This window comes from Pristis pectinata, chromosome 10 (assembly GCF_009764475.1).
Source record: "Pristis pectinata isolate sPriPec2 chromosome 10, sPriPec2.1.pri, whole genome shotgun sequence".
Taxonomy (NCBI): domain Eukaryota; kingdom Metazoa; phylum Chordata; class Chondrichthyes; order Rhinopristiformes; family Pristidae; genus Pristis; species Pristis pectinata.
Window position 1 is genome coordinate 29,576,431 of NC_067414.1, and position 576,716 is coordinate 30,153,146.

Genomic DNA, 576,716 nt, shown 5'->3' on the forward strand with positions numbered 1-576,716 from the left:
CATGTTGCTAATAGCTCTGAAGATTAGCTCCACTGCCGTGTTAAGTTTGTTGGCAGTGAGATACAAAATGGCAGTGAGCAAAATTCTTCACTAAGAATAGTTCTGTTGTAGACTCAATGGCCAGTATCATGGTTTGCATACTGTCGTGAAACAATCATTTCTGTGGACAGACGAATTTAAGGAAGGTGTTCCATGGTTCCTCCCAATTGATGGAGTCAAAACTTTAGTAAAATCGAAGGAGGCCAGGTATAGTGTACGGTGCTGTTCTCAGCATTTTTCTTGGAACTGTCAAGCAGTGAAGATCTTGTCAACTGCACGTCTAGATGGAAGCCACACTGTGATACCAGGGTTGGGACATACACACTGATGAGTTTAGCATGTTGATTCCCATTAGAGTGAGGTAAAGGGTCATAAAGTGATTGCTAGTTCCACTGAGATGCTAGACAAGTTCTTGATGACAAAACTCACTCCATGAAGACAACATTCCTCCTCCAGTTTGCCCCACAAGAAGAAGGAATATCTACTACCAGTCCTTCCCAGGTTACCACAGGGTTCCATTCCCGTGAACTGTTCATAACCCAGTTCACAAGTTGGAAATGTGGCTGTGAACTGAGTTCCCAAATGGCAGAAAATGCCTACAGCCCCACAGTTGCCAGCAAATCCATCCCACCAATCTCCCAACTGTTCAGTCATACGTACATAAGTCAGGCATTTGTAAGCTGGGGAGGACCTGGACCTTGTTCTTTAAACTGGCCATCTCCTGTCTTATTCAGTGCAGAGACGTTGACGTCAAAGTGTCGGTATCCATGTGCTATTATATCAGTGTGCCATTCAGGTTTGTGCCATTGGCATTGTCCATGAGGCTCCTGACATTTCTGGTCCTGAACTTCACATGGTGGGGTAGAATTTGCGTGGGAGTGGTTTATTTTAATATAGCCATTGCATACAAGCTACTACCTGGGCTTCAGAGACCAATGTCTTGATCCTGTGGCAAGAGGGGACTAAGACAACTGGAAGACAGCCTCTGTTACATGGGTATTCATACCCTCACCTGAAGATACCATCTGGCACATGCACACTCACTCACTCACAGACAGCATGCGTATATACACACTTAGTCATGGGCACAGCCACAGAAGCCCTTGTCCAGTACTTCCCTCTTCACTTCTCACCTAGTCACCAGCTCCCAAGTTCAGGGGTATAACTGAGCTTACTACCAGGTGAATGTTGGCTGCTGCATGCTTCCAGAATTTTATTTTTATTATGGATTTTTCAATTTATTCTGATAATGTTCAATATTTTCCAGTTATATCTTGGGTAAAAAGATTAGAACTAATCAAATCTGGTTGTTACTTGAGATTCTCAAAACTATTCCAGCAGAGTGCAATGATTAATTTATTTTAGGAACACCATAATAAACTTTAATTTACAAGCTTTTTGTCAGTGCCTCGGTTGTTTTCCCAGTATTCTGGGAAAGGGGATCCAGGAAAAAAAATCCTACTTTCGTCATTTTCAGAAAACACACTGCTGCGTTTAAAGTTTATGAGAAAGGATTGCACACATTCAAAGTTAGGAAGTGAATGAACAGAATGGAGTTCCAAGTGCTGGCTTTATCTGTGACAGGTTGATTGTAGTGAAGGACTTCAAATTACATCGGGAGAATGCAATTTTCACATTTCTACATTAGAAATCTGCATTCCATATTGTACTTTGTAGCAGCAATATAAAGTATTTAAATTCAATTATCATCAAATAGAAGAATAATTAGTAATATAAAATGTCCAAACACTTGTTAAGTTGCTCATTAAAGGGGTTTATGGACATCCTAATAATTAAAAATTGATCTCCAGGTAAACCATAGTCCATGTAAATCTTGTAAGCTTCCACATTCAATTTGATATTAGTCGCTTTCTTTCTTCTTCTATGTTGCTTCCAGAATGCGACCTTCATAAAACAAAAATCTAAATCAAATTTCCTTCAAAAGCATTTCATTAAGATATGTCTCATGTAAAACAGTATCACAATGGACTAATTAAACCAAACATTTTATTGTTAAAACATGATTATAGGCATATTATTTCTCTGATCCAAATATTGATTATTCCACCCTATCACTGCAATTTTTGGATTGTCAAGGATAGGCTCTGGCCATTTATCTGTTTCCACTTACTGTATGATTGCCTTTGTTACATTAATGGCCAAACGATCCATTTTGCTTAAATGGAAGGATCCAATACCCCCTAATACTTTTCAATGGTTCTCTCAAACTACATCATGTTTAAACTTGGACAAAATTAGGAGTGGTACTGTTGATCCTTCGCTTAAATTTGAAGATATTTGGAGTCCATTTATTCAATATTTTCACATGATATAGATCCCCTTTCAATAATTCTCCAATTTAGAGGAACGGAGTTGACAACATAATATTTGCTCTGTTTCTACTGAGAAATTTCGGTCCAGTCTTTTTTTCTTCTTTTTTTTTGTTCTTTTTGAAATTTTTCTGTTTAGTTTGGTTTGATATATTGTTTATAATTTTTCTTATTGATTTGGGGATTTTTTTTCCTCTCTCTTTTCTTTTACATAAGAAATCTTTTTCTTTCCTTTCTTTCATATTATATTCATTTACTAAAAGATGTACAATGAAGTACAAAAGTACCAACTTAAAGAACATAGAAAGCTGTGTGGTATGCATTTAATCAAGGTACTTGTAAAATAGTAGGGAGTTACAGAAAATGGACCCAGAAATGAAGAAATAGAGATGATATATTTCCAGGAAGGTGTCTGATTTGAAGGTGGAGCTGTTCCCAATTATCTGTCACCTTGTCTGCCTAGATGGTCTTAGTCATTAGTTTGACAACTGATGTTGAAGAAACAGCTGGAGTGCATTTTTTAAACTGCAGCTATATTGCAGTCAATGGGAAATGTGAGAAACTAACAACTGACTGGAGTCACGAAGGAAAATTGTTGTGGTTGATGAAAGCCAATTAACTGAGCTCCAGGCCATTAATGCAGGAATTCCTGCAAGAGATACAAATATTTAAAGCAGACACTTGCCAACAGCAACACCTTAACAGTGTGAAAATAAATCCAAGCATCTGTGGGGGACAATATTACACCTACATTTGTAGTAGTCTCGTCTTGTAAGAGGAAATTCATATCCTGAGACGTTTACCATCTGTAGGTGGAACACCCAGACTTACTGGCAAGAAATTTGCTGGATTCTCACAGAAAACCTGTTATGCATCTGAACAGGGTTCCTGCCACTCTTCCACTGAAGTTATAGCAGCCAATTGAGGAATTTCCTGGCAAAACATTTGTTCAATGGGATCTAGTACACAGTCAACAAGCCAACAACTGTCAGCCTCAATTTCAACAAACAGCTATTTTCAAATAATTTCTACCATGCACATGGAAATAAATATGAAAAATTTACATCTACTACTGAGAAAAATTTTACACTGGCCACTATTCCCTCTTCTGATTACTTCCCAAAAACTATCTGTTACAAAGTACATATTCTCTTCTAAAATTTCAATCACACCTTCAGCCAACTTTCACTTGTGTATAAATGGCTGACAATCATTTAAACATCAAGCAGAGACAAGTGAGACAATTGTCAATGGGCATACCCTGCTTCCATTATCAAAGCTGTTAGTGCCCAGCCAGTAACATGGAAAGGCTCACATTATTAATGTCTATTGTTAAAACTTCACAATTCTAAACTGCATCCTTGTGCCAGTATTCTTTTATATGTGTGAATATTAAAATATAATACAAACCTTCTGTGCAGCATTTCCACTATAAAGTACACACCCAATAGTGTACCCTAAAAAAGAGAAAAGACCATTATACTGACAGTAATACTTAGAAGGATCTTTGTTCTCCAATTTTAATTTTTTAAAAAAAAATGGTAGCTTATAATAGTCACCACTCTAATTTTTCTCTATGTAATCTATAACATGTTTACTTACAAATACAAATGGAAAACCTCCTTGTATAGCTGCAGCCCACTCAAAATTCAATTTGTCATATAAGTATCCACCCAATGTTGGACCTACAAATGATCTAGTTTAAAAGATAAAAAAAATGTTAGTTACCATCTAATGTACTAAAATATACCAAGGTAAATCTTATAACTTTTCACTCTCATAACTGGTCCTGGTTCACTCCTTCAACTGAATTGTTGTCAAAAGATATTCCTTCTGGTAGCAGGACAGTGTGTCAGATCCAAGTGCTATCACTGCCTTACCAATCAATGTTCATTATGAAGGTTACCTCCAGCATTATTCAAACCTACAAAGTGATAGGAGCGACGTTTCAGCCAGTGGACGATGCATCACTGAAGTCGCTTTATTAAAGTCAATACTGACCCTTAGAATTCTTGCTTCTTCGTACTTGGATCCAAGGTTGCAAAAGTAGCAGAAAGCTGGATATTAATATTAGTAATCCATGACTTGAAGAAACCCAAGGCATCAAATTATACACAACCAGCACGTTGTGAATCCATGCTATTTAATGCACTTATAGCTGACTCATACTTACCGTCACAACTCAGTTAAGGGTGAACAATAAATGCTGGCCTTGCCAGCTATGAGAACATCCCATGAATTAATAAATAAAGATGGGCACAAAAATAAAATCTGCAGCAAGTACATGTGTCACCGTACGTAATTCTATTTTTCAGCAGATGGAAATGGCACCATTATTCTATTTTATAACAAAGTACTCTTCAGAAGTAAACTACAAGATCTTCCTTAACTCTTTCTTACTGCACCTAGCAGACACAGGTAAAGATATACTTAAGGATAATCTCACAGTCCTGTCACATTCAAGGCACCATTCTTCACATCCTTAGATTCAATGAATTGTAGCAACCCGTTGGACTCTTGCTGAATTACTAAACATCGACTCATCAATTTTCAAATGCCTAGACGTGAATCTAGTACTTTCCTACTCATGATGTTGTATTTTTCCCCATGACCAGACTGGCTATGCAAGGAGGCTATGACTACTGACCACTTGAGTATTATCGCAGTGGGGACAAATGCGGACCAACCTCCGTGTTGTGTGTTTGCAAACACTGTCCAACGATGCAATGAAACCAGCGAAATTGAAGCGCCATTTAACAACAGTGCATCCAGATATTGCCAGTAAGCCGAAGGAATATTTTGAGCAGCAAAAGGAGCTGTACCTCAAGCAGAAAGGCAAAATGACAGCCTGCGCCACTGTAAATGAGATGGCTCTTCGCACATCATATTTGGTAGCATTACGAATAGCATGTTCCAGAAAGCCTCACACAATTGGAGAAGAGCTCATACTGCCTGCAGCAGTAGATATGTGCGAAGTTGTACTGAGGAAAGAATCCAGTCAAAAACTGAAAGCCATTCCACTGTCTGATAACACAGTAAGCAGAAGAATTGGCGATATGGCGGAAGATATACAGAGCCAGCTGATAGCACGTCTTCAGCAAGTCAGATTTGCGATTCAGCTCAATGAAAGTACTGATGTTGCCAGTGCTGCACAGTTGTTGGTTTATGTTCGACATTGCTGGGAAGGAGAGGCTTTGGAAGACTTTTTGTTTTGCAAGGCACTCCCAGGGCGTACAACTGGCGAAGAACTTTTCCGTGTGCTTTACATTTTTTTTGTACAGTCGGCATTGGCGTGGACACAGTGTATTGGAGTATGCACGGATGGTGCTGCCGCAATGACGGGACGGAAGTCGGGTCTAGTCGCACGAGTGAAAGAAGTAGCTCCACATGTAGCAGCAACCCACTGCATGATTCACCGTGAGGCTTTGGCTGCAAAGGATATGGATGAAAATCTTGTGGATGTGTTTTCCACGTGCATTAAAATCGTTAACTTTATCAAAGCCAGGCCGCTCAGTCATTGTTTGTTTGAAAACATATGCCGTGAAATGGAAGCCGAGCATAAGCATTTGTTGCTACATACAGAAGTCAGATGGCTGTCACGAGGCCGCATTGCGCAGTGTGTATATGAATTACGAGACGAACTGCTCATTTTTCTAAATGAGCATAACGGATCATTGGCACAGTTCTTGACAGATGAGACGTGGGTTGCCAGATTAGCTTATCTTGCAGATATCTTCAACATTTTGAACAGCTTAAATCTATCATTGCAAGGACCTGGCTCAAATGTTTTGAAAATGCATGACAAAATCAATGCCTTCCCGAAAAAACTCCGTATCTGGAAGGGAAGATGGGAGCAAGGATTCTATGGTATGTTTCCGTTGCTGGCTGACTTTCTGACAGTGAACGAGACTAAGACAGAGGCCATTGCGAGCACTGTTTTGAACCATATTCAACAGCTGTCACATTATTTCCATGAGTATCTCGGCGACAATGACACGAGCATGTTTGATTGAATTCGAAATCCGTTTGAATGCATGCTTACTGATTTAACTGGACGTGAACAAGAAGAATTGGCTGAACTGTCATCTGACAGGACTTTGCGCTTGCAGTTCAACCGAATGTCACTGTTGTCGTTCTGGATAGCATGTTCCAAGGAGTATCCACTGCTGTCCAGCAAAGCCGTCAATGTTCTGTTACCATTTGCAACCACTTACTTGTGCAAAATAGCATTTTCTGCAGTCACTGCCATGAAAACCAAAGACAGATCAAGACTGAATATTGAGGATGACATACGCGTATGTTTGTCGCACATACCACCACGTTTGGACAAACTCTGCAGTGCAAAACAGGCAAAACCTTCACATTGAACTGAACACTGAAAGACACCGCTGGTAATTATCGGTGATTGAAATAGTCACTATTTCAATAGGGCCTATGTGCAGTAATTTAAGTGTTGTATGCATGAATTATCGATTGTTTGATTTTGTGGGCTTTGGGGGTCCGCCATCTAACAAGGACATGTTCTGGGGGGCTGCAGCATGAAAAAGGTTGAAAACCACTGATTTATATGATCTGCAGACATCTGCACAAAGTGCACTCATTTTGAGCTGAATGTTTAGAACAGAAACTATTTAGAGAGAAAAACATCAGGAAGCTTCACAATAGACTTGGGTAACTACTGAATTACTCATACAAGGATTTTGAAGTAGATAGGTACATACCCAAGACACCAAAATGCTCCAAATATTCCAGACACTATACCTAAAGTGCCAAGACCTTCTTCAAATCCATTTTCACTGAAAAAAGAATAAAATCAATTATTACATTGAAATCTCTTTCTAATGCTTTAGATTAGTTTCCTAAATATGTCCTATACATTGTAAGAACCCCAAAATGATCAGACATCATAGTCCTCTAACTTATTCGGTTAACATTTCTTCATGTAATTCAATTATCACACGTCCAAACAAACCCATCATTTCTTCAAATGAAAAAAAATGTCCAACCTCCACTTTAAAAACAATCGGAAGATCAAAAATTTAGATTAAAAAACTGCTCTACAATCAGGTCCATCAGTCCAGCTTTATAACTTTAGTATCACATGGGCTTAGAAAAAGCCTGGGATTTATAATCATAACATTGAACATCCTAACAACATTTTATTTATTCATAATGTTACGGGCTCAGTGAAAGTCCCTTTAAGATAGAGAGTGTGTGTGTATGTGTGTGTGGGGCGTGCTTACGTCAATAGAAGATAAAGGACGTAATGACGTTGTTGAAGAAGTCAGAAGAAGAAGGAGAGAGAGAGAGAAGGGAGAGAGACACCAGCCTGCTAGTGTTCTCTATCGATGGATGAGAAACAATAACTGTGTCTGCCACTGAAATCCATGTATGGAAGTTGGAAGTAATCCGGTGGAGTTCACTTTGTTGCTGACCTGTAGAAGGAAACAGGTATTTGTGTGTGGACGACCACGATTCGGATGCTTTTCGGGGTGAGTAAGTCACTACCGAGTAAACACTGAAGTGTCGTTTGGGTTCCATCGTGGAACATTTGGATTTCATATGTACTCTCTCTATGTTTCTCTACGTCTATGTCTTATCTTCAGACAACGGTGGTTGTTGAAGAAGCCCTTGCTCATGTTTCACCCTATGGCTTGCGGAACTGAACTTTAAGAACCATTTCGGAACTGGGAGTTTTGGACTTTGCCACACACACACACACAAAGAGTTTAGTTTTGGGGTTAACGTTCGAGGTTTAACATTTTTGAATTCTAACATACTAACATTTTTACTTTTATTTTACGTATTATCAGAAGTAGTAATTAATAAAATAGTTTTTAACACTGAATCATGCTCAGTGTGTTTCTTTTGTTGCTGGTTCGTGACAATAAATAAAACTGATATTGAAATTAATTCATATATATAGGTACATCTATTAGCCAATTCACAAATGCAAAGAACCCCAGTGGAGCAATTTATCCATTTGATATCGCATTTGTATGGAAACGATGTCAACCAGAACTTTGGGGAAATTGGTTTTGGAGTCAGTTGAGTTCTTGACAGTCAAATAACAGCTTGCATCAGTGCAAAGCTGAAATCATTGAATGCAGACATTAAACTTCAGGAGTTACTGCAGCATGGCTATCGGTGTGGAGGTCTGCAATAGATAATTTTATGAAATAAACTAACACCCACAACTTTAAAAGACAAGGTAATTTTCTTTATAGAAAATTACACACTGAATTCTGGATGTGGCAAAGTCCCATCAATCAAATAGGCAGACCATTTGGTCAAACAAGACATGCAATTTTAGAGCCATAACTGGAACAATTAGCAAAATCTAAATCTTAACATCTGGTGATTTCTAACTTCCTATAAAGTCTCGTGAGAACTTGAAAGAATGCTTGCATAGAATGATTATATTTCACTGCCAATGCTTTCAGTACAACGATATTAAACAATTATGAAACTGGTATAAAAAATTTGGTTAAAAGCACATAGGCCTTCTTTGTGTTCATGCCTTCACAAGCAAAGAAAAATATACACAACCCTCCTCAGCAGACAAAGATTAAAAATTATGTAAGTACTTACTAAGCACAGGTAAGGACTTCTGGAAAAAGGGGAATGCCACACAAACTAAGTGAAAACCCGGTTACCACTAGCATTGAAATAAACAACCACAGCTGGCTGCAAATAAAAGAAATAAGAGAAATCATCAGAAAGATTTTTATTTAACCATGTTGTTGTCACATTCCATACCCAAAATAATGTGAACATACTGTAAAATACCAAGTTCCTTCCTTCTGCTCAGCCCACAGAATGTAAGAAACATGAGTAGAACAACAGAAATCAGCCCCTACAACCTCCTCTGCCACTCAATTAGATCATGGCTGACCCAATCTTGTCCTCGCTCTCCTTTTTCATTCTCTCCCCATTCCACTTGACTCCTTTGTAGTTCAAATTTCTCTTAATCTCTGCCCTGAATATATTGATATTCAGTTTTATCCAATTTTCTACGGTTGAGAATTCCAAAGACTAACGAACACAAAACTGATACCCCTCCACTCTTCCCCCTAGATCTAGATAACCCCACTGGAGAAACATTCTCTGAGCACATGTCCTATCAATCTCCCTCAGCATCTTATACCTTTCAATAAAATCACCTCACATTCCTCTATATTCCAGACAGTAAAGGTCCGACCTGCTCAACCTCTGTTTATACATCAACCACTTCATCCAAGGAATCAACTTAGTGAAATTTCACTGCACCATTTCCAATGCAAGTATATCCTTCCTTAAGTATGGAGTTCACAACCTTATACAGTACTCCAGGTATGGTTTTATCAGCACTCTGTAAAGTTGCATCAAAGCCTCCCTACTTTTATACTCCACATCCCTCCCATCAATGGCAATATTCCATTAGCCTTCCTAATTACTTGCTGTACCTGCATCCCAAACCTTTGTGTTTCATGCACCAAGGCCTTCAGATCTCTTTATTTGTTTAGTCTCTCTTCCTTTTTAATAATATCCTTTTCATTCATCATTTTAGTTATACTCTGCCAATTTCTCTCCCTCTCAGTTAACCTACCTATATTCCTTTGCAGGCTCTTTGTATCCTCCACACATCCAGTGCATCCATTACCTCCGCAGCCACTTCATTTAACAGCTTTTTCTCCAGTGATAGAGATTGTTCATAGTTCCTCCCTCCCTTGATTACCTACTTTTGTTAGGATGTTTTTAGTGTCTGCTACCAGGAAGACCGATCCCAAATAATCATTTGGAATCTCTGCCATTTCTCTATTCCCCATTATTAATTTCCCAGTCTCATCCCCTAAGGGACTCACAGCTGCTATAGCTTTGCTCTTCCTTTTTAAATACTGATAGAAGTTTTTACTGTCTAATATTATTTATTAGTTTACTTTCATATTTTGTCTTTAACCCTTTTATAATTTTTTGTCATCCTTTGCTGGTTTCTTAAACTTTCCCAATCCTCTGGCCTATCACTAATCTTTACAATATTGTGTCTTTTCCTTCAATTTGATACCATCCTTAACTTCCTTAACATGATATTTGAATGCCAGGGCAAATATTGCTGTTAGTACTAAATAAATAGAGACTATAAAACTGTTGAAATTATTTTGCGGAATCTATACTATAACTTTATGTCTCCCTGACTGGGTTTAAAGCCTTAAGTTGCACAAGATATGCAGTTAATGTCACAACTGTTTGGCAAGTATTTATTTGACTACCTTGAATACAAACTGAACACCGCCTGACATATACAGGTTAGGAGTTCCCCAATTAGTCCACTCCCCTACTCTTTCCCCACTCTTCCTCAATTTCCTCCCCCTTCAAGTTTTTCTCCAATTTCATTTTGAACGTTACTATTGACCCAACTTCCAGCATCTTTTCAGGTATTATATTCCAGATCATTGTATAACAATCCAGATTTTGCTGTACCAATAATGGCATGCTGTTGGCACTCACATCTATTATAAGGTAAATCTGACAGTACTTTATTGACTCCACGTTCAAAGTTATGTAGAGAAATCCTGACTTTGCCAATAAAAATAATCTGCCTCTGCAAAGGTTGCATTGTTGCAGTCCTTGCAATCAATGTTGTGGCATAATCCTGGGCTAATTCTCACTCTAAGGACTGGGGGAAAATTAAAATTTTGTAAACTTACTATATTTTTTTAAATGGTGTAGTAAATAAATACATTTGCTGAACAAGTTCCCTGGTCCTGAAAATTTCATGTGGTGCCACCTGTCCTTACAAAATTAATATTTCTCTCATGATGCCATGTGTACTCCCCTTAAATGCTGACATCAAACACATGGCAGATGACTGGAAGTCTCTGTTGACAAACCTGAAGTTCCATGGGCAATTTTATGGATGGTGAAGACTAGAAAGCCACTGCTTCACCACTCACAGCAAATTCCCAATAGCGCAATAAATAAAACAAACCTATGAAGACAGTAAGAGTAAATACCTACCTCTTAATATGGAAAATGGGTGCTGGCCCCAATAACAGAAAGCTCAATGCAATCAGCCAACTTCCAATCAACACCAGCCATTTTCTAATTCTCTGGAATTGGGGAAAATAAGAAAATTTGTAAGATATCTTTATTAGTCACATGTACATCGAAACACACAGTGAAATGCATCTTTTTGAGTAGAGTGTTCTGGGGGGCAGCCCGCAAGTGTCGCCATGCACCCTGCCACACTACCATGCCTGCCCTCTACACTACCATGCCTGCTAAAAAACAAGAATCACAAAATGAGAACCTTCAATTCCTTTTATGAATTCTAGATTACATCATTAGAATTTCAAGAAACCAGCATCTACATGTTCAGTTTTCTATACCAACATGCTACACATGTATGCTTGGTGACAGGATTGAATGCTACAGTTTCAAAGTACATCAGTAGAAGTAGGATTCAATCATTGCATTTCAATTTAATTTGTATTGTCAAATCAATACAAGCTGTTTGAATGAACTATGCAATAAAAGATGTAACTTCCTACACTACTAGAGGTCGATGGGTTAAAGGCACCAAAAGAGATCATCCAGGTCAACTAGAACGGAAAAGCCATTAGGAAACAATTCTAAAGCCTACACTAGTAATAGTCACAGCTGGGCAAGTCAAAGAGAAATTGTTTATGGTTATTTTCTCTTTATGGTTAGAGTTTAAGACCAACCTAATATGTCAATTATTAAATATCACAAATAGATTGAAGATATTTCATTAAACATTTCTTGTAAATTTTCACACAGTATGGAGGTGCTAACTGATACTTAGACTTAAGCCTTTATTTTCTTTTGGAAAAACACATACCATATCAATCCTTTATAATTGCACAATATTGAGAATGACATTTAACAGAAAATAATTCATAAAACATTAACATATTTCTTTTCAAATACTGATTCATTGGTGTATATTTCTAGTTATTTGTGTTTTAATTTCATTGTTCCAGAAATTCCAGGAGGTTTGACATTTTACGGTAATTATTAATTGCTTCACAGCGTTTCCGCAGCCTTCTTCATTTCCTCCCACTCATTAGCACAGTCACTACCCCAGCTAATATACTTTACTTTCAGGCTCAACAAAGGCCTTGCATTGAGCATAAAATAATTTCCATAATCCATCTGTCATGGATGATACAGTAGTGACTACATTTATAAAGTACTTTGTTAGCTGTACAACATTTCAGCACATTCCGAGTCATGAAAGGTACCAGCTTTCCATTTTAAAAGACTAACCCCAAGGTTATTAGTTGCACTGAGACTACAAAACTGCACATCTTCCTATTGACACTGGCAAGCTTAGAGTTGCAAAGTTTATAGCTGAAGACAAGTGAGAGAGAACTTTTCACTAATTTACGCTATGTTGATTGTGAGCAAATTTGCCTGTAGCAGGGCCCAAACAAGTAGGCCATTTCTAGATGCGCAACCTGAACACTAGGGAGTACAAAAACAAATCTTGCAAATATTCAAATTAGCCATCTTATTTAAACTGTAGAAACAGGTATTAGTCAATTACTGCAGCTTTTTTGAACAACATCCAATATGATAGGGGGGGATGTGAAAGAGGTGGGGGAATTTAGGGTTAGGGTGGCAGGTGCCAGGAACACACTGACAGGGGAGGAGATGGAAGAAAATACAGTTACATCTAAGAGGCATTTAGACAGGCATCTGAATAGGTAGGGGATGAAGGGATACAGACAATGTGCAGGCAGATGGGATTTAAACTGGTGTCATAGTTGGCAAAGACATTGTGGGCCAAAGGGCCCATTCCAGTGCTGTACTTTCCAATATTCTATCTGCATTCACAAACTGAAGTTATGACTTTAAATCTTTTTTATTTCTAAAACAAGGGTGTTAGACTTTCTTGAACGCTATCAAAAATCAATTGAATAAAAGGTTTATTGCTATAGATAAAGAGTCTATATAAAATTCTTACCATGAAAAAGACATCAGAGCCAGTGTGCATACTTACTGGTATTTTATCAGACAGACATCCGAGAAATGGAGAGGATATTGCGTATGACAGAGCATGCCCTAGGAATACCAGTCCCACAGATCCAGTATTTAATTTGAACTGAAGAATGAAAAACAAATTTTACAGTCAGAGCTGCATAAATCAGATGCTGTGACATACACATTTTAAAAATGTAATTAGTTAAATAGGCCACATTGGAACAACATAAAAACTGTGCCACCCTTATGTAATTAAAAAGAAGCTATTTATCCAAGATATCTATTCTACTTGATTTCATAAGGTTTTTCAAAAAAGTAAAAGACAGTTGTCCTCTACTTGAGGAGAGAATACTTTGGAAAATGATTAATTTCGATTGATTCAACAGATAAAACAATTACACTTTGTGTGCAATTTACATAAGTTTACGCACAGGTGCACTGCAATAGAAAATGTTAGATGCTGCTCGTACTCAGACCTACAGAAAGTAAAGCCTTGAGAGTTCTAGCAAAACACAGAGTCTGAGAGTTGCACAGCACAGAAACGGGCCCTTTGGCTCTCCACGTTGATATCAACCTTTTTACCCATCTACACTAATCTCATATGCTCGCATTGAGTCCATATTCTTCTATGTATCACCTCCTCTGGCAGTGAGTTCCAGACATCAACCACTTTGTGTAAAAACAAACTTTTCCCTCAGGTCCCCCTTAAAACTCGTTCCTCTCGCCTTAAACCTATGCCCTCTTGTTTTTGATACCCCTATCCTGGGAAGAAGATTCTGACTGTCTGTGCCTCTTATAATGTTATATACCTCTATCAGGCCATACGTCCGCATTCTTCACTCCAGGAAAAATAAACTCAGCCTATCCAATCTCTCCCACAGTTAAAGCTTTCCAATCCAGGCAACATTGTGTTGAATCCTCTGCACTCTCTCCAGCGCAATGCAAGACCTTTGGAGACTTCATTGAAAGGGACAAAAATGACTGCTCAATGCTGCTTTGTGTAATGATCTCCATTTTCCAAATTTTTTTTGATAATTTTTGAAGCACAAGGCAGGTCGAGAATGGGCTATCATCACATAGAATTAATAGCACAGAAGCAGGCCACACAACTCAGGGGCAGCACTGGCTCAGCTGGTGGAAATCCTGCCTCACACCTCCAGTGGCTGGGTTCCAGCTTGACCTCCAGTTTGACGTGTGTGGAATTTGTACATTCTCCCTGTGACTGCTTGGGTTTCCTCCAGGTACCCTGGTTTCCTTCCACATCCCAAATCGTGCAGGTTGGTAGGTTAATTAACCACTGTAAATGACCCATAATGTGTTGGTTAATAGTAAAATCTGCGGGGAGTTGATGGGAGTGTGGGGAGAATAATATGGGATTTGTACATGATTAATGTAAATGAGTGGTTGGTGGGCTGAAGGACCTGTTTCTATGTTCTTGGACTCAAAATAATAAATAATCCACACAATCACAAGTTGATAAGAAACTGAAGCAACAACAGGTTGCTTGGTCCCTTGTGCACACTCTACCATTCAAAAGATCACAGCTAATATTTTACCCCAGTGTCACTTTCCTGTACTAACCCCATATTCCTGATTTCCTTAACATCTAAAGATATATTGATTTTACTTCATCTAACTGCAGGATTCACATTACTCAGTTCCTTTCTTTCTCTGCTATTCTTTGCAGTGAGTTCCTCATTCCTACCAAATAAAGAACTTTTCCCAAGGATTAATTGCTGGATTTATTGATGACCATCTAATTATTTATGAACTTTAATTTTAGATTCATCACAAACAGAAACACTTCCTTCATGATTATTTTGTCACACCATTTAAAGTTCTCTAATACGGTCATTATTAGTCTCCTCATTTCTCCCCACCCTATTTAGTTGTACCCTCTCACTTACGGTATCGCCCTTGTGAATCCTTCAAAATTTCAGTATTTCCTCTTTATCCTATCTACAATGTGGAAACCATGAAATGTACAGTTTATAAAAATCAATATTATGCTTCTTTTTGCTTGCGATGCAAAAGCCTTGATACTATCTAAAAATCTATGAAAAAGCTCTCTCTCAAGTTTGAGTATTTTGATTGACTGAACAGCACCGTCTTTTGGAGAGGGGTAGATTTCCACTACCCTTTGTGAGAAAAACTGCTTCTTGTTCCACTTCTCAGTGGCCTTGCTCTAACTTTAAAGGGTTGCTCCCTTGTTTTGGAGAAGCAATCCTGAGGGAATGGTTTGTTTCTAACCTGGAAAATCATTTTTGCTTTTTTAAAAAAACTGAATTAGTTCATTTCTCAACTCTTGGAACTTAAAAGGAAATAGAAGGAACACAAGACACATGAATTAAAAAAAAATACCTTATCAATAACAAACAGTGATATGGTGGGATCCAGGAATCCAATACATGAACTTATGGAAAATATAATCAGGGACATTAGAGTTACTTTAGGGAGTAAAATTAGCTTCCAAAAACTGGCATTACTGATAACTCCATCTGAAAATCAAGAACATTGTTTAAAATATTTGATATGTCCTTTCTTGCAAGTAGCATAGACACAGTTACATTCATATATTCCAGTGATAGTGATTACAGCATTTGTACTTTTTGATCAAAAATGTCAGCTTAGACGTAGTATGACATTTGTCTTTCAAACTTCTGCCCAAGTTTAACATGGTAATCATTAATTATCCATTAACTTCTCCTATGTCTTTCAATGGGAATCATAAAACAAATACACTTTCCCTTCACTTACCAAGCTTTGAATTATCATGGTCTTACTTCTGACACAGCTTGCTCAACACTTGCAAGGTTATGCCATGCAGTGTTAATAACTCCACCAGTTGAACACGTAATCAGTAGATCTCTCAGAACAACCACCTAATATTTGTTTACTTTTTTTATTGCAACCATCCCTACTTTAACCCGTTTCCTTGTGCCTATCAAATGCTTATGATAGTTTGAAGTTACACCCATTATCTGCTGACCATCCAAAACAGATAATACAGGGGCTCCCTGGGTTACATATGACCTGACTTATGAAAATCCAACTTTATGCAAATTCTCCCAAACGTTTTTAAAGCAATTTTCAAGATAGTAATAATAATAAAATGTCTTGTGGTGTTCATTAATGATTGGATACAGTATATATTCTGTCAGTTTAATTATGGATAGTGTTAGGATGATTATTCAATGAAATGAAGGAATTATAGCATGCGTATGTACAGCAGTGATATGGGTAACTAGAAAATGGATGTTTCTGAAATCGGCTTATGGATGGTTCTTAGGAATGGAACCCTTACATAACCCAGGGACTGCCTGTAGTTCGCTCACTACAATTCCAATATGCTACTTCTATTTTCCTCTATTTGGTTTAGTGATACTGCTTGCAACTCTTCTCCCCTTCAACGTTTCTGCAAATAGGTATCCTTTACTCTCTTGAAAGAGTTGTATACCGGCTGGGTAAAGTTACAAAGGAATTGGCTACCCACTCTTCTGTTAAGTGTAATTCAATGTATAGGCATCCAGATATTCAACCAGCTGTGTAACAGTGGAGGCAAATCTTCCATCTCCCTTGTTGGAAGTGATAGGGTCATCACTTCCAACAAGGATCACCAGACAACAATCAACGCAGAAACTCAGTTTAGTATAATGGCTCCAGTTTACTTTAAGTAGCTCAGGATAGATGTGAATTGAATCCATTCAGCTGCTGATTGTCTTAACCAGTAAACCCTTCTATTAACTGGATTAATGCATTTTCTGGTTTAAAAATGGTTACAAAAATTGCCTTCTAATTCTCAAGTAATTTCCAAATGACGCAATCAATTAAAGTAAGCTAGGAGGAAAGTTGAAGTGCAGAACCTTACCACATCTTGGTAAAATGCACATGTTCAAAGGTACCATGAACAGAACAACACATCCCAGCAAAACAAAAGGAATTTGATACCCAAATGATTCATACAAATAGCCTCCAATTGGTGGACCCAATGTTAGGCCAAGTCCGGTGAATATTTCCAGAGATCCCTAAGAAAAAAAGACAGTATGGAGTTTGTTTTACTGTCGCTTCCATTTCTGGAAATATAGAAATCATGAAAAACAACAAGCATCACAACTGAACAGGTAAATATCTCATTTGAACAGGCATGATTCATTCACTGAGAACTGAGGACCTGGTTGGTTGTATAATTATTGCAATGAGGTCTTATCCTGTCCTGCCCTGACATCCATTTCTAGGAAAGGTGAGGTGAAAAAATACTGAGTCACATCGTCATTGATATATAGCATGGAAACAGACCCTTCAGCCCACCGAGTCCATGCTGACCATCAACCACCCATTTAGACTAATCCGACGTTAATACCTTTTTTAATTCTACCCACATTCTTGTCAACTCCCCACAGATTCTATCTACACTCTACTAGCAATTTACAGTTGCCAATTAACCTACGAACCTGAACGTCTTTGGAATATGGGAGGAAACCCACGCAGTCAATGGGAGAACGTGTTGTTACGGACTCATTGAAAGTCCCTTTAAGAGAGAGAGTGTGTGTGTATGTGTGTGTGGGGCGTGCTTACGTCAATAGAAGATAAAGGACGTAATGACGTTGTTGAAGAAGTTAGAAGAAGAAGGAGAGAGAGAGAGAAGGGAGAGAGACACCAGCCTGCTTGTTTTCTCTATCGATGGATGAGAAACAATAACTGTGTTTGCTACTGGAATCCATGTATGGAAGTTGGAAGTAATCCGGTGGAGTTCACTTTGTTGCTGACCTGTAGAAGGAAACAGGTATTTGTGTGTGGACAACCACAATTCGGATGCTTTTCGGGGTGAGGAAGTCATTACCGAGTAAACACTGAAGTGTCGTTTGGGGTTCCATCGTGGAACATTTGGATTTCGTATGTACTCTCTCTATGTTCTCTACATCTACGTCTTATCTTCTGACAACGGTGGTTGTTGAAGAAGCCCTTGCTCATGTTTCACCCTATGGCTTGCGGAACTGAACTTTAAGAACCATTCCGGAACTTGGAGTTTGGGACTTTGTCACACACACACACGAAGAGTTTAGTTTTGGGGTTAACGTTCGAGGTTTAACATTTTTGAATTCTAACATACTAACATTTTTACTTTTATTTTACGTATTATCATAAGTAGTGATTAATAAAATAGTTGTTAACACTGAATCATGCTCAGTGTGTTTCTTTTGTTGCTGGTTCGTGACAAAATTGGGGGTTCGTCCGGGATAGCTCCCAAGGTTAACGAGATTCGTCCGGGATCCAATCCAAAGATTAACGAGTGTCGTCTGGGATCGTTTCCCAGATTGACGAGATTCGTTCGGGATTCAATCCAAAGATTGTTGAGGGAGGTCTGATAAATTCTTTTTAATTGGCTTGTGTGTGTGGAAACCAGCAGCAATGGATATTAAGGCATTTTTGGAGTCACCAACCCAAAAGGGATTGGAGGTGGCGAAAAAGGATGATCTGATAAAGATTGCTACAAGGCTAAACCTTACAGAAGTAAAGCAGTCTATGAGAAAGGCAGATATTCAGAGACTGATAGCTGGCCATTATGTGGAAAAGAAGGTGTTTGAGAAGGAAGTGTTAAAACAGATTCCTGGCAGTGAAATAGCAATTTCTGAGGCACAGGTGCAGCTGGCAAAGATAGAGGCTGAACGAGAGCAAACCCAGTTAAAGATAGAGGCTGAACGAGAGCAAAATAAATTAGAAGCTGAACGAGAGCAAAAGAAATTAGAGGCCGAACAAATGATAACTCAGATGAAGTTAGAGGCTGAACGGGAACGGGAACTAATTCGGTTAAAGTTTGAGGCAGAGGAGAAGGAAAAACAGAGGCAGCATGAGTTACAAATGAAGCGAAAGAGTTCGGAATCTGATTCTGATGATGGTTTTTCAGCCAGCAGGGAGGTTCGATTAGTCCATCTGTTTGAGGAAGATCAGGTTGATCAGTATTTCCAACATTTTGAAAAGGTTGCTGTGAGTTCAAACTGGCCAAGGAAAGGATGGGCTCTTATGGTACAGAGTGTGATTAAAGGTAAAGCTCAAAAAGCTTATTCTGCTTTGTCTGCTGAGGATGCAGCTGATTATACCAAGGTAAAACAAGCTATATTGAAGGCCTATGAATTGGTACCTGAAGCTTACAGACAAAAATTCAGAGACTTGAGGAAATCTGCAGATCAGACTTATATGGAATTTGCCAATGGGAAGAGAATATGTTTTGAACGATGGTACATTGCTAAAAATGTAGATGGGGATTTTGATAAATTGAAAGAGTTGATACTAGTAGAGGACTTTAAAAGATGTGTTCCAGCTGAATTAACAACATATTTAAATGAAAAGGCAGTGGAAACTTTACAAGAAACTGCTAGGTTGGCAGATGATTATGCTTTAACCCATAAATCCAAATGGGGACAACCTAAAACCTTTCAAAAGAGTTACAAAGACAATCCAGGTAAACCAGAGATTAAATTGGGAGGTAATCAAAAAGGAAAGGATGAAAAGAAGCCAGGGCTAGAGAAACCTGTTGAGCGTACTTGTTATTACTGTAAGAAACCTGGCCATGTGATATCTAATTGTGCCCTTTTGAAGAAAAGGAAGGAAGCTGTGCCCAATGCTTGCTTTCAGGCAGTTAAAAATCAAAAAGGTTTAGGAGATGCTGTTAAAGATCAGTCCTTGCAAGAGGTAAAAGCGGAAAAGTTGGAGGAGGTGAGAAAGGAATTCCGTTCTTATGTATCAGAGGGTTTTGTTTCACTGAATGATGAGTCACCCCAGGTGCCAGTGAAAATTCTTAGAGATACTGGGGCTTGTCAATCTCTCTTGCTGGACAGTGTTTTAAATTTTGGTGAAGAAAGTGACACTGGTGAGGTAAATCTAGTGCGAGGCGTTACAGATGACACCATGTCTGTCCCTTTACACAGGGTGATTTTAAAGTCAAAGTTCGTAGAAGGACCAGTCGAGATAGGGATAAGACCTAGGTTGCCAGTGGAAGAAATTTCTTTGTTATTGGGAAATGACCTTGCAGATGGTGAAATTGTTCCTGTGGTACGGTTAACGACCAAACCAAGGATTGATGAGTCTGAGAATGCTCAAGATGTTTACCCATCATGTGCGGTGACTCGAGCTAGAGCTAGAGAATTAGCCAAGACAGACAGTCCGGTGCAGTCTGATGTGGTTCCTTGTGACAGTCCTAAACAGGAAGAAAATTATGATGCCTTATCTGAGACTTTTCTGTCTTCACTGGAGGACCAACATCCTTATAGTGAGCCTGAATTTAAAGATTTATCTTTGTCGAGGAAGGATTTTATGGTGGAACAGACAAAGGACCCTGAGTTGACAGAATTGAAAGAAAAAGCACCTTCATGTGAGGAGATTGAAAAAGTGCCAATTGGATATTATGTCAAAAATGAAGTGTTAATGAGGAAATGGAGACCTCCTCATGTTCCTGTTACTGAGGAATGGGAAGTTATTCATCAGGTTGTTGTTCCAAAAGTTTATAGGGATGAGATTTTAAACCTGGCCCATAGTATGCCTTTGGGTGGTCATTTTGGTGTGAATAAAACTGTAGGGAAGATCTTGAAACAATTCTATTGGCCTGGTTTGAGAAAAGATGTGGTGATGTTTTGTCGAACCTGTCACACATGTCAGATGGTAGGTAAACCAAATCAAAAACCCCCTGTGGCTCCTTTGAAACCAATTCCTGCTTTTGGTGAACCCTTTTCGAAGGTGATTGTGGACTGTGTTGGTCCATTACCAAAGTCTAAGACTGGAAATCAGTATTTGTTAACCATTATGTGTGCCACTTCTAGATTTCCAGAGGCAATACCCCTTAGAAATATTAAGGCGAAGACAGTGTCAAAGGCTCTTTTAAAATTTTTTACCTTGTTTGGTTTGCCAAAAGAAATCCAATCTGATCAAGGTAGTAATTTTATGTCAAATTTTTTTCAACAAATAGTCTATGAGCTGGGAGCAAAGCAGATTGTATCATCTGCATATCACCCAGAATCTCAAGGAGCTCTGGAGAGATTTCATTCTACTCTCAAAAATATGCTGAAGATGTATTGCTTTGAAAACACAAAGGATTGGGACGAAGGTATTCATTTACTTTTGTTTGCCGTTAGAGAATCAATCCAGGAGCCAATAGGATTTAGTCCGTTTGAGCTTGTATTTGGACATAGGGTGAGAGGACCTTTGGAGTTGTTAAGAGAACAATGGGTTAATGAAGAAGTGCACTTGAGTCTGTTGGACTATGTCCAAAAATTTAAAACTCGTTTGGAGAGAGTCTGCCAGCTAGCGAGAGAGAATTTGAAAACTAGCCAGATAAGAATGAAGACATATTTTGATAGATGTGCTCGGCCTAGGACATTCGCAGTGGGGCAAAAGGTGTTGGTATTTTTCCCTAGCCAAAATAATCCCTTGCAATCTCGTTTTTCTGGACCCTATATTATTGAATCTCGAGTGACTGATTTAATATATATAATCAAAACACCAGATAGATGCAAGAAAACGCAACTCTGTCATGTAAATATGCTAAAGCCTTATTATGAGGGGTTCAGTGGTGGCCTTGGTGGATGATGTAAAGGTTGTTCCTAGAAAGCCTGATGTTGATGTTGAGGAAGGCCAATTTAGACCAAATATTGTTCCATCGAAACTAAAAAACCAAAATATCCTGGAGAACCTTGAAACGAAGTTGGACCATTTACAAGTTTCACAAAAACAACAGATGAGAAAATTAATTTTAAAATTTAAAAATCTGTTCCTAGATGTTCCAAACAGAACATCGATAATTACCCATGATGTTGATGTTGGGGATGCAAAACCAATCAAACAACACCCATATCGAATAAATGTGGAAAAAAGTAAACTTGTTGATCAGGAGATAAAATACATGTTGGAAAATGATATTATTAGACATTCTACTTCAAATTGGAGTTCGCCCTGTGTTATTGTACCTAAACCTGATGGAACTGTTAGATTTTGCACAGATTACAGGAAAGTGAATGCTGTAACAAAGTCAGATGCTTACCCTATTCCTAGGGTGGATGATTGCATAGACAGAGTGGGAAAGGCAAAATTTCTTACAAAGATTGACCTATTAAAAGGGTACTGGTGTGTTCCATTAACAGATAGAGGAAGGGAGATTTCAGCCTTTGTAACCCCTTCTGGATTGTATGAATACAATGTTTTGCCATTTGGAATGAAAAATGCTCCGGCAACATTTCAAAGAATGATTAATTCAGTGATTCATGGGTTAAAACATACAGATGCCTACATTGACGACTTAGTGACTGGGAATGATACTTGGGAAGATCACATCTCTGCATTAGAAAGGTTGTTTGAAAGACTTTCCAAGGCTAACCTTACAGTTAACTTGGCTAAAAGTGAATTTGGCCATGCCACTGTGACGTATCTTGGTTATGTTGTAGGTCAAGGCAAGCAAGCTCCTGTTCAGGCAAAAGTTCAAGCAATATCTGAGTTCCCTATTCCCACAGGTACGAGGACTGTTAGAAGATTTTTGGGAATGGTTGGATATTATCGAAAATTTTGTAAAAATTTTGCTGATATTGCTCTTCCCCTAACTAATCTTCTGAAGAAGGGAGTAAAGTTTGTTTGGACAGATTCTTGTCAAGAAGCATTTGAGAAGCTGAAAGCCATTTTATGCTACCATCCTGTGCTCAAAACACCCGACTTTGAAAAGCCATTTTCATTAGCAGTAGATGCCAGTGATGAAGCTGCAGGAGCTGTGTTGTTGCAGAAGGGTGACCTTGATGATATTGACCATTCTGTAGCTTACTTTTCAAAGAAATTTAATGAGCACCAAAAGAATTATTCCACCATAGAGAAAGAATTATTGTCGCTTGTTTTAGCCTTGCAACATTTCAGTGTATATGTTTGCACCGCTCAGAAACCATTGACTGTAGATACAGATCATAACCCATTGGTGTTTCTGAGCCGAGTCAAAAACAAGAACAGAAGGCTGTTAAACTGGAGTTTAATTTTGCAAGAGTTTGATCTCATGATAACTCACATTAAAGGCAAAGATAATGTGATTGCTGATTGTCTTTCCCGATGTTAAATGGGAAACATGTATCTGTACTAATCTGATAGTCTGTAGTTGTGTAGAATGATTATTATTAACATTACTAACTGTAAGTGCGGGTAAATTTTTCTTGGGAAAAATTTTTTTTTAGGTGGGAGGTGTTACGGACTCAGTGAAAGTCCCTTTAAGAGAGAGAGTGTGTGTGTATGTGTGTGTGGGGCGTGTTTACGTCAATAGAAGATAAGGACGTAATGACGTTGTTGAAAAAGTAAAAAGAAGAAGGAAAGAGAGAGAGAAGGGAGAGAGACACCAGCCTGCTTGTTTCACTACCGAGTAAACACTGAAGTGTCGTTTGGGGTTCCATCGTGGAATATTTGGATTTCGTATTTACTCTCCCTATGTTCTCTACATCTACGTCTTATCTTCTGACAACGGTGGTTGTTGAAGAAGCCCTTGTTCATGTTTCACCCTATGGCTTGCGGAACTGAACTTTAAGAACCATTCCGGAACTTGGGACTTTGTCACACACACACACAAAGAGTTTAGTTTTGGGGTTAACATTCGAGGTTTAACATTTTTGAATTCTAACATACTAACATTTTTACTTTTATTTTACGTATTATCATAAGTAGTGATTAATAAAATAGTTTTTAACACTGAATCATGCTCAGTGTGTTTCTTTTGTTGCTGGTTCGTGACAGTGTAAACTCCACAAAGACAGCACCAGATGTTAGGATTGAGCTGTGAGGCAGTGGCTCCACTAACTGTGCCACTGTATCATGCAAAATTGCTGGATAAAAGATAAGGAATAAGAAGCATATAATTCTCACATTCTTAACTCAAGCTTGCCTAGGCATGTGGAGGAGCTCCTACCGATAGCCGAGAACAGCTACAGACCTTGAACTGAACTCCACAGTTCACTAAAGTGCACTTCCCTTCAGCATGTGCTGAGGAGATACAGCACTGGAAAGGGAAACAAGACAAAAATTAAAGAACAAACTGAAATCTGGGAAGCATTTTCATAAAATGTATGACTCGATAATAGAAATAATATGTGCACAATGTAATAATACTTTTCATGACCAAATGTTACTCTCTTTAGCAATGCATAATTATCATATTAGGATTAGCCTTAAATCTGTTATTACCAGTACTGTAGCAACATTGTTTGGAAAAGTTGCAGCAAGTATAGAGAACGAGGCAGTGGTGCTTGCGGCAAACCCAATTGCGTCTACTGATCTTACGATGAAACACAAAGAGATAAATATGGGTCCATCTGGAGCTAAATTCAATAAGCTGAAAAAGGAAATAACAACTCACATCAACTTCAACTCACATCAACTACTACATATTTTTCATATTATTTGACAAGTAAGCTTTATAAAAATTCACAGTAAATTCACTTCAGCTTTTTATATACATTCATGAAGGTTTACTTCAAACAATATCAACCCATTTCTTTTATTATAGGTGTCAGCTGTAGGGATTTTCAGCAAGTTTCAAGCTGCCATTTAAAAAACTTAGAAGAGCCAGCTTCAGGTAGTTTTACTTGTAAAACACTACAGTTCAGATAATGAAGCAAGTAGCCAAAATGCATGATCCCTTTATTAAGAAAGCTTGAAGTTGTATAGGTGAAATGACGAAATCTCTGTGTAATGTTGTATGGTTTTGTATGACCTTGGAGTTCAATATAGGATGCTGTTGAAGGGAGATGAAACAGTAGTGGTGATCCTGGGGCAGGGAGTGGAGTGGGGTGAGGGCTGGTGGTGGGGTGTATTAGTAATCAAGGCCTCAGGGGGTCAGTGATCATGGGACGTGAAGAGGTGATAACTGAGCAAGCTTAGGAGGGAAATTGGTGACTCAAGGGGAGAGGGCATGGGTCAGATCCTGGGAGATGAGGCTTTGTGATCAGGGATCATGGAGAGGCCATGATTCGGAGGTCGAGATGTTACCAGGACTCGGAAAGTTGATCAAGAGTCATGGGGTGACTGGAATTCAGGGGTGAGAGGTGCTGATCGGAAGTCAGGGGGTTGATTGAGAGCCAGGCAGGTGATGGAGACTTGGTACAATGATTGAGAGTTGGGTGAGGATGATTGGGACTTGTGGAATGTGGCTGATTCCATTCTGAGTCATACAGCAAGGAAACAGGCCCCTCAACCAAGTCTGCATCAACCACACCACTAATCCTACCTTCTTCCCATTTTTTATTTTCCCCACATTCTCATCAACTCCCTCCAGGTCCTGCCACTGATGCACATACCAAGGACAACTTACAATGGCCAATGAACCCACCAACCTGCCCACCTTTGGGATGTGAGAGAAAATCAGAGCACATAGATGCAAACCACACAGGCACAGGAAAAACATGCAAAGTTCACACAGACAGCACCCAAGGTCAGGATTGAACTTGGGTCACTGGTGTTGCAAGATATGCTAGATATAATGTGGCAGAATGCAGGTACAGTGAGTAACAAATAAAACCACATTAAAATTCACTGTAATAGGATGTTTTAGAACCAACATTTACACCTGGGAATTAAAACCTTATTTATTTAGGATTTTGTTTCTAAGTGCAGCATTATTAAGAACACCAATCTGGTCAAATGCAATTATTTGCATTTAAAGAGAAACATATAATCCTGTTAATTAATGTTTATAATTTCATTGCAACTCCCTCTCACTTGGTCATTTATTGAAATATACAAATGCTTATTAAATTGTTTTACACAGCTGAAAATACATCACAGTCTGAATTCCCAATATGTAACTTCAACAACATGAGACAGCGAAGAAAAAATAGTTTAAAAAAATGTGATTAGTAACTTACCCAAAAAGAATAGTGCAGCAACCGGAAATAAGCATACCAGATACAAACATAAATTTTGCACCAATTTGCACAATCTGGGGGGAAAAAAAGCAAGTTACCAGGTCATTCAAATGGTCAACTGAACAAAGGCTTACCACCTTACCTTTAAATAAACAGGTACAACCACATCATGAACAGCTTTAAATCAATTGTTTAGGGCTCAGGTTTTGTAAAATGCAAGTCCCCATCGCTTAGATGCCCAAATTATAGTATCCTCCATTTCAACAAAAAGAATTCCCCATTAGTACATTCCTCAGCAACACACAAAATGCTGGAGAGACCCAGAAAGTCAGGCAGCATCTCTGGAGGGAAATGGACAGTCGACATTTCATCTAGAGTACATTCCTCAGGCTGGATAAACAAAAGCCAAGTGCCTGCTTTAAAATGTCATTGAAATAAGTTTTATAACCTCTGCACTATCAACTGCATCTTAACAGACAGCATTAAGCTACATTTTTACTGCTCCAACAGGACTCAGTGGTCCTGGCTTGATTGTCAATTGAAAGATATATGGGTATTGGTTGCCTAAGTTACTGATTAAAGAACCTTGGGCTCCATTTCTTTTTGACAGAAAATCTAATTAGTCACTAGTATGCGTTCTACAGTACACATTAACTTGTGAAACCAACACCCATACAACTTGGGAAAAGTACTATCTGGGGCGTGGAGTTCCATGGGAGGACAAGAAAGGGCTGTACAGAGTAATGCAATGAGACAACAATGTTTATAGGTAGCACTGACTTTGGCATGACCCAAATGGTGTTGTATGACCTTGGAGTTGAGCATATGCCTGGTGCTACAACTGTCAGGCACTACAGGTGCTCCTAGGTCCAGTATGTACAGTACTGTAGCCAACATACTGTTTTGAGTCAATGGCCACAATGTAACTGAGAGAAATGGCTTATAGACGTTCAGAGTTGCAAGAAGAAATTTAAAATACCCATTGAAGATATTCCATAAAGACAGATACATTTGTCAGGTGTGTTCAAGAGGTTTGCTTTCTTCCATGTTATCTCTGAAGACATTTTTAAATTTGATTTAATTTATTAAAGTTCCTCATTGAACCACCACGATGTATCGAGGACGAATCATCCTTGTGCAAACCTAAAAATGGTAACTTCACTTCTATCAGTAAAGTGATGCAGAGTAGTATCAATGGCACCATCAAGCAATACCCACTCATCAATAATCGTAGTTTGGGTTCTCTGAGAATCACTTAGCCCCAGCATGAGACAATCTGTGGGAGCAATTCAGCGAGTCAAGCAACATCTGAGGGGGGAAAGGAATTGTCAACATTTCAGGTCAAAACCCTGCAATCAGGACTGAGTGGAGAGGAAAGATAGCCAAGTATAAATAGGAGAGGGGGAAGTGGTGAGACAGGGAGCGTGGTGATTGGTGGATGAAGGAGGGGTAAGGATAACGGGCAGATAGAGGAGGTTGGGTGATAGGTAGGGGCAGACAAATAAGAGCCAGATGGAGCTGGGGTGTGAGGGAGGAGAAAAGGGTGAAGGTGGTCAAGGATGATAAGCAGGAACACAAAGGCTACCGGTGCTGGAATCTGATAAGTAAGTAATAATGGGAACCAGCAGGGGAGAGATGAAGGGCGGATGGGACCAGATGGTAGAGGGAGGATATCTGGTGGGTAAAATGTGTGGGTAGTAGGTGGATGTAGCAGAGGGGAGCAAACTGGGTGCTGGAGGAACTAAAATGGGAGGGCCGAAGGTGGATTGGAAGGATTGGTGGGGGAGGGGGTGGTGGAAAGAGGAGGAGATAACATGAGATAAGGATTACCTGAAATTGGAAAATTCTATGTTCATACCATTGGATTGTAGACTACCCAGGCAGAATATGAGGTGTTGTTCCTCTAGTTTGCATTGGGCTTCATCCTGGCAGTGGAGACCGGTAGACCAGTGAGGACAGAGAGGTCAGTGTGGGAATGGGAAAGAGAGTTGAAATGGCATACAACTGGGAGCTCGGGATGGCCATTGCGGACCGAGCACAGGTGCTCTGCAAATCCATCGCCCAGTCTGCGCTCAGTCTCGCTGACGTGGGGGGGGAGGCCACATTGGGAGCACTGAATGCAGTAGGCGAGGTTGGAGGAGGTTCACATGAATCTTTGCCTTACCTGGAAGGGCTGTTTAGGTCCCTGGATGTTGGTGAGGAAGGAGGAATTGACTTTCCACCAGCTGCAAAGAGATCCTACCACTAGTGTCACGAACCAGCAACAAAAGAAACACACTGAGCATGATTTAGTGTTAAAACTATTTATTAATCACTACTTTTGATAATACGTAAAATAAAAGTAAAAATGTTAGTACGTTAGAATTCAAAAATGTTAAACCTCGAACGTTAACCCAAAACTAAACTCTTCGTGTGTGTGTGTGACAAAGTCCCAAAACTCCAAGTTCCGGAATGGTTCTTAAAGTTCAGTTCCGCAAGCCATAAGGTGAAACATGAGCAAGGGCTTCTTCAACAACCACTGTTGTCAGAAGATAAGACATAGATGTAGAGAACATAGGGAGAGTAATACGAAATCCAAATGTTCCACGATGGAACCCCAACGACACTTCAGTGTTTACTCGGTAGTGACTTCCTCACCCCGAAAAGCATCCGAATTGTGGTCGTCCACACACAAATACCTGTTTCCTTCTACAGGTCAGCAACAAAGTGAACTCCACCGGATTACTTCCAACTTCCATACATGGATTTCAGTAGCAAACACAGTTATTGTTTCTCATCCATCGATAGAGAAAACAAGCAGGCTGGTGTCTCTCTCCCTTCTCTCTCTCTCTCCTTCTTCTTCTAACTTCTTCAACAACGTCATTACGTCCTTTATCTTCTATTGACGTAAGCACGCCCCACACACACATACACACACACTCTCTATCTTAAAGGGACTTTCACTGAGTCCGTAACACTAGCCACATCTTCTCCTCCCACCCCTTTCTGCCTTCCGCAAGGACCACCTCCTCTGTGGTCCACTCATCCGTCTCCACCCACCCCTCCCTGACCCCTATCACTTTTCCCTGTAACTACAGGAGGTGCAACATTTACTCTTCCACCTCCTCCCTCACCACCACCCAAGGATCTAAATAGGCCTAAATACTTGATTCTTAATAGTGTTTTGTTTTCCTGATTATTTTGCACTGTTTCTTCACTGGATTTTACCAGCTATTTCTTTTCTGACCAACCAATATAGCTATGGTTTCTGAATATGCATTTTCAGTTTTAATTTTTCCTCTGAATCAGGAATGACATGCTTCTGAAGATATTCATTTTCATCCTTCATGCTGTTGGATTCGACTGTTTTATGTAGTTTTTTAAAACTTGTATGGTGCTTAATACACCTCAAATGGCTGTACAAGGTATAACGGCTTCTTAGCTTATAGGTTCGTCCATCAGGTGAATACATGTTTTCTCACTGGTTGGTTTTGCCACAGGTTTCTGATAGGCTTTCTGATTGGACTATTGTTATCTAAGGAGTACCTCTTATCTCAGGTATAAAAGGTTTCATTTTTGTTAATCACTCTCTTGCTTATCTCTCTCTCTCACTTCTCTCTCTCTCTCTCTTGCCCTCTTCCCCCTCCCACTAGCTTATTTTTAGTTCCTTTTGTCTCAGCTCATCTCCTAGTAGTAAAGCTAATGCTACATACTCCGTGACTGTTTCTTTGTTTTAAACTTTTCCAATAAAACTTTGTGAAGCACCAAGTCGTTTTCAACTCATTCTCAGACTCCTGAAAGAACCTGTGGATTCGAAAATAACTGGATCCGACAATAGGCTTATCAAATTTCTCCCTAATTTTAAGATCAGTGGCTAGTAAAGCTCTAGTTCAATTCTGATCTTTGATACTGCCTGTTTGGAATTTCCATATGTCCTTTTTTATTGTCAGCAATTGTACCATGGGTTCTCCTCAATTCTAGACCTGAGTATTATTATCACACATCCAATAATTTAGACATAGTAAACACTTTATATGTAGCAGCTGGTCTTCAACTGAACTACAAGCATGGTACAAAGGATATCACAAGAGATAACCATATAATATGGTCTCTTAACATCATAGCAAACCACCAAAATTTTCTTTAGCAGGTAAGAGTCAGACACCAAATATAATGCTGTATTTTCCAGTGGCTGGATCCACATCTTGCATTTCCCTAATTTCTGTGTGCACAACTTTTATTAAAATGACATTCCAAGAAAACTATTGTAATTATCTGTAGGAGACTGCATAGTATTTAATTGTGTGATGATTTCATTATTTTTACTGTACTTATTCCATATCAATCACTTCAGTAATAATGCAGAGCACTAGGCAGCCCTGATCCTCTGGATGGAGTTGTAACCCTTGTGTTCTTTTGATAATCTTCTGTCAGTTCACTACAATCAGACTATTCTTTAATGCTGTGTCTCCTGTGTCCCCACCAACTGGTCCAGGTGTGCACTTCTCCATCAGATGCTTCTTTGATTGTTATTTTACACAATCATATGCCAATCCACCTCATTAATATACAAACTCATCTAAAGATTCTGTGAAAATCTTCATCTCACCATTTTCCTCTAATTCCTAGATCAATAACCCTCATGAGATTAGACAGATTTTTAGTTAATTGTTGCATTGTCCAAAATTTACTCAGCTTGCTTCCTTATGGAGAGAGGATGAAATAAAGCAAAATTGCAGGGAAATAAGGCAGGTTATGTCTTGTTTTCTACACCAATCTTTAGAGTGCAATTATTCTACTGGACAGATTTTGTAGGACAACGAATAATACCTGATGTTCCCTAAATGGGAAAACATTATAAAGGAGTATCATTGTTCTAACATTCAAACAAGAATATTATAAAGAGAACACAAGAAAAGTTAGCTGAAAACCATACAATCACAGTGCACATCAATTTAACAGAACAATAATATTATACTTACATATTTTCCCATTATCAGTGAGAATGTTAAATTGAATAAAGAAAAACAACCAAAAATCATTCCAACAATACTGGCATTGACTCCTTTCTTTTCTGCCTGCAAAGAGAGTAAAGAGTAAATCCATTACACATGATTATTAATAAACTACTGGTTGTTGAGTGGTTTTGCAATTTAACTGTGAATCTTCCCCACCCATCTACTATGATACTCATTGCCAATATGGTCCACCCGATATTTGATGGGGTGGGAATGTTGGTGAGATACATGCTGACCATAAACGAAGCTCTCTGCATCACCTCTCAATCAGGTTCGTGCCAGATTTCCATTCTCACACGTTCGTCCGGGTAGATATTGGAAAACTGATATTTAACTATAACCTTACCAATGACTCCCCAATCTACATAGCCTGAGCCAAATGATTCATAATCTGTACATTTGTTTCATTCCCAAGAAGAAATCTAAATCCCATATTTCACCTACAAAAAAATTCCTACTTATAACATTGCCTATCTCAATCCAGCTTTACCCCACCCACCACTCCAAACCTCAGTCTTGCTCATCACCTCTAAGTTCCGATACTATACTGATCACTCTTCAATACTCAAGCGGTCTAAAATTTTTGCCTGTGTGTGACTTGCCTACACCCCTGGCCTTGCTAAAATTCTTTTGCCTGTGTATTGAGACTTGACTACACAGCATCCCTGGCCTTGCTGACTTATCGTTCTTACATACATGCCATAGATTACCCCACTTTCATGACCATTCCTAACATCCGCCTCTGACTAAACTTTTATTCATTTGTCCTAATACCACCACCATTTGCTTTGCTTTCTTTTTCATTTTGTTTTAGTGAATTGCTTGGGTGATTCTTCTACATTAAGTGGGTGTTGAAAGATTAGAAACCCTATTGGATTACTGATGCACACAAATTAACCAGATAAGAAGAGTCTCCTAGAAGTGGTTGAAGGACCAGAATAGTGAGAGCAGGGAATTTGGACAACCAGTAAAGAGACATGGAAACTAGTTGGTTAGGTGATGATAGAGATTGGGAGGTATAGGAAGGGGTGCCAAAAGATCAGAGGATCTCCTTGTTGGGAGTGTGGGGGTAGGGGTGTTTAGAAGGAATAAAAAAGAGAAAAATAATGGCAAGGTCTAGCGATGGGAGTGTGAATTATGAAGCCTCCTAGAGATCCGGCAGTGGGGTTCTTGGCAAGGAAATTGGGGTTCAAGTGCAAAGTTCCCCGAAAGTGACAACACAGGTTGATAAGGTGGTGAAAGAAGGGATATGGCATGCTTGCCTTCATATTTTAGAGCATTGAATATAAGAGTTGAGATATTATGTTATAACTTTACAAAGCACTGGTTAGGCCACACTGTATTGTGTGCAGTTCTAGTCACCACACCATAAGGATGTGATTGTGCTGGAGAGAGTGCAGAGAAGATTCACCAGGATGCTGCCTGGATTGGAGGACTTTAGTTATGAGGAGAGATTGTATAGGCTGGGCTTGTTTCCCCTGAAGTGAAGTACATAACATTACGTGAGGCATAGATAGGATAGATAGTCAAAATCTTTTTCCCTGGTAAGGGCATAGGTTTAAAGGTAAGAGGGAGGAGTTTTAAAGGGGATCTGAGGGGTAAGTTTTTTTATTCAGAGAGTGATTGCTATCTGGAATGTACTGGCAGAGGAGGTGATGGAATCAGATAAATTTATTATGTTTAAGAGCTACTTAGATAGACACATAAACAAACAGTGCAGAGAAAGATATGCTCCTACAGCAGGGAAATGGGATTAGTGTAGATGGCCAAAAAGGTTGATGTGGACTTGATGAGCCAAAGGGCCCATTTCTGGGCTGTTTGACTCTAGGACTCTATATACGTGAGAAAGGCGGTGCAACAAAGATTCACCAGAATAATTCCTGAAATGGGGCAGGTTTGTCTTTGGAGGAGAGATTAAGCAGTCTGGGCCTGTGCTCTCCAGAGTTTAGAAGAATGAGAGGTAATCTCATTGAAACATGAAATTCTTAAGGTGCTTGACAGGTTAGATGTGTAGTTGATGTTACCAGTGCAGGGCTGTCTAGAACCAAAATTAACAAAACAAAAGGTCAGTCATTCAGGACAAAGGGTAGTGAACCTTTGGAATTCTCTACCCAAGGAGACTCAATTGTTGAGTACTTTCAAGACAAAGATTGACAGACTTATAGATATTAATGGAAACAAGGGATACGGAGTTAGTATAGAAAAGTGCTGCTGAGGTAAAGGATCAGTCATGATCTTTTTGAACAGTGGAGCAGGCACAAGGGAATGAGTGGCCTACTTTTTCTTATGACACAAAATGATGCAGAAATGGTTGTTATTATATTTCGCTACAGTCTATTGCATTACATGGAAAAAAGATGAGCATTGTGCAAATGAATTTCCAGGTAACATTATTCACATCAAATATTCAACAATAGTTTAATTATTAACATATTCCATAGAACATAGAACAATTACAGCACAATTCAGGCCCTTTGGCCCACAAAGCTGTGCTGAACATGTCCCTACCCTAGAAATTACTAGGCTTACCCATAGCCCTCTATTTTACTCAGCTCCATATACCTATTTAACAGTCTCTTGAAAGACCCTATCATATCAGCCTCCACCACAGTTTCCGGCAGCCCATCCACACACTCACCGCTCTCTGAGTAAAAAACTTACCCCTGACATCTCCTCTATATCTACTCCCTAACACCTTAAACCTATGTCCTCTTGTGGCCACCAATTCAGCCCTGGGGAAAAGCCTCTGACTATCTACCCTATCAATACCCCTCATCATCTTATACACCTCAATCAGGTCCCCCCTCATCCTCCGTCTCTCCAAGGAGGAAAGGCCAAGTTCCCTCAACCTGCTTTCATAAGGCATGCTCCGCATTCCAGGCAGCATCCTTGTAAATTTCCTCTGCACCCTCTCTATGGCTTCCACGTCTTTCCTGTAGTGAGGCGACCAGAACTGAGCACAGTACTCCAAGTGGGGTCTGACCAGGGATCTATATAGCTGCAACGATACCTCCCAGCTCCTGAATTCAATTCCCCGATTGATGAAGGACAATACACCATATGTCTTCTTAACCACAGAGTCAACCTGCGCCGCCACTTCGAGCGTCCTATGGACTCAGACCCCAAGATCCCTCTGATCCTCCACACTACCAAGAGTCCTACCATTAAGACTATATTCCGCCAACATAGTTGACCTACCAAAATGAACCACTTCACACTCCATGAGTGCAATATCCTTTAATTGTAAAGCCTATTGAGTCCTATTGACTCAACAGCATTTGCCAAACCAACTCTAAGATCAGGACTCACTAAATATCCATGAATAGGGTTTTCAAAAAATGTTTTAAAAATTACCACCTAAATGCTTATTACCTCTTTTGGAAAGAAAGGTCCTAGAATTGAATAACAAACCATGGAGCTAAAGTTCATTGATGCTGCAGATATCAGTGTGAAAATCTGAGATTTTGTCCATTTATCCGATTCTTCTCTTGAATTCTCATTTTGATCACCTGAAACTGTCACAGATTTAAAATAAGAGGTTAGTGTTAATTTCCACAAGCTGCACTACATTAATGGGGGTGTTGGTTTCATTTACTGAAGGCAATGGTGACAAAGAATCCAGTAAACAGCAAGGATTGACCAGAGAGACAAGAGACTGCAGATACTAGGATCTCTAACAAAAGACAAACTGCTGGAGGGACTCAGTGGATCAAGCCACAACTATGAAGGCAAAGGGATGGTCAACATTTCGGGTCGGGTCCCGACATCAGGACTGATTAGTATTATAGCTAAGTAGGGATCAAGAATGTATTTAACTCACAGTAAGCTAACATTGACTAAAATTTCTGTGGTACCTGCCTACAGAATTTTCAAATCAACATACATATTCACTAGAATAAAGTGGTACTGAAACTCCAAGTTCTTCCCCTTCAAAACAATCTTACTGTGAAAATTGATGACAAGGATGAATCAAATTGAGCAAAATTTGAAATAGAATGGACACAAATGTTACAATAAAAGGAGAGGGGTCTGCATCTATCGTCAGGGAAGTGATATTTGTATTATGAAAAGAGGTGCCTAGGGGCTGCATGCAAAACCAGCATTAAAGAGAATCGAATTTACAATTTGAATTAAAAGATTAAACTGTGTAATGTTATTAAAGTACGGAGGCTACATTTTGTGGTAGATTTTGTGGTATTTTATATCACATAATTCAGAATCATGTAACTTTTTGTAGTTTCTTATTCCTGGTGTCACGAACCAGCAACAAAAGAAACACACTGAGCGTGTTTCAGTGTTAAAAACTATTTTATTAATCACTACTTATGATAATACGTAAAATAGAAGTAAAAATGTTAGTATGTTAGAATTCAAAAATGTTAAACCTTGAACGTTAACCCCAAAACTAAACTCTTCGTGTGTGTGTGTGACAAAGTCCAAAACTCCCAGTTCCGGAATGGTTCTTAAAGTTCAGTTCCACAAGCCATAAGGTGAAACATGAGCAAGGGCTTCTTCAACAACCACCGTTGTCTGAAGATAAGATGTAGATGTAGAAAAACATAGAGAGAGTACATACGAAATCCAAATGTTCCACGATGGAACCCAAACGACACTCCAGTGTTTACTCGGTAGTGACTTCCTCACCCCGAAAAGCATCCGAACCGTGGTCGTCCACACTCAAATACCTGTTTCCTTCTACAGGTCAGCAACAAAGTGAACTCCACCGGATTACTTCCAACTTCCATACATGGATTTCAGTGGCAGACACAGTTATCGTTTCTCATCCATCGATAGAGAAAACTAGCAGGCTGGTGTCTCTCTCCCTTCTCTCTCTCTCTCCTTCTTCTTCTGACTTCTTCAACAACGTCATTACGTCCTTTATCTTCTATTGACGTAAGCACGCCCCACACACACATACACACACACTCTCTATCTTAAAGGGACTTTCACTGAGTCCGTAACACCTCCCACCTAAAAAAAAATTTTTCCCCAGAAAAATTTAACCGCGCATACAGTTAGTAATGTTAATAATTATCAAGCTACACAACTACAGAATATCAGATTAGTACAGATACATGTTTCCCATTTAACATCGGGAAAGACAATCAGCAATCACATTATCTTTGCCTTTAATGTGAGTTATCATGAGATCAAACTCTTGCAAAATTAAACTCCAGTTTAACAGCCTTCTGTTCTTGTTTTTGACTCGGCTCAGAAACACCAATGGGTTATGATCTGTATATACAGTCAATGGTTTCTGAGCGGTGCAAACATATACACTGAAATGTTGCAAGGCTAAAACAAGCGACAGTAATTCTTTCTCTATGGTGGAATAATTCTTTTGATGCTCATTAAATTTCTTTGAAAAGTAAGCTACAGGATGGTCAATATCATCAAGGTCACCCTTCTGCAACAACACAGCTCCTGCAGCTTCATCACTGGCATCTACTGCTAATGAAAATGGCTTTTCAAAGTCAGGTGTTTTGAGCACAGGATGGTAGCATAAAATGGCTTTCAGCTTCTCAAATGCTTCTTGACAAGAATCTGTCCAAACAAACTTTACTCCCTTCTTCAGAAGATTAGTTAGGGGAAGAGCAATATCAGCAAAATTTTTACAAAATTTTCGATAATATCCAACCATTCCCAAAAATCTTCTAACAGTCCTCGTACCTGTGGGAATAGGGAACTCAGATATTGCTTGAACTTTTGCCTGAACAGGAGCTTGCTTGCCTTGACCTACAACATAACCAAGATACGTCACAGTGGCATGGCCAAATTCACTTTTAGCCAAGTTAACTGTAAGGTTAGCCTTGGAAAGTCTTTCAAACAACCTTTCTAACGCAGAGATGTGATCTTCCCAAGTATCATTCCCAGTCACTAAGTCGTCAATGTAGGCATCTGTATGTTTTAACCCATGAATCACTGAATTAATCATTCTTTGAAATGTTGCCGGAGCATTTTTCATTCCAAATGGCAAAACATTGTATTCATACAATCCAGAAGGGGTTACAAAGGCTGAAATCTCCCTTCCTCTATCTGTTAATGGAACACACCAGTACCCTTTTAATAGGTCAATCTTTGTAAGAAATTTTGCCTTTCCCACTCTATCTATGCAGTCATCCACCCTAGGAATAGGGTAAGCATCTGACTTTGTTACAGCATTCACTTTCCTGTAATCTGTGCAAAATCTAACAGTTCCATCAGGTTTACGTACAATAACACAGGGCGAACTCCAATTTGAAGTAGAATGTCTAATAATATCATTTTCCAACATGTATTTTATTTCCTGATCAACAAGTTTACTTTTTTCCACATTCATTCGATATGGGTGTTGTTTGATTGGTTTTGCATCCCCAACATCAACATCATGGGTAATTATCGATGTTCTGTTTGGAACATCTGGGAACAAATTTTTAAATTTTAAAATTAATTCTCTCATCTGTTGTTTTTGTGAAACTTGTAAATGGTCCAACTTCGTTTCAAGGTTCTCCAGGATATTTTGGTTTTTTAGTTTTGATGGAACAATATTTGGTCTAAATTGGCCTTCCTCAACATCAACATCAGGCATTCTAGAAACAACCTTTACATCATCCACCAAGGCCACAACTGAATCCCTCTCATAATAAGGTTTTAGCATGTTTACATGACAGAGTTGTGTTTTCTTGCGTCTATCTGGTGTTTTGATTATATATATTAAATCAGTCACTCGAGATTCAATAGCATAGGGTCCAGAAAAACGAGATTGCAATGGATTATTTTGGCTAGGGAAAAATACCAACACCTTTTGCCCCACTGCAAATGTCCTAGGCCGAGCACATCTATCAAAATATGTCTTCATTCTTATCTGGCTGGTTTTCAAATTCTCTCTTGCTAGCTGGCAGACTCTTTCCAACCGAGTTTTAAATTTTTTGGACATGGGGAGGTCTCCATTTCCTCATTAACACTCCATTTTTGACATAATATCCAATTGGCACTTTCTCAATCTCCTCACATGAGAGTACTTTTTCTTTCAATTCTGTCAACTCAGGGTCCTTTGTCTGTTCCACCATAAAATCCTTCCTCGACAAAGACAAATCTTTAAATTCAGGCTCACTATAAGGATGTTGATCCTCCAGTGAAGACAGAAAAGTCTCAGATAAGGCATCATAATTTTCTTCCTGTTTAGGACTGTCACAAGGAACGACATCAGACTGCACCGGACTGTCTGTCTTGGCTAATTCTTTAGCTCTAGCTCGAGTCACCGCACATGATGGGTAAACATCTGGATCATTCTCAGACTCATCAATCCTTGGTTTGGTTGTTAACCGTACCACAGGAACAATTTCTCCATCTGCAAGGTCATTTCCCAATAACAAAGAAACTCCTTCCACTGGCAACCTAGGTCTTATCCCTATCTCGACTGGTCCTTCTACGAACTTTGACTTTAAAATCACCCTGTGTAAAGGGACAGACATGGTGTCATCTGTAACACCTCGCACTAGATTTACCTCACCAGTGTCACTTTCTTCACCAAAATTTAAAACACTGTCCAGCAAGAGAGATTGACTAGCCCCAGTAACTCTAAGAATTTTCACTGGCACCTGGGGTGACCCATCATTCAGTGAAACAAAACCCTCTGATACTTAAGAACGGAATTCCTTCCTCACCTCCACCAACTTTTCAGCCTTTACCTCTTGCAAGGACTGATCTTTAACAGCATCTCCTAAACCTTTTTGATTTTTAATTGCCTGAAAGCAAGCATTGGGCACAGCTTCCTTCCTTTTCTTCAAAAGGGCACAATTAGATATCACATGGCCAGGTTTCTTACAGTAATAACAAGTACGCTCAATAGGTTTCTCCAGCACTGGCTTCTTTTCATCCTTTCCTTTTTGATTACCTCCCAATTTAATCTCCAGTTTACCTGGATTGTCCTTATAACTCGTTTGAAAGGTTTTAGGTTGCCCCCATTTGGATTTATGGGTTAAAGCATAAATGTCTGCCAACCTAGCAGTTTCTTGTAAAATTTCCACTCCCTTTTCATTTAAATATGTTGTTAATTCAGCTGGAACACATCTTTTAAAGGCTTCCACTAATATCAATTCTTTCAATTTATCAAAATCCCCATCTACATTTTTAGCCAGGCACCATCGTTCAAAACATTTTCTCTTTCCATTGGCAAATTCCATATAAGTCTGATCTGCAGATTTCCTCAAGTCTCTGAATTTTTGTCTGTAAGCTTCAGGTACCAATTCATAGGCCTTCAATATAGCTTGTTTTACCTTGGTATAATCAGCTGCATCCTCAGCAGACAAAGCAGAATAAGCTTTTTGAGCTTTACCTTTAATCACACTCTGTACCATAAGAGCCCATCCTTTCTTTGGCCAGTTTGAACTCACAGCAACCTTTTCAAAATGTTGGAAATACTGATCAACCTGATCTTCCTCAAAAGGAGGGACTAATCGAACCTCCCTGCTGGCTGAAAAACCATCATCAGAATCAGATTCCACACTCTTTTGCATCATTTGTAAATCATGCTGCCTCTGTTTTTCCTTCTCCTCACTATCCAGCTCCATCCTCTTCAATTCCATCTGCTTCATTGCTAGGTCAGCCTCTATCTTCATCCGAGTTAGCTCTCGTTCAGCTTCTATCTTTAACTGGGTTTGCTCTCGTTCAGCCTCTAATTTCTTTTGTCCCAACTCGAACTTCAGTCGTGTTTGTTCTAACTCCATCTTTGCTATCTGCACCTGTGCCTCAGAAATTGCTATTTCACTGCCAGGAAACTGTTTTAACACTTCCTCCTCAAACACCTTCTTTTCCACATAATGGCCAGCTATCAGTCTCTGAATATCTGCCTTCCTCATAAATCGCGTCACTGCCTCAAGATGTAACTCTGCAGCAATTTTCACCAAATCAGGCTTCCTCATCCCCTGCAATCCTCCAGGAGAGGGTTTTTTCAAAAATGTATCCATTGTTGCTGGTTTCCACACACACAAGCCAATTAAAAAGAATTTATCAGACCTCCCTCAAAAATCTTTGGATTGAATCCCAAACGAATCTCGTCAATCTGGGGAACGATCCCAGATGACACTCGTTAATCTTTGGATTGGATCCCGGACGAATCTCGTTAACCTTGGGAACTATCCCGGACGAATCCCCCAATTTTGTCACGAACCAGCAACAAAAGAAACACACTGAGCGTGTTTCAGTGTTAAAAACTATTTTATTAATCACTACTTATGATAATACGTAAAATAGAAGTAAAAATGTTAGTATGTTAGAATTCAAAAATGTTAAACCTTGAACGTTAACCCCAAAACTAAACTCTTCGTGTGTGTGTGTGACAAAGTCCAAAACTCCCAGTTCCGGAATGGTTCTTAAAGTTCAGTTCCACAAGCCATAAGGTGAAACATGAGCAAGGGCTTCTTCAACAACCACCGTTGTCTGAAGATAAGATGTAGATGTAGAAAAACATAGAGAGAGTACATACGAAATCCAAATGTTCCACGATGGAACCCAAACGACACTCCAGTGTTTACTCGGTAGTGACTTCCTCACCCTGAAAAGCATCCGAACCGTGGTCGTCCACACTCAAATACCTGTTTCCTTCTACAGGTCAGCAACAAAGTGAACTCCACCGGATTACTTCCAACTTCCATACATGGATTTCAGTGGCAGACACAGTTATCGTTTCTCATCCATCGATAGAGAAAACTAGCAGGCTGGTGTCTCTCTCCCTTCTCTCTCTCTCTCCTTCTTCTTCTGACTTCTTCAACAACGTCATTACGTCCTTTATCTTCTATTGACGTAAGCACGCCCCACACACACATACACACACACTCTCTATCTTAAAGGGACTTTCACTGAGTCCGTAACACTGGCCAGTTCTTATATTATTTGTAGTATATTGGGTGCAGCGTTCACTTAGTTTTCATAAATTTATAAGAAGTCTTCTGAGTTATGCTATTTTGTGAACCTTAACTAGTTTCGGCCCATACTGATGGGTTCAGGCTAAACTCAGAATAGTTACATCAGAAAACTACGGACAGCATTTCTAAAATCACTTTCAAAGTGTTAGCTGCCTTCCTTCATTATCAGCTTCGGAGCTTTTGTTTGTATTAACACAAAACCTTGGAAGTCTCTTTCAGGTCTTGGTGTACATAAAGTAATGCAATATATGAGAAATAATATCACGCAAACACTGCTCAGTTCGCAAGTTTATATTTATCCTCAAGTATGATTTATCCTCAGATGATTTGATAATACACATCCCCTGCTGCTCAGTAGATTTTGTTTCCCCTCCTATCGTATGCCCCATTAATTTAAATAATTCCTGAAAATGAATTAAGCTATAAAATAAAAAGAAAGTTTAGAAATCAACTTTTAACTTCAAGAGATGAATGGCAGCATTGGATATAGAGGGCCCTGCTAACATCCCAGCCGTAGTAGGACTTCTGCTCGGGACTTGTTGCAGATCTAGCCAAGCCATTACAGTACTACTACAATATTAGCAACTTTCTGATAAAGTGTAAAATTGTCCAGATGTGTCCTATCTGAAAAGTGCAGGACAAATGCAAATTTGTTAATTTAGCACTGTATCAGACTGCATCTCAATCTTCAGCAGAGTGAAAGAGGGCATTGCTGACAAGTGGTTCACCTCTGCCTTGGTGATGGGTAATCTTGGGAGCGATGCCCAGAATCTGTCAATGAATATATAACACCCTCTTTATTCTAAACAATAACCTGTTGTTTGGACTACTCAATTTAGTAAAATCCCACAATCAAGGATATGTAGCAATGGCCTGATGTCACAACATTCTCACTGCTAGAAGCTTCACAAAGACATTATGTACAGAACCTTGTACCTTGTACATCAACGATTTGGATGATGGAATAAATGGTTTCGTGGCTAAGTTTGCTGATGACACCAAGATAGGTGGAGGAGTAGGGAGTATTGAGGAGATAGGAAGGTTGCAGAGGGACCTAGACAGTTTAGGAGAATGGGCAAGGAAATGGCAGATGAAATTCAATGTTGAGAAATGTGCAGTTGTACACTTTGGAAGCAGAAATAAGCGGGCAGTTTATTATCTAGAAGGAGAGAAAATTCAAAGTACGGAAGTACAAAGGGACTTGGGGGTACTCGTGCGGGATACCTTAAAGGTTAACCACCAGGTCGGATCGGTGGTAAAGAAAGTGAATGCTATGTTGGCATTCATTTCGAGAGGTATAGTGTATAAAAGTAAGGAAGTGTTGATGAGGCTCTACGGGGCACTAGTGAGGCCTCATTTGGAATATTGTACGCAGTTTTGGGCCCCACATCTTAGGAAGGATGTGCTGACATTGGAGAGGGTTCAGAGGAGATTTAAGAGGATGATTCCAGGAATGAAAGGGCTTACGTATGATGAGCGTTTGTCGGCTCTTGGACTGTACTCACTGGAGTACAGAAGAATGAGAGGGGACCTCATAGCAACATTTAAAATGTTGATAGGAAAGGACAGAGTAGATGTGGCTAGGCTGTTTCCCTTGGTGGGTGAGTCCAGGACCAGAGGGCACAATCTTAGAATTAGAGGGTACAGTTTCAAAACAGAGATGAGGAGAAATTTCTTTAGCCAGAGGGTGGTGAATTTGTGGAACTCCTTGCCACGTACAGCAGTGGAAGCCAGATCAGTGGGGGTGTTCAAGGAAGAGATAGATAGATATCTAAATAGTCAGGGTATCAAGGGATATGGGGATAAGGCCGGAAATTGGGATTAGAATAGGTTTTTTTTCTCCCCATTCCCCATTTCTTTTTCCCTTTTCCTTGGAGCAGACTGGATGGGCCGAATGGCCTGCTTCTGCTCCCTTGTCTTGTGATCTTGTGAGAACATTATGTAGCGGTTAGCGCAACGCTATTACAGCACCAGCGATCGGGGTTCGATTCCCGTTGCTGTCTGTAAGGAGTTTGTACGTTCTCCCGTGTCTGCGTGGGTTTCCTCCGGGTGCTCCGGTTTCCTCCCACATTTCAAAGACGTACGGGTAGGTTAATATGGGGGTTTAAAATGGGCGGCGCGGACTCATTGGGCCGGAAGGGCCTGTTACCACACTGTAAATAAAATTTAGAAAAAAATTAAAAACCAGACAGCAGAACAAGTCAGAACCCATCAGGAGTTCAGTTCCATGGGTGAGAAAGGCAATACCACAACTGGTAAACACCTGTGGAATGCAGAAGCACAACCAGCAAACAAGTCTCTTTGCTGCCGCACAGTTCTAGGGTTCAATCCTGACCTCCACTGCTGTCTGTGTGGAGTTTGCACGTTCTCCCTGAGACTGTGTGGGTTTCCCGGGCTGCTCCTGTTCCCTACCACATCCCAAAAACATGTTGATAGCCTAAATGGCACAGGTGGGAGGTAGAACAGGGGGAGGGGCGGGCTGATGAGCATGTGAAAGAGAATAGGTTGCATGGAGATAAATTAGGGATTATGGGACCAGTGAAGGTGCTCTGAGAGCTGGCATGGACTCGATGGACCGAACAGCCCTCCTCCTGAAGCAACAAATAATCTGCTGGAGGATTTGGGAGGGAAGGAATTGTCGACTTTTCGGGTCGAAACCTTGCGTTTAGGCTACCAACATGTCTTTGGGATGTGGTAGGAAACGGGATCAGCCCGGGAAACCCACACAGTCTCGGGGAGAAGGGCACACAGACAGCAGCGGCGGGCAGGATTGAACCCAGATCCCCAGAACTCCTTCTGCGTGGTGAGCTACTATCAGACGTCGCCGGGTAAAAGGAAGAGAGAGGGAGAGAACAAGGCATGTGGACAAGTCACCGCCGGGAAAAGCCGAAGCTGGAGTTACCGGAGTCTGCTGGAGTTGCCATGGTGGTGGTGGTGGTGGTGGTGGTGGAAGAGGCGGCCAGCGGGGACTTCACACACACACACACACACTCCGTGCGAGGGTCGCCGCCGCAGACGGTGCAGCCCCACGTCAGCCGCTGCCTCTCCCCGCGCCGCCCGCCTCTACCCTCCCTCCAGGAGCAGCTCGCCTGCCACGGATCTACGATCCCGACCTTCCGCCCTTCCAACTGCGCCACCCCAAGTCCAACCTGTCGCAGACAACAGAAGGGAGGAAGAGACCGGAAGCACGCTGACACAATTGCCCAAATTTGAGCCGAGAGCCCAGTGGCTGATTCTCAAAGCACAGTTCTGCTTGCAACATCTTGCCTTTGGCACTGAATGTAATTTAAAAGTTCCCAGTACTTCAAAACCACACAGGCCAGCCTGTGGCAGACAAGGCATTGAGTATTTTACTGTTCTGGACGATGTTTCACCAGAGTGACGTTGAGCAGTGATCGGTTTAGAAGCCTACTCCTGCTGGCTATCTCAGTGAAAATCCTTAGCTTTCATCACCACTTACTAAAGAAGGACTTCTGCACAGTCATTGACAATCCCTGTCATCGAGCACAAAATATGTTGGGTATTGGAAATGCAGGAGCCCAGGCAGGATCTGTGGAGAGTGCCCCACTTCACAGTTCAGTCCATACCCAGTGACTGTGGTGTTCACTACTTCACTGGAGATTTCCCAGTCAAGGGCAACTGCAGTGTCCAGAGTGCTTGGTCTGTCCTGAAATCCATCATGCTTGGCACAGGCAGAAAGACTACTTGTTTCTCCACCAGGAAATGACAAAAATGGTTTGATACAAATGATCATGAGATCTAGGAGCCTTTATAATTAAAAGCTGTTCTTGGACTGGAAACACCATTATAGTTCAATAATTTTAAAAAAGAGGATCTCCTGTATCTGAAGGCTGAGGTCCAGCAAAAACTCATGAAGCAATGAAAGTGTGTGGGAGATCCAGCAGCCATCAACAGAATCAGAATCAGTTTTAGTATTACTGACATGTGTTGTGAAATTTGTTGTTTTGCATAAAAATTACTATAAGTTACCAAGAAATAAGAGAGGGCAAAAGAGGAATAACAAGGTAGAGTTCATGTGTTCATGAACTATTCAAAAATCTGATGGTGGAGGGGAAGAAGCTGTTCCTGAAATGTTGAGTATGGGTCTTCATGCTCCTGTACCTCCTCCCTGATGGTAGTAATGTGAAAAGGGCATGTCCCAGATGGTGAGGGTCCTTAATGATGGATGCTGCCTTCTTAAGGCACCACCCCTTGAAGATGTCCTCAATGGTGGGGAGGGTTGTGCCTGTGATGGAGCTGGCTGAATCTACAACCTTCTGCAGCCTCTTTCAATCCTGCACATTGGAGCCTCCATACCTGTACGCCTCCTCATCGCCATCTGGTTGTGATGTTGTGATTACAGTTCTGATGTGTGGATTTTTCAGCAGTTGTGTCCATGTATGTCCAAATGCCAAAGAACTATTGCATGTGGTGTTCAATGTGCACTTTAGTATGGATGTGCATCCTTTAATAGTATTATGTCCTTAATGCATCTTGATCATGGAATTGGGATTATTCTGTTGACTTTATAACAAAAATAAAGCAAATCAAGTCAAAGAGGGACGTATTCACAACCAGTTGGTGTGCTCCAGAAATAGAACAGCTTTACTAGGGAAAATTTAAAGGAAGTGTGAATTTTTTTTTAATGAGAGAATCAAGAATTTGGAAAGATTGCAATTTGATTTGGGTTGAAATTCAAAGGATTAAAAAGGGATTATATGTAGAAACTGGTTCAAGGAGCAAAAGAGGCAAAAGAATAATTTTTGATGGACCTTGGAGGAGATATTCCTAGGATATGTTGCTACCTTTTGATAGGTAGAATTGGAACCATTTGAGGAAGCTCCTAAAGTTGAAACAGATGGAGCACGATTCCTCCCACCTGCTGCCAGCCTGGCTGTGTTTACTTATCCTTTCACTGATTCCATCTCCAGCCTCCTCTTGCCTAACCTAGCTTGATCCCCATAAACCCATTATCTCTGTTGATTTCCCAAAAACTGTCAGTTGAGTATTCAGTACTGTTTGCATTGGATCAGTGGTGCACAACTCTTGTGTGGACAGCCAAATGTACAATTCAAATCACTGCTAAAGAACATTGTCAAGTAACACATACACAACTGGATACTGATTTTTTTTTTGTTGTGTTTAAAGGCATAAATGCTCCCTTATTGTCTCATCAATGCAATTTGCCACTGCCTTTGCTTTGGTCACTATCCATTCATTGCTTCAATCACTATCCCCTGGGTTGTTCCATCACCGCATTTACATTGTTCCTTTCCACCTTGCCAAATTGATGCCCACCCAGGATGTGTCTGGAGCTGGATATGGACTTAGATTTGGACTTGGGCCCTGAGGATCAGACTGGGCAAATCCCTGAGTCTCTGGTCATTGGCTATATTATGCCAATTTTTTTGGATACCTGTGAGATCCAGAAGTAGGGGATGTATCAGGCAATCTGATCAATCAGTTTGAAGAATTCTAGCTGTAAACAGTGCAATAATGAAAAGCTTAGATATGTTTCACATTTCAATCATTGCACAGAAAGCAAAATAGCAATTATTTAGGGGTGTACCAATATAATTAAGGGAGAAGCTGAAATATTGCAAAACAAGCCTAAACTGGAAAAGAAATATTATTTGCAATATCACGTAACTTTTTAAAAAGAAAATCAGATGCAATTCTTGTACATTTTCCAGCACATGAGAGGTTGTTTGGTAGTAATTATCTCTTAATACTCTGTTGAAAAACTTAGTTACACCTGACTGAACTAGGTTTAACATTTTCATCAGGTTTTAAAGCAAAGATAGCTTTTAAAAAAAGCTGACGTTCATGATGTTACTAATTTTATAATGTGACCATCAGCAATCCAGAAAGGTGCATTCTGTGGGAGAAACAGTGTATGTATCAGTGACAGGAGCTTCTGGAGTTCCTGTGTTTGGTTGAGCATGTGTTGATCAATGATTAGATATTTATTAGTCACATGTACATCAAAACACAGTGAAATGCGGTTAGGGTTAGGGAATCTGCTGGTGGCAGTCCGCAAGTGTCGTCATTCTCCTGATGCCAACGTAGCATGTCCACAGCTCCTAACCCCTGTCTGCGTGGGTTTCCTCCGGGTGCTCTGGTTTCCTCCCACATTCCAGACACGGGGAGAACGTGCACACTCCTTACAGACAGCAGGCGGAATTGAACCCGGGTCACTAGCGCTGTAATAGCGTTACGCTAACTGCTACCTTCATTAGAACCACAAACTCTGGAGCATTAAAATGAGGTCCAATGATTGAAATATTCTCTATTTTGCAAGCCTCAAAAATGCAGTACAAATTCCTGTTGACAAACTCTGATGCGAAAAATCTCACTGTTTCCCTCCTGATGCGAAAAATCTCACTGTTTCCCTCCACATCTCTTCTGTGTCCCTCTTTCTCTTTCAACATTGGTGCTGCCCGACCTAATGAACATTTGCAACATTTTCTGACTTTATTTCAGATCCCCAACCCACCCCCCCCCCCTCTCTCTCTCGCTCTCTCGCTCTCTCGCTCTCTCGCTCCCCCCCCCCGAGTTTCCAACCTGTCGGGCAAGTTGTTTGGCCGACTCTATACGTCACGCTGTCGGAGCGAGGGCCCCTGCGCGGCGCCTATATAAAGGATGACGTCAGCGGGGGCGGCCTCTCTGCCGCCATTGCGCTGCGGGCTCCCGGTGAGTGAGGCCGAGAAGCGAAGCGCCATCGCGGCCATCCCGCGCCCCGCAGCCGCGCCCAGCCCGCCGCCCGCCCGGCCGCCCCCAGCGCCCTCAGCCTCTGCGTGTATTTCGGCCTCCGACCGCAGTTTTCTGGGAAAATACGCCGCAGGATGGCCGAGGAATGGTGGGTGCCCGAGTCGGAGGCGGGAGTGCTGGGGCGGGCGGTGAGCCAGACTCGCGGGGGTGGGTCGGGGGGGGGGGTAGGAAGAGGGCGAGGGCCGGGCGGAGGGGGAGGGCTGGGGGATAGGGAGAGGGCCGGGCGGAGGGGGAGGGCTGGGGGATAGGGAGAGGGCCGGGGAGCCCGGCAGGTAGGGGGAGAGCTGGGAAGTGGGAGAGGGCCGGGGTCGTGACGAGGGATGGCAAGGGGATAAATGTAGTCAGGTTGTTGATGGTGGTAGTGGAAGGGAAGTATTGCTTGGTAGTGTTGGGTGGGGGCTGAGAGAGGTAATTGGTTTATTATGTACTGCATCCCATCCAGACAGACCATTCCAAGCATTGAGGTTGTACAAAAGGGAAAACAATGTAGAATATATTGTTATAGTTACAGAGAAAGTGCCGTGCAGGTAGACAAAGTGCAAAGGCCATGCCGAGGTAGATTGAGAGATCAAGAGTTCATCTTTTAGTGTATGAGAGGTCCATTCAAGAGTCTTAAAACAGCAGGATAGAAGCTGTCCTTGTGGTACATGTTCTCAAGCTTCTGTAGCTTCTGCCTGACAGGAGAAGAGAGAATGACCAAGAGTCAGGATTCTTGTGGGTAGGAGAGGAATGTTAAAGTTTGTGCTAAAAAAGGTAGGTTTATTTAGTTCTGGTTGAGCTGTGTAATTAGAAAGGGGTAATGGTGGACCATCTGTTGGGATGTGTTATCAGAATAATTCTTACAGTTTTAGATTTTCTTTCTTAACTATTTAGGAAATGTCCGCAAGCACCTGTGGTGAGCTATGTTGGTAGATGTATTCCCTGCTGAACGTGGAAATGGGTCCTGGTGGGGATGGGGAGGTGGCAAGGGGGGGCCATGGAGGTGATAGAAAGAGGTGGAGTGGAGAGTGCTGGCATGACAGGTGGTTGAGGCCAGACTGGGAAATGTGTGGTTGGGGTGGTGATAGTTTGAGCAGGGAGGGGGCAGCCAGGTAATGGTCTCTCAGTAGACTAATAGCAGAAATACTGTAGGTCAGGCAGTGACTTTGGAAAGACAAACAAAGTTAACGTTTCAGGTTCAAGACCCTTTGTTGTTGACCTTAAATGTTAACTCTTCCACTTTCCAAAGATACTGCCTAATGTACTCTCTCTCAATATTTTCTGTTATTTCAACTTTCCAGTGTGTTTTTTAAATTTTCTCTCTCTAGATGTCTTGAGAAGAATTGAGGGTCAATTCTTGAGTTTTGTGGATAATGCTTGGGATCTCAATTACCGGGTCTGGTTATTTTGTCTCTTGTTTGTATTTGGAATGTGGTTGGCATACAAGAAATTTATTTGGTAATTTATAAAAGGTGTATAGTATGCATTGTTGAAAGTGCTAGTCTTGTTTGAATAAATTGAGATTATGGCCATTTTACCAAAATATCTAAGCTGCATTGTTGAAATGATGAATTTTTATGTCGGATACCCCTTCACTCGTAAGAATGAGTGAAAGAAATTTGCTGACAACTTTGTGGCTCAGCAGTGGCTTTCTTGAATGATACACTGTTACTACTGATAAAGTTAGTCACCAGCATTTCATATCATTTCCACCACCTTTGTAGCATAGCCGCAGGAGGTGTCATGGATGTCAACACTGCACTTCAGGAGGTGCTGAAAACTGCATACATCCACGATGGCTTGTGTTGCGGTCTCCGGGAAGCCGCCAAAGTGCTGGATAAGTGAGTATTGCTGTCAATTTCAAGAATTACCTTAATTGGTGAAATGCAATAAATATGGTGTGTAATTAGATGCAAGCTGAGGAAAACAATCCAGTGTAAATTGTAAAAAAAAAATGTCTGGGGCTTGCTAAAATCTATTATAAAGGGAAATGATGGGTTTTGTTCCTAGATAATTCACATCTGGTGTAATTGTCAAATTGCCTGATTTTTAAATTGGCTATGAACAATGCACAGGCTTGCAGATACACCTAACAAAGATAACTTGGAATATCAAATCTGTGGAAAGACTTAAGCAGGTTTTTTTTTGCCAGCTGGGGAGGTACTTGATAGGATCCTTCAATTGATCCACGTAACTAGAAAGGGTAGTGTTGGGGCCTGTGCCAGATTATTTCAGTGTAACACTTTTTTGATTTTTTTTTCTTTTTAACTACTCAGACGGCAAGCCCATTTGTGTGTCCTGGCAAGCAACTGTGATGAGGCACAATATGTTAAGTTGGTAGAGGCACTCTGTGCTGAACATCAGATCAACCTGATTAAGGTGAGCAAAAAAAAATTGATTGAATAAAGATCTAGAGCAATGTGTAATTATAGGCCACTTTTCCAAGTTTCAACCCACTTGCCATTGTTATCTTTTTGTAATTTAAAGAATGAGGCATTGTGAAGGATTATAAACCAGAATACTGATAAACTAATAACTAGCTGAAATGAGTATGTGGGTTTGTATTTCATTTTTTCCATAACTGCTTTGTAAAGAGATCAGTCTGGCACTACAAAGGCTGAATTTATTAATCTTTCCTCATTATTCAGGTCCAACACAAACTAGTGAGTGTACTTATTTTCTTCTCCCTGATATGCTTATTACAGGCATTCCCCATGTTACGGTAATTTGGGAATACACAAACCACGACCAACAAATTAGAATCAGATGTGTTATCACTGACTTGCATGTTGTGAAATTTGATGTTTTGCTGCAGCAGTACCGTGCAAAGATATAAAATTATAAAATAAATAGTGCAAAGAAAGGGAATAACCAGGTAGTGTTCATGGGTTTCATGGGCTGTTAAGAAATCTGATGGAGGGGAAGAAGCTGTTCCTGAATTGTTGCGTGTGGGTCATCAGGCTGCTGTACCACCTCAATGGTAGTAACGAGAAAGAGGGCATGTCTTGGATGGTGAGGGTCCTTAGAGATGGATGCCGTCTCTTGAAGATGTCCTGTAACAAATTTGGGATACGGAATAAAAATGTACTCTTGTGTGGAAAAAATAAAGACAAAATTTAATTTTTTTCAACTCATTTCTTGGCACATGCGCAGATGGATGGAGCTGTGCATTATGGAAAATCACTGTTTTTAAGGAACACAGGCCCCTCCCTGCATAACACAGGTCACCTGTATTACTGTCTCTGCACAGAATGCAGAGCCAAGCCATCAGCTTTTAAATATATAAATTTAGCTACCTCCTTTATGCACTGGTTAAAGTTCATACCTGCACGTTAAGCTTCTGCCCCAGGTCCTCTTGCATAGTTGCAGTTCAGCATTCTGAGAATATGAATAACAATAGAAGACTTGAATGGTTAAAGGTTCTTGTGATTTCCTATGATTTAGCAAGTTATATCAGGCAGTCGCTAATCTCGTCGCTGAAATATCTGGTGTTTGATTTCAGCCTTTTTAAATTAACAAAGGTGGTGCCAGAGACATTGTTATTAGTGTCCCTGGATTGTGAAAAACTGGGTATATGTGGAACCCATGTGTAGCTGTTGGATTGTATTCCACTATATCCCTTTCTATAGAAGAATAACTGGGATACTTAGAGATATTTGATTCCTGATTTCAGAATAAACTATTTTGTATGATGTAGAACAGAAGGGCACTGCTGTATCTGTGATGACCATTGGGCTCCCTCAACTGAATCAAATGAAGAAAATTGCCTGAATTGTTACCCAAAATGTCTGAGATACAGTATTAGTTTTGGTATATTTTGGTGAACCTTACTGACTTTTATAAGGTTCAGACTATGTAACTGTCTTTTTCTGAACAGGTTGATGACAACAAGAAACTCGGTGAATGGGTAGGCCTATGTAAAATAGACCGAGAAGGGAAACCTCGCAAAGTTGTGGGTTGCAGCTGTGTTGTTGTCAAGGTGAGTTAATATCAGTTGATGACAATCAGCTTATAAAACTGTTGTTGCTCCAGTTATTTGGCACAAATATTACAGGCTGATCTGAAGAGCGACATCATTTGGCCAAATGAACTGTGTAGGGAAATGCAGGTCCCTATTTCTAGAAATTAGTGGAACACTTGGGTCATTAAGCGACCCTCTGTGATTAAATAGCCAGTGACCATATTTGGGTGTAGGGATCTTATGGTGCCAATGAATTTAGCCATTAGCTAGGTTAAATCAGGTATTGGATGCATCAAGAAATTACAAATCTTTCAATTCCATTGTCTCATTGAATTCTTGGCCAAATTAACAAGACTTCAGTGACAGTGGAATTTAAAGTAATTTAATTGTAATCACATTTGTTGCATTTAGGTTAATTAGTTTTTGTTTTATCCACAAAACCTTAAATGCTAGAATAAAATCATGATTGTATTAGCACAAAATCAAGCATTTCAGCCTGCCATGCCTTTACAAGTCCCACTTATCTGCATTTGGTTTGTAGACTTATATGCTTTGGCAATTCAAATGCTTTTTTAGATGCTCAAATGTGATAGTACCTGCCTGCACCAGCACCTCAACCATTGCTTTCCAGATTCAACCCCTCTATGTGGGGTGAAAAAATGACCCCTCAGATCCCATCTAAATACTGATGTCTCATATTAAATCCATGCTCTTGTTTTAAATTGGTTTATTATTGCCACATACTGAGGATACAGATCCTTTCACATCAGTACATCGAGGTAGTACAAGGGAAAAGCAATTAACAGAATATAGTGTTATTGTTCCAGAGAAAGTGCAGTGCAGGTAGATATAAGGTGCAAGGGCCATGATAAGGTAGATTGAGGTCAAGAGTTCATCTTTCTCATACAAGAGGTCCATTCAGTAGCCTTATAACAGCAGGATAGAAGCTGTCCTTGAGCCTGGTGGTATGATTTACACCCCCACCATGGGAAAATGATTCTTACTATCTACACAATGCCACTCATACCTCAACCAGGTCACCTCTCGTTCTCTGCTCCAGTAAAAACTAACCAGGCCAGTCCAGTCTCATAACTGGAGTGCACCAATCCAGGCAACAAACATCTTGGTGAATCTCCTCTACACTGTCTCCAGCCCAATCACATCCTTCCTAGTGTTTGACCAGAATTGCACACAATAGTCGAGGTGTGGCCTAACCAATGTTTTATAAAATTGCAATATAATGTCCCTGCTCTTGTATTCTATGCTGTGGTTGATGAAGGCAAGTGTCTGTCTGCTGCCTTCACCACCTATCTTCCTATGCTGTCACTTTCAGGGATCCATGGACTTGTAACCCAAGGTGTCTGTTCAGCAACATGCCTTACCATTTACTGTGTCCTACCAAAAAGCATCACTACATACATGTCAGAAATATTGCTCTGCCAAATGTTCCCACTGATCAATATTATGCTGTAGCCTGATACAATCCTCCTTGCTATCTAGAACACAAATTAATGTCATCTGCAAGCTGAATGTATTTTAGCATACAAACTGGCTTATCAGCTTGATGATTCGGGAGAATTGTTGGCCATTGCTTTAGTACGTCAAACTTGAACTTACAATATCAAATGCCTTCATTGCTCCACTTTGGAGATCACAGAAAATTCCAATACACATATTAACAAATGTTTTTTTTTATTTTCAGGATTATGGCAAGGACTCACAAGCCAAGGATGTTGTTGACAACTATTTCAGGGCAAAGTAATGCATTTTATTAATAAATAAAAACGCTTTAATATTATGACTCCTATTTTGACTAAATGCATGAAGGCTTATGCTGTCTCCATCCTAGCAGCATGAGCATTAAATTTCACTGGTTTCATTAGAAATTTATTCCCTGTTTGATGTAATTTTTTTTGTTGACAGACACTGACCTCAGTCATAGACTTCAATCATAATCAAAAATATAAAAAACATGACTCAGGTTAATCTGCAATACTGAAAGTGGTGTGTAACTTGTGACTGACTGAACTGAGCCACCCAGAAGTTGTAGCTGGGAGATATAGAAGGTCTTTATTCAACACAACAGATCTGAGAGAATCTATTTCTCCTCTTCTCACGATGTTTTATACTATTAAACAGAAAGACAATAAAACCAATTAACTATTTTGAGTGTAGGCAGGTAACTATGCAGAATTACATATTTACAATGGTAGCACATTCTAACTAGCAGAACTCTTTGAATATTCAAAGATTGGTGACTGATCTGAGAGCTTCTGAGCACAAACTGTAAACACCCAAAATACACCTCTTTTGTTACATTGTTGAGGAATGGTTCCCTGAATATACAGCATTGTCAGGAAGACTGGGACCAAGGTTGTCCGCTCCTGAGTATTTACGTTCTGCATAATCCATGGTGGGCTCATCAGCTTTCTGAACCACTGATGTCATTCTGCAGTTACTCTTGCCTTCCCCCAGTTGCTGTATCACTTCTCCCTTAAAATAGCAATATCTCTCCTTGTTACTGGCACTCCAGATAGTCATCCAGATACCATCCTGCACTCCCAGGCCATACTGTCCCACGTATTCCTTAGGCATTTAGCTCCAACCAAAATGTGTATGTCTTTGGGGTGCATCAGATTAAATTGAATCATTTTTTTGAGCTTGCACCAGAATTCTGCATTCCCACAATAAACTTTGAGGCAAAATGCTTTGCTTCTCCCCAGGGTTGAAGGGTTTATGGATTGTAGTAATCAGTATCAGGGGCTGACTAGGATTGTCAGGATTCTGGGCCTGCCATTGTCTGACCTCAATAGGTGCCACCCCAACAGGCATTTCTGGGTATAACCTCTCCTCAAATACTTAAACATTAATTCTCATTAAACAAAACACAAGGGAAGGATAAAAATAAGAGAGCATGTACTTAAAACTAGAGAATGTATACTCTCTGATTGCCCCCTGTGCCACTGAGCTCATGATGCCTGCTGTATTCCCTTTCATATAAAACTCTGTTACCCCAAAGTTATTCTTAACATAAACACAAACAAATGCATTGCTATAATCTCCCAAATGAGTATACATGCACCCCTCTGGCATTCCAAATGGTCAGTAACCACCTTTTGCAACTGTTGGCTCTGTCTCACCAGACTACCCAGTGCTGTCTGATAGCTGGTCATTTACACACACACACTTTTATAACTACCAGTTCAGCTCAGCTGTGTTCTTTGATACTTTGTGATCCCGTGGTCGTTGGCCTGAACAGATCTAAGGTTGGGCACTACACTTAAACCCCCCTCCCTCCCCCCTTAGACTGCTGAGGTTGCTGGCCGTGTGATGGGTCATGAATGTATTCTGGATGAGACCCCAAATGTGATTGAACTGAACCATAGAAAAGCTGTATTTGGGAGATATAAAAGGTCTTTATTCAACACAACAGATGTGGACAGAATCTATTTCTCTTCTCACACCATGTTTTATACTTTTTAAACACAAAGACAATAAATAACTGCAATTTCAATAGCTATAATTACCTACTTTAACAGTTTGAATGTAGACAGGTAACTATGCAGAATTACATGTTTACAGTGGTAGCACAACCTAACTAGCAAAACCTCTGAATATTCAATACTAGTGGCTGATCTGAGCTTCTGAGCACAAACTTCATTCACCCAAAATAAACTTGAGAAACAAAGGACTGCAGATGCTGGAATATAGATGAAAGCACAAACGGGAGGAACAGCACCTCATTTAATGTCACCTCCCCACCCCTTTCTGCCTTTTGCAGGGACCACTCTGCGACTCCCTAGTTCACTCCTCTCCCACCCCCACCCTGGGAACTTCCCACTGCCCCTGCCATAGGTAGAAGACCTGCCCCTACACCACCTCCATCCAGCGACCCAAATTGTCTTTTCAGGTGAGACAGAGATTCACCTGCACCTCCCTTAATATCATCTACTGCATTCGGTGCTTCAAGCGTGGCCTCCTCTACATTGGTGAGACCAAACGCAGACTAGGTGACTATTTTGCAGAACACCTGCGCTCGGTCCGTAACCACGATCTGCATTTTCTCGTTACCAGTCACTTCAACTCTCCTTCCCACATTATCACTGATTATGTCAGTCCTCGGCCTCTTCCACTGCCAGGAGAATTCCAAGCATAAACTGGAGGAACAGCACCTCATTTTCTGTCTGACATGAACATTGAATTCTTCCACTTTAAGTAGTCCCTACCCCCGTAACCAACCCCCCCCACAACTAACACCACTATGCTTCTTCTCTTCTTCCCTTTCCTAGCCTCTTTTTTTCCTTTCTCTCCTTACCTTTGACCCATCCCCCAGTGGATCTGCTCTCCCCTCCTCCCCCGCACCTGCCTTTCACTATCTCTTACCTGCATCTACCTATCACCACCTTGTCCCACTCCGCCTCCCCTCTTTTGTCCACCTATCACTGCTCTGCTTTTCCCTCCTATATATTGGGCTTCCCCTTTTTCTATCTTCAGTCCTGAAGAAGGGTCCTGACCTGAAACGTTGACCACCTGCTTTACTCCACAGATGCTGCCTGGCCTGCTGAGTTCCTCCTGCATCATTGTGTTTTTCACCCAAAATAAACTTCTTTGTTACAGCGTTGAGGGGTGGTTCCCTGAATATACAACTAGCCAGAATATTAAATGATCAAACAGACATGTGCTGAACTGTGCATTAAGTGGCAGGATATGTCTTTAACAATGTGTTAATACAGGAGATGGCCACTTAATGCCTTCCCTGATCTCATCCTGAGATTTTCATTGATCACTAATTAACGTGAACATTCATCTATTGTCTTCCCCTGCGTAGCTTTAATGGTGCAGAATCTGAATGTCCCACACCCAGTGGATTGGTTTTGATGGTTTTAAAGTTGAAGTTAAGTTGTGAATAGGTTTTATTTCCCAAAAACTGGTTCTCATTTTAATTAATATCTGCCATCCATAATTTCATAACCCCAGAATAATCCCTAACATAACTGTTAGTGTATTTCTGATTACTTAGCCTTGTAGAATACTTGACTCTATAATTTGAGAGAATGTGCTGGCTAATATTTGTTATTCATTAAAGTTACAATGATATATTCTACTTGATATATAGTAAGCCAGCAAGTAATTCAGGTGTTTTCACCATAGTTTTCTTTAACACTGTCTGGATTAATTTTTCTAATACATATTAATATAATATTTGGTTAGACATTCAGCTAAAGGCCCTTTTCACTTGGGCTAGTATTCAAGCACCTATTTAATTTTGGGGTTTTACAAACTGCTCACTGTGATGATGCCCCCTCTAAACTGCAGCGTTAGTAAGTCAGCAAGTAAATGCCTTGGGGAATTCGCCATTAACTAATGTGTAAAGACTTAATCATGCGTGCTGTTTTCTGCCTGATGGACTAGCTTCCAGGGCTATTGAAATATATAGCACAGGGGGACTGTATTGAATTGTATCTTGCTCATTAATTTGGGTAGAATGTATGAAATGTATGAATGTATCGGTAGAAACTACCAATCCAATTCTAGACACTTAGTCTATGTTCTCACAGTACATTCATCGGCAAACAAGTCACTTCTTGAAGATGCAATTTTGACCTAAAATTTTAACTGAGAAGTGATTCTTTTTAAAACATCCAAGTTACTCATTAGCAAATTCAATGGCAGAAAAATTTAAACTGCTCATAACTGTTCATGTTTTTTTCTCTCTGGTTGCTATCTACACTAGTTTAAAAATGTCAAAAAGGAAACCTTCATTATTGCAGGGTCACTAGTACTGGTGAGCAATGCTTCTTTCAGGTTAGCATTGCCACCATCTGGTGATTTATGGGACTGTCCTAAATTTATTTTGGCTTAAGTATAGAAAGTGAAGGTGCTACCATCCTTCAGCTGAATTTTCAAAGTTGAGTGTTGTGTACCTTTTTTTCCATATGCTCTGAAAATCATTCAATGTATTTTGCTCTAAGCAATCTACATTATCTAGAAAATGTTTCAAACAAAATACATGGTAGATACTTTGGGGGGTGCGGGGTGTGTGTGTGTGGTGTGTTGGGTGGTGGTGTTTGGGAAGGGAGATATATCAATTGTTGTATTTCCAAGCTGTATTGAAAAGTAGGTTGTCCACTTTCATCCTGCTTGTGCATATATTTGTCCCTTTCAAAACTTATCAAAACCCCTCTTGCAGAATACCAGTCTTAAAAACTGGAAAATGCTGGGAAGGTTCAGCAATTCATACAGCATTTACAGAGAATGAAATAGTTGCACAACTCTGACTGATCAATTTGTTTTTTTTTCTTGATGTTCTTTCCAACATAGAAATCATCCACATTCTCTAATATTTCTGTTCATGTAATTAGAGCTGCTCTGTAGCAATTTGAGGGGTATAGATAGGGTGAACGCACATTGTTTTTTTTCAGGGAAGGGGAACTAAAATCAAGAGGGTATAGGTTTAAGGTGAGAGGTGAAAATGTTAAAAGAGACTTGAGGGTCAACCTCCTCACGCAGAGGGTGGTGAATATATGGAATGAGCTGCCAGAGAAAGTGGTTGAGGCAGGTACAATAACAACATTTAAACATTTAAAAGCATGCAAAACTGCATGGATAGGAGGGGTTTAGAGGGAACTGGGTCAAGTGCGGACAAACTGGACTAGCTTGGGACTAGCATCATAGTTGGCATGGATGAGTTGGGTCGAAGGGCCTGTTTCCGTGCTGTATTACTCTATGACTCTAATTTGCATTATGAAGTTGTGTATGGAACCTCCCTACATCTCCCCCACCTCCCCCCCCCCCCATTTAGATTCTGCTCCTTGTTGTAGAAATGGCTTCTGTACAGGTGCTAACAATAACACTAGTGAAGTGCTGCATCATTACAGGTGCAATCTTTTGGATGAGAAACTAAACTGTGGTTGAGGTCTTGCAAGTGAACGTTAAAGACCTGTGGTATTATTTCATAGAAAGCAGAAGAGTTACCTAATAAAATGGCAAATAAAAGATTCCATACCACTCAGAAAGAAGAGAGATCCCTCTGGTCCTGGCGAATGTTATTCCCAAAAACAGAATTTCTTTAAAAAAAATCTGGTTGCTATTACAGTGCTGTTTGTGGGAGCAAACCGGCTGCTGAATGTACTCTGTTATAGTACTGTTCTGACCTCAAATATACTTTATTGACCGTAAGCTGGCTTATGAAGTCTTCATGTTGGGAAAGGTGTTGTTTACCTGCAAATTTTATTTCTTAAACTCTGCTCATTTTCTTGACTGGGAAATGAGATTGCTTGGGCTCCGGCTGAGATTTTTAAATTATCATTGGACACAAGTGAGGTACCAGATTACTGCAGGACAGCAAGTGTCCCCCTTTACAAGAAAGGCAGCAGGGAAAAGCCTGGTAGCAATAGACCTGTGAACCCAACATCAGTGGTAGGAAAAATACTGGAAAAAATTCTGAGGGAGAAGACTCGTGATCACTTGGAAAGGCAGGGACGAATCAGAGATGGCCAACATAGATTTGTCAAGGGGAGATCCTGTCTGACCAGTTTGATTAAATTCTTTGAAGAGGTAATAAAATATATTGATGAGGTCAGGGCAATAGATGTGATTTACAAGGACTTTCATAAAACTTTTGGTGAAGTCCTACATGGGAGACTGGTTCAAAACATTAGGCCCATGGGATGTAGGGCAAGTTGGCAAACTGGATTCAAAACTGGCTTGGCAAGAGGAAACAGAGGGTTAGGGTAGAGGGCTGTTTTTATGATTGTGTCCCACAAGGATCAGTGCTGGGAACCTTGTTGTTCTTAATATATGGGAATGACTTGAATGTGGATGTGGGAGGCAAGATCAGTAAGTGCGTGGAAGACACAAAGATGGGCGGAATTGTTGATAGTGTGGAAGGTAGTTTTAGGCTGCGGAGAGATATTGGTGTTTTGGTGAAGTAAGCTGAAAAATGGCAGATGGAATTTTATCTAGACAAATTTGAGGTGATCCATTTTGGGAGCACTAATGAGGCTCGGACATACACCATGAAAGGTAAGCTGTTATTGAGGAATGGGGGATTTCAGAGTGTGTCCATAGATCCTTGAAGTTGGCAACACAGGTAGACAATGTGGTTAGGAAGGCATTGGGATATTGGCCTTCATTAGTCAGGACACTGAATACAGAAGTAGGAAGGTTATACTCCAACCTTATAAATCCTTGGTCAGACCTCAGCTGGAGTATTGCGTGCAGTTCTGGTCACCAAGGAATAGGAAGGAATATGAGGAAACACTGGAGAAACTGGGGCTGTTCTCCCTGGAGTGGAGAAAGTTGCAAGGGGATGTGATTGAGGTATTGGTATTGGTTTATTATTGTCACTTGTACCGAGGTACAGTGAAAAACTTGTCTTGCACACTGATTGTACAGGTCAATTCATTACACAGTGCAGTTACATTGAGTTAGTACAGAGTGCATTGATGAGAACGATTATAGCAAGGGTAATGAGTAGATCTGTGGAGAGCAGCTTGCAACGAGTCGCTACGCTCCGGCGCCAGAGTATGAGGGGTATAGATAGGGTAGACTGCAGGAAACTTTTCCCCGTATCAGAGGTAGATAAAATTAGAGGAAGCAGATTTAAAGTAAGGAGGAAGAAATTTAAAGGAGATATGAGGGAGATCTTCACCCAGAGAGTGACAAGTACCTGGGATTCACTGCATGAGCGAGTGGCTGAAGCTGGGTCGTGGACAGCATTTAAGAAGCGTCTAGTTGAACACTTAAATTGCTTAAGCATAAGGGACTATGGACTAAGTTTTGGGCGGTAGGGTTAATATAGACAGGTGCCCACTGGTTGGCATGAATGAGTTGGGCTGAATGGCCTGTTTCCTTGCTGTATGATTCTATGATTACAGGCTATTTACAAATTAAACCATGCCAAATACAATACAAAGATGCAATAATCACCCCAGCTGTGCATGTCATCCATTCTGTAAACCTTCATCTGTCCATGTGGAACCCCTGTGACTGCAGCACGGGTGTTAGAACATTGCCAACTTTCAGTGGAGGAAGTTGCATTTGGGAATAACCTTTAACAACTGTGAGCCGATAGGGCCTGACTTCTTGACATGAGTGACAGTAGTCTGGGCTGGCAGGCTGACAGGAAACAACGTAGGAACTAGTGGAGGGGCAGGGTGACAATCAGGATTATTTTGATCCTGAGAGAAGACAGCAATTGTGTCCCCTGGACTGGCATGTCAGCAATCTGATTGTTTTGATGGAAAGTAGATTTTTGGCCTCTTGTGAGCCCCAACAAGTCCCTTTAATGGTATCCTGAGGATTGATAACAATAGTCTGAGCTTGCAAGGTTGCTAGCCGAGCATGGATAACCAAGGTACAAGCTTCCATTGCAGCACCCAGATCGTGGGTGTCTTCTGCTTGTGCTGCAATCAAAGGTGAGAAATCAGCTTCAGCGATTGCATGATGGCTGGGCCTACAAGCCTGATAACTAAATTACTGCCAATTCCATTCTGAAGTTGAGGGCTCCAAGCCTTGTGCAAAGAAGTGTGTAAAATTGGTACCGGTCTCCTCCATGGACCTTGACATCACATCTTGGTTTTCTGGCAATTAACTCGGCCTATCCATCGATCTTCTCCTTAAGGTTACCCCATCATACTTTTCATGTGTGTCACCAAGTCACAGAGTCATAGCACAGAAACAGACCCTTCAGCCCACCATGACCATGCTGACCATCAAGTACGTATCTATACTAATCCCATTTACCTTCACTTGGTCCATAGGTATCTATGCCTTGTCGATTCAAGTGCTCCTTTGTTATATATAACACTTGTTATATATGAAATATAGTTTCCTCCTATGTACCCCATTTTTGTCACTCATAATGTTATATATTTCTACCACGTCCTCCCTCAGCTTAACTTCCTCCACTCCAAGGAAAGCAAACCAAACCTCTCCAGTCTCTTTTCAGAACTGAAACACTCCATTCCAGGCAACATCCTGGTCAATCATCTCTACACCCTCTCCAGAGCAATCATGTCCTTCCTATAGTGTGGCAATTAGAACTGCACACAGTACACCAGATATGGCTTGATAAAGTTATGCCATAACATTCATGCTTTTTTATTCTATGCCTGGCTAATAACATTTAGCATCCCATGTGCCTTCTTCACATTATCTACCAGTGCTACCACCTTCAGGGGTCCTCTGTTCCTCAGTACTCTCTAGGACCCTACCATTCATGTGTATGTCCTACTCTTATTAATCCTTGCAAAGTTTATCACCTCACACTTATGAGAATTAAGTTCCATCTGCCATCGCTCTGTCCATCTTGCCAGCTGATCAATCTCATCTTGTGGCCAAAGACTATCTTCCTCACTATCAGCAACACCATCAATTTTAATGTTATCCGCAAACTTATTAATCATACCTCCTATAGTCCTCTACAGCAGAGCTAGTGAATGACCTTGCTCTGGGGGATTGATATTTGCACTATCTCCCTACTCTGGCTGTAGCCTAATATGCCAGGTGATTCACCACATGCAGATGCTGTCTCTAAGCTAACCTCTACAGCACGCAAGATGTCAGACCCGGTTGGTGCAAGTGTCAATTTAAGTAACTTTCTGCTTTCCTTCTCTTCTTGCTCTTCTATCGCTGCTGGTTAGGATACATTTCTCCTCCAACTGAAAGGAGGTGAGGGGAGTTGAGGGGTGGTGGAAGGAATGCTGTACGCTTACACCAAGTTCATATATCAGAAGAAGAGGAGAATGGATGTGGGGAAAGGAGGATTATGTAGATATCATCGCCCTCTGTGATCTCAGATCCTGCCACAGGCTATGCACTCTAGGGATGGCAGGCACGCTTTCCTTCATGGGGATAAGGTGATGCTCATGTACCTGACCCTTCCTATTTCCTGCTGCTGCTGTTTGAGCATCATCTCATCCGACAAGAGAAGTGAAAGTTAGTATAAGTTAGTATTGTGTTTGGGTGACATGCTTGTTGTTGGATAACTGGCAGAGTCTGCTAGTTGTGAAATATGAATAATGAAACTTGAAGAAGGGTTAAGTGTCTAAGGGTGTGATGTAGTACAGGTTAGATTTCAGTACTGAGAGAGATTGTTGGTAGTGGTATTTTGATAAGTGTCTGAAGTTACTGATAAAGTCAATGGGATTACAGTGCTATCTGATGTGTTTAATGACTGTGAACAAGTAGGTGAGATTGTTGAACTTCTTGTGGAACTGTATTGGTCCTTGGGCTCAGTTCTTGGTATTCTTCTCCACAGCTGTTTCTACCCACTGCCTTTTGAGCAGATCAAGAGGGCATCCTGACCCCCTGTGAACACAGGACATCTTGCTATCCCACTACCTCCTCCAACAAGGCTGAAGTGTAGTTGCAAAATGTACAGCACACCTTGTGTGCTGTGCCACTTATCTTCCGGCACGTCATTATCACCAACAGCTGCTGTCACAATGGATGGTCCCGTTTGGTGGTGCAGACAAACTTTATGCAGTGCAGGTTAGCTTGCAGTGGTGCTAATCTCTCTTGATACTGGCTCCCTGCTGATGTAATATGGCAAATAGGGGAATTTCATGCACTGCCTGCAGCTTATTGAACTGGCATGGATGAATAATCATGATCCTCTTGTCCTTTTTTCAAGCATTATCCAATTTAACTCCTCAGTTGCAATCTGGCACCAATACCATATATGTTTACCTTCATTTTATTGTTCATTTCTGTTTCTAACTCATCCTAACTCTCATTTATGATTTGTCACTCTATATTCCTCTAGATTCCTCAAATCAAGTCAGCCTAAACAAACTTTAACTCATCCAAAAGGCCGAAAACTGCTTCCTATCTGCACCTCTAATCACAATGTCCCTTTAGCATGGAATTCTCCTTACTCTTAAAATCCACCCCCAAATCTACCTCCATTTACCTCCCCCAATTCACCTTAGCCAAGCATCTATCCTTTCTGAGAAGCAGCTTTAGCATTTCCCTGTGTTAAGGCTGACAAATAAACTGCTGTTATATATGTAAACATTTTACCATTGAAATAGTTACTTAATGTGTCCCAAAAACTGAGATTGTCTTAATCATTGAAATTAGTTTGCTTTATTCATTTTGAAACACAGAAGTATCAAGACTGTTTCTGTACATGTAAATTTAAGATAATTCACACTAAATATATTACAAAAAAACCCAGGACCATTTAAATTTCCACAAGAGTTGATTTTAATGTTCAGAAAGCACAATCAAAATAAATAAAAAAAACATAAACAGTATAGTGTTACCACTAAAACGATGCTGTGTGGCCAATACATATTATTCTATAGCCCCATAGCCGGTATCTGTAGGAACAAAGACAATCAGAGTGGTGTATCAATGTAGTGTGCATCCTCTGAATATCCCCTATTCTAAATCACACACAGAGCTGAGGAGAAATTGGAGTTACAGCATATTGGCAGAATACCCAGTCTACATTATGTACAATTTGCTCTTTATTTAGTTACGAAGGAGATGCTTGTGTGATATAAAGGTCAGAATGCTGGTACTTTTAAACTGTGCAGAAGTTCCATATAAATAGACACAAAATGTCAGAAGCCTAAATATTACAGGACTGTCTCATTGCTACACAGTAAAGTCAGATTGTATGCAGAAATTGATAAGGTAATACTTGGGAGGTTCAACAAAGGTGCAACTGAGCTATAATAGAAGCAATTTTATACATTTAGAAAAACTTTATTGCTATGTTTTAGTACTTTTTAATGCAATCCTACTATTACCCTTTCTTAACATGCTTTATCCCATCTGCCAAAATGCCGTAAAAATACATAATGCACAACTACATTTATTTCATATAAGAGAAATTTAGTTTAAAGGCTTTTAATATTGGCTTTATTTATAGGTATGTTTTATGAACCAAGTCATTAAAATACACTAGTAATTGCAATACTGGTTTAGAAAGAAAATCTTGACATGGGATGTTGGATAACTTACCAGTTGTAGAGTGAATCTGTTGGTGAAAATGCAATAAGCCTTTAAACTTGATCAAAACCCTTATCTATGCATTCATTCCTTTTTGTTCAGAAACATCAAATGGAGGGAGGAAGGAGGCAGGGAGCGGAGAATTAGGATGAAGTTTATATGTATTCAATGAGGATGGGGGAGTATATTTTTCAGATTTAAAGAAAATATAGACTTGCATGAAATCAAATAAGTGCCCAAACCAAAATTCTTTTAAGAAATTTCCCAGAAATGATAAAACTAGCATAATGTCAAAAAGTGTCAAGCTGTTTCTTAATGACTAAAATAGATTACCTCACAGTTTAAATTAAAAAGTTTCTCCTGGATATTATTAAGGATTGTAATTTACAATTAAACACTAAAATCCAAGTAAAACACAAAAACTCTCCAATTTTTAATTTCCTGTTTAGACCAACAGCCTGGAACATTGCTTCTCTGCTTATACAACGCAGAAATCTTTTACTTCTGATTCTTTTAATAATTTGGTCATTTCAAAAAAATAATCATCACAAAGAATTTATCTACACATTTGTGGAACAAAAGTTACATTGTAACACACCAACACTGTCTTCTTTTAAGGCACAACACATCGTTTATGTATATTCTTCTTGTCAAGCTTTACAAAAAGTGACTATCCTCATAAAAGCAATATGTTTTTGAATCCAGCTGCTAACTTAGTATAAGCTCTCACAGTAACTAAGTTACACAAACTGCAGGTCTAGATGTGATTGTCAATGTAGCCCAGTGCACTTCTAATGCAGGTTCAGCCTGGATAAGCAGACTAAAGTTTGCTTGAAACACTGCATTATTGAGACAATCCAATGGCAAGGAATGCCGTTGAATAACTTCATGCCGGATGCATTGGAAGCAGCTTCATGTTTCGTAAAGAACTAGTTCATTGTATGAGCTGTTCAAGCATCCTGGGCATTGTATAATCACTTGAAGAGTTGTAAAATACACACAACTTGCACTTTATCTATAATGAACAATATTTTCCTAAGACCAACATAGTTCCTTATGCAGAGGTTCAATGTACCAGTCACTGTTCAGCAGTTTGAATTCTCAATAGCCTCACATGACAAATCAATTCTCTTCATTTCTTAAGACAAATGTGGAAGCCAGAGGTGCTGTAGATCACAGAGGGAAACTTCACATATTCCTAAAGGTTGCTAATAGTTGTTGACTTTGTATCTCTGGCTGTGCTGCACAAGGCAGCTACAAGTATTCAAGTTCCAGTGCTTGGTTCAAAGCCAACAGATCAGAGTGGCTTGATATCCTCCAGAATGGCATATTGTGCTGCAGGAAGAAGAAAATGAAACAAACTGTTCAGCATTAATAATCAGTGAACCTGCATTAACAACATGTTGATAGATTTAAATTCTGCACTCTTAAAAGTGTCTCAGTAAATATAAATAAATTGAGAGTAGATGCTAACTACAATGGTTTTATACTGCAACTAATTGTGTTAAAGCAATTGGGCATCAAATGTCAGAATCTACATCACATTTTTCTGGTTATAATACAGATAATATTATAATATTGTTGTCAAACACCCTTGCTACATTTTTGTAGATGGGATTTGGCACTGCATAAGACCATAGAGTGACTTTTTGTAATATCACACTCTGGCCTTACTTTGGAAACATAAGCCCCAAAATATCTATAGGCATTTGACCTTCGTGCAAATGCCAAGAACCTTGTGGTAGGAGAGAAGTTCATTCAATTAAATAAAACTTTTGGATGGCTGTACTCTCATAGTGTATCTGATATTAACTACTGAGGGAGGGAACATGCGAGTGGTAGAGTCATAGAATCACAGAATTGTACAGCACAGAAATGGGCCCTTTGGCCCACCATGTCCATGCTGACTTTTTTGCCCATATACTCTAGTCCCATTTACCTGCACTAGGTCTCTTTGCTTTTTTGCCTTGCCATGTGAGCTGTCTAAATGCCTATTAAACATAATAATTGTATCTGATTCCACAGCCTCCTCTGGCAGTACCTTCCAGGTATTGACCATTCTGTAAAAAACTTTCTCCTTAGATCCCCTTTACAACTCCTTCCTCTCCCCTTAAACCTATGCCCTCTTGTTTTTGATACTGCAACCAGGGAAAAAGATTTTGACTATAAGTCCTATCTATGCCTCTTGTAACCATATATATTTCTCTCTTGTCACCACTTAGCCTCCTTCACTCCAGGGAAAACAAACCCAGCCAAGCCAATATCTCACCATAATTAAAGTCCTCCAATCCAGGCAACATCCAGTGAATCTCTTCTGCACTTTCTCCAGTGCATTCACATCCTTCCTGTAGTGTGGGGACTGCCAATTTTCGTGTCATCTACAAACTTACTAATCATACCTCCTAGATCTAAGTTGTTAATATACTATCACAAACAACAAGGGTACCAGCACCAATCTCTGTGGTACACCACTGGTCACAAACTTTCAATCAGAGAAGCATCCTTCCAGCAGTTCCCTCTGCCTCCTATAACCAAGCCAACTTTGGATCCAATTAGCAGGTTTGCCTTGGATCCCAGGAGACTTAACCTTCTTGAACAGCCTACCATGCGGGACTTGTCAAATGCCATACTAAAATCCACATAGACAACTTCCACTGCTCTGCCTTCATCAATCTTCTTAGTTATCTCCTCAAAAAACTCAAATTAGTGAGACAGATCCCCAGCAGAATGCCATGCTGACCATTCCTGATCAGCCCCTGCCTTTCCAAACGTACATAAATCCTGTCCTTAGAATTTTCTCCAATAATTTCCCTATGACTGATGTAAGGTTCACTGGCTTATAATTACCTGGCTTATCCCTACTGCCCTTCTTAAGTAAAGAAATATTGACTATTCTTCAGTCTTCTAGTATCTGGCCTGTGGCTAACAAAGATACAAAAATCTCTGTTGAGATGCCAACAATCTCCACTCTTGTTTTCCATAACATTCTGTGATAGAATTCATCTGGCTCTGGGGATTTATCAGTCCTTATGTGTTTCAAGACGTCTATTATCTCCACCTTCTTAATACTGACATGTTCCATACTATCAACATACTCCTCCCTGAACTGACTATCTTCCACATCCTTATCCTTGGTGAATACAGATGAGAAATATTCATTTAGGACCTTTGCCCACATCCTCTGGCATCACACATAGATTACTCTTTTGGTTCCTAAGGGGACCCACACTTTCCCCAGCTACCCTCCAAAGATATTTCATGGCTCTTTTTTGCACTCCTAATCCCTTTCTTAAGTTTGGTCTACTCTCCCTATATTTCTGAAGAACCTCACTTGATTCTGTTTACCTACACCCATCACATGCTTCCTTTTATTTCCTGATCAAACCTTCAATATCCTTTGTCATCCAAGATTCCCCGATCTTGCCACCTTGGTAATGATTAGTCACTTGTGACTCTCACAATGACTGCAATTAACTCTTTTTTTGGAGCCTATAAACTCCTCCGTAAAATGGCTGATCAAACAAGAAAGGAAATAAAATTCCATGTAGACTAGTCTGCATGGACCTTCTTCATCTCACATCTTTATTTTATATCTTCTGGTTATGAATGATGATGGACAGTAAATTTATTCAGGGCAACACAGCTAGTGGAGCTGCTGTCTCACAGCTCCAGTGACCTGAGTTCAACCCCGACCTGAGTTCAACCCCAGTGCTGACTGTGTGGGGTTTGTATGTTCTCCCTGTGATTGTGTGGATTTCCTTTGGGTGCGACAGTTTCCTCCCGCATCCCAAAAAAGTGTGGGCTGATGGGTTAATTGGCCATTGTAAATTGCCCCTGCTGATGAATGGTTGATGACTGTGGGGGGGGGGGGGGGGCGCAAGTGGGATTTGATGGGAATGTGGGGAGAATAAATGGGTTAGGGTAGGATTAGTATAAAAATGGATGGTTAATGATTGGTGCTGACTTGGTGGGCTGAAGGGCCTGTTTCTGTGTCCTATCTCTATGACCCTATCCCTTTAACATGGTGTGCTATGTGATCTAATTTCTCAGCAACTGTCTTCAGGATGAGATGAGATGTTAAGTCAAGACTCTGCCCATGAATTTGGTGAAATTAGAGATCCCATGGCACTTATTGAAGAGCAGTGGAGTCATCCTGGGGGAATAAATAAGGAGAAATTATTATCAGTGATAGGAAAATTTAAAGTGATAGACAAAAGAAACTAGGGGTGTGATGAGGAATTTTTTTTAAGGTGTCAAGTTGTTGTTATAGGTTTGAAAGTATGATGCAAGTAGAATGGTAACTTTCAAAATGAAAGTTCAAAAGGTGGAAAATCCCAGAGATATTGTGAAGGAGTAGTGGTGCAGGGCTAATTGGATGGCTCTTTCAGAGGCTTGGCACAGGAACGATGGCCCGAATGCCCTCCTCCCATGTTGATTCTATTATGCGGGCTCATGTTTTTCTCTCAACCAACATCACCAGATTTTTTAATTGGTGTGTAAGTGTTTTGGTATGTTCTGAGGATGCGAAAGGAACTACAGAAATAAAGATTTTATGCTTAATGCAAATTTCCTATTGCGTTTCAAATGAATAGTCCAGGGCCAAAAGCAAAGGTAATCACACGTGCTCAGATTCTGAATGGACACTGGTGCAATTGGATGATTTCAGGCTTCAACAACTGGTTGGGAGCCTGACACTCACAATCTACTTTTGTACTTCTTATTCAGTGTGTTACCACAGATCCCACAACAGAAACAGTTATGGTTGTTCTCTCCAATACACACTGAAAGTTAGGCAAACATCAGGGCTGTGTAGCAGGAAGAAATATTGCAAGTCCACTGGGGGATGCCCAAACTTTGGCCTTCAGCCTTGTACATCCAATTACCGAATGCATACATACTCTACATGGTAGCTAATTTATATCAGTTGAGAGAGAAAGGGATCATACTAACTCTAATTATTCACCAATAATGCAAAGGATCAACAGCCAAAGCAAACAATATTTTGCGTTGTTTAAATAGAGCATCATTATCTTGCCCTTGCTCAAGAATCTGGTTAGACTGCATTAGGAATCCTCTGACCAGTTTTGGGTTCTTCACACAGCGAGCTTTGGAATCCTTAACTGTGGTTATTTCCTTCAGAAATAATACACTTGATGATCTTTTCATGCAAGGATACAAAATTGCTTCATAATTTTCCTCTTGAGAGGATATTTTATCTAGATTGCTTGGGGAAGACCAGAGGATATTTGTATAAGCTGCAAAAGCATAGTGTGTTAAATTTTAAATATTTCTATTTTTCCAAGAAGAATGCAGATATACTGTATGGGATAATCAACCCTTTTCACAACGTGAATGTGGAATTTCTCTATGCCTTCAGGATAATACTGGTTGTGAAGAAGTTCACTTCTTAGAAATGGCACAATGGGCGTTGTCTGCATAACCTGATGGTCTTTTCAAACTAATGGCGAGCCACGTTCTTGAACCTCTTGTAGTCCTCATGGTGAATGTACTCCGACTTGCTGTACGGAGAGCTCCAGTATTTTTACCCGGTGAAGATGAAGGATGGGAGATGTACTTTCAAATCAGGATTTGTGTGAATTGAAGGAGATCCTGCAGTGGGTGGTGTTCCCATATGCCTGATGCCATTGTCTTTCTAAACGGTGAGGATTTAGATTTGGGATGTGCCATTGAAGAAACTTGGTGAGATGCTATGGTGCATTCTGTAGCTCGTGCAGACTGCAGCCAGAGTGCAGTGGTAGAGGGACTGAACATTTAGGGTCATGAATGGGTGCCAATTAAGTGGGCTGTCTGTATTAGATGGTGTTGTGCATGAGTGTTATTGGAGAAGGAATCACTCAGAGAAGCGAAGAGTAAACCATTTGCTTTCTGACGTGTGCCTTATAGATGATAGAAAGGCTCAGGGGATCAAAGAAGCGAATTCAGTAGTGCCCTTCCAAAAAATAATGTAATTGGCCAAAAAGAGGTTTGAACAGTTGCTGGGACAGTGTACATCCAGAAGCATGCACCAAAACAGGACCTGCATGGTTCCCAATTGGATCATGCTAAATTCAGTACAGTTGCTGTTGACACTTGGCTGTGGAGTCATCAGAGAAGGACATCAGCCCTTAAAGGCACCCTCCTCATTGCAGAAAGTGGCACAATATTACACAATGGCTATCACGGAGGACAGAGTGGCTTTAGGAGAAGGCTAAGAGCTCCACATTTCACACAACAGCACACCAAAGTCCTGGTGCATGAGATGGACACCAGGAGAGAAGTGTCTTGCACCCTGAGAGTCGGGCAGATGTGTGGGATGTCTGGAGGTCACCTATACAGCAGGTCACATATATAGCAGGACCCCAAGAAATTTCATTACCAGACCAGAAATATCAAGGTGAGCTCTAAACTGACATAATACTGCTCTTGCAACCTGACACTTGCTCAGGCACAAAAATAAAAAGGCTGTTACCCTTCACATCTCCCACCATTACACTACTCTCTCCTCACCACAGGTCTCCTACCCCTTCCACTACCTGCACTGAGGCCAAACCACAAAAAGAATGAGAATGAAAGTCTTTCATCACATCATTTGGGCAAAGACGATGGGGCTGGATGAATGAAAAGGAGGGCAGCTGCACAGATGGAGGGTCCTTGCAAGTGCAGCGTTCTTCACCAATAGAGAAGACCATCTGCACCACGTGGGCAGTGGAGACACGGAGCCCCAAACCACCTCAAGTGCGAGTGCAATTAGCAACCTCCCAGAAATGTTTGCTGTCAGTATTTGGTTGTGACTACCATATCCCCTTTTGTTTGATTAACAGATAACATCATTACCTGCATGAGCAAATGGTTCTTCCTATCCTAGCTTACCCGAGGAAGAGGACATGGAACAAGGGAAGCAGAAGGAACAAGAGGGGACACTGGAGGGAGAGGAAGAGGAAGATGATGATAATGACCTTAGTGTGTTGTTGTGCCTAACACCCCACATCACCTTCGCAACAACAGATTGGTGTAAAGGAACATGAGTTGCAGGGAGATGCACTGGGCACTAGTGGTCTGCAGTTCGGCACTGGTGAGGAATCTGGTGCAGTGGCTCATTGGACTAGGGACAGAGGGTGTCTGTGCATCTGTGTTCCCCAGGGTATGCAGATGATGGGGATCTGTCATAGCAAGGCTGGCATTGGTGCAGAGTGATACGGTGCTGTCAGGCCTGCCTCAGTGGATGCAAGGACATGGAGGAATATAAACAGCACAGCAATATATCTCCATGCTCTCACAATAGGTAGTACGGGGCTAGGAGACAATGACCTACATTCTGGAGGACTTGCATCCCCTTTAAACTTTCCCTCCTCACCTTAAAGCTATGTCCTCTAGTATTCGACATTTCTACCCTGGGAAAAAGATTCTGGCCATTTACCCTATCTTTGCCTCTCATCATTTTATAAGGTCCTATCAGGTCTCCCTTCAGCCTGATGCTCCAGAGAAAACAATCCAAGTTTGTCCAACCTCTTCTCAAAGCTAATATCCTCTAATTGAGGCAGCATCCTGGTAAACCTCTTCTACATCCTCTCCAAAGTCTTCCTGTAATGGGGTGACCAAAGCTGCATGCAATACTCCAAGTGCGGCCTAAACAAAGTTTTATACAATTACATCATGACGTCCTGACACTTATACTCTATGCGCCCAGTGATGAGCACTTGTGTTGCCACTTTCAGGGAGGTATGTGACGACATAATATTGCTCTGTTTCTACTGAGAAATTTTAGCCCAGTTTTTTTTCTTTTTTTTGTTGTTTTTTTAAAAATCTTTTTTTGTTTAGTTTCGTTTATATTGTTTACAATTTTTCTTATTGATTTGGGTTTTTTTAAATTTATATAATAAATCTTTTTCTTTCCTTTCTTTTATATTATCTTCATTTACTAAGAGATCGTTGGATCTACAGTTTTTTTTATATTTTATTGTTCTTTATGATTATCTATGCTATGATTGTTATCCTGATCTCTTTGTATTACATGTATAAATATTGATGTTATATATTAATCTGTATTAATTTGAAAGAGTGATGCCAAATGTGGGCAGATTGTTCTCCTGCAGGAGCAGGGAGATGGCATGTGGGAACCGATCCCTCCTCTGCAGCAGAAGCGGTATGCCCTTCCCCCACTCTCACACCTCTTCATTAAGAGAACAATCCTGCACAGACTGCAATTGTTGTGCCGTTGTTACCTTAGTCCCTAAGGGGTCTTCTGGCGTATGGGCTCAGGACATTGCTGCCCCCTCATGAGGGCCCGATTCACCTCCCACAACTGCCTTTGAAGCAGCACGCTCACCAACATTTTGCCAAGAATTGGACACTGTCCTTCAGTTGAATGGGGCCAAAAGTCTGAAGCTGGCTTGTCTAAAGTAATAGTTTCCTGTTTGTTAAGGACATCTGTACAGACTGGAGGAGAAAGGGGCCAACCTTCCAGCAGCTAGACTGCAGCCTCAGAGAGGACAGGGAGGAGATTTAGACTCCCAAATAAATGGGAAAGGCACCAATGTGTTAAATTTCAGACACAGGTGGAATGATTTTTGATTTCTGTGTTATCTGATTTTTACTGTTGATGTAAACAAAACATATTCAACACATTAGCATATTTCAATAATTTCTTCATTTGGGGCAAACAACATCCTTTGTTGTACTGAGGGATCCGTGATTCAATATGCCATTGTGACCCTGCTTTGCCTCATATAGATGTTCTGGTAAATGGGAATGCTGTTGGTAGTGTCACTACCGAAACACACACTGGACGAGCATCTCAGCAGATAAATGCTGGAGGAAACATATCCTGTAAATCTCAGTGTGGTCTGTTTGCTCAATGAAGCTATAAAGGAAAATTTCATGTTATGATAATGTAAATATAATGACTGGCTTGAATTAAAATCAATGACATGAATGTTCTGCATTATATACATATACATTTTTTAAGAATAAAGTATATTTTTGGAAAAAAAATCTTAGGTTTAGCATGCCCTGTGGACATTGGAAGGTGCCTGAGCAGTCTGCAATGAGTTAACTGCCCAGTCAGACTGCCCCAGGGTCAACAAAGTATATCTTCAAATAAAGGTAAAACTAACAAAATAGCAGGGTGTTGTTCTGAGACATGAAGGTTGTAGATTGCACCTTTGAGCTCTAATGGCAGAAATGAACATTGCATGAATAGTGATTTCATTAGACACTGCAAATGCAATGCTGGAATAAAGGCACATGGAAGTGCTTAGACACTTTTGCCATGAACACAACTTTATCAAAAAATGATCATTAAAGAGTTTGCAAAGGGTTATTAAATATGCTATTTGAACAGGCAAATATTTGACGGAAGGAGAATATTGCAGGGAAATTTGAGGTTCGTAGAATCATAGAGAGATACAGCACAGAAACAGGCCCTTCGGCCCACTGAGTCCATGCCTAATATCAACTACCCATTTTCACTAATCCTACATTAATCCTATTTTTTTAATTCTCCCCATCCTTTCATTAACACCATCCAGATTCTACCGCTCACCCTAGGAGCCAATGGAAGCGTCCAATTAATGTAACAACCCGCATATCTTTGGGATTTGGGAGGAAACTGGGGCACCTGTTGGAAACCCACATGGTAGCAGGGGAAATGGGCAAAGTCCACGTCGACAGCTCCTGAAGTCAGGATTGAACCCAAGTCTCTGGCATGCTAGGCAGTGAATTTACCAGCTGTGCCACTGTACTGCTCTGAGTAAATTTAATGTTTACCATTCTTCTTCACCAGAGAACAGATGTTTAATAAGGCACATACTAATTCACCTTTGTGGTTGAATCTAGAACCAGGGTCATAGTTTCATTAAAAAAAAGGTTGCCCATTAAACTGGATATGAGAAGCAATTTCTGTCAGAAGTCTGTAAATCATTGGAATGTTCTATGCCAGAGAACTGCAGAGGCAGATTCATTGACTATATTCAAGGCTTAGATACTCAGATTGCTCCACTACAGGGGATTCCTGGGATATGAGAAAAAGGCAGGAAAGTGGAGTTGAGGCCAAAATCATATCAGCCATGATCTGATTCAATGGCAGAGCAGATTTGAGGGGCTAAATAGTCCACTCCTGCTCCTATTTCATTTGTCTTAGTTCAAGTTAAAAATACCCACGTTCAAAATACCTAGCTGTCATGATGTGATATGAAGTTGTCTTTGAATAACCAATACAATATTCAACTCCTGACCCCCCCAAAGTCTTTCCCCATCAACAAGAAGCAGAACTGTGATGGGACACTTTTCACTTGCCTGGACAAGTGCAGATCCAATGACTGTCAAAATGTTGAATACAATCCAGGACAAAGCAGCCCGCTTCATTTGTACCCATCCATCACCCAAAAAGTTCATTTTCTCCACTACCCAACACACAGTGGCTGCAGTATGTACCATCTACAAATGCAGTGCATTTACTCATATAAGCTACTCTGACAGTACCTCCTAACTCAGTGTCTTCTGCTATCAAGATGGACAAGGAGTTCAGGTGCATGGGAGTACCACCATCACCACCCTTTGCCATACACTATCCTAACTTGGACATATATTCTCATTCCTTCGTCATCACTGGGTTCAAATCTTAGAACTGTGGGAGTACTTTCGCCAGAAGGAATGCAGTGGTTCCAGAAGGTGGCTCACCATCTTCTCAAGGGCATTTAAGGATAGACAAAACATGCTGGATTTGCCAATGATGCCCAGATCCCGAAAATAAGTAAATATAAACTCTAGATTATTGGCTTGGCAACAACACCATATCTCTATATATTGTATTCTGTGGAAACTTCTATTCCCATTGACCACATCCCCAGTTTTGGCAGAACAGTAAAACTTGAAAGGTTGCTATCAAAAGGTAAGGAGAACATAGTCCTGGTGAGAGGTTATCCACATGAAACATTAACTTTGTTTATTTCTCCACAGAAGCTGCAAATATTTTCTGTTTTTATTTCCAGAATCATCAGTTTTATGTTTTCCAAAGCACAAAACAGTCCTGTTCCTACCTTCACTCTAACATTGCAGATCAATGCTTGAGGATGGAACTGCTGCCCTCAACCAGATTCCCGGTGGGATGGCTTCACTTTCCCCATGCCTGTCTTTTGCTTAACAGGGCAATCTTGCTTCCCCCAGCAACTGTCCTCAGTGAACATGACTGGCACCTGCAGCTTGCTGGCAGTGAACCAATGAGGATGACACATGTACTCCCGCTGCCGTCCATACATAAGTCACATTTTGGCTACAATCCAATGTCTAGACCACTGTAGCAATTTTTTTTTTGTAAAACAAGCATTTACTCATTTTCTATTAAGAGTTTTATCTCCTTATAAAATTAATACCTACATGCCACAAATATATGATACTCTAAATTCATAATAGAAATGCTCTTCATTGTAAATGATTTAAAAATATTTAGATGAGCTTATTGTAAAGTCAGCTGTATATTTATATCTCTTATTTAAATTTGCAGCTTATGTTTCTGAATCCTGACTGATTTTATGGGGGAGGGTCATTGCAAATGGTGGGGAAGATGCAAAAGCTTATTAATTCCCTCTTGGCTTAATGGAAAGGAAAAACATTTTAAAAACTTTGCAGAATTTTCAGCACTCCAGCTGTGGTGGCTTAATCTTGTCAATCAGAGTCTGGGGTGATGCGGACTCAGGGGTGGAAATGAAAACCAAATGGAGCTGAGTTCAGCTGAGAGAATGTGGGCAGCAACATGGTCCCTGCAGTGCAACTCCTTGCTGTACACGGAAACCTTAAACCAGAATACTCCAGACTGCAGTGAGCTTGGAGTCTGATTGGGACACTGTGTCAAAAGATTTACCCCCAAAGTTTAATAATTAAAATATAACTTTGTTTTACAATTTATTAAAAAAAATGCATCTTATCTCCTTGCACCTGATGCTGCTCCTCCCAAAGTTATACATTAAGACAATAGAACAAATGATTCCTTGCTCTTAAGAATTTGTCTGTTTAGCTCTATAACCGGTTGCTAGGGACATAGACACTAATGGTTTGGTATGACTCATTGCCTGATTTTCCTTCATTCTGTAATGAAGTGCCTAAAATGCTGCTTACAATAGTCACAAAAGTTCTTGTCTTAGTGTGGGCTGTTGTGGACACAAAGTTATAGGAAGGCATAGTTATTTATTCAATGTCTGATCATTTCTCCTCTCCCTTTGGCCTCCTCCAAGGATACACATCTTTGATCACAAGCTTGATCAGATCCTCAAAATTCCCTTAGTGATCCCATTTTAAGAAGATTTTACTGCTTAATTCACTTCCAACAGAAGATTTTCTCCCCCAGCAATTATTCAACAGTAATCATTTGGAAAGGTACTGAAAAAGGGAACACATGGCTTTTTTTTGCAGATCAGCAAAGTTTTGATCCTAGAGGGTGTTGCATTTCAACATTAATGTTATAGGAGTGCTACAGATCCCTCAGCATTGTACTCCCAGTTGGCTGATTCATAATCTTGTGTCTGTCAGAGCTCAGACAGCTCAATGAAAGGGGACTTCAGGCTATTAATGGGTTTAATGCAGGGAACAATTAGCTAGTCTCTTTTGGATCATTAATTTTATTTCATCTTCCGCAGGAAACCACAATTCCAAATATTGTAATTCCTGATTTCATTCCTACAGATGTTAGTTGGAATTTTTTAACATGGAAACAATGTAAATCAACATGAAAAAATAATGCAAACTGGAGAAAGTGCTTTAAAACAATGGTTATAAAATATACTTTGCTCCTATTTCAGAAAGCAGACATAAGCCGCCAGCTATGTGATGTCAGGAACTTCTGCATATAAGGTCCCCTAAGGAGCAATGATGATGACTAACGAGTTTAGTGAGTGGAAAAACAGTAAAGTGGAAAAATACCATATAATTCAAATTTTTAGCTTTGAGATTAAATAATGCCATTTACTTTCTCTATACTGTTGTTGATTTCAGTCTTTAAAAATATTACGCAACACACTTACATCATTTGCTGTATTCTGAACCGTAAGCTGGCATTGATAAACTGCATAATACATTAGTTTGAATTCCTTCTGTGAGGCTTTCATTTGAACACATTAATTACACCAATGATAGGGCTTATTTCAAATCCAAATGTGAATTAAATTCAGCAAATCCAGTAATCAGTGAGTTGGCATCAGAAAAAATGGCCACAAAAGGTGCTATGTTGATGTGAGAACACAACAGATTCACTAATAGAGTTTAGGGAAGGCATGCTGGTGAATCTACAGTACATGTTCTGACTACATGTAATTACAATGTAGTTGACTTTTAATGTTCGCCATATTAACTTAGAAAGATTCCTACTTGTAAAGTAATTACTGCAGCATGGGCAATAATCGTAGTTTTGCATAGTGCTTGCTCAAATTCCAAGAACAAAGGAAACTTAAAAGAAGATCTCAAAGTATGTAAGTTTCTATTTTTGTATTATTTTTGATGGATCAGCCAATCTGACTGAGAATGGATTTATTCTTTGTAAAATAACAATTAGTTTTACCTGTAGAATTTGAACTTCTGCAATTACTTACACTTTTGAACCACTGAAAAATAAACCCCGACATCATTATTACTGGGTTTGGTTCCTTTATCCCAGATTTTCAGCAGCAAAAGTAGAATAAAACAGTTACCAGCTGCATTTGCAATACTTACCTATTAAAGCATTTTTGTTCTTGTTGATATATTTCCATCAACAAGCAGATGATTATTTAGCAGTGAAATAATGAATTATTATGGCCCAAAATGAAACTATGTTTCATTTCCTGATGATGCCTAGCATATCCAACACAAAATCTGGACTTGTGCACGTGTCATGATTTTGGAATTCTTTGGCATTAACTTCAAGAATTGTATAATCTGATCATACTACAGTTCTGTTTTTCCCCTTAGATTTTCCATTTCTCTTCACCCGCACTGTTCAAAAGATTGGCAGCAGGAGTGCAATTTATAAATCAAAATTCCATTCTATTTTTAATTCCGCATTTCATTCCAAAGGTCCAGGGAATAATCGGTCAACTGCTGGGACTAGTACAATTTTTTTGATTTGTCTGTAAGCTCCAGAAACCACAGCTCATCTGCAATACTTCCCTTAAATGAAACAAAGGAATACAACTTCTGCCAGGGTCCCATCATCTAATACATGCTTTTTTACAAATTAAGAGCACAAAATAAAATTTTAGGCATCTTAAAAAGACGGAGGGTATAAAATTTCACTTGGGTTTGCCTTCAGGCTTAAATACAAATCTGCATCTATGCTGCAACTTTGAGGTCAAATGCTGAGTCCATACTTGGCCCCAAACCTCATCCACAACATAAAATAGATGGTATATTGGACAGTGAGCAGGATTATAAAAAATTATAAAGGGATCTTGATCATCTGAGTAAGTGGGCCAAGTTGTGGCAAACAGAGTTTAATTCAGATAAGTGTGGGGCGTTGCATTTTGGAAAATCAAATCAGGGTAGGACTTTCACAGTGAACGGTAGGGCCCTGGGGAGTGTTGCAGAACAGAGGTACCTTGGAGTTCAAGTACGTATTTCCCTAAAAGTGGAGTCACAAGTAGACAGGATGGTGAAGAAGGCTTTTGGCACACTGGCCTTCATCAGTCAAGGCATTGAGTTTTAAAGCTAGGAGTTCATGTTGCAGTTGTACAGGGTGCTGGTGAGGCTGCACTTGAGAGTATTGCGTTCGGTTTTAGTTGCCCTTCTATCGGAAAGATGCTATTAAACTGGAAAGAGTGCAGAACAGATTTTCAAGGATGTTGCCAGGACTTGAGGGAGTGCATTATAGGGAGAAGTTGGATAAGCTAGCATTTTATTCCTTGGAGTGTAGGAGACTGAGAGGTGATCTTATAGAGGTGCATAAAATCATGAGGGGCATAGGTAGGGTGAATGCAGTCAGTCTTTTTCACAGGGTTGGGGAATCAAGAACTAGAGGGCATGGGTTTAAGGTGAGAGGAGAAATATTTAATAGGAACTTGAGAGGCAGCTTTTTTTTTAAACACAAAGGGTGGTATGTATGTGGAATGAGCTGCCAGAGGAAGTGGCTGAGGCAGATACAATAAAAAATTTTAAAAGACAGTTGGACAGGTACATGGATTGGAAAGGCTTAGAAGGTTATGGGCCAAATGCTAGCAAATGGGACTAGCTTGGATGGGACATCTTGGTCGGCATGGACCAGTTGGACCGAGGGGCCTATTTCCATGTTGTATAACTCTATGACTCTATAGGTGACCTCCACAATTAGCCCACTCCATTGGAAGATGAACAATTATGGACCACGTGTCTTACTGTCATCTTAGGTTTTGCGGCTGGAATGGAGAAGAGTACAGTGGGAATGGGGAAAGTGGATTGAAATATTAAGGATTTGGAGGAGCACTTTAAAAAAAATCAAAGCATGCCTTGTGCTGATGGCTTTTGAAGAATCTTGAATGGAACAACTCCTGACTTCTGCTTTACCTATTCCCAAACAACTTATGCCAGTGGGTATTAAGCAGGAATTGGATTGCTTCTATACAACCTGATTTCTGATTTAGGTCTCCTGAAGGACACCTGAAAAATAGTACAACCCAGTTTTGGGAAGGACATTTTTCAAGTCTCTATTGGGCAAGTCTCTATTGCTGATTTTGGGGCTCCTGTGTTAATTCACCAGCTGTAAAGTAAGTGCAACATGAATCGAATCCTCCACTGTGATTTCATTGTCAGGAACTGAAAATCAACAAATAAGTAAATGGACATAGTTTGATACTCTTCTTGTTGCTTGAAAATTATATTTCTCTTCATTGTAATACCTGCTAATTTAAAAGAAATGAGCAAAATCTCATGGTTCACCAAGCTATTCATATTTTTCACCTACAGGTTTCTTGTTACTCATTTGATTATATCTGTAACACATATGCAATTGAAACTGTGTAAGTTCCCATCTATTAATCTTCAAACTACATCAACTTCAAATTGTATGCAAAATAGATTTTCCATTCTTGCTCCATAGAAAGATCTCTTCTGCTATTGGTTCTGTGGTTTGTTCAATACAGGGTACAACTAATGTTGCCTTTTAATGTATTAAGATATTCCACTAACATTATTTTTTTCAATGGAAAAGTTACTTGTGCTATGTTTAATATCAGTTTCTTACCATTTCATTGGAAATTTTAATGATGTAATTTTTGAAGAAAGGCACATCACAATCAGTGATTAAAGCATGCAGAAATCTGTTTTGATTCATTTAAGTCCTTACAGACAGACATACCATTTCTTAAAAAAATCATGCAAGAAAGAAAAGAATTAACCACCACCTTAAAAAGGAAACCAAATCCATTATTTAATAAGGTTAATACCATTAATTCTAGTTCACAAAGCAACTTGTTCAAAGCACTATCTTCATCATGCTCTACAAGCTAATACATTACGGCACACTTGGAAAAATCTTTTTCCAACATCACATGAACTCAAACAAAGCAAAGCCCAGAGTAATAAATCTAAACGGTGCACCAACAATATTTAGCAGACTTGTTACCTTTTTTGCTGCCTGTTCTTCTTCTACACCATCCCCAATAACAACATATACTACTTTTCTGCCAAACCTTTGCATAATTCGTTCAAAGCAACTTTCTTTGCCTGGAAAAAAATGAGGAAGAGTTCAGGGTGAATTTACCTGAGTAGCGGCATGCTCTTCATCTCGGGCATCTCCAATGACAACATAAGTAACTTTAGTGCCAAATTTGGACACTATACGCTGAAAACAGCTTTCTTTGCCTGAAAAACAATGGATGGCTCAGCCTTTCAACAATAAACCATTTTATTATAGTGTATTCAGTTTCTCTTAAATCACCTTTGAGAACATGCTCAAATATTTTTGGTGACAAAAATAAGAATGATATTTGCTGCAAAATCCTTTGAATTCAGATGAGAGCCTTTATGTTTCTTCTCCTTCAATCCAATTGTAATGATTCAAAACCAGTATGACACCTGTGCCTATTTGTCACTCGCCAGTGGGATCAACAGACTTGATCCTGTCATTATATTCACCCATAATGAATTTTGCACCTGGAAGTTAATCACAATTTGAAACACAAGTGTTCCTGGTATCCAAATAGTAGTTATCCTTTCTTTTTTTTCCCTTCTTATGTGAAGGCATTAACTCATGCTGGACCAGATGGGCACTGCCATATTTAAGGACAACCAGCATACAAATGCCCCAAAATTCTTCTATACAGCAAGATGGCGAAACTTGATGTTACTTTCACCTAAAACTAACACACAGCAGGTGAAATTGGCATTTGGTAGTTATTGTAAATGGGCAATAGTGAATCAGTGTCTGATGTGTTCCAAAGATACTGCTGTGTTCCAAAACCATCAATGGAAGTGTGATGGTGGCTTCAGGATGTGGTGGTGAACATCCTGTCCTGAGTTTTACCATTAAAAGGAGAAGGTCTTCAGCATTTATTACTAACTTTTGGAATATTAATTATATTGTTTCTGCTGTCAAGAATTTCTTAATATTGTACTTCCAAAGCTATTCTTCAGTTCCCTCTTTATCCACTGACCGCTTTTTGGGAAGGGTGTTTTGTACATTTTCAGTGATTCCCTAATCTTTTTGTTGGATTGGGTTGTTTTCTGGGATGATGGTACCCAAAACAGGATCGCATTGCACCTGTTTTATACTCTCCTATGCCTCTAAAATGGGCACCATAGGCTAAAGTTGCTAGTCCAAGTTGTTACTTCTTTCTGTGTGGTTTGTGAAGTTTCATTTCTCTTAACAGAGTCTTATCATCCCCTGTATTCTACTTAACTTTCACATGTAATTAACTGGCATGCTTGATGATATAAAGGTAACAACTTACCAATATTACATCAGTTCTTCATATAGTAATTTCTAATTATAGTTTCTTTATACAGTGACTACATAAATTAATGCTAACTCCTATGCAGTATCTATCCTATTAGCAAACAATCTCTTGTAGAGTCAGGGTTTATACTAATATTAAACAGCCTCTCAAGCAGATGGCATTTGTAGTAACGTTAAACAGCTCCTCAAACAGTCCGCATGTATAGTAATATTAAAGCAGTCCCCAAATCTGTGGTAATGTTAAACATCCCCTCAAACAGTGATATGCACTCACAGATCACTGTTAACTCTTTTTCAGACTGTAGTTTCTTCAAGGCACTTTGATAATTTTAAGCAAGTGTCCAAAAATTAACAGCAAATGATACAACAAAACAAAATAAGAGGCTTATCATAACCCTTTATACAAATCATATTATAAAATAAGCCCTCTTCGAAAACATTTTAAATAAGCATTTGGTGCCTTGTTCAAAGCAAATCGTATTGGAAAAATAATGTTCATGTCTTACACAGTTGGAGTCTTCTGGTTTGATGGTTAGATCATTTTTCAAAAGGTGAATTAAAAATAAGGTTAAACCCCAAACTGATTTAGAACCATTAATATTTAGCCATTTACTAGGTGTAACCCCAGCTTTCCTAGCTTGGTACACAGGTGACTTTGTCTTCTCTAAGTTTCAATAGTAGCAGGTACCTTCAATTTCCTACATCATGTACAGACAGAAGTTCCATAGTAGGGGTTCTGCAGGCAACTGATGATGCAAGTCAATTGTTTTGAGACTTAAACTTTTGAAAGACAGGTTCAAATGCTGTTTATTTATTGAAATATCCTGTTCAAAGTTAGTTGTTTATTGAACTTACAGCATTTGATTTCGTGACTGATCTGGAAGGTCAGAATAATTGTAGACACAAGAGATTGCAAATGTTGGAATCTGGAGCAACAATTTGCTAGAGGAACTCAGTGGGTCGAGCAGCATCAGTCCCAATGCAGTGTTTTGACCTAAAACATTGACAATTCCTTCCCTCCCACAGATGCTGCTCGACCCTCTGAATTCCTCCAGCAGATTGTTTGCTGCTCCAGGAAAATTGTGGGCCTAGTTACACCCTGCCCATGGGCTTGGTAAGAAGTGGGAAGGAGTGAAATCATTTAGGACCTGGGTAGGGAATGGCTATTTCTTGTGTTCTTATCAATTATTGCATCTGGCCCAAAAGTAGCCCGTGGCATTGGAGGGGATAGGGCTTGTGTGGTGGGACAGAAAGAATGAGAAGGAAGATGTTCTCTCACTGGGACTTTATTTAGCATCAGTATCACTGAACAATCAGGATTCTTTAATGAATCTGGGGGTCTTGACCTGCATGTTTCACAGATCATAGCAGGAGACCAGTAAAGGTGATGGCAGGAGTAATTTCCTTAGGCATCTGATAAAGGGTGCCGACTGAGGGACCCAGGACATGGTTGACTGGAGACATTTTTCTCATCCATCACCTACTTGTCAGTGCCCAAGTTAGTCTACGGTGGGCCTGGGCAGTGCCCATTGGTACTTTAGTGAACTGCAAAACCTTTTACTCCAGAAGTATTGCAAAGGTCACTTGCATCTACACTTTTGCTGGATGATTCTGCTAATCCTTTTGATTCAACCTTAAATAAAACTAAACATAAATGGGAGATGGCCTTTATAAACTTATTGAACTGCACTACTGATAGCATATAATTACCTAGATGTTAGTAAGTAAATGTTGGTTGTGATAACTAAAAGGTGTGCCCTTGTGCCCTGTGATCTAGTACAATCACAAATGAAGTTCCAGTGATTATCATTCTGAAAATATTCTCCGATGAATCCTTACCTATTTTTGTTGCACTGTAAATATTTTCAATGGGGAAAACACCACCTAAGCTGTACAATAGGACTTTGGCAAGTGCTGGTACAAGTTGCGTTGTAGTTACCAAGACATTAATACAGTTACTTCTGCAACAAACAGAGACAAACAAAATCAGCAATACTCCTTGTTACTTCAGTACTGAAAAGTTATTCGTTATCAAAAAAAGTGAGATTCAGGTTGATAAGCTGCTAACTGCTCAAGTCCCAGTTCAGCACATAATCTAAAAGCACACAGTTCACAGGAAATGCTGCATCTATGAATGGTGCCATAAACTGAGATCCAGCCTCTAAGAACGTAGGAACTTTTAGTACCACAAGCCTGTTCTGACATTTGAGTGAAATCATAGCTATTTTGTGCTCTTTCTCTCCACATCTGCCTGTGTCCCAAATCTATTGACAAGTTGATTAAGAGCTGACCCTCACAATTTTTTATTGATGAACCACAGAAAGCATCCTATCTGGATGCATCATGGGTTGGTATGGCAACTGCTCTGCCTGAGACCATGAGAAACTGCAGACAGTTGTGGACAGAGCCCAGTGTATCACTGAAAGCACCCTTCCCTCCATGGACTCTGTCTTCACTTCTCACTGCTTCGGCAAAGCAGTCAAAAATAATCAAAGACCCCCCCCTCCCATCCCACCCCGGACATTGTCTCTTCTCCCCCCTCCCATTGGGCAGAAGATACAAAAGCCTGAAAGCATTTACCACCAAGCTTAAGGGCAGCTTCTCTCCTGCTGTTATAAGACTATTAAACGGACCTCTTGTATGATAGGGTGGACTCCTGACCTCATAATCCACCTCATCATGGCCTTGCACTTTATTGTCTGCCTGCACTGCACCTTCTCTGTAACTGTACACTATATGCTGCATTCTGTTACTGCTTTTCCCTTATATTACCTTGATACACTGATGTGATGAAATGATCTGCACGGATGGCATGTAAAGCAAAGTATTTCACTGTACCTCAGTACATGTGACAATAATAAACCAATTTACCAGTTTACTAATTTAGCAATCTCAGATTTAAAATTAACCACAGATCCACCATCATCATCTAGTTCTAGTCACAGAACAACGATGTAGCTGTGTCCCAGAAGCTTCAGCAGCAAGCAACAATTATTCTTATACAGGAATTTCCATTATTTCTAATGAGAGTTACTTTAAGGTAAATCCTACCTTGAACTGATGATTGAGAGTGATTTAAGTGCATTTGACAGCCAGGAATCTGTCAGAGCCTCAACCTCAGCCCTTAACTGAAGCCAGGCATCTCTTTTTGCTGGACCAAGTAATCCTAAAATAAAACAGAAGGAAACATAACTAAGAAATGTGCAGTGAGAATATGTTTGCTAAATCTGTGCCCCAGTGTCAGAAGTTTCCAGTCATGCACCAGATATATGTGGAAAATCATGGATATAATACCCCATATTTTGTTTATATATTGTTGAGTACCTGGAAATTTTTGGTGCAATAACTCATGGTGGTGTTTGATGCAATTGCCTAATCAATTTCTCTGCAACTGATAGTAAAGTTGGATATTTGAAACATGTAGGGTGGTTTACATGCACCAAATGTAAACATGACCCATGGTTTCCAGTGGAAATCAGAAATAGGCCGTCCAACACTGTGGTGTGCAGCAATCACATAAACGTGTTAGCATTTAAAGGCACACTCCCTATGGCAGCCAAACAATGGTAACAGTTGTCATGGCTGCCATGGAGGGGAGAGGCTGAAGGGGACAAGGAGAATTTAGAGAAAGGGACACAGAAATCCTCTTGAGGGCTACATGCTTGGAGGGAGCTCTTGTGCATCAGGAGGTGGCAGGGAAGAGCCACCAACTCAACAGTTAGAAGAGCCTGCCAGAAGCAGGCTGGAGTGATCTCCTCCAGGAATGTAATTCCCACAGCATGGAGCAATGCTGAAGGAAGTTTAATGATCTAACAAAATATGTTGAGGTGAGCTGCAGATCACTACAACTACCAATCCCTCTCTCTCTCTCTCTCTCTCTCTGTCACACACACACACACACACACACACACACACACACACACACACACACACACACACTCTCCCTCTCTCACACACACGCACACACACACACTCTCCCTCTCTCACACACATGCACACACACACAGACATTTCCTACATACCAGCCCTCACCCCACCATGACACTATATGCCCTAACCCACCCCTCACCCTTCCCCATACAGAGGTCGAACCTCCAAAAGTAGATAATGAAGAGGTGTCTGTGTCTAACATCTCCTCCTTTCAGGCTAATATCATGAGGAATAGGAGGGAGGGGGAATCACCTGCACAGGAAATGTCCCACACAAGTTCACTGGGTTGGAGACCACCTTCTTCCTTACAGACAAAATAGCCACTATTCTTTCATTTAAAAAAATACTTTTAAAGTACAGTTTAAAATTATATTTTCCACATTCTCTTTTAGATTCTATCTACAAATTATTGATGTTGCTTTGAGTAGTCAGTAAAGAATCAGATCAAAATGAGACAATATAAGAACATTAGAAATACAAGACTTTTAGAAATAGGAGCAGGGGAAGACCATCCTGCCCCAAGTGCCTCCCCATCATTCAATAAGATCACGGCTGGTCTTCTGCCTCAACACCACCTTCCTGCCTTATACTATATTCTTTGACTCTTCCAATATCCAGAAATCTGTTTTGAATGCAATTAATGACAAAGCTTTCACATGTCATTGGGGTAGACAACTGCACAGAGTCATCCCCCTTTTAAGTGAAGAAATTTCTCTTCATTTCAGTCCTAAATGACTGAACCCTTATTTTGAAGCTGTGGCCCCCCCCAGTTCTAGACTTCTCAGATACGGGAACCATCTACCCCACATCTAACATGTTGAGCTCTCTACGTATTTTGTATGTCTAAATGAGGTCACCTCTCATTCTTCCAAATTCTAGAGAGTAGACGCCTGGCTTACTGAATCTCTCCTCATATGAGAGACCTGCTGAGATGACCTCTTTGATGCTGTGGTGAGGTCCGATGGCTGGTATCTTAGACCCGCAAAATCTCAGCTGGCCCTGTAAGTTGGTTCATGAATAAAGCACCTCTGTTAATAGTTCAGTTTATCAGCTATTTCCAGTAAGTTAGAGGGTGAATAACAGAGATGTTGAGACATGTTGTTAGAAGTGCAGGTTGATCAAACTATGAAATTTAGACACAGGATCCCTTCCAACTGAGAAGACAATGTGATGTGTAAATCAATTGAGACCATGCACAATGGAACAAATAAAACTGGCTAAACAGCTAGATTTCCAGGTAATGACCTGTCTAAAGAATGGAAATAATAGAGGGAAGAGTTCACTCTGTAAATTGAGTTGGTTCTGGCAGATAAACCAGAACACATGATAGTAAAAATATTATTGTATCTCATTGGTCACATGGGGACAGAATTGTACCAAACTATAAAGCCTTCAAATGAGACCCTGGAAAATGCATTAGATGCACTACAAGCACATTGAGATCCACCAAGAAATGAACACAGTTAACCTTTGATGGTTGTACACAACTGGGAGCAGGGAAAATCCTTTGATACTCTCTTAAGAGAACTAAAATTGCTGGCACATAATTGCAATTTCACAGATTTGAAGAATTCACTTGTCAAGGATTGTATTATTTGTGGAATTCAGGAAAACAGCCTGAAGGAACGGCAACCACACAAACAGTTAACTTTAGAAAAGTGCATGCAGTCATGCAAAGGAAGATGGTAAATATCGGATGGCCAACAGAAGGAAGTAAATGTGATGATGGGTGAGAAGAAAGGTAGAGAGGGGGAAGTACAGCTAAGGTGGTTTAAATGTTGCAAGTATTGTAGGTGCCAACATGAATAGCTGAGAAAAAAATGCCCTTTTATGGGAACATGTATACATGATCTGGATAGGTAAATCACTTGTGCAAACAGTGCACGATGAAAAATAAATCTTTAGTCCAGGGAGTGACTGAGATGAACTGAATAGTGATAGAGAAAGGGTCAAATTCAGACTAACAGTTGAAAACCATTTCCCAGTGCCAAGCAAGGTCATTTATCCGAGTCCTGGGAAAAAGCCATTAGACACACCTACATCAAGATGTTGATTCAATGGCAACCAGTGACATTTCAACTTGATTTAGGAGCATAGTGCAATGTCTTCCTGAAGCAAGCCATCAATCTCCAGGTGATGCAGTTGAAACCAACATGTTGGCATACAACATGACCAGACTGAAACCTGCTGGAAGGTTCTCTCTTAAGGTGGTCAATTCAAAGAATCAAGAGAGATCATAAAATAGAAACGTACTGCACAGAACTGAAATTTGCTTCCCTGAACTTCAGTTGCTCCACTCACAGAAAACAAATACCTCCTTGTTCCAGATGAGCAGAAACAGGGATAAACTTAAAGACTAATTGCAGAGACTAACTAAGACAGAGGTACAAACCCCAGTGGATGGGTCTGGCCCTGGCGTTAGTACCCAGCTTGGTTTATGTTGACAAATCAACTGGAAAACTGGAAATTTGCGAGACCCAGAAGACAATGGAGCTCTGAAGAGGAGTCAATTCCATGATGATAGAAGATGTTTTGACATATCTGAATAGAACAAACATTTCTTGTGTGCTGGGTAGAAAGAATAGGTTCTGGCATGTAGAGGTTAATGATGATGGTTCATATTTTCCCTCTTTTAATACACCATTCAGGGGATAGGAGAAAAGGATGTCATTTGAAATCATCACAGCACCAGAGGAAATCCAATGAAGACATTGATATTGCACCTGAATATCTCAGTGGTGTAAAGACCAAAGCAGACGACATCTTGGTCTTCAGAGATGGGATAATTATGGATGTTAGGAAGTGACTGGAAGCTGAGTGCCCTGGTGAGCAGGAGCAGGGAGAAGCAGCAGAAGTTGAATGAACAGAAGTTTAAGTTCAAAATGAACTCTCCTTCCCAGGTCACATGAAATATTCTGAACTCAGATCCAGGAAAAATCAAGGTAGCAGAGAAGGTGCTGAGCCCAGCAGATACAGCAGAAGTACAACAATTTCAAGGGCTCTTCATCTATCTGAACAAGTTCCTGCCCCAAGGGTGAGTGCGATGTGTGAGTTACTCAGACAGATGCCCAGAGAAGGATGTAGAATGATGCTGGTTGGGTGCCCACAGGCAAACAGTGAAACAAATGAAGGGCATGGTTACAGCAGAGCCTGTGTGGTGATACATTGATGATGAGAAGGAGCCAAGACTACAGGCAGATACCCCAGAAAAGGGTCATGGAGTATTGATCTTGCAGGAGGACAGCCAGGATAAGATAAGATAAGATCTTTATTAGTCATATGTACATCGAAACACACAGTGAAATACATCTTTTGCATGGTGTTCTGGGAGCAGCCCGCAAGTGTCGCCACGCTTCTGGTGCCAACGTAGCATGCCCACAACTTCCTAACCTGTACGTCTTTGGAATGTGGGAGGAAACCGGAGCACCTGGAGGAAACCCATGCATATACAGACAAAGTCTGATAGATGTGGAGATGCTTTACACACAAATTGAGCAGGATTTACTTGTTGTGATCTATGGTTTGGAGACATTTCATCAAATCACATACAGGAGATGTGCAAAGTGAACATAAGTCACTCACCATCATTACTGTTAAGGCCGTCAACTGAAGTTGGTGAGAACGCTTGTGAGGATCTAGGCTTTCAATGTACACTCAATAAGATTCAGTACTGTCTAGGCATAGACATGCATGCAGCTGACCCACTTAGCTAAGCCTATCTCCAGGACATAAGACATGCTGAGGATCCTGTGCCAGAGTCAACTAACATGGTGAGGTATATTCCAATCTCTATTATTGAAGCAGGAGATTGAAGAGGCCTCTAGGCAAGATGATATGATGCAGCCCCTGATTCAGAGAGGGTAGAAAGAGACTCAGTGTTTTCAGACCATACTTACATGTGAGAGATAAGGTGGGTATTCAAGTGATAGGATCTTTAGAGGTAATAGGGTAATTGTTCCCAAGATATGAAGCATCAGCATGTTAAAATATGTTCAGTCTTTACTTCTGGAGTGTGCAGTTGGCTTTGCAAAGTGAGAGGAAGTGTCGACTAGCCAAGAATGAATGGAGAGATCTGGGACTGTATGCAGAAATGTGAGATGTGCAGATCCCTAGTAAACAGCTAACCAAAGGAAACACTCCACCCTCACTATGTCCCAGTCAGACCCTGGGCAAATATTGGGTCAGATCGGTTTCACCTAGATGGGAAGTTATATCAGGTGACAGCTGATTACTTATCAAATTTCTCGGAGACAGACTTAGAAAACTCCCACTTCATCGACAATCATTCACAAGGCCATTGTACAGTTGCCACAAACAGCACCCCTGAGGTACTGATAGCAGATAATGGGCTACAGTTCAGAGCAGACAACATTGTGAGGTTGTTAAAGGACTGGAGTCTGATATCCAGACAGCATCACCTCACTTTCCACAGAATAACAGAAAGGGGGAGAATGCTGTGAAGGTAGCCCAGGAACTGCTGAACCCAAACAAATGGATGACAAGCAGTTCTGTGCAGATCCAGATGAACAAAAACTCTCCTCCCAGACTGCTAGGCCCAGGAAATGTATGAAGGCAATAAAAGATGGCCAAAAGAAGACAGACACACTACTCCAACAGAGGTGCAAAGACTTGGCACTGATAAGAAGTGGTCACATTGTTGGGATGAAGCCCACATCAGACTAACACTAGACGTGGCAGAAGTCAGTACTGACTTGACACACACCATTCCCCCACTATGTGAGGCCATAGCAGAGGTTGTGGGTATGTCCCATATTGAAGCAATAGGCACTCTCTTAGAAAGACCACTGAGAAGGTTTGTCTGACTGAAGCAGATGTGAAGATACCAGAGAATGCATCCCTAACCCTGCAGAATGAGAACAGCATAGCCCAACAGCATGCCCTTGGGAAACTGCAAATGCTTAGGACCAGATCAAGTTGGCCAATCTGTCACCCAAGTATCATGAGGACTTTCTGCCAAAGTAAACCACATAGGGAGTGGACATGTGGATTTTTTTCATTTGTCTTTCATTATTAAAGAAGGGATCTAACATATGTATCATATATTTCATACTGTTGAGAATAATTGTTTCTTTAATGCAGCAATCCCTTTAAGAATTGTTTCATGTGACTACTTACTGCTACTGCTACAGTGTTTGTTGAAGGAACTTCCAGATAGAGGCTGTTTGAAAGAAAGTAACAGTGAGGGTGCTGGCTGGCTATGTAAGCTGCTTCATACCTTTGTTGATAGTGACTATTTCCAGTAGCTTAAAGAGTGGATAAGGGAGATAATGAGATATAGTGCTTGTGATAATTTTGCACGTGGTGTGGTAAATATGGTGGAATTTCAACTGCAAAGTGTTTTGAATGACAAAGATTTAAGACAAGTGATGGAAGTGATGACAAGAACATTTTTTTCAATGGCACTGCTGAATTGGATAATTGTGGACAATAATAAGGAAAACAACATCTTTAAATTTCTGTTGTTTGAAGAAGTATCAAGTCTCAGCAGACAAAATCAGACTCACCTCCTACATTGTTTTTGTAAGTGTTATATAGTTCTTTTACACGCCTGTAACGGAAGGCTAGTTTTCTCATCCAATCGACACCTCCTCTCACACCAGTTGCTAAGCAGAGGTTTGCACTGGTGGCGGCTGCATGGAAACCATCAGTTGCAAAACTGTAGGTACTGCAAATAGAGCAAAATAACATACATCCATCATTCAAATCCTTGATTGGTAATATTAAACTTGTGACAGGATAAAATCCTACCTTAAATCTTGTCCATTGTCATCAGAGGACACATCATCTATATGAACTTGATCACATTCCTGTTAAAAAATAATCAAATCAATAAAACAGAAAAACCCTCCCTCTGCTGAACTAATTTTAAATGTGGTTACTGTTTTAAGTCAAGTTGAATTCAACTACATTTGATAAGAGATATCTTTATTAGTCACACGTACATCAAAATACACAGCGAAATACATCTTTTGCGTAGAGTGTTCTGGGGGCAGCCCGCAAGTGTCACCACGCTTCTGGCGCCAACATAGCATGCCCATAACTTCCTAACCCATACATCTTTGGAATGTGGGAGAAAACCGGAGCATCCAGAGGAAACCCACGCAGACATGGGGAGAATGTACAAACTCCTTACAGACAGTGGCCGGAATTGAAACTGGGTCGCTGGCGCTGTAATAGCATTACGCTAACCGCTACACTACCATAATGCAATTTCAGTCATATTTTGCACTATAAAATACAAGATGCTTGGTTCAAGATCATAATTATGCAACTCTGCAGTAATTTTAAATGTGGTTACTGTTTTAAATCAAGTTGAATTCAACTACATTTGATAACGCTATTTCAATCATATTTCTCAATACAAAATACAAGGTGTTTGGTTTGATCATAATTATGCAACAATATATTAATAGATCTTGTTCAAGTTTCCTACCTTCAATATTTTATCATTTTTATCATAAAAGTTCTTCTAATGATGTCTGTTGTTGATTTATATTGCATTGATTGTAGACAGAAGCAAAACTACATACTTTGGTTAATTAAATTTATGTATTTATCTATTAATATTTATCGATTTAAAACTACATAGGTCAAAGAAAGCTAAGAAGTACAAGATTCCGCTGGAGAAGGAACCATCATCATGGCAGTTTGGTCCAGACATTCAATTGTTATGTGATTGAAAGTGCTCCTTGAAAGTGACCCTAATATACATTCCACAACCATCACACTGGGCCCTACATTCCTGGACATGATCCTCCGCAGGTCATCCAGAACCATTAGTCCCCCAGCCTCAAATCCTGATCTGGCCTCTAAACACCAGCCCTGTTTGCATCCTGACCTCCTGGAGCAGGCCTCCATCCCTCAACAGTGCATTTTCCTTCATATCTTCTGTATCAGTAAAGGAAAAAGTGTAATCCTGGTTCAGTAGTACCCGAGGTTTTGGAGTAAACCTATAACGGGTGCACCAAAATCTGCAGGAGATTCTAAATATAAGGAGAATAGGATCCTCAAATCACTGAAATTACAGCACTGAATTTACAGCTCATCATGTCTGTTCTGGCCACAAATGGATTTTCATTTACTTCCTTAACCCAATTCTTTGTCTTTCGCCCTGCAAGATATGCCTTTTTGAGCTCATCAGAAAAAGACAGTATTCAACCAGGAGATGGCGGAATTGTTACACCTTTCACAACAATTGGCTAATGTACATTTCAAACATTTGGCAAAAATGATAGCTATTGTTTAATTCATAACTTTATTGTGGCAAATAAAACATAATTTATAATTGTTTAATATGTATCATATTGTTTATTATAGCATTTTTAATAAAAAAGGCAGTCAATAATGTAGTTAATTGTACCAACATGCAGCCAGCAGAAATATGATTACATTGTGCTAAATTGTATAATCTATTGCTGAATGGCAGGGGACCCCATTTTGTTGATTGAAACTGATTAAAACATAAAGATATCCTGTGATCAGCCTGTACTCCCACAACATTGCATTGCGCACTGAAGTATTTATTTTGGTGAACACTATGGTGGACATATGCAATCAGCATTGTTCATTTAAAACACCAAAAGAAAATTAAACTTCCTGTCTGATCATGCCATATATTTTTTGTTCATTGATTTATTGTGTGGGATGGTTATATGCTTGTGAAAGTTATCTTGGAAGAGCCAAGATGCATTTTCATTGTCCTTGTACATTACTATTGTCTGTTAATGGAACCCGATGCATTGGAACATCATGAACATTTCTGTTAGAGACTGAACAGAGAACCTGAAATTTAGAACATTATGTTAATGATGGTTAGTTATCAGAATCCTGTAATAAATGAGTGTCAGGGACTAACGTTCACTACCATGACTAATAAAGTATCAGCAGTGTGGAACAGTGTACTGCTGTTTGCAAAATAAAAAGAGACCATCCACAAATCATTTTAATTTCTCAATCAAACTAAATGCCTGGTACTGCCTGACCTCAAACCTTAAGAGCTATATATCGTTCATACGGACCCAATAATTTACTGCATATGAAACTGACCTCAGCACAGCTGAATCAATGAATGTTCTCCACAAATAAGTGAGTAGAGATTAGAGTAACATTCCCGTACCAATAGCCAAATATGATGAGGTTAAGCAAATATGGTCCCAAGTGTCAAGTAACTTAATGTTTAATATACAAGACTAATGTCTTACTTAATGTTTTTTGTTGAAAATTATATATTAAAAAACATAGAGGAAAAATGAATAAACTGTTCCAACTGCTGTACCCCAGAAGTAGAGTTATTGTGAACCTTGTGATCAAATATCATTTAAGTGACACAACAAATATTAGCTCTTCACTGTAACACTCACCACTATTGCTTATTTTTAACTCCCTCATTAATATAGAAACCATATAAAACACTATTATATGCATTTTGTATCCTTCTCAATTGACAGCCTTATGGAGCAGGGATCTGCTGCAGTGAGTTGAAACACCATGTAGCACATGTGTAAGAGTTGACAGAGGTGCAGGAAGAGATTGATGGAGAGAGTTGGATTTCAGGTCATGGTGGGTACATGGAGACCCTGCTAATCCTGAGCACAGGGGAGCTCTGTAAGTGTGCCCTGGTTATTCTTAGTAGCAACTTATAAGTCATGTTGTTTTTGCATGAGGCCATTTTAATAAAGTTTTCTGTACTATAGTTCAGTTTGGCAGTTTGTAATGACAGTGAATGCCTGGCAATATCAAAATCTGCTTCACTGTCTGGATTATGCGAGTGTGCACTGTTGTACTGCTGGAGATTTCTTCATAACAGGCTGTGAGAAAGCCAGAGCTTGTGCCTAAAGCAGGCTCGGCAGTATTTTATTTAGATACTGACACAGTAGGTCAATGCAGAAGATTAGTAGTACAGAAAGCTAAAGTGAATACAGGCAACCCCCGCATTAGGGCCGTTTGGGTTACGGACAGTCGTGTCACAAAATTCACAATCAATGCCCAAAATAATTGAGATACGGAATAAAATTCACTCTCATAGAATTTATGTAAGCAAAAAGTAAATAAATAAACACATAATTTATTCTTATCAATTCACATTTCTTGACATATGTGCAAATGATGTGGCTTCATGTTATGGAAAATCATGATACAGGCTGTTTTCTCGGAACACAATGCCCCGTAGTGCGGGGGTCGCCTGTAAAGTTAGTAAATGTCTCAGAACACTGAAAGACAACTGGTTACAATAATTAAATAAATAACTGAAACACAAATAAATGCTTCATTATTGTGAATTACACCAACCATATGCAATCACTGACCGACAGAGACTCTTGTTCTGTAATGCCACAATTCTAACCTACTCATCCTTGTTTTCAAATCCTTCTAGGGCCTCCCTCTGTTCCTTCTACCAACCTCTTCCAGTCCCGTAACGGTCCTACAGAGCTGTGTTCCTTTCAACTTTGGCTTTCTGAACACCTCAGTTTTAACCACTTGATCACTGTTATCCATGCATCCAGCTGTCAAAGACCCTCTCCAAATATTGCTCTTTCTCTACCTTTCTACTCTTAAAACCACTCTCTTTCATCAAGCTTTTGGTTGGTTTCCCTAATATTTATTTATGACTGTCCAAGTTTAGTTCAATAATGATCCTGCAAAGTGCTTGGGATGTCTTATTATACTAAAGGTGTTTCATTGCTGTAGGTTGCTGTAATTTGACGTTGGTCTAACAAAGACCTGGCAGGTGCCTGAATGATAGCGTTCTGAGCTCTGACTCTGTGACTCCCTTTGAATGGATCTCTCAGCAGGAAGTAGGGGATAATATTTTTACTGTTAGTCCTACAGCAATTTTCCTCATTTTTACTGATTTTCTGGTCAGCTGCAAAGGTGCACACTCACCACTGACCCATTGGAGAGAAACAATCTCAAAGACTCAGTGGGATCTGCGCTGTGCACTTCCCCGGTTCCACTGGGAGTTACTTGCTGTCCTGGAACAGCAATGCCCAACAGCAACAATGCCCTCAACCAGATTGAGAATTTTGGCAAATAGCAGAATTGGAAATACTAGGCTCTATTTTAAAAATATTTTTAATACATTTTACAGAAAATGAAATAAATATTGGGTCACACACTTAGAACCATAGAACCATAGAACCATACAGCACAAAACAGGCCCTTTGGCCCACCATGTTGTGCCGTCCATCAAACCACCCTCACACTGTCTAAACCTTTCCTCCTGTATATCCCTCTATCTCACATTCCTCCATGTGCCTATCCAACAAACTCTTGAACCTGTCCAATGTATCTGCCTCCACCACCACCCCAGGTAGTGCATTCCATGCACCAACCACTCTCTGGGTGAAAAACCTCCCCCTGACATCTCCCCTGAACCTCCCACCCATAACCTTAAAGCCATGCCCTCTTGTCTTGAGCATTGGTGCGCTGGGAAGGAGGCGCTGGCTGTCTACTCTATCTATTCCTCTCAATATTTTATATACCTCTATCATGTCTGCCCTCATCCTCCTTTCCAGTGAATAAAGCCCTAGCACCTTGAGCCTCTCCTCATATTCCATACGCTCTAATCCAGGCAGCATCCTGGCAAATCTCCTCTGCACCCTCTCCAATGCCTCCACATCCTTCCTATAATGCGGCGACCAAAACTGAACACAGTACTCTAGGTGTGGTCTAATTAGAGTTTTGTAAAGCTGCATCATCACTTCGCGGTTCTTAAACTCAATCCCACGATTTATGAAAGCTAACATCCCATAGGCCTTCTTAACTGCTCTATCCACCTGTGAGGCAACTTTTAGGTGAACTGTGAATATGAACCCCCAGATCCCTCTGCTCCTCTACACTGCCAAGTACCTTGCCGTTTACCCTGTACTCTGCCCTGGAGTTTGTCCTTCCAAAGTGTACCACCTCACACTTCTCCGGATTGAACTCCATCTGCCACTTGTCAGCCCAGCTCTGCATCCTATCAATATCCCTCTGTAAGTTCTGACAGCCCTCCACACTATCCACAACACCGCCGATCTTAGTGTCACTTGAAAGAGCTTGTAAACAAATGCCACTTATTTTATTATTTTAGAGACTATGGATTTGCTATATCAAAGTCAGCGCAATGAGGGGTTATAAGTTTCTCTGAATGTTTCACACATCTTAAATGCTTAGTAGTCTCAGCCTCTGGATTCCATGCAGAGTCCTGCGTCAGAGCAAACTGCCAGCAAGTTCAGGGTTTCCATGCTTGACAGCAAATGCACGGATGTCCAGAATTTATTTCTATTTAATGGGTCAATGGCAGTAGTTCTACTCTGTTCTTGAATGTGATTTCTGGGCCTCAAGAACACTACAACAAAAAATATTGACTGCATTGACTTACCTGGAACTGAACTAATACGAATGGGAATTTCACAGTCTGTTTACATAAAGTGAAGTTTTAATAGTATCACTGACATTTTAAGAAGGAGGGAGCTTAAGAATCTTATAAAGCTGATGATTAAAATGTTAATGAAGTAAAGTTTACACAAGGAAATGAGAAATAAGGGAAGGGAATCTAAAGCCCAATTTCTGCTGAAACAGATTAGCTTTGGTTCTCCATGCCTTTGAGACCTTTGTAGGGCTGGAATGGAAGGCATGTGTGATCTTGGCGGCACGGAAAGGACTAGCCCTAAATAGGGTGAATTGTACAGATTTCCCAGGGGTAGCCAGGGAAGGTGTTGCACAAGGCAAGCTTCTGTGGCCAGTAGACAGATTTAAGAAGCATCTGTCCACTCTGTTGCTTGGTGTGCATTTTCTAACATGAGATGATTGTGGTGGACTGCTGCTGGGTGCAATTTCCAAATCTGTTTGCACACAACTCCCTCCCCAACACAACCTGTCCACCCCCAATCCTGTAGCCAGAGTTGTTCCACCTTTCCTGAATTCCAAGCCCATCCCTGTGGACATAAACTCATTATTGGGAACAGCATGTAAAACCTCGATCCATTTGTAATTTTTAGTTGTATTTCTCAATTTTCATACACATTATCCTAGTGTTACTACATATGACAAAGAATGTAGAAAAAGCTATATTGAAATTCATCCTGACAGCAATTGATTACGAGCAACTGCACTTCCAATATAGATTTAAAGACTGCTTTCAAAGGTCGTGGTCACTGTTCCAAGTGAAGAGGAAGAGAGGCAATGTGTTGAGGAGCAAACTCCTTGCAGCCTTCCAGGATTTGAGAAATTAATGCTTTCCTTTCTAGAGCTGAAAAAGGTAAGGTTTGACCTAATATACCTCTTTAATGAAAGATCAAATGGTATATAAACAGGTTGGTAAAATGATTGAAGGTAATCAAAAAATAATCAAAAGGAACTTTAAAATATCTTTAAACAGAACATGGTTAAGATCATATTATTCTTTGTCATAATTACTGAAAAAACTTCATAAATGGGAGTTGGATAAATATTTGAATAGAGAAAATTTAAGGTGCATTGTAAGTAAAATATGATTAGTTTAGGCAACACATGATACAACCTTGTAGGTTTCAATGATATGCTTCTTTGATGTACATCACTGTATACAATGTAGCTTCTAAAGCTTAATTTATTGGTCTGGGATAAAATGTGAAAATACTCAAATTATTTTGTTTTGTACTAAATGGGTAATTTTTAAAAATAACATAAACAGCACAAAGATTCCAATAACTGAAAGAAGCAATAAATGGTTCACACTATTAATTGATTATACTCAGAAATATTTCCACATTGTCAGTACAATTGACATTTGCATAACATTATATTTTAACAAAATACATTGTTAATTTTATTGGTGTTTAAGATTATTCAATTCATAAGGTCCACTAAATAAGACATGTACTAAAGGTTCTCAGAAAGATGGTAATCAAACTCACACTTCTCTAATGTTTATACTTCAGTAGGTTTTGGGATTAACATCATTGCAGCAACACTAATGTAACAAAATATTAAAATAGGCATCTTACAATTATAAAAGGAACACATTTTCAAAACCTGCCTCATTAAGAGTCTGATCTGTCCAGCTGCAGTACTTCTGCTGCTCAATCTGAAGGATGAGGGTTTAATGAACACAAAATCTATCAGATATTCTGGTTGAGCACTGAAAGTGTTATGCATTGTCAGAAGTCCTACCATTTGGATAGCAAACCACAGCCTGTTTGGCTAGATATATCAATGTGGAAGATCTCTTGGGAATGTTGGAAAAGAGCATCTTTCCACTGCATTGTGGCCAACATTTATCCCTCAACCATAAATTTCACTTGTTCTAGACAATCTGGATGCTGCATTCCCCATTTAAGCAACAGTGACTACACTTTAAAAGCATCTTGTTGTCTGTGAGCATTTTGGGATGTAAAAGGAAATGAACAAGTGCTATATAAATGCAGGTACTCTTTTTACCTAGGTGCCTAAAAGCCTACATGGGAAGCCAACCATGGGCCCTCCTGGCAATGTTACTTTAAGGTTGGTACTTTACTCACCTACATCAATTTTTGTACCTAACTTCATAAGCTCCACTGCACCCTCAAACACTTAGCACTGCTCCAAGTCTACACAAAGCTCACAGCTTGCATACGCCATCAGCTATTCAATCATGACAGAAAAATTATCCCAACACATGCATGGGATTCAATGAAACATTTCTCTCTCTTTTGGAGGACAAGGTAGTGCACAACCAGAGGTAACACTGGCAGCAAACTGCTCAGGGACATGTGTGACTGCATCACCTTACTCCCATGGAGGAGGGAGTGTTCACCATCATTGAAATAGCCAAAATCCATAGTTAGTTTTAGAGTGATGATCATGGATGAGAACAGTATCTTCAAATCTAATCCTCTTCTCACATCCGTCCTCACCCTCATGCCATAATCTCTTCAGATTTACAAGCTATAAATAGTGTAAGCATCACCACTTACTTTCTTTCCTCTGTCCCTACCCAACTCCTCCTTCAAACATCTCCCTCCCTACACACTTCCTCCTCCAAACACTTTGGTACAACCCTATGCCTCTGTCTTTCTACTTTCACATGGCCAAGTAGTTCTACCTGGCCAGGTGGTGGTGGGGGTGGTGGAGGGGTGAGGTGGGGTGGGGAAGCAAGCAAACAGTGGAAATGAAGGCACAGCATCCTTCCATTTAACACTCACAACTGAAATACTGACACTGTCTGTCATTTAGAATTTAGATTACAGTTACAAGATGAGAAATGAGACATGAATGGTTTGTAGCCAGTAAACTGCTAAAGGAGAATGCAAATACCGGTGTGCTGGAGAGTGGGTTTTCACTGCAAAGGACTCCAATGAAGACTATAGTAGTATAGTTAACACAAAGCTGATGGCTATGCACAATGAAATGCTTGGTGCATTGGCTGGACTGCTGGAAAACCTGTCCACAACTTCAAGAGTCACAAAGGATCCAGCATTTGGAAGCATCCAACAATTATAAGCATCAAGCATTTCAAGGTCAGAACAGTGAATTTGTTGCCAAGATGGAGGATGACCACATTGCAGGCTTGTGAATAGCACAAAGATGTTGCATAACATGACTCACAGAGAGTGACAAGGAGTACTTATGAGATCCTAAAGCAATGCTGCTCTGTCAAATATTGCAGGGTTCTTCCAGGGTAGTCCAGGCCACAGATTCATTGCTTGAGTATGGCAATGATCTCTTCTATCACATTTTATTTGGCAGTATGGCATTTGTTGACTATCTATGTCTGCATGTATGGGTTACACCACAGTGTCAAGAGTGACATTGTTAGCACGTAATCCTTTTCATACATAACACTCTGTAGTCAGTAGCGTTTGTTCAAATGGAGATGACACAGCAGCTGCTACAATATGAAGGTATCACGATTGTAGCAAGGATACTGAGCACTGAACTGCACAATGTGCTGTGCATTGTCACACACCAGGTAGACAATGAGAGGGAATGGAATTCCTTCTACTTGTGGCCCATCTCCAAGTAGATATCTGATGCCCACAAAGCTGAGTGCATGCAGTTATTGAGCACATGAAAGACTACAATTCTTTTGAAGCCACAGCCTCATTCCATCTGCTGCTCTCTGTAAGTAGTTGACAATTGTTTTACATCGCTATTGGAGAAGAGATGGGGAGAAAGTGTTCTTCCTGCTACTGAATGTGCTTTCAGTTGTGTGAGGTTAATGCACTAACTGGAGAGTAGAGGTACAATCTGGCAGTGCTGGCATCAGATCAACACTGTCTCATGTCATGATCTGCATATCTGCATTATTGTATTGACAGCCTTACTGATATTGTGGTGGTAGTGTTCACTACTTATTTAGCTGAGTAAGTCATCACATTGGAACAATTTGGGATCCATGGTCCCTACACAGTAGGGACTACAGAGCCAGTGGACAATAGGAATGAGAAAAAGGCAGATGTTATTCCAAAACGCCTTTAGAAACAAAGGCTTATTTTAATTCACAGTACAATTATCTAACATGACATTCCTGTGTACGACAAGGGCTTAATTTTTACTGGTCTCAGAACTAGCCCTTCCTATGTTTATTGAGTGACAATGGCAGAAATATGTGGCATCGCATAATACTTAGGCATGTGCATTCATCTCTGGCATCTAATTTAACCTACTACAGCTGATGCCTAAATTTTCCATTCAATATCACTCAATTCAATTAGCATCTGCGTGGTAGGATTACATTTAATCTGCTGAAAGGATTTCAGTACCATGGCTTGTCATTTGCTCTGTTTCCCTGCTCTCTTCCTTTGTAACAATTGCTTTGACTAATTCCTAAAACTCTGTTAAAACCCTTGATTGTTTACTCTCTGTGGTGCTGCTGAGTAATATAGGTGATTTATTTTACTGTTGTTCTATTCACTTCATTACAATCACCAATTCTTTTACAGTCGTTCATTTCCATTGTTGCATAATATATGTGGAATGCATTATTTACTTGTGTACAGGGGAATACTCTGCCGAGTTAAGTGAAGCTACTGACTAACATGAATACTTAATAGCTATGTTCCCCCTCTGAGCCTCACTCAAACAGGATTGATGTGTAACTGATACCGGATTTCTCAAGTACAAAACATTCAGTGCAGACCATACTGCCATTTTTAACCTAAAAATTATTATTCATTTTCTCCTCAGATTAAAACATTTCTCTCAAGTGTACTCCTTACAGTTTGTTCTGCACCCTGACCGCTGATAGTATTCTTTACTCAATCTCTGAGTTGTTATAGTATAAGAACAAGGCATAGGAAGAGCTCCTGATGTTTCTTTACTGAGTTTCTGCTCTTTTTCTATGAAGCATTAGTGAATGTCCTGGCTGAGAAGTGGCACAACGAATCCAACAAGCAGGCAAACTTGAGTGTCAGGCAAAGCTGGAACTTGAACTAATGGCCTCCTGGCTGCAAGTCAAAGGCTTAACTAACTTAGCTTTTGGGCAAAGGCTTTGCAATCCACTTAATCTTTTTTTTAAATCACACATTCACTAACAATTTAACCTAAATCTGATATCTTAGTTATCTGGTCAGTACAGATTCATTGTTTTTCCCAATGAAGTTAAAACTGTGCTCTGAATTATTTCAGTTATTTACCATCTGCAAATCAATATCAATTTTAATAATGTTTGTATCAATCAGATACAACATCTTTTAAGATAATGAGCAGGAAATGTATGGTAGAAACACGTGATTCATATTTGTCCTTCAATCATTAAAACACCTTTAATTAATTTTGTGAAATATGAAGTTTGGCACATTTGCTATAAAACTGAACACATATTTTAGAAATTTCTGGACACTAAAACGAATTCTGTAGTTGATAAAATGTTTGTACCTCTAGATCATTGAAAAATAAATGTGTGTCAGCCAGGTTGAAAATCATTTCTTCCATCCGAAGTCCAAGTGTAACAGCCATTGGTGGATCCTGAAAAATAAACGCTGCCATCAGAAACTATGTTGCTTTGCAATTTCGAGGGTTCATTAACATTGTATCTGTAGTTCATATCATTAACGGGCATGAGGCAATGACCTGAAACAGCACTTCAGAGTTTAACATGTAAATTTACTGTTACTGCTTTTTAAAATACCATATACAACTTCTTGATTAAAGCAAAATGTAATAATTAAAGGAACGAAATTCCTTTTATCCAATGGTAAATTTATGTTAAAGATGTGTTACATTAACCTGATTCAATGATGAATTCACAGGAACTGTGAACTGTGCAACTCTGGTAACATCAGACTCATTAGAAATACACATGGCCGATTACCTAATGAGAATGTATTTACAACAATACTACAAAGTTACCTGTGAACCTTCCAATGAAATACTTAATGAACTGTGAAGATCTAGTGTGATATGTACATGCTTCAACGCATTTCACACTGTGGAGGTCAAACTGAGATATGTGGGAAACCAACAAGCCTGAATTTATTTTCTCTATCTACCAATCCCTGCACTTACAACACAGAACATAGCACAGTACAGGCCCTTCGGCCCACGATGTTGTGCCGACATTTTATCCTGCTCTAATATCTATCTAACCCTTCCCTCGCACATTGCCCTCCATTTCTCTATCATTCATGTGGCTATCTAAGAGTCTCTTGAATGTCCCTAACGTATCTGTCCCCACAACCACTGCTGGCAGTGTGTCCCATGCACCCACCACTCTCTGTGTAAAAAACTTACCTCTGACATACCCCTTATATCTTCCTCCAATCACCTTAAAATTATGCCCCCTCCTTGTTAGCCATTTTCGCCCTGGGAAAAAGTCTCTGACTGTCCACTTGTTCTATGTCTCTTATCATCTTGTACACCTCTATCAAGTCACCTCTCATCCTCCTTCTCTCCAAAGAGAAAAGCCCTTGCTCACTCAACCTATCCTCATAAGACATGCTCTCCAATCCAGGCAGCATCCTGGTAAATCTCCTCAGCACTCTCTCTAAAGCTTCCACATCCTTCCTATAATGAGGCGACCAGAACTGAACACAATATTCTAAGTGTGGTCTAACCAGAGTTGTAAAGAGCTGCAACATTACCTCGTGACTCTTGAACTCAATCTCCTGACTAAAGAAGGCCAACACACCATACACCTTCTTAACAACCCTATTGACCCGTGCGGCAACCTTGAGGGATCTATGGATGTGGACCCCAAGATCTCTCTGTTTCTCCACACTGCTAAGAGTCCTGCCATTAACCTTGTATTCTGCCTTCAAATTCGATCTTCCAAAGTGTATAATTTCATGCTACTTGAATGCTATCAGTTCATTGTAATTTCTCCGTGATTTCAATCTTACACTGATTCAAAATGGATGTGAAATTACATACAGACTTTAGACACGACAGGAAACACAATACATTTTCTGCAGCATTTTTATAACATATGCAACAAATGTTAAATTTATTCTCAGTAGGCTTTGCCTTATATTTTCTGTTTTGTGTTTTTTATGGCATTGATAGTCATTGCTTTAAAGGTTAAATGGTTTCCACAAGTGGATATTGTTGAACAGACCATTGCCTAATATTGGTAATCAGATGACTTGAGAGGATGATAGAGATCATGTTCCCACCACCATCACTTTGCTGTTGCCCTGCCCATCATCCAGCCAGAGTCTCCTAAGAATGTGATTTCCAGGGCTGCTGAAAGACTTACCGTGAAGCCACCTACAGTCAGCAGGCTGCAGCTTTTCAATGTCAACACAGTGCTTGGACTTTTCAGGAACTCTTGGGCCAGCAAAAACACATGGCATATCATCACCAGGGTGACTGGCTGATGTTTCTAGGAAATATGGCATACTTTGATGTGTAAATTTGGTTTGGAATGCTTATTTTTATTACTTGTGTTGTGGCCAAGTGGACAATATGATGTTCAGCATCTGAGGGAAAGTAAAGGGTAGGCAGTTGGTAAATGAGAAAATGGGGTTGCTTTGCATGTGTTGCATTTGGATGAGTCTTTCCCCGGACAATATGGGGAGAAAGCCCCTGTCTAGGTGCTTTACTCATCCTTCCTCTCCTGCCCAACAGTTGTTCACCGTACAGGCTGAACCTTCATGAAGACAAAGTTGTGTAGTTTACAGCAGGTTACCACAGATCTTGACACCTACTCAGCAGGTTACCACTACCACAGGTCTTGACATCTACTCTGCTGAAATACTGCAGGGCTCCTCCAGTGAGTCAAGACAGTGAAATTGTCATAATTTGTAAATGGTTCATCACATTTTGTTCGTCAGCATGGTGTTTGTTGTATGTATGTTGTCCACTTCTGCATAGGTTGTGCACTGGAGTGATCAACCATTTCATGAGTGGACAGCTCTTGTTAGCCATATCCCTGCCTCTGGTTTCTACTGCGGGCTGAAATATATGAGCACAGCAGGCTGCTACATAATTGGCTAGTACGGTGCTCTATTGTTAGCAAACTGCCAGCTAGGCTTGGAGGAAGTGCAATCCCCTTGATTGTTCAGAATTAATAAGCAGTGCTCACAAAGCAACATGTGTGCAGTCAATGGGGAAAATGCACCATGAGGAAGATTGTGATCCTTGCAAGTTTGGTCTGCTTTCTGTACCCAGCAAGAGAAAAAGAAATGCAAGAACCTTTCCTTGGGCAGAGAGTGTCACTGACTTGCAACAGTGAACAGATAACTGCAGAACTTTGAAAGTACCTCCATTTCCAGTCTGAAAGTACCCTGGTGCATGAGAGCACAAAGCCATAGTCACATTAACAGCTACTGGCAAGGCAGCCCTCACCTTATTCTAATATTGCTGCTGTGGATGGAGTAATTTGCAGATTTCATAGAGGGTGTTCTTAACTGAAGTTCCCTTTGAGGTCTAGGTGAACACCCTAAAGTGTACAGGCCTCCTCTGATAGCCCTTCTACCCTATCCACTCAGTCATGTGTACTTCAGAGGATGGCTTAGGTTTTAGATTCGTGAGATAATGGTTAGGATATTGGTTTGTTTTAGAAAACTGCATCATGTAACATCACATTTTGTTGTGCTAATTTCTATGAAAAATAACTAGGGACACACCCTGTGGATGATAAAACCCATGACTTTCCTTTTGGATCCTCCAAGTGCCCAGTGTGTTAATGCTGATCTGGATATATGCAGTGGCAACCATTGACGTACAACATATAACTGGACACTGCATATTATTTTTCTGTTGTGGCCAATGCTATCCACAGGGTGACTGGTGAAGAGGTAGCCCCTCACATCTACTGTGTGAGGATTAAGAACTCTACCTGAAGAGGTCTTAATCCTCACACCATACCCCTAAGCTCATGACACTTGTACGACTGTCCCTAACTACCAAATAAACCCACTGATTTCCCCAACTGATGTCTTCACCCTCTGAATATTCAGTGTATCACCTCCCCCCACCCCCCCAAATACTGATAGACATCTGGCTGCTGATCACAATCCCTCTCAACAATCCCAGGTAGCTGACCCTCTCCCCATATACCCCTTTCAACCCTAGGCTCGACGGTTCGTGCCGACTCTGTGCCTGTCAATCTCTGACCCTACCCCTGATCCCTGTGCCTCTCTTAGCCTCGGTCTTCCTGCCACAGCCCTGGACCTGGCACAGCACATGAAGCTATTTTAGTCACTTTACGGCAGTCTGCAAACAGAATGGTGGTTGGCCACCTGCACACTGCTGGCGAACTTGCCTATACAGGTACTGCCTGATTTTCAGGCTTAGAACTTTAATCAGCAGAAGCGTTAGTTCATAACTAAGTTTCAAAGCAGAATTTTCAGTCTCATGTCCCAGGGCAGTGGATAAAGCATGGATTTTAAAGGCATGATTATCTCTCCAACTCTAAAATGTCAATGCAAATATTTTTGACCAAGACTTATCTGTTTCGATCATTCTGCATGCCTTCTTTGTTCAGATATGAGTATCAATGCAAACTTCTGACATAGATGAACATTATATAAATTGAAAAATGAATTGGGCAAGTTAGAGTTTCTACATGCAGCAAAAAAGTTAATCAAGCAACTGTAGTCTTATTTGACACCTGTCTTGTTCTGTCAAGAACTATTATTTAAGGGTTCAGCATTTTTAAAAATTCTGCAGACCAACTGGCATCAGCTGCAGAAACCATCATCAACTGCAGGTCATAATGGGTCAAATACCAGTCCTCCTTATTTGTTGTTATGGTAACTAAACTAAAACAAAAATAGATTTACTACCATGAGATATTTTGTAACTTTACAATGAACATGATAATTTGACATTCTTGTTTACAAATATAGTGAAGTATTTATTTTAGTCATTCCATTTTACCTGAGCAAAAAAATTGTTGGAAAAACTGTTTTGCTGTAAATTGTGCAAATATCATGAAAAATGCCACGAGGACATATCTATTGTTTATGCCGTATTTACCTCGTGTAAAATTTAGAACTTTTTACAAAAATTTATTTTTATAAATTTGAACTGAAATGATGAGTTCTTTGGTTTTTAACAATATTTAAAAAATTCTATTGCTGTGATTACAACAATGTTTCCTACTAAAGTAAGACTATACATTCCACATGATTGTAAAAAGAAATACATATGTTAATTATAGTTCTTCTTCACCCTTCTACCAGCAATTACACTCACTGTGCCTCAGTTCTATTTACATTTTGGCAAGTTGGCCATTATTTTGACATTGTTTTTCACAGACTATCTCATTCTCATTTAATGGCTCAGTAATTCTTCCTGTGTACATCTAGTAAAGTATTCCAAAGTACTCTTGAAACTGTCACTTCACTGATAAAATATACCACATACCCTACAGTCAATAGCCTTCATCCTCCCACCTATCCTGTTACGGCTATATTAGCTGCAGTTCTCATTCTAACGTAAATCCTGAGGAGTGAACTGTGGATGGTAATAATTAAAAATTTATTGATGTCTAGACAACTGGAAGATTCATTGATACCTTTCGTTCCATGGCTGAGAAAGCAGAGACCAAATTACTCCTGTTATACATACCTAATACGCTGGTTTCCTTATCACTGTGACTTGACATTTAGATCCTAGCAACATATATTTAAAACAAGCACTTTAAACAGTAATAACTCAACTATATAGACCAACATGACAAAATAATAGCTATATTTGTGACCTTAGGTATTATCTATAATTTCCCTTAACAGTTGTTAGTTTTTGGTGTTCAACTGCAGCAGATGAAAACAGTGTACCCTGATGTGTGCAAAACAAACCTCCCAACCTGGCTCCAATGAGGTGTCCTAACATGAAATTCTAAACAGTTGGATTCATTAGTGCATTTTCTAGATTGTTAATTAGTAAACTTATTCTTGTTTTTATGAAGCAGCTTCTTTTTCATAATTGACAAAAAATAGATTTTCCTTAAAATGTGGCAGCAAAATGAATAATTTTTCAAAGTATCCTAATTATATTTGTATTGTAGAATCAATTTCAGTGAACCAGTGATAACAAGGATAGTTCTGCAAATATGCAATTTTTGAAAAGTTATTGTGAAATTTTCCTGACACTAGAATGCCCAGAGTAAGAAATGGAAGCACCAAAGTTCCACAGAGAACATTTCAATATAAAATTTCAAAACTGAGATTTGTGGATTCACATTATGCAAGGTTTGCAGAATCAGGACAGTTTTACAGCTGATTGGAGAGAGCCAACCTTGTAAAGGCGTACATCGTGCCTGACATACCTGATTTAAAAATTTTGAAGAGATTATTAAAACAGTTAACAGGGATGTCTGTGTATGACATTTATGTGCATTTCCATAGGCAATTGATATAGCTCCTCATAAGAGCCCATTAGCTAAATCACGGAATTGAATGCAAACTATTGTAGATGGCTGAGCAGTAGCAGACTAGCAGTAGAAGTAGTACACAGGGACTTAAGTGGGCAGGAAGCGATTACCAGTGCCTCACATAATAAGATTTATGATTGGAACTGTTAACAATATTTATTAATGGTTTAGATGAAGGGATTAAAAAACCTTTATGTTTGTCATTGGAATAAAGATTGTAAGCAGTACATATGGAAGCATTAAATTACTCATTATGCTCAATTGTTTATTGCTTAACAGATATTAATCAATTAAGCAAACAGGAAAGATCATGGTAAATTGATTTCAATATAGGCAACTGTGAGGTCATCCAATTTGGATTTTAAAAAAGTAGAACAGAATATTTACTAAATGGTGAAATCTTAGATTTTAAGTGGTGGAGAGTTAGAGGTCATTGAAATTTCATGAATGGTGTAAAAACTAAGCAAAAGATCTAATTGTCTCTGGGATGTGATATAGATGCTGCTATTGCCCTTCTCTAATTGACCTTAAGAAGGTGACGGTGAGCTGCCTTCTTAAACTGTTCCTCCTTCTATTGTAGGTACTCCCACATTGTCTTTGGGTTGGCAGTTCCACGGTTTAGACCCAGTGATAATGAAGGAATGACAATATATTTCAGTCATGAAGGTGTGCAGTTTGGAAGAGAACCTGCAGGTGGTGGTGTTCCCATTAGCCTGCTGCCCTTGTCCTTCTTGGCTGTAGCTTTGGCAGGTGCTGACAGAATAACCTAGGCAAATAGATGCTGTGCATTTTGTTGATGATACACACTGCAGCCACTGAGCTTCTGTAGCAAAAAGAATGAATGTTTAGGTTAGTGAATAGGGAGCCATTCAAATAGAGTTAGAGAGATGTAGAGTTGGAACACTACGTTCACAAGAACCAGTGGGAACCAAACCATATTAATCTCATCTTCCAGCACTTGGACATTTTGCAATTATCAGCAAATATCCCTCTGCCATTTGGGCTATTTCTGATTTTATTACCATTGCCTGGGGTGATAAATAAGGTGCATGCTGGATTCTGGTGGTGACCTCAGAAACAAATGCTAATCAACACTCTATGATGTCAGTGGTATTTTACATGTGACCTGTGAATGGTGAAGCCACTGCAACTTCCTATCCTGCCTGGCAACTTAGTTTGCAGAATCCAGATTATCAGGTCACCTCATACACAGACATACTGCCTGCTGCAAGGACACCTACAGCTCTTGTGGACTGCACAGTCAGTGAATCTAGTACCAGGAAGGGTCAGTGTGACACCTGGCATCACATCATTACAGGTATGCTGTAATTCAGACCTACCGCAAAAGCCAATGCTCATGAAGTACCACCTCTACATTTGCAGACATCAAGTGGGGGCTGGACCACCTGTTTTATGTGGCTTAAGCCCATGGGAGCAAGTGGATAAATGAAAATTAGCAAGAACCTGGAGGTGTTCTAACCCAGTATATTCAGCACATTCATTAGATACTGTATCACCTATATATAATGTACCCCAGTAATTCAGAATAATCCTAAATACATTTGCTGAACCTGTCCATGAACATCACATGCTTCTTGAACTTCTTCCAAAAAAACACTAAGGCCTGGTTTATATCAAAGCTCTGTCAAACAATTGGAAGAGGAACTGGAATCAATACGTTCATACTGACTGGAGCTTTGAAGGACAATGGCTTCCTGTAATTTTCCGCAACAGAATTGTGACTCAGCACAAGTCAACACTTAGCCATTCTATGCTCTGTCATTTGTTGACATTTCTGAAGGTTGGCTTATCCTTCATTAGAAAGGAATTGATTTCTATTTAGCTTTTTTTACATACATTTCCTATGCATTGACAAAGGAACAACAACAACCTGCATTTCCACAGAACCTTCAATTTAGCAATATATCTTAAATACTTCACGGGAGCACTGTCAAACAATATTTGAGACAGATTCCTGAGGGCAAATATCTATGTAGGGAGAGAGAGGTTAGGAGACAGAGGCATTCCAGAGTTGTGGGCCCAGATGATCCTTAGTGGAGAGACCAAATTCAGTGATGATCAAAGAGTCAGAAATGAAGAATTGTAGGACCAGAAGAAATAACTGGAATGATTTTGAAATGAAGGCTTTGGTTAACTGAGAGCCAGATGTGGAATTGATGGGTGAATTGAATGGTACAAGTTAGGACGTGGACGGATGAACTTACGTCTACATTAAAGGGGATTAGCCAGCCATGAGTTGATGGAAATAGTTAAGTCTAGAGGTGGCAAAGGCATTGATGAGGGTTTTGGAAACCCATGAGCTGAGGCAGGCCTGAAGTTGGACAATGTCTTGCACATCTTTTGGAAGTGGAAATTTTTAGCTTTAGTAATGGTATAAATGTGTTCATTGCTCCTTTTGGGTTAAATATACAATCAAAAGTGCAAAAATTCTGTTGTGGTTTTAGATGGTTGCCGGAAGAGAGAGAGACAGAGTCAATGGCTTGGACCAGGGATCATAGGAGACACAAGAGACTGCAGATGCTGGAATCTGGAGCAGAAAATAAGCTGCTTGTCTGCTGTGCTCTTCCAGCAGGTTATTTTTTGCTTCAGGGATCATAGTAGGGATAAAAGGCAGTGGCTTTGGTCTTCCTGCTGTTTAGTTGGGGGAAGTTTTTGCTCATCCATATAGAAAACAGTTTGATAATTCAGAGACAATGGAGAGTTGAAGGGAAATGGTGATAATATGCTGGTGAAGTCAGCTTTCATGTGGAAATTGATGCTATCTTTTCAGATGATATTGCTGAAGGACAGCACGTGGACAAGAAATAAGAATTAATTTTTTTAAATTTAGAAATTGACCCACTATAATTATAGAGTCATACAACATGGAAACAGGCCCAACTCATCCATGTTGACTGTGTTGCCCAGCGAGCTAGTATCATCTGCCTGCAATTGGCTATAGCCCTCTAAACCTCTCCTTTCCATGTACTTATCTTGATAGCTTTTAAACATTGATAATGTGCCCGCCACAACCACTACTTCTGGCAGCTCATTCCAAATGTGCATCACCCTTTGTACGAAGAAGCTGCCCTTATGTCCCTTTTAAATCTCTCACCTCTGATCTTAAACCTATGCCCTCTTGTTTTTAGCACCACCTCCCTGGGAAAAAGACGATGCGCTTTGACCCTGTCTATACCCCTCATGATCTTGTATATCTCTATCAGGTCACCCCTCAATCTTCTACGTTCCAGGGAATAAAGTCCTAGTCTAAGCAACTGCTTCTTGTAACTCAGGCCCCCAAGTCCGGGCAACATCCTGGTGAATTGTTTCTGCACTCTTTCTAGTTTAACAACATCTTTCCTATAACAGGGTGACCAAAACTGTACACAATACTCCAAGTGTGGCCTCATCTTGTATAATTGCAACATAACTTCCCAACTCCTACACTCAGCACCCTGAGTGATGAAGGCCAGCATGTCAAATGCCTTCTTCACCACCCTATCTACCTGTGATGCTGCTTGTACTCCTAGGTCCCTCTGTTCTATGCACTTGTACTCCTAGGTCCCTCTGTTCCATAACACTCCTCAGGGCCCATCATTCACTGTTTAATCTCCCAAAATGCAATACTTCACATTTATCTGGATTGAAAGCCATGTGCTAATCCTCAACCCACATACCTAACTGATCAAGATCCCCCTGCAATTTTTCATAACGTTCTACACTATCTATAACACCACCTATTTTGGTATCATCCACAAACTTACCAACCATGCCTTGTACATTCACATTCAAATCATTTATATAAATTACAAACAACAAAGGTCCCAGCATCGACCCCTATGGCACACCACTAGACACAAGCCTCCAGTGTGAGAAACAACCCTCGACCATCACCCTCTGCTTCCTAGCACTGAGCCAATTATGAATCCAATCAGCTATCTCCCCCTGGATCCCACGCGATCTAACCTTCCAGATTAGCTTGCCATGAGGGACTTTGTCAAAGGCCTTGCTAAAGTCCATATAGACAACATCCACTTCCCTACCGTCATCTACTCTCTTAGTTACCTCCTTGAAGAACTCCAAGAGATTTGTCAGACATGACTTCTCATTCACAAAGCCCTCTGACTGTCCCAAATCAAACCTTGTCTCTCCAAATGTTGGCAGATCCTGTCCCTCAGAATCCCCTCCAGCAATATACCCATCACCAATGTCAGACTCAGCAGCCTGTAGTTTCTTGGCTTGTTTTTGCTACCCTTTTTAAACAATGGTTCCACAATGGCTACTCTCCAGTCCTCTGGAACCTCAACTGTGAAGCAAAAATCTCTGCAAGGGCCTCTGCGATTTCTGCAAGGGCCTCTGTATTTTAGAGACTATGACGCATAATTAGAAACTATGTTTTTAAAAATGTTTACATACATTATTTTTTAGAAATGAAAATAGTCAAAGAGGACAATCTGAGCCACGAGCAGAGCCAGCATGTGTTAAGATATGAAAAGTGTGCTGGTTTTCAATGGTCTTTGTGAGGACAATGGAGCCTACATGATCAGTTTACTACATGGTAAGAAAACATTTTGCTGGAAAGTATTGTTGTTTTTAATTGTAAGACATCCTTTGAAGTTTGAATGTGATGCAACCAATGTAACACTTTTTAAAAACGTCTATAGATCTCCAACTTTGAGAATGTGCTTTGTATTGAACTAATGTGAGATTTCAGAAAGCTTCAATAAAAATAAAATGGAAAAATATAGCTCCTGTACACAGAACAGGAAAGGTGTGGATTCAGACAAAGCTATTTTAATTCTTCTGGAACAAGAAGTCTGACTAGTGCACTCTAGTTAACATTTAATTTTGTAATATCTCCATTCATTATACACAATCTCAATTGCATTATATAATACTCCATTTTCATATCTATCACAGATACATACATACGATCAAAGTCACCAATATTTGATGTGGCTGTGCCTTGGCATGCTATGGCTGAATTGATCTCTTTTGCTCTTAACAGCTTTTGATACAGTTCAACATTACGTCCACCTCGACTGCCTCTCCTCCGTCATTCACACCCACGTACCAACCAGTCATTTTTCATCTGTTACTTGTCTCAGCAGAAGTAAAAATGAAGTTCTATAATGCTTTTCTTTCTACCCTAGCACAGTTGCCTCTGATATATTGCATGGCAAAATTTATGTCCCCTCCCATTCTGTGCTGCTGATTGTGTTTGGGTTAACTTGTGTAATGGACATTGACAACACCCAATGCCAACTTCCCAGTGTAATCACGAGCTCTTCATAGGTTATTAAGCCCTATTAATGCTTGACTGAGATTAAATTAGGGAGTAGAAATAACTTTCTCTGTGTAAGGGGAAATTGAAAGCCATCCTATTTGAGTCCTCCCAGTGTCCAATTCTATTCTCCTGGGTAAACAGTAGAATGCAATAATAAACTGCAGTTCTACACACTGACTGCATTATATTCACAGGTACTTTCTCATACAGATTACAGCACTTCAGACAGCGCAGTATTCCCTCAGTATTGGAAGGAAGCATTAATGTAGATTTTATGTACAAGTCTCTGTTTAAGACTTGAACTCACAACGATCAGAAGCAAATTTGCTGCCAAATGAGCAGCAGCTAACACACGTCTTTTAGGCTTGTGTTTTACGAACCATATGGTCATAGTATTTTCATAATTGTTCATTACACATAGTGTGTATATTCCATGGCCAAGTGTCAATCAATAGGAACATAGGAATGGGAATTAGAGCAGTCAGTATCCTCAGTTCCAACATTTGTTTAGAGCTTAACACTCCTTATATAGTCTGGTTCTGTCATCCCCAATATCTTTACCAAACAAGAATCCATCTTTTAAAATTTTCAACTGACCACGCCTCAAAACCTTTTTAGTGGAGGGCTTTCCAGATTTTCAGTTTTGTTTGTGGAAGAGGTGGTCCTTGTTCAGGTGTGAGTAGGGTGGTGCGTGTTAGATTGGAGGCAAGCATGGGCACAGCAACCTGCCCAAGCCCCATATCCTGGTGAGGTGATTTACATGATAACATTAAGGATGTGCACATGCCTCTCCAAAGCCAGCAAATTTAAAATCCTGTGCATGCCCCTGAGTTCCTGACATCATCTCTAAATAACTTCACTCTAAATTTAATGCTATACCTTCTTCCTTTGCATTCACTGACCATAGGAATGAGCTTCTCACAACTTACTCTATCAAATCCACTAATCATTTTAGCGTTGATGAAAACATCAAAAAATATCGTAATAGTTAAGAATTATATGCAGTAGTTATGATTGGAGTTTGATGGATTTTCTGTCTACCAGGCCTTAAGGTTGGCTGGAAATTAAGTAAGAAGCAGTTGTGATGTCTACTGCTAATGCTATTGATATTGCTCTCATGTCAGAATTGTACTGGTTAAAATTAATATTCCAGACTTGTTCTCCCTGTGACAGTGTGCCTTTCCCCTGTGTGCTCTGGATTCCTCTCACATCCAAAGATGTGCAGATCAGTAGGTTAACTGGCCACTGCAATTTGCCCCTAGTAAATGGTAGAATCCAGGGGGAGTTGATAGAATGTAGGGAGAATGGGATTAATGTAGGATTACTGTAATTGGGTGGTTAATGGTAGGCACAGACTTGATGGGCCAAAAGGGTCTACTTCTGTGCTATGAGTCTATAAGTCTAATGTAAATTTAGGGGCCAATCATACTAAATTTGGCATGGTGGTTGATTGGATGAAAGAGTGTTTGAAGCTGCAGGAAGACATCAATGACTGGTTAATGGGGCACAAATTGGCAAATGGAATTCTATCTAGAGAAGAAAGAAATAGTGCACTGAGGGAGGGCAAAGAAAGTCAATGAGAAAAGGGAGCATTAATAAGTATAGGCAGCCAGTATCTTTTTCCCAGGATTGAAATGTCTAGTATTAGAGGGCATGTATTTAATATGAGAGGGGGGAAAGTACAAAGGAGATGTGCAAGGCAAGTTTTTTTACGCAGAGAGTGGTGGGAGCCTGGAATGCACTGCCAGGGGTGGTGGTGGAGGTAGATAGCATAGGAGCGATTAAGAAACTCTTAGATAGGCACATGAGTATGCAGAGAAGGGAGGGATATGGTCAATGTGTGGGGAAGAGGGATTAGATTAATTAGGAGTAATTGGTTTAATTAGCTTGGCACAACATCGTGGGCCAAAGGGCATGTCCCGTGCTGCACTGTTCCATGTTCCATGTTCAATGACCAGGGCGATCTTGGAATACAAGTGTACAGATACTTGAAGGCAGAGGGATAGCAGATATGATGGTTATGAAGACAAAATTAATATCTGTATTTATCAGCCAATGCATTGAGTGTAAGAGCAGGGAAATTATGCTAGAATTGCATGAAACACCAGCTATTTCACAGCTGGATTACTGTGTTTAGTTTGGTCACTAAATAATGAAAGATGCGATACCACTGAAAAGGGTATAGCAATCACCTACAAGGAGGCTGCTTAGGGTGAACAGGAAGAGCATTTCCTTTGGCAGAGAGGCCAATACGCAGGGGATATAGATTTCAGTTAGTTGGTGGAAGGTTTAAAACATTAAAACATAACAAATAGGAGCCGGGGTGAGCCATTTGTCTCTTTGAGTTTGCTTCACTATTCATCAGTCATGTCTGATCTTCCACCTCAATGCCATTTTCCTGCAGTATCTCCACTTCCCTTAATTCCTTTAAATCCAGAAATCTATGTACCTTTATTGAATGAACTCAGTGACTGAGCCTTCACAACTCCCCAGGGTAGAGAATTTTTAAAGATTCCACCATCCTCTGCTTGAAGAAATTTCTCCTCATCTCTGTCCTAAGTAGCCTATCCCTTATTCTGAGACTGCAACACCTGATTCTAGATTCCTCAGCAAGGGGAAGAATTTGCCCTGTATCTCTGTAAATTTCAATCAGATTTCAGCTCATTATTCTAAACTATGGAGAATACAGGCCTAGCCTACTCAATTCCCCTTCATACAGCAAACTGGCCATCCCTGGAATCAGTCATGTACTTACTCTATAGCAAGTAGATAAGAACACCAAAACTGTACACAATACTCCTGATGCAGTCTCACCAAGGCCCAATATAATTGCAGGCAGAGAGTGGATGAGGAAAAATGTTTTCACCCAATGAGATGAAGTTCTGGAAATCATTGCTTGAAATGGAGGCAGAAGCACTCATCATATTGAAAAGGTATCAGGATGAGCACTTGAAGAGCTGTAACCTAAAAGGCCATGGAGTGAGAGGGGGAAAGTGGAGTATTTTAAATACCTTCAATGTTGGTAAGCATGGACATAATGGGCCAGGAAGTGGTATTATGATGAATATTAACATCTCAGACATAGTGTGCTGGGTCATTTCTAAATATGTAGATGATACGTGGACTAACAGAGGACCAAGGCAGACTGGTAGATTAGGAACACAGTGGCAGATGGAGCGTAATACAGAAAATGAGAAGTGATACATTTTAGCAGAAAGAATAATTGACAACATAGATTAAATGCCATAGTTCTAAAATATGTGCTAGAACACCTGACCTGGGTGTGTATGTGCCTAAATCTTGTAGACGGGAAAGCCCAATGGGATTGTGGTAAGTGAAGTTAATGGGATTCTGGCATTCTTTCTTAGATGGATAGATTACAAAACAGAGGTTACCTTCAATCTTTATAAAACACTGATTAGGGTCATAATGGATGCTTGCACCTAGTACTGTTACTATACTTAAGGGCGGCACAGCAATACAACTAGTAGAACTGCTGCCTCACAGCACCAGAGATCTAGACTTGGTCCTCACCTTGGATGCTGTCTGCTCTCCCTGTGACCATATGTGTTTCAGAGTTCTCTCTGTGGCCACATGAGTTTTGTCCAAGTGCTCTGCTTTGTTTACCTCCTTCCCAAAGACATGCAGGTAGGTAGGTTAATTGGCTAACGTAAATTGCCCTTAGTGTGTAGGTGAGTGATAGATTCTGTGAGAGGGTGGTGGGGGGGGGGGGGAGTTGATGGGAATATGAGGAGAATGAAAATTGAGATTCACATAGGATTAGTGTTATTGGTTGGAGTGGCACAAACTCACTGAGCCGAGTGGCTTGTTCCTGTGCTGTATGTCTCTACAGCTTTAAGGATGTGAGTATCCTAGGGAGGGTACAGAGAGATTTACTGTAATGGTTCCCTGCATGAGGGATTTCAGCCACAAGGTTAGACTGCAGAAGCTAGATCTGCTCTCCTTTAAACAAGAAAGTTGAGAGGAAATTTCGATAGAGGTGTACAAGATCATAACATGCAGTACAGAGATGGGAGGTGTTCCCATCAGAGGGCAGTTCAAGTAGGGTAAAACTCTGGATAAAAAAATCCAAGATGGATACAAGGGAGACAAGAGCAATATTTTCTGCAGAGATTACCTATGATTGGGGCACAGTCTGTGGTGGACACAGTCAATCAGAGATTTCAAAAGGGATTTATATGGGTAACATCGGGAATGGGTGGGGAATGGGAATCAAGGTTGCTCTATTAGGAGTTACCATAGACTCGATGGGCTGAATAGATTCCTTCTGTGCCACAACAACCGTACAATTTTATAAGATTCTGCTCTTTAGGATGGATGATTAAAAGTGTGAACAAGGAGGTAGGTTTCAAAATTTATATGCCTTGAGATTAGACTGTTTTGTGCCATAAGACTGCAGATGTATTAAGCCATGGAATGAAATGCAGTAACAACCATTTCTGGCTCATTTGTCACCACTCCAAAAAGCTAACTGGGCATTTCCTGATGTGAGTTGTGCTTATGTGTCAGACACAATATCCATGTCAAACATGCACCAAACAAAGTCATTATATGGAGCTTTAATACAGCACTTTTGGAAAAGCTCTAAATAAAATCCTTGCCAATTAAGTTGCAAGCGATATAAACCAAAGACTTCTTCCTTAAGTACACACATATTGCAATTTGAATATGAAGCTTCAAATACAGTGCATCAATTCTCGAACAGATGTATTGTGAATCTGGGGAGTAGCACATCTCAGGATTCAGAAGACATAACTCTTGCATCAAACTTGAAGAAAGTCAACTGAACATTCGCTTCACAGACTGCAACGCTGTACCAATAACACTCAGTCTGTGCCTTACTGTTGTTATTAAAAGCACGTAAAACCCTGCCTGTTCTTCTAAAACTAGTAGGATTTTCACACTGCACTCAACCAAAATATGTTCTGAAACTTTGTTTTTCCTGCTGCGGGATTCATTTTTATACTTTGCTCATTAGACATCTGCAGACAAATCAAAATGATACAGATGACTTGAAATATTGCCAAATACATAATTTACACAGTGCAGAAAGTTAGGATCAACAATATGCCACTTCAATAAATAAGAGCATTAAATTTATGTTTTCATCCAAAAATTGTTAAACTGCAGTTTACACAATTTTCAACAAAAACTAAAAATGAAAAATTTGAGTTTTTGGGGAATATTTCTCTTGTGGACAATTTTATTTAGAAACCAGTGTGAGTCGGTTTCCCGTGGAGTGTTACTTTTTGAGTCAATACATAAAATTAATGGTTTTTCATTAGTTTCTGCTTCTCAGAAAGGTTTAGTGCAATACTACTGATCGCTGGGAAGATTTTTTAAATATACTTAATTGTCACATTATCATCAATTTTGGAGATGTATTTTCTATTACACATAACACAGAACAATAAAGCACAGGAACAGGCCCTTCGGCCCATGATGTCTATACTGATCCTGATGCCAATTTAAACTAATCTCATTTACTTATGCGTGGCCTATATCACTCCATCCCTTGCCTGTTCATATGTCTGTCTAAATATCTTTTAAATGTTTCTATCATAGATGCTTCTACCACCTCCTCTGGCAACACGTTTCAAGCACCTACCACTCTCTGTGTAAAAATCTGCCTCGCACATCTCCCTTAAAATTTTCCCCTCTAACCTTAAAGCTATGCCCTCTAGTTTTTGACATTTCCACCCTGGGAAAAAGACTCTCACTATCTACCCTGACTATGCCTCTCAAAATTTTATATATTGCTATCAGGTCACCTCTCAGCCTCTGATGCTCCAGAGAAAACATTCCAGGTTTGTCCAATCTTGCCTTATAGCGAGTACTCTCTAATCAAGGCAACAACCTAGTAAACCTCTTTTGCAGCCTCTCCAAAGCCTCCCATTTTTCCAGAACTGTACACAAACGTGGTCTAACCAAAGTTTTATACAGCTGCAGTATGACTTCCCAAGTTTTATATTCAATGGCCTGACCAATAATGGTAAGTATGCTATATTCCTTCTTTACCATCCTATCTACTTGTGTTGCCATTTTCATGGAGCTATGGACTTATACCCCAAAATCCCTCTGTACATCAGCACTCCTAAGGGTCCTGCCATTTACTATATACTTTTCTCGTACATTTGACCTCCCAAAGTGTAACACCTCACACTTGTCTGAACTAAAATCCATCTGACATTTTTCTACCCATATTTCTAGCTGATCTATACCCAGCTGTATCACATGGCAACCTTCCTAACTATCTACAAGTCCACCAATTGTTGTGTCTTCTGCAAACTTACTAATCAGCCCACGTACATTTTAATTCAAATAATTTATATATATATATATCACAAATAACAGAGCTCCCACAACTGATCCCTGTGAACCCCACTGGTCACAGACTTCCAGTCAGAATAACACCCCTCCACCATTACACTCTGTCTTCTGTGGCTAAGCCAATTTTGAATCCAATCTTCCGTGGATCCCATGTGCATTAATCTTCTGGATCAGTCTGCCATGCGGGACCTTGTCCAATGCTTTACTTAAGTCCATATAGACAACAACCACTTCCCTACTCTCGTCAATCTTCGTTACCTCCTCAAAGAATTCAATCATTTGTAAGACATGATAACCCCCACACAAAGCAATGCTGACTGTCCCTACTAAGTCCATGCTTTTCCAGACGTGAGTAAATTCTATCCCTAAGTATCTTCTCCAATAATTTCCCTATCACTGATGTAAGGCTCACCAGCCTATAATTTTATTGTTTGTCCCTACTGCCCTTCTTATGATTTACATATTTTAGGTATTAGTCTTTTTCAGTTTCTTTCTTATCTTATTTGATAATTTTGTACTGGTGGTTATTAGGTGACATGCCATTGTTGCTGAAGAAAGATTCTTGTACTCTTAGCAGTGTCTCTCATAGTTGTGACCCTGCCTCACAACAGCAGATTAAAATCACCTGGAGAAGTCAGTTTTGCATTTTGTGAGACTCCACTGCAGGCATAAAGACTTATACACAGACATAAGGGTCAGAGCTTGAGAGCAATTGGGGCAAGTATTAATTTATTTAAGTTTTGAGGAGATTTGGTATGTCACCAAAGACTCTTGCAAATTTCTACAGATCACAAGATCACAAGATAAGGGAGCAGAAGCAGGCCATTCGGCCCATCGAGTCTGCTCCAAGGAAAAGGGAAAAAGAAATGGGGTGGGAAAAAAGAGAGAGAGAAAAAAAAAACTATTCTAATCCCATTTGCCAGCCTTATCCCCATATCCCTTGATACCCTGACTATTTAGATATCTGTCTATCTCCTCCTTGAATACCCCCACTGATCTGGCCTCCACTGCTGTGCGTGGCAAGGAGTTCCACAATTTCACCACCCTCTGGGTAAAGAAACTTCTCCTCATCTCTGTCTTGAAACTGTACCCTCTAATTCTAAGATTGTGCCCTCTGGTCCTGGACACGCCCACCAAGGGAAACAGCCTAGCCACATCTACTCTATCCTTACCTGTCAACATTTTAAATGTCGCTACGAGGTCCCCTCTCATCCTTCTGTACTCCAGCGAGTACAGTCCAAGAGCCGACAAACGCTCATCATACTTAAGCCCTTTCATTCCTGGAATCATTCTCGTAAATCTCCTCTGAACCCTCTCCAACGTCAGCAATGTACAGTGGAGAGCATTCTGACTGGTTGCCTGGTATGGAGGCTCCAATGTGCAGGATCTAAAGAGGCTGCAGAGGGCTGTAGACTCAGGGCATATCACGGGCACAACCCTCCCCACCATCGAAGAAATCTTCAAGAGACAGTGCCTAAAGAAGGTGGCATCCATCACTAAGAATCCTCACCATCCAGGACATGCTCTCTTCACGTTACTAACATGGGGGAAGGAGGTACAGGAGCCTGAAGACCCACACTCAACATTTCAGGAACAGCTTCTTCCCCTTCACTATCAGATTTCTGAACTGTCTATGAACCCATGACTATTTATTTATTTTTGTAACTTACAGTAATTTTTATGTCTTTATGTCTTGCACTGTACTGCTGCCGCAAAACAACAAATTTCACGACATTTGTCAATGATAATAAACCTGATTCTGATTGTTATGAGTGGGAAACTTACAGGAACTGATGGAATGGTGTTCCAACCCAATATTACTTTTCCCTGACCTCCATTGCTAATCACATCGGTTTTCTAGCATTCAGTCTAAGTTAAAAAAATCACCAAATTGTTGTGGCTCCTACTAAATTGCAAATTCATGGATGTTGTTTCTACTCTGTGGAGCTTCTCCTGATAACCTGCACCGGTAACATGGCCAAAGATCTTAGGATTTTACTTTATAACCAGCAGTTCGACAGCTTCAAATGAAATAAGCAATCTTGCAATATGTGAGCTTGTAAATCAATAGATGACAGCCTAGAAATTCTAGTTGCCTTAGGAGTGATCAATGATGATCGGTCCTGCGGCAATGGTCCAAGTCCCCCCATAATGTTCTAAAACGAGCACTGCATGGGGAATTGGTTCATTACATGCATCCCAACTCAGAAATCGTGCCAGGCACGCAAAGGTGACTCATGTCTGGAGGAGCCCAGCTGAAGTTCTGAAGTGACACAAAACAAGCCAGAAATAGTTGTCATCATATTTCACTCTGGAAAGGAAACATTGATTTTCAATTGCAGAATGTTGAAAATATATAGCCATTGAATTTCTAGCCAAACTCCTTGGTTAGTGAGACTTTCAGAATCAATCTGATTGATGTACATGCAGCAAAAAAATGATAGAGAAGGATTTTACTCCCTGTGTATTCTATTAGTTCTTTATCTGAGATCAATTTTCACTATTAATCATATGGCCTTCCTTTTAGGCAAAGCCCATACAATTTTATATTCATATTTTTCATTTGCTATCATCTCCATTATTTGATTATTGCCAGATTTTAGTTTTGACATCTCTGTGGCTTCTTATAATAGTGAACCACTAGTTAGTAATTTTAGGATCTTCAAGTTAACTCTTAATAGCTCTGTCAGCCTGAGCTACTTGGAATAAGTTGTTCCCCAGGGACTGTAGGCTACATTTCAGGCAACCATTGTGACAAAATGATCAGGCTTTAGTTTAATTCAAACTCCTAAGAAGCTCTTGAGAAGTACTTGCTACCTCTATGAGGAGAAATCTGGAATCCTATCTGGAATTCCAACCAGGAGACAGAAGAGACTGCACATGCTGCAATCTGAAGCAAAAATCTAACTGCTGGAAGAACTCAGCAGGTAAGGCAGCATCTGTGGAGGCAAAGGGATGCTTGAAATTTCGGTTCAGGACTGAGAGTGTAGAGGGAAAATAGCCAGGATAACGTGAGAAGGATGGGTGAGACAGGGGCTAGTGGGTGATAAATGGAACGAGGTGGGGGATGGAAGGTGGGAGGAGGGGAATGATGGGCAGATGAAGCCAGTTGCAGGAGTGGAGGTGGGAGTGTTGAGTCAAAGGCTGATAGGTGATAGATGGAACCAGATAAGAATGGGATGATGGGCATATGGAACCAGGTGGGGGAGGGTGACAAATCTCAGTAATGAAGGGGTGGGGGGAGAAGATGAAAAAGATAAGATAAGATGAGATGAGGTAAGATTTCTTTATTAGTCACATGTACATCGAAACACACAGTGAAATGCATCTTTTGCGTAGAGTGTTCTGGGGGCAGCCCGCAAGTGTCGCCACGCTTCTGGTGCCAACATAGCATGCCCACAACTTCCAAACCCATATGTCTTTGGAATGTGGGAGGAAACCGGAGAACCCAGGGGAAACCCACACAGTCATGGGGAGAACGTACAAACTCTTTACAGACAGTGGCCGGAATTGAACCTGGGTCGCTGGCGCTGTAATAGCGTCATGCTACCGTTCCTGCTGGTAAGGGAGAGAAAATCTGGGTGGACTGGTCGGAATGGAAAAGGTGTGGGTTACCCGAAAATGGAAATTTGATTTTCATACCATCCAAGTGGAATATGAGGTGTTGTGCTTCTCTGCATTTGGCCTCACTGTGACAGTGGAGAAAACTGGGGACAGACAGGTTGGTGTGGGAGTGGGAAGAGAAGTTGAAATGACATGTAACCAGAAGTTCAAGATGGCCGTTGTAGACATACACGAGTGCTCTGCAAAACAGTCACCCACTTACACTTGGTACCCAATGCAATAATTGAGGTTGGAGGAGGTGCATGTGAATATCTGCCTCAGCAGGAAGGGCTCTTTAGGTCCCTGGTGGTGAGTGAGGAGGTATGGGGACAAGTTTTGCACATCCTAGGATTGCAGGGGAAAGTGCCACGGAATGGGGAGGGTGAGTGGGAAGGGATGGGTGGATCAGGGAGTCATGGAGAGAGTGGCACCCACAGAAAGCAGAAAGGAGAGGAGAGGGAAAGATGTGGCTGGTGGTGAGATCCTGTTGGAGCTGGTGGAAGTGGTATATGTTGGATGTGGAGGCTGGTGAGTTGAAAGGTGAGGAGGATGCAAAATGAATAAATTCCAAATGACATGGCTGTTGATCCAATTTATGCACAAATCATTCTTCTATCAATGATAAAGAACCCAGAAACTCATTTCTGATCTATAGTTTCTTCATGGGCAAAATTTTGTTAATTTGCCTTCAACATGGCTTATGCACTTGCAACTAGGCTCCGTGATTTGCACTAAACCTTTCAAAATTTGGGACGATATTACAAAATACTGTCAATGTTATGTTTTGCATTTGCTGACCTTATGTTTTAATTCACTTAATTATTTCTCACAATGTTACAGGTTAATTGGTTTGATATGTTTTGCATTACTTTTTTTAAATCACATCTGACTGGTGTGATTCACCTTCTGTTGCATATTGCACAGTTTGGGAAAGACAACTGAATCTTCTTCCACCTGTCTTTAATTTTCCAGCTGGGGTCTTTGTTCTTCGCACTCATTACATTAGAAGCCTATTAGCAGCAAGAAAAGACTCACTGATTATGATTGGCAGCTGCTTTTCTGTGCAAAAGTGGTTACTTCTCCAAGCAAAAAAACACTGAGCTGTATTACTTTGTATGAGGTTGTCATATTTCTCAAAATTACAGTTTTTTTCCCCAATTTACTGAGCCTTGGGAACAGTGTGTATTTAGAAATATGTGGAACATTTTGGCAAAGCATTTTACAATAATCTGCAGAATTTCACCTATTTTATTTCATCATCTTCCATTCTCTATAAACTTAAACTCATTCAAAACTCTGTTGCTCATATTCCAGCTCATATCGCCCTGTTCACTCTGACTCTGGTCTTGCTGATTATACTGGCTCCCAATTGAGCAACACCTCTGGTTTATAATCTTATTTTCAAATCCATCTGTTTTTTACTTTGTAATCTCTTCCAGCCTTAGTGCTTCTAATAAAGGTGCACTCCTCCATTTCTGGCCTCTTGATTTTAATTGCTGACTTTAATCACTTATATATTGATAGCTGTGCCCTTTGCTCTTTGCTTTTCTACCTCTCCTTCTTCCCTTAGGATACTCGTTAAGATCTATTTTTTTATCTAAGCTTTTGGTCATTTGGTCTAAATTCTTCTCATATGACTAAGCATCAATTCTCATTGATAATACTCCTGTGAAGTTCCTCAGGAGGTTTTATTATGTTAACGGTGCTGCATAAATGTAAATTGTTCTTTTGCTATAACAATAACTTCCTTGGACTTTGAACTGACAAATAATCTGGATGTTGGGATGAACATGAAGCACAAATCAATCAAGGAGGGAAAGTGGGACCCATTAGGATAGAAATGGAATCCTTTAGTGGTCCATTCTTTTAATGGAGTGTTCATGGAAAGGTCTGCACTGAAGGCCAAGAGGCTACTGGTGGCCACCACCAAGTGATAGAAAGGTGTCACAGTTCCTCCCCAGTGAGAATTGGTGGCCATTCAAACTGAGTCAGCCATCACCAGACACATTCCTGTCAATCGATCCAATGATTCTTTTCACTCATTTTGATAATTGCCACTGGATCCAAATAGCAGGCTAACCTCAGTGAAGAGAACAGTAGTGTTCTCAGTGAAAGTAATCTGATATCTGTCATGCAAAAATTTATTTTTCATTTTTAATCAGTGTAGTTAAATGTCTTAGGTAATCTGGCTGTAGCTTTGTTAAATAAGGATATGGATAGGGTCGATAACTACCTTCATTTCAACAAGAGATCATTTTAACCACGTGACCTGTAATAATACCCAAAATTTAACGCTGAATGCAATATCCATTAACTTGTCTGGTACAGTGAAATAGTGCTATTCCTACTGGGCTAGTAATCCAGAGATCTGAACTAATGATTTGGCAACATGAGTTCAAATCCCCAGTTCAAATCCCCACCATGACAGTTAATTAAACAAATCCCGAATGAAAGACTAGTATCAGTAATGGTAACTATTAAACTGCTGTGTTGTTGTGAAAAACTATCCGATTCATTAACTTCCTTTAGGGATGGAAATCTGATGCATTTTCCCAGTCAGACCTATATGTAACTTCACAGCCATAGGAATGTAGTTGACTTTTAACACACTGTTGGAATACCTTCACCACACGGAATACAGTAGTTCAAAAAGAAGGCCTATTGCCACCTTCTGAAGGACTATTAGGAACAGGCAATAAATAATTGTGTTGCCCCATCCTGTGAATGAATGATATAAAAAAAGTCTTTTGTTCATAAATTTAGAGTGCTATTTTATATCTGTCTCAGTTTATGTACTGAAAAATGCAACAACTGCAAACATATAGAAAATTCCCCATTGTTGCTATGTTCACACAGACGTATAGTTTGGACATAGAATTTTATTTAATTACTGGAATAATTCAATAAGGCCTTTTGGGAAACCTCTAGAAACGTCTGATCCCAGAGGCTGAGCAAACCCAGTGTTGGTTAGTACTTGAAAGGGAGACAGCTCAGGACAGCTCAGTGCACAACATATGGCCATGGACCGTTTCGGACTGATCCATCTGCACTTTCTGCCTCCAAGGCCCCACTGCGTCCATATCTGTCCCGAATGGCCTCCCACCACCCTTGCTGCCTCAACCATAGGACTGACAATAGTCATTTGATACGGAGTGTCAGATTACTTGTAAAAACCAACAGAGAATGAGGGATTGAGGATGAGTCCTACAGAAGTGTCAACACATTAAAAGTAGCAACCATGGTGTCCTCAGGAGATATGTGGGGATATCTCATGCAGTGTAGAGGCTGCAGCTACAGACCAGAGAAAGGACTCAACAACCCCTGTCACTACACCTTCACTGTCCTACCAGTCCCCTGGAGCCTACCTAATACTGGGTCTGGGTCTCTGATCTGAGGCTGGGGCCCAGAGCCTTTTCAATGTCAGCACCAAGCCCTGGAGAAGAAACTGGAAACTGGGCCAGGAAACCAATTAGGTTGAGGACCAAGGACCCAGGAATGAGTTAACTGGAGCTGTGTAGAACAGAGACAGGTCAGTGAGGGGGCAATGAGAGGGACAGGGAGGTGGCAGTGAGTGGGACGGGGACAAGGCAGTGGTGTGGACGGGGAGGGGGACAGTGAGGGGTGGTGAATGGAGCAATGCAGAAACAGTGAATGGAGCAGAGAGGGGGAATAACTGAGCAGCGAAGAGTCATTGAGTAAGCAGTGAGTCAGTGACAGTGAATGGAGCAGGGCTAAAAATACCATTATTTGTTTATGTATGATTATCAATAAAACCCTCTGCTTAAGAATGCCTAGAATTCAAAGTATGTTGGAGCATTTAAAGTGTTCCAGTGATTACTGCAGTATGGAACTGGTCTTTGACTTTAACTTTGATGGCCTAACAAAGTTTGCAGGACGATCTGTTGCATTGCAGAAGTTCCAAAATCAACACTACCTTTAGGACAGATCTTGCAATAATAGCATTTCAAGCCAAAAGAGATTTCTCTCCTTTCAAAGTATTTATGAAATATGTTGAAGTTTTAGTGAATAACATCCACCCCTGTTTATAATTTGGCAATTCTTTGCAGTACTTTGCCAAGCCTTTGACAAAACTTGAAGGGATAAAGCATCAATGTTTAGCAATGTCACGTAAACAGCCCATCTAAGAAATTTATTTTGTCGCTTTCTCTAGGCAGGGAATATATTTTCCCAAACGTGTTTTGCCAAAATGATGCAGGTGAAATAAATCAATGTGGCTTCCAAGATCTTTGTACAGATTTACAGAGAAGTCTCTAAAAGGACAGTTTTAGTTCATGATTTGCAGAGATGTCAAATGGTTTTAGCTACCTATCATCACAAAGTCCTGTGTAATTTGTGCCTGAAGCCTTGGAGAAGAAGTGGATGGATATCGTTTTCAGTTATCACTTCCTGCAGTATGACTTCAGCCATTGACAAAACCTGACTTAAAAAATTCCCTACTGATCCCAGTGTCATAGTTAGTATTTTTTCTGCAGGTTGGTAGATGTTAATGTGATCTTGCCAGACCAAACAAAATTACTTCAAAAGCTCTATTTAAAAATAGGAATTTCACAATGTGCCCTAGACAGAAACATTATTACATTCATTTATCTAATAATTCAAAAAGCAAATGAAAAGAAAATAGTCTTGTCGGCAATAGCTTTAAAGAACAAAGTTCAAGTACTGGGTATGTGCCGTCAGTCTATCAGTAACATTTTTCTATCAGTAGCCTCACTACCTTTCGTCAATAGTCTGGTGATCATCAGGAACCACAATCCCAACTAATTGGTTTTCAACTGTGGAACTGACTGGACTGGAAGAACATTGTTGTTTTTGTGCCCAATCAAATATTCTAAAATGTGTGATTTTGAAAGATGAGGTGCGCTAACTGAAAAGAAAGCACAGAGATTTGGAGAGAGTATTTCAACGCTCCCTGGCAACCAAATAATCCTGCAGTTGATTTCTGCACCCAACCACTTTTAAAATAATGTGCATTGGTTTCCACAGCGATGTCAGCTATATTACAAGCTCTCAGGCCTCCAGGAGTATTTTCCTTGCCTCCCCTGAGAGTGGTTCCCCAATGCAGGTGGAAACAGCTCCAGAAATCTGTCCAGTATATTTACATAGGGAAACAGCCAGGATGACAATACAGGCTGGGGCAAGCTTAAAGATCCATCAGCTTAGGGCACAGAAGGGAAACTGAAACAGAAGAATTAGTAAGGACAATAGTGATCTTGTTCATTTTATCTCACTGAAAGGACAGCTTTCTAAGCTCTTTAGAGAATCACAGACATAGATAACCCCCACACTGACTGCTTCAATTGATATATGATGCTGTGAGTCTACTTTGGTGTTTGTCATAAGATAAACATGACAAAATTTAAATATTTAGATAAGATTAAAATACGTGTCTACCACAATGACAAGCAAATGCTGGATATTAGAAATAAAATGGAGAATACAGGAAATATTCCAAAAAATAGAGACAGGTTAACTTTATGTGTGGAATTTATGTCAAGAGTAGCAACATTTCCAAACTTTACCTACTTTTTTGGATGCTGATGAATCTACTCCGCTTTTTGAAAATTTTCAGCAATTACTTATAATAATGAGTGTGAAATCAATGCCGTTTGAAATGGTCGGCAGTCAGCTGGACAACTTGCACATTACTGCTGATCAATAGCCCGTTGCTGTTGGCTTGAAGGGTAAGGCTATTGCTGGTAATAGCTGGTATATTTTTAGTTTTATTAAATAAATTGGAGAGACGGAGCTAAAAGGTTACATGGCAGGCTAAATGTACAGGAGGTGCTTGTGTGTTAAGAGAACTTTATGCTTTGATGCATCATTAATTCTCCATTTAAAAATCTATTCTTCAGCACTCTAGGTGGGTTGAATGTGAATTTTGCATTGTTGCTCATTGGGACAAAGCAATGCTTGCCTGTGATAGTGAGTGTTATTTTAGATCAGCCAGGCAGATATTGTTTAAACATAATAAGAAAACAAAAGGACTTGTACTGAGTGTAAAATCTATGTTTAAATGTAGCAGCAAATTGCATTCTGCACCAAACAACAGTACTTCTTTCTGCGTTAATTGACTGAATTAGACTAAAGCACTAGACAATAGGCTTCATTTTATTATTATAAAAAATGTGGGTCCTGGCAAAATCTTCAACACATTGACCCCAATTGACTACTGTGCAGTTTTACAAGTGATCCAATATAAATCTTATTATTCTGTCTGCTGCAACAAACTACTGACTGAAAAATTCAAAAGTAGGCCTCAGTTAGTCTCTTACAAATAGTGGATGTTATTGGTTTTCTGCTTTCAGTCAATGAGGATACTACAGAAGTAGAGCGCATGTTGAGTGATGGCTGAATCCTCCATTTCCCACTTGCCTAATTTAATCCTTTGAAAGTCAGAAACAGTTTGCTCGAGCATGTCTGGTCAACAAGCAAAAACCCTTTCTCTCCATCTAACTGCAGTTGTAACTGCATGTTTTATCTAACAAATGATTTTGAAGGTTTAAATATTCATACCTTTCTAGTAATCTTTTCAGTAGTACCCAACCTATTTTGTGCTTTTTAATATTCAGGATTGGAATTTTTGCATTCTGTAGGACTTCACATGAGATTGGTGATTCAAACATTAAAAAATGTGCAGAAGCTACTATTTTAGAAAGCATAAACACAATAAAATGAAAAGGTAAAATATCATAAAAGCAATATTTTCAGCAATACAGAATGCTTCCTGTACCCAGTATGATTCCTTTTGTACATATTTGTAAAATTAGGCCTGCTTTACTGATCCCTGAAATTGTGCAATTTTACAGTGCTGTTGGCTGTTTTCCTCAAACATCAGGAATTCTTTTTATAAGAAGTATCTTCAATAACAAATTTCATTAATAGTTACATTTCTAGACACTTCAAGAGCAGAAAACATTCTGGCCATGCTTCACATTGAGTCAAGGAGTTGTTCAAAAGCAATTTTTTTTTTACTTTACAAAAAGCCTACAATAACATCTAACAATCCTCTGAGAAAACTAGCCTCTATCTACTGGAGGAAGCAACAAGGTCCCACAACTTGACTGCAAACAAGTCTCCACTGCCAAATGAACAGTGTTACATGATAAATATACAGCATCACTTGGAGAGTACCTGGTACAAAGTCAACTAACTGGGAAACCTGACGTTTTTATTAATACTAAAGCCTTTATCATAAGTAAAAGAAATGAAAGCAAATTGCATGGTTGGCTTAATTTCTTACCTTACCATACTTTTGTGCATACGATCCTGTGAGCAAAGAATGAAAGATGATGATAGTCTCATCTAGATCCCAGACAAATACTCGCTGTAAATACAGAGATAATCAGTGAAATAATACTTACTTTACATCAGTGTCGCAAAATATTACTTTGATTCAATAATTTTTAAATATACAAATGAATGAACTTGATACTATTTATGATACTAATTTTAAGCTCACGATATATTTCTCACATCAAAACATTATTACCAAAATGACACAACCAACACTAAATAGACTTATATATATTTAAAGATTTTAAAGGTTGGTTTCGCATAAATGATATTGAAATCTTTAGAGTACATTTTACTTTTAGTTGGCAAGAAGTGGGCAAGACACAATATCTTCACCAAAAATAATTTTAGTAATTATCTTACTTCGATCTAACAGTGAGATTGGAACTGAACATAGAAACAGAAATAGACTCTTCAGCCTTCTGAATCTTTTCCACAATTCAATTAGTTTAATCTTCCAATCTCAATGGAGTATTATCTAAATTTATGTGATCTGCAATTGTAATTTAACCCTTTCTAGTATAATCCTCTAAATCTTTGCTGTACCTCCTCTGGATCCAACATATCTTTCCCAAGCTTCAGTGCCCAAAACTAAACACAGAACTCCACAAAGGGTCTGATAGCTGAAGAATAATTTCGTCTCTTATGAATTTAAAGCCAATTGAAATAAAGGCCCACATCCAATCATTCTTCCTGATAACATTTTGTTTCTGAGGATTGATTCTTGAGGAGGAACACCCAAGTCCATAACCTTCTCCATAACTCCTGGTTTCTGATCACTAAGAAATTAAGGACAAAAGCAGTCAGCATATGATGTTTATGCAAGGTTACTCTCTATCCAGTACAGTGACCAGAAACTGGTCTTTATGGTTAATGGCATAAATCCATGAATTAGGTGTAGGAGCAGATCACTTAGTCCCTTGAGCCTGCTCTGCCATTTAATAGAATCTTGGCTGACTGATTATAACCTCAGCTTTGCGTTGTCATCTATCTGGGCTGACCTTTCGCCTGATTGCTTTTCACAGGCCTATCTACCTCTGCCTTAAAAATATTCAAAGACTCTTCTTCCACTGCCCTCTGAGGAAGAGACTGCCAAAGATTCACATTTTTCTGAGGGAAAAAAAATTGTCTCTTCTCTGCCTTAAATGGGAAACTTCTTATTTTTAAACAGCGGCCTCCAGTTCTAGATTCACCCACAATCTGCCCTGTCAAAACCCCTCAGGATCTTTTATGTTTTGATCAGGTCCTCTCTCACTCTTCTAAACTCCAGTGGATATAAACCTAGCCTGACCAACCTTTCCTCATGAGACAACCTGTCCACTCCAGGCATTAGTCTAGTAAAATTTCTCTGAACCACTTCCAAAGCATTAACAATCTACCATAAATAAGAGACCAATACTGTATATAGTACTCCAGATGTGGTCTCACCAAATCCTATGTAAGTAAATTGTTAGCTCCCTACTTTCATATTCATTTCCCATAGCAATAAACAATAACATTCTGTTAGCTTTCCTAATTACTTGCACTACCTGAATACTTGCATTTTGCACATAATATTCCAGGACACCCAGAACCCTCCACATCTCAGAACTCTGCAATCTCTCACCATTTACATAAGATACTTCTTTCTAATATGCTATTGAAAAAAATGCACATTTTTACATTTCCCAAATTACTTTGTTCTCTACTTGCCAGATCTTTACCCATTCACTTAAGTCATCTTTTCACTTTGTAGTCTGTTTATGCCCTTTTCACAATTTCCTTTCCTAACTTTGTTTCATCTCTTGTGTTATTTTTTCTTTTCCTTTTATTTATGAATTATATACTGACTTCTCTTCAAATGTTTTGAGTGTTTTTGAAAGACATCTTCCCAGGCTGCTTGTTTAGATTATTCTTGTGTCTTTTTTTGATTGCCCTGTTGAGTCCTTCCCTTTCTTCAGTTGACTGTAAAATGGAGCTTCAGGTAACCAATCATTAGTCACACTGATTAGATCTCCTGATCTTCATTGTTGATTATCCTGCCAGACCAATGGAGATCTCACAGACGGAGTCTGTTCAGAGCTTTGAAAAGATAATTGATTCTGAGGCAGGAGTTCAAATCCCACCACAGCAATTGGGGAATTTTATTTCAAGTAATTAAATAAATCTGGAATAAAAAGTCAGTTTCAATAATAGTGATCATGAAACTAATGGGTTGTCATATAAACTCATCTGGTTTATTAATATTCTTTAGGAAAGAAAATCTGGTCTCTTCGTTAGTCAGGCCCACACATGACTTCAGGATTACTAAAAGGTTGATTCTTAATTGCCCTCTGAGATGATCTGGCAAGCAAGTAAGTACAGGGAGCTTTAAAATAAAGATGAATGGTCATCAACCTGCAACACTAGCACTTTCTCCCTCTCCAAACTGCTGCTTCACCTGCTGATTATTCCTAACATTCTTTGCACTTATCTCAGATTTCCAACATCTGCAGATTTTTGCTTTTCAATTGAAATTCAGCAAGGAACCAAGGATGTACAATGAATGCCAGCCTCGCTAATGATATCCCAATCCTCCAAAATTAATAAACAATAAAAAATGGCTGCAATAAAACATTGATTTTTCACAGTTGCACTGTGACCCAAATGAATGGTAAATCTGAGTCCTAAAGCTGAATTGTCTCCAATAAATTGGAGACTTTGCCATGTGGAATCAGAAAGGTCGGAGAAAATGAGTTCACTGTGAATTTGCTTTCTGATTCTGGTTTAACTGCATTTTCCCTAGATTGCTGTCTGCTCTAACCTCAATGTAAAATCCACTGTCAAGGCTGATGTTATTGTATTGAGAATGGTTCCAAAGGATAATTCATATAGATGGGCTGCAGGCTGCTAAAGTAAAGCCCTTCTTGATGACTACTTTTGGGACTTCCGTACAACTAGAAAAAGAGATTCTTCCTTCTGTGCCATCTCTGCCTTAAACTCCCATTACCACTCCAATCTGGATATAACAGTTGAATGCTTCTACCAGAAATCAGGTGAGCACTCCTGGGAAACAAATCACCAAGCAGAACATATAAACCAGCAACTACAACCTAGTTGTCTCATGCCTCTGCTGGTTTTATAAGTGACAGTGAGAAAGTTTGTGAGGGAGCCTGTGTTTATTTCCATGAAACAGAAAGACAGTTGCCTGTGTTACTGAGATATGGAATGATGTCTGGATCTGTGGCTTAACCAGAACAGAGTTCTATCTGTGGGTTGAAATGTAAATTTAATTGTAAGTGCAAATCATATACTTAAATGCCCCAGAGGTACTATTGTGAATGGTAGCAACTCAAGTAAATGCCTGCTGTGTTGTGTAAAGACCACTCGGCAGATATTGAGGCAACTAATATTTTTCAAGTCAATGGTGACGGAGAAACAAAAAGCTTGGAGAAGGAGCAGATTTACTGCTCGCCCCACCAGCTATAAATTTACTGTTATTGCCACAGGGGAAATCATGCATTCTAAGGTGATCGGGTTTCGGGAGGGAGGGGGAAGGGGATCAACTCTGAATAACACGCAGGACTCTTTATTTGAAAATGATTGTACTTGCTTAGGAGACATGATGCAAAATCTCCAACGTTTGTGGATGAGACTGAATGGACAAATTTAAATAAAAAGGAAACTAGGCTGCTTAAAAATATTTGGACCAAGGGCAAAGTAAATCAGTCCAATTCCAATTAAATTACACCATCTGGTTGTCTTAATAACGTGTTAAGTATAAAAAAATCAACCCTAATACTTAACTTCTTTCTATGCCGAGAAACAATTTGAAATTATGTGCACAATTTCAGTGCGGGCATATGTTTAACTGAAACTCACTTTCTTAGCATTGAAATGAAATAGCAACATTTAGAACTCACTTTCTTAGCATTGAAATGAAGTAGCAACATTTGGAGGAATGCAATGCATAGATATAAGTAATGTGCAAAATGCAGAGCTCCATAACAATAATACACTGAGAATTAGTGAAAAGCTATTTCATTATAACAGAAAGTAATTCTTTTTGTCATATTTCCTAAACATGATTTCTCTTGAATAGAAGGCCATTATGTTGCAAAATTACCATTGTGATATATATTTTGTTGCTTTGCTCACTTTACTTCCTTAAATTGACAACAGCTCCTCTGAAAGTATGTGACAATCCAAGCTTGCAGTGGTAATGAGCTCAGTATAAACAGGCCTTAAACCTGAGAGGCTCTTGGTCTTTTAGGATAATGATGATTGTAATGATGATGATAAGTGTATTTATATAGCACTTTAACATGTCCAAACACCTCAGTGTCTCACATCATTTATTTCTGAGATGCATCATTTAAGGTTCTGCTCGTTGACCCAGCAGGGAGAAGTATCAGTAGAAACAAACCAAAAAGAACATTTTTAACTTGGTATGTAGAATTTAAACTCTCCACAGAGAAAGATTTTTGGAAGTTTCTCTGTAGCATTATGTACAATGATTTGAAATTTGTAATCGGGTCACTCCATTCCATATCACAATGCATTGAAAATTCCTATAGGAAGTCTATCAAGGTTGTTGGTGATAGTGTTGATATTTTGAAAGAGTCATTGCACCTGTAGATGGTGCTACAACAGAGGATTGCAGTGTAATGAAGTGTTCTTTCAAACTCCCATTAAGTGACGGCCTACCCTTTTTTTACATACGCTTCATGTAGTGAGCACATTGTGTCCATAAGACATAGGAGCAGAATTAGGCCATATGGCCCATCGAGTCTGCTGCATCATTTGATTATTTTTCCCCTTCAACCCCATTCTCCTGCCTTCTCCCCGTAACCTTTGAGGCCCTTACTAATCAAGAACCTATCAACTTCCACTTTAAATATACCCAATGACTTGGCCTCCACAGCCGTCCGTGGCAATGAATTCTATAGATTCACTACCCTCTGGCTAAAGAAGTTCCTTCTCATCTCTGTTCTAAAGGGATGTCCTTCTATTCTGAGGCTGTGCCCTCTGGTCCTAGATTCTTCCACCAACGGAAACATCCTCTCCACCTCCACTCTATCCAGGCCTTTCGATATTTGGTAGGTTTCAATGAGATCCCCCCTCATCCTTCTAAACTCCAGCGAGTACAGGCCCAGAGCCATCAAACACTCCTCATACGTTAACCCTTTCATTCCCGGGATCATTCTTTTAAACCTCCTCTGCACCCTCTCCAATGCTAGCACATTCTTCCTTAGATATGGGGCCCAAAACTGCTCACAATACTCCAAATGTGGTCTGACCAACACCTTATAAAGCCTCAGCTTTACATCCTTGCTTTTATATTCTAGTCATCTCAAGATGAATGCTAACATTGTATTTGCCTTCCTTACTACTGACACGACCTGCAAGTTAACCTTAAGGGAATCCTGCACTAGGACTCCCAAGTCCCTTTGCACCTCCAATTTCTGAATTTGCTCTCCGTTTAGAAAATAGTCTACACTTTTATTCCTTCTACCAAAGTGCATGACACTTCCCTACACTGTACTCCATCTGCCACTTCTTTGCCCATTCTCCCAACCTGTCCAAGTCCTTCTGCAGACTCCCTGCTTCCTCAACACTATCTGCCCCTCCACCTATCTTTGTATCATCTGAAAACTTGGCCACAAAGCCCTCAATTCCGTCCTCCAGATCATTAACATATAACATGAAAACTAGCGGACCCAACACTGACCCCTGAGGAGCACCACTAGTCACTGGCAGCCAACCAGAAAAGGCCACTCTTTGCCTTCTGCCAATCAGCCGATCTTCTATCCATGCCAGTACCTTTCCTGTAATATCATGGGCTCGTATCTTGTTTAGCATCCTCATGTGCGGCACCTTGTCAAAGGCCTTCTGAAAATCCAAGTAAATAACATCCACCGACTCTCCTTTGTCTTTCCTGCCTGTTACTTCCTCAAATAATTCCAACAGATTTGTCAGGCAAGATCTCCCCTGAAGGAAACCATGCTGACTTCAGCCTATTTTATCATGTGCTTCCAAGTATCCCGAAACCTCACCCTTAATAATGGACTCGAACATCTTACCAACCACTGAAGTCAGGCTAACTGGCCTATAATTTCCTGTCTTTTGCCTCCCTCCCTTCTTAAAAAGTGGAGTGACTTTTGCAATTTTCCACTCCTCTGGAACCTTTCCTAAACCTAGTGATTCTTTCAGCTTCACAAGCACCTTCTCCTTAGTAATAGTGACTACACTCACTTCTGCTCCCTGAGTCTCTAATGACAATGCAGCAGACTCTGACTACTGGGTAACTTATTGAGGTAATTAAAAAGTAACTTATTCTTTACTGTTTATTTTCAAAATATAACCTTAAAACATACATTTTTCTTTCTGGTTCCTACATCTGTTCAAGCTGTAAGACTAAACCTCCATCCCATGCCTGTCCTCCTACCTATGATATTGAGCCCTGTCGAGTCTCTTGCACCCATCATCTAGTTCACTTCTTGATTCATGTACTGGCACAGTTGCAAATTCATCTGCTGCTTTTGCTGCTACCGTCTGTCCTGCTGCTGTGGTCTATTGTCTCTCCATCCTCTTCTTCCCCGACAGCTTTCCTAGTTGTGCATTTCGTTGTTAAGTCATCCCACCATTTTAACAAAGGCAGTCAATCTGCCCAATCAAATCCCAGGACCCACAGCTGATTCATCCTTGTCTACCAATGTCATTAACTCCACTCATAGGCCCAATGCTGTGATCTCCTTCACCCTTCCGTGGTTTCAACTCTAGCCTCCAGGCCATGGCCCATAAACAATGTTTGCTGTCCCACTGTGCACCTGGCTGGCCCTGCACTCTAATTGCAACCCACACCACCCTTTAAACCGCTGCATGTAACAATAATATTAGGCACCCTCCCAACCATGCTGAGCATTAGTATGTACAATGAACATCAATCCTTATCCCTTTCCGGGAAAACCAATTTCTCCTCTTGAATCTAGTCTTGAGGTGAGGGTAGGGTACTACACTGGGTAAGTTATAGAACCAATAAACAATGGGTCTGGTCCACTGGTTATCAGACGTGAGTTCAAATTTAAATTCACGTGACTAGAATAAAAGGCTAGCATAAGGAATGGTAACTCGTAAATGATTGGATTTTTAAAGAAGTTAATCTGGTTCAGTAATATCCTTCAAGGAAGGAAGTTTGTCATCCTTACTGGCCTATGTGACTCCAGATCCAGCCACTTGTTTGGTTAGTTGACTTGTAATTGCTCCCAGAGCAAGATTCTCAGTTCAGAGTGTAATCAAGGAAGGACAATAGATTCACAAGGGATTCTGCAGATGCTGGAATCTGGAGCAACATACACGAAATGCTGGAGGAACTCAGCAGGTCAGGCAGCATTTATGGAGGGAAATAAACAGTCAACGGTTCAGGTTGAGACCTGATTAGCCTGATGAAGGATCTTGACCCGAAACGTCGCCTGTTTATTTCCCTCCATAGATGCTGCCTGACCTGCTGAGTTCCTGCAGCATTTTGAGTGTGTTATAGTAAATGCTGGGTGACTTGTGGGTGATATCCACATCCCATGAGTGAATAAACAAAGCCTCCTTAACTCCAAGGAGCTTTAATATTGAAACCTTCTGACACAGATTCCATTCACACCCCTGATTTCACTCACACCTCATTCCATCAACTTTATGCCCCAAACTTGCACCTGCCCTCCACTCCAGTATTGTGTTAGCCCTGGATGGACTGAGACAGGAGCGGAGCTGTTTTGTGGACTAACACTGTTCACACCCTCCACTGTTGAGATCCGGCTTTGCAGGATGCAAGTTCACCTCATCCCCTCCAACTTGCTGAGAGGAAACACCCTGTTTGCAGGATGAAATGGGTGCTCAGAGCGATTCTTTCCACCATTCACTGAGATTAACCTGTGGGGTCTGATACAGGGAAAATGAGCTCTGTTGCCATTAGCTTAACTCTCTTGGTTTTTCCATTTCGGTCTCTATATCATTCCTCTATTGTCATCTATTTCTCCCTCATAATCACTCCTTATTTGCCAGTTCCTCTTTCTCCCTCTTGTCTATATCCACCTTCCCCATTCTGTTTGCAATTCTCCCCATCTTGTATTCACTTACTCCAGCACCATTTAACCCTGCTTGACACAACACTGCACTTTGTGATGTCTGCCATCACATAATCAAAAATAGCTTTTAGTTTTTGTACTCTTTTATTACAGGAAATTGTGTCCAAATGCATTTAAAGTATCAAGTCACACTATCTGAATATTCTGAACAGTAAATCCATGTAAATCCAGTATTAGTAAGTTCAAGTTATGTTTCTGTAATTTTGCACCTCCCATGTAGGACATCTGTTTCAATATTTCACCTGTGACATCACTTAAGTATTGTTTCTTGTTATCAATAGCTCCTTCACCTGTGTAGTTCACTCATCCTTACATAATGCTAATGTTGTTTGAACTGAGAAAGAAAATTACAATTGAGCTTATATATTGTTTGAAATAACAGATAGCTAGATGATAAATTACTGGCCAAGACAGGTTCTTCCCATCCTTAAATTTCACTTGATCACCAATTTGTCCTAACTTAGTATATCCACTTTGTCACTAGCTCTTTGCTGGTTCAGTCTTGTGTGTGTTGGATTCATACACTAGCCCTGAAATATCAGAGGCTCCATTGACGCTGTTGATTTAGTTCTGGACAGACAATTATTTACATAAAAAATAATTGCTCAGGAGTTGGATTTCACTCATTTTGGTGCAGTAGGCTGGAGAGGCTTAGCACCCATTTGGTTTCTCTGCAAAAAAGATGTGAAATTAGCCAAAAAGATATTTGTACTGTGTTAGAGTACGTTATACCAGAATTGTGTACTGAAAGAGTCCTGCCTCATCTCATTCCTGATAGGATCATACTTAACCAACCTGTCTGATTTCTAAACAACGATATTTTACTTTCCCAATTTAAAATACAATGATTTATAAGACCAAAGTAGAGGATTGATTGGCTTTGTAATTGTTAAAAGTGCTACTTGTTAATTGATTGTTACAACTAATTGAGATTTAAGAAGTTCACTCAGTTTTATCATTAATTGCTTATTCCTTTCCTGACATTATGGGGAGAATTACACTACTCTTGCAACAAATGGTAGAACAGTAGGGTTAAAAGTATATGCAGAAGAAATATTGTAACACTGCCAAATTTACAATGGTGAGTAGAACGTGAAATGTCGGCGTCCCAATCTTGAGACCTTATTATAATATTTGGTCCATTTGGGAGCCTAATATAAATTTAACACCAAGAAACAATTTTAACAGGCTCCTTCTTCCCAATGGCCTGTCCAAATCACCCCACCCTCATTGCCTCTCCCATCTAAGCCATGATCTTTCCTATATCCATTCCCCTGATTATTGGTTTCGCCAACCCCCAACCCCAACAAATCACTCCCCAATCCCTAAGATGTTATTTCAAGCCAAGGTTATAATTTGACTGTTTACCCATAATCTTGCAGAAACAGTTGTCCACAACCCATGAATAAAATACAACACTACATTGAGCATTATTAGGTTGTTTATTCATTGCCTTGTAGTCTAGTCCAATTCTAACATCGTGCCTTGTTCACACACAAATCCCTTCTTTTTGAGTCCTGTAGGAGTAGTTTTCCAACTCATTATTCATTCATGCAGCAGTCAACTGTTTAGTTCTGAACTTTGCCTTAATTGACAGTGACTAATGCAGTTCAATCTGGGAAAAGAACCAAAAATCTCTGATTTTTATGGCTCAGTAACCACAGTAGATAGTTCATTTAATAAGTAATCATCTTTTTGGGAAGGTGTTCAGTGATGGCGGGCAGGCAGGAGCGAGGTGAGGGTAAATTCATTATAAAGGTTTGATGGAAAACATTCAAAACCAGTGCAAAATGATCAATTTTCTGATAGTGCTTTATTTGTTTTTATTGCCCCTTATATTAGCATCCAACTCTTTATGATGGCAATGCACAATTTAAACCAGAATGAAATCTTGACAAATCTTAGTTTGCAATGTCTACTCTAATACTCTTAGATGTGTATTATGTAAAATAAATGTTTGTGTGGTCTACAGATGAGAAATAAAGCAACAAAAGTGTTAGATGTTATAGTCGGCAATTAAACTACTTTCAGCAGCTTTTAATTTTGCAGCTGTTCACTATTAATAATTTTATTCCAATTCCTTCCTCTCCAGAAAGCAAAGGAAGATAATATGCCTTCTGAAAACTATGCTCGCTGAGCCATTCTGCTTAATTTTCGTGCACTATGGAATAAAAATCACTTCACAGCAACTTAACGTTACCTTAGCTGAAAACATTTATTATGAACCAGGTTCTGGGGAAGAATGCTCAGCTTGTAGTTCTGCATTAATATAATGATGTCTTCCATTTAACCTTTATACCAAAATATGTGCAATCTTAAAGTTTTCATCAATTAAAGTCAAGGCATACCTCCAAGTCGTTGTCAGGAGGTGGTGATGGATTATTCTTCCTTCCCCTTCCCCGTGACTTCGACCCTGAACTCCTACACGTTCGCTCATCCAGGTCTTTGATTGGTGTTGATGGTCTCTGCACTGTGTCAAATTCCCCTGTAAAAGCAACCATTCAGATTGCAACCATCACCTTGAGTTTTTCTCCACACGAGGAATGAGTGTCAACCACAAGTTCACACTGCTGCAGGAACAAAGTGATTTCTGATGATTGCACTGCATTCAGTTTGACAGCGGTTCTGCAGCTGAATAATTATGTATAAAGAAAATACACCAGGCACAGAAAAACAAACAGTTAGGCAATTTATTTAACTGTTGTCACAGCCAGACTATTAAATTTTTGTGATGTGTAGCTTTCACTTTTTATTCATTTGCTGTATATATTTGTATGGACTCTCTAAGAATACAGGAGACAACTGGAGTGAATTCACAATCAGCAATATTTCTATTAGCACAAAACTTGTGCCACAGGAGAGCTGAGAGAAATTGTGCCTGAAAATTAGGGACTTCTGGTATGTTGTTGTAAGTCTGACAGAGGTCAGTGCAACTGCAATAACTTTGTGAGCCATAGCTTACTTGGCAGCACTCTCATCTCCAGATACAAAACTGTGGCTTCAGTCCCACACCAGACACTTAAGCACAAAGTCTAGGCTGACCCATGGGTATATTACTCAGGGAACACTATGCTGTTGAAGGTGATGTCCTTGGGATGAGATTTTAAACCAAAGCTCTGCTATGCCCTCACTAATGAACATAAAAGTTCTCCTGCATTATTTTTATGGGAGATTGGATCAGAGATCATATTAGTATTTTGGTCAATATTTGGTGGACTCTGAGGCCAAGACTTCCTATGCTGGCAATGGTCCAGTATAAGCAATGGTGAGAGCATGCAAAAAAGCCTATCAGCTGGAAGAAGTGAGGCCAGGTGGGGCCACTGAGGAAATGCAGTCGTATCTCTGGTGGAGGAGAAGAGTAATAGGTAGGTAACCAGCCCAAGGGTGGGCAGGCACAGGAATACAGAAACACTGCTGGTGAAACAAACATTTGTCTATAATATTAAACTGAGGTGTCCCATCTGTATTTTATGCTGGAATATCACATCTATGGATTTTCAGCTCCACACTTTTAGCGACCTTGCCTGAATCTCCTTCAAAACTCTTCTATCAAATTTCTGCTTAGGTTTTCAATGTGGAAGCTTCATTATGTGTATAAAATGAAAAAAAAAATCCAAGCAGGTATGTATATTACGATTCCACCAGTGAGATGTTTACTTATTGCCTGATAGTTTTGTCCTTCAGCATATGCCTAGACATGAGTGAGTGAGTTGATGAAGAAATAAAATGGTGGAATGACACTCCTCTCCATTGACTCCGTCCACACTTCCCGCTGCTTCGGTAAAGTAGCCAACATAATCAAGGTCTCCTCCCACCCTGATCATTCTCTCTTCTCCCCTCTCCTGTTGGGCAGAAGTTACAGAAACTTGAAAGCACATACCCCAGACTCAAGGACAGCTTCCACCCCGCTGTTATCAGACTCCTGAACGGACCCCTCATACATTCAAGATGAATTCTTGATCTCCAAAACTACCTTGACGTAGCCCTTGCACTTTATTTGTTTACCTGCACTTCACTTTGCCTGTAGCTGCTACACTATATTCTGCATTCTTTTTACCACCTCAATTTACTTATGTTTGAAATGATCTGTCTGGATGGCATGCAAACAAAAGTTTTTCACTGTATCTCGGTAACGTGACAATAATAAACCAACTCTTGCAAATAAATAAACTCTTGCAAAACTAAGGATTACTTTCCACTTTGCCTACTCTCAATCCTTCTATGCTTTCACTCCTAATCAACAAAACTTGCTTTAATTGCAAGGCTTTCTATTCAGGTGGGCCTGCTCCCTCCTGTTGTGAGAAACCCTGTCCTGCCTTTATACAAAAGTAATGTTGAGAGGGGGGATGTTTCGAGAGCACATAGCTGGATTCCCTGCATGCCAGCGTATGAAAGTAAATCAAGCAGCCAAGTTCTGTTAAACTGATTTGATGTGTGAAGCTCTTTAAAGATGTTAGTGTGTCAAGGGTTTTGGTTGGAAGTTGCAGCATGAATGTGTGGCATGCGTGGTAAGCAATGCAAGAACTGCATGGATCAGCAGTAAATGCGTACCAGGCAGCGAACAGCGCTTTGTGGAATGCTGACTTGCAACATATGGTCTGTGGCACTGCTGCACAATCTTCTCTGAGCAAACTTAAGGTAACTCTTCCTCTAGTTACAGACTTTGTTGTGCGAAGATCAACTCCTGCACCAATCAACCACTCACCTAGATACTCCACTTACTACCACCAACAACATGTTTTACCGTATAGATTCTGCCCCATAACAGTTTTACTGCAATTGTGATCTGCAGAATCTTGAGGGAATCTGCTTCACCCTAACCCAATGGCTCTGCCATGCTCAACTATCGGCAGTGCCCAAGACTCAGACCCTAAACTTTTCGTTTGGAGTGACTTTGCCACTTAAAGGAGAATACCTAATCCTTAAGGACCACTCTCACTGCTTGACTTCCACAAGTGAAAAATCCACCCCATCTCTAAAATCAAGTTATAAACCCTGGATAGCTAAGACATTGTGAGGAATGCAGTTTTACCCCAACAGTGCAGCTTATGATACTCTTCCACTCAGTTCACTGTACTACATTCACAAAAAAACCGAAACATGCCGCAGAATCGTAGACAATATAATCATACAGAAGCCATTTGGCCCGTCATGTCTGTGCCAGTTGAACAAAAGCTGTTCAGCTTAATCCTACCTTCCAGCACCAGGTCCATTACCTTGCACTTCATGGTTTTTCACATAGACATCCAAATACTGCTTAAATGTGATGAGAATCTCTGCTTCTATCACCCTTCCAGGGACTGATTTCCAGACCCTCTGTGTGGAAATTTTTTATATCTACCTTCTAATCCTTCTACCAATTATTTTAAATCTATACCTTTGGTTTTTGACCACTCTGCTAAAGTAATTAGGTCCTTCTGTGTTACTCTCTCTAGTCCCTCATAATTTATAGACCTCAATTAAGTCTCCCATCAGCCTCCAAAAAAACCTAGTTTATCCATTTTCCTCATAGCTACAATTTTCAAGTACTGGCAATGTCTTTGTAAATCTCTTCAGCACTCCCTCCAGTGCAATTATACCTTGAATTGCAGTGACCAGAACTGTACTCAGTACTCCATTCCAGCTGCAGCCAACTTCATGTTGTTTACCTTTCCAATAAAGCTACACATATGAATACCGAGCATAGCTGCACTAAAATGGATTACATATGTTCTGTGGATCTTCATGTATCAACATTAATCCAGACTAAATATTAAAATTGTTAATAATGTTAATGAAAAAAATGAACAGATACATTTTAGGAAATCTTGCAAGACTTGCAAGTTACATTATTTTAAAAAAATTAATTGCATTTCTACTATGCATTTCTTTTTAAGTATTGTTGCCCAACAGTGACCATTACTGGATGTGCATCTGAGGTAGAGAGATCAACTAAAGACCACACAGACCAGAGATCCCACATAATTATCCATGTTTAGTGAGTGCAACTGAAGGGTGTTACAGAAAAATGTTAACAGGAAACAGAACAGGTTTTAAAGCACTTATTGTTATGTCTCAATAATGAAAAACAGTCTAACTCTTTGGAATGGAAAAAGAAAATGTCTGTGATTGAAGAAGAATGATAAGCTTCCTTAATCAAAAATCTGTAAGGTTGCCAAAGACAACTGGAAAAAAATAGAGACTTTAGATTCAAGAATGTTCCACTTTCTTGAGAAAACTTTGATATCAGAGTTCAAATACCCTCAATTGAAACAGTCAAACTCTGGAATAATACAGAGTATGTTGTTTTCACACTGACATTAATAGAAAGCACTAGTTTCATTTTAAATTTATTATGGAGACTTCACATGATGAAGTGCAACCAGTACGGTTGAAGATAGCTCTATTTACCATAAAATGAATGTAAAACTGAATTAAAAATTAAAACATCTTCACTGGAAACAGAAATAAACACATCATACTTCTGTTGTCTCTTTCAATCTGTACTGTGCTTCAGATAGTTTACTGTGTCATTGTGTGTTAGTTATTTACTAAATTGGAAACCTGCTTCTGTTTAACTCAGGCTGGCTGTATTCACTTTATGGCTAAACCTCAACATCACACACCATATAATAAAATGCTGAACCATACAAATCTATCAACAACACTGGTTATTGTCTTCTGTGCTTTGCTCTCCACTTGGACCAAAGGCAATTTGCTGTGTTACACCCACACAACCAAATTGCCATCGGTATACGTGCATGTCTTTGTGTCTGTTGCATTTTACTGTACCAACTGGAACTCATTTAACAAAATATCCAAATCTGAGGCACTAGCTTTCCCTCTGTCAGTCTAACTACATAAATACATGTTTCTGCTTTAGAGGATCAAGTGCAGTAGTCAGCAGTAAAGGGTTTGTTTTGACAAGTGTAAACCAAGCTGCTGAATTTTCTGTTTTCCCCCTACCCCCAATCAACACTTTCAAAGCAGTACCTTGAACTTATACAACTGCAAAAGGTCCTGACAACAGCAAAAAAAATCCATAAACTGCAGGAGAATTAAATTTATCTGAGTTCCGTTGCTTGGATGTTACAATGGTGAAATATAGATTAAAGGTTCGTTGCCAGCAGTTTGCAGTATGAAGAATAGTTAAAAGACACCAATAATCAAAAATGCAATCTGTTATTGAGCTAATTTAAAACAGGCACTTTATTCTTTGTCAAAAGCTTGAAGATATTTTATCTTCCAGTGGTCTTGAAAGATTGACTACAGTACAAATAGAAAGGAAATCCTTTACCTCCAGGAAGATCTGTGGCTGGTTGACCAGGGATATTGGGAGGATCTTGTAGCTGGTATGTTGTTGATGTTGAAGAGGTGCCGTCAACAGTATCATTTGAGGTCATATATGTACCATATGTTGCAGATGGATAATACTGTGCATACTGGTTTTGGCCAAATGCAGTGTAGCCAGGATAATCCTAAATAAAAACAATCGGTTGAAGTAATGTCTCTTGTATCTGGCCAATCATATACTGTTTTTACCTGTACTACGTCAATGCACTCTGTACTAACTCAATGTAACTGCACTGTGTAATGAATTGACCTGTACGATCGGTTTGTAAGACAAGCTTTTCACTGTACCTCGGTACAAGTGACAATAATAAACCAATACCAATACTAATACCAATCAAGCCATACAATTATCAACCTGACCATAAATGAAACACAATGAGCAGAATAAAGTCAAACTTGGGCAATCAGTACATATCATTTAAAAGATATATCCTTAATTAACCGAGGTCATATTCTAGGTATGGGTGCACGAATTGACAGTGGAGGCAAAAGAACAACTAATTTCAGTGACCTTCTGCTGGGCAGAAGGCACGAAATTGAATGGGCTTTGCATTCCCAGTTTCTGAGTCTAGGACCCTTCCTGGAAATGCACCTGCAAGTACGTTGTGATTGCTTTAATGGTTAGGCAGACTATATTACCATGAGAAATGGTCACTTGAGCAAAGTAACAAAATAAGAAAATGTTTGTGTCATTTTTTCCTCAGTAAGATCAAAAAGGCAGATCTTTTGAGGACCAGCTGGTCCAAGGTCACCAGCTGCATGCCATAGGTGCACTCTTTTACCACAGTGCCCTTGAGTGCATCATCCAGCCCCCAGTGGATTGATGTCATCCATGCAGCCTCCTGACTGTAAACTACCATCCTGTCTATGTTGGCCTTAAGCCCACAAGTCTCCAGTCCTTTGCATGTCAGATATTAGATAAATTGGCCCCTATGATCAATGCCCCTTGACTGCCCTTCACAAATGAATGCATTTTTACCAGTTGATCTGCTAAGAAGCAACATTTTTAAATGCATTCTAAGAGTCGTCACTGTGTAGAGCACTGTATGGTTGTGTGTAGGCTGCAGTACCTGTGCTGTCATCAGCTCTTTCCTGGTCCAAGGCAGTTATGGACTGACTGTGGCCCCAGGCAAGCTCCTTCCTGAAATCAGGTTAGCCATAGTGTCCCACAGTGCTCCCTCAGTGAGCTATGGGCTCTCCTTCTCATTGATTATGGAAGTGGCCATTTGTCCCCATTAGGGACATTTAAGAGACTCTTAGATAGACATGAATGATAGAAAAATAGGGGGCTATGTGGGAGGGAAGGGTTAGATAGATCTTAGAGCAGGATAAAATGTCGGCACAACATTGTGGGCCGAAGGGCCTGTACTGTGCTGTAGTGTTCTATGTTCTATCTATGCACGTTCAGGCATTCATTAGCTTATCCCCGCCCCCATCCACAATGTGAGGCTCTCGCTTTTTCCTTCCCTTACCCCCACAACCATGTGAGTCTCCCTCTTTCTCTTCCCTTCTTCACTACCCAACCTCCACCCCCTTTCCCCTTATACTGCCACTTACCCCACAATCTCCAACTCACAACACTTGGGACTAAGGGCTGGTATGGGGCTGGGCCAGTCTGGGTCTTATGCCAGAAAGCTCTGATTTGTCTCCTCACATTCACTAGTCCTGGAGGGCTGTGCTTGCTTGCCTATTCTTTGATAAAAAGTCTGTAAGGACCAGCAACCACGGGGGCAACTGGTGGCAGGCCATTGGAGGATATGCTCTTTAGTAAAGGAACGGTGGGGGAATGAATCCCACACCAGTCTGAATAATACCTGGTAAATATCTGAACCATTAGTTATGAGTGCACACTGTACTCATGACCTAGTTTTCATTGTTAGATGTGGCATTCTTAGCTGTAAAATATATTATTGTGCAAGGTGTAGAATATTTAACCAATTATTCCCTAAAAAATGCATGGTTTCCGTAGTCCATGAAACAGGTACTTAAAAAGCTACCGAATATCTACATGCATGAAGTAAAAAATAGTAATCGTCAAGTACACAAGTACAATAAATCTCTCGATTTGCGGGGTTTTTTTTGCCTACTCTAATAAGGAACTGACTGAAAAATTTAATTAATGAACGTTGGGTTTGATGCGGTCATGTAATATTCTGCTCTGAATCCCAGTGTGCATAAAGCACAAGCCCCGAAGGTTACAGTGACAATTTCCATGGTCTTAGTTACATGCAACAACTGCAAAATAAAGCTGGATTTATGCTGCCATTTAGGCATCCTTGACAAGTGACCACAGCTTTGGATGGAGTAAAGGGCCAAATTGACTTCAAGCAGATTTATCCCTGGGATGGGTGGGGGGGGGGGGGGGGTGGTGGTGAAGCATGGTTGTCTTATGAGGAGAGATTAAGCAAACTAGGCCTAAGTTCTCTTGAGCTGAGAAGAATGAGAGGTGATTTCATTGAAAAGTACAACATTCTTAAGGGGCTTGACATGGAATGATGCAGAGATGCTGTTTTCTCCAGATGGAGTGTTTAGAACCATAGGAGAATCACAAAATAAGGTGTAAGCCATTCAGGACTGAGATTTCTTCTTCCAGAGGGTAGTGAATATTTGGGATATTGTATCCAAAAGAGTTGTGGAAGTTCAGTTGCTAAGTATAGTCAAGATAAGAAGTTAATAAATTATTAGATTTTAAGGAATATAGGGTTAGTGCAGGAAAGTGACACAGAACTCAAAGATCAGCCATGATCTTATTAAATGGTCGAAAAGGCTCGAGGGGCTGAATGGTATCCCTTTGCTTCTAATAGTCAAGTTCCATTTTTTCCATATTTTCTTATAACATAGAAGGAGCCTATTTCAGCCTATCGATTCTATACTAGCTGAAACATTCTCCATTAATTGTCCCTATAACCCATTCTGATCAACACCTCTCGGATTTTACCACTCACCTACAGAATTGGACCAAATTTCAGTGGCCAATTAACCTACCCACCAGTATGTCTTTGGGATGTGGGGGGAAACTTGAAGCATCCAGGGGAAATGTATTCATTGGAAGAACATGAAAACCCCTCACAGAGGAGAGAATTGAATTCCAAGCAACACCACTGTGTGTCCAGGTTCTTATGTTCAAAGTAGTTTGGTGCTCTATGCATTCTAAATCCACAGCAAAATCAACCTGGTTTTCAAAGTGTTCAAGGAGCTTGTTGAACCCCCTGACAATATTATAAACCTAATTGACCTTAACATAAATGTTTAGATAATGGAGATTCTGCCTTCCCTTTTTATTAAATATTTTAATGCCTAATGTGTGTGTGTGTGTGTGTGTGTGTGTGTGTGTGTGTGTGTGTGTGTGTGTGGTGTGTGGTGTGAGAGAGAGAGAGAGAGAGAGAGAGAGAGAGAGAGAGAGAGAGAGAGAGAGAGAGAGAGAGAGAGCTCTGACGTGTAACTGGAGCAAAAAACTATAGATATTGGAAGTCCATAAAAAGAGAGAATCCTAGGAGCACTCAGCAGGTCAGGTAGCATCCATGGAAAGAGAAGCAGTTGATATTTCCTGTTGAGCACCCTTCACCATAACTGGAGCAGACAAGCCTGTGAAGTTGCAGAGAGGGTCGGGAGAAATGGTGAGGATAAAGGGAGTGTCTGTGTTATGGTAGAGACAAAAGTTATCAAGGTAACAGATACTTCAAAAAAAAATGGCAGTTGGAAACAAAAAAGAAAAAAATTGAAACAGAAAGGTACAGCCACATACATGGAGAGAGGGAGAAAAACAAAATGGAAAGGTTACTTGAGATTGTTAAATTCAATATTGTCCTGAGTGCATCAATATACCCAGGCACATCTACTCTGTTTCCTGCACTTTTGCTTCACTACCTCTCCTCCTGGTGAGAACAAAAGTAGGGCTTCCTGGTTCTCACTTTCCACCCCACCAACTTCCTCGCTGAATGGATCATTCTCCATTATTTCCACCAACAGACACACCTTCCCCTTCCTTTCAGCTTTCTGAAGGATCATTTCTTCTATGACACCTGGTCCACTCTTTCACCTCCACCAACCACTCCTCTTGCTCCAGTACATTCACATGCAACCATGGGAGATGCAACACCCCACCAGCACCGCACCCCCCTCCGCTCTTTCATCCTTTCCCACACCATCCAGGAACCAAACAGTCTTTTTAGGTGAAGCAGTGATTCAACTTCACTTCTTCCAACTTAATGTATTGTACTTGGAGCTCACAATATGGTATGGTCTCCTCTTCACTGGAGAAACCAAACACTGATTGGGCAATAGCTTTGCAGAGCATCTCTGTTCAGTCCTCAAGGGCAACTCTGAATTCCCAGTAGCTTGTCACTTTAATTCTCTGTCCCACTTCCAACCCAACTACTCTCTCTTTAGCCTCTTACATTTGCACCAATGATGCCACAACATCCAATGAAAACTTGAGGAAAAGCACTTCACCTTCCATCTGGGCACATTGAAGCCCCTGGGATTTAATGTTGAATTTAACAATTTCAGGTAACCTCTGTTTTCTTCCTGTCTCTCCATTTTATTTGTCTCTTTCAATTTGTTTCTGTTTTCTTTTCCATCTACATTTGGTTTTTAAAATAATTGCTACCTTGATAATTTTTGTCTGCATCCTATTACAGACATTCCCTCTGTTACAGCGCCAGCAATCCGGGTTCAATTCTGGCTGTAAGAAGTTTGTACGTTCTCTCTGTGTCTGCGTGGGCTTCCTCCGGGTGCTCTGGTTTCCTCCCACATTCCAAAGACGTACGGGTTAGGAAGCTGTGGGCATGCTATGTTGGCACCGGAAGCATGGCAACACTTGCGGGCTGCCCCCAGAACATTCTATGCAAAAGATGCATTTCACTGTGTGTTTCGATGTACATGTGACTGATAAAGATCTCTCTCTCTCTCTCTCTCTCTCTCTCTCTCTCTTCTCACCACCCTTCTCCTCTTAACATGGTTCTTTTCTCACAATTCCATTTCTGATGAAAGATCCTTGATCCAAAACTTTGATGCTAATTTTCTCCCTATGGATGCTGCCTGACCTGCTTAGTGCTTCAACATTTTCTGTTTTAGCTCCAATGTGTATCCAGATCTGTACGTTGCTATCCCCTAAAGGGAACATTTAAGTAGGAAATCAAGGAAAGTTCGAGAGGAAGTCCTCATTTTAGGTCCCCACCTGGCCAGCACAGCTACTGACACACTTTCCCTGCACTTGCAAGCATCTTCATCATTTGACCCTTGCCCCGCATGATGAATTCAGATGGCATCCAGAGTGGCGGAATCAGGAGACCTCCTTCATTTCTCAGAAAGAAATAGAAAATGCTGGAGACACTCAGCAGGCCAGGCTGCATTTCAGATTTCCAGAATCTTCAGTTTTTTGCTTTTTGCTTTCCATTTTTCTCCTCCTTGCATCAGAGGCCACCAGCTCCAGAAACTGCCAAGGAGATGGTGCTGGCACATGTAGGGCACTGGCATCATTCCAGCTGTAAATCTTAAAGGGGGAAGGACTTTTCCTCTTATAAATCCTCATTACTTGCTCTTGATGGCCTTTACATGCTGGGGGCCTTGTCTAGCAGTAGGAATGAAAAAGTCCTGGGAAATCCTCTATCCCTTTAAATTCCCTTCTCCCATTTCTGGCGTCCATTGTGGTACCAATAACTTTTATTTCCTCGCTCTCTCAGTATTACTTTGTTGCCCCGTGGAAAAGAATTATTGCCACACTAGTATTAGGGCAATGTCAGGAACACAAGGTCAGGCAGAGAAAAAGAAATTAACGGTTCAGGTCAATGACCTTTCATTAGTTATAGTAACTCTGTTCCTCTGTCCACAGATGCTGCTTAACCTGCTGAATATCTCCAGCATTTTCTATTTTTTATTTTGATACGCAGCACTTGTATTCTTTTGCTTTTTGTTTGGAACTGGAGACAAGTTGAAAGAATTATGCTGTTGAAATAAGCTTGAAGTTGATGTTGAAATTTAGTCAATGAAGATTTATTTTAAGTCACAATATCATATTCAGATATTTACTTTTGAAAAACTGAAGTATAATTCTAAAACAGGTCAGGATCACAGCTTGAAAATATCCAGTCTCAGTCACTGGCAGGAATGGGAATGCTACAGTTGTTTTAACATACTCAGTTTGAGGGCACAGAATGGCCGAGGGTCCCACATGATTGTTATCTATGGTCCCCTTCTGAAACTGTGAGGTTGGGTGAGACAGGACCAGGCCGAAAATGATTAGCCTGCCAAAACAAAGGTTAGGCACACGGTGACAGTGACCTGAGGTATGAAAGGCTGATGACATCCGTGGAATATGGCCAGACCGTCTGCCTCTACATTCAGAAAAAGATAGCTAACAAAAGAGAATACCTGATGGGAACTGTTGAAGCTTGTTGAATTGGAAACAGAGTTGCTGCTTGCGTATATACCCGGGGATGGTGCAAAACTAGAACCTGCAACAAAGAACACACATTTAGAAATGTTACATGTCTTAAACTAAGGATCAGAATATTAATGACAGATGCAGATGTTAGAAGTGAAACAAAATGATATTGGATGCATTTCTTGACTGCAGAAGTACTCTCAATATTTCCAGTCACTCCAATACCTGTAACATTTATGCCATTACTTATTTTCATTCATTTTTCAGAACATAGGTGCTGTGACAAGGCCAGCATTTGTTATCCATCCCTATTGGTGGTGAGCCATCTTCTTGAGCTGTCTCTCAGCACTTCCATGGTGCTGTTGGGTTGTGAGTTCCAAGATTTAAACCCAGTGATCATGAAGGACCAGAAAAATATTTCTAGGTAAGGATGACGTGCAACCCACCCACTTGCTGCTCTTGACTGCCTGGATCTCAGCACGGCGCCAGTCCAGGATTTACCTGATACTTTCCTTCATGGAATCTGTAATGACTGAGTGACCTAAGTGTGGAAGACTCCATCTGTACTGCCTGTTACCTTGGGCCTCTGGTGTCACCGAATTTTGCCATGGTAGGCTATTGATCAAAACAGTGATTGGTACACCTGGCAATAACCCTCTAACTCCCTGCCCCAACACCAGTGAATTTCCAAACCAATAGCTTCTTTTTCATTTTAACCTGCACAACAGGTGCAAGCAAAAGGCAACCACATATGAACTCACTGGATTGCAATACAACCATTGTACAACTGAAAATTGTAATAATAGCTTTTTGTGTGAAGGGCATGGCTTTCCATTGACCTTCTACTATGGGGGCTTCTACCTTCTACCCTGCTTTCTGTGAAACAAAGACAGAAAATCCCAGGAAATTCAACACTGAGGAGTGACTGGAAATAGGATCACCAGTACTGTGTTCAAATAAATAAAATGCTATCCATTCTGGCAACTAAAGCTTAAACATTTCTGCAGTTATATGATTTTCAATTCTACTAAAACACAGTGTTGTGAAGATGGAACTGTGAATGAGATCAGTTGAACATCCAACTTCCCTTGAGTCCAATTCACTGGATTTTCTTGTTGCTGCTCCCACTCTGTCACTTTAATTAAATTGCATAAGTGACCTCTAGCAACAAGGGCTGCAGGTGAATGGGAGCACCACCAACTGCAGGTTCCCCTCCAAGTCAGACATTGGTATTGGTATTGGTCTTGGTCTATTATTGTCACTTCTACCGAGGTACAGTGAAAAGCTTGTCTCACAAACCTATCGTACAGGTCAATTTATTACACAGTGTAGTTACATTGAGTTAGTACAGAGTCCATTGATGTAGTACAGGTAAAAAGAATAACAGTACAAAGTAAAGTGTCACAGCTACAGAGAAAGTGCAGTGCAATAAGGTGCAAGGTCACAACAAGGTAGATTGTGAGGTCATAGTCCTTCTCATTGTATAAGGGAACCGTTCAATAGTCTTATCACAGTGGGGTAGAAGCTGTCCTTAAGTCTGGTGGTACGTGTATCTCCTACCCGATGGAAGAGGTATCACCCTAACTTGGAAATATATTATCACTGGACGTAAATCCTGGCACTCCCTACCCAACAGCACAGTAGTAACACCATCACTCAAAGAACTGTATTGGCCCCAGAAGGTTGTTCATCATGGGTCCACATCCTGATAAATGGATACGTGTCTGGAAGAGTGGAGAATGAATAGCTCCAAGGAAACTGCAGGGCAAATTTTTCCTTGCTAAGAGTTTCTTTCAACAGTTCCAATGAAAGGTCTTTGGCCTGAAACGTTGCTACTGTTTCTCTCTCTACAGATGTTGCCTGACTTGCTGGGTATTTTCTGTTTATATATTATACAAGTTTGAAACATCTATAGATTCAAGGATGGTGCTTGAGGCTTGGAAAACTCCAGATATTAAATACTTCTTCAAGAAAGCGTATAGAGATAAACACTACAGAGGTTAAACAGTCTAGTCAGTTTAACCTTCAAGTGGGGTAAGTTCCAGAAAAATAATATTGAGGGACAGAATTAGCAGTCACTTGGACAACTGCAGCTTGATTGGAGAAAGACAGAATGGATTTGTTAAAGGAAAACTGAGTCTAACTAATGTAATAAAACTTTCTGATGAAGTAGGGATGATGATGAGAGAAATGTGTCTGGTGTAATGCTTTTAGACTTCCAAAAGCTGGATTTTAAGGTGCTACATAATAGGCTTGCCATCAAAGTTGAAGGCTACAGAATAATTGTGCCTGTATCAGTATGGATACAAAATTGGCTACGTAATGGAAAAAGATAGTAGCAGTGAAAGAAAAACCAAAAAAAAATGCTGGGAATACTCAGCAGGTCAAGCAGCATCTGTGGAGAGAAAAATGGTCAATGGTTCAGCTCAATGACCTTTCATCACAACTAGAAAAAGTTAGAAATCAAACATGTTTTAAGTTGCAGGGAAGGGAAAGGGGTGGAGAAAACAAAGGGAATATTTGTGGTAGGGTGGAGATCAAATTTGCAAATGACACACAAATTGGAAGCATAGTGGACTGTGAAATGGATAGAGTCAGAGAATAATTCAGCATAGAAACAGGGCCTTTGGCTCAAGTCATCCATGACCACCTAAGCTAGTCCCATTTGTCTACCTTTGGCCTGCATCCCTCTAAACCTTTCCTATACATATACTTATTCAAATGTCTTTTAAATGTCGTTATTGTATCCACCTCTCACCTTAAACCTATGCCCTCAAGTTTTTGGTTCTCCTTCCCTAGGAAAAAGACTGTGTGCATTCACCCTATCTATGCCCCTCATGATTTTATACACCTCTATAAAATCACCTCTCAGTCTCCTACGTTCCAAGGAATAAAGTCCCAGACTGCCCAACTTCTCCCTATAACTTAGGCCCTCAAGTCCTGGCAACATTCTCTTAAATCTTCTTTGCCCTCTTTCCAGCTTAATGATGTCTTTTCTATAACAGGGTGACCAAAACTGCACACAATACTCCAAGTGCAGCCTCACCAATGTGTTGTACAATTGCAACATAATGTCCAAACTCTTATACCCAGTGCCCTGACTGACGAAGGCCAGCATGCCAAATGCCTTCTTCACTGGCCTGTCTACTTGTGAAGCCACTTTCAGTGAACTATGTATCTGTATCCCTAGGTCCCTCTGTTCCACAGCACTCCCCAGGGTGCTACCATTCACTGTATAAGTCCTACTCTAGTTTGACTTCTAGGAGATATAGACAGCTTTGTGAGATGGGTGGATTGGGGGCAGGAACTTTGATTTTGAGAAATGTGAAGTATTACATTTTAGTAGCAAGAATGAGAAGAGGTAATATAAAACAAAGGGTACAATTCTAAAGGAGTACCAGATCAAAGTATCCATATGCATAACTCATTGAAATTGTCAGGTTAAGAAAGTGGTTAACAAAGTATATGGGATTTTTGATCTTATACACAAAGGCACACAGTACAAGAGGAAGTAAGTCATAATGAACATTGCTAAAATATCAGTTCAGCTACAACTGGAGTATCATGTTAGTTCTGGGTGCTGAACTGTAAGTGGGATATAAAGGCTTTGCTGAGGGTGCAGAGAGATTTACTGAAATATTTCCAGAGATGAGGGACTTTAGTTACAGTATATGAATAGACTTGGGTTATTCTCCTTGGAACAGAGAATATTGTGAAATACACTGTCATGGGGAGTGGTGGAAGTAGCTTCACTGGTAGCATTCAAAAGGGAAGTGGAAAAGCACCTGAAAGGAAATAATTTGCAGGGCTATGGGGAGAGGGCAGGGAGGGGAGCATAGAGCCAGTGTGCACTCCCTAGACCAAAAGGCTTCCTTCTGTGCTGTAGTTATTCTGCGATCCTGTGAAATTTTACACGTGCTGGCAAGGGCAGCTTCAAGCTGGTTGATCTGCTGAAATGGAATTTCAGTGACAGAACTTCTGAATGTATTTGGTCCTGAATATTTCTGGAGCTTACTCTATAAACTTAAGCCCCTGATTCTAGCCTAACTCATTTGCCAAGATCTTAGTGGGTTCAAGTTGCTTTCTCCCTCTGCTACATCTGTCCTGACTGTGGTGTCAAATTTTGTTGATGAGCCATCATGTTGCTGATGACAGTGCTAACCTCCTGGGGAATAGCTGCAGGAGGACACTGGCTCCAGAGATCCACCAGGTCACCTGATAAGACATTTGTCACTTATCACAGAGTCATAAAGCACAGAAGCTGGACTTTCTGCCGACCATGTCCAAACTGACAATCAAGTATCCACCTACAGTAGTTCCATTTACCACTACTTGGTCCATAGCCTTCAGTGCCCCGTCGATTCAAATGCTCACCTAAATACTTCTTGTATGTTGTGAGTACATGCCTCGACCACCTTCTCAGTCAGATTCCAAAAAGACATTCCTCAGATCCCCTATAAACCTCTTCACCTCACCCTAAACCAATGCCTCTGGTATTAGAAATTTCTGTTATGGGGAGAAGTTTCTCACTATCTATCCTCTCTATGCTCCTTATAATTTTCATACCTCTATCATGTATGACAATAGCAAGGGCGCCAAGACCGATTCTGGTGGTACATCCAGTTTCTAAACGACCATCACCCTATTACCAAGCTAACTTTGGATCCAATTTGCCAACTTGCCTTGGATTTCATGGACTCTAACCTTTTGGAAAAGCCTTCTTTATGGGACCTTACAAAAGAATTTACTGAAGTCTACTCAGCTCACTGGCACCCCACAAGGGTGCATCCTCAGCCCTCTACTCTACTCCCTATACACTCACGACTGTGTGGCCAGATTCTGCTCTAACTCCATCTACAAGTTTGCAGATGAAACCACCATTGTACGCTGTATCTCAAACAGCGATGAGTCAGAGTACAGGAAGGAGAAAGAGAGCTTAGTGGAATGGTGTCATGACAACAACCTTTCCCTCAATGTCAACAAAACTAAAGAGCTGGTCATTGACTTCAGGAAAGGGGGTGGTGTACATGCACCTGTCTACATCAATGATGCTGAGGTCAAGAGGGTTGAGAGCTTCAAGTTCCTGGGAGTGAACATCACCAACAGCATGTCCTGGTCAAATCACGTAGATGCCAAGGCCAAGAAAGCTCACCAGCACCTCTACTTCCTCAGGAGGCTAAAGAAATTTGGTTTGTCCCCTTTGACTCTCACCAACTTTTACCGATGCACCATAGAAAGTATCCTATCTGGATGTATCACGGCTTGGTACGGCAACTGCTCTGCCCAAGACCTCAAGAAGCTGCAGAGAGTTGTGGACACAGCCCAGCGCATCACGGTCACCAGCCTCCCCTCCTTGGACTCTGTCTTTACTACCTCTTGTTGTCTTGGTGTAGCAGCCAGCATAATCAAAGTCCCCACCCACCCGGGACATTCTCTCTTCTCTCCTCTTCCATCGGGTAGGAGATACAGGAGCCTGAGGGCACGTACCGCCAGACTTAAGGACAGCTTCTACCCCACTGTGATAAGACTATTGAACGGTTCCCTTATACGATGAGATGGACTCTGACCTCACGATCTACCTTGTTGTGACCTTGCACCTTATTGCACTGCACTTTCTCTGTAGCTGTGACACTTTACTCTGTACTGTTATTGTTTTTACCTGTACTACATTAATGCACTCTATACCAACTCAATGTAACTGCACTGTGTAATGAATTGACCTGTACGATCGGTTTGTAAGACAAGCTTTTCACTGTACCTCGGTACAAGTGACAATAATAAACCAATACCAATACCAATACCAATACCAATACTGTAGACTACATCAGCCTCACTTCCCTCTTCAATATATTTTGTTTCTACAAAAAAAATTAATCAAATCAGTCAGAAAGGATCTCCCACTAACAAGCCATGCTAATTATCCTTGGTCAACCCCTGCCTTTCTAAGTGTATCAGCTTTTCCAAGTGTTATCCTTCAGCTTTCTTTGACTTATTGCAAAGTTTCCATTACTGCCAAGCACAAGCCCACTACACCAGTGTGGCTTTCGTGAAGTCTGCGTTCGGAGGTCCAGCTGCCTCATCCCACCACGCCCAACTTCAGTACCTCTCTCTCTCTCATTTACCCTCAAACATACTTAAATACATAAAGGTGTTTACAAAGATACATGCAGCATTTCTCTACTGTGTGCCTACTAATGCACAGGGGGGCATCTTCTTTAGAATGTTGTAGCCTAACATTCTTTCAATCTGTACACAGAGTACAAGTTTTGCAGTGGTACCAAATGACTACTTGAGTCACATACATTAAACAACCTATTGATAAAAATCAGAAATACAGGCACACATAAATGGGACAGAGACCAGGACGTTGGTGCTTTTCTTCACTCCTGCAGCCAGCGATTTCTTGGGGGCCAAAGGTAATTAAATCAGCAACATGGTAATTTGAGGACATAAGCTAAAGTAAGTATTAAAGATATCTAATTGTCATGTTCACTTTCCAAATGCTTTGAAGATATATGATCGGATTTGAAGAATAATTTTAACAGAGTGAGAGCACTTCAAGCTTAAGTGCAAATTGCAAATCAATTTATTATTCAGAATAAGGACTACAAAAGTCAAAAATAAATAAGTTGGTAAAAAGACAAAGAGGGATAAACATAGTAGCACTAACCTTGCATCTGATAGGAATAAGGTGTTTGGCCTGGTTGGGGTGTAGTAAATCCTGGGCTGTAACTAAGGCATCCAGTCTGCAATGCAGATTGTCCTTGCGGTAGTCCCCCTTCTGTCTTGATTCCTGACAACAGCATAGTCAAACTGGTTGAAATAATATGTTTTCTAACATTGTTTCTTGAAATGAAATTTTAACTCCTTGGTTTTGAAGGGGACAACTGATTGAACAAATGACAAAATGGTGTTGAATTAATGAAGTTTAAAGCTTCAGGAGTGCCTTACCATACGTGGGCAATCCATAGTGCTGGCCCGTTTGAGAATATGCTGCATAAACTGCTGGCTGCTGCATTCCTGAATACTGGGTTTGTCCAGCATAAGCCGTCATTGATTGTGCTGTTGGTGTGGAAAGAATGTGTGGGTATGGCCTATGAGTAAGAGACAGAGATGTTAGGTGCTCACATCTATGAGACTGAGACATCTTTACAACTGCAACACAGTGACAAATAGTGACATTAAGATTTTTTTGAGCCTCGGGTAAATTGCTACTACATTATTTAATGATGTCAGTTTGTTGTAAAAATCATCAATTTTGAACTTATCGTTTCTGATGTAAAAGGATCCAATTTTATCTTTTCTGATAATATAATTAGAAACAATACAACGAAATAAATCAAAGAAGAGTTCTGTAATATTAATATTAAAATTTTGTTTCCTTGGAAATATAAATATATGAATATATTTTAGGAAAATGTTCACATTGGCTGGCTAAAACTTTCTTATACTCACTTGGAAGGATAAAGCTGTGGTGAATAATGGTGTATTCCTCTTGGACTATAGCCACTACTTGTTATTACTACAGGAAAAAGAAAAGACAAGTGAAACATTAAGTGACAAGCAGAACAAATGAATTTTGGACTTTGTGGCATAAACTCAAGTTAAGCAGGTGTGAGATGACAGAATAAACTTAAATTGTTATCAGCAGAAATAAATGCATGGTACATGGAAAATAAAATTTAACATGGTTAAAGGAATTGCAACAAATATTGATTATAATTCCTACAAAAATGTTGGTTGGAATATAAAATATTTATGAACAGAAATCGAATTTCACCATTTTTGGTGTGCTAAACCTGCAGCGTGTATAGTGCTCATGACCAATCCAATTCCCTGAAAAAAAAACATTATAAATATGTTTGGGTGGTTTACACTCCGAGGAAAGCTCTAAAACTGGACAGTTTCTATTGGGAGTGTATACGACTGAGTGCAGCTTCTGACTGTTGGCTCTGCACCAGTATGACAAGAGCATGAGCCCTTAAATGCACAGTCCCTTTGGCAGCCAAATATCAGCAACACACACCATGGCCGCCACAGAGGAGAGAAAGGCTGTAGGGGTCAGGGACTGCTCCCAGATTCACTAAAAGGACATGGAAAAAGATCTTGTGCACCAAGGAGACCAAGAGATCAACCGCAACCACCATAGCAAGAGAGTGGTAGGAAGTGGCTGGCTCCAGTTGTCTCCTGCTGATGTGAAAGTCCTTATACAATGCAGCAATACAGAAATAAATTTCTTGTCTTCTCAATGTATGACAGAGTGAGCTGCAGACCATTGAAAACATTGTTGCAAACCATTTCACTAATCAGACTGAGGATTCATTCTTTGATGAGTTATGATTAGTGCAGCTGGTCTTGAGAAGGAAGATATGAGGGATTATTATGCCTCATCTGGTCTCCCTTGCTTAAGGATTATAGCATGGAAAGCGTAATTTTGTTTGCACGGGAACAATGATGGCAGACTTGTTATGCAAATCTCTCCGTGTGGGAGCTGGTAATAGCACATGTAGTCCCTTCTCTACTCTGTAGAGATAAGGCTGTTGGTGTTCTGTAGAACTCCTTGAGAGCTTCTTTGTCCTCATGCTTCTGCTGCTCTTCAACCTGCACCTCATGTCCCTTAGGCTCTGGGTCTCAGAGGGTGGTGGATGTTTTTTACTCAGAGAGTGGTGGATGCCTGGAATACATTGCCTGATAGGGCGGTGGAGGCAAATTCATCGGGGGCTTTTAAGAGGGGCTTGGATGGGCACATGAATGAGAGGAAAATGGAGGGAAATGGGCATTCTGTAGGTAGGAGGGATTAGCTATGTTGGCACAACATTGTGGGCTGAAGGGCCTGTTCTGTGCTGTATTGTTCTATGTTCTATGTCTCTGCTTTCTTCAGCTTGTAGGTTGTGCAGCACATGGCTCACAATGATAAAGTCTCCACGCTCACCGAGCATAGCATTGCAGGACAACCTCAGACTGATGACGTTACCAGTGACTTCAGAAAAGCAAAAGGTGTTTTCCACAACGATTCAGGTAGTTGTAGAATTGATGCGAGGAGCAAGGGAAGTGAACCCCTTGTGCACCAGGATCCATCTCTCTGTGCAGTGTTGGTCATTGGAAACATCTGGTAGTTTTGTCTCCCTGAGGATGAAGCCATGATGCATGCTTCCCAAAAATCGTGGCATTGATCAGCAAGAAGTTCTTCTGATGATTCACAACTGCCTGCACATTGAGAGAGTCTAATTTTTTCCCATTGAGGGAATGTTCTGCATTTTTAATGGGAGCCATTAGGACCCACAAGACCTGTCAATGGCTGCCCACACTTGTGGGCAGATCCCAGTGAGTTGGATGATAGCTGTATGTCACTGAATTAAAAGCAAGTGAAATCATTTCTCTATGAAGACAGGGCGTGGGTGATCTCTCTGATGTAACAGTGAACAGCCGACTGGGAGACATGACAGAGATATGCTCTAGCCGTTCAGAAAGATCCGAAGATGAGGAAGCTGACAATCAGTATGAGCTCCCTCCATGGAGAGAGCAGCCCAGGCACATGAGAACATCAATCATCTCAGTGATGACAGCCTGGAACACAATCTGTGAACACTGGGAACTTTATAATGTGTTTGAGGGCCTGCTGTCAATTCTGAAGTTGCCTAGTCAAGTCTTCTATGTTTAAATAATAATAAGTTCAACAATGTAGTTCAAACTGATCATATAATGACAGTTGTAGGTTGGATCTATAACCTCCAATTAATGGTGATAAAATCAGAAAAAGATATTAGGTGAATAGGTATCATTTGGTATGCTGAATGAATAGTGCATCCAAGTGCCCAGTTCAATTTCACTACTTATGCAGGCAATCTACTCCAGGTTATTTACTACATTAACAATGGGCACTGACCAATCCAATTTCTAGGCTTCAGTTTTATTTCATATCGATTCTTATCCAAAGTTAAGGAGCCTGATTTTAGTGGTGATTATTGGAGGAGGAACGAGCCTGTCCCTGCCCCTAAATCCCCCTCCACTCCAAGTGGCATGAAGACTGGAAGGTCTTCTTGCCAGAATCTCAATCAAATAATTCTTGCAGCCTCATGGCTTAGTATGGCAACTACTCTGCCAAAGACTGCAAGAACTTGCAGACAGTTGTGGACACAGCTCAGTCCATCACGAAAACCAGCCTCCCCTCCATGGACTCTGTCCACACTTCTTGCTGCCTCAGAAAAGCAGCCAAAATAATCAAAGACCCCTCCCACCAAAATCTTGATAACATGCACCACCAGGCTCAAGGACAGCTTTATCCTACTGTTATAAGACTATTGAATGGATCTCATGTGCAATAAAGATGAACCCTTGACCTTATAATCTACCTTGTTACGGCCCTTGCACTTTATTGTCTACCTACACTGTACTTTCTCTGTAACTGTAAAGCTGTATTCTGCATTTTGTTATTGTTTTTCCCTTGTACTAGCTCAAAGTACTTATGTTTTGAAATGATCTGTATGGATGGCATGCAAAACAAAGATTTTCACTGCATCTCAGTACATGTGACAATAATAAATCAATCACCAATTAACCTGAAGGGAGTCAATACTTGGCTAGAGGGCTGGAGTGGGATATGAGGTGATAGGAGGCCACTTCACTGGAAACCCATAGGAACAGTGATGGCGTGGGGTAAGTCCAGATGCAGCTGCAATCTGACAAGTGTTAGAAAGCCCAGGACTTGGAGGCTGATGGCACGCTTGTAGGGCCTGGATGAGTTCTGCTGCTCCCCACTGACCCCAGGAAAGTCTGAAGGAAGTCAGTTGCAGTTGGCATTTACCATCATGTAGAAGTCCAAATGATGTTACCGGGCCCAGATTGTGACATTTGGTTGAGCCCTTTGATGATTTATCACAATTCCATAAATCACCAAATCACATTTTCTATCCACGGGTAATTATGTACTGATATATTCTGATGAATATCGTAAAATCTGATTTGGTTAAGTTTTTAATATAATTACAAACTTGATAATTTAAAATTAACCCAGATCTATTGAAGTTTAGATCTCTGCCTTAAATAATTTGAGGGTTGCATAGCCTTAACAAATGACCCGAAATGTTTAGACTTTACCTCTTCAATTATATGATAGTGGACCAACTCAGTAATGTTCTGTAACTGTGTAGATTGAAGAGCTGTGGTATTTACTGTGCAATATGGTAATAATAAATGACCGCTAAAGTAGATCCATATGAGTCTTGCTGTAAAGTGTTCCCTATTTATTCTTTTTAAAATTTAGATAAGGTAAAAACTCACAGGAATGGAATGAACAAGCCCATTGTGGAAATGTTCCCCTCTCTTTTGTGCATATAGTAGTAAAAGTATTATGATATGTTTGAACCAGTTGTGGGTTTTATTTTCAGCTCAGCATCTGACCGAACAGGAAACACTTGGCATTTCCTAGTTCAAGATTCTTGACAGGAATTGTAAATGTTTCATTCCACACACATGAAATAAGGAAATATAAACTTCAAATGTTTCATTTCCTTTGTAGTAATAAGGAAGTTTGCCTAATCAATCCATAAAATGAAAAGTTAATGACAAATGGAAAGACCACTGTTGGTATTAAAGGACATATTTCTATATCCTCCAATATTTGCAAGAAAAGTATTTCTTCACCAGCCTCTCTTTAAACAAATGCAAGCTGTTGAAGTAGAATTACAAATGGATTGAGCTGATATTTTTAGCAATAATTGGAATGAAATTAACCAAAGTGTGAGATAAAAGATAACGGAATTTCAACATAAATTATGCCCTTTACATAACCAGTTTCCATAATTTTCTCTGCTGATTTTAAAAAGTGTTAAGATGGAGCCTGTCTTTTCCACAAAACTCGCCATGGCTCCAGACTGAATTAATCACACTTCTGTTTTTATGCTAACTGTGTCCATTTACAGGTCTTCAAGGAAGCTCCTAAAATTCAGCAGCATTTTTTATACATGTAAGGGCAATATTGGACAACTTTTAAAATCATTTAAATACTGCTGTTTAAAATACTCAGAAACTGCCCAAGGAATATCAATTTAACTAGGGAATTCTACAGTGCAATTTTTAAAAGGCATTTTCAGTGATTTGAAAATGGGTTGATCACAGTAGATTGCAACTGAAGAAATACTTGTATGAATTAATAAAAGTGCATCAGGTTACCACTCTTTCAATATATCAAGCAGTATCAAATGTTATTGTGCTGGTTTATGGAAGATTTTAGTCCAGCAAAGTGTAAATGAGTTTGAATAGAAATTTGTGCAAAAAAATTCATTTTACACGACAAGCACAATTTTGAAAGAATTTTGAGACCAGATTTATGGTTGCGCCAATGCCAAGCAGAAACTGTATCCCAATATTTATGACTATACCAACACAGGCTATTTACTTGACAATGAATTACACCTATTTATTGTAAATTGATTCCTTAATAGTACTTACATATAAACAGACATATATTCAGCAGCCTTGGAAATTCTCTAAGGGACCACTCATCTTTTCCCAGTGGACTCATCAATATTCACCCTCTAACAATATCTAAAATATGATTATCTGGTCAGTATACATGGCTTTTTGTGGAACCCTGTTCTGGACAAGTTGGCTGCTGTGTTTTCTACAACATAACAATGAATGTGTTTCAAAGAATATGTTAATGACTGTCATGAATCTTAGGAAGTCCTGCAGTCAAGAAAGGCTTTGTATTAATGTAAGTCTTTTTTTCCTTTTTAGAATGGTATAAATGGTATTTATGTAAAAAAAAAATAAAAAGCAGCATATTCTAATAAGAAATCAGACTCATTTGGTTCCTGCCACTTCCTCATTAATTATGGTTGGGTTAGGAAAAACATCTTTAGTCAACAGCTCTGCTTTCGCAACTGTTAAGATAGTTGCTCTCTATTGGCAGAAGATGAGTTTTGAGATGGTGGTGGAGGACGGGGAATAACATTAAAACTCTATTGTAACTTGCTCTATTCTTCTATTACCCTTTAAAATTCTTCCTGAATTTCCAAATCTTTCATTCTTCAATTTTCAAACTATATCCCTAATCTTGATTCCTTGGGCAGCACAAATAATTAGACAATGTGAGTACACAGCTCGCCATTTTACAGGAACAATAACTTCGAAAGTCTTTCAATATTGAAAAGATTTCCATATGAATCAATCCTAGCTTCAATGTGACATTTATCCATAATTTAACAAGAACTACAGGTAAATTTGAAAGACATCCTGGTTGCTAACAACTAGGACAGTATCAAAAAAATAACATGATATTGGAAGAAGCTGAGCAGGGCCATGAAACCAGATGTTAGTAGACACTATTTGAAGAAAGTTCTAAATCACTTTGCTGGACAATGGGATGGAGTTTCTTGTATGACATGTCCTCCATAAGACCAACGTTAACTAGCTGGTCTTTCGTCCCTTTTTTTCTACCCACCCCATTCCCAACAAGTCCCCGCTTATGGAGGATAACACAGAATAGTGCATTAGCAGAGAACAGAATGATTGGCACTGTTTAATTACACGCAGAGAAACATAAACTCATTCAGAAACATTTTGTAATACCAAGAGGTCCAGTTGCTAACACTGCTTTTTATTCGGTCCATGTAATGTGCACATGGAATTTCTGTCAACACCCCTCTGAACTATGCTGAGATGTCATCATTCTAACCTTTTGAAGAGAAGGGAGACCCAATTCCACAGTATCCACAGTGCTAAAATTTGTGACCTGTTAGTGTGGTGTTCAGTGGGAAGGAAGACTCCATGATTACTGTTGTTTCACTGCCAGGACTGGATTCGTCATCAGCTTTCCAGGCAAAAGAGCGAAAGACCTCTAAAGAAATGGCAAAAGAGTGGCAGATTGCTGCCCAAGTGGTACATGGAAAACAAATGTGGGAAAGAAGAACAATAGTGTGGTAAGATTACTGGTTCATCCATCCCACAGGCTTCTCTCATCATGTCATCTTTCTTTATGACATAGAAGGTGGCCATCTCAGCCCACTGAGTCTATGCTAGATCACAATGCAATCCCATTTCCCCACTGATTTTCACTGTAAACTATTCTCCTTACACTCCTAGCAATCCTCCCCACCCCCCCAACCCCCCACAGATTCTACCACTCACCTACACGCTAGGGGCAATTTACGGTGGGAGGAAACCCACAAGGTCACAGGAAGAAATTGCAAATCCCACAGAGACAAAATTGTAGGTCAGGATTGAACATGGATTGCTGGAGATGTGAGGCAGCACTACTAGCTTTGCCACTGTGCTGCCCTATTTTAGCTGGCATGGATTAACAAGAGGGGCAAACCTTAATGCTGTATTTTAATCAGAGTTTTAAGTGAATGATATCAGCCAATGCCATTGGACATAATGGTGCTTCTCAAAATGTAGTGCCAAATAAGCCATCATGCAGAATCTGTGTAAACCTTTATAAGTAAGTATAAAGGATCCATATCCTGCAGCAACAAACACTAAAGTGGGAAAAACAATTTTTCCCCAAGAAACCTATCATGACAATGGCCTCTCATCAAGACCAAGGAATTAATTGTGGACTACAGGAAAGGGAAGTCAGGAGAACACACACCAGTCCTCATTGAGGGGAAAGTAGTGGAAACGGTGAGCAGCTTCAAATTCCTGGGTGTCAACATCTCGGAATATCTATCCTGGGCTCAACACATTGATGCAATCACAAAGAAGGCACACCAGTGGCTCTGCTTTGTTTGGAGTTTGAGGAGATTTGGTATGTCACCAAAGATTCTCACAAATTTTTATAGATGTATAGTGGAGAGCATTCCTACTGGTTGCACCACAGCCTGGTATGGAGCCTTCAATGCACAGTATTGCAAGAGGCTGCAGAGGGTTGTAGACTCAGCCAACTCCATCACGGGCACAACCCTCCCCACCATTGAGGATATCTTCAAAAGGTTGTGCCTCAAGAAGGCGGCATCCATCACTAAGGACCCTCACCATCTGGGACATGCCCTCTTCTCATTACTACCATCAGGGAGCAGGTACAGGAGCCTGAAGGCCCACACTCAATGTTTTAGGAACAGCTTCTGACCCTCCGCCGTCAGATTTCTGAATGGTCCATGAACCCATGAACACTACCTCCTTATTCCTTTTTTTTTGCAGTATTTATTTACTTTTGTAATTTATGTCTTGCACTGTACTGCTGCTGCAAAACAACAAATTTCACATTATCTAAGCCAGTGATAATAAATCTGATTCTGATTTATCCCATTCAGAATGATAGCAGTTTGGAAATTACTAGTACCAGATTTCTCTGGGAAAGTTTGCCCCTTACCCACTCCCAGTAGCATAAGAGGGAATCTATGTACAAAATCCTCTGCCATTTATCTGCACACAATTGACATTGCTGTGCCTTCATTTATTACGATTAGCTGCAGACAAGGAAAAAGACAGAAAAAACACTATTCAGGAGATCAATGGGAGGCAAGTGGTAGTAGTCTATTTTCACCACACTGAATCTATTATTCAAGTTAATTGATCATAATTCTAGCCCATTAACTAACATGTAGAAAATGACAAAATTGTGCCATTTATTTACTTCCACTGTATTCCACATACCTGGTCAAAATATGAAAAGGAATCATTAAAGTTTCAAGTAAAACTTTATGCAAGAAACTCGATGGCCCAAAATCTCTTATATCCCATTTATGACAGGTTTACACTGGAATTAACCTGCAGCTTTACAAATCTGGTACTATATGTCTGATATAAACAGTCCTAAATAACGTTTTGCTAATAGTGAATAAACTGCTGGAGTAGTTTCAGGAAAACTATAAAGCAGAATGGATATTAGCAATGGAAGTAACCCAGCAAGGCAGTGCACTGTAAATGGGACTATTTTGCTCAGGAGAAAAACTTAGGGTTGAGACTGAGCATGGAGGATTGCATTTCAGTACACAAAGAAGGTTCAGACTTTAACCCCCTCTTTGTTGTTAACACCTGCTCCAGACCAGTCAAACAAGTTCTGGGTATCAGACTTTCACATTGGGGTAGATCGCCTCCAAAAAAAAATGGCAGTTGGATCTTAATTGGATCAGTTCCAAAATGTGAATAGGACCATTTTTTCCAACCACCTGACTTGACTAAGATAGATGTAAAATGCATACAAACCGTACATTACTGAACCAATCTCATCAGAGAAAGACCAGACTGGGAAAGGACACAGAGGTTCTTTATTATCCCATCTGCTATTCATTCACCATGCTGAAGATTAAAGTGGCACATTATACAACACAGGAATTACTCTCTCCTAATCCATCATATCTGTACTTCAAAGAACACAATAAAGAAAATGGTATTTTACTTCATTATAGTTTTAAGAATATTTTTATAGTATGTGTTTTTGACAGATAACTGCTGTTGTTAAAAGAAATTCCCTTATACAAAGCATACTGCATGAGGTGCATTCAAACCATCCCACCTTAGAAGCTGGAAATAATAATTTAGAATTTATTCATTGGGAATTAATTGCCAATTTACAGAATTGCTGCATTTGAACAATTATAAACAATCAATTATGTTTGTTACTTTGCAGTTCTCCATCACAACGCCCTACTTCCAAAAAATGTTGTTGGGTAGCCAAGTTATAAGATTTTCATTATTTTCCCTTATTTCACTAATACAATTTAAGATTCAAAATTTGTTAAGCTTTTCATCCTCTGTGCTGTAGTAATATGAAGCCGTTATACACATAAATGATATATTTGATTATTATATAGGTCTCCATTAACAGCTAACTGCACGCTGGTTCCATTTTGTTTACTATGAAAATCATGCTTGATTTTAATTTCCCCTTGTCTCACAGAAAGCTGTCAGCAGTGGTGTAAGGAGTAGAGTGGGGTGGGGATAGTGGGGGATACATCAGCTTCTTTTTGAGCATAATTTTCACAGACTGTAATTTTAAACTGGAGAACATTTTGCTGCAGCTAATGGAATCCTGTTTAAATATGTAGACCTGGGTCATGGAACCTGCACTGTGGATCAGTGAAAGCTTCAACTCCAGGCAAGGTTCGAAGATTAAAAAAAATCTTCGTGGGATGAGAAGCAGGATTGCTCTCCCTGATTCCACAAATGAAACCTTGGCGCCCTCCTGCCTTGGGTTACCACCGCAACTGGAAACCTGTTCCTTACCTTGTGCCAAGGATCGTACCCCTGAAGGTGATACCTTGCTGTCAAGTTTTAATGGGCTGAGCAATTGCTTTCCATTGGCTTCTCAGCTGCTTGGCTGGGAAATCTGAATGCAGTATGTCAATGAGGCTCTGCTGAGCTAACTGATTATTGCAAGACACAGCAACCTCACAATTGTGCAGGCAGCTTGTGGTCAGAAGGCCACAAAAGATTTTACATTTTTCTAGTTTAGGTTAGTTTACCTCATCTGGTTGACATGGGAAACCTGTCCTATGTACTGTGGCCAACTTCAAATAACCCTTAGGGCTGTTAGGGATAGACGATAAGTAATTGCTTTTACATTGTTGCTCGTATCCTAAAAATAATTAAAAGTTTTCAGGATAGAGCTTAGAATGTAGGAATGGTCTAGGGATTGGTTGCACACTTGGTTTTGGATGAAAGACCGATACCTCTGGTGACTAAATTGATATAATGAAGTTCCATTGCAAGCAATTCTGTAGAGGCAAATGGTCCATAATTCAGGATTAATTGACATTATCCTGGCATCCTCGATGAGAGAAGCCACAAGAATGAATGTCATGGGTAATGGAAATTCCATGCTGGTGTAGTAAGAAGTACATTTCTGAGCTCTGGAATAGTGCACTAACTACAATGTATAGGCAATTATAACAAAATAAGCACCTGAAGTTTCTCTGTGAGTCTTCTAGCTGGTACTCTGCATATCCCCCTTTTTTGCCATTTTCTGTGTTTATAAGGGTTCCACCAAATTCTTGGTGACATTGTGGCAGGAGAACAGGAGAACCCTAAGGTAAATTCAGAGCTATTCAATTTATTAATTTTTCTTTTGTAAGAAGTCTAAGAATTTTTTTTAGTGCTAATGTTCTTATGGTATTTTACAGTAACATTTCTGGCTAAGGACATTTGGGGAGAAATTCAACAAGATGCTGTGTGTCAGGCATAAAACTGGTATTAGAACTTGGCTTTTTAGTGATGATCTGATGTGCCTGAACTTGGAGGAAATGCCAAGCTGACTTAGGCACCCTTAAGGGTGCTTGAGGGAAACAAACAGTAGGCATCTAAAATACACAAATTGGTAGAATACCAAATTCACAGTTTAGACACAACAGAGCAAAGATTGTGTTATGCATGCTCTATGTAGTTGCATCAAGCATTCAGCAGCCTATCTGTTGCTTAAGTAAAAAGGCATAAGAAACGATTGTGTTATTTTTCTACATGGTGCCCCTTGGGTCTGCCAAAAACCTGTGTGATGCACTAGGTGCTCAAAGCTGTTAACTTTGACCTGGGCTAGTACTGGAACTGGTGGACCTTCAGCTCACTTTATACATGAGCTGTAGTGGGGTGCCTGCTTGGCACTTACAACCTACTGGCGACATGTCAATTAGGCCCAAAGCTGTACTTGTTTCGGGCTTCAGGCTGATGCGAACAGGAGGTGTCACTCTGCCAAATTTGCGCCTGTTTTGGGTGTGCGTCAAATTTCTTGGCCAGCATATCAGTCCACTCTAAAGCTACTCTGTGCAGGAAGGCAAAAATAGAGAGCTGCTCAGCTGCAGCACATAAATCAGAACACTTGACAGAGGATTGTGTTTATGAGCACATTCTTGACATTTTACTGTTTGACAAACATAGTCATGCTTTTCTTTAATCGAAACAAAAATTCTCACAAAGGCAACATTAAAAGTTATGCTACCAATCTAAAACTCTTCACACATATTGCTTGAAAACGGTTGTTCAATGGGATTACTTTTGAATTTAAGACATTATGAAATGTCTATGAGCACATCTGAGATGAATAAGACGCAGTAACATTATTTCCATCAGCTTAACCCAACTATTGCATATGATGTCTATTAACTTCTGACCTAGTGTACAAGGTCCCCTGACAAAATATCTACAATGTGTTACATTTCCCCACAATTTTCTTCTCTGTTGTCTGTTTTATGTTACTCCCTACTCTCCTGATGCATGCATGTCAACTGCCCTCCATTACATCAGCTAAGTGGTCCTGGTAAACCTAGACACCAAGTTTCTACAAAGCCCAATATGAATGAGCCTGATTTTGTCCAATTATTTACTTCTGGAAGAAGTGGGATCAGCATTGCAAGAGCATAAACCTCCTGATCCCCTTGATTATAAATGGGAATAAGACCAGCTGCAACGTCATTCCATAAGATGGCTAGTCCCAGACATGGGACCCTCTAATGATTGTGGTTTCGTGCAGTGTTTTATACATTGTACCTAATATAGCATCCGCTAAGCTGTGCTAACATATCATTCATGAATAATTCAGATATGGACTTGATCTTAATGACCTTATTTCCAAACAACATTACCTAGGCTGAACAAAACACATTTCTGGTGGAAACCTTCACTGATAAGAATAGATATAGTTAGATATAAGCTTGGAGTAAGTACCATAGGCAGGTGATAGAGAAGGGAAGTGTTCAGACAGGCTTGAGATGTGTCTATTTTAACGCAAGGAGTATTGTGCACAAGGCGGATGAGCTTAGAGCTTGGATCGATACTTGGAGCTATGATGTGGTGGCCATTACGGAGACTTGGATGGCTCCAGGGCTGGAATGGTTGATTCAAGTGCCGGGTTTTAGATGTTTCAGGAAGGACAGGGAGGGAGGCAAAAGAGGTGGGGGAATGGCACTGTTGATCAGAGATAGTGTCATGGCTGCGGAAAAGGTGGACGTTGAGGAGGGATTGTCTACGAAGTCTCTGTGGGTGGAGGTTAGGAACAGGAAGGGGTCGATAACTTTACTGGGTGTTTTTTTACAGGCCACCCAATAGTGACAGGGTTATTGAGGAGCAGATAGGGAAGCAGATCCTCGAAAGGTGTGAAAATAACAGAGTTGTTGTGATGGGGGATTTTAATTTCCCAAACATCGATTGGCATCTCCAGACAGTGAGCGGTTTAGATGGGGTGGAGTTTGTTAGGTGTGTTCAGGAAGGGTTCTTGACACAGTATGTAGATAGACCTACAAGAGGAGAGGCTGTGCTTGACTTGATATTGGGAAATGAACCTGGTCAGGTGTCAGATCTCTCAGTGGGTGAACATTTTGGTGATAGTGATCATAATTCTATCTTCTTTATGTTAGCACTGGAGAGAGATAGGAACAGACAGACTAGAAAGGCGTTTACTTGGAGTAAAGGGAATTATGAGGCTCTCAGGCAGGAAATTGGAAGATTAAATTGGGAACAGATGTTCTCTGGGAAAAGTACCGAAGATATGTGGCAAATATTCAGGGGGTATTTGTGTGGAGTTGTGCATAAACATGTTCCGATCAGACAGGGGAGTCATGAGAGGATACAGGAACCGTGGTGTACGAAGACTATAATAAATCTAGTCAAAAGGAAAAGAAAAGCATACAAAAGGTACAGAGAGCTAGGTAACGTTAGAGATCTGGAAGAGTACAAGGCTAAAAGGAAGGAACTTAAAAAAGAGACTAGGAGAGCCAGAAGGGGACATAAGAAGACCTTGGCGGGCAGGATTAAGGAAAACCCCAAGGTGTTCTACGGGTATGTGAAGAGTAAGAAGATGAGATGTGAAAGGATAGGGCCTATCAAGTGCAGCAGTGGGAAAGTGTGTATGGATCCGGAAGAAATAGCGGAGGTACTTAATGAATACCTTGCGTCAGTACTCACTACGGAAAAGGATCTAAGGGATTGTAGTGGGGACATGCAGTGGCCTGAAAAGCTTGAGCATGTAGATATTAGAAATGAGGTGGTGCTGAAACTTTTGGAAAGCATCAAGTTAGATAAGTCGCCGGGACCAGATGGGATGTACCTCAGGTTGCTGTGGGAGGCGAGGGAGGAGACTGAGGAGCCTCTGATGATGATCTTTGCATCGTCGATGGAGATGGGAGAGGTTCCGGAAGATTGGAGGGTTGCGGATGTTGTTCCCTTATTCAAGAAGGGGAGTAGGGATAGTCCAGGGAATTATAGACCGGTGAGTCTTACCTCAGTGGTTAGTAAGCTGACGGAGAAGGTCCTGAGAGGCAGGATTTATGAACATTTGGAGAGGTAAAATATGATTAGGAATAGTCAGCATGGCTTTGTCAAGGGCAGGTCCTGCCTTACAAGACTGATTGAATTTTTTTGAGGATGTGACTAAACACATCGATGAAGGGAGAGCAGTAGATGTAGTGTATATGGATTTCAGCAAGGCATTTGATAAGGTACCCCATGCAAAGCTTATGGAGAAGGTGAGGAGACATGGGATCCAAGGGGACATTGCAGTGTGGATCCAGAACTGGCTGGCCCACAGAAGGCAAAGTGTGGTTGTTGAAGGGTCGTATTCTGAGAGGAGGTCAGTGACCAGTGGTGTACCTCAGGGGTCTGTACTGGGACCCTTACTCTTTGTGAGTTTTATAAACGACCTGGATGAGGAAGTGGAGGGGTGGGTTAGTAAGTTTGTGGATGACACAAAGGTTGGGGTGTTGTGGATAGTTTGGAGGGCTGTCAGAGGTTACAGGGGGACATAGATAGGATGCAAAGTTGGGCTGAGAAGTGGCAGATGCAGTTCAACCCAGATAAGTGTGAAGTGGTTCATTTTGGTAGGTCAAATATGTTGGTGGAATATAGTATTAATGGTAGGACTCTTGGCAGAGTGGAGGATCAGAGGGATCTTGGGGTCCGAGTCCATAGGATGCTCAAAGCGGCTGCGCAGGTTGACTCTGTGTATTGTCCTTCATCAATCGGGGAATTGAATTTAGGAGTTGAGAGGTATTGTTGCAGCTATATAGGTCCCTGGTCAGACCCCACTTGGAGTATTGTGCTCAGTTCTGGTTGCCTCACTACAGGAAAGATGTGGAAGCCATAGAGAGGGTACAGAGGAGATTTACAAGGATGCTGCCTGGAATGTGGAGCATGCCTTATGAAAGCAGGCTGAGGGAGCTCGGCCTTTTCTCCTTGGAGAGACGGAGGATAAGGGGGGACCTGATAGAGGTGTATAAGATGAAGAGAGGTATTGATCGGGTAGATAGTCAGAGGCTTTTCCCCAGGGCTGAAATGGTGGCCACAAGAGGACATAGGTTTAAGGTGCTGGGAAGCAGATATAGAGGAGACGTCAGGGGCAAGTTTTTTACTCAGAGAGTGGTGAGTGCATGGAATGAGCTGCTGGAAACGGTGGTGGAGACAGATACGATAGGGTCTTTCAAGAGACTGTTAGATAGGTACATGGAGCCGAGAAAAATAGAGGGCTATGGGTAAGCCTAGTAATTTCTTGGGTAGGGACATGTTTGGCACAGCTTTGTGGGCCGAAGGGCCTGAATTGTGCTGTAGTATTTCTATGTTTCTATGTTAACAGTGATGAGCATTCCTCAAATTACTTTTTTTCCCTTTCATTTGTTTATGCAAATCACCCTTCTGAGAATTCGATCTGTATAATTACCTGCAAGAAAATTCTGCATACATAAACGCAGATCCCTCAATTATACAAAACTCTTGATTATCTGGGGGCTATATATTCCTAAAATTTCACTTTTGTCTGCCTTCTTTCACAGGAAACAATCACTTGCCCTGCCTTCAGCGCCAATGATAACAAAAACATGCCATTCATTAGATGAATTTTTCAGTCCACGTCCATCACTAAACTCTGGAGATTCCAGCTAATCTAAACCAACACAGGTACAAAATATGATCATGCAACATTGTGTGCAAAAGAATCTTCTATTCTTTTATGACCTTCATAAACACTAAAATTAATTTGTAATGTCATTTTTCATAAGTTACAAAAGTGTAAGATTTCTTAACAAGTGACTACAAACAATGAAATTATATGCATGCATTTTAAATGTATGCTTCCTCAAATTAAATTTCTTTTTGGAGATTTAATGACTTGTTTATAAGCCATTATTAAACTATGTAATATCATTGTAATATGTTCCTGTGCCTATTGATCTGGCCTGACCACTTAAGTCTTTACTATCAATTTTTGCATTAGCTCTGCTATGCTATTACAAAGGAAATATAAAGCTGCAAAAGGGTAAGAAATTTGTATCTTTGCCTGAACAAATTGCCTATTATGATGCTCTCTGTTTACTAATAAATCTTGCAACTGATTTCCTAATTAAACATGTTAATTATTAATAGAATTTAGATTCCTAAAACCACTGGAAACACAAGACAGATCATTGTTCTGTGTTGTTTCAATATTCTTGTGATTGACATGTTCTGATGTACTTACCTTGAAGCAAAGCATGAACAACAGTGCCATCATTTATGCACTTGCTTCTTTTCAAATGGAAAAAACACACATAACTATTTAACCACAAACATGTTCTTTAGATATTTATACACTAGAGGTTATCTGGCCAGAAAAACTACATTTCACTCTCTATAATCATTAGCACTGGTACAATGGAGCACTAATTGCTAATCTAGCAGTCTGAATTCTGGCTTGTGACTAGCTAACGAGATCCAGACAATTATGCCTGCTCTGTGAGTTGAACTATGTGGCCAGTGCCTTACCTGACCCAGTGTAACTGTCAAGTGATCCATCTCCTGTTGTTGTGGCAGTGTCACTGCTGCTCATTGGTTCTGTTTTGACTGCAAGAAGAGACACTACATAGAAGAATAAGTATAAAAAATGATGTAACCCCCTAGTTTGTCATTCTGATTTATATAAATTAATGTAGGCAGGCAGTCCCAGTTTTGGTTTGTAGTCATATGATTCATGGTTAACGTATACTAATACTGGAACATGGAACCCCCAGGTCAGCAGAACATTAACTAATCTTATGGAGCAGGACTACTTCAAACAGAGGCTGATGACCATTTTTTATTTGGCATTTAAAAAGCGTCCTGATTTTTTGAAATATGTTTTGTACTATGTATTGTATATGGATATGATTAGTATTCTGATCCAAAATGATTCCCAGCAATTTCACAGAGGAAATTAATATCTTCTTGCAAGTGTTGAAAAACACCTAAACTCTCTTGGTGATAAAAAGGAGGTATTGCAATTTTTAAATTAAAAATAAAATGTAAGCAATTTAGGCTATATAAAATAAAAAAAAGTATCAGCAAGCAATCTCAAGACTGTAATCTAATCTTGAATCTTAAATGACATTGATAAACCACTTAAGCTCTGTTCTTGCAATATAGGATATCACATGAACCCTTTGATCAAACTGTAACCTTGTAACTTATGCCCAGGTATCTATTATTGTATATGTATAAATAGAATACAACAGATAGTGATAGTTCCACTAAAAATAAATTACTTGTAACATTGGGCGAGTGAGGTCACTCAGTGGTTTACTTTTCATAAATCGCTGCCCATCATATTTATTCTTCAATGCTTCACTACTTTGAACATTCTATGTGGTTTCTGGATCGTAGCAAACTACCAGCTACTAAATAGTGAAGACAACACTGTTCAGTTCAACAAATTAAATACGTATTGAATTAGAGACAAGTGTGAACTGAACTGAAATTACTTTTTCTCTTCATTCAGCACAGTTAACACACACTGAAATCTTGTGAAATCCAAACACTGCTAACTACTTATGCCAAGAAAACACAGCAAGACAAACATAAGAAGTTAAAAGAAATAAAGAGTGGTGCAACACACGCATGCAATTTGTAAGATTTAGCAAGGAAAAGCGAACAAAACAACTGAATGATGCGCTGCGACATTCCTGGTATTCATTAGGTGTGTGTTTAAAAATATATTCTAACGAGAGTCAAAAGTGAAGTACTGAGAACCTTCTTAAAAATTCAAGGCTATAAGCATTGAGGGGACAGTTTGGTTAATTAATGTGTTGGAGGGCTACAGTTGTGAATCCATGTCCCATCTTTTTGGTTTGCTGCTGCAATATGCTATCTGCCTGCTTTCTGAGAAAAGGCTATACTTAAGTCTCAAATCAACAAGGGTGAACAAGGGATGTTGAAATATTAACCCAAATCATTACAATTAGGATATGTAATTCTATAAACAGTATAAATGAAATATACCATCACACAATGGTAAATCTAGTTTATTATACAAGGGAGGCAGCTCTAATAGCATGAATAATCAAAGAAATAAATACATCATTTTTCTGCTGCCCATCATGTATGCATTGATGCATTATTGCAAGCAGTAAAAAATTTACTTGCTTTATGAAATTGCTACTTAGTTCAAGAGCAGAATACTAGCTTGTTGAATGTTGAATATAATTAAAGCTGTCTGTTGTGAAAACAGTTTAAGCTCAAATAATTTACATGTACATATGTGGTTTTTCACTCAAACATTAACTTTGCAAAATTCCATCTTTATTTCTTCATTCTGAACAGAATTGATATCTGAAAAGTATGGGAAGTCAATTCACATGCACGATGGATAAACTAATTGAGTACCAAATTGTCTGTGTATCTTTGATCTTGTTCACCAAAAGTTTAGGGAAATTAAATGTTCTAAAGCCAACCCTGCATTAAATTCAATTCCCCATGCCTGGTAAAACAATTTTCCACTGGCAATCCATGCGCTAAAGTTCCTGCCACATGTGTTAGGTTAAAATTAAGGTTTTTAATTCTGTACCACTTCATGTGTGATAACATTCAAGTCAAACCCTGAGGGAAAGATTACCATTGTCACCACTTGAGATAATTTGAGGAGAGCCAACCACCTGCCATAGAAACAAGCACAATAACTTTGCTCGTTCTGATTAAAAGTTGATATTAACTGCATGATATTGATGAGAATCTAAGAAACAAACAGATCTTCATAGCTTTGCACAAAACTAGATGGCCTCTTCTAATATGCAGTAGGAACCAGGGACACAGTACTGAATATATATCTGGTCTCCTTTCCTTCAATTCCGAGGTATCACTTATGTGACATAATTCTGACATTATCTGACACTGAAAGGTGAGATGTCACTAGGTAGTGGGGAGTACTTTAAATTCAATGCTAAAGCAAACATTCCCTTTGTAAATTAAACTCTTAATAATGAATAGAATACAATATTACATCACCATTGGTTCATAGTGAGTTTCAGAGTCACAAAATGAACACCAACTGTTGTTGCCGTGAAGTAATATTAAATCAGCCATGTGATAAGTTTCAAAGTTTTTTTTGTCTATGTATCATCTGAGACTGGATCAATATGGTTTCAATATGTGTGGCCATATCAGCAACATGAAATACATTCACAAAACTTTTTAATTAGCTTCTAAAATTAAACAAATATAGACTTTTCAATTTTTTTCACAGTAAGCATTACTTGCAAGTAAGACATCAATTGTATAACGTAAAGAATTAAACATTATTTTGAACTGGCATGGGTTGTCTGTGATACTTAGCTTTAAGGTTAAAAGCATTTCATAAACACTTGAACTGAATGTTTATACTGAATTTTCTGTTCACTATTTACTATACATGTTAACTCATTTAAAATAAATTGATTGATAATTTGTGAGATAGGATTGGGAACACGATTTTAAGGAACTTGATATCAAAGCATTAATAATTTGTATGCTGTTCTTCAATGGTTTAAAGGGGATACAACAATCCCCTTTGTTCTTCACAGTGAAGGTCTACTCGGAACCAATTTCAATGACAGATTTCTGCAACAAGCACTTTTATGTTTGAAACAATATATTTTATCATCAGCAAGACAAAATTATTACTTCTTTCACTGAATTCTAGCTACAATTCGAAGTAGCACAATGACAACATAAGATCTGATCTACAGTTACACTTTCTGGAGAATTTTGACTGTTAAGCTAATTATTGTTATTCATTAAAAATATAGATCATGATACATACACATAAATATTCCAAACTTTAAAATATCTACTGGAACTCTACTTAACTTGGATTTCCCTGAAGAGTTAGGGAAAGATAATGTCTCAAAGTATAGCTGAATTGGCCAGTCCATAATTCTGCAATGTGTTGCATTTGGGTTCTATCCCAACACAAAATGCATGAAGCCCATAGAAACATGTATTCATGTAGTTATGTAAATATTTTGTAAATGTAAATATTTGCATTGGATAAGGTGTAGTTTCAATGTTCAGGATTTAATTGAAAGACTTCAAATGTGACAACATGGTTTTGATACACCCAGAATATTTTCATGACAGTGAATGATTTCTGTCAACAGAAATTTCAACCACCCAATGGTTTGAAATGTACTTTCTGTACAATATGCATTGCACATAATTTTGAAGAAAAATTGTTCAAAAATGTTTATTATGACTTCTCTATACAATAGATAGGACTAAATTTCATTAATATTATGAGTGCATAATTTGCTGAGTCCTTTTATCCCATAACATTTCAATTCATAGATTGCTTTTTTTTTGCAACAGGCAAGAATGCAAAGGGCAATAATTTCACACACTTTTTTTGGATACTTTCTTCTACTTTCCTTGAATTTCTACCTTGTACATTGGTTTTGTTTTTTTACATCTAAACAGCTAATAGCTAGATCTTTAAAGACCATGGTCATGTCATCTGGCTGCAGAAATGTCTTATCGAAGTGGAAGTATGTGACAGCTAGATAAATTGGGTATTAGATCTAATCTGGAATCAATTTATTGGTACATAAATTTCTGCACCAGTTCTAATCCCATGCAGGTTGTGCCTCTGCACAGAAAACCATTGGAATTCTTTAACAGTGCACCATTTCTCTGCACTCTGTGATGTATTTCTCAGGCAACTCCATGACGAAAATGATAGCTAAAACTTCAACTGTGCATTTGGATGTTGGTAGCATGCACTTATATAGACGCATTATCCATGACACAGACATAGAATGGTACAGCTCACGAACAGGCCCTTCGGCCCACCATGTCTGTGCCGAGCATGATGCCAAATTAAATTAATCCCTTCTGCCTGCACATGATCCATATCTCCCCATGCCCTGCATATTCATGTGTCTATCTGAAAGCCTACTGAACACCACTATTGTATCTGCAACTCAAATTGGACCTGAATTTCAAAATAGTTTTTAAAAGCTGTTTAGCCTATTCTTTTTAATCCTCCAACTCTAAAATTGCAACCACAAATATGTTTGCTCACCTTTTCCAAAAATAGCTTATATGTCATGGGATTACTGAGTTAATAGGACTTGAAAAGGTTTCATCTTTGAACTGCATGGAAGGGAAGTGTGCACAATAGTTGATGTGCTTGGGACATGTATCCAATAGGTGCCAGAAATGTGTCAAATTGACCATTCTATCTCAAATTAAGCATCTGCCAGTACTTTTCGAGTTCGTTGCAAGCTCATCCTAGGGAGTCAGGAAATAGAATGTCAGGATCTTCTTGTGTAATTTAATCAGCCTGACCTTTGTAAATGGGTGATGCATTTTAGTTGCCTTCAGATACATTTAGCAAGTAATAAAAATGGCTGTCTGCAAAGGCCTCTTGGTTTAAAGGCAATAGGTTGGAGATATGGATAGAGGAAGTTCAGGGGAGATTGGAGGTTAACATTCCATTGTAGCAATGGAGATATCCATGTAGAACAGGTCAATGCAAGCTCCTTGCAATGCAGAAGAAATTCGAAGACCTTTCATGGCTGCTAAGTTAACAGTCCTAACCCATTTCTCTCTCTAAATAGCCTCAGAACTCACCCCCTTTTATCATCAGACTCTTTTAATCACTGCTATAAACATTACGCCAGCTGATTTTTCTACAATAATATACACTTGATACTACCCTGTTACTTTCCTCAACTTCTCACATACATGCTGTCCTCTCAGTACTCACAATTTTCTATCCTAACATGCATTTGCTTAAAATTTCAAAACACTACAGCACCCTTTCCTTGTACCACAGTTTGGCATTTAACACAAAGGAACAAAACAGCAACATGTATCTATATCTATCCATCTACTTTTGCCCCTGACAGATATCATGGTCTGGAAATGTTATGAAAGACACCTGTTTTTCATGTGCAGAATGGACATTAAGGTCGAGTGGAATATGTGCACACATCTGCCTTATTGGTGAATGCAGAAAAAGTGACACCCAGGGCCCACTCAGCCTGGTACTTGCAAACAGGCTCCTGTTTCTTTGAGACTCATTATGTAAAACTGGGCTAGCTGCATTCAGAAAACATGGTACACATGTGATCTCACAAAAAAGTATGCTTTTAATAAATGTAATTATCAAAGTGAGCAAGTGGGAGATAAAATGTTCTCTCTGGCTTAGTTGTAGTGCCAAAGGCCTATTCAGCTTCCTCTGTCCTGGCTAATTGCTTTTCCATCCTTTTGCAACATTTACAGCTAAATCTCGGTTGACCCCCTCACTTCAGTGAGAAATGGAAACAGAAGTAAACTATTTCCCTAAATCTGCTCTGCCATTCAAAAGATCATAGCTGATCTTAAACCTTACCACCACTTTGCAGTACGTACTCAATCTCACTTCTTTCTCTTACAATCCAAACATCGATCAATCTTCAGTTGTTAAATATTAAAGCCAAAGTAACTGCTCCTATTCTCTGGCAGTCTCATAATACAAAGCTCATTTTGATCTTAGAGATTTGGATGGAGGAGATTCACAGGAGATGAGAAGTCCTCTTTCCAGTTAGTACGATGAAGATATTCAGGCAGAACAGGTCAATGCAGAAGTATTGTACTAAGGATCTGGCTGCATTGCGGGAAGTTCAATGACCTTTCACGGGCTGCTAAATTAAAGCTCCTACCTCATATCTCTCATTACTCTGATTAGCCTTAAAACTCACAAGCTTCTCCTTTTATTGTCAGTCTTGGTTGGCAAGACTGTTTTTTTTATTATATACCGATGCAAAGGATTCAATTTAAATACATTTAAAGACTTGTTTGTGTTTATAATCGGTTTTAGTCTAATATAGATCTATGAACTAGGGCCTATGAAATAATTTACGAATTTAAAAACATCTGCATATTTAAGGATGGCAACCAATTGGTGTCATCTGTCAGAGATGCCATAAAAATGAATGATATGGAAGATTACATTATTCACAAAACACTGAAATAGGAATAAATGACAAAATTTTGACTCTTTGAATTAGCTTTATTTGGTTATTTAAGAGGCTGGAGGCCAGTACATGGAGGGCACAAGTCCATCCAAATATTATGGAATATGGGGTTAGGTGGTCTTCTTTCTGGATGTCTTTGGCTATATTCATAACTTGATTATCCCAATGATTGCTTGTTGGAGAGGGTAGCCTCACTTTGAAATAATATTGTATGACAACCCACAGACTGGGCAAAAAAACATTTTGATGGGTAGACTATTAAAAAGAATGTCTGACAGGAAGCCAGTTGATATTTCAATGATGAACACTTGTTTATTAGCAAAGAATGAAAACATTTCTATTGAATCTTTGGTCTTGAGTTGACTGACAGCTGCTAAATCAGTTACCTTTGGTATGAAATATTTACCATGACTATTCTCAGTGTGTGGCTTATCAGAAATTAGGGGAATCATGTAATTTATGTGCAGTATTGGATCAGGAAAATATATGGAGGTTGGTTTCATGCAAAAATCTGTTATTATTAATGCAAAAAGATCTATTTTAATCTTTCTATGTTTAATACAATAAGTAGTATACTGTTAATTCTTGTTTGTGTCTGACTGATTTTGTGGATGCTGCCCACCGCGCAATTTCAGTGATGTGATCCCCAAGCTACATCTGGTCACCAAGAATTATATTGTCTGCCTTAGAATACCTGCAAATACTATATAAAAAGTAACTGATTCTACTATTTCTTTACTATTAAAGAAATCTGTTGGTTTCAGTTTAAATGCATTAATCTAGGTCTTTGATTGTCCAGAACTCGGTTAAGGAGTCACAGATTTAATATAAATTATTAGAGATTTAGAGTGGAGTAAAAGAGACTTTTAAAAGCAGAAATGGTAAAGATGTTGAATTCCCTACCAGAGTTAGTTATTAAAGAGACAACATCTAAGACTAAAGGTGGCTGAAGGCAAAAAAAAGTTTTAAATGATCTGGGTATAAGGCAAGCACATGGATCAGGACTACTGTTCATGTCAGTGATGCATCCCACAACCTGGTCCTGAGTTGTAAGTTCTAATTGGTTTATTGAGTAGAATTAATTTTTCTGCCCACTTGGTCTGGATTTAATCACGATAAAGCAAATAGTTGGAAAAAGTATACAGAAAATTTACATAACTATGTCATGTAGTCATAAGAACATAAGATACAGGAGCAGAATTAGGCCATTCTGTCCTTTGAGTCTGCTTTGCCATTCGATCATGGCTGATTTATTTTTCCCGCTCAACCCCATTCTCCTGCCTTCTCCCAATAACCTCTGACACCCTTACTAATCAAGAACCCATCAACCTCCGCCTTAAATATACCCAATGACTTGGACTCCACAGCCATCTGTAGCAATGAATTCCACAGATTCACCACCCTCTGGCTAAAGGAATTCCTCCTCATCTGTTCCAAAGGGATGTCCTTCTATTCTGAGGTTGTGCCCTCTGGTCCCAGACTCTCCCACCACTGGAAACATCCTCTCCACGTCCACTCTATCCAGGCTTTTCTAAATTCGGTAGGTTTCAATGAGATCCCCCCTTCATCCTTCTAAACTCCAGTGAGTATAGGTCCAGAGCCAACAAACACTCCTCACATGTTAACCCTTTCGTTCCTGGAATCATTCTCGTAAACCTCCTCAGGATCGTCTCCAATGCCAGCACATCCTTCCTTAGATATGGGGCCCAAGTGTTACACTTGCCCCTACACCTCCTCCTTCGCCACCATTCAGGGCTCTAAACAGTCCTTCCAGGTGAGGCAGTACTTCACATGTGAATCCATCAGTGTCATTTATTGCATCTGGTGCTCCCGGTGCAGCCTCCTCTACATCGGTGAGACCCGACACAGATTGGGGGAAATTGCTTCATTGGGCACCTTTGCTCCATCTGTCATAACAGCCAGGATCTCTCGGTGGCCAGCCAGTTTAATTCCACCTTCCCATTCCCACACTGACATGTCTGTCGTTGGCCTCCTCTACTGCCAAGTTAAGGCTAGACACAGAATAGAGAGACAGCACCTCAAATTCCACCTTGGTAGTCTCCAGCCTGATGGCATAAACTTCTGGTAGCCACTCCCCTCTGTGCCCTCTTTGTTTGCCCTCATCCCACTGCCCCATCACCTCTTCTCTTTCCCCTTCCCTTCCCCGCCCTCTAGATCTGCCCATCACCCACACATTCCCCTGTCTGGTTCCTCCACTCACCTCCCTGCCTTTATTCCATGGTCCACTGTCCTCTCCTATCAGAATCCACCTTCAGCCCTTTGCCACTTCCACCTATCACCTCCCAGCTTCTTACATCATTCCCACTCTCCCCCTCCCCGACCTGCCTATCATTCCCCTCTCACCTGAATTCACCTATCACCTGCCATCTCTTGTTCCACCCTCTCCCCCCATCTTTTTATACTGGCTATGTCCCCACATGATCTGAAACACTGACTGTCCATTTCCCTCCATAGACGCTGCCTGACCCGCTGAGTTCCTCCAGCATTTTGTGTGTTGCTCCAGATTTCCAGCATCTGCAGTCTCTCTTGTGTCTGTCTTTATTGCAATGAAGTTGCAATACAAAGCAAAGAAATCTTGCTTATATTATACAGGATTTTGGTGTACTATGTGCTGTTTTGGCTTCTGTAAGATATACTTGCCTTGAAGTCAGTGTACAGTAGATACACGATTGATTTTTGGGATAAATAGATTTTGCTATGAAAAGAGACTGAATTGAATTGCCCTATCTTCACTGGAGTTTAAAATAATGAGAAGCAATCTCATTGCGACATGCAAGATTGTGTCAAGGTGCAGGCCAAGTGGCTCTCACCCCTGGTTGTACTGTTGAGATCTATCCTATTCTCAGGATAAAGGGTTGCCATTTAGGACTGAAATGAGAAAAAACTCTTTATGGAAATTAATATCAAAGTAGACGAGGTGCAGCATGAGCAATGATTTTTCAAAGTGACAATGAAAATTTTTAGTATTTGTATCTTTTCCTGTCTGTGAAGATGTCAATGGAGTATTGCTCACATGGTTTGTAATATTGGTGTTCTGTCATAATGGCCAATTATAACACATGTAAACCATTGCTCAAATATCATTGGGAAAATTATTGCCTTGTTAACAATCACTGACTTGGACAAGTTGAATTCCCAACCTTTCAAATATCAGATGCTAAGTATTCATATACAAATAATGTGATAAGTGAAATTAAACCTGATGGATGTGGAGTGAGAGTCATTTTAATTAACCAACTGAAAAATACAACGATGCTGGAGGAACTCAGCGGGCCAAGATGTGGTAGACATACCTATCACCACCCTGTTCCCACCCCGCCTCCCCTCTTTTGTCCACCTATCACTGCTCTGCTTTTCCCTCCTATATGTTGGGCTTTCCCTTTTCCTATCTTCAGTCCTGAGGAAGGGTCTTGACCTGAAACATTGACTGCCTGCTTTTCTCCACGGATGCTGTCTGGCCTGCTGAGTTCCTCCAGCATCATCGTGTTTTTCACCTAGATTCCAGCATCTGCAGTCCTTTGTCTCTCTTAACTAACCAACCTCCTGGATATGAACAGCTTTGGAAACTTGCCAATTTGTTTGCAGGACTGGCATCAGCCTGAAATAAGCATTAGGACCCTTGAACATTTTAATTTCCTGCTAGATTTAACAATTGTTCAATAATATGTACTTAAAAGAAACAACTTGAGACTGCCAAACAACAGGTGAGTTTTTGGTTGTAGATTTCTTTTAACTTCCCTTAGTGTGGAGCCATGCAAATTCTTCATGTTTCCTCAGCTTTAAGGTTGACACTGCTTCGTCACCACACCCCTTATAAAACACCTGAGAGAGTCCAAAACAGCCTGACATCTTTCCTCAGCTTCCTGTTCAATGAACAAGTGTTCATCCAGTGAGCTGTCTGCAGATAGTCAATGAGCATCCAAAACTTTCTGATCATAGTTAAATGATATCTTGACATTTTAAGCTTCTCTGTTCCTCTGCCTGCAGCATTACCTGTGCCCAATTCACAGGCTTGCAGGGCCACATTTTAAACAATTGGCTCTGGGTAATATCGGAGCTTAAAACTCAAAATGCAAGCAGATGGAAAATATAAATTCCATAATCAATTATATGACACAAGTGACATACTTAATTTGAAATATTTTAATTGCCAAGAATACATCATGTAGCATAATACTGAAAAAAGTTTTACTTTGGAGAGTATCACAGTTGAAACATGGGATTATTTTCATTTAGGATCTATTCCTAAGTTCTAAAGAACTTGGATGTATGGTTTTATGTGAGCATCTTATGAACATAAGGCAAACAATGTGATAATTATTGATCAAATAAACAGTGTTACCTACTAATTTCTATCAAGTGCACCAATTTCAGTCATTGTTTTGCTTGCCTACTCTTGGAAACACATTAAAGAATGGAATGATGAACCTTGCTTATGTTGCATTGTTAGAAGATAATACTTGAGAAATAGTTGACATGAGCAGACAACTGTCAGCACCATAAAGCCTGAGTGAAGTTGGATACACTTGCGGAGGCAAACGTGACACATGTATCATCTGTTCAGATTTTCACTGATTCACATTTGCTGCTGTTAAACAACATCTTGATTTTAAAATTCTCTTGTCTTGTTTTCCACTGGCTGCAAGTCATTGCCCTTGCCTGTGAGTGTAATCTTGATGCAGCCCTGCAAAGGGTCTGTAGAGGAGAGGAAGTGTAGTGGTCATGAAGCTAGACTAGGAAACCAAAAGTGTGCACCAATAATTGGGAGACGCAAGTTCAAATACAATTGTGGCAGTTGTAGAATTTGAATAATCAGGACTTGGACCTACAAATGGAATTGTGCTGTGTCACATTTTTGTGCACAGTATCTAATTTCAGTTAGAAATAAAACACAATTGAAAATTGAAGCTCCTTGCAAGTTTCATGAATCCCAGTGATGGGTACCTGATTTAGAGACCCTCTAAGTAAGGATTTAACCTACCTTCCTTCAGCAGCCTTCAAAACCTCCTGGAGAGAGCCTTTCTCTCCTGCAATCCTTTGAATTACCAGTTTTACTCAACATCTCTGCAAATGGCAACATGTATAAGGAAAGGACTTTGCTTGTGTAAGGCGTCATTCTGAGTGCACACCCCCTTGGCCTTTGTATGCATTGAATCTTCCGGCAGCAAGTCCTTGAATAAATGTTTGTTGGCCTTCCGTGACGTACCAACATGCCTTCAGAGGCATGGCCCAAACACTGCTGAAAGTTCTTCCTGTGACTATCTGGAAACTATTGTTTAGGTGGGGAGAGGTTGTACCCAGTGACATGGATCAGCCTAACAATTCTCAGACTACTTCATCAAGATCTATGGTTACATCACATCTCTCTTCTCTCCTCTTCCATCAGGTAGAAGATACAGGAGCCTGAGGGCACATACCACCAGACTTAAGGACAGCTTCTACCCCACTGTGATAGGACTACTGAACGGTTCCCTTATAGGATGAGATGGACTCTGACCTCACGATCTACCTTGTTCTGACCTTGCACCTTATTGCACTGCACTTTCTTTGTAGCTGTGACACCTTACTCTGTACTGTTATTGTTTTTACCTGTACTACCTCAATGCACTCTGTACTTAACTCAATGTAACTGCACTGTGTAATGAATTGACCTGTATGATCGGTATGCAAGACAAGTTTTTCTCTGTACCTTGGTACAAGTGACAATAATAAACCAATTCCAATATCAATACCAACAGAAGAGACCTATGCTGGAGATGGCAACACTGTGGTGAACAATTGGAAGGGAGTAGCTCCAGGAGTTTTGAACATTGACTCCAGGCCTGATGAACACCAAGTCATAGATAGACACGAAAACATCCTTTTGATTAGCACCTATTGCTCTCCCACAGCTGATGAATCAGTCTCCTTGCTGAACACTAACTGGAAGAAAGGTTAAACACAGAACATATTCCGGTCGGGGGACTTCAATGTCCATCATCAAAAGTGGCGAGTAGCACTACCATTCACTGAGATTACCAAGTCTCATGGGTGTAGCTGCCACTCTAAGTCTGCAGCTTGTGGTTTGAAAATCAGTGCCAGAACCAACCTTTCCTAATACATCCTAATCAATGTATAGGCCTCAGATGCATCTTTCCATGATAACATTTGTAGAAGTGACAACTGCATACCCTTGTAGAGCCAGAATCCAATCTTCACACTGAGAACACCTTCTGCCATGTTGTGTCACGACCATTGCACTTAATGTGACTGATTCAGACAGATCTAGCTGTTCAAAACTGCGCATTCATGAGGTTCTGTGGCTTATTAACAGCAGAAGATCGACTTCCAGCGCAATCAGTAATTTCAGTGCCTGGGATATTATTTACTCCACCATTATCATCAAAGGAGGGACAATAGGGTGTGTAGATGGGCATGCCAGGAACAGCAGCAAATGTAACAAAAATGGATTGCCAATGTAGCAAAGCTGCAACACAGTATTATATGCTTGGTTAGCAGCGGAAGAAACATCCAATAGATAAATATAAACAATCCCATAACAATAGATCAGATCAAAGCTCTGCAGCCCTGCCATAATCAGTTATGGGTGGTTATTGGCAATAAGAAAATAGGTAATGGGAGAAGTACAATCCAAGCCTCAAGGATGGGATGCACAGCATATGAGTATACATTTGTAGAAATCGTCAGCCAAAAACACTATGTCGTTGAGCCATCTCATTCTTCTCTTGAGGACCTCACCATCACAGATCCCAGTCTCGACTTAACTCACTCCAAGTGACATCAGTAAAGTCTGACAGCACTGGATCTAGAAAAGGCTATAGTGCCTGGCCATATTGTTGTTATAATTTTGAAGATGTCCATTTTCAGAACTGGCCCCACCTCCTGCCAAACCATCCCAGTACAAATACCATCCTGGCATCCACCTAAAAACATGAAAATGGCCCAACTATATCCAGTTCACAAAAAAGACAAATACAAAATAACATTTACCATCCCATCAGTCTAATCTCAATCATTAACCAACTATGGAGTATGCCATCAACAACATGTATTAAGCAGAACATGCTCACTGAGTGTTATCTCATAAAAACTGTGGCTGCAAGACTAAGTCAGTTACTTTGCCTTCTGTAGTGACCGGCATACCTGACTTCCTTACCATCCAGAGAGCACTTTAGGAGTATGAAGAATGAATGTCCTCCAACAATATTTGAAACCACCTAGGACAATATCCCCACATGATTGACACCAAGCTAGATACCTACTGCTTCCCTCACTGGGGAACTGTGTTAGAATGTGAACTACTAACCAAGGTTTTTCTGAATGCACTACCCAAACCCAGAAGGAGCAGCGTAGCAGGTAGATGGAACTGGCAAAACCTGCAAGTTCCCCTGCAAATCACACGCCATCCTGACATGAAAGCACATCGCTGTCCTTCACTGTCACTGGAACTCGCAATACTGAGGAATATTTCCACCACAAGGCCAGCAACTGTTGAGAAGCTGGCTTCTTCCACCTTCACAAGGACAATTAGGGATTGGTATTAAATGACCTTGCATCAAAACCAATATCTTGAGATTTAATAAAATTTGTCCTCATCCAATTTTGGCTGCTTGATCATCCATGAATTTAAGTCACTCCACTACTAATGGTTGAGACTTCAGCTGCCAAGGACCTAACATCAGGTATTTCTTGCCTAAACCGTTCGAGCTTTCTGCTTTGCCTTTCTTCTTTTAAGACCCCCTTTAAGTCTATCTCTTTGACCACGATTTCAGTCGTCAATTCACAGCTCCTTATGTCACCTCAGTGTCAAATTTTGTTCAGTAATGCTCCTAGAAACATCTTCAAAAATAAAATATCTTTATTTCATTAAATGGACTAGATAAATACAAGTCCATTTAATGAAGTTCCTGTAAGTGCACCAAGTTATGTTTTCCCAAATTATTTAATAGGCCCTATGAAAATGTATGACATCATTGTATCATAGATGGATGGAATATGGGACACAGCATACAATGAATATTTAATTAATATACCATAAAAATTTATTAGTGTTTATTGGACAGGGCAACAGGTTCAATTATTTTCAAAAGGCATAATTATTCTGCCAATATCAAGTTATCTGGCAATTGTTTGTTGTTAACTAGGATTTTATAAGATATAAAAGCAGAAAATGAGAAGAAAGAAGCACTGCACTCATTGTTCACACTGACACACACATGCATTGTACCATAATCTGCCATACTTGTCGCAGATGAGGGGGTACTACAACCCAGCAACCAGTCTGCAGTGTTTAAAATAGTCATGGTATCTCCTGAAGAGGAAAAGTCAGAATTGTGTTTAGTTGGAGGTTTTAATAGCATTTTATTATTTGCTAATATGCTAATAAATTTATGCAATCATACACAAAAGATGCTGGAAGGGTTGAATAAATACATTTTCAAGTAATGTGTCTTGGTTAAATGACAGCTGTTTGGTGTAATGAGTTACCTAGAAAAAAACTGCCAGTAAAACAAATCTGAATCTTTTTACTTACCAAGCATTTTTAATGGTGCCAATATAAAAATTGTAAATGACAGATGAATAATTAATGGGATACATTTATAAAGATGGCTGAGTAATTACAGGAAATAAATACAGGTGATATCAAGCACAGCAAACCTATGTCATTGTAAGTTCCCTTTAGTCCGCACATTCATTAGTGCAAAAAAGGTTTACATTAGTTAAATAAATAGCTCTGTGTAGTTCAGCAAAGCCACAGAAATTATTTAAACCACATCTAAGTAAGATATCAAAGAAACAGTATGCTTCCCCTTCGCAAGTCAATCACTACAGAATACTTTCCCTTGGTTTTTCTTGGCCCTGGTGCATCTGAGTGAATCCAACAATTATGCTTGGAAACAACTTTTTTTGCCTTTGGCAATTTGGCAAACAAAATGTCAAACTCTTCACGGAGAATAGGTTGAGCAGCAACTCCAGGGACGATCACTTCATGGTCTTAAGTTAAAAAAAATCATTGAAGCCCTTAGCAAATTCTGATCCTGGCATTTCGGATAATAGATTGATTTCTTATAAAACTAGATAATTTAAAAAAAAACAAAATCAGAATTAAATTGAAAAAGACCGCTGGCCCACAATGCTCAAATACACCCATGCCTGGGGTAATCTTCATTCAGTTCACTTCCAGTATCATTGAGGTAGATCTCAGAAGTGCCTTTTTACAATGTAGTATGAGCAGGCTACACTAGGTTTGCCTGCAATAGTCTCCAGTTGCACTGTGTGTACAATGAAATATCAATATATCTATGGATGCAACCAGTTAACAGTTTTTTCCAGTAACAGCACTGATTGGTGGGATATTTATTGTCCCATTCATTACAATGTAACAGGAAATTAGAAAGACCCCCGAGGATCAAAGATAAACAAATGTTTAAGAAAAAGGAAAATGTAATTAAAACACATAAATCACAGTTCTACGTCCCATGTCACACCTGCTTCAGTAAATTCTTCTCATTAAGAAACAAAATAATGGTAATAAGACCAGGAAATGGCAAGAGGATTGAATTACAATGACATGAGAGATTATATAATTTATAATGCAACTGTCAGATTTGGTGCTTTTCCATTACCAAATCCTGCAGGCAAAAGTGCTCATATTTTCTAAATGAGCAAAAGAAGAACCTAAAGACGAAAGAGAGAAATTCAGAGGGAGAGGGAGAGGGGGTGCGTGTGTGTGTGGATATAAAAATATTTTTTGTGATTATCTATGGTCTAAATTTGTCTATGTAAGAACCTGGAAATTTATGGGAAAAGTTCACAATTTTATTCCACAAAATAGTTCATTCACTTGGAATAATAATAGCAAAAAAAGTGAATTATTAAGTGGTAACTAATCAGAGGGTTGCAGAATATCAAATAAGTGAGCTAAGAAAAGAACGTAATTGTCAGTTGGGTATCAATGCAGCTTAAGTTATTAAAAACTTCTGCCTTTGTACGATCCGTCTAGGTCCTTGTTTTAACAGATCAAATGGCCTTTTGTGCCGTTTATCATAAACCAGGTTTTTGTCTGCCGACAGACTACTTTCTAACAATAAAATTATAAATTGGCGATGGAACACATTGGGACCTATGGTTTTGAAAGCTGTAACATCAATGCTCTTTTAGTATTGGTAACACTAAATCTATTTGATCAATGGACAGCAAAAATGGTCTATTTATGTGCAGAAGTTCAAAAATTGTCCAAAATCCAGGGGGTACAGTCTCAAGATAAGTGGTTGGCCACTTAAGACTCAGGTGAAGAGAATACATTTTACTCAAAAAAATAATTTAAAAGATGGTACAGAAGGGGGCCATTTGGCTCACTGCCAAGTTATAAATCTTTGAATTCTTTACTTCAGAAGGCCATGGTAGCTTAGTCATTGAGTATATTCAAGACTGAGATCAATAGATATTTGATGCTAGGGGAATCAGAGCATATGAGGATTGTGCTGGAAAGCAGACTTAAGGCATAGATCAGCCATGATCAAATAACAGAGCAGATTCCAGCTGGATGGGCTACTCCTACTTCTATTATATTCTTTAACTTGAATTCAGAACATTTATCTGCTGTACTTACTTATGGAAAAGAAATGCACATTTGCAAATTATTGCTCAATATTGCATATTCTTCTAGAGCTGTTGGCATTCTTTCAGGATATTACACTATAAAATAAGTAGGTCAGTGAGTTGCATCCACTGTTAGAGTGATCACCAGTGCACGGATATCCTTACTGATGGTTATTTTTTGGATTCATTTCAGAAATGTGATAAATTGTTATTATTTACCTGCATGCAATAGATGCTTCCTATGTTATGCTAAATAATGGTATGGTGAAAAATGAAATGTGTACATTTGTTTGACAATAACAGTGGCAATATTTATGGAGTTATTCTCAAGGGGTACTATAAAAATAGGAATGTAGCAATACTTGGAGTCATTTTGATTTCTGCCTGTAAAATCTTAAATAAACAAAAGGCATTTCAAGACTAAAATTCCAATTATGTTTATACTTTAGCCTTTATTAAAAAAATCTTAGTACTTTGGTATTTGTTAATAATGTTGTGCTGGGAAACTGCGGGGCACAGTGGAAAACATTTTGCACTAACCAGAATAGATGAGGTGATAATCTCCTCTCTGATGCCTGTGAAGAACTTTAAGTGAAATGTTCAGAGAAACTCATACTCTGAGACAGTCAGTCAGTCATGTAATATTTGCAAACTGGAACAGCAAGGTGTTTGAGGTCTGGTTGACCCATACTCAAAGCATTGCTTCATAAGAACTGGAATAGGCCAATGAGGCACTTGAGCCTTTGAGTCATCAGTGAGATTGTGGCTGGTCTTCATCTCAACTCTACTTTTCCTTATTCCAAATATATTTGGCTAACAGGAATCTACTGATTTAAAATTACTTGGCTTGCATCAACTACTTTTTTGTCAGTAATAAACGCACACTTCCACCACACTTTGCAAAGAAGTATTTCCTAACTTTTCTCCTGAATGACCTGGTTAAGATTTAAATTTATCCTATGGTTTCAAACAATGGAGAAACAATTCTCCCAATCTATCCTATCAATCCCTCTCAGATGCTTTAAAACTAATTACAAGCCAAGCTCATGAAATCACAGCTCATAATTTACCTCCTACAGCCTTGACAACATTCTGGTGACTGTGCTCACTTTTTTCACGCCAATATGTCCTTTCTGTGCTGCACCGAGAAATGTACATGGTATTTTAGATGAGATCCAACCAGGACTTTGCACAGTTTTGGATGGCTCTCTCCTGCCTTATTAGAGCCCAAAGTTAAAGGCTAACATTAATGTTGTCATTTTTTATTGCTGGATCCCTACATCGCTTTGTGCCTCCACTGTTTGTAGGTTGTCATTATTTAAATAGTCCTTTTTGTTCATGAATAAATGATGTCCAACTTATTTTCACCATGGTTTTACACATTCACATAATAACCACAGTTCAAAATTACTTCATAGATTGCATAGCGCTTTTGGGACATCTTGAAGTTACGAAAAGTGTTATATGAATGCATATCTTTATGTCTCCATGTAATTTCTGCATCATACGCTGTACTACTAACTTTTGTATCATTAATTTACTGGATTTCTCATGTGGTAACTATTACTAGTCCCATCCTTTCAATTCAAGCACCCACACATCTATCTCTCAATGGCTAACCAATATTCTAACCAGATCAATAATCATTTCATGATCTCTAATTTTAGTTAGTCTCTTTTGTGGAACCTTATGAAATGCCTTCTAGAAGTTCAATTAAATCACATTCATGGACATACCCCTGTCTAATCTGTTCAATTACTTCCTCAGAAAATTCAAGTGTGGCAGGATTTTCTCTTTACAAATATATGTTGTTTCTTTCTATTCAGCTCAAGTTTCTCTAAGTGCTTAGCCACTCCATCCTTAGAAATTGATTCCAATAACTTCCCCACAGAGATGTTAGACTAAATGGTGTTTAACTTCCTGGCCTCTCTCTTTCTTATCTTTGTTCAATTAATGCAGTTGCATTTGGAATTATCTAATCTAAAGGGAAAATTCCTGAATTGATGGAAATTTGAAAGTTTATGGTGAAGGCAGCTGCAATTGTCTCGGATACTTCCTTTAAATCCATGTCTTGGGAATTTGTGAGTCTTTAGGGCCATTGTTTTTTCTAATGTTGTTTTCTTGCGTATTTAATGTTCAGTGAGTTTCAATCATTGATTCATTCTTTGTTTTTCTGGAACATCAAGTACTTAATCCTTTTCCTCTCTTGTGATGACTGACACAAAATTATTACTCAACAAATTTACAAATTTTCTTATTCATAGTTTAAATATTAGCTGCATTTGTTTTTAAAAGCCTTTCTTTAGCAATTGTAAAAACTTGAGTTCCCTATGATACCTCATATACTATCCTTTCTGTATTCCCTTTTTTTGCAGAGCTTATTACATTTTTTCCTTCTTTTGTTCCTTTTGTCTCTCCCACTTTCTGGATTGAAACTATCCTTTACATGCTCTCATTGGTCCTCTGTTTCTAAGTTATCTGCATTTCTCCTTTTAAAACCTCACACTGAATTTGACCATATTATGATCCCTGTTAAAGATAAATGTTCTCTACAAATCATATTATTAGTTAATTCTGGCTAATTAAGTTAATAATTCCAGCTTATCCTGTGCTCTTGTTGGTTTAGAACACATTGTTCCAACATTGATCTTGAAAGCTTTGACTAAGTGCACCATCAGAAAGACTTTAGCTACACTGCTTTACAAATCTATATGAAAGGTAAGATATTTATTTATTAGTAACAAGTGAAACACACAGTGAAATGCGTCTTTTTGCATTGCTGAGAATGTGCTGGGGGCAGCCTGTAAGTGTCACCACTCTTCTGGTGCCAACATAGCATGTCCACAGCTCCTAACCTGTACACCTTTGGAATGTGGGAGGAAACTGGAGCACCCAGAGGAAACCCACGCAGTCACGGGGAGAACATACAAACTCCTTACAGACAGTGGCAGGAATTGAACCCCAATTGCTGGCGCTGTAATAGTGTTACGCTAACCACTACACTACTGTGAACTGTTTGGAAGCCTGGGATAAACTTAAATCTAAACCAGGTCATTCAGGAGAAAAGTTAGGAAAGCTAGACAATCCTATTAAAATAACTCAGCGTTTGCTGCAATGTCTCTAATATTTGAATTAATACATTCTGCTACTTCATTCCTGCTGTCAGAATACTTGTAAACATTTCACAATACACCTTTAAAACTTATTTGACAATATTAACTGTATGTCCTTTATTGAGAAACATGGAGAATAGTATGATTCTCACAGAAGATACTCTCTGCCTAAGGCATCCTTCATTGTTCAAAGAACTATCAATAACTTTTAAATATGAGTGTAAAAAGATCTTTCAAAAAGGAAAATCCAGGGAGCCACCCTATTCTCCTATTAACATGGTTTCCTAAATAGAGATTCAGTGGGATAAAATTCCCAATGAATAAATAAAGGCAAATAGTTTAAAAATATTTCATAATTTTCAATAAATGTACTTTCCATTGAGAAATAAAAGCTGCATGGGTATATGTGGCTAACTAAAGAGTTTAAGGGTAGGATTAGATTAAAAGAAAAACAATAAACCTGAGAACAGACAAGTATTAGGAACAAATGATAAAAATGGATAAAGAGGAAGATAAAAGAATACAGAAGTAAATTTGCAAGAAATAGAGAAAGATTGTTATAGTTTCTGAAAAAATATACATTCGAAGAGAAGAAGAAAATTTGGATTCCTTAGAGGCAGGGGAAGGAGAAATTATAATAAAGTATAAGGAAATGGCTGAGAAATTATGGAAATATATATCTTCACAGCAGAAGACACAAGAATGGAGCAGAAATAGTTTGGAGAAATTAATCGGAATTATAGGCTGAGAGAAAACCTTTGGACTGTAGAGGTGTATAAAACCCAGAGAGCATAGATTTACGGAAAGGAGAAAGAGTTTCAGAGGAGATCTGAGGAAGAATTTTTTCACCCAAAGGATAATTGAAATCTGCACTGCCTGAGTGGGTGGTGGAGGCAGAGAATCTCAGAACACTTGAGGTATCTAGATGAGCACTTGAATAGTCCACTAGTAAAGATGTGCACTCAATGATCAACATGGACATGATGGGACAAAGGACCAGTTTCTGTGGTGTATGACTCCCTAACTCTATTGTCAATTGGTATGATTGTGTTGATCATGTTGTGGTGAACCTGGTACAGTTCTTGCTCATGAGTCACTGTGCACCGACCTATGTGTGTGAATATTAAATATAGGTAGAACTGGACTTCAATAGTCCACTGACATTCATTATCCATGTTTGCAGACATAGAAAAGCCACTTGCAAAAAGCACATGGCTTCAGCAAATACCATGCTGCATGTCCAGGAAAGAGGAATAGGAGGAGAATTTTAAAGAAGAAAAGAAAAACATGATACATGTTGAACAATAAGTGATATCTATTAAATAAAATTCCAGGAAGATATTTTGTGAATAATTCTTCCAATTGGTGTGCCATTTGACTAAATTTGACCATTTGACTTCCAACTGCCATTTGACTAAATTCTTCAGGGAATTTTTGAAGTACGTTTGTGTACCTATGCTGATCACTTGTCTGGACATTCCAATAATGCCGCAAAGAAACAAAAAATCTGAATATTTCTGATTGCTGACTGCAAAGAACCACTTCAATTCTTTGAAAGTGTTAACAAGTTTGAGAAAGATTACAGAACCACGATTGGTCTATCAGATTCAGGTTGGCTATACTGGTGCTGAGTGCCCTCAGAGAGACCCTGACGATGGCTAGTTGTGGAGTGTGGAAAAAATGCCGAAGTGGTATAAAGTACCTCACTGAAGAGCTGTTCGTAAACATAGTCTCCTCCTATTGCAAATATACTGTATATATCTATTTAAAGCCTGATTTTTTCTGTTGCTCCAGCAGAATTCAAACTTTAATGACAAGGGAACACATATTAAGCCACCAAGCCACTTATTATAAATAATCCTTGTTGTTAAAATCTGATTTTATAACCCTTTTGAATATTAACATCATATTGACATGTTTACACTCCATGGACACTTCCCCAATCTCTACAGCTCTTTCATAATAATTGCCATTTCTCCTCCCTTGTTTACTTTCACATTTTAGCACGAATAATATCTACCTTTGGAGATTTTTTGTTTTTGCTTGTCTTGGCGTTCTAGCTAATTTATTAGGGTCATTGATTTTGTCAGTGATATTTCTTATTGGGAGGACATTCAAAATACTTACTATCTTTCATGCTGCTTCTTGGCAACATCAACCAAGGATGTCAACAGGGTCCACTGCACAGTAATCACTCAATTCTTTATTGACTTCCTTCCCTCCAACACTACTTCTACCTTTTCACACTGCATGTCTTAATATCTCATGTGAGTGATGTTCAGTTTTTGCCAGATGGTACAGGGCAGACAGAAGCAAGTTTCTTTAATACTTGCCAAAAATTCCCACTGTTAATTCCTTTCCCTTCAGTGCACATTGTCTCATGATAACTGGGATTATATACAATTTTTGCTTCATCTATAACACCATAGAGTTTTTGTTACAAAATCATCAACATCTGTAATATTGTCAGCTTTCATTCTTGTCTCAAGCCATCTGCATCTGAAATCCTCAGCCATGTCCTGTTACCTTCACATTCAATAACTCCAGTGCCCTCTTGAGGGACCTTGCATTCCTCTCTCTGTGGTAACTTCAGTTCACGTGAGACCTCACTGCCCATACCACATCTTGCAGCAGTCCCACATATCTATAACTTCTGCTTTTGCTGAGTTCACATGGTTCCTGATTCCCATTGCCTCCAATTTAAAATTCTTATTGCAATTGCATACATCATAACCTCAAATCTCCTGAAGCACACAACCTTTACTTGTCCCACAGCCTTCTGTAGGCTATCTAATTCTCTGATTTCAACGTCTATACATTCCCTTCCCTTCTCCCACCATTGCCTTAACTTCTGTAGTTTAGATCCCATGCTCTGGAATTCCCTCTCTGGCTCTCTATTTGCTTTTCTTCCTTAAAATCCATGTCATAATTCCTCTTTACCTTCCTTGGCTTGTTGTCCATTTTTGTCTGATTCTGTCTTGCTGAACCACCTCAGGCCGCTTTCCGACATTAAATATGCGAGTATTATGTAGGCTATTGTGATAATCCTTTCTCTATGTAGCCAAGTTTGTGTAATGTTTTGTTCTTTGGGATCTTGCATGTAAGTTTTGGCTGCCATTCGGGACACAAACCACCACTTCCTTTCATCATCTATTTACTAAACCCTCCTGAAGTCCTGTCATTAAGTCTCCATTTTATCTTTCTAATGCCACCATCTGCAAGTTCCCCTTCAAGCCACATGCGACTGCAACTTTTAAACACTCTACATTACCTTCATTGTCACTAAGTCTAAATCCTGGAACTCTCTACCCTGCAGAATTGTGGGGGTATTTTCAATCACCAGTACTTTTTTTTGCAAGTAGAATTAAGGAATGCCAATAAATGGTGGCCTCACCAGCGATGCACATGTCATGTAAACATATAATGTAAAAAGAACATCCTAGATCAACCTTTCATCTTCCCAAACCAATCACTATCCCAGGATCATCCTGCAAATCAAAAATACCTCCTGCTATTTCTTTCTCATGTACAAGGGCTTCTCCTTTCACTTTGATCGTCACTTCCAATAATATGTGCAATCATTTCATGGACTTTGTTGTTACTAAGATTCAGACTATCTGGTCTCCTGCCATGTTACTTCCCTTTAAATTTATAATGTTATTCCCAATGCTAGTCCCAAACTCACATCTTTCTCTCATTTATCCCCTTAAGCCCTCTTTGAATTCAACTTGAGCCCTGATGCCTCAATCTTATTCCCACTAAACTACCACCTGCCCAACTTACCTTCCTGGCCATTATGATAGCTGATATTGTTTATGTTTTTTTCAGCAGCTCTTGCTTTCAGATCTGCCATCAATAGGGCAAATTTTGACCCTTCTGTGCTTGCAAATTACTTCCTCATCTTTTCCTGTCCAAAGTCCTTGAATGTTGTATCCCTCAAAATCTGTGCACTTCCTACCCAAAACTTTTTGTTACACCCCACCACAGTGCTGAAACAACTTGATCAAAATCACTAATGACAATGGGGCAAAAGTAATCTCTCCCCCTTTCATTCAATTCTAATGAATGCTCATCAGCCTGAAAGATTAGTTTTGCTTTTCTCTCCACAGAATCTACCTGACCTGCTGAGTATTTCTAGTTGTTTCTATTTCAGCTCCTTAACTGCATTTTTCCTGTTGTAATCTATTCATTCCCTTCTCCTTCTCGATCTGTCTGTGCCTGTGCTATGGTTGGGCACACCATTCTTCACCAGTTGCTCCACCATAATTCAGCTGTATAGGACCATACTCAGCTGGTTCTATCCTTATTCATTCAGTCATAGCCCTAGAACCACCAGTTTGGCTTCTCTGTCCTCACCTAATACTGTTTTCTCTGATGTTTCCCAAAGACCTGTCCTTAGTTTTCATTAACACTTTGTGAAGCAAGCTAGTTTTCTTTGACATCTACAGATCATCCCCAGCATTTGGTTTAATTTTATTGCAAGTAAGGGATGATTATTCAGAGGACCAAGTTGTGAACCCATTGCAACTTGTTGTGATTTTTTTCTACCTTCTCCTGTTAAACCATACATGACATTGTAGGCACTTAGTAATTATGTTTGCCTATTCCAACTTTCCTAAATTAATTACAGGACTGTAGTAAGGCACGAGTGAACAATCTTGATAGCTGAAGCAGTGAGACTAAAATTCTTGCAGCTAAAGAAAAATCATCAAGTGATATCCTGCAAAAAAAATCTGGGCCAGCTTAACTCACTTGTGGCAAGATCAGTTCAGAAAACATACCTCAAAAATAACCTAACACAAAGCAGTCTTATTCACCCATTTTGAATTAAAGAAATGTTTCTTCTGCTCTCTTGTTCCAGGAGACTAAATGTCCACCAGAAATTATGAGAGTAATATGGGTCCAAACAGCTTATTACAAAATAATCTCAAAATGTAATAGCTCTGTCCTTCAGCCTGGAGTTCACATACAAGGAAAAAAAAACTGAAACACCAAATCTAAAGGAAAACTCTTCTGATTGATCCTTGACTAGATCCTATTCATTCATTTCTCATGCATGTCCATGCCCACACCACAAGTGAATGTGTAATAACAAATACAACAAAGATGTTCTGTTTTGTGAGGGAGCCTGCAATGCATCTCCTTTTCTAAATTTGGGAGGAGGACTGCTTTAATAACTTCTAATTTACATCAGTGATGCTTAATTTACACCAACATTTTTAGTAGTGTTATTTTTCAATTTTCTTCAAACCAAACTCAAATTTCAACAGACTTCTTAATTGTGAAAAACGTCGAAGCAAAATGCAGGAAAGCCTGTGAAGCACAGTCCACTGAGGAGAACATCGCTGTTATTATCTACCTTGAGTTTTCAGATATCTGGTAGGGGAATATTTTCAAATATGCCACATGACATACTTTACCACTGGAATATTTCAAGCAGTGGTACCTGTGTTGTTAACTGCCAGGAGATACAGATATTTTGACAACATATATCAAAAGATAAGTGGTTTTAATCAAAAAATAAAATAGTAAGAGACTACAGATATATTTTATAATTATTATCACTTGTATGATTGCACTTATTTATTAGCATGTACCAGTTTTGATACTAAGTGTTTAAAATGTTTAAAACAAAAGGCTGACAGTTTTGCATTTTTGACGAAGCTCCATATCTCCTTAGAGAAAGTGTAGGATAGTTCTCTCCCTTTGTTATCATTGAAAAAGACAAGTAGTAAAAGTAAAATCAAAAGCAACTGTAAAGAATATAAACAAAAGTGGGAAATGTGGAAAAGACATTTGCCACAACTCACCTGCTGTTCCATTTGATATAATTGAAGTGTTACTGAGGCTGGCCTTGTCCAGTTTTGAGCCAGCAGAAGTATCACTACTGCTCACTCGACTGTGCGGACTTGCTAGGTCCTGCATTTCCATAGACCTGCCAGGACATGAACATTTCTTACATCATAGTTGTGAGTAAAATATTCAACATAACAACATCATTGAGCATAGCTCTTAGTACTTCAAGAAAAACATGTTGATCATTATTGTGTAGCAATTAAAGACTGAAATCATAATTGTTGGGGATAATTGTGTGTTCTTAGGTAACTGGATTTATTTGGTTCAAGGAAAATAATCTTTTATTTTTCATGTTAACATTTCCTGATATGCCTAAATGTGGAGGACCTTGCTAAGAAACCACTATGTTGGCCAAGATACATTTTATGCTCCTTTTATTGTATCACATTTCATTTATGCAATAACTGTAACAGAATTCTCTATTGCAGTGGTTTCAAACAAAAGCATTGATTTCCACTCAAAATTACGTCACACTTATGCCTTTGAAATGTCCTTGAAAAGGACAGGCTGACTATTAGCAGTCAAAGTAAGATTTTCTATACCACGAGAAGCATCTCAACCTAAGATTCTTTCCAAATCAATTCAAGTGTTTGAGATCAAAAAAATGAGGGAACCTTTTTTGTTTTGTTTTCTTTACAAACTTTGAAATGACCACAATCCAGTATGCATGGATTTTACTTTCAAATCCCACTAAACAATTGAGATTCCACTGAAAATATTAAACTATGATAGAATTTACAGCTTTGGTAGATCTGTGCTTTAGGAGACAAGTGTAAAGTTCTGTACATGTGCAGAACCATTGAACTCTGTGAACAGGCCAGTCTAGTTTCTATATATGCAGGGTTAAATGATCAGGAGCTAGATATACATCTGCTATTTTTGCATAATTGCCTTGTCTTTGAATGTGACACAAATGAAGACTCAGTCTGGAGGGGCTGGGAGCTGATACAGGAACATACAGTAAAGAGATTACATCAGGTTTTAATTTTTTATTATCTGCCAAAGGACACAACTCAAATTACTTCTGCAAGGTCATCTACTATGCAAATTACAAATTAAAGATTGCACTTTATTCCCTAACCAGTAAGAAAATAGTAACAAATCTGGGACAATTTTATGAGTCAATGCAATAAGCAGAGAAGCTTAATCTCCAGCAGGACACACTGGAAAATTACAGATCCATGCAGCATATGATTCACAGAATACTAGATCAGCAAGTGATGGTACTTCTTACATTCTCACCGCATTTCTGCATCAAACATTGAATACCACGTTTATCCCTACATCTTCATCCTTTCAGATAACGAAAAAAATGCAACCAGCTTATGCAGTGGAGGGACAGCAAAAGATACTGATGATAAAAATACACTATCACTAAATTTCACACTCTCAGTCACCACCTCAAATACAGACACTCTGGAGGAAGGCACTTGGATGTGAACAGTCCTGTCCGATCACATAGAAAAAGTTTGATTTTGTTTGAGTTTACATTTGAATGAACATGACTGACAGATGGAGAATGTGAATTCCGTATTGTGGTTTTTGTGAGCCAGATGGAGGAAGACGAAGATAAAAGTTTAAGGGGAAGAATGTTGTTTACATATTTGTTTGATGACACAAAACACTCATCTTTTAGTAAGCGTCTCCACCCAGAGTTGTGGGCTAAAAGCTCTCCTGCTCCATTCTGATTTGGGGATAGGCTGCTCTCCTCTTTGCTTCATCAACATCTGATTCAGCTTCAGGAAATACGAGTTATTTCACCATGGAAATGTGGTGCAGAATACAGGAAAGTAACATGAATGTGGATATACTGCACAATGGGTTAAACTCTCCTGGCAGTGGGAAACTGCCAGTGTCCCCTGTTAATCTACCTGGTAAGTACATCTCAGGATGCGGCAAACCTTTTTTTAAGGGAAGTTAAGTAGTTGTGAGGTGTAGTCACTTTTGTGATGTAGAAAACGTGGAAGCCAATTTGCATAGAGCAAGATCCCGCAAACAGCATTGATGTTGGCTGAAGGATAAATCTTAGTCAGTACCTGCTCCTCTTTGCAATGTAGTCATCCAGCTAAGGGGGCAAGTGAGTCTTGATTTAATGTCTCATCCAACAGGCTCCTGCTCCCACAGGCCAGTACATATCCTCAATATTGGATGTGGTCTCAGCCTAGTGAACTTGAAGCTACCACCTTCTGATTCAGAGGTGGCAGTTCTGCCATCTGAGATGCGGCTGAGGAGTCTGTTGACTCAAATGCACATGGTCTGTTTACTAACATATATGTTATCTATCTGTGGATGTCTTACTGGAATCATAGGTCATCACTGTAGGACAAGGGTATTATCACCAGATAAATAATTCTGAAAGACATATGCTGGATTGACATAATGAAAATGGTAGCCTGGAAATTGGTTCCTCTACCCCTAATTCTATGTGCATTAAAGTGGTTTTATTTGGGGGTAGTAATCACATCCAGGTGAAACTGCATCCATTGGGAAAATATCCCAGGTGTGATTCTCTTTAGCACAGCTAGCATTTGTCCACCATCAATTGCTCACCCAACGATGACAGAGGTTTTACATTTCCTCTACTACTCACAGAAAAACGGGGATATTGCAAATGAGAAGGAACACACATCAGAGCATCTTCCACCCTCAAATTTCAAGGGTCTGCATTATAGATCAAATTGTGCTCCCTTCACTGATTGAAACCTTCTTGTTTGAACCATTTCCGTTGCATGCTAAGAGCATTTAACCCTTGATCAACTGCAACCCACAATGGTTCGGTGCTATTTGTGGAAAGGGAGCTAATCAGGCCAGATCATCTTGTGGGGGTTACCCCAACACACTGGGGATCACTGTGTCCCTCTCCCTTGTGATTTCCTTCACCTCCATGGCAGCCTTTTCTGCAGGTATTCTGTGGCTGCCGTGAGGAGAACCTTTAAGCTCTGATTTGTTTTCAAGTGATGTAGTTGTGGTGTAGTTGTTGTGAGGTCTTTGCCACGTGAACTGCACAGGTCCTCTTTGGACAGGAAGTTGGAGGGAGGGAAAGAGCAGCAGAATGCCATACTGTACCATTTTACACCCTACGCTGCTGAAAAATGAGCTTTTTTTTGGTAGAAAGGAACAAGTTAAAGATAGAGATTCCACTCATTTGCAGGCATAGTTTACAAGCAATTCCATTCAAAAATTCAATTAGGCACACAGCACATCAAGTCAGTAGTAAGCAGAATGGATCAGTGACTCCACATGAAGGAAGCCAATCCAACAGTCACAGTGGCCCATCCCAAAATCCAAATGATGCTAACTTTAACAGGAGCTTCCATGCCAATAAGCATTACAGCAGCAGAGACGGTGACAAGCATATTGAGCATTTGTTTTTACTTTCCTTCAGCTTAGCAAAGTTTTTGATTTCTTAAATGCAATTTTGCAGTCTGCTAGGATAAAAATTGATATTAGTTTACAATGTCAATAATTGTCACCTTCTAAATTACAAATAAACTGTGGTAATGTAAGTAAAATTAATGATGACACTGGAAAGACCAATCCATTGAATAACATATGAGGGTTAACAAAGTTGTTGAGTTAAGAAGAATGCGTGCTATTGTGGCATTTCACTTAGCCACCCCAAATTATATTCACAGGTGAAACAACAATCCTACACAAGCAGATTATTTAAACTTTATATTTTATAATCATATCATGAAAGGACCAGTAGTATTTAATATTTATATATTTTGATGAGCTAATTTATTCTAGACAGGGGCTGATGATGCTTAAATACATTTTGGTACTGTTCCATCTACTGTGTAAGCTTTTATTCTGAGCCACTCTATGGCTGGAGGCTGAGAAAATTTCCTCTTAGACATAATCCTGGTCTATTTCTGCAATATAACACTCTGAGTGTAAATCGTTACTTCAGGTGTTTTATTTGGAGTATTTTGTAATGGAGGATATGTTTCCCACAATTGTAACATGGCCAAATCAGCAAAATGTCATGCAGCTGTGAGGGAACTGGCAGCTGTCAGCTTTGCCATTTTCTGCACTGCTCCCTTATTTTGCCCTCTCAAACTAAATGAAATTGGTAACTAATTTTAAATTAAATATTGCTGTTGTCTGTTAAACGTCCTTAGCGAAACTTTACAAAATGTGAGTACCATATAGCACTCCCACTGGTCTGGAGTCAATTCAACAAAAAAAGTGGTAAACTTTGGCACTGTACAATACAAATGTTCAATATGAATGCTGCTGATATTGTGATAGTAAAATTTTCGTTATTGTGTCAGTAGCAAAATGTTGTCTGGGAGTAGTCTAAGTACACCCACCTGTTTCTATATTGTGATCACTAACCCAGAAATGACCAAGAAATGAATTAAAATATAAAATTCTAAATGTAAGCAAATGTTAAATGGAGGTTTGTAGTTTTGTGGTTTGTGGTTTCTGAATTCAAAACTTAGTAGTTAATTATATAAAAAAACAATTTGGTTCTACTGTTACAAGCTTTCAAAACAGTAATACATAATCATTGTTTGGACTAATTTGCTACAGGTTACTGTTGCCTGAAACTGGGCAACCAGACTTGGTCATTATTCCCCAGTCTTAGTTAAGTGACATTACATTACATGTGAGATACAACAGAAACATTATTGCAGATGAGCTTGATTGGCCAGTTCTCTGATAATGGCATTAACGAAATCCCATAAAGCAATCTTGCCCTGTGGCAAAACTGGCAATTACTACCACTAATTTTGCCATTAAGATAACAAAAATAATGGTTAAATTAAGACAATGGCTTCTATGAGTGGAAATAAATTTACCAAAGGGTAAAAATATTGTCCCTGGAGCATTTCATGTGAAATTGTTTTTAAGTGGGTTTGAAACAGTCCAGTAAACTTCCTCTTGGAAAGAACAGCTTGTTGGAAGTATTCTACTGTGGAACAATCATTTTGACTTCTGCATGACTGAGGGCAAATGGTGTAATTAATTTCATAACAAAGGTAGTATCTGATTCATACATTAAATGGTTAAAGTAACCTTATGTTTCACTGCTTAATATTGGTTGCATAGATATTAGAAAGGATATTGAATTTGGCTTTTTATAAAGATTTTGTTAATTGTCAGCTATAGTTTGCCACAGAGACATACTTATCATGCAATTTTAAATTTGTAGATCCTATGGTCCAAACTCATGCGTATGACTACAGCACATTTTATTAAGTATAAACATAGGTTTACTCATATTAGCAAAGGTCACCAGTACATAAACAAAATGCAGACATTTTAGGCAAAAAGATATCTTCAATCATTTGCCTGATTTTTTCTTAGTAAAAAATATCCTGCTGTATAAATTCTAGATAGTGATCAGCTGAGTTTACTAAATTTAACATCTGAGAAGCCAAATGACACGATGTTACAGTAAAACAGGTTTGTATTTTCCTTTTATTGTATGGTTCACTAAACAGATCCACTTAGGGATGGTTTAGTTCTTGGTGCTCTGGTTTATTGTTGATACATTAAGTGGTATGGTTGGCATTCCAAAGGTTAAAACAGTATAAAAATAACCGGCCGACAGAAAAGCAATAATCTGCAACTCACGACCCATTAAAATGACCCTGCCGCATCTTTTCAATATCTTCATCTATTTTCAAATGCATTTAGGTAACAAGAGAAGAGCTGATATGCAGCTGAGATCTGATAAATGAACTGGTTTGCTTGGATCAGGACTTCTGTAAAGTGCTTAAACAAAAATAGTCAATCAGTATTATTAATACCTCAACCCATTTAGTCACTTACCCTGCAAGTGAATCTAAATTTAAACAGCTTACTATGATACATCTGAAAAGCTAGTAGTGCATAAAAGCTGATTTGGAATATGTCGAACTGACTATTCTGACTAGGTGGTGCAATGAATACGCAAAGAACTCACCAATAGTTGCACCTGAAGCAGTTTGTTTTATTTGACAGCTGAATGTTACACACTGATCATGTGAATGGATAATAAATGGTTGCATTGGAATGTTATAATTGTAATGGCTAGTTATCGATAAGGAGGTAGCAAGGAGGGTTGATGAGGGCAAAAGACATCATGTAGTCCACATATATTTTAACAAAATGTTTGACAAAGACTAACATGACAGACTGATTATGAAAATAAAGGCCCATGGATGGTATCCAAGGGGAAATGACAAGTTGCATTAAAAAGTACACTCAGTGATAGAAACCAAAGCTTAAAATGGAAAATGGGAGTTTTAGTGACTGGACAGCTGTAATCAATAGAGTTCCCCAAGGCTTAATACTAGGCCCCTTGCTTTATTTGGTAAAAAATGTTCTTAAATGTTGGGGCCATGATTAAGACTTTTGCCAATTAGACTAAAACTAACAAAGTGCTTGAATAAAGATATCAATGAGATGGTTAGCAGATACAAAAATGACAGATGGAATTCAGTCTGGTGAGGTTATGTATTTGGGAGTGGTGATACATGTTAAACTGTAGGGAATTAAGAGAATAGAATCATATTCCACCACAATCTAGAGGGCTGGCCTGGCAAATTCCTCCCTTGATCATTACTATCCAGCCGGTGGATCAAACCTGATTCAATGAGTTCAGCAGGTCACTCCTACAAATGAAATGCCAACCTGACACAAGACTACATGAGCACTAAGCAGTAAAAGCAGCATGAAAATTATAGGACTAAGCAATCCCACATATATTAGATCAGATCAAAGTTTGATGTCAAATCCAGCCGTTGTGGTCAATTAAACAACTAACTGAAGGAAGAGGCTCCCAGAACATCTCCATCCTCTACCATAGTGAAGCCCACCACGAGGCTTCCAAAAACAAGGCTGAAGTATTAGCAACTATTTTCAGCCAGGAGTGGATGATTGTTCTACTGAGGTCTCTGTCATCACAGGAAACTTGGACTTCAGAACAAGGTATGTTGTTCCAGTATGTTTACAACACTGACATCTACCTGACAATGTGGAGAATTACTCAAGTACACCCTGTCCACATAAAGCAGGATAAATCTAATCTTGCTGATTGCCACCCTTAATCATCAACAAAATGATGGAAGGTCTTGTTGGCAGTGTTATCAACTGGCACTTACTTTTCTGTTTTGTGGACAAAAGAGGGAAGGTGAGAGTTACTGCCCTTAGAAGACATATCATAGAAGCATTTGATGAAGTGTGGCATCAAGGAGTACTGGTAAAACTAAAGTTAATGTGTATCAAGAGAATTCCATTGGCTTGCACAAAGAAAGGAAAGTTGTGGTCATTGAAGGTCAATCAGACTAGATCAAGATATCATTGCATAAGTTCCCTGGGGCAGTGTCTCAAGCCCAACAATCTTCAGCTGCTTCATCAAAAACCTTCCTTCCATTATAAAGTCAGAAGTGGCAATGTTGGCTGCTATCTTCTCAATGTTTAATTCCATTGTAACAGACTATAAAGATGTCCATAAATGTTTATCCAGAGATCTAGACAATGTTCAGGCCTGGGCTGAGAAGAGGGATGTAACATTCATGCCCCACAAGTGCCAGGCAAAAAACCATCTCCAACAAGCGAGATTCTGATCACCCAACCTTGACATTCATTCAATGACATTGCCATCATCAAGTTCCCTATCTTTAGCATCCTGCAGGTCACCATTGACCAGAACCTTAACTTTGACAGCCACATAAAAACTCTGGTCATGATAGCAGATCAGATGTGAGTATCCTAAAATGACTGGCCAATCTCCTGACTCTACGTAGTTACCCTTTAATCTACATGCCACAAGTTAGCAGCAATGTTCAGGTTTGCTGCGGATGGGCTGTCCATAAGGTTCCTGTCCATGAAGATCCCAAACTTCATATTCAGGGATGGAAGTTGTCTTTGCATGAATAATTTTAAAGTGGAATAATTTTTGCACCTAAGTTTTGCACTGCTAAGTGACCAAGTGGCTAAAGAAATTTGGCATGTGCCCTTTGACCCTCATCAATTTTTATCGGTACACCATAGAAAGCATCCTATCTGGATGCATCATGGCTTGGTATGGCAACTGCTCTGCCCATAACTGCAAGAAACTGCAGAGAGTTGTGGACACAGCTCAGCACATCATTGAAACCAGTGTCCCTCCATGTCTATACTTCTCGCTGCCTTGGCAAAGCAACCAGCATTATCAAAGACCCTACCCACCCTGGACATTCTCTCTTCTGCCCTCTCTCTTTGGGCTGAAGATACAAAAGCCTGAAAGCACGTACCACTAGGCTCAAGGACAGCTTCTATCCTGCTGTTATAAGACTATTGAATGGTTCCCTAGTGTGATAAGATGGACTCTTGACCTCATAATCTGCCTCTTTATGACCTTTCACCTTATTGTCTGCCTGAACATCACTTTCTCTGTAGCTATGACACTTTATTCTGCTTTCTGTATTGTTTTACCTTGTACTACCTCAATGCACTGTGTAATGAATTGATCTGTATGAACGACATGCAAGGCAAGTTTTTCACTGTACCTCAGTACATGTAAAATAATAAACCAATTCCAATTGTGAGGTCTTAATCCAGTCGCAAAGGAGACTTAGATGGCTGGAGACCAGACTTTCACCTTTGTTGACAGCACCTACACATGTCCATTTATGTGCTAACAAACACACAGAAATGGACACATGCTTGCTCCTGTCCACACACACGCACACATCTTGCATGCACGGCTCAGGCATAGATGGCCTTGTGCATTGCCTCTTCCTAGTTCCCTACTCCGCCTGCACTCCTCTTGTCCTCTCTCACTCTCATTGCTTCCTGTCCCTAATCTCCTCTCATTCACCTCCTGACCTCTAAACCTCGCCCCGACCCTTTCCCTCAAGTTTTATTTTCCACCTCCCTCCATCTTGTAACCTGCACTTTAGCCTCCTCCTTCATTAAATGCAATGGGCACCCTTCCCCACTCTTCATACTCTATGCCTTGTTTCCCTCCCACCTCACCCCCACCATACATATCTCCCCTCCATAGTGTCCCTCACCCTTTGGCCCTGAAGAAAACACCATGCACCCTTGGTGAGAGGCATCCTTTAGCAATGGCTGAGAAGGGACGCTGGGTGGCTGAGGCACACAGAAGCCCAGAAAAAAAAATCGGTTGAAGGAATATGTCAACTTTCAAATGACCCACCTGCTCACTCCATCAAGAAAATCCTGCCCCACCTGCAGCAGAGCCTGTGGATCCTACATTTGCCTCATCTGCCACCTCAAGATCCACAAAACTGGAGTGGAACAAATCCACCTTTGACCCAGTGGGACTAAGAGAGAAGTCAAATCAGGAGTGTGACAAAATATCCTTTACTTATCTGGATGAGTGCAGCTAGAAAAGAACTTAAGTAGCTCAACATCATCCCAAACAATGGCATTCCATCTGCCATGCCAACCATTCATTTCCTACACCACTGATATTGCTGTTGTGCGTACCGTCAACAAAATGCAAAGCTTTTATAAGCCCAGGTGACTCCAATGGGACCTTCCAAACCTGCGACCTGTACCACAAAGTAGGATGAGGGTGTATGGGAACACTACCACCTGCAGGTTCCCCTCCACGTTGTACACTTTCCTGACTTGGAAGTATATTGCCATTCCTTTATCAGTGCTGGGCCTGAATCATGGAACTTTGTGGGAGTATTTTCACCAGAAGGACTGGGATCACCACCACCTTCTCAAGGGGTCACTTGGGATGGACAATAAATGCTGGCCTTGTCAGCAATGGCAGCATCTTATAAATAACTAAAAAAAACTCTTTGACAAAGAGGTTAATAACTAGGGGGCAGTGATTTAACTGGTAGAAAGCTTCGTTAGGTGTTGAAGAAAAATATTTCGCTTGAAGAGCTTAATGTAATAGTAGTGGGAGCCTGAAACTCACTGTCTGAAAGTGTGGTGGAGGCAGAAAGCCTCATTACTTTTACACAGTATACGGTTGTGGGCTATGGACTTTGTGTTGGGAAGCGGGTGGAATCTAAAAGCTCTGTTTTTGCTGTCACGAATGCAATGATCTAAATGGCCACCTTTTGTAAATTTTTACAATTGTGTTCTGTGATATTCAGCTTCCCTGAATGACAGTAGTGCTTACGATATGTCCTATGGAATACTGAACAGTTGAAGAAGCTGTTTCTATCACAAAATCTATTTATTTTTATGAAAATTTTACATAGATTTATTAATTTACTCTGAAATGTTTTCATCAGTTGGTGCTGGTGTACAAGTCCAAAGATCTCTGAAGGTGGCAGCACAGGTAGACAGGGTGATGAGAAAAGCACATGGAATGCTTGCCTTCATTAGTTAGGGCTTAGAATGTAAATGCAGAGAAGTCTTGGTACAACTTTATAAAACAATGGTTAGGCCACAGCTGAAGTACTGTAGACAGTTCTGATCACCACACTTTGTGATTGCACTGGAGAGGAGGCAGAGGTGATTCATCAGGATGTTGCCTAGGATGGAATGTTTCAGTTATGAGGAGAGACAGGCTGGGTTTGTTTTCCTTGGAACAGAGGGGGCTAAGGGGGTCCTAACAAGGTATAGAAAATTATGAAAGGCACAGATAGGGCAGATAGTAGGAAATCTTTCCCAACGGTTGAGGTGTCTAAGACCAGTAGCCACAGGTTTAAGGTGAGGAGTAAAAGGATTAGAAGGGATCTGAGGAAGGAATTTTCTCACCCAGAGTGGGTTGCAATCTGGAACCCACTGCATGAGAAGATGGTGGAGGCAGGCACTCTCGCAACATATAAGAAGCATTTGAACGGGCACTTGAATCTCCAATGCAGAGTACGCTACCAACTAAGTGCTGGTAAATGTGATTAGTCTGGATGGTCAGCATGGATATGTTGGGCTGAAGGGCCTATTTCTGTGCTGTATGGCTCTATGACTCAATCAGTTGTTTTGTTCGATGCAACAAAATAAAAATATTACACAATATACACAATTCTACTTAAAAATGGGAAAGATAACCTTGTTTAATTTGATTTAAATTCACAAACATGCGAAGTAAAACTAAAATTTAAGTAACGTGCAGACTGCATAAGATGGTAAATAGCAGAATACAGATTTGCTAATTGGATTTAAAACATTAATATATGATCTCAATAGTTGAGGAAGGGCTGAGTCAAAACTAAAAATTTTCACTTCAAGAATTCTTCCAACAGAGTCCCTTTAAATAACCTTTGCCTCCTTACCATCTGCAAACCTTCTTTTGGTTATTAAGCTGAAATTTAGTGTTTTACAATTAGTTAAACAATGGGACAAACTCTCATATAATTAGTCTGCAGTAGGTACGACGTAACAATTGCTATTTTACTGCTCAGTTACTTACAGACATAAAAATGCAGAAATAATTGCATTACCTGGAGTTCTGAGGCTCTGTAACATCTGAATCTGGCTGCGTTTTCTTTATCTGCAAATATAAATATTTACCAATTATTTAAATCATGAAGTGACTTCAGTTTCCTTCAATTACACATGGTAAAGATAGCAAAAGAAAAAGGATTATCCATAAATAACGTATTTCTTTTTGGAAAGCTATTTTTCTTCATGGAATCTTCTTTAAACATTTTATTAAACTTTCTAGCACAAATATAAAATACTAAGCAGTATGAATCATTATTTCATATCAATAACAGTCTGGAAGGTAAAATCACATGGGATCCAGGGTGAGCTAGCCAGCTGGGTACAAAGTTGGCTTGCTAGAAGGAGTCAGAGGATGGTAGTGGAGGGGTGGAGGAATTTTTTTTTCAGATTCAAGGCCTGTGACCAGTGGTGTGCCGCAGGGATCGATGTTGGGTCCCCTGCTGTGTGTCATATATATTGACGAAGGTGGCATGATTAGTAAGTTTGTGGATGACACCAAAACTGGTGGTGTGATGGACAGTGACGAAGCTCACCTAAAGTTACAATAGGATCCAGATCAACTGGGAAAGTGGGCAAAGTAACGGCAGATGGAACTTAACTCAGACAAGTGCAAAGTGATTCATTTTTGGAAGTTAAACCAGTGCAGGATTTGCATAGTGAATGACAAGGCCCTGGGTAACGTAGATCAGTTACACCTTGGATTACAAGTACATAGTTTCCTGAAAGTGGTGACACAGTAGACAAAGTGGCGAAGAAGGTGTATGAAATGCTTGCATTCATCGGACGGGGCACTGAGTACAGAAGTTGGGGCATCAGCTTACAGCTGTATAGGGCCGCACCTTGAATACTGTGTGCAGTTCTGGTACCATACTATAGGAAGGATGTGATTAAGCTGGACAGGGTGCAGAAACTGGAGGGCTTGAGTTATGAGGAGAGATTGGATAAGCTGGAACTGTTTTCCCTACAACGAAGGAGGCTGAGGGTTGACCTTATAGAGGTTTATAAAATCGTGAGTGGCATAGATAAGGTGGACGGTCACAGTCTTTTTCCCAGGGTAGGGGAATCTAAAACTAGAGGGCACAGCATTTAGGTGAGAGGGGAAAGATTTAAAGGGGACCCAAGAGGCAAGTTTTTCCACACAGAAGGTTGTGGGTATATGGAACGAGTGCCAGAGGAAGCTGTGGAGGCAGGTACAATTACAACATTTAAAAGGCATTTGGACAGGTAAATGGATAGGAAAGGCTCAGAGGGACATGGGGCAAATGTAGGCAAATGGGACTTGCTCAGGAAGGTACATTCATTGGTGTGGATGTGTTGAGCCAAAGGGCCTGTTTCCGGGATGTATAATTCTATGACTCCATGACTCTAATAGTATCCAAACATTTCTCCCAACTCATTATAATGTGAAATTCATTTTTATATTGGTGAGGGAGTGTTGTACTGAGAAAGAAAGGAGATAACAAACCAGTTGAAAGGTCCAATATTTAAAATGGAAAGTGATACTGCCCACAGCTCACAGGAGCATCAAGTTACGCCTTTCCTTCTAAAAATGCAAAATACTGTGCAAGCTGGACGTGTAAAATAAAAACATAAAATGTTCAAAACACTCAATAGATCAGTGGGCAACTGTGGAAACTTATTGTTTCAGGCCAATAACAATTGCTAACTGAGAAACATCTGAGATGTGAAAGATTTTAAGCAAGCGCACCAGACAGGAAAAGGTGTGGAGGTGTAGAGAGTTGGGGAAAGGAGAGAAGGTGTGTTGAAATAAACAAAAAGGAAGGTCTACTTTTTCACAGTTTTCCCTTTGCTCTTCCCTTCCCTTCCACCTTTCTTTACCAGTTCTAGCTTAAAGTCTATCATATAGCTAACTTTTTCCAACTCAGATGAAATGTTAGCCAACTGAAACAATAACATTTCTCTTTCCACTGACAATGGCTGATCAGCTATGCTTTTCCTCTGCTCTGCTCTTGCCTGAATATTCAATGTAAAAGCCTGCATTAACCTTGTTCTTTAGTGAGACTATCCAAGCAGAAAGCAAGCACTGAGGTATTTCATTTATTTTCTCATGTAATGGATTAGTCCTGCCTCTACATCTTATGGTTTCAATACACATTCAAAGCATAACGTTTTGAAACTGGATGGAATTTTGACTTCACAATTTGTTTTGTACAGAATTAATTTTAAACGAATACAAATCATTTCTTTTCTGTTCATACCTCATTGTGTACAGACTGCTTAGCATAAAGCAGAGGTAAGAATATTTTTCTTAGTAAGAAACAGAGTTGTGTTTTATTTAAAACTGTTCTTTTTGTTCTTCCCTTCCTGGAATCTATTCTATCGCTAACTTTTCCAGTTCTGATGAAATGTTAGTGACCTGAAACACTAACTTTGTTTCTCTCTCTGCTGACAATGCCTGATCTGCCTTGCCCGGTTGGTCACTGAAACAACTTGTATTAAACTTGTAATTCGGTGAGTCCAACCAAGCAGAGAGGTAATACTGAGGTATTGCATTTCTCTTCTCATGTTCTGGTGGACACTTCCATTGCTACAACTTGCTGCCATTTTTAAAGTCAGAAACCACATTGTGTAGATTAGCAAGCTAGCTAATCAATAGACACGGCTGACTATCAAGGGCACTTTCCTGGAGCTTTCCTGTTTTGATTCTCCTTAAGGGGTTTGGTAGGGAGGTAGTCAATGGGAAGTAGGGTGACAAAATGTTTAATCATGCTGTTATTGTCATTAGAACATGAGGCAGGATTGATCAAGTAGTTGATCTTCTGGTCAACAATCCAATACCATTATGGGCCACTAAGTCAGGATCAGAAACCTGATTGATTTTATTTTCTCTAATTGTGGGACACAGAATGGGAAGTGGGATGGGTTGGGGGTTGGGGATGTATTGAAGCTCTTTCCAGAACTGATGAGCAACAAACGATCCGCTGGAGGAACTCAGCAGGTTGAACAGCATCTGTGGGAGGAAAGGAATTGTTGACGTTTAAGGTCGAAGCCCTGCATCACCTGAAACGTCGACAAATTCTTTCCCCCCACAGATGCTGCTCGACCCACTGATTTCCTCCAGCAGATTGTTTGTTGCTCTTTCCAGAATCAACCTGTTCATGCCAATTCAACAGAATTTTCTTCACAACTGAAACTGGTTTGCACTGACAAAAAGTTAATAATTTATTGGAAATTTGCAAGCAGTAGAACTGCTGCCTCATAGCTCCAGCAGCCTTGGTTCAAACCTGACTTCAGGTGCTGTCTGTGTGGAGTTTGCATATTCTCCCTGTGATTGCATGGGTTTCCTCCTGATGTTCTGGTTTCCTCCCACATCCCAAAACTGTGTCAGTTGATAGGTTTATTGAACACTGTAAATTACCCTTAGTGTGTAGGTGAGTGGTAGAATCTGGGGAGAATAACATTGGTGAAGGTAGGATTAGTGTAAAAATGTGTGCTTGATAGAACGATATGGAGTTGGTGGGCTAAAGGGCCTGTTTCTGTTCTGTATCTTTCTATGATTCACAGCTGTGCAGTACAATGATACATTAACAGAAACACGCCTTATTAATGATAATACTACTGAATTGGTATTGTACTGATTTATTACAGATATATCAAAATGAGCATAAATGTAAGTGCAGGGTGTATATTTGTATCTCTAGTTGAATAGTGAAAACATGCAGAACTCACAAAAATCATAATACAAAAGCAACAGTTGTAAATTCTCCAACAGACTGAGTATTCAGAATGAAAAATCTTGAAATGACATGAAAATAAATGCCCATCAGTTAGGCATATTTGCGCAAGTGGCATTTGCCAAGACTGCAGACTGTTCATGCTTATAGTACTGTACTTGGTAATGTTGGCAAGCAGTCCAGTCTCATGTGTATAATTTGATGTATGAGGGAACTACTGTAAACATACAACGGTACACATTGGAAGTGCTATGAAGTCTATGCAAATGTCACAAAAACTCTATTAGCCCAGAAAATTATCACACTGTAAATAAAATGTTTCAAAAACATGCCTTTTGAATATGTAATATAATATTCTCTCACACATTGAATCCATTTTGTATGTTGAGAGGCACTATCTTTCATTACACCCAAGGCTACACTTATAAACAAGAACAGAGCAATATAGTACTGTACATACAGAAACAGCAAGTATATTAGCTCCATATTTTGAAACAATGTAGCAATATTCCAAAAAGCAGTTACACATTGGTTATGTCTTTTAGAATGAATGAAAATGTTGCACTTCTGATGAGGGAACACTGAGACTGGATTCTAACATCGACTGGCAGTTGCAGAAAGGTTTTGCCTTTTCTAATCTCAGTTAGATCAAAGTAAACTATTGGGAGTTGGAGAGGGGAAGGGGGAGAAAAAAGATAATTATTTCCTGCATCACTGAAGTGTATATTGGAATTGCAAAATCTGAGGGGCCTACAGATGGACCATAATGTGGAAAGCATGGGTGTGAGAGTGAACTTGAACCACACATTTTCTTAAACTTAGCTGTGCAGTATTATTCTACTTCAGAAATTACAAATATGCATCTGGATTTTGCAACCACTAATAATGACAAAAAAGTTGATGGCAAGGGGATGATGTCTAAGTAGGTTCTATAACTGAAACTAAAAATAGTACATGGCAACTGTCTCCCATGAAAGAACTGTGGAAGCAGATTGAAGAGTAAACTTCAGAGGAAACTGGATCCCCACCTTAAAAGGAAATGTTTGCAGGCCTAAGGCAAATGAGCAAGAGAGCTGTAATAATTAAAAAGCAAAAATTTGCTGATGCTGGCTATCTGAAATTAAAACTCGGCAGGTCAGGCAGCATCTGTGGAGAGAGTTAATGTTATAGAGCAATAACCTATCATCAGAACTGTGGAAGTAATTGGTAGCTCCTTCAGCCTGTGGTTATAGGCATAATGGGCAGAATACATGTATAGTATTGTGATTTTTAAAAATAATACATAGTTAAATGTAAATAGAAGAAATCACAGGTAGGGTGGATAAGGGAGAGGTAGTAGATGTTGTGTATTTAGACTTTCAAAAGGCCTTCGACAAGGTGCCACATAAGAGACTGATTAATAAGATGAGAGGTCATGGAATTACAGGTAGGATAACAGAATGGGTGGAGCATTGGCTGGTTGGCAGGAAGCAAAGGGTGGGAATAAAAGGATCTTGTTCTGGTTGGCTACTGGTTACTAGTGGTGTTCCGCAGGGGTCGCTGTTGGGGCCGCTTCTTTTTACTTTGTACATTAACGATTTGGATGATGGAGTAAATGGTTTTGTGGCTTAGTTTGCGGATGACACCAAGATAGGTGGAGGAGTAGGGAGTATTGAGGAGACAGAAAGGTTGCAGAGAGACCTAGATAGTTTAGGAGAATGGGCAAGGAAATGGCAGATGAGATTCAATGTTGAGAAATGTGCAGTTGTACACTTTGGAAACAGAAATAAACAGGCAGATTATTATCTAGAAGGGGAGAAAATTCAAAGTACAGAAATACAAAGGGACTTGGGGGTACTCGTGCAGGATACCTTAAAGGTTAACCACCAGGTCAGATCGGTGGTAAAGAAAGCGAATGCTATGTTGGCATTCATCTCGAGAGGTATAGTGTATAAAAGTAAGGAAGTGTTGATGAGGCTCTACGGGGCACTAGTGAGGCCTCATTTGGAATACTGTGCACAGTTTTGGGCCCCATATCTTAGGAAAGATGTGCTGATGTTGGAGAGGGTTCAAAGGAGATTTACGAGGATGATTCCCGGAATGAAAGGGCTCACGTATGATGAACGTTTGTCAGCTCTTGGACTGTACTCACTGGAGTACAGAAGAATGCGAGGGGATCTCATAGAAACATTTAAAATGTTGAAAGGACTGGACAGAATAGATGTGGCTAGGCTGTTTCCCTTGGTGGGTGAGTTCAGGACCAGAGGGCACAATCTTAGAATTAGAGGGTACAGGTTTAAAACAGAGATGAGGAGAAATTTCTTTAGCCAGATGGTGGTGAATTTGTGGAATTCCTTGCCAGGTACAGCAGTGGAGGCCAGATCATTGGAGGCATTTAAGGAAGAGATAGACATATATCTGAATAGTCGGGGTATCAAGGGATCTGAGGATAAGGCCGGAAATTGGGGTTAGAATAGTGTGTTTGTTTTGCACCCCCCTCCCCTCCCCATATTTCTCATTCCTTTTTCTTTTTTCCCTTTTCCTCGGAGCAGACTCGATGGACCAAATGACCTACTTCTGCTCCCTTGTCTTGTGATCTTGTGAAATAAGATTAAAATATGCCATTCCATACATTCTTTGAACAAAGCTGCTGTATAAGCAAGTTATTAGAATATTCCTTGTCCACACTTCAGTCTCCTTCCTTTACTTTCTTTGACACCAAAATAAAGCCTTCAGCAGTAACAAGGAGATGGTGGTAAAACTTGCCTTGACTTTACCTGAATCTCACTCATCACCTTCTGCCCATTTGTTTAAATATTTAAAACAAAGAGAAGTCCCCATGCAGATTGTAACTGAACTATCCTGGGATACTATGGCATGGTATATTCATGTATTGCATCACTTGTTTGCATTAAATTAAATGCTGTATAATCATTTGGAGAATGTGTATATGTGAACTTATTGTAAATTTCAAATAATGAACAGGAATGCTTATTTCTACTAAACGTATGAATGAAAAGTGAGACATTCTTAAATTGTGTAACATCCTAATATGATCTTCATATAAATGTACTCTGTTCTTTGGATAAAGAACTTAATCAGCAAGAAAAAAAAGAGCTTTGATTGAATAAGTCCCTAAGCTTTCCATTGCTCTGTGGTTTGATAAGTAAACAGAGCAATTAATTAGCACCTCATCAGATCTATCAGCAAGCGAATGAGAAGAAAAAAACAATTTTTTTTGGATAGTTTAAACTGTGGAATAAATGTTGGCAGTACATCCTACTCTTGGTTGGATTATACAGTGGGAGATCTTTTATACAAGTAGGCCTGTTTAAAATCTCAACATGGACAGTGCTTCAAAAATACTTGAGACTTGTTTAAGTACATCATGGTGTCAAGGTATAAACTACCTGAGACTACCTGATCAAGCTCTGGAACACCATTTGACCACAATCTACTGATCTTGTTGTTTGTGAAAATAATTTCAGTTGTTTTATATGTCAGATATTCACAGACATCCAAAAATATTAAAGGTTAGATAAATTCTTCTCTAAATAAAAATAAATAAAAGTAATTAAGTTAATTAAGACACACTAAATTGTATACAGATCAATGAAAAATTTGATCTAATGTAAAATAATTTTACAAAAAATACCATGCCCATTCTGCAGGTGGGGAATCTCCACTTAAATCAATGCGTTGGTGTTGAAGTAGTGGTGGTGTGGCAGGTTGCAGAGGGGAATGGGAGTGCAGACCCTGATCCTTTGTACTCTACAGTGTTATCTTCTTAAATTCCTTTTTCCTGTCCATTATTGTATAATGCATCATGCCAACTCAAATCCATTGCTCTAACACTGATTATCTAATGTGAGGAAAAGGATCTCATTAATTTCCTGATAGGAATTCCCAGGAGGTGATGGTTCGCCACTGGGAGACTGTATTTTGAAAACTGTTATGTCTCCAGGGTGCTGAATAAAAGAGTAATTTTCATGCTAAATCAGTCAATGTATGCCAATGAAGGAAAGTAGAATACTGTGTTGCATTTTAATACAATGCTACATATTGGGCGGCACAGTGGTACATCAGGTAGTGCTGCTGCTGCACAGCTCCGGTGACTCAGATTCCATCTAAACATTAGGTGGTGTCTTTGTGGAGTTTGCAGACTTGCCCTGTGGCCTTGTGGGTTTTCTCCCAGATGTTCTGGTTTCCTCCATATCTGAAATATATACTGGTCTCTGTGAATCGCTCCTCGCTTAGGAGGGTCCAGGAGAATCAGAGGGAATTGAAGTGCATGTGAGAGACAATAGGTCACAGGAATACAAGTGGGTCTACAGGATTGATCGGTGTGCCCTGAGAGCCATCATAGACTTGATGGGCCAAATAGCCTGCTTCTGCGTTGCAATAAAATATGACTAACATATAAATACAATGTATGAATGGTGTTAAAAAATAAAATTTTAATAATTACAAGAGAAAAGAAAGTCAATCCTTGCTGTAAGTAGGTCAGCAACCTTTTCTAACTACAATATTTAAGTATGAATGACCATCGAGATGGTTCTGCTACAGTAACCAATTATCTTAAACTCCTGCAAAAAAAAAGTTGTATAAATAAACATAAATGAGTGAAAGATCCTGACTCTCAGGACTTGAGATCTCTCTAAGGAACAAGTGCTTAAAAGCAAACAATATTAAATTACCAGCATAAAGTCATTGTTCACTAAAGCACCAAAGACTGACATTTAAAAGCTTTTTTGCAGAATAAAGGAACTGAGAAAGGCTTTCTGAACAGTCTAAATGCTTAAATGAGCACTGCAGGAGAGGTCAGGCCTAATATATTGTTAAGAGGATAACTAACCAGCAAAAAACTAAAAATTAGTATAAATGGGTCATTTTTGGAGTGGAAATCAGTAACTGGCAGGTGCTACAGGTATCAATGCTGGAGCTTCAACCATTTATAACCTATACTAAAAATCTAATGAAGGGACCAACTGTACTGTGAGTTAGGAAGCTGAGGAGAACACTAAAACCCTACAAGGGATATAGCTAATTTGTGAGTGGGTAAGGAGTCAGCAGATTGAGTATAAAATGAGGATTTGGAAGGAAGAATGAAAAAACAAATTATGATGAGGAGTGAGACTATAAAAAATGGTTGGTATACAAATGGATCTGAGAGTCCTAGCATATGAAGCACAGAAAGTTAGCTAGCAGTCAGAGCCAACAATTAGGAAGATTAATAGAATGTTGGTCTATATTGTAAGAGCTTTAAGGTATAAAGGTTTTGATGCAACTTTATAGGGTGCTGCACCTGAAATATTATGTACAGCTTGGTTTTCCATATTCAAGGAATAACATACTTGTATGAAGCTAGTGCAGTGAACGTTCACTAGGTTAAATTCCTGGGATGAATGGGTTGACATAGCAAGAAATGTTGAACAGGTTGGGCATCTACTCAATGGAGTTTAACTGAATGAGAGATAATCTTATGGAAGTTTCTGAGCAAGATTGACAGGGTGAATGCTGAGATGGTGTTTCTCCTACTGGGGGTATCTAGAAGTAGGGGATGTAGTTTCATTAGGAGGATTTTCTTCTCTCAGGGGGTCATGAATCTTTGGTATTTTTTTACCCCAGAAAGTTGTGGAGGTGGAGTCATTGAATACATTCAAGACAGAAATGAACAAACATTTGAACTACAAGCAAGTCAAGAAGCTTGGGGAAAGAGCACGGAAGTGGTATTGAGGCCAAGATTGGATCAGCCATAATATAACTGAATGGCAGAGCAGGCTTGAGGGGTTGATTGGCTGAGTTGTGCTCCTGATTCTTATGTTCTTATGATAAGAAAAATATCAGTATATATTATTGTTTTTAGAACTTTAAAACAAGAAATGTGCAATCACTCTGATGGGATTATACTGCAGACCCCCCAATAGCCACTGGGACACTGAGGAGCAGATATGCAGGCAGATTAGGAAAAGGTGTAAAACTAATAAGGCCGTTGTCGTGGGGAACTTCACCTTCCCTAATATAAACTGGGACCTCCTAAGTGTAAGATGTTTAGACGGGGCAGAATTTGTTAGGTGTATCCAGGAGGGTTTCTTAAATCAATATGTAGATAGTCCAATGAGAGGAGGGGCCATACTGGACCTGGTGTTGGGTAATGAGCCTGGCCAAGTGACTGACCTTTCAGTGGGAGAACAGTTAGGGAACAGTGACGACAATTCCTTAATTTTAAGATAGCTATAGATAAAGATAAGTATGGATCTTGTGGGAGAGTATTAGATTGGAGCAGGGCAAATTATGGGAGCATTAGGCAGGAACTAGGGAGAATTACTAGGGCAAAGAATACAGGACTGGTATATTCCAGTAAGAAGGAAGGACAAAGATGGCAAGGTAAGAGAACCTTGGATGTTGAGAGAGGTGGTGAATTTAGTCAAGAAGAAAAAGGAAGAGTATGTAAAGCTTAGGATGCCAGGATCAAACAGAGCATTTGAAGATTATACAGAAGACAGAAAAGAACTCAAGAAGGGAATTAGGAAAGGCTGGAGGGGTCATGAAAAGTCCTTGGCAAGTAGGATTAAAGAGAATTCCAAGGCATTCTATATATACATCAAGATAAAGAGGATAACTAGTGGGAAGGTAGGACCACTCAAGGATAAAGGAGGGAACATGTGCTTGGAACATGTGGGTTAGGTCCTTAATGAGTACTTTGCAACGGTATTTACCAAGGAGAAGGACGTGGAGGATAGGAAGATCAGTGGGGAGCATACTAATATGCCAGGGCATTTCAAGATAAAGGAGAAGGTAGCGTTGGGTCTCTTAAGGAGCATTAAGGTGGATGTCCCTGGGGCCTGACGGGATATACCCCAGGTTATTGAGAGAGACAAGAGATGAGATTTCTGGGGCCTTGACCAATATCTTCGTGTCCTCTCTAGCCACAGGCGAGGTCCTGGAGGACTGGTGAGTAGCTAATGTTGTTCCATTATTCAAGAAGGGAAACAGGGATAATCCTGGGGTGAGTCTCATGTCAGTGAGTGAGTCAATGACCAGTGAGTCTCGCGTCAGTGGTAGGGAAGTTACTGGAGAGGAGCCTTAGGGATATGATTTATGAGCATTTGGAAAACCATGACCTAATTAGGGACAGTCAGCATGGCTTCATGCAGGGTAAGTTGTGCCTTACAAACTTGATTGAGTTTTTTGATGAGGTGACAAGGGTGATTGATGAAGGTAGAGCTGTGGATGTTGTCTATATCGATTTTAGTAAGGTGCTTGACAAGATCCCTCATGGGAGGCCCATCCAGAAGATTAAGATGAATTAGCCGTTTGAATTCAGAACTAGTTTGCCCATAGAAGACAGAGGGTACTGGTCGAGGGGATTTATTCTAGCTGGAGGTCTGTGACTAGTGGTGTTCCTCAGGGATCCGTTCTGGGATCTCTGCTGTTTGTGATGTATATAAATGAGCTGAATGAAAATGTACATGGTTGGATTAGTAAGTTTGCAGATGATATGAAGATTGGTGGTATTGTGGATTGTGTAGAAGACTGGCAAAGGATACAGCGGGATATAGATCAGTGCAGATATGGGCGGAGAAATGGCAGATGCAGTTCAACTCAGCTAAATGTGAAGTGTTGCACCTTGGGAGGTCAAATGTAAAGAGACAGTACACTGTTAATGGCAAGACCCTTAACAGTGTTGACGAGCAGAGGGATCTTGGGTCGAATTTGATAGCCCTCTGAAAGTGGCTACACAGATTGATAGGGTGGTAAGGAAGGCATATGGCATGCTTTCCTTCATTAGTTGAGGCACTGAATTCAAGAGTTATGAAGTTATGCTGTAGCTTTACAAAACTTTAGTTAGGCCGCATCTGGAGTACTGTATTCCGTTCTGGTCACCCCTTTATAGGAAGGATGTTGAGGCTTTGGAGAGGGTGCAGAAGAGGTTTACCAAGATGCTGCCTGGATTAGAGGACATGTGCTATGAGGATAGGTTGGACAAACTTGGGTTGTTCTCTCTGGAGTGGCAGAGGCTGAGGGGAGATCTGATAGTGGCTTATAAGATTATGAGAGACATAGATAGAGTAGGGTTTCCTCAGGGTTGAAATATCTAATACCAGAGGGCATGCATTTAAAGTGATAAGGGGTAAATACAAAGGAGATGTGCTTGGAAAGTTTTTTGCACAGAGAGTGGTGGGTGCCTGGAATGTGCTGCCTGAGGTGGTGGTGGAGGCAAATACGACAGGGGCATTCAAGAAGCTCTTAGATAGGCAGATGAATGTGAGGGAAATGGTAGGATATGGACTTTGTGTAGGCAAAAGGGATTAGTTTAGTTGGGCATTTTATTACTATTGTAATTGGTTCGGCACAACATTGTGGGCCGAAAGGCCTGTTCCTGTTCTATGTCTATATTTTTTAAATCAGAATTAAAATCTGACTGATAGTGAATAAATACGTAACAGGTCATTGTTAGTTACTAGCCCTTCATATTGTGATAGCTGTATTACATATTACGCCCTGGTGAAGATTTCCACCTTCAACAGGAGTGGAAGTGTATGAATTGCCTGTTATACATCTATCCTGTCTTCCTTTTGTGAAGAAATGATATGCATTTGTTTATGCTTGGTACAACTGTGGCAAAGAATTGTAACAAAATACATATAAGATATTGAGACAAAAATTTCAAGAAAACTGAAATATCACCCTGAATCCTTACTCATGAAACTTGTGAAAAATTATTGGATAAAGCAAACCTTGCCCAATCAATATTAAAGTTTTGCAGGGAATTTAGATCTTCGGATATCCCATTGGAACCTCATGGCGTATATACTTCATTTAGTCAAAAATATGATTAAATATTCATGACCTTTTTGCAGCCATGAAAGAACTGGCCATTTGATACCATCCAGGATACAGCGGTCTGCATGACTAGCTTTCAGAACTTAACTCTGTGACCAACCCTTCAACAATGCTGTGTACTAGTTGCAGTACATATAAGATAGGCCAAGGTTATATGGACACCATTTCCAAGCCTCACAATGTAATCACAGGTACAGCATTATTTCCAAGCTTCTTTCCAATGTGCACACTGTTCTCACTTGTGCATAGTGGACGTTGTTTCACCTTCCTGGAATTGCAGGCCCAGAAATTCAAATCCTCTTGAAAGCCTAGGAAGTAAACTCACCCTGTCTTGCGGAGGTGAACATGCAACCACTGCCTGGAGTAGCAGATGGAAGAGAGGTTCTACAGCACCAAGATTGCTGTACCACTGAAACACCACTGGATTCTGGGCCATTGTGTTGTTGACAGGAATTCACAATTTAATCCTAGGATGGCAGATGGAGATGGAACTGTTCAAAGTTCGGAGTGGAATGGGGATGTGGTGCTGGACTTGGAATTGCAGGTGGGGAGAAAAAGATTGGAAGGTGGCTCTGCAGGAAAGGGTGATAGTCTTTGAGACTCTAAGGAGCCAAGAGGGGCCCTCCTGCACCTCCTGGCTTCACACAAAATTCCCTTCTGCAGACTCTCTTTTCCGGTTCCTTTAAGGACTGCTGGTTAGACCACCATATTAGCCCACTCTTCACGGTGAAATTGTGGCAAGTCAGTTGGTTGAGTAGAAAATCAATTTTTAACCCATTATTTTGTGGCCAGGAGTCTAGTATCAGGAACAGTGCCTCACACAGGCATTTAGGCCCTGATGTAAAAACAATTTCAGACCCATACCCTAGATGTCTTTCTCCCATGCCTTTAATGATAATGACAAGCAGCACACAATCGGTGTGGAACCAGTCCATAAATCCTGCCAAAGCTATACTACGCACTTGCATTCACATTTTGCACCCTTTAAAAGATGTAAGAGTGGTGAATTTGATTCTAGTTCATATTTGTTAGAGTCAAGGATAATGTTTCTTGTTAATGACAATATATAAAGTCTTTTATCAATCATCAATTTGTTTTTGTTGCTATAAATCCAAAGAATTTTATGACAGAATATTAAAGTTAAGTGTTTCCATGCCTAATGATGAAGAGATAAGTGTGAAAATGTGCTCCAAAATCAACTCAGCAAAAGTCAATATGCATTAATTTATTGGTTTGTGCAAGGAAAAATTGTGTCACTTCTCTCCTAATCTATTTTGTAATATGTTGAGTAACATATTTGTCATTGGTAATCAACACAGAGACACAGTGCCAAACTTTAAACTGAGCTGGGCAATCAACACTCCATCATCACATGCCTAACTGTAGATTTGTGCATTCAATCTCAGATTGCATTTTATTGTTTTAATATATTCTTTGTGGTGCGATTGAAGAGAATTCCTCATATATCTTTGAAAAGAATCTGACTTCTATCCTACAGCGATTAATGATAAAACTTTAACCTACAACCTTATGATTAAGCAAGAACTGAATTCATTGAACAATGCAAATATGAAACATATGGAGGAACTATGGTCAAAAATTATATGAAATAATAAACATGATGAGAAAGCCACTTATGTTTTAGCTTCCATGAAATTATTGACTGTAACGCTGTTGAGACCAAATTTTGTTCACTTTTTCTCACTTATAAAGGTGAAGCTACAACTTAGTGAATCAAGAGCTGCAAGCTATGTTTACTTCTCAATGTAACCCTCCCATTATACTGTATGTCAAGAGTCCACTTATTCCATATATGTTTGGCATTCTTCAGCATGAGTAGATTTTTTAGCCTCTAATGATTTACTGATTGCAAGAAAAGTATTTGGTCCATTGGCCTTCAAGTGAAACATTTTCCAAACACTTCCTAAATTAGGGATGTAAACGATCCGACAATAGTTAAAGCTGCCTTGAACATAAACATATATAAAACAAATATTTGTGTTTGCTATATGCTAAGTCTAGTCTGCAAGGTTGACAAAGTTCTGCAGTCCTGCCATATCTAATCATGGTTCTGGTGGACAATTAAATACTCAACGGGAAATGGAGCCCAGCATTTAAATGGAAAAGGCTAGTGTTTCTAAACATTTTACAGCCATAAGTGTGAAGTTGATTTTGATTTTATCCTCCTTCTGATGTCCTCACGATCACAGAAGACTGTCTTCAGCCAATTTGATTTCGAGATGTTGCTGAGATTAAGCAAAGCCTCAGGAACTCAATAACATCCCTGTAGTAGTGCTGATTTTTGCTCCATAACCAGCTGTTCCTTTACTAAACTACTCAAATACTGCTACAACACCAGCATCTACCCATCAATACAGATAATTGGCTACATTCATCCTTTCCACAAATCCATTCCAGTTAATTACCACTCCATTAATCATCAGCAAAGTAATGGGTGGTGTTGACAGTACTGTCAAGTTTGGGTTATGCCAGACTTGGTTTACATGGACTTTATCAAGGCTTTGACGAGGTCCCACACAGTAGTCTGACCCAGAAGGTTAAAGCACATGGGATCTGAGGTGTGTTGGCAAACTGGATCCAAAATTGGTTTGGTGATAGGTGGCAGAGTGTAGTGGTGGAGAGTTGGTTTTCTGATTGGAAGTCTGTAACCAGTGGTGTAGTGCAAGGTTTGGTGCTAGGACCTTGGTAGTCTGTCATATATATATACTTGGATGAGAATTCAGGTGGTCTTCTAAGTTTGCTGATGACACAAAAATTGGTGGAGTTGTAAACAGCGAAGAAGGTTGTCTAAGGATACAGAGAGACATAGATCAGCTGGACAGTTGGGTAGAGTGGTTGCAGATGGAACTTAATACAGACAAGGGTGAGGTAATGCATTTTGGGATGTCAAACACTAGCAAGACATATATAGCAAATGGCAAGGACCTTAGGAGTGCTGACACACAGAGACCTTAGGGTGCAAATTCGTAATTCCCTGAAAATGGCAAGACAGGTGGATAGGGTAGTGAAAGAAGCATTTGGCATGCTTGCCTTCATAGGCTGAGGCACTGAATATAATAGTTGAGATGGCATGTCGCAGCCATACAAAACTTTAGTTAGGCCGCACTTGGAGTATTGTGTCACTTCTGGTCACCACACTTAGAGTCATAGAGCACTACAGCACAGAAACAGGCCCTTCGGCCCATCTGGTCCATGCCGGCCTGGTTTTCTGCCTAGTTTCATCTACCTGCACCGGGACCACAGCTCTCCATACCTCTCTCATCCATGCACCTATCCAAACTTCTCTTAAGTGTTACAATTGAACCCGTATCCACCACTTCCACTGGCAGCTCATTCCACACTTGCACCACCCTCTGTGTGAAGCAATTCCCCCTCAGATTCCCCTTAAATATTTCACCTTTCACCATAAACCTATGACCTCTAGTTCTACTCTCACCCAACCTGAGAGGAAAAAGCCTGCATGCATTCACCCTATCTATAATCCTCATAATTTTGTATACCTCTATAAGATCTCCCCTCATTCTCCTGCACTCCAGGGAATAAAGTCCTAACCTATTCAACCTTTCCCTATAACTCAAGTCCTCAAGTCCCAGCAACATCCGTGTAAATTTTCTCTGCACTCTTTCAGGCTTATTGATATCTTTCCTGAGGTAGGTGACCAGAACTGCACACAATACTCTAAGTTTGGCCTCATCAACATCTTATACAACTTCAACATAACATCCCAACTCCTGTACTCAATGCCCTGATTTCTGAAGGCCAATGTGCCAAAAGCTCTCTACCTACCTCTCTGTGCTACTTTCAAGGAATTATGGACCTGTATTCCCAGGTTCCTCTGTTCTACAGTACACCTCCGAGCCCTACCATTCACTGTGTAAGTCTTACCTTGGTTTGTCCTCCCAAAGTACATCACCTCACACTTGTCTGCATTAAATTCCATCTGCCATTTTTCAGCCCATTTTCCTAGCTGGTGAAGACCTCCCCCATCTCTTTCAGCTCCATGCATAGATAACTACACTGATCTTCAAGAGGACCAATTTTGTCCCTTACTATCTTTTTGCTCTTAATATATCTATAGAAACCCTTGGGATTCTCTTTCACCCTGTCTGCCAGAACAACTTCATGTTCTCTTAGCCCTCCTGATTTCTCTCTTAAGTGTTCTCTTGCATTTCTTACTTTCAGAAGTATATGGTAGCATTAGAAAGTGTGCAGAAGAGATTCACCATGATTTGCCTGGAATGGAGGGTTTTAATTACAAGAGATTGCATAGGCTGAGTTTGTTCTCACTGGAGCATAGGAGGCTAAGGGGTAAGCTTATAGATGTTTATAAGATTACGAGAGGCATAGATAGGATAGACTGTCAGAGTCTTATTCCTAGGTAAGGGAGTATAAAACTGGTAAACAGGTTAAAGGTGAGAGGGGAGAAATGTAAAGAAGATCTGAAGGGCATGTCTTTCCACAAAGACAGTGGTGATTACATGGAATGATGTACCAGAGGAGCTGGTAGAGGCAGAAACAATTAAAAGGCATTTGAACAGGTAATTGGACAGGAAATGAGGAGAGGGATATGGGCCTAATGCAAGCAAATGTGATTAGCTTAGACAGGCCCACTCATGGCATGGATAGGTTGGGCTGAAGGGTCTGTTTTTGTGCCTGTATGGCTCTATGACTCGATGACTATGAGATGCAGTTGGTTCCAGAACTCACTGCAGCCTTGATCCAAACATGGACAAAAGAGCTGCATACCCAAGGTGTTGTGAAAGTAACTGCCCTTGACATCAAGGCAGCACTTGACTGTGTGCAGCGTCAAGGAGCATTAAGTAAATTGAAGACCGTAGGAATCAAGAAGAACACTTTTGACTGGCTGAAGTCATGCCAAACACAGAGAAAACTCCATTCGATTGATGGAGGTTCATCGTATCTACTCCGGGACCTTGCTGCATGAGTCCCTCAGGGTAGTGACCTAGATCCAACCACATGGAATGCTCTCTACTTGCCTTGACGAATGCAGTTCCAACAATACACAATGAGCTCAACAGCATCCAGCTTGCTCAACCGTCTCCAAATCCACCTTATTAAATATTCACTCCCTTCACTACTAATGCATCATTGCTACAGTATGAACAAAAGACACTGCAAATATTTACCAAGGATTTTTCAATAGCATCTCCCAGCTCACCAGCTACCACCACCTAGAAAGACAGCAGATGCATGGGAATGCCACCACGTGAAAATTTTCTTTCAAGTCATATATTATTCTGTTTTGGAAATATATCGCTTTTTTTTTTAAATCACTGTTAGGTCTAAGTCCTAGAACTCCTAAACTATCAGTACCACGTACTATGGATTATTGCTTCCATTCAAGAAGGTGGCTTATGATCTTCTCAGGGGAAATTAGGGAAGGGCTATAAATGTTGGTTTTGACAATGATCCCTGTACCCAGTAGATTAATAATAAAATGTTTACATACTGAATAACCATGCTTGATTTCTGTAACAAATAATTCATCAGAACAAATGATGGTACAAAGAGATAGGATGATTACAAATGCTTCTCAAATGTGATGATAGTTATACCAGAGTGCCTACTCAATTTATTTACTGATGTCCTGGGGGAAAGCATGAACCTACAACCTACTGAGCCAGAAATGAGAGAAATATTAGACACATAAGCTGAGACCCAGAACAATATAGCAACAAGATTTGAACATAGAGTATACAATACACTTGTGGATAAGATGCCAGATCACTAGCCAAGAAATCTCCAATCTGACCATCCAATGTAATCTCGTGCTCCCTAATCTAGTCACCGGCACTTGAACAATGCTCGCCAATTCAAAACTTTATCAGTTACAAACATTTTCCCGATCTTGCTGTAAATGTTACTTAGTCATCATTATTAGCCATCAGGATAATGCATCAAGATTATTTTAAAAGTTTTGTTGGAAGTTGTCACTTATTTTATTCTTGTGGAAAAATATGTGACAAGAAAAATGAAGGGAAGTTGCAAATATAATCAGTACTTCTCCATTAAAAAAGGACACTCAGTGAAATTACTGAATACTGTGAACAGGAATGCTTCTCTATGTGCATACTCATGTTAAGGGATTCTATGCTGTACACTGCTTTCCATTATAATGATGATACTTCCATTCTGCCCATCACTCAATTCTACTGTCCTTACAGAAGAAATAGAGGCATATTTCATTTCTCATGAAATCCTAACTTGACCAAAGACTCTTGCAAATTTCTATAGATGTACAGTAGAGAGCATTCTGACTGGTTGCATCACAGCCTGGTATAGAGGCTCCAATGCACAGGATCACAAGAGGCTGCAGAGAGTTGTAGACTCAGTCAGCTCCATCACAGGCACAACCCTCCCCACCATTGACGACTCTTCAAGAGGCAGTGCCTCAAGAAGGTGGCATCCATCACCAAGGACCTGCACCATCCGGGACATGCTCTCTTCTTGTTACTACCATCAGGGAGGAGGTACAGGAGTCTGAAGACCAACACTCAACTATTTAGGAACAGCTTCTTCCCCTCTGCCAGCAGATCTCTGAACGGTCCATGAACCTGTGAACAGTACCTTGTTATTGCTTTAATTTGCACTATTTATTTTTGTAATTTATAGTAATTTTTATGTCTTTGCACTGTACTGCTGCTGCAAAACAACAAATTTAATGTCATATGTCAGTGATAATAAACCTAATTCTGATACTGAAGTATATAAACACAAACATACATAGATATACATGGACACAACAAGCAAAATGTGTTGCATCTATCAAGATTTATAAACTTTGGAATAGGAATAGGCCATTCATCACTATGGAGACTGCTCTACAAATCAGTAAGGTTATGGATGATCGATATCTTATAACCAGTCTTAGCCCCAAATCCGTTTGTAGCCTCATCTAAGAAAAATCCATCACTCACATTAAAAGCTCCTTTTGGCCCTGATATACACAGTTGAACTGCATTATGTTGTTCTCAATAATGACTCCCCTCTATGTGATATACTGTATGTCCTGAAGGAAAATGAATCTGAGAGGCCATGTGTTTAAGAAAGTGCTGCAGAATATTCAGATCATCACAGAATGTATTTTTATCAGGTGTATTTTTTTTAATGTATTCACAAATTGTTGCTGCTACTGTCATCCCAATCTGCCTTTAAATTGTGAGTCTTGCTTGGCCATTTCAGGGGATAATTTCCTCATCGATATTAGCAAATCAGATAGCTTTTGTTGCTTCAGTTAACAGGAAAACAGCGCAATAAGTCATGATGTGCCTTTTTTTTTGTCCATGTCTGTTCGAAGGAACAAAAGTTGATATTGGCCATATCAGTCAATTTACTGTTCATTTCTTTTTCCTTAGCACAAATCATTCTTGCTCTTCCCTTCCCTTTGTTGACTTCTCTACCTCCATTTCAGGGGCATATTAGTGACCAGTATCTACTCCAAGCTCATGGACTCCCACATTCATCTTGACTGCACCTTCTCCCACCCAGCTTCCTGTAGGGACTCCATTCCATCGCCCCAGCTCCTCTGGCTCCGTCATATCTGTTCTGATGACCATATCTTCCACACCAATGAAAACCTCATCACAAACGCACAGAGCCAGTACCTGGATTAGAGCTTCCATGCAGTAAATGGACAGACTTGAGCCAAATTCACATCACACCAATGAAAATAACTATCAAGTCCTAGTTGTGACTGCAGCAATAGAATTCAAACTATGGGGACTCGTCAAAGACTGCTTCCTCCAACCTTTTTCAATGCATACAGCTGAATTGATGTGCCACACTGGGTACCATCATCCACCTCCAAAACCTGGATATGAATGTACAAATTACTACCATTATTATACAGTAATTTCTTCTCAGTGTTTTTATAGTATTGCTTTTAAGTCCTCTCTCAAGTCTAGGATCTGAGATGTGAACAGTTATATGAGCACTAGGGCACTTAAAATGGAGTGAACCACTCACCAAGTCATGGGATGAAGCCACATTACACTGTATTTCTGGGCTTCCTCTTAAATAAAGTCACTGACCAGCGATGTGTCTCTCCCCACATTATTCCCAGCAGTTTCTGTTTTTACTTGCAATCTCTTGTCTTAATTCACTACACTTCATTATTCTTCCTCTGATGGTATCTTAGTAGACATCATCTGGAATCACTGCCACTGCTATTGTGAGGGAAAATCTCAGCAGAAACCCCGGCGATCATCCTAAACATTCACCCTCTCCACACTGAGGTTACAGTGTGTGCCACCATTAAAACACATTGCAGAAACTCATCACATGTCTTTCAACAACACCTCGCAAAATGGCACCAGAGCATGGCAACTTGTTGCAAGCTGCTCTCTGCAGATCTACTCATTACTTCTACTATAATCATTCTACTCTTTTAAATTTAAATTCTATGTCATTATGTATACCTGCACTGCACTTCCTCTGTAGCTGTGACACTCTACTCTGTATTCTGTAATTGTTTTTACCCTGTACTACTTCAATGCACTGTGTAATGAATTGATCTGTATGAACAGTATGCAAGACAAGTTTTTCCCTGTACCTCGGTACAAGGGACAATAATAAACCAATATCAATACCAAAATCCTTGGAATCATCTTTTTCTCTCCTACAAGGCATTTAGTCAAGTTATTGGCAGCCATTAATCAAGCTGGAAAATGGATTTTATGGAATTATTGTTAACCCTGCAAGAAAGCATCCCAAATATAACACAAATCCTTTGCAATGTTAGCTTGGATGATCTTAGAATGTGCGGAATATTCCTTTCCCTATTCTGTTGTCAGAAAGCTGAATGCTGCCTATCAAGGGTCACACAGTGATGACCCATACACTCTGTGGGATGTAAACTGAGATTCCTGTAGTGATCACGTGCTCCTGGCTTTCTATATTGTTGAACAATATACTTTCATATTGCAAGAACAGCACAGGGTGCAATGTATACAACTGCAGCATTTTGGAGTGGCTTTGCAGATCCTTTACTTACATTTGATGGTCTGCAAGCACCCTTCTCATTCTGTATCTGAGATCACCAGACGGACGCTCCTCAACTAGGGCTAACAATTCCTTGGCCTCCACGCAGGTATACCCATCATTTTCACTACATCTGGTTTATCAACAAAGGATCACCTTAAGCATTGGACTATCCCTGATCAACTCACAGGAAGATCTACTGGTTATCTCATAAAATCATCATGCAAAAATAATATTTGCTAAAATGTGGTAAAACCGTCAGGTCATAATACCTTCACATGAGTGAACAATAAATGAAACAGTATATAAGAACACAACAACTGAAGACCTTTGGAGTCATGTGCATTAGAAGGACAATTAAAGTTCAGAAAGGGAAAGTAGAAATATTTCAGAATACCTTTCATTATAACATGTATTATTTTAAGCTACTATACTTGAAATAACCAAAATTTCAGTTTTTTGTTTAGAAGTATTGATATCAAGATACTTTATTCACTGTAAGCAATCTAATACACTACAGCAACAGAATGATTTGCTAATTGATGTGGTGTAACTTTTGACTTCAGGAATTGCCAATAATTTACAATTTTTGCTTATGTTTTAATTACCATCATCCATCAAGATACACTTGACAGCTAAAATGATATAATGTCAAATCACGTGTTATTTGACAAAGGCTATATTTTGAACAATGACCATTATGTGGATATGTGGTTTCTCTTACGAAATGGTCTATGAAAGCAGTCACAAGAACAAGTATTGGAAAGGAGGTTATTCTGCAATGAAACAATGTTACCAGAAACTTTAAATGGACACAGTATTCAATTGTATTGTGTGTGTATCTGAAGAGGAAGAGTCTGTGAGTTAGACACCACCACCCCACCCCCACATCACTGAAATAACATTGTACATAGCAGAAACTGTGCCTGTGAGTAGGTAAAAGGTTTGCAATTGTACGATCCTAGAATGTAGTAAATTTCTCATTTTATAACTCAACCTAAGCTCAGTCTCATTCTCTGGGTTAAAGGTCAGCAAGTGTTCAGAGCAAGTTTCTGATGAGACTCACAGCAATATGGAAACTGGCTAGTGCCCAAGGGAAATGTACCACTACTGCAATAACAAGGAGAATCACATTAAGGCTTCCATCCTTAATGATGGTTGAGCCAAGGCAGATCAGCTGGTTGGAGCAACAGAGATGGGGAAGGTGGCCACCATTTGGCGACTGTTTTTGTCAAGGGACCTTTCCATTTCCCATATCTTCAGAGTTTCACCCAGCAGGGGCAAATTGCAGAGAAATGGGACAGTAAACCAAGTTTCTTGACAGCTTGGCATTGATGTACATTGAATTAACAGCCAAGGAGAGTCCTCATTCAGGGTGAGAGAAAGGCAATATCTCTTATTGAGGCAGTGGTGACCCTTGCTCTTGAACTTTACCCTTTACCCACAACCATTATGCATTACATTGCAGTGAAATCCAACAAGAAAATATATAGGATTACAGAAATTTTACAGCAAAAATTGTAAGAGAAATAATAACCACCCTTAAACTAAATATATTGATTCATTCAAAATCCCATTGCTAAACACAAATAAATCATTAAAACCTTTACATTCTCTAAACAAATTGGACAAGCAACCAATAAGAGAGTGTAAGATCCATTCTATTAAATCCTATTTTGTAATTAACCCAGTCATTTAAAATTGGCAGATATCACAGAATGAACCAAAATTAAACATAAATATTTTCATATTACTCTCAGCTGTCATTTTCCTTCATTGCTTAGATCAGTCCATAGAGCTATAAAAGAAAATTTAAAATAATATAAAAATAGCTCACCCTTCTAAAAAAAAATCTCTGAACTTTGGTGACAGATGTTTTCCATTATACAGAAAAGGACTAGGAAAACATGGATGAAAAAGTTTCTTCAGAATGCTGAGAGAAGGTGGAAGAAGAGGTGCTTGGGAAGTGCTGGAAATGGCAGAGGATGATATGTTGGATATAGAGGTTGGTGAGCTGCAAGCTGAGGTATGAAGGTAGAGATTATGGGCTGTGGTGTTGAATAGATTGAGTGAGACAGGAGAATGTTAATGCTTGGGGTAGGGTGTGGGAATGATAGGGCAGGAGGGTGGGCAACTACTACTTTTATCCTGATCCATAAGTAGTTCTGGAACATCAGTAACCCCCTGGTTGCTACTGTTCTCACATTCCTTCAGTTGCTATGTTCTATGGGAGATATGGCCTCCACCATTAAATGGGTACTGAAATCTGAGGCATACAGTCTCATTAACATAATTAAATGCTTGATTTGCCTCTGGAGATGTCATGCTTGATAATGGTTGGAGACAAGGTTCCAATTTTTAAATTTTAAATCCTAAATCCCTGTTTCACCTGCAATAGGGAGTTAAACCTACCACTATGTTCTATATCCCATGTTATGTTGTTTATGCGTAACAGAATGGTTTTCAAATAAGTAGTTGGTTAAAGTTCTAACAAAATACAGGGCAATATATTCCCTATGCAGTTTGCACATTCAGAAAGACTACTGTTGTTAACGTATTACCATAAAAATGTAGGGCACATTCTTCCGAACTGTGTACACCCAAAGCTGCTGTTTGCTCCCCACCTGCATTTATCTGGGGTGAATGTCGATGGCAACACTGACTGATCCTCTGTAGTGAGCCTCAGTGATGATTTAGCCTCAGGCAGTCACTTCCTGGGACCGCACTCCCAGAATGTCCCACAGCAAAAAAATAAACTGCTGGTAAAACTCAGCGGGACAAGCAGCATCTGTGGAAGTAAAAGGGACGTGTCGATGCTTAGGGTTGAGACCCCGCATCAGGACTGAGAGGGAAGGGGAAAGATGGCCATTATGTAGAAGTGGAAGAGGGGAGAGTGGAACAGGAACTTCTGGGTGATTGATAGAACCAGACGTGGTGGAGAATGATGGTCAAATGCATCTAGGTGAGGGAGGAGAGATGGAAAAATGTGAATAGGAGAACATTTCAAAAGTCCTCAAGCAGAAAGCTTCATCTTGAAAACAGATACAGTGGAGACAGAGAAACTGAGAAAAAGATGTTTTCCCAGAAACTCCTGACAGCCTTTAATAGATGGCAAAAATGGGGCAGAGCTTCACTTTCGGTCACAGCCTTTGTGGCTTTAAACAATTTTTAAAAGCCTCTGAGATTCAGAGACATTTAAATATGACTAAAAGAACAAAAATTAAATAGATAAAAATAAAGTTATTTAAAAGCACATAAAACATAAATGAATAAAAAGAAACTAAAATTAATAAAATATGGCAAGTGAATTTGCTCTTCTCCTTTCTCTATGATGAGAATCCCCATTCAAATGATTGTCTTTTCCAATCCTACAGCAGGTCTGACTGGATTAGAAGTGGGAGGAAGATTCCCCAAAGTAATGATGAAGAATCCCAGTACCACTTGGCTCCACTGTTGGAGTGGAATGACAGAGGCAGTGGCATCTGTGGTCATGCAGTCCTGAACTAACAGCAGGGCTATGCAAGTCTGGGATTCACTTAACTGGGAATGGCTGATAGTTCCCTTTGGAATCACTGGCCACAGTCAGCACAATTTGGCCCATGGTTTTGATTATTGCACATTGTTAAAACAATTTTGCAAGTCCCAAGTGCCAATTCTCTGTTAAATAAATTCTAAACCTGAATTAATGAAACTTTTGACATATCAGGCAGTCTAAAAGAACGGAGCTTCCTGCAAGAAATTTCCTAAATAATTCAACGTGTTTCACCAGAAAGTTATGCAGCAACTCTGCAGAACTTATCAAGAGTAATCAGAAGTGCCATCAAGAATTCCAATGTTGAGACATATTAAAATATCAATAGAAGGAATTTTAGGCTTACACTTTTGCCTTCAAAGTTTATGATCCAAATGAATGGAATATTTTCCCATTTAAATACATTATATTTTAAGTTTCTTTAAAACAAAGCAAAGATATGTCCGTGCTTTTCTCCAAACAAGGGGAGAATTATTCCTGTCTTTTCCAATATTCCTTCAAACAAAAATAAGGAAATGACATGAAAATTATCTTGAGCATTTCCTTGTCAAGCAGTAACTCAGTCTGATCAAATAATCAACTATTATATTTCCAACTCCCTATGCTGCTCCACAACAAGCCACTAGAATGTACACGAGCTGATTAAATCAATTCATCCTCTTCACTGAAAAACTAAGTGGCCTCCTCCTCCTTAGAATTAAAGAACCTACTACTGAGGGAATAAAGGACTTATATGATGACAGAGAATTTCATACAGAAGACAGATGCCTTACTCACTTACTGCCTACTGGAGGATCAAACCTTGGCCAATTGTAAAAAAAAGTCTGAGTTGCATAGTTCATGCATCCACTTCATGCTGGCAGATGGGTGAGCAAACATTTGCAGCAGCTGGGTAAGGCAGCAATAGACTGAAAGGACTGCAAGAGTGGGAGGCTGAGGATTTACAGGAGTTAGGGGCTGGACGTGGTTGGTGGGTGGGTGTGGGTATTGAGGTAGAAATGGAGTTAGTGAATCAGCAGCTCAATCTATTCCCAGCCTGAAACCAGTTTTCTCTGCTGAATTCAATGATTCCTCTGCTTATATCAACTGCAGTTGTTGTTAGGGTTGCCAAAATACAGCAACAGAGTCAAATTTGGAAAAAGTAACTTTAATACTGGAAATGGGTTTAATAAGCCACAGAATGCTCAAGTAGGCTGGCAGTGAGCACAGGGCAGGTTGGTCAGGTCAGCAGGAAAGAAACTGAGGTTCTGAAGGATGATTAATATAAAGACTTTGGAAATGCTCACTTCCTGTAGCATTGTCAGAAAGTAGGTATATTAGCTCGAAAACAGTAGATTAGGACAAATGCAAGCTCATGATAAAAGAGAAACTTTGTATTGCAGAAGACTTGAATCATTTTTTATTTCTGAAATAATTTCTTCTTACAGGCAATATTAGAATTTATTTTTATGACCTGAGTGTTTTCAGCAGGGTGAAAGAAGCACAAAAGAAACATTTTTTTCAGAAATTTAACAGTCCCACCTTTTAAATTGGTCGGCCTTTCTGTGTGAATCCTTATCAATGAGAGTTTAATAAATCACTTTTCCCTCACGTTTGACAGACATTTTGTTTACGTATTTTGACAGCGGTTTAGAAATAATAAATTTAAATCAAAGGCTGGTGTGATAACGGCTTTGCATTTCAATTATGAAGCGTGTCAGAGGGATCATCGCTGAAGTGTGACACGAGGAGGTGTGACTTCAGGCAGGATCATTGGCAATAGGAACTGAAGTGGGGATTTTTATATTTTGCAAGATGTGATAGTGCTGGAGAGGGTGCAGAGGAGATTCATCAGGATACTTCCTGGGATGGAGTGTTTCAGTTATGAAGATTGGAGAGGCTGGGTCTGTGTTCCCTGGAGAGAAGAGAGGACAAGATTGAGATATAAAAAGTTATTAGGGGTATAGATAGGGTAAACTACAGGAAACTTTTCCCTTTATCAGAGGTAAATAATACCAGAGGCATAGATTTAGAGTAAGGGGTAGAAGATTTAGAGGGCATGTGAGGGGGATCTTTATCACCCAAAGAGTGGTGAGCACCTGGAATGCACTGCCGGAGACAGTGGATGAAGCATAATCACTGACAGCATTTAAGAAATGTCTAGGTGAACATTTAGTCTCCGAGGCATTGAAAACTACGGGCCAAGTGCCGGAAGATGAGATTAATACGGATGGGTGCCCACTGGTTGGCGTGGACTTGGTAGACAGAGTGGCCTGTTTCCATGCTGTATGACTGTGTAATTTTGGCTCACTGGTGCTCCATTCCTGCTGAAACTTTTGTTCCATCTATTTCACCCAAACTAATTACAGCTACGTAAATAAGTAGCTAGAGCTTTGCAATAATCCAATATTAGAGTCATACAGCACAGAAAAAGGCCCTTGGACCCACCATGTCCATGTTAACTATCAGGTACTTATCGATACTCATCCCATTTAACAGCACTTGTGGCTTTCTGTGCCTTGACAATTCAAGTGCTTTTCTAGGTACTTCTGAGATATTGTGAGGACCTGTCTCGTCCTGTCACTCAGCCGAAAGAAAGAATGTTAGAGTAGGGAGGTCTTGTTAAAACATTGATTAGGCTACAGCTGAAGTACTGTATACATTTCTGATCACCACACTATAGGAAGGATGTAATTGCACTGGACAGGGTGCAGAGGAGATTCACTAGATTGTCACCTGGGATGGAGCATTTCATTTATGAGGTGAGACTGGGAAAGTAGGCTTTCTTTGCCTTGCAGGCTGAGGAGGGACTTGATAAAGGTATACAAAAGTATGAGGTCTAAATGCACTATATTTAAATGCAAGCAGCATTAGGAATAAAGTGGATGACCTAGTGGCACAACTACAGACCAATAAATATGACATTGTGGCAATCACCGAGTCATGGCTTTATGATGGATGTGATTGGGAACTAAATGTCCAGGGGTACACAGTGTATAGGAAGGATAGGCGGGTAGGCAGAGGAGGTGGTGTGGCCCTGATGGTTAGTAATGATATAAAATCAATAGAAAGGAAGGACATTGGGTCAGAAGAAGTGGAATCCTTATGGGTGGAGCCAAGAAACAGCAAGGGTAAAAGGACAATAGTAGCAGTGATATATAGGCCCCCTAACAGCAGTCAGGATGTGGACTATAAGTTGCAGTTAGGAATACAAAAAGCGTGTCAGAGTGACAACGTTAAGATAACTATGGGGGATTTTAACATGAAGGTGGATTGGGAAACCCAGCAAGGCAGTGGATCTCAGGAGTGTGAGTTTGTAGAATGTCTGCGGGATGGCTTTTTGGAGCAACTTGTTGATGAGCCCACCAGGGGATCGGCTGTTTTGGATCAGGTGCTGTGTAATGATCCAGAGGTGATTAGGGAACTAAAGGTAAAGGAACCATTAGGAACTAGTGATCACAATATGATTGAGTTCAGTTTCAAATTTGAGAAGGAGAAGCTGATAACTGGTGTATCGATATCTCAGTGGAACAAAGGAAATTACAGTGGCATGAGAGAGGAGCTGGCCCAAATTGATTGGAAGAGTAAGCTAGCTGGAGGGATGGCAGAGCAGAAATGGATGGAATTTCTGTAAGAAATAAAGAAAATGCAGGATAGATATATTCCAAGAAAAAAGGTTTTGAATGGAAAAAAGGCACAGATGTGGATAACGAGAGAGGTGAAGGCTAAAATAAAAGCAAAAGGGAGGGCATACAAGGAAGCAAGAATTAGTGGGAAAACAGAAGACTGAGAAACTTTTAAAAACCTGCAGAAAGAAACTAAGAAGGTCATTAGGAAAGAAAAGATGAATTATGAAAGGAAATTGGCAGATAACATTTGAAAGGATACTAAGAGTTTTTTTAAATATATGAAGAGTAAAAGAGAGACACGGGTTGATATAGGATCAATCGATAATGGTGCGGGAGAGATTATAATAGATGATAAAGAGATAGCAGAGAAACTAAATGAGTATTTTGTATCGGTCTTCACTGTGGAGGACATCAACAATATACCGGATAGTCAGGAGTCTCAAGGAATGGAACTGAGTTCAGTTAAGATAACTAGAGAGAAGGTGCTAGGAAAGCTAAATGGACTAAAGACAGATAAGTCTCCAGGACTGGATGAGGTGGATCCCTGGATTCTGAAGGAGGTGGCTTTAGAGATTGTGGAAGCATTGATGATAATTTTCCAGGAATCATTAGACTCCAGCATGGTTCCGGAGGACTGGAGGGTCACAAATGTAGTTCCGCTATATAAGAAAGGTAGGAGGCAGCATAAAAGAAATTACAGACCTATTAGAATGAGATCGGTGGTGGGAAAGTTATTAGAATTGATTGTTAAGGATGAGATTATGGAATACCTAGAGGTGCAAGGCAAGATAAATCCAAGCCAGCATGGTTTCGTGAAGGGAAGATCCTGCCTGACCAACCTATTGGAGTTTTTTTTGAGGAAATCTCAGGTAGGGTGGATAAGGGAGAAGCTGTAGATGTTGTGTATTTAGACTTTCAAAAGGCCTTTGAAAAGGTGCTGCACAAGAGGCTGATTAATGAGAGGTCTTGGAATTACAGGTAGGATATTGGAATGGATGGAGCATTGGCTGGTTGGCAGAAAGCAAAGGGTGGGAATAAAAGGATCCTGTTCTAGTTGGCTACTAGTTACTAGTGGTGTTCTGCAAGGGTCAGTGTTGGGGCCACTTCTTTTTACTTTGTACATTAATGATTTGGATGATGGAGTAAATGGTTTTGTGGCTAAGTTTGCAGACGACACCAAGATAGGTGGAAGAGTAGGGAGCATTGAGGAGACAGGGAGGTTGCAGAGAGACCTAGATAGTTTAGGAGAATGGGCAAGGAAATGGCAGATGAGATTCAATGTTGAGAAATGTGCAGTTGTACACTTTGGAAATAGAAATAAACGGGCAGATTATTATCTAGAAGGGGAGAAAATTCAAAGTACAGAAATACAAAGGGACTTGGGGGTTCTTGTGCAGGATACCCTAAAGGTTAACCACCAGGTCGGATCGGCAGTAAGGAAAGCGAATGCTATGTTGGCATTCATTTTGAGAGGTATAGTGTATAAAAGTAGGGAGGCGTTGATGAGGCTCTACGGGGCACTAGTGAGGCCTCATTTGGAATACTGTGCACAGTTTTGGGCCCCATATCTTAGGAAGGATGTGCTGATGTCAGAGAGGGTTCAGAGGAGATTTGCGAGGATGATTCCCAGAATGAAAGGGCTTACATATGATGAGTGTTTGTTGGCTCTTGGACTGTACTCACTAGAGTACAGAAGAATGAGAGGGGACCTCGTAGAAACATTTAGAATGTTGAAAGGAATGGACAGAGTAGATGTGGCCAAACTGTTTCTCTTGGTGCGTGAGTCCAGGACCAGAGGGCACAATCTTAGAATTAGAGGGTACAGGTTTAAAACAGAGTTAAGGAGAAATTTCTTTAGCCAGAGGGTAGTGAATTTATGGAATTCTTTGCCATGTACAGCAGTGGAGGCCAGATCATTGGAGGTGTTTAAGGGGGAGATAGATAGTTATCTAATTAGTCAAGGTATCAAGGGATCTGGGGATAAGGTCAGAAATTGGGGCTAGAAAGGAATAGTTTTTTTCTCTCTCATGGACATTCCCCCATTGCTCATTTCTTTTTTCTTTTTCCCTTTCTTTTCTTTGGAGCAGACTCGATGGGCTGAATGGCTTACTTCTGCTCCCTTGTCTTGTGATCTTGTGAGGTGCAGTGAAAGGTTCTTCCTCAGATCCCCTCGGAACCTTGTGATAAATCTATGGTTCTATGTTTTTAAGAGCCCTCTGCTAAGGGGAAAGCATTTTCCTACTGTCTGTCCTTCCTATGCACCTCATAATTTTGTAAACCTTACTGATGCTGATGTCCGAGAGTTAATTTCCCTCAGAAAGACTGCGCCCAGGACAAGGCCGGATGAAACAGCATGGTCAGGGGCAGGTGACCAGCCATTTCAGAGCAGTAGAAGATCTGCTCTTTTTTAATTTGCTTGTTCAACTCAGGAGCCTTGCTATTTTCCTGGATAAAACCTAACAGACACATTTACCTGGACTGTGCAGAATCTGGAAGTTGGGGGTGGGTTGGAGGGAGTAGTGTCAGGTTAGACTGGAGGCAATTTGGGACTGAGATTAGAAGAAATTTCTTTAGACAGAATGTCCTCAATCTTTGGAATTCTTTACCCTGAAAGATCCTGGATAGCGAATCATGGAGAATGCTCAAGAGCGCAATCAATGGAGTTTTGCACATTGAGGATCTCAGATGATACGGGATCTGGTGGGCATCAACCTTGACCTAAGTGAATGATAAAGCTGGCTTTAGAGACAAAATGGCTTGCTCCTGCACTTTGTCCTTCCCTTCTTAAAGTACCCAGGCTAAGCCAAAGCTGCAGTGGTTATGTCTGGTCTAGTCAGCTGTTCATGCTCATGACAAGAGCCCTTTTGCTTCATTAAATATGTTTCTCTGATGAAGTGACAAACCTCCAACAGATTATTGCCTGGGAAAGTGCTCAAGAAGATTAAGATAGTTTGAAGCTAAATGACCATTAAGGAAATTAATATTTCATATGCATGAGGTGTCAAGTAAATCTTTCTGAATCTTATTAAATCTTTCTCCTCTCACCTTAAACCTATGCCTCAAGTTCTTGATTCTTCAACCTTGGGAGAAAGACTATGTGTATTGACCCTATCTACATCCCTCATAATTTTATACACTTCTATGAGATCACCCCTCATTCTCCTATGTTCCAATGAAAAAAGTCCCAACTTACTCAACCCCCCTCCATAACTCAGTCCTTGGGGTCCCAGCAACATCCTCGTAAATCTCCTCTGCACTCTTTCCACCTTAATGACATCCTTCCTATAGCAGGGTGACCAAAACTGAACACAATATTCCAAATGCGGCCTCATCAATGTCTTGTACCATTGTAACATACATCCCAACTTCTATTCTCAATGCCCCGACTTATGAAGGCCAGTGTGCCAAAAGCCTTCTTTACCACCTTTCTACCTGCAATATCACTTTCAGGGAACCATGTACTTGTACTCCTACGTTCCTCTGTTCTACAACACTCCCCAGGGCTCTACTGTTCACTGTGATAGTCCTACCATTGTTTGTCTTCCCAAAAGTAAGTTGGTCCTTCTATTTCAAAAGCAAATGGCAGAAGACCACATATGATTTAATTGGAATACGTATGTGCACCACTCAAGAAGCTCCTTGTAATGTCATATAAAGTAGTCCACTCGATTAGCACCAGCTTGGACATCCACTCTCTCCACCACCAGCATCCTGTGGGTGTGGTGTGCACTAACTGCAGAATATACACTTGCAACTTGCCAAAGTTTTGTTAATAGAATCTCTTAATCATTTGCTGTTCATAACTCCAACAGGCAAGTGCAGCAAACCCAGGGAATACTATCATATCCAGATTAAACACCATCTTGACATTTTTGGAGAATGTTAATCTTGGAATCTCCTGCTTAACAGCACTGGAGCAGAACATTCAGAGAGGTCATGCTAACAATGCATATTTTGGAAATATTACTTCGCTTAGTGCTCACTTGCATCAATCTATTTCGATTTGGCAGTTCATCACCAGGTTGTCGAGTCTATAGGTTCTGGCCTAGCCGGTTATATTGACAGATCAACAATGAATTTAAAAAATTAAGTTTTGGTGGAAATGTGGGGTTGAAGGCAAGGTTCAGTTGACTGATGGATTCCAGGGAGTCTGGCTGCTTTAGATAGCTTGGGATCTGGTAGTATTGGTTGTAAGATTCAACGATTGGGTGATTCTGCTTAGCTATCAATTTTTAAGATGAAGAATCTGGCTTTGTTTATAGGAACACCAACTATGAACATGAAGACTTTACTAGTCTGATAACTTCTGTTTGTTGAGCATTTATCTGTAAACTTGAAAACAGTTCTTGTGCTTCACTATATAAGTTTTATTATTTTTTTGTTGTTTCAATTGCAGAGTGTATTATGTCTTAAGTGTGACATGGTACATGCACATACTTAGATGCTTTATAATTAAATAAGCACAAATCGATAAGACGTACATAAAATTATGCACAGGCTGGTTTCAAGACAGTAATCTCATTTCAGAATTCAGATGATGGTTATAAGTAGCAAGCTCACTGTTTATAGCATCCTCCAGACCACCCAATGAGATTACTACTAGTTTTTACAACCATTATTTTCCATACCTTTTTTCAAAGAAACCAAATTCTTTTGTAATGTTTTAGCAGCTAAAAAACAATGTTATAGCATAAACAATCACAAATTATAAAATAATTTGGATCGCTTCTCAACTGTGATACACAAATATAATTTGTCAGAGCATGGATTGTATAAAGTCTGGTTGCAACTGATTCAGAGTTGATGCCCAGCAGATTACAATTTTACTTGCAATTCTTTGCCTAAAATCCTCACAAGGCAAAAATTAATGTCTGCTCTCAAAAATCTCTATTGCAGTAAGAGGAATTAAATAAACTTAAAAAGGTACAACATCATGTAAAATGTGCCTTAGAGGATGCTGATCACTGGAAAGGGAAAGCAGTGACTATTATCCTTTGCTTGTTTATAATTGAGAAAAGGTATTTAGAAAAATAGAATTGATTTGAAGGTTTTTTGCCTGTGCATTTCACTCTATTTCGCCTGCATACTACCCTTCAAGAGATATTGGAATGCTGTGACTGCAAGGTTAGGCAAGATTCTCCATTAACGATGACCTGCCAAACAATATGGGGTCGTGATCCTCAGCAAAGATCCGGTACTTAACTAATCCTAGTTCCTACTGGGATGAAATATCTAAAAAGAATTTGCTAAAGGCTGAGATTTAATGCTTCTTTTGCTTATAGGTAAAGGACAACTGCCAATCATGTGTATAAATAGTTCAACAATGCAAAATGAGAAAAAAAAATTAGTAAATGAGTGCTTTAGGTAATGGGGGAAGGGAGATTTCCTCTTCTCATTATATGGAACAAAATCATTCAGCATCTCTTTACAAATGTGCTTACAGTTTCCCTGCATTAAGTATAGAGGAAATATTTGTCCATGGACAAAATGGGATCATATTTATACAAATATATACAACTTAATTATAATGTTAATGTACTTTTTCAATGTACATTAAACCAATAACTGGTATAGGGAAACACAATCTATGTATTAGTTCCTGTTAATTTATGCTGCTCTCCTGAATAATAATTTTGCTGAGAAGTTCCTGAGTAAAATGTAAAGCAGAGCAATGAGAACAAAGCAGGGATTAACTGGATAGCAAGTGCTGCTGTTACCATGATGGGCCCAGTGGCCTTCTGTGCGGTTTCGTTCAATTCTATGAAAATATTGACCAAGGTTTTGTGGTAAGAACAACTGTGATGATATCGATGTGCACAATTATTTTTATGCAGTAAACTGGAAAGCATCTTCTAGACTTTGTCCATGTGTAGTTGAATTCTGAATCAGTTACCCTAGTGCCCTGCTCCTTCACAAGCTACGTACCAGTACTTGTCAAGCAACTTGGTGATAAATGCATGAAGTGGCTCTAGTTACCGACCAAACCAGTCAAAATTAGGTCTTGTCCATTCAATATTTTTAACAGTGTAAAATAAATTATTTGCTGCCAAACCACCTCTCTGGCACTGAAAATATACCGTGCAAGTGTGAAGTCTCCTTATTTTGGATTTTAATTAGTGCTGTAATTTATATGTCTTGGTTTTTATCTTTCTACTCATCACATTTTGCTCACTGAAATTCACTTTTTAAATATGATTTTACATTTAATTAAATATTATAATATGTACATCCTAATTTTGATGCTGCAGGCCAAATATTAACACCTGAAAATAAGGGGAGGATCTGAAGTCATTATAAAACTTTATAAATCTCCAACCTGATCCTTCCCTGTCTAATTTGGATTGAATGGAGGTGACACAAGGGGAGGACTCTCAACCCTGTCTGAGGAGGTGGGTTAGACATTTGGATATTACAATAAGTCTGGAAGCCTCTGATGAACTGCTAGCAGATTTAACCACACCGGCCAGACATTGGGAAACACTAATCTGAGGAGAAGCAGGGAGCAAAATAAATGCCCTTGTGCACAATTTCTGGCTCAGAAACAGCAGACTGCTACTTCTCCAACTCCCACCCATTGTTTGCCAGTTAACCCTTTCCCAATGGATATCCCAATACAGAACCCTGGGGTCAGAAATCAGGCATTAGGCATCTTCTGGGGATCAGGGTTTGGATGTCCCACTAGCATCTTGGAGTAGACACCCCTTGGGCAGTGTTCCAACTCGTAACACCCTCCCTTCCCAGGTTAGGGAGTGTCCAAGTCTTAGAGAGTTCCTGCTTTGAACTCCTCCCTGTCCAACTGCAAGCCAAGCATGTCATATAGGATTCTGCCAGGGAGAAAAGACACATGCTGTGGAGATAAACCTCAACAGCATGTGGAGATATTCACACTTCCAGATTTGCTTTCTGAAACTCTGCTGCCACTTACACAAATCACCCTTATTAGTATCCAGGCCTATATCAAGTGAGACACTTCTGACTGCTCTCTTCATTTAAGCCATGGATCACCTGTAGAGGGCAATATAGTGAAAAAAGATCACCGGAAACTGTACACAGACATTCTGAAGCTCAAAGAGGCGGCTGTGGGCTGCTATGTTGTAAGTGACAAATGCCATTCTTTCACCACTGAGTACAAAATCCAGGCTGTTATCTGCAGGTATATAATTTCTCCATCCACCTGGAGGATGGGTATCAATTCTCTATTACACAGTATTTATTTTATTATCAAGGTGATGAAATTATATTCATCTTTCAGTAGAATACTACTGAATCTTTGATTAGTCAATTATTAAAACAGCATTTTGGGGGTTTTATCATTGGAAAGGTGTAGTGTGGAGATGGGTCACAATACCATATCAATGATTCACTGATACCTGCTCCCTTTTGACTGGCTTTCCATTAGGATTGAGGGAATTTACCCCAAGGAGACCTTACAGGTTGTTGCTTTATAAGTTGCATTTCATTATGATGTTGGGAAACAATAAAATTGACCAGGATTACTTTACATAAAAAACTTGAGAAATTTTTTTGAGTTTTCTGCAATGTTGCTTTCAATTCAGTAAACAAGGCAATGTCTTTGTAGATCAACAGTTGGTGGTAAAATTAGTTAAACTTCATCAACAACTACTTTAGAGTATAAATTCCATTTTTTTTTGTGAAATGAACACAGAGTTTTAAATTTGGACTTTTAACCCAAGAAAATTTCATTAAAATTTAGGAAAAGAATGTGCTTGCTGGAAATGCTGATCCAAGGTAAAATTAGCTGGTAGTGATAACCCCTTTCTGAATTTGCATATATCCCTGGGGACAGGGATAGATTGTGAAGGAAACAGCAGACGTATCACATTGATGTAGTAGGGGGCTGAACCATTTGATAAAGAAAAAATGTTTAGGAGCAACTTACTATTTCTTTTCGTGTGACTTTAAGTTTTAGCTCATCTGAGCAAGTAAGGTTTTTGGTTAAAGAACAAAGGGGGATAAATTGGGTAGCATCTGAAATGTGGCTTGGGGAGTAACCCATTCCTGCTCAACCCAGTGCAGGCAGCATGTGGACTTCAAACTGCTTCCTCATTGACACGATTGTAGCATCCCACCAGTGGTGATTATGTGGTTAAAGTGATTAGTAAACCAGCAGGGAAGACGATTTCAGGAGAGGCCAGCACCAGTTGAAGCCAGCCTGCACTAATTAAAGCCAGCTTCTACTTCCTAAGGGAGAGGTTGCATTTAGCTTAGTTATTGATAGGTGGGAGAATAGCAGCAAATGCTACCTGTTCAAGCAGAGATAGCACTGTGTAACAGAATGCCTCATCAGCAAAACTTGCTTGGCTGGCAGTGAGAAGGTCTCTTCGCTGTCAGATCCTTTATTTTCAGTCTGAGTAAGGGAAGTGAATTCTTCTCCAAATGTCCTATCACATCAATGGAAGCAATGGGCTCGCACTCTGCTTGTTGCACACTATACAATTCATAATCCCTATCAACAGGACCCATACCTGTAACATTCACAAGTTAACTTGTCTGCACTTGCAGTGCTGCAAGCCTTGCAGGCACGTCATGCCTTGCTCACAATGTCTGCCATTCAACCACAGCTGGCACATCAGCCAAACACATTCAGATGAAGACATCAACAGTCCAAGAAGAACACTGATGGGTAGCACATAGAAATGCTCGGTGCACTGGCAGGTGAACCAGAAAGATTGCATGTAAAACCAAGGAATATGCAGGAGTCCATCACCAAACTTCCACAGAGAATGGACATTGAATACTGCCACACTAAAGCTAGCCATGTTGAAGGAAGGATACTCGATGTCTCAAGTTCCAATGTAGCACAAGCAGAAGCTGCAGTGGAAGATCAGACTGCTGCCATCATGGGTCTAGACACAAGTGTTCAGAAGGGCTTGTATGACGTTGCAGCAGTTGACCAATCTGTGCATTGAGAGAGATATATGGATTGCTGAGGCAATGGTCTGGGAGACTGACAGTGCTTCCACAGAGCAAGTCATTTCTCTCGGAATGACAGCTTGGCTGATCCCACCACAGAGATTCCGCCAGTGTACTTGTTGTTGCCTGCTAGCCAGTTAGCCCAAATTGCTGCCACATATGTTAAGAGGGGTCAGCCAAAGCCATGCCCACTAGCCCTGAGCTCCTCGAGACTATCCTGCCAGGCCACCTGTTGTCTTGTCCACAACCTTAGCATTCAATCACCAGCCACTGGAGTCAGACTAGCCAGGAGTACCTGGAGAAAGGAAGACCAGGCAGAGGAGGAAGGGAGCCTCCTGGAGAAGCAAGGACAGATGGAGAAGAGATACTATGAGAACTTATGAAGTTGATTAGATGATATTTGCATGGTATTTGGCATTATTTGATGTGTAAAATTGTGCTGGTTTGGAATATTTATCTTTAGTTGTGTTTGCTTTAGCATGGGTAGTATGATGGCTAGCAACAGGTTTAAGGTGAAATGATGACTCTTGGTGAATTGGGAATTGTGGTTGTTTTCATTGGTACCACAGCCAGATTAGTTGGTCACATACATCCTGCCAAGAAAGGGGCTAAGTCTGTGGCTTGCTCCCTTCCTCCTTCTCTGCCTGGTCTTCCTTTAACTGCTCTGCAACAGCTCACCATATAACTAGTAGTAAGGGCTCATTATAATGAGATTGTGCAACACAATGATTCCCAAGACCCACTCCATTGAAGACTGTAGTGGTCCCCCTGAGTAATCCAGACAGTGGAATCTTTGCTTGATCATGACAATGCTCTGTTCTATCAGCTTGCATGTGGCATTATGGCACGCGTGTGTGTTATGCACAAGACCCATGAGTAAAGGGATAGCTCTTGTCATCAAGAACCCAACTCTTTGGATGATAATTAGTGTATTGATTTCATCTGCTGCAATGTTAGAGCATTGTAATCAATGCCTGGATTAGCATGATGGTTTTGCATGATCACATGCAAACTGGGCATTGAAGGCGTGGAATCCCAACCCACTGTGGCATACTTCCAAATTAATATGTGGTACCCACATTTTGACTGGAGTGTAGTAATGGCACCTTGTGCTATTGGGAACCATGTAATCCTGGTGAAGCAGCTAATCAGATCTTCTGCACTGACCTCCAGTGCACTTAACAGCTACTGGCAATGCTATCCAGGTCTACGGTTGAAGTTCCAGGTCAAACATGCAGCATTTATCAGTGAAGGCCTCTTCATAAATTGCAGGCACCTCACGCACTTCCCTAAGGTAGGAGAATTGCTCCAATGGAATCTTGATGGCTGCAACCTCCTGCTGGGGGTCTTTCTCTTTCTCCTCCTCTTCCAGCAGCCCATTCAGCTATGTATTCATTCTAATCATTTTCCTTGCCATGTTGCATGCTGAGGAGAATGGGTACTAAAGTTTAGATGCAACGGGTCATTGCAGAAGCTTTGAAGTTAAAAAAAAAATCTCTTTAGTTTCTGGCACAAGACTCCCTGCAGTTTTTGCAAACTCTTAAAAATTCTAAAAGCAGCAAACATTCATTGAATCAAAGCAGCACTCAGCAGAAATCAGTCAGCAACTAACCTGCAAGTAATTGATGATCCCTTTTAATAGCGCAGGAGGAGATCCTTCCTGCTGCTGAATATGTGCTCAGCTGTGTGAGGTTAACTTATGGGTGGAACATACTCCTCCAATGCATGCACTAAACACAATGTAGTAAATTTGCTTATTGAACTCCACCCTGAAATTCAGGTCCACTTGTTATTTATTATCATAAATCCAGAAATCATCTACCATTTGTTTCATGCAGCAGAATGCTTTTTAAGCACTCTGCACATAGCTACACATACTGTATGTACAACAATAAGGGGAACTTGACATTTTTACAGAACCTTTAATGCACTAAAACAGGCGCAAACAAATGGGACCTTGCGCCATGTAAGGAGATGATAGTACAGGTGACCAACTGTTTAGACATAGGGGCAGATCTTAGGGAACGTCTAAAAGAAAACAGAAATAGAGAGGCGGAGATGTTTAGGGCAGGAATTCCAGATGTTAGGGCTAATGAACTGAAAAGCATGGCAGTCAATGTTGAGTCAAAGGAAATTAGGTATGGGCAAAAGAGCATAATTCATTCAGAGACCTGGGGTTGCAGCAGTATGATAATAGGTCAGAGCAAGGCCATTAACATTAAGAATTTTAAAATCCAAACTGTCATTGTACCAGGAGCTATCATTAGAGTCCAAGAGTGAGGGGTGAATGTGGCTTGGTGTGAGTTACTATATAGGTTGCAAATTCACAAAGGAAATATATACTTGAAATAGTATTAATCTTCAGAATTATGCTAAAGCTGTTATTAATTGTCTTCTCATACAAAGACAAATAAAATGTTAAAGTATAGCATTAAAATGATAGAAGTTGAAACATTTTATTTATATGATATGGAAACAATTAAAATGTATTTCATGTTTTCAAATTAAAATCAATACATCATAAATTGTGATTTTTTTTCTCTCCAAAAAAGATCTGGTGACACTCAACCCAATATACATTTGGCCATTGTAGGCCATTTCTTCAAACAGCCAAAAAAGGCTGCATGGATTGTTTTGCTTAACACTCCAGAAATGTTGAAGACATCAAGAGGTGAGTAATGGAGAGATATATTTTTCACCGCCGTGAACAAGTGGTTAAGTGGTGAACCTTCTGAAAGTTGAGACATAGTCAATTTTTGGAATTTATGGACAATTAAGTCATAAAATATAATTTAATTATTTTGGTGTTTACTCAACAATGTCAGAGCTGTTGAAAACATTATTAAAAATAGACAGAATATATCAAATATATTAATCCCTGGAGTATTATTCAATATATTTGTGAAGCCTGAGCCAATGAGGAGTGTTTTCAGTTTGACCAGAGAAAAGAAGCTGCATTAACTACATCAGCTACATCACAATGCAACAATTCCAGCTTTTCGTTCAAATTCCAGGGTTTAGTTGGCCGAACAATTAGTCATTGGAGATGGCTCAAGGATGACCGATCAGTCAAGAGGCATTTCTGCAGAATATTGGGTTCTACCCCTGATACTGATACTAAGTAATTAGGACAAAATTAAAGTTAAGGAGTTAATATAACAAAAACAAAATGTTAGCGGATATTTAATAGAAGTACATGTTAAGTAAAAATGGGAGAAAAGAAGAACAAAGGAAGGTAATACAAGAAATAAAATCTGAAAGCATTTTTTGTTCAGTTGGAACTACAAATGTTTGATTTTGTACCATATATAATAATGTACCTACACATAAGAGCTGAATATGTGTATTTCTCTAATTTGTGTACCTGGTTCAGTGAGAGCTCTGTGAGAGTTGAAACTTAAAAAAATCTTCAATCCAAAAAACTAAAGCTACTGGCAAAGTTAAAGAATTGCATACGAAAAAGAACACAAATCAAAAATAAAATATTAATGCTAACTATTATTATAAGTCAACCAAAACAAAAATTATAGCACTATAAATACACTTAATATGTCAGACAGATTGGTGGTTTTACATAAATTTTAACAAATGTGGCTAGGAATCCTCCAAATGCAAAGATATATATTGTGGCATGAGAAATAAACTGTCTGCAAAACACTTTCCTAGAAATGGAACTGCAACATAATGTGTTTTTCTCCCTTCGAGGTAAGTTAAATACATGGCCTACTTTTGGTGACACCATCTTTTATTATAAAAATCTCAGAATCAATCTGCAATATTAAGCTATAATATTAAACCTAAGAATTCCCTGTAGCATTCAGCCCCTATCCCTTAATAAATAGCTTAACCTGGCAGCCTCAGAGTTTATTTAGTGCATGGAGCTATTTAATGCCTCATAAATGCAGGGATTCATACATATATTAGTTGTCTTCTCTAACCAAACTTATAAACAACTGCAAAGAAATGTAAAAAGAATAAAATGCATCACACAAACCTTTGATAAACCTCTGATAAACCTCTGAGCTTTTACAGCTATGTATTAAATATCTTAACAAACTACATGCTACCAAGTGACCCATTTTAAGTATCAAGAAAATATCCTCGAAATTAAAATTACCATTAAAATTCAAATGAACAGGCTTAAAATTAAACATCCAAGAGTATAAGCCTTAATATATAGTGTTGATCCAAAATTATAAGCAATTATACAGTACTTGATTTTAAAACCAAAGTAAGCATAAACCCAGGAAGTTACCCGAGTCTGTAAAGATGTTAACACATACTACAGATCTAATACTGCAATCTGCTGCAAGTGCGGGGAACCATGAATAATTAGTTTCTGGATAATTATAATTAAATTGAACTTTTCCGTTATACTTTTAAAGCTGTCTCTAATCCTTCAACCTCATTTGCATTCTCTGGTATGACCTTCAATTATTTCAACAGAATTAATCTACGCAAAGGGTTTAAGTAAAAATGCTTCCCATACACCCTTAAATGGCGCTGATATCTTTTACTTGCCTACATAATAACCTAAATGTATGGCTCTAAAAGAAAAAAAATTAAGGGATATCTTGGCAATAATTTTAACAGAATTTACAGATATGAAAAAAAATTCAATAATAACCTCAAATTAATCAGAACACAATAGTAAACTGTAAATTCATACAAGCACAGTACCGCATAGAGTCGCAAGTGACAAATGAACTATTACTCATTAGAAACAATCAATAAATTCATGAAGAGGACAATTGCATTATTTTTGATTTGTAATATGCAGAATATTCATAATAATGCAAGTTTTCATAGTTTGTTATAATTACAGAGCATGGATGGAAATTATTTAGCAAACAAATTGTAATTAAGGAAGCAATTAAACATGCAAAAAGATGATCATTTCTTCCCTCAGGAAATATCAGTATTGATAGATTTTAAGAGTTTTGAATTATATACATTTGGATACTTTCTAGCTAATTATCTATCATGAAAGATGCAAACTGCATTGAATGACATTCTAGAGTAAAGTTTAAAAAATTATATATAGTCACAAGGAATCCAAAATTATGTAAACATTAGTAAAATTAAAATCATTTTTGAAGCATCGTATTTAAAAGAAAATATAACTAAAATTTAGCGTCAAAAATTATTTCTTTCTACCAGTTTGAAGACTGTAATCCTGACCCATTTTATACAGCTATTGCCTTATTAAATGGGGTAATTTAGGAGTGTAGACAAAGAAAACATTTTAGATAAAATAAGAAGCTTTGTAAAAAAAAAATAATTCCATGCAAAATAAAGCTTGTTATATACTTATTACTGAGCTTTAAACTAAATATTATAAAGTTTACTTAAAATGCAATGCCAGACTGAAGTATTTAGAGTTTTATTGGTACAAGCCGAAAAGCAATGTTTTTTCTGACAGGGAAAGAAATAAAATTGCACCTAGGGTTGCAGTATTCTACCCAAAATAATCAGTATCTGCATAATTATTAAAGTTTATTTTCAAGTAAGTGTCAAATGTTAACTACATTTCTCTCAACGTGTACCTCTGTACTTATTTCGGCAAAATAATCCATCAATATTCTTAACACACACTGTCAAGTATATTTTTCACCACAGTTAAACTTTAAGTTACACTTTCATGAAGGAACATGTATGGAAGAAACACAACAAGGCAGTCCACATAACGTTCTGCTTGCTTTAATCACCAACCACTGGTTTATTTCATAGTTTCATGGTATTACCCTGTAGAACTAAATGAGACAGGAAAACTTTCTCTCCTTTACACACTGCCATACCTGTTATTACAATGAAAACAGAAGCCAGGTTTTCAAAACAATCCAAAGCCCTCAAGGAAAAAAACTGATTTCAGACACAGAAGAGCCCAGTCTGTGGTATTCTGTTTCCTCCACAAGCATGATAACAAGACAGTCCTATGGTAACCTCTCTCTGGTTGGGTCCCGTGAATGAAGCAGACTTTCAAGAAGTCAGCAGATGTTTTGCCAACTAATGACATGGCTTCAGATTGCAAGCACCAAAAGTTGCTTTTTAATTTGAAACTTGATTTTAAAGAGTTATATATGTCATTACTCCAACCATGAATAATATTCTTAACACCCAGGGCTTGTTGTGATAAACCTACAAATAAGCAAATTAAAGATGGAGTAGTTTGATTGTTTACCAGATTATCACAAATTATTTTTGTATGTTCCTACAGAAAATGTTTTCGATGTATTTATCCATATTTTTAAGCTACATATCATTTATACTTTTAACTGGAAATGAAATTATAATTTTGTCAAACATTTCAGTTGCATTTTCTAGGTTTCTAGGTCTACTCTTCACATGCAATCATTACGAAAAGATTTGTAACTTAATCCTTCTTCCACAGACCTTGACTTCCTTCTAACAAATTGTTATGAGAATCATTATAGATAAGGTGAAATAAAAATTCAGACTTCTTCCTCACTGGTTTGCATGGATCAAATACAAGTCTAATCTACTTAGCAGAGAGCCCACAATAACAAAATGAAAGACAATATTTCTGATCATATTTGTAAGTAAGTTAAAAAGTATCCTACAGTAAACAAAAGGGAAAATTGAAATAAGAAAAGCTTGCTGAAAAGTATAGTTAATTGAGTTTGATTCTCAATGTGTCAAGCGAAAAAAAATCATCCTACAATGAACTGAAAAATAAGTTCCGCAGTTCAATAGTAACAGGACACTCTTGTATTACAAATACTGTAACCTATCTCTATAACATGAGCTTGCCTTTCACCAAGAAACCACATGGATGCATATATTGAAGAACACCAGCAACCTCAAGAATTGTTTGTTCACTTTCCCAGAAATGAATCATCCAGGTTATAAACAATTTAGTTCAATTCCACAGAATTAACAAAGTTACTTTGGAATTACATTTACAATATAACATCTACCTCGACTTACAATTCTTAATGGAATAGAGGAAACAATTCTCAGGTAAGCTGATCAATTATCTCGACATTGGGCAGAATATGTGGAACAACGGTCTCATTGTTTTACAGGAAACAAAGCAAAAATTTGAAGGTATGGTCTTACCGGAAAAATACACAGCTCTTCAGTTAAAACTCCAAAATTTTCATTTTGTTTTCACCTCTGCAAGGAAGATTTGTTTTCTCTTTAACTTAGGCAATTCGGTCACCAGTTCAATGTTTCAAATGTACTGCAACTTCTGAATTTCCCAAGTGGTTATTTTCTCAATAGTATTATTGTTATTTATTCTGTTGATTTCTTCCCTTTTAAAGCTGTAATCATGTTCCAAGATTCAGGGCTGTTGATTTAAGTTTACCATGAGGATAGTCAGCATAGTAAACAAGTTTCAGGCTGACCAATAGCTTTCCACACTCTTCTGTTTATAGCAAGCTGACTTACATTCAGAGGTCACCTCGTCAACAGCTCCTGTCTTTCACTGGATATATAATGTGCTGCATTTATCCCAGGGCTCATTGGTGTAGCCACATCCCCAGCCTCTGCTAGCCTGCTGTCACATTGTGACGCATCTGCTCTTTAGAATGTGAAGTTTCACTCACAGTAGGGAATTTAATTTTTTTTCAAGAATGCAATGTGATTTTTCTTGCAGATGCTTAAAAATTAGTCAGACTGCAGAAAATACAAAGTTTAATTTGGAATGAATTGTTTTTCTTATAATTTAATGAATATTGGAACCATTTCTATTTTATAGCTCTTTAAAAATTAATATAAATATATTTGATAATTTTTTGAGAGATCTTATAACATTTTATGTTATTTCTTTCACGAATTAGAGAAAGAAACTTAATCTTGGAAAAAAAAAGATCCAGAGATTAATTTTGCATGAGACTACTTGTAGTGTACATGGATAAACTGAGCTTGTAGCTTATATTTTCAGGAATTCTATGGAAAATAAACCAATGGTGTAAAAGGGATATTGTTGTTTTTTGTTAAAACATGTCATTCTATATTGAAAACTTAACAGCACTAACAGAAAGCTTCATTGGAAAAAGCAAGTGAAATCCATGTTGCAAAATTTAGGCAAACACATTATTTTTAATAGCCTTGTCTAATAATCTGTTGCAGAATTAAACTAAACACATTTCATAGATTAACTAAACTCACACAGAATCTCTGTAATACTGACTGACACAGAGGAGGGAAGGGACTGAAGATGGCACCCTTTCTCCATGGTGGACTCCACTTCGAAGCCTGTCACAACTGTGGTTTGAGTGAAGGTTACACCTGCAGCACATTTCTGGTTCACTTTTGTCACCACTGCAATGTTTAAGTGACGGAAAATGTCCAAGCTCTATTAAGGCTAATAACACATGATTGATGTGCTGTGTTAGGAAGCAGTGTCAGTACAGATTAGAACATCTGTGCCATCACTTTGACAACTCAAGCATTTTATTATTAGAAAGGAGAGACTAAAAAATTCTCTTAAATGTTATTTTCAGTTCAAAAAAATGTGCTGCTTAATGCATAATGAGGTATATGTAAACTAAACTGGCTTGTGCTATCAATTAGAAAAGGACATCTTTTGCTGAGTGACAGGCACATATTTAAAATATATTTATATAAATATTAATTGAACTGAATACTCTGGAATTCACCAGTTTCCAGAAAGTGATATATCGCATCATAGAAAATTTAAGAATATGTGTTAACTTTGCATCCTAGGCAATGTGCACTGTGTTCAAAACCTATTTTAAACTTCATGCGCTGCTCATAAAATGAACAGAATATCTGACTGAGTCACAGTCTGTTTTAAACATACTGTCAACTTCTGAAGGAATGAGGGCATTGCACGGTAATCTAGTGCAGTCACAGATAGAGCCAAAGTACCCTGGCCAATTTGTGGCACATCAGTAACACGAAAGCTGTGCTAAAAAGAGAGAAATATGGATTACAAAACCAAAAGAAAAGAACCCAACTAGTACATCACCTGCGAACAAAAGACGAAGTTCAGACACAGCATATGCAATTCAATTAGTTTTACAGCAAACTAGCAGAGTTGGAAGAGGAAGCGTACAAGCAGTGCTGCAGCCAGGATTGCTGGATAAGTCTGCAACTGTGTTGTGGAAACACAGTTCGGCAGTCACCCTGTCTGCAGAAAGAAGCATTTTTGTCTGAAAGCGTCGATCCCTTCAGGAAATACCTAGACTACTAAAAAAAAATTAGAATGCTATTAGCTGCAGCCCTTGTCATATTTCTTCAACAGCACACAGGTAAACATCAGCTCTGGCCAAGTACTCAAAGATATTGCCAGAAAGCTAATGGAATACAGGCAAATCAAAGAAATTTAAGGAATTTCCTTGCATTTAGCCAAGCGTCTACTTTCATTTCTAGCCATGCTATAGTTGATTTAAGTAACAATCTTCTTTTCTCACTAGGAGTTAAACTTTATTTTGTTATCATTGCTCTGATGATATAATGAAGTTGTACATTTAAAAACAGTTAGGCCTCTGGCACACCAGAGAAGGCACGAGTTAGTACTAATACTTTAAAAATATTTTTTATGCCTTGCAATGGGCTTCATAAGTCAATGAGGTTTAGAAACAAATCCCAAAGCAACCATTTTCCGGATGTTTGATTTAACAAAAGTAGTAAGCCAAATTATCGAGATAATTCATTTGTGGGTTGAATTTTTCAACCTCACTTGATTCCATTATGTTATAGTATTTTGCAATACTATTGTGACTTTGAAATGTTTGAGTTTATTAACAAACATCCAAATCCTTATTACTATTAAAAGTTAATGCTAAAAGTGCTTAATGATTTGAACTACAATATTAAACTAGAGAAAATCAAATCAAATAAATACATTCCCTATGGATAAAGCTTTTTTTTTACAAGTTTCAATCCATTAACAAATATTATAATGCCAGGAAATTTTAACAATGTACATTGAAATAATAGCTTTGAAAAATGTAACTAAAAATAAAAAAAAACATGGAGAGGATATACATCGTATCATGAGCAGGTCAGCAGTTATGTCCTGAAGATGGCGCTGTAAGTACTACTTCATGAATTTTTACAATTACACACACATTTAGGATGTTATTTTGCTGTTTTTCTCCAAAATACATTTCATTTCATGTCATTCTAATTTTACAAAACAATTTCTTTTTCATAAACAAATACAACCTTTCCTGGGAATGTGTTTAATACAAAAGCTTGGGAACTCTCAGACCTCTGAACAAGCCTTGAGACTTTCCTCAGTCATCCACAAAATCAGCTATTAATAATCAATATTTGCAAAGCTTCCAAAGTTTCCAGGATGGATAGTTAATATTATAACTGTTTTAGTTCCAAATTTATTTTTTTTTAAAAAAAGGTTTACGGTGCAACCATGGTTATCTACTTTCAGGCATAGTAACACATTCTCCTGGGAGCCTTTCTGCAAGCAAGCAAACCACCTTCCTGACAGGGAGAAATATGACCCACAGCTTGAGTCATGTCCTACTGTATAAGGAAATGTACCAAAAACTTAATTTGATTATCTCACCCTGATCTCCCCCCCACCCCCACACCACCCCACTCCTCCCCCACCAAATCAGATCTGAAAATAAGTTTATGTACTATTCCAATATCAAAATAAAGAAAGAACACATTTTAGTGGATGAAGTGAGTGCTGCTTTTGGAAGCAGATCAGACAAAATCCTCATTCATTATTAACCAAGTCTTACGCCTGTGTCAGCTCCTGATAAATAATTTAGATTAATCTCATTACAGAAGATTTCATTACCGGATAATTTAATTAAATGATGAATTGGCTCCCAGATGTCACCGTGTGTGCCATCTTTTAAATAATGCTGATGATGACAATATCAATGGGGATTGCAAGATTCCCAATCCAAACTGTGAAAGTGCATTGTTTAACATATTCTGCCTGGAAACTAACAAAAGGTCACCTGCTTGGCTTGTTATGGCCAAAAATTATATTTTATGAGAAGACTTTTCAATCCCTTCTAGAATCATAGAAGCTTTATTAAACTCCAACAGTGATATTGAAGAAAATAAATTTATACCTGCAATGTACACAATGCACTTATAATTAAGCCTTAGTTCACCACAGCAAAATGATTTATAACAGAAAGTTCTGTAAATCATAAAACATGAGTATGAAAGTCAAATTAAAGTATTTTTGTGAACTGAATGGACCCAGTGTTTGCCAATATGCATGCCATCAAAGCTATGATCTAGCACTGTACCATTCTGTTTCATTGGTTGGCACCCATGCAAAATATACCTCACACATGCTAGCTTTAAGTATATGAGCATCCAGGTTCCAATGTAACAAGCCTTCAATTTTTAAGTAGTTTTTTGGTATAAACTTTTTGGGTAGGTGGAGGTGGGGTTGGGAGTGGGAGTGGGAGTCAAGTCATTGATCATTAAAATGTATTTTTTTTAAACAAATTCAAAGTGTAGCTAGCACTCAGAGATCAAGTGTTTTAAAGCAGTAAGGTGACAAAGTATTTAAGCAGTGAATATATAAATGGCCATTCCGACACAATATTCATATCTAAAGTACTCCTTTTCAAAAAAGTAATCCATTCATTGAATGGGATGCTGATGTGGCATATTTTCTGAATGTGCAAATGAACCATATGGTCCTGAATGTGAAGTTTATATTTTGTTCTTTGTATGTGAAGCTGTGGGGTTATACAAAATATGTAACAATACCACAGTAAGACCATGTCATATGTTGTACCCCGTTTAAATGGAAAATCTCCAAGACCTCTTTTAATTTTTTTCCCCTGAATTTTAAGTTTCTGCCTAATTAAATGGCAGGCAGAAAATTCACCTCCATGTGACTACCAAGCCTCCTTCACTACCTGCACCTGTAAATGAAACATTTTATTTTTGCCAGTTTACAGAAGAACAGTAGCAAATGTACTTGTCTCAGGCAAAGAAAAACTGTAGCACAAACCTTGTAGCTGCAATGATATTAGATGCATTGCTTGGAAATAAACAAATGCTGAAATACCATCAAGAGATGCTCCTTGACAAATTATCAGAAAATTAAATCTTTTGAATCAGAAATTGTAAGGTACTCTTTCAGCTGCAGTTGTTAACACAAGTAGTATGTTCTCAGCCTTTCTACTTGATAAAACAACAAGATAAAACAATAATCTAGAACAGATGCAATAAAAAAATGGTTGGTGAGAAATCCAATTTCTCTGAACACAGAGACTGTAGAAGGCAGCAATTTACCTCAAAGTAACCGTGCATTATGTGTCCATTGCCTATGGACTAATATCTTACTTTAGTAATTCCTTCCAGGAACCACAGCCTATGTTTATGTGGAAGAATTTCACCCAGTGTTTAATTTATCATCAATCCCAAGATAGATTTGAATGCGGATTTGTCAATTACTATCCATTCAAGGGCTGTCACACTGTTGGTATTAAATTTGGTAGTGCTGAAAATGGGTTACAGGGATTACGATGGGCAACTAACTCACTACTATTTCAGCCATCAAAGATTGCAAACAAAAGCTATGCTACAACCTCATTAACATAGCTTCAGTGACCATCTGGTGCCACTATTTACTTTGCCTTAGCATATATCCATGGGGCTAACATACTGTAGCTAATGATAGATGAAAGTCAGAAAATGCTGGGAAAACTCAGCAGGTCAGGCAGTATCTGTGGAAAGAGAAGCAGTTAATGTATCAGGTCCGGGACCTTCATCATGCCCATGCTCATTCAAGGATATCAGTGGTTGCGACCAGAGGTGGAAGTTTTGCATGCTGTCATGGCTGAACGCAGAAGAGAGCAGGCAATCGTTTTTCCGGTTCTGAAGGCCTTGGGCTGGCCAGGGTGGAGAAGAGGATGCCACATTCCCACCAGAGGAAGGACAGTGAAAACCATAGACCTATAGAGCATTACTGCATGCACAGAGGCCTTTCGGCCCCACCGAGTCTGCGCAGAACATCAAGCACCCATTCCTTCTCTAAATGACAATAGTGCACTAAATAAGTTTTCATGGTCGCTGTTACCAATGCTAGATGATTAACTTCATATTATTAATTAACCAAATTTAAATTTCCCAGCAGCCTTGGCAGTAGTAATGTTGGTGGGTTTGGTTTTTGTAATGCCTTTGGATCAATAGTCCATGCTTCTGGTTACTTTTCCAGTAACATATAATACTGTACCCCTGAGGTTTTAGCACCAAACTCCTTCATATATTATAGACACATGCTACATCATATTGGCATTTGCAGAACAGGCCTAAAGTTGCTCATCAGAGGCAGTGAAGGTGTTCATCACCAGGAACTTCTGCACCATCCAGCTCTTTCCAAGCTAGTGCTAGTTTGGAGCATAAAGCTACCTTAAGGAGGGAATGATAGCGTTTAGGGAGAGATAAATTCATTTCTTTCTGTTAGAAAGCCTTCAATGTTTCTATCACGTGCATTCTTCTTTAGGAAAGAAAAATAGACCTGTACACAATATTCCAAGTATGGTCTCACCAGGGGCCTCATAGTAATCATAGTATGATGTCTTTGTTCTTACATTCAAATCCTCTTGTAATAAATACTAAGTACTGTTTGCCTCCTTAATTACTTGCTGTATTTACATATTAACTTTCAGAGGTTCATCCTAATCCTCCTGAACACCAACACTTTTCAGTCTCTCACCATTAAATAATACTCCACTCTTCTATTTTTCCTGCCACATTCTATTCCATTTATCAAGTCACTGTTTATTCACTTAGCCTGTCAATATCCCTAAAAGTCTCTCTGCAACCCAACACAACCCAAACTGGCAACCAGCTTTGTATCATCAGCAAACTTGGGAATATTACACTTGATCCTCTCATCCAAATCCTTGATGTAGATTCTAAACAGCTGGGGCCACAGGAATGATCCCTGCAGCACCCCACTGATCATAGTCTCCCAACCTGAAAATAACCCATTTATTCTTACTGTTTTTTATCCATTAGCCAATTCTCAATCCGCACCAGTATATTACCCCTGAGCCGATGTGCTTTCATTTTGTTAAAAATCTATTATTAAATAAAATTCAGACACGGAATGGAAGGTGTACAGGTGGCCAGAGCTGTGGACAGGAATCTCCACTCACACTCAGTTCCCCCATGCCACTGAATCCACCCTTTTTCCTATTTTCTACCACAGGCTAAACCTTAATGACTTCAGTTTCACTGTTCCACCTGACCCAGACTTACCTGGACCCCTCCTCTCTACATTCATGATTTCTACACTTGTCTTAGCATAACTTCTGCTGAAACCCCCATTTGTAACATTCACATATTATCTCCAATCTCCACTGTTCATTCCTTAATGGCTAGCCACTTCTACCCTTCACAAACTTGTGATCATCCAAAACATCTGGTGTTTTAGTCTTTCCCATGTCCCGATTTGGCCTTTATTTGCTTCTTGTTTATTAATGATTTGACGTTTTCAAATGTTGACATCATCAACATTTTTGTCTCCCTGTTCAGATCTGTTCATTGCCAGGCCCCTCTCTTTCACTCTGACTACCTGCAGCACAAAACTCAAACCCTGCCATAAATTCTGGTTGTCTGTCCACCCTCCACTTACTTTGGCCTCTGCTGTAACCGAGTTTTTCATTATACTTTTCAATATTTGCTCTGTAGATCAGTGCCAATTATTGTTTGATAATGTTTCTGTAAAGTGCCTTGGAGCCTTCCAATATCTTGGGAAGGTATATAAATGCAAGGTGTTGTTTTTGAACTCAGCTGTGTGGTTTGGAAGAACACATTTTACTAGATTATTCCAGGGAAGGAAAATACAAGCTCTCAATACTCACTGCAATTAAATACCTTGCAGAGCTGGGTGAGCATGTGTGTGTATTTTGGCTAAGGTAATAGTCTTGATTGTGACATTCACTCTGGTGTAAAACCCACAGGGATAGATGGCAAAACATCAATGCAAAAAATCAAAATACTAGCTCAACGTTGATGACAGTGATTGCCTTTACACTACCACCATTGTAATTATTCCATAAAATGTAATTATGCATCAGCAGTCATGGAATATGCAGAACTAGCTATAAAGAGACACAAGATGACAGAAGTGGATCAGACTCCAATAATAAGATAATAATTGAGCAAGGGAGTCAGCGGGAAGGTGACTAGATTTGGCTTGATGGGCATCAATGATCTTCCTTGCACAGTTAACTGTCTGATGGCAATCACAGCAACTACAACCTGAATAAGTGACAAACATTTCATGGTGCTGCAAAGATGTATGGTCAATCAAAAAATGGACACCCAAGTCAAGGAACAAGCTACAAGGATAGATAACTGAAACTCTGATCAAAGTGGTAGCTAAATATGATCTTAAATGAAGCCAGGCAATGGAGGGGCAGAAACATTTAGCACAAACTAGAAAGCTAAAAGGACAGCTTGGGGAATGCGGAGGGAATAATACAGGGCAGGATGCATGACACAAGAGCCTACTATCAAAGCATCTTGGGGCAGGGGTTGGGAGATGGTGGTAATACAGCTTGCTGGAACTTTAATCCATGGCAATCTATTTAGTGTATGAATTTCATCCATTCTACTTACTTCCACTATGGAAAAGCAAAGTTTGGTCCTGAATCCTTCTGTAATACAAAGGCTTACTGAGAAAATCACATGCTTTATTTAGACTTGAATTTTTAACATCCTTCAGCAGCAACAGTGGGAACCAAAGACGCAGAGGGCAAGTTTGTAAAATTTAGAGTTACAGAGTTTTACAGCACAGGAACATGATGTCCATGCCGACCAACTAATATCCATTTAAGCTAATCCCATTTACTCGCACTTGGGCATAGCTTTGACAATTCATGGGCTCATCTAGATGCTTCTTAAATGTCGAGAGAGTACCTGCCTCCATCACCCACTACGGCATTGCCTTCCAGATTCCAACCATCCTCTGGGAGAAAAAAAGTCTTCCTCAGATCCCCTCTAAACCTTGTCTTGTTTACCCTAAGCCTTTGCCCTCCAGATCTATGCTCTTCAGTTTTAGTCCTAGCTTCAGAGCAATGAGTGGTTAATAAGTTACCCAATACCATTAGTTTGCTGCTGATTACATGTACATGTGTGCATTTCATAATTGAAGAGCATGAAATAATTACTGGCAGTAGAGCATTGGCTTGGACATGCTACAAAACCACTTTCATCTCATTTGGATCATGGGAAATGGGCAAGGGTAATCCAGGTCTCAGCATTTAAATGACTAAAGTCAGCTTGCTGCTCTTGGAGATAGAATTATAAATACTCATTGACCTACAGATCTGCTGCTGTGATAATGGGTCATATCCTTCCATGACTAACCAATAAGACTCCCTTAGGGGCTTTTCTTATCTCTCTGTCTTATCAGAAAGAGGAAAAATGGGTGCCTAAGCCTCCTGTTTAAGCAACAGGATCTACAATGGTATGGTGACTTCTCCACAAAGCTCAACATCCCAACAGAATTTTCTGTTCTTGCATCAGCATGCAGAGGTCCTGCCACCAGGAATGAAAATAACTTAAATTTCTTACTGGTACACTTGTATTTCAAGCATAGCATCAGACACTTTCTGGCCTGTACTCTGTAGTAGCCTGTACCAGATGAATTTTACCACTGATCTCTGTGTCCGAGCTGAGCGGTTAGCAGAACACAAATGTTTGTTGGCTATTTCATTCAGAGACTTGCATTTCCTGTGACAGCAATCTCTGAACTTTCCTCTCACATTCCTGCCAAACTCTGAACCTTCCATCACTTTTCCTTCACTTTGATTTTCTAGGTACTCTAAAAGATGGGGGAGTTACGGCTGGAAATGGAGAATTGGCAAAGAGAGAAGCTGTATATGGCAAGTTTTCCTCACATATAGATGGTAAATTTGCACTCCACTAAAAACACAATGGACTCAGTATAGCCTGGTATGGCAACTGCTCTGCCCAGGACCGCAAGAAACTGCAGAGAGTTCTGGACACAGCCCAGCGCGTCACAGAAACCAGCCTCCCCTCCATGGACTCTGTCTATGCCTCTCGCTGCTTTGGTGAAGCAGCCAGCATAATCAAAGACCCCACCCACCCAGGTCATTCTCTCTTCTCTCCTCTTCCATCAGGCAGAAGATACAGGAGCCTGAGACCACATACCACCAGGCTCAAGGACAGCTTTCATCCCACTGTGATAAGACCTTATATGATGAGATGGACTCTGACCTCACAATCTACCTTGATGTGACTTTGCACCTTATTGTCTACTTGCACTGCACTTTCTCTGTAGCTGTGACACTTTACTCTGTACTGTTATTGTTTTTACCTATACTACCTCAATGCACTCTGTACTAACTCAATGTAACTGCACCGCGTAATGAATTGACCTGTACGATCGGTATGCAAGACAAGTTTTTCACTGCACCTTGGTACAAGTGACAATAATAAACCAATACCAATACCAGTATTGTGGCACAGTTGGGTAGGATGATGGAGGTTGTAGAGGAGACAAGGAGGGGGCTAGATGCAGATAAACAAAATCCCACAGACACTGGAGACCTGAACTAAGAAATGAAACATTGTAAACTGCAGCCAGACAGAGAGCATCCATGGAGAGAGGAACACTTCAGGTCTCCGGCTATCCTGGTGAAGGGTTTCTAACATGTTTCTCTCTCAGCAACAAATAAAGGAGTGCCATTTCACAGGAGCATTCAGAGCCTCTGTAACAGCAGGTGAACCTTGGGGTGGGGCCTCACCAGCTTTCTTGGCTATTCAGGTGGAAAGGACCCTGTGCTGTACAAAGTCTTGCTGATCAGATGGTAGATGGCCTGAAGGGTGTGCTGCTGAGCTCTGGATGCTCACCATCCATTGGAAGATCTGCCCCGCAATATCTGCATGTGCTGGTGTAAACTGAAAAGCTGGCTCTGAGCACTAGTATTACAGCAGTCATTATACAGAATTTTAAAATTCTGCACAACCAGTATATCTTTGCATCACAGACAGTACCTGCCTGCTATTCAAATGTAACCCTACAACCTCAAGACTTTTTGTGGTACAGGCCGTCCCTGGGTAATGAAAGTTCCGTTTTAGGAAATGTCCATAAATTGATTTTGTCATAAGTCAGAGGATACACAAAAATCACTCAATATGGTAACTACATCTCCACAATATCGTAACAAGTGGCATCAAAAGCACAGAAGGCTACTGAGAAAGAACAATTACTAAAAGTAGAGAGAGAGAGGAAACTAGTTCTGCAGTTTGTAGGAATGAATGTATGTACATACTTAGGACTTCTGAATTTAATAATATTATGGGGGCTCATTCATATGTAGCAGTTGTCAAAAATCAGGCATTCTTCATCTGGGATGGCCTGTATCTTATAAATAAAAGGGAGGGAAATAAATGTAACCCTTTGTGATTCAACCCTTGTAAAGTAAAATGTATTTTGTCTTTTCTTTTCCAATGAGAGGTTCATTTTTCTTTCTATTATGTCTCTATACATCAATCTCACTATTATGGTACAAGATTTCACAGACACTGGGGGTACCCACTTCAAATCAAATGTGATTTATTTCTACTTTCTTCAGTAGAATTAATTTACCATGCATTGATAATTTTAATCTAATTTTGTTGCAAATAAAAGGTGCTTTCTAATTCTGTCACAAAGTTGTCTGCACCACCGTCCATTGCAAAGATTGTTGAGGGCAATCTTATCAAATCTTATCACAACAGAACAGAAAGTCATAATACAAAAGCTACCCAAGACATGCATCAGATAAGGCATTCTTATTTTATTCAATGTGCTTTTATCAGGACAAGAAAAGTTAACTCTTTTTGAAGACTTGAAAAGATAGGGCCAAAAAGAAATGTTAACTTTGCTTGAACTTAATGTTTTGATTTGGAATACTTTAAAACCATTAGCCAAACCCAATTGTACACAGTTATGCACTCCAGGCTATGACTAGAAACATGAAATAAAGTACAGCAGACACAAAGTCGGATTTGTATATCCGGTTTCTCTGAGGATGCAGGTACAACAAATATCAAATGTTGCTAAACCCTGAAACCCGATACAAAATGTCAACAGGCAATATGTGTCCTCTTTCTCACTGTAATACAGAGGATTTACATTGGAATGCACAATGTATTTCCTGAGTGATTGCTAACTAAGAACCCTACAACTTCCATATGGTAAGTAGGTTCACAGGAAATGTGCCACTTCAAAGTTTTTGAAGTTTGAACCAATGATGAACAGTGACTCAAACAGGTAATAGTGCTGTTATAATAGTGCTGAAATAGTGCTCTACAACATATCATGAATCCATCTAAGCCTTTAACTTTATCTTGGCTAAAGTAGCCAGGTGTATTTTTATGGAAATATATTAATCGTAATTCCTGTGATCAATAACCTTATCTAATTGTTGGTGAGTAAAACAGTATTTGCTTTCTGGTCTCCATCTCAGCTAGAAACATATTGTCAACTTGCAGAATAATATTTCCTCTATTTTGCTCCAAAGATCCTTCTTAAAACACTCTGTAGAAGAAGCACCCACCCACTGTGGTAGGATGATTTATTTCCACTTTTCACTCCTGTTATTTTTGTAACTTCTTTAGGTCAGGCTGTGAACATCAATCCAATTTACATCTTATTGTGGTCAGTTCTATGCTGTAGGCTAGTTTATAACAAGGTGGGTTGAAACTGGACAGTTTCACTTCACTTAGAACAGAACAGCCTGGAGAAAATAGAAGACTTCCACTTCCACAGCTGTGGCTAAAGTCAAATCCAGGTTTCCACGATGAATCAAGAATGTGCCCCTAATGCAATGTTTGCACAGCAAAATCATACCAAATGTTGCAGCCCTCCTATGCTGACATAGGGTTCAATGGTTTAAATTTATGTTCTTTGGGATCTTCTGTAGCAATGCTCATTGCACAAGCTTCTATTTTCATATTCGCTCCTTGCCATTAATTTCATTAAAACAACTTTTCTCTATTAATATGTATATAATCACTTCTGACTTCAAAGATATTTGAAATACTTGTGAAAATGTTAAATGTTATTGATTTTTGGATGCTACCATTAATGACAATGTTAACATAGTTTTCAGGAACTGTAAAGGTATTGTTCATTTGTATATTTTTTGTACTACTACCATACATTGTATAGCCTGAGGTAACCATTAAAGCATTTTCAGACTTTGAATGTATATTTAATAAAAAGGTTTGTGTAAAAACTTAAGGGTGTCTTTGCTTTGACAGAATATTTTCATTTGGGTGTTTTCTCAAGTACAATGTGCTTACATTGCATTTTAGTAGTAGAGAGAGCCAAGAACATTTTGTATAAATGCTCCAGAAATATTAGCAAGAATAAAGGAACTAAAGAAAATAGAAGCAGAAATAGGCCACCTGCCTCTCAAGCCTACCCAGCCATGAATATGATCATGTCTGATCTACCCCACATATCAACTGCTCTTTTATGCCAGCTCCCCATAGCCCACAATTCCTCAAACTTTCAAAAATGTATCTACTGCCACTTTAAATACTTCTAATGATCTGCCTCCACAACCCTCTGGACAAGAGAATCCAGAGATTCATTACTTTCTGCAAGAAGAAATTTCAATGAATCTCGGTGTAAAAAGTAATCTGTGCTCATGTTTAAAGATAGGATAAACATGTTTTTGTTTCTAAGGCTAATCATGAGAGAATACATGACATATTTTATACTTAATAATTCCTTTGACTTGCAACACTTTCATTTTTCCACTTTAAACAGAGTTGTGATGAATAGTGATTTGGAAAGAGAATCTTCCAAAAAATATAATTTGAATAGGATTTACATCATAGAGCTGGAAGTGGGGAGGGGGAGAGTGTGTGTGTGTGTGTGTGTGTGTGTGTGTGTGTGTGTGTGTGTATGTGTGTGTTGGGGAGGGCAGTGGATGTAGTGCAGGGGTTCTGCAGCAGTAGTCCATGATACTGTTGAAAAAAACACAGCAATGGAGATTACAAAAATTTAACCAATCACGTGAAATGTATTTTGAAAACAATGATCTTTATAACCAAGTCTCCTGTGGGAATATTAGTGTTTAAAATAATCAGCATATAAAAATACTGTAACATTTTGGAGATGAAGGGCAAAATAAACACTTTACTCCAGTCTTCAGCAAGAAAGAAACTGCTGCTGGAGTCTCAGCAAATGATGATGTGGTGGAGATTCTGGATGGGCTAAAACTCATAGGGAAGTACCAGAAGGGCTAGCTGCCCTTAAAGTGGACAAATCACCCGGTTCCGATTGGATGCATCCTTGGTTGGTAAGGAAGTGAAGGATTCAATTAAATAATGTCTGGCCCCAATCTTCCAAACATCAAAGGTGATGTTTAAGGACCGAGATTTGCAAAATGTTAGACACTTGTTCTAAAAAGGGTGCAGGGATAAATCCAGTAAACTACAGACCTATCAATTTAATTTAGGTGATGGGAAAAATTTTAGAAACAAATGCCAGGGACAGAATTACATGGATAAGTGTGGATTGATTAGAAGAATTGGAGAAAATGAGAGGACTGATGAGGGAAATGCAGCTGATGTGTTGGATACAGACTTCCAAAAGTTATTTGATGAAATTCCACATTGAGGTTGAAGGCCATGAAATAAAAACGCAGCATGGTTAAAAACTTGGCTTTGTGAAAGGAAATGGAGTTGTATGAAAGATTGTTTTTTGGACAGAAGGGAATTTCCAGTGGCAGCAAAGCTGAGAAAAGGTAATACAAACTAAAGGGCACAATTGGATTGGAGTAGGATTGGCTGCTTGAAGGTCAGTGCAGAGTTGATGGGACAAAGGCCCTATTTCTGTGCTGTGTGGTTCTGTGACTTTAATTCTAAATGGGGTACAAAAACAGGGTATATGCACACAGTTCACTGAAAGTGGCAGGCAGGTTGAGAAAGTGGTTAAAAAAAGCACAAATTAATAAACACTTAGAATATAAGATCAAGAAAATCATGATGAACCTTCATGAAATTGCTTCAGACACAATTGGGGTATTGTTTCCAGTTCTTGCTGCTGAACAAAAGGAAAGATAATAGAAAGGTTTTAGAGAAGTTGCAGAAGAAATTTACTAATACGATCCAGGGATGAGGTACTTCAGTTTGTGGATAGACTGGTGGAACTGGGATTGTTCTCCTTGGAGGAGAAGGTTGAGAAGGGATCTGATAGAAGTAATTAGAATTATGAAGCATATGGACAGAATTGATTGGGAGAGACTGTTCCTATGGGCAAAGAATGAAAGTGATTGGCAAAAGAATCTGAAGTGACGCGAGGGAAATCTATTTTATGCAGCAGATGGTTAGGATCTGGAATGGACTCTGGGGTGGGAGTGGAACTACGTCCATTGCAGTTTTCAAAATAGACCTGATAAATATCTGAAAGGAAAGAATTTACAGGGCGATGGGGACAGGGCCCGGGATTGGCAATAATTGGACCAGTATTATACAGACACAATATGGACTCGATGGTCGAATGGCTTCATTCTATTATCATTCTATGATTTCCCTTTTCTGCTTCAAATATCAATGCAGGGGGGCTGTCCTATCTGGATTTTAGATTAGATTTTATTCTGGATGCACTGTAATTATTGAAAATAAATTTTAGGATGTTACTTGTCATTGATTTAATGTTAGGAGAGAGCTGAAACATGAGAGATAGGTATAGTATATTGGGCCCATTGCTTCTACTCCATTTAGACTAGGTATGAGCATGAACATTGCCCACCTACCCCTAAACAGATAGCCTTTTAGATGAAACAAAAAGAGGAAACACGTATGTCAAATTCCAGAAAAACTACAAAATTCTTTCCAAGTCCATAAATGACCAAAAGATTTGCTCATAGTTCTGAATAATAATATATATTTTATAACTGGAACTGTCCTAGACTCAGAATTTGAGTGATTCTATAGTAGTCTCCTCTTGAGGCTGATAACTCTCTATTCATCTCAGTTCTTTTACCTGTTACTCCACCATCCCTAACTATTTAACAGAATGCTCTTAATAACTGCTTTCAGAAGTCATGGGATAGGAATTCCGCACATGAAAATGTGCATTCCTTTTGCCTGTGGTATTACAACCAATTATGCTGCAATATAAAAGATATTCAGTTAAGTCCATAGTTAGGGTATGGACAAAGTGCATATTATTTGTAATTGCCTGCATAAACAAAGGTGACCCTCCAGGTAATTGAAGATGGGTGTCATTTACTGTGGCATTTTTAATAAAAGTAATAACCTTGCACTTTAATGCAGTTAAAAAGAAATATCTATTCTAAAAGTTTCCAGTATACTTGTGAAATGACAAGGATATCTAAAAATGCTACCATTCTGAATACATATTTTTAAAAGGTCAATGTAAGTTTGAGGAACAACATCTCCTTTTGAGTAGACACATTACAGCCTTCCAGAATCAACACTGAGTTCAGCAACTTCATATGTTGATTTTGCTACTTCTTTTACATCTCCTTTTTCTTTGCTTGTCCCATCATCAGCCCCTTCTGCTTGCTTGCTCCATAATTCTTTTATGATTTAACCTGTCATTGCAGTCCACCCTAATAATAGCATTACTTATTGTTCTTACTTCCTCTGCCTCCATTCGCTAGATCTTAAAACTTTATCTTGCAAATTTATGGATATGATACATTAAGGTGGAAGCTCACTTTCATTTACATAAACACACATGTCCAGGAGAGGCTGTGCATCGTACTTCTAAAATCCAGTTCCAAATAACGGAATGGAGCTGAATTTTGGAACAGAATTCAATGTGCATACACTATTATATTTCACAGTAAGTGTGTGTTACTGAAGACAAATCTCTGTCTGATTAACCATTGTTCTCTGCCCTGATGCAACCTGACCTTCTGAGCATTTTTAAACATTTTGGTTTTTAAATTCAGATTTCCATTATCCCCAGTATTTTGCCTTCATTCTTTGAAAGCTCTTAAAATATCGAAGTCTCTATCCTTCCTCACAAATGCCCCTTTGGAAGTGATTTATTTTCTTTGAGTGTTCTACTTCTCTTCCAGCTTTCAGCTATCAGATAAAACACTGACTAGAAGTAAAACCAGTCTTATGGTATATACTAGCTGATCAGTTTTATGGTTATATATGGCACAAGATCATGGGTCACTTGTATTCTGTCAGTCTACAACTCCCTTACTGCAAGTAAAAGCATCTGCCTGTGAACAGGTTCCAACAAATTGAATTAGTTCTTTCTTTGGACAGTGCTGGATACAAATAACAAGACAAGGTTGTTTAAGTACAAAACTTGGCATTTGAGGAAAATACTTAATTATGCAATATTGTTCTAAATCAAGAAATGGGGCCAACATTGCATGACAGTACCTTGTCTTGACAATGGAATGTAAAAGAAATAAGGTTTTAAACATTCTGGGGGAAGCCTTCATACCCTACTGTAGGCAATTGTTGCTGAGGATGTTTGGAGCCTGCTCTGGGAGTAAATGTTATTAACTGAACAGTGGTATCGCCTATAGCACCATGTGGGTGTATGGTACCACAAGGTAGGAAGGATAGGAATTACTTTCAATTGCTTGTGCTAAACATTCAATAAATGAGTGGGGGCTGCATAGTCTACTCAGCTTCAGAAAATTTTATTCTATTGAATTCAGCTTGTTTAGTTTCAGCAAAAAAGTGTCTATAGAAGCAGGCTGTGGGACATACCAACACTGTAATCAAATTTCAGTGGACAAAGACGAGCCAGTTGCAGAAATAAACAAAGTTTATCCGGGCATGTATCAGACAATGTTCATCTCCATCAAAAGCAAAATACTGCCATTGCTGGAAATCTCAAATAGAAAATACTTGATATACCCAGCAGGTCAGGCAGCATCTGTGGAGAGAGCAACAGTTACTGTTTCATGACACTGGCCTTTTATTGGAACTGGAATATTGAAAAGGTAAAATTCAAAGAATAAATGTGACATAATCAAGTGCAGAAACTGAAAAGTTTAAAAAATGAAAGTGAAAGAAAAGAATGGATTGCTAATGATGAGAGGTAACCTAATGGTTGGTAGCAGTGGACGGAGCTGCCTGTGCTGGTTTAAATTAATTGCGTACTCTGCTAACATTTTGCACCTTCTAGCACCCACTGAGGTGTGATTGCCACGACAGTGTTCAATAAGCAAAATTGCAGCTGATTCTGGCAAGGTATTAACACCCAATGGAGGCTTAGGACTCCTCACACTGAAAGTTGTCAGTCTCTGCGAGAGGCACCTGGAGCACCACTGAGCAGGCTGGTTGCGTGCTCCTCGTGGAAAGTCCTTGAGGAAGAATCAACACCTGTTACACTCCCACAGTTACCAAGCTGCACATTTTAGATCACTTCGGATCAAAAGGAGGAAAATGTAAAAAAAACTGTGGAAGTTTAAAAATATATTTTAAAAAAATGCACTTAAGCTAATTGGATTAATTCTAATGTGGTAAAGTTATCTTATGTGGCTTCTAGGAAAAGATAAATGTCTATTGTCAGAAATCAGGCCCTTCATTAAATTGCTGCTGAGATCATCTGGCACCTCTCTGTACTAAACCAAAGCTAGGATTTTCAGGCATTTCCCTTTTAACCAAGATTTTGTTTAGTTTTGCACAGAGGCAGGTCAAAACACATCTCTTGGTGTTTATTTCTCAGCATGACTTTTACTGAAGTTACACTACCAGCTTTACTCATGACAAGGACTATAATGGCTCCAGAATTCTTCTCATATATTTAGTACTAATGTTCATTAAAAGTGTAACCTTAAATTAAATCTTTTCTTGAAAAGGCATTTATTACCATAATAGATACATTTGTATTTTAATGGTGGAGAGTCCCTCTCCAGTGTCAGATAGCAGCCAGACAGGTACAGACATCAGGTTTTGCTCCCTTATAACATTAACAGACTTGGTGTGGTTTTACGACAACCTGATATTTTCAGGAGCACATTTACAGATAAATCATTAAAAAGATAATTCAGATGGTTTGAACTTAATTTAACTACAGTTAGATCAAGTTTTGCATTGCAAGAATACTTTGTGGTTTATGCGCTTTGATTTCCACTACATTTGTATCCAATACATGAGAAAGTTTCCTGCTATTTGTGAGCTTCCAACATTAGCTAGTCTCACAAATTTAACATTTCTTTAAAATCACGAGTTATACTCACTTTTCAGTATCTTTAGAATCTATGGCATGGAATATTTTATGGAGTTTTTAAAAGAGTATGCTAATCAATCTCATAAAACTTAACTTTAAAACTCAATAATAGGTTTTCCAAGTTTTCTCTGGGCATTTGAATGGGAGTGGGAAACCCATGTTTCGATTTAATTTAATTTTTCTTTGAAAAGGTGACCAGCCAGAGCATTAGGTCACTTTCCAATGTTAACTGCCACATGACATGCATTAGTCTCTACAACCAACTGTAAAATTGACCTGAAACACTGTAAAAGTTTAACACTACTTCAGACAATTTCTTAAATCAAAACAGCTGCTGATTGCTTTCAAAATGAAAGCGATCAGCAACAATACAATACTGTAATAATGTGACCTTGTGACAAAAGGGAGCATGTGACCTATATAAATGTCTGGCAAGGGAAAGCTGGAATCCTTCCATTCTCGTAAACACTAGAATACTAAATTACTTGAATCTTCTGTACAGCTGTGGGTCCCTCGCCCCAGGCAGCTAAAAGCAAAAGAATTGTCCCTATAGAACTGTAGATTCAGAAAACAAGAATTTTTTGAATAATACAACTGCAAAGTACATCACCACAAGATAAAAAGGTAAGTATGAAGAACAATTCAACAAGCAGGCTTATTTTTCAATTGCATCCCGTTGCAATAGATCTAAAAAACTGTTTTTCCTTAAGAGTAAAACCGCTTGCCAAAAATAGATTTTTCTAAAATGAAATCCACTTCCAGACTCAAAGACCTATTTAGATTTATTTGCTTCCCTTTACACAATTACATTTCTGCCCGTTATAAGTAAAAATGTTATATCTCATCAGTCCTTCAAGAAGAATGCTTCATGCCTTGTGCCTAGAACTACAGAAGTTGCTTTGTTGCACATCTCAGGTGGAAAGCATCTTAAACTAAATTATTTGGACTTTTAAAAAATATATTTTAAGGTTCCTCAAAGTGGTTTCTGCATCACTTTAGTGTTTGAGCCGAGTGTGGATAGGAACTACACAGGATTACTCAGATGGAGTAGTCTTGCAAGTATTGTGTTCAGCAGTGTACTGTGTATAAATCCATGTGTGTGTGGTATAAGGTAATATGGTAAGGTGGTGGTTATTTTATTGGACTTGTAACTCAGTGGCCATGAAAGATAATCTACAGTATGAATGTCACCATATCAGCTTGAAAACATGAACTATTATAATTTTTTTTAAAAAGCTGCATTATTGTAAAAAATGCAAATAGCACATTAATGCTCTTTATGGAAGGAAACCTGTCTGCACGTGGCATATTCAAAATGTATGTCCAGTCCCACACCAATGTGGTTAATTCTTAATCAGCTATTGAAGTGCTGGAGCACACCAACTAACTGCCCCTTGGTCAACTAAAGATGGGTAATAAATGCTGCATCATGCTCTTGCCATGATATCCATATCCCGAATATGCTTGTCACTTTACAACCCTGCCCAACATGTGTATACAGTGAGAAGAAGAGACCTTCATTCTTTAAACATTTAAACCTTCAATAGCAGTCATCTCTTCTGGATGGACAATTGTAATTCACCAAGGTAGTGAAAAGGAGTTGCCTCAAAATGATATTGTACTCATTTTTGCTGTGCTGGAGCATGGTTGTATTTGATACTAATGACAAATTGGAACCCTGCAAAATTACACAATTGGCCAAAATCAGTTTGAGGTTGTTATGGTGGTTTCGACCTAAAAACAAATGCAGAATCTCATTCAATTTTTGTACAGATCCTGACACTTTGCTGTGCAGCAACCAGAGAAGGGTGTCAGCTCTTAAGGCCACATTCTCCATGACCATCACATCACAGCAACACATACTCTGGCTGCCATGAAGGAGAATAATTCTGCAGCTGAGAGGGAGAGAGCTGTGGAGGTCAATCCAAGGAATTTACATGTGCTTGCCAGAAAGTGGTCCTGAGCTCAAGAAGTGTGAGTGGGGAGGGGAGTGGGCAGGTAGGGAGAAGGGGTTGTGGGAGATCTGCTGGCTACCTTAAGGAGAGCCTTGCAGGCTACATTTGTTTCTTCCAGGAGTGGGATTCACAGCACAATGGAACAATAACAAAATTCATGTCCTTAAATATGTCAGTGTGATCTGTACACCTCCACTTGCACTGGCAGAGTGGGGATCCTCACAGGAAATGTATTTCATGGCGCGGTCTGTGTTCTTTAAGTGAGGTACTACAGATGTTGCAACAACTGTTAATGTAACTGGAGTAGGGGCCAGCGCAGCAGGATGCAAGGGGATTTTATGTGTCAGCTGGGCTGCCACAACTGATTATTTGCACACTGTATTGGGGTGACTATTTGGAGTGTGGACAGGGTCCCTTCATTTGCACCCGGGAACTTTGTTCTGCAGTCTCCTTATGAAAAGGGAATTCTTTACATTGCACGTGGCCAATGCTCGCCTCCTACACTCAGTTGGGAGAGGAGGCTGTGGGTGCTAAGCAGGGGAATCCCCCAGAAGCCAATGTATTCCTCTTCTCCACCCCCCTCCCTTACTCTTGTTGCTCTCCGGGCTCTTCCTCTAGCATTGGCCGCTGTCTACAATTGGCAAGGTTGTGCAGCATGCACCAGAATAATGAAACCTCAATATTTGCTTGGAGAACACAGCAGGGGGCCTGTGGACAGAGATAACAGATAACAACGTCTCAACTCCAGAATGTCAATGGGGGTTTCCACGATGTTTCTGGTACTTTTGTAGCTCTGGTTGTAACGGTGCTTAGCTGCTGTGGCTGGAAAGTGCACTGGTGCGAGCTGCCAGGGAAACAGAGGGTAGCCCTTGTTCACCAGAATCCATCCCTGCAGGCAATGCTGGCTGCTGAAAGTGTCTGGCAGTGTGATCTCCCTGAGGATGAAGGGGTCATATGTGTTTCCCAGAAACATGGCATTCACCAAGAGGAATTCTTCTTATGATCCATAATGAGGGAGTGGAAAAACTTCCTGCTCCCAAAGAGGCTTGGGTTATTAAAGTCTTATGAGCATTTAAGTGCAGTCAATGGCTGCCAACTTCTCACTGGTATCAAATGGTGAAAACATTTCTTCTTGAACACAGCACCCATGTGATGTTTCTGTTAGGTTGGTGAACAACAGATTAGGAGACATAGCAAAAATCTGTTATCAGCACTTAGAAAGTTGGGAGTCAACATGACATTGACTTCCACGGAGAAAGCGGTTCATGCACAAGAGGGGGCCAGAAGTCTTGCTGCTGAATGTCACATATCAGAGTCATGTCAGGCTGTGAAAAAATTGTTCAGAGAGATCCAGGCAGAATGTAGTGTTTTTCAAAACTTTATGAGTGTAGATTCTTATCAAATGGGTGTTTCTTTGTCTCCTTCCGCAACCATACCGACCCATTCTGATTGGTCTGCCCTGACAACACCTCCAGTAATGGGGTGCTGTGCCTTCACTACTGAGACAACCATTGAATAAATATTTCAGCTGCTAAATGCATGAAAACATACTCCCTGTTACCTTGAGTTCTCTATGGACTTTGGAATGTCTTTGAGCACCTGAAGTCTCACTCTGCATTTAAGATTACTGTAGCTGCTTTCCATTCCACCCCATTACCATAGTTACAGCCAAAGGGTTTCATTTGGAACAGGTCATTGATATCCAGTGTAGGAGCCAGCACCAGACCACACCGGAAGAGAATGAGGCTAAACAATCCTCTCACATAGTGCAATGGTTTAAGGTGGTATACGAGTGAACTTTTATTGAAGCTTGATTGCTAAATGTGACTGGGTATTTTGTGTATGTAGGAGTGCTTACAGAAATTCAGTTCTGATGTTGCATGTGATTTTTAATAGTACATCCATGGTTCACAAACAGTACTGATCTTGAAGCACTACAGCAGGTCTTAACCTGCGGGCTGAGGCTTTGCTCCAGCTTTAGATAAAGGGCACATCCTTACTTTGGCCTCTGCTGGGGAGTCTACGGGCACATTTTTCCTTAAGACAAGTTTCTAATTCAATTGTACTGACACTCCCCACCCTAACTCACCACTTCAATCAGTGTACACTCACTGCTGGTATCACCATGGCCCTTAGGATCTTCTCCCACTATCTCTGATCTTTTATCTAACCATATGATCTCTTCTCTGGCCCTTCCCTCTTTCTCACCCCAGCCTTTCTTCTGTCAGTTCCCATTTTCTCAGATCCCACTATCTTCTCCTCTGACGGTATCTCACCCCCCGCATGCTCCTATCCAGCACACCTTCTGCTTTGATTGTCATGCACGTTAGAATATCAGAGGCTCAGGGTCCAGTTCCATAGTGGTGCACCTCTTCAATGCATGGAAACAGATCCTTAAGAGCAGCAAGGCAGGTCAAGGCACAGACTATAAAATCAGGGAGTTAGGCAACAGCTGTGGATACTAGTGGTCACTGTATAACAAGAAAGATGCGATTGCCATGGGGAGGGTGGAGAATGGATTTATGAAGACGTTGCTGGGACTGGAAAATTGTAGCAATGTGGAAAGATTGGATAAGCTAGGATTGTTTACTTTGGAACAGAGGAGGCTGCAGGGAGACATGGATGAGATGTATACATTAATGAGGGCACAAGATTGAAGAAACAGGACTTCCTACTTCCCTTAGCAGAGGCATAGATTTAAAGTAATTGATGAAAGGATCAGAGGGGAAATGAGGACAAATTATTTCACCCTGAGGATGGTAGGGGCCTAGAACCCACTGCTTGGAAGGATGCAAGAGGCAAAAATTCTTATCACCTTCAACCAGTTCTTGGATGTATACACGAAATGTAGGGCCAAGGATCTAGAGCTGGAAGGTGGGTTAAGGCTTCAGTGTTCTTTTTCTACTGGCTTGGACATTGGCGAAGTGGTGGGGGTGGGGGTTGGGGTTGGGAGGGAGTTCAAAGGTCTCCTTCTCTGTCTATGGCTCTAAGAGCTGAGAATTGTAATTCAAAAGCTTGAATTTAGCAGGTAAAATGTTTAGGAAATGAAAAAAAAACTTCCATTTTGTTCCTCTTAATGCAAATTAATTATACCAAAACAAGCATAATAATGCAAGGTGGAAACTCATTGCTATAAAGCCAGTGTTGCTGACCCACTTGTCAACTTGAGAAAATGGCTACTTTGGAGATAAGAGTCCGGAGAAATCCTATGTTACCAAAGGTATAAACCAGCTGGTAAATGTTGGCAGTTTCACGCTGAGCTGTCAGCCTTTTCTCCCTGTAAATGCCAACATGTTTGGGACTTTGGCTCATGTGCATCCAAACATAGAAGCCCCAAACTTGCTGACAGATTCCAGGAGCAAATATAACAATTCATTTTGCTGCAGTACTTTGCTTGGAGTCCAATAGTGGCACATGAACTTGCTGAGAATCAGCTCATGGATCTGGCACCAGGTTAGATCTGGCACAGGATCTGTGAGCACACTGACTTCAAAAGATTTTGCAGCTGAAAGGAAGAAAGGCAAGGATATTTATTTGCATCTGTAGTGATGATTTTCATTATTTAGCAGAACTTGTCTTTTCTCGATTTTTATGTTTTTACTGTTATTAATATTTTTGATTTTGTTTTAATTGACTGAAACAGGTAAGTGGGGGCATAGGAGGACAGAGTGCCAAATGCAGGCAATGGGTCTCATTTAGCACCAATGTTTAATAATTATCCTAGCCATCGGGTGATGTCAGCTATATAGTCAACAGATTGCCTTTGTTCCATTTCCTGACCTGTAGCAAACACCCACCAAGTCCCCAAACAGGTATGTGGAGCCTGTGATCTCAGGTTGCTTATCCTGACCCGAGTACTGCTTGGTCAGGAGTCCTCCTGCAACACTGCTCTGCTCTATTTACATCGAACCTGACATATTTTTGGCATTATATATCCATACGAATGCAAATATCTAGGTTACAGATACACCTGATTGGCTCAAACTACACATTCCATCAAACAGAAATTACAACTGTAAGTGTTGGAGAACATGTGAATCATACACATGCTATTCCATTAATGTAGAAAATCTTTTGAAAAGGTGCCATTGAGTGGGTAAGTGAGTGCAGATTATGTCACAGTTTTTTCTTACAAAGCCTTGAAAATGCTTTGATTAAAGAAGTTATTTTTGGTAAAAGCAAACAATGGCACGAGAGGTTGTGATGTGTAACCACAGCTAAACTGCGGGAAGTATTCAAAGAATTATTTGGCCTGAAACAAATTAAACACAAACACCAAAGTGGCAAAAGCACCAACTGTGTTGTTAAATATCCATGGTTAACGAACGAGATAAGAACACATTTGAAGAAAAGCCTTTCTGAAATGCAAGGAAAAGTGGAAATTCCGCAGTCTGGGTGGTATAAAATGAAACAAAGGGATAGGTAAAAGTAGGTGACAAAAGGTATTATGAAAGAAACCGGGAAGGGATATCAAAGCTTACACCGAAAGCTTTTATAAATATACTGACAGAATGGGAGTGGCAAAGGAAAATGTGGGTGATTAAAGGCAGATGCAGGTGAGACTATAACTGATAATAAGGAAATGGAAATTATTTTAAAGGAGTGCTTTGCCCCAGTTTTCACAGTGCTGCAAAAGGCCAAAATATCAATAAGAACCTGACCTTGTCAAAGAGACAATGTTGATCTATAAATGCTAAAATTTTAGGGGAAAATTAATGGTGTAGGACAAACTTTCTCCTAGAGTATTAAAAGGAATGTGAAGCAAATTCAAATGCATTAACTGTAATTTTACAAAGCTCTATAAATTCAGAAATTATGCTTCTGGGTTAGAAAATTATTACTGTTACTCAGGAAGGGAGGATAGGTATAGCAAGGTAACAAAAACATTTGACAGTTTTACATCAGTTATACAGAAGTTATTTGAATCTAACATGGGAGCCACAGCAGGGCAGAATGTAATTACAAGTTTACAGTGCAAAACAGGTTGTGAATCAGTGGAATTAAGAATTTGTGGGATAGGCACATTGGGTTGCCAAGTCACATAATTCACATCACCTCACTGGTGACCATGACTCAGATGTATCAGCTGATCAAAGAGAGTAAGTGTTTAATTGTAAAAGGCAAATCAAACCAGACTAATTGAGATGAATATTTTTGAGGAAGTCACTAACATGGAGAATGGGTACCAAAAGAGTTTGTCTGCATGAACTTCCAGAAGGCATTGGATAAAGATGTACTCAAGAGATTATTAGTTAAAAAAATGCAAGCACATGGGATCGGAGGTATCCTGGTCATCTGGATCAGTAATCAGTTGGGAGGTAGCAGTCAAAGAGTGGTGAATTATTACAACTGGTAAACCGTCAGCTTTTCACCATATATATTAAAGACATGGATAAAGTGGCAAAAAATTTGTTAATGTCATGTCCAGTTTGCTAGTGTCTTAATGGGTGCCCAATGTTCAATATAGTGGGTGCCAGGAGAGCACCAGCTGCCATAATGGTAAACATTCAATGCAATCATCTAGGGGTCATTCAGATTTATAAATAAAGGACCCATATCTCAAAAATGGATGATCTGAATGTAGACAAAGAAAAAATAAGTCAAATACAACATCTGGAATAGTGATAGCTTCATGCTCCCTTACTATCATTTAGGATATGCTGGGATCCCACAATCATAAAATAGTTCTTAGCTGAATGCAGAGCCAGGAGTAACACTCCTCCTCCTCCATCCTCATCTCTCCAGCTGGGCCAAAGGGAAATGCCAGCTGATGATTGGCCCCCTCCTCTCCCAGTTATTCCCTCTCATTCCCTACTGATCGCTTCTCCATTACTGAATTCATCTCCTGAGAAGTGGAGAAATGGCAGGCTAACTGTGAGGCACAGGGCAGTCATGATCCAACTGTCTGCCCATAAATACTTGAAAGGACCTTCTTCATTTCCCAAATTCACTGAGGGAATGCAATGTTAATTAAATAAAATACTCAAGTTTGTTAGCATTTAATACAGATTAGACTTCCTATCTGTGGAGTATACAACTCTATAACTGTCATGATGTACTGTCAAGTGTAAGTTCAGGCACAAGAAGCTAGGAGCTGGTTGGTGATAACAACTGCTGACTGGTGAGCACAGCATGGGCAAACAGTTCACTGAGTTCCAACATCAATACAATGAGGGTTAATAGGAGCCAAATTCAACTCCCTCCCTCCATTCCCCTAATCACCCACAACCAACTCCTTTCAAAGACACCGTGAACCAGATTCAGGCACCAACAATTTGCATTTATAAAATGTTTGTAGTTAGTAGTTTTCCCAGGCTGCTTATCAAGTGTGTTACCAACAAAAGTCTGAAATTAAGTCACAGAAGAAGATATCAGAGCAGGTGATTTTGAGGAGCATCTCAGAGGAGGAACATAGTAGTTTAGAGGATCATTCCAGTGCTTAGGGATCTGTAAGCTGAAAGCACAGCCCCATTGGCAGATAGATCAGAATTGGAGAGCACAAGATCTAAGATTTAAGGATGGAACAGGTTATACAGATAAAGAAGGAGTGAGGACATGGGTAAAGGAGAATGCGGATCTTAAGATGGAGTTGGTTTGATTGAATGGTGATGGTGATCAGGAGTAACATGGTTAAGTAACTAGACTTAGCAGCTGGAAGTCTGGACCACTGATCCAGAGGCAAGAATCTACATCAAACCAGAGCAGTTAGCAAATTTAAATTCAAGTAATCATGTAAATCTGGAATTATAAAGAAGAACATCTCAGCAATAACCATGCGATAACTGGATTGTCAAAAAAAATCTATTTGCATATGACCTTCAGGAAAGGAAGTGTACATTGTTATCCAGTCTTGCCTATATGAGACTCTAGCCACACCAACATTGTTTGTCTTTAAGTTTATAAGCAATTAGGGATAGGCAAGAAATAGTAGTCTTGCCAGTGACATCCACACCTTGCAATGAATAAATAAACAAATTAATACAAAGACTTGGTACTTGAAAAGGTATGGGCAACAAAGTTTTGGCCAAGCATGTTTTATGTTAGGTGGAAGATGTTAAGCCAGTCAGGAGAGCACCAACATGGCCAAGTCTAGTTGAAACAGAAGTACAAATTTATGGTTAGAACCTTGTCTCTGGATCACATACAAAGGCCCGAAATATACCCACGTACAGCCTGCTATTCTGTTGAGAACTATTAAGGAGGTCCCCTTTGGGGCTCAGCTTGCCTCTGATGTATGCGCTTACAAGACTCATGAATGAGCTGGAGATTAGATGCTGAGACATCTGACTTCCTATTTCACCTTCATCACCGAATTGGGGGGTGGAATATAAACGTTTCAATTCAAATCCATCAACTGGCTTGATTATGTAGCATAATTCCATTTACTTGAAGACAGTTGCTGATCTTAATTGAAAAATAAGAGCAGGTAATGGTTTCATTTCTTTATTTTACAAGTTTTTAATTAATTTCTAACACTTAAAAGGTTAATTATATGTGTTTATGTTATTTTAATATTATTTAATGGGCAGCACCTTGGCACAGCTAGTAGAGCTGCTGTCTCACAGCGCCAGTAACAGTGGTTCAATCCTGACTTTGGAGGTGGTCTCTGCGTGGAGTCTGCACGTCCCTTCCTGTGACTGTGTGGGGTTTCCTCTGGGTGCTCTAGTTTTCTCCCATGTCTTGAAGACATGCCACTATAAATTAACCCCAGTGTCCAAGTGAGTGGTAAAATCAGGGGGGAGTTGACAAGAAAATGGGGAGAATAATAAAAAAATGGGATTAATCTAGGATTAGTGTAAATGGGTGGTTGTTGATCAGTGCAGAGTTAATGGGCTGAAGGGCCCGTTTCTGTGCTGGATCTCTCCATGATTCTATGACACACCTTTGATCTTTTAAATGCTTCTGATCACCAAAGATAATGAAATGCAGTTCAAAAGCCACTGACAACAGAGCAATGCCAAATGGCTGTCAGGGTACTCTGGTGGTGGGAGGCATTTAGGACCCACTAATTGAGGCCAACTACATCACCTGATTACATTATTCAAGACTTTGCTGCTGTGCAGAGTCTCACCATTTGGTTCCAGACCCATCTCAGCAAGCAGGATCACCCTTACAGGTCCAGAGCTCATTTCCAGTGAGGACAGTATGGTGTACAATCTCATCAGACTCTAGCCAGAGGAGAGGAGTACAAGTTGTCATCTTAGGTGATGCGTATTTTCAGGGAACATGGGGCAAGTTTAAGAGTGCAAACCTGATGAGACACTTTATGAGAGGAGCATAGAGGAATTATGGAACGCACTTGGGGACGTGGTATTGCTAACTCAAAGTAACAATATACCACTTAGATTGATTTTCCTCACTCCTGAACTTCTATGAGGATGACAAATTATGGTATAAAGTCACATGTGGATTAGAGGATGGAAATGAATACAAGAGTAACATGAGGAAAGCTGATGAAATTGTCATAAAATTCCAAATAGATATTGAAATTAGGATTGCAGGAATACAAAATAAAATGTGCAAAGGATTTAGTAAATATAAACAACTAAAGCACTGAAATGCGCCCTTCGGTCCACCAAGATCACACTGACCATTACCACACATTGCCAGAGAGTCATTAAGCACAGAAATGGGACCTTTTTGTCCATCTATTTGCACACAGTAGGTCTGTATCCTATGATGCCTTGCCTATTCCAATGCCTATCTAAATGTCTCTTAAACATAGTGATTGCATCTGACAACCACCACCTCCTCTGGCAATGAGTTCCAGATATTGGTATTGGTTTATTATTGTCACTTGTACTGAGGTACAGTGAAAAACTTGCCTTGCATACTGGTTGTACAAATCAATTCATTACTCAGTTCATTGAGGTAGTACAGGGTAAAAACAATAACAGAATACAAAGTGTCACAGCTACAGGGAAGTGCATTGCAGGTAGACAATAAGGTGCAAGGTCTAAACAAGGTAGATTGTGATGTCAAGAGACCATGTCATCGTATGAGGGAACCGTTCAATAGTCTTATCACAGTGGGATAGAAGCTGTCCTTGAGCCTAGTGGTATGTCCCCTCAGGCTCCTGTATCTTCTGCCTGATGGGAGAGGGGAGAAGAGAGAATGTCTGGGTGGGTGGGGACTTTGATTATGCTGGCTGCTTCACCAAGTTAGTGAGAGGTATAGACAGAGTCCATGGAGGGGAAGCTGGTTTTTGTGGTGTACTGGGCTGTGTCCACAACTCTCTGCAGTTTCTTGCAGTCCCAAGCAGAGCAGTTGCCATACCAAGCCATGATGCATCCAGATAGGATGCTTTCTATGGTGTATCTATAAAAGTTGGTGAGTGTCAAAGGGGATATGCCAAATTCCTTTAGCCTCCCGAGGCAGTAGAGGTGCTGGTGAGCTTTCTTGGCCATGGCGTTTACGTGGTTGGAGCAGGACAGGCTATTGGTGATGTTCACTCCAAGGAACTTGAAGCTTGACCTCAGCACCATTGATGTAGACAGGTGCATGTACATTGCCCCCTTTCCTGAAGGCAATGACCAGCTCTTTCGTTTTGCTGACATTGAGGGAAAGGTTGTTGTATTGTCACTACACTCTATCTCCTTCCTGTACTTCGTTATTTGAGACATGGCCTACTACAGTGGTATCATCTGCAAACTTGTAGATGGAGTTAGAGCAGAATCTGGCCACACAGTCATGAGAATATAGGGAATAGAGTACAGGGGTGAGGATGTAGCCTTTTGGGGCACCAGTGTTGAGAATAATCGTGCTGGAGGTGTTGCTGCCTATCCTCACTGATTGCAGTCTGTTGGTCAGAAAGTCAAAGAGATCCAGTTGTAGAGGGAGGTGTAGAGTCGCAGGTCTCGGAGTTTGGTGGTGGGTTTGCTTGGAGTTATAGCTGTAGTCAATAAACAATAGTCTAATGTAGGTGTCTTTACTGTCCAGATGCCTCAGAGATGAGCGTACGGCCAGGGAGATGGCATTCGCTGTAGACCTGTTACGGCGGTAGGCGAATTGCAGCGGGTCAAGGTTTTCTGGGAGGCTGGAGTTATAGTGCATGTCATGACCAGCCTCTCAAGGCACTTCATGATGGTGGATGTCAGAGCCACCAGTCAGTATTCATTAAGGTATGTTACCTTGTTTTTCTTAGGTATCGGGATGATAGTGGTCTTCTTAAAACGGGTGGGAACCTCAAGATTGAAGCAGGGAGAGGTTAAATACGTCTGCAAATACCCCTGCCAGCTGATGAGCACAGTATCTGAAGACACAGACAGGGACACCATCCGGGCCAGATGCTTTTCTCTGGTTCATTCTCTGGAAGACTGATCTTACGTCCTCGACGGTGACCATGGGTTCAGTTGCATTGGAGGCTGTCAGGGTGGGTGGTGACAAACCAATCCCATTCTGTTCAAAATATGCATAGAATGCATTAAGCTCATTAGGAAGGGATGCACTGTTGTTGACGATGCTGCCCGACTTCGTTTTGTAGCCCGTTATAGCATGTAAGCCCTGCCACAACTGACGGCTGGTCTGGGCCTCCATTTTGAACTGGTATTGTCTCTTGGCATTCCTGATAGCTTTATGGAGGTCACATCTTGCTTTCTTGTAAAGGTCAGGGTCACCAGACTGGCGTGCAGCAGTCCGACTTCAGTAAAGAGTGGATCTCCCGGTTCATCCATGGTTTCCAATTTGGGAACACCCGTATTGTCCTATCAATCACTCTGTGTAAATAAAACTTTCCCTTCAACTCTCCTTTAAAACTATGCCCTCTTGTTTTTGATACCCATACCGTGGGACAAAGATTCTGATTATCCACTTTATCTATGCCTCATAATTTTATATGCCTCTATCCGGTCATCCCTCAGCCTCCTTTCCTCCAGGGAAAATAAATCCAACCTATCCAATCTCACCCCATAGCTAAAGTTCTCCAATCCAGGCAACATCCTGATGAATCCCCTCTGCACTCTCTCCAGTGCAACCACATCTTTCCTGTGGTGCGTCTACCAGAACTGCATACTGATTGAGTCCTGGTGCAGGGCTTTGACCCGAAATATCGACAATTCCTTTCCTCCTACAGATGCTGCTCAACCTGCTGAGTTCCTCCAGCATTTGTTGGCTGGACCAGAACTGGACACAATATTCCAAGTGCGGTCTAACCAGTGTTTTGTCAGGTTGCAACATAACATCCCAACTTTTCTATTCCATGCTCTGACTTATGAAGGCAAGCATGTCATATGCCTTCTTCACCACCCTATCTACCTGTGTTGCTATTTTCAGGGAACTATGGACTTGAGACCCACCGTCCCTTTGTTCATCGATATTCCTTAGTGCCCTATCAATTACTGTATATTTCTTACCCTTATTTTTACTTCCCCAAAATGTATCATCTTGCATTTGTCAGGATTAAATTTCATCTGTCAACACTGTTAAACTTTCCATCTGATCTATATCCTGCTGTAGCTTCAGGCACCCTTCCTCTTTATCCACAACATCACCAACTTTCATGTCATCTGCAAACTTACTAATCGTATCTTCTACATTCAAACCCGAGTCACTAATATACATCACAAACAACATTGGTCACAGCACCGATCCCTGCGGTACACCACTTCCAATCTGAAAGGTATCCTTCTGCCACCACCCTCTGCCCCCCATCACTAATCCAATTTTGGATTCAATTATCCTGCCTTCCCTTGTGCCCTAACCTACTAGACCAGCCTACCACATGGGACCTTGTCAAATGCCTTACCAAAGTCCATATAAACAACATCCACTGCTCTACCTTCGTCAATCTTAAAGCAAACAGATAGAAACTCACAGTCTGATAAGTGTAGTGGCAGGGAACCTGACTGGGTCTGAGCTACATTTTCACACTTTTATTGTTTGCTTGTAAACCTCATGTTACTATGATCCATTCCCAATGATGGAAGTCAGAGGCAAGAGTAGGATTTGTCAGCTTCGAATCCCTACAGCTTCTAAGCTGCATGGGCACTTTTGATAGGTCCCAGGTATGGTCTTTGGTGTCATTCAAATTAATGAGGCAGAATTTTCCCTACACAAAGACATGCTGAATATCTCTGATCAGCCCCTCCATTTCCAAATGTACATAAATCCTATCCCTTTTGTCTCCAATAATTTTTATTAATCAATCTAAATTATTTAATTGAATCAACCTAATCAATTAATTATTTAATTGATAAAGAAAGAAATATTTTCTCCAATAATTTCCCTACCACTGACATGAGGCTCACTGCTCTGTCATTACCTGGCTTATCCCTACTGACCTTCTTAAAGAAAGGAAGAACATTTGCTATCCTGCAGTTTTCTGGCACCTCACCTGTGGCTAACAAAGATGCAAAAATTTCTGTTCATGCTCCACCCATCTCCACCCTTGCTTCCCATAGCAACCTTAGATAGATCTTATCCAGCCCTGGGCATTTATCAATCCCATAACATCTAACACCTCCTCCTTCATTAGGAATGGTGAGCATTCTAACTGAGAAATCCAACTGAAAGAAATTTCAGATATCTTTCCTACCGTTGGAGAAGATGGATGTGGCCCTAAGAAAAATACAACTAGGTTTCAGTGAATCGCTCTAGGTTGCCAAGTGTACCCAAGGAAATTGAAAAAGTTCTTCTGGATATTTTCAGGAATTTCTCAGAAATGGAGGAAAAGGAGAAGCCTTGGTTTGATCTTGTTGAAATATTCAAGGTCAAAAAGGGTACCATAGGATACGGGCAAATGGAAACCCATCCCAACAGTGATAGGCGAGGTGCAGAGGGGTGAAGCTGAACTCTGCTTCTCACCTTAAGGCAGCATTGGAAATTACAGAAAAATCACCTCAATCACACATGACCAGTGGTTCTCTACTGATGTAGACATAGTTTGGGTGCTTGTAGAAAAGGCAAAGAAACAGCACTTGCAAGTCACTCCCTGGAATGTTTGCCATAAATTTTCTTTAAAAGTTCACTGACATGACTTATGCTGTTGACTTCCATCCAGGTCAGAACTCACAGGTGTGCTTCAAATATGCTGTTCAAAATACCAGTTTGTCTGGTTCGACCCAACTTCTGACACCAAGGACCATATCCGAGACAGATGGGCATTCTACTCATCAGTCGCTTGTGCAAACTGGAAGCTGAAGGAATTCCAAGCTGAGAAATCCTGCTCTTGCCTCTGACTTCCATCATTGGGTATGGATAATAGTAACGTGGGGTCCACAAGCAAAAGACACAAGTGAGAAAATGCAGCTCAGACTCAAACAGTCAGGTTCCCTCTCACTGCACTCATCAGCGTACGAGTTTCTATCTGTTCACTTTAACAGATATTAAGTTGCAGATTGGCAAGCATGGACACACAAAATCCCCGCCAAATACTTTACAGAGGGAGTGGTAAATGTCTGGAATGGACTGCAAAGCAAGCCAGTGGAGACTAACCATATCAGCAAATTCAAGTGGAGTTGAATAAGAACTTGAGAAAAATCTTCCAACAGTGGTTAGTGAACCATTTTGCCTCTTTTCTTTTATCAATGTTTCTTACAGCTTTGACCAAGCTTTGGTGACCTGTTCTACTGTCTCTTTACACGAGTCACTGTGAATTTCTGTTTGATAATCACCCTTGTGAAGTACCGAGGGATGTTTGACTTCATTAATGTGCTAAATAAATTCAATTTCTTATCCCTGCAGTATTGCATGATATTTCTAAATATCACTGAAGAAGTGGATCCAAACATTTGTAGTTTTAACAAGACAATAAAATAATTTAGTTTTAAAGGACCAATGTAAGACTTTTTGTAATAAATGCATATTGCTCTGGTACACCAGTACATCACATTGTGATTTTTACAGTGCTACCTATTAAGGCCTTTAAAGATGAGTTGTTTGTGCAAGCTACAAAATTTGTTAAACATGCAAGAGGCATGTTTCAGAAGCACCAGAAACATCACTGATTGAGAGCTTAAGCCATCGAATCATGGCTCAGCTCTAGTGATCACGGTTTAACACTGTATTCATCACAAAGTGAGTTTCTTAATTCCTACAAAAATAAACTGTGCAGATGTGCTGATTGGAAACTTCAGAGCTGTGGTCCAGAAGTCCCCTTTCATGGAAATCAATGCACATTGTTGTCCATGAAAAACTGGTTGAATTGCTGGTAATTTCTCAGCTCAAGAACTTCCTCTCTCCCCTTCAATCGTCATGGTGGGGAAATGAGACTGGAAGGGAAAAAACTGAGCAGATGACATCAGCTCCGTCCACCTGAAGAACATGGCAGGAGATAGGTAAATCACTCTGTATTATTAAGAAGGCCACGAGAAAGAAATACTTTAAACTGCCAGGCAAATTCACTGCCAGGAAAGTTTGCTAATAATTGCTATGTCTCAAAAATTGACAGGTATCAGTCTTGCCAATGTTTAGCAGCCTGAGAACAATGAAGAAACAGGATCATTTGAACTACAGAAAACTAGTGCATCAGCAGCATGCAAATCTAGCCTTTTAATTGTCAATTAACTGCTTGTGATACGTTTCTCTGTTTCAAAGTGAGGGTAGACCATTAAATATTCAGCAGCACCACGAAATAAGCTCTTTCATAATATTAGAGTCATAGATTCATACAGCACTGAAACAGGCCCTTTGGTTCACCATGCCCACGCATATCATTGAGTAACCATCTATATTAATTCCATTTTCCAGCATTTAGCCTTCTGTGCCTTGGCAATTCAAGTGCTCATCTAGGTATTTGTTAACGGTTGTGAGAGTCTCTGCCTCCACCACTGCTTCAGGCAGTGATTTCCAGATTCCTCTGGGTAAAAAAAAAATTCCTCTGAACCCTTCTAAGTTTCCTACCTCTTACCTTAAACATACGTCCTCTGGTTTTTGACACCTCTGCTGTAGGGAGAAGTTTCTTATAACCTATCCTATCTATCCCCTTCATAATTTTGAATACCTTAATCAGGTCCTCCTCAGCCTCTGTCATTCCACAGAAAATAACCCTTGCCTATTCAGTGTCTCCTCAGAGCTGAAACAAAGTGGAAAAAGTACCATTTCCTTGAAGTGTAAGGTACTTTAGAGTGTACCAAGATCATGAAAGATGCAACGTACTTCTTTATTTTCTTATGCAGCAAGTATCAAATTAATTTTTATTTGGAAAGGGGAACGGAAAGATTGTCATTTATCAAAGATCCATAAAATGAAAGGAACCAGTGTCTGGCCTTTTTTCCTTTTCCAGTTTTATGGCATTTCTGACTGTTGTGTAACACTGCCAAGAACTAGATTCCCAGCCCTAATAGAATCTGCTAAGGGAAGAGAAGAGAGAAAACTAATGCTTTTTTAACCAATTTACTGAGATGGTACATAAAAAGAATGGCTACTAAATGAATGTCAATGAAGGAAAGATGTCCAAAGTTGCCACATCAATACCTAGTGTTCAGCTGCACAGATTTCTTTGTTGATCTATTATCCATGAGATAGGGATAATTCAGTTTCAAAGGGACACAGAAATATAGGGAACAAGGGAGAAATAAACAGAAAGCACAGATAAATACATCACTGTTCCTAAAATGTACAGTTCTCCATCCAACAATATAAGTTACTTTTTAAAAGGTCACTTACAAGTAATAATTTGTAAACTGTAATTCACTCCACCACTGATACCAAGCCATAAACAAAGGGACAGAGCCACCTGCACTCCCAGAAATGAGTACATGGTCAACAATGTTGGCCTTGAACCTTAGTTAATGGTGCAGAGGCCAAAACGTAGAATGAAGATTGCCTTTGCGATCTATCCATGGAAGTGTTAATATAAGGAGTGGTAGGTTCAAGATTGGTAGACTGTCAGTAAAGTGGAAGATTTAGTATCTCAGCAAGATACTTGCAACATTATGGCTACTCTCCACATTTTGATGGATAATAGGATGAGAAAAATAAAAAGCTCCATCTTGGGAATAAATACCTGCATCTTGGTCAACCATGTATATCATAGATCAACATCAAACAGAAAAGGTGGTAGCAGTTTAGCTGTAATATTCTGGAAAATTAACCACACTTGCATATGAATGAGGCACCTTTGGCAAAATAATTTTTTTGTGGCCCTTTAGAGTTCTAAACATTTCAGATGTATAACCATACAAAACTGATACCATGCCAAAGAAAAGGAGCTAAAAATTGTTGGGTCACAGACTACCCATAGATTCAATGTGAGCAAACTATCCAGTCAATCATCCATACACCAATACCCAGAAATTTTAAACTTGCCTGGACCAGATGCAGGAGGGTTTCCCATAACCCCAACGAGCGTCAGCTAGGCTTCAAGTAACCTTTTGTTATCTCCTTTCTCCGCAGAACAAGTGCCAATTTCATTAGAGTAAAATTAAAAATGTCAACATAGTTATAGCTGATGTAGATAGAGGTCAGTTAGGAGTTTGAAATAGCAATGAATCTCGACTTAATTAAGACAACCCCTAAGTGAGTCAAGTATAGCTGACTTGATGGTGTTGCAGACTAGTTAGTAAAATTTAAATCTATAATAGAAACAAAGAGGTTCTCTCCATACCAATTATGTGGTATGGTGCGATATGTTGCTCTATTGTTTCAAGATGTGGCTCGACCACCAGGAATGTCAGCAGTGCCTCGAAATAAGCCCTCCCATACTCTTAGTTAATTTTCTTTTGGAATTATACCACTTACTATTAACAACTGAATATTCTCTAAGCTGTAATTCCCCATGTCCACCTCCCTGCCATATCATGACTACCACAAACAGATAATGGGGGAGAATGCAAATAATAATGTGTAACTTCTGTGTATGGGAATAATACTTTGACAGCTGGTTAGGGTTCTATGGGCAATTCCTCCTTTCATAATCCGATTGCTTTAAAGAGTGATTGAATTAATTTCAATATTGATTTATGTTTTTTTTAAAAGTAATTCACTAAACAGAAAGTTGAATTGACATCAATATTAATTGTGTTAAATTTTACACTATTGATTTTTAATCAGAGAGAGGGATTCTGTCATAGGACCAGAAACTGGAATTCATGCACCATTTATCTAAGCATAAAATGTAACATGGCCACTATGGTAACAAGTTTGTTGGGACAGTTCTCACTTCACTATATGTCTTGTACCTTTCTTAAGGCATTACAGAAAGTATAAATCATGCATTAGGATCAACTCCATATATTAAGGATGGGGTACAGTATCTGCTTATGGATCCCTGTGCATCTGCAGTCTCTTGTGTCTCCCTTTCAGGAAGTGTAGAATCCACTTTCAAAGACTCTGTTGAACAATAATCACCAACAAGCAACTTATTATTGGTATTGGTTTATTATTTTCACTTGTACAGAGGTACGGTGAAAAACTTGTCTTGCATACCGATCGTACAGGTCAATTCATTACACAGTGCAGTTACACTGAGTTAGTACAGAGTGCATTGATGTAGTACAGGTTAGAACAATAACAGCTACAGAGAAAGTGCAGTGCAATAAGGTGCAAGGTCACAACAAGGTAGATCATAAGGTCATATTCCATCTCATTGTATAAGGGAACCATTCAATAGTCTTATCACAGTGGGGTAGAAGCTGTCCTTAAGTCTGGTGGTACGTGCCCCCAAGCTCCTGTATCTTCTACCCGCTGGAAGAGGAGAAAAGAGAGAATGTCTCGGGTGGGTGGGGTCTTTGATTATGCTGGCTGCTTCACCAAGACAACGAGAGATAAAGACAGAGTCCAAGGAGGGGAGGCTGATGTCCGTGATGTGCTGGGCTGTATCCATAACTCTCTGCAGTTTCTTGCGGTCCTGGGCAGAGCAGTTGCTGTACCAAGCAGTGATACATCCAGATAGGATGCTTTCTGTGGTATATTAGTAAAAGTTGGTGAGAGTCAAAGGGAACAAACCAAATTTCTTTAGCCTCCTGAGGAAGTAGAGGCACTGGTGAGCTTTCTTGGCTGTGGCATCTACGTGATTTGACCAGGACAGGCTGTTGGTGATGTTCACTCCCAGGAACTTGAAGCTCTCAACCCTCTTGACCTCAGCACCATTGATGTCCATCTCCTTCCTGTACACTGACTCATTGCTGTTTGAGATATGGCCTATAACAGTGGTATCATCTGCAAACTTTTAGAATGGAGTTAGAAGTAAATTTGATGAAGCGCACAAATTTCTCCTAAAATTTTCTCCTGATGTTCACACCTTTCAGTGTGAATAAAATAATGACATCTTCCAAAAAAATTGGAAATATGGTGAAAAAAAAATCAAAGTTGGCAATTAATTTTATTTGTGCTTAAAATGGGATATTGATGTCTCAGGTCTCATGCCAACACTCTCTATTAGAGCTACAAACAGTTTTGCAACTCTTGGCTGTGGTGTTCAGTAAAGGTAGCCATGACTGGAGGAACAATGGGCTTGTGTACTGCCCTTTGGTCCCAAACCAAGTCCTCCTTCCCTGAGCATAAGAGAACTAAATAAAATTTGTTCGTGCTTTTACAGCCCATCTCTTAGTAGAGAGAATCCAGTGTTCGAAACAGCCTGCAATAAAGAACAATGTCATCCCAAGATGACCAGAGGGAAATAGAGCTATGAAGCTTTTCAGAGGACTGAGAGAAGATACTTTGTGATGTGTAATCTCAAGGCACAGTACAAGGTTGACAAGAAGAGAAATGTGAAAGTCACAAAGTATGCAGCATAAAAGAGGCTATTCACCTTGACTGGTCCATGTTGGTATCCTTGCTCTGAGATTCCTCCCAATTATTTTTAATCTATTAATAAAACTTCTATTTCTTTCTCCCATGTGTTCTTCCAACATTCCTTTAAATGTACGTATGCTACTCACATTTGAACTTTCTTCTTATTTCTCTATTGGATCTACTATTAACTATTATATATTAATGACCACTAGATTTAGACTCCCACTTGAGTAAAAACATTTTATTGATGTCTATCCTTCAATAACTTTGAAGTCTGAATGCTGACCTGATAGAGATCTTTAGTTTTCTAGAACAAAGAGCCCAGTCTATTTTTTTTCCTAATAGATATTACCTCTCAGTTCCTGTTATCACTCCGAATCTTTTTTTTGCATCTTCTTCTGTGCCTCTATATCAATTTGTAACATGAAGAATATCATATAATTATACATTTTTATAACATGAAATATACAAAGTGATCCAATCAGCTTCAATGAAAAGTTTGATGATAATCTCTTTGTATTTTAATTTGATCACTCGAGAAATTAATCCCAGTACTTTGCCATTTTAAAATGGCTTAATTAACCTACATTGCTACTTCCAATGATTTGTGGATTTGTGTCCCCAGAACGCCAGGCCTCTTTTCTCTATTACGACATGAGAAGGTAACCAAATATTCGTCACTGAAATTAATTTGCCAGTTCCATATCTGTTCAACAAATCTAAATTTCATTGAATTACAATACAGTCCTCTTCACTACAATTGATGTTTGCAAGTATCAAAATTGTGCTTCATATTTCCAAGAGTTTCATTTCTAAGCTCAGAATCCTCATCTTGATGAGCACTTGAACAGTAGCCCCTTCACCACAAGTTTAAACTAATAACCTCTACTTTTGCAATCTCAACCCCCTTATGAATTCATAACTTTGTTAGTTATATGGTTACTTTAATTGTGGGTGAAAATATCATTAACCACAGTTGAGTTAGCTTGATTATTTAATATATGAAATGCATCAACACAGAATGGTTAAATTATCATACTTGCTCATTATTGATGTCATTTACAAGCACCACAAATATTTAATGGTTAATGATTTTTACAATACTTACAGTAAGATTCAGACTGATAAATTTACAAGTCTTACATGTGCAATAATGCATTACAAAATACTCCAGGGTATATTCCTTACAAGGTCATCTGCAAACACCTAGGTAATAAAATACTGAAGCTGCTAAATTCAAATAAAGTTTTCGAACAGGGTCATACTATAATCAATACTGTTGTAATATCAAAAATGTCTGATACATGATATCAAAACCAATATCTGACTGCACTATTTGACTTGCTGAGTGTCCCTTGACTTGAACTTACTTGACTGGATGAAAAAATAAGCAAACAATCTCTAACATAGAAGATGTGTTTTTTTTATTGCCAATAAGTGACAAGTAACAAACACATGCACTATGATTACAGATAATATATCAAGATGGTTTATGTTTACTTCCTTTCTATACTTACACTTTTAAAACAGTGCATTAGCAAACTTTCCTTAACATTCTTCAAAGGCAACATTTGTAACAGATTCACATATACTGGAAAAATTCCATCAAACTGCAAACATCAATAAAAGTACTGATCATAACTCCTTGTCCTCATTGAAGTTTATCTCTAAAAGATAAGGCAAGCAGATAAACTACTGGCAATAAAACCGATGCCAATTAAGAGAGCTCCCAAAGAACAAATTCTGAATCAGTCAACTTACTATGTGAAGTTGCACAAGCTATATGTTTCCAGTATCCCTTTACCTACTGTGATGATTTCTGGCAACAGTCTCCATATTTCCTGGTGTCAGGCAGCCCACTCTTCATTTGTCACATTTTGGGGAAGGATCAGATACTGTTCACAATTCCCAAGGATGTTCTAGAAATCCTGTTTTATTTTCTTTAACTAGAATCTGCACTAACATATAATTTTAAGTAGCTTCTTGTCATAATGCAATATAAATAATTTGACACTGTTGTTAATTTCCTACCACACTGGAGAGGAATCACCATTTAATTTCCTGCTGTCAGCCTGATTATCAAAAACACCTTCCCACTCCAACATAACATGCACTCCAAGTAGCTGAAAAATAATATTGCATTGTGCCTACAAACCAACCAGTTCCTCAAGCAGGAAAAGACAATGGCCATGAAATTAATTTGCTCCCAAATGGGAAAACTGAAACAGTGCTGTACTTACTCTTTTGCAGTTTTATCATGATGCAAAGTGCAACAGGACAGGTTTATTTTTTCTGAAACGGTTCCCATTATATGAATTGGCCTCATCTAATGAAATCTGCAATGGAAGTTTGCGCAGCTGCTGCCATTTAGCTACTCAGCTGTGACACTGGGGGCTCCAGCCCTTAAAGGGACCCACACATCACACAGACCACTGCTGCAAGTGGCATTACCTACAAAATGGCAGGGGCAGGGGCAGGGGCAGGGGAGAGAATTAATTCTTGGCTTTAGTGACAGAGACTTGGACATCTGTGAGATCTGCAGGGGAGAGGCCTTTGTAAATGATGGAGGTGGGCATTTTCAGGAGCCTTCCAGAGCTGGAGCCACGCATATCTGGTAGGAAGCAGCATTACAGCTGACCTCAAGGAGTGAGAGACACCCTGATACATGGACATAAGTATGGTGACCTCATAAGATAAGTGTAAGTGAGGTCTCTGGACTCTGTACAGGAGTGAGTTGTGCCATCTTTAGTTGAAATGCTCTGGCCACTTCAGTACCAGAACTCCATCCTGCACACTCACTATGCTGGAGATAGATTCCCTCCACCCACCACTTCCTTCCCTCTGCAATTCTCACAACCAGAGTCACTACCCCTTCCACTCCCTTCCCCACAATCACTCACAGTGAGATAAATCCTTCTCCATTCCTTTCCCCACACTCAATGATGAGGCCGACAGTTACATACAGTTCATCATATAATCCAAACATGTCATGGGCCAATTTTGCTAATTAGTTGCTTTGCCTCACAGAAATCTGTATTGGTCCCTCCAGATGGGAGGGGACCTCTTGGGCTCAGATACTGACTGGCCTGATGGAAAGGGTCCCTTATCTTGATGGGCTCTGAGAATGCAGAGCTGCAGTGCCCAGCATTCACAGAGGAGACACACTCTCTCCGTGGTGTGCAACTATCTCATAACCTTTCTACATCAATTGCTTCCCTGTCAAAATGACTTCCCTGTCCAAAGGATTCTGTATGTGTCAAGACACTTTTCACAAAGGAACCACGCATGCAATATTGCAATGCTGTTGTCCCTATCATATCAGCCTCACCAGGATAAAACGTTCCCTCACCCATCCCATCACCATTACTTGAAGCCCAAGAGGAGGAGGAGGAAGAGGCAGAAATGCTGAGCCACTGATTTATGAGGGTCAGGCATCCTACATTTCTGCCAATATCTCAGTACAGTTACTTGCACAATGGGAGAAAAACATAAATTAGAGGGTCACTAGAACTGGGCTACAGTCAGGCAAGAGAGTGAGGAAATTTACTGCGGCAGTCGCTCACCTAGGCTACTCATCCAATATCATATCTCAAACCTGGAACCTCCACCCCAACAGAGATATCAGGCACATGAGATCACCACTACCTGAAGAATTTGAAGTTGGTTGGGCCTATTACACTGCTCCGAGGAGCTCCCACAGTGATCTCCTGGGGCTGGAATGGTTGCCCTCCAACAACTATAACCATCTTCCTTTGTGTGAGATACGACTCTGATGATTAGGATGTCTTCCTGTTGATGTCATTGCCTTTAGTTTTACAGGGCTCTTTGATGCCATACCTGGTGAAATGCTGTCTTGACGTCAAGGACAGTCACTCTCACCTGACCTCTGGAATTCAGCTCATTGGTCCATGTTTGTACTCTAAGATTCTCATGGAGTCTGAAGCTGAGTGATCCTGGTGAAGCCCAAATTGGGCATAGGTGAGTTATTTGTGAGTAAATGATGCCTGATAGCAATGTTGATGGCACCTTCTATCACTTTGCTTATGATTGAGATTAGACTGATTGAATGGAAGCCAGTCAAACTGGATTTACCCTGCTTTTTGTGAACAGGATATACTCAATCAGTTTTCCACATTATCAGATAGATGCTGTTGTTTCTAAAAATATAGGAACAGCTTGGCTAGAAGCACAGCAAGCTCTGGAGTGCCGGTCTTCAGACAACATCAGAACTGAGATGCTGTCTGGTCCTTTGGCACTCAGCCATTTCTTGATATCACATTGAGTAAATCAAATTGGCTGATGGCTGTCTTCTGTGATGGTGGGGATCTCAGGAGGAAGTTAGGAATGGATCATCCAATTGGTGATTCTGGCTGAACATAGTTGCGAATCCTTCAACCTTGAGTTTGGTGCTCACCTGCTGGGCCCCACTATTGTTAAGGAGCCACCTTCTTCTGTTGGCTATTTAATTGTTCACCACCATTCATGATTGAATGTGGCAAGACTGTAGAGTTTTAATTAGATCTGTTTGTTCAGCAATCACTTTGCTCTGTATATTGCATACTGTTTTTGCTGCTCAAGATGTAGCTCTGTGTTGCAGCTTTGCTAGGTTGGCACCTAATTTTCAGGAATACCAACGCTGCTCCCGGTGTGCCCTTCTGCACTACATGTTGAGTCAGGGCTAATCTCCTGGCCTGACAGTAATGGCATAGCGAGGGATATGCTCAGCCCTGAGGTCACGGATTGTGGTGGGTGCAGTGGTCCTGATGCAGGGTTTCGACCCATAATATCAACAATTCCTCCTGCACCCCACACATGCTGCTCGACCTGCTGAGTTGCTCCAGCAGATTGTTTGTTGCTTCAGATTACAGCATCTGTAGTCTCTTGTGTCTCCATTTCTCCTGTTGCTGATCATCCACAGTGCATCATGGATGTCTGGTTTTGAGCTCCAGACCTGTTCTTAGTCTATTTAGTGCAATTGTAATGCCACCAACACAATGGAAGGTGACCTCCTCTGTCTGAATATGGCAGTTTGTCTCCACAAGCATTGTGCAGAGGTCACTTCTATCAATGCTCTCATGGATAGATGCATCTGCTGCAGACTGATGAGGAGGATGTGGCTGACCAATGTCATTTCTGGCATGGTGTCTCATGGCGTCACCATCAATGGGCGTTCTGGGACCACCACACAATTACCTTTAAAGTTGGGACACAGTCCTACCTGACAAAATCAAATCAAAATTCCTTGTGTGGTTCACTCACAAGCAGATATGACTTTCAGGCCTCAGCCTGCTTAAGTCAGTGGTGGTGCTACCAAACAACTCCTGGTAATGGACATTGAAGTCCCCATACAGAGTGCATTCTGTGCCCTTGCGACCTTTGGTAGTTATTTCAAGTGTTGTTCAGAATGGAGGAGCATTGATTCAGGAGCTGAGGGGGGAATAGAAGGGGTGATCAGGAGGGGGTTTTCTTACTCATGTATGACCTGATGCCATGAAACTTCATGCGGTCTAGAGTCAATGCTGAAGAATCTCTTCTGCCTGTATACCAAAGTGCCACTCTATCTGGTGGGTCTCTCCAGCCAGTGGGACAGAACATGCTTAGGGAGTCTGGTACGTTGTCTGTAAGGTATAATTCTCTAAGTACAATTGTGCTAGATTATTGCTTGACAGCTCTCCTAACTTTGAGCCCAGCTTCTAGATATTTGTGAGTAGGACTTTGCAATGTTGTCCAGGCTGGGAGAAACTTTGCCATGTGCATCCGGTTTCATTCTTTCTCTGTTTCAATGAAGCAGGCATATAAACTGAGTCTTTTCCCAAACCTTTCAGAGGGCATTCAAAAATCAACCGTATTGGTGGGTCTGGAATCACATACTAACCTGAGAAGGTTGTTTTGCTTCCTTTCTTGGAATCCCATGTCTCTGGCCACAAAGAGACCTATGTCTTAGTTCCAAGACTTTCAGTAAAACTGGTGGGAGGACCTAGCAAGTATCCATTGTAAAAAGTTTCCAGGTTCCAAAATAGCATTGAGCACAGCCATATTTTCAATGGTGATAGGGGGTTTTAGAATGAGCAGTCATCCTCCAGAGTGTCCTGCACCACATTGCAGAAATTGCAAGTGGAAGTATGAGTGGCCACTTAATTTATGCAGTAAATGTTCTTATAAAACTTTAGCTGATTGTGAGTGGCAAACAACAGGAAAACTTTGGAAAACTGTCACTGAATTTCACCCAGCAAGTGAAAGAAAACTATGCTATTTAATGCATGTCTGGCTTTGGAAACAGAGCACTGGTACAAGCAGGACAAGGACAGAAGCGCCTGGTCAAATTTTTACTGTGATGCAAAATTAAATGGTCCTGTACTCTGGGAAAAGTCAAATTCACTTACATGGCTCTGAAATAGACAGCATTATGTGATCAAATTTCTAGATCATAGAGAGGTAAGGAGGTGGTAAAATTTCAAAAACAGTTTCAAAAGCTCGTCTTTTATAGTTTTTGTCATCAGCCAAATGACAAGTCATGGAATTGGCTATGGTGTGAAAATGTTTATAAGAGAAGGTTAATTGCTTTGGAAGGCATTGATAGGGTTTGCATTTGCAGAGGAAACATTAATGATTTCCAATATATAGTATAAAGGAAGGTTAGCTAATAGATAGCTAAAAGTTGAAGGAAAACAAAATGGTAAATATTCAAAGAATTAGAATATTGAGCACTTGGGGTGTCCAGGTTGGCTATGTAGATTTTGGATTGGTGGATGAAAAGGAAAGTGAACATGGCTTTAGTTAGTACTTTCTGAAAGGTTTTTGGAGAACATACATTGTAAAAGAAAAGAAACATTAGTGGTAGATGGGCATCCAAAAAAAATCAATGGAGTGCATATGTTGAAGAAAAAAATGACAAATGAGGAGAAATCTTTCAAAAAAGAATCACAGCAGAGTGGAGAAAAGACATGGTATGCAATGAGGTTATTATAAACACAATGGAGCTATTCACAAAAAATATTTAAAAATAGAACAAGGGAAAGGAAATACCCAGCACAGCTGGACTATTTAAAAAAAACAGGGGAACTCAGCCTGAGGTGGGTGGGAAATGATATTGGTGAACAAAACAAATGAGACAACTATGTAGGGTTAAGAATGCCTACCTGGAGGGAACTAGTCTAGAGTTAAGCTTACTGCTTGGTGATCAATTGGGAAGATAAAGCCAGAGTTAATAACACAATGTAATCAATTAAATAATATCAACGGCTTGGCTTGTAGGTGTGTATCACAATCCTTTTATCATACTACTTTTATGATGGTTTATAAAGCTGCTGCTTTTTCAGGAATAAATCTATGAATTCTCAGAAAACAGCTAACTAAGGCTGCCTCATTGGAAAGTGTCTGCGTGTGAACTCAGAGGAGGTGTAGCACTGAGGCCAGTCATGATTCTAGTAACTTGCCAATGCCCATTGTTTTAGTTCAGGTGTGAAGAGTAGTCACGTAGCTGAGGTAAAGGGAGTTCTGCCAATGTATGTGGAACTTTAGTATGAATCAACATCAGAGAGTCATAGAATAATATGTCCTCAAGGAAAGAAAAATTGAAGTTGTAAAAGATGTAAAGAAATGCCATTAAAATAGAAATGTAAATTGCATATCTAATGGAGGCATATATAATGAACAAGAAGAGCAAAGGTGTCACTTCTCTCCATTTTCAATTGAAGACCAGTAGAACCTCTGCTCTGGATAAGTTCAGGAATTGGGAATGGTGGATAGTAGTTATGTCACTGGACTAGTAACCCCAAACAGGTGCAGAAATTATGATGCCCAATAAAATCATATCTGTCAAATGATTTGCAGACAAAACATCAGCATTTAACGACATGATCACCACAATAATTTCTCTGTACAGCCTGCTCATGCCATACTGTTCACTGGCTGCAGGTGTCAGGAGCCCAACTTCCAGAAGCCAGCCTATACCTTTTAGTGGGGTGCTAGATTTTGTTGGCTCTGTTTACTGTCCAGCATTGCTGTCGACAGTCCCTCCCACATCCACTCTTACCTTTTCTGGACATGGAAAACACATTACCACTCGATTTAAAATTCATGGTCGCCAGCTTAAAAATTAACACTGTATAGGCAACATATAGATGGGGTCTGTACATGATGAGATAGCAGGCAGGTGCTAGGGCATGGAGTAGAAAGTACATTTGCCAGCACCAGAGGTTGGGGTCACACACTGGGACAGTTGCTGTAGAAAACTCAGATGTGGATGTCAATGAAGCAGTCCACTGAAGAAGATTGAATAGTGTCCATACCCTAATGTATGGTGCACTGCGAAGCCTGCCTGGAAACCTGCGTTCAATGCTGATGAACATGATAGAGTCCAGAACCAGCAAGGTACAGAGCTTTGCATGGAATTTCAAACCAATCCTTATTAGTATGGAACAGGTGGGCACCTCCATCTAAAAGCAACTAGCTCATTGCCTCTGATGGCTAGTATCTTACTATTCCAGCATTCACCCAACATCTGATTGCCACCATAGAAGTATAGCCTAATGCCTGATAACAAAGAGACTTGGGGCAGCAAGAATGCAAAAGCTAAAGGGAGCCCCTCTAAGCCAAACACATCTGGAAACAACTGCTTTGCCTTCAAACCTTGAAGTCACCAAAGTAAAGTATTTCAGTAACCTCAGACCTATCCCTGCAGACAAATGAAATTTTTAATGTATGGAATGCACCCAAAGTGTGTACTATTGCAAAGAGCAGTCAGAAGAAACGATCAGCAATTAACCTATAATTTACAAGATGCTGGCTGGGGGTTTCTCATGTCATTGCGCAAGTGCTCACCTTTGGCGGGCTAAAAAGCTGGCAGTGTCAATGCCAAAGTGTGGAGTTTCAAAATGGCAGCAAGGCAAAAGTATATTTTTGGCCGATGACCAAAATTAAGATTACCCTCGTCCAACTTTGTTTGGTGCAACTTGCACTCCAGCAACAATTGTCAAGTTTCCCTTAAAGTGTGACTCAGCAAAGCTAAAGCTTTATCAAAATGCCAAAAACATAAGTTTATGAGATATTACATGGATAAGCACAAAACTCCTAGCAGGTAAAAGATCCCCGACAGACTAGTAATCTTTAATCAAACACAATATTAACACAGCTTTCAGAATCAGCCTAAAGCAGACCAGACCAGGCCAATTTTCATGTCATGCTTATTTTACATGGCAATCAGCATGTTGGGGGTTGGAGATGTGAAGTGGTGGGTGGGGGTCGGGGGTGGGCAGTGGGGAAGCTTCTGAAATGCAACTGCGGGACAGTTTGCACAATTCACACAGGGTATTCTGAGTTTCATATGCCTGCAGGGAGGCCTTTAGTTCCCCCAAAATAGCTGTCAAAAAAGTGGATATAATATGAATTGACGCAAGATTGGTGAGTAAATTTTCTAGCCTGTTCTCATCAGCATTGAGGGTCTATACTGCAGATGACTCCAAGGAAAAGAGGGGCTACAATGCTATTCTCAACACTGGTGACATATTTTATATATCCACAGACTGTTATTATGGTAAACTTATATTTGTAAAATTACATTTACAAAAAAAAGCAGACGTGGGACATGGAGAATAAATTTGTGCTCTAGTAGCTGCTGCTAAAATCATTAGCAGTGTGAGGGGTTGTTTGGACAGCTGTTTCAATTTTGATTACGGAAAAAAAGTACGTTCTATGAGCAAGAAAAGAAATTCTGAGTCCATTGGATCAAAGGGGTCTCTTTCAGGGGAAATGCTTTACAGTCTTTTAAGTATTATAGTCAAAGCAGCTTTCCGTTATTTGAAGGGTGTAACTGCTAAAGATGCTAAATTACAATTCCGTCCCTAAAAGCAACAGTACCACATCTGCTTGCAACAACATAGCAAACACCTTATAATTTTCCAGCTAGTGTAAATGTTTTTCATCACTGGCATCGATTGCAGTATGTAAAATTAGAAAAAGCTTTGCACTTTGGTGATACCATATGTGGAGCTGCATCCAGTTATTTTTGTCCTAACTTGGCTTTGCTTTTGCACTAAGAGACCTAAAATCTACATCTCAAGATCTGATTTAAACGCTTTGTGATTCTCCTTTCTGCACTAGGAAAAACAAGCGCTGACAAAGTTACAAAATAAACCCTTGTTTTTATGTAGCTGCTTGATGTGCCTTAAGTAATATCACCAATAACTTTACACTGAATTGAAGAGAGTTATTTTGCAGGCAATTACAGTAGCCCTTTTCAATTCTGCAGGATCCTATGATGTCAATGTGGCTTATGAACACAATTTTTGGTGCTACCGGTTAATGGGCAAGTGCTAATCTTGACATTCAGACAAAATTCTGATTTTTTTCAAATAGAGTTTTATCTTTAATATCCTGCTAACTTATCAAATCAGAAGATGATGAAGCATCTTCAATCAGAAATGTTAACTCTGTTACTCTTTCCAGAGAAACTGCCTGCCTCATTGACTGTTTCTAGCCTTTTCTATTTTCTTTTCAGATTTCCAACATCTGCAGTTTCTTGATTTTCAAAGTAGAAGATGGGGGAGTTTTGCAATTGTTCATACTGCTGAGCAAGCAGCTTTATAAACCAGATTAAAAAAAATACACATAGGTGTAAAGCTCTGTTCTGGAAAGGCAACTAAGTAAAACTTAGATTTTATATGATCAAATTCAAGGGAATAGCTTGAACCACCAATTTTCTGATTTATAGGAATGAGCAGAACTAAACAAAACACATGATGACTTCAATTCAATCCCTGAGCAGCTGCAAGTATGCCATTTAATTAACATATTCTTTTCATAATTAAGAACTTAACACAATGCTGAGGAGTTTTAAACTAAATTATTGAGAAATTCACGAGTAGGATTATATTGCCCAATATGGTGTTCTCTCTCTCTCTCTCTCTCTCTCTCTCTCTCTCTCTCTCTCTCTCTCACTCTCTCTCTCTCTCTCTCTCTCTCTCTCTCACTCTCACTCTCTCTCTCTCCACACTGACAAATTATATTCGGTCATGTCCAAAGAGCATAAATGCAGGTTGGCTAGCCAATAGGGCCACCAAATAGAACAGTGTTTGCTGTATTTAGTTGCAGTAGAAATCAAAAGCAGAATTACCCATCAGAATGTTAAGTAAACTAACATCCAGGCAAAGGAGAAGTGATCAGTTGATAACATTACGCAGCACAGAAGGGGGCCTTCAACCCATTTGTCTGTACCAGATCTTTGAAAGAACTACTCATTTAGCACCATTCATTCCCAGTAGTCCTGCCAACAGTTAGTTTTCCTAAGTATTTACCAGATCCTCTTCAGAAAGTTACAATTGAATTTGTTTCCATCATCCTTTTGAGCAGTGCTATTCTGCTCTATTAAACAATATCTCTCAAGCTCCCCTATAGTTCTTTTCCCTGATATTAGTATATTAGCAGAGGGACAGAAGATCAAAAACTATATGCGAATATAGTATGTAGAGAACCAAAAATGGCCATTGTGGCTCTCTGACTGGGTCATTTGTTCAAAAGCATGGAAGTATTTTCCACATGGATCCTTTCAATCTCCCTACATATCCTCAGTAGAATTAGTTGATTTCTCTGGGGTTTCTTTTGATCTTTGTTAAGATTATGGTGAGAGTTTATGTGGAATTTGATCTTCTCTAACCAGTGATTAAAAAACACCTTACACCTTGCAACAAAAAAAATTCAGCTTTCTGATGAATGTGAACACGAGCCATTTACAGCTTTAACAATGGAAATATTTCCAACATTTTAAAAAGAAAATACTTCATGAGTTTGGGGAAAGAAATACAGAGAGGAGTTTTTAAACTGCAATTGATAAAGTCTTGTTAGTTTGGTGACTTGAGTATGGAATAACGCCCAAACGAATTACAACGTACACTAAGTCACATTCATCACCTTCAGATTAGCACTGTAGCCCCTAAATGCAGTCAATATTTGTACATTATTTATTGCTTTTTCTTCTATTCTCAGGCCCAAGAGAAGTATGAAATGTTTTCAGCCAAAGGCAGTGAAGTTGCAGTCAGTTTGTTTTATTACACATTTGGGCTAAGTTATTACTTTAACAGCACTCAGTTAAGTCCTCTGAGTACCTCAAACAGCAAATATGTTGCCAAAAACTAAAGTCATTTTCTTTACTTTTTTATTATTATGTCAATTGTGAACTGTGTGTAGATTTGTTCTGTGGTCTCATATCCTGGGGAAGTAGATTGAGACAGTTCAAATTACATTTCATTAAGAATTATTAACAATTCTCAATGGGGTCAATTTTAATTTATCTCAACTTGTGCAAGTAATACATTACAATGGTGGTGCAATACCAATCATCATTATTTTTGCTTTATTTGCAGTCACCAATATTTTGTTTAAAAGGACTACATTACTAGCCAATGTCAGGTGACAGATTCTTTTAATATGGAAGTTGGGATGCTGTAACATATAAAGACGGACTTCGCAACTGCCTCCTTCTGCCAATTCACAAATAAAAGTTGTCTCAATGTGTCATATACAACATTGGACTCCGGGCAACCATTGTTCCTGAGGTGCTGTCACTCCATTAAGGATTGTTCTGTGACTAGTTGTGGGTTATGCTGCCAAGAGTTTGGCAGGAGGCGTCTTTAGAGAAAGCAACTGTAGGGTTGCCAGCCGGCTCTGACACATAAAAGTACCCTTAAAAATAAAATAAAAATTAGATGCTGGAAATCTAAAATAAAACAGAAAGTACTCAGCAGGTCAGGCTGTATCTGTGGGAAGAGAAACAGAGTTAATGTTTCAGGTCAAAGCCCCTTAGTCAGTTCTGACCTGCTGAGTATTTCCAGCATTTTCTGCTTTTATAATAAAATACTCTTATTTGTTTAATATTTCTAGCATCTTAGAAAGTAAACGAGGAAGATAATGAGACATGGTGTCAGAAGCACTAGTTGATGAATTTAGGAAATTTAGATGTCACACCTGAATTGGAAAACCAGATGCTGGGGGAAAATCCCTTCCTATGGAGGTGAAACAATCAGGCCATAAAAGTTCTGAATTTCTAGATGAGCAACTTGCATCAAGAATGGAGAGTAAAAGGGGGTTTCACACTATATAATGAACTGGCTGATAAACCAGAACAGACAAAGTTATATATTACTTTATCTCACAGTCATATAGGGTGAGAATTGTCTCATTACTATAATGCTCTCAAATGCATTACAAGCACACGACAATCCACTTAGAGCTAAAGTAGTTACCTATTACTGGTTCTTCACAAGCAATCAAGAGCAGGGAGAATCCTTTGAAACTTTCTTAATAGAGCTAAAATTGGAATTTCACTCACTCATCAGAGAAATGTATATAGTGTCAAGGTGTGGAGGAATCCAAAGAAAGACTGGAAATATTGGATAGCTACACCAAGGAAGTACATGTGGTGAAGGTTGAGAAAAGAGATGGAACTGAAAAAGTACAACCAAGGTGGCTTAGATGTTGCAAGCATTGTGGTCGACAATATGAGTAGTTGAAAAAGAAAAGCCGTGAGTATGGGCAAGAATGTGTACAATATACACTGTGTGCGATGCCCGAGTCAGTCAGGTAGCTGCTCAAGAAGGATGTGGAATGGTGATGGTTGCTTGCCCACAGTCAAGCAGTGAAACAAATGAAGATGGTCACAACAGAGCTAATATGGTGATACTTTGATTACATTGATACTATAGACAGATGCCTCAGTAAAGGGTCATGGAGCATTGATCTTGCAGGAAGATCAGCCAGGAACATACACAAGCCGAGTCTGATAGATATGGAGACACTGTTTTATCTAGATATGAAAATATATCTGGTGACAGCTGATTGTTTATCGAATTAGAAAATACCCACTCAGTGACGATCTTTCACCATATCAAAGGGCAGTTTGCCAGATATTGTGTCCCTGAGGTGCTGATCACAGGTAATGGCTTAGTGTTAACAGTGGACAACTTTCTGAGGTTGTTAGGGTTCTGGTGGTTTGACCTCTGTACAGCATTACCTCAATTTCCACTAAGAATGGGAGGGCAGAGAACACTGTGAAGGTGGCCAAAGAACTGCTGAAGGCAGCTAAATCATCAGTCATAACTCTGCTTGAGCACCTTTAACTCTTGCAATGCCCCAGCCCAGGGGATGACAAACTGTCCTGTGGAGAGGCCTATGAGTAGATGAACTCGAACTTTATATCCAACAACAATTCAATTTTACAGGAGGGATGTATAATAGAATAAAAACAGAGAACTCTGGAAATACTCAGCAGGTCAGCCAACATCTGTGGAGACAAATGCTCTCATTCTCTCTCTCTCCCTCCCTACAGATCCTGCCTGACATGCTGAGTATTTCCAGCATTCCCTGTTTTTATTTCAGCTTTCCAGCATGTGCAGATTTTTGATTTTGGAGCGATGTAATATATTTGGCATATATTATCATTCTGTGAACAATAATTGTTCCTTTAATGCAGTGAATTCCGACAAGGATTGTTTTATGTGACATGCTGTAGATGAGTTGTAGCTGGGTTTGGTGAAGGAAGCTGTACTGTAAGGCTTCTAAACATAAAGGTGTCAGCTTGATCTTTATTTATGAAACAGATTACAGATCCAAAGTACTCTTGTTGATATTTAAATTACCAACTATTTCCTGCATTGAGGGAGTGAATAAGACATACTGAGAAAAGTTTCAGGTGTAGCTCCTTTTAATATGGAAGCTAGGATCCTCAGACATACAACATTTGCAATATATCAGCTTTCAGAGGAACTTGAGAGACCTTGTACACAATCACTGAAAGTTAAGGTGCAGACACACTAAATAATTAGGAAGGTAAACCATACATTGGCCTTTATTGCAAAAGGATTTGATTAAAAGAGTAAGAACATCTTACAGATATCAGCCATGATCTTACTGAATGGCAGAGCAGGCATGGGCATCTGAAAGGCCTGTTCCTGCTTCTTATTACCTTGTTGAAGAGACAATTTGCAGTTGCCTTTTTCTGCCCACTTACAGTAACATTCTTTTATCTTCCAGCTTTTGAATTCATATTGACACTCTCCAATCAAGTCAATCTCTGCTCTCCCCATTTCAAATTTGGGTCGTTCTCTTGTGTCAAACTTCTGAGTTTTATATAACTGCTGGAATGAATTTCAAAGTCCATGTGCAATACACTGTTATGACTACTAGTGCACTGATCACCACTGACTGAGTGTAAAATTCTAGGTTGTGATATTTTAATAATTCATTAGTTTAATGGATATTCATGAAATTAAAACATGTATCAGTGAATGTATTCACAGATCCATTGTCACCTGTCAGACTGGATTAGGATGATGGACTCTTTCATTGATTTTTCCCTGAGTTCATGGAGTGAGCCATCCCAAGATCCTCTGGGCTGTCAGTATGCCCTGACACCATGGATAGAAGGGTAATCTCTATCAGCTTCCTTTCTCCTTGAGGTTCTCTAGACAGCTCACTCCAATAAGGTCACCTCTCGTTCCTCTAAACTCCAACGAGTCTTGGCCTAACCTGCTCAAATCTTCTTCGCATGACAACCCTTTCATACCAGAAATCAACCTTCCTATATTGCCACTCATACAAGTATTCCTTAAAAATGGAGAACAAAACTATACAAAGTACTTCAGTTGTGGTCTCACCAATGCACTGTAAAGTTGCGTCAAAACATTCCTATATTTATAACCCATACCTCTCGTGATAAAAACCAACATTCCATTAACTTTTCTAATTACTTGCATGCTGACTTTTTGTGTTTCATGTACCAGGAGCCCTTTGTTCCGCAACATTTTAGAGATCTGATTTGTTTAAATAATACCTTAGCTTTTCGTCTTCCCTCCCAAAGTAGCTAACCTCACATTTTCCTCCATTACATTATATTTCCATCTGCCGACTTCTTGCTCACCACTTAACCTACCTTTCTCCCTCTGCAGAATCTTTGTGTCCTTCTCTCAACTTGCTATCCCACCTATTGTTGTATTATTAGCAGATCTGGATACATTACAGTTAGCCCTTTCATTAACACAGATTATAAATAGTTGAGGCCCCAGCACTTCTGCTGAGGCACCCCAAATGTGACTGACTGCCAATCCCAAAATTTGGAGTTTCGTTAGTTAGCCAGTCCCCTATCCATGACAATTTAATGCAATCAACACATGAAGTGATCTTTTATAGGCATCTCATTGAATCTCCTCTGGAAATCCAAATACCCTACCTCTAATGGTTCCCCTCCATCCACCCTGTTTGTTATATGCTCAAATAAATCCAGCAAATTTGTCAAACCTGATATCCCTTTCACAAAACCACATTGACCCTGCTTGATTATCTTATGATTTTCTGAATGTCCTACTATTACTTCCTTAATAATGGTTTCCAGCTTTTCCCAATGCCAGATGTTAGGCTAACTATAGTTTACTGTTTTCTGTCTCTCCCTCTTTTCTTGAATTGTGGTGTTACATTTGCGGTTTTTTCAATCTGGGACCTCTTCAAAGTCCTGGAGAATGCTGGAAGATTGCAGCCACTGTACATTCTCTGCAGCCACTTCCTATAAGACTCTGGGATGTAGGTTATCAGATCCAAGGACACGTAGCCTTTAGCCCCATTAGTCTGCCTAGTACTTTTCTTCCTTGTGATAGAGATTATTTTAAGTTTCTCCTTCCCTAGAGGCCCTTGATTACATATTATTATTTCTGAGATGTTTTTAGGCTATTCTATTCTGAATACTGATCCAAAATAAATATTTAGAATCTTTACCATGTCTCTTTTTCCCATTATTAATGCCTCTGTTTCTTTCACTGAGGGATCAACGTTTACTTTTGTTACTTTTTTTTCCATTTTTATATGCTTGTATAAGCTTTCAGTGTCTATTTTATATTGTTTGCTAGTTTACTCTCATACTCCTTCTTCTCTCTCTTTATAACATATTTAGTTATTATTTGCCATTTTCTAAAAATTGTCAATCCTTTGGCCTTCCACTAATCTTTGCAACATTGCATACCTTTTCCTTCAATTTGATACCACCTTAACTTCCTTACCATTGTAATTGCCTTTATTTAAATTTGGAATGCCAGTTTCTTGCCTTCAAACTGAATTTGAATTCTACCATGCTATGATCACTCTTTCCTAGGGCATCTTTAACTGTGATATCACTCTGGCATTGATAATTCTAGCCTACCTTTTGTACAGGATGATCCCTCTCTACCCAGAAAGAGAATCAACTCTCACTGGAATTAATTCAGTGAACTAGCTTCACCATTCATAGTGCCAGCCTTTTCAAGCCTTCTATTCTCTGGGAAAAGTAACAAACACTGGCAAATAACTGACCAAGTACACTTGTTCAATTCCTTGTTCAATAGCTTTGGTAAGTTCGAGTAGCCAAAGGGCTAGAAATATTCATGTGTTAGTTTGGTGCAAGGCACTCCTGACTTGCACCAAATTAACACATGAATATTTCTATTCCACACGAGGCCCAAGGTGATAGAATAGGCTGTACACACTTTGTGCAAAGACAGGCCTTTCTTCTGCCAGTGTGACTGTAGACTGTGCACAAAGGGGTGGAGAGAGATTGAGTTCAGACTTAGGGGTCTAGGTGATTGGGTGTTGGAAGTCCAGAGAATTAGGAGTTGCAGATCTGGAACATTATGGGGTGAGGGGAAGAAGGCGGGTGTGGATGCATGGAATCATTGAGTGCATTAGGCATTAGGGGAATGGAGAAACAAGGGTAGGGAGCATCAGGGGAAAGGAGCATCTGGGATCAGGGTGGAGGTGATCATATATGCAATCAGTTTTGGGAATGGGAATTGGGAGTGGAGGGCATTGGGAGTGGAGGGCATAGGGAGTGGTTAGATATTTAACTGCACTATAGGCGTGGGTGGATCGTAAAGCATGCAGACAGCAAGTCGACACCAACTAAACTACTGAAAGAAGGATTCACCTGCCCATTGCTGGATGCCTTGGAGTTCATGACAGCAGACCAGATAAGGATGGTTCCATTAAGTAATTCTAAAGTGTGCCAAAACTCTCCAGTTAAGGTCTGTTTTGATGTGAATGGACTGTGGGATTTGTGGAAAATATTTTGCATCAGTAAGGTCAGAATATGTTTTTGCACACCCTCTGACGTTACTGTGCTTGCCTGGTTTTCTCTCACTGTATGTGCATTGTGCATGAAGAACCAAGACTGACTTTAAGGAACTGTGTCACAAGTACACCTGAATGACACACTGAAACATGGTGTTATGCAACAGAATTTCTTGCCAAATATACGCTGAGCTTCCCTCACTGATCCTCTTGCTGACTTCTGCAAAAATACATTCAAATTTGTTCAACATGGCCTTTTCTCTATGATGCTACTAAGGGTGTTCATATATTGCAACATTATGTTTTCCTCATACATCTTTCCCATTACCTGTATCAAATTATTTACCTGAATTTATCTTGTCACTCTTTGACTACATTGATTTCCTTCCAGTCTATGAGAATCAACCCTGAGTGCAAAGTTATTAAAAATACAGGCGAGGAGTTCACAGAGCTTGTGCTCCATCTCCCTTAGGACACATAGATATAGTGTCTGGCTATTGCCAGACTAGCTATTTTAGGTTCTTAATTCTATGTCAAATAATAGCTTAAACCACATTACTATTACTGCTTTATTAATAATATTATTAAATTATAACATTTGATCATTAAATTTGGCATTGTCTTCAAGAATGAAGGCCTATGCAAAGCACACAATGAATATTTCCACCATACCTGTCCCTCTTAGAAATTTCTCTGAATCTTCACATCTTCCACGACTATTTTTCAGCAGCTTTTTGTTTATAACTTTCTTTAAGAATATAATTAATTTAACTCTTGCATGTGTTTAAAATAGTTCTTCTGAAATAAGTAACAAAGGACTAAAATGTTCTTGTTGCAGCTGTGTTATGTCTAATATTAAAGCAGATTCTAATTTTATTTTTCATGATCCTACCTCTGAAATTTAAAAAGGAGAAACTTTTATGGCAAAGTACTCTCTTCTGCAAAATACATGCGCTGCTCAAACAGACCTTAATGGATTAAACCAAGGGAGTAGGATGAAATGGATTGCTCCTTTAAAGAGTCAGCAATTGTACAATGGCCCAAACATCTACCTCTGTGGCTTATGTTTATGTTTCTTTAAAATTTCATTAATACTGCAAGGGAACAATTCAGAATTCATCAATGGTTTAATTGCACTTCTTCCAACTTTTGTGCTTGTGTAATCATATGCTATGCTTGTCTAGATAATAAAATGTTTCAAACTGGGAATTAATCTAGCATCAATCAGCACCAATTTAATGCACTCAATATCAGCTACAATGAAAGAAGAACGGAATTGGACACAGTATTTTAATTGAGCCCTATCACAAGGTTTTTGACAAGGAGTAAATAGCATGCTTTGTCTTAGAATCAACTCTCTAATATATGCAATCAAACATCCTATTCCTTTTAATTATCATTTTGTAGCATAGGTCATGAAACTTTATTGATCCATGATTTCTTGCTTTTTCCACCTACTTAATGCTTGGTAAAAATTTTTATGTATGGACCTTGGTGATCTTGATTAATATTCAATCAAGTGATTAGGCTTACAGAATACAGCCTTCATCTTTCTGGTAAGTGTTTTTTTTACAATCTCCAACAGAAAGTGTGGACACCGCACAACTCAGTGCCTGCCATTCTCACAATTCTGTGTTCTATCTCTCTAATCAGTTTTCTGCCCTGTTTGACTTCTTGGCAGCTTTTGATATGGTTGACCACACCATCATCCAGCTCAGCAGGGCTGCTCTCAGTTTGAAGCTATCCTCACTTGTTATCACTCTTGCCTACTGCATGTGGCAGAACCTCACCAGCAATTCCTTTTCTTTCTGCAAAACCATGTGGTAGACTGTCAGTTGCCCAATATTCTTTACCTCGTGTCCCTTAGCAATAGTATTGACTGAGAGGGTAAGGTGGTAATGGGGTGGTTCTGGGCTTCCAAATGTATACTGAAGACATGCAGTTCTGCTTCTCTGGCCACACTTTAAAGCACTCCACTGTCGCTATGCTGTTGGATTGCTCAAATGAGGGGCAATTTTATAAAGTTAAAAAATTAAGAATTACATGATCATAGAATCATACAACATTTGGCCCAACACATCCACTCTGACCAGTGGGCGCCTTCGGTATTAATTCTATCACCCAGCACTTGGTCCATAGCCTTCTATGCCAAACTGTGTGAATTCTGTGCATTGGAAATGCTTCCTCACCCCACCCCAAATTAGTTGACCTCCTTCATTTCTTTAATACCCACCTCTCTAGTACAAAAACAACTTGCAGTTATAGAGTGTTTAACATTCTGGAATTCCCCAAGGCATATCACATAGTGATACTAAGTGACATGAGGAAATGTTTGGGCCAATGAATCTAGATTGTAAAGGTCTTAAAAAGAAAAAAAATGTTAGAGAGGCTCAGAGGTTTAGGGAGGGAATTCCAGAAGTTAGGGCCTTTGGCAGCCGAAAGCATGACCATCACTGTTGAAGTGATTCAAGTCAGAGATGCTCAAGAAACCAGAATTTGAAATATTTCCTTTTTGATTGGTGATTCAACTTAGCTGCACAATACTACATTAAATGCATAATATAATTTCAAATTATTTTTAAATAAGAGGCAAACATTAATAAACAAAATGTCTTAATGAATCAAGGGAACGAGCTTTTACAAAAGAATTCATGAGGACTAGTGAATCTAAGTGGAATAATTTCAGTTTTGTTAACTGAAGGATTTATGAAATATTGAAGTGAGAATCCCATAGTTCTAGGCTATAAATTTCCAAAGTCCCAAAAATAGCAAGAGAGCTGCGAGAATTATACCCTCAAGTTAACAGAATATGAGCAGGATAGCCCCTCCGGTTATAGAACTAACCTTCTGTGTGCAATAATTGAATCACATTGTATAAAACTGTCAATCAAAGTTAAAGCCCCAAGGCCAAATGTTAGTGACTTAGTTAGTGATTTCACAATGCTGAAGTTACTTTTTAGGGCAAACCAAAAGACGACACTAACTTTACACTCCAGCATCCTAATGCTAATGAATGTTGGAAAAGAGCAGTTGGGAATGCAGTCACCTTTCCTAGTTAATTTTATCTCCTTTCCTTCTGTAGACATTGACTATTTTTGCCACAAAGCTTCAAGGCCAACAGGCGCCCTCAGATATCTTGCCCAATGCATGAGCCTTGACAACTGAGTCCAATTTGTCCTTACTCAAGGTCTACAACTGTTTGCTTCACCAAGAGTCAGATAACAGATTCTAATAATATAGAAGCCTTGAGTGATTTTACCCTTCCTTCCATAAGGATCATTAGGCCAATTTTAATACTCCTACCACCATTTAACCGAAACAGCTAATGTCTGGTATGACTAGGGAATTAAAACCTATTACTTACCTGCTCTGTATGACTCAACTACTTATTGTGTTAATCAGTATAGTCCCTTAGGAATAGCAATTTAAAGATTATTCACTGCATTGTCTGGGCTTATCTTAAACTCATTTTGTTGTTCAAAGTATTGAATTTGCATTGGTGATGCCCAAGCAGTTAAAATCTTTTTCTTAAAGTGGTCTCAAACATAACATGAAATTCTGAAATGACTTTTGACTCCAATTACACAGTACTGTTCATCTGGGTTTGCTGCAAAGGAGAAAACACTTTCCAGTAACACAAGGTGAGCAGAATAATTATTCTAAATATGTTACATTAACAATCATATTTAGGATTTTTGTCCAAGGATACAAAAACACAAAATTTTATTTTATTTCTGAGTGCACGATTTAAAGAAACTAATATTGAATTCTAAAGATTTCACTTTAATTTTTTACCCATTGTTTGGTAAGTGTGAACATAACTCCTTTTGGTGAGCAACTTTAATCCCAATATTACCTCACTATTATTACATTTTTGGGTCACAAATGATGAAGGTTCCTGATGCATTGTATTACTCAGAAATTACAAGAAGTTAGAAGACAAAATATTCTGCTACACACCACAGTCCAAGTATTTCAAAACAGAATTGGATTGAAAAGGTGGAATATTAAAGGTTGCGCGGAGCAAGCAGATAAGAGAGTTTGGAATGGTGGCCTATTTGATGAAGAACAATGGATGGAACCAAATGTCCTTTCTCTGACCCATAATGTTCAATGATTTTATGATTGTGTCTTTCATTTATTAGTTCCAAAATATTCCCTGCAATGGAACATTGCAGGAGGTAAAGTAGTTGTACCTTTTCGGAGTCAGGCCTTGAAGAGTTAGTTAAACCTAGGTCTAATGATTACTGAGGTATGGGTGCACGTTGGAGCACTCTTGGCCTCTCCCGACCGTTTTGTTGAGTACAGTGTCTGATTACTCCATTGGAATCAAACACCTTTCAGATCTTGTCCCTCTCTCTTCCAAGGAGTAGGTAAGAAAGCCATTTTACTTTGCACCTTCTTAGTACTGCTGGGAAGAATCTTGTCATTTTGACACCCACAGCTTTTTTGGGATGGTGTGAGTTCTACAGGTGTCGGTCCTTCTCCTCATTTAAGGAAGGATGTTAATGCATTGGAAGAAGATCAATGAAGATTTACTGGACTAATACCTGGAATGGGTGGATTGCCTTATGAGGGGTTACTCTTTAAAAGTAATGGTTCACCCAGTGAAATCAGATATAAGGCAAAACTCTTTTCCTTGGAGAGTTGTTAGTCTTTGGAGCTCTCTGCCTCAAAGGTTGGTGGAAACAGATTCAGAAGTTGATGGATTGTTGATAAGTAAGGGATGAAAGTGAATGTGAAATTTTGTTTACAATCAGGTGAGCAATGTCGCAGCAGACCTGAGGGTGCTTACTCCTGCTCCCAATTCATATGTTTGTATATAGCAAGGCTACAATGTTTCAATGACCACAATTCCCTATCTTTATTGTTTGGAATGGAGTCAGAATCAATTTCATTTCCAACGAGCAGTCATATTTCCAACAATGGAGCAGAGACTGGGAACTTCAGGCACTTAGAGAGCAAATGGGATAGCTCATAAAAACAGGTGCAGGATCACAATGCAGTTATCCAGCATCTCTTGCTCCCATTGCAGGCATCAACCCAACTTTTGTGACACCTGCTAATTTATATGATTGTTGCACACAGCGATGCTAATTGCACTGTTGTATGGCCCCATGCAGTAGCAAGCTGTACAAACCTACAGGAAGCAAGCTTGCATCTCTTGGAGAGAAAGTAGTGTGAGACTGCAGCAGCTGGTGGAAGTAGCTGTAGAACTGACTCTGACTTTGAACATAGGGACACAATATGGGGGAATAACAAGCTCCCATATTTTCTGACACTACATTGGGGCCATGAAGCAAGATGTGTAGAAGATGAAGGGTAGTTCATCCATATGGGGGCAGAAGGCCCTTCAGATAAACTTCTAAGGCAATGAGTCCAGTTAACTGTGATGATCAATACCAGGAGTTAAGCTCAATGAACCCAAATGTAGCATCACTAGAATTTAGTGGTCTTGCATGAGTAATTAATGTCTATGAATGTTTCTTCAAATACCATAATCCTATCAACTGCAAAGCCAACCCCAAATACTGCTGAACGGAATCCAACTCATTACTAATAATCTCAATCAATCTAACCTAACATTCAAATGATTACCTCACTCGCATCTACTTAGCACTGCCTCATGGATTACACTCAGATCTCACAGCCTGACCACCTTGCCAGCAATTTAACCATAGCAAGCACATAACAAAAGATATTACAGTAAAACTCTGATAATTTGGCATCTGATTGTTCAGTAAGTCTGATGTTTCAGTATCTGGCACACTCATTAATTCAGAATGTGAGGTAGGGTCCAGACTGCAGGCCAGAGCCAGGAGTTTGGAGTATGGCCAGGGCCAAGGTCCAGACTGTGGGACAGGTCAGTGGCCTTAGCCAGGGTTTGGGTCCGAAACACCAGAGGTCAAGAATGTGGGTACGTTTGCAGTTGGAGCTGGGGTCTGGAGTGCTTACTGCTCCGTTTAAGCTCACCAGGTTCACTGGAAAATTTATTGCACCACTGTTTGGTGGTGGAGGCAGATACAATAGGGTCGTTTAAGAGACTTTTGGATAGGTACATGGAGCTTAGAAAAATAGAAGGCTATGGGTAAGCCTAGTAATTTCTAAGGTAGGAACATGTTTGGCACAACTTTGTGGGCTGAAGGGCCTGTATTGTGCTGTAGGTTTTCTATGTTTCTATTTAACATATAAAAAAAGTGAAAAGTGTTTCTGGATATTAACAGAAGTAACGTTCAATAGTTCAAAAAATCTGCCTCTCCAGACTACAAGTCCCAAAGCTGCCAGATTATCAGAGTTGTTTTGTACATGGTAGCCTGACAGAATTCCGTCTCTCTTGCAGGGCAAGGTGATTAACAACCGGAGGGAATAGAAGCTGTCGGAGAGACTGCAGATGCTGGAAAACAATCAATCTGCTGAAAGAACTCAGTGAGTCAAGCAGCATCTGTGGGAGGAAAGAAATTGTTGACATTTTGGATCGAAACCCTGCTTCAGGACTACGTATAATAATTGCCTCCTCTAGAGAACAAGTGCCTGGAATTTGAGTTGGAAGGAGATGGGCAGGGCTATTTTTAACTTAATATAAGATTCAATGAAACCAACCTGAAACAGCAAGAGCAAGCTTAAGGGGATGAGTGGGCTACTCCTGTTCCTAAATTGTATGTTCATTTGCAAATACAGCTGGAGCAGAATGAAACCATGATGACTGCTGTCAGGATCCTAAGTATAGATTTACATGATGCACTGTCTATGGTCACATATCAGAGACTATGGGACTGCAAATTCCTTTCAGTTGTAAGGTACATCAGAGTCTATATACAGGTCTTACAAAGTGATTTGCATGTAGCCTACAGCAGCAATACAAGATGGGGAATCCCTCAATCCTTGCAAAGTTGCATTCTTCCTTTGCCTACTGCTCTCTGCCAATAGAGAACAGAAACATAGTCAGGTCTTTTTGAATAGAACATGATAGTAACCTTCCTTATGCAACAATGGATGGAAAACTCCACGACATTAAAAATAGCTCCAGCTTAAGATCAGAAAGAGCATAGAAATTCATGATCACAGTCACCCTAACATTTATTGCAATGCTGTGCTTCATTGTTCAGAGCTTGTAGTTGCCGTTGGAGCAGGTGGCAGATTTCAGAGAGCTTGTCCTTTCTGAACTTCAGATGTCTGACATACTGTTCCTTGTTGAAGTTCAGGTAGGAGAATTATTCCCTGAACAGTCCGGACTTAAATAGTCTCCTGCTGAGAATCTCTTCTCTCCTTTCTCCTCCCTCTTCTAGTAGCATGTCCTGTTCTGTATGCCCTCTGCTCTTTCTCTCAGTTATGCTGTATTCCTAGGGGACCACAGAAGCCTTGAAGTAAGGACAAAGTCCTTCGAAACCTGCCAGCACCACTCCCTGTAGACTATAACAACTTTAAAGAACGTCAGAAAGCCATGAACACTTATGCAATCATAGCAACAGTCAATGGAAATCAATCAACATCTAAGCTGAAAGAAGTTGATGATCTATTTAAATGCCTTTGGTGGGCTTCCTTCCTGCTGCTGAACAAGTGTTCAGCTGTGTGAGGTTAAGATAGGTCATTAATCACAGAATCACTGAAGGGTTCCAGCATAGAAGGAGGCCATTCGGCCTGATGGGTCTGCACAGGCTCTATGCAAGAGCAATTCAGCTAGACCCACTCGCCCTGCTAACTCCCCATAGTCCTATAAAAATTCTTTCCTTTCAGGTACTTATCCAGCTCCCTTTTGAACACCACAATTCAGTCTGCCCCCACCATTAACCCTGGCAGTGTATCCAGCCTCTAAACACGTGCTGCATAAAGCAAAAGTCCACATGTTTGTTTAGATTCTTTTGCCAGTTACCCTCATTGCACTGCCCGGTACCGCAAGAAACTGCAGAGAGTTGTGGACACAGCTCAGCACATCACGGAAATCAGCCTCTTGTCTACACTTCTTGCTGCCTGGGTAAAGCAGCCAGCATAATCAAAGACCCCACCCACCCCAGACGTTCTCTCTTCTCCCCTCTTCCATCAGGCAGAAGATACAAAAGCCTGAAAGCACGTACCACCAGGCTCAAGAACAGCTTCTATCCTGCTGGTATAAGACTATTGAGCGGTTCCCTAGTATAATAAGATGGACTCTTGACCTCACAATCTACCTCATTATGATCTTGCACCTTGTTGTCTACCTGCACTGTACTTTCTCTGTAGCTGTGACACTTTATTCTGCATTCTGAATTGTTTTACTTTGTACTACCTCAATGCTCAATGAAATGAATTGATCTGTATGAACAGTATGCAAGACAATTTTTCACTGTACCTTGGCACAAGTGATAATAATAAACCAATTTCAATTCCATTCTTTGCCTCCTGGTTCTTGATCCCTGCACCAACGGGAAAAGTTTCTCTCTATCTACTCTTGGCAACAACCCCAGCTTCCCAAGTCTAGCAATACAACCCAAGTCTCATCCCTCAAATCATTTTAGTAAATCATTTCTGTACTTCTCTTACGTTGTATTTATAGTTTGTTGCCCAGAACTGGACACAATATTCCACTTGTGGTTGTACTTAGTAAAGATTCAACATGACTTTTTTCCTCTATTCATAAAGCCTAGGATCCCATATATTTTTTAACCTTTTTCTCCACCTGCTCTTCTTTTAATGAGTAATGTACATATACCTACATCTCTCTCTGTTTTTGCACCCATTTTAGTCCTCTTTTATATTGCTTCTTCTAATTCCTCCAATTAAAACATTTCTTTGCATTAAATTTTAGCTGCCACCTGTGTCCATTCCAACAGACTGTCTATTTCTCCTTTGTCTATATCTAATATCCTCACATTTCACTACTTCTCCAAGTATTGTCATCTGCAGATTTAGAAATTGTGCCTGTACACCCAAGTACAAGTTATTAAGAAGTAAAAGTCACATATTAAGAAAAAAACAGTGGTCCCAGGGGACTTAACAGCACACTTCCCTCTCATCAGCAAAACAACACTTTACTACTACCTTCAGTTTCCTGTGACTTAGCCAATGTTCTATCCAAGCTGCTACAGTCAGTTTTATTGTGGCCTTCAATCTATTGACAAGCTCTTTATGTGGCACTTAATCAAATGCCTTGTGGAAGTTTATATATACTTCAACTGCATTTCCTTCATCGATACTCTCTCTGTTACCATGGAATTAGTTGGACATGATTTGCTTTTAACAAATCTATTCTAACTCTCTCTAATCAATCCACACTTGTCCAAGTAACTACTAATTATGTCCCTGATTATTATTTTTTAAACCTTATCCACCTTGGAGTTCAGCTCACTGATCTCTAGTTATTGGATTTATCCAAGCATCCTTTACAGCACAAAATAGTACAGCACAGGAACAGGCCCTTTGGCCCTCAATGTTGTGCCAAAAAAATTAAACTAATGATACCTAATCCTTCTGCTTGCACATAGTCCATATTCCTCCATTCTCTGTATATTCATGTACCTATCTAAGAGCCTCTTAAACGCCTCTATCATATCTCCCTCCAAAATCACCCCTGGCAGTGCGTTCCAGACACCCACCACTTTCTGTGTAAAAAAAACTTGCCCTGCACATCTTCTTTTAACTTACCCCCTCTCACCTTAAATGCATGTCCTCTAGTATTAGACATTTCTACCCTGGGAAAAAGATACCGGCTGTTTACTCTGTCTATGCCTTTCATAATTTTATGAATTTCTATCAGGTGTCCCCTCAGCCTCTGCTGCTTCAGAGAAAACAACCCCATTTTGTCTAACCTCTCCTTATACCACATGCCATCTAATCCAGGCAGCATCTTGGTAAACCTTCTCTGCACTCTCTCCATAGCCTCCACATCCTTCCCGTAATGGACCAACCAGAAATGAATACAATACTCTAGATGTGGCCTAACCAGAATTTTATAAATCTGCAACATAACTTCCTGCCTTGACTAATAAAGGCAAGCATATCATATGGCTTGTTTACCACCCCCTTGACTTGTGTGGCCACTTTCAGGGAGCTATGGACTTGGACCCAAATATCCCTCTGTACATCAACGCGGTTAAGGGTCTTATGTACTTTCCCTTTACATTTTGCTTGGATTTGCAACACCTCACATTTGCCTGGATTAGACTTCATCTGCCCCATATCGACAACTGATCCCGCTGTATCCTTTGGCAACCTTCTACAGTATCCACAACACCACCAATTTTTGTGTCAACTGTAAACTTACTTAACCACCCATCCGTATTTTCATCCAAATCATTTATATATATGACAAACTGCAGAGGTCCCAGTATGGATCTCTTGTGAAAGACCACTAGTCACAGACCTCCAGCCAGAATAAGACCCATTGACCACTACCCTCTGTCTTATATGGGCAAACCAATTCTGAATCCAAATGGCCAAGTCACCATGGAGCCCATGCATCTTAATCTTCTAGATGAGTCTGCCATGAGGGACCTTGTCGAGTGCCTTACTAAAATCCATGCAGACAACATCCACCGCTCTACCTTCTTCGACTACCTTCATCACCTTCTTAAAAAACTCAATCAAATCAGTAAGATGTGACCTGCTCCACACAAAGCCATGCTGACTGTCCCTATGCTTTTCCAAATGCTCATAAATCCTATCCCTAAGAATCCTCTCCAATAGCTTTCCGACCACTAATGTGAGACTCACTGGTCTATAATTTCCAGGATTATCCCTATTTCCCTTCTTGAACAAAGGAAACAAGTGTAAGTGCAAAATTTGCAGTTGTCCAGTCCTCGGAGATCATCTACAAATTCTATAGCCAGAACCTTTCTTACTTCCCTCAGCAACCTGTGAAGCATCCCATGAAGCACCCCATCTGGACCAGGTCATTTACCGACTATGTGCATCGGAAGAAAAAGTTCCAAATGCCAGCTGGCATCAAATCAGCGTTGCATGATGACTGATATCATGTTCTACCTTGTCTGCACAGTTCTGATGAATAGCCTTGCACACAGGTCAATGTCCTCTTCAGTATGGGGTCGGGTATGATTCCTGCCACAAATATGTACATACACATTGTACCATGCTTTGGGACTAAATTGGTGCATGTAGTGAACAAACAATACATTACAATATCAAATTTTGCATCTTTTTCAAACTGTGAGAGTAACTGCAATCACACCTGGAGACAATTATTTGAAAGCAGAAGGTTACATTACATTCTGATGAAGGGTGAAGCATTAATTCTGTTTCTTTTTCCACAGATGCCAGCTGACCTGTTGAGTGTTGCCAGCATTTTTTGTTTTATATGTTATATTAACTTTGTTCTTTTAATGGTCAACAACCTTCAAGTAAGTTGAAAGATTAGTTTTGCTATGAAGTACAAGTGTTTAAAACAATAACCAGAGAATTAAATAAAACAACTGTATATTTAGTGCTGATAAAAACACAAATACTGTATTGTTTGGTGAAATGCTATGAAATAAGTGAATGTTTTCCACTTAATGCTATTAACTTTGTGGACATTACAATTTGGTTGAAGGAAAACAGAATGTAGCAATAAAACAAGATAATACTATCTCTTATACACTTAAATGATAAAAAAGCTTTAAATTTAATTAACTGCTCTCTGGATTGGCATTCGCAAGTATTTTTTTAAAAGAAACACTCCAAATGTAATTTATCTTTTAAAATGAGTAAGTGTTCACACTGAAGGCACTTTGTGGGTTTACTAGATTTATATCTGGATGATGCTGTTCTGGAATGCTACAAATTTCTTGTGGCATGATTTGTGCTTCGTTACGGACAAATTATTTCAAATAAAAATTAGTGAAGCATTTTGTCTGATACAGGTTCAGAGTTGGGGTGTTTAATCCTGCCTCAGCATTCAAGGCTCTTATCTGGGCATTGCATTCAGTTTAAGAAGTGCTTGATCAAGTAATGCTACCTCTTCATTCATCACTATACCTATGCTGGTATGGCATTTCACCATTCCACTCTGTCAAAATCACTTCAGAATCCCATCAATCACTCCTGATTTACACAAGCCCCCACATTTTTATACAATCTCCCTCAATCACATTAGGTCAACCCTGCTTCCTGCTTCCAGGCAAGCGACAGGGGATTCAGAAAGCTACTGAGAAACATTTCCCAAAATAAATTGAAGTCCCTACAATTAAACTCCATGAAAACTGTCTGGTAAGCCATCTAATGTAATCATGAGGATAATAAACTGATGAAGGCAAACAGTTAGAATAGTGCTGTGAATCTTAACTGCATCATAATTTAATCCAGTGCAAAAGAATGTAATTTTACCCTCTGAGATTATGGGAACAAATTAGAAAAATTTGAAGTAAGATTACAGAAATCTAGTTTTCCATTAATTTTAGTATGATGATACAAATTCAACCTGAAAGAGGATTGAATAATAAATACATTTTCAATACATTAGGGCTGAAATAATAAAATAAAAAATACCTAATGAAATTTAATGTAGCCAATATGTCTTAAATTTATTACTATCTTAGTAGCTCAAAGCTGCACAATACTCAAGTGAAATATATCAGAAAATGTAAGTAATTTCAATATGCTACCTGGTTATTTTTCACATGCAAGGTGAGTACATTGGGAGCTAACACAAGTCTGCCAACACAAATGAAATGAATGCCTGTAGTGTATGTGCACTGAGCTTCAGAGTAATGTTATGAAATACCAGCGTTGCAACATGGAAAACACTAACAAATCCACAAATCATCATTGAGTAGATTTACCTCTCTGGGCATTAAACTCAGGCTGAAAGAAATTCAGAGTGGAAATCTGAATGGAACCAGTTGAATCCCATAATTTAACCAAATTGACTCTCCTGCCATTACAACAGTTTAATGTTCTCCCCACTGTCAATAAAAATTCAATTAGAACATGGTGGCTAACAAATGAAAGTGCTTCTATTGCCTTATATAATGGAGACCAGACACATTTTGCCAATAAATACTAACAATAAATCAGCTTGTATGCTTTCCACAAGCCTGGATGTAGACCCGACATTGTGGTACATCTCATGCTAAATCCACATACAAAACAACTGTGATGCCTGTTTTAAAAAAGGCCAAGACTGTCCAAGAATCAGACTCAGAATCAGGTTTATTATCACTGACATATGTGGCGAAATTTGTTGTTTTGTGGCAGCAGTACAGTGCAAGACAGTGCAAGACATAAAGACATAAAAATTACTGTAAGTTACAAAAATAAATAAATAGTGCAAAAGAGGAATAATGAGGCAGTGTTCATGGGCCGTTCAGAATTCTGATGGTGGAGGGGAAGAAGCTGTTGCTGAAACATTGAGTGTGGGTCTTCAGGCTCCTGTACCTCCTCCCCGATGGTAGTAACTTAAAGAGGGCATGTCACACAGCCAGAGAGATCCTGCAGCCTGTCCCAGCTCACTTTCTATGAAAAGGTCATATGAAAAATTGTCAGAATGATTGTGTGTAATGCAGAACATGGTATCTTCATATAATCCCAAAACAAATTTTTGCTTTGATTTTTTTTGCTTATTTATCAAACTAACTTTTATTTTGGCACCACTGAAAAACAGTGGCATGGTACTGTGGCACTGAACTGCTGCTGAGCATTACAGAAGTCGAACTTATGATGTTCTCTGTTTCTTTTTGACTGCAGAAAAAAGAGATGTGTTTGAAGCAATCCTGGTAAGTGGCTGGAGTGCACCTGGATATCATACAGGCTGCACCCACAGTGCAGGGAATTGAAGTTAGGACATTGAGTGCAGTGGTAGGAACACCAGTCAGATGAACTGTTGTATCCTGGATGGTGTCAAGATTCTTCAGTGACATTATGGATGTACTTATCCAGGTATCATATTGCTGACTTGAGTGTTTCTGAAGGAGATGAATTTTGGGAGGCTGAGACCTAATTGAAGAATATCCAGCTTTTAGTTAGGGGTTAACTTGGCTGATAATGGGAGCTTCAGTACTGATGATTTTTCTGAAGGTCAAGTGAATGGTGGAACTTTCCCTTGTTCAAAGTGGTCACCATTTAGAGATTCATGTCAAGTAAAGTCAAGTTTATTGTCACGTGCACAAGTATGGTGAGGTACAGGTACAATGAAAAATTTACTTGCAGCAGCATCACAGGCACATAGGTACAGGCAACATACAGAATATAAATTATACAAGACAGTGAAGAGAGGGAGAAAAAAAGACCATGCAAAAACAAGACAGTGCAAAAAAACAAAGACACAATCAGAAACAAGTCCATGATAGTGCAAGAGGTGGTTCACAGTGCTCCATTGCTGAGGTAGGGTTCGGGTTGTGCAGGTTGGTTTAAGAACCTGATGGTGTAGGGAAATAGCTGTTCCTGAACCTGGTTGGTGTGGGACTTCCGGCTTCTGTACCTCTTGCCTGACGGTAGCAGTGAGAGGAGGGCATGACCCAGATGGTGCATAAAAGTTTATCTTTGCATAAAGGGTTATCTGTCACTTGTAAGGTCAGGGGAGGGTTTTAATCAGGGTTCTGCTGTAAGATTTGTTGTAGGATGGAGTTCAACAATGGGTTAGTATGGAAACAGCACTGTTTCACCCCATCCAAAGAGGATGGTTTGTCCTAATACATTTGAAGATGGCTGGAATCGGGACACATCCTGAGGAACTCGCTCATTAATTTTCTGGAGACGTGATTGGTAACTACTAAAACTCATCTTTTTTGCCATCATGGAGACTCCATTACTTCTGATGAAAAGTCATCAATCTGAAAGATTAGCCCTACTTCTCTCTCCAGAGGTGTGACATGGCCTGCTGAGTACATCCAGTTTTGCTCTTTTCATTTCAGATTTACAGCATCCACAATATTTTGCTTTGTTACTGAATCTTCTCTCTGATCAGCATCAACCAGTTTTTGCTTGGGTTCCTCCAGTCTGCAATTGTGTGAATGATAACCCCAGGGTTATTGGCCGGTGCATGCCAGAGGGGCAAAAACCTAATTGCAGACTGCTTCTATTGAGAACTGGGTCCGCCATTGAAGGTTGTTTTCAGTTGTTGCCTTAAGGGGTTAAAGAATCAGCTTCAAAGAATGAAGTATAAATGGCAGCTTAATGGTAATTGTTTGCACAGGTAGAAAGAGAAGAATCTGGTTTGTAATGAGGGCAAAATGGATTGTGGTTACCATCATTTTAGTGAAACTGATAGCAGCTTACACATCAGTGGCACTCAAGCAGAACATAGCATGAATATCACAAAGTTGTCAGTAAATCAGCAGACCTCAACAAGCTGCTTTCTTCTGCCGTGTTCTCCACCATAGCAAATGAAATGATTCGAGACAAAAAATCAAGTATCTGCAAACTATTTTTTTCTGTAAAATGCCCTTTTTAGCAGCGTATTAAGTCATTATTGCCGCATGATAAACTTTCTTGTCCTCGAAGGCTGCTTATATGTAAGTGGACTGTAATTGCCTCACGTAAATATTCCAAAATATAATGGATTTTAATTGCTTTATTTTTTAACTATATGCTTATTTATGAGATTTCATCTTCTAGCTTCATTATATGTTCTGTAAAATGTTTACAATATTAACTATACATTATATTGCTTTCTTCCTGGTTTGGTGCCTGTGAGAATTCTTTACTGTTGAGGGACTTCAAGGATCCCCTGGGGATGGTGACTGACAGCAAACAACAATAGAAAATGAAACATTGATTTCACACAGATCGCTAAACCCTTGCGAGCAGTTTTCTTCAAGATCAGTGGCTGGTCCTGTTACTTTGCCATTGACTATAAAGTAAAGGACAAAATACCAAAATTGAGTTTCTGCTCCCAATGAAAAGTCCATCTACTGAGGTGGCCAAGAGTAGACAATAATTGAAAAGCTTAATCTTGGCCATGATCAGGTTTGGCCTGTACATTACTTCGGCCATTAATGTGGTTGATGCTTGAGAGACTCTTCATTGCAGGGGTAATTTAGAATAAAAAAAAGCCTAAAGGGCTTCACAAGCATGTCACCATTCAAAAGCTGACTACAGCTCCGCCTTCAATACTATAATTCCAAGCAAACTTATCACCAAACTCTGAGACCTGGGACTCAACACCTCCCTTTGCAACTGGATCCTTGACTTCCTGACCAACAGACCGCAATCAGGGAGGATAGGCAGCAATACCTCCGGCACGATTATTCTCAACACTGGTGCCCCACAAGGCTGTGTCCTCAGCCCCCTACTCTACTCCTTACACACTCATGACTGTGTGGCCAGATTCTGCTCTAAGGCCATCTACAAGTTTGCAGATGATATCACCATAGTGGACTGTATCACAAATAACGATGAGTTGGAGTACAGGAAGGAGATAGAGAGCTTAGTGACATGGTGTCACGACAACATCCTTTCCCTCAATGTCAGCAAAACAAAAAAGCTGGTCATTGACTTCAGGAAGGGGGCGGTGCAATACATCTGTCTGCAACAACGGTGCTGAGGTCGAGAGGGTTGAGAGCTTCAAGTTCCTTGGAGTAAACATCACCAGTAGCCTGTCCTGGTCCGACCACACAGATGCCACTGCCAAGAAAGCTCACCAGTGCCTCTAATTCCTCAGGAGGCTAAATAAATTTGGCATGTCCCTCCTGACTCACCAACTTTTATCAATACACCATAAAAAGCATCCTATCTGGATGCATCATAGCTTGGTATGGCAACTGCTCTGCCCAGGACCACAAGAAACTGCAGAGAGTTGTGGACACAGCTCAGCACATCACGGAAACTAGCCTCCCCTCCATGGACTCTGTCTATACTTCTCACTGCCTTGGTATAGCAGCCAGCAGAATCAAAGACCCCACCCACCCCAGACATTCTCTCTTCTCTCCTCTCCCATCGGGCAGAAGATACAAAAGCCTGAAAGCACGTACCACCATGCTCAAGGACAGCTTCTATCCCACTGCTATAAGACTATTGAACGGTCCCCTAGTACGATAAGATGGACCCTTAACCTCACAATCTACCTCATTATGACCTTGCACCTTATTGTCTACCAGCTCTGCACTTTCTCTGTAGCTGTGACACTTTACTCTGTATTCTGTCATTGTTTTTACCCTGTACTACCTCAATGAATTGTGTAATGAATTGATCTGTATGAACGGTAGGCAAGACAAGTTTTTCACTGTACCTCGGTACAAGTGACAATAATAAACCAATACCAATTCTAATTCCAACTGAATGCCAATAAGAGGGGAAACATATGGTGTGTAACAGTGGTGTCAGTAGGTGCAAGAATAATGCTGGGAAGTGCCTGATGTGCATTAGATGTACCTGGTCAATTTCCTAAAGGGTGCAAGTTCACCTGGAAGTGATTGTTAGCTTGATCTAACCTGGGTTAATCTCTTTTATAAGCAATGTGCATTTAAAAATGGACATTAATTTGTAGGTGGTGGACATTTTATCACTGCTTGGCTTCTTAATGAGTCATTCCAGTAACATTCAAGAGGGGATTGCAAGGCAAGTAATTCATTCCAGGTCCAAAGGGAAGCTTTTGGAACTTCGTATCAATTCATGTGAATAGAAATTTTTATGGTCAGAAGTATCTGTGTAAAAACTACTGTGAAATACCACATTGATGCGTGGAAGGCACAACTCATAATGTGCTATCAAAGGGACTGGCATACCCCAAAACTGTCAGCCATTGGGTGCTGCGAAGCAGTAGTCATCAAAGAGCCATTTTCCTCCATATTTACACCTAGATTAACAAACTTGATTATTAATACAGCTTTAACAGCCAATTCGATATTAGAGAACACGCATGTAGCTAAACAATGCAAACAGAAAATGCTAGAAACATTCAGCAGATCAGGCAGCAGCTGTGTAGGGAAACAGAGTTAATGTTTCGGATTGATTCAACCTCAAGCACAGACTGGATTGTGCTGATCCAGGCCCACATCTCATTGTCACTGCCTGCATTAGTCCCAAGACTGCACTAGATTTTTGGACCATGTGGTTTCCAACAGGATACCAACATGGTCACTGTAGCCATTTTGCAAACTTCATTGGTTGCAAATGGCTACTTGGCTACAGAAGGTGGTACATTCAGGCTCTGACCATGGATTGCCCCGATCACCTTTAGCCCACTTATGCTGTCATGTTTCTGAATGTCCTTGGTGATCAGTAACAATTGCAGAAAAATAAATAATGTCAACACTTTAACATTATTATAAAAACAAAGTTTAAGACTAATAAATATATTTAAAAATAAATGAATATGCTGTTAATTAATTATGTATAAATAAACTGAAATGTTGAAAAATAAAAAAAAGAATCTAAATGTGTTTTTTTAAGGAAAGCCATACTAAATGTGCCAGCTATGATGGCTTAGTGCATGGTTTTCAGTGGGTGTGTTCAGATCTTCATGCTGGTAACTTATTATCTTTAGATCTTTTACTACCATTAGAAGCAGGTGCTATACAATACCCCAGGACTGCCATAGTGTGCAAAGGTAGGAGTGGGAAGAGAAGTGGTCCATGTTTTCAAACTCAGAGCAATATCGGCATAGGAACTGGGAGGAAGTTGACAGTTCCTATCCTGCATCAGTCACAGGGACTAGAGAGATGTCAGGACTCTTTAACCAAGCATTTGCCTTGAACTGCTGGGGCTGCTTTGGGTTAAAAATGCCTTTGATGGGTGAATATGTGAAAGGGTACAATACACCTCCATTGGGTGATGAAATGGTGTGCTTTGAAGGTGGGTACTCGAAGCAGAAATGGTGGTAGTCTAATCCCTCAGGAACCCAGGAGAAATAAAGGAACGTCAGTAGGAGGATGATATTTGGGACCTTAGCGGAATTTTCTCTGTACCTCCAAGGTGGTCCACATAGGTTTAGGCCCTTAAAATAATGTCAGGAAGTTCTTAACCTTCTGGCTAGGGCCTGCTCCTCCAGTTGAGGCCTGCTCATTTTGCACACTGTGTATTTGCAGTAGAAGGTCACAAGACTGCATTAGTTGTGAGTTGGATGGTGTTTGACATCAACCAGCAAAATGACTGCATGAGCATTAGATTGTGATTGGTGTTTCACACAGGTTATGCATACACAGAGTATTTACTGCATCTAAGAATCTGGATTCAGATAAAATTCCATCATGTTGCTCAGGAACCATTATGCTATGTGAGCGAATTTCTGGCACTTTGTCTTTTACACTTCTAAATCATAAATCTGAGCAATGCCTACTGAAGAGATATTCTGGATGCTAGTTTAAAATTTTTAGGAATGGTGAAAACAATCTTTGAAAATTAACGTTCCATGTGCAATTATATTTGAAATACAAACAGTTCTTAATATTCCAGCTATACATTTCAAGGGCTTTTTCTGAATAATTTACTCTTAATAATGCTGCCCCTGAGTTTAATAAAGTTATTTTTAAATAGTGCCTAATACTAGCAGACGAGAGAGACCTTGCTATATAAAAATATTAAAAAAACACATTTATTCTGCATCTGATTATTCTTTTCCCATGTCATTCTGACAATATAATGAGCTATTCCAAATTCTCTCAGTAAATAAATTCAGAGTCTCTTTTGCTTAGGTTTCTAGAGTTGTTTCATCTATCAGTGTAACATCAAAATAAGGATCCCCATCAGTTTATCTGGACTGATACCTTCAATTTATTTTTGAAGAGGTAAGGAAGAAATTGATCACAAAATTTATTGCTGACAAACTGGGAAGTTTTTCTTCCCATTCAGAAGAGATAGTTCAGCCAGTGCTACCTCCTCGGGACTCAGATACTGGGCATCTCTGGTGCCTCTGAAAAACAGTCAGCATACCTTAACTCAAACAGGCCCTTAAAGGCATCCAGACTTTCTGGTGTCATGTTGGAGGGTCTGCTCTAGACAGCGGACAGGTGGAAGAACATTCTCTTCTACTCAGGAGACTTGGAGTCCTCCCAGCATCAGATCTAGGAGGCAGTGGAAAACAGACACTGAGCATGTAAGTGTCAGAAGCTTAATTCCCAGGACATGGCTGTAGTCCCAGAAAAGGTTCAACATCCTTACCAGATTTTTTCTTATTCTTTGCTCTTCTGTTCTCTGCTCACAGCTGCAACACCTCCAGACACATTATTCACAATTCTCCCTTCCTCACTCACCTTCACCTTCCCAACTCACTGAATCACTTCTCTACACCTTCACATTCATCACTCTGTCATATCTCTCACTTATAGAGTTATACAGCACAGAAACAGGCCCTTCAGCCCAACTGGTCCATACTGACCAAGATGTCCCATCCAAGCTAGTCCCATTTGCCAGCAGTTGGCCCATAACCTTCTGCATTTTTCCAATCCAAGTACTCATCCAATTGTCTTTTAAAAGTTGTCATTGTACCTGCTTCAACCACTTCCTCTGGCAGCTCATTCCACATAGATACCACCCTTTGTGTAAAAAAGTTACCCCTCAAGTTCCTCTTAAATCTTTCCCTTCTCACCTTAAACCTATGGCCTCTAGTTCTTGATTCCCCAACTCTGAGATAAAGACTGAGTGCATTCACTCAATCTCTGCCCCTCCCAATTTTATACACCTCTGTAAAATCACCTCTCAGTCTCCTACATTCTAAGGAATAAAGTGCTGGCCTGTCCAACCTCTCCCTATAACTCAGTCCCTCAAGTCATGGCAGCATTCTTGTAAATCTTTTCTGCACTCTTTCCAGTTTAATAACATCTTTCCTACAGCAGGGTGTCCAATACTGAACACAATACTCCAAGTGTGGCCTCACCAGCGTCCTGTAGAACTCCACCATGACTTCCAAACTTTTATACTCAGTACCCTGACTAATGAAGGCCAAAAGCCTTCTTCAACTCCCTGTCTACCTGTGACTTCACTTTCAGTGAACCATATACTTGTACTCCAAGGTCCCTCTGTTCTACAACACTCCCCAGGACCCTGCCTTTCACTCTGAAAGTCCTATCTGCATTTGACTTTCCAAAATGCAACACCCCACACTTATCCGAATTAAATTCCATTTACCATTCCTCGGCCCACTTACTCAGCTGATCAAGATCCCCCTGTAGTTTTTGATAACCTTCTTCATTGCCCACTATACCACCAAATAAAGGGAAGGAGGTAGGGAATAGATAGGCAGGTCATGGACTACCTCCCGACCCTAACTACCTCCAGGCCTCCCTCCCAACTTGCGTATCTATTCCGCACCTCCTTCCCTTTATTTCATGGTCCACTGCCCTCTCCTACCAGATTCCTTCTTCTTCAGCTCTTTGCCTCTTCTACCTATCACCTCTTGGCTTTTTACTTCACCCCCCTGCCCCACCCTCCCACCTTCCCCCTCTAACCTGAACTCACCTATCACCTGCCTGTATGTACTCCTCCCCCCCCCACCCCCCCCCAGCTGACCTTCTTATTCTGCCTTCTGCCCTCTTCCTTTCCAGTCCCGATGAAGGGTCTCGACCCGAAAAGTCGACTGTTTATTTCCCTCCATAGGTGCTGCCTGACCTGCTGAGTTCCTCCAGTATTTTGTGTGTGTTGCTCCAGATTCCAACATCTGCAGAATCTCTTGTGTCTGGGATTAATGTAGGATTAGTGTATATGGGTGGGTGGTGGTTGGCGTGAACTCATTGGGCTGAAGAGCCAGTTTCCATGCTGTATCTCACCATGATTCCATGACTCTATGACTAAGCAGCGAGAGTCTTGACCAGGATAAGTGACACACAATAGGCAAGATCATTCAGGATGCATCATCATTCAATCTCACACTTGCACTCTTGCATCCACCAAATTAGATACATAAATCTTGGAGAGTAGGCTCGAGCCGGTAGCTTTATGTGGCGCACCATCATACATGTGTGCTGTTACTGGGCAGGGGAATTTGTTTTTGCTGAGTTGGGGGCTGCTGTTCACTTATCGCTCCCATTGCCCAATGCCCCAAATTTATCAGGTTCAGGTCCATATAGCCATTCTTCTGACCAAAATTGCCCTGGAGCCTAAAGGTGAGACGCTGAATGGCAACAAAGCTTGCATGACATAATTAGGTCATGTGGGTGAATGAGCACAAGTGTCACCAAAAAGCTCCTGTGGAAACCCTTGACAGATGGCAAGCCCTGCTTCAGCTATGCCATCTGTCAAGGGTGTCAATATTTTTCTGTACTCCTCAACGTTCCAGAAACTATTGAAAATGAAATTAGCAACTAAAACATTTGTTAAAAAAATCATTTTAAACTCTTAAAAACTTTAAGATCATTAAAAGTATTAAAGCAAGTCCAAATTATTACTAGAAGTGTAATTTAGCTTATCCTCACTTTTCCACACAGGCATCCCATCTCCAATGCAATGAATGGGTTGGTGAATCCTGCTTCAGGCCCAACAAATGTAAATGCTAGGGAATCCCAGCAATGTTTTGCTCCACCTTGGAGTCCATGTGGAGTCCAAGGATGGACTGCAGCCAGGATATCACCAGTGGAACTCAATCAGTGAGATCAGGACATCTTCGCTTGTGATGAACTTTCCAGTTTGCTGGCACATATGCTGTAAATATCACGCAGAGCTACCATAATGATTCAGGGCAGATTTTCCATACAACAGACACAGTTAGTTCTACTTAAACTGCCAACAAATAATACACTGGTTTCATTAAAAGTTAAACAGGAGTGATGAAATGATCAACAAATTAAAAACAGATTATTTCAAGTACCTGATTATTAGCCTCCTTCGTTCCTCGAACTCTGGCATCTTGTGCAACTCATTTTTGTTTTACATCCCTTCTTGTGCTTGTGCCTTTAATTGCTATGTCCCACTGTCTGGAATTCCCACAATAACCCTCTCTGGCCTTCCACTTCAATCCACCACTTAAAGACACTCTGTAAAACCCACCTATTTGACCAGACTTTTGACCACTCTTCCTAATCTCCTCATCTTGGTTTGGCATGTATTTTAATTACATGTACCAACATAATGAACTCTAAATTGGGGAAAGGGATGCTAAAAGGGACTGTCTGCTGCATTCACTTGTGAGAGGCAGATCCTGTTGCAGATGCTAAAAGCCCCTTTATAAAAACAGGGAGGAGTTTTATTTAAGTGTTAAAATGTGGGAGGGGACAGTTTCTGATGTTTGTCCATGTTGTTAGGAATAAGAAAGCAGTGCAGTTAATATGAATACTGCATTACAGGAGGTAACCAGAAAATATCTTTTAGCACAGCATGTTAGGATAAGCCAGCCAGTGTTAAGGCCTGACAGTTTTTTCCTCTTGCAGAAATGTTGTACTTTCACCATTTAGCCATCTCACTGAGATCTGCCAAAACTCCCCAAGTAATGGCATTTGAGGTTAAAATGCAGATTTGTGAGTCAGTGGAAAATTAATCTGCCCAAGTTGCAGATATATATTTTGTGGTTGTATGATCAGTGGTTTACTGCCAGAGCTACCAGGCCACCCAGTTATAGTAATTTTAATCAACTGCATTTGCTGGAAATAATTTTCGGTTTTAAACTACTTACCATAGCAATCATATTGGACAAGAATCAGAAAATGACTACAGACACTGTGAAGTGTGTAACTACTTAAAAACAGTTTATTACATTGAAAACAAACAGAATCCAAAACATAAGTTTCAAGATCTACTGCTTGAAAAGCTAGAAATTCTCTGAATACAGTTGTTATATTTTAACTTTTAATAAATCTAGACTGCAAATGGTCTGAATAATGTTAAAAGTGAATGTGCTCTCCAAATAAACATATCTAGGGCACAATCAAAATTGTTGTGGTTGACACATTTCCAACTATGAACAGAACCACTGGATTTTGGCCAATCAACATAAACATAATGGCTGATCATGTCAACATTAATATTTAACTTGAATAACAAAATATAGAAACTTTATATACTATAATGGAAATATTTTGTCCACTAAGAAATGAAGAACATCTGACAAGTTATAAAACGGAAAAATAGTTTAATTTTTTGTTTAAATATATGGAAATATTTTCTTAAAAATAGTGGAGAGTGTTTTACTGCATATTGAATTATATCATAATATGGTCATAAATGCACATTTTAGGTCTAAAATGTCGAACCAACAACTTGCTGCCAATATATACCAGTAAGTATTCCAATCTACAGTACGAAATCAGTCCAGCAATAATATTTCAGATGCAGAGAGGATAATTTTTTGCTGACAATTTAAACATTTGTTGCATTTACACAGAAAGCAGGAAATGGAGAGAAAAAGGCCTGAGGCTTACATTCGGTAAACAAGAATCAGTCTTTTGGAAATTTGCTCTTGAACATACTGCTCCTTCTATAAACTACATGGTTATTAATTTATGTACCACAACCTACACAGTAATGAATTAAAATGTAATCTTGAAATGCATACAGTTTCATATAGAAAATTCTACAGACAGATTATCATGTTCCTAAAACTAGTACCTGTGTTAGTGGTGTAATTTATTTTTGAAGTGCTTAAGCCCAAGGTGTGAATATAAATCTTCATGAAATATGGTGAATACTTTTGGTATTATTACAAATGAGTATTGTCAAAAGCAGCTGTAGTGAGATCTCCACAAATGGGTTGGTGGGCGTTGAAGGCTTAGGAAACATTGCAGGGAAGCTGTCGTTTAAAATTGGGAATTGTATAATAAGCATATAATTTGGGTTGTGGACACCAATGTAGCTAAAATTGGGATTTATTTTTGTTGTACATTTCCATTTAATAAAGCTTTTTTTCTATCCAGATATTCACTTTACATTATTTGCCTGGAAATAGCAAAAAATGGCACATCAGGGGCACCAATCTCATCAAAAGCTCAGATTGTGGAAAGCAAATATTGTCCCACCAACAAGAAAGGATCAAAGTCAGATCCAATAATAATAGAATAGGAATTGTTAATCTTTTCAGTACTCAGGGAAATCATGGCAAAAAAATTGGTGCAATCTCTCAAAAAAATGCAATGTTGTTAGTAATATGGCTTCAAGTTAGGAAAACTTGCATTTATATTGAGTCTTCTATGACATCCAAAAGGGTGTCATAGCTAATGAAGTATTGCTGCAATACTGGAAGTACTGCAACCAATCTGCATACAAAATAAGTTAGCATTTACTATATGTAGTGTCCTTAACACAGTAAAATATCCCAAAACATTTTAAGGTTTGTAATCTAACAAAAAGAAGGCTTCATAATAAATAAAAACCCTGTTTTTTTTAAAGCTTATCCAACATAAAATTTCAACACTCTTTTAACAGGTTCATTAAAAAAGGATTTTCAGAGAAGACAAACACTATTTACAATTCTGTTTATCCATGCAAGTTCTTGAATAGCAGAAGGTTCCACTAAACTATTTGTGGAGGTATTAACCAATTCTAAGCGAACCTTTGGTCTAATGGTAGCAATTTCACCTCTGACTCAGAAGACAAATGCCCAACCTCAGACAGATCCAATGAGTGGAGATTACAATAAGATCCCTATTGTGATCCTTGTGTCCAGATGGAATGGCTACTGGCTGTCATTCCAAGATCTTAAAAAATCTTATTTTGCCCTGACACTAATGACTAGGCTGTTTACGTCCAACATTTATATTGTTTCTCTTTTTATTAGCTAGCCTTGTTTTTGCAGATAACTAAAATTAACCTATGGAAATAATAATAAAATATGATTAAAAAAAGTGCAATCTTGAGTCTATAATTTCTAAGTGATTTCCTGATCTTACAGAAATGACTTTAAATCCACAATTAACTTTGAACGTTATCAAACAGTCTGATTGTGAAATACCCAAACTGACTGGCCGAGTTTAGTTGGAGATTTCCCAGAGGTGCTCTGCTGCTGGATGACATGTGGAATCTAGCAGTGGAAAGGGAACTTGGTAGAATTCCCTAATGGTTAATCCAGGGAAACTGGTTAAATCAGGTTCAGGATCTATGTTTCCCTTCATTTCAATGGAGATGTTAGTTGCAAAGAAAGCATGATACAATTTTTTAAAAAAATAACTGTGTTTGCTTTTAATCATTTAAGAGTTTTTAGGTGTTTTTATGTTTTTTTATTAATTTTATGAAAATTTTTAACAGTTTACATAATTTTAAATATTGTTGAATGTTATTGAGTAGTTAACTAGCGACAGTAGGAGGCAGACTCCAGTCAGTGAAATCTGGGGAAACGTCAATTTCATCTTCACCATGATAATATTTTGTGGTATACGTCCTTAATGGATATTTTGTGCATTTGCTCTCATTGACTACAGATTACAGTCCTAGTGTCATTGAGTTGTATAGCACAGAAACGGGTCTTACAGGCCCAGCTTGTCCATGCCAACCGTGATGCCTATCCATGCCAATCTCGTTTGTCTGCATTAAGCCTCTACTCCTTTCCTATCCAAATACCTGTCTGAATGCTCTTTAAATCCTGTAATTGTATCTGCCTTTACCACTTCCTCTGCCAGCTTGTTCCATATAACCATCTCCCTCTGTGTGAAAAACTTGCCCCTCAGATCTCCTTTAAGTTTCTCTACACTCTTCTTAAACCTGTGCCTTCTATTTTTAGACTCCCCCACCCTAGGAAAAAGACACTATCTATGCTATCTATGCCCCTCATAATTTCATAAACTTTATAACATTACACCACAGCCTTCTACTTTCCAGTGAGACTAATGTAAGTAAATCCCTCCATTACTGAGAAGATAATAACCACTACTGTGAGCATCAAAGTAAAATATCGCACAATGTTAATACTAAATGATGTGACCTGAATATAGAAGAGAACAAGAACTCAACTGTGGAAGCCAGTCTTCTGCATTGCTACATCTTGATATGTATTATTCAACTTCTGTTTAAGCAAAAGGTGAACCAATTAATTGCATATATATCAAATTAAATAGGCAGAAGTGATTTTAATTCATTACACCAATTTTTATCCTTTTTAAATTATAGAAAAGACAATTAAAGTCCATAAAATATTTTTTACTTCTTGCTAGATACTAAGCTTCTGCAGAATTCAGTTTGTCTGAGATCCTTACACCAGCCCTATGACACTAAACCTGTTGCTTTAGAGCTGCTCCTGTTCCAAAAGGAAAGCTAAAGTATTTTTCAACCCAACATTGAAAAACTGCGTATGTCCCAAGGGTCACTGAAAATCCTTTTCCACTTCAGCCGCCTTCTTGAACTCAGTCAAAACATTTGCAACTTCAAAAGCAAGTCTCGCTGGCTCCAATGCTGGCCCAGGTTGCTTTGCCCTAGAGAGACGAGTTTGCTTGGTTGTGTTAATTTTTCTTTTGCGGTCTGTTTGACTTCCATAACAATATGCAAGTTGACAGGAAAACTGAAGATTAAATGTGTTTCTTAATAAACAATAAGACTAAGTTTCAACATCATATTGCACTTGCTCTAACAAAGTTCTAGAAGGAGAGCTGGGTACAAATTATAGAAATTTGGTACTTTAGAAGCTGGTAATCAGATCGTTCTGGTGTTAAACTAATTTTTGGTAGGGAAAATAAACAGAGTAGATCATGTTTACAATACTGCTAATACGTGATATTTTATAAAAATCAAATAAGCCTACGAATGTGGTCATACAGTGCCCATTTTCAGAACTCAAACAGGCCTTTAAGCCTCCAACCTGGTAAAACGAAGTACATGAATTTTACAAGACAAAGAGCCATGTGACCCACATACAGATAAAGACCAATATATTGGCAAAAGAAATGAAAACAGGGGCCTGAAGCCTACTTGAGACCTATATTAAAATATATTTGGACTAGCAGTACTCCCTCAACCAATTCTAACTTCTCCATGGCTAGTGATCACTTTGTGGTCCAATTATTCCCACTTCTCCCTTGCCAGAAGTCTGCTGGTCATTTTGAAGAGGACTGAACTTCATTTACACTCATTTATGAAAATCTGGCCCATAGCCCAATATCAGGAATGCCTTCAGTCTCAACATATAGGCTCAGAGATCTTACTCTGTGCCCAATAATTGAGTAAAAACTGGTGAAACATGGAATTTCTAGATAAGGATAACTCAGGAATCAAGGAACATTTTACAGATGCAACATAATCATCAAAGTACCTCCATATAATAACCATAGCTTGGCAGAGTTAAAAATTTTAGCAATGACTCCCTCTTAAGTAAACACATGTGAGTTATCCTTATCTGCTAAGAACAATATTAGGTTTAAGTCTTGGACTTAACAGAAAATAATTCAAAGTGAATAAAAAAATGAATATACTCTTATTACCTTGAAATAAATTCAGCCCACTCACTACACAAACAGAATTACTCTGCCATACTCTGGTATTTAGTCAGCACAAGCCAAAGAAAATGGTCTCTCTAATGCATAAAGAGTGCATTAGACATTAGGATATAAATTCCCACTGATGAGTGGAAAATCTGGACTTTAAAAAGAAATAGATTAACTGACTGCAAAGCCAGCAAAAAAATCAACTATTTCTGGTGTTCAGGGAATTTCGTGACTTTTTTTCACACCAAATAAACAAATGAACTTTGAAATTTTAAACTGTTAGGGTTACTTGGGCAATTTTAACTTCCTTTCCCTCATACTCATATTTTTTAAGTAAGTTTTGACCTTTTTGCAATCCACTTGCCTATAACCTTGCAGCTGAAAGGGTAGATAGGTGATACAATTCTTTAATCACCAGGTCCTGGGATTAATTTCCATCTTTATCTCACAATTTCAGCTTGGCACCCTGCTCTTCAACCAAGACCTTCAACCTTGTAGCTTTTATCATTTCATGGATTCTTGAATATTCTCTCACAGGTTGTAAAAGACTAGAAATTTGGATTCATAGTGCTGTTTTATATTGTGCTACGTATAAGAATTTTCTTTTTAGTCGAAGCAACTAGTGACTTCTAGGTCATTCCCAGTCCATGAAGCTGACCATGTACTCCTAATTGCAAGTCTAGATTGCACCGCTGATGCATTTTCTACATCTAATAACATAATTTCTCCACACAATACTTCCCAGGGAAAATAGGCAATCTCAGAACATCTGGGTAATTTGACCCATGGTGGGACAATTTAAAGGGGCCCCCCATGAGCAGGTCCCAACCTAGTTCTGGGACCCCAATTCAGATGAATTCACTTACTTTGACCACTTCCCTCTTCAGTGCACACACATCCCCCAGCACCACCTGTACCCCTAAACTCACAATTCTTGGGTGACCCTCCCCAGACCCCTGTCCTTCATCATTACCACCCTTTAAAGTATCTGAACTAGCTCCTCCCAGGCCCTATTGAAAGCCCAATTTCACTACTCCAAATCCCCAAATATGATAACTCCAGTCTTAAACCCTCAACCCCAGGCCCAGATACCTTGACACCAAGCCCTAATCCCCTGACCTAGGCCCTGATCCTCCAACCACTGGAAACCCAGGACCTGACTTCCAACCCCAGTTCCTAATCTTTCACCTCAATCAAACCTCGCCAGGCTTCCAAGTACCACTCCAGACCCCCAATTCAACCACTCTGTACCCAACTCCACTAACCCAGTCTTGGTCCAACCACTTAAAGTCACCATCCAATGACTGCAGCTTCTGACTCTCAGATTCCTCCGTGGCGCTCTGTGTGAAGGAAAGTGTGTATGGGCCATTCAGCAGTGCCCAATATTTCAGGTCTCAGACATTACTGAAATCTTAATCAAAATGTTGGTATGTTGACTGAGGACAGATTAGTGCATCCTTCAGGTTGCCAAAGTGTTCCTTATAATATTTGACTTCTTGCTTTTAAATGTTTTCTTTTTCTCCACTTTTCACTTGGTCCTACAAAATAGAGATGTCCAATCCCAGGACAAATCTGGAACACTTCCCAATTTCAGTAGCAGCTCCAGAAAAGAAATACTCCAAATAAAGCCACCTGCGGAAACAGCTGAGCTGTCAGTGAGGAATGGAACAGACAGATGGTGTAGCCAGCTCTCTCAGCAGGGGTGCAACAATCCGTCACCTGCCTTCTGCTTCCAACAGTCAGGACCTGACACGGATTCCTGAGGCAAACTGTGACCAGAGAAAGAAAGACAGTAAAACTGCTGGAAGTAGAAGCAGATGTGGCCGACTCTCTCCCTCACAGAGAGTCCCAAGCCACAAGTAACTTGTGTTCCTGCCCACAAACTCCTCATCAGAGATGACAATTTTATTTCAAAATTTACATCCTCCTGTATTACATATTAGAGAGAGTATAGCAAAGACCTATTTAGATACTTACAGTATTAAGAAATACAAAGAATGAGTTATAAGTTGGTGCTCTTTTGAGGACGTTAAAGGGGCTTTAAAATTTTAATGCATGGGCACGTAGTTAAACAGCCTACTACTGTAGGTCAAAGAAATGAGAGAAGTGTGGTGGGAAAATCTGTGAAGAAGCATGGAGAAGAGAAGAGTGGGGATGTGTTGGGGGGGGGGGTGGTGGAAGGGGAACCTCGAACAAAGGAGACATTGGAAGGACCCAGAAATGGAAGCAAGCAATCACTGGCACAACGTGCTATCTCCAAGAATGTCAAAGTAGCTCGGGAATTGGACATTGCATTTAATCGTAATTCTGCTTGATTTGAAACTGATTTATATTTTTGCCTCTGAACTGTTTGCAGGGAGAGGCTATGGAAGAGGAACTCCAACATACAGATTTGCCTGGCTCAGAAAAAGATTTAAGCATTTAGAGTTACAATTTGTAGAACAGAAATCCATGACCAATGTTTCTATCCCTCTCCTTGGTTACTACCTAAAGCCAAGACTGACAGTTCGCAACAATGATGTTGTGCTTGATCCATTTACCCACTTCATTACAATGAACACAGTCTTTTACCTCTGCAACATCCTCCAAATCTGACCCTGCTTCCGCTAAGTGCTGCTGAAACCCTCATCCCTGGTTGCTTCTGGTCTTGACTTTTCCAGTGCTTCCCTGGCTTCCCTGGTTGGCCTCTCAGTTTCCACTCAACCATCCTTCATAAAATTGAAATTATTCAACTGCCTGCTACCTGTATCTTAACTTGTACATCTCATTTACCATCTCTCCTCTGCTTCTGACATATACCAGCACCCTTTCAAGTAATGCCTCAGTTTTAAAATCCTTGTCCTAGATTTTAAAAGTATCAATGATCTTACCTATCCCCATCTCTGTGATCTAATCCAGGTTTTGCAAACTCTATATTTTCAGCTACCTTTTATTTTCAAGAGCCAGGCTATACCTAACTAGACTCGCCACATTTCCAATTGTTCTTTAAAGGTTTCCCCATTTTAAAAAAACAATTTTTGGTCATTCGGCAGCTAATTCTGTGTCATTTTTGTTTGGATTGACATCACTTTTATCAAGTGCCATGGGATGTTTACTGAGTTGCTGAATAATGATGTTGTGCACAGAGGCAGCTCACTGTTTCAAAAGGTTAGACGTCTGTTATAAAGAGACCTGCTGATATTCTCATCTGAAATTCTGACAATGGTTCTGCAGTTCAAATATTTGCCCATTTTTTGACTTATCATAAGCTTCAAAATGTGTGCTTCTAATTTTTATTCATTTTCGTCCTCTCAGTTCTTGAATTCATGGGTTTGTGTTTACTATAAGAAAGATATGAACCACATTACTTTTAAATGTGCTTTGTGGATTTTAGGTGAGGCCAATAAATCACCAGCCCAGCCACCTTTTTATACACAGAGTTATTTGCTAAAATTGCAGATAAAAATATTTCACGTGAATTTTTTAATACATGACTACTCTGAGCTATCTGTGTGAGGTCTCCTGCATTGCTATAATGATGCCCAACATAAGCTTGAGGAACAACACCTCTTCCATATGGGCACTTCGCAGCCTTCCAGACTCAATGTTAAATTTCCCAACTTCAGGTAACTCACTATCTTTGCATGTTTCAGAACTGGCCACTTCAGCTCTAAGTCATCATCTATGATATTTCCTTAGTTTTTCTCTCTCCATTAGCACAGCCTGGTCTGCTGGGCATTTCTCATACCCCTGCATTTCATGACTTTTATGTTCCTTTGTTCTTTCTTTACTCTCTGACTGCCCTCATTTCATAGATTTTGTTCATTCTCTCCCCCTCCTTCCCCCACCCCCCCCTTTCTCTCACATACATTCTCTAACAGCCCCTATTAACTCATTGACAAGATGATTTCCACAACTTATACCCAGTCCTGGCCTCATCCTATCAGAGGCATTCCCTTTATCCTGGCTATTCCTCCCCTACCCTCTTTGTAACTTAAAACTAACTTGTTTTGCCCCTTTCCCAGTTCTGACAAATGGTCTTTGAGCTGAAATATTAACTCTGTTTCTCTTTCCACAGATGCTGTTTGCTTCCAGCATTTTCTATTTTTATTTCAGCATCTCCAGTTCATTTTAATAATTTTCCTTTATGCTTACTACATTTGTAACTAATATGGATATTGTGGCTTTATCCATCAAATGTCCAATTTTAACACATCCAATGGGAGGAAATAGGCATAAATCAAATTTTAATGAGATACTTTATATGGAAAATTGTCCCTGGTTTCACTGTGGTTTGATAAAAGCATTCATTGATAGTGAATCTTCAACTATTCCACCAATCTTATACATTCAGCTGCATCAAATATACTTGGCAAATTACAGAAGCCAGAAGAGACTGGTAGCAGAAGCCAAAAATGTGGGTTTTACACATCCATTTTTGTGAATCTTTCATAGCTCTGAAATCTGAAACTGATAAAAAGCTTTTAATATTTTAGCACATGCTTCATCAACATGTTTATGCTCTTTTAAATAAAACTTTCTTCCAATGACTAGAACAGAGAATGATTCTGTGTTTAACTTAGCCTTAAAGCTAAGATCTTTAAGGTGACACTTACATTTAAGTGTTATAAATATATGATCCATTTTAATTGAGAAAAGGCTGTCACTGACAAAGTTTGTTTGATAATGCTCATGTGAAGCACCTTGGGAAGTTTTGCTACATTAATGTTAAGTTGTTGTTGTGCAAGGTCTGTAATACTTCTAATCTGTTTCGACTCTCTGGCTGAGACTGTGACTCCATTACATAATACTGAAATAAAATGGAGACCAGAAACCATGCTCCTACTTCATGGAAATGAAAACGTCTGGTTAGTTTTAAGTGAAAGAACAGCAATAGTTTAAAAATGTGAATAAATACTCAGTGGGACACATATCAAACTGTGATAACCTGCCTTTGCTCTTTACAGATATTGACTTAAATGCACCATGCTTTCAGCATGCTTCATATTTATTTCTGCACAATCATTAATCCTAAAAATAGTTGTATATTTTAGAGTGCATAGACTAAGATTAAATCTGAACTCGGAAAAAGTAAAAGAACTGTGAACAGTTGTACAAAGGAGGGGATTTGACTCATCAATTCTATTTAAAATAAAGAGTGCTTACAGTTTGTTTGCAGCAGAGGAATAGCAGACCACTTATTACTTCCCCCCATTAATGAGGTCTTTGATCTAGCTTTGTACACAATCATGAAATATACCTTATTTACTTAATCACTGAGACTTAACGCTATGATCAACTAACATTTCCAAAAATAAAAAGCACTGTGAAATTTCTTCCTAATCTTAGGAATAATTTAGCAAAATTTTGATGCTTCAGTGTAACCATTAATCTGGCAACATTCAATTTAGTGTATTTTCATTGTTTTCAGCAATAAAGTACACAAAGTAATGACATATATGGTAGTAATTTTAAATGTGGATAACACCAATCTGATGGTGAATTAATCAATGATTATCCAGGGAAGATTTCAAGGCAAATGAATAACAGGATGGTTAAATTTGAACACTGGTTAATTAACAACAATGTCCGATGATCTAGGGGGAAATTGCGATGGAGATTCTTATTAAAGTTGGCCACAAGCCCACAATTCCCATATCATTAATTGACAATTTAGCATGCTTAATAGGATTTACAAATCACATTCAAACATGTTATTGCCAACAAAAAGAAGTCAGTGAGATGAAAACTGAACTTCATTTTCATGCATGATATATCAATCAAAATGAGTAAAGCTACTCCACTGATTCCTGATGTAGCAATAAACATCCATATGGTGGATTAGCAGATACACTTCTTAATATTAATAACAAACTACCCATGGTGAGCCCAGTGAATCACAGATAAAGCTGTCATAAAGTTTAGATGTTGTAATTAGATGAGTGGGTAGGGCAATACATTTCTGTTTTAAAAGATTTGGAAAGAAGGTTGTGAAGAAAGTGTTCAGGGATGATGAATTAAATACTTCCTTCACTCAACATAAATCTATCAATTTACGCATGCAATGATACTTGAGGACAGTTAGGACTTCTTTTGTCTAGTGTAGAAATATTGAGATTTGGAGGAAAGCAGCAATGCTGATCACATTAAAGTAAACAGTGGTATCACAGGTATCCAAATCTGGACCTGCACAATGGAAGTAGAACTTAGACTGATGCAATTCTCTTGAAATGAAAGTATGTTCATGAAAAATGGATGAAACAGAATTTACATTTCAGGTCATTGTCCTTTCAACAGAACTCTGAAACTTTAAATGGAGACACAAGAAACTGCAGATACTGGAATCCGGAGCAAAAACCAAACTGCTGGAGGAACCCAATGGGTCAGGTAGCATCTGTGGAGGGAAATAGACAGTCAACGTTTGGGTTGAGATCCTTCATCTGATCTGGACTCCAGCAGTTTGTTTTTTGCTTTGAAATGTTAACTCTGTTCTTCTCTCCACAGATGCCGCCTGACCTGTTGAATGTTCCTAGCATTTTCTATTTCTGTTCAGATTTCCAGCGTTCATAGTATTTCATTTTTGTACGGTTAGAGAAGCAGGACCAAGTAAATTCAGAAATGGTAACATAAGATATGTTAAAATATTTATCTATAAATAATATTTGCCACTTTTGATATAGTTTTAAGTTACTTTTATATTGTTTAGGATTAATTGTGATATCACTGGTTCCAGGTGCATGAGTTGCATGGCTGGCAACAACTCTAAAACAAATCTACCTACCCTGTTAATTTTGAAGTTCTGATTTCCAAATGATAATGGACTCCTTTTGTCTTTCGAACACAGAATCCAATTATTTTTTCATAATCATTTGTTTCATTTCATTGTATCGGTGATACCTAATGAGCTTTGGCTCTTTATTGTTATTTTTAAATGTCATGGTGAATGCGATTTCAGGATCTATCTTTCTTCAGATGAACAGGCAAATGAGAAGGTACCCAAACAACACAAGAATATCTTTCAGGTAGCATCTGTGGGGTCAAGACCCTGTATCAGGACCCAAAATGATGAGCAGCATCTGTGGAGGGAAAGGAATTGTCGACCCGAAATGTCGACAATTGCTTTCCTCCCACAGATGCTGCTTGACCCACTGAGTTCCTCCAGCAGATTATTTGTTGCTCCAGATTCCAACATCTACAGTCTCCTGTCTTTCTCCTTATATTGAGGCATTAATTGGCTCTGAAGTTAAGGTAGGAAATTGGAACACCTTCACAAGTTAAGGCCAAGTAGCAAAGAGTCCAAAACGTATTCTAACTGCGACCTTATCAATAAGTTGTGATGTGTTACTGATACAATTTATTATTAAGCATACTTTAGTAAATTATCACCTGGTTTTCATTGGCTTTATCCCTTTTAATGGAGTTCAACAATCATATCTATTTATATTTCTATTTTCAAGTATGCTGTTAATTTACTTCAATGTACTCCTTTCTTTTATATATGTACTGAAGAGTCTGAAATGTTTTCTCTGGACAAAAGAAGGCTTGGTGGAGATATCATTTGATATTCCTAAGGAAACAGATAAGTTTGAACTACAAAATACATAATATTATTATAAATCCTAGAACCAATAGACAAATTTGAAGGCAGATACTGGTCCAGAATGTTAGGGCACATGGGATCCAAGTCACCAGTTCAGAAGATTAGGACGCATGGAATCCAAGGTGTACTGGCAAACTGGATCCAAATTTGGCTTGATGATAGGAGGCAGAGGGTACTGATCAGGAGTGCTTTTCCAACTGGTAGTCTGTAACTAGCCTGTGACACAAAAGTTGGTGTAGTAGTGAAGAAGGTTGTGAAATGATATAGAGGTACGTAGATCATCTGGAAAGTTGGGCAGTGTGTTGGCAGATGGAATTTAATCCAGACAAGTGTGAGGTAATGCATTTTGCAATGTTAAAAAAATCTAAAGGGACATCTACAGTAAATGGCAGGGACTTCAGAAGTGTTGATGTACAGAGGGACCTTCAGGTGAAAGTTCATAGCTCTTTGAAAATGGCAACATGGTGGACAGGGTAGTGAATAAGGCATTTGGTATGCTTGGTTTAACAGGCTGAGGGTATTGAGTATATGAGTGGGTCATCATGTTGCAGCTATACAAAATATTGGTTAGATTACATCTAGAGCATTGTGTATTGTTCTGGTTGCTACACTGGAGGAAGGATGTGGTAGCATTTGAAAGAGTGCAGAAAAGGTTCACCAGAATGTTGCCTGGATTGGAGGGCTTTACATATAAGGAGAAATTGGATAGTCTAGGTTTATTCTCACTGGAATGTAAGATGCTGAGGGGTGACCTTAAAGAGGTTTATAAAATTATGAGTGGCACTGATAGCATTGATAATCAGAATGGGATTATGGCAACTAGGATTAGCGTAGATAGGCGTGACAGTCAATGTGGATGAATTAGGCCACAGGGCCCTTTTCTGTGCCGTACAATTCTATGACTCTATGACAGTTCAAATTTCCTTACTCAGGCAGTTGTAAAAGTGTAGAATAGATTATTCAAGGAGAAAGTGAAGAAGTTGCTGGGTTTAATCCATCTACCAGTTAGGAGGGAGATGGCGCTGGATTAAAATTACAAATTGAGAGTTATTCTCAGAATTTCAAGGTTGGTTCTATCAACAACTGCTCTGGTGTTACTGTTCACATACAGACCTCATTGATACATAATATGAATAATCAGCTCTATTTAACTCTATACCATTACAATAGCCATGAGTTCTCTCCAACATCCTGCCATTGAATAGCAAGCAAGATTCTGCTGTGCCAAAAGAATGTTGTAATATCCTTGCTAACCTACAACCAGGGCATCAAATGTGTGCTGCCCAGCCAACTGAGGTCAGGCCAGCCTTTCCACAGTCACGTAGAGACACTAGGGTCAACCCAAGTGGATATTAGCCATTGGTGGACTGCAACATCCTGAACAGCAATTTAGTTGAAGGTCCGCCAACTTCATCTTGTACAGGAATCAATGGGTTAGATTACAATGAATCATGTTCGAGCTACACCTGGCAAGTGTGGATTTCTGTTTCACAGATGGAAATGAAAGAAGTGTCTGGTTTCAAATGTGGTAAGGTGCTGACCATTGTCCACTATACATTTAAATGGATGGTACTGACCCTGTACATTAAGCAGCTTCCCATACCATTGAATAGACTGCCAAACTCAACATTCAGTTATAATATTTCATGACCTTTCAAATGTGATATGTGTATAAATAAATAAGTAACAGCCCTCTTGCCATTTTGAGACATTTCCCATTTTGGTTCAGTTCAGGACGTTGCTTAAGCTCAGAATGAAAATAGGTGGGTGCCTCACTAAAATACACATTAACAAAAAAGCTGAAGTAATTTTTAAGTTTCTTAAGGCAGCACATATGTTGTGGAGGTACTCACCTCCTGACTCTCTAAAAGCTATTGCACTATCAACAAGGTACAAGACAGCAATGTGAAAGAATATACTTTATTTGCCTGGATGGTGCAGCTCCAAGAACCCTCAAGAAAGTTGACATAATCTGGGATAAAACAGCCCACTTAACTGGCACCCAATGCACCATCCTGAGCATTCACTCTTTCCACCACCATCTATAATCAACAAAATGCATTGTTTCCATTCACCAAAGAATCTTCAACAACATCTGCCAAAACTGAACCACTACCACAAGAAACATATAGGCAGTGTTGCTTGGGAACACCATCAACTGCAAGTTCCAGTCCAAGTCATGCATCATTAGAAGTATATTGCTATTCATTGTTGCTGGGTCAAAATCCTAGAAATCATTACCTAGCTACACTTTGAGAGTAGCTTGACTACATGTACTGCAGTAGTTCAAGAAAATGGCTCACCATCACCTTCACAAGTACAGAGACAAGCACTAAATATTGGCATTTCCAGGAGTATCTATATTCCCAAATATGAACAATGGAAGATCTGTATATATAGATGCAGTACAAAACCATACTGCCCCACAAACTGTCCTCAGAGTTACCAGGTATCTAAAACTACAGGGCATAGGTTTTGGGTGAGGAGTAAAATGTTTACTGGAGTTCTGAGGATGGTTGGAATCTGTAACATACTGCCTGAGTGGGTGGTGGAGGGAGATACTCTCACAACACTCAAGAAGTATCTAGACAAGCACTTGAATCACCAACGCATGGCAGGCTATGAACCAAATTCTGGCAAATAGGATTATTGGAGATATTGTTGGGATGGGTATGGTGGGCTGAAGGGCCTGTTTCTGTGCTGTATGACTTTGTGATTCTATGTACATGGAGACTTCTTCTAAATAGCCTCAGTTCAGTGGTTAGAAGGACTTTTAAGAACCAGGCCATGCATGAAATTTTGAGCTCACTTCAGCAACACTGCATTAAATTCTTGTTTATCCAAAGTTGCTTGAAAATGAGCCAGTTGTCATAATCCATGGGTGCTATTAAATATCTGACTGGATATACTTGGTGAACCCAATTATTACCAATTTCTTCTTCAGAACTAAGTTTCATCATACTCACATACATATAACATTTTATGTTTCCAAATGGTTAATATCCATTGTATTCAGAGTGCTAAAAAGCTGTCAGTTGCACAAACACTCAGAAATTTTAAATGGATTACGTGACTACAAAATAAAACTTTAATTATCAGTGAATTCATCCAAAATATAAATGGAATTAAATTTTTAGTAAGGTTCTATTGTCCTCAACTAAATATAATTGAAGTAGTTCCACATGATTTCTTAATAATTTTTATGTAGGTGAACATTGCAAAATTGTTCCATCTTTGAAGATACTGAATTTTAATATATTCTTCCCAAAACTTGTAGTTAACATAACTGCACGTAGTGATCAGCAGCAGCAGGAGAACGCACAAAGAACAAGGCTACTCATGAACTATCACTGGCTCACATATGACTCTCAGTACAGCTGTTACTCCTGTATTCTTCAAGATCATGGTATGGTCAACTCAATTAATAGAAGTTTGAACATTGTGATAAAGCATCATTTCCTTTCCATCTCTAGTGACAGAAGACAAGGGTAAACTACTGTACTGGTAATGCGCTATATTACTCAATCCATAGTTAAAGCACATTAGACAGTTCCTCATTGTGATGTTCTTGCAGGCCAATGCTTGACTTCACAGTCTTTGGTAAAACATTGTGAAGAGAAAGTTAATAGATGAAATATTCAGGTGATTGATCTGCTGTTATAATTGGAGTTCATAATACTATCCTGAATTTCCAGGAGTATGTCCCAATTTCAGTAGACTATCAGAGCAAAAAGAGTGGCAGAAAATAGCAATGGTTTTGGAAGCCTGTGCAAATACCTCCTTATGTGGATTAGTGCCAATGTTTATCTGATTACAGCCTATGAATCACCTTTGGATAATTTTCCATATTAAAAGGAGCACTTAAATACCAAGCTGTTGTTTCAACAGAGGTTCTGCTGAGATTTCCCTGAAATTTACTCAGTAATCAGGTCAATTCTTGTGGAAGTTCAAGGCTCACATAATTTGAGTCCAATGAAATACATGTAACAAAAACTGATTCATCCTTAATTATAATAAATTAAAAATGAAATGATTTGGTGATACATTTTTACCTTAATTTCATAGTTCTAGAACTCCACAAGCATTAGAAAATGGTAATGTTCTTTGCAGTCTGATCCTGCAAGTCACTTTGGATTCAACAAAATAGAACCCAGATGTCTATTTCTAACACAAGTTATCTCTTGAGACTTGAATCTGTCAATATTAAAAGGATTGCAGGAAATTAGCTATGTTCCACTTGAATTTTCCAGTGCAAAATCTGGATATATCAAGCATTCCACTCCCGGCAGGATGAGCTGATGAAGAAATTTGTAAATATCAGATAAACCATTGTTAATCTGAGATTAAAAACTAATTATGGCTCACGTGATAAAATTATCAACTAGTTTGGCCAGATTCATCGTTTAATAACTCCCTTTTTACAGTTCTCACACATGTAAAGTTTGTTTCTTGCTTTCCCCTTTGCACCCTATAACCATAGATAGTTTAGGATAATATGATGTTGTGTTACTATGTTAGAAGCTTTGACAGCCTGGGTACAGTTTCCAAGTTATATAGGCTAATTCTTTAAATTCATTGGGCATGATGGCAATGACTCCTTCTCGGCTGTGACAGCTGTCAGCTCACTGCTTGCCAAATAATAATTTTCTATTTAAATAATATTAATCCTATTTTAATTCTTACATTCATATTCATTTAAGATTGTTCTTATGATCATTAGATTCACAGAATAAGGAACAAAAGAAGCTTTTCATCTATATCTTTGTTAATTAGACGATAATCAAAAATAAATCTGCAGGAATTATTAGTTACGTTTCAAAATAAGCAACAAACCCACAATAAGATTTTTTTCCCTGAATCATTGTAATTCATTACATTGGGTAAATAATGCCATTGCAAACAAAACAGAAAGAAAATAGTTCAAATAACTTTAAACCAGTGAAATATATAAGGGAAACAAATATAATGCTGTAAGCAAACTATGTGCTCTTACGACAGGGATATCAAGTCATAAAAAATGAACAGGATGAAATCTTTTCATGAATCAGTGCTGGTTTAAAATGAAACTCATCTTTTGCAATGCTCTATTATACAGGAGGCAGGGAAAGATATATATTACCCAATATTGTAAAAAAAACAGTCAACGTTCCCAATCCTTCGATTTTACTGCAATATTCATTAGTTGTATTCATCAACAATGAAGATGTAATTGATTAATTCAAAGAAACTACTTTTGTTTTACTCCACGTAAGGTAACAAATTGTTTACTGGGATATTATTATTATTTATGCCAAGAATAAATTTACATTTATCAAAGTAAAAGGAATAAAATGAACTGGTCATTTACTATATAAACATTGCTTATCTGTTTTGATGAACTAGGAGGCAAAATATTTTTGCACTGAATAGTTGTGAAAATTCCAGTGCTATTATATATTTTGACAATACATCTAAAACAATTGGAAAGAATGTGGAGAAGATTGGATCTTAGCAGGATGTAGATACAAATTATAACTTTGTCTCAGTATATCACTGCTATCTCCGAACTATGGTGCAATAAAATAACAACTGAAAAAAGTGTTGTAAGTCACTCATTTGTCTACCTATACAATAAAATGTAATTAAAATCTAAAACTGGGATCTAAAACTGGGTTCTATTTACATTGGAATTAACCAAATAATGTTAGTGTTTTCCTCCTGTGATGTGAATATTGTTTTGGCCACCTTACACACATTTCACCAGCCAAATTACATGAGCCATGAATTTCCTGTAAATTTACTGCATAAAGTCACCAACTGTAAAAGCAACAGGATATCAATCATCCTTCAATGCAAGAAAACACGACAACTAATTGGACTGGTGAGCAAAGAGGCAAATACTTCATGCTTTACTCAAATAGAATTAGAAAAGTGCTAGGTATATGAGTATGATGAGTGAACTGTGTTTCACTGTTTCTTCTCTACATTGGCTTAATTTACAACTTTACTGAAGTATTCTGTTTAACTAAGACAACACAATGGCTATCTATTCTTACAGATAAACTGAACTGCAGCCATGTGGTTGCAAAATGACTCGTGTGTACTCAGTAGAGTATTAGTAAAACTGAAAGAAAAGTATATTTTTTAAAAACAAAATTAGAACAGCAACATAGAAGTATACTTGGTGCAAGGACTGTAGTAACTGGTGAGAAATTCTGGAGAGGGGAAGGACAGTTTAAAAAGCTGCAATGAATGATAGGCAGGTGTGTGTGCCATGCATTTCGAGGAGACATAAAGGGCCATATGTCCCAAATAAACCTATATTTAATCCATATGTGTGGTAAAAGAAGCCATCTGAATATTCCCCCACTACAGAGAAAGGTATGCAAGAAATTGTAGCTACAAATTTTGCTAATAATTTATTCTCAATTTTTCATAATTTGAAAGGAATATACGGGTTGATTGGTCACCAAACCACGCCTGTTGTCGGTCTGTCACATGTGTAGAAAAATTAATGATCCTTATAAACAGTCCAAATATAATTTGGTACACTTTGCATACAAATATATGTTATTCCTTTTAAAATCTAACCATGTATCACATGCCCTTTTAACATTATTGGTGCCTGCAGATGTTTTAATCATTTAATAAGAAGGGTAAAATTAGATCCACAGTAGTCCCATACTTTTGTTACTGCACATTAATAATTAGGGAAAATCAAATTTATGTTTTGACAAAAATGAAGAGGAATTATTTTAAACAACACTGGTTTCTATTTCCACTTTAATTTCTTATATAATTGCTTAAATTGTAGGCTATGTATGTTTTAATAGAAGTACACTCTGGGGGATAAAAAGCTAGCTAAACTTTAGGAGGAAGGAAAATATTTGAATGTAAAAATACTGTTGAGTTTGAATATGCTTAGATTTAGACTTTTATGAAGTCCATAGTGATATTTTACAGTTCAGTTACACAGTTTGAACTTTTTTATGTGAATTCCTCTTAATAACCAGTGGTGAAGAACAAATAACCATATAAAGCAGCTTGCTGAATTTAAAAGATGGGCTTTGAGATCCACAAACTGAATGCCTTAAAAAGCTGTGCAGGAATACTTTCTTATTCCTTTTATATTCTCCAGTGATCTAACTTTTGGAGTTAACTGTTGCCTTAAATTTCCTACCAAAATTTGAATGGTAATATTTCACAAACTATCTGCAAATGTTCCCCCACTCAGCTGCAAGCTTGAAAAAAGAAATCCAGTCTACCACAGTTTACAGCTACCGCACTCTCTGGGACTTCTGTGCTCTTAAACTTTATTAAAATGAGTCATGTACATGACCATTTGTCAGCAGCGGATGTTTTATTTTAAATATCATTGGGCTGTTTTAATGCTTAGAACATTAAAATGTTGGTAGGGAGTGCCTATATGTTCATGCATGAGTGTGCGCCTCACACTGTGAAAGTTCATTGTCTGTCAAAGGATCATCTCCATTTTGCGACAGAAATAAAGTGCTTAGTGAGCCAAATTCAATAGCCTATGAATACAGTCTAGGGATCGCGATATGCAGTTAACCTGCTCCTCTTAAGCAGAATGCAGGCAGTGGGCCAGTCTTGTGCTGCTTGCTAATTATAATGATTGTAGCATCCACCAGTGCTGCGATGTTCACTGACAGGATGTTTCAGCAGGCAGCCAATATTCTGAGCAGCTTGCACCATTGAAAGTTAGCCTGCTCAGTTAAAATCAAGGCTGCACTGCTTAAGCAGGAGGAGCTGTGCGTTTTACAGGAAGGGAATCTGACTGGCAAAAAGTGAAGAACGGCAGGAAATGGAAGATTTGGAAACTGCACTGGAGGCCTTGATGGAGGAAGTGGAAAGGAGGAGGTTTCTTGTATCTACAGCAGCCAGGACACTTGATCCTTAGGTTATGACAGCAGCTACAATGAGAGAAATTCTGCATGGAGCTATCAGAGTTATTTCCTCCCTTCCTCATCCTCTGCTGCTTTTTTCTGTATATCCTGCTGTTCCTCCTCCTTGGTTGCTCACTCCCTGGCTGGTGACCTGAGCAGTGAATCATAGAATTCGTACAGAATTTTACAGCACATGGGGCCAACTAGCCCCCTGTGCCAGAGGAAAAAGAGTTCTGCATTCTAATCCTACCTTCCAGCACTAGGTTCATAGCCCTGCAGGTCATGGTTCTTCAACTACTGTTTAAAGGTGTTGGGGTTTCTGCCTTTACCACCCTTTCAGGCACTACCAAAGCAGTCCACTGAATCCTTCTGTTATACTTATCTAAACAGACCAGATTCGTTTATATTATCCTTACAATGACTCTGAAGGAGGCCATGCTAGCTTCCGGGGCAATAAGCATTATCATCTATTAGGCTCCTTGGAACCATTCCTCCATCTTACATTTATGTACTACTCTCTCACACATGTCCATAAACTTCCCTTTAATTCTTTTTGACATTAACCTACTACAGGGTAATTTATCCTAGCCAATTAAGCTACCAGCTCATCTTTGGGATGTGGCAGGAAACCAGAGGACGCAAAGGAAACTCATATGGTCACACTGAGAGCGTGTGAGCTCCACACAAACTGCACCGGAGGTCAGGCTCGATCTCAGGTCCCTGGAGCAATGAAGCAGCAGTATTAACTGCTGTGTTGCCTTGCTGCCCATATTTCGGTGCATTTGTATGAGTTAGAATTTCTACAGCTATTTCTTTTTGTGAAGACTGTGTTTTGTTCTAGTCTCTGTGCCACTTTTTGTGAATCTAAATTTCAGGAACAGAAAAAACTAAAATTACTGCCATTTGCATACATGACCTGCCATTATCAATGCAGGTGGACATTAGTAAAGTAGGAAATTTTTAGTCTGAACTTTCAAATGCTTGGATTCTATATGTTGCACTTGGTCATTTCTTTTTGCAAGTGCCACTGTCTTCTAACATAATAAACAAACAAAAGCCTGACTACAAGTGTGGGGCATGGGTCAAATATACTGCATCAAATGGCTTATTGAGAACCCTCAAAGCACTACCATCTATTAGGTTCCTTGGAACCATGGAACACTAACCATTTTCCAAGATGGGTGTGACTACAATATTCAATAAGCTTGATACCAGGTTGGAGCAATCTAATTGCTTAGCATTCCTGCTATTTAACTTGAATTCCACCCACTCTACTAGCATAACACTGTGGCTGCTGGTATCACGAGATCACAAGACAAGGGAGCAGAAGCAGGCCATTTGGCCCATCAAGTCTGCTCCAAGGAAAAGGGAAAAAGAAATGGGGAATGGGGAGAAAAAAAGAACCTATTCTAATCCAATTTCCGGCCTTATCCCCATAATCCCTTGATACCCTGACTATTTAGATATCTATCTATCTCTTCCTTGAACGCCCCCACTGATCTGGCCTCCACTGCTGTACGTGGCAAGGAGTTCCACAAATTCACCACCCTCTAGCTAAAGAAATTTCTCCTCATCTCTGTTTTGAAACTGTACCCTCTAATTCTAAGATTGTGCCCTCTGGTCCTGGACTCACCCACCCAGTATGCACTAATTAATGGAGACTCTGAGACAACCATCAAGGTTACTTCTCTGGTACCTCTCAGGACAACTGGAGCTGCCATGACAAAGAATGAGCAATAAGATCAAGGGAACAACATTATTCTCAAGTTGCCTCTGAGGCATGCACCGCCCTGACGTATCTTATCATTCACACTTGTTACCAGGTCAAAATCCTGGTACCTCCAATCGAATGTTATTGAGAATCATTGTCCCACCAGGACTGCAACATTCAGGTTTGTTCACCACATGTTTCTAAGTGCACTCATAGCATATGTGCACAGAGGTTTGCATTAACCTGTTGCAAGTCCCTCGTGTTTCTCTATATTCCCTGCATTGTCCTCAGAAAGGGTGAGGAATGTGCACATACCTTACAAATTGGTTACAAGGGCGAATGACTGAATGCTGGGAAGGCTTTCCTGCAGGCCAAGGTCAGATCTAGTTTTGAAGCTCCTCCAGTAACTGTAGTAGCAGCCAACCCCAGAGATGTAGTCTAGCAGCACAGAGGCAATTACCCAAGTTGATGCTATCAGGTGTGGGCACTAGGGAAAATACTGGCTGAATTCTGCAGAGGAGAGGGAAACAACACTGCTTGACAGGCTCATGGTTGATCACTTTGGATGAGCTCCGGCAGAAATCTCACAGTGAAGAGCAAAGAAAGTGCCACGTGGCCAGTTATGTGATGGTTTCAGCAATGTTGGGGTCATGTTACAAAGGATGGTGCAGTTAGTTTAGTGAAATTGTGGCCATTATTTTACCATTGTGATGGGGAAACTGTGTCTGTTGGTGTGATGTCATCTGCCTTGGCAGCAACAAAAGCAGAAGAGGACAAAGGGGCAGCTCAGACTCAAACCTTGGTGGATACCATCAAGCATGCAAGCTTTTCAGTTCACATGCAGAGTGTGTGGAGATGTTCTTATAGCAGATAACATGGTGGAAATTGGTGGTGGTGAAACTGCAGAAAACAATGCTACGCAGAAGCACTAGAAAGCCATTCTCTAAATGAAATGGGTTCCAATACTTACACAAATCCTTTAACATCATGGAAAGCAATAGATGTTACGTTTGGCGAACTAGTACGAAAATAATAGTCACTCCAATTCTAAATTGCTATAGATTGTGGGCAATTACAAATGTGCAAGTAACATTCAGAAATCAGGCAAAATGGAAGCATTGCAACTTTGGTGTTTCCTTGGCCAGTACAATGCATAATAAGTTTATTTGTAGCTTAATTGATGAACAGATTCAATCAAAGTTCAATCAACAGATGAACAGATTCAATCAAAGTTTATTGTCATAGAGCAATTGTGAAGGCTGGAGCTCCAAAGCAGGATCCCAAGCATATGAGTGGTGCAAATACCTGTACAGATGTAAGGTAAACCATGCACCACATGGTGTCAATTTGAAATAATTAAATATTTTAATTGTCAAAAAGAAAAGGTCACATATACTTAGCATGGAAGTCTAAAGTCAGCTCAGGGAACTCAAACAATTCTAGTGGTATGATTTCTTTATGGAGGGAAAGTTTTCACAGCCAGAAGCCACAGAGAGGAAGTCCACAAAGTGTTGAAGCCAATATGAACAATATACAGAATTAGGCTTATGTGGAATTTACACCACTGGCAGCAATGGCAATAAGCAGAACAACTCTGAGACAAAGTATAGTCAAATGCTCAGTGCATAGAAAAATGCATCAACATGGCATCTAATTTCGTAATTATGGACAAAAGCACATACTTAGGTAAATTCAACCAAGTACCCCTCACATGAAGTACAATGAACTTGAAAACTTATTCAGACCAAGAACTGAAGACTTTAGGCCAATGAAATATTTAGCTTGTCACAATGGTCAGCCTTGGTTGTAACTGATTATAGCAATTCAATAATATTGATGGGGAAAGTTTGTCTCAGAAAATTGATGCTAGACTGGAAAGAGGTATTCAGTGTGATTGCTTCAAAATCATGTTTGGTCATATTATTGGTAAAATATGGAGAAATGTTCAAGTACACCTCATGTGTATCACAGGTTTTAATGACCAGATTCACATCAAGCCAGTGCAAAACCAATGTAGGAATTAGTAGATACTCAGCCCGTCATGCTTGCTCTGCCTTTTAATATGATCATGGCTGATCTGATCTGATCTCAATCTGATATAAACCTCGATTTGAGGCATATTCTTTGAAGAAGGTGGAGGAAGTGTTAGATAAATTGGAGAAAAATGGACTTTGAGGGAAGAGAAGCCAGATTAACTGGGCAACACTAATTGCAGTACAGGCTAATGAGGGCAAGACTGTTCAACTATATAGTGATTATAAAGTGTCACTGAACCAAGTAGTTGATGACAAGCAACACCCATTGCTTAATTTACAGGATTTATACATAGAGTTGGCAAGATTCAAAGTTTTTACTGGATTATATACATCACAAGAATTTGCTCAGTTGGACGTGGATAAGGAGAGTCAGCAATATTTAACAATCAATATACATAAAGTGTCTTTAGCCCTTTACTGAAGATCTTTCAATCTATTATGGACAAGATACTACATGGTATAGATTATCGTCTTTGCGATCAAGATGATGTACTAACAGTCACAAGTATTGATAAAGAAAATCTTTGTATTTTAGAAGAAGTGCTCAAGGGACTATAAGTCAAAAAATGCAAACTTGCAGTTGTACAGAAAGAAATTGTTTATCGTCAGTTTAAGACAGATGTGAATGGATTACAAGCAATCAAACAAAAGGTAGAAGAAAAAGTAGAAGCATTGGTGAAGGTGAGGAAACCTGTAAGCATTGCATAAATTAGGTCATTCTGAGGCATCATGCTATGCCAGATTTTCAACAGATTTTGCAACGTTACTGATGTCATTACATCAGTCACTGAAGAAAGGCAAAAAAATAAAAGAATTATTCAGTGAGTAGCAAGAGGCACATGACTTGTGTAAGGGGATTCTGGAAGTGAATTGTTGTTAGGTGCTTACAACATGTGCATTGATGCTTCAAATTATGGATTTGGACCTATAATCAGTCATGTAATGGAAATTGTAATATGTACATTGGCAAAGAGTCATAATTGTCAAAGAAGCACTGAAGAAACAGGGTGCTCAAATTGAATAATGAGAAAGCATTTAGCAAACTTTCTGTTACCACATTGCACAACAGGTTTTACCCCTGCTGAAATATTAATCATAGAAATTGTAGAATGTGATTTAATTTAGGTCAGGTGAATCTTGAGGGGGAGTTCAAAAAAGGCAACTGAGACAGAAATGTAATCATTGAAAGAAATAATTCAAACTGTACAATACCACTCATGTGTTAACATCACCAAACAAATTTGACATTCAGAAATGCAGTGTTGGAGTTACAGTTGTTGTTTGTGGTGTAAAGAGATCATTTTTGCAAATAGATAACAGAAGTGTATACATAAGTCATTTAATCCTTGCAAGCCATTTACAAGAGAATATTCATGAATTATGTGATTATGAGTAGATTCCAGAAGATCCAATGGACACTAGGAAAGAAGCAATATGATTCTACTCAACTGAGTCAAAAATAGACACCTTCCTCAAGGTGTAAATACAATACTAATGATAAAGTTTTTCCTGTGAAGATTAGTACAACACAGTAAAACTTTGAATTGGATAAATCTGTAAATAATGACAATTGCTGAATAGCTCTTTTCAAAAAAAGCAGAAAGCAATGAAATATGCAAATGACTGACAAGCATATAAGTGGTGTAAAACTAAAGAGTTGAACAAACCAACTGCACATGTTTAATGACCTCTCCTTATCCCTTATATTTCTCCATATTCCCTGCATTATCCATAGTTATGGAAAATGCACATGCATTAGTGGAATCAAAAATTTCTTTGGCAAGAAATATGGTGTAGTCAGTGCCTTCCATGAAATCAATGCACACACAATGTTTAATTGTATCCTCAAGTCACTCATTTAAGGATAACTCAATGAAAAACACTATGATGCTGGAGGAACTCAGCTGGCCTGCTGAGTTCCTCCAGCATCACAGTGTTTTTCATCTAGATTCCAGCATCTGCAATCCTTTGTTTCTCTAAGGATAACGCAAACTTTTACCAAAAGGATTTGAAAGAGCAGAGAATGGGGACAAATGGCTTGATAGAGAAAGTTACAAAAAGTTTTAATAAGACACATAGTGACAGACGGTTTCTAGCAGTCAGTAAAGCAAGGGCACAAATTCAAGATGATCATGAAAAGAATTAAAGGGTAACATCTAGCCACACAGAAGGTGGTTGGAATGTACAAATTACTGACACCAACTGTTGTGAAATAGGTCCTTAATTTCTTTTAAATGTTAAGTATCTTTATTTAAAAAGAAGAATATTAAACATTGTGCAGAGGAAGCCCAACATTGGAATTAGAAGAACTGGGATGAAGGGCCAATGTCTGTACTGTAGTCTCTGCAATTCAGCAAGAGCATACTGTCAACGGTTGTTTATTAAGTCATATCCGTTGCATGGATTTCCACAGTGCAGCATCATTGTAAAGGAATAAAAACAAAATCATAATCATACATGTAAACATCAGCAGGCATGAATGATATTTTTGATATTCTTTAGGTATAGTTGCATGTTAAACAGCTGTTACCCTTGATTCAAAAACTGAATTATCAAATGCAAATTAAACTGGAATTATAAAATTCAGCCATTTCTATTTAATGTCATTTTTTCTGGCTTGGAATTGATTAACCAAGAAAAGAAAATTTCATCGGAGTCCTCTGATTTTGTCATAATAAAATTTTATTTATTCCAACCTCTTACCCATAAAAGTATCTGCTGTCAACAACAAAATGCCTTATATATTCCATCAATTCTGCTCTTTCAGGGTATTAGATTAAAAAGTAACTGTAAATCAGAAACTTTTCTGTTTACAAAGACTCTTTCGTAGACTTAACATGGTTAAAGTAGTAATTATGGTATCTATCACTCTTGGATGAGAACATATTATGAAAGCACTTGTGTAACATAAATATCTCCAGCCATATACCAGCTCCTGCCACTCAACATTCCAAAGCTTTCCAGACCTATTTTGTAGCAGTGCGCAGTTTTTACTTGGGCATCCTGTCCTCTCATTTCATGGAAGTAGTTTATTTTGCTCAAATGACTAAGAGGGACTCAGTTTATTAACTCTCAAAGCCTACCTTGACTTAGTCATACAATTGAAGAAATATTCAAAAGTGACTTGCAAACAGTTGATTTCACATGTTCAATGTCAACGTAAGAATTTAATGAGAACAGTACGTCATTTATTTCTATTTAAAAACATTGAGGAATATTCAAGTTAAAGCAAAAGGCTGTTTGTGCTTAGCAGAAGAATATTCACAGCAATGTCATAAAATGCGGTTCAATGCAGATCAGTGCCACCTGCTCTCGCGCACTTTCTCCAATCAATCAACAATTGAAGCAGCAAGGAAAGACACCAGTGTAAATGTTGAGGGTGGTGGGGGGTGTGTGGTAAGGTTGAAGGGGGATGGATAGTAGTATTGAGGGGGTGGTAAGGTAAATGCTGGATCTTACAGCTGTCTTCTGATGCTAAATAAGCATGATCTTTAGCTCAAACTGCACAATACACAACACAGAAATCTTTTGGGAATCAATATTTTGCTTCGAGCAGAAAACTGGTTGCTAATGAGCCGTAGTGGGGAACTCCATGACAACTCATGCATCCTTTCTATCTCCCATGTACTGTGACTAATGGAAAGGAGATGAACTTTTCTCCTTTCTCAACAGACTAAACATTGTTGATCATTAGCATTGGTGATCATTTATAATAATGTCTCATATAGATCAATAAAGGACTATGTGTAATTAATATCTGTACATATGGACAAGTGTTTGATGGTAAACATATACATTTGTACACGCAGACACACAAACACTCATGCACATGCTCATAATCAAATTACTTTTTAGAACTCCTTGTTAAAACCAATTGTACTAAGGCCAAGTGCAATAGTGACATTCCACCTGAATTAAATTTACTAACAATGCCAGTTACATAAATGAGGACTGTGATCAGCTGAAGCTGTATGTTTCTGAGTATGTGCCATTGAGTCACAAGGCACCCCTTTTAACTGATTAATCAAATATGAAGGAAATACAAACCTAATTTGATTTTAATACTTTTTAGGGCAATTTAGATATTTGATTTATTATGGCTTCATCAAAGTTCACTTCTAATCATTAATGGAAACTTGTAAAACTGATGAAATACTTCTACAGTTCATTTTATATAATATAATTGAAAAAATACTGATGATACTGTCAAAAGAATTTGTATCACAATGAATAAGTATAAATAAATTGTACTTAAACGGTAAATTAACATTTGGTATTTGGGCATTAGATTACATTAAGGTCAAGGTTATAATTAAATTCAAGAATCAGTTGATTTAATATTTTTATATTTCCTTATCCACAGAAGAAAGCCATTCAGCCCATTAAGTCTATGCCGATTGTCAGAGCAACCCATTAATACCTTTCCTCCATTTATTTTTCTGTAACCTTTTCTCTCTCACATGCTCATTATCTTCTCCTAGCATGCATCTCTCTAGGCATCATTTGCAATAGCTATTTAATCTATCAACCAGCACATCTTTTTAATGTGGGACGAAACCAAAGGCTCAGGGGAAAACTAACACAGTTGTAGGGAGAGTGTGCAAACTCTACATGGACAACTCTGGATGTGAGGATTGAATCCTGGTTGCTAGAGCTGTGAGGCAGCAGCTCTCTCTATTGTATATTAGGCTGTATATTTCCACAGCTTCATCTGATTTAGTTTTCATGCATTTTTCATTACTTTCTTTCGTTTGCTCTTGAAAATGCTCTTCAGCAATTCACCCATTCTATACATTCTGCTCTCGATATATTTGCATAGGCTACTGAACCAGAGAAGACATCAAGCTAGGTCAGGTTCCATTGGCATCCAATAAAAAGACAGAGGGACTTGCCAGCAGACAAAATATGGAATGAGAATCCTGAATGATTTTTATCCTAACCTGTGGCACTGAGGTAACCATAGTAACTCTAGCCGCCTAGTCTGAAATTACCTCCAACAGACAGGCCCAAATTCAAACGGGAAACCATTTTACTTCAATAATTTAGAAGTCCACAAGATGTCCCATTGATTACCAAATCACTTTTATATGATTACTAATTATTTTGTTAGCAAAAGAATCAAAAGCTTTCTTCAGTTGATAGAGATCATCTCATGAGGTTACTATTCTGAGCTGGGGTAATACAATATTACACAGGTAAATAACAAGACATGAAACCCATGTAAAATTCCATGGGTGGGCCTTTGCTGTGATGGGATAAGAAAGGCAACAATTGCTAATTGAAAAGTAAGCAGTTGCTTGTCACTGATAATAAATAACAAAAATCTTCAAGCCATTTCTTACCATATGATTGAATTAAATTGAATCTCAAGAAATAACCTAACAACATCAATAGATTTGATGGGATTGATAAAAGCCTTAAATGTAATTAATCATTCACAATTTCATCTCACTCCATTAAACTGAAGTGTAGTGGAGTTTTGTGGAACAGGCAAAATAGGATAAACACATATTCTAATTTCCTGTTCCTAACAGAAAGCTTGAAATAAATTCTTCTATTGTTTGCCATGCTCTACATGATGGCGGAAATTTTCCTTCACTGCTTTCCCCTCATGATTTCAGACTGCAAAGCTTTTATTCCACAGTGGGAAGAAATCACTATCTTCCAAGACTCCCTTTCTTTGTCCCTGCAGTTAAGTGTAAAGTATTTTTTTTCCAGTAAGGTTAGTGTCAAAATTGGAGATCATTCTGTTTTTTAAATACTGGGATAAACTGCTAATATTTAACTGACACTGGGTTGTATGTCTGAATCCAAACTAAAATAACTTTAGTAAGTTGTGACTTTTCACCTGATGTCACAAAATACACCATGAATTTTTGCATTTAAAATGCAGTGAATTAAGGGTTCTAAGATAAAATCTCATACCTGTGAATGCACATTAATTACCTCCAGGAAAGTACATCAAACTGGACTTTCATATATATTTTCATTGCAAGTCCACATTATGAATTTAATTTTACCACAGAATGGAAAATTGAACTTATTATAGTATTATAAAAGATCAAATGAAATGACTCAATTGTTCTTAAAAGATTGTAGTTATCAAATCACTAGTTCTAATGATAGAAATTTAATACATAACCACTCTCCCTTTCATATAAACATTACAGAGGTCAAATATCATAGTATTTCTGAAAAATTGGGGATGGTAAATTTAGAGTCAGATGTTTATTGTGCATTAGTTGATTTCCCAAATAGCAAGAAGAGGTGTCATGCTACCTTCCTTCCCCTCTCTCCCTCCTATTTCTTTCTTAGTTGTGATTTCCTGAAATATCTTTATTATGAACAGAAGAAAATGAAAGATTTTGCATAAAATGGTACTCGGCAAATATTCTAACTCAACAGCTTCCATTGCAAATGTGTTTTGAAATTTGATGATAAGAGTGAATCAAATTGTCAAATATGCAAAAATTTATGATGACACAAAAGCCATCTACAGCTCAAAATGTAACACTGTGGTGACCCACTTTCGATGCAGGTGAACCGGCTCGGAAATCGACACGTGCGTCGGCAGAGAGGCCAGCCACAAAATGGCGCTGGGCCTTCTTCTTCACCAGCGAGGGGAGAAAGCCCGCGTGCGGGAAGAGGTTTTCGTGATGCACCTCTGATGTCATTGCCGCCCGGAGACGGCAGGAACTGGACTGCTTAAAGCCAGCGTGGCAAAGTTCTGAATAAACCAGTCTCGAGTGCAACCTACAGACTACATGTCATTATTTCTAGCTCAGTGCGTAGCACCTCGCTTCAACACAATTTTTTGTGTGACAACAAATGTAACTCTCTACCAATGGATTTTTGCCACAACACAATGGATTAGCACTTGAATGCACTAGCTGTGAGGGAGTTATCTTAATTTAGAAAGGGTATTATATTTCCACTCTATCTGTTGGTAAAGTAAGCACGGTTGTCAATATATGTGGTACAATCTCATTAGTTGTTTAATTATATGATTATACCTTGGATGCCTCCTGCCACTGATTTTCCAAGTATTCCAACCATTAAAAATATAAAATTGCAAGATGTTACTACTTTTCTATTTACTGTATGAGATAAAATGCCTGGTAATACAACCTACAATTGTGATGAACAGAATAAATTGCTCCTGTTACAACTATAATCTCAACCCCTTAAGATGCTGCCATTTTCCTTTGTTCATTAAATGCCATAACAAGTCACAGTTAAAAAGAATTATAACAAGGTCAATGAGATGATTTTGATCTGATGATCACTGAAGTGACATGAATACAATGTACTGGGATACAGACAGGAAAATTAGACAGTTCTCACAATCAAATGAGTACTCAAGCAATCAGGCTCTTTCACTTGATAGCTAACTCTATGTTTAAAGTTTAGATACAAAGGGCAGTTTTTCAAGTAATGAAGCAGAAGCAATGAGTGCACCTCTATTCTGGTATTCCCTTCAGACCTCTGGTAATACAGAGTAGAGGGACAGCTGCATTTTGTATTCCTGCTACAAATATGGGGACTGACATGCATTAGAAATCGGTTTAGAAAGTGCATCATCTCAATATGACACAGAAGAGTAATATTCATAACAGTCTGAAAACAGAGAGATAATTCTGTAATTATTTGTATAATAAGTCACAAATCTGAAAATCATGGTAAAGGAATAACTGGATCAATTGTTGTGAATATTGCTTTTTAACTATCTTTCAATTTAGGAGCAGTTTAAATTGACAAAATTACAATTCACATAACCTTCATATCTGCATGTAAATCAAACATTAATGCATGTGTTCTAAAGAAAACGCTGTAGCTGCTGGAACAGACACGAAGGGCTAAATGACCTGCTTCTGTTTCTGTGTTGCTATGGATGCATTTCATTTATACTCGTGAAATACAATGTCTATGCTTTTGAATTAAAGCTAGCAAAAACTCAGAATGCAATACAAACATTTTTCATCAGTTGTTACATACTTTAACAAACATTTTCAATCAAGACTAATTGTTTTTAGAAAGTAATATTGTAATGGCTCAAGTTCATCAAATAAGACCATAAATATTTAAGAGCATAATTGGTGCTAAATTGGACTAGTACTTGAAATAAGGTCCAGAGATCATATTGCACTTTTACCCCTTGCCCATTCAATGTAATGCAAGCAGCAAAGCAACTTCATCCTTCCAGGTCATTATTATGATCTTAGCATGTGACCACCTTTAAATGGTTATACATATCAGCAGAGACTCCAAAATTGTAGCCTGCAAGCACCAGATAAAGTCAGCCTGTATACATTGTGTAAAGCTATACTGGATCTGTAAAAGGTGATGTGCTTTGTGAATGGAACAGCTGCTGTGAGTACTTTGTGAGCTGTATCTGACCTAGGAATCAGAGGAGAACCGCGAATATGGAAGAGACAATGCACTAAGATTTTCCATTGCTCCACTGGAAACCTTGGGGGCAGAGGTGGAAAGGAGGAGAGATGTTCTATAGTTACAAGGTGGGCAGATACAGGTAAAAAAGGCAATGGGGAGCAGACAGCTGGGAGCAGCTTGCAAAGAGTTGCCATGCTCCGGTGCCACCTGAAAATGAAGTGATTTGAAAGGCTGGTCACGGCACACATCAACTCCAGCCTCCCAGACAACTTTGACCCACTGCAAGTCACCTACCACTGAAACAGGTCCACAGCTGACATCATCTCCCAAGACCTGCACTCATCTCTGGAGCATCTGGATTACAAAGACACCTATGTCAGACTCCTATTTATTGACGACAGCTCTGCCTTCAATACCATAACAACAAACTCCTCGCCAAACTCCTAGACCTAGGACTCAGCACCTCCCTTTGCAACTGGATCCTTGACTTCCTGACCAACAGACCACAATCAGTACGTATAGACAGCAACACCTCTGCCACAATTATCCTCAACACTGGTGGCCCAGAAGGCAGTGTCCTCAGTTCCCTACTTTACACCCAATACACTCATGACTGTGTGGCCAGATTCTGCTCTAATTCCATCTACGACTTCATAGATGACACCATTGTAGTGGGTCGGATCTCAAATAACGATGAGACAGAGTACAGGAAGGAGATAGAGAGCCTTGTGGCATGGTGTTATGACAATAACCTTTCCTTCAATGTCAGCAAAATGAAAGAGCTGGTCATTGACTTGTGGGGCAGAGCACATGACCCTGTATGTGTCAATGGTGCTGAAGTGGGTGTGGTTGACAGCTTCAAGTTCCTGGGTGTAAACATCGCCAAAAGCTGTCCTGGTCCAACCACTTAGATTGGTTAAGAAAGCACATCAGCGTCTTTATTTCCTCAGAAGGCTAAGGAAATTTGGCATGTCCTCGTTGACCCTCACCAATTTTTATAGGTGCATCATTGAAAACATTGCAGATTGGTTTGGCAACTGCTCTGCCCAAGACTGCAAGAAACTGCAGAGAGTTGCAGACACAGCTCAACATATCACAAAAACCAACCTCCCCTCCATGGACTACACTTCTTGCTTCCTCGGTAAAGCAGCCAACATAATCAAAGACCCCTCCTACCCACCTGGACATTCTCTCTTCTCCCCCCTGCCATCAGGCAGAAGATACAAAAGCTTGAAAACTCGCGCCATTGGGCTCAAGGTCAGCTTCTATCCCACTGTTATAAGACACCTGAATGGACCTCTTGTATGTTAAAGATGAATCCTTGACCTCACAATCTACCTCACCATGTCCTTTTCACCTTATTGTCTACCTGCCCTGCACCTTCCCTGTAACTGTAACACTATATTCTGCATTCTGTTATTGGTTTTCCCTTGTACTACCTCAATGTACTTATGTTTTGAAATGAACTGGATGGATGGCTTGAAAAGCTAAGTTTTTCACTGTATCTTGGTACATGTGACAATAATAAACTAATTCCAATTCCAATTCCAACTGTAAAGGTCAATGCTGGGAGTTTTGTCATAAGGACCTAAATTTCAATGACTTCAAGAACAAGATCAAGGTCAGTGTTCTTATTGTCAATCACTGTATCGTACAACATGTATACTAACGTAAACCACACAATCTATCAATCATCAAGCATTAATATTTTTTACCTAGCCCTCACATGCTATTGCAAACCTCACACGCACACCTCAAAGCTTGCATGCACAGTCAGCCTTTCAAACATGATACCCAGAACTTCCAAAACAAATTACACATTGACACACCTTTTCCCTTACAGGAAAAGACACTGCACAACAGGTGGCAATAGGAACTAGGTGGAGAGAAAGTGCTGAGGCTGCGTGTTCCAGCTCCATAAGGGGCTGACACTCACTTTTATCAGGAAAGCCATTACTGAAGTTGTGGTCAGCAAAGGTTTTCAACCTTTAAGATATCATCAAACCTCACCCTCCTCCTCCTCCTAATATCCCACACCCTTATCCCACACTCTCTTCTGATTTTCAAGTTGCAAATGGTATAAGCATTCCTTTCTCAAACTCATCTCAGCTTGTCACTGAAAGCTTGTCCCTTTCTCCTGGTCAGACAATGGTGGAATTCCAAGAAGACAGTTATGGTGAAGACACACACCAAAATGTTTGGTGCACTCCAAGGCCAAAAAGCCTCAGCTCAGTTTCAAGGAGGATGAAGAATTTTGCATGAAGCCAGTCCTTACCAGAAAGAAACTAGCAACTGGCTTCATTGAGAACTTGTGGACCCAACCACGATGCAAAATAGCTGTTGGCTCAGATTATATTGCAGCACCAGCAGCTTCCGCCAGAAGTCTGAGAACTGCAGTGGAAGCTCAGAATGCAATTACGTAAGGTTAGCTTGCGACAATGCAGGCTTGGACTGCTCTCAACTTGGCTGTGAATATCAGTATTCAAGGGCACTTGAAGGGTCTCACAGCAGTCCAGCAATCTGCCCTCTAGTGTGATTGCTGAACAGCTTCCTGAGGGCAATGTCTGTTAGCTTGCTTTGCTGGACTTTCCCAAGATGGCAGCATTTGCGCCCCCACCCCTCCCACTCTGTCAGTGCCTTTCTTGTGCCCAGTCATCTTGTCAGCCCAATCTACTGCCATCGAGATGGTTTGGTCCAGACCTGGGTCTTCTAGGTTCAAAGTTGCTAGAGAAAATCTTCTGAGGTCATCCGCAGTCTCCTTCACTGAAAGCACACAGCTTTTGACAAGTCATCCTGCAGTCACAGGGAGGACAGGGATAGAAAAGGCACATAGAATCTGAGCAAATCCATGCATACCCTCAGACTAATAGTCTCTGGCAAGAGAGAATAAAAGTTAAGTTAGTTCTCTTTGAATAGAGAGTACTGGTAATGTTCCTAATGAGTTAGCATGCATAAAGTGGAAGATGTTGCTAGAATCTCTACCAAGCTCCATTCTGGAAGGTGCATAATAATTCATTGCCACGTTACTTCAGTGCCCAGCTCTAAGATTGAAGCTATGGGTGTAACAGCAGGCAAATTTCAGCCAAGATCTCCTAGGTGATGCACAGGTCAGAATCAGAATCAGATGTATTATCACTGATTTACATGACATGAAATTTTTCATTTTGTGGCAGCAGTACAGTGCAAAGACAAAGATGACTATAAATTACAAAATAAATAAATAATGCAAAAATAAAGGAATAATGAGGTATTGTTCATGGGTTCATGGACTGTTCAGAAATCTGATGGGGGGGGGGGGTTGGTGGGGGTGAGGAAATTGTTCCTAAATCATTGAGTGTGGGTCTTCAGATTCCTGTACCTCCTCCCTGATGGTAGTAACGAGAAGAGAGCATGTCCCAAACGGTGAGGGTCCTTAGTGATGATGCCACCTCTTGAAGATGTCCTCGATGGTGGGGAGGATTGTGCCTGTGATGGAGCTGGCTAAGTCTACAACTCTCTGCAGCCCCTTGCAATCCCATGCATTGGAGCCTCCAAACCAGGCTGTGAAGGAACCAGTCAGAATGCTCTCCACCGTACATCTATAGAAATTTGCAAGAGTCTTTGATGACATACCAAACACTGGCCATTGTTTAAGTTCAGGTTGGAGATTTGCTCGTTGAATACCCCATATAAATATGATTGCCTACTAAAGAGCCTTTATTCCTTCATGCTCTTCTATTTTCTTGCTCATTTTGTACTCATACTTCTCGTTAAGCTTGGCTCAAAGCGCTCATAATGCAAGCATGATTTAGAGCAAGTGCATTGTGCAGAAGCCTTGAAGTCAGCAAAAAGTGAAAAAGAAGCACCTGTCACACCACTGAGAGTGAAACTTGAAATAAGTGTGAATACCACCAAATGTTTGCTCAACTGTTGCACAGCCAGAGGAAATCAACCAGCAAAATAAACTATTAGTAGTTGATGATTCCATTAAGTGTGCTGGTGAAGGTGTAAGGTGAATGTTGATCCTTCATGCTGTTCAATGTGTGTTCAACAGCATATTGGCTGGAGTGCAGACCTACAGAGTGATACCATTGGTTAATTAAATTTTTCACCCACTTTCTTTGCTACATGGATAAAATGAACCTAAGCACATATCTACATTTCACATTAACTTAATTAATGGAAATATAAGTCTACAGAAAGCAGCTATGGTTAATATGTTAACACATGTACAAAATATTTAAAATGAAAGACTGGGTCATAATTTCACAAAACTTATATTTTTTTCCTGAACAAAATTAAATTTTTAAACAATAAAAAACTATATGTAATTTCCTATGATAGTGAAGACTATTGACAAAACAAACAGGAACACAGATACTGTCCTATTTATCTTACCATTGATTGTTTCTATGTCTTTGTGACCTAAATATTTCCAGAACTTATATAGGACAAGTCGAAGGGATGAAATTACATTCTTCCTTAATGAATCTCTGTTTGGAAATCTACACCATTGTGCTAAAAGCATTTTTTCTAACAATGAAAACTTTTCTGTAAACATAGATTATTGATAAATAAAAAGCACCCAGCTGCACATGTTCCGACCCTTCCTATTGAAATGACTGTCACTTAATAACATATTTTTAAGAATACAGAACTTTTAATCCATTCATTTAAAACTAAAATTTTTGTTATGCAATTTTTTGTTCCTGTTAAAATCCCAATCCCAAATTAGATATTAACTTTTCTTAAAATTACTGTTACCTGAATACAGGTCACAATCATCTTCACTGAAAAACAAATAAATAATTCACCACATTTCCCTTCTTGTGTAGCAAGCAAATTTGCCCTTTGGATCACTACATAATATGGAGGGATTTTCCCACATTTGATATATTTCCAACTGGAGTGAACATACCTAATGGTGAGTGCCTATTACACCAATAGTTCTTCTAGTAAGAGAACAGTGTATCATATTTTTCTTTTACTATTATTTCTGCAAGGTCAAGTGATTAAAATTAACAGAATTTGATGTTCAACAGAGGAATACCTCAATCTTACTCAGTTGTCACATTTCAGAACTCATGGAGTTGAACCACTAATTCTGCAATTTGGATTCAAGTTTCAAATGATGCAAAAAACTTATGTGTATCTTTATGTAACTAATTTGATTACAACAGACAGTTCAGTCACAGTTACCCTTAATTAAAAAGGCAATTTTTGAGTGAAGAAGCAAACCCATACTATATCAGCTTTAAAGGATTCAGAATTGCCTACTGTTGAAAACAGTATATTCTCAAGACCTGAAAATATTGCTAACCTTATTAAAATTAAAGGCAAAACACAGGCATTGTTGTTCACAAATGAAATGTTCTCTTTATGTGGGCATATTTTTTCTTTTGTCTGAGCAGAGTTTTCCCATGAATTTGAAGTTCTACATGTAAATTTGAATGTTATTGTATTGTTGACCCACCAACGTAACACAGCTATTATAACATTACACTTGGGAGATGATACCCTTCTAGTTTTCATAACAAATGGCTTACTCATCCATGTAATCTGCTGACCTCAATTTCAGGAAGCTTTTTTAGGAATAGGAAAGCAGGTAATTAATGAAGAAAACTGCCAAAGAAAGAGGCCATTCTTCCTTTAGTTTCCATGCTGATCCAAAAAGTGCACCCAACATCATCTCACCTTTCAGAACGAGATCCAGAGCCCTGTGGGTCATAGCTTATCATGTATAAATCCAACAACAAATATGTCAATACACACAAAATGCTGGAGGAACTCAGCAGGTCAGGCAGCATCTATGGAGAGAAATAAACAGTCGACGTTTTGGGTTGAGACCCTTCATCAGGACTGGAAAGGAAGAGTGCAGAAGACAGGATAAGAAAGTCAGGGGCCACAAATCCAGTGGTCATCCACTTTAATTCCCCATTCCACTCCATACCGACATGCCTATCCATGGCCTCCTCTACTGCCACATTGATGCCAGACGTAGGTTGAAGGAACAACACCTCATATTCCACCTTGGGAGTCTCCAACCTGACGGCCTCAACACTGATTTCCTTAATCTCTGCTAACCCCTCCCTTCTTCTCTCCCCTTCCTCCCTCTCCTCCTTTGTCTTCCTTCATTCCTGTGGCCCCCTACCCTCTTCTCTTTCCCCTTCCCCCACCGTCATGACCTGCCCATCTATTCCCCACCTCCTTCCCTTTATTCCATGGTCCTCTGCCCTCTCCTACTGGGTTCCTTCTTCTTCAGCCCTTTACCTGTTCTACCTATCACCTCTCAGTTTCGTACATCTCCTCCATCCCCCACCCTCCTACCTTTCCCCTCTCACCTGAACTCACCTATCAGCTGCCTGCGTGTGTTCCTCCTCCTCCCCCAATCTTCTTATTCTGGCTTCTGCTCTCTTCCTTTCCAGGCCTGATGAAGAGTCTCGACCCAAAAAGTCAGCTGTTTATTTCTTTCCATGGATGCTGCCTGACCTGCTGAGTTCCTCCAGCACTTTTTGTGTGTGTTGCTCCAGATTCCAGCATCTGCAGAATCTCTTGTGTCAACGAGTATGCCAAGTGCTTCTGCCTCCACCATCTTTTCAGACTGTAAGATCTAGAACTTTCTGAAATTTTGAGTCAAATTTGTTTTCTTCATCTCCCTTCTAATCATTTTATCAAATATTTTGAACCCATACCCCTGGTTTTTGACCCCTATGCTAAGGGAAATAAGTTCTTCCTATTCACTCTATCTGAGCTCCTCATAGTTTTATGTACCTCAGTTAAGTCTCACCTCAGCTTCCTCTGTGCCAAAGAAAACAACCATAGGTTATCCAATCTTTTCTCTGAACTGAACTTCTTCTGTTCTGTCAACATCAATGTAAATCTCCTCTGCACACCTTCCAGTGCAATCACATCTTTTTAACCATAATGTACCCATCAGAACTGGCAAGAACAGTATACAGCACCAACTGGAATCAATCACAGTTCTGGCATAATCTTCCTGCTCTTATATTTCATGTTCCTGCAAATAAAAGAAAGCATCCCATATACCTTCTGAGTCACTTTGCTTGCCCATACTGCTCTCTTTAAGAATCTATGGATGTACATTCTGGGGCCCTCCATGCCACTCAATATCCTACTGTGTTTTCCTTGCACAGCCACTTTTCTGTTTAACTGCCCTGAACAGCCATATGCAGATAACACCAAAATTGCTCGTATACTGGAGAGTGAAGAAAGTTATCTAAGGTTACAACAGGTATCTAAGGTTACAAGACCAGCGATCCAGAACCCTACAAGAAGTCCAGATACAACCTAAGGAAGGCCATCGTGAGAGCGAAAAGGCAATTCCGTGTGGAGTTGGATGCACAACAGCTGTGGCAGGGTTTGCATGCCATTACTTCCTACAAGGTGAAACATAACAGCATGAATGGCAGCGATGTTTTATTCCCCAGTGAGCTGAATGCCTTTTATGCAGGCTTTGAAAGGGAGAATAACACTATGCCTGTTTGAGTCCCCACAGCATCTGGCGACCCTATGACCTCTGTCTGGGAGGGTGACATCAGAACATCCTTCAAGAGGATAAATGCTCACAAGGCGTCAGGCCCCGACCATGTACCTGGCAGGGTACTGAAAACCTGTGCCGACCAATGGCTGGAGTGTTCAAGGACATCTTCAACCTCTCACTGCTGCAGTCGGAGGTTTCCACCTGCTTCAAAAGGGCAGCGATCACACTGATGCCCAAGAAGAGGAATGAGCTGCCTCAATGGCTATCGCCCAGTAGCACACACATCTACTGTGATGAAGTGCTTTGAGTGATTGGTCATGGCTAGAATTATCTCCTGCCTGAGCAAGGTCCTGGACCCACTGCAATTTGCCTATTGCCACAACAGGTCTACAGCGGATGCAATCACACTGGTTCTCTACTTGGCTTTGGAGCACTAGACAACAATACATACATCAGGCTGCTGTTTATTGATTACAGCTCAGCGTTCAACACCATCATCCCCTCAGTACTAATCAACAAGCTTCAAAACATGGGCCTCTGTACCTCCCCCTGCAACTGGATCCTCAACTTCTTTATCAGGAGACCACAGTCAGTGTGGATCAGTAACATCTCCTCCTTGCTGACAACCAATACAGGCGCACCTCAAGGATGCGTGTTTAGCCAACTGCTCTACTCTCTCTACACTCATGACTGTGTGGCTAGGTACAGCTCAAACACCATCTATAAATTTGCCGGTGACACCACTGTTGTTGGCAAAATTTCAGATGGCGATGAGGAAGCGTATAGGAGTGAAATGGATTGGCTGGTTGAGTGGTGTTGCAACAACAACCCTGCACTCAACATCAGCAAGACCAAGGAACTGATTGTGGACTTCAGGAAGGGGAAGTTGGGAGAACACACACCAGTCCTCATTGAGGGGTCAGTGGTGGAAATGGTGAGCAGCTTCAAGTTCCTGGGTGTCAACATCTCAGAGGATCTATCTTGGGCCCAACACATTGATGCAATCATGAAGGAGGCACACCAATGGCTCTAATTCATTAGGAGTTTGAGGAGATTTGGTATGACACCAAAAACTCTTGAAAATTTCAACAGATGTACAGTGGGGAACATTCTGACTGGTTGCATCACAGCTTGGTATGGAAGCTCCAATGCGCAGGATTGCAAGAGGCTGCTGAGGGTTGTAGACTCAGCCAGCTCCATCATGGGCATAACCACCCCCCAACCCCCATCGAGGACATCTTCAAGAGGCAGTGCCTCAAGAAGGTGGCATCCATCATTAAGGACCCTCACTCTCTAGGATATGCCCTCTTCGTGTTACTACCATTGGGGAGGAGGTACAGGAGCCTGAAGACCCACACTCAATGTTTCAGGAGCAGCTTCTTCCCCTCTGTCATCAGATTTCTGAATGGTCCATGAACCCATGATCCCTCTTTGACCCATGACCCGTTATCCCTCTTTTGCACTATTTATTTATATTTGTAACTAATAGTAATTTTTATGTCTTGCACTGTACTGCTGCCGCAAAACAAATTTTGCGACATATGACAGCGACAATAAACCTGATTCTGATTATGAGAAACTGAGTGGAGAGCCAGTGAGATTCTGATCAACTTGGAATGTGGAAAAAGGAATAGCTGATGGAATTTAACTGACACCAGTGCGAAGTAATGTGTTTTGGGAAGTTAAACCAGGCCAGGACAATCATAGTGAATGGCGGGTCTCTGGAGAGTGTTGTTGAACAGAGACTTAGGTGTACAACTACATAGTTCCCTGAAAGTGGCAACATAGAATGATGAAGAAGGCATATGGCATGCTTGCCTTCATCGGCTGTGGCATTGAGAACAAGAGTTGGGATGTCATGTTACAGTTGTACAAAAGATTGATTAGACTGAACTTAGTGAATTTTATGCAGTTCTGGTTGCCACACAACAGAAAGGGTGTGGTAGCATTAGAAAGAGTGCAGAAAATATTCACAAGGATGTTGGCTGTACTGGAGAGATTGAGTTATAAAGAGAGATTCCATAGGCTGAGGCTTTATTCCTTGGAGCGATCGACATAGAGGGGCGTAGATAGGGTGGATAGTCACAGTCTTTTTCCAATGGTAGGACATTGGTTTAAGGTGAGAGGGGAAAAATTTAAAGGGGATCTTAGGGACAAGTTTTTCAAACAAAGGGTAGTAAGTATACAGAACGAGCTGCCACTGAAGGTGTTAGTGGCAGGTACAATTACAACATTTATAAAACATTTGGACAAGTATATGGACAGGAAAGGTTTAGAGGGATATGGGCCAAACACAGGTAAATGGGATAGGCATCTTGGTCAGCATGGACTAGTTGGGCCAAAGGGCCTGTTTCTCTGCTGTATAACTATGAATCTATGAATCGATATCTCCCTCTATCTAAAGATTTTCTTCTCACCGTCAATTGCAAGGCCAATTTTTGTACCAGATTTTTCATACCCACTTCATTTGACTAAATCATTAATATACATTAAAAAAACAAAGGATTGAGTACTGTGTCCTTTGGAACTCCACTAGTAAAAGCCTTCCAGTCACAAAAACACCAGTCAACCATTACTGAGGTAATTTTGAGCTAATTTGCCGCTTTGCCTTGTATTCCATGGACTTTTACTGTTTTGACCTGGCTGCATAGGGAACTTTACCACAAACCTTCCTGAAATTTATGCAGACTGCATTAAATGCATTGTCCCCATCAAGCCTTCTGGCTACCTCCAAACAAATTCAATTAAGTTGATCAGACATTACTCACCTTAACAAGTCGAGGATGACTGACCCTAACTAATCTGTCTTTCTAAATGCAGGATCCATGCCTGTAATTCATCCTCAACAATTTCTATTCATAATGTAGTTTGAAATTATCAAGAAAAAATACTACCAGTACTGTATCAAAATTTAAGTTATCCACCCATGTTTTTTTAAGAAGAAATGTGAAAAGCACCATCAACTACACCATTGTGAAAAAAAGTTTGCTGAATTATCAGAAAGAGTGCAAGATAAAAGATCAGCGCAAGGGGTGTTGACACAATATAAAATAAAAACATATACTTTTAGTGTTGCTTAAGAACAGAAGACAGTGGCATTATTGTTAAGAAACTGCAGACATTATACAGTATATGACTGGTATTAATCAGATAGTGAAGCCAACAAGTGCTTCTATTGGCTTTTGTGGGGACTATAGAATTGAAACATACAGTAGATCAACTGTCATATAAGCAGCTGGTTACAAGACATTAACGCTCATTTGACAACACAAATCCTTCCTTAGCAAATTGCTGAATGGTTGCAAGCTGTATCATGGAAAGCTCTACAGTGTTATTGGTTCTGAACAAACAATGAACTGTGGTTTCCAGTGTCAATGCTAAGTGAAATATAGCTACAAATGGTTAACTAATCCTTAAAGTATTTTAAAATTATATGAACACATCTGCTTAATCCAATAGTTTAAGTAACAGGCCAGTTTATATATAGAAGAGAGTTGTCATGCTACAGCTTATGTACTATAAACCACAACAAAAAAAGGTCATTCTGCATGAAAGGTTAGATAATATATTAAGTTTATTTTTTACTTAAGGAATGTACCTATTAATGTGCAATGGAGGTCTCAAACATCAGTAAAGAACTTTAATAATATCTAACACTGCATTAGATGTCCTTGTTTGCAAGTTATCCTGAACATTTCAAATTTCTCTCTCGAGGAGTATCTGATTAATAAATCTCTGCAACATGCAAGATCACCATTAAGAATACCTGAGTGATGCTTTTTTGACTGAAAAGCTACTTAATTAGGAATGGTGTCGGCCTTATTTATGGAGAGTAGGAATAAATGCTTGGTTGAGGAATTTACAAGCCTTGTAAAAATATGTTACTATATTCAAACCATATTTATATTGTTACCAAACAAGCTTAAGGCAAACAAAAATGAGAAATTTAACCACTCATAACCACTGAAATTGCACTGGAAAATCATCTCCATTTTGGATTGCTCCTCTCATGTGGGTTTAATTACATTTCCATAAAACAGAAATTAATAAATGCTTCAAACTTCTACTCCTTTTATGTTAATCCAAAGAACATCATACTTCAAAAAACAGATAGTTACCTAAAATGTAGCAAGATACAGTAATGGAAATGCATATATATATATATCTCAATCATCTGGGTAAAAATTATTTTAATTCTTTATTTTCATGACAAAAGGGCAACAGTTTGTGGTACAATAAAATACATTCATTATCTTGAAAAAGTCTAAAGTGCATTTAATTAGTGAACAAAAGGCACCAAGAACAAAAATCAAGGTTCTGTGAAATTCCAAGCATCATTATTTATGTTATTTTAAAACATGTATTACATGCAGAAATATTCCATTCAATGATAGTTACACACAGACAGAAAGAGTATTTCTCTTCTCAAAGTATAAAATCATTAATAGCAAACAATTTTATAATCCCATCCAAAGCATACATTTTTGTATCTTGGAAAAAATACAAAAATCATCAACTTGTGTTTGCAGCTAATATCTCAGCAATGATTCAAATAATTTTTCTCAACATGAAGTAATCATTACAAAATATTGATTTACATAGTAATTCACTCACCGATTGTTCATTTAAGTCCTGTGGGTCTTCCATGTGGGGGTTCCTTGGTTTCCTTTCTTTTTAGTTTGCAGAAGCTTTTGCTGCCCCTCCAGATTATAGTACACTTGCTGAAAGAAAACCAGACTGCATTTGCTTCTGTGTTTTACATACGACTTTATTTTAATCAAAACATTTATAAGGCACGTAAGATTTTGAGCTGTTTTTTCTCAGAAGAAATGTGCCACCTATTATCCCACTAATTGGTGTGGAGACATTTGAAATTTAGTCTCATTTCGTAATATAACTACCCAAAATATGATCAACGAGTAATTAGTCTGAAGGTGCTTTAATGTGAGCAGTTTCTGTAAAACCAGCACCCAAGCCAACTCCTGAGAAAATGACATTGGTGATAAAGTTCTTAGAACACTCAGAAAAAATGCTCAATATGCATTTAGTGGCAATCCCTCCTAACTGCAACCAGCCTGGTATTCTACCAGAAAGGGTTCTTATCCAATTACCAATGTACAATCCCTTCTCAAAGGCACAATAAATTCCTTTAGGATTATGTGAAATACACATAATGATAGAGAACAGGCTGCTTCTCGTAACATGCAAAATGATAGGCACTAACCTGGTTATGTCAAACTGATTAACTAAGCTGCTTGCTGCGGGATATAGGAAAGTGATAGGAAGAACAACCTCAAAAAAAGTTCCCATTTAATGTTGCTAACATATTCTAGCTGCATCGTTTTATAAAAATGAGAATATAATTTGATGGTCTTCATTTACAACATTATTGAGGTCAGCCAGTAAAGAATTTTTGACTCTCTTTTTCCCCTGCTGTCTTAAAGTGTTCAATTGCAGGCTAATGGTTTCAAATGACAAAACTAACCCACTGTAACAGTTGCAGGAGGTCAATTAGCAGCCATCAAGCTGCTTTGACACTACATTTGTGATACAATGATGTCCAGTGATGCACTTTTCCTTCAAATATTTGCCTTCTTTCCTCCTTGCTCAAAATAATAACATTTATTAAAGGTAAATCTGCATGTCCATGCTGTCCATTTAAACTACTTTGTGCAGCAACCTAATTCCATTAATATATCTGAATAGGAATGAGTAGCTCATTGTTCTATAGCACTGCCTTTACTGCAGCAATATCAAATATCAAAGACGGAAGCAAAGAGTGCAATCACATTGTCATCTACTTATGCTTTCCTTTAATTACTTAAAAATGTTTAATGGATAAACTTAATTTGAACAGCTGCTGGATAAAGCGCAAGTTCAAACCTCATAATATAATGCATGCATGTTTATTTAATTTCTGCACCATGACAGGAAAAAGTCTTAATGTCATATAGTTTGAAAATAGTAATTCTGCATGAAACATTATGCAAGACTGACTTCTTGTATTATTGACTCATTTATTGGGATCTGAGCATCATGGCAAGGCCACATTTATTGACCATCCCTAAATGCCCTTGAAAAAGTGGTAGTGAGCTGTCTTGTTGAACAGCCACAGTCATTCTGGTGAAGGTACTCCCACAATGCTGTTTAGCAGGGAGTTCTGGGATTTACACCCAGAGCACAAAGTGAACTGAACTGGCCGAGCACTTGCTTCTGTGATGGTGGGCATCTCAGGAGGAAAGCAAGACAGATCGTCTCTTTGGCACTTCTGGCTGAACCTGGTTGTGAATGCTTCATCCTTGTCCTTAGTCCTCAGATGCTGCAGTGTGCTATCATTGAAGATGGGGCTATCCTTGGAATTTCCTCCTCCCTTTAGTGTCAAATAATCCATCACCTGACTCATCCACACACATGCAGAAGAAAGGTTTGCTGGACAGATACAAGCTCATAATCTATTCAAGTCAAAACATTTTTATATGTGAGCTGCTTTTATTTAATTTTGCATGAAATAAGCATTCTGAACAATCTATTTTATAGCATAACAATTTAAAAAAACACACTTCTTTTATTCAAACCCCACTACAGACCAGAGCGCATAACCTGGAAAAGAAGGCAGGTTTATCACTGCATTGTCTGAGGTGCCATGTTTTTGACAAGATGGTAAAGAGGGCTCATCTGTCTGTGCAGATGAAAATATTTCAAAGGAAAGGAAGTTCCCCAAGAGCCTGGAGCAATAAAGCTGCCTCAGACAACAGCACTGAAAATAGATTTATCTAGTCATTCATAAATTATTGCTTTTTAGACCTTTCTCTGTGCAAATTAGCTATTGCATTTGCTTGCATAACAACTGGCAACTGCACTTTAGAAGTAATCTATTGACTGTAAAGTGCTTTGGGACATTAATAAAATGAGCCTGATATCAATGATATTCAATATATCCTACTAACTGTTATTGTTATGGTACCTCCAATTACATTTTCTTCATTCAACTTGCACCACATGTAAATTAATCTATTGATAGTACAAAAAAATCAGTACTTTTTAAATCAAATAAATTATTATATTTCTTTTCCTCTCAGCATTCATTTGATTATGGAAACAATAAGCTTTTAATTAAAACATTCAGTAATGTACTAAATTATGCCTTTAAAAATGCTGTAAAATGGTTATTATCACACTTAGGGAAATATTTTTGATTCCTTAACTTATTTTTCCAACCTTATACAAATTTCACATATTTCAATATGTAAATGTGCAGCTGTGAAGTTAATGTAAACACATTCTCATTGCAGTAACTTTTGGCTTTATGGGTGTTGATTTACTTCCAATTTTCCTGTGTGAATTGCCAATTAACATGTTAGTGCAACTTGTCCCACCCAGGAAATTAGTTAGGGTGGCAGCCCATGCTGGAAATCAGTAAAGTAGGCAGGTTATGACATTAATCCACAAGGAAGTTTGATTTGATGCGAAGGCTGCCAGGTTTGGCCTCGGTGGTCCAGCTAATAGCATGTGTTAAGCATACATGGGGAATTTAAAGGCATGAAGTACTTTATTACCCATGTGATTTAAAGGATTCAATGGTTTCCTGCTTTATTGATGAGTGATAGGAAGGAGTGTTGATTGTTCAGGTTTATTGTGTGGAGAAGATATACATATTTAATCACCATTAACAAATGGGGAAACCCACCTCAGTACACTTTTATTTGCTTTTATGTAAAAGACAAAGAAAGTTAAACTCTACTTCACTATCATACAATAACCTTGCAAATGAGAAACCTCAGCATTCCTCACCACATAGCTGGAGATTTTAAATTTAATTATATTATGGAATGGAAGCAATAATCTACTCAGCTCACTGTGTCATCCTATTCTAATTTAGGAATGGTTCTCTCCATTCCAAAAAAAAACAGAGGCAGTGGACACAGAAGTAAGAGAGTGGTGCCCCAACAACTTCAGTAAAATTCATGTTAAACCTATGGTGAGGATCTAACATTCTCAAATTATCTGAGTGTAGAAGAACCTTAGCAATATAACTAGAATACAGATGTTTGCTCTTCTAACCTGGGTTGAGTCTAGGGGGAACAGTTTGAGTTATGTAGCATTAGCGTGAAATACAAGCAACGTTAGTTGTGGCAATATTTCCTGGAGATGAATTATGTACTAATGTGGCTTCAGTGCAATTTTTCTAAAAACATGTTGGAGACGGTATGTTACATATGCCCACTAACAACCATGTTTTATTCTAAAGGGAACAAATCCCTTAACTCGATACTTGTAGATAAAGGATCCCAACAATCCCATGTTTTGTTTTAACTAATATTTTCCGGACCCTCCAGGAAAGCCTGATTATAGTCAATCCTTCTATTTAAATTGCCATTAATTCTCAGTTTTCTAAACAAACAAATTTATGATCTGGACAAATGAACAATTGACTGGAAAACTTTGAATATTTGATGAATTTCATAGAATTACATTAAACAAAGGAAATGGTAATATTTTCTTTGGCCCAATACCAATCATGACACTTCAAATCAAGACTCAATCTACCGCAAGAACTGCAGAAATGGACATAAAACAAAGAGAGGAGTTAAATCAAGACAGCTCAGGAGAAGGTAAAGGTGAAGCAGCAAATCATATTTCAATTAATAAATTCAAATTTCACAGTGACCCAAATTTTTACAAAGTGTAAGCCCAACAAGACCTGGAGAGCTGCAAACAAAAATACTAAAGTCTACAAAAAGGAAATATGAAATTGTAATAAATACACCAGGAGAAAGAATGATAAAGCAAATGTGGGCCCAGTAAAGCCAACTCCATGTAATTCTATAATGGACAATGATGGAATGACAGACTTGCAGAACAAATTAATTTTCACAGAGGAGAAAGAGGACAAAACCTAAGTCATTACAAAAGAACCTAAATATAAGTCGAAGAATAATAGGTGTAATACAACTGAAAACTGGCAATGGAAAAAATAATGTTGTTTAAAGCAGATAAACCTAAATGGCTTTAGGGTTTCCATTCTGTGCATTAGGAATGATGGCTGTATTCACCCCAAAATATTTGGTTACAAAGAAGTCAATGAAACAGAATGTGTGGAGTACAACCAGTGTCTTAGCACTGAACCCAAAGATATATTTCTTCATCCCTGGTTAACTAAAGGATCATAAGACTCCATCAACTGTGAAGAAGCTACTGGAATTTATTAACAGTGACAAAAATGATGAGCTACTTAAACAAATGGAGAGGGTCAGCATGGATTTATAAAGAGTAGGTCATGTCTGATTAAGTTAGTTGACTGTTTTGACAAAGTCAACTGTTGGTAGATAAGGGAATATGAAGGCTGTCATGTAGACTCCTAGACATGCTGTAATAAAAATCTGGTCACATAGTCATTGTGTCTGTCCCAATCTCTGTAGCTTTTCGTTCCTTCATGGAACATGGTCATTACTAGCAGAGTTAGCATTATGGGGAGTTCCTATAGTGTTGATCTCTTTTATGGTAATGATAAAATGATGCAGAGCCACAGCGTTGCAGCTTTGCAATGAAACACAATTTTGGTTCTGCTGACTGTCCACAGTTTCTCATAAATGCCAATCCTGAAGGGGCATATCTGCTATGAACTCATCCAAATAACTAAGTGGTAATGCTTGACAGAATAATGAAGTTTGTCCTCACTGTGAAAACAGGACTTTGTTTCCACAAAGGCAGTGTTGTAGTCTAACAATACTATCACAGACAAATGCACCCGTGACATGTAGTACAGTGAGCAGCAGGTCAATCAGATGTTTCCTTCATTTTGCTTCTCTCATCTCCTTCCGGCCCTGATGAAGCCATACCCTTCAGCTACTCTGTCCTTGTGACAGTCTTATATCACCTTTCATGTATTGTTCAACATGGAGAAGAGAATTGATATATTAGCTGAGCAAGGACAGTAGGCGGTAATTAGCCAGAGGTTTTCTTGCCCATGTTTGACCTGATGTCATGAGACTTCATGAGGTTCAGAGTGTTAAAGACTCCCAGAGTAATACCATTCCAACTGCACATCATTATCCCATCACTTCTGGCAGATCTGTCCTTCTAGTAGGATAGGAAATACTTGGAGATGATGACAGAGTTGAAAGACATCAGCTCAAAAAAGGTCTGATTCCATCACTATTGCTATCTTAATATTCTATCATGTTAGTGAGGAGAAGTTTGCAGAGTCAATTGGGCTTTGTTGTGACCAAATTTGATGTCTAAGCTGATGCCTGGTGGTTTATTCAGTTCCATTCTTATTACACATTAATGTATCTGCTAACTACGATTGGCTGGCTTGCTAAGTCTTTCAGAGCACAGAACCCAAACACATTCTCAAGCCCTATGGGATTGGAATTATACATAAATCAGACTCAGTAAGGCATTATGAACATTTTGGATTTTTAATGACAATTCAATAGTTTCATGTTCACAATTACTGATATCAGCTTCTTATTTCAGATTTATTTAATTAACTGGATTCAGATACCCCCAGCTGCCCTGGTAGAATTATAATTTATGTCTCTGGATATTTAGTTGGGGGTAAGCTGTCAATAATTAAAGTCATTGCATGTTTCTCTTTGCAAAATGCAGGTGATATTAATCAGCATTTTCCTGTTTACTACAACAATTTTCAAAGTCAATTATTTTTGTCATCATTTTGAGAAAAGAAATAAGGGGGCAGAAGTTCATCCTTGGTCACTTGTCACTTGGATATATGTACAATCTAGTGATGCCTATGTTTATGACCTGCTTCCAAAACTGAAATCAATAGAACCTATCTTTAGAGTGGAGGACAACACATCGCCATTAGCACACAAGAATGAGTATCTACTGGACCTCAGATTAGATTTAGGAAAGATACTGCCTCCATATAAGCCTTGCATTCTTTTTCTCTGCCTGTCCCATACATTCACACCCACCGTAGTAATGTTCTCTTTCATCCCTTGATTAGTGAGGTAGTACAAGTAATTTCAGTCTCATTACCTGAGACAGAGACTTTTTTCTTCGTGGTATCACCTGACCACTTTCACTTCCACTGGAACATTTATTTAAATGAATAGGTACAAGTTGCTATTAAAGGCAGTATGAAATGACATGCCATTTTGTCCTTCCCTTGAGCAGTAAAGGAGGACAAGTAACTTCAGCCTCACCACCAGTTATAACAACGCCATGCTGGTGATCTCTGATTAGTTTCTGCCAGAGGTCATGGGCCAGAGTTTCACAGAGTCTGTGGGGATGTTCTACTTATTCAAGGAAGTTTTGAGCACATCCTTGAATCTTCTGTGCCCACCAGGTAATGTCCTCCCAAAACAGAGCTTGGAAGACAGTGTCTGTTTAGAGAGTCTGGTGTCAGGCATGTGGATGACATGGCCTGACTGACAGTACCTAGGGCTTTAGTGTTGGGAATAGTAACCTGGGAGAGGGCACTGACAACTTTGGAAGTGCCAAGATGCCTGCTGCAAGTAGTCCAAGCCTCAAAAGCATATAAGAGGGCAGAGCTCATGTTGCCCAGTGGATCATGAGTTTTGTGCCAGCTGTGAGGTCTTGATTTTCAAATACACTCTCCTCAGTCGATCATATCTCAAGAATTGTCTCTCAGTGAAAGTATCAATGAAGAAATTCACCACTGCCTTCAATGTGCCTGCACAGCCCTTGCCAGTATATATATTTTGTGTGACAACATTGTTATAAGCAGAAAGCTGACATTCATGCACAATGCTAACAGCACCAGCAAAATGTGTTGCTACTACTCCAGTAATACCACTGGCAAACAGGAAGATCCAGTCTTCCTCACTCCTGATCTATAAGGAACCTGGATGGTTTACATTAGTGCCTCCCAGCTCAGCAAGATCCATTTTAATGGAGCCAAAGACCAAAGAACAATAACATTGCAGCTTGATGGTATGTTACATTAAAGTTGTTGTCAACTCTATTAGAACTAGTGCACAATTTAAGATTCAAATCCAATGGATGCAAAATAGGGCTATGAAAGAACTTGTTAAGCCACAATGGCAATACAAGGTCAGCCTGAAAAATTATTCTGTATCTCTAGACCTTTTCATTTTGATCTATCAGAGCAACTCTCTAGTTCCACCCATTGGCCTTTTCTCTGAAATGTTGCAAATTTTTCTCCATCATATATTTATCCAATTCCCTCTTAAAGCCCACAGTGGAACCTGCATCCACCGCACCTGCATGCAGTGCATTCCAGATTCTAATTCCTTGTCTCTCTTAATTTTCTTCCCATTTATTTTATTTCTGTGACTACTTCTCAACCATTCCACCAAATGGAACAGCCTCCCACTATAAACTCTTTCGAGAATGCTCATCGTTTTATATATTTCTATTGTATCTCTCCTCAGCCATCCCTTCTCCAAAGAAAACAGTCTCAGATTCCCTAATCTATATTTTCTCTGTGTCCCTCATCTCAGGAACCAGTCTTGAAAATCATTTCTGGATCCTCTCTTTAATGAGGCAACCACAATTGACCTGTATGATTGGTTCGTAAGACAAGCTTTTCACTGTACCTCGGTACAAGTGACAATAATAAACCAATACCAATACCAATACCAATACCAATAAAGAGAGCCACAGTAGTGAGGCTGGATGAGTATTTTATAAAGAGTCAGCATGAACATAGAACAGTACAGCACAGTACGGGTCCTTTGGCTCACGATGTTGTGTCGACCTTTATAAACTTTATTCATATTCGATCTATCACCTTCTTTCCTTCACCTCCCATAACCCTCTATTTTTCTTTCATCCCTGTGCCTAAGAGTCTCTTAAATGACCCTATCGTATTGGACCCAACCACCAACCCTCACAGTACATTCCAGCCATCCACCACTCTCTGTTTAAAAAGCCTACCTCTGACATCTCCCCTGAACTTTCCTCCCTGCACCTTAAACAGATGACCTCTAATATTAGCCATTATTGCCCTGGGGCAAAGGTGCTGGCTGTCCACTCTATCTATACCTCTCATAATCTTACACACCTCTGTCAAGTTGCTTCTCATCCTCTGTCGCTCTAAAGAGAAAAGCCTTAGCTCGCTCAACCTCTCAAGACTTCCTTGCTTTAATACTCAATACCTCTATTGATAAAGACTAAAATTATGTTTGTCTTGTTAGCACTTAGTCAGCCTGTCCTGCCAATTTCAATGATTTGTTCACACATATCCCTCATGCCTCCTGTCTTGCACCCCCTTTAGGACAGTATCCTTTAGTCCATATTGCCTTTCATCATTCTTCTTACCAAAACATCATAAGCCATGTACCTGTCCATTCCACCTGCATCCTTATATCCTGCTAAATTTATATTTATCCTCTTCGTCATTCACAACACTGCCAAGGTTTGTGTCATCTGCAAATTTAGAAATTGCAGCTTGCACCTCCAAGGCCAGATCATTAATATAGATTAAAAAAAAGCAATGGGTGAAACACTGATCCCTGAGTGGTTTGAAAAACAATCATTCACAATCACCTTGTGTTGTCTGCTACTTAGCCAACTTTGTATCCATGCAATCAATGTCCCTTCTATGCTACTACCTTCAACCTTTCTTATAAGCATCTCATGTGGCTCCTTATCAGAAGTCTTCTGGAAGTCAATGTGTTCCACATCAACTGCATTATCCTCATTTACGCCATCCGTTATCTCATCAAAACAATTTATAAAATTAAACACAATATGTTGGCTTGCTTTAATTAATCCATTTTCCTTCAGGTAACTACTAATCCCAGATCAATGTTTCTAGAAGTTTTCCCACCACCAAGGTTAAACTGGCCTGTAGTTGCTGGACTTACCCTTCTTATCTTTTCTGGACAACAGAGGAACATTCGCTGCTTTCCAATCTTCTGCCAAGTATCCATAGAGCATTGGAAGGTTATGATCAATGTCCCCACAATTTTCTCTTGTACCTTCAAAATCCTAGGATGGTTCCCATCCAGTCCTGGTGACTTACCTACTCAGCCAAATTTTCTAATACCTCCATGCTATCAGTTTTCAGTATGTCCTGTGTCTCAACTATCTCCTTCTTTACTAATACTTCAAAAGGACTCTCTTTTCTGGTAAAGACAGAGGTGAAAGTACATTAACAGTACCCTCAGAATCCATGTGCAAGTTCCCATTTTAGTCCTTAATGGGCACCATTTTTCTACGTGCTATCTTTTTACTCTTTGTATGTCTGGGGAACAATTTTGGATTCCCATTTATCTTGCCAGCTAATCTTTTCTGAAATGCTCTCTCTCTTTGCCTCTCTTATTTTAATCCTCTCTTCCCCCATGATTCTTTTGTAACCAGTCTGGCTCCCACTGGTATTTACAATCTAACACTTGTCGTATGCAGCCTATTGATTTTGCTTCATTGTTTGTTGTATTGCATTCTTCATTCAGGGAGCTCTAAATTTGTTTATTCTTCCTTTGCAAGTACTAGCAAACCTGCAGCCACTTACAACTTTCTGGAACAACACCTACTCATGAAGGAACCATTCTGATTTTCACATGCAATAATTAGAAACTTCTGTTGAAGCAGAGTGTTTTTGAAGCACCTTTCATATAACTCATAATCAGCTAAAAACTATATGTGTATTGACTCATAAAAGGTCAGTCATTTGTGAACATGAAATTATATAACATGCCCGAACAGGAGGTACGTGTTTGGAATGAAAAGTTTACAACATTGTGGAAAGGAATGTTTTAAAAACACAACTATCAATGCTGAAAAATTAAAATAAAAGGTGAAACTGAGCAAAATATATAGCAGATCCATCAGCACCTGAAAAGTGAAAACATACATTAACATTTCTTGCAGAAAGAGTCATTAGTTCGAACAAGGGTCCTTATGTTTTCAACCATTGAAAGAACTACTATCCATTTCTCGAATTGTCTGTTTTTATTTCTAATTCAGTTAAGTAAGGACTTTCATAAGATTGAGTTTGTATCATGGTATCAGTAAAATTATTTTTATTTTCATTTATGAGTAATGGAAAGTTGATAAAGCATTCAAATATGCTTCTGATATATCACAACATGTAAATTTGTAAGCTTATGTTACTTTCTTTGCAAAATTTGTCAGTATTCTGTCAAAAAGACAAATTCATTTGTACTGTACTAATACCAAGATTAGATGTCTTCTTAATGACATGCAAATCCTGAATGAATAATCATCCCAATTCAAATTACATATATTGATGCTGCAGCTCATCAGCTCATGTTCTACTGGGATGATTTTGGAAGTGAAGCTCCCCACTGAGACCAGCATCTTCCAGAATCATCAATGACATACAGATGATTTTGGTACATCAGTAGAGTCATATGCCCAATATGGGAATGTTTTGACAAATAGCTCCCACCTCAATAGCTTTTTATTTGCTCCATCCCTGCAATCTGCGTGTGCTTAGTAAGATCATTCCCCAATTTCCCTTAAACTGAAAATTTTCCTATGTTAGTTCAGTGAGCAGATAATAGTCAACCACTTTGCTCTGTTTTGAATTACATAAAGGCAAGAAAAGCCATGGCAAAAGATTTATTTCCCTGAAGGATATTTGTGAACCATGCAGGTTTTTACAACAGTTTTACTACATGGTCAACAGTAATGAAACTAGCTTTTTAGTCCAGATTTATTTTATTCATTAAAGTAACCCAATTGTTGTGATGGGATTTTAACCCATATTTAGACCATTGATCTAAATCTACTGAATAACATTGTTTTGAGTTACTCATCCAGTTACAGAACTGCTGCACCAACCTAACACATGGGTGAACTTGCCACCAATTCATGATTATCCCATGTGCTGGTTTGTTCTGTCTTAGGCAAATTTACACCCTTTCCCACCCACTGCATTGAAGAAATGCCAACTCTGAAATAGAATCAATAACCAAGGAAGAACAACTTGCAATTTAAGGAGAAAATGACCATGAAATGAGCTAGAACAAAAACAGTGAGATTAATTTTTTGTGATAGCACTAGAAAGGATGTAAAGAAGGTTTGTGACAATGTTGCTAGGACTGGAGATGAAGAGAGTCTGGCTAGGCTGGGGTATCTTTCTTTGGATATTGAACAATTTGATTCTTTTTGCCACTTACATCACTAAGGTAATCTACAGGAGCCTATTAACCTACAGAAAGTCTTTCTGATGTGGGAGGAACCTGGAGCGCTGGGAGGAAGCACACATGGTCACAGGGAGAACATGCAAACTCCGCACAGACAATATCTAAGGTCCGGATTTAATCCAAGCTGCTACTGCTGCACAACCATGCCACTCCAGCTTTGTTTCATCCCACCTCACCCACACAGTACATCCATTTCAGCTGATTTTATGCAGCATTGCTCATATGGCATAGACTACCAGATTCAATGATCAAAGTGAAGAGATCAGGGCTGATCCACAGTTCACTTTGTAGAAAACCATGTGTCAGAATTAAAGCTGCATTAAAAGGCATCACATGGCAACAATGCTACAGCCAGCTAAAGTGAAGATGATTGGGTAGTTCTTGTCATTGAGATTAGTGACTACATCGTCATAATTGATTTCATGAACTGCAGTGATTTGCAGGAATTAACCAATTAACCAGTTATTGGGAGAAGTTCCTGCAGTTTCTGTTTCTCTTCTAAATCAACTGTTTTCTAAGTCAATTCACTTTGTTTTTTGGTACAATAGACAGTTTGCTTTAAGTTATATGCCACCCTGCCTCCAACTCCTGGGCTGATGAACCGTTTGCAATAAAATCAACATCAAAGCAAACCTAATATTTTAGATAATCTGTTCCTAAATAATAAATTATTGTCCTAGAATGATCTACTGGGATGAATTAATTGTCCACAACATAAAGTGATTCATCATGAATGAAACTACATTCTATCATTTTTATGATGGTATTATCATTTGACAGCAAACCAAAATAATTATCTTCAATGAATGGGTGATCAAAATGGGTGAACTTTATCAAATGAAAATATAGACATTTCAGCTATGTGGAAATATCTTTGACAAAGTCAATGTTAAACAAATTAATTTTCTTTTTGAGATCATGAACTCTAAGATACATTTTGATAAAAATGCACATAGGAGTTTCATGTTTGGATAGGGTAAAATTAACCTGTTATTATCATTCCTATCTGCAGATTTCATACAATGAGAAGAAGAATATTAAGATAGTTCACCCAGAGGAAGTGGTAAGCATGCACCCTGACTAACAGTGGATATTAAAAGTGTTTAGCTGATTGGCTGAAATTGACCAAATTGCACATGCATTTTAGGAAAACTATTATTAACAGCTACATGACAAACCATTAACTTCTTTTTCCTGGCCATTCCCTTCAGATTGAGGATGCTTACTTCCAGCCTCAATTTGTAGGTTCTGAGGTGGCTAATGAGGCCATTGTGGAAATCACAGACTTTTCCAAAGGTGGGCAGAGAGTGGATGACCAGATGGGCAGATGAATACTTTGTGAAGTGGTCTGCTTCTTCTGCCACTGACAAATGGCCACTTTGTTCCTCCAATGTATGAAATTGAAGGTCCTAATACCACCTTGAATGCTCTTCCACTTTGAGTCATCTTGGGTCAGAGATTCCCAGGAGTCAGTGGGAATGTTGTAGTTCCGCAAGGATGCTTTGAGCAGATCCTTGAATCTTTTCTCATGAATGCCTGGTAATCGTTTCACATGACTGAGCTCAGTATTGAGTCACAAAAGATTGCAGATGAGTGTCTATTTGGGGAGTCTGGTGTTAGGCATGTAAAAAGCATGGCCCCACAATGTAGCTGACTGAGAGTAACTAAGGCCTCAAAACTAGGGTTTTGTCCTGGGGAGGACAACAATATTCGTTTCCTTCCAGTGAATTTAATGGATTTTGACTTGATTTTTCTGAAGTCTTGAGATGACTGTAAATAGTCCAAGACTCAGAAGTGTTAGAGGGTGGGGATCACTATTGCCCATTGTACCATGAGTTTTATGCAAGGTCTAAGATCTTGATCTTTAAATACTCTTTTCCTCAATCGACCAAAGGCTGCACTGTCACGATGAGGGCAGTGGTGAATTTTCTCATCAATATCTGCTTTCCCAAGATATGGGAAATGGCCTATGTATGCTGGGTCTCGTCATCAGCTTTTATTGTCAGAGGGAAAGATGGTGCAACAGGAGCAGGTTGGTAGAGGTCCTTTTTCTTATGGATGTTGAGTGTAAGGCTCTTCCTTTCATATGCTTCAGGAAAAGTGTTGATAATGGGTTGGAGATCATTATAAGGAATCAGCATCATTACAAAGCATGACTACAGCATAATTACAGCATAATCTATGACCATAATTGTGTTATTTTCATCCTGTTTTGATGGCAAACTTCTAGAATTAACAGTTATTTTCAATTTACATTTTTATTCCAGAAAAGTTCATGATATGTAAGAGTATAGGGTCAAAATAACATATAGCATAACTTTCAGAAATGGAAGTGAAAAAAATCTCTAAGATTTCTACAGTTTCTAGATATCTTTGTTTTACAATTACACTAGCTTGCACAGTGATTAATTCCATTCACAACTCCATAAAAAGCATTCCGTGGCTGCGTGCAACAAGACCTGGGCAACACTCAGGCATGGGCTGATAAACAGTAGGTAACAATTGCAGTGCATTAGTTCCAGGCAATGACTAACTTCAATAACAGAGAATCTGAGCAGCTACCCTTTAAATTCAACTGTACTACTGTTGCTAAGTCCCTGCCATTTACATCCTCAGGGTCACTGATGACCAGAAGCATAACTGGACTAGTCACAAGAATACTGTAGCTTCAAGGTCAGAAGCTCAGTAACCTATGATGAGTGACTGAGCCCCTGATATCCTAAAATCTTACCATAATCGAAATGCTACAAGTCAGGAATACGATGGAATACTCTCCATCACCAATTCTAGATACAGAGGGCTAATCTCACCGGCCCAATGCATCCTAGACTCCAGTCTGGTGGTACCTTTGGGAAGGCCCTCCTCTGCCCAGACTAGACTATTCTCCACCTCGTTGAATGAATGTCGTTTCAACAACACTAAAGAAGTTCAACATGATTCAGGACAAAGCAGCCACTTAATTAGTTACATCACTTAATGTGCATGGTAGTGTAGCAGTTGACGTAACGCTATTACAGCACCAGCGACCTGGGTTCAATTCCCACCACTGTCTGTAAAGAGTATGTACGTTCTCCCCGTGTCTGTGTGGATTTCCTCCGGGTGCTCTGGTTTTCTCCCACATTCCAAAGACGTACAGGTTTGGAGTTGTGGGCATGCTATGTTGGTGCTGGAAGAGTGGCAACACTTGCGGGCTGCCCCCAGCACATTCTCAGTAACGCAAAAAGACGCATTTCACCGTGCTTCGATGCACGTGTGACTAATAAATAAATATCTTATCTTAATTACATCAAAAACTTTCAATCTCTCCACTGCGAATGCTCCATGGCTGTAGTATGTACCAACTGCAAAATGCACAATTAATGGTCATGGCTATTTTGACACCATCTCTAAAACCCTTGACTTCTACCATCTAGAAGGCACATTGAAACATCACCATCTGTAAGCTCCTCTCTACATCACAAAATATCCTCACTTGGAAATATATCACCATTCCTTCATCATCACAGGGTCTAAAGCCTAGAAATCCCTACCTAATAGCACTGTGGAAGTACCTTCATCAGAAGGACTATGGTAGTTCAAGAAGGTAGCTGAAGGGAGAATGGGGTAGGGTAATAAATGCAAGCAATTCCCACATCTCATAAATGACTAAGAAAATACGTAATAAATTGCTCATTAAACAAATTGCAATATAATATGAAATTTTGGCTTTAGCCATCTTATTTTCAATTTCAGATAAACCCAAAAGGATAACCTAAATTAATTAACATTCATACAAAAGACCATAAAACCATAAGATTTAGGAGCAGAATTAGGCCATTCCGCCCATCGTCAGCTCCACCATTCAAGCATGACACAGAGTCATGGAGACATACAACTTGCAAACAGCCCTTTGGCCCACTGAGTCTGCACTAACCATCAACCACCTATTTACACTCATTCTACATTCATCCTATTTTCTTATTCTCCCAACATTCTCATCAGTTTCCCCCAGATTCTACCACTCACCTGCATACTAAGGGCAACTACAATGGCCAATTAGTCAACCAATCCACAAGTCTTGGGGCTGTGAGAAGAAACTGAAGCACCCGGAGGAAACCCATGCAGTCACAGGGGGAACATGCAAACTCCACATAGACAGAAGCCAAGGTCAGGATTGAACCTATGAGGCAGCAGCTCTGCTCGCTGCCACCATGCTGCATCCCCACTCCCAGTCAAAAGCACTAACTTAGTATCTCTGTCAGTAGTAATATATAGCAGGCATGGTAGTGTAGCGGTTAGCATAACGCTATTACAGTGCCAGCGACCGGGATCCAATTCTGGCCGTTGTCTGTAAGGAACTTGTACGTTCTCCCTGTGTCTGTGTGGGTTTCCTCTGGGTGCTCCAGTTTCCTCCCACATTCCAAAGATGTATGGGTTAGGAAGTTGTGGGCATGCTATGTTGGCACCAGAAGTGTGGTGATATTTGCGGGCTGCCCCCAGAACACTGCGCAAAAGATGCATTTCACTGTGTGTTTCCATGTGCATGTGACTAATAAAGATATCTTATCTTATCATATCCTACAATATATTCATTAGCAATAAATGTAAAAAATCTAGCCTTGTACTGTCAGAAAAGCTGCCTTTTGTATGAAACATTAGGACATAAAAGATCATGAGGGTGTAGACAGGGTGAAAGCACATAGTCTTTTTCCCAGGGAGGGGGTACTAAAACAAGAGGGCATAGGTTTAAGATCAGAGGCGACAGATTTAAAAGGGACATCAAGGGCAGCTTCTTCATGCAAAGGATGGTGTGTATTTGGAATGAGCTGCCAGAAATCATGGCTGAGGCAGGTTCATTAGCAGCATTTAAAAGCCATCTAGCCAAGTACATGGATAGGAGAGGTTTAGAGGGCTATGGGCCAAACACAGGCAGATGGGACTAGCTTGCTGGGCAAGACAGTCGGCATGGATGAGTTGGACCGAAGGGCCTAGTTCCATGCTGTATGACTCTATAGAACACTACAGCACCAGAACAGACCCTTCAGCCCACCATGTCTGTGCCAACCATGATGTCAATCTAACTAATTCCATCTGCCTGCACATGGTCTGTATCTCTCCATTCCCTGCCTGTTCATGTGTCTGTCTAAATGACTCCTAAACATTGCTATTGTATCTGCTTCTACCACCTCCCCTGGCAGCGCATTCAAGACACTCTCTGTGTCAAAAAGCAATTACAAAGGATAAATCACAAACAAACAGCACATTCAGCCCAATAGGTCCACGCCAACATTTCGCTCCAGTCAAACCTCCTCCCATCTTTAAATCTATCAACATAACCCTCTCTTTCCTTCTCCTTCATTTGTTTCTCTCTCAAAGATCCCATTGCACTATTTCAAATGAGAACAAAAATTTATCCCTGGTGCCTTGACCAATATTTATCCCTGAATCAACATTTCTAAGAAAGGTTCTCTAGTCAATATCACATTGCTATTAAAACAGAGTCACATTCAAAATTAATGCACTGTGAAGCACATTGTTTCTTTTCTTGAGCTAGATCTTGATGAATCCCATCCGATGCCTGAACTGGCCCCTCTGCTCATCCCAAATCAACATCTTCCAACTGCAGCATTGTACTGGATGCTCTCTTCCACAAGTGGCAACCAGGCCTCAGGTGGTGGAACCTAGGCCCCCACTCCCAGCACTGTCCTGTTGACCTTTGACTGCTTGTCACTGTTTTTAATGTCTCCATTATTCAAAGACATATCACAACATTTTAAACAGAGTTAACTAATTAAAAATAAAAACAATTTAAAATAAAATATAATAAACTTAATTTTAACTTCATTAAACTACTGTTAATTAATATTAAAAAAACAAAAAACTTAACTTGAACTTACTTTTTTAATGGATTGTGACCCCATTCCAATCAATGGGGTTGTTGCTTGTAGGCCAGCCATGGCTGGCTCAAAGCTGAAGGGCCTGATGCAAGGTACATCCAGCCCCTCAGCTCAGTGTTGTTGGACTAAGTGACGAGTCTGGTGGCTGGGCGAGGGTGGGTCAGGTGCTTGGCATCTGATGTCTACTGCACCTCCAACTTACACGTTGCAGTGTGCAGACATGGAAGTCAAAGATGTGCTGATTGTCAGAGGGGCAAAGGAACCATTTCCTATAGAACTGCCGGTCACACCTGAGATTGATCCAGCCCAACATGTTATCATTTGTACCGAAATATAACAGGGAAAAAATACTTTATTCAAAACAAATGTAAACAATAATTTCAGCTAATGCTATGTGATAAAGCTGTTCCACAGATGTAAAATTAACAACTTCAGCAGAACTACATGCCAGGAATGTGAAAAAAATAAAACAGCTGTATGACTGCTCTCAATAACAGTGAGTACATAACACGCTAATTCATTTTAAAATACATTCTCAGCATATGGGCATTGCTGGGAAGGTTGGCATTCATTATCTATCCTATTGCTTCATGACAGTTATAATGAACCTGCTTTTTAACTTTGTATATCTCTCGAGAACACTTTAGAATGCAGCTGAGTCTATCGTGTTGGTATGGGACTGGAGTCACATAGAGACTAGATGGGTAAGGATTGCATTTTTCCATTCCTAAAAGGATATTAGTGAACTCGTAGCAGTTTTACGATGTTCCAATCATCTCTGTCTCTTTTCTTGATACCTCTTTATATTGTTACATTTTTAAAATTGAATTCCAATTTCCTCAATTCCATGGTGGGATTTGAACTTTTTTAAAAATTATTAACCTAGTTTTATCATGCATAATAACTTGCCTATGTTATGGAATCCAGCTCTATGCAACTCAAGTCTGCAATGTCTTAATTGATTGTAACAAGTATAAAGTTTATTTTACAATTAAATTAATGAGGAATTGAAAAATATATATTATGTACCACAAGTTTTAAAAACAGTATAATTGTGCACTTTAGATCTGAGTCATCTGACTCCTTCTCTCTGATGAAGTAACATCACTGCAAGTGTTTCCTATGGAGTACTATATTTACAGTTCACATCATGTGCTTCATTGACCCTATACCAAATGATGTTTGATTTTTATCCAGACTATTTTATTTCTATTTGTGGACATATAAGATTATAGTGTAAATTACATTAGCGTATGTTTGTGTTTTAATTAATTTCTAGTGATAAAACAATTTACTTCTAACTCTATGTATTTACGATGACCCCACAGACCTAAGGCACAACTATGGCTGTGATTTGCTCAGAGTAGTGTTGCTTTATTGAATTTTCAATTTTTGTTCCATAGTAAGAGATTTCTGATTTCAACCATTAAATAGCAAAATCCAAAGACTGGAATAAATTGGATTTTAGTGCTGACGACATTAATGGATGTGTACTTAATATAACCTTACAGATTCCTTTGACCAATATTTTAACAAAGGCATCAAAACATGTTATGTGCAGGATAATGCTAATTTTAAAATAATAGACAGAGGTGTCCATGTATTAATTTCAAATGATAATCTCTAGATTATATTTATTAAACAGGCAGACCTACATACACTACAGAGGGATGAGAAATGCTGAATGCTACCAGATTTTTGCATTTGTTATTTTCATACTTGAAACTGATTGAATCACTAAACACAATAATTCTCAATATTTCCTTCCTGTTCATCTATTACATGGGGCGCCGAGCCGTTTAAGTACAAATCCTATTGATTTTGGCTAATAAAAGATATGTGAACATTTCAGAGTATCAGAATTAATATACCAATGATATTGCAGAATAGTGGTGAGATCACAAGAGAGATGCAAGATTTTATTGCCAGTTTCTTAGCTCTACAAACGTTAGAAGAAAGGATTTGCTAAGATGCTCAAAGACCATTAATCTTCTCTCTGTTTCCAGTTTCTTCATTTCTGTTGTATTAAGCAACAACTTTAAATTTCCTCTGTAAAAATGAGATCAGAGTTTGGATCTATTGATAATTCTCAGTCGTTTATTTTCACTAGACGGTAATGTGATCCAGTGAACAGTTATTAGTAGCAGCTTCTGCTTTATTCAAAATCCTTACCAAAAAAAAGCCTTCAGCGTATTGCAGCAAGGTGAAATCCTACAAAATTAATACTTACGCTTTAATGCAATTATACTATAAATATTTAGTAAATATAGACAATTGGAAAATACGTCAGTGTATTTTGTTATATTTGTCTCCACACTTTTGCATCCAGTTTTACTTTCAAGTGCATTTACAGAATAAATTTACCCTTGTGGTAGTTTCATAATAATATTTTACCTTTGTTATGGTTTAAAACACTTAAAATTCATTTAAAATGCCTAATTGTCATTGCGTAAATTTATTCTTTAAAATGGTCGGAAATTTTCATCATAATATTCATTAATTCAGACCTATTAATCGGGTTTAAATATTGCATACAAAGGTGATATAAAGATCAAATGCAGGTTTCAAACCGCTTAAAAATGTTTTTCGTTTTAAACAGAAAACGTATTTATGAATTATTTACTGTGGATCAATATTCCGGCTATTGCTTTTCCGTTATTTCCTCGACTGTATTTATTCTCACGGACAAAGTCTCAGCGCTGTCTGCGAGTATCTCGAAACTAATAGTTTAGCAAAGCAGCTGTCCGTGCAGACGGCACATCTTTTTTCTGTTTAAAATCCATTAATCGTCACCCTTGTCGACTAATTGACAGCAGATACGCGCATATTTTAAAAATCGTGCTCTAAATCAGAAATTGCCAGATAAGAATTTTTGGTTTGTGATAACGCATTCCTTGACTACTGACATGACTTGCTGTGGGAGGTAACTGCAATGTTCAGTCGTATTGAGGAAAGTGCCTCTCGATTTTATGAAACGTCAGTGGAAAATGCGATGAACAGGATTTTCGAAATGAATCAATATCTGCCAGGGAGAACACTCAGCCGCTGATTTCAAGGTAAGGGTGTACTGCACATTTCAGTGGCCACTAGGCCAATTATAAAGTACAAAAATCGGAAACCTCTTTCCGCATAAAAGGACAATCCACAACCTCCTTTTGTCTTTGCAATTCCAAATTATTAATGAAATGTAGCAACGATTATTGCTCTAAACTGAAATGCTGCGATACTTTTTCCGCAGCTTAAAGACTTGGGTAAAATAATGCAATCGAAGGCACGGGCAGGCAAAACTCCGATTTGAGCTAAAAATGATTCTTATGTTTCCAATGTGTTGCATAAAAACAAGCTAAATGAGTTGAAACCGTATCGAAATCTGCACCGTATTTTTTTTAGAAAAGCTTCTGACACTGAGAAGCAATATCGATTCTTCGACCAGAAATATTAATGAACCACACGGGTGGGTGTGTTTGTCAATTTACCGCATGTTCTGCGTCCAACTCCGGGTTATAAACGTCAGACCAATCCAGTTTTAACCCTTTGCGCTTACAAAACAACGTTGAATCTGAGCAGTTCTTCACCACTTGGGAAGAACCCTCCGTTAAGGGAAAAAAAGCGAAGATTAGTGAACAAAAAATATACAGTTTTCCTCTGAGGAGCGCTATTAAAATATGGAAATACTTACAATGTACTTTCTAAATACCTCACACTTTGCCCACAGTTACGACACTTGTTAATATTTCTTATTCGGCGGAAATGCATAGTGTCATTCGCATAGGTTTTAAAGTGATGCTACGACACTTTGGTCCGAGATATTAATGGTACCATGATTTTCCCTGCCTGCCCCGAGATGTAAAGTGGTAAAAGCGCGAAGAAACTTGACAGCTAATCTCGACAAGGATCCAAACGGGAACATTATTATTCTTTGCGGGTGTAATGAAATCGCGCTGCCGGGAAAATAACTGTTAAGTACGTGTCGTTAATCTGAAATCCAACCTGTACGTTTACTTAAGTATCGAATTCAAAAGGACTGTAATGACAGCCAGCAAGGAAAACTAATGGACGACAGCCCATTGGGCTTGGAGAGTGAGCCGGTGGTGCCCCGGCATATGTGTGTGTGTGTGTGTGTGTGTGTGTGTGTGTGTGTGTGCGCGCTGTAAGAGTATCCTCCTCACAGCACGGCAGACATAAACACTAAATGCACGTGGACTTCCACAATACAATAACTGGCCTTCAAACCCGCACAACTAAACATCGCCAGTAAACAGAGCAAGGCGGACATGGCAAGGTAGCCTCTGCACTTTGAGCAATGGACCGGGCAGCCGACCGGTCATTCTACATTCACATTTCCGAGAATCTGATCTGAATTGCCTCGGTTGACTTCTTATAAACTCACGTTCCCTTCATCGGCTCTGCTTTTTTAACGCTTAGCTGACAGATTGGGAATGTGTTCTCGCCCACATCAGTGAATGAGACGCAGACCCGATCGTTTCGCGGGGCCACATATTTTGTTTTTTTAAAAAAAAGAACAAAAAAACTTACTTCCTCAATACAATTCCAGTTTCTTTCCCTCAAACCGTCCTGCTGGAAATAGTTGATTTCCAAGGTCTTCTTCGGAGCAGAGACCGAGGGGGCGGGGATGTGAACGGGAGACTGTTTTTGTTTTGCTGCCCCAGTGTCTGTCTGCGCAGAACGGGATGTGTGAGTGGCGCTCAGACCCGAGGATCCTCTGACCCCGGGATCGCGCTCAGTCCGCGGGCTCACGCTCGGTACCCGGACTCGCACTCAACCCTCGGGCTTGCGCACTGCTGTCCCCGGGTTTGCGCGCTCGCACTTACGGGCTCGCGCTGTGTGTGGGTGGGTGGGTGGTGGTGGCGGAGGCTGCGGGCTCGCGCTATGTTCTCGGGCTCGCGCACAGCACTGCCCGCGCTTCCGCTCGGTTCACGGGATCGCGCTTCTACCCCCGGGTCCGCGGTCAATACCCAGACTTATTTGCTCCTGTCTCCGAGGCTGCACTCACTCCGCGGGGCTCGTGCTCGGTCCGCGGGCTCGCGCTGCCTCGGGATGCGTTCGATGCTGCCCGGGCGCGCGCTCTCTCCGAACTCGTGGCCAGACCCCGGATTCGCGGATTGACAACCCTTCAGCTACCGGGTTCCCGCTCAGTCGACAGACACGCGCGACCTGAATCCCTCGGGAACGCGCTCCGTTCTTTCATCCCGACATGCGCGGCTCCGGCTTTCCCGGGCACGCGCGGTCCCTGGATTCCTCCGACTCGCGGTCTGATCCCAGATTCGAGCGGTAACACTGCTTCGCCGGGCACGCGCTTGACCCTTATGTGCACGCGCAGTGGCTGGGCTCGCGGCAAGTGCCTTGGTCCCCGGGCTCGCTGAAATCCGCTTCTGTCTTACTGTCTCGGTTGGCACTCTGTTCCCGTATCCCAGTGACACTGGGTTTGCGCGTTGTTCCTCTCTGTGTGAAAATGTTTAAAAAGCCGCAAATGCTGGAAACCTGAAACAAAAACAGAAAATCCTGGAGATACTCAGCAAGTCAGGCCGCATCTGCGGGAAGAGAAACAGAGAAGTCTCCGACCTGAAACGTTGACTGTTTCTCTTCTCGCGGATGCGGCCCTGACCTGCTAAGATTTTCCAGCATTTTCTATTTTTGCTTTAAATTTCCAGCATTTGCGGCAGTTTTTGTTTTTTGTTCCGTCTCTATCTCAAAGTTTACACTCTTCCTATCTGTCTCTGGGTTTTCCTTCTGTTTCTCTCTGTGTCTCTGTCTATGGGATTGCGTTCTGTTCCTCTCTCTCTCTCTCTCTCTCTGACCCTGAGATGGTGCTTTGTTCCGAGGTGTCTGATGGGTTTGCGCTTCCTAAATGTGCCTTTGGGACTGCACTCTGTCCTTTTCTGCCTTTCTGTCCCTGAGTATTTCTATTTTTGTGTTGGCCCTATAGTCTTGCCTATCTGTCTCTGGGTCTGCATTCTGCCCCCATCTGTTCGTCTGTTTGTGGGTTTACACCTTGATACAGAGTGTCTCTGTCTGTGGTTTGTACTCTGTTTCTGACTGTCTCTGCAATTGGTCTTTGTTCTCATCAGTGTTTCTCTCTGGTTTGCCCTTTCTTCCTGTCGGTGTATCTGTTTCTGGATTTGCCCTCAGTTCTTGTCTGTGTCTCTGGGCCTCTGCTCTGTTCCTGCCTATTCGTTCATCTATCAGTTTGACCTCTGTCCTTGTCTGTTTTTGGGATTATACTCTCTCTCTTCCCCACTGCCTTCCAGTCTGGGTTTGCCTTCTATTCCTCTCTCTCTCTCTCTTTCTCTCTCTCTCAATCTCTGGGTCTTCACTGAATTCCCATTGGTCTTTCAGCCTTAGAGTTTAGACCCTGTTCATGCCTCACCCTCTGTATTTGGATATACACTCCCCTCCTGTCTGATTCCTTCTGGGTTTGTGCTCTGACCCTGTCTGTCTCTCTGTCTATGAAATTGTCACTTCTCTCTGCGTCCATTTTCTTTTTCTTACTGTCTGCCTGCCTCTGGTTTTGCACTCTTTTCCCATCTATGTCTCTGTCTCTGGGTTTGCATGTGGTTCCAGTTTGTCTGTCCCTGTGTTTGCATTCTGTTTGTATCTCTCTATCTCTAGATTTGCCCTCTTTTGCTGACTGTGTCCCTATCTCTAGGTTTCTACTTTCTTCCAGTCTGTCTCTGGGGTTGCCATCTGTTGTGGTCTGTCTGTTTGTCTCTGGATCTGTGATCTCTTCCCTCTGACTCTCTTTCTGTGCTCTGTTCCTGTCCAACTCACTGTCTCTAGGTCCACACTCTTTTCCTCTCTCTCTCTCTCTCTCTCTCTCCCTCTGGGTTTGAATTCTGTTCCTGTTTGTTTGGTTGGCAATGCGTTTGAGCTCTTTTACAGCTTTTCTATGGGTTTGTACTCTGTTCCAATTTTTATCCCTGTGTCAGACCTGTGCTCCTTTCCTGTCTGTCTCTTTGTGATTTGTGCTCCGTTTGTCCTGCTTGTCTCTCTATCACTGGGTTTGCACTCTGCTTCTTCTTTCTGTCCCCCTCTGTCCGTGCGCCTCTGGTTTTGTGCTTTGTTCATGCCTGTCTTTCTGTCTTTGGGCCTGCACTCTATTCCTTTCTCTCTTTCTCCGGGCTCGCACTCTGCCCCTGCCTGACCGCATATCCCCGGTTTGTGTTGTCTGAATGTCTCTCTCCCTGGGTCCGCGTTTGCTTCTTGTGTTCAGCATCTGCAAATTGTTCCTAGGCTGACAATGCGTCCTGTTCAGTTTAAATCTAACAAGTTAACCAAAACACTGAGGCTAACATGCGTTTTTTTTTGGTCAATGGAAAGCAAGTCAAATGTAACAAAAGCTTTGAAATGTAACAATAAAATAATTATTTTTCTAGTTGTCGCCTACAAAACGAGATTTTCCTGTTTAATATAGGCTATAAATTTAAACATAATCTGAGTTGCAATTTAATTTTAATCTCTTGTAGCTGTCTTGGAATTGGAGCAGGCCGGGATAGTAAAGGATTGGAACTGTTCAGAATCAGAAAGATGCTAATTTTCAGCTGCAGGAAGCTCCCCTCTGTGCTTACTTGTGACCACTGGACACCATTGTACTTGAGTGAAAGTTCTATCCCGGTCAAGTTCAAGGATATATTTGAACCGCAACTATAAATCCACTCACAGATAGATTAATTCTTCTCACCCAATTGTGTAAGATTGAAAAATAATATCCAATTTTCTTAATTTAAACGTACATTAGAGTCGGTTAGTACTGCATGAGGCATCTTTATCAAAAGGAATTATTTTGATATCTTTACAACTAAACAAAAATATTTGCATGCAGTTATGCTTTTATAATTTTCTGGAATAATAGATGTTAATTTTAAACATAGGGAACATTGGACCAGGACTAGACACAATCCATTCCGGCTATTTCATGAGGCTAAGGAATATACAACCGGCGAGAATAGACGCTTACAGAACCTGCTACATCACAGTTCTTGCAAAATACAAAATAAAGTGTTTAGAAAACTTTTTTTTTCATCCTGGCATCGAAGCGTAGTGACCGTTATGCACTTTTTTGAGCGATTAGGTATGGGCAGTGCTTTATTTTTAATTATTCGGGGGTGAGTGGGGGGGGGGGGGAGTTAATTAAATGTTTTATAAGTGATGATATTTTATAAGTACTGATTGTTTTTTGTTTGAATATATGCAACAACCAGATTCATTTCATTACATATTTTCCTTCATGCCAATATTCCATTGATTTTCTTTATGCCAATATAACCATTTTTAAAGTCGAGATGTGTAGCCAATATCGAAATTCAAAAGGCATTGTTTGCGATCTTCACATCGAATAGGTTTACTGCCCGGCTGACAATTTACACCGAACTATAAAATATGCTTGAAATGAAAATGAACACAAGGAGGGGGGTTAAAAACTTGTAAATAACGATATTGACGTTCTGCTTTCGTGTTGGGCACCTGTAAAAAGCTCACACAAGCCTACCGCTAAATTCTGATGTTATCATACCTGGCAACCAAGTAGAAAATTGCAAATGCATTACACCGGTCCATTTGTAAGTAACCCCAGTTTTGTTTACCAGGTATTTTTTCACTGTGTATCGCTAAATAACCTAGAGCGCATTCAGAATCCCCTCAACCTCCGCTTTCTATACATATTGCATAATCATTAGACTTTAGACGTTATAACCTGAAACGACTTTTCGGGTGACGCTAAACTAAATCAGCTTTTATTTACCGTTTGATGCTCTCGTGTTTACTAACTCTGTCTTAAATTTTATTTGGTTCGACTTCATTCTAATCCCAACCCCCCCCCCCCCCACCCCACCACCCCATCATGCTGCTCCGCTGTTGCGCTTCATCATAAAATATTCAGCGCAAGTTTCTGTTCACAGATCGTAACAATTATCGAAAATGCGTGGAATGTAAAAATGATACCTTTCAGCACAATCTCCTCAGTGCGGGAACTTGCACACTGCGGTTCAAACACCACAACAGTGCATTCAAATTGTTGGCATTTTACACTGCAAACTTAAAATGTCTCGTCCAATGTTCTAACATATGAGGGCGAGCATTCACCTTCCGATTGCTATCGCCTTGAAGTGAAACAAAATGTGTTTGCCAAACTGTTATTTGGCAGGAGTGGAGAGGATCATCCGAAATCACTTTCGCGACAATGCGTTCTTAGTCCTTGCATAACATGTTGAAGCCTATTTTTGGTTAGCCTTAGCTACGAATTATTTATGTAATATTGACAGTGGCCCCTCAAGATCAGTTACACTCAAAGTACTGGAAATCTAGGCGACATAATTAAAGTACAGAGAACCGAGAAAGTAGGAATAAACGTGACATCTTCGGGCTTGGGAGGCTAACTACTGTGGTAGGGCCCTGTAGGGATTGGTTCTATTGTTCACAATGTCATACATCCAAGCTTGCTGATGATGTTAAACTAGGTGCCAGTGTGGCCTGTGAGGAGACGCAAAGAGGCTTCCGGAGGATGCAGACAGGCTAGGTGAATGGATGAGGACATGGCAGATGGTATTGGTTTTGGTAAAATCTGAGGCCATCCGCTGGTAGAAAAAGTAATGAAAGGTGTAGTACTTTTTAAATGGTGAGAGATTGAATGATATTGGCGTTCAGAGGAGTCTGAGTGTCGTCAACGTGCAGATACAGCAAGCAATTAAGAAGGTAAACCATGTGTGAAACTTCATTGCAAGGGAATTTGAATACAGGAGAAAAGACATTAAACTCCAATTATAAAGAGCCCCGGTGAGACCACACCTGGAACATTGTATACAGGTCTCCTCCCTACCTAAGGAAGAATATGTTTGTAACAAAGAGAGTACAATGAAAGTTCACCAGATAGATTCCTGAGATGGAGGATTGAGGAGAGATTAGACAGACAGGGCCTCTGGAGTTTAGAAGAATGATTGGTGATTTCACTGAAACATATAACATTCTTGCTGGCTTTGATAGGGTAGCTCTAAGGAATATGTATCTCTTGGCTCAGATGTCCAGAGACGGGAGTTACAGAATCAAATTAAGGTGTCAGTTATTCAGGACAGATATGGAAAGATATTTATTTATTCAGAGGTGAAACTTCAGAATTTTCTACCCAAGAATACTGTGGAGCTCAATCACTGAGTATATACAGGACAGAGATTGATCATTTCTGGATATGAACTTAATCAAGAGAAATGGGGTTAGTACAGGAAAGTAGTGCTGAGGTAAAATATCAGCTAAGATCTTACTGAGCAGATGTGATGCTCCAAATAGTCTACGGCCGCTCTTATTCCTTATTTTTTTATGTTGTCAAAATGTCAATGAAGACCTTGAATTAAAGAAATGAAACAAGATTCGATAGTTTCATGGTGGGAGATTGTCATTCAGCCTTTGCTAGACTGTTGTACTTTTGACCATGGGAACATTATTCATTTGTGCTCCCCAAATGGCCACCCAAATATAAGTAGTCAGGTTTCAGTAGGATGCCTGGTCCAAGGTTTAGATGGAAAGGTCAGTATATGACTCTTAAGTTGTTTTATGGACGGAGCTGGTATCCACACGAGCGTTTTTTTTAGTGGGCCTGAGTTCAGTTCAACTGAAACTAGAGTAGTGTTGCAGTTAAAATAGGGAGTATCAAAGGGCTCTTTTCCAGGTGGAAAAATGGTTTAGTACTTTAGTTTGTATAATACAAAAGAAGTTTAACAGAAAGTGTCATATTTGCATACCATATATTTTATTTATGACCATCAGGGTGAATGAAATTATGTCCCTCAACTGAACAGTAGCTATCTGATGCTTTTAAGAGAGGTTCTATAATACAACGGCTAGTCTTACAAAAGGTGTCATCTTTACATCCTCGGTCATTTATTTATAACACAGAGAGTAACCCTTGTAAGGTTAATGCTTAGGAATGGGGAGAAATGAATAATCTCGGTCATCTCTCCTGTGCCTGAACTTGGATAAAATGGGTGACCAAATAAGTTTATAAGCATTGCCACCCCTCCACCGCCCCCCCCCCCGCTGAAAATTATTAGCTCCAATTTCAAGAGATGCTTTCATGTTTGACTCCAGAGGAAACTGGCAATGTCAGCAGTTGACATAAATTGTTTCTGGAGTAAGGAGCATTGGTGGGTTGATGCACTGCAGTAACTCACCAAGACTCCTCAGATAGCACCTTCTAAACCCACGATCTCTACCAGCTAGAAAGACGAGACCGAGAAATTGCCTTTCAAGCCACACACCATCCTGACTTGGAAATATGTGGCCGGTCCTTCCTCGTCCCTGGGTTAAAATTCTGGAACTCCCTTCCTAAAAGCATTGTGAGTATATCCACACCTCAAGAAGTGCAGCGGTTCAAGAAGGCAGCTCACCACCACCTTCTCAAAGGCAACTAGGGATGAGCTCAGCCTGCGTCCCTCGAATGAATATATTTTTAAAAAGTCCATGCGCTGAAAGGTCAGCACCTACCACAGCGTAGGCACTGCTGCTGCAAGTCCTTCCCATTAGACAGTTTTAAGCTGGGCCTTAAAACTGAAAAGAATTACATTGATTTAAAAACAAAACCTTAAATGTATTAATAGAGTTATTAAATTTGGGAGCCTGGTTTTTAAGTGGTGGGATTATTTCCTGTCCTAAATATTCCTTTGCTTTAGCCGGTAGTTAATTTCATCCCTCACACCTATCCTCCTCGCGAAATATGAAATTTCATGAAGAGTACGCTTGGATGGATAGATGCAAGCAGTATGTAAACGTTACGCGTCTCTTCCATGCGCACAATCCATGAAGCCGGTGAACTGAGACAATTGTCACACCAAACTAATTGCCTTGGTTAGCTTGCTGAATATTGCAAAGGACAAGGTTTTTTTTGGGGGGTGGGGGAGGAAATTACGACTACTTATATGCACATTCAGAAAATAGAATGAATACTTAGCAATATGTTATTATTGCCTCTGTCTAGGGAGGGGAGATTTTGAAGTTGAGAATACCTCTGAATAAATTTCAGTTTCCAATTTATTCTTTTCCACTTTACGTAATGTGCGCTGGCCGGGACCGCGCTGCCCGCGACCTTTCACTACTTGCGCTCGTGCTCGTAGGATTGATTTCAAGATGCGCAGATGATCTTCTAATGCAGTCATTGTTCCGAGCGCCAAATCCCTTCAGCTGTACCTGCAGCTGAACTCAGGGCTGGATTAGTAAAACCTTGAAGAAGCATTTCCTCTTTATTTTTGCTTTGCAGAGGGCAAGGAAGGTGATTAAATGTGATTTGAGAGTAATATATTGCCTACGAAAAAAAAGTAGGACTAACTGCCCATGGCTACTAAAATTGTACTTTCAAATGCACAAAGTTCAAAAATAAAAATGATTTGAAAATGAAATTAGATAAAAAATAAGATTATCTAGTGCTTTATGCGCGGGAGTTTATTGTGTGCGTCACGCAGGCAACCAGATGGTATTAATGTGCTTAAACAATAAATAAAATGTGCTTGTTATTGTTCCCTTTACATTTACTTCAAATATAATGGGAAATAAGTCTGGGCCGGCAATTCTTAATGAGTGAGAGTAAAATGAGATGTCTGCAAATTCATTAAAAGTTTGTTGAATAGAAATCATTAAAGTAAAATTAAAACTCCCATCCATTTAGTCCGATCTGTCACTTTGAACGAAAGCTCACCTGGGGGTTTGAATTTCACTAGGCTTCAAAAGCACCAAGGAAACAGCGTCAACAGACAGTGTTTACTCTTAAGTAATAACATATAACGAACACCAAATATTGCCCAGGGATATATAAGAAAAAACTAGATTCCTTGAACTTACTGGGGAGTATTAAACAGAATTAAATATTACATTAGGAAAAATAATAGCAAATTTACTTTGCCATTTTTAGTCCGCAAAATCTCAGCAATTCGTGGCGAAGTTCCCATTCTTTATTTACGCCCCTCTGCTAAGATCTAAGAATTTAAATACCTCACATGAGCCTGCCCATAGGGTGTCATGAAATTATAAAATTTGCCACGTCATTGCAAATAAATCTGGCTGCAGCCATTTGTGACTGGTAACTCGTAGCTAATAACAAAACTCTGAAGTACCATTTCCATAATCAGTAAAGTATTCCTGAAATAATTTGAAATGTAATATTTTCCCGTACAAATTTGTTTCTATCTTTTCTTTCTCTCTCTTATACTTGCTTTTTTCTCATTATTTATCTTTTACTACTTAATTTGACTTCAGTTGATTCCGTTTTCTTTGAGCTCTATTCCTGCATTTTGACCACCGATGTCCCCCTTTATAACTCAAGATCCACTGTTGATTTTGCCTGGTTGTTATCAATCAACATGTCCAGAAGTGTGCCATGCTGAAATGATACAACTTGAAGTTTGGTAAAACATCCACTTCATAGTAGTCATCAAAAGGTGCTCAATTGAAGGAGTTTTTTTGTACTTTGACACATGTAATTAACGCATACTCCTAAATTGAATGGTTGAGGATGATTTGCTTCCAATACAGTTCTGTAAATTCTGTGGTGACTATTGAATCCTACCTGAGATCCATAGCCCCTAAAAATGTACAACATTGTCAATGGTGATACTTTTTGAATCCAAGGCCTTGTTGACCTCTTAAATGAATGTAAAAGATCTATAGCATAAATCAGAGAAGGGTGGGGTAGTGCTTTGGATGGTTTAGCCAAAATTTGTTGCTTAAGCAATATCACTAAGAAGAGCATTTAGGCGTTTATGTCACAGAAGAACCATCTCATGTCCTGTTTGTCTACAAAGCAAGGGTATCTACAAATCACAAACAGAGTGCTTTCAGTCCTGAAGTTGATAGGGGTGCAGAAACTACTGAGCAACATTGGTTGCATGGTAAAAATCATGAACATAACTGGACATCTGCAGGTAGGACATAGGCAGATGGGTGGATCTGAGTCCACGGACAGATCAGCCATGACCTTATTGAATGGCAGAGCAGGCTCGGGCCAGATGGCCTACTCCTGCTCATTATTTCTTATGTTTTTATGTTCTCAACATTAATTGCTGACACTAACACTTGACATATTCCTCATAACACATAATTTGGTGCAAGTCTACAAACTCAAGCCCTTCTTGAAGGATTTTCTCAGCTATGTTAACCCTACGTTAATAGATTGGAATATCTGAGCCCATTATGGTAATGACATTTTCAACTTTAAACTGCTTGAATTTATATAGTGTCTGTAATGTAGATAAACATCTCATCTTAAATCAATAGGCCCTTATCCAAAGAAAGACAAGTTAAGGTGGGTTTTAAGGAAAGAGAATCAACTTCATGAAAGAACATTAACTGGTCATTATCACATGCACTTTCTGAGATCTTGCTGTGCACAAATTGGCTGTCACAAATCCTTCAGCTGTACAGACAGTGGCTATCCAGGAATCCACCTTCCTTCCTCTTCCTCTTCCTCTTTCTCTTCTCTCTTTTCCCCTTTCCCAATGTTCTCATTCTCTTTCCCCTGTGGCTCCAGCTCCTTAGAGGCACACTTCATAGTTGGTGGTAAGGGTTGCCCTCTCATGGTGGTGGGGTTGTGCAGCAGGCAACAGACTCTGACAGTTCTCTCAAAGCCATCCAAGCAGTGGAATCATTGGCCCAAATCTTCCACAGAAAAAACAGCAATTCCATGCAGAGCTGACAACTTTTGCCCCTGTAACTGTGCCTAAGCTCAGGCCTGTGAAACATTAAGTGAAACTAGCACAGGGGTTGTATCATCCACTTTGAAATTTAGGAGGAGGAAATTAATTCACAACTGCATGTCCTGCTCTTGAAAAGTGGGTGGCCAATGATTGAAAATCAGAGGGACGTATTGCCCATCCCTTTACTGTCCTCAAAAGAATATTCTGGAATATTACCCCAGGGGAATTGTAAATAGATAACCAGCCTATCAGTCTCCCACAGGCCTATAATTACTTAAACATGAAGATAGAAGTCATATACCTACTGTGGAACTCCCAGTTATAAAATTGGATTCACAAATGTGTGAATTGTGCAGCGTGCTTTATTTACCAAGGTGCATCAGGCCCAAAGTATTCAAACCAGCATTCTTCAAGTTGCATCTGGAGGGTACCTATAAATTATACAGCTTGCAGTTGGACCATATGAGTCCCTCAGCAATGCCCTTCCCCTAAACCACCAGACAGTTCAATGTAGGTGCTGGTCAACTTCCCACCATTCTAGAAATGGAGAGCTGCAGAAAGACAACCATTTGTTGGCAATAAGGATATTTAATGATGGCAGTCTTAAATGTGGCTCAGGCTTCATGCTCGTAGCAGCCTGTCTGTGCCCACATTTGGCAGGGTTTTAAGAGATACCTGATTTGATGCCATTAGTTTTATATCCCTGTTCAAAGCTAAAAATGACCCTCTATTTCATTATACTCATTTACCAAAATATCTACTTGTTGTCGTAGTTTGAACATATTTATTGCCTGCTCCATTAGCAGATCTGGTTAACCTCAAATATAAAAAGTTGCTGGTTAAAGCATGGCTGTGTGTTTGGAAAATGTTTAAAAAAAAGTAGTTAGCTTGTGATGATGAAGGGGGATTGTGAGTTCTTCTAAAGAACGGTTTGCTTAATAAATTGAGTCAACCGATTGGATACAGACAATTAACAAAGCCTCACGGTATGTTTGTTTAAAGATCTCACATTTCGTGGGAAAGCTCTGAGATGTATTCCTGTTGAAGACTGCACTTCAAAGTAGGGGGCTGCATCTCCCTCTGATGGACATCAACCTGAGCAAAATCAACACAGGCAGACAAGAAGTGCAGCAGCCAGTGTGCACGCAACAAAATCTGCAAACACCAATATAATAAAGACCAAATATTATCTGTGCTTAGTGAAGGATAAGTATTGGCCAGGAAGCCAGGGAGAATTCCTTCCGTTCTTTGAAATATTGCGGCAAAATCTTTTGCCTCATCTCAGTCTGGAATGGGACTGACTTCTGAGGTAAAATGATGGTTGACACACAATATTAATATAACAACTTCATATTGCTAATTCTAAGTCAGATGATTTGATAGGATCTTTTCATTTACTGTAGCACAAAATGAAGATGTCAATAGATAATGTGCTTCTTACCACTTCATCTTTAGCTATTTTAGAATAATTTGCTTTTAGTACTAAAGCCTGCAGTAGAACTTCCATAAACTGAAAATAAATGCAATGAGGGCATATTATAAACAATTGGTTGGAGGGTGTTGTAAATTTAGAAATGTACGGAAGTTCTATATAATACATGACTTCAAAATAATACTTAACATTGCATATATAGAATATTGTTACTTCTTAAAAAATATTTATACAGCACAGTAAACAGGCCCATCCAGCCCAATGAGCCTGTGCCACCCAATTACACCTATTATTGTTCCTGTTATTTTTAATATAAATATTTCTTCTTTTAAAAAACAGCAGAAAACATCCAGCATTGAGAAGCATTGTGAAAACACCAAAAACTACTCCAATGTAATGCAGTGAGGTGAATAATTATGTTCAAACTAGTTGAGCCTGACTGCTTACAATTGGCATTGCCAGCACAGACTATTCTTAAGTAAAGATTTTCTTATGTTGTGACTGATCTTTGCCATATTTGCAAAAAAAAATAAGTTTAACCACAGAGTGGTGATTTTGAAGTACTTATTTTAATGCAACATTATTTTAATGGACAATTTCCATTTAAATATAATGAGCTGGATTAACAAATGACATAACATGCTTTCTTCAAAATATATTTCATTTTCTATAACCTCATTTGACTTGGGAACATTTCATAAATATAGTCTACAAATATCTCTCAGAGTAATGTAGAAATATGGAAGCCTATGTTTATATACTCTTTTTATAATTTGTAAAGTTAAAATAAATATGAACTAAATTCCAAGAAAAATTTTGACATGGCTGGAACATGTTTGCAAATTGCAGAGACACTGGTTATTTTCTTCCAGTGAGTTGGTATTGGCATGGACAAAGTATGCCAAGAAAGAGTCTGAAGTTAAACTATTGGCAATGAAGCTATTAGACTATTTAAGTATCAATTTTAAGGCTTAGTTTTACCTCCTGATGAAAGTTCTTCCCTGAAACTAACTCTTGAGTACTCCTGCACTCTTTCCCTCAGGTAATAATGTGACATTTTGTCAGATTTATAGTTCAGAGCGAAGTGGTTTTCACCTGGTTTTGTAATATTATTCAGTGAATCATTATAAATCTGTATTTTCAGGTTGATGGTAATTCCTCAGTTTCAAAGCATTGAATTTATTTGGTATCATGCAGCAGATTAGGCACAATCTTAACTTGAGTTGGGAGTCAAGAAGCAGGAGTGAGGCTTGCTTGCACTGATGAGCCCTTCTCTGAGACTGACCAGCAGCATCTGGCTGCAATAATTAACCCTTCCACCTCCTGGGCAGCTGCTGCTTTCCACCTATTTCCATTAAGATATTGAGGGCTAGCCTCTATTCTAGGCATGGAAGCAAAAACTCCCTAGGTTTCAAATCCTGTATTTTGCAATGGGCTAAAATTGATCTCTTATGGGCTGGAGTAATAATGAATACAATAAAATGGAGTGCTCTATGTTACTTAACATATATTTCGTGAAATCGCAGCTTGTGTCATCTGTTAATATTTATTATGATCTACAGAGCCAACAAAACAACCTTCAGTATCCATATTCCTTCTGCACAATTGCTCTTCCCATTATATGTTGAATTTTCAAGCCTGCTTTGCACCCCATAGAGATAATGTGGGATACAACATCACACTATCATCTGTTGTGTGCAAGGCTCTGCAAAGCCTCTGGAAAGTGCGGTTTAATATCCATGATACATATGAAGCCCTAAACTCCCTTAGAGCTGCAGAATACCAATAAACAATGGATGCTGTGTGAGGGAATCTTTGCTAAAGGTTGAGACCTTCTTGTTAAAGCTGTTGTGTTATCTCTTTGACAACTTCTACATCATTTTTGTTTCTGTGGCATAGAAAGGTCAAGCAACTGGTTGCATTTGAGAAAAGAAAAATGGACAGAGCCAAAACAGCCCACAACACCAGCTGCAGTGGACCCCAGTCTGGGTCCTAATTCTGTTCACTTTGAGGGGCCTTTGCATAATCAGTTGGCATGGTTGTGGAGGTGGCCCACTGGTCAGTCCTTGGGGTCGGTTGGATTGGTGGGATAATGTTGGACCGTCAGGGATCTGCTGTATTGCTGTGGAGACAGGAGAAGAACTCCTGGTACAATACAGTGGTAAGGAAATCTACAAAAACTTTATCAGCCTCCAATATCTCCTTTAAGATCTACTGTTTTTCTCAGAGAAAGTATGGGAAATGTCCTGACCAGTTTAGGCTGAATTTGGCATTGTCATAATTAGGTCTTCCCAACTTGCAACCAGTAAAATGGATGCAACTTCTTCCACAAAAGGAACACTGGAGTTCTACTGTGGGTTTTGTGAAGGTACATTGCATCTATTACACATGCTTCCAGAGTGAATGATCATCCTTTGGTTTGCTGCTATAGTTTCTCTATTTGCTAGTTTTATCAAGAAGGTAAATCTCAGAAAACACATATTTGCGTGTGAGGAAATCCATATTTACAAGACTAAATATAAACACTTATGGTGTAATGGTCCAGCTGTTAGGTCTACTGCCTCACAGCTCCAGGGACCTGGGTTTGCTGTATGTGTTTCTATTAGGTACTCCAGTTTCTTCCCAAAGACATACCGGTTGGGGAAGTGGCTACTGTAAATTACCCCTTAGAGTAGGGAAGTGGAAAAAAAGCCAAAGGGGAGCCGATGGGCATGTGAGAGAGAATAAGCTACCAGGGAATGGGACTGATAGGATTTGTCTGCTGGAAGTTGGCATATATCTGAGGGGGTGAACAGTCTCCTTTTGGGCTGTAATACTTCAAAAGTGTTTTGGAATGTCCTTAGGCTATATGATGCATTTTATAAGAGAAATGATTTCATTAGTTATAATGGAAGGTTAACAACTGTTAGTTTATGTTGTGCATTGATATTACAATAAGTTCACTGGAAATTAACTTTGCATAGTTTATATGAAAACTTCATATAATTTCTCTGAATATTTTTAAAAGCCACTGTTCATGACCAAATATTAATTTGAGGAATTGCTAAATTTAATGAATATTATTCATGACCATGTCAATGAATCTCACTTTGGTATCTCTAGTAATACTACAGCTTTCCAATTCTATATTAGAAAAATAGAACTGTTTCAGTTGATTGTGATGTGTTTTATTCATTCAGAATATAAGAGTGTCATTGGACATGCCGGCATTTGTTGCCCTTAAACTAAATGGCAAAAAGTTCTTCCTTTTTGATCCATGCTAGAATGGACTCCAGCTCAGAATAAAATGACATTAATTCACTGACTGTATCAACCAAAGCAATATTTTTCTAGGCATCCAGTATTATGCATGTTTGAATTTTATTTTCAAAGGCACTATATATATGTTTTTGCTATTACTTTCTTCAGCCTGGTGACTTCAGCAATTCATTGAAAGAAATTACAGAATGGAGAGCACGGTTTTACACTTTGACCATGTTTTTGAGAAAACAGGAAAATGGAGAATGGAACCTAACTGTCTAGGGGTGATAAAACTAATATATTAAAGTAAATTGAAATAGCCTGGCATCAAAACCTGCTTAATTTCTACATATTTTATGTCAACCTTTGAAGTGATTTGCTCCCATTACACACCTATCCACGATGACAAAAATAACCAAGGAACATTGAGTTCAATTTAATTGAAACTTCAAAACAAGGCAAACAAACGTTCTTTACTTTCTTGCAGATTAAATGAATTGTCTTTGATGCACACCAAAATATACAGCATATGAAGTATATGTGGAAATAATGCAGCTGCACTGAAATAATTTTAGATTAAACAACTATAATTCCATACCTTTGGCCGAATTTTAGGGTGATGGTGATAACGAAACTAATGGTGCTCAATTGACAGCAATTCAGGATTTTTGTACAAGTTTACCTTCACAAAGAAATGCACAAGTTGCTGTCAACAATATTATTTTCCTTCACGGGCTGAAGACTTTGCCGCAATCCCCACCATGATCAAACTGAAGTCTCATGAAGTGATTTAAATGTAGAGTTTTACAATCTATGTCACTAAAAAATATACAGAAAATCAAACAATTAGTTCCACAGATCTAAATAAATTTTTAATCACATATCAAGTCATAATTATTGCTATCTCTATAAAACTAATTTTCCGTACGTTTTGTAATTTCCTTACAAAAAAATTTCAAAATGTAAGCATACTAACTTGAAAAAAAGGAAATGTTCACTTCTAATATTTCAGCTTCTACTTTAATCATATGTGTACTTACAATTTATATTTGGTACTTTATGTATTGTTTGAAATTCTCTCTCAGATATGCAGTCAATGAGAATTCTTCAATGTATTTTTTCAGCCAGGTTGATGTCAACTCAGCTGCTGTTTGACAGCACAAGCTGTTGGAAAAAGGGAAGAACTCAGTGTGGACATCGCAAGGTCTTTGTGTGGAACTTTTCTTCAGGTCAGCAGCTATTCATTAAATCACTTTTTTTTTCATTTTAGCATTACTGGCAAGGCTAGCACTTATGACCCATCCCTAACTGCCTCTGAGAAGGTGGTGGTGAGTTAAGCTCCTGAATCACTTCAGTCCTTTTGATTAATGTACTTCCACAAAGGGGTAACAGGCTTTAGACCAGCAGTGATGAAGGAATAGAAATATATATCCCAGTCAGAACAGTATGCGGCTTGGAGGAGAAGATGTAGGCAGTGATGTTCCCATTTGCTTGAAGCCCTTTTCCAATTTGGTTTGACAATGCCAATTCAGGACTCTCTTGCCACAAGGCTGTTATTTATATTTTTCAACAGGAAGTTCAGAAGTGACATATTTTTTGATATTCTAATACATCTCAAGGACTGCACATTTAGCATAAAATGCAGTGTGTAAATCAATTTTTGAAGCACGTTTCGGAGAAGTCATAACGGGGGACGAGATACTGATGCTCCAGTACAAAATACACAGGTACATTTGCCGACAAGTCTTCCCAGTTTATAGAAATCAAATAAATTTCAGATGATGGAAATCTGAAATAAGAACAGAAAATGCTCCCACTGACACACTGATCTCTCCCACTGTCACACTGATCTCCCCTCTCCCACTGTCACACTGATCTCCCCTCTCCCACTGTCACACTGATCTCTCCTCTCCCACTGACACACTGATCTCTCCCACTGTCACACTGATCTCCCCTCTCCCACTGTCACACTGATCTCTCCCACTGACACACTGATCTCTCCCACTGTCACACTGATCTCTCCCACTGACACACTGATCTCTCCCACTGTCACACTGATCTTCCCTCTCCCACTGTCACACTGATCTCTCCTCTCCCACTGACACACTGATCTCTCCCACTATCACACTGATCTCTCCTCTCCCACTGTCACACTGATCTCTCCCACTGTCACACTGATCTCTCCCACTGTCACACTGATCTCTCCCACTGACACACTGATCTCTCCCACTGTCACACTGATCTCTCCCACTGACACACTGATCTCTCCCACTGTCACACTGATCTCTCCCACTGTCACACTGGCCTCTCCCACTGTTCCACTGACCTCTCCTCTCCCACTGTCACAATGACCTCTCCCACTGACACACTGGCCTCTCCTCTCCCATTGTCACACTGACCTCTCCCACTGTCACAATGACCTCTCCCACTGTCGCACTGACCTCTCCTCTCCTGCTCTTGTTCATCTTTCCTCACATGCACTCTTGTGGTCCACTTCCCCCTTCCACTACCCTGTAACTGGGCTCTCACCTCATGCCACTAGACTTATCTCTACTTAGGCAGCCAGAGCTAAAGTAATTGTTTTCCTTAAGGTAAAGACCCTGAAAGTGATCATCTTAGTGGTGATTTTGTGGAGGGAATTAAACAAAGCTGTGACTTATGTACCAGATTTCACATTACTTCCTATTTGCAGCCCCTGTTTCCTTTCTTGTATAAACATACTGTAGGTGGGCTAGTTCGGCTTTGTTTAGTGTGCATACTGGGCTCTCTGCAGTGCAGTCTCGAGTAGACTTTGTTCATTCTGATGTCCCTCATTGATGAGATTGTGAACCATCTGCAGCATTTTGCTTTGGTTTCTTCCCTTCTGTTCCCAAAAATTCCCACCTTGAAGAACTTTTCCTTCTCCTTCCCTTGTTTTCTCTCTCTCTCTTTTATCCTGTCAATCATGAACATCTTCGAGTTCTAATGATAGATCATTGAGCTGAAATATTAACTCTGTGTTTCTCTCTCCACAGATGCTGACTGACCTCCCAAGTGTCTGCAGCAACACACTTCAATTTTCAGCATCTGCTGTCTTTTGCTGTGGGTTTGGTGCAGCAACTGTTGCACAGGGATGCTCCTTGAAAACATATAACATAGAAAGAAGCCATTCAAGGGCTGACATGGCAGCACAGTTGGGTAACAGAGAGGTGCAGCAGGGTGACACAGCAGTGCAGCTCCAGTGACCTGGGTTCAATCATGACCTGCGAGGCTGTCTCTATGGAGTTTGTATGTTCTCCCTGTCACTGCATGGATTTCCTCCATATGCTCCAGTTTCCTCCCACATCCCAAAGGCATCAGGTAGGTAGGTTAAGTGGGCATTGTAAATTTACACTGGTGGGTAGGTGAGTGGCAGAATCTTGGGGGGGGGGGTGTTGAGAGGAATATCGGGAGAATAAAATGAGATTAGTGTAGGATTTGTTTAGATAGGTGTTTGATGGTCAGTTTGGAATTAGTGGTTTGAAGGGCTTTCCTTCAGTGCTCTGTGACTCTATGAACCTATCATACCTGCACAGTTGGAAAATGGCAACACAACCTAATTCCACCTTCCAACACCAGGTCTAAACTCCTGAAGGTCCCAGCTCTTCAAGTACACATCTAAGTATTTTTCAACTGTGATGAGGGATTCTGCCTCTACTGCCTATTGAGACAGCGAGTTCCAGACTCCTATCACGCTCTGGGTGGAAAGAAAATCCTTATTTCCCCCCTGTAATCCTTCAACCAATCTTTAAATCTATGCCCCTTATTTTTGATCCCTCTGCGAAGGGAAATAGATCCTTCCTACTTAATCTAACTAGGTTGCTCATAATTTTACACAATGGTTGCTTTGTCAATCTTGCTGTATGCAAGTGCTTCTCTTCTGCTACTTATCCAAAGTGATACCTCTGAAAGTGCCCTCTGAGAGTAAGTGTGTCCTTGGACTGCCCTCCCTTACTGATTCTACTTTGTTCCATCACAATTGGGGTCCACGTCCATAGATCCCTCAAGGTCGCCATGCAGGTTGATAGGGTTGTTTCAGAAGGCGTATGGTGTGTTGGCCTTCATTAGTCGGTGTACTGAGTTCAAGAGCTGCGAGGTGATGTTGCAGCTCCTTAGAACTCTGGTTAGATCACACTTGGAGTATTGTGTTCAGTTCTGGTTGCCTCATTATCGGAAGGATGTGGAAGCTTTAGAGAGGGTGCAGAGGAGATATACCAGGATGCTGCCTGGATTGGAGCGCATGCCTTATGAGGATAGGTTGAGCAAGTTAGGGCTTTTCTCTTTGGAGAGAAGGAGGATGTGAGGTGGCTTAATAGAGGTGTACAAGATGATGAGGCATAGATCGAGTGGACAGTCAGAGACTTTTTCCCAGGGCGACAATGGCTAACACAAGGGGGGCATAATTTTAAGGTGATTGGAGGAAGGTATAAGGGGGATGTCAGAAGTAAGCTTTTTTACACAGAGAGTGGTGGGTGCGTGGAATGCACTGCCAGCAGTGGTTGTGGGGGCAGATACATTAGGGACATTTAAAAGACTCTTAGATAGCCACATGAATGATAGAAAAATGGGGAGCTATGTGGGAGGGAAGGTTTAGATAGATCTTAGAGCAGGATAAAATGTCGGCACAACATTGTGGGCTGAAGGGCTAGTACTGTGATGTAATGTTGTATGTTCTGTGTTCTAGTGCAGAAAGACATTAGTGTCTTTAAGCTGATTGCTGTTTACAATGTTAAATCTAGGTCCTACAGGTCAGTGGCAAACATAAGGTCCAAGTTTAGCCTGGTCCACAAGGTATATTGTAACTGGATTCAATGGCTTAATTGTTGACATTTGGTTCATGAACTTTCTGTTTCTGGAATTATGAGATACTACCCTAATAAGGACCACAGCTTCTTAGATCAACCAAGAATAAGCAAATATGTGTTTATGTGTGTATCTATCCTGCCTGGATACATTATCATTTCTTCATCATTGTCTGGAATTCCTCATCCAACACCAATCAGGAAGTACCTTCCAGAGTGAAGGAACACCGGTATGGGCTGGTGTGGTGTTCTGATAAGAAAGTGGCTGACACAATCAGTACAATAACAGTATGACCATGCTGGGAAGAGACCTAAATTACTTTCACCACTGGCACCTTCACGAGGACTATGACAGCTCAAGGGGAAATGTCGACCACCACCTATTCAGGGAATCTAGAACTGCACCAGAAATACTGCCTCTCAGCCTAAATTTAAAAGGTGTTCAATGTCTTCACACATCTTGCTGCTTTTCTCGTTACTTTTTTTTAGATCTGATGATCCAGTAGCAGCACAATTCTAGTTTAAATAATCAATCAACGCCTTGTCCAGACTTTGCAACCTCTATCAGACTTTTGTTATGATTGAGTGCTGTTATCTTTCTGTGACAGTGTAACTTTAGCATTGGAGGTAGAATTGGACCTTGTTGGTGTGCTGGTAAACTAAGAAAGATTTATCACCAGTTAAACTCACGGTAACTTTTATAAATTCTCCTCATCTTTATTATTACAGCCTTCAGAGTGTGAATGGTTCTGAGTCCTTTTATATGATGAAACTCTAGAGTTGAATCATTAATCGAGTTAAACACTAAGTGGCACCAGGTTATTTATGTTTCATCACCTACTTTGTAATGAAGAGTTTCCTCCTGAGTAACTATGGGAAATCATTCTGTTGTATGGTGCACCTATTGTATTACATGCCATTTATTTTCCTTGAAGTGTTTCAAATAAAATTCCTATCCTTCAAAAACATTTTCAGAATGACTCTAGTTAGATATGACCATTAACCTTATGTACAAAATTAAGAATATTTTAAGCACATGGTGTGAATACTTGAGATGAACAATCCAGACTCTCAAATTTGTATTTGTCAAAAATTTTGGCTTCTTGTTTAAAACAGCACCATTGCCTTGGTGCAATCCATTAAACTCTTAAACAAAGGATATGAATGGAAAATGTGAGTGTGAATTGATTGGTTGTGAGCATGTATCATGTGCTGAATGACTGTTGAATCTGAAATATCTTATGGTTTATCATGAATCCTCTGAGTTGTAGGAAGACATTGCTGAAATAGTTTTTAACTACAATGTAAACAAAAGGTACATAAAATATAAATAGTTTTTCTTACTGTAATTGTAACATAAACTCTTGACTTTCTATGGTAAATATGTGGTGGAAAGTTACTGATTAGATTTGGATGTACCTCATTTCTTATGCAGTCAAGAATAATTTATTTAACACAAATTAGTTTAAAGTAAGGCAATGAGCCCAGATGAATGCTGGCCTCATTCTCTTTTTTTTCTGATTGCTCAACACAAGTAATTTTTCATTTTACTACTCATTTAATAAAACTATCTATATTGTAAACTTTAAAAGCATAACTGTAAGTCAAATAACAATTTTTGGTCACTACCATGTCATTCACAACAATCCATAAACATGAAATAGTTGACTTTTTGTATGATTTCTTTACTGTTTTTTACTACTGATGCTTTTCTGATCATCTGCCTAAGAACTGTGCATAACACTGAAGCATAACATCACACCCTCACACACAGTTAAGCTAAAATTTCATATGATATGAACCCTACCGAACAGCTGTAAAGCATGTACAGATAAACTTCATAAATAAATATTTGTTCCACAGTTCAAGTGATTTCATTTATTTAGTAGGAGTTTATTTATTTCATTTTCTATTTTTTATAAATAAATAAGTTAGAGCTAATTAATATGTAAACAAATATTGCTTTAACTCAAAATCCAAATCTGTTCTTAGTTGTCTCTAGAAGAGAGGTTTGTCATATGACATTTATAACTCCAGTGGTCAAGGCATTCACCAACTGTCCTGAGGCTTTCATTCCTGCTCCTCTCCAGTTATACCATTCCAGAGGCAAATGCCCCGGGTTTGTTGGGAGCGCTTCCTTGACAATCAGCTAACAGCTTTTCCATCCTCTGCATCATTATCCTTATCACATCACCATAAATACTGGTATGGACTGGAACTAATTTATGTCCTAAATTATACAAATCTACTTCTTCAAACGGAAGTACCTGGTGTTCTAAGATTAAATCAGGGACTGTCATAAAATGACTGGCAGCATCATCAAAATAAATTAAAATTTCAAGCTGTGACAAAGCTCAAAATAGACAGGACTGCTGTTGATCCAAAAATTTCTCACAGCACGTCGACACCAGTAACTGGCTTAGAGTTTACATGGCTGAGAAAAGAACATAACGTATGGACCCATGAAAGCAATTAGACTCTTCGTCCAACTGTCAGTCTGGGCATATGAAAAGAGCAAGTATTTCAATTGTTGACTTAAAATTTTCTCCTAATTAGTACAGTCTGATTCCAAAACTTATTGAAAACAGGACCAGATGGGCCTAACTTTGGAGGTCAGCTGTTGTGACAAAAATGTGTTTCCAACTCCTTGCCAAGTCAGACCATGATTCTTAGAGTGAAGGGTGAGTAAATGCCATTCAGCTCAGCAGTATTTAATGCCACGTAAGGAAGTTTAACTGGAAGCTCTGCTGACGATGTTAAACAAGAAGACATTTCCAGAAGTGTCTGTCAAACAAGGTATAAAAATAATCAGAGATGCGTCACATCATTAATGATTTGTTAAATATGATTTTGTCAGTTGGAAAAACTGTAATTCAATTGCAAATTCAGGTTTAATTTCAGATTAACGCGCTTATTTAAGTAAGTTGAAAAGCTGCCAAAGTGCATACAAAAATAAATATACTGTGCTCTGTAATTTATAATTTTGCAGATTGTTACATTTGAAAAGAGAACAGGAATTCCTTTTTGTTAGAGTACACATTTATCTCGAATAATTTTGACAACATTTGTAATACATTTAATAAAAACATTTTTGTCAAATGAATGAGATACACTTTCAAATATGTTCTAAATGATTTTGCTAACCTATGTGACTTCTCATGGCTGAATTTTTTTCAACTAACATTTTTCATTCCTTCATTCCTTTCTCTTTCCTTTGTATTCCCAATGGTCTCTCGCTTTTTTGCTATTGAAAAATGACTTTGCTTTTTCGGAGCTAGTATGTAAACCATTAATAGTCTGAAGTTTCAATTTAATCAGAAACAGCATTTTGCAAAAGTGAAACTTCTGAACATTTGTGGAAAACAATGACATTTTTCCAGATGAAATTCATCAGCTGGTATTGAACTTTACAGGAGAAAAAGATGTTTTAGGGCAAATGGTAAGAAAAGCATATTTAGAGCTTGCAAATTTGAGGGGCTGGTTTATTAAAAGCTCCTAAAAGTCTTGGTGTCCTCCTGTTTCATGTCACTCTTTATTAACATACCTTCACAGAATGGCATTGTTGTTCATGTCACCTTTGTAATAGGGTTTAACTGTAATGGAATGTGCTTCAGAAAATATTTTCAAATCCATACATCTTTAATGGGCATCTTTAAAAAATCAGGATTTACATAATGATTTATTCAGAAAAAGAACCAAGAATTAACATTTGGTCTGGTATACATGGAATATTGAGATGAGAATTTTGGGAAGATTAGGACTTCTTGCAAAGGGAATGGTTCTTTCCTTGACTTTTGATGTATTTAGGATTAGTACTTTTCTGGAGAGTGATGATAATGCAAGTTAATATTGAATCGCTAGAAGAAAAAATAATTTGAGAATGAATTCAACAACATTTGGTTATTTTTACTGAAAAGTTCTGCTGAGATTAATATCAACTTATGTCATAATAGCACCCTTAGATGTTCAGCAAAGGCAGTTAATGTTGCACATTATGTTGAATAGTGCAGGACAAAAAATGCCTATACAAGTCACCAAGTGTGAAATAATATTTCAAAGATTTTTCTTGCATTTTGAGTTCTCTCACTCTACCAACTCTCCGATGCTTAACAAAAACCTCAGTCATGAAATAGAATTGGAAGGCATTTCCTAGAGTTAATTTCGGTATGCTTTTTGGTGGACTGGGCATTTTACATGAAATATCATTTGGTTTCCTTGGGACCCCTGGAAAACCCATTTTGTATCATGAATTTTGCAGTTTATTATTGCTGGATCCTGCTGGCAGGAACTTGAAGGATAATTGAAAGTAGCTTTCTTTAAATAAAAAGTAAGAAGGGAGTGAAAGGGAATGGAAAAGGAGATTGAGAAGAAACATTCAGAAGTAGGATGGAAACAGCAAAGGAATTAAGAGATGGGAAAGAAGCAAAAAAAATTACAAATGAAATTAGTAAACTTTCTCCCAAGAGCAATAGGAGATGAAAAGAGATTATGAAAAAGTATGGGGAAGGGCAGGACAATATCAGGTTTGCTGTCTGATTTTAGATTTGTTTCCAAATATGTTTCTAAGTGAGAAGCCATTAAGGGAAGCATAGGAATTGTATTTCTCCAAGATGAAACAATTCATAGAAATGTATAGAAACAACATACTTGAAAGAACCCATGGAACAGAACATTTAATACACTAATAAACGTCCCAGAGAAAAGTATATGGAAAATTGCACCTCATGTCTTGTACCTTCTCGACACAAATGTGATATATTAATTAAATATTTGACTTATCCACAAATATAGTCTTTCAGGCCACAATGTATGCCTGATTCCTTGCCTGATAAACCAATTATCTTTTATGAGAAGAAGAAACTTTGTGGATGCATGAAATCTAATACCTGGGATTTCTATATCACCAATGTTGGCGAAGAAGGGGCTACCCTTGAAGCACATGAAAGGATGCATTGGGCACAGTGAGCAAGAATAGCCTCTTTCATTGGAGACACAAGAGACTGTAGATGTTGGGATCTGGAGCAAAAAACAAGCTGCTGGAGGAACTCAGTGGGTCAGGCTGTATTTGTGCAGGCAAAGGGATAGCTGGCGTTTGGGATCAACACCCTGCACCAGTCCTGCACCGGGACTAGTGTAGGGTCTTGACCTGAAACCTCAACTATCCCTTTGCCTCCACAGATACTACCCTCTCCAGCAGCTTGTTCTAGCCTCTTTCATTACTTTGCATGATATAAGTGCGCAAAGTATGTTGAAGATTTGAAAGAACTGAGCATATCATTTACAGTGCTGGAGGAACTCAGCAGGTCAGGCACTTTTTGTGTATTGCTCCAGATTCCAGCATCTGTAGAATTTCTTGTGTCTATGTCATTTATAGTGCAGGTTCCACATAATGTTGAATAATATAACTATTTGGCATCATAAATTAAAATGTGTATGGTAGTAGAATGGTAAAATCAAATAAGCAATTTACTATGCAATTCGCACCTAGATGGTGCCTAAAGCAAAACTCCTGCCTGTAGTGGTAAATCTATTCAAGTCATTGGCCACAATTGGTAATTTCAAGTAGAAACTTTTTCTCAATCGCTTGTGCTACATGTGGGTATTTCAAATGATCAAATTTCAAAGTTATTTAGGGAAGGAAGCTAATATTTGTGTAGTGCCACATTTTTGTGCTTAGGTGATTCAGTTTCAAAGAAAAATGAAATATAATGGACAACTGAGGGCACTACAAGTTGCATGGTCTGCATTTTGTTCCTGCAGGGTCCTCTGTTCATCTGGCATCTTGGTTTCTGGAGAAACCCAAACATGCTTAGTGGCACCCAATCACATGCAATGCACAGCTAGACACTTGTGACCCTTGCTGTCCATAGCCCTCATCCAGAAGGCTCCATAACACTTGTGAGGCCTGCTTCAGTGTTAATAAAAGGGAGACATGAGAGAACGCTGATGCTGGAATCTGGAGCAAAAAAAACAAACTGCTGGAGGAACTCAACGGGTTGAACAGCATCTGTGGGCGGGGGGGGGGGGGCAAGAAATTGTCAACATTTTGAGTCAAGACCCTGCTTCAGGACTGAGAGTGGGAAAAGAAGATAGCCAGTATAAAGGGGGGAGGGGTGGGGGGGGGGCGGGGACAGGGGCCAAGGAGTGGGGAAGGATGTCGAGCAGATGGGAGGATTGTGGAATTGGGAGACCAATGCAGGTGTGTGATAGATGGAAGCAGACAAGGGAAAGAGAAGGGCAGATGGAGCCAGGTGGCAGGATGGGAAGGTGAAGGTGGAGACAGCTGCTGGAGGGTGATAAGCAGGATCACAAAGGCTACCATTGCTGGAATCTGACAGGAAAGGAAAATGATAATGGGAACCATTCGGGAAGAAATGATGGGCAGGTGGAACCAGATGGGGGAGGGGACCCAGTGGGTGAAACGTGTGGGTAGTAGGTGGATGAAACCAAGAGGGGGAGGACCAGAGTTGGATCGGAAGGAGAGAGAGGGAAACGCAGGAGGTGCGGTTTACCTGAAATTGGAAAGCTCAATGTTCATAGCATTGGACTGTAGACTACCCAGGCACAACATTAGGTGTTGTTCTTCTAGATTGTGTTGGACCTCACCCTGGCAGCGGAGAAGGTCGTGGACGGACAGGCTGGTGTGGGAATGAGAAGGGGAGTTGAAATGGTATGTAACCGGGAGCTTATGTTGGCCATTGCAGACAGAGTGCAGGTGCCCTGCAAATTGGTTGCCTATTTGTGCTTGATCTCCCCGATGCAGAGGAGGCCACATTGACCCTGTCTGAGTGAATCTTGGTTTGCCTTGGGAACTCAGCCTAAGGTATGTCTCTTAGGTATTGCTGTTACACGATCCCTCTATCCACTGATCTTACTTACTGATTAGGCCCCGTTCTGTCCCTTCTCATTCTGATTGGTCATGACTTTTCCATTAGAAATGCCTTGTGGCTTATCTATCAATCCAGGCCAGATAACTCCTCCCACTTCCAAATCATTGAACAAATGTTTGTTGGTTCTTCTTGATTAAACTATTTAACATTCTTAAAGAAGTGCCTTTCAGTTTTTAGGTATGGAATCTGAAGTCTTTTCAATGATGTTGACCAGTACATTAGGCTGCATACTTTTTTTAGTACAAGTTGCTTAATATTGGACTAAGCCCTGCAAAAGATTTGGGAATTTTAAGCAGAAATGAGGCTCAGTGAAAATCAAATTTCAGCAATCTTTTCAGTTAATTTTTATATAAAAGTGGCATTAGAAGGTGGCCTTGCCCAGCCAATCTGATCCAACTGATTAGATAAAACAGTATTACATGTTTCTGCTTACATTTTGTCATAAATCCATTTTAACCATATTAATGAAATTCTGCCAGATCACTATATAAATATAATAAGGGTTTTTTAGATTAAATAAATACAATTTAAGATCTTGTTCAATTCTGTTGGTTCCCAGAAGCTCTTGAGCTTGGATGTGCAAGTGAGTTTCAGTAAAATAGCACAACATTTGTATGCAACTTGCAACCAGATTGCTGATAGTACCCAAAGTGGAACACTCCATTCAGATGATACAAATCTGGGGGGCAGTATGGACTGCGAGGAGGTAGACAGGCTTCAAGGTTTTACAGACACATTGAGTTCATGGCCAAGGATGTGGATATGGAATGTAAGGCTGAAAATGTGACGTCATTCACTCTGGCTGAAAAGATGGAAACAGAGTATTTTTTAAATGGTGAGTAATTGAAGGGTTGAGATGTTCAGGGAAAACTTGTGTCCTTGTGCACAAATCACTTAAAGTTAGCATGAAGGTACAGCAAGTAATTAGGAAGGCAGACAGTGTGTTGGCCTTTGTTACAAAAGAACTTGGGTAAAGATGTCTTACTGCTATTATATTGTGCGCTGTTAAGATTGCACCTGAAATATTGCATACAGGAAAAATATATATTTGGTATAGAGGGAGTGAGGAATAGGTTCACCAGATTCATTCCTGAGATTTTAGGTTTGTTTTCTGAGGAGAGATTAAACAGACTGGGCCTATATACTGTGTACTGTAGATGTAGGAATGATGTTTTCCCCTGCTTGGGGTGCCTAGAACAAGGGGTCGCAGAGTCAAAGTAAGTGGTTGGTCACTGAATGACAGGGATGAGAAATTTCCTGGAGACACAAGAGACAGCAGATACTGGAATCTGGAGAAATAAATAAGAAGCTGGAAGAACTCAGCAGATCAGACGGCATCTGTGGAGGGAAATGAACAGTCGATGTTTCGGGTCGAGTCCAGATGCAGAGTCTCAACCTGCAACATCGACTGTCCATTTCCCTCCACAGATGCCTCCTGACCCGCTGAGTTCCCCCAGCTTCTTGTTTGTTGCATGATAAATTTCTTCACCTGTGAGTAGTTAATTTTTGGAATTCTCTGCCCAAGAGAAGAATCATTTGGGACAGAAATTTTTCAAAATTATGGGAACCAAGGGATATGTGGTTTGTGCCTGAAAGCAACACTGAGGTAAAAGATCAGCCATGTCTTTATTGAATGGCAGAGCAGGTGGAATGGTCTAGTCCTGTTTCTACATCTTTCAGCAAACTGATACAAGGCATTGGCCATGGTTAGTACACAAGGGTATAAGTCCTTCTTAGATTGTCTGTAGTAATGCACATAAATAGCAGCAGCTGTGCATTGTGCTCTGCTTCCAAAATTTAGTTCCATTGAAATCAATGAAAATAAATAGGCACCAAATTATTTTGACTAGCTGGTAATTAAAGGACAAACATTTATGATCATCATCAATGAAATGAGGCCGAGTTTAGGAGAATTACCATAGAATGTTGCAAAGAGAAGTAGATGGATATTTGATTAAGAACAGAATGGTTAGAAGCCTGATGAGAGAGGGCAGGAAAAGGAGAACAAATTAATATTCTGATGTGAACTGGGACAGGCATAGTAGATCAAATGTCCCTCCACTATTCTGTACAATTCTACAATTTTAAGAAAATTGCCATGCTGAGATAATCATCTTCAATGGATTCTCTTTCCACTCTCCTGGAGTATCTCCTGGTGTTGCTCAAAGATCTAACATTAGTCACCTCCTATATTTCATCTACCCGATGCCACCTGGTAATATCTTCTGAACATTCAGCACAGTTTTCACACCCATGCTAATAATACCCAGCATTTGCCTGTCTGATATCCAACACTGAATGAGCAGGAAGTTCTTCTAACTGGCAATTGCAAAGATCTATTTCTTACAGTTTCCATCATCATTAAGATTGTTCTTTTTTTCATTTCTGTAGTAACTTCCCCTTGCCTCAACTCATCTGACACTGAAATTCTCATCCATGTCTTTGCAACGTCTGTCTCAATGCAGTCCTGGTCAAACTTCCGTGTGTTCTATTCTCCATCATGTCGAGATCATCCAAAGCTCCATTGGCCATGTGTTGACTCCTACCAAGCCCTGTTCACCCATCATCCTTGTGATCCCTGAACTACATTGGTTCCCGCTTGAGCAGTGCCTCAATATTATAATTCAGAGTGATGTGCTTGTTTCCTTCAATAGTCTTGCCCCTCCTGATCCAGGAATCATCTCCAGCTTTTACAGCCTCCTGAGATCACCGTGCTTTTCCAATTCTGGCCTCTTGAGCATTCCTGAATTTAGTTTCCCCACTACTGGAAGCCATATCTATTTAAACTGTTCTTTGCTTCTGTCTCTCCCTCTTCCTTTAAGATTGCCCTTTTAACCTCCCACTTTGATCATGTTTTTTGGTCATCTAGCCGAATATCTCTTTTATGTGGCTTTGGGCTGTAGAAGTACAAATTTTAACTGAAAAGTAGACTGAGCACAGTCAGGCGAGCAAGTTGACTGAAGCTGTAATTTTACTGAAACTTTTACTCACCAAAACAGCTCTCCTCCCCATAGCTTCTTTCAGTCCTCTGATTCTTGACTTTGGGCTGTTGTGTCAGCTTCAATGGATGATGCACCACTTCCTTCAGTAGTCAACCAGTTGGCCAACACCATTTGTATGTTTCTTAAAATGGACCATAATATTCATTGGTTATTTGTTGAATTATGTTAGTTTTCAAATGCTTTGTAACCAATATATGTTTCTTCAAAATGCCAAAAACGTTACCATTTTTGAATTTTAAAAAATCTCTGGAAATTAGTTAATATTAAATGAAGGCCTAAGCACGTGGAGAAGCTTATTTCATTGTACCAATTACTTCAACCACGGGGGAAAATATGATGAAATAAGATTCTAATGATGACCTCCCTAGACCTCTACACCTCTCTGCTGCCTCCTTCTGTGAAAACATCATTAAAATCCACATCTTTGGCAAACCCTATGGTCCTGCCTCCTAATATCTCCTCTTTAGGTGTTTCTTCAGTTTCATTCCTTTGAGATATTTTTCAACATTACAGGGCTTATTCAAATGTCTGTGATTTATTTTGTTTTTATTGTGAATTTTGGATATTTCTTTTGACTTCTGGGCATTCTGTTCGTTATGATTCACGCTCTTTAATCTATTTTGTTCTTGTATTTGTGCTTTCTAGAATTGATACAGTACTCTAAATGTGTGATAACATATTTTTGTGTTTAGAAAGCTGATTTATTGGCTCCTGATGTAAATATATAATGTTAAGTATGTGTCCACATCATTTCAAAGGTACATTCATTTTGTACCAAATGGCCGTCATCAAGGTTTATTCATGTATTATTCACCGAACTAAGCAGTAACAGCCAATTGTTGTAGTCAATTCAAACATTACACAGCCTTGAACTGGTTCACAAGAGGATTAAGTGCAAAAGTCGTCAATTATCTTAACTCCTTTGTGGATTTTTGAAACAAATCCCTTTCTAGAATGGAGTAGACACCTGACTCCTATTGACTGCAGTCTTTCTTAGAGTTATCCACCACTTTGCCCAAGCAGCTGTGTTTTGCCTCCATGTGGTGCTTGCCTAAAAAAAAAACCCACACTTAAAGAGGTCTGGGAAATGAGCTTGATTCCTAAACTCATCAACCTATGAAACCACAGAAACATTTCCTCTTCCGGAAATCAATTTGTGACACAGAGGACTTCATTTTGAGCTGGATGAGTACCTAATTAGGTTAACTGTTTTACATAAATGTATTGCAAGAGATAATCAGGCATTGTTTTGAATATCATAGATGTTGGGATAGGGAAGATTATTCCATTCAGAAGCTAATTAGCATAAGGCCATGATTAAGATTCGATTAAGATTTATTTTGCTGAATATCCTTAGAAATCTCAACGATTCTGATGTAGATTTAACCCCATCTATTTAATCTTCCCTTTCTATGTGAGATTAAATAGGTGGGGGTTAACTCTACACCAGAGTAATTGGCATGGCCTATGGAAGAAATAATGTGGAAATGCATGGGCAGGAACCAATTTAACACTGGAAAGGTGTGTTAATGCCACACTGTGTGGCAAGCCAATAGAAGTTTATTTCCCCTGTTGCAAAATTCTAGAGTGTCATAATCTATCCATTTTCCTTTACACACTCCACAAAGGAAAGGCTTGTCAGTGCGCACAAGGTGCAGAGCCCAAGGTGTACTGTAGAACAGCGTGCAAAGTAAAATGGGTACATTATAGGTCTGGTATGTAGGTTGTGGGAGACATCGTCTTCAGTGGTGGGTGTGGAAAGTAAAGTGCTCTGCTGTTGGGGATGTGATTGGGACCTCAAAGGTTCTGTCAGCGCACAGATAATCTGAGGGAAATTTTCAATTGGCTAGTGAGGGCATGGTATCAGTCTCATAAATGGGTTGGAGGAGGTGTAGCAAGAGCTGGTCTTGGGGCTGAGGTTGTGGGTTGTGGAGAAGATGTTGCGGGGCTTAAGTATTTAATTCAAAGAGGTCCTTGGTGATGTGCTGGATTCAGCAGACTGGGACTTGCTCAGGCATACCTGACTGATGGTGAAGCAGTCCTCACATCAACAGATCTTCCATCACTGTACGGTCATTATCCTGAAACATTAATTCTGTTTCTCTCTTCTTGTTGCTGTCTAGCTCGCTGAGTATTTTCAGCTTTTTCTTTTGGTTTGTATTTTGTAGTGTGCTGATTCAGTCCACTGATCAACTGGAGCACACTGGAATGTACAACAAACTCCCTTTGATACTGGTATTATGACACTGTCAAATACCAAAGGAAGGTTCAAGGATTATTTCATTCACATTCATGCAACTTAAAAAAAGTGATGGTTGATGATTCAAAATCCCTCATGTACTTGATTTTATATTTATTTTTCAAACAACTTTTATTACTTACATCAGTTACTACATGAGTCAACAAGTCATGCAGCATGTTTTGCCTTGGTAAATGTCTCAAACACTTAAGGGAGATATGTGGATGCTGAGTGCCAGGAAACTAAAGTGAAGGAAGGGTTAATGAAAGCTTGCTTGAAGAGAAAGGTCTTGAGTATTTTTTTAAAGAGAGAGAGAAAAATGAAATAATTTTACAAGTGTGGTACTAATGAAGATGATTATGCTTTTGTGAGCATGAAATTGGAAATGGATGGAGCTTCTGACAACCCTATGGCTGTAAAAGAAGCAGAAAGATAGTAATTCCTATAAAATAGCCTAAAAGAAAGCAGCACTAAAGTTGGTCCAAGAATAATTAAATCTTCCTTTTGTCCAACTATGTTATTCCAACCTCTTTGGTTTTGTGAAGTGTGTATATCACCAAACATAATAACACTAAATTCAAAAAAAGAAAGCAATCCTAATTAACCAATTGATGAGTTAATTTAATGAATCACTTGAGCCTTATAAACTGGTGCAGTTGTGTTTCTGCTGGCAATGGAGGATGAAGTAAAATAAAGCACAAAACCATGTTTCAGAGAAACTGAGGGTTATTTCTAGGGGAAGAAATTTTAAAATGGCATGAAGTTATTTTTGGCTCCAGAATCAGCACTTCAACTCCACGTGAGCACAGCGCTGCCTGGGAGGAAATCAACACAGTTATAAATCGCTGAATCTAAAAAGCAAACATGATCGGGATGACCGCTGTGAAACATTCAACAATAGTAAAAGGACTGCAAAGACAAAATTGTCTTTAATAAACCATAAGTTATGAATATACAGTGGGGGTGGTGGGTATGAAGAGGGTGGGAGGGAATCACAGGTCCAAAGAACATAAGTTGGCCTGAAGGTAATTTAGAATGGAAGTCATAGTTAAGGTTGGAGAAATCCAGATTTTGGTAAGTCAAGTCATTTAAAGGTTACTGTATATATAAAAAAAACACTGGCCCATATTCCAGAAAGAGTGCTGTTGAACAAAGGAGATAGTGTGCAAATTTAACTTTTAGACTGACAGTAACTTTGAAGAATTCTATACTCTATGGACCATTTTTTTTTCCTTTTTCCTTTTTACTTACATTGGGAGTCTGAAAATGTCCTCTAATATTACAGCAATGTTACTTGGACCAGGTGTAGTTCTATTAGTGCACTATTATTGAAAGTCTAATGTCTCAGTTAAAAAACAACTCTTAAATTGAAAGCAAGGCTGTTGAAATTACTTCTGACGACATTAGTTCTTGAAGATGAATGGGTTGACCTTAACCCTCTTCAGTGGGTTGTAAGAGTGTTAACATGGTGGTGCAACATCCCTTTGCACAAACTCTGGGTCTGTCTTTATTTTGCTTCTAGTTAGGACCCAGACAGTAGGCACTCGCATGTATCAGGTAGCAGTGTTATTTAAATATTTAAATAGTGGTCCCACAATGTAGATGGAACACCCGCAGTGACTTTGACAGGAAATAGCAGACCACCACTGAGTGAAAAAAGAAATACTTGCATTTATGTAGCACCTTTTATGACCTCAGAACATCTCAAAGCGTTTTACCGACAATGAAGTTTTTTTGAAGTATAATTTACTGCAGGAACCAGCCAGGAAATCGGCAGCATGGCTGTTTGAAGCAACATTTGAAGGAGCACTCTGAAGAATTTTTTGAATCATTGGACCTTGTCAAAAGCAAGCCTATCTTAGTCCAGAGTGATTTACGCTGTGTGAGGCAAGTTTAATTGGCTTTTTTGAAGCATTTGGAGATGAGCTGTTCCTGAAGCTCTTCAGACTGATGGGAAGATCAGGAGGAGCAGTACTAACTGGAGCCACAGAGCAGAAACTATTAAGCTGCAGAAAAGGTGGTAGGATTCCTGTGAAAGAGTAGGTGAGCAAGTCAGTGACATCCTCCAAATAGTCCTTGCAGAAACCAATTACCTCAGTTTCATGAATTCAAACACAATGGCAAATACTGTACCACTGTGTTAACACTTTCATTGCCACTTTTATACCCATTGAAGCAAGTTAAATTTGACACTTAAGTGTTCATGCACTAATGCTCCCCAATGTAATTTTCCTGATGATCAAACTTCATAAATACTTCATTGCCTCTGGTGCTTTAGAGTGCCTTTAGGCAGTGAAAGATGTTAAATAACTGCAAGCTTTCCTTTTCCTTTTAATCATGTTTTAGGAGGCTCTGGTTCAGCCTTTTGTCATCTGCAGAAGCCAGCTCTAGTGTCTACAATCAGATGTACCCATGGCTGTGATCCTGATTGATCTGGACCTTTATGTCTCCCTTCATGCCAGAATGCAGGATGTAGCATGGAGTTTGTTGGATGGTGGTACATATGTATTCAGCTGGTAACTAGTACCCCAGGGGGCAGCACACACATGAAGTTCTCCATGGATCACAGCAGCTAACAGGAGCAGGTTGTTGGCTTTGTAGGCATTGTGGGGTTTGTCAAAGGCATTGGTTAGGTTGCCCACAAATGCTTCCAATATAAAACTGGTGACAATCATGAGCAGGAAGGTAGTTACAAATCACGACACAATAGGGAGAAATGGGGAGACATACTTCCACTTCTGACATGATCAATTTATGCAGGATAGCTACATGGCAACTAGGGCTGTGTAGTTTAGGCCACCATATCCAGTTGGCTCCTCTTTCTGAAGCTGCTTTCCAAATGATCACAGCAGATATTGCTGTGTCCAGCAACTAGAAGAAACATTAGCTATTATTGAAGGAGCCACTAGGGACTGAAAATAAATAAAATGACTTACCTGAAGGTGGAACTAGGGAGCTCATCCTTCTTGCAGACTACTACAATAGTTGGTGACTGAGCACTGCTTGTCCCTATCTCAGTTCCTCTCATCCTCCAGGACATTTGTCACAGGCTGGTGTGCTTCTTTTTTGCACCTAATGCACTTGCGGTAGGACCAGTGTCCTCAGCATGCAGTCATGTTCCTTGTGCTGAATAATCTTGGTACAATGGTTCATGGTTGTCATTGAGTTCATATCCACTTTTCAGTGTCAACCATCTTCTGGAACACCATCCAATGGCTGTTTAGAGTGGAATGTCCACTTACTGTGGCAATGTAGGGTGGATTGAACTGGGTTCAGATCTTGTTGGAAACCTGTAGGATATCCTAAGGGAGCACAACAGTGGAAGCATTTTTGGTCAAGAACTAAGTCCTTGCCCAACATGATCCCAGTGTCAGCCAACCAGCTTGCTCATTTAAGCAATATATTTCACTTATTTGGCTATGGAGCCAGAAAAGTTAAGGCAGGTAGTTCTCAGTTGCCAGTTAAACATTGGACAATCTGTTCCCATGCTCCCCCCACCTCACCGCACCCTTTCCCACCTTATAGTCTACTCACCTTTCTGCTAGGCTTACCTATTACCAGATGCAGAGGGCTTTGCAGCTATATTCAGGACTGGCATTCTGTCTCCTGGGACTTGATGAAGCAATGGAACCAATTTTACATGGATCTGTTTCAAGGCAACAGATAACATCGCAGTTGGGCTCATATGCGGACACTTTGCTAGATCTACAACTCTGGGTGCTCAACACCCACCTCCTCCACCCTCAAATGGAGCTCAACATCACGGGAAAGGATTAAACATTGAATTTGTTCTGGTAATATAGTGAGTAAAATCAAGGCGTGCTCTGTCATCAGAAATTAAGCCCTAATGTAGAAAACTTTAATACCTTCAAACCTAAAATATTATTGATGAAGCTACAGCACTTCCGAAGGATTACTCTAACGTTTGAAAGTAATTGCTTCTGTTGTGCTACAATGGCATTGGGTAAAGCTTATTCCAAGATCCTGGTAAAACAGGTGGAGGAAGATAGAGAAAACCAGACTGTTTCCATGGTAATTGGGTTTAGGTTGAGTCATGTCTCTAAGTGCAGGAGGGAATGCTTTTTGCAGATTTTGTTGGTGGAATTTACCAGAACGTAGACATCCTGCATCCTGAGAAATGGAATGTATCAAAAAATATAAATTCCTTGTCTGGGCTGACAGACTCCCCGAGATCAATGTTTTTTTTAGAATGGCATAAATTTCTGGAGGGGGAAGTTGCAGAATATGAACTGATGACAATTCCTGCAGAAACAAATGAAATACCTATCAGCCAACACTGACCTTATAACAAAATGATGAAAAATACCAGAAAGCCAAGCCAGTTAAAGTCTCAGTTGCTGACTCTAGTTCCTCTGATGTGGCCGAACCACGTCATCTACTTTCAGGCCTCAGTGTCTGTTGCCAAAAATGCTAATCACTTCACAATCATCAAACTCCACATCACATTATATCAGGGAGTAAAGTTTCTTTTCCACACCACCAACCATTTCCTCAGACCTCTTTCCATTGTCCACTTCAATATCTTGCACTCAACTCTTCAGTTCTCACTGTTCCCTTCCCCTCTCCCAACAAATCAACCAACCCTCAGGGAATTCTCCTGCTTTGAAACTGCACCTTCCTCCATTTTCTCTCTTATCTACCCTCATGCCTTTCATGCAGGCACGGTAGTGTAACGGTTAGCCTAACCCTATTACAGCGCCAGCGAGCCGGGTTCAATTCCGGCCGCTGTCTGTAAGGAGTTTGTACGTTCTCCCCATGTCTGCGTGGGTTTCCTTCGGGTGCTCTGGTTTCCTCCCACATTCCAAAGATGTACGGGTTAGGAAGTTGTGGGCATGCTATGTTGGCACCGATGGCGACACTTGCGGGCTGCCCCCAGAACATTCTACGCAAAGATGCATTTCACTGTGTGTTTTGATGTACATGTGACTAATAAAGATATCTTATCTTCTCCACGAGACCCACTTCTCAAAATTTTGATGCATTACCAGTAGACTGCTAACTACTTTAGGTTTGGACGGGGTAGAGTTTGTTAAGTGTGTCCAGGATGGATTCCTGACACAGTATGTTGACAGGCCAACTGGAGGGAATGCCATATTAGATCTAGTTTTAGGTAATGAACCGGGACAGATGACAGATCTATCGGTGGGTGAGCATTTGGGGACAGTGACCATTGCTCCATAACCTTTAGAATTGTCATGGACAGGGATAGGAGCAAAGAGGATGGGAAGATATTTAATTAGGGAAAGGCAAATTATGAGGTTATAAGGCGAGAACTTGGGAGTGTAAATTGGGATGATGTTTTTGAAGGGAAATGTACTATGGAGATGTGGTCGATGTTCAGGGATCTCTTGCAGGATGTTAACGATAAATTTGTCCCGGTGAGGCAGAGAAGGAATGGCAACGTGAAGGAACCCTGGGTGATGAGAGAGGTGGAACAACTAGTTAGGAAGAAGAAGGCAGCATACATAAGTTGTAAGCAGCAAGGATCAGACAGGGCTTGTGAGGAATATAGAGTAGCTAGGAAGGAACTTAAGAAGGGGCTGAGGAGAGTGAGAAGGGGACATGAAAAGGCTTTGGTGAGTAGGGTTAAGGAGAATCCCAAGTCTTTTTTCTTGTACGTGAAGAGCAGAAAGATGGCTAGAGTAAAGGTAGGTCCGATTAAAGACAAAGGTGGGAGGATGTGCCTGGAAGCTGTGGAAGTGAGTGAGGTCCTCAATGAATACTTCTCTTCAGTATTCACCAAGGAGAGGGGTCTTGATGATGCTGAGGACAGTGTTGGTAAGGGTAATGTTCTAGAGTATGTAGATATCAAGAGAGAGGATGTGTTGGAGTTGTTAGAAAACATTAGGACAGATAAGTCCCTGGGGCTTGACGGAATATTTCCCAGGCTGCTTCATGAGGTGGGGGAAGAGATTGCTGAACCGTTGGTTAGGATCTTTGAGTCCTCATTGTCCATGGGGATGGTACCGGAGGATTGGAGGGTGGCGAATGTTGTCCCCTTATTCAAAAAAGGTAGTAGGGATAGTCCAGGGAATTACAGACCAGTGAGCCTTATGTCTGTGGTGGGTAAGCTGTTAGAAAGGATTCTAAGAGGTAGGATCTATGAGCACTTAGAGAATCATGGACTGATTAGGGACAGCCAGCATGGCTTTGTGAAGGGAAGATCTTGCCTCACAAGCCTGACTGTGTTCTTTGAGGAGGTGACCAGGAAGATTGATGAGAGTAGTGCAGTGGATGTTGTCTACATGGATTTTAGTAAGGTGTTTGATAAGGTTCTGCATGATAGGCTTCTTCAGAAGGTCAGAGGCCAAGGGATCCAGGGAGCCTTGGCAGTGTGGATTCAGAATTGGCTTGCCTGTAGAAGGCAGGGGGTTGTGGTGGAGGGAGTGCATTCGGATTGGAGGGCTGTGACTAGTGGTGTCCCACAGGGATCGGTTCTGGGACCTCTACTTTTTGTGATATTTATTAATAACTTAGATGAGGGGATGGAAGAGTAGGTTAGCAAGTTTGCAGATGACACAAAAATCAGTGGTGTTGTGGATAGTGTGGAGGGCTGTTGAAGCTTACAGAGGGATATTGATAGGATGCAGAGCTGGGCTGACAAGTGGCAGATGGAGAATCCAGAGAAGTGTGAGGTGGTACACTTTGGAAGGACAAACTCCAAGGTGGAATACAAGGTAAATGACAGGATTCTGGGCAGTGTAGAGGAGCAGACGGATCTGGGGGTTCATATCCACAGATCACTGAAAGTCGCCTCACAGGTAGATAGGGTAGTTAAGAAAGTTTATGGGATGTTAGCTTTCATAAGTCGTGGGGTCGAGTTTAAGAGCCGCAAAGTAATGATGCAGCTTTACAAAACTCTGGTTAGGCCACACTTAAAGTACTGTGTTCAGTTCTGGTTGCCTCATTATGGGAAGGATGTGGAGGTGTTGGAAAAGGTGCAGAGGAGATTTACCAGGATGGTGCCTGGATTAGAGAGTATGGATTATGAGGAGAGACTAAAGGAGCTAGGGCTTTACTCATTGGAGAGAAGGAGGATGAGGGGAGACATGCTAGAGGTGTACAAGATATTAAGAAGAATAGACAGAGTGGACAGCCAGTGCCTCTTTCCCAGGGCACCAATGCTCAAAACAAGAGGACATGGTTTTAAGGTAATAGGTGGGAAGTTCAAGGGAGATGTCAGAGGGAGGTTTTTCACCCAGAGAGTGGTTGGTGCATGGAATGCGCTGCCTGGGGTGGTGGTGGAGGCTGATACGTTGGTCAAGTTCAAGGGATTGTTAGATAAGCATATGGAGGAATTTAAAATAGAGGGATATGTGGGAGGAAGGGGTTAGATAGTCTCAGGTGTGGTTTGAAGGGCGGCACAACATGGTGGGCTGAAGGGCCTGTATTGTGCTGTATTGTTCTATGGTTCTATGGTACTTAACTCTCCTTCCTAGCTCTCAGTGCTAGCTGATAGGTGCTGTTTCTCTCACTTTCAAAACAGTCATCAATAAAGCGGTTAGCGTAATCCTTTACAGCGCCAGCGACCCGGGTTCAATTCCTGCCACTGTTTGTAAGTAGTTTGTACATTCTCCCTGTCTGTCTGCGCGGGTTTCCTCCGGGTGTTTCGGTTTCCTCCCACATTCCAAAGACGTACGGGTTAGGAAGTTGTGGGCATGCTATGTTGGCACCAGAAGTGTGGCAACACTTGTGGGCTGCCCCTAGAACACTTTACGCAAAAGGTGCATTTCACTGTGCGTTTTGATGTACATGTGACTAATAAAGATATCTTATCTTATCTTAAATGACCACCGATGACCCCCCTGTTATTGCAAACTATTGTCCCATGAGCAATATTTACTCCCAGTCCCCAACATTGGGCATGTAAAATTCTCATCTTTCATTGCCTCACCTCACCTGTGCAACCTGCTTTAGCCCGATGACCATGGTAACTCCTTGTGCCACCCCTCACCGCCACCAATGTTTCCCTTTTTGTCATGTATCCTCTATTTGGCCCAGAACTGATGGCTGTGCTTCCAACTTCCTCAGTTCTATACTTTGGAATTCCATGCCCTAGCCTTTTCACATATCCACTTCTCTTCTTTAATTCAACTGTAAAGAAATCATTGGTCATTCTGTTTACAATATCTTCCTTGGGCTCCTTAACCTGATATATAGTTACTTCTGATTATGCCTTTGTGAACCACCTTCGATATTTTATATATTTGGGGATGCTATATAAATGTAAATTGTAAAGGCTTTATGTTTTATTTTACGTTTTAAAATACTATGTGAGCCAGTCTATGATACATTGGCCACAAGTACAGTGTAAAATAAATTTATCACAGCTGATTCATAATTTTACTTTTTTATCATATTTCTTTAGAAGTTAGCTTTTTTTCCTATTCTCCAGGGAATGAAGCTGTTAAAAATATGACCACCCTGTGGAAAGACTGAAAAAAATGGATTCAGACTATTTCCAGAAGGGTTATATTACAAGACTATGCTGTTTTTTTTTATTAAATAAGCATGTCGCTATACAAAGGCCTTTTCAAGATACACTACATTGGAAAGATGGGTAAATGGTTCAGATTAATCAGGGGATTCATCAGCTCTTAGAAAAACACAAAATATGGATCATTAGCAAGACATCTGTTCCTGATGGATGACCACAGGCACATTGGGCATGTGTGCCTCTGTTTTCTAAAGTTGTAGGTGTTTCTAAAATATGTGTCCAGAGCCATGGTAAGAAATGAAACATAGTTTTATTTCAGTTTATCTCATGGTTATTATAAAGTCTGAGATAAAGTTAGACTTCTGAATTGACATAGATTAGCTGGTAAAAACAGCAGTAAATTGGGAGCTACTTGGCAGACTTAGTCAATGCCAGATGTTTCAGAGGTATCAACTATCAATAAACAAATGCCTTAATATGCAAGGTCTCAAACCAAAAAGTCGACTAACCCTTTGCCTCCATGGATGCTGCCTGACCTGCTGAGTTCCTCCAGCACTTCTTGTGTATTGCTCCAGATTCCAGCATCTGCAGTTTCTTGTCCGTCCAAGTCCAAACATGACTTGAATAGAGCTTTAAGTGCAACTTCCTCAACAAAGCTGGCTCCAGCATTGTTGGTGACATCATGTGATGGGTCCAGAAAAGCCCCCACCCACATATATGATGAAAGATTCTTTGACAGCATTGCTCTATGCTTAACTGGCTATCAGAAACTGTCAGGTAATTGATTGATGGTGATTGTCTCAGACAATCAGCAGCATTCAACAATTATTAAATGTTAGTCTTAGTGTCATTTTAAAAAAATATTGAAACATTTTTATAAATAAATTGAAATACTTAAATACAATTTGTATTTAAGTAGACCCAAATAGTTAAAAGTGAGCCAGTCACCAGATTGTTCATGTCCAATTCATCAGTATATATGCTATGGAATTACAGGAAGTTTGTGCTCTATAATGAAACACAGTTGGGAAATTGTTTGGTGAATTCCTCTCAGGAAATTTTACGATCACACATGCTGGCACAAGAGTCCCAAGCTTCTTGACACTTATGCAGGGTAAAGCCAACAGTTCCAAAACTGCCAGCATTTTTCAGGAAAGTCAATCCCATCATTCACTTTCAGTTTATGTTTAATTATCACATGTAATTCAATTTAACCTTGAGGCACCTTTTGATTATATTTATCTGTCTCTTGAGTTCTTTTGTCAATATTGGTCCTGGGAACAGCATCAGCAAAGTTGGCTTTTGATTGGCTTAGAACATTAGCAAATGTGAGCCTAGAAATTGGATCAACTAGCACCAGTTTTTTTATGTGCAGGTTGCGCAAAAACAGACTGAACTCGGTGTAGGTTGCATTAAAGGTAATTTCTATGTGAAATCATACCTATTGCCAAATTGGATCAGGCATTTCCATCGGTTATTCATGTCTTAGGTTTCAGACATATACCTAATGATACCATTGTGTTCATTCAATTCATGCAATGTCATTGACTCCCTTCCCGACATAAAGCTCAAAGGTGCAAACTATGACCTTTGTGGAATAGACTCAGTACAACAGTCATTGTTGCATTTATCGTTATTTAAAGGAATAAATACTGATATCAGGAGATCTGGTTGGGTAAATTCACAACTCACTGCAGGCTTCTTAAACACTTTCTAATGTCCATACAATGTGTTAAAGCTAACATAGTGCTCCCACCAGCAATGAGCTGCTGAGATACTCATAAATTTGTGCTTCAGTGGTAACACTCCATTACCGGAGTTGTTGTTATGGTGATCACTGGCCACTCAGGGTGGAGTCAGAGAAGTCTTCATCAGTGAAGACCTTACTCCCAGAAAGTCTTCAGAGACACCACATTCTACCAGTGAGACCCCTCTGGGTGCGGTCCTAGAAGCCAATCTTACCAAAAGTGGCATGAGGAAAACTATTTTATGCAGTGACTGGTTGCTTCTCCAGTGCATGGTAGGGGTGGTGTTCAAAATGGAGCTGAATAAGCTCCTGAAAGGTAAGTATTCACAGGCCTGTAGGCCAGAGGCAGGGGAGATGGATTAGCTGGATTATTCTCCCAATGAGTCAATACAGACTTGATGGGCTGAATGGCCTCTTTCTGCCCTATAAACAGATTCTGCTACTCACTTGGCCTATAATCTCCTGATCCACAAAAAATACCATAGATCTACTGGCCAAAAACTGGGCTAGAGGCAAAACTGCGGGCAAAATGACAGTTTGGCAATTGTAGTCTCAGTTTAAGTGTACATTTATGTGTGAATAGGATACTCAGACCTTGAAGGAATGAGGTGTAAATTTACCTAAATTATATCCTGACTTCAATGGTTAAATTACAAGGTTGCAGTCCCTGGAACTTATAAGGCTAAAGGTTTGATTTGATGGAAGTATTCAAGGTATTAATGGTATATAATAGTCATAGAGTCTATAGAGAGAAATTACTCAGCAGTAGGGAACATTGTCTAAAAATTAGAGCTGGGGTTTTTAGAAAACCCTTCTAGATACAGAAGTAGTAGGAATTTGGAACTTACTTCCACAAGTGATACTTGATGTTTGGTCAAATATTCATAGAAGGTGTTCAGAATTATGGGACAAAGTCGGGTATATGGACCTAGGTCACAGTTCAAGGAAGATTTTATTGAGCTTCTTGAATTTTGAAACAGGCTTTAAATACCAACTAACCCACTCCTATTCCTATATTCACACATATTGTTATTGAGTAAATATTTTCCACACTACATCGATAGTTGTAATCCTAATTTACAGCAAGTTCTAAATAGCTTATGACACATCGTCTTATTGTTTATGAGTGAAAGGCAGCAGTCCTGTGTCTCAGCATCAATCTGAAGTTTTCAGCACACTATCTGAATTTAGATGCTATATTCAACTCAATTGGTGAATAGCGTGAACAGTAGGGCAGCAAAGTCACAGCTTGTAGAAATGCTACCTCCCTGCTCCAGTGACTTAAGTCTGATCCTGACCTTCGGTGCTGTCTGTATGGCATTTGAATGTGGGGAGAATAAAATGGGATCAGTATGAGTGGGTGTGGTTGGTCAGCCGATGGTGGGCCACAAGGCCTGTTTCCTTGCTATATGGCTCTATGACCCTCTATTACTCTGGAAGTCAAATACTGAAATGATGAGCCATAAAATTTGAAAATACTCTCACTGCCATACAACAGAGTGCAGGTGACACGGGCTTTGTTCCGACTGAGTCTTGTGTGCTCGGGTTGTTATTCAGCTACACCATTTTATAAACCTGCCAAGAGCTTATGCAGTTTTCCTGATGGAAAATGCTGATGTCTGCTTTGTGAGAGCTTGTCAAGTAATGGTGGTAAACTCTAAAACCTAATTGTTGATATTGATGGAATAGGGCTGAACCTCATGACATTGATCTGTTTCTGGCCAGGTGGGTCATTAACCAGCCCAGAATCTTGCTGTGCACAGGAAGTACTGCCTACAGGAGCTGGAAGTAGTCCTCAAAGTGTGTCATTGCTACCATGACAGCAGCAAAGAGGGCCTCCGATGACGACTGGATGTTCGCTCCTATTGCCCTGAGGTAGTTGAATAGGTTTACTTTTGTATTTGTCCCAAAGGCATACTTGAGCAGGAGGGAAAGAAGATCCCAAATATGATTGGAGCAAAGCCGCAGTTTTGCATGACTTCACTGTGTTTGCTGAAAGTCTCCAAGGTTGAGCCATTGCGTTGCATGTTACCTTCCATATCCACATGGAAGGATTTGACCCTGCTGAGAAGCACTTGTTGGATTGCCAGTTCTTTCCAGCAATTTGAACAAACTGTACCTGTATGTCTGGGAGGGTCTAGGAAGGCGATGCACAGTGGCTTTCTTTGTTCTCTGTATTTCTCCTGCAACTGCTTCGGGAAGAAGATCTCATTGATGGTTGACTGATCTGTTTGGAAGCCACATTGTGATTCAGGCTAAACTCTCCCTGTAAGGATGTTGGCCTAAAGCGTTTACACGTGATGCTGAGCTGTAGTTTCAGTTGCTGCTGCTATCTTTGTTTTTATACCAAGTGACAATGGTGGAGTCCCTCTAATCTTGTGAGAGTTCATTTTCCTTCCAGCAGGAGCAGGGGAGATATCTGAGGTGTTCCAGCTGAGGTGTTTCGCAGTTTTGATGGCTTCCGGTGGCATTCTATCCTTCCTGGGAGATTTCACATTTACTAGGCCTATAACACTTTGCTGACCTCCTTGATAGTCGGTACACTGTCAAGTTCCTAAAGGCTGTCGGCTTTCCATGGCACTGATGGCTGTGTCAGAGATGGCGATTTCTCTGTACAGCTCTGAGTAATGTTCTGTCCATTTGCTTTGTCTAAACGTTTATAATTTTGTCTGCGATTATCATGTTCCTGTACCAGTCCTGATGCTTCTTCAATATACCCGCACAACACCTCTGATCTTGTCTACATCAGGTGACACCATGATACCCTCATGAGTCATGGCCAATATTGTTGGCATAACATCTTGTTCTCCATTTCAGTGTGTTTCTTGCTGTTGTTTATCTGTGATATTTCCCACCTCTTTATGTGGAGAACTATTTTGTCTTGCCTTGCACTTTCATAATTAAAACTGGTAACCCAACACAGATTGAAGGAGTAAATGGTCCCCTGCTGTGTTGATTCATTATCTGGTTTTATAATAGTTTGGGGGGTGGGGGGGGGGTGGTTGCTGTGCAGGTGAATCACACAGCCTAAAGTTACCACTCCTCAGTCCTTGGTGCAGCTTGCAATTCAAAACAATGCAAACCACTGTGGCACCATGCCAACAGCAAGTGTAAACCCAGATCATACTGATGCACAGGACCAGAATAATGTTTGTCTAGCACAGTTTCAGGCCTCAGTGAAATGCTATTTTAATTCATGGTGATAGAGCTGATTCCCTTTACATTGAATGGGAGAATGTGGATTACATGCCTCTGATACTAAAAGTGTTGAATTGGCAGCGTCCAGTGTGCTGTCAGAGAGAGGCTTCAAAAAGCACATTCCAACCATTGGTGTTCCATGCTAACAGCATTCTTCACCTGGTGTCTGCCTGTCAAGTGTTTGCAGACACACATTAAGGGCAAAATCTGAATCATTTGTGTTCTCCTGTGGTGCCTGCTGCCAGTCGTGGGCCCTCATCCACTTCCACCCACCCACCTACCTCTAAAGAATGCTGTGGAACAGAGCTCTCTGTCCATTTGTTCAACAATGTTCAGCATAATCATAGCCACATCATTTAGTGATTCTGAAACATGACATATTGTGGACACTTGATCTGAAAGCACAACACACTTCCTATGGATTGATATGATAGGTTACAAAGTCAGTAGAAAATATATAACAAAATACAGAACAAGGCATGACTGAATACTTCAGTTGATATATGTTGTATAAGTGTTATTAGTAATTAGAGGAAAAGAGTATTGATGGGTTTTAATCACAATTCCAGCAATTTAAGTCAATAGGTCAGGAGCACCTCCAAAGAATTCCTCTGCTGAAGGCTCATTTGTCCTTGTGAAATCTCTTCATTTTTCCAAAGCCATTCAGGCAAACTCTAAATCACGGGTTTGAAAATCATCCTCAGTTGTTTCCACAATATATTAATGACACTTTATTGCTTTAAAACCTAAGCTCCAATTCCACTGACTACATTAGAAAATGAAAAATATAAACAGGTTACCCCTTTAGGATTCTACCCCAATGAATCATGGAATGGTATAGTGTACAAGGAAACTATTCAGGCTATCATGCCTGTCCCATTTCATTGAAAGATCTATTCAACTGTTTCCATAAACCTGGCGTTTCATCATTGCCTCACAATAGTTTACCAGATATTAATCCTATGTCCTTTTGGAAGTTATGATTGGACTGAATCTCTCTGATGGTGAGGGTTTCTGTTGTGTTTACCTTGTGAGGCTCTGCATTGTGGAAAGACCACAGCAGTGACATCGGCAGTTTATTGAGAGCAATGTAGCCACAAAAGAATAGTGCAGTCCATGAGGCTTGGTCCAATCTAGCCTTTTGAATTTGTCCCATCATCAGACAGTGTATTCTAGGTCACAACTTAAAGCATATTTATTTCCTCATATCACGTCTAGTCTTTACACCATCTTACATTTATGACATTTGACTACTGACTGTTAATAGATGCTTGCACAATTTTTCTGTTTGCGTTTATTGCATGTCCTCTGTTCTATGTACGTCCTCTGCTGTGTGAGTCTGGGGGAAACGACATTTCGTTCTTCCATGTGTTTTACAGCATATGGGTGAAAGATAATAAAGTATAACTTGAACTTGAACTTGAACTTATCCTTGGTACCATTCTAGTGCATTTCTTCTGAACCCATTGAATGGACCTTGTCATCTTCATGTGATATTGTGGAGAACTAAGTTCAATACTGCAGCAGAAGCTTAACATTTGCAAAGGTGTAGCATGGTTTTCATACTGTGTCTCTGCTAATAAAGCCAAGAATCATGCAAAACTTGATCAGCATTATTTATGTCCTCCCACCTTCAAGGATTTGTCCTTGCATCTCCTTATTCCTACCAGGATGTGACAAATATTAATTCTTTGAATTAAGTTTCATTTGCAACAAGCATACCCATTTTCCCAAATAATCAATATCCTCCTGTTCATTTTTAATTACATTTCTAGGTTTTATGTCATTTGCAAATGTTAAAATTATGCCCTGTCTGAGTCATTAATGTATACGCCCTCCAGGCCTGAGTGGGTATACCAGTCTACTGAACCATCCACCTGAGGAATTGCTCACTAAAGCAGGAAAGATTAGCTTTTCTTCAGTAGTATTTATTTAGATTCATGTAAAGCAGACCAAAGGAGAATTAGCTGATCTTTTGGCTTATGGTACAATGTTTATTTCTGTTAACTAGTCTTTAGTGCCATGCAGATTGACATTGCATTGTTAATTTAAATGTCAAAACAAAGTTAAAGTTGTCTTGACATTATCGACCTGAATTAAAATGGTTTGGGAAGGCTGGACACAGTTCCTTTTGTTCCTTCTGGTCCAAGCAGTTCAAAAATTGGCTTTAAATTAAGAATCTTGCTCAGAAAACTCAAGGGAATGAGAAATGGAAATGCTGCACTGACATTTCTGGAGTTTGGGAATTTGCATTTAAGCTGGTTTGATCTGGAGGTGCTTAATGCTGACAGGTTGCAAAAATATTTTAAAAAATCCATGACTTTCTTATTCTAAGTCAGTTAGAATAACTCATTGAGTTTTTGGAATTGAACTTCAGAAGAGAAATTTTGACCCTGGCAGGTTGCAGGACAGATTTCCCTCAATGGCACTGAGGCAACCAAGGTTAAGTTATAAGGACTTGTTTGGTAAGTTTATGTTTGTATTCTTGAACATAGAAGACTAAGGCATGATAAAAACAGAAAATACTGGAAACACTCAGCAGGTGGGGCAGCCTCTGAGGGAAGAGAAACAGACCAAAGACCCTTCATCAGAAATGTGAGAAGACAAATTTGTGTAAATTGCAGAGATAGTGGGAGGGGGATAGATATGGTGAGGTCACGGTCATCGTGGTTATATGCTGTTGATAAAGTCATTTGGTTAACAGGTCAGTCAGGGTTTCCAACTTGAAGCTTCATCAGTATTTCTCTTTCCATAGTTGCTGCCTGATCTGCTGAGTGTTTCCACTTTTTGGTTTTTATTTCAGATTTCTGGCATCTGCTGTTTGATTTTTGAACACTAAGGTGTGACAGATTGCCTTAATGGAATGATATGAGAGAGTAGATTTTAAAACGTTGATAAAATTCATCAGCAGATGAAAAGCCATATTACAGAAGCTCTTAATCACCACTATTGACCAGATTTACTTTTGTCTTATTAATAATGGTTATAATGAATTTATAATATGTTTTATGCAAATATGTGGATTAAAGCACTTAGCTATAATTGGTTCATTAATCAGCATTCTGTTCTTTTTTCTAGTGTAAGGCACATAGGAACATTCATCGACCATATCCGTATTAATGATATTTATGGTGTTATGATGTTTAAAAGATTAAAAATTTAGGATAAGAAATAAACTTTCATTTCAAGGCTTCATGATCACTCGAAAGTATGTCATAGAATCGTAGAATTATACAGCATGGAAACAGGCCCTTTGGCTCAACTTATATCTATGTCAACCAAGGTGTCTACCTGAGCTAGTCCCATTTGCCTGCATTTGGCCGATATCCCTCTAAACCTTTCCTATCCATGAATCTGTCTAAATGTCTTCTAAACATTGTATTTGTACCCGCCTCTACCATTTCTTCTGGCAGCTCATTCCACACACCCACCACCCTCTGTGTGAAAAACTTGCCTCTCAGATCCCCTTTAAATATTTCCCCTCTCACCTTAAACCTATCCCCTCTAGTTTTAGATCCCCTACCCTGGGAAAAATACTGACTATGGAGGCTCCAATGTGCAGGGTCGAAAGAGCCTGCAGAGGGCTGTCGACTCAGCCAGCTCCATTACTGGCACAACCGTCCCCACCATCGAGGACATCTTCAGGAGGCAGTGCCTCAAGAAGGCAGCATCCATCATTAAGGACCCTCACAATCCAGGTCATGCTCTCTTCACGTTACTCCCATTAGGGAGGCAGTACAGGAGCCTGAAGACCCACACTCAAAGTTTTAGGAACAGCTTCTTCCCCTCTGCCATCAGATTTCTGAACAGTCCATGAACGCATGAACACTACCTCGTTATTCCTCTTTTGCACTATATATTTATTTTTGTAACTTATAGTAACTTTTATGTCTTTTTATCTTGCACTGTACTGCTGCTGCAAAACAACAAATTTCATGATGTATGTCAGTGATAATAAACCTGATTCTGATTCTGAGACCATCTGCCTTATCCATGCCCCTCATGATTTTATAAACTTTAATAAGATCACCCCCTCAGTGTCCTACGATCCATGGAAGAAAGCCCCAGCCTATCCCGTCTCTCCTCATAACTCAAGCCCTCTGGTTCTGGCAACATCCTTGTGAATCTTTTCTGCACCCTCTCTAGCTTAATCACATCCTTCCTATATTATGGTGATAAGAACTACACACAATGTTCTATGTGCATTTTCACTAAAGTCTTGTATAACTGTAACATGATGTCGCAACTGTTATACTCGATGCCCTATTCAATAAAGGCAATCATCACTACTTGTATCACCACTTTCAGGGAGCTATATACCTGTACCTCTAGGTCTCTCTGTTCTACAACATTTCCCAGGGCCCTGTCATTTACTGTGTAGTCCTGCCCTAGTTTAACTTTCCAGAGTCCATCACTTCGCATTTATCTGAGTTCAATTCCAGCTGACGGTTTATTGATGATGGCAGCAATGCTCGTATGCCTCGAACAAATCGCAAACATAAAGGAATTACTGGCAGACGTAGAAAGTGGCATGTTTTTTTAGGGGCTTATAAGTTGACTGGCTGAAACCTGTTTCATACAACTCCTCGCCCCTTAAATGCCAATAAAATAGCTTTACCACTTATGTTCTGGTTGTAACTTCAGCCAAATAATGGCAGACCATGATTTGTAACCTGTTTTATGCCAGTCAGAACTTATGCTAGCATTGTACATTTAGTACATGTGGCTTTAGCGTGGGTGGGTGACAAGATATTAATAAAAGACAAAAACCTGGGGATGTAAGAAATCCAAAAATCAGAAGGTCAGACAGTATCGTGGAAAAAGAAGTGGAGTATAATTTCAGATTGCTTTATGTTTGCTTGGTATTAGCACATTCCCCTGCAACAGGAGGTCATGGCTTCAAGTCCCTCTTAAGAGACTGTGTTGTAAACGAAGCAGCGATTTCAGTGTTGCCACTGAGGGTGGACCGACCTGTCTGCGATGTTGGCTTTCACACAAAATGTTAAATTGAGCCTATATGGGCTGTTACAGTTGGATGAAAAGGCCCCATGCCACTTTTAGATAAAAAGGATGCCCTGATCAACAATTTTTCCCCAACTAACCATTAAAGCAGGTAATCTTGTAGTTTATGTCATGGTGGAATTTTACTGTGCACAAAGTGGCTGCTGGTTTTTCCTAAATTAAACCTCAAAAGTTATTTAATTTCCTGTAAAGTGCATTGGAAGGTCTGTAGTGTGTGAAAGACAGTATATTAATGCAAGCCCTCTCTAATTGGTAAAGCCAGGAATACTCAAAAGTGATCGTTATGGCTTTGAGCAAATCTGTAAAATGTGTAATAGCGAAAGGCTGCACGTTTCAATCTCTCCTGACTTGTTATCCCCTGTTTTACTCTATCACACTAAGTCAACATTACCCCAATTTCATTTCCTGGAGGTCAGCCCTGGTAAATCCAACAGTTTTATCTTTGATTTGCAGCCACCCCATGTGTTAGAAACACACCATTGATAGCACAAGGTGATTTAAAAGAACTACCTGAGCATAAGCTTAAACATTCACAATTGATTTGCAGTGAAGCCAACTCTAAAAACCACAAAATTAGCAGAAGGTTTCTGCTGCATTCCTGCACAGCGCAGAAGTAAAAAGTAGCAGTCAGTACTGCTCCCAGAAAGAAAATCATGAATTGGGCTAAAATTTAGGGACTTCTGTAGTGATGCAGTTAAACTAAAGTAAACCTACTGAATCTCATTAATTCCACTAATAAATAATAAAAGTTTGCATAATGTTACAGTTGACATGAGGAGCCTCAGTGGCTTTCTAATTGCTACACCAGGCTACCAGAGGAGGAACAAAGGAAAAATTTAGCACATCGTAAATTCTTCTGCAGTCCCGCTGAGTTAGTTAAGAGCTGCTTGAGTTCATATTACACTTTTATTGCTATCATCTTGTACAAATTTCTACTTCAGTCGTGGAGGTAGGCAAATGATTTGTTTAACTATTTCTGCAAGTTGTAGGACAGTCGGGCAGCTTTCCTTTAAGATACATTTTAGCTCAAAGGATGAATCTCTAGATTATTTAGAAATGTTAAAAATATTTGCACTGTGGAGTACAGTTTCCATAGTGGGCAAACTGGTAACTTAGGCACAAATTGGGCTCAAAATCTTGCTGTTTTTCTGAAGTGATATTGTTTTGTTCATTCATATTTCTGAATCACTGACATAAACTCTACCATGGCAATCAGACAACATTCTAGACCATAATATATTTCATTTTTGCTTTATAAATACACCTTGACCTATTTAGGAGGAGTAACATAGTGTAAATTTACTAAAATACAAACTGGTGGAGGACCTCAGTGGGTCAAGCAGCATCTGTGGAGGCAAAGGATTGGTCAATGTTTGATGCAGGATCTTGATCCAAAATGTCAACTACCCCTATGCCTCTACAGATGCTGCCTGATCTGCTGAGCTCTTCCAGCAGTTTATTTTTGCTCCATATTCCAGCATCTGCATGCTTGTATGTCTGCAAAATTACTAATATAGCTAAAAATAGGCTTATTGCAAAAGAATAAAAAGGCATGTGATGAGTAGTTGTTACATTACTAATTCCATAGCCAAGCAGTCAGAACTATTAATCCAGAGACTGAGAGTTCAAATCCTGACATGGCAGTTGAGAATTTTATTTGGAAGATTGAGAAGTGATATTAAAAAGTATAAAAATCCCAGAGGGCTACACAGGACAAATGCTGAGAGTTATTTTTCTCAGCTGGAGAGTCAATAACCTAGAAATTGGATAGCATAACACTTACTTTTTAAGTGCTCCATGATCCAGAATTGATTTTACCCAGAGTAAATCACAAAAATGATAATTTCCAGGTGAAATCTCACCAATCCCAATGTTGGACCTGATGCATCCTGTTGCACTTCAGGTTAATGTGCCTGATGTTTTCCTGATGTCAGACACTCACAAACTGAGGTTTATGTCATAGAATAGACTTACTTGAACTAGGAACACTTTTTGCTTTTAATGCTCTTCAAAGGGAGACTCTTGCTGACCTTGGGAGATCTGACAGGTCAGAAACGGAATTGTCAGCAGTCTGTTCAAACACCTTCCAGAGTCCACAGAGTGTGCTATGACCAACAGTGAATTCCCATCTCAGCAGCTGGTGGCTGAGCTATTAAAGTGATAAAGTTGTACAGAACAGAAGCAGGCCCTTTGGCCCAACTCTCTATACCGATTGTGATGTTTATCTTCGCTAATCCTGTATCCTACTACTCCTTCCTATCCATGTACCTGTCCAAATGCCTTTTAAACACCATAATTGTATCTGTCTCTACCACTTCGCTCTAGCAGCTTGTTTCATATAACCACCACCCACTGCGTGAAAAACTTTCCCCCAGATCTTTTTTTATATAAGTTATCTTTATTAGTCACATGTACATCAAAACACACAGTGAAATGCATCTTTTGCATAGAGTGCTCTGGGGACCAGCCCGCAAGTGTCACCGCGCTTCCAACACCAACATAGCATGCCCACAACTTCCTAACCTGTACGTCCTTGGAATGTGGCAGGAAACCGGAGCACCCGATGGAAACACACACAGATATGGGGAGAATGTACAAACTCCTTACAGACAGCGGCCGGAATTGAACTCAGGTCGCTGGCACTGTAATAGTGTTTCTCCCCATGCCCTCTAGTTTTAGACTTCCCCATCCTATGAAAAAGATTCTGACTATATGCCTTATCTATGCCCTTCATAATTTTATAAATCTCTATAAGGTCATCCCTCAGCCTCCTATGTTCAAGTGAGAATAAACTCAGCCTATCCAAACTCTCCTTATAAGTAAAGCCCTCCATTCTTGGAAAGATCCTGGTGAATCTCATCTGCACTCTTTCTAATGCTACTACATCCTTCCTGTAGTGCGGTGACCAGAACTGTGCACAGTACTAACTAATGTGGCCTGACTAATGTTTTGTGCTGCTGCAACATTACATTCCAACTCTTACACTCAATGCCCTTGGCCTATGAAGGCAAGCATGCCAAATGCCTTCTTCACTACCTTATCCATCTGTGTCATATTTTCAAGGAGCTATGAACTTGCAGCCCAAGGTCCCTCTGAACATCAACATATTTACTCAGTGCATGTCTCAGTGGTGACATCGCTGACAGCACTCTGTTACTGAAGGTGTCAGGAAAGATGCGCCAGTCCACTCTGGTGAAGACATGCTTGTCTCTGAACAGCCTATTTCTAGAGAGCCTTCAGAAAACTCACATGCTACCTGAACCTCTCTGATAATCAATGTAAGTTCAGGTTTTCAAAGCCTGTCATCACAGAGATACAAACCTCTTATATGTTCAAGATGAACTCTTGGTCTCTCAATCTACAGCATCATGGCCCTTGCACCTTATTTGTCTACCTGTACTGCACTTTCTCTGTAGTTGTAACACTTATATTCTGCATTCTGTTGTTTTTTTTCATTTTGTATTACCTTGATGTACTTGTGTATGGAGTGATCTGTCTGGATGGCATGCAAACAAAAGCTTTCCACTGTATCTCGGTACATGTGACAATAATAAACCAATTACCAATTATCCTGCAGGAAGACCATCAGCCATGTCCTCATGCCTGGACTGCTCTCTCCATGGAGGTCAAAGTCACGCTGACTGAAATTTTTGGCAGCTGGATCAATCCAGGTCACTGCAGCAGATCTCTGCTATATCTTCCAATTTGCTGCTCACTGCAGCAGCAGAGAGGTCATCCAGGCTTGCTACTCCAGAAGGAATGGTTTCATCTTTTTTTTGGGATTCGGAAAAAGTAAGTGGCATTTTGTCAGGGATTTGCCAGCACTGCTGGCTTTGCACGACTGGAGGAAATTATTGACTGTGCTCATGTACCCACAAGGGCTCCCATTTAGAATCCAGACCTCCTTATCAACAGTAAAGTTTCCACTGAATGCGTGGCTAAAGTGTGGATCATCTACAGAATCTCCTTATGTTGAGTGCCATGATTCCTTCACCATTTCAGGGAGACTTCGAAGGGGTGGAGACTTCAATGTCACGTGCTGAATGCTGAATGTCCTTGGCAAATGAAGGTAGCGGCTTGCACTGGAGGAAGAGCAGCAAGGAAACTGAGGCTTGAGTGACATGAGGGGGATCCTGGAGAATGGCAGAAACAAAAGAAGCAGAAGGCTTCCAGGGTGATGTCCCTGGTCACCATTGACAGCTTTATTCCCCAGCTGAGTGGTGGAGGGAGGGATTGTCAGCATGGGACTCCTTGACAGAAAGGCATTTCACATAAACATCTGGCAAAATCAAAGTAAATCAATATGACTCTGTCCAAACTTAAAGACAAGACAAGATATCTTTATTAGTCACATGTACATCAAAACACACAGTGAAATGCATCTTTTGCATAGAGTGCTCTGGGGACCAGCCCGCAAGTGTCGCCATGCTTCCGGAGCCAACATAGCATGCCCACAACTTCCTAACCCATACGTCTTTGGAACGTGGGAGGAAACTGGAGCACCCGGAGGAAACCCAGGCAGTCACGGGGAGAACATACAAACTCCTTAGTGACAGTGGCTGGAATTGAACCCAGATCTCTGGTGCTGTAATAGTGTTACACTAAACACTACGCTACCATACCTAAACTGTTAGCATCAACATGGCGTACCATGATCAGGCAGGGGAGCCCAGACATTGCATGATATTCCCTCACACCCTGATCTGCAGGACCAGCTGCACTGATGATAACATGTCAATACATAAATTCCTGATCCAATTAAGCAAATGGCTTGCTACAAGATCACTATATTCCATGATGAATTAAAGACTTCTTATCTTTGCAAAAATAAACTCCTCAGAGCATCCCACACTACAGGTGTAAACAGTGCTTGAGAGTTTGAATGGTTTGATCTTGGCCTGATGTTCTACATACAGTGTAGGTGCCTATTTACCACAACAGCCAATTCAGATAGAATAATGCACATTACAATATAATGGTCAGTTTGGCATTCAATGGATAATGTGATGCATTAAGGGGCAAACATTTCGAGGAAGTGAACTGCATTTTGATTCAGCAGTGGGAAATCCCTCATGAAATCCAAGTGAGGTTCATTATAAACTATTTACGAATTGACCCTTCCAAAGTGCGCAATGGGAAAGCTCTGATGAGCCCTCAGCTGTAGAAACTTTACTCAGCTCACAATATTTGGAGCAACATACAGCCTGCTGGAGGAACTCAGCAGGTCGAGCAGCATCTGCTGGAGGAAAGGAATTGTCGACATTTTGGATTGAAACCCTGCATCAGGAGCTCCAGCAGGTTGCGTGTTGCTCCATATTTCAGCATCTGCATCCTCTTGTGTCTTTACGATATCTGGATGTGATCAATCTGACATTACACTTCGCAGCACAAACCATGAATTCAGACTAAGATCTCTCATCTATTCCTGTCACTTTCAATCCCAAACATTAAGAGAGGTTCCTAGAGACTGGGCAACTGAGAGCATATGTTTCATTTCACCCTGTAAAAGTGTTCATATTTCTCAGTGTCTTTAGAGGTTTCATAAGTGGAAGAACAAACCAAGGAGGGTACGAGACTTCTGAGACAGGAATGAACACTCAATCATTGGCAGAATAGCAAAGATCGATTAATTTATTTCACTATCACTTGCTCCATTGTAGTGAGATCATTTTTAATGGAGAAAAATCTAACTGTCAAATGGAAAAAAAAAACAGGTTTCTTGAGCATATTAACATGAAAATCACTATAGATGAGGACATACTGGATGAGGAAGTGGAGGGGTAGGTTAGTAAGTTTGCAGATGACACCAAGGTTGGAGATGTTGTGGATAGTGTAAAAGGTTGTTGTAGGTTACAACGGGATATGGACAGGATGCAGAGTTGGTTGGAGAAGCGGCAGATGGAGTTCAACCTGGAAAAGTGTGAAGTGATACATTTTGGGAGATTGAACTTGAAGGTGGAGTACAAGGTTAATGGCAGGATTCTCAGCAGTGTGGAGGAACAGAGGGATCTTGGGGTCCAAGTCCATAGATCCCTCAAACCATATGCCTTCTTAACCACCCTTCTTTAGAAGGCGTATGGTTTGTTGGCCTTCATTAGTCAGGGGATTGAGTTCAAGAGCAGTGAGGTAAGGTTGCAGCTCTATAAAACTCTGGTTAGGCCATACTTGGAGTATTGTGTTCAGTTCTGGTCGCCTCATTATAGGAAGGATGTGGAAGCTTTAGAGAAGGTACAGAGGAGATTTACCAGGATGCTACTTGGATTAGAGAAGATGTCTTATGAGGAAATGTTGAGTGAGCTAGGTCTTTTCTCTTTGGAGTGACAGAGGATGAGAAGCAACTTGATAGAGGTGTATAAGATTATGAGAGGCATAGATAGAGTGGGCATCCAGCACCTTTTTCCTAGGGTGGCAATTGCCAATACCAAAGGAAATCTATTTAAGGTGACTGGAGGAAATTTTACGGGAGGTATTAGAGGTAGGTTTTCAGAATCAGAATCAAAATCAGAATCAGGTTTATTATCACTGACATAAGTCGCAAAATTTGTTGTTTTGCAACAGCAGTACAGTGCAAGACATGAAAATTACCATATATTACAAAAAGTAAATAAAACAGGCAAAAGAGGAATAACAAGGTAATGTTCATGGGTTCATGGACTGTTCAGAAATCTGATGGCAGAGGGGAAGAAGCTGTTCCTGAAACATTGGGTGTGGGTCTTCAGGCTCCTGTACCTCCTCCCCGATGGTAGTAACATGAAGAAGGCATCTCCCGGGTGGTGAGGGTCCTGAATGATGGATGCCGCATTCTTGAGGTACCACCTCTTGAAGATGCCCTCAATGGCAGGGAGGGTTGTGTCTGAGATGGAGTCGGCTGAGTTGACAATCCTCTGCAGCATCTTTTGATCCTGCGCATTGGAGCCTTCATACCAGATGGTGATGCAACCAGTCAGAATGCTCTCTACTGTATATCTGTAGAAATTTGCAAGGGTCTTTGGTGACATACCCAATCTCCTCAAACTCCTAATGAAGTAGAGCCACGGGTGTGCCTTCTTTGTGACTGCATCAATGTGTTGGGCCTAAGATAGATTCTCTGAGATGTTGACACCCAGGAACTTGAAACTACTCGCCCTTTCCACCGCTGACCCCTCAATGAATATTGGTGTGTGTCTCAACCTCCCCTTACTGAAGTTCACAATCAACTCCTTGGTCTTGCTGACATTGAGTGCGAGGTTGTCGTTGTGATACCACTCAACCAGCCGATATATCTCACTCCTGTACGCCTCCTTATCGCCATCTGAGATTCTGCCAACAACAGTGGAGTCACTGGCAAATTTATAGATTTTTACACAGAGAGTGGTGGGTGCCAGGAACATACTGCTGGGGGTGCTGGTGGAGGCTGATACAATAGCGACATTTAAAAGACTCTTCGATAGGCACATGGACGTAAGAAAAATGGAGGGCTTATCTTATCTATGAGCTGTGTGGGAGGGAAGGGTCAGATTGATAGTGGAGTAGGTTTATATAGGTTGGCACAACATCGTGGGCTGAAGGGCCCGTACTGTGCTGTATTGTTCCATGTTCTATGAAATGCATGAGCTTAGGATTCTATTTATGCGAGGCATTACAGAATATGCAGCAATGCTAGCAGGTGCCACACCAGTGTGACATAACTGGACAATGAAGGATGTGGTTTGCCCTAATTGAAAATATATTCGAATGCCGCTACTGTCTTCATTTATAACAAAGCAAAATCAAATAATACATGAAAGAAAAATTAAAACATTTGTCAGTCAAGGTAAATGCTCTATGGCCTTCCCTGTTTAACAAGCTTGTAGATGGGATTCCTGTCCTGGTGCTAAATCTCCTCTGTGGCTGCATGCCTCCCTCCTTCTTTCCCTGTGTTGGGCATGGCTACCCCCCTCAGGTCCTCTGCTCTCCCCCCTCCAATCTTCAACCACCAACCCCCCCCCCCCCCACCCCCCCTTGCCTTTGGATCAAGACCTCACTCTGTCAAGTCCAGAGAGTAGCTGTTATGAAACAACCATTCCCATGCATCCACTCCTCAGTATGAAGTTCAGGACTGAAATGACAGGACTCTAATTGACAATCCTAACAGTGGCAGACCTGAACATTGCTCTGGTAGCCTAGGGACTCAGACACTTTGGCACTAACATTGCTACTCTGAGCAGGTCACAAAAGGCAGGAGGTGGCCAGGTCACAGAACAATATGGCGAGTACTCCTTCTGTTGGAAGGGCCAACCAGAAGAGGAAGGGCATCATTAAGAGGTGAGCTAGGAATAAGTGAATGCCTGTTGAATACCCTGGCTCACTCCAGCTCAGAACCAGATTTCTGGGGTCATCGGAACATATGAACCTTCTCTCCCAGCTACACTCTGGTGGATGAAGCAAAGGAGGATTTCTATTCAATCCTTAAGAAAACCTTGGTCCACATCTTGGGACAAAGTGATTCTCTCAGGAGACTTCAATGCCAGGGTTAGAAAAGGCACAACTCTCTGGCAAGGTCTGTGTTAGGAAAACTAACCAACTGAGTCCTCCTCTTGACAAGGTGCTTGGAGCATTGCCTTGTCGTAAGTAATACCGTATTTTACCAGAAAGCAAAGCACAAGACATCATGGCAACAACTGTGATTCAGGTACTGGTATGTATTAGATTACATAATTGTCCAAGAGACCTACAAGCATGTCTGCATCACTCATTTCATAACAGATACCGACGACTACTGGACTTATCACCATCTAATCCACTCCTATTTCTCAAGAGCTATCTCTTGGTAAGGCAGAATATCCCTGGCCTGAACTTTAACTATTTCTCTTTTCACCCTTGCTGCCTAATCTGCTGAGTGTTTCCAGCATTTATTGTTTTTATGTCTGCTGCTCCTATTTTGTACATTCTTTCTAATATTCTTAGAAGCACTTGTAATCATTTAGTCTACTTGTGAATTAACTAATTATGAACAACTGAAAATCACTTTAACGGTACCTGTTGCCATCAATGTTCCTCAAAGAACTGGCATGGAGAGGATTCTCAATGCAACATTCCCAGTAGTGATGGTGTAGCTGGATGGGATGGGGTAGACAAAGACGGACAGGCTGGACCCATGGAGCAACAAACAATTTGCTGAAGGAATTCAATGGGTCGAAGGAGGGTGGGGGTAGGGCGAAGGTGAAGGCAGCTGCTGGCGGGTGATAAGCGGAAACACAAAGGCTAACAGAGCTGGAATCTGGTGAGTAAGGAAGGTAAGAATGGGAACCATTAAGGGAGAGGTGAAGGGCAGATAGAACCAGAACCAGGAGGGTGGGGGGAAGCCAGTGGGTAAAATGTGTGGGTGGTAGCTCTATCAAAGAATGATTTGAAAAGATGAGGACTGATCAGAAAAAATCCATACAGCTTTATCAAGGACAGGTAATTATTAAGTATTCTGACAGCTGCCTTCTGACATTTTTTTCTCCCATTCCCTTCAAGCAATGGACCCAGACTGGAAGAAAACTCCAAATTAGGTGACTTTATGTTGTGCGTTTCTGGTCCATTGTAAGTTTATAGTCCAAATTTACACTCGGGCAATATTGCTGCATGGGCTGAAATAATTGTCCCCATAACATTTATATGCATAAATTATACTGGTAAGGACTAAGCAAAACACACTACCTTTAACCTTCATTCATACCACAACACTTCAAAAATGCAAACTGCACTCAGTATCATCTCTGCTGGTGTGTAAAATGTGGGCATAAGCTAGTTTTTGAAAATAATAAAAAAATGTGAATGCATTCTCAGCTGCACCCCTTAATCTCTCTCAAACTTTACTGAAATCCTCTCCTTTACTCCAGGATGCACAAAGGAATGAAATTGTGGTTTGGATGAAGTCATGGATGTCAAATCAAAGATCTATTGATTTTTTTTAAACTAATGGTATGAACAAATATGGGGAAATGTGTCTATCTGGAATTAGGTCCCAATGAATGTTATTTGAATATTGCAAAGAATAAACTTGAGGGGTTAAATAGCTTACGCATGCTCCTATGTGCCTATGAAATTGCAGCAATGAAGTTTCCAGAACTGACTGGCTCTTACAGTGTTGTGGTTCACTTGAGGAATCTAGATGAAGGAAAATGACCATAAAACAGCATGTCAATTTTGTTCCCATAAAAGTAATGATGTGTAGCATTTCAGCAGGAGAGCAGAGAATGTACAGTGTCCTTTTTGACCACAGCTAACATCACAGGCAGTGCTAAAGTTAGTGCAGAGAAATTTATTGCTTGGTTACAAGAGATGCAAATAGACCTATGTGTGGGTAATAATGAACCAGTCTCTAGAATTGGACAAACGAGGATTCCCAGTGTTGCGGGTGCCCAGCCCCTTGGGTTAACTGGCCTTTTAATGGGTAGATGGTTATCTGTGAGAAATAACTCTAAATGCTGGGAAGAAATCTGCAAAACAGGATTCCTTGATGATACAAAGTTGGGTGGCTCTGTGAGAAGAGACTTGAGGAGATATCGACAGGTAAAGTGAATGGGTCAGAGCAAGGCAGATGCAATGTAATGTGGAAAATATGAAGTCATCCACTTTGAAAAAAATGGAAAAGCAGTGTAATTTTTACAAAGTGAAAGATTGAAGAGTGTTCAGATGGACTTGAATTTTCTTTTAAAAAAAACAGAAAATGCTGAAAACACTCAGCAGGTCAGGCAACATTTGTGGAAGGAAAAACAATTAACATTTCAGGTCTGGACTCTTCGTCAGATCTGGGAAAGAAAGTAAACAAGTCAGTTTTCAGCAGCAGGAAAGGTGGGGAAGGGAGGAATAATCTGATAAGGTGAGAGCAGAATCCGATAGGGTGAGAGCAAATGAGTTAGCTGAGAGTTAGAAACGCACTGTGCTTCTTTGCCTGATACTGGGTCTCAAACCTGAAACCTTAACTCTGTTTCTCATTCCAGATGCTGCCTGACCTGCTGAACGTTTCCAGCATTTTCTACATTCCTTTCAGATTTCAGGAGCTTTTTGACTTTTGTCAAATGATTTCCTCAGCTGCAGTCCCTACTGATGTCCATCCTTAGTTTTTTGTGCTTCTTTTTAAATCTTGTGACTGCTGTTGTCTGATGCTCTGTGGTGGGCTCCCTCTTGGTGATTGTAATCCTGTCAGGAGCTCACATTGCATGTCTTATTAATCCTGACAGACGAAAATTTGTAGAGGCTAAAATAGTTATGGGAGGCAGAAATCCTGGCCTGTCACCATTCTACCAAACACAGGGTAACTCTAGATGTATGTCTTAAGTTCCAGCTCTTGCACCCTGATTTATACCGATCTATTTTGTCATTATCTGTGATAGCTTAGACTGGAAGGGCTAATACTAGGGTTCTCAAAGGCAAATTCTTATGTTTCATTGTGCAGTTACACATGCACTGAGAATTTGACATTGTATTGTTTTTTTTTCTGTCAAGTTTTGCTTTTTGTTCTTTAATTTAAAAATCGTTTAAATTCATTTGGGAATTTTCCCTGGAACTTTCTCCTTTCCAGGATAAATCTGTATTGACAGTGGTGCTGGCTTAATGGATTCTCCTTATGATTTATTTGTTGGAGGGGGTGTAGTAGACAACCCAGGACTCCAGAGACATAAGACAGCTCTGAAGGAGACCCAGGGCTGCTATGGATCCCCAATTACTGGCATGTGTAACACCAGGAACTAAATCATCTATACTGTATATCTGTAAAGTTATGTACCAGGAGAACTGTGTTCTCTGTGCATTATGTACAAAAGTTCCTGCAACTGTCACCCTCTTCAGGTGGCTCTGCATTGTCTCTCATCCATGCTGTTTTCCCTCTCACTTGTTGTGCACCTTTAGAGACTCATTGTAGGGATTTCAAATGTCTCTGAGCCTCAAAACAGATCATAGCAAGGCTCGCCATGGGATTGAGAAGTGGTACTAGGCAAAAGTGAAATCTAAGAAATCCAAGTGGTTGGGCACATGCCTGCCAACTTGAATATACTCCTTGAAAGAACATCATTGATTAAACTTCTGCCTGCACAACAAGGTGGCATGAGATACAAAGGAACAGACTCAGGTTGGAGAGGAATTGTGGAAAGGAAATGCCTGCAGTACTGATAAGGAAGGAGCAAGAGAAATGGGGCTCACTGGTGGGTTCTATCGAAGTGTCAGCACAGGCACAGTGTCTCCTTCTGTCATCTTGGATCCTCTAAGCTTACAGGTCCTCAACTCACTTTTGGAGGAGGTTACTTTGGAACCCAGATATATCAGAACCAAGAGAGAATGGGGAAAAGTGAAAAGTCAAACATCTCCTTTACCAGTCTTAATGCTCTTAAGTCTTCTCCTCCTCCTGATACACTGATCTATTTACAACGTACAAATATCAGGTTTCTTGCGATGCAACTCTGTTTGAAGCTATGTCAGGAAACCAGTCTTATGGAAGTCATATAACCAGCCTCTTCTGTCAGCAGCAACCTTTCAGCTCTTGGAGTGAACTGGCGAAAAGAGGGAACATAAAATGTCTTGTATTGTTGAAATAAAAAAAGTCCCCAAATGCTCCATACAAGTGCAGTAAAAGTAATGAATGGCCAAAGGAAATATTAAACGAAAACTGGAAGAGCATGGATAAGGCAATGAGTTTTATGAAGACACTAAAGGTTAAGAAGGAGATGGATGGGCATCCATCATTAAGGACCCTCACCATCCGGGACATGCCCTCTTCACGTTACTACCATCAGGGAGGAGGTACAGGAACCTGAAGACCCACACTCAGCATTTCAGGAACAGCTTCTTCCCCTCCGCCATCAGATTTCTGAATGGTCCATGAACCCATGAACACCACCTCGTTATTCCTCTTTTGCACTATTTATTTATTTTTGTAACTTATAGTAATTTTTTATGTCTTTATGTCTTGCATTGTACTGCTGCCACAAAACAACAAATTTCATGACATATGTCTGCCATAATAAACCTGATTCTGGTTCTGAGTTATTCAGGAGCGAGTTCCAAAACAAGGGACTGCAGACTGCAAAACACAACTTTGGCGCAAATAAAATGGATATGGAAGAGAGCAGAGAAAGGGTTTCAGGGTGGGGGGTATGAGATGTGAAGGAGATAAAGGATGATGGACCATCCTTAACCAGGAGGAAAAGAATTTCAAATGTAAGGATTCTGGGGAATAAGAATCCTTATTCTTCCGTGGTAAGGTCAGCTGTAGGGATGTCTGCTGCTGATTGCACAATGTTCACAACTGTTGAGCAAATAAAGCAGTCTATGTCTGCATGCAGCAAGACTTAAACAACATTCAGGCTTGGGCTGCTAAGTGGCAAATAATGAATGTGCCACTAAAATGTCAGTCGATGTCCATCTCCAACCAGGGAGAGTTTAACCACCCACACTTGGTATTCAATGGCATTGTCATGCTGAACCCACTGCTATCAACATCCTGAGGAGGGGCTATTGACCAGAAGCTCAACGGAACCAGCCACATAAATACTGTGACAGCAAGAGCAGGTCAGAGGCTGAAAATCCTGACATTCTAAAGCTTTTCTACCATCCTCAAGAGAAATGTCAGGACAGTGTCAGAATACTATTCGCTTTCTTGGATGATCTCCAACATCACTGAAGAAGCTCAAGACCATCTTGGACAAAACAGTTTGCTTGATTGTAACCCATCCATTACCCTGATCATTTATTTCCTCTGCTCTTGGCACACTGAGTCCGCAGTGTGTACCAGCTACAAAATACCTGCAGTTGCTCACCTGGCCTGCACTGGCAGGACCTCACAATACAAAAACTAGGCGGGAAGGTGAGTTGTGAGGAGTTGTTGAGAGGTCAAGTGAGTGGGCGAAAGGTTGCCAAATGGAGTATAATGTGGAAAAATATGAACTTATTCATTTTGGAAGGATGAACAAAAGAACAGTATTATTTAAATGGAACAAACCTCTAGAAAGCTGCAGCACAAATGGATTTTGGTTCCTTGTACATGAAAAGCAGAAATTTTGCACACGGTGCAGCAGGGAATAAAGAAAGCTAATGAAATATTGGCCCTTATTTCAAGGGGGTTGGAGTATAAAAGGGGGGATGTTTTGCTGCAACTGGACAAGGCATGAGTGAGACCACATCTAGCACACTGTGAACGATGTTGGTCACCCCATCTATGGAAAGGCATCATTTGAACAGAGGCAGTCAGAGGAGGTTGACAAGGACAATCTCAGATAATTAAAAAAATTAACTGCTGGAAGAACTCAGGGGGTCAAGCAACATCTGCGGAAGCATAAGGGATGTGTTGACGTTTTCGGTCAAGACCCTGCATCAGGACTGGGAGGAGGAGGAGGAGGAGAGATGAGTGGTATATAGAAGTGCAGTGGATAGTGGGATAGGAGCTGGTAGGTGACAGGCGCAACTTGATGAGAAGTGGAATAATGGGCAGATTTGCTCCAGATTCCAGCATCTGCAGCCTCTTGTTTTTCCTCTCTCTCTACTCAGATATGGAGCGGTTGTCCTCTGAGGAAGAACTGAAAAGGCTGGGATTTTACTCATTGAAGTTTAGAAGAATGAGATGTAATCTAATTGAAAGATATAAGATTATTACGGGACTAAACAAGGTAAATGCTGAGAGGATTTTCCTCTCACAGGAGAGTCCAGAACCAGAGGGCATGTTCTCTTAATAAGGGAGTGGCCATTTAACATTGAGATAAAGGAGAATTTCTTATTTCAGGGGCTTGTATGTCCTTGGAAATCCTTGCTCAGAGAGCTATTGAGGGCAGAGTCCTTGCATATATTTAAAGCTGAGACAGATAGATTTATAATCAGTAAAGGTGATTGGGAAAGGACAGGAACATAGACTTGAGGTATGTAAGATTAGCCATGGACTTGTTGAGTAATGGAGCAGGCTCAAGCGGCTGAATGACCTAGTCCTGTTGCTGCCTCACATGGTCTTAAACCTATCACCTCTACCGGCAAGAAGAATAAGGGCTTCAGGCACACAGGAACATCACCACCTATATGTTCCCGGCCAGGTCGCATACCATCTTTACTTGGAAATATATCACCATTTGTTCATTGTTGCTGAGTGTGGGAGTATCTTCAGCAGAGTGTGTGCAGTAGATCTAGAAGGCAGCTCACCACCACCTCTTGAGGCCGAATAGGGATATGTGGTGAAGGTTGGCCTTGTCAGTGATGCCCTGATCCTGTAAGATTAATAAAGAAGTAGAAGAACTATGGGTTAGTGAAGGAAAGGATGAGTGTGGGATGTATTTTGGGTAGTGCAGAGAAGCTTGTTGAAGTTCTTAAAGGTGGGTGATTGAAGGCCAGCTTGGACAGTATTGAAGTAGTTGAACATGGTGATAAGAAAAGTTTCAGTGGATGATAGACTAAGGGAGGGTTGGACTGAGATATATTATGAGGGTGGCATTAGCCAATAACAATTTGCAATAAAAAGGTAATGGGTTCAGAACGCAACAGGATGCAAAGTTTGAAAACAGTCTTATGATGTTTAGAAGCAGCTCAGAGTCATTGACAAGGCCAAGGAATTTGTAAGGAAAGCTGCTAATGATGGTCTCCACAATTTAGCCACATTGGAGCAAGCAGCTTGAGACAGTTGGGCAGTGTAGGGATCGAGAGAAATGATGGAGGGGGAGAACTGTATACCTGCATTCATATAGAAACTGGGATGTCAGTATCAATAAAGCTGCAGACATTTTGATTTACACATTTGATGTGATTCAAGAGATAATATCGGTAGGGTTAGTTTGGAAGGAGGCAGAGGAAATGGAAATGGCAGAGAAAGAAGAACCTGCTGACCAGATGGTCAGACAGTTACTATTTACGATCCCCTGCATTGTTGGGAACTCCGGAAATGTCTTGTACTCTGCCAAGTTGATGCATCCATTCCACAGGGAAAATGATGAATGTATTGTCTAGCAATCAAGGCCTCTTTCATTTGCCTAATGCACCTGTTGACAGCGATTTGGCATCTCTTGCTGCTGGAGGCTTGGATGGATCTGATAGTGCAAAAGCTGAATGCAGTATTGACCTTCACATCCACAGAAAGTGCTATCTCTGTGGTAGATGTTGCCTGCCAGACCACGTCCATGAGATGACATAGCAATGTTATCATCCATTAGTGAAATGGAAATTATGATTGCAGTTCTCTTCTGACATGCCCTGGGTTATCTGTCTGGGTTACTAAATATGGATCTTGGGTTAGAATATGCGCTCAGAAACTGCACTTCTCCTTGATCTTTCAAATCTAGGAAGCAGCAGCGGAAAGTCCCAAGTAATTCCATTTCTGTTTGGTTTGTTTTCTCTGGAGCTGGCAGCTGAGGAAGTGCGACCCAATATAGCAACCAACATAAATTGCAAACTAATTTGAAATGTGTTATACAGGAATGGAGAACTATAGGAACAGAGGACTCTTTCAAATTATAAGATTTAGGCTCTGCATGATAATTAAATGGGGAATGAACCTCACACTGGATGGGGAAAAATAATTTTAAATATTTCACATGACAGAAAAGACCATTTCTGAGATCTGAGCACTCAGGCAATGATCATATATTCATCTGTAGGAAAACTGAGTTTTGGTGCTTTTTTCTTTAAGATTCCAGTGTTTTAAAAATATAGTTCATGAATTCATACAGTTAGAGTCAAATTCGGTATATTTTGGGTTCTGAATCTATTTAACCATCATCCAGCGAAGCTTCATGTTAGAACGAGAGACTTTCAAAATTGTATTTAATCCTGGAGAGGAGTTGTAAGACTTGAGATCTTCTAAAGCACTTTTCTGAAACAAAATTCTATATGCATTGTTCAAAAAACCTATTATAACTATAATATTATCCTGTCCAGTCAAATAGACCCTCTCACATGTTTTCAACCAATGGTTTCAGGGGACAATGCTAAAAAAATGGACTGTGGGATTCGGAAAACCTGAAGATAAGATTAGTTCTTTAATCCACACCAGTGCAGTAACCACAAATCACTGTAGTAAGTGACTGGCTCTAATTCTGACATTGCTGTTGGCCTTTAGAAGCATTTCATCAGATAAGCAGAGTTCAGTGATTTCTTCTTGACTGTAAACTAGCATCAATTAGACAAACAATTGAATCAATAAGAATAAAGATGACATTCTGTGAAAATAAAGTTGTTACCTGCTGAGCAAATTAATCCATTCTCCATGTGCTAAGACAATCTATGAAGGTTAAAAAAGATCAAAATTCACCTTTGTTGCTTTCACATTTCTTGTGAAATTGTGGAACAGTACAACAGGAAACAAAAAAATGATGGTATGCAGGTGACAAGGATGTTGCACAGGTCCTTTTCCTCTGCGAAAGTCTGGCCAAAGTACTTAAACATTATATTTGATTGACCATTACAATTATCACATTCATTGTCTTTTGGGTTTTCACATTGTTGCAGTAATTTTTTGCCGTAAGCTACTTTGGTTGAAACTCACCACTGATAATTATTGTATCAGCAGTCTGTCTCTGATTCACAGAGAGCCTGCAAACTCATATTTGTTCTCAATTTGCAGCGGACTCACTGCAGCTAGTCAAATATTAACAGCAAGGGATTATTCAAGGCAATTGGATTTTTGAAGTGCTGCAGAGCAGCAGATTGCCATCAGGCTACCATAAGTGGCTGATGTGCATCTCCTGCTGATTTTCGACTGTCAAGAGTCAGTGCATCCATTAGGCAGGTCATTTAATACCTTCCAGTGAATGAGTTGCCTTGGCTCCGGCTTCAGTTCTAACCTTGGGGGATCATTTTGAGTTCAGGGCACCCTGACCTGAACTAACAATGATGAAAGTATAACTGGAGCATGAGAGACCACAGTGACAGGCAGTTGGGGAAATGGAAATGGAAAATATCACACTGGTGCGGTAATGGGTGCTCTTCTGAGGTTAAGGCTGAATTACATTGTTCAAACGTTGTAGGGGAGCCCTGTCGCACATCTGCTTTTTATTTTGGCAATGTGATAAATGACATAGGATGCATGATGATGTCACTGGATAAATGGACTCTCACCCCCAGTACTGATTTTAACAATCAAATGCAAAGATCAAAGTTTGCCATCCATTTTGGAAATACATTCTTTGAATAATTCTTGTAGACTATTAACCTTCTTGATTTGTTTTCTATTTTTGTTTTTTCCATCTGGGAAGCAGGCAGGTAACTTTAACTAACTTGACTTTTTAAGACCATGGGTCAATTCTTATTTTTAATTTCACCTCCATGACTGCAGAGAATATCCCTACAGGTATTCCCCACCTTCCCCATATAACATTTGGAACCAAGCATATCCAGAAAGGAGGCTTGAACCACCATCCCCTCAACTTATAGTGCTCCAAGAATTACCTACTTCTGCACCTATTCTATGTTTAAAATTCATCTCTAATTTGTAAGCTATTACTTTTTTATGCCAATCAATCTAACTGAAAACCATGACCAGCCGAAAACCTATCATTCTGAGTGGAAAACGTTTGACTTCTTTTCCTATCTTTTAGGGAAGTGCCCTCATCATTCTTTCTGAGATCTGAAACTCAGCGTGTGGAATGACTGGTGAAAAATCCATGGTTCATTACAATTAATACAAAGCTCCACTGTTATGCATCAAGCTGAAGGATGGTCTTTAATCACATTTTGATAATAAAAACTTAAAATGTAAAACTTCTAAAAAAAACACCTTATTGTTATTTAACAAAGCTTGTGATTACACTATTTCCAAGATAATTTACTTTCATTTCCAAGAATTTTGTAACCTTACTCCCTGAGTGCTCAGAAGCAAATTAGATTGTAAATATGTCAGATTTACATTTGGCTTATGTAAATAATATGCTAATATTGCAAAAGCACCAAGTTGCTTACTTATTTCCCATGAAAGGAGATTATCCGTGGCCAACCCAAACACTTTTAGAAAGACTTCCTTATGGTCTTGACTTGAGCTGATGGAGACTTCAATATGTTTGATTCAAAGCAAGTAACCAGTTGATAGGTGAAGGTAACCATTGAAACTCCAATCCACATGCAGAGTGGATTAGGATTGCTAATGGAGGAGACACCGTGCGGTATGACACTGTCTCTTTCCCATATATCATGGCACTAGTGCAAATTTATTTGAAGGATAGATATTCCCAAAATGGATGACATTCTGCTTTAAATTATGCTAGACGAAAATGTCATTCAGTCACATTTAATTTCAAAATGCATAGAGAAGCAGAAGAACAACTGCTTTCTAAAGGCCTAGATTTTAATAAGTGGGGCTTGCTGCTGGCACTCAACACATACACTTCCCGCTGTACTGAAATTACCATTTCTGGATCTATAAAGCTTCCCAAGATACTCCCTGAGCTGAGTTTCAGTGAGGCCTTGAACCATGTAATTGGGTGATGTGGCTGAGTAACAACAAGGTCTCTCACTCTACCCACCTAGACTAACTAAACTCCTCTGGAACTCTTCAACAGTCGGCAAAAGCATACCCTTAGCTTTGCTATCTGTCAAAACTGTCAGTGTTTTTTAATGCTTCTGAATGTTCCCGGCATTCAGAAACATATGAAACCTTTAAAAGATGAAATAAAAATTAAGTATTTTAAAAATTCAAAGAATCAGCTAAAATCACTTAAACTTATTCTAAAGAACCAAAGTAATAAAACAAACACAAACAATTAGAAAAATATAACTTACCCTTACATTCTTTCTCCACAGTCCTATGACCTCCATTCAACTAAATGGCTCATGGATCCTCTGCCAGATTGAACCTGGGGCAGGATTGGCTAGCAGTTTTCCCACTGTGAGTGCCAGCCAATGCCAGCAAGCTTTGTTACGCTGTTGTGTGACGAAGGAGGCAATGCTGAGGCTGGTTCTGGGAAACGAGGTGAACCAAAAGAAGCACGTATAAGGTTGATTATAAGGTTTCAGATAGCTGTGGAAAATAACAAGGATCACAGTAAGGTCAATTTCAAAAACAGATCTAGACAGGTAAATTGGAATCAAAGATTGGAATGCAAAACTGTAATTGAACAACCGGCAGCCTTTAAAATCCAGGTGGCTCAGGGTACAATATAGGCGTATTCGCACAAAGGAGAATGGGAAGCCAATCAAAGCCAAAGCTTCCTCTGTGACCAAAGAGATAGAGAGTAAAACAAAGCAAAAAAAGGGGCCCATGACAGATATCAATCTGACTGCATGTGATAACAAACAGTTCAGAGAGGAAATAAACAAGGAAGTAAGAAGGGAAAAGAGAGAGAAATAACTGGCATCAAATATCAAATGGAGCCCAAAACTTTTCTATAGGTATGTAACAGTAAACAAATTCAAGTTTATTGTCATGGGCATACATACCCAGGGTATAAATGCCATGAAAATGAGCTTTTTGCAGCAGCAGCACAGTACATTATAAACATGACACACATAAATCACATAAACTTAAATTAACATAAATTATACATAACTTACATGACAAAATAAACAATAACATCGGTGCAAGTTGACGTAAATATAGTCTGAGGTAGAATTAGGGATTTTCAGATTGGTTCAAGAACCTGATGACAGGGGGATGAAGCTATTGTTGAATCTTGAGGTGTGGGTCTTCAGGCTCCTATATCTCCTGCCTGATGGCAGCAATGAGAGGAGAGCATGGCCCGGATGATGGGGCCTGAGACATCCTGAGACATCTCCTCAATGGTGGGGAGAGCTGTACCTGTGATGGAATTGGCTGAGTCCACTATTCTCTGTAGCCTCTTGAGTTCCAGTGCATTGGAGTTCCCAAACCAGGCCGTGATGCAACCAGTAAGAATGCTTTGCACTGTACATTTGTAGAAGCTTGTCAGAGTCTTACAAATGAGTAGTCAGAGGAAAGGTGGGGCTTATTAGGGACCAAAAACGTAGAAACATAGAAACATAGAAAAACTACAGCACAATTCAGGCCCTTCAGCCCACAAAGCTGTGCCGAACATGTCCCTACCCTAGAAACTACTAGGCTACCCATAGCCCTCTGTTTTATTCAGCTCCATGTACCTATCTAACAGTCTCTTGAAAGACCTATCATATCCGCCTCCACCACCGTTTCCGGCAGCCCATTCCACGCAATTCACCACTCTTGAGTAAAAAACTTACCCCTCTATATCTACTCCCCAGCACCTTAAACCTATGCCCTCTTGTGGGCCACCATTTCAGCCCGGGGAAAAGCCTTCTGACTATCTACCCGATCAATACCTCTCATCATCTTATACACCTCTATCAGGTCCTCCCTCATCCTCCGTCTCTCCAAGGAGAAAAAGGCCGAGTTCCCTCAGCCTGCTTTCATAAGGCATGCTCCGCATTCCAGCAGCATCCTTGTAAATCTCCTCTGCACCCTCTCTATGGCTTCCTCATCTTTCCTGTAATGAGGTCGACCAGAACTGAGCACAATACTCCAAGTGGGGTCTGACCAGGGACCTATATAGCTGCAACAATACCTCACAGCTCCTAAATTCAATTCCCCGATTGATGAAGGACAATACACCATATGTCTTCTTAACCACAGAGTCGACCTGCACAGCCACTTTGAGCGTCCTATGGACTCGGACCCCAAGATCCCTCTGATCCTCCACACTGCCAAGAGTCCTACCATTAAGACTATATTCGCCAACATATTTGACCTACCAAATGAACCACTTCACACTTATCTGCGTTGAACTGCATCTGCCACTTCCTCAGCCCTACTCTGCATCCTATCTATGTCCCTCTGTAACCTCTGACAGCCTCCAAACTATCCACAATACCCCCAACCTTTGTGGTCATCCGCAAACTTACTAACCCACCCCTCCACTTCCTCATCCAGGTCGTTTATAAAAATCACAAAGAGTAAGGGTCCCAGTACAGACCCCTGAGGTATACCCACTGGTCCACCGACCTCCACTCAGAATACAACCCTTCAAATCAACCACTCTTTGCCTTCTGTGGGCCAGCCAGTTCTGGATCCACACTGCAATGTCCCCTTGGATCTCATGTCTCCTCCCCTTCTCCATAAGCCTTGCATGGGGTACCTTATCAAAACGCCCTTGCTGAATCCATATACACTACATCTACTGCTCTCCCTTCATCGATGTGCTCAGTCACATCTGCAAAAAATCAATCAGGCTCATAAGGCAGGACTTGCCCTTGACAAAGCCATGCTGGACTATTCCTGAATCATAGTTATACCTCTCCAAATGTTCATAAATCCTGCCCTCTCAGGATCTTCTCCATCAGGTTAACAACCACTGAGGTAAGACTGGCCAGTCTATAATTCCCTGGGCTATCCCTACTCCCTTTCTTGAATAAGGGAGCAACACCCGCAACCCTCCAATCTTCCGGAACCTCTCCCGTCTCCATTGATGATGCAAAGGTCATCGTCAGAGGCTCCACAATTTCCTCCCTCACCTCCTACAGCAACCTGGGGTACATCTCATCCGGTCCTGGTGACTTATCTAACTTGGTGCTTTCCAAAAGTTTCAGCATCACCTCTTTTCTAATATTTACATGCTCAAGCTTTTCAGGCAGCTGCATGTCCCCACTACAATCCCCTAGATCCTTTTCCGTAGTGAATACTGACGTAAAGTATTCATTAAGTACCTCCGCTATTTCTTCCGGATCCATACACACCTTCCACTGCTGCACTTGATAGGCCCTATCCTTTTGCATTTCATCTTCTTACTCTTCACATACTTGTAGAGCACCTTGGGGTTTTCCATAATCCTGCCCGCCAAGGCCTTCTCATGTCCCCTTCTGGCTCTCCTAATCTCTTTCTTAAGTTCCTTCCTTTTAGACTTGTACTCTTTCAGATCTCTAACATTACCTATGTCTCTGTACCTTTTGTATGATTTTCTTTTCCTTTTGACTAGATTTATTATAGTCTTCATACACCACGGTTCCTGTATCCTCTCGTGACTCCCCTGTCTCATCGGAACATGTCTATGCAGAACTCCACACTGTAGAGGCCGCTACTGTGATGTGAAAGCAAGACACTAGTCGGTGGGCTGCAGAACAAAAACTGATTTATTTTCCCGCCTTGCACGGGCCTTTTAAGCGGAACAGTTCCCACCCACCGAAAACGGAAATGACGTATGCGTTACGTCATCAAACTTTTCCCGCGCGTGGGTTCTCCCCGTTGCTCGAGGAAGACGAAGGCCCAACACCATCTTGGGCCTCACCGCTCCAACAACACACCATCTGACCACCAAGCCGGTTTGCTTGCTCGGATGGTGAGTCACTACAACACAAATACCCCCTGAATATTTGCCACATATCTTCCGTACTTTTCCCAGAGAACATCTGTTCCCAATTTAATCTTCCAATTTCTTGCCTGAGAGCCTCATAATTTCCTTTACTCCAAGTAAACGCCTTTCTAGTCTGTCTGTTCTTATCTCTCTCCAGTGCTAACGTAAAGGAGATAGAATTATGATCACTATCACCAAAATGTTCACCTACTGAGAGATCTGACACCTGACTAGGTTCATTTCCCAATATCAAATCAAGCACAGCCTCTCCTCTTGTAGGTCTATCTACATACTGTGTCAAGAACTCTTCCTGAACACACCTAACAAACTCCACTCCATCTAAACCCCTCACTGTCTGGAGATGCCAGTCAATGTTTGGGAAATTAAAATCCCCCATCACAACAACTCTGTTATTCTCACACCTTTCTAGGATCTGCTTCCCTATCTGCTCCTCAATAACCCTGTCACTATTGGGTAGCCTATAAAAAACACCCAGTAAGGTTATCGACCCCTTCCTGTTCCTAACCTCCACCCATAGAGACTCTGTAGACAATCCCTCCACAACGTCCACCTTTTCCGCAGCCGTGACACTATCTCTGATCAACAGTGCCACTCCCCCACCTCTTTTGCCTCCCTCCCTGTCCTTCCTGAAACATCTAAAACCTGGCACTTGAATCAACCATTCCAGCCCTGGAGCCATCCAAGTCTCCGTAATGGCCCCGTAATGGCCACCACATCATAGCTCCAAGTATCGATCCAAGCTCTAAGCTCATCCGCCTTGTTCACAACACTCCTTGCGTTAAAATAGACACATCTCAAGCCTGTCTGAACACTTCCCTTCTCTATCACCTGCCTATGGTACTTACTCCTAGCTTCCTCTATTTGAGAGCCAAACACCTCTTCCCCAGTCTCTCCAGTACGGATCCCACCCTCCAACAACTCTAGTTTAAACTCTCCCCAGTAACCTTAGCAAACCTCCCCGCCAGTATGTTCGTCCCCCTGGGATTCAAATGCAACCCGTCCTCTTTGAACAGGTCATACCTGCCCCAAAAGAGGCCCCAATGATCCAGAAAACTGAATCCCTGCTCCTTACTCCAATCCCTTAACCACACATTCCTCCTCATTCTGTTCCTATACCCACTGTCGCTTAGCACAGGCAGTAATCAGGAAATTACTGCCTTTGAGGTCCTGCTTCTCAACTTCTTTCCTAATTCTCTATAGTCTCTTTTCAGGACCTCATTCCTTTCCCTACCTATGTCCTTGGTACCAATATGTACCATGACCTCTGGCTGTTCTCCCTCCCCCTTCAGGATATCTTGGACGCGATCTGAAACATCCCGGACCCTGGCACCTGGGAGGCAAACTACCTTCTGAGTTTCTTTCCTGTGTCCACAGAATCGCTTGTCTGCCCACCTAACTATAGACTCCCATATCACTAGTGCCCTCCTCACTCCTTCCCTACCCATCTGAGCCACAGGTCTGGGCTCTGTGCCAGAGACACCGCCACTGTTGCTTCCCCCAGGTAGGCTGTCTCCCCCAACATCACTCAAACCGGAGTACTTATTGTCAAGGGGTACAGCCACAGGGGTTCTCTCTAGTACCTGACTCCTCCCCTTCCCCTTCCCCTTCCCCCTCCTGACTGTGACCCAATTGCCTGATTCCAATGGTCCCAGTGTGACAACCTGCCTCTAAATCCTCTCTATCACCTCCTCACTCTCCCTGACCAGACAAAGGTCATCGAGCTGCATCTCCAGTTCCCTAACACGGTCCCTCAGGAGCTGCAGCTCGACACACTGGGTGCAGACATAGCCTTCCCGGAGGCAGGGAGACTCCAGGAACTCCCACATCTGACACTGAGTACAGGAAACCGCACTCTTACCCTTTCCTTTCCTCAAGTCAGCTACGTTTCCTCGCCCCTTTACACTGAAGCCCCTTGAGCCAAAGCCCAGAACACTCTGCTCCCTCTCACTCCGCTGCCCGCTCCGACGCTGCCCGCTGGAAATGGCAGATTGCTTTTTAAACAGCCCGCGCCTTACCTGCTGACATCACGCGCCTGCGCAGTCCAGTCGCCACTATTCCCAATTAAAACTTATTTAAAAAGTTATAAAACAGAACCTTACTCAACTAAACCTTACAATAAAAACTCTATACAAAAGAAGGACAACTTATCTGTCCCAAAGTCCCAACGACTGCCGAAGCGAAGCCCACGAAACCTGAAACCCACGAAACTGATTTATTTAGGGGACAAGGCTAAGGTGCTAAGATGGGTGTATCAGTCTTTGCCTAGAAACGTAAGAATATAAGAAACAGGAATAGGCCATCCGTCACCATAAGCTCAATTTGCCATACAACAAGACAATGGCTAGTCTTCTACCTTAACATAGAACATGAAACACTGCAGCACAGTACAGGCCCCTTGGCCCACAATGTTGTGCCGGCATTTTATCCTGCTCTAAGATCTATCCAACCCTTCCCTCCTACATAGCTCTCAATTTCTCTATCATTCATGCGGCTATCTAAGAATCTCTTAAGTGTCCCAAATGTATCTACCCCCACAACCTCTGCCCGCAGTGCATTCCATGCACCCACCACTCTCTGTGTAAAACACTTAAGTCTGATATCCCCCCTATACCTTCCTCCAATCACCTTAAAATTATGTCCCCTCATGTTAGCCATTTTTGCCCTGGGAAAGTGTCTCTGACTGTCCACTCGATCTACGTCTCTTATCATCTTGTACACCTCTATCAAGTCACCTTTCATCCTCCTTCTCTTCAAAGACAAATGCCCTAACTCACTCAACCTTTCCTCATAAGACATGCTCTTCAATCCAGGCAGCATGCTGGTAAATCTCCTCTGCATCCTCTCTAAATCTTCTATATCCTTCCTATAATGAGGTGACTAGAACTGAACACAATATTCACAAAATCTTCCTGCTCTATCCCCATATCACTGGATTCCACAAATAACCAAAGATCTATTGATTTCAATTTTGAATTTAGATTGAGTTGATTGTCTAATCAGTTTCGATATCAATAACTATGCTTCCATAGCCCTCCAGGATAGAGAATTTCAAGGATTCACCACTCTCTATGTGATGAAATTTCTCATTTCAATGCTAAATGGTTACTGTATGCCTTAACTTGAGACAGTAATCCTAGTTCTCCTCTCCTCAGCCAGAGGAAGCATCCTTTTTGTATTTACTCTAGTGAGCCTTCCAAGAATTTTTTACATTTCAATTAGGTCATCTTTTATTCTTCTAAGCTCTAGAAAAGAGGATTATTTTATTCAATTTCTTTTCTTGTAAAAGACCTGTCATCTAAGGAGTCATTCTTGTGAATCTTCCATGGGATCCCTTTATCACACATTCTTTTTTAGGTAAAGGGAACCAAAATTGTACATAATTCACTTTGTTCTTATGTTTCTCAATGTATCACAGAATTTAGAAGCTTAGCTCTATTGTTTTCAAAGTCCAAAGGATGATCTGTTTCTTCATCTATTTCACCCAACCACTGCCACGTTTTACGTACAACTGGAACACAGAACAGTACAGCACAGGAACAGGACCTTCGGCCCACAGTGTTGTGCCGAACCAATTACATTCATAATAAAATGCCCAACTAAACTAATCCCTTCTGCCTACACAATGTCCATATCCTACATTTCCCTCACATTCATCTGCCTATCTAAGAGCTTCTTTAACACCCCTGTTGTATTTGCCTTCACCACCACCCCAGGCAGCGCATTCCAAGCACCCACCACTCTCTATGCAAAAAACTTGTCCCGCGCATCTCCTTTGAACTTACCCCCTATCACCTTAAATACATCCCCTCTGCTATTAGACATTTCAACCCTGGGGAAAAGATACTGCCTGTCTTTCAGGTTGATTAGGGACAGTCAGCGTGGCTTTTTGAGGGGCAGGTCGTGCTTCACGAGCCTGATTGAATTCTTTGAGGATGTGACAAAGCACATTGATGAAGGTAGAGCAGTGGATGTGGTGTACATGGATTTTAGGAGGGCGTTTGATAAGGTTCCTCATGGAAGGCTTATTCAGAAAGTCAGGAGGCATGGGATCCAGGGAAACTTGGCTGTGTGGATTCAGAATTAGCTCGCCATAGAAGACAGAGGGTAGTGGTAGATGGAGCGTATTCTGCCTGGAGACAGTGACCAGTGGTGTTCCGCAGGGATCTGTTCTGGGACCCCTCCTCTTTGTGATTTTTATAAATGACTTAGATGAGGATGTGGAAGGGTGGGTTAGTAAGTTTGCTGATGAGACAAAGGTTGGTGATGTTATGGATAGTGTAGAAGGTTGCTGTCGATTACAATAGGATATTGATAGAATGCAGAGCTGAGCTGAGAAGTGGCAGATGGAGTTCAACCCGGATAAGTGTGAAGTGATACACTTCGGGAGATCGAATTTGAAGGCAGAATACAAGGTTAATGGCAGGGCTCTTTAGCAGTGTGGAGGAACAGAGGGATCTTGGAGTCCATGTCCATAGATCCCTCAAGGTTGCCTCACAGGTTGATAGGGTTGTTAAGAAGGCGTATGGTGTGTTGGCCTTCATTAGTTGGTGTACTGAGTTCAAGAGCTGCGAGGTGATGTTGCAGCTCCTTAGAACTCTGGTTAGACCACACTTGGAGTATTGTGTTCAGTTCTGGTTGCCTCATTATTGGAAGGATGTGGAAGCTTTAGAGAGGGTGCAGAGGAGATATACCAGGATGCTGCCTGGATTGGAGCGCATGCCTTATGAGGATAGGTTGAGCGAGTTAGGGCTTTTCTCTTTGGAGAGAAGGAGGATGTGAGGTGGCTTAATAGAGGTGTACAAGATGATGAGGCATAGATCGAGTGGACACTCAGAGACTTTTTCCCAGGGCGACAATGGCTAACACAAGGGGGCATAATTTTAAGGTGATTGGAGGAAGATATAAGGGGGATGTCAGAGGTAAGTTTTTTACACAGAGAGTGGTGGATACGTGGAATGCACTGCCGGCAGAGGTTGTGGGGGCAGATACATTAGGGACATCTAAGAGACTCTTAGATAGACACATGAATGATAGAGAAATGGAGGGCTATGTGGGAGGGAAGGTTTGGATAGATCTTAGAGCAGGATAAAATGTCGGCACAACATTGTGGGCCAAAGGGCCTGTATTGTGCTGTAACATTCTATGTTAATTGTATGAACCTCTATCAGATCTCTCAGCCTCTGCTGCTCCAGAGAAAGCAACCCAGGTTTGTCCAACCTATCCTGATAGCACATGCCCTCTAATCTAGGCAGCATCTTGGTAAACCTCTTCTACACCCTCTCCAAAGCCTAGACATCCTTCCTATAATGGGGCAAACAGAACTGAATGCAATACTCCTGATGCAGTCTAACTAAAGTTTTATAAAGCTGCAGCGTAACTTCCTGACTCTTGATCTCAATGCCTCAACCAATGAAGGCAAGCATGCCATATGCCTTCTTTACTGCCCTATCAACCTGTGTGGCCTGTGTCTTCTCTTCTCACTATGTACAAGCCAAGTACTGTATGTTCCAAGCCTTGAAGTGAACTAAATAGTTACTCATGAATTTCATCCCAGATTGGGTTGATGGTCTGATCAAATCCTTTTAGTCTTCCTACTAAACAAATAAACAAAGGAAGATATGGCTGAGAAACTGGATGGGCTAAAAGTTGATAAAGAAGAGATACTAGAACTAGTTTTAACTAGCTATAGTTAAAGTGGATAAATCACTGGGTCCAGATAGGGTACATTATAGGTTATTGATGGAGGAAGGAAAGAAAGTGCAGAGCTTTCAGCCACAATCTTCCAAACATTTACAGATATGGGGGAGGTGGGGGGTGATGCTTGATGAGTGGAGAACTGTAAATGCTGCATGCTTGTTCAAAATAGACAAACCAGTGATTATAAGCCAGTCAGTTTAGCCTCTGTAGTGAGGAAACTTTTATCAATGACAATCAGTATAGAACTACCAATCACTTCAACAATTGTGCATTGATTAGGAAAAACCAGCATGGGTATGTTAAAGCCAAATTATATTTAACTTTATAGCATTTTTGTATTCGTAACTAGGAGAATTGAAAGAAATTTTGTCAACATGGTCCATAGGAACTTTCAAAACGTATTTGATAAAGTGCCAGATTATGGGCTTGTCATTAAGATAGAAGAGCATGGAATTAAAGATGCTTTGGCAGCAATGATAGAAAACTGGCCAACTGACAGGAAATTGGAGTTGTAATGAATGGTTGTTTCTTGGACTGGAGGGAAGTGTATAGTGGTACTCCCCAGAGATAAATCTAGGAACACTGCTATTCTTAATATGTATTGATATAGATATATGACTTGGATTTAGGCATAGAGGGTACACTTTTCCATTGTGCAGCCATTGTGAATTATGAGGATGATAGCAATAAGACTTCAAGGGGATATGTTCAGATTGGTGTAAAAGGGGAATATGTGGCAAATGAAATTTTACATAAGAATATGTGAAATGCTACATCTTGGTAGAAGGAATGAGTAGAAACAACATAGAGGCCACAATTCTAAAGGAGGCACAGGAGCAAAGAAGTTTGTGGCTATATGTTCACAAATTATTGAAAATGGCAGGGGAAATTGAGAAAGTCATCAAAAAATATGTAGGATCCAGGGATTTATAAATAGTGGTATAAAATACATGAGCAAAGAGGTCATGATAACCTTTATAAAGGACAACAACTAGTGTGTCCAGTTCTGACAGCCATACTTTAGGAAGGATCTAGCAAGGCTGTCAAAGAGTTTTGCCAAACCAATTCCATGGATGAGGAAATTAAATACGTAGCAGATGGGAGAAGTAGAAGTTGTTCTCCTTGGACCGGAGGAGTTTGCGAATGAACCTGATGGAGGTTATTAAAATAATGAATAGTCTACGTGGAGGGCTTAAAAGGGAAACTGTTCCTATTGGTGGAAGGACCAAAAATCAGGGAATGTAGAATAAAGGTGATCGGCAAAAAAGCTTAAAGCAAAAGAAGGAAAATTGTCTTGACTTGGTGAGCAGTTAAAACCTGGAATGCATTGCCAGGGTGAATAGTGGAATCAGATTCAATCATGGTGTTCAAAAGAGTTCTGAATAAGTATTTGTAGGGAAAATAATGCAAGGTTATGGGGAAAGAGTGGGGGAGTCAGACTAGTTGGATTGCACATGCAGCAAGAAAAAATGTACTTGATAGGCCAAATGGTCTCCTTTCTGTGATTCTGCGAATATCACCAGTGGATCTCAGCCCGCAAGATTAGGACTTCCGCATTTGTACTATTCATCCTGTGGCACCTATGTATGGCAATAAGTGCAATGTGTGGAATTGCTAGCATTTATTAGCAAGATCTGGGGCAATGTGTTGAATTATTTTGTTTTATAGTATAAGGAAAAATATTTTACTTTGAGCATCATAATATCAGATTGATGTTGCATAATTAGTGGCTGTCTTACAATCATCTCTCATTGAATAATAACATCACTTAACATTACAGCTGTCAAGACTTTCATCTAATTTGTGTGTAAGTAATTGTCCTTAAATATTTCAAGGGAAAAACTAATGTGCCTAGGTTGTGCATCATAATGTTAGCCTGCTGCTAAATAATCAATGAATACATATGCTATGAAGCTCAAGTTGGCTGCTACAGACTGCTTCTCATTGAACTCTGCAACCATACAGCGTTGTCTCTTTAAGTGAAATTATTTTATGCAGGGATTAAACCTGCTCTGCATGCTTGATTCTCCCCTCTGGTACACTGGCCCCATTCTATGCTGCACTTTAAATTAAACTAGTAGTTTGTTCTGATTTAATGCCACCTTCCTCTCTCATTTTTGGTATGTTGAATGCATCGGGAAATAACTGGCAGTTAAAGCACAATTTCCTTGACTCCCCATCCTTATTAACTCCATGTGTACTTAAAAAGAAAGAACCTTGAAACCGGAGGCGTCCATACTAACTAATGAAGAGGCCCCTCATCCTGAGCTGTCCAGATGCTGCATGTTCGTGCCAACACTGACCTGCAGCACCAAAAGTCTAAAAGAAAAAAATGGCAAAAGGAAGACTATGATATATATCCTTACTTGTGTCCCTTAAGATTTATATGCTGAAACATAACTGATGAGTGATTACATAGATTGCCTTGGAAACAGAGGAAGCACATCTCTAGTGTGTCACATCCTGTTATCAGAATGTCAGTGCAATACAAATCAATAATCAGGGATGGGGCGCTGAGCAGGAAGTAACATTGTAGTTTTCTTTTCTCTTTTGTTGTGCAGATTGTTTGGTTTAAGTTTCCACCAAGGTTCATCTTTTTGGGACATGGATATATGCATCAGGCAAAAGAGAGACTTTTAAAAGCCTGCCTCAGTTTCAAAGATCAAAGAACTTGTTTGTCTGTAAATCAGTAATGATTCATGGAATTGTCATCATTACTGTAAAACATCCTTAGATTTTGCAGACTGAGGAAAGTTCTGGGAGAATGAATGCAAAATCATGTGAGAAAGGATAATGTTTTCAAAATGGTTGGAGTTTATGGGTTTTACTCAAGGCCACAGGGCTTTTCAAATGGAACGCCAGGATTCACAAGACTCAGTTTATTGGTTTTCTTGGGTTAGGTCTATGAAACACATATCACAGCATCTCAAGAGTTATTTATTCCATGTATTTCCACATTTGTTGTTTGATTAGTGAATCACTTATTCCACTGATTTTGTCTCCAGGAGCTTTGAGTTACAACTCTTCATGCATTCTACTTCTTTGAAAGTATTTCAGGGATTCTCAGAAATAAGGGCAACATGGTTCAAATTCGGGAATGTTGGCAGGTATCACACTCCCAGGAAGGCCCAGAATTTTATTTACAGTGCACTCTTTGTCTTTGATGATGCTCCTGCAAAGGGCCTTCAGATGTGCTACTACCTGACGGTGATATAAAAATACAAATTGATGCTGTTGCATCTATAGGTAAAAAGGAGGGTCAGAAATTAGATTGCGTGGGAAATTCTGTGATGCAACCTCTGACAGTTTGACCTGTGCAGATTACCTCTAAAGTTCACTCATGCATCTCTGTATCATGATTGCAGCATCCAGCCAGCACCAAACACAAAATGTAATACATTGCCACACATTCATGGGGGCAATTTTGGGAATTACTTGGAGAAATTGAAGATAGCTGTGGTGACCATTGCTGCACCTTCTTAATGGAAGCTAGCTGCTCATCATCTCCAGTTGTTGGAATTCATTGCATAGCATTCAGAAGTTTGGAACCAACCATGACAGAATGGAGTGATAGGCACCCCAATTTTTGGATGCAGTGCCTGATATCTTAGTAATGAATAGAGAGGATTACACCCACATCCTTGAACACTCACTATTAGGTCAATATTCATATTGGAATTGGAATTGGTTTATTATTGCCACTTGCATCAAGCTACGGTGAAAAACTTGTCTTGCATACCGTTCATACAGATCAATTCATTACACTGTGCATTGAGGTCGTACAAGGTAAAACAAGACAGAATACAGAATAAAGTGTCACAGGAAAGTACAGTGAACATCTCATAGCTTACACAATATCATCCGTATAACTTCACTGAAGTGAAAATGTCTCAAGGCACTTCACAGAAGTGTTAGCAAACAAAAAAATTGGTGCCAAATCCCATAAACCATCAGATGACTAAATGCTTGATCAAAGAGATAGCTTCAAACCTGCATCCAAGAGGGATTAGTGAAATAGAGGGCAGAGAGATCTGCAGGAGGATTCCAGATCTTAGGGCCTCAGCAAATGAAGGCATGACTGCCGATGGTGAAACAATTAAATTCAGGGATGATCAAGAGACCAGAATTGGTGAAGCTTAGTATTTTGGAAGATTTTAGGGTTGGATGTACAGCTTCAATATTAAGGCTGACAACTTTAGCTCTTGAGTATTTCTACCAGAGACCCAAACAGTCTTTCCAGGTGAAGCAGTAATTCACTTGCACTTCTTCTAATATAGTGTACTACATTCGGTGTTCACAGTGTTGTCTCCTCTACATCGAAGAAACCAAACACAGATTGGGAGTCTGCTTTGCAGAGCACCTTCATTCAGTCTGCAAGGGTGACCCTGGGCTTCCTGTGGCCAATCACTTTAATTCTCCATCCCACTCCCACTCTAAGCTCTCTGCCCTCCTGCACTGTATAATGAGGCCGAACACAAGCTTGAGTAACAGCATCTCATTTTCCACCTTGGCACGTTGGAGCCTTCTGGACTCAGTACTGAATTCTACAACTTCAGGTAACTTGATTTCTCTGCCTTTATCAGTTGTCCATCTGTGATAACGGCTCAGCTTGTTTTTTTCCCCCTATTTTCCTTTATCCTCTCTCTTTTGGAGTGGAGGACACGCCCAGCCTGACCTGCATTTCACAACTCTCACATCCTTTGGCCGATGCTCCTTTGTCTATGTTCTCACACTCTAACTGCTTCCATCCACTCATTAACCAGATATCCTTATTTACAGTTTATCCCCATGGCCAGCCTGGTTTTACCTTATCGGAGAGAGTCTCCTCCCCCACCTTCCCTGAAGCTTAACGAGCTTTTCACTCCTTCCCAGTTCTAACAAGGGGTCTTCAAACCGAAACGTGAACTCTGTTTCTCTTCCCACAGATGCAGCCTGACTTGCTGGGTACTTCCAGCCTTTTCTGTTTTTATTTCAAATACGATACCACGGTAGAGAACAGTCTGGCCCACTTTCAGGCAGCATTGTAGATTAGGGAGTGGAGTTTGCAGTTGGCTTTGGTCTTTCCAATGCTTAACTGGAAGAAATTACAATTAACTGTGAACTGAATGTCGGACAAAGAGCCTAACAATTTAGAGAAAGTGGAGAGAAGTGGTGGCAGACTTGGGTTTCAGCATTAATGTGGAATGTGGAGTTGTGTTTTTGAATGATGCTGTCTGGAGGCAGCTGATAAAAAACAGAACTGCTTTCGTGTATAAATGTTCCAGATTTAGATATAGGGGACAAATCACCAACAATTGTGAATGACATCAAAGTTGGAAATACAGTTAACAATGATGAGAATTGTAAAGGACTTCAGATGGGCATAAATAAGACAGTAGATTGAATGGAAAGATGTCTGAAGAAGTTTTTCAATGAAATGTGAAGTGACAGATCTTGTGAAAAATAATTATGTCAACCTGTGCAAGCTGTGGAAGAACAGAGAAGCTTGTGGCTTCAAATGAACAAATCTTCACAAGTGAAAGAAATTGATAAAACTACGTAACCATACGGAGCAGGTTTTCTTTCTCATCTGTGTGGTTGTGCAGATCACATTTCGGGAGGGTTGTTCAAAATGTGGGCAATCTGATCCCCTGGATTACCATGCAGGCAGAAAGAAGAGAAAATTCTATCCAAATGGTATGCTGGGCTTTAAATTTGGTCCATGGAGTACAAAAGTTACTATTTGTAGGCTGCAGTAGGAGCCAGGGGATGGGATGAGTTGGATGGATGGAAGTGGGCCAGACTGTTCTCTATCGTGGTGTCATATTTGAAATAAAAACAGAAAAGGCTGGAAATACTCAGCAAGTCAGGCTGCATCTGTGGGAAGAGAAACAGAGTTCACGTTTCGGTTTGAAGATAAGATTTCTTTATTAATCACACATACATCGAAATACACAGTGAAATGCATCTTTTTTGCATAGAGTGTTCTGGGGGCGGCCTGCAAGTGTTGTCACGCTTCCGGCACCAACATAGCATGCACACAACCTCCTAACCCATACACCTTTGGAATGTGGGAGGAAACCGGAGCGCCCGGAGGAAACCCACGCAGACATGGGGAGAACGTGTAAACTCTTTACAGACAGTGGCTGGAATTGAATCTGGGTCGCTGACGCTGTAATAGTGTTATACTAACCGCTACACTACCATGCCTGCCCTGGAGAATTTTTCACCAACTTCCTCTGAGATACAGGTCGCCTTGCATAGCCACTTGTTTGCCTGATTTAAATTTGAGGCAAGCTGTTTACTGTGTGCTCAGATGTGCATTGGGGAGATGAGCAGGTGATGAGGAGGAATTGATTAGGAGCATGGTTAAAAATGTTTCATGGTGATCATAAGCCATGTGTGTAATGTCAAAAGCTATATAGCTGCTAAACTTTGTTACAATGATTCCTTGGCCAAAAGGGTCATTGGTGTGCCATGCAATGATCCTATATTGCACCTCCCCTGATGCAGTGAGTTTCTTGGCCAGGATACTTCCAGCTGCTCCAGGAGATCAAAAGTTAAATGAAATTTATGGTCGCACCTTCAATAAGTAATATGGAATGGAAATGATCTGCTGTAAGTACTAATTTCTCATTGGTATGGTCATTCTCTCACTTCACTTTGGTCAGGTGGATCAATGGAAATTATAAGTTAGCTGGTTAAGCATGTGACAAAGAAAGGAACAAGAAAATATACATTAACAGGGTGAGATGCAGAGTAGAGCATGAATACCAACATAGCTCATTTGGTCGAATGGCCTACTTTTGTGCTGTAGACTCAGTGGGCTTGCTGTGGGTGGGAGGATAAAGCTAAACAGTGGGACAAGAACCAACTCACCTCAGACCCGCCCACTTTTGTTTTCAACTGAGCTGGGTTGAGATGTCGGGAAAGTTGAGGTAGGAGGTAGATGTTCAATTGAGCACTTTAATGAGGCTACATGGCATTATTTTAGTAGCAGTTCTATTTAGTCATAATCCCAGGAAACCTAGAAATGAATGAAAGCATGAAACACTGAATCCATAGGTAAACAGCTTGACAGTATTGCTGAAGAACAAGAAGTCCAGAAGGGAGAGATCAGAAACAGGTTTAAGAATAAATCCACCCCACCTGAACCCCAACCATTTCCCTGTGATTAATCTCTCTCCCAACCCCACTTGTAATTCAAGTCCAGTCCACCATCTGTGACCCTCATGACTGGACAATTCCTGACCAGCATCTCCAGTCTCTTCCCAACCCTGATGGATTCTCTCACTGCTGCAGAGACCTGTTCCCCATTCGGTAGCGGCTTTGTTTCGCAGACTGCTCCTACTCCCTCCCCTGGCCCCCACAACCATTATCATCCTCATCCACTCCCCTGGTCCCACCTCCTGTATGACAGACAGTCAGTCTGCAAATCACTGCGTGGGAAACTTCAGAGAGGGACAGCACAGTGGTGCAGTTGGCAGAGCTGCTGTCTCTCAGCTCCAGCGATGTGGGTTCAATCCTGACGTTGGGTACTGCCTGTATGGACTTTGCATGTTCTCCCTGTCACTGCATGTGTTTCCCCCAGGTGCTCTGGTTTCCTCCCATATCCCAAAGACATGTGGATTGGTGGGTTAATTAGTCACTGTAAAGTGCCCTAATATGGAGGTATGGGGAATTGATGGGAATGTGGAGAGAATAATACGGGATTAGTTTAGGATTAATGTAAAATGGGTTTCATGGTTGGTGCAGACTCATTGTACCATAGGGCCTATTTCTGTGCAATATGATTATATGAAATAAAATAAAAAAATTGACCTGCAATGACAGGACATTTGGGAAACTCTTTCTTCCGGCATTCCCGTTCTTAACTTCATCCCTCAGCATGGAATGTGCCCCAAGGATAAGATCGGGGCCTATGCAACTATGTGACTTTGTTAATTCTATGTAAATATATGCAGAGGCCTCCTTTCAGGGTAAAGTTGTGGAACATGCAGCTGACTGTGATTATGGGAGTTACCCAGAGAAAGCAGTTGGACCATGAGCCTACTGCTATACTTGAGGTATTATCTCAAGATAGTAGATATATGTCATGCAAGTGCACCAGGAGCAGTCACTGCAGAGAGTAGCCTTGATCACCTTGGTATCAATCTTATGTCCTTCCTTTCCACTTAAGTAGCATTGACAGTTTGAAAGGAAGGCATTATCCTACATAATTTTTTGCTGGTGGCTGCTTACAATAGAAATCCATGTGCAGAGTGAAGCCATTTGATCAGAAATATATTTTATAGGAGCCACATAGCAGTGCAAATTAAATTCATTTGGCAGGTAGAGGACTGAGTGGACAACGTGTATACAGTTAATGGTCTTCTGGACTTTGGAAAATCTAACAATTCTGCAGAACTGCGCTGCTCCCTCATGTTCCTATTTTTGTTCAATGACTTGCCACTTTTTGATGCACCTACTGGCTAATTATGTAGGATTTACAGCAGTGAAACAGGCCATTCAGCCCAACTGACCTATTCTTGTTTGTACTCCAAACAGGTCTACTTTCTGTGCTATTCATGTCAGTATCTCAGCTCATCTTTTCACCTTCAGCTACTCATCTAGCTTCGCCTGAAGTGCATCATATAAAAAATTGAAGGCCAGGGTGACATTGAGGGGCCCCCTAACAAACTGTACAAATGTTCTGCATTGTGACAAGATCTTCATGAATGCCCAGCACTGTGAATTCTTCCCTGTTAAACCCAAGTGGCCGTAGTTGGATCTCGGCTGTCATTACCAAGCAGCTGTGTTTGCTGTGGGAGATCTGCTATACTTGACAATCTGCCACATGTGTTGTGTGACATTACAGGCAGCCCTCTCCAGCTCTTGCTGGCTCTCTGCTACCAATTCTGCTGAAAGTGATCTCCATGATGGGCAAAACTTACAGTGGGTAAAAAATGAATCTGTTTATGTTGAAATGAATACTCCAGCTTTCTCTCCTTTAATGTCTGTTCCATATTACTGCAGCAATGTGCAAGTCCCCTTAAGCATCTAACCTGGCCCCTTAATTGACATCATGCACAATTTAAATGCATTAGCACTCAAAGTTCATGTTTGCCTCCCAGCAGTTTTATTACTGTCAAGAATTATGTGGTGAATACTGTACCACATTAGTGAAATTTGCTGTCCCCACTGTTTAATTGCTACTGATGTAATGTTTCACACTGAAGCAGGTTCTAAGTTTCAGTCTTCAGTTTTGGGAATTGTTAAAAGACTTACTATGCCCTGAAAGAATATTGCCATTTTAAAGTCTGTGAAAGACTGTTTTGTACAATAATCTTGTTATATTTCAAACCCAGGAACAAGTATATTCCAAGAATTTGTTTTCAAATCTTCTGCTGATTTACTATCTTGCTTTGCCATGTGGCTCCAAAGCAATAAATCTGACCAAATGTTTTTAACCTTTGTACAGAGAGCTGCCTGTGTGGTACCTCTGTTTTTTTCTGGGGAACAGTGGATGGAATTGAACACTCAACGTAATCTCTGATCCATTGCATATTGTGTTCAAGGAATAATTGTTAATCCTGTTCTAATGTAAAGGGACAGATTTTGTATGCCAAGGAACCTTGGCCCAGAAATTGGTTGACACTGCACCTTTTAGAGAAATATAAAATTATGAGGGGCATAGACAGGGTTGATAGTAGGAAACTTTCCCCATAACAGTGGTGTCAAGATCCAGAGGACATGTGTTAAAGGTAAGGAGTAGGCGGTTTTGACAGGATCTGAGGAAGAACTTTGTAACCCAGGTGGTGATTGGCCCCTGGAAAGCATTGACGGAGACACAAAAAATTCTGCAGATGCTGGAATCTGGAGCAATACAAAAAGTGCTGGAGGAACTCAGCATAACCATTGCCTGAGTGGGTGATGGAAGTGAGTACTCTCCCAACATTTAGGAAGCATCTGGACAAGCACTTCAATTGCCAAGGCAAAGAAGGCTAAGGACCAAATGGTGGTAAATGGAATTAGTGTAGATGGGTAATTGATGGTCGGCATAAACACGGTGGGCTGCACGTCTTGTCTCTATGTGGTATGACTCTAAGACTTTTTACAGATTGCGGAATCCTGTCTATTCTGTGCCAGAAGATGCTACCTGTTATATAGGAAAGGGATGGAGCATAGATGTTCTGACCCCATGCGTAAAATATGAATTAGACCTCCTAATTGTGCCTTTAAAACTGGTTTTAAGATTCCAGCCCATACCTCAAAGAAGTGTTGTAAAGTGGAGAAGTCTGGTAACAGTGTTCTTGTCTACCTTCCTGGTACAGGAAAACATAATAAAAAGAGAAACAAATCCTCAAATAAATACAAAAGCAATGTAAATGTGTTATGGATTACATGTTGTGAGCTCCTTCAACCATATAATTCCATAACAAAATGTTCCATCATTAGTAGTAGATTCCTACCAGTGTTTTTTCTTCAGGTAGTACATTGCATTCATTGTAACAGATGTTGCGATGTAAGCCAGACGGAAGTGAAATACCTGGGTCCTTAAGGCCAAGCAATCTGTTTTTCTTGTGTTGGTAAATAATTATGTAATGAGTTATACTCTTATTCTGCTTGACAGCAATGAAAGATTCATATATCAGGCACAGTGCTACAGGCTAAAGGTGGCAATATGAAGCTGCAATCTGTTATGGCCCACTCAGTAAAGCATTTATTTTTAGACATGTGGATAAGTTGAAAAGAAGTATTTTGGGTGGTCAATAGTGCTTAGCAGTAACAGCCTAGTTAAAGTGAATTGGGTTCAGTGCTATGGATACAATAGGCTATCACTATCATCATAAAACTGACCTACACTGAGTAAGGAAAAGACAGGCTGACATTTAATCCAAAAGTGTGGAGTATGTTATATTCACAGTTTGGTTTTCATCAGGCTCAAACTCTGTTCAAGCAATAGTAAGTTTTAACTAATTTAATGCAGTTGCAGTTATTAAGTGATGTTGACATTCAAATATGCATATACTTCCAAGTACCAAGTAACTTAATGGTTTTGTTACAATTTAACTAATTTTGGGGACAAATGTACATTACTGAGATACAAAGATATACTGCCCTGGATATTACATTGTACTGTACCCCTTGCAGAGGTTTAAAATGGGTACTTAAGGCTCAAATCCAATGGAGGCTTTCAAACACTCGTTCTACAAGAGAGTACTTTGCCTGCATTATTGGCCCAGGAGGCATGTCACAAACAGGAAAGAAAGAATGATTTAGTTGTATTTATATTGGAGCTTTCACGACCTTAGAACCTACCAAAGTGCTTTGCGGCTGATGAGGTACTGTTGAAAAGTAGAAAATTTGGCAGCCAATTTGCTCACAGTAGGCACTGGCAAACAGAGACCAGATAAGCCATTTAAAAGATGCTGTTTGTGAGGTAAAGATTTGCTGGGACTCTTTTCTTGAAAGGGTGCCATGGTATCTTTCGTAGCCACTTGACTATATAAGGGAGTCCTCGATTTAATGTCTCAGCTGAAAAAATGTTGAAAGTTTAGGTCTTTCACGTGTAAGTCAGGACATAATGCCTGTTTGTGCCCATCACTGAAAATTGGGAAGATGCATCTATTTCTTATAATCTAATCACTAGCTTCCTCATAAACACATCATGTGCCATATAGATAATTTGCCTCAATTTGGATAAGATCCTTTCTGTGGATAATCTATTTCTAAAAAATGATATACAGTATTTCAATCCAATTTATATTATTTTACTTGTCAAAGTACAATTGCAATGGATTTTGTTTTGTGTGATTGCATAAAATGAGTGATAACTATGATCTTTATTGGTCTCAATACAAGAGGGCATGGCTTTAAAGTAATGGGTGGGAAGTTCAAGGGAGATATCAGAGGGAGGTATTTTACCCAGAGAGCAGTTGGTGCATGGAATGCACTGCCTGGGGTAATGGTGGAGGCAGGTACGTTCATCAAGTTCAAGAGATTGTTAGGTAAACATATGGAGGAATTTAAAATGGGGGATGTGTGGGAGGAAGGGGTTAGGTAGTCTTAGGCATGGTTTAAAGGTTGGTACAACATGGTGGGCTGAAGGGCCTGTATTGTGCTGTATTGTTCTATGGTTCTATGGTTCTATGGTTCATACAATCACGATGATAGTTTGGATGTTGTGCTCATGCCCATCCCTGGAAAGAGCCATCCAATTGCTGGCACTGCCCTGCTAGTGGAAACAGTACCTCCTTGTGTAGTCAATCAAATTCCTTCATAATTTGAATGTCTCCATTACATCTCTCTATTCTAAGAATAATGCAATGTTCTCTCTCTTCAGTACAGCACATTCCAGGGAAGTAGCCACACAAAACTATTCGGTACATTAGGGAATCGAGGTTAGTGAGTCTGAAGAACCGAAGGAACTAAGTATTAGTCAAAAAATAGTTCTAGAGGAGTTGGTGAGCATGAAAGCTGATGACTGCCAAGGATCTGATAATCTACCTTCCAGGGTTTTGAAAGAGATGGCTTTAGAGATATTGGATGCTCTGGTTATCATTTATAAAGTTCCTTAGATTCTGGAATGATTCCAGTGGATTGAAGGACAGAAAATGTGACCCTACTATGTAAGAAAAGCAGGAAACAGAAAATAGGAAACTATTGACCTATAGGCCTAGTGATAGTGGTAGGGGAAATGCTGGGATCTTTAAGGAAAGATGCAATAACAGAACACTTTGGATAGAATAACGGGGTTGAGCATAGCTAACATGAATTTGTCAAAGGAAAATCATGTTTGACTAATCTGTTGGAGTTCTTTGGGGATGCGATGAACAGAGGGCATAAGCGGGAACAAGTTGATCCAGTATATTTGGATTTTTGGAAGGCTTTTGGTAAGATCCTGTTAGTCAACAAGGTTAGATCACATGGAATTGGAGGTGACAAAATGACATGGATTAAGAATTGGTTATCTGATGAAAAACAACCAGTGGAACTAAATGGATCACTCTTGGGTTGGCAGGCTGTGACTAGTGGAGTACCACAGGGATTGGTGCTTGAGCCACACTATTTACAATCTACATCAACAATTTGGGTGAGGTTGAAAATGTCACGTTTCCACATTTTCCGACAATACTAAACTGGTTTGATTGTGAGAATGGAGGAGGAAGTAAAGAGGCTTCAAGAGGATATGGACAAGCTGAATGAGTGGGCTAGAACATGACAGATGGAATATAATGAGGAAAAATGCAAGGTCACCCACTTTGATTTATATAATAGAAACGCAGAGTATTTGTTAAGTAGTGAGATATTGGGTGGGGTTGATGTTCAAACGGACGTATTTATGTTTATACACAAGTAACTGAAGGCCAACATGCTGGAGTAGCAAACAATTAAAAAGGCAAATAGTAAGTTAACCTTTGTTATGAAAACATTTGAACATAGGAATAAGGAAGACCTATTGCAATTGCACAGGGTCTTGGTGAGAATGCACCTAAAGTATTAGGTATAGTTTTGATTTCTTAAGCATTTGCCATGGAGGGAGAGCAGTACAGATACTCTAGATTGATTCCAAGGATGGCGGATTTGCCATTTGAGTAAGCTGGAACCATATTCTCTAGAGTTAAGAAGAACAGGATAGACCTCCTCAAAAACATACACATTCTTCACTGTGAGATGGTTGAGGAGTCTAGGAGAAGGGGGTGTAGTCTCATTTAGGACTGAGATGAGGAGTAATTTCTTCACTCAGAGGGTGGTGAATCTTTGGAATTCTGTACTCCAGAAACTATGGAGGCCCTTTGCATTCATTCGAAAAATAAATTACTGGACCTCTTAAGGGAACAAAGAATATAGGGATAATGCTAGAAAATGGTGCTGAAGTAGAAAATTAGCCACGAACTTGAATGGCAAAGTAAGCATTTTCCTCTCATTCCTTCCTTTTTCACCTTTCACCACTTATTATCTGTTTCATCCAAAGCCATGACACAATTAAGAAGGCAGATTAGTAATCAGATACCAGCAACTTAGTTTTTTGCAAGCCTGGTTGGCCTACTTCTGCTCTATTTCTTGGTATCATTCAGTTGCAGAAGTAAAAATTAGAAGAGTTGAAATCAGGTCATTCACTCACCCTACATTACTGTGCAAGTCAAGATAAGCCTGATTGTCCCATCACGTTTTATTACTCTGCAAAACTGCAGCTGCTCAGATGGGTTAAAGAAATAGGTTTTCAGTTTGTGAATAGCAGTAAAATCTGTCACTTTAAGAAGGATGAGAGAAACAAAACAAGTAAGAGATTTAAGGTATGAATTATCAGGCACATTTCAATGTGACAAAGCTTCGAGATAATTTGCTGCTGTACCTTCATCCCATTCGACAGCGAGTAGTTCAGCTTCCCCAGCTGTGGGCAATTCATTGATCACCAACATAAACAGGCACCACTTCCTGTACTCTAGCCTATATACCATGGAACTTTTCTAAACAGACACAAACTTGATCTAATGCTTGCAAAAAACTAATTTGCTGGTATCTGATTACTAAGCTGCCTTCTTAATTGTGTCATGGCCTTAGATGAAACAGATAATAAGTGGTAAGAGGTGAAAAAGGAAGGAATGAAATGAAAGTGCAGTGATCCTTTATCATTTGCACCACACACTAACGTCTCAGTTCCCCACAGTTCTGAATTGCATTTAACTAGTGAATATATTTTGGAGAATTGTGTGTGTGTGTGTGTGTGTGTGTGTGTGTGTGTGTGTGTGTGTGTGTGTGTGTGTGTGTGTGTGTGTGTGTGTGTGTGTGTGTGTGTGTGTGTGTGAAGTCAACAGCATTTGGAGGTCTCTTAAAAAGCAGAGGGTCACTGTGTAGGGCTCAACTGACAGCAGCCACACAGTGTGAGAAACAGTCGACATGAAATACCCTGACAGATGTTATGAAGGGGATCAGTGTTAAGTGCCTTTTCAGGATATTAAACCACCTTCATAACAAGTGAAAAAACGAATTGTCACTGACATCATGCGGGCCTCCATGGAGTATCTCCCTGCCCCTTCCCTCCGTCTTACCACCCCTCTCCCCCACCCCCACCCTCCACGTCTAACCACTGCTCACCACCAGCAGTCTGGGAACCATTACAGGCCATAGATCAATAATCTTAGCCGTGTAGGAATTTGAATAACGATTTCCAATAAACCACATTTCAGGCAGTTCTGGCTAGAGGACAGAGACAAGCCACGAACATAATACAGTTAAGGCTTTTATTCAGAGCCTGAAATAATGGAAGAAAGATTTTAGTGATAAGGCACAAAACAGGCATTCTGAGCAGCCAATCTGCTTTGTTACCAGCTGTAAACCGACACCCCTAATGAAATAAAAATGCCTTGGTGGAAATGCATAACTGCACAATTGTTACTAACACTAAATTCTGTTTATAATCTCAGTGATGGGTGCTGGGCAATATGTTGAGGTTTCACAGACATTTTTCCATTAGAAATAAAACAATTATGTTCACAATAAAATTAAATACCTTTCCTGTTTCCATTGGGGAAGAAATTACAGATGATACTTCATCTAAGATGCTATTTGTGGATGAAATATTTGCCTAATGCTGAGACAAATCGCCAGGGCATTTGTCAAATGTACTGTCCAATAAATAATCTGTCTATTGTATTTATTACTTCATCCTAATTCAAAATGGAATTTGAGATTTTAATAGATAAAGGATTTTGCCAGTCATTTTTAAACTACTGTTTTACCATAACATGATGGAGTATGGTGCTGAGGTACTTGACCCTGTGTCGCAGACTGCAGACAGAGGAAGGCCCTTCCAAGTGCATTGGGAGAGAACAACTGCAGCTATAATGGTTTCCCCTGTATCCCCTTCACAGCTTGCAGTTGTCTGATTCCAATTTGGTCCACATGTCCAGCCATCAATCTTTGCCTACATTTGGGTAAGTGTATAGAGTCATGATGCATGCTACAATCATTACAATATTTTCATTTTGAGGCAACCATCCGGTAAGCAATAACTGTGCATGTTTTTCCTCCTGAACTTCTGGCATTCATATGAAAGGAAACACTTGATGCTCATTAGAACTATTGTCACAGGTAGTAATCAATACTTTGATTGTTCTAGTGCTGCTCCTGAAGTTTCCTGTACACACTAGTACAGTTGGCCCATTTACAGTGGCCAAAGATAAAAGCACTGGCAAGTTAACGTTCTTGTTTTTCCTGTTCTCTGTCTGCCCCTCCTCCTCCACCCCCAATACCTCATAAATCTGCTATGTCAGCTCTGGAGAATGGATCACAATTTCCAGACTAGTTGAGAGAACAAGAGAGCCAATAAAGTGCTTCCAGCACTTCATAACTAGTTATTGATGTTGGATAATTATCTTCGAGGTATTTTGCTAGTGAAAGCTTTGAACATTTATGTATACAATGGAAAAAACGGTCATCTATTACTCTCGCCAATCCAATTCTTCCCTTTACTTTTGTAGTATCCCACATACATGTATATAAGTTGATGGTAAAAAATATAATCCTCTGAGCTAAAATACAGTTGTATTTCAATGTATTTGACCTGGACCTTTGAAAACTTAAGCTTCATTGTGGCTGTGAATCATGTGTCCATCGGGGACTGAACAGTGATTTCAGACCATCTTGTGCTTTTCCTTTCATTTAAAACCATGGACAAACAACTATTCACATTATACAACATTAAGTGAAATTGTATCAACAGACTGAAATGCATACTTATAGGATTTTTTTGAAACCTATAGGAAGGATAAGCAGTGGATAGGACATAAATGCAGTCAGTTGGATGGGTTGAAATGTGTTTAATGCGAGAAGTGTTAAGAATAAGGGTGATGAACTTAGAGCATAGATCAGTACATGGAATTACAAAGTTGTGGCCATTAGAGACACTTGGCTGTCGCAAGGGCAGGATTGGCTACTTGATGTTCTGGAGATGTGGACTTCAGGAAGAGGAAGTCGGGAGAACACACACTGGTCTTCATTGAGGGGTCAGCAGTGGAAAGGGTGAGCAGCTTCAATTCCTGGGTGTCACCTTCTCAGAGGATCTATCTTGGGCACAACACATTGATGCAATTCTGATTCTGATTCTGATAGATATTTCAAAATGGATAGGGAGGGAGGTAAAAGGGGGTGGGGGAGTCAGGGATAGTATCACAGCTGCAGAAAGAGAGAACGTCATGGAGGGATCATCTACTGAGTCAGTGTGGGTGGAATTCAGAAACAGGAAGGGAGCAATCAATCTGTTGGGAGTATTCTATAGGCCTCCCAATAGCAAACAGGACACTGAGGAGCAGATAAGTAGACAGATTTTAAAAAGGTGCAAAAATAACAAGGTTATTGTCATGGGTGACTTCAGTTTCCCTAATATTGATTGGCATCTCCTTAGTGCAAAAAGTTAGATGGGGCAGAGTTTGTTAGGTGTGTCCAGGAAGGATTCCTGACACAGTATGTGGACAGGCCGACTAGAGAAGAGGCCATACTGGATCTAGTATCTGGTCAGGTGACAGACCAGTCAGTGGGGGAGCATTTCAGAGATGGTGACTACAACTCCCTGACCTTAGTATAGCCATAGACAAGGATAGGAGCAGATGGTATGGGAGAGTATTTAATTGGGGGAGTGCTAATTACAATGGTATTAGGGAGGAACTTGGGAGTGTTAATTGAGAACAGATGTTCTCAGGGAAATGCACAGCAGAAATGTGGAGGTTGTTTAGGGACCACTTGCATGGGGTTCTGGATAGGTTTGTCCCACTGAGACAGGGAAAGGATGGTTGGGTGAAGGAACCATGGTTGACAAGAGGGGTGAAACATTTAGTCAAGAGGAAGAAGGAAGCATACTTAAGGTTCAGGAAGCAAGAATTAACAGGGCTCTTGAAAGTTATAAGATAGCCAGGAAGGAGCTTAAGAAGGGACTTCGGAGAACTAGAAGGGGACATGAGCAGGCCTTGGTGAGTAGGATTAAGGAAAACACCAAGGTGTTCTACACATATGTGAAAAACAGGAGGATGACTAGGGTGAGGGTAGGAGCGCTCAGGGATAAAGGGGGAAACATGTTGTGCCTGGAGGCGGAGATCACAAGACAAGACAAAGGAGCAGAAGTAGGCCATTCAGCCCATCAAGTCTGCTCCGCTACCTCACCATGAGCTAAACTAAACTATTCCCATCTAGCCCTAATTTCTGGCCTTTTCCCCATATCCCTTGATACCTTGACTAATTAGATACCTATCAATCTCCTCCTTAAACACCCCCAATTATCGGTCCTCCACAGCTGTATGTGGCAAAGAACTCCATAAATCCATGACACTCTGGCTAAAGGAACTTCTCCTCAATTCTGTTCTAAATGGGTACCCTCTAATTCTAAGACTGTGCCTCTAGTCCTGGACTCACCACCAAGGGAAATGGCTTAGCCACATCTACTCTGTCCAGTCCTTTCAACATTCGAAATGTTTCTATGAGGTCCCCTCTCATTCTTTAGTACTCCAGTGAATACAGTCCAAGAGCCGACAAATGAACATAAACGCTAATGAATACTTTGTTTCAGTGTTCACCAGGGAGAGGGACTTAGATGAATGTGAGGTCAGCATAGAACAGGCTAATATGCTGGAGCATGTCAAGGTTAAGAAAGTGGCAGTGTTGGAGCTTCTGAAAAACATTAGAATAGATAAGTCCCCTGGGCCAGATGGGATATAACCCAGATGGCTACAGGAATCAAGGGAAGAGATTGCTGGGGCATTGATGACTATTTTTGCATCCTCCCTGGCTACAGGAATGGTGCCAGAGGATTGGAGAATAGCAAATGTTGTTCCCTTTTTCAAGAAAGGTAATAGGGATAATCCTGGGAATTATAGACCAGTGAGCCTTACATCAGTGGTGGGCATTTGGAGAAGCATAGTCTTATTAGGGATAGTCATTATGACTTTGTGAGGGGGAGGTCGTGCCTCATGACCCTAATTGAGTACTTCAAGGAGGTGACAAAACAAATCGATGAAGGTAGAGCGGTGGAAGTGGTGTATATGGATTTCAGTAAGGCATTTGACAAGGTTCCCCATGGTAGCCTCATCCAGAAGGTCATGAGGCATGGGATCCATGGAAACTTGGCTGTATGGATTTGGAATTGGCTTCGCCATAGGAGGCAGAAGGTGGTAGTAGATGGAGAGTATTCTGCCTGGAGGTTGGTGACTTGTGGTGTTCCGCAGGGATCTGTTCTGGGACACCTGCTCTTTGTGATTTTTATAAATGACTTGGATGAGGAAGTGAAAGGGTGGGTTAGTAAGATGGCAGATGACATGAAGATTGGTTTTGTTATGGATAGTGTAGAAGGTTGTTGTAGGTTACAATGGGAGATAGACAGGGTGCAGAGCTGGGCAGAGAAGTGGCAGATGGAGTTCGATCTGGAAAAGTGTGAAAAGATACACTGGAAGATTGAACTTGAAGGCAGAGTACAAGGTTAATAGCAGGATTCTTAGCAGTGTGGAGGAACAGAGAGATCTTGCCGTCCAAGTCAATAGATCCCTCAAAGTTGCTGCGCAAGTTGACAGGGTGGTTAAGAAGGCATATGGTGTGCTGGCCTTCATTAGTTGGGGGATTGAGTTCAAGAGCCACTAGGTAATGTTGCAGCTCTAAAAAAACTTTGGTTAGACCACACTTAGAGTATTGTGCTCAGTTCTGGTTGCCTCATTATGTAAGGTTATGGGCTGTGTAGGAGGGAAGGGTTAGATTGATCATAGAGTAGGTTTACATAGGTCAGCACGACATCGTGGGCCAAAGGGCCCGTACTGTGCTGTACTGTTTTACGTTCTATGTGTTATGTTAAATTTGGCGATATCATAATCTAAAGCTTATTGTCTGGGTAACTGAATCAGTCAAATTATGTTCTTGTTACATTAAAGTCTGAAAATAAATCTCTGTTTTCACAACATTTTGCTTGGATACAATTGATTTTGGAAAGAAAACTGACAACAACACTTGCATTTATGTAGTTCCTTTATTAAAGGAAAATGTAGCATAGATCTTCACGAGTAGAATTGAATGGAAAACGTCACCAAGTCAAAGGAGTTTTTTTTGGACAAGCAATCACAAGCATGTTTAAAGAGCTGATTTCTAAGGAACTTTAGAGAAGAGAGAGGTGGGAAGTTTTATGAAGAACATTTGGTTATGGCTGCCATTGGTGGGTGGAAGAAAATCAAGGGGGGTGGAAGATGGGATGTACATTGAAGCACACTCAACAAGCTAAGCCTGGAGCTAAGAAAAGCACGGGTGAGATTTCAGCAGCAGCTGAGCTGAGGCATGTGGTTACAGTGGTGAAAGTCATCGCTTTTGCCAGTGGCCTGGGTGTTGGGTCAGAAGCTCGCCTTGGACAAAGATACATGCCATGATTGGGATGGAGTCTCTGGCTAGGGTTCAATGTTTTGCCTGGAACAGAAGATGATGATGACTCTGATCTTTCCTTCGAATTTACGAAGGTTGTGGGGGCAGGGATCAGGGGTTTTAGAAAATGGTCTCCAGCAGGAAAGAGAAGTAGAGAGTTATCTTTACACTCCAGCATGATGCAGCTTTGAGGGAGAGGCGCAACTTCTGATAGTATTTATGCGATTCAACCAGATTTTGCATTGAACGGATAAACCTGCTGCCTGCCACAAGGGTTTAAAATTGCATCCTTGGCATTGAGAGAGTAGAGATGAGGGTCAAAAAAGGATTCATCTGATTGAGAAAGAATTGTGATTTTAATGGGATGAAGGTGTCAAAGGCAGAGATGATAGATGCTGACCTGTGGCAGCATAAATATTGTAGTGAATGGAAGGTCAGAGGTTAGATAGTTGGGAATTTGCAAATGCCAGCATAATTGACGTGATGGAAAGTCTTTTTTCCCCCAGATACAAACAGGAAGGTGGCACAATAGAGACACAAGAGACTGCAGATGCTGGAATCTGGAGCAACAAACAACCTGCTGGAGGAACTCAAGTCCTGAGGCAAGGTTTTGACCTGAAACATCGACAATTCCTTTCCTCCCACAGACGCTGCTCAACCCGCTGTGTTCCTCCAGCAGGTTGTGACAAACAGGAAGGTAATGGGGTTGGGAAGGGGATGAGGTAGTAAGTAGATGATGAAACAAGAAAGTGACCAGAGATGACTTTATCTGTGATTGACACATTGGAAGTACAAAGGGCACATCAAATGGGGTGGCTGTGGATTTGGGTATGTAACTTTATCTGGAGGGAAAGATTGAGGATAGAAAGGCAATGAACTCAGATACATAAGGGCATGATAACTTGGGCTGGAGCTTGAGTTATTGCTCATTGAAGAGTTTGAGGGAGGAAAACAGTGAAGAAATCTCAGTGAAAACCTTGATGTGCTACTTGGGGGGGGAATCTGAATATAAAACCATAGGTTTTAGACATAATGAAGACAGTACTTAAATCAAAGACCTTTCCAATAATGATTCCTTTCTAAGTTCCTTCAACAAGCGCTACAGATTATATCTTGAATGAGTATTTTTATCTTTCCATGACATATGGTCCCATCTCCTCCCTCACTCTGAAGGTCCCATGATTGTCCAATACATGTCCCAAGTTTTGCCCAAGTGACCCACTACTATAATGAGATGAAGACAAGAGCAGAAGAAATAGGACCGGGAGTTGAACAATATCCCACTCTCATCCATCACCATCCACAGATATGGACTAACCTACAAGCAGGATAGATTCACTAGAGGCAGTGTTAACGTGCCTTGTACTTGGGGGGAGAGTGTGGCCTTGGGTATCTTCAGCATGGACCAGAACATAAGGCCTCTCAAGCTTGTTCTGCCATTCAGTAAGATCGTGGTTGCTCTGATTTTAGTGCACCTTTACTTTTTTGCCTGTTCTCCATAACCTTGACTTCTCAGTAGACCAAAAATCTATCTTGCCCTTGAATATTCATCCTTCAGTCTCCACAACTACTTAGGGTAGAAATTTCCAAAAATTCACAACCCTTTGAGAGAAGAAATTCCTCCTCCTCTCCATCTTAAATGGCAACCACTGATCCTGAAACTTTTCATTCCTTGTTCTAGACCCTCTTACTGGTGGAAAAGTCCTCTAGCATCTACCAAGTAAAGCTTCTCAGAACGTTGTGTTCAATAAGATCTTCTCTCATTCTTCTGATGACCAATGTGTATGGGCTAAATCTGCTCAATATTTAATCAGAAGTCAATTCCTTCATTCCAGGAATAAACCTCATGAAATTTCTGTGAGTTATCTCCAATATGAATGTCTCTTTCTTTAAACATGGAGACAAAATGCTATACAGTTTTTCACAGGTTGTTTCACCAATGTCTTGTACAGTTACAACAAATCTTCATTAGCTTATAAAGAAGAATAAGAACACAAGAAAATAGGAGCAGGAATAGACTATCCAGCCCTACAAACCTGCCCCAGCATTCAATAAGATCATTGCTGATCTTCCCTAGGCATTAATTCCTCTTCTGGGTCACAATCTTCTCGGGTAGAGAATTCCAGAGATCTACCTCCCTGTTCAGGAAGAAATTCCCATGTACCTCTGTTTTACATAGCCATCCCCTGGTAGGCATGGTAGTGTAGCAGTTAGCATAATGCTATTACAGCGCCAGCGACCTGGATTCAATTTCAGCCACTGTCTGTAAGGAGTTTGTACGGGCTTCCTGTGTGTCTGCGTGGGTTTCCTCCGGGTGCTCCGGTTTCTTCCCACATTCCAAAGACATACGAGTTAGGAAGTTGTGGGCATGCTATGTTGGCGCTGGAAGCGTGGTGACACTTGCGGGCTGCCCCCAGAACACTCTACACAAAAGATGCATTTCACTGTGTGTTTCGATGTACGTGTGACTAATAAAGATATCTTATCTTATTTACAAAAAAAACCTGTGGACAGTACTCCAGGTGTGAGCTCACCAACACTCAATACAATTGTAACAATACTTCCCTATCTCTAAACACCAATCCCCTTGCAATAAAGCCCAATAAACCATTTGTCTTTCTAACCCCTTGTGGCACCTGCCTGGTAACTTTTTGTGATTCATGGACAAGAACACCTAGATCGGTTTGTACTCCATTCATTTGCAATCTCTCTCCATTTAGATAAAAGTGCACCTTCTGATTTCTCTTTGATACTCTATTTGTTCTGCAATAGAGGGCATTCTCAATAGTTACAAGACCGACAATATTGCAGTTCTAGATTGAGAGCCCAGTTATTTAAGAATAACATTGAACATTTTAAATGTGGTTGAACTTAGGCCAAGCACACACACGATGCTCAATATTGGCAATGTTAATTTTATTCCAGGAGCATTAGCCAACAAGTTTGCTGTTATATTCCTAGAGAATAATAAATGTCTACATGAGATGTTGACATCCCTGATAGAAAATTTTGAAACTTTAGGAGATTTTCCTTTTAGAATAGATCAGTTTGATCATTCTCTTTTAAGGGAGCCTAACCTCTAACTGCTTGTGGTTACTGAACACAACCATCTGCATCCACCATCTCTGCAAACGAACAGGCAAGAGCTTCTGGCTAAAGCCAACTAAGCAAGCACTGTGTGGAAATTGTGGGGATTGGGCAGACATAGAACATGTGGAAAGTAAAGGGAGGGAGTGAGGGTGAGTAGTCAACAACACTACCTTTTGATTACTGATTAAATGGATTTTATAGAGGTGTATAAAATCATGAGGGGCATAGATAAGGTGAATGTACTCAGTCTTTTTCCCAGGGTTGGGGAATCAATAACTGGAGGGCATAGGTTTAAGGTGAGAGGGAAAAGATTTAATAGGAACTTGAGGGGCAACTTTTTTACACAAAGGGTGGTATGTATGTGGAATGAGCTGCCAGAGGAAGTGGTTGAGTCAGGCACAATAAAAACTATTAAAAGCCACTTGGAGAGGTACATGGTTAGAATGTTATGGGCCAAACGCTGGCAAATGAGACTAGCTTGGTTGGGGCATCATGGTCGGCATGGACCTGTTGGGCTGAAGGGCCTGTTTTTGTGTTGTATGATTCTAAGATTCTATGACTCTATAATTGTTGTTAAAGATATGTCTTTATCTGACCTGTTGCAATGCTAGTGTTGGAAGAAAGCCCAACAGTTTAACTTGTTCCTACCACATTGCCATTTGTGGGAGATTGCTGTGCACAAATTGGCTGCTGCTTTTCCTAGATCACCAGAAGTTCCCCTTCTTTGAGTAAAGAACTTCTGTTGCATTGTGAATCTGTAGTGTCTGCAAACCGTGAGAGGTGTGCAACATCCTTCATCTCCTGGAACGATCCAGAGGTCCGAATCTCTGTGACCTTCACCTCCAGGGCAGTGTGGCCCAGGCAACATTCAACAAGTGGTTGATCTTAATGACCAATGGTTATGAAAATATCAGCCACCTCCAAAAAATCCTGTTCTGATGAAGGATCTTTGACCTGAAATGTTAAATGTTTTCTCTTTCCACAGATACATCCTGACCTGTTGAGTATTTTCAGCATTTTATATTTTTATTTTTGATTTCTGGCATCTGCAGTTTTATTTTGATTTTCTCTTTTCACAGACTGGCTGAGTTCTTCCAGTATTTCTGATTTTGTTACAGATTCCAGCACCTGCTGTTTTATTTGTTTTCTGAAAAGTCATCATTACCTTTGGGGCCCCTCCTCTTACCTCAGATGCGCAGGAGGTCCATAAGGACAATAACTAATGCATCTTTTTCTTATGATAAAATATAGAAGCCTTAACCTCAACAATGAGAAAAGGCTGCAAGTCATTAATGACCCCACAAATAGAGCAAATTCTTCTTGCTGTTCAGACCTGATGTCCTGGATATGGCCCACACTTTGTGTTAGATGCATTTATGTGACCCAAAGTGGCAGGGCAGGCATCAGCTTCATGGCATCTGAGGATGGATGTCACCACTATATACTTTGAGCATATGTGAACGGTGCTATTCAATATTACAAGTAGCATGAAGCACACCATAATGTTGACATCACACACCACAGCCAAAATTAGATGCACCTGAGGGTATGTGCATATAAAATACAATGAGATGCAGCTGAATGTCTATCATCTTATCTCAAGACTGCCATTGGAGACTAAAGTTTGAGGAAATCCAAATCTAAACCACTACTCATGATTATTTAACGGCTCATAGAAAATATTTTCCGGTAAACAATGTTTGAAATGTACAAATGCTCAAAAGTAAGTACCTATCATCTGTACTTCTGTCATTACTTTGTATTCTATGCTGACTTTCCATCAGAACTTTGTGCATGATGACTGGTATTGGTATTGGTATTGGTTTATTATTGTCACGTACCGAGGTACAGTGAAAAACTTGTCTTGCATACCAATCGTACAGGTCAGTACTGTTTGACATTTGTACCGTCTGCAAATTTTTTCACATAGGCTGCTTCTGGATTGATGTTTGCTCAGGCCTGTGCTGCTATCCTTACTTTTTTCACCTTGGTTGTACCATTTATCAATGTGGATTGCTTTAAAATGTAGGGAGCATGTGTCAATCCTGGGGTCCAGAAAAAGGCAAATTCAAGAAGAACTGATGTCACATTCAGTTAGTTGGTTTCCTCACTCTTGATGTGCTTTCTGGCTGAGATTTTAAAGGGATGGAATTGTTTTCCTTGGGAAGTGAAGTGGAGGATTCCTGCTGGGGTGCTGCATACACATTGCACTCACTGGGAAAATTAAACTGGTTGAAAGATTTGATTTTAAATGTAGCACACTGTTAAAAGCAAAAACACAGATCCATGCTGGATAAATACACAATGGATTTCTTTTGCAATGAAATGTTATTTGCAGTATTCATATTGTGTAAGAGCATATTTTACTATATCATGAGACCTAAAAAATATTTCCATTGTAGGCAGAAAAAAATCCATGCAAAAAGAAATATTTTCATTTATCAAGTTCAAATATATTTAAAGGAAGTTCTCCCAGTTACCAAAAAAAAATGGCACGGCCAATTTTTCTCAGACTTTCTATTATGGTATTCAGGTAGAAATGGAGAGCAACACAGATTAACCAGTCCTCCAAATGACTCTACCTCTTGCACAAAGGAACAGGAAGTAAAGCTGGTTCTATGGCCTCCTTAGTAAGAATGTGGTTGATCTGATCTTGGCGTCAGCTCTACTTTCTTGCCTGTTTTCCCAAACACTTGATGCCAAAAGTCCCCAGTATATATACAATGACTCTCTAAGGTAGAGATTTCAGGCTCCTCTTCATCTTAAATAGTTGATTGAGTTCCAGATTCCTCTCACAACCTTCTTGTTTCAATAAAATCACCTCTCATTCTTCTCAACCCCAATGAACACAGGCTCAATCTGCTCAAGTTTTCCTCCTAAATTAACTTTTTCGTCCTAAGAATTAACATATCTTCTCTGAACTGTCTAAAATGCAGATATATCTCTTCTTAAGTAAGAGAAACAAAATTGAATCCTGGTGTGATCTCAACGGCACTATGTACAGTGGTAGCAAGAAATCCCTGCTTATATATTCCATTGCTCTTGAAATAAAGGCCCACACGGTAGTGTAGCGGTTAGCGTAATGGTATTACAGCGCCAGAGACCCAGGTTCAATTCCGGCCACTGTCTGTAAGGAGTTTGTACGTTCTCCCCATGTCTGCGTGGGTTTCCTCTGGGTGCTCCGGTTTCCTCCCACATTCCAAAGACGTATGGGTTAGGAAGTTGTGGGCATGCTATGTTGTCGCTGGAAGCGTGGTGACACTTGCGGGCTGCCCTCAAAACACTCTATGCAAAAGATGTATTTCACTGTGTATTTCAATGTACATGTGACTAATAAAGATATTATCTTATCTTACATTCTATTAGCCTTCCTAATTAATTACTTTGCCTGCATGCCAACCCTTTGTGTTTCAATTATGAGGGCACCCAGATCCTTCTGTATGACAGCATTCAGTAGTCTCTCCCCACTCAAACAATATTCTGTTTCTCTGTTCTTCCTACTGAAGTAGATAATTGGTAAAGCAGCCAGCATAATCAAAGACCCCACCCCGTCTGGGCATTGGCTATTCTCCCCTCTCCCATCAGGCAGAAGATACAAAAGCCTGAAAGCACGTACCACCAAACTCAAGGACAGCTTCTATCCCGCTGTTATAAGACTATTGAACAGTTCCCTAGTACAATAAAATGGATTCTTGACCTTACAATCTACCTCATTATAACCTTGCACCTTATTGTCTACCTGGACTGCACTTTCTCTGTAGCTGTTACACTTTATTCTGCATTCTCTATTGTTTTACCTTGTACTACCTCAATGCACTGTGTCATGAAATGATCTGTATGAATGGTATACAAGACAAGTTTTTCATTGTAACTCGGTACATGTGACAATAATAAACCAATTTAATTACATTTTTCTGCATTGTAATCCATTTGCTGTATATTCCTGATTACTATCCATATTCCTTTTCAGACACTATGTGTCCTCCTCACAACTTTTATGCTACCCATCTTTGTCAATATATTTGACTACAATTATCTTGGTCTCTTCATCTAAGTTATTTCTATAGATTACAAATAGTTGATCTCCCAGCCCTGATCCCTGTGCATCCATTAGTTTAACTTCTGAACCTGAAAATGACCAATTATATTCCAACTACCTTTTTCATTAGTTACCCAAACCTCCATCCATATTGGTATGTTACCCTAATACCATTAGACCATAAGATGTAGGAGCAGAATTAGGCCATTTGGCCCATCGAGTCTTCTCCACCATTCGATCATGGCTGATTTATTTTCCCCTCTTAACCCCATTCTCCTGCCTTCTCCCGTAATCTTTGATGCTCTCACTAATCAAGAACCTATCAACCTCTGCTTTAAATATACCCAATGACTTAGCCTCCACAGCCGTCTGTGGCAATGAATTCCACAGTTTCACCACCCTCTGGCTAAAGAAATTCCTCTTCACCTCTGTTATAGAGGGACATCCTTCTAGTCTGAGGCTGTGCCCTCTGGTCCTAGGCTCTCCCACTACTGGAAACATCCTCCCCACACCCACTCTATCCAGGCCTTTCAACGTTCGGTTATGTTTCAAGGAGATCCCCCCTCATCCTTCCAAACTCCAGTGAGTATGGGCCCAGAGCCATCAAACGCTCCTCATAGATTAACCCTTTCATGAGAACCATGAGTTCTTATCTTGTGTTATGATCTTTAATGTGGCACCTTGTTGAATGTACTTTGAAATCCTAATACACTATATCTAATGCTTCCTCCTTACCCACCCTGTTGGTGTCATCCTCAACAAACTCAAATATATTTGTCAAACATAATTTCCCATTCATAAAACTATGTTTACTCTGCTTAATTGTATTATGATTTTGTAAATATCTGGCTTCTTCTTCCTTGGAAATAGATTCCAAGATTTTCTCACAGACAGAGGCTAGGTTGATTGACCTAAGGATTTCTACTTTTTGTGTCCCTCCATTGTTACTACATTTGTAGTATTTAAATTCTCAAAACCATTCCAGATTTAAGAAAATTTTGGAAGATCACAATGAATTAATCCACTTTCTTCTCAGCTATTTCTTTTAAGTTCCTTCAATGCAAAAATAAATCAGGGTTACATGATTTGTTGGGCTTTAGTTCCATTAATTTTCCCAATACTTGTTGTCATGGAATCATACAGCATGGCCTCGCCTCAGCCTGTTCAGCCCATCTTGTCCATGTTGGCCATCAAGTACCTGTCTAAACCATTCCCATTTTCCAGCCTTGACCTGTAGCATTTCATGTTCTCATCCAAATGTTTCTTAAATGTTGTGAAAGCCTCTGCCTCCCCCACCTCCTCAGGGAGTGTGTTCCAGATTTCAACCTGCTTTTGGGTGAAAAACACTGTTTACTTTTCTTTGCACCTGCATTTCTATTATTACTGGGCCTCTTTTAGTGTCTTCTACCATTAAACAATCGATAAAAACTATTTGATTATTTCTCATTACTAACTACCCATCTTCAAAGGACCAATGTTTACTTCCAAAGCTCTCTTCCTTTTTTTACATACTGTATGTGTAGAAGCTCTTACTCTTTGTGTTTTTACAGTTCTTGTTAGCTTACTCTTATAATCTACTTTCTCCATTTATGTTAATTTTTAGTCAGTCAGCTTGGTTTCTATAACTTTCCCAATCTTCTGGACTATCATTATTCTTTGCAAGATCTTCTGCCTTTTTTTTATCAATTTGATATCATTGCTAACTTCTTCAGTTAGCCGTGGATAGATCATCCTTCTCCTAGAATCTTTATTTCAACTATATTTGGTAAAGACCTTGGCCTCCAATTTTTGATTTCATCCCTCTCCTTTGTCTGTGAATACTAGTGATAATGCCTATCTTCATGAACTTTGACATGCTGCCTGTATGTCTATGCTAATTTCCACTCCATCAATGTGCCTTGGAAGGAGTGAGACCACATCCTCAACAGGCTTTGAATTTCTGTGGGAGTACAGAGAATGCTTTCTTCACCTTGCCTTGATCACCTGGATCACCTCATGCACTTGAAACATCCAACATTGAAATACCTGCTTCTGGGAAAATCTTTATAGTGCTTTATAGGAATATTACCAAATAAAAAATTGGCATCATCCAATGTAGACATACAAGGGCAGATAGCTCAAAGCTTGGTCAAATAGTTCAGCTTTAACAATCTTCTTGAAGGAGAGAAAGGAGGTGGAGAAGATGGAGCTTTTGGCAGGGAGTTCAAGTGCCTAATTCTGGGCAGCTAAAGGCGTGATGACCAATGACAGAAGTATATGTGGTGATGCTTAAGAGGCCGGAATTGGAGATATGCAGATGTCTACAAGGGTCATGGAGCTAGTGGAGATAATAGGGTTAATGATTGGTGTGTCTATGGAGAGATTTAAAAACAGAAGCATAAAACTGGAGAGGTAAACAAATGTTTTGCACGTTGTTAACACTATTCTGATCTTCTGAAAAAATTGTATAATTGGCCCAAAGAATGTGAAAAATAGTGCTACTAGATCTTGCACACCAACACCTGTGCTAAAATGATAGCTCTGATGATACCTCTGCAGCTGCAATGGTGTGCTCTCTGCCAGGGAGCGAGTCAGTGCTCTCTCAGTGGGAGGGGCAGTGTAGCAACAGAAAATGTTGCTATGGAAGGGAGAGAAAATTTAGAGGAGGGACAACATGGTGCGCGATTAGGACCTCCCTAGTCATGAACAGGCCAATTGATTCTCATGCAACCAATGGCTTCAAGGCTGGCAGATGTCATAGCATCTTGCATTAAGTTTCGTAACAGAGAAATGCTGTGATCAATGAGGGAATGGTCTTTGTTAGCTCTACCTAGTCTGAGAGAAAGTACACCAAGAAACTACTGCAACCTGAAACATTAATTCTGTTTCCCTTTCCACAGAAGCTACCGAACCTACTGAGTGTTTCCTAGTTTCTGTTTTTTTATGCTAGAAACTCGCAGCAGGTCAGGCAACATCTGTGGAGAGATATATTGTTTCAGGTTGAAGAACTTTCATTGTATTTAATCAATTTCTCTATTTATTTCTGATGTCCAGCTTCTGCAGTATTTTATTTGTGTTTGTTTTATTTCAGTCAACCTTCAAATTGTGATTTACTTATTGATTATACTTATTATGATCTGAATGTTCTCAGTATAGGGCAATTGTTATTTTGAATTTATATAGTCTTAAAACAGCTCTTTACAGATTTTAGCTTTGAAAATGTAGGATATTTCAGTAATCAGTGCTGTTGTAATGCCACTTATCTAAATTAGTGGAGCATTAAATAGTCAGTATGTTTATATTAAAGACCTCTGGAGACAATAGCTTTTTAATTAAACCTTTACCTAAGTGACCCATGTAATCATATAATTGTTAGCAGATTACCATCATTAAGTGAAGTAATTACAATCATTTACCATTCCGTGCTTCAATGCTTCGATTTTTTAAATAGAAAAAAAATAGATTTTTAGGTTTAGTTCTAAAATTAAAGTTGCACTAGTTATTTTTTTGAATGTTTCATTCTAATAAATTCAAGAAAATCTTTGTATTGGTGCACTTAGGGAATTGGAAGCATTTTAGACTTACTTTGGCCTGATTTGCTTCAAAAATATAATATCTAAAGCCCTACCTAAGTTGTGGAATGAACTTCAAAAAATTGCAACTGAGTGGCAGACAAAACAGACAAGACTGATGAACAGTAATAGTTACTTTTTTTTAATGATTGTGGTTTGCAAAAGTCAGAAGGCTTAGTCACTTGTGGGGCGGAAAAACAGCTTAAACTACATAAGGACATATTATACTTCAAAAACAATTAGATTATGTCATTAAATTAAGTCTGTGTTTGTAACTACGGTTTTTTAAATGCACATGCCAGGATGCACTGCAATTCTCAACCAGGGGCATGATTGGTTTGGTTTACAGTGTCTGCTGCAGAAACTGATGACTCTGGGGTCTGGCACAAAGTGCTCGAGGAGCTCAACAGGTCAGGCAGCATCTATGGAAGGAAATAAACAGTTGATGTTTTGGGCCGAGACCCTTCCTCAGGACTGGAAAGGAAGAGGGCAGAAGCCAAAATAAGAAGGTTGGGGGAGGGGGAGGAGAACAGGCTGGCAGGCGATAGGTGAGTCCAGGTGAGAGGGGGAAGGAAGTGATGTAAGAAGCTGAGAGGTGATAGGTAGAAGAGGCAAAGGGCTGAAGAAGAAGGAATTCGGTGGGAGGGTGCTGTAGACCATGGAATAAAGGGAAGGAGGTGGGGGCTTCTGTCCTCTTCCCTCCAGTCCTGATGAAGGGTCTCGACCAGAAACGTCAACTGTTTATTTCCCTCCATAGATGCTGCCTGACCTGTTGAGTTCCTCCAGTGTCTTGTGTGTGTTGCTCCAGATTCCAGCACCTGCAGAATCTCTTGTGACTCTGGGGTCTGGGATTGGGGGCCCTGGGAGTGGCCATGAGCGAGGTCAGACCTGGGAGGTTCCAAGAGAGAGGTCAGAGAGTCAGGGATGGCCAAGGTCAAGGTCAGACACCCCAGGAAATGATCAAAAGTGGTTCAAAAAGCTGGGAGTGGTTGAGATGGATGCTAGAGATTCAGAAAATGGGAGCTGGTCAGATGATCTGGCCCATCATCATAAGGCCTGACAAAGAAGAGTCCACAATTTCCGCAATATCACAGTTTAGCTGGTGGCTTAGTAACATACCTTGCTGATCAAATGGTATCTTTGTAAACTAATGCAAATAAATAGTGCTCATTACTGTTCTGTTTACTTAAAATAAGCATCATTACATTAGAGATAAAAATTGAATTGTCACTTTTATCTCTAATGTTAAAATGGTAACAAGAATTGAAGATCAACTGTTTCATTATGATCACTGAACATGAGTTGTTTTCTAACAATAAATTAAACTTCAGCTAGCAGCCAGACTATTCAAAAATATTCCTCTGGTTCCCTAATGAGGATATCTGCCATCCTTACTCAGTCTGGCTTATATGTAACTCCAGACACAGTAAAGTCATTGACTCTAGAAAGGCCATTGAAAATAAATATAGGCTTGCGTAGGGCAAAGACGATCCAAGAATACTACAAGTTTCACACCTACCCCTAAGTTCTTGTGAGCATAGCTCAATGCTTGAGCATGGGATGACCAAGTTCACTCTTAAATCTTATATCTTGTCCACAGTGGGCTAGGAAGCAGAGGGAAGTGTCACCAGAAGTGTCCAGGAAAGAGAGGCCAGCAGTGATCCTGGCAGTAACAGGGCAGGGAGAGACTGTTTGAGTGGTGAAGAAGCTGTAGCACAATTCCTAGGTTTTCCTCAATCTGATTTTGTATTGCAGATTTTCAGCCTTTACATCATGAAACACAGCAAAGGACTTTTGAACAGTGAACTGTGATGGAGGATGATTGATCCTCAAGAACCGGATGTATGGATTCTGTATCCAGCATTTCAGGGCTGCACATGAGGTTCTGACAATGGAGGAGCCTCATCTTTCCCAACACACAGCCTCACGCTCAGTGAATTTCAAATTTATAAGCCATGGCTCTACTCCACTTGATGCTTGTAATTGGGGAGAGGTTGTTTGGTTGCCTAGCTGTGAGTGTGACCAATGAATTCAGTGTACGTGGGTTTTTTCAGATGTTTGCAGAACCTTGCAAGCATTTGAAAATTCCGCATGTATTAGTGTGGAGGCAGATTGGGTTGGTAGGGTCTGGGGTATGTGGAAAATGGGGATTTTGGTGGGTGGAATACCTGCCTTTGAAAAACACTAATGTTCAATAGATTCCCTAGAATATTTTTTTAAAGTTATGCTTACATACATTAATATCAAACAGAAGAGCTGTAAGGGGTGGAGTGCACCATATGGACTTGCTGCAGTATCAAGATGGAGTTATTAGCTGAACAATTTATATCCTTTTTTTGCAATTAAAATGACTCACTTTGCAACCTCAACAACAACACAGACGAAAATGTGTTCAGGAAGCAGCCCAGTCCCTTCACCTATCCCATAACTCTGAACAACCCAGAGAGAACTCCATGTTCCCTCCCCAGGAACATCCAGGCATAGATGTAACCTCAGAAGGACAGGAGACAGTCAGCATGGATGGGCACTGCCTAGACCTGTGAGCGGCCATTCTTGGCCAGGCTCAAGAGAGGACCGGCAAGGAGGTCCATCGACTGAGCTGAACCCTTGCACTGCGTGCCCATAGATCAGGAACATGAGGCTTAAGTGCAACCAGAACTTGAAGAGGACACCTTTTGCATGCGTTTGGTGGGAGGAAGGGGTACCTACCTGCACAGTGCGCATTGAGAGCTTGACATATTGAGGGCTCAACTATGGCCATGGTTGGCTGTCTAGAGTGTTTGTTTTATGCTGCTTCCTCTGGTGCCAAGTGACTCAGGAACTTCAAGGGGCCTATCCTTAGATCCTTGACCAAAGGAAGGTGGGATTTGAACACAAGTCTCTGTATTGTTAATCCAGGTCTCTGGGGTCCAGCAACGTAGCCATTGTACTATGATCATATACTTGCAGTTTTGCCTTCCTGACATATATTGTCTTTTTGCAGTTCACAGCCATATTAGAGGATCAGTGTTCCTCTTTTCTAATTCATTGTCTTGAAGGGACTGTAAGCTACAAAACGAAAACAAAATTGCTCAAAATTCAGTGGGAGTAAACAATTCAAAACCTTTTAGTAATCCATAGTTAACACTTGGGTAAATGATTACCATTATTTTCAAATTTATATGGTTGTTTTGGCAGTACGGTACGGTGCGCACAAGTTTAATGGATGAGCACAGCCTCTGAGAGGTCTGACCTGTTGGCAGGTCATTCTTGATGGAAAATTATTCGTGGCAATCCTGTAATCTCTTCGATGCCATGAACACACTTTTGTTGTACCTGCCTAAGGAACTAAGACCTTAGAACTGAGTTCCTCTGCAAGGATGCAGGTCTTTTTGCAAAGGAGCCGAAATGTATTTCGAAGACCACATCATGGAATTGTCTCTGCCAGGGAAAAGTCAATGCTTTGTTCTCCCCAAGGACTCAATCACATTCACATGAACACCATTATTTAAAGTGTGATCTGAAACCATGACCTCATCTGGTACAGAGATAGAAGTGGGCTGCAACTGAGCTGCTAAAATAAAGGTATATAACTGACATATAGAAATCATGATCAAAAACCACCACTTTCCTAAAATGGCTTAGCATCATTAATTTTATTCACCTCCTACATTTAAAAAATGCTTCATTGAACCTAAGGGGGTGTGGGATTCCTTGAATTTGTGTGAGGTTCTATATAAATGTAAGTTCCTTCTTCTTACTATGACTATTGCGAAATATAAGAAATACATCCAATGAATCCAGTTCCCCATCACTTTGCTTCTTTTTATACCGGAGGGTTAGTTTGCCATTTGCTTCCAAATTAGGGTTGCTGTACTTCAACACTTTGGACTTAAGACCTTCCTCCACAGAGAATTGTGTTTTTCCTTGATGGGTAAGGAAGGGGAAAGATATTAAAATTGCTGGAAGGAAGACATGTTACACATGTCAAGGGAAAGTACACAGAGAAATCTATTCCCAGCAATTAAAGCTCACTTATATGTGATGCCCTTCTCTTCAAAAGCTGAGTCATGACAGCTTGAAGTGCCGCTGTCTGTCACTTAGCACTATGTCTACAAGGCAAGTGTTTCAAGTAATAGTGGGCTAGCTATTCACACTTCAGAGGATTTCTGTGCATTAAGCCTATATTGAGTTGGCAATCTTTTAAGTGATTTATTGCATGCTTAGCAATTTCTGTTTTAGTTCAACACCTGTGAAGGGGATTTTTATGTCAAATATACAAAGAAGGGATAAAGTTTCTGCTGATGATCTTGTCCTCCAGTCAGTAGGTAAACTTCAGGAGATGGTAAGATCAAACAGTGATAGGAAACAAGGGTGTAAAATTAAAAAACACCTGTCAAGACTTATAGTAACTACCGGCAAGTGAATGCCCCAGGAATATAATTAATCCCCCGATATCTAACAAACTCTTATCTCAGACTTTGTATACTGTCAACTATAGGGTCATCCCTTAATCATAAAGCTGCTTAGTGATAAAGACACTTAAGGAAGAAGTTCAAATTCAAAACTTTATTTGGTCAATTACTTGAAGCAAATTTTGGTCTATAATTTTTTTAGGATATTTAAAATAACATTTTTCAATGTTAGATTTTTGTAATATCAATTGAAATTCTTTTTGGTGACAAAAGTTATGCTGGTTATCTGCATTTATAGCTGCTTAAATGAAATGTTATTGATTTTATACATCACAGGGGTAATTTTAACCCCTTCCCTGGAGCTGACCAGTAGTAAGTTGTATCAGCAGGGATAACGTTCTTCAACTGGCTGGATCCATCTCCACAGAATAGAAAATTTTGGTGACACAGAGATAACCTCTCAGACTGATGTAACTTCAAGCATCTGCAGTTTTTTTTTGTTTTCCATCTTTATACATGCGGAGGTGAGAGAAATGACATTATCCAGGTCTGCCTGAGATTTTAACTTAATAGGAAGCAGTAGTGGACTGGGCTGAAGAGAAGCTCAACAATCAGCTTAAATAGACTGAATGGCTTTTTTTTTCATTCTTGCCTGTTGAGGTATAAGGCCTGGATTTTGCAGTTGTAAAAATGGGGGACCTTCCGGTGTATGCCATTACAGCACTTGTGAAGGCCCCCATCAACTCCAGGATTGCCTTGCTTGCACAGTTTAAGGTGGAAACCCCTAAGGTGCTGTCAGTGATTTGGTCTTCTACCACTGGCAGATCAGCTTTGCAGCCTTCTTCACCACAATTGGAAAATTGAACTGATGACAGTTTCAGCTGCTTACAAAATTTTTTTGTTAAATACCTTGAAAATATCATGTTTTTTTTTCCTTGTTCATTTTTAATGCACTAAGCCATAATTATAAAAAGGACCCCTCTCCTCTTTACATTGCCTAGCTTCCCTCTCCATTCTCAGTCCTGATGCAGGGTCTTGACCTGAAACATTGACAATTCCTCTCCACCCAAGTATGCTGCTCAGCCCAATAATCTCCTCCAGTAGTTTGTTTCTAAGCCATACCTACTGCTTTTCAAGTTCTCCTCCCCTAAAAATCTAATTTTATAGTGTGACGGTTAGCGTAACGCTTTACAGCGTCAGTGACCCGGGTTCAAATCTGGCCACTGTCTGTAAGGAGTTTGAACATTCTACTCTTGTCTGCGTGGGTTTCCTCCGGGTGCTCCGATTTCCTCCCACATTCCAAAGACGTATGGGTTAGGAGGTTGAGGGCATGCTATGTTGGTGCCGGAAGCGTGGCGACACTTGCGGGCTGTCCCCAGAACACACTATGCAAAAGATGTATTTCACTGTGTGTTTCGATGTACATGTGACTAATAAAGATGTCTCTGGATTATAATTGCCTCATATAAATATTTCAAAATAAAATAAATTTTAAAATAAAAGTAATTATTCAATTTTATTTATGACATTACAGCTTCTGCCTTAATCATATTCTGCATATTCCAATCTTTATTTAAAATTCTGTAAAAAGGTTAAAATATTAACTTAAAAAATGTACATTTTCTTTGTTTATATGCAACTTGTTAGAATTCTCCAATGTGATGGACTGCCTAGGCAATATGATGGCCACTGTTGCTTTGACAAATATTTGACAGCAACTGAGGTCAGAAAAGGGAAGCTTGTGCCATAACAATCACTAGATATATTTGCAGGCAGCTCTCTTTGGGTCAGCAACAAGGAGCTGTCACTTCATCAGTGACCACAAAATCCAGGCACATGTATCAGTGGTTGTGTGATTTCAGAGCCAGAGTTAGTGGATGGGTGAATGTGTGGACAATCTGTGATCAATTACAATGTGTAATCTATCAATGAAAATACATACACTTTCATTACCAAAATAGCACGAGAGTACACAGTGTGTACTGGCAGTTCAAGAGGGTTCAACTATCTGTTTGCGGGATTAATTTAATTCTTGGGAAGTTCTTTTTTCTTGAGCACACAACTTTTATAGTCTCTTAACTGAATCCAGAATTTGAGGAGCCTAACCATAAACAAAGACCATATGCTACATGTGAAATATGAAGTTACAACAATACTAGACCTCTTCTTGCCATGAAATCTACAGTAAAGTGGCCATTATTCCTTACCATTACATGTACTGATGTAAAGTTATTTTAGTTGATCATTGATAGTAAGTTGGTATCATAGTTCACAAGTTAGGTCAGTTTTCTGAGTTCCATACTTACTCTAATAGGGTGCAATTAGTACAACAGTGTCAGTAGGCACTCCTGCACAAAATTATGTAAAATTACACCACAACAGGCCAACATTCCGTGAAACATTATCTGTTGGTATTTTTCCTTTACACAAACGTCGGTCCCAATTCCCTGTTCTCATTGTTCCTGTATCTTTTTTGTTCCCCTTCCTAATTATTGACATGCCTCTGCTTTGATCATTAATTTCATTATCTTCTGCACTATGGCCTAAATCTCTTATAAATATTCCTATAACTATGTTTCATCTTTCTGGACATCTTGAACACTGGAAACTGTAGGCTGAGGAATAAATAATCAAAAATAAGGAGATGGCAAGTGAATTAAATGGTTATTTTGTGAATAGGTTCACAATACGGTCTCCTCTACAATGGAGAAACCAAACACAATCTCCCTCTCTTTCCTCAGTTCTGAAGAAGGGTCTTTGACTTGAAACATTAATTTTGTTTCTCTCTTCACAGATGCTACCTAACCTATTGAATGTTTCCAGGACTTTCCGTTTTGTTTCATTACCATGGAGGAGACAAATAATATTCCAGAATTAGTTGTAAATTGGGAAAGGGAAAGCGTGGAGGAATTTAGGATAATTACAATGTGGCAAGGTAGTGCCAAACAAATTGTAGGAGATGTGTGTTGACGTGTTTTTAGGTCCTGATGGACTTCATCATTAGGTCTTAAAATAGGTGGCTAGTGAGATAGCTGATCCATTGGCTTTAATTTTCTAAAATCGGGATACAGCAAACACATCTTTATACAATAATGGAAGGAAAGAGAAAGGAAGAACCCATGTATGCCTGAGAAAAAATGTTAGCAACTATCACCTGATAGCAAGACACTTAGAAAGATACAAAGACCATAAGGCATAGGAGCAGAATTAGGCCATTCGGCCCATCAAGTCTGCTCCATCATTCTATCATGGCTGATTTATTTTTCTCTTTCAAAGCCATTCTCCTGCCTTCTCCCCGTAACCTTTGATGCCCTTACTAATCAAGAACCTATCAACCTCTGCTTTAAATGTACCCAATGACTTGGCCTCCACAACTGTCTGTGGCAACGAGTTCCACAGATTCACCACCCTCTGGCTAAAGAAATTCCTCCTCATCTCTGTTCTAAAGGGACAGCCTTCTATTCTGAAGCTGTGTCCTATGGTCTAGACTCTCCCACTACTGGAAACATCCTCTCCACATCCACTCTATCCAGGCCTTTCAATATTCAGTCGGTTTCAATGAGATCCCCCCCATCCTTCTAAACTCCACCAAGTACAGGCCTAAAGCCATCAAATGCTCCTCACACATTAACCCTTTCAGTCCCAGGATCATTTTTGTAAACCTCCTCTGGACCCTCTCCAATGCCAGCACATCTTCCCTAGATATGGGGCCCAAAACTGCTCACAATACTCCATACGTGGTCTGACCAACACATTATAAAGCCTTAGCATTATATCCTTGTTTTTATATTTTAGTCCTCTTGAAATGAATGCTAGCATTGCATTTGCCTTCCTTACTACTGACTCAACCTGCAAGTTAACTTCAGGGAATCCTGCACTAGGACTCCCAAGTTCCTTTGCACCTCCGATTTCTGAATTCGCTCCCCATTTAGAAAATAGTCAAGGCCTTTATTCCTTTCTGTTGTCTTCCATCTGTCACCTCTTTGCGCATTCTCTCAACGAACCACTGAAGTCAGGCTAACTGGCCTATAGTTTCCTGTCTTTTGCCTTCCTCCCTTCCTAAAGAGTGGAGTGACATTTGTGATTTTTCAATCCTCTGGAACCTTTCCTGAATCTAGTGATTCTTGCAAGATCACTAGTAATGCCTCCACAATCTCTTCAGCTACCTCTTTCACATCCCTGGGTTATAGTCCATCTGGTCCAGGTGACGTATCTACCTACAGACCTTTCAGCTTCCCAAGTACCTTCTCCTTTGTAATCCTCTGCCCCCGACTCTCTCGAATTTCTGTTGCTGGTGTCTTCCACAGTGAGGACTGATGAAAAATACTTATTCAGTTCATCCGCCATTTCTTTGTTCCCCATTACTACCTCTCCTGCGTCATTTTCCAGTGGTCCGATGTCCACTCTTGCCTCTCTTTTACTCTTTATATATCTGATAAAACTTTTGGTATCCCCTTTTATATTATTGGCTAGCTTACCTTCATATTTCATCTTTTCTCCCCTTATTGCATTTTTAGTTGCCTTCTGTTGGTTTTTAAAAGCTTCCCACTCATCTAGCTTCCCGCTAGTTTTTGCAATTTTGTATGCCCTCTCATTTGCTTTTGTGTTGTCTTTGACTTCCCTTGTCAGCCACGGTTGCCTCATCCTCCCTTCAGAATGCTTCTTCTTCTTTGGGATGAACTGATCCTGCATCTTCCGAATTACTCCAAGAAACTCCTGCCATTGCTGCTCTACTGTCATCCCTGCTGGGGTCCCTTTCCCATCAACTTTATCCAGCTCCTCTTTCAGGCCTCTGTAGTTACCTTTACTCAAATGTACTACTGATGCATCTGATTTTAGCTTCTCTCTCAAAATGCAGGGTGAATTCCATCATATTATGATCACTACCTCCTAAGGGTTCCTTTACCTTAAGCTCCCTAATCAAGTCTGGTTCATTGCACAACACCATATCCAGAATTGCCTTTTCCCTAGTGGGTTTGACCACAAGCTGCTCTAAAAAGCCATCTCGTAGGCATTCTACAAATTCCTTCTCTTGGGATCCAGTACCAACCTGAATTTCCCAAACCACCTGCATATTGAAATCCCCCATGATCATCGTAACATTGCTCTTTTTACATGCCTTTTCTATCTCCTGTTGTAATTTGAACCCCACATCCTGGCTACCATTTGGAGGCCTGCATAAAACTGCCAACAGGGTCTTTTTACCCTTGTATTTTCTTAACTCCACTCACAAGGATTCTACATTTTCTGATCCTATGTCACTTCTTTCTAAGAATTTGATTTCATTTTTCACCAACAGATCCACTCCACCCCCTCTGCCCAACTGCCTGTCTTTTTGATAGGATGTGTATCCTTGGATGTTTAGCTACCAGCTGTGATCTTCTTTCAACCATGACTCTGTGATGCCCACAACATCATACCTGCCAATTTCCAACTGCGTTATGAGTTCATCAACCTTATTTTGTATTCTGCGTGCATTCAAATATAACACCTTCAGTCCTGTATTCACCACCCTTCTTCTCAAATTTGTCTCCATGTTGCCTGAAGTTAAATTCTTATTCCTTTCTAAACTTTCTGTCTTATTCTTTACTCTGAGTTCAGTAGCCTCTCTTGCACTCTCCTTCCCTTTTACTTTATCCATACTCTTCCAATCTGTTGAACCCATCCCACTACTATTTAGTTTAAAGCCCTATCAACAGCCCTAGTTATGTGATTTGGCAGAACCCTGGTCCCAGCGTGGTTCAGGTGGAGCCCGTTCCATTGGAATATCTCCCTCCTTCCCCAATGCTGGTGCCAATGTCCCATGAGTGCAAACTCACTTCTCCCACACCAATTTTTGAGCCACACATTTAACTCTCTGATCTTATTGACCCTGTGCCAACTTTCATGTGGCTCAGGTAGCAATCCAGAGCTTATTACCTTTTTGGTTCTGCTTTTTAATTTAGTCCCTAGCTGCTGAAATTCCCTCAGCAGAACATCTTTCCTTGTTCTACCTATATTCTACCGAAGTCCACATAATTCAGTGAAAGGGAAAGCATGAGTCAGTAGAAGTTATAAGTTAAGTTTATTGTCATGTAGACAAGTATGGTGAGGTACAGGTACAATGAAAAACTTGCTTGCAGCAGCATCACAGGCACGTAGGTACAGGCAACACACATAATATAAACTATGCATAAATTATACATAAATTATACAAGAGAGTGAAGGGAGAGAAACAATAAATGGTGCAAAAACAAGACCTTAGTGCAAAAAATGCATACAATCAGAGACAAATCCATGGTAGTGCAAGAGGTGGTCTGTAGTGTTCCATTGCTGAGGTAAGGTTAGGGTTGTGTAGGTTGATTCAAGAACCTGGTGGCTGTTGGAAATTAACTGTTCCTGAACCTGTTGGCGTAGGACTTCAGTCTTCTGTTCCTTCTGCCTGACGGTAGCAGCGAGAAGAGGGCATGGCCTGGTTGGTGGGGATCCTTGATGATAGATGCCACCTTTCTGAAGCACCACCTCCTGTAGAAGCTGTCAGTGGTGGGGAGGGCAGTACCCCTGATGGACCAGGTTGTGTCCTTTACACTCTGCGGCCGCTTGCTTTCCTGTGCACTAGAATTGGTGTACCAGACCACGATGCAACCAGTGAGGATACTTTCAACAGTGCAACTGAAGAAGTTTGTTAGAGTATTTGGTGATATGCCAAATCTCCTTAAGCTTCTAAGAAAGTAGCTTCGACCACAAGCTACTCTATGGAAATAGCTTTGTGATTGCATCTGGGTGCTGAGCCCAGGACAGGTCATCTGAGATGTTAACACCCTGGAATTTGAAGCTGCTCACTCTCTCCACCTCTGAAACCACCACTGACAATTGGCACTTGGTCTCTCAACTTCCCCTTTCTGAAGTCAATGATTAGCTCCTTGGTTTTGTTGATATTAAGCGTGAGGTTGTTCATGTGGCACCACTCAACCAGATGTTCTATCTCACTCCTGTATGTTTGACTAATTTATCAGAGTTCTTTGAAGTGCTGAGAACTGCTGTGCATATTACGCTCAGATTCCAGAATGCATTTGAAAAAATGCCGCATCAAAAGTTATTGTGGAAAATAAAAGCTCATGGTGTAGGAAGTGACATTGGTGTGGATAGAAGACTGGCTGGCTAACAGGAAACAGAGAGTAAGCATAAACAGGTCTTTATCAAGTTGGCAAGATGTAGAGGATAATGTGCCACAGGAATCATTGCTGGGACCTCAACATTTTACAATTTATATAAATGACTTGATATGCTATGTTTGCTAATTTGGTGATGACACAGAGATACATCAGAGAATAGGTTGTGAAGAGGACAAAGGGAGGCAACAGAGAGATATGGATAGGTTATGTAAATTGGCAAAGATATCAGAAATTGAGGATAATTAAACAGAGGAATGCAGAGCTCTGAGGCAAATCACAGTGAGGAGTAAAAACAATAGGGCTATATCTCTGATATTTATTCTCTACCTCAGACTCAGAAATGAGGCCAACAGTGAAGTGGGACATCAGAGGTAAGCTAACCACAGAGGATACCTCTCTGAAAATGCTGGCAAATGGTACGCATATTGCAGTCATGTCATCACCATGTTACATTTTGTCCTCTCTGTGGCAGCTGGACATGTGTTACACTTGATAACTTGGCTGAAAGTCTTCCTTCAAACTGTCTACCACTTCTGATCCTGGCAGATTCATTGCCTCTCTGGTCATAGGGTCCAAGTAAAGAGAATTCATTCCACCTCTGTTTGGGGGGTGATGGCGTGTGCCGTATAAAAGAGTGACATCTTAATGAGGAAGTTAAGTCCTCTGCTCTACTTCAACCGACTTGTCCCCTTTCCCACCCCTCCATTAACCCTGCCTCCCACTAAGCTGGTTCCTGTAAGACCCAAGGGGAGAGAGGAGGAATTAAAATCAAACCCCTTCTTTTTGTAAGGAGTGAAGCCAATCACCTTCATTGTTTCATGTAAAAGTTAGTGTTGTGACTCATACTTCCAACACGATGTGTTAACTGCATTTGGTGTTTATCGGTAAATTATACCAAAAGTTAACAAACATTTTTACGTGAAGTCTGCCCCTTCAGTGATAACTGAAGAAATTACAGTTTTATTCCTCTGGTTTAGCTAAAGTGACCAGCCAAAAATAAATGGAATTCTGAAATGAAGGGAAAAATAACCTCACGTTAATTTTTCCCTTTTCCTCAGATTACAGAAGTATTTTAAGGTGCACTTCAATGTATTTATTTTTATATGGATTGTGTTCTACTTTAATAAGCAAACAACTACTGCAGTATTTGTTACTTAGGTGTTGAGTAGATCATCTGCAACAAGCTGCAGCAATAAAATATGCAGTTACTATATGGACCAAACCAACAAATTATTATAGACATTTGGAAAAAGATCCCTTCCTTAGTTGCACTGCAGCATTGTGTAAGTACTGAGAAAGAAGCCACCTGTGTGACAGGATCATTACCGGGGCATTGGAAATATGCCTTTTAAGATGGCTTAGTGCACCACTTGATCCCAGTACTTGCTCTTCAGTGATTCCCTTGGTTCTGCTGTGAGTACTCCTGCTGATCTTACACTGGATCCTAATAGGGGAAAATTGATGCACTCAAATCTAGTTTCCACCTCAGCTCCAATCTCCTCCTGCACCAGCATCTTGTAACATGGAGGTTCTGTCCTCACAGGGCTATCCATAAAATTCAACAGAAAGCCGGGATCCAAAGTAACCAAAGCCACAGCCTAACAGCTGGAGGTTTACACTTTGCCTGATATAGATGTAGATATTTATTTATTAGTCACATGTGCATCGAAACACACAGTGAAATACGTCTTTTTGCCTTGCTAAGAATGTGCTGGGGGCAGCCTGCAAGTGTCGTCACTCTTCCAGCGCCAACATAACATGCCCACAGCTCCTAACCTGTACATCTTTGGAATGTGGGAGGAAACTGGAGCACCCAGAGGAAACCCACGCAGACACGGGGAGAACGTACAAACTCCTTACAGGCAGCAGCGGGAATTGAACCCAGGTCGCTGGCGCTGTAATTGCATTATGCTACTTCCACATTATGCTTCAGGAGGGGAGCCAGGCAGATCATTTCTCTTTTGAACGCATACTGACTTCTAGGTTGTTGTGCCGATCACCTTTAAAGTGTTTTTGATCAATTTTAATTAATTACAGATTGTAAGTAAGACTTATGGATGTATATTGCAAAATCAAAATATTGCAGATGCTGGAAGTGTGAAATAAAATAGAAACGAGGAAAACGCAGCAGATTCAGCAGTAAATTGTTGTCAATAGCTGGCTGCTTGTGTCAGTCTGTTTTCTGCTTTGTGTTCAATTTGGGTATCGTATTACTATGTCTCCAAATGACTGATACCTTCTCAGTCGCAGATCCTCACACACCTTCTCTTCAGGAAGACAGCAGCTGGAGTAACAGGAGCTATTTTGACTCATTTAGGATTCCCATTTCGTACAACATAGAACAGTACAGCACAGCACAGAACAGGCCCTTCGGCCTACAATGTTGTGCCGACATAGCTAATCCCTCCTGCCTACAGAATGCCCATATCCCTCTATTTTCCTCTCATTCATGTGCCCATCCAAGTCCCTCCTAAAAGCCCCCAATGAATTTGCCTCCACCACCCTATCAGGCAACGCATTCCAGGCATCCACCACTCCTTCAGTAAAAAATGTACCCCTCATGTCTATTCTGAACCTACGCCCTCTCACCTTAAATGAATGCCCTCTGGTATTGGATTGCTCAATAATGGGAAAAAGATATTGCTTGTCCACCCTGTCTATGCCCCTCATAATTTTATACACTTCCAACAGATCACCCCTCAGCCTCCGCCGCTCCAGAGAAAAGAATCCAAGTTCGTCCAGCCTCTCCTGATAGCACATGCCCTCTAATCCAGGCAGCATACTAGTAAACCTTATTTATATTGAAGATCCTATGGAGTCGTAGAGCCATACAGCACAGAAACAAGCCTTTCAACCCACCAGAGCCATGCTGACCCATGCACTGACAATCAATACTATCCCATTTACCTGCATTAGGTCCATAACCTTTGTTACTTGTACTCAGCTCTTTGTTGGAGAGGAGATATTTTGATGTTGCCTATTGTGATACATTTGAGGAAGCAATCATTCAAAACTTGTAGCATCCTGAGTCTAAAGCACGGGGAGCTCTGTACAGGCTGAGCTCTGCACAGGTGCATTTGAGGCTTTGTACAGGTGGAGCTCTATACTGGTGGATCTATGTGGAGGTGGAACTACATGAGAGGGAACTCTGTACAGGTAGAACTCAGTACAGATGAAGCTATGTACACGTGGATCTATGTGGATGTGGAACTACATGAAGTGAAATGACATGAGGTAAAACCCTGTACAGGTGGTGATCAGTACTGGTAGAGCTCTGTGCAGGTGGATCAGGTGATCTCTGTGTAAATGAAACACTATACAGGTGAATCTCTGTGCAGGTGGGGCTCTCTTCAAGTGGAGCACTGTGCAGGCAGAGTTCTGTGCAGTGGAGCATTGTACAGGTAGAGCAACATATAGTAGAACTCCATGCAGGTGAAGCACTGGACAGCTAGATTTCTGTAGTGGTGGAGCTCTGTACAGGCGAGTCTCTGTATAGATAGTTCTCTGTACAAGGGGAGCTCTATACTGTGGAGCCTTTATTCAGGTGGAGCTCTATGCAGTTGGAGCTCTGTACAGCTGGAGTTCTGTGCAGGTGGAGCTCTGTACCCAGGGTACTCTATATGGGTAGTGCTGTGTATAGGTGGCACTGTGTACTGCAGGAGCTTTATATAGGTGGTGCTCAGTATAGAAAGAGCTCTGTACAGTTGGGGCTCTGCATGGTTGAAACTTTGCACAGGTGGTGCATCATACAAGTTGAGCTCTGTACAGGTGGTGCTCTGCACAGTTGAAACTCTGCACAGGTGGAGCTCTGTATAAGTGGTGTTTTTTACAGGTGAATAACATTGAAACTGCTTCACCAACTACAAAGAATGGGGTTGTCTGGTTTATTCTAAAAAGTGCAGCTTTCTCTGCCACATTTCTGTCCAGTTGCTATTAAAATTAGCAGTGTTGTAAAGTGGGTTTACACACCTCCTTCATGACATGGTTCTGTAACTTAAACTGGCATCAGAGTTCTTACAGGGTGGATGACAAGAGAAATTCAGTGAAGTGCTGCAGGGTGGGCTTGTCCAGGACTGATGCCAAGGTACACTTTAAGAGGCAATACAGGAAGTTCTGGAGTATGTTACTTTACTGAACCTGACCTAAGGGTAATTGATGTTACCAACACCATGTTAAATATTTCTGGTTCCCACCATTGACATTTCATTAAACTTTCCTGGAATAGAAGTGCACAAAATACAAAGGAATCTTTGAAAGAAAGGGGATGAGAGCATGGATCGATGTGGGAGAGTGGGATGTTATGGTCATTACTGAGCAGTGGCTTTAAGATAGCTGACTCAATAATTCTGGTTACCACTCCATAGAAATTCAGTTGCATGACTCTGCTTTCTTTCTCACATTATGCAACAGAAAATAGATGTTTTTTTCCTCCTGAAATAGAGGTTTTGCTCAAACTATATAAAATTCTAGTTGGGCCACACTTGTGGAGAGGGTACAGTGTAGAGATCTGGTCACCGCATTGGGTAGATGGGTAATGGCAAAATCAAGTGGGCTTATTCTTTGTGTGGGTGCTCTGCCTAATTGCTGTAAACCCATTCTGGCAGTTTTGTCCTTCAGGACTCAGCCAGCTAAGTTTGAGATGGTGCTGCTAAAGGAATCGACGATGGACATTGCAGCCCTTCACTAGAGTACAATTTGCGCTCTAACTTAGAAGTATTCAGCATGATGAAGTACCAGTTTGTCAGCTGATGAAGGGCATATTTGACCTGATGAAATGAAGTTGCGAGGTCCAGTGTCAATGTTGAAGAGTCCCAGGCCCATTCCCTCCAGGCTGTATACCACTGTGCCACCACCTCTGGTGGTTCTGCCCTGCTAATGGGTGGGACATGGACTGTAAAAGAGGAGTTTGGATATTCATAAAGTCATAGAGTTATACAGCACAGAAACAGGCCCTTTGGTCCAACTTGTCCACGCTGACCAAGATACCATTTGCCCGGGTAGGCCCATGCACCCCTCCTCCCTGCCCCATTTGGTTCTGGTTCCATTCTGCCTTTCATCTCTCCCCTAATGGTTCCCATTATCACCTTCCTTACTTATCAGATTCCAGCAGTGGTAGCCTTTGTGTTCCCTCCTGCAGCAGTCACCACCTTAACCGTCCACATTCCACCCCCCCCCACCAGCTTCATCTTCCTCCTTTTTTTTTGTCTGCCTCCATTTATTATGTCTCCCAACTCCACCTCTTCCCCTCCACTTCCTGGTTTGATCTGTCTGTCATCTCTCAGTCCCACCTCTCCCATCAGTCCATCTATCACCTCGGACCTCTGTCTCACCACTCGCCCTCTTTATACTGGCTATTTCCCCTCTCCATTCTCAGTCCTGATGTAGGGTTTCAACCCAAAATGTCGACAATTCCTTTCCATCACCGATGCTGCTCGACCTGCTGAGTTCCTCCAGCAGATTGTTGCTCCATATTCAGCATCTGCAGTCTCTTGTGTCTCCTTCTAAACCTTTCCTACTTATGTAACCAATTCAAATGTCATTTTAACTATTGTAATTGTACCTGCCTCTACCGCCTCCTTTGGCAGCTCTTTCCAGATATTCACCACCTCCTGTTTGAAAAACTTTCCCCTCAGATCCTCTTGAAATCATTCCCCCTCACTTTAAGCCTATGCTCTCTAGTTTTAGACACTTCTAGAAAAAAATAACATGTCTATCTCCCTTATCTATGCCCCTCAGTCTACTTTGCTCCAGGGAAAACAGTCCCAGCCTATCCAGTCTCTCCCAACGTTCCTGTGGATCTTTTCTGCACTCTAGTTTAATCACGTCCTACCTGTGCTGAAAGTAGGATTCTGGGATTATGACTATGCCACCTTGTAGCTTGTATATTGAATAAGTTATGTAAAATAGTGAGTCATCGGATTGCCACAAGTCTTTTCAGTAGAAAATGATTAATGGATAATTATACTATCTGAAGGGAGGTTGATGTCTGAGTTAAAGATCACAAATTAATCTGAAAGCAGCTATTTTGTTTGCAACTGTGTTTATTCATGTTTGTTCTGTGAATTTAAAAGGTCTTCACCTCATGTTAGCTTTAACCACAGTTCAAATAGTGTGCTGTTTAGCACATGATAAACAGGGATATTTTAGCTCACTCATCTGGAGATAGCCATTTAGGTTTCATCCCACGGCATGTAATTCTAATGTAAATGTTAACTGTGGCTCCTGCCTCTGAGTCAGATGGCTGTGGGTTTAAATCACACTTCAGAAATGTGAGTATGAAAATCAAGGAGCAATAGAGAGATTAACCAAATCCTGATGTAGGGAGTTCTTTCCTCCCACAGATGCTGCTCGACATGGTGAGTTCCTCCAGCAGATTGCCTGTTTAACCAAATACTTTGTGCCTGTCTTCACGGAAGAAGACACAAACAAAACCTGCCAGAAGTACCAGAGTACCAAGGGTCTAGAGAGAACGAGAAAATGGAGGACATTAGTATTAGTAAAATGATGTAGCACAGAAGTTGGTGAGACTGAAAGCAGGTAAGTCCCAGCAACCTGAAGATCTACATCACAGAGTTTTGAAATTGGTGGCTACAGAGATAATAAATACATTGGCTATCATTCAACATTCTACAGATTCTGGCAATGTTCCTGTAGATTGGGAGGGTAGCAAATGTTATCAGATTATTTAAGAGAAGAGAGGAGAGAAAATGGGGAATTACTAATTCCCTTGGGCCTGTTCCCTTGCTGTATGTCTCACTGTCTTCAGCAACTTACTTGATATGTTATGATGGTCAGAGCACCATGGAAGACTAAAGAGTGTCTTAACTTGATAAATTTGACAAGTAGAGGCACCACAGCCAAAGGAGGTCTTTCCTAGTAAGGACCTATCCAAGATGCTCCAATTCTTCAGTGGAAACATAAGAGAGTCATTGGCTAGGACTCCAAGCAGATGAAGGCTGAATTGACCAATCTGCCAGCAAGCTGTTCCAAATCAGGAAGTCAATACTTGAAACACCTATGAAACATTTCAGCAATCTCTCCACAGCCTTGTCAACCAATTGTATACTGCTTGGAAGAAATGCCATATGTTAAATGCATTCCTCTTAGATGATCCCGCATCATAGGCCATAGGATCAAATCTTCCTCAGAAGTAATGATCAATTATCAGTAGTTTCTTAGAAGCTCTCATTGTAAATCCATCACCTTCTTCTAGGTGGGTGGAAAATTAAAACATCCTCATCATGTGGCTGAGCAGGTGCTAATCAGCCTGGAGCACATCATCAGACTCGACTGCTCCTGAGGAAATTCACTGACAGCCTATAAGTTATCTAAATCATTTCACCTGAAGCTCTAGCCAGACCTTATCTTTGATGTTGTCATATGGATGAACTCTCCACTTGACTGTAGCTTTCTGGGCAACAGTCATCTTGGATCTTTCCCATGTAGCCATATAATCTACGGCAGCAAATGGTAGCAGAGGAATCTGTGTGTATTCAGTTAAATAGCACAGAGAGTTGGTAGGTGTATCACAGAGAGCAAGTGTATCAAATAAAGAATACGATGGAATTTTGGCCTCTGTTGGTGGGGTTGTGCTGTATTTGCACAAGGAATTCTTGCTCTGTCTGTGCAGTGTGTTGATGTACACCTGGAATACTCTGTACTATTTTGGTTTCCTTATTTAAGGAAAGATATATATTGGCCTTAGAGCCAGTCCCTGGGATGAAGGGCTGGTTTTGTGGTGGAAGACTGAACTGAATAGCTCTGTTCTCTCAGGTTTAGACAATTCAGAGGTTCCCTTATTGAAATGGATAACTGCCAAGCCAGCCTGATAGGGTCCTGGTAGGGTAGGTTCTACAACTAGGGGGCATAAAGATTGGTCACATAGCTCAGATGAGGAGGAATTTCTTCACTCAGTTTAGTGAATATTTGAACTTCTCCACCCTACAGAGCTGTGCATTCTGAACCTTTGAGTATATATAATTCAAAGATAGATTTCTGCACTACAGGGAACCAAGTCTGAGGGGATTGGGGATTGGGGATTGGGCAGGAAAATAGACCAAAGATCAATTCAGTGTAATCTAACTGAATGGCACAGTTGGCTGAAAGGGCTATATCATCTACCAAGGACTATATCATCAGCCACTGTCCTATTTCTCACTTAATCTTTGGTGCGGGTGTTTTATGGTTAGATCCAATTTTACCCTTAGTCAACTTCCCTGTTCATGCACTGCCAGTGAGAGTCGCTGGGTTTTATTATGGAGAGAATATTCTTCCTTATTCCCTGCCTGGTTGTTTCCCTTTTCTCCTGCCTTCCTCACCACTGGAATAACTTAAATGTGGTTGCCCTACTCTTGTGGCTATCTTACTTCAAGCTAGACAATGTCAAAATATATAGCAGAAACTTCCACTGAGTAAACTGTTAAAATCATTGCAGAGACTATCAAAACATTATTAAGCAATTAAAAATCAAAAGGCAGGACCTTCCTTGACTGGATAAACTGTCTTCAGAGAAATAGGATGGATTACCTTTTACAAATAACATTGCTGGCTCTGGAAATGTAAGGAAAATCAGATGGGTACATGATGAAACTGCATGGCTTTCCATTTTTTGACAAACTGAAAATTAGCCCCGACCCCTGCCACAGTCATCATTCATCGCCTCCTCCTGCCCCCCCCCCCCACCCACCCGTCCTCTCACATTCCCTCCCACTTTGCCCCCACCACCCTGTCACCACTTTAGGCTCTGAATCCCTAAATCAGGATAAAGAAGCAAACCATTTTGTTCAGGATATAATAAAAGGCAATGTTCCTCTACAAATACCTGCAGAATTGAAGCCCTTTGAATAGTTTTACTTCTGGTTCCTAAAACTCCCCAGACATCTTGAGTTGGAGGGTTTTTTTGTTATCCTGTTTACACAGCCGGTAAGGATTCATTTTGAATCCGAGCAATGTGAATGAAATCCTTCTGCTGTGAATTACTGTGTATTTCCATGAAACAAATCTGTTAAGATTCATAGCAAAAAACATCAATGCTGATTCTGGTCTGCAAAGCACTATTAAGCAGATTTTCTGTTCTAAACAGTAGAACCCCCATTTAAAAGGAGATGATCAAGGCTGTGGTGAGCTATATGGTATCATGTAACCTACCACAAATCTTTGTAATAAGAACATTTCTCTGATATAAAATTGCAGGCACATTCTCTTAGTGTTAAAGTCATAACGGGATTGAAGTATGAATATAAATGAACTTTTCCTTTTGTCATAGGTGGATCAGAAACATTTTGCAGGACCCGGGGACACTGCTAATCAATAGGTCGAGAGCAATGAATAAAATGTAGAAATGTGGATTGCTAACAGTATGGTATGTCCCTTCCAAAACCATTTCATCAGCAGTTTATAAAATGCACACGTTCGCTGTGAATGTACGTCCATTTACATTTCCTGGATTCTTCCACAGAAGAAATTAAATCTTATGAAGACAAGAAGGCACTGATCAGCCTCCCCTACCTCAAAACATTCAGGACCTGAATTTCAACTCAGTGGCACCAGCCTGTTTACACAACCAGAAATCAAAATACTTTGCTGTGGAGTAAAATTAAATCCACACGGGTGGGAGATTGGGCTTCGAAAGAAAATCGAATTGGATGACTAGGCAGTGTTTACATGGCCCCAACTAATTTGGAACAGCTGCAAATACTGCAGAAAATGGAATTAGTTGCTGCCATGTAAACAGGGTATTAGGGATGAATGAAGCAACTCCAATCTGGACAGATCAATGCAACAAAACCCACAGAGGGGATGATGCACTAATTTTGTAAACTGAGACATTAAAAAATACATAAACTTTTCTTTAGAAGTTTCTCGAGCTACCCAGACGAGAATTCTGAAACAGATCATAGTTACACACCACCAGCTCATTGAACTGCCACTAATATAGAAAGGGCCATGATACGTCTTGTAAGTGCTGATTGGGGAATGCATAGCAAAACTTGGAAAACTATTTATGAATCTAAATCAAGTTCATTCAGCAAATTTGGATCTTTTCCAAATTTTACTTATTTGACTAATTTTGCTGAGATCGTGAGTTACTAATGAAATTTGTCTCTTAAAACATCTGAAAACCAGATTCCATTTATAACCCCATTTCTTCAGTGATCTTCATGTAACCAAAATTTAGAAATAGTGTAAAGGAAACATTAGTCTATTCATACACGAGCAGTGTAATCCAATACTATGTTGCAGTTAAAAAGTGGTGAAGATGAAACTTAGTGTGAATCGTTAACCTGTAAACTCACATATAATAAATCTGAGGAATGAGGACCAAAGGGTCCCAGAGGAATAAAGGTATTTCAATTCACCTTATATATACTATCAGAAGTTGGCACATATTTAGAAGGATTCCTAATAGAAGTTATTGAGTAAAGGGATTTTTTTCCTGAATTTTAGATCATTTTTGTATTGAAGACTTGTACCATTCAAACCACTGTATGGTTATATTTGTGTTATTTCTAGACCAGCTACTTTAAAAACCTTATTTATAGAGCATGATAACAGGCCTTTCCGGCCTAATGAGCCTGCACTGCCCAGTTACACCCATGTTAACTTACTAACCCATACGTCTTTGGACTGTAGGAGGAAACCGGAGCACCTGGAGGAAACCCATACAGTCACGGGGAGAACGTACAACCTCCTTACAGACAGCGGCCGGAATTGAACCCCGATCGCTGGCACTGTAATAGCGTTATGCTAACTGCTACGCTACCGTGCCGCCCTTGTTGGGATTAAAAAATTTTTTAAAAGATAGTTTAATATTTCCCAGCAATGCTGTATATCATTAGCCTTGTAACAATCTAACATTTCCATTATCATATTCACCCTCCTGTATCAATTATTCTTCTGTCAAATTTAGATCTAAGTAAAAGTAAAATTTCAAAGGAAGGCTGTTGGCAGATTAACACTGGGGGCCGATGTGTGATTCTATATAATCATTTTATTTAGGACAAAGCAAAATACTTTGGATGATGGAAGCCTGAAATAAAAACAGAAAAAACAGTACAGTCAGTGTTTGTGGAGATACAGAAGCAACATTTCTGGTTGATGATCGTTCAATGGAATCATAAAATATTAGACGGAAAAAGTGCATTGGAAGAGTGGAGGAGAGGAGAGAATAAAAGGGGGATGTTTGAGATAGACTGGAAGGTAGAAGACAAATGACAGAAAGGGATGACAGTGCAAGTCAAAAAGGGTTTATAATGGGACAATAAAGTAAGATTAATCCATTTATTCCCTTAAGATGACCCACCATTCAATAGGATGATCTAATCTCTACCTCAAGCATTATTTTCCTGCTCTCTTCCCATATCCTTTGATCCCTTTAATATCTAGAGATCAATTCATTCTAATTTTGAATGATTGAGCTTCCAGAGTAGAAATTTCCAAGACTTACCATCCTTTGAGTGAAGGCATTTCTCCTTATTTCAGTCCTTAATGGCCTAGCACTTATTTTGGAACTGTGACCTCCAGTCCTAAACTGTTTAATGAGTGAAACATTCTCTCTTCATCCACTCTGTCTGACCTGCTAAGAACTTTGCACGTTTCAATATTCCCCTCAGCACTGTAAACTGCACCTGGTCCCACAGCACAGGACATTTTTGCTCAATCCATGGACAGTGCTGAGTCCAGTGGTGGAATGGAAGGTCAGATTGTCTGGCATCAGACCTCCAGTTCATTGCTGACTTGTGTTTTAATGTAAAAGTGCAGAAGTCAGAGATGAGCAGTCTTGTGAGGGCAACACCATTCACAACATCTGTGAAACTGTTGGCAAAAGGTGCTCCATGATTTCTTAACCTCTATTGAAGTCCATTACAGAATGTGCAGAAAAGTACCTAAGACAAGAGGATCTCAAACAAAGTATGTAAATAGTAGTCAGTCACATGACATGGTCCTTAGAGACATGACAATCTTGAAGTAATAATCATTTCTCACAACCAAAATTATATATACTACATTGTTTCACCTTTCTTCAAATGAAGACAAAGATAACCAGGATAATAAAGAAAACATATACAGATTTTACAGATTTTACAGATTTCTATATTCCATATTTCATTTTAACGTGGAGGGAAGCCATTTGGGATACTGAGTCCACACCAGCTCACAGAGCAATCCCATTCTCCCACTAACCTTCCCTGTAACCTAAAGACTCCACATTCCCTTCTATTACACCACTCACTACACTTGGAGCAACTCACAGTGGCCAGATATCATACAATCCTGCATGTCTTTGGAAAGTGGGAGGAAACCTATGTGGTCACAGGGAGAACATGCAAACTTTAGACAGACAGCAAAGATTGACCCTGGGTCACTGAACTGTGAGACTGCAGTGTTTGCTACTTGCTGCCCAACCATGCTGGTTTAACCATAAAATTTTTGATCTGGTTGTGATTTATTTGGTGATGTTGCTATTGCTTACATTGAAGTTAAAGATTCACCTGGTATTAATGGACTTAACAATTCTCAGCTTGACTCCAGTTAGATACATCACTCCTTGACACATCTTGAACAATAATTGGACTCACTTCAGTCATAGTCTTCTTCACTATTCTCTAAGGTATCATTCACTTAAATTAAGTGGATAACATGGACTTTACTGAATTTGTCTTCAATTTTCATGAGGAATTTTCCAAATCTGCACACTTCTACCGTCTCCCATCTCCTCATTTAGACCTACCAGGAAGGCTCAGTACACAAACTCAGTGATCAAAACATTTAAAAGACATAAAAGACATTTAGACAGGTACATGGAAAGGAGAGGTTTGGAGGGAGATGGGTCAAATGCGGGCAAATGGGATTAGCTTAGATGGGCATCTTGGTTGGCATGGACAAGTTGGGCCGAAAGGCTTATTTCCATGCTGTATTCTATAATGCAGACTGGACTTCTAATCCTTGCAGCTTGTCTCATGGTGGTTTTCCTGTTTTAATCGTGTCTCCTTCACTTCCCCTTCGAAATTGGGTTGGGCAAGACCCAAACATATTCTGTGTCTGCTACGCATTAAAATTTCAGTGGGGAGTGTATCCTGCTGTGGGGTGTGACGTGTGACGTTACAACGATCTCTGTCAAGGCCTCAGCAATCTCCTCTCAGTTTCATGAGACTGATCCCATCAGGTTCTGGGGACTTATCCACCTTACTGCTTTTCAAGAAACCCAACACCAGTCTTGTTCTCTAGAGGCCTCATGTTTACCTCAGCCATCCTCTTCCTATTTATATACCTATAGAAACAGCGTCTTTACTTTCTTAGGAGGTTAAGGAGGTTTGGCTTGTCACCAAACATTCTAACAAGCTTCTACAGATGTACAGTTGAACATATCCAGACTGGTTGCGTCATGGTGTGGTATGGCAATTCAAATGCGCAGGAACGTAAGAAGCTGCGGAGAGTAGTGGACTCTGCCCAGTACATCACAGGCACATCCCTCCCCCCAATCGGTGGTATCTACAGGAAGCACTGTTTCAAGAAGGCAACATCCATCATCAAAGATCCTCACCATCCAGGCCATGCCATCTTTTTGCAACTACCATCAGGCAGGAGGTACAGAAGCCTGAAGTCCCACACCAGCAGGTTCAAGAACAGCTACTTCCCTTCAACCATTCGGTTCTTAAACTGACTGGAAAAACCCTAAACACTACAGTTTAGCAAGGCTATGACCACTTTGATCGCTTTGCACTAAAATGGACTTTTTTTTGGTTCTAATTGTGTTCTTTCTTTTAAAAATTGTGAATAATTTATGTTTAATTTATGTTTTTCTTGTGAATGCTGCTTATATGTGCCTGTGATGTTGCTGCAAGTAAGTCTTTCATTGCACCTGTGTGTATGTGTACTTGTACATATGACGATAAACGACTTTGACTTTGCATAAATTCCTTCCTTTGTCCTTGAGTGAACCTATCCTTTACCCTCTTGCTCTTAATATGTCTAAAATATCTCGTGATTCTGCCCAATCCTACTAGCCAATGATATTTCATGGCCCCTTTTAGCTCTTTAAGTTCTTTCCTGCTTCCTTTATATTCCTCAATGGCCTTGCCTGATTTCAGCTTCCAAAAGTTCACATATACTTCCTTTCTCTTTTTAACTAAACTTACAATATCTCTTGTCATTCACAATTCCCGAACCTTGCCATCCTTATCTTTCATCCTCACAGGAACATGCTGGTCCTGAACTCTGAAGACTCCCACACGTCAGATGTGGACTTACCCTCCAACAGCCACTCCTAATTTACTTTCTCCAGTCCCTGCCTAATACTGTTGTAATTATCCTTCTCTCAATTTAGCACTTTCACTCAAGGACCGGTCTGTAACTATCTTAAAACTTACGGAATTATTTCTGTAATGGCTACATATTACAGTTCCTGTCATACCCCTTGCATTAAAATAAATACATTTTAGGCCATCATTCTTGCCATGCTCATTATCCTGGCCCTCCTTGTTTTTGCTAACATTTACTTCACTTAACCTTTATCTTCTCCTCAATCACTTCACCTGCTGACCTACTGTTCTGGTTCTCACCCCCACCACACTAGATTAAAACTTCGTGAGTATCACTAACAAACTTCCCTGCAATGATATTGGTTCCCCTGCATTTTAGGTGCAGCTTGTCCTTCTTGTATGGGTCTCCCCTGCCATAGCTGGTCCTTCTTTAACAATTGATGAAATGGAGTCAATGCTTTGGCAATTCCTGGTCATAATCTAGTGGATCATACCTGGAAATGACTGGAACTCAGAACCATTTTTGGATTTTCTGGCTCAGATAACTTCCTCTTTAACCAGCTGCAGCCCACCTCATCCTCTCTCAAACCTAAATAATTACTGCATTTTGCACAAAAACACATCTGCTTTCTTGTTAGCTTGACTTTACATTGATGTAAGGTGTGAAGGATTTCTTCCAGTGTGGTTGTTAAAGTTAGAATGTCATGTTGATTTAGACCGGCAATGATGGTCGACTTCATAACTTGGAATGTTTTAGGTGAGGATGTTATGTGATAGTCCATGGATACAACCCTTTGTGGCTGTTCATTGTCATTTCATTACAAGTTATAAATGTTTAATCAATTTATTTATTTGCATTATTATTTGTTTTAGATAGCGAGGTTTTGCTCATAAGCTGCAAAAAAAATCTAAAGGTGTTAATGTCATTGACATGGCCACTTTTAGCAATGGCCCAACTGTATTACTTAAAGTAAAATGTGACACATAGGCCAGGAAAGCGAAGATGAAATTTTCACCCAGCTGTTGTTTGTTTTCGTATCTTCACATTTTTCTCTTGAAGAACTATGTAGAGTCATGGAAAGATTCACAGGCTGATGGATAGTCTGACTGATTGAGACAGAAATTCTGCTTTCATTTCTGTAGCCATCCTTATACTAGCCAGTGAAGTTAATCCTACTGGTTGGGAAGATTGAACGGGGTCCCACAACCCACATAACTAAAGGAGGGACACACACACACACACTCATTGCATTTGAATATCCTTTTCACCCTCAACTTATGATTCAACTATGGGCTACTCTAGTACATAGTGGATATAAATAAACAAAAACTGCAGATGAAAAACATGATGATGCTGCAGCAACTCAGCAGGCCAGGCAGCATCCGTGGAGAAAAACAGGCGATCAACATTTCGGGTCAGGATCCTTCTTCAGGAGACAGGTTCCTTCAGAAGGTCAGAGGGCATGGGATCCAGGGAAGCTTGGCCATGTGGGTTCAGAATTGGCTTGCCTGTAGAAAGTAGAGGGTTGTGGTGGAGGGAGTACATTCATATTGGAGGGCTGTGACTAGCGGTGTCCCACAAGGATCGGTTCTGGGACCTCTGCTTTTCATGATTTTTATAAATGACACGGATGAGGGAGTAGAAGGGTGGGTTGGCAAGTTTGCAGACGACACAAAGATTGGTGGTGTTGTGGATAGTGTAGAGGATTGTCGAAGACTGCAGAAGGACATTGATAGGATGCAGAGCTGGGCTGAGAAGTGGCAGATGGAGTTCAATCCGGAGAAGTGTAAGGTGGTACACTTTGGAAGGACAAACTCCAAGGCAGAGTACAAAGTTAATGACGGGATTCTTGGTAGTGTGGAGGAGCAGAGGGATCTGGGGCTTCATATCCACAGATCCCTGAAAGTTGCCTCATAGGTGGATAGGGTAGTTAAGAAAGCTTATGGGGTGTTAGCTTTCATAAGTCGAGGGATCGAGTTTAAGAGCCATGAGGTAGTGATGCAGCTCTATAAAACTCTGGTTAGACCACACTTGGAGTAATCTGTTCAGTTCTGGTCGTCTCATTATAGGAAGGATGTGGAAGCTTCAGAGAGCGTGCAGAGGAGATTTACCAGAATGCTGCCTGGTTTAGAGAGTATGTATTATGAGGAGAGACTAAGGGAGCTAGGGCTTTACTCTTTGGAGAGAGGGAGGATGAGAGGAGACATGATAGAGGTGTACAAAATATTAAGAGGAATAGATAGAGTGGACAGCCAGTGCCTCTTTCCTAGGGCACCAATGCTCAATACAAGAGGGTATGGCTTTAAAGTAATGGGTGGGAAGTACAAGGGAGATATCAGAGGAAGGTTTTTTACCCAGAGAGTAGTTGGTGCATGGAATGCGCTGCCTGGGGCAGTGGTGGAGGCAGGTACGTTGGTCAAATTCAAGAGATTACTCGATAAGCAATATGGAGGAATTTAAAATAGAGGGATGTGGGAGGAGGGGGTTAGATAGTCTTAGGCAAGGTTTAAAGGTTGGCACAACATTGTGGGCTGAAGGGCCTGTATTGTGCTGTACTGTTCTATGTTCTATGTTCTATGCTGCCTGGCCTGTTGAGTTCCTCCAGCATCATAGTGTTCTTCATTTAGATTCCAGAATCTGCAGTCCTTCATTTCTCTAAAAACTGCAGATGTCTGAAACCTGGAAAAAAGAAAGAAAATGCTGCAAGCACTCCAGCATCTGTGGAAAGAGAAACACAGTCAACATTTCAGATTGAAGAATTTTTGTCACATTTGTACACCAGTGTACACTGGCTTACAGCCAGTTTGAAGTCTTCAACTGGTGACTTAGAGGTGTGATGTTGTTCTCACTAAGCTAAGGACCTTCTCCAGTAGTCTCTGTTGGAAAATCGTGATTAGCCTGTGTATCGCTGCTATTGGGAGAAGCACAATGATAAATGGGTCATTTGCAGGTCTGCTTCAAGTTTTTTCTCCTTTAGGCAGTGCCTTGTGATTGAGGATGACTTGCTTTCACTCTTGTAGTTTCTGAGGTGACTGATGAGGCCAATGTGGATGACTTTTCTACAGATTGGGCAAAAGGTGACTGATGGCACAGGTGGATGGGTAGATAGAGAAGTGGTGTACTTCCTCTGCTGCTTCAGCAGGGCTTCCCTATGCCCCCGTCGTATGTACTCCAAGTCTTCAACACCATCCTGAATGGTCCTTCCCTACTTTGAATGGTCATGGGTGAGGTGTTCCTTGGAGTCAGTGGGAATGTTGAATTTCTTCAAGGATGCTTCAAGAACGTCTTTAATATTTTTCCTCTGCACACCTGGCAACTTTTTTCTTTGTGACAGAGCTGGGAAGAGAGTGTCTGTTTTGGGATTCTGGTGTCAGGCAGGTGGTCTATCCAGTGTAGCTGACTGAATGTAGCTAGAGCCTCATCACTGGGCCTGTTGGCCTGGGAGAGGACACTGATTTTGGTTTGCTTATTATTCCAGTGAATTTGAAGGATTTTACAAAAACAACATTCCAGGAGTGTATGGGCATTTGGCAAGTGTACTGTTCGGCTCTGTTTTGTGGCCACCCACAGGACAATTGCCTGGCCAAACTGAGTTTTGGAAAATAGCCACTTGGGAGTGATATATAAGATTGGACAATGACCATAAAAGCCTACTACATGGTGCAGCCATTTCAGAAGGGCAGGGGAGAAAAAAAAATCAGACAATCAAATTAAATTCTGACTGATAAATAAAGTAAACGGCATATTTTAATTCAAGGTAAGCATCCAACTCATGAACTAAAAATACTTCTTACTTTCACTTTAAAACACGATCAGTCACACAGTGTGTTTAGGCTATAAGTTCATGCATCAAGTAAATCAGAATTAATGGCAATGTTTCTTTCCCCTAGTGGCTAGAAAACATTTGTTACAGACATTTTAAAACGATTTTGGTTAATTCTGAAACAATCAATTCTTTAGCAACTCTGCCCTTAAAATAATTCAACTAAGTAGCTTGGAAATATCCTGATATATTATTTAACAACTCTTGACATAAAACTTCATTAAAAATATGAAGACTAAATATATAATGGCCTGGTATAGAAACATTGAACCCAAAAGTGTAAGGAGGTTAACTGTTCATTTAAGCAATGATCTGGCCCAATAACCATCAGTGCTGGAACAAAAGCAAACTATGCTGGAAGTACTTAACAACTCAATCACCAATTTAGGAGAGAACAGATGAGTTAATGTTTCCAGTTTGACTCAGCTCCTCAACACCACAGGGGTGAACTTCCTGAGGGATTTTCCTACTGTTCTGCTGTAACTTTAGTGAAAGTACAAACCCCTGCCCTTCTGAAATGGCTGCACCATGTAGTAGCCCCCTCCCCTGATGTAAATGCTGTGTGTGTGTGTGTGTGTGTGTGTGTGTGTGTGTGTGTGTGTGTGTGTGTGTGTGTGTGTGTGTGTGTGTGTGTGTGTGTGTGTGTGTGTGTGTGTGTGTGTGTGTGTGTCAGCCATTCTGAGGCTCTTCTGGTGAGGTTACACTCAATAAAAAGGGGAAACCCCTATGAAAATTCACCCCGACTCCATCTCCTCCAATAAGTTCCCTCAGCAGGGATATGGCAGAACTGATTGCAAACCAAACGCAAAACTGTTAGCTCTGCTGAAATTCCATTGAAACGGGACATCCCGGGAGGCAGTTTAACAAGCCTTTGGCTTTCCTTGACGGTTGTTTTTGATAGGCTTCCATTTGGTCAGTTGCACAATACTTGCACTTTGAGAAGGAATGGTGCTGGCGTAAGTTCAATATATTGTAATATAGCAGCTATAATACTCACTCGCTTCAATTAGATTGTTTTTTTTCTCCCCTTTTTCCTCCAGCCCGAAAATATCAGCAAATTGTATTGCTCAAATAGAGATATTCAACGGAAAAAGAAAGAATAAAACAAATACTTAATTGTGCGTGTGCAATGCTCTGATTTTCTTTTCCATTAGGTATGGAAAGATTATTTTAATTACAGAGATCGATAACAAGATCTCCTTCACTTCACCTCAAGAATGATAAAGTGAAGGACAAGGTAGAGATCCCCCAAGCACTGGAATTTTTTTTCTGGTTTTCTCCCATTCTCTCCTGAGGCCACTGAGCTATGCTGGGTGTGGTTCCATGCATGCTTGAAGTCCCATTGGACAGCAAAGGGCATAACAGCTGAGCCCATCATGCTTTTTCCATCAGACTTCATTTGAAAGTGATCAGAAGCAGCATGCCTGGCTGACATTTCCTTCCCTAACCTCATATGCGAAGGCCAATTATTACATCCAGCAGTTATCCGCAGTGAGATCAGTTCTTAGTACAGACCAAGAATCCACTTGAAACTTTCCAGGTCTGCACAGCTTAAGTACTGCACCACAGGCATTGCATTTACCTCATGGGTCATTAGGCAAACCTGGAAATACTTCAAATGTGGTTTAAACTTATTTGTCTGTCTGGAGTGAGGCTGATACTTTAAGCAGTGAATTGGAAGATTCATCAAAGATTATGAAGTAGATATTTTATTAACGAAATCTCTTTTGCCATGTTATTTTATTTATCCACTTTTCAGAGGTTTAACAATTTTTTTAATCAACTTTGAATCAGGGCAGGCAAACATTTAAAACATACTACAAATTTAGCGGTGATCTGTCGATAACCTGTTGGTGTTGACAAATGGTGTAAAATTGTAGATTTAAATCTCAATCCAGGACTTGTAAACCAAGAGAACAACAGAGCCATACTGTATTATGACTGTCAAGTTGAATGCGACACAATGATGATATCTACCAATTAATGTGACTGAAAAAGAGGCCATGGAGGCCACTTGAAGTTTAGCGGGGACTTTGCCTGATCAGACATCTGGACACTACTTCTCCCGTAATCAAAATTGCATTAAATAAGAGCATTCAAAATTCAACAATTTGATATTTCCAGCTTAACTGTTTCCCTCAATGGCAGCAACTTATCTTCAAAAGTAATAAACTGTCTTGAAGATGTGTGAAATAATATTAAAAGACAGAAGCTTTCTCCTCCTTCCAATGATGCATGGTCTATGTTGCCTTCTAAGTGCAGATATTTCTCTTCTGTTTGAGGCTGGCATGCAGCTCAGAATATGTGCCGGTCTACTGTTGGATTTACAGGCTGCACTGCCATGATTTTTGTTGCATCATCAATAAATAATGTCACTTCCCAGCTCCCAGTAAGTACCAGGCAGCTAGACTGAAACTTTGCTTCACATCCCTGCTGAGTTGCTGCAGCAATTTGCTACACAGCTTCTCTTCTACAGTTCACATGGAAGTCCATTTTCTGTGTATGCATACTGTAACTCATTCGTGTCTACATCACATCAAGAATTCTTAACTTTCTTTTCCTTTTATTTGTGAGATGCTTCCTCTTTTCTTTTACCCTTCCTCCCAGTTAACATATAACTAACATGTACCAGAGAAGAACATTGTTGAATTCTAATACAACCTTCTGAATAAGCATATGGCTTGTTATAATTCTTCATTCAATTATTTATCACAGGACAGTGTAAACTTAGTAAATAAGTTTTATTTTAATGCCATAAGATTGGAAACGAATGTTCCCAGATCATTCCGATCAATTGGTTAAGGAGTGGTGCTTATGGCAGCAAGGTGATGTTTTACATGAGTTGGCTTCCCACCCAAGAAATTGTGCGAAGTAACGAGCAAACAATATGTTCCCAGTGGGTCAAATTCACCATCATAGTTATCAATGACATGCTTCATAATTAAGTTAAGAACACAAGTACATAAGAAATAGAAGCAGGTGTAGGCCAATTAACCTCACTTACCTGTTCCACCAGTCAATAAGATAATGTCTGATCTTTTACTTCACCCTCACTTTCCTGCATATCACTCGATTCCCTTACTATCCAAAAACCTATCAATTTCTATCTTGAATATACTATGTGTGAACCTCCTTGGGTAGAGAATTCCAAAGAATTATTACACAGTGGGGGAAGAAGTCTTAGTTCTGAGGAAGAGTCTTTGACCTGAAATGTCAATTCTCCTTCTCTTTCAATAATGCCTGACCTGCTGAGTGTTTCCAAAACTTTCTGTTTTAATTTCAGATTTCCAGAATCTTCTCATCTCAGTTCTGAATGGCTGACCCCTTATTTTGAGATGGTGCTCCTGTTCCTAGACACCTCAACTAGGGTAAACATCACCCTTGCATCTACTTCATTGAACCCTATAAGAATTTGGTACATTTCAATGAGATTATCTTTCATTCTTCTAAAATCGAGATCAGCCTAGTCTGCTTAAACTCTCCTCTTACGATAAACCTGCCAAGCCAAGAATCAATCCAATGAACCTGAAATCTGAAAGGGGTAAGTCTTTTACACAGTGAGTGCTGGGTTCCTGGAACATGCTGCCAGGGCTGGTGGTGGAAGCAGACTCAGTATTGGTGCTTGAGAGCATTTAGACAGAACATGCAGGGAATGGAGGGATATGAATCGTGTGCAGGCAGATAGGTTTAGTTTAATTTGGCATCATGGCTGGCACTGACATTGTGGGCTGAATAGCCTGTTCCTGTGCTGTACTGTTCTATGTTCTATGTCCTAACATACACTACACTTGGAGATATGTATAGACCAGACTGGGTAAGGATGGCAGATTTCCTTCCCTGAAGGGTATCAGAGAACCAGATGGGTTTTTAATGACAATCCATTAATTTTTACAGTTCTCATTACTGAAGCCAGCATTTAAAAAAGAATCCAGATTTTATTTAATTGTTTGAATTTAAATTTCCAGCTGATGTGATGAGATTTGAACCTATGGCTCCAGATCAATGGACCAGAACTCTGACTGCTGGCTCAGTAATTTAACCTCCTTGATCCTTTTCTTTTCTGCAGTTTGCATTGATCCCTGCTTTTCTTTCTTGTCTGTTTATCTTTCATCACTTCAATGTCAACCTTCCTCCCATCAGACCCTCATTGGCTTCATCTAATTTTTTTAACACACCTTCTCAGAATATTGTTGAATTTTCATGACCATTCTAATTTGCACTTGTAAATTTGAATTGAAATTCATTTTTTAAAATACAAAGGACTTTGGACAGGACTCCAGACGTGAAGGTGCAAAGAAAGAAGAATGATCTGACTTACCACCTTTCCCTACTGCAGCTCTTTATACCCTATAAAGTACTTCTGAAATTTAGTCATTGATATAGTGAATGGACAACTGAGGCTATGTTGTGCACAAGCAGCAATTTGATAATGGAATATATGTGTGGACCAAACATTCAGTGTGGGGTCCAAGGATCCCAAGACATAGGGTTAGGATCTGAATGCTGGAGGCTGGAAGTGATGTTGAGACTAATGGCGTGAGACTAATAGTTTGAGCTAGGTAAGGAAAATAACTGGTGGTAAGGCAGGGAAGGTAAAATTAGTGGTTTAAGGGTAGGAAAGAAAGGAAAGGAAGACTCATTGCAAAGATACTTTACAGCTTAAGAAGTATTTGTGAAGTGTAACTACTACAGTAATATAGAAAATAAAACAGCCCATTTGCTCACAGGTAGGTACCGCATTTACCAATGTCATTACCTAGGACTCCAGGAACAATCCCCTTCCACTTTTATTCAATGGAGTCAGCATCCAAGGAACTTCCATGATGCTAGAATTCACTTGTAACTTCACACCAGATTGTTCTATGGAAGGACTAATCAGATTGATGTTTAATGTTTATCAATCAGCTATCAGGTTCCAGAAGGCATTTAGCTGTTGACAATGCTCTTACCGCAGACTTAATTTTAAAGGAAAGGACTCTTCTACCTAGTTCTCCAACTGGAGTTGTTGCAGAATTATTGTTGGGAAATGAAGGGAATGGAGGAGTCTGCATTAGCCACCTAACACACTGAGGAATTCCTAACAGTTAGTGCTCATACACTAAAGGCAAGTACTCATAGACATCTGCTAACTTTTAATCATCTCTTTTCCAATTATTTTACATTGTTGTACTCTGGAGTTTCTCAAAGGGATTAATCTAAAACTATTACACACTGTGGCATTTTTCAAAGATTACATTTTATTATTTATCTTGATAAGAGTGGTTACAAAACATGAGTGTGTTAGCAATCAACAGATTGCATTGTTTTCTTCTTTGGTGAGTCTTCTACAAAGCAAAATGGTTAGTCTCATAAAAATGCCCTTCAGGCTGTATGTTCACATTGATAACCCTAGACGTTATGTGGAAATGACTGTTTGACCTTTAGCCCTGTTAAGGTCTCAGATGACTGCAGTTATGACCTGGAAGTCTCCACAGTGTTAGAGCAGCTCTAAATCCATGTTGATGTATATTAAGTCACATTTAAAACCCAGTGTTAACTCTAAATGAAGTACAATCTTCAATTGTATCAGAAACATCACTGTATTTCTTCTCAAGCCAAGTGCAATTTTCTTTACAGCAAACTCAAAGGACTCATAATCCACAGTCCAATTTCTGTTATAATTTGCAGAACTTGTATTCACAGGTAAAAGCAAGAAACTTTACTAAATCATATGGATTTCATTTTTGTTTCAGGAAACTTGAATATAGATGTTTGTTTCATGAGCTACAATTTAACAGGGATGCCATGAGTTTACTTATGCCATGACCAGCGCTTAAGAATGAGTGGACTAACTATACAATCCTGTTATCAGGCCATTCCTCAAGCATTTAATTCAGAAGATTTTTGATTTTTCATCGCCACCTGTCGTAGGCTGCTCAGTCACCAGCACCGCCATTAACAGACATCAAAGTATTTAAACAGTGTTAACTTAAGTAAACAAACTGTTGTTATAAACACAGTGGAAATCTTTTAAACTGAAGGAACTCAAATGCTGCCTTACCTCCAAGGAGGGGGATTCAGTACTGGAGACAGGGAGGGGCAGATGATAACACAAAGACAACTGACCTGCCTCTACTTTGTTTAGACTTTTGATAATTTATTTCCAAATTCAGATGCAAAATTCCTGGTAATGTTGATCTGTTCAAGCATGACGTTCAGAGAGTCACACATGCATAAAATTCTTCAAACATACAGCAGCTGCACTTTTGTTTGGTTATTAATTGCACAACATGTTAAAATGATGAATGCACATGGTCTAAGCATTTAGAAGCCTTCTGAGAGTGTAATAAACATTTAATCTGGCTGCCGCTTTGTTTGGAGGCCAGCATGCAACAAAGGATGCCATGTCTAATTGTGGAGTAGTGGGATGATTGGCCAAGATGCTACCCTGGTATAAATCTACTTCACACTCCCATCTGCAGGAGATCCCTATCTTTCATAATCCCAGTGGAATGGCTAGGATGGAATGGTAGCATTATGTTTAGTCTGTACTTATGCAGTAATTAGATGCAGCTGTAGTCCCAGTTTTTTTCCCTCTTCTTCTGCAGCGGTCATCCTTAAGAAATCTCTACACAAAGGAAGCCATATCTTGATTAGTGCTCCCTCATACCACTGCCTGTAGAGTGTAAAACACTACACATCGGAATTAAATTTGTCATCCACTGGTCTCATGGGAATGTAGATGCATCAAAACATTGGAAAACTGGCCTTGTAGTCTTACATTTTGCCATGCTTTTAATCACAGTGGAAGCTAAAGTTAAAGCTCAGGAAATGTCTCTTATTTAAAGCAATCAAGATTTTTCTGAATAGCAGGGCTAGCAGACATTTTGCAGTGTTACTTTGTGACCAGTTTTGCCACTGTAAATATTGACTTTATACATCAAATTGGAGACGGCTAGCAGAGTAATATGTTTCATTTCAAATATTTTAGAATGTTCCCTCCTTTCACATGCTGTACAAATATTTTATCAAGAGTGACTACTTGGCTCAGCAACTCAATTTGGCAGAACCATTTCCAATATTACAGATTTCAGAACAAATTTTACATCTAGATTTAGGCAGAGTTTAGGTCGGATAAACAGGGAGAAGATGTTCTCATTAGCAGATAGCTCAAGGATTGGGAAACATTTAAAGTAAAGGGCAATGTGAAGAAAAACTTTCTTTTCACAGAAAAAGGTGATGGTTTGAAACTCATTGCCTGCAAGGCCAGAGGAAGCAGTCATTCAGGAATTGGATAGGATTGGATAGGCACTAGTGGAGGGGAGGGTTGGGGGGGGTGGTGGTGTGGAAATACTTTTTGAAGCTGTGGGAAATGAGTGGGAGTATGGGATTGACTAGATTGTTCTACAGGAGATCAGTTGGAAATTTGGGTGGAGAAATGGCAGATGGAGCTTAATCTGGACAAGTGTGAAGTGATACATTTTGAGAGGTCAGATGCAAGAGGAAAGTACATAGTAAATGGCAGGACCATTTGGAGCATTGATGTTCAGAGGGATCTTGGGGTGCAAGTCCATAGCTCACTAAAAAAGTGGCAACACAAGTGGATACAATGGTAAAGAAGGCAGACATTTGGGGCATTAAGTATAAAAGTTGACAAGTTATTTAGAGTATTTTGTGCAGTTCTGGTTGCCAAGCTATAGGAAGGATGTGGAGGCTTTGGAGAGGGTGCAGAAGAAGTTCACCGGGACGTTGCTTGAAATGGAGAGTATTAGCTATAAGGAGAGGTTGGACAAACTTGGATTGTTTTCTCTGGAGCATCAGAGGCTAAGGGGTGACCTGATGGAAGTATATGAAATTATGAAGGGCATAGATAGGGTAGATAGTCAGAGAGAAACAAAGGGCTGCAGATGCTGGAATCTGGATGAAAAACACGACAATGCTGGAGGAACTCAGCAGGCCAGGCAGCATCCATGGAGAAAAGTAGGCAGTCAACGTTTCAAGTCAGGACCCTTCTTCAGGACTAAAGATAGGAAAAGGTGAAGCCCAATATATAGGATTCCAGCATCTGCAGTCCTTTGTTTCTCTAGTTCCACAGATGCTGCCTGGCCTGCTGAGTTCCTCCAGCATCATAGTAGATATTCAGAGACTTTTTTGCAGAGTTGAAATGTCAAATACAAGAGGGCACAGGTTTAAGATTTGAGGGGGAAAGTTTAAAAGTAATTTGCAAGATTTTACACAGAGAGTGGTAAGTGCCTGGAATGTACTGCAGGGGAGGTGGTAGAAACAGATATGATCGCAATGTTTAAAAGACATTTAGATAGACGCATGAACAGGCAGGGAATAGAGCATATACAGGCAAATAGGATTAGTTTAGATTGACATCATGGTCAGTGCAGTGATAGTGGGCTGAAGGGTCCATTCCTGTACCGTACTGTTTCATTGTCTATGACCCAGTGGGCAAAATGACCTCTTCCTATGCTGTAGCAATTCTAGGACTTTACAAATTACTTAAAGGTAAGATCAAGAGCACACACTTTCTGTGGCAGAAATTCTCATTCTAGAATATCTATTGTTGATGTGTAGTTTACTCTGAACTTCCTGTTTTTTTCTAATTGCTAACATTCTTTTCCAAGTGTTTCATCTAAGTGATATTTTCAAACTCTCTGTTCCTCAATAGATCAATATTGTCAGTATTAATCAATATCTCAGTTCAGGTGGGTACTAGTGCTGTCTCAAACTAGAACTAGAACTTGAACTAGGCACATCCAGTTTTAGTGGGTCCATGTGCCTGAGATGCAGGCAATTTTAGATTTCAGGCTTCATTAACAGTAAACAAGTTAACTCTGGTCAGCTCTGGCCAGATTGCCTGGGTAAGCAGAATGGGGAACACCACTGCTGGAGTCAGGGGAATAACCAAAGGGAACAAGGAGGGAAGGTGGCCAAGAACAGAAGAAGTGGATAAGGAGAGACATCAAGTCAGGAGGTAACAATGGAAGGGGTGGGTGGCAGTGCTGATGAGGCTAAACAATTCATTTCCAATGTCATATTTCAACTGTATAGAACTTTGGTTAGGCTGCATTTGGAGTGTTGTACGCGGTTTTGGTTGCCACGTTACAAGAAGAATGTTGAGGCTTTGGAGAGGATGCAGAGGAGGTTCACCAGGATATTGCCTGGGTGGCAAAGAGAACTGAAATGAGTCTGCAAGGGGATATGGTAAGAGAAAGACAGATGGAGCACAATGAGGAAAAGCATAGACTTTCTTAGGATGAATAGAAAACAATATTTTTGTAAATGGTGAGAGACTAATAATCTTTGGTGTAAGAAGAATCTTGGTCTTCAGAAAGTAAGTAAGTAAATAAATAAATACATAAATAGATAAATAGGGTGGCAAACAGTATTGTTAGCTTTTCTTGGAGGAGCATGGAATACAAAAGGAAGGAGGTGTTGCTGAGGTTTGTTCAGGTTTTGGATTAACATGTTGATACAATCACAAAGAATGTATGCCAGCAGTTCTACTTCATTAGGAGTTTAAGGAGATTTGGTATGTCACCAAAGATTCTTGCAAATTTCTACAGATGTCTGGTGGAGAGCAAATGGTATGGAGGCTCCATGTGCGGGATCAAAAGAGGCTGCAGAGGGTTGTAGACTCAGCCAGCTCCATCACGGGCACAATCCTCTCTGCCATCCAGGACAACTTCAAGAGGCGGCACCTTAAGAAGGCATTGTCCACCATTAAGGACCCTCACTATCTGGGACATGCCGTCTTCATATTACAACCATTGGGGATGAGGTACAGGAACCTGAAGACCCACACTCAACGTTTCAGGAACAGATTTCTGAATGATCCATGAACCCATGGACACTACCTCAGTATTCATCCTTTGCACTATTTATTTATTTTTGTAACTTGTAGTAATTTTTATGTCTTTATGTCTTGCACTGTACTGCTGCCTCAAAACAACAAATTTCATAACATATGTCAGTCATAACAAACCCGATTCTGATTCTGATACCACATGGAATCGGGCATCTATACCAAAGGCAGAATATATTCGTCTTGAGTCAGTTGACAATGGATTCACTAGGTTGATTCCTGAGGTAAGGGAGTTATCCTGTGAAGAGAGATTGCATACTGAAGTTCACAGGAATGAAAGTTAATTTCATTAGTTATTTTGAGAAGTGTTGTCAGGATAAATTTGAAAGGCTGTGCCCTGTAGCTTGACATTTTAGAAATAGCAGCCGTAACTTCAAATCAAGGGGTCAACCTCTTAGAATAGAAATGAGGAGTAAGTTTAATGTATAGGGTTATAAGTCTTTGGAATTTTCTACCTGAAGATAGTTGTGAATGCTCAGCCATTTGGTATATTCCTAGCTCAGATCAGATCAGTAGACCTTTGTACACTAAGGAACGCAGAGGGTTTGGAAAACAGGTGAGAAAGTGCACAAGGCATGGGATCAACCATGACATTGAGCAGTGGAGTAGGCATGAGGGACTATGTGGCATTCCAATTCTTTTATTCTTACTTCTGTATCATTGACAGTATTAATTAATGTACTCCTAGGATTTTGTGACTAGCAAGGTGATCTCAGTATTGACCAAAGGCTGCATTAAAACATTTGATTTCCTCATGTTTTAAGTGGCCCCTTGCATCTGTGGGTGATAAGATCCTACCAGGAGGCCACTCTGCTTACTAGCTGAACATCCTGGAAAACAGGCCGGGTCAGAACATCGATCCTTTCCTTTTAAAGATTCTGATCTCCAAATAGATCTTTCTCTTGTGTGGGATTGATGGAAGTTGTGCCCTTGACATGCAGCTCAGATTCCTGAAAGCTTTGGCTTGACCACCTTGATAAGATGAGGATCACTGATCTGATCTGAATGGGAAGTAGAAAAGCCTGCAAACACTCAGGTCAAGCAGCAACTGTGTTTAAGGAGAGCAACGCAAATTACGTTTTAGGATGATATAGGTTAATCAAAGGAGCAAAGGGAAGTAAGAAAAGGAAACACAAGAGACTGCAGATGCTGGAATATGGAGCAACAATCTGCTGGAGGAACTCTGTGCGATCTGTAGGAGGAAAGAAACTGTTGATGTTCTGGGTTGAAACCCTGCATCAGGAAATAAGAAGGGGAATCAGACTAAAGGATTGTTCCTCTGGGGTCTGGCATGGATCCAATGGGCTGAATGGCCTCTTTCATTATCATTCTCAGTATCAGATGAGATAAACTGGAAGACAATAGACAACTTCTCACATATAATCTTGGTGAATGCTGCTGTGCTGGCACAACACTTACTGTACTTTCAACCAATGTATGAAAAAAATTCCATAACACTTAATTTGAATATCTTATTAAAGAGGCAATACCAAACGTGACATAAGACTTCTGTGAAGGCACTGTTGTTTACGTTGTACAGGCACAAGTCTAGTCACTTTGTGTAGGTATTAAGTAACAAGACGAAGACTCAAAGGATAAAGAAGTCACATTCCGCACCACAATTCTCTAGAACCTGGAAGGTTTGGGAATTGTGCCATCTCAAAGCATGAAACTTATACTTAAAAAAATGAAATATGAAATAGTTATTAACATCAAGGGGAAAAATGCATGCAAAAGTGATGGGAAAATATGTCATGTGCAAGGTTCCATAAAAGTTAAATAAATTATGTTGAAACTGCACTTATCCAAATAATGCACAGAGCATTCATTTATAACTTGATGAAAAACATTTACTGGCAGCAAATGAAAATTTATGCGCTTTGCTTTCAAATGCTGCCCCTTCTGGACTCATTGGCTTTCACCAGCAATTCCCACAATGTGCTCTTCTGGAACATGTGAAACTTTGCCCATTAATATGTGCATTATGCAGTTAATTGTAAATGATTTTTTTTTACCAAATTAATTTAAAAATAGTGACTACCAATCTTCATCCACATTCAGTAGAACTCCCAAAGGCACTTTCCCAAGACAAGTTGAAAAATCACCATTCTCACCTTCTCAGGAGACAGTCTTACAAAGTTCCCTTGTGCACTGTAGAACCTTGCTAGCAGTGATCAGGGATCAGAGTATTGAAGCTACAGAGACACTGGAGATAATTTTAATGTCATTGGATTTGTGGGATTGGGTGTGTTAGTGGTACACGAGGAATGCACTGTGACATCATTGCTTGTGGATCAGGAGGAGCAGAAGACCTTCCCTCAACTTCCAATGCTCTCAAGAACATCAAGAATACAAGGAAACCCAGGGCCACCTATTGAACTCTTCCCAGAACCAATCTCCATCTGCAACCATAAGATCAAGGATCACGACCCACCTGAATCAGGCATAGCCCCCAGTAGAGTTAGGTCTTAGACACCTCCTTGAGTTTATGGATTGGACCTACCTGTTTTTGGAACCAGTCAGAACTTCTCAGCGTGAATGAAAACCAAAACTTCCTCACTTCCTTCCAAAGCGCTGCCCCACCTGTTGATATCCAGATCAGTGTTCCCCACCAGCCAGATACGCTAACTTCACAACAGTTTTTACCCACCCATCCAGATCACAGAGGTAAAATGCTTCACTCTCTTCAACATATGGAGTCCATGCTTTTCATCGAACCTTCTACCCTCCTGTACAAGGAAAATCTCCTGTCCTTCCTGATCCCATAGTTGCTGATAGCCCTACTTCAGTTCTTAATCAAGTCCACAGACTCAAGCTGCATGCTGTAAGTAGGAATTCTTGATCTATTAGAAATGGTGGTGATATCTGCAGGTCACTGTTGTGTTAAGTTAACACTATGAATTATAAATATCAGTTGGCATCCACAGTGAAAGGATTAGGCAGTGTTGCCGTGCAGAACCCAAGCAGTGGGAAATTGACTGCTTCAGTTTAGTAGCATATTCTATTCAACGAGGTGAGCCTGCTTCTCAAAACAGTGCATAGCCACATCCATGCTTCTGTCTGGAATAGAGTCCACTTTTGAAGGAATAAGTACAAATACCACCTTTCCTATAGGGAAGCAAGCTCATTCTTCAACAAGGAAATTCAGTGAACTCTGACATGCGCCAACTTTGAGATGGTAACAGTTGGTCATCCGAAAGATCAGTGCTGGCTTGTCAACAGTACCTGGCCCACATGCACTTCAATATCATTTTGCAGCATGAGGAAGACTTTGCATCTTTAGTAATCTATTCTGCGTTTTGAATTCTTGGCAATTTCCTTTCTCCATTTAGCCAAGGATTGGTGGGGGGTGGTGGGAGGGAGCTGGTGGAGGGAGCCGGTATAGGTGAGGATTATCAGTAGAAATCCTTTCAGAAGTTTGTGAATGTGCCCATGGAGGACTGTGGTAAGGTGATGTGTTCTTTATATTTTGTGCTGGCTATTTCTGAATTATAAGGAGTTGACTCTCTAATGATACTATTCAGACCTGTCCTGACTCATCCTTCAAGTCAGAGATGCCAACCTATGGTTCTTGAGCCAAATTTGGCCCTTAACATCATTTAGCTTGGCCCGTTGACCTATTCATTTGCAGAGCCCAAGGTGCATTGTGAGATAGGCTCTCTCCTGCAATTAAGTATGGGGATTTTGAGGAAATTTGGGGAGCAGATGGCAGAAACCAAAGAAAGATTCATGGTGGAGCCTGTGTGTGGGAGTGCAGGGAGCATAGAGAGAACTGAGATCCTGTAGAACGGTGTTCAGACAGAGAATCAAGATTTGGGGGAGCAAGATGTTGTTTAAAGAGAGGGGAGGGTAATCCAAAAACTAATTGGTATTTAGAAATGTGATTAAAAAGGGGACCAATATTTGGGAGGTGAAACCAGAGAGAGTGGATGAAGGTCTGGCGGGTGAGGATGTGGAGTGTGGAAGAGGTTATGGAAAGTAATTGGAATATATATAGCGTACATACATAATAAAAGCTTGATTATCCAGCAAATCATCGTCACTCTCTGGTTCAGTAATCGGCACTTCAGAGGGAGCATCTGGGCTAAAATTGGAGCCCTGCTGAGGAAGCACGTTGGCCAGTATCAGGGGGTATGACAGGAGTATCGAGGCCAACATGGGGACAGAACTCAAGGAGTGCCATAATAGATGAGTTATTTGCACTGAAAACCATCGAGCAAGGGAAAGTCTGATGCATTAGCTTCCCAGTTTCAAAAGAGAGAAAGGTAGGTCAGTCACACGGGGAGCCATGGTGGGAGTAGTGATGTGAAACAGAATGTGCAAGTAGATGAGCAGCAGTAGGAAAAATGTAAGTTAGGAATTGCTCAGATTCGTGATGCCAGAAAATATTTTGGAAACAATGTATGTCTGCAAGCACTACGATAGTCAATATTTAATGATGTATAGATCTACTTTAAGTTCTAGGAGTTATACGTGACTTAGAAGAGCATGTGATATCATGTATTTATGGGCATGGTTAAAGTATCTCTTTTGTAGAAGATTTGTTATATATGAAGATTATTGTAGAAACTTTGGACATTGGTATCAAGGGTATACTCTGTTGAGTTGTTAAATACAGTTTATATTGTAACATTGGGAGAATCAGAAATGAAATAGATTTATGTTTATTTAAATTCATAGATCTTGATTGTGTACTTATGTGTTTTGTAAGTAATCAGTTACTTAATCATATTGCATTTAAATAGTTCATTCATAAGTATAATTCAATTGATGTTAATAGTTATCACAGATTTGTTTTTTAGGGTAAAGCAGGGTATTATATATTGCATGTGCATACTTTTAGAATTACATTTCATGTGGTAGGACTGTTAGCTGGATGTTGTTCACCACGAGAGTGCTTGGCTATCCGATTATTTGCCTTTCTAAACAACAATCTAGAGAAGAACATATGGGCAAGACAATGAGCCACAAGGAAGAAAAGTTAAAGCTATCTGCCTGGAGAGTGTAAAATCTTTTAAGATCAACAGGTTTGAAATTACTCCCCAGGTAAGTTCAAACCTTTTAATTAATGCTGAAGTAGCTCTCAGACTTTTGTTAGGATCTTCTGCAGTGTATGAAGCTCCATGTTGTTTACACATCCTGTTTGTATGGTAAAATTATTCACATGATGTCATTTGACATCATTTTATGTGGCCAGTAGCTTTCATGCATTATCATTGTATGAATCCCCAACCTGGAGTTTAAAGAAACTAATTTGCATTTTCAATCATTTGTACAGAATTAAAACCTTGACTCATGAATTATTGTGTGAATTAGAGTTGAGCAGGTAATAATAGTTTCTCACATTGAGATTCAACAAACAGATATGTGAAAGCATCCTATCTGGATGTATCACGGCTTGGTACAGCAACTGCTCTGCCCAGGACCGCAAGAAACTGCAGAGAGTTGTGGATATAGCCCAGCGCATCACGGACACCAGCCTCCCCTCCTTGGACTCTGTCTTTACCACTCATTGTCTTGGTGAAGCAGCCAGCATAATCAAAGACCCCACCCACCCGGGACATTCTCTCTTCTCTCCTCTTCCATCAGGTAGAAGATAAAGGAGCCTGAAGGCACGTACCACCAGACTTAAGGACAGCTTCTACCCCACTGTGATAAGACTATGGAACGGTTCCCTTATACAATGAGAAGGACTATGACCTCACAATCTACCTTGTTGTGACCTTGCACCTTATTGCACTGCACGTTCTCTGTAGCTGTGACACTTTACTCTGTACTGTTATTGTTTTTACCTGTACTACATCAATGCACTCTGTACTAACTCACTGTAACTGCACTGTGTAATGAATTGACCTGTATGATCGGTTTGCAAAACAAGTTTTTCACTGTACCTCGGTACAAGTGACAATAATAAACCAATACCAATACCGATACCAATACCAAAGTGTCTTTTGAGGAATTTATAGCTGTGTTAAACCTGGAAAAGAAACTCAGAAGAATGAGAGTGGTGATTTGGAGTTCTGCTTCAATATGGTATTCTGTATGTTTACCTGGAGTAGACTGGAAGTCAAATTTGATAGTTTTGAAACAAAAATATAATACGTTGAAATCTATTTCTTTACACTTTGGTCTTGCATGAGAAACCAGCTGATAGGCAGCAAACCAAAAACTAAACATTATGGACCATGGTGATGTGACATTGTCAGTCAGATGATTGCAAAGGTTGAATAAACTTCATAGAAGTTATTTTCACAATTTAGACTTGCTTTGTTGAAATGTAAAGTTCCTATTCACTGTGTGTGCATTGGTGACATAAAATAAAAACATGTACAGAAATAGCTTTGAGTTTTTTTTCATCTATTAATAATATCTAATTTAAATAAATAGGATTAAAATCTTTTCACTGTATGATTCCTTGTGTGCTGTAGGTAATAGTCTCTTGATTCACAATATTGATTCTGTGAATAGGTTCAGCTCTGGCAATTATGGTGCATTTAATGAGTTACCTCAAATTCTACAATGCTGTGTAAATAAAGACTTAGCAGCAACATAAAATGCATCTGAACAAGGCATTGTACCATTAGCTTTAGTCAATCCTTAATTAGCTTCTTCAGATATGATATTGGGCCAGGCCCTTGCAATTATTTGCCATGACTTTGATTGACAGTTAAGTACATTGCTTCATGAACTCCATGAGCAAGATATTTTGAATTAAGTCCTGTTTTACTTGACTTCAGATAAGATGGTAATCAAAGCCCCGTCTGCCCTCTTAGGCAGGTGTGAAAGGTCCCATGCTGGTTTCAAAGAGGAATGTTCTCTTTGTGACCCTTAACAGATTAACTGGTATAAATTGCTGTTTGTGGGATCTATAACAGTGAGCACAGCTGGAATGTGCTTCATGTTGTTCGGATGTTACAGACAGTGTGATATAAATGCAAGTTCTCTCCCTTATACAGTATCTGTGATATACATTTGAAATTTTATGGAATTTCCATAAGCCTTCTCGTAGAGTTGATGGCCTGAATGATGTCCTTCTATGTCATAAAAATTATGAAGAAAGAGAAACAATTTAGTTCATTAAAATTTACAGGTAGAGTTTGAATAAAGTCCTATCCTTTCAATTAATTGTCAAAAACACTCACTCTCATTCAAACCCTGTCATAGAACTTGCATGCATGATGTATGCTGAGAAAAAAGATATACATTTGTGATTTCAGAATGCCTCAAAGGGCTTTACATCCTTTTTCAAATGCAGTCACATAGTTCTGTTGTAATGACTGACACCAGTGTAGAGCTGTGATGATGGTGCACCATCAGAGGTGCTGCATTCCAGATGACAAATTACACTAATATCAGGTAGATATAAAATATCTGTGGCACTATTTGAAGAAGAATAGGGAGCTATTCTGGCCAATAATCATATTTGAACCAAAAAACAGATGCATCTATCATTTAAGGTATTTGGTGTTTGTGGGATTTAAGTTTGAGCCAGATGGCTGCAATAATACTTAAATATCAGGGACAACATTTCCAGTGCAATTCATCATCTTGGAGGTACTTTGGCATGTGGGGCAACAAACATTTTTGGGCCCTTTGTACAATCAATACATTTTTGTATAATCAACACATTAGAAGTAGGTGATAATAAGAGAGTGGAAAATGGGGAAAGGCCTGGGAATGCTGGGTCTCCACTGGAAGAAACTGTTGTGGGAACTGGTTGGGAGGGGGAATGGCTGGGTGGAGGCAATGGAAAATATTGATGATAGTTTCATGCATCCCTGTGCAGTTTATTTTATTAAAGGAAGACAGTACGGCAGTACAGCTATCAGATTTTATGTTGGCTCTCTTTGTGCATCAACAGGATTCAAATGGACAGAAGATCCCACTGTCAGAAGTGAGGGTCAAAAAGAACAATGCAAGCCAGGTTCAATGTTTGAAATATTCAGGAGAAAGTGAGATATGATATCAGTGGAGAGATAATAAGGCATTTTCTCCTTCTTCTGCCAGGTTAACAGATAATGCAGGCAACTGACTGTTCAACCTACACCTCCCTGACACATTGTCTCCCACCTCCTAACGCCTAAGTGGATTGATATGGAAATAATTGACTTTGCCTGGAAATTCCAGTTAGATGAGGTGCTTGGGAAAACAGGTACAGAGTATCTTCCAGCAAAGAGTTGCTTTTGGTCAGTTACACAGGGGGCCTTATCTGATGCTAACATAACTTTATTTCAATGCACTAAAAATGGGTCCAATCCAATTTCTAGGCAAATCCAGGTAAGGACTGAGATTGGTCACCATAGTGATGCAGCATGTATTGTTGCTGCCTGGCAGTGCCAGTGACCCAGGTTCGATCCTGAACTCTGGTATTGAGTGTGTGGAGTTTGCACATTCACCCTGTGACTGTGATGACTGTGTGGATTTCCTCCAGGCTGTGCTGATTTCCCCTCACATCTGAAAGTTGTGCTGGTTTGCAGTTAAGTTGGCCAATGTAAATTAAGAGTCACATGTACATTGAAACACGCATCTTTTGCGTAGTGTTCTGGGGCAGCCCGCAAGTGTTGCCACACTTCCGGCGCCAACATAGCACGCCCACAACTTCCTCACCTGGACGTCTTTGGAATGTGGAAGGAAACCGGAGCACCTGGAGGAAACCCACTCAGACACAGGGAGAACGTACAAACTCCTTACAGACAGTGGCCGGAATTGAACCCGGGTCACTGGCGCTGTAAAGCATTACGCTAACCGCTACACTACTGTGCCTGCCCTACTGAGTGTAGGTGGGTGATAGGAGAATTGGGAGGGAGTTAATGTGAGAGAGAATGGTTTACACAGAAATGGGATTGGTCTGTGAGCAAGCATAGAGTTCATGGGCTCAATGGCCACCTTCTGTGTTGTAAGAAAATTTGAAATGATCCTAGCATTGAAGGGCAATCAGGGATCAGAACCAATTTTCAGGTAAATGATCTGAGGAGAGCAAGATTGGGACTAGAGTGGAGGGTGAAAGGTAGAAGGGGTATTGGAGGGGAGGGGGGAATATAGAAGTGTTGGGCTTTATCAACAGAAGCACAAAGTTTAAAAGACAAAACTCCAGAAATGATCATTATCGCAATTCACTCTGTGGAAAGTACAGTTTGAATGCATAGTGCTGAAATAAGCATTGCTTTGCAATATAATTTGGAGGCAAATGTGTGTGCAGATTTCATAGTACGATAGATTGCCGACTGGGGAGTTTTGAACAGGTTGCAACTGATGGAGCGTGGAGTGAGAAGATTGAAAGGTTGGCAGCAAGGGGATTCGAAAAGAATCGACTCAGTGGTGACAAAGTGTGACATGGAGAAGACTAAAGCTAGAAGAGTGTAAGTTCCCATGGATTTACAAAGATGCAGGACTATAAAGGATGAACAATGCTTCCTGGTTTAGAATTAGAAAATTTTAAAACTCTCACATTAACGATAGCATGGATATGAATTTGGCTAAGTAACAGAAAATAGAGGGTCCTGGTGAATGGTGAATTTTTTAGACCAGAGGAAGGTGCATGGTAATGTTGCCTAGGATCGATGTTGAGGTTATTGCCTTACTTACTTTCTTACTTTCCAACAAACTTCTGCAGATGTACTGTTGGAAGTGTCCTGACTGGTTGCATCATGGTCTGGTACGGCAATTCAAATGCACAGGAATGTAAGAAGCTGCAAAGAGTAGTGGACTCAGCCAAATACATCATGGGCACATCCCTTCCCACCATTGGTAGTACCTGCATGAGGCACTGCCTCAAGAAGGCAACACTAATCATCAAAGATATTTGGACTAGTTGGGTGGGTACTGTGGTTGGCATAGACTGGTTGGGCCCAAGTGTCTGCTGTATTGCTCCACGACTCTATGACTCAAAAGATCCCCACCAACCAGGCTATGCCATCTTCTCATAGCTACCATTGGGCAGGAAGTACAGAAACCTGAAGACCCACACTATCACGTTCAAGAACAGCTACTTCCCTTCAACCATTCGTTTCTTAAACCAACCTGTATAATTCTAATCACCTCAGTATAGTAATACTATGATCACTTTGACTACTTTGACCACTTTGCACTACAATGGACTTTGTTTTTGTCTGTTCTAATTGTGTTTTTTTTGTGTAATTTTTGTAATTTATGCTGTTAGTATATGTTTTTCTTGTGAGTGTTGTATATCTGATGCAATGTGCATGTGATGCTGCTGCAAGTTTTTCATTGCACGTGTGCATACATGTGCTTGTGCACATGATAATAAACTTGACTTTGACTTCAAATGACTTTTTTTGATCAATGTCAATGGCCAGCAATTGGAGCTGCAAATCACAATTTCTAAATTTCTGGATGGCACAGAACTTGGCAGTCTTGTGAACAGAAGAGAGGATTGTGATAGTTTGTAGCAGGAGATAAACAGGCTGCTGGAATGGGCAGACAGGTGAAGTTAAATGTGGAGAAATGCATAGTGAACTATTTTGGTTGGAAGAATGTGGAGAGACAATGTGGAATAAAGGATACTGTATTAAAAGGGCTGTAGGAGTAAGAGGACCGGGATTTTTTGCACAAATCGTTGAAAGTGGCAGGCTAGGAAATTGGTTAATAAGATATACAAAGTTTGAGGCTTTATCAATAGAGGCATTGAGTTTAAAAGCAGGGAACTCTTGCTAAATCATTATGAAACACTGATCTAGCCTCAAATGGAGTAATGTGTTCAATTCTCGTCACTGCACTACTGAGTGGGTGTGAGGACACAAGAAAGAGTCCAGAAAGGATTTACAAAACTGGTTTGTGGGATGAGGGAACACAATTACAAGGGTAGATTAGAGAGGTTGAAACTGTTTTTTTTTTGGAGACAAGAAGGCTGAAGGGAGATTTGATAAAAGCATATAAAATGATGAGGGGTCTGGACCAAGTGGATAGAAAGAGGCTGTTTCCTTTGATGGAGGGAATCAATGACTAAAAGAAGCAGGTATAAATTAAAGGGGTAGAGAATTAAGAGTGATATGAGGAAAGAACTTTTTATGAGGCATGTGTTTGGAATGAGAAATGCACTGGCCTGCAGATGTGCTGGAGGCACGTTCCACTGTTCTTCTAGAGGTAATAAGATAATATTTGGTGGTGAAAAAATGGCAAAGCTATAGGAACTAGAGAGTTACTTTATTGGGAGCTTAAATGGCCACAATGGGCTTAATAACTTTCTCCTGTGCTGTTTGCATTTTATGATCCTATGTTTTTCTACCTGTGTGAGGTTGAGCCTCATATTCCTATACTGTTTGGCCATGTGTGTGATAATCTGAATGGGATGGCTTGTGTAGCTGATGGTTGGCAAGGGCTGAAGTGCCTGCTTTTGTGCTGGACTGACTCTTCTGACCTCAGCTATTTGACTCTTGCTGGTCAAAAGCACGGATGTCCCCAGTAGCAAGCCCACCCATGAAGTCTTTGGCTACTTCAAGTATCTCTGGAGGAAACTGTCTCATTTAATGCTTGCATGCTTCCTGATAGCAGCAGTGCATCTGGTTTATGTTGCAGGTTTCCCACCATCAGCAGTGTAAATGATAGGACCCCAGTGGGTGAATGCTGGACCTTTGGTGCATGCATGGCCTGGGGACAGGGCAGCTATATTAATGCCCTCATTCTCTCCACAATGGAGTGTTTGATGGGGGTCATTTTTTTTTAAATTTGAGGCAGACATTCAATCAGTGTCATTTATTCAAGCATGAAGCAATGGTGCTTTTATTCTCTAACCTGCTTTTTGTTCTTTAATAGCTTGTGCTTTGGCTGTTTACCTTCCAGGATGGGTAATCCTTGAACATTGGCTCCAAGTTATCAGTTCCACAGTGTGCTAACTGATATCTCTGGGTTCACACAGCTGAGTATGCTTGTAAAACATATTGTCACTTTCTTGGAAATGAGCTGCTTCTGCTTTTTAATAATGTGTTGTCCTCAAGGATATCCTGAGAACATGTAACTTGCAAACAAAAAGGGGCTTCTTCAGAATTGATTCTGCGAAGCTGTTTTTCCAGTGGGAGGAATCAAGGTTGCATAATCTCAGGGTTGGTCACTTATCAATAAGAGGCAGAGGGCTGTGGTTGTGTAGCCATTAGGTATGTTCTAGTCTGAGATAGACATCTGCACAATGCGGAGATCAAAGGTAGTGAAAGGAGGAAAGTTTTGTTAAACGTCCACTAAGCATGCTTTGACCCATCCCAGTGTGCCACCTTGAGCCTGTTCCACCTTTCAATGAGGCTGTTCATTGACCCACCTTTTCCCAATATCCTTTAAAGCTTTGATTAAAAATGTATTTCTCTCAGATTTAAAATTAACTATTGCCCTAGCATCAATTTTGATTTGCAGAAGTTACTGTGCCTTTCCCAGAGTGGCAGAAAATCAAAGCCCAGATCTATTTCTTGTCCGGAAATTTGTCTGAAAATAATTGCTTGCCCCACAACGTACATTGTGAGAACCTTCAGCTGATGCTGTGTTTTGCCACGGCAGATTAAAGATTTCAGAACCAGACCATCCATATTGAAGTAAACAGGAACAGAAGCAGAATGTGCTTAACATTTCATCAGACTCACAGTATATTTAATGTTTGCTTAAAGCACACCTAGAGTAATGTGAGCACTTCTCGGCATCACTCTTAGGAAGGTAAATTGGTCTTGGAGGGAGTGCAGCAGGTTGCATTAGGATGCCCATATGAGTTGTTCTTAATTCAAATAATGTGCTCCTTGTCACAGTCTGAGGGTTCTCAGTGAATGGTTTTAAGAGTTAATGTCTGAGTTATTCACAAAACTGCAATGTGGTTCTTCTGCTTTGACAATAATCTCTTACCCCAAAAATCTGATGTTCAAAACAGCTACATTACTGTTGGATGGTGGCTATCTTTTACGTAGTGTAAATTTTACCAAATTCACCAAAGTTACACAAGTTTTGACTTGGAATTCTTGGGATTTAAAAGGTTTAGAGGTGATTAGATTACTGTGCATTTTTCGAAATTTAAGAGAGCTAATAGGGTAGATGGAGAGAAACTATTTGTGCTTTTTGGAGAGTCTAGGACCAGAGCTGGGTCTGAAGAACAGTGTCTTCCAAAAATGAAAATAGGAAATGCTTCTCAACACAGTCACGTATATTTAGATTTCACTTCTGCAAGTCAAAATTGATGCTAGGGCAACAGTTAATTTTAAATCTGAGGTAAATACATTTTTTGTTAATCAAAGCTTTAATGGATATCGGGAAAAGGTGGGTCAACAATCAGCCTCATTGAAAGGTGGAAATGGCTCAAGGTGTGAAAAGACATATTATCTTTCCTAAGTTACTTTACAATGGCCCTGATACTTATGGCAGGATGTAGGGAGCCTGAAAACAGCTATGGAAACTAACATATCTGGGAAAGCAGAGGAGTTTCTGAACTTACTGGCAGGGCCTGATTAAATATTTTAGCTCTGTTTCCCTCTGACCAATAGGGGATAATCTTGTCAGAGAAATGGAAGGAGCAACAACAACAAGGAAGTCACAACCAGGAATCTTTGGGGATGGTCCCTGGCAGTTCACCCCTGCTGTCCACCCCCTCCCACAAACCATCCCATATCCACCCCGCATCATTCAACTGCCATTCACAAAGATGGTCAGGAATGACAGTTTCTGACATCGAAGTCCGAATGCTAAAATGAATAGTAAACTCTTCTCTCATGTTCTTTTAAGGGAAGCATTAAAACAAACATGCTAACGTGTATTAAAGAGGTGGAAACATGATAAGCATGCATTAAACATTTTTGTTTAACAAATTCAACTGCTACCTTACAATGATTTGAGAATACTTTTCCATTAACGTACAAATACTTTAGTTAATCTTATGAATCCTCGTTGCCACTTTTGCTATTCCCACCTTCAGTGCACCAGACACTGAGAAAAGAAACGTGAGAATGTGATATAGGCAGAAAAATATGAATATCTGGCCATAAACCAAAAGGTTTATGCTCCATTAGGAATAGGAATTAAAAGTTTAAGATAATCTTTGCTGTGAGACTTTGGTACTAATAACTGCCAGAGGAAGAATGTGTTGGAACTTTGAAGCCAGGCTGCAACAATAAAATTGGTATTTGTCGAGGAAACCAACAAGATGGGCATGATAAAGGAAGAGGAGAACAAATAAGATAAAGCAATTTAAGTTAAAGTGGATAAAACCCTGATCAAGATGGACTGCAACCACACACATGAAGTGAGGTTGCGAAGAAGCATTGTCACAAATGTATTTAAAGATTCATTTAAAAAAGAGTGGGAATAAGGTTGGGAGGTACAGCTAATGTAATTCTACCTAAGATGTAAATTCAGGGAACTACAGATCAATTAACTTAAAATAATGGACAACTTACTCAAAGATGTAATAGAAAAGCATCTGTAAACCAAATTTATATTAAAGAGTTGTCCGAGCAGATCTCAAGACGACTGGTCATGTTTAACAAAGTTTATTGAAGTGTAGACTAGAGTAGAAAAGGGTAGTGTATTACATTTGAAATATTTGGATTTCAAAGGGTACTCCATTAGTAAGTATACAATTAAGGTCAGAACATGTGGTGGATCTCTAGAATTTTCTGCCCAAGAAGGTTGTGGAGGCTAGAACACTGTAGGTATTTAAAGAGGGGGTAGTTACTAGGAGCAGGTGCAGGTCACTCAGCTTCCCTGCCCCCCCTCCCCCCCAAGCCTGCCCCACCATTCAATATTGGTATTGGTTTATTATTGTCACTTGTACCGAGGTACAGTGAAAAACCTGTCTTAGGTCTTGGTTGATTTCTCCTAGGTCTTAAATCTTCCATGCCAACTCCCCATAGCCCTCAATTCCCCAACTTTTCAATAAATGTACAGTATCTACCTTCTCTTTAACTACCCGCAGTGATCTAGTCTTCACAATTCTCCAAGGTAGTAATTTCCAGTGATTCACCACCCTCTGCAGTCCCATACAGGAGTCAGTAGTGAATGCATCTTCTGGTGTCGCAGGGTGAAAATCACAACTTATGATGAGATTTTGCAGCACTGTCCAATACCGGTTGTTTGTGTCACCAGTTTCTCACAAACTGCTTGAACTTAAAAAGAAATATCTTTCAAAAGGAATATCATGAAGATAGCAAAGATTCACAGAGTCATAGAGCTATACAGCATGGAAGACAGGCCCTTCAGCCCAACTCATCCATTCTGACTAAGTTACCTAACTGAGTTAGTCCAGTTTGCCTGCGTTTGGCTCATATCCCTCTAAACCTTTCCTATCCAAAGGGCAGAGAAAAGGAAAAGGCAAGACATAAAATTTCACTAGCATCAACTCTGCCTTGCTGTCTGATGGTTAGGTTTCAGGTGCTTTTCCCACAGTTCCTGTTAGAAATGTTGTTCCCTGCACTTCATAAGGCTGTTATTAAAGCTCTGTCACTCTTCTTTAGAGAGATGTAAATCACTTTAGTTTTTCATCATTATTCACTTTGTGCATTTCAAAACTTGAGGTGATGGCAAAAAATGCCCTAACAAAAATCAACTTCATAACAATGACTGTAAAGTAAAAACCAGAATCAGAATCAGAATCAGGTTTATTATCACTGACATATAGAAACATAGAAAACCTACAGCACAATTCAGGCACTTCGGCCCACAAAGCTGTGCCAAAATGACATGAAATTTGTTGTTTTGTGGCAGAAGTACAGTGCAAAGACATAAAAATCTGTAAATTACAAAAATAAATAAGTAGTGCAAGAAAAAATTGGAATAACGAGGTAGTGTTCATGGGTTCATGGATCATTCAGAAATCTGAGGATGGACGGGAAGAAGCTGTTCCTGAATCATTGAGTGTGGGTCTTCAGGTTCCTGTATCTCCCCCCTGATGGTAGTAATGAGAAGAGGGCATGTCCCGGATGGTGAGGGTCCTTAATGATGGATGCCGCCTTCTTGAGGCAACATCTCTTGAAGCTATCCTTGATGGTGGGGAGGGTTGTGCCCGTGATGGAGCTGGCTGAGTCTACAACCCTCTGCAGCCTCTTGCAATCCTGTGCATTGGAGGCTCCATACCAGGCTGTGATGCAACCAGTCAGAATGCTCTCCATCTACAGAAATTCGTAAGAGTCTTTGGTGAAAAACCAAATCTCCTCAAACTCCTAATGAAGTAGAGCTGTTGGCATGCCTTTTTCATGATTGCATCAATGTGTTGGGCCCAGGATAGATTCTCTGAGATGTTGATGCCCAGGAACTTGAAGCTGCTCACCCTTTCCACCACGGACCCCTCTATGAGGACTACTGCGTGTTCTCCCAACTTCTCCTTCCTGAAGTCCATAATCAGTTCCTTGGTCTTGCTGACATTGAGTGCAAGGTTGTTGTTGTGACACTACTCAATCAGCTGATCTATCTCATTCCTGTACGCCTCCTCATTGCCTTCTAAGATTCTGCCAACAATAGTGGTGTCATCGGCGAATCTATAGATGGTTTTTGAGCTGTGCTTAGCACACAGCCATGAGTGTAGAGAGAGTAGAGCAGTGGGCTAAACACACATCCTTGAGATGCGCCTGTGTTGATTGTCAGCAAGGAAGAGATGTTACTACCGATCCACACTAACTGTGGTCTTCCGATAAGGAAGTCGAGGATGTAGTTGCAGAGGGAGGTACAGAGGCCCTGGTTTTGAAGCTTGGTTATTAGCACTAAGAGAATGATGGTGTTGACTGCAGACACTGGAAAACAGAAAACATTCAAAATATTCAGTCGGTCAGGCAGCATCTGCGGAGTGAGAAACAGGCTCTGTTTCAAGTTCATGGAACTTGGAAAATTTAGAAATCAGACATGTTTAAGATTACAGGGGAGGGATGAAGAGAACAAAAGGAATGCCTGTGATAGGGAGAGACCAAGAGAAGACAGATGATACAGATTGGTGTTGACTAGGAGAAAGTGCTGAAGGCTTGTTTGTGACAGCTAATCTGTCTGGAGGAGATGTAAGCAGAGAGAGAAGAGAGAAAAAAACAAAATCTTGTATTTTTAAATAATTACTACTACTATTGCTAATATGTGTCAGTACCTCCTAATATAGCAGGTGTAACCATGGGTTATTCAAAAGAGTTTGATTAGAAAATAACAGGTTGTGTTACAATGGTTTATGAACCTGCACAAGCTTCATAATCCAATCTTTTACAGAATAACAAACAAGCAAAGTCACACACACAGACAAACACACTGTAGTGCTGCCACAAAACAACAAATTTCATGTCATATGTCAGTGATGATAAATCTGATTCTGATTCTGTTTCTGGTTCTGATACATACTCAGTCCTTGGCCCTCTATTATGGACTCTTACTCACTGTCCCTGTCTCCAGCATCTACCCTGGCTCTCCAGTGATGCAGGTCCGGTGATGATGTATCCTCAGGAGTGATGTACTGTGAGGTGTCATCCTTGCCCTCTTGCACCACCTGTTGCAGGGTGGTTTAAAACTCTGCAGGAGATAAATAAGGACTTTCAAAGTGAAATGTGTTAAAGGTTATCTTTTATGCATGTGATTGCATTTTACTCACAAGTTATATCAAGGGAACACGAGTAAGTGCTGTATGCCAGGTGGATGGTTGATATTGAATTCTGCCACCAAGGCCCCATCTCACTGGCTCCAATGGACAAACAGTTGAGATTCTGCTGATCTCCAGAATCTCCTCTGCAAGCGATCATTGTGAGATAACTGGGCTGCCATACTGCTTCTCCGCCTCTCCCTGGTGTTCTGTGCTCTCTTCACAATCAAAGAGGGAAAGTAGACACCTGTTAGTGATAGTGATGGTGTGTCAAACAGATGGACGGAGAGCATTTGTAAGTGGTGGTTGTCAGAAAGCAAGAAGATGAGAGTGGGTGATGGTTTAGTTTGGACAATGGGATGTGACCAGAGAAGTGATGAACTTAGTCATGAAGAAACAGGACTAGTATGTAGAGCTTCAGAAGTTAGGATCAGATAGAGCATGTGAGGACTATAAAGAAGTTAGAAATGAACTCAAGAAAGGAATTAGGAAAGCCAGCAGGGGCCATGAAAAGTCCTTAGCAAGTAGGACTAAGGAAGGGGAAAGGCATTCTATACCTACGTAAGGAATAAATGGATAACGAGGGAAAGGGTAGGACCACATAAGGATAAAGGAGGGAATCTATGTTTGGATGCAGAGGATGTGGGTGAGGTTCTGAATGAGTATTTCTCTTCAGCATTTACCCAGGAAAGGGACATGCAGGACGCAGAAATTGGAACTGAGGGCATAAACAGGTTAGGGCATTTAGAGGTCAAGGAGGTGGGAGTGTTTGGTCTCCTAAAAAGTATTAAGGTGAATAAGTCCCCTGGGCCCGATGGGATATACCCCAGGTTACTGAGGGAGGTGAGAAAGGAAATTGCTGGGGCCTTGATCAGTGTCTTTGTGTCCTCTTTGACCATGGGTGAGGTCCTGGAGGACTAGCAAGTGGCTAATGTTGTTCCTCTATTTAAGAAAGGAAAAAGGGAAAATCCGGGGAACTATAGACTGGTGAGTCTCACGTCAGTTGTAGGGAATTTGATGGAGAAAATACTTAGAGATAGGATATACGAGCATCTGGAATCCAATGGCTTGATTAAGGAAAGCCGGCCTGGCTTTGTGCAGGGCAAGTCATGTCTTACTAACCTGGTTGAGTTTTTTGACAAGGTGACAAGAGAGATTGATGAAGGCAGAGCTGTGGATGTCATCTATATTGACTTTAGTAAGGCATTTGACAAGGTCCCACATAATCGGTTAATCGAGAAAGTTCGGATGCATGGGGTCAGTGCGGAATTGGCTGTGTGGATCCAGAACTGGCTTGCCCATAGAAGACAGAGGGTGGTGGTTGAAGCAACTTATTCGGGCTGGAGACCTGTGAGTAGTGATGTTCCGCAGGGATCTTGACTGGGACCTGTACTGTTTGTGATGTACATAAATGATCTAGATGAGTACTTTGATGGGTGGGTTAGTAAGTTTGCTGACGATACCAAGCTTGCTGGAGTTGTGAATAGTGTAGAAGACTGGCGAATGAATATAGCGTGATATAGATCAGTTGCAGATGTGGGCAGAGAAATGACAGATGGAGTTTAACCCGGATAAATGTGAGGTGTTGCACCTTGGTAGGACTAATGTCAAGAGGCAGTACACTCTTAAGGGCAAGACCCTTAACAGTGTTGAAGAGCAGAGAGACCTTGGGGTGCAAGTCCATGACTCATTGAAAGTGGCTACACAGATAGATAGGGTGGTTAAGAAGGTTTATGGAATGCTTGCTTTCATTAATTGAGGTATTGAGTATAGGAGTCAAGAAGTTATGATGCATCTCTATAGAACTCTGGTTAGGCTGCATTTAGAGTATTGCGTGCAATTCTGCTCACCTCACAATAGGAAGGATGTTGAGGCTTTAGAGTAGTTGCAGAGGAGGTTTACTAGGATGCTGCCTGGATTAGAGGGCATGTGCTATCAGGAGAGGCTGAGCAAACTTGGGTTCTTTTCTCTGGAGCAGCGGAGGCTGTGGGGTGATCTGTTGGAAGTGTATAAAATTATGAGGGGCATAGACAGGGTGAACAAGCAATATCTTTTTCCCATTATTGAGCGATCCAATACCAGAGGGCATGCATTTAAGGTGAGAGGGGGTAGGTTCAGAACAGACGTGAGGGGTATGTTTTTTACTGAGAGAGTGGTGGATGCCTGGAATGCATTGCCTGATAGGGTGGTGGAGGCAAATTCATTGGGGGCTTTTAAGAGGGGCTTGGATGGGCACATGAATGAGAGGAAAATGGAGGGATATGGGCATTCTGTAGGTAGGAGGGATTAGCTATATTGGCACAACATTGTGGGCTGAAGGGCCTGTTCTGTGCTGTACTGTTCTATGTTCAATGTGAGGAATTACAGTGACAGAGAAGGA

The 576,716-nt window shown here is 39.9% G+C and overlaps 3 protein-coding genes and 2 non-coding genes across 10 annotated transcripts; 3 read left to right on the plus strand and 2 right to left on the minus strand.

Annotated features, from left to right (window-relative positions):
• Positions 1-1,509: 1,509 nt before the first annotated feature.
• On the minus strand, positions 1,510-44,299 carry slc18b1 (solute carrier family 18 member B1). Its single transcript, XM_052025119.1, has 14 exons — positions 44,032-44,299; positions 34,597-34,739; positions 31,189-31,284; positions 26,228-26,301; positions 24,549-24,696; positions 17,224-17,380; positions 15,717-15,853; positions 13,375-13,476; positions 11,367-11,458; positions 8,961-9,056; positions 7,091-7,165; positions 3,972-4,065; positions 3,780-3,826; positions 1,510-1,944 (listed from the first exon to the last, which is right to left on the minus strand). Exons 1-14 carry the CDS (start codon positions 44,051-44,053, stop codon positions 1,890-1,892), a joined length of 1,338 nt encoding a protein of 445 aa, XP_051881079.1. The 5' UTR covers positions 44,054-44,299; the 3' UTR covers positions 1,510-1,889.
• Positions 44,300-47,788: 3,489 nt separating this feature from the next.
• On the plus strand, positions 47,789-53,638 carry rps12 (ribosomal protein S12). The gene is made up of 5 exons (XM_052025265.1): positions 47,789-47,988; positions 49,604-49,720; positions 50,156-50,258; positions 51,757-51,858; positions 53,543-53,638. The coding sequence occupies exons 1-5, from the start codon at positions 47,975-47,977 to the stop codon at positions 53,600-53,602; spliced, it is 396 nt and encodes a 131-aa protein (XP_051881225.1). The 5' UTR covers positions 47,789-47,974; the 3' UTR covers positions 53,603-53,638.
• Positions 49,438-49,509, plus strand: LOC127575574 (small nucleolar RNA SNORD101). Its single transcript, XR_007957098.1, has one exon. It is a non-coding gene; the product is annotated as a small nucleolar RNA SNORD101 (small nucleolar RNA).
• Positions 51,593-51,677, plus strand: LOC127575583 (small nucleolar RNA SNORD100). Its single transcript, XR_007957106.1, has one exon. It is a non-coding gene; the product is annotated as a small nucleolar RNA SNORD100 (small nucleolar RNA).
• Positions 53,639-64,047: 10,409 nt separating the features above from the next.
• eya4 (EYA transcriptional coactivator and phosphatase 4) lies at positions 64,048-407,263 on the minus strand. 6 transcript variants are annotated; one of them, XM_052024459.1, is made up of 20 exons: positions 407,138-407,263; positions 385,213-385,319; positions 214,861-214,910; positions 203,464-203,588; positions 192,181-192,249; positions 177,439-177,531; positions 161,233-161,299; positions 160,729-160,871; positions 160,448-160,570; positions 153,765-153,847; positions 147,337-147,517; positions 142,409-142,545; positions 131,912-131,995; positions 103,466-103,555; positions 92,396-92,454; positions 92,152-92,312; positions 85,748-85,862; positions 84,536-84,657; positions 81,365-81,465; positions 64,048-66,141 (listed from the first exon to the last, which is right to left on the minus strand). In XM_052024459.1, exons 2-20 carry the CDS (start codon positions 385,243-385,245, stop codon positions 66,061-66,063), a joined length of 1,917 nt encoding a protein of 638 aa, XP_051880419.1. In that variant the 5' UTR covers positions 385,246-385,319; positions 407,138-407,263; the 3' UTR covers positions 64,048-66,060. The 6 variants fall into 6 exon arrangements, with proteins under 6 accessions (XP_051880419.1, XP_051880416.1, XP_051880415.1 ...); XM_052024456.1 differs by lacking the exon at positions 192,181-192,249 and having other exon boundaries at positions 177,439-177,516; XM_052024455.1 differs by lacking the exons at positions 192,181-192,249; positions 407,138-407,263 and adding an exon at positions 385,823-385,854 and having other exon boundaries at positions 177,439-177,516.
• Between the last annotated feature and the right edge of the window lie 169,453 nt (positions 407,264-576,716).

What these genes read in the sequence shown, in the direction of transcription:
- slc18b1 (XM_052025119.1), bottom strand. Translation starts at nt 44,053, where the DNA reads ATGGCAACTCCAGCAGACTCCG. An exon ending in GTGCATTTTACCAAGATGTG is followed by an intron (nt 15,854 to 17,223) that starts GTAAGGTTCTGC and finishes CTTGATTTTCAG; the next exon opens with ATGGAGTTATCAGTAATGCC. An exon ending in GAGGTTTTCCATTTGTATTT is followed by an intron (nt 3,827 to 3,971) that starts GTAAGTAAACAT and finishes TCTCTTTTTTAG; the next exon opens with GGTACACTATTGGGTGTGTA.
- rps12 (XM_052025265.1), top strand. An exon ending in ATCAGATCAACCTGATTAAG is followed by an intron (nt 50,259 to 51,756) that starts GTGAGCAAAAAA and finishes TTTTCTGAACAG; the next exon opens with GTTGATGACAACAAGAAACT. An exon ending in GCAGCTGTGTTGTTGTCAAG is followed by an intron (nt 51,859 to 53,542) that starts GTGAGTTAATAT and finishes TTTTATTTTCAG; the next exon opens with GATTATGGCAAGGACTCACA.
- eya4 (XM_052024459.1), bottom strand. Translation starts at nt 385,245, where the DNA reads ATGGAAGACCCACAGGACTTAAATGAACAATCG. An exon ending in ACAGAGCCTCAGAACTCCAG is followed by an intron (nt 203,589 to 214,860) that starts GTAATGCAATTA and finishes ATGTCCTGGCAG; the next exon opens with GTCTATGGAAATGCAGGACC. An exon ending in GACAATGGACAAGATTTAAG is followed by an intron (nt 92,313 to 92,395) that starts GTAGGATTTTAT and finishes CTCTATTTGCAG; the next exon opens with TACCTACAGTTTTGCAACTG.